Genomic DNA, 469,066 nt, shown 5'->3' with positions numbered 1-469,066 from the left:
CCCGGAGCTCGCTGGAAACCCTCCTACCTGCACTGCAGTGGGAAAGGGCATCTCAGTACCTAGCTCCTGAGAGCACCTCATTCGTGATGCAGGCTTTGTTAATTATCCCACTGGTAAGGCTGTATTAAGAGACATGCTTAGAGGAAGCAAAAAAAACCCCAACCCGTTCTATACAACAAAGATTAAATATAGTCCTTACACCCTGCTGAAAACAACACAGGGCATAACAAAGCTATTGCATAATTTCCCCTACCCAATATTTTCCCAGTTTTTAAAGAATAAATTTTTCAAATGATCCTCTTCTAAATTTTGCCCTGATTTCACTTTGTAATTCCTCAGCTTCCTCGGGCGAAACCACCAGTGTGTCCCTAAACTCCAGCTCACACACTCGTCTTACCCAAAGTGCCATTCCCCAAGGGAGGGATGGTCCCCACCAGCAAAAACTCAACCTTTTTGGAGGCCAGTGGTGGCTAGCAGGGCCCCGTGGGCAGAGACTCAGCTGCTACCAGCCAGCACAGCTCTACTGGTACCGGTGACGCTATGATGACCATGGACAGATGTGCATCTCTAAGTATAGCCAGTTGGAAGGACAGTTTGGCCCAGCCTTTTAAATCAGCTGCTCCAGACTCCAAATAATTTCTGTAGGAATGCGTATGTGCACACAAGGAATCGTCTTGCCCTCCGAACCCTGTGCTTCTGGATCTGAAATTTTAGATTTAACACCCCAGTTTAAATCCATTCCTGAACACCAGCCAAAGGGAAAGGAGCAAACTATTTTGGATTAAAGAGCCAGCATATATAAAAAAAAAGTCACCTGTGGGCAGGATGTGATTATAGCACTGTATAAAGTGCCTGTAGAGGATTGCGTGAGGGATGCTCTGTTCTGCAAAGCGTGTTGTCTTTTTGATGAGGCATTAGGTGAGGTCCCCCTATCATTATAGACTCTATGGAGTTATTCACCAGCTGAGTTACAAGCCCAATACCCACTGGGCAACACCTGCCTGTCCCACTCACGTACCCCACCTCGCCGCTCAGCTTTTTTTATCCCATTCTCTGCTCTCCGTCTTAAAAAGACTCATTGTGTGGCCTCACCAGGGCAGAACAGCTATGTTTGATCTCAGACATGGCTTCAGCAGCAAGGGAAGGGACTTCCCTCTACCTTCAGCCTCTGAAACAGCTTTTCAAGAAAGCTATCAAGAGAATAATGTTAGTTATTTATTATACTGGAAGTTATGATAAGAGAAAAAAATTATGCAGACTGAGGTAACTTTTGGTCAGGCCTTATAAGACAAACTCAGTGACTTTAAAGTAATAAACTTTCCGTGGAGGTTTGCCAAAGGTGATCTTCCATACTTCAGGGATAAGTACTGATGTGTTTGACAGGAACCTCGTGGCTTCCAACCCATGGGCTGTGAAGAGCCTCGTGGGATTTTCTGGAAAGCAACTGCTTTTTCTAAGTTAAGCATTTCTATCCCCCCTCCCCAATGGCCAGATGACTAGGCAGTGTTTCAAAGATAAGCATGTGTGTTTACTTCCACAAGTTGCATGCTGTCAACAAAAAATACTTGAAGTCGCAGGCAAAGTTTCAGGAAAGCAGAGATGGACATTTTCTTTGCTTAGGTTAAATTTCTCAGTACCTTCCAGAAATCCTATTCCTGCCGTTGCCGGGTTCTCTTGCTCAGCCGGGAGTCTGGGATCTGAGCCCATGACTTGACCCCTGATCTGCTTGGGGACTTTGTGCAATTAGGTGCTGTGGGCCAAGGAGTACATTTGCCATGACAAAGCCCTGAGCTTGGTGGGAGCCTCTTGGCCAATGATGGGAAACCCTTGTAATATTTACACTTATTTGACTATTTAATGGAAGTCATCTCCTTTTCCAGCCCAGATCTCTGTAAGAGCTAAACCTGGCCATGATGTCCACACTGTTAATGCTGTAGCTACGCTATTGGTGATGGGTTCACACAACAGTGTTGTGCCTTGCTGGTTAGCCGCAGCCTGTGACTACGGCTTTAAAAATTGTGCTGATGAGGTCTTCTCTTGCGACCCTGCCGCCCACCCACTTCCACGCTGAGAGAGCCGAATAAATATTTACTACTTCTCATAATAACATGCAGCCGCACTCATCCTTACCACTGCAGAGTAGTTAATCTAATTGAAATAAGAATATAAGTAAACTGTTTGTCAAGGCAGTTTATTAGGAAAAGCATTGCTGTGTCAGGAGCTCCCTCACTGTGAGAGATGCTGTGCTGTCTCTCTTAATATTTAATGCCATTTAATAATATTTCCCAGTTAGGGGTGCAGGCTGATGCTACAGACTAAAGGCCAAGCCTGCCAACGTGGGGAGGAAGGAAAGCTCAAGGACTGAGGTCAGCTCAACTCCATTGACTTACCCACCTGGAGTCTGGCAAAGAGCAATCCTGCTCTTTTTCCAAGGGACTCAGCCATTCCTGGGTCCTCCTCTCGGCAACTTTATCTCAGATTTGTGGATATTGCCTTTTCTCACTCAGAAGGACACTTCAAAAGTTTGGGGCTACATCCTGAGGTAGTGGAGATGCGATACTCACGCTCTTCCTTTGGCAAACCCATTTCTTGTTGTAATGCTGCTCCACTTGGGCTCATTAATCAGATAAACCATAAACTACTAAATTTCCCTCAGGCTTGTGATGGCAGCTGCAGCTACAGTGCTCTTACCTGTCTTGGGAACTCTTGTTTTGGAAACCTCTAAACCTCTGAGTTAAAGTCAGAGGTGTTTTTGCTCAAGGAGTGGGGAGATGAAGCTTAAGTATCAAAGGCCCCACTAGTAAAGCATCCACCAGAGCTGCCTCCACGTCACCCTCCAGCCCTCACAGACCTGCCTGGGCTGCACAGCTGCTGCTCAGGTGGTGCCCCAGACCCATGCCACCCCCCAGGACTTCTTCTGGCAGTGATGCCCAGCTCAGGCTCTTCCTTGTTGTGAAAGACTCCTGGCTGAAGGATCGGGGAGTCAGAGGCTTTGAAGCTGCTGCATAATAAGCTGTATTTTTTTTTTCCAAACATCACTAGAGAGTTCAATAATAATTACATGAACTTTATAATCAGCCAAACCAGCGTAGGCATCCACCTGGCCTACATGTAGCATTTGTGAGTAATTTTACATAAAGAGGAGGCACTTTTGAACTTAGTGCACAGGACTTGTGCACAAACGTCTATAGGAGCAGGGCTCAATTGTAAATAAACCGTCCTTAGTTGTCACTTTGCTGTCTCTGACTTCCCACGCATTCAAATGATGAGACTGATTCATTTAATCTTACTCTAAAGCAGCAAGCCACAGAGGCAGTTTCCTGACAGTTGCTTAAAAAAGTGCACCTGAGCTCTCTTAAATTGTCTTCCCTTGTATTATATTTAGACATTGTGATAAGAGTATCTATCTGCCACGATAGGCTTTTACTTTAAGGCAGAAGTTCAAGCTGCTCTCTGAAAGCAAACAGAGGTGCTCCTAAGAACCGAAGGGGCACGAGCGCTGGGGTTTGGCATTTGGGAGCAGAGCTCTTCAGTGCCGCTTGCACTGCTGGCTCCCCCAGCGCAGCCAGCCTTAGGAAACCTGAGTTTTCAAGTGCAACATTATTTACCATAATGAGACTACTGGGAAGGGTGGAGGCAGCAAAAGACTTAGCGGCTGTTTCCATGCATTTTAGCAGTATCAGCTGAGCAATTCTTACGGTCTTTCCTTCTTGCCTCCTTCCCTCTTCCCCCCCAAACCTGGCTTTTCTTGACAAAGGCTTGGATGCAAAATCTGGACACTCCTGTCATGTGAACAAGGCTTATATATGTTTCTGTCACTGCAAAGCAGATTATAATGACTACACTTCATGCATTTTACTCTAATTAAGTCAGTGGAGGTTTCAACACAGATACAAACTCGATGTGCAGCTCTGCCCTTGACAATTGCATACCAAAGAGAATACCTGAAAGCTCTTGTTTTGCTAAATATGCTATTTAATATTTTGTAATGCTCAGGTAAACACAGTCAGTGAACATGGAGTCTTCTGCATTATTATGGAGGAGGTCATTTGAGTTGCACTGAAGAATCTTCCCTTGTTATGTGAGTTGCTTTGCCAGAGTGCTTGTCAGATACCAAACGGCAGGTTCCAGTCCTGCTGACCACCAGCTGTGATGAGAAGATCCTCAAACTCCATCAGACTCTCAGCACTGGTCTGGCTGCATGACCTCTACAGCAGAGTAGCAAACGTGACAAAAGGCTGGCAGGCAGGACACGGTGAAAGACCCTCTGGCTCTAAGGTACATGTGGAGATAAGGAGGGCTCTGTGTAGAGGGGGAAAGGTAGGGAGCAGATACTGTACCTCCTACACCTTTTGTGAACCCGGAATAAATACTACTGTGGAATTGAATGCACTGAATTGAAAGGCGAGTTTCTCCTGTGTGACGATTGCTAGTTCACAGAATCACAGAATCACAGAATGTTAGGGATTGGAAGGGACCTCGAAAGATCATCTAGTCCAATCCCCCTGCCTGGGAGCTGGATTGCCTAGACCATATCACACAGGAACGCGTCCAGGCGGGTTTTGAATGTCTCCAGAGAAGGAGACTCCACAACCTCTCTGGGCAGCCTGTTCCAGTGTTCGGTCACCCTCACCGTAAAGAAGTTTTTCCTCATATTAAGTGGAACCTCCTGTGTTCCAGCTTGCACCCATTGCCCCTTGTCCTGTCAAGGGATGTCACTGAGAAGAGCCTGGCTCCATCCTCATGACACTTGCCCTTTACATATTTATAAACATTAATGAGGTCACCATCAGTCTCCTCTCTCCAAGCTAAAGAGACCCAGCTCCCTCAGCCTCTCCTCATAAGGGAGATGTTCCACTCCCTTAATCATCTTCGTGGCTCTGCGCTGGACTCTCTCTAGCAGTTCCCTGTCCTTCTTGAACTGAGGGGCCCAGAACTGGACACAATATTCAGATGCGGCCTCACCAGGGCAGAGTAGAGGGGAGGAGAACCTCTCTTGACCTGCTAACCACACCCCTTCTAATACACGCCCAGATGCCATTGGCCTTCTTGGCCACAAGGGCACACTGCTGGCTCATGGTCATCCTGCTGTCCACTAGGACCCCCAGGTCCCTTTCCCCTACGCTGCTCTCCAACAGGTCTGCCCCCAACTTGTACTGGTACGTGGGGTTGTTCTTGCCCAGATGCAGGACTCTACACTTGCCCTTGTTATATTTCATTAAATTTCTCCCCGCCCAACTCTCCAGCCTGTCCAGGTCTCTCTGAATGGCTGCGCAGCCTTCCGGTCGCATCAGCCACTCCTCCCAGTTTTGTGTCATCAGCGAACTTGTTGACAGTGCACTCTATTCCCTCATCCAAGTCATTATGAATATATTGAATAGTACTGGTCCCAGTACGACCCTTGAGGGACTCCGCTAGACACAGGCCTCCAACTGGACTCTGTCCCATTGACCACCACTCTCTGGCTTCTTTCCTTCAGCCAGTTCACAATCCACCTCACTACCCGATCATCCAGACCACACTTCCTCAGTTTAGCTGCGGGGATGCGAGGATGCTGTGGGAGACCGTGTCAAACGCTTTACTGAAATCGAGATAGACCACAATAGTTCTTCAGGTTTGCGTAGGGTGCTGGTCTTCCTCCTCTAGCTGATCTACAGAGATCTGTAAATCTGTTATTGCTTCCAGATACCCTCACAGAAATTTGTGCTTTTAGTTTAGGACGTAGAAAACTTGAGGTCCTGCATCCAGATCTTAATGTTTGGCTAAATGCAACTGGATTACCATTCTTTTAAGATCTGCTCTACTCCTTTTCTCTCACATAAAAATGTCATGCTGGAAGCTTTCCACCATCCCCGTGTCTCTAGAGAGACTCTTGGAGACTTGAAGGTGACTTTTCTGTGAAATGATCTCAATATAATTCCAAAAATACTTAAATAATTTGGAGCCTTCTTCTCAACCTCCAGGAGAGATCAAAGGGATCCCAGAAAAAAAAAATTAAGCACCATGCATTCCTAGGAGCTGAGCCTTTGGCTGTAATGAATCAATCAACTACCCTTTTATCAGCCAGATATAAATTGACTTGGGGCCCTTTGGAGCCCAAGGCTAGCGTAAGGATGTTGGTTTAGCCTTTTTTTTCCATTAAAAAGCTTGACTCCAGAGGAAGACCTTTGTTTTCAAATGGTGTTTTTTCCATCTTCTTATTATTTTCACCTTCAAGCTTCCTTGGCCATTTGGGTATGAAAAGCTTGTTCTTGCTTCCTAGCAGCAAGATTATCTGTTGATGGTATTTATGGGGTGTTAATTACTCTCTGTCATTGGTATTTATGAGGTTCCAATTGCTACAGTACCTAGGCACCATGTACAATATCGAGATAAGCATAAATGTTATTGAACGTGGACTCTGCTCTTCCCATCCTAGCGCTTGGCCCATTTGACTTGAATACTTTTCTTTGTCCTCTCCCTCCCGCTCCTTTCCATATTTGTGAGGCATCTGAGAAAAGGTGAGTTGTGTGCTCCGCTAACGAAACAACCCTGGGTTGTGATCTCACTCTACTGTGGGGGTACCCGTGCCCATGGCTCCATCTCCGAGCATATCCTGCTTCTGGCTCTCACGCTGGTGGGGCAACCCAAGGCACCAGCACTGGGACCGGTGACACTGGGAGCAGAGCCCGCAGCAGCCTGCATCTGCTTTGCCTGTAGCCTGCCCACATGGCTGCTGCTGAATTGTTTTCCGTCGAATGTTTTCTGAACCCAGCAAACAGCAGCAACTGGGACAGCTGAAATGAAACCAGATGCTGCTTCCAAGCTGTTCACGGTCACAGATGGTGTCCCAGTCAAAGAGCGAGGAAAGCCTTGAACTCTTTGGACAGGAGCTGCCTAGAAGTGAGCAGAGAGCCACTGGAGCCTGGCTGGCATTAATGTGAAGAATTTCTTCTGGTACTAAAGAGACAGTTTGCTGCTCATACTAGAGCCTTTGACCAACCTGACCGCCAGCTGTGGCCAGAGACTGAGTCTCAGCCTGGTTCGGAGAAAAACACATGCCTAGGACTTCCCTTTCTGCCACTACAGAGAAAATTAAAATGAACCCACAAGAAAGTGGAGATGAGATGAAAAAATGCAGGTCACAGTAGCAGCTAGTTCCTAAGTAGGACAGGCATAAACTTTAACGTGGATAGAGAAGGGGACATATGTTGTTTCTATTATTGCCTGATTATGGAGAGTAGAGGGAAATTTGCTCACACCCTCAGGAAAGAAGCGTTCGAAACACATTTTTAAAACATTTGAAATTTAAAAAAACAAAATTAGGAAGGAAATTGAAAATGAAGAATCTGTGAAGATTTTTTCCCCTGCTTTTTGATCAGCTCAGTTGATTCTAATTGCTGTCTAAGGAGAAAGCTGGAAATGACTTTGAAATGCAGAAGGAAGGGATTGCACCCTTGGTAAGCCCTGCCTGTGGGACAGCAACCACAGGACACGCTGAAAAATGCAAAAATAAAGGAAGGTGCCACAAACCGAGATTTATCTCCTGTTACCCTTACAGCTATTTCCTTACCCTCAAATTTTCTGGAATGAAAGCTGTAAGGATCAGTAATTACACTACGACTTTTCCTTTATGTATCGCCGCTTGCTCAAGACTTTCAGCCCATTACACAAACAGCAGCGACGTGCTTGGCAGGAGCCCTTTGAAGCAGGTAGAGCCATTGCTGCTGCCTTGGTTTCCCCAGCAGAAGAGCAGCGGCGGCAGGAGGTGAAGGGACGGAGCCTGCTATGCTGGGTTGCCCTCACCTTCCCTGCTCTCACGAGTCGCTCCTGCCTCTCCTTGCTTTGCCCCTGCGTGGGTTTCTGGCCTCACAAACCATCCGAGGGCAGGCTCTGTCGGGATGAACATGCACCGCCAGACGCTGTGGTGCACCAGGCAGGCAGCGAGCAGGCACGCAGCACCCAGCGCCCAGGGCCAAGCGAGCCGGTGATCCTGCTCCTTGATTGCTGAGGGCTGCTCCGTGACGCCAGTAGGTTTGCAGAGAACAAGCAGGACTGTGGTCAGGTTACACTGACTCGCAAGGAGCAGGCAGCAGCTTCCCAGGGAAAATGCATGCCCGCGTAAATAAGAGGGGAATAATTATAAATTACTAATTAACTGAGCAGAAGTAAAAAAGGGAAAGCAGAAGCAGGACTGAAAGACACAAGGAAAAGAAAAGTGCATGAGACTTTTTGTAGATGCAGAGGTTTGCATTTTACATCTAAAGAAATAGGGGAAGATATTTAAATATGCATTTAGGAAAAAAAAAATCACAGGGGAAATAAGAACCACGAGCTTTTGTGAGGAAGTGACTGAAGAGAAAGAGCTATAAAGGCTCAAATCCAAATATCAACCTTTGTTTCTTCACAGTAAAAAAAAAAAATTCACTTCATACAGAGTGCAAGTAAACTTCTGGGAAAGCAACTGAGGGACAGTGCTGGGAGTTGCTTACCCGGTTATTTTTGCTCCAGACATTGGGCAGTATAAGTGAGGTAGTTATTAGAAGTATTATTTATACTAAGAAACATTGCATTCCTTTCTTTTCACCACTACCTTGCTTATAGTCAGGAGTATTTATTAAATGTGCTCAAAGCCCTGAGCTGCACTACTGCGTCTCCCAGCACCATCTGCTCAGCCATCCAGCAGAAGGATAAAAGACCCCCACCCAGTGTGATACCCTCCTTCCCCATCATCTCTTCATTCTTCTTATTAAGAAAAAAATGAAAAAAAGGACAGGCCTTATGGCACATCCCAAAAGCCAACAGCTGCCAATGACAAATCTCCCCTGGACTCAGATACAGAAGATGGTTCCTAGTCCCTTCCTAGAGGGACGTCCTAACCCCATCAAACAGTGAGGCTGGTGGCAGGTGAAACTGGGGCAAGGAGGTAAGTAGAAGATGGCTTGTCAGGGAAGCAGGATCGCACTTACAGAGCTCCTGAACTGAAAAAACCATCCTTTAACTTTCTTCCAAAAGGCTAGATGGAAAACAAGTGTAAATATGCTTTCTTTTCTAGACATCACAAGGTACCTTCTGTACTCTGCTCTCTCACATTTCTGGATGAAAGAAAATTCAGCAGGCAATTTATCACCAAATTAAAGTCACCACTATCTAAATCATTCTGGATCCAAAAGAGCCAAATAAATGTGATCTTACTTGTAGAAATGTATTTTGGGCAACGATAAAGAGCCTGGACCCACTGCTTCTTGCTTAGCTCTTACGTAGGCAACACCTGCACGGATTTCAGTTGCAGACCGGCTGAGTGAGGGCTGGCCAGGGGAATGGCAGTGCCATGAGCTGAGCTGGAGACAGAGGGGCTGGTGCTTGGGGATTACACTACGTTCCTCAGCCTGGGACGCTCCAGAGACCCTGGAGACACGGCAGCAAGGCATGTGCTGCCTTTTTTCCAGCCCAGTTAGGAGATAACGGGAATGACGCTGTAGGGAGAAGAGTCAGGCAATGTGATTTAAAAAAAAAAAGAAATACAGAAAAAATCCCCTCTATGATTTTGTGGCTCTTTGAGCATGCTGGGTGGTGGGGCTGGACGTATGGGAGCACAGGCACAAACAGACTTTATTAGTTTAAGAAACTAGAATGACTAGCGTATTTTGACACTCCATCACTGTAGCCATTAGTGAGACAGGGTCTTCGGCCAGTGCTATTTTGGAGGATTTTCTTGTCCTTGTGCTTGCCCTGCCTACCAGGCACGTGGGGGCTGTGCTGTTTAACCCTCCTTCCCCTCGTTTATATTCCCCATTCCCACACAACCCACAGGCAGTATTGTACAGCATTACTCCCCTCCCCCAAACTTTCCCTCTTTCAATTGGTGTCACCACAAAGGCATAGATTATTACTGACACTGATCCCAATTTAATCCTTTCAATAATCTGATTTTTCCAAGCCTATTTATATCCTTGAAATGACAGTGAGGTTTAAAGTGATACAAATACCTGAGTCTAAGGACTGGTACTATCCACACTAGCCTACTCCAGATTTGACCCTCCAGAATAAAGTGTAACCCTGAAGATTATGTATGTGATAAACCCCTCCCCAAGTGTCGATAGTGCTAGACTGGTCCTTGGTCCCTCTTTTTGATGACCAGTGCTTTTCATGTTACAGGTTTACTCTGCATTACACTGGTAACAAGCTGAGGTCCCAAAATAAGTTTTAAAGCTCATATAAATGTAGAATTTCTTTTCCCTTTGTGGATTTTTAATAACCTTCTGGTGTCTGGAAATGATCAAGAAGTAAAGCTTTCATAGCAATGTAAGAAGTATAAACCCATTCTAGTTTGTTATTTCATCCAGCAACTTGAGAACTTTTTTTATTTTCCTGGGCTTTAAGGTGATCAGCCATGTTTTCTCCCATCCCCAATCTCCTTAAGAAGCTTATTAATGTTTTACATTCAAAATAAAGACAAACCATCTGAAAACAAAGCCATCCTTAGGGCTGGGTATTCTAAATGTGCTTGCTGGACTATTTCCACTATTTGTAACCAATTCATTTTAATATTGCTCCTGCTTCTTGCTAGATCTGCAGAACTTCAGTTCACACATAGCAAAGGAGTAGTTCAACCAGCAGTCAGCAGGTTTTTGTTCTTTTTTTTTCCTCCCCCCTTTTATAATTCAACTCAGTGACTTGTTTATATAACCAAATCTTTTTGTTTCTCCAAAAGGGACTTGGATATTCCACTGAGCGACAACACCTGTGGTAGGTGATGGTCTGTTTTTTTCCAAAACAAAGACTTCAGTTTTCAGCAGGATTTACATTCCAGTAATAAATATTTAGAGGAATTATAATGGAACTGAAGCAAAGAATGTCCCTCTGAAACACACACATATGCGTGCGCACACATGCGTGTGCACGTATACACATATGCACACAGACTTGATTAGTCTGGGGTCGCTCCGATGCAGATGGTGCCTCTGTTCAAACACGGAAATATTTTACTTTTTCCATTAGAAAACTTGGCCACTTTCGATTTTTAATACCCCATAAAAATCTTATAAAATGCTATTCCTTACTGTCTGTGTAGCAGATCACTCAAACATCTATGCCAAAGGCTTTTTCTGTAGCAGGATCTCTTTCTGCCCCTAAAAAAAGAGTATGACAGAATACAAATCATGCTGATTTCTTGCTGTCCTTTCTCAGGTATGGGCTTTAGGATTTTCAATCAATCATCTCTATTTTTTCTACAACTGGCTAAAATACATGACACCAGTATAACAGTTTTGGAACATACCAGGGCTACACAACTACTGTTTGGCTTCAAATGTGTAGACTATTATTAAGCAAATGAGATACTGATGTACTTTTCCACTTACAAAGCTTGTATTTGCCCCTGTGGGCATAACATCAGGTGATGTCTTAATTAATGATGGTGAAGATCATATGTATGACATAAACAAAAGACCTGCTTTTTAAAAATAAGAAAAAAAGGGAATATTCCCACTCCTTTGAGGAAGAAGAATGAACTGATTCCAAAAAGCAGAATAATAAAAAACAAGAGGGAAAACAGGGAAGAATGCAGCATAAATGTTGGAGTTACCTGCAAATATCTCCCTCTCCAAACCAGACAGTATTTATTCTGTACAGTAAGTTGTATCCTGCACAGCACTTCACATTACTCATAGGATAATGTCCATCTTTACATTAGCATTGACCCATGCACACATTAGCAGCACTGCATCTGTATTATCCACTGGCTGCATATAGTGCCCACTGAGCGCTGCCCTTTGAAGAGGAATCAGAGCCTGCTGTCCCTTCTTGTGCCGTTGACCACCTCATTTCATGAGCAGCTTCGCCATGAGGAGGCTGATACCTGCAGAGGAGTTACCTTTGCAGAACTTACCCACTGAGACAGCACAGCGTGGTGGGGTCTGACATGTCCCTCTTCAGACTGGCAGATGAAAATGCAGTGGTCAGTACTCACCTTCACCCACTGTGTTATCCACATCTGCAGCAATTGTGTGATGGGACCAACACACTGCCGTGGGCTTATCAAGGGAAGAGTATTATGTCTGACTTTCAAAGCTTGACACATATAGGATGGGTGGGAGCTGCAGAAGGACCTGGGTCTCCCAGTGTCACCAAAAAAGCAGGTGAAAGGGATGAAGAAATGGGTTTTGGGTGGGAATCAGTCTTGGAGAGGGGCCCTAAGGCAAGAGGGTGGGAGGGAGAAGGCTACGTGTTATTTTTCCATCCATTCCTGTGTCCAAGGCTAAGCAGGAAAGAGTACTTCATCTCCATTTCCACCCCCATCTCTGATTATTCACCTTGTGAATCTGGTCATTCTTAGCTCAGTAGGTTTAATTTGCTGACCTGATGTGAACATACCCATCTTTCCTGTTGATCCTGGCTTAAACTCAGCAGGAACAGAAATAAGAGTAGAAAATAACCTAGCTGGCCACTACAGACAATGACATTGAACCAGTTTAGGTGAAATGGAAGGTGAACATAGGTATGTGGAAGGGGTCTCCAGCTACTCAAGGTAGTCCACAGCCAAATGGAAAAAGGGTAAGTGTGTGTCTGGGGACGTGTGAGCATGGACACGCATGTACCAGCACAGAAACAGGGATAACTGCCTACATACTCGTAGAATCACAGAATCATAGAATCGTTTTGGTTGGAAAGGACCTTTAAGATCATCAAGTCCAACCATTAACCTAACACAACCATTACTGTCTACCTTCCTTGCTGTGTTCAGCTTTTGGCAGGCACCAGTGCAAGGAGGCAGCTCTGGGAAAGGTTTACCTTCATCTCTGGAGAGCTTGGGTGTGGATCCTCTGGGGAGAAAGACTTCCTGCAAGAAAGATGAGACTCCTCCAGGGCAGGGGCAGGGCAGGAGAAACTCCTCCTGGGAGAGGGGCAGGCAGTGACCGGGGTGGGGGGGGGGGGGGGGGGGGGGGGGGGGGGGGGGGGGGGGGGGGGGGGGGGGGGGGGGGGGGGGGGGGGGGGGGGGGGGGGGGGGGGGGGGGGGGGGGGGGGGGGGGGGGGGGGGGGGGGGGGGCGGGGGGGGGGGGGGGGTGGGGGGGGGGGGGGGGGGGGGGGGGGGGGGGGGGGGGGGCGGGGCGGCGGGAGGTCCTCCTGCTCCTGCAGCTCACCTTTCCCATGCCAGCCCTGCTCCATCTGCTGGCAAGAACAATGTGGAGCCTTCAACGTTTGCTGGCTGGGATCCAGCTCCTCTTGTGGCTTCCCCAGGCCAGATTCCTTCCATGGCATCAATTCATCTGCCACAAGGGCCAAGGGTGGGAAGAGCAGAGCCTTCCCTAGGCACAGGAGGGAGAACAACCCTTTCTCTTGGGTCACAGGATGAGGAACTGCCCTCCCATGAGCTTCCCTCTACTTTTGCTTCTAACATGTCATCAAAGTTACAAAGGAGCAGATTAAGAATTACGCACAGTGCGTATTCGCCATCTGATCTACTGGTTGGGAACCTGATTTCACTGCTCACTTATGGTCAGTCAAGCCCCAGTGGAAATGCCCTGCAAATCCCCTGAGGCTGTGTAGCAGAGTGGGATACTGCTGGGGACGGGGTGAGACGGCAGCATCAGCTCCAGTCTCAGCAAGTGCCCAGGAAACCAGAGTGCAGCTGTGAAAAGTATTCAGGGGAAACAGGAGCACTTTGGCTCCCTGGTTTGCTGCTTAGTACTTTGCAAGGTTATTGCTTTGGCTTTACCCCTGTTTTTCCTGTGCCTACTAGGTGTTTAAGAGAACGTGCTGAGGAAAGCTCTGGTCTTTTCAAAATATGGAAGTAACATGGAAAGCTTTTGCCATGCACAAGGCTGAATGGCATTGCAAACTTGACTCACTCTTCTCTATGCAAGGAGACACAGGCTGGTTTAAGAAAGCTCCCCTGTGAAACGCAGTGGGATTTTTTAGCTCTGGCACTGTTGGCATTAAATGATTTTTCCTCTTGTCCTGCCTTCTGCTATTAGGAAATCATCTGCACCTGGATTTCACTTCTCTTTCCATGTGGGAAAAAACATCGTGTTCATCCTCCTGCGGTTCTTCCAGATGGCATCTCTTTCAGCTCCGTGTTGGAGGCGGTCAGGTGAATGGGGTGGGCTGAGGTTCCCCATGTCAGCCAGCCCCTTGGGGAGGGAAGAAGGGCAGCCAGTGTCGGACTGATGTTTACAGAAAGTTTAGTCTCCAGTGAATTTCCCTACTCCACCGAAACAATAGAAGGGTCTGGTGCTATGTTATCCATGCTTCCTCTTTATTCTGATTTATCTGTGAATTCTTGCAAATAATAGATGACTGAGACCATTATTGTTCTGGGAAATAGGAAGATGAAAACATTAGGCAGACCTTAGCAATTTCAATGGACTTATTCGTAGTGTAGTTGGTTATGCAAGTCCTTCGCAGAGTCAGGAACAAACAAAATACCTGTTGGAATAAGTAATAATCCTGTGTGTTCACAAAAGCAGTGCTCTTACGGCTCGTTTTTTAATAAGAGATACTGCCTCAGTCAACCAAATGCTACAGAGTTCAGAACAAAAAACGAAAACAAGACATAGCTGCACTCTTAATGACACAAGATCTTGGGAAGCAATCCATTCCAGCTCTTGTATGTCTCTGCTTTAATACAGGCATTCTTGATGTAAATTGCATGCTGGTGATTATATAGATCTTCTATCATTGAACTTGAACTGAAGTCAAAAGAACATACTCTTTCTTTTTTTCTTTTTTTTTTTCTTTTCTAAACCCGCATTACAAAAGATTATTCAGAAATCTTGGAACGAAAATTGCTAGGTCAAAACTCACATTTTTCTAGCAAGTCTATGAAAACTTACTTTTAAAAGTCACATAGTGTAGAATCTCAATTATCCTGGAAGGCTTACCCGGGTTATGGCTTAAGTATGCTATTCATGTGCTGCCAGCTTGTTCTAGAAGTACAAGATGAGCTGTAGTGGCCTTCCAAAGCAGCTAAACCCTTCCCTGGGTCAGAAGGAGTCCAGAAGCAGTTCAACGGTTTGACATCGAGCAAAGAAGTCCTGCAGCCACCCTTCAGCCCAGTGCAGAGCTGGGCTGTGCCCCTGTGCTACAAGGCACAGAGCAGCATGGGTCCTCTGCAGTTCTGGCAGGGCTCTGTGTCTGCCTCCGCATCACCTCCCGAGCTCTGGGAAGTCTTCTTCATTTAGGAACATTGCCACACGACCGCACAGAGCCAGCTTTGGCGTGGTGCTGTGGGGAAGCTAAGAAGTCTTCATGGATATCACCTGTCTGTCTGTGGAATAAAACCTCCTGCATCGCTCAAGTATTATTATTTTCCATTATCTAGGACCTTTCCTTCTGCTGCTCCTCACCTCAGGTAAAGGGGAGCTGTTTGTATATCCACGAGCTTAATACCTACTGGTCTTGGAAGAACTTCTCTGGCTTGTTGTACATTAGCATTGTTCACATTTTCGATGCATATGCAATTAATAAAATTTGGGCACAACTTTAAAGCTTTAACTATACTCTGGACAGATTACGAATTTTATGTTCTCCATGAAGTATTGTTAAAACTTGCTACCCCACAAGGACTAATTACTAAGAGGAGATTTTACTCTGAAAGAAGAGATTTCTCTCCTCTGCACAGCCTTCCTCTCGGTGTTAGAAAAACAAACTTCCTGCTTAGGCAAACAGGGCCATGCTCCAAAGGTTTTTTTGTGGGTCTCGTGGTATTTAGTGCATCAATGTCCCAAATTCAGGACAGCAGCGATTGTGTGAGAAACTTCACTTCTCGTTTCCAAAAGAAATGCTTAGCCTTTGGGAAGAGATGCCCAAGGTAAAAAGGTAAAGACAAGGTAAAAAAAGAACATGCAGTTTAGGCTCACCTTGCACAAGTCCATCAATTCAGGTGAAGGTAGCTTGTGAACTGAAAGCCTGAATGGTGCAAACTAATTCAGAATAAAGCAATATTAGTGTGAAATACGTGTCCAGCACAGGGGAGGGGAGTGATGCAAGTGAAGCTACTCTGCAGCAGCTCCAAATGTGGATAAGCCCTTAATTACTTCTAATATCTCACCATTACTAAGCCATGCTTATGATTTCTAGAGGCCTCGAGTTCCTGGAACAACTGGAGTATAAGATTCAATTGCATTCACTTCAGTGGAGGATACAGTTAAGTATGGGCACGTTCATAGGCTTGAGGCCAGTCATTAATTGGTGTATGGGGAACATTTAATTTATTCCATCCTGATTTTGCAAAGATATTTGGCAATACTTGCTTATGGGCCTTTTTTCCACTTTATTCCCTCTTCCTTCCCAGCAAAACAACCCCCTACCAGAATCAGAAACAGCATTGCAAGGACACTAACTTCCCGTTTTCCCTTTACTGTAGACAAAAATATTTAGAATCATAGAATCATAGAACGGTTTCGATTGGAAGGGACCTTAAAGATCATCTAATTCCAGCCCCCCTGCCATAGGCAGGGACACCTTCCACTAGACCAGGTTGCCCAAAGCCCCATCCAACCTGGCCTTAAAACTGCCAGGGAGGGGGCAGCCACAACTTCTCTGGGCAACTTGTTCCAGGGTCTCACTACCCTCACAGTAAAGGATTTCTTCCTAATATCTAATCTAAATCTACCCTCTTTCAGTTTAAAACCATTCCCCCTCGTCCTGTCACTACTTGCCCTTGTTAAAAAGTCCCTCTCCAGCTTTCCTGTAGGCCCTCTTCAGGTACTGGAAGGCTGCTATAAGGTCTCCCTGGAGCCTCCTCTTCTCCAGGCTGAACAGCTCCAACTGTCTCAGCCTGTCTTCATAGGAGAGGTGCTCCAGCCCTCTCATCATCTTCGTGGCCCTCCTCTGGACTTGTTCCAACAACTCCATACCCTTCTTATGTTGGGGGCCCCAGAGCTGGATGCAATACCCCAGGTGGGGTCTCACGAGAGCGGAGTAAAGGGGCAGAATCACCTCCCTCGACCTGCTGGCCATGCTGCTTTTGATGCAGCCCAGGATACGGCTGGCCTTCTGGGTTTTGCTTTTTTATACAGACATACATATATATATAGGGTTTTTTTAAAAAAAAGAAATTAATAAGTGTCAGGGTGTGTGTTTCCTCTGCAGCCACGCACAGCTTCGCTCCCCAGCAAGGGCCCGTCAGCGGGAGCGGCGGCCGTGCTGCCCCAGAGGGACCACAACCCCCAGCGTGCGCGGCGGGGGGCAGCTGGGGAGAGGGGCGGCAGGGGGGCGGGGGCCTTCTGGGAGTTGTAGTCCCGCGGCCCCGGGCGCGGGGGCAGCGTCCCGAGCACCCGTCCGTGTCGCGGGGGGCAGCGGTGACCCCGCTCGCCGCCGCTCCCCTCGGGGTACCGCAGTGCAGCTGCCCGCTGGCAGCCCGACCAGGGACCGGGGGAGGAGGCGCGGGAGCAATTTAAAGGTAAGGATCTCCTAGTTATTTGCTGTGGAGTTGGCGGAGGAGGGGGGCTCTAAATCCTGTTTCCCTCCCCGCCTCCCCGCCCCCCCCCCGCCTTCCCGCGCTCCTCCTCGCCCCGTGCTGTCGGCTGGGCGGTTTTGCCACGTCGTTCCCCTGGCACACGGCTGGGCAGGTCACCTGGCTTCGGGTTGGCTTGCGGAAGCGTCTGCAGCATCAGCACGTGTGAGCGGCCGTGTAGGGATGTCATTCTCCCTCGCAGCTGTGGTTAGAAGTGTGGCTGTGGGCTCCTTTATGTAAAGGTTAGCGGGAATAAATAGTCATTCAATCCTAGAAGAAGGTGGGGGAGGGAGTCCCACTCCTGCAGAGAGTGGAAATCTTTCTCTAGTGCATAAGGGTCTTATAATATCCAGCTTCTTGTTGAATTTAGGCTTGCTTTTTTAATTCTTCCTTTTTTTTTTTTTTTTTCCTTTTAAGCTGACTTTCTAGGTCATAGTAGAGAGAAATATCCAAATACAAATTTTGCATAAGTGGCTGCAACAACCTTTACCTGCGTTGAGTTTCCTTGTTCCGGTGTTTCTGCTGTTTGCTGAACTGGAGGCAACTGAAAGTCTCAGGCTGTGCAGATCACTGCAGTGAAAATCCTTGGAAATTCTTCAGTTTCATCCTGCTGCTTAAGAAAACAAAACAGCGGTCAGGATAGCTCAGGGAGGAGAAACGTCTTTCTGTGCTTCGTGGGTCAGGTAAAACACTGCTGAACATTTTGGCTGTGGTCCTCTGACAAGTAGCCGCCTGGGAAACTATTCCAGCCTTGCTGTTGGTCCTTACACCCGAGTGTAAATTTGCCAGAGAGTTTTGGGAAATACTTTGCACAAGGATGCTCTGCAGGTCTTCCAGGGCTGAATGTACGTCAGATGGTGATGCCCAGTGCATAGGGACTGGATTCAATAACACAGCTGTACCCTGATGGTCCTTTACTACAAATAGTTTACTAATTATGCTGAAGACTGCAGATTTGCTGTATGCACTACTTGTGGCTAGTGGCACTGGTTCTCGGCTACTGCTTCTAGGGTGGGACAGCAAGCAGTGGGCACACTGAGACTGCAGTAGCAGAGTCGGAGATTTTAGCTAAGGCTACTGATGTAAGCCCACCATTTAAATGAAAAAGGTGGAGCAAAGACAGGAGTCAGTCCTGGTAAAGGTCTCACCAGAGAAGATGCGAGAGGCAGTTCTCAGTTCTGCTGGGAATTGTGTTGCCCTTTTAATGGTATAAAGTAGCTTGCTGTTAATCTCCGCAGGCACTGCCAAATGCTGAACAGGTCTGGACAATGAGGCAATTCCCTTCCTGCTTGGAAACTTGCTGCATCTGGGTCAACAAGGAGGTATGGCTTTTGGGCGTGTTGGGTTTGTGCACCATGGGCACCACAGCTGCTGTCGTACAGAAAGGCGGAAAGCAGAAAGCTAATGAGCAGGTGTCCTTCACAAACTGAACATGCAGAAATGTTAAACACCATGCCCACGAATGGTTACCCACAAGGAGGGGATATGCATCTAAAATGAGGATGCTATAGGCTAATGTTAGAGCTGTTGGTAAGAAGTGCTAAACTTTCTGTGAACTAGTCTATTACCTTAAAAAAAAAAACAGTTGCTGTAATAGGGAGGGCTCGTGGGATGCTTTTCACGTGAAGTTTTTCATACACCTCATAGAATTCTGGCATATCTGATGTTCTCCCTATTTATAGTATCAGAGACATCCCTAATATGTAGGTGATGATAGAAAAATAATTTTATGAGGGCAGTGGCACTGAATCTGAAAGCATTCCTACACATTCAAGAACTTTGCCAAACGTGAGCAACACTATTATCAAAAATGGGGGACCATATCTGCATGCAGGCTTGCTGAGTTTTGGGTATTTCCCTTGTACACCGACACCCACGTACGCCAGCTTAACCCAGGCGATGAGAGCCACTGCAGGACTGGCAGCTCCGTTTCAGAGCAGCAGACATGGCTGGGGATGCCACTGAAACCGTGGGGCAAGGCAGTGACCGAGAAGGGAGGATGGTGGTGGTGGGACGCTCCAGTTGCACTGAGCCCCATGTGGGCAGCAGTAGCAGCGGATGCCTCTCGCTGCTACCCTCCTGGAGGTGAGGGCTGTGCAAGAAAAAATGCATGGGCCCTCCCTACGCCACCCTTTACCCATCTACCAGTCAGGCTGCAATGTCTAAAACAGGCACGGATTTTCCTGTTACCCAACATCAGCATACCTCCCAAAAAGCAATTTTTGTCGGTTTTGTTTTATTTTCCTCATACGTATCAGAAGTCAAACAGCGGGCTGTGGCTAATAGGATTATATTGACACACCTCATGCCGTTCCTATTAATATCTGAAGACATTCCCAAATGCCACAGCCCCAATGACAGTACAGTTGCCTGCACGTCTTCCTCTTGCCAAACAGATTGGGTATTTTTACATTAGCAAAGTCCAGTAATTGCTGGTCCAAATTTTGCTCCTGGGTACTGTTAAGAAGCTAGGGACAAGATTATATATAGAAGAGAATATATAGAGAATATCCATTTTTGCAATGGATAGCAAGTTGATCTGCAATGTCATTAGAACAGTATCCAAATAGCCATCTCTTTTTTTTTTAAGAAAAAGGAGACTGAGGGGTTTGTGGGGGGTCGTGTCTTTTTCTTGCTGACTGTAGAAACATAACCCACTCTTTTAAAAAAGCGCATTCAGAATCCAACCCTGGTGCACAGGCTGCTAATTTCAGTTGCTGTTTTATGTCATTATTGCAATTGCAGTAGCTCTGTAAAAGACAAGACAAAAAGTTGCACTTTCCACTTCGAGCTCCTTCCATCCTCCACTTTTACAGCAAAGGTTACCCTGAGCAATGTGTACATCTGTCTGTTCGAAGTGTAGAAATACATATTATTCATACCTTGTCAATGTATATGCTGGAAAACAGAAGCTGAATTTATAGCTATATTTCCTTTCTGCCGGGCTTTTAGAGTTGAGTGTTTCAGTGTTTCCATTATAACCCCCTGTTTTCTGAGGTTTATAACAGTCTTGAAGAGCGTAGCGGTCTTGAACCATAATAGAAAGCGTGTAATGTTGCATTTACAATACAGCTGTAACTGCACGTTAAGGAGTGTAATCTTCTCAGTGTACCCACAATGCTCCAATAAGGTTAATTGGAGTTACATATACTAAGAGAAAAACAATATTTTACCCTTGGAGTTGGTGCTCTCCATCCAGAGAGCTGAGAGCGTCACACAGGGACAGAGTGCATCTACCCACACTGGACTTACAAAAAAATGCCGTTTCTTGCTATACCGGTAAAATACCATGTGTATCTGCAAAGGCCCCTCTCAGCACCTGCTTCCCTCTTTTGATGCCTGACTGCTTTACAGACTTGGCCGAGGAAAACCACAGTAAAGGTGACAAGGAAGAAACTATATTGTATCAATATATGGTGAGCTTTTGTCTTGTGCAGTGTTTCAGCTGTTCCGCCCTCGCTTCTAGTCTTGCATAAATATAGGTCCATCTGAAAGCCCAGGCTCTTCTCCATTTCCAGTCAGCTTACTCTATCTGGCATCTTGCATTCATGTGTCAATTTGCTTACGAGTATACGGTAAATGAATTACAGTCCATCATAACATCCCACCATCCCTGCGTTCTCTGAAGTAGTCCCAGCTCCTTTGCCATGCATCTGGGTAGTTGCTGGCTTCTCTAGTTAGGCTGAACTGCCACAGACAGAGCAGGGACTTTAAGGAGAAAGTACCCCATACATTGGGATACCGGTCCGACAGGTCTGGCTCTCTAAACTGCATCTCTTCCAATGCACCTAGTATTAAATTTTTGTTGATCACAGGATCAATCAGTTTGGAAGAGACCTCTGGGATCATCGAGTCCAACCATTGCCCTGACACCACCATGGTCAACTAGACCATGGCACTAAGTGCCATGTCCAGTCTCTTCTTAAACACATCCAAGATGGTGACATCCACCACCTCCCTGGACAGCCCGGTTCCAATGTCTAATGACCCTTTCTGAGAAGAAATGCTTCCTAATGTCTAACCTGAACCTCCCTGGCAAAGCTTGAGGCTACGATGATTGTAGGACTCTTTGCTGGGCCAGAGATCCCATCGTGCCAGTTCAGTTGCTGTATGAGTGTAACCATCAGAGACGGGTGAGGGGGAAGTGTCTGCAAGTAGTGGGTGTTCTGAGTTAAAATGAATACTTTAAAATAGATGGTGAGGAAGAAGAAGTGAAGTTAAAAGTGGACAGTTGCCAGGGCTGCTAGCCAGGCTCATACTAGAGCTGATTTATCATGGCAGTTGCTCACTTGAGGCTCATTGGACTTAATTGGCTGAAGGTAAAGAAAGCAGCAGAATGTTCAGAGTAGAAAGAGACTTCTAAGAATTGTTTAAAAAAAATCCTGAGACTCTTGGAGATTGAAGACTTTGTTAGGCTCTGTGGTGAGTACAAAGCAGTCCTCTCAGATTGTCAGAGAGCCATGGTTTTCCATGAAACTTAGCTCTCATCAGCAGCCAGTAAAAGGATGAAGTATGATGGCTAACACTTTTGTTCCATGGATTATTTTGGGTTTTGTTGTATTTCAGTGAAGCTGAGAAGAATACGTATTTCACTTTTGCACTAGCCCAGCCACGGTCTAAGGTTGTGCTTATCTGCAGCTTGGTAGAAGGCAGCAGAAGGTAGGAAGGAGGTGGGAGGCTGGACTCACCGTGAACCTTAGGCTCAGATCCCATCTATGCTTCAGTCTGAGAGAGCAAGTTCACATGAGTATCCGCAGGGTCGAAATCTTGTTGAGACTAAGTTCTTCTTGCTGTTTCAACTCATTTGTCACATTATTTAGTCTTCCACTTAACCTCTCTTCCCATGGCTAACAGGTCAGCTTATTGGGTTCATGCCCTTTTGCAAGTATTGCTAACCTCAAGCATTCAGAAATCACAAATTTAGCTCTCAGATTCATGAGACTGCAGGAAAAACATGCATTTTTTTAGTTGAGCATTAAAATAGTTTAATTAGTATTTTAGCCCTGATCCTCTGAGTTTCACAGCTTTGTAACATTTTTTTCCTTGCTTTGAGGGCTTGACTGCCTTTGCCCCCAGTAAAACCTGTATTTGTCACAGTTGCACAAATAAAGAACTAGTGCTTTAACAAAAACCTGAACTAAGCCAAGAATTTCAGTAAGAACTTGAGATTTGGAAATGCTGATTTTGTGATTGTGTAAGTTTGTTGTTTCACTTTTTTTTTTTTCCTGCCCCCTCACCAGTTATGCATATCTCTGTTACAACACATCTGCTGAGAATGAGGGAGCTGAAGGGATTTCTAATTTGGTGAATTAGTGTACAAGTGGTCAGCAGAAAGGACTGCAGCAAAAAAGCGGTGAATGGGAGAGCACAAAAGGCTGAACTAGAGTAAAGCCATCCGTATGTTACATGTGCTCTTCTGCAGCATGTAAGGGGCTGCAATTTGCATGTTAGTTATCTGTGCTCCCTTTCGTATGAGTGAGAAGGCCTTTGGGAATATTTGGCACCATCTACCAAGAATTATTCATCATGTGATGCATAAATTTAGGCAGTGAATATCCCCTGGATAGGGGCATGAGTGAAGATAAGGCATTTCAGTGTACTTTATATTGTCCCTGCATTTGCCCCATAGTGTGAAGGTGTTATATATCTTCCCGCCACAGCTCTGTGTGTTCCAGTGCCCCATACGTTTTGTGTTCTTACTGCCATCTGAAAATATCCGGCATGATTATCCACACTGCAGTTATTGTCATTTTGAAATATTTATCATGCAGAACATTTTAAAAGGCAGAGAGGCAAGAGGACACCAACCTCCCCTTGCCTGTCTACAGGAGTCAGAGCAGCATTACCAAAACCCTGCACCTGGTATTCTCCAGGAGAACTTCCTGTGTCCTGTGAAGGGACAGCCTAAAAGAGAGGCTCTGTGGATGCCACTAAAGTATTGCTGGAGAACTGGGATTCATCCTCAGTGATTACTTTGAACTGCAAGGTTGGGTGTCTTTGCAGTCATATTGCCATTCTACACGTGGATGTAGACTAATAGCTTCTGGGCTTCTTGAAGTATGAAACCCATTATTGTGGCAATAGTACTAGTATGACTTGCTTGATTTGATGTTTCTTTTCCTTTGTGCCAGTTTACCGTCTCTTCTGTGCTGAGACTAGATGGTGGTAGTGCCCGAGTTCTAATGCCTGTCCTGGTTTTGGCATGTTTGTATTGTCTAACACATTGCACATTCTTTTGCTCTTTCTTTTAACTATTGTATTAATCTCAGGGGGATAATTGCATCCAGTCCCTCTGATTTTAGACAATTAGAGATAAAGCATAAAGACAGAGCTGATACTGGCCACAGTTCCCAGATGGGACCCGATTCTACCATTCGTGTCAGCCTGAAGGCCATAACCCATGGGAACGTTCTCCACATCTGTGGGGCTTCTTCTGAAAGCATGTGCTGTTTGAAAAAAACAGGGGTGTCTCTCAGGTGAAGAACGCTTCTTTACCTCATCTGGGGTTCCAGGTTTTTGAGACTTTTGGTGCCTCCCCCCTTTTGTCATTTTGAGTTTTCACAGGGTATTGATAAATGCGTCGTACTAGTGAATTTACTCTTTCAAATACCCTACTCCCATGTGTCTGTCATTATCTTTTTACCTGTTCCAGGCCTTAGTACTGAGCCTGTCAGGTCTCTGAGGGCACCAATAGATCTTAATTTTTCTGATTGACCTCACCTGAGACGCCCCCACCTACACACTCTGCCCATGGGCCCAAGAGCCCCATTGAAGATCGGATCTGGGGCTTCAGTTGCTGACTTGACCCCCTGGGTGACCCCTGGTCCTGGCTCACTCCTTGCTGTGCCAGTGGACCCTGTTACCTGCCTCATATGTTCAGCCCGGTGGGCCTACACCCCTTGATGAGGGCTGGTCTACATGAGGGTTGCCTTCAGCTCCCATCCCACCCCTGTCCTGGCCCTGGCAACCCAACTCCAGGGCAGGTATGCAGGCTGCTGATTGTCTATATCAGGAAACTGGTGCTTTTGAAAGAGGAACTGAGCAGCAGGAACTGAGCAGCACGTTCATCCAACTTTTGGCTTGTCCTTTTCACAATCAGAACACAGGGCGGATGGCCACAGCTGTCCTCATGAAACAGGATGGTCAGATCTGCCTCTTCTTGGATGCTATTCTCCCCTTTGTCCTTTCTATTTGTTCTTTGACTCCCTTTCTCCCATTAGGGCAACTCGAAGGATGCAATGGCCAGGGTTTCTCCAGCTGGGAATCCAGGAGCCATTGCACTGCTCTGTGCAGTGCCAATTGCTGCAGCTAATTGCCTGTGAGGTGGCTGCCCCTCTTCTAAGGAGGCTGTGTGTAATCCTTCTCTAAAGAAATCTCTTTGTATCATATTGAAAGGATTCCACAATAAAATTATTGAACTGCAAACTGGAGAGGTAAGGTGGGGAATGTGGTAGCTAGAGATAGCACATTGATCTCTCAAAATATTTTCGTTAATTGGGGAAAACCAACGTTCTACGTCTTCCTATTTGCAAAGTGCAGAAAAGGACTGCGCTTTATATGTTTTGGTGTCAATCCCACGGGCTAATGGACGAAAGAGAAGTTGATAAGCACAGTTTAGTTAATTAAGTTATAGTACAAGGTGCTTCTACTAAGTTTTTCACAGTTCTTTTGACCTGTGGTCCAGCTCTGAAACACAGTTTGGAGAATTCAAGCCTTGAGTTTGCTGTCTAGAGTAGCTTTTCAATCAAAGAAAGAAGATTAGGCATTTTTCATGGTGTTTAAAAAGTGAACATCACAGAAGAAATTATAACTTACTGATTCTTACCATGATATTGTTACAAAAGCAAACTCTGCAGCTCTCTGCAGCTACAAGACTAGTCTAGGCAGGGTTCTTCGGCTTTTGCTGTCAATGTGGAGCTATTGATCCATGAACATAAATCCTTACTTATCTCCAGTCAAGTTTGTAGGACAATGAAATTATAGGATTACTTGAATCAATCAATGTTTCTAAAGCAAGCTATAGAAATATAAACAAGTTACCGATTATTTAATAAAGTCAATTTGCTTAGAAATGACTGGCCATGGGCAGCAGATGTTACGTTAATTTCTGCTTTCTCTGGAATTTCACTGGGGCTGCAAGATCTTAATGTCACTATTAGCAAAGGTAACTTTATTTTAGAAACTCATTCTGAGCTCTCACAGCAAGAGGAAGAAACTGCCATTCCTTTTGACCACAAAAATCTGTGCTATTTCTAAGTGGAGTTCTTTGAAATAACTAGGATATCTCACAGCTTGTTGCTTTAGAGGGGACTTAGTACAGCAGCACTACATTTAGTTAGCATAATGAGTTTTTTAGCCCCTGTGATATTGACTGAGTTTGAAGTACCGTAACTTTTAGTCAGCTAAGATTTAATTTGTTACTGAAGTAAAAGTTTGCATATTATTTTAGCTTTCCTAAATTTTTAAGCTGGGTGACTGTTTTCTGAGAAGCATTTAGGTTAATATATTCCCCAGGTTCTGACTTGGGGAAATGATTTAAGTATAAAAGTGTGTCCTTCTGTTTCATGAAAGCCACTTTCAGCCATGAAAGTGGCTTCCTCATCATGGTTTCACAGTTACCGTGTTTGCCTTTCGAGATCCGCTCATTGGACTGACTTTATTCAAGGTGGTTCAAGAATCTTCCATCAGCCCATGGTGTCCTTTTGGTGCTTCCATCTGTTTTGAATGCAGAGCAGAATCCTCATAAGTGGACTCCGATGCCTTGGTGGTCTGTCTGTTGAATAGTTTGTCATAGTTTATCATGCAGGAGCACAAAATCACCTGATTAATCTGCTTGGTCAATCCTTGAACAGAGATACTAATAATGAAGTCATAGATGGCTGCTGTAAATCCCTCTATTCTGATACATTAATATTCCCAGTACTTTGTCTATTAAGGTTATTTAAATATAAAAAACATCTCTGTGAAATGTGCCTTTGGTCGTTTGATTGGTCTACCTTAAAGATGTTAAGAATTCATTTTGGCTTTGGGAAGGTTTTTGTCTTTAAGATAAATTAATATCATATACTTACACAGTTTTTTACATAGGCTTTGTTAAAGCTTATACATAAACTAGTCTCTGATTAATCTCATGATTTTTTTAAGCTGTTCTGTGGTATTTCATTTGCAGTATTTTGTGGCTAAGCTGTCTATATAACAGAATTTCCTTGATCTGAAGACTATGTTACAAATTTCTACAGAGAAGAACTGCTATAAAATTAAAACTTAACACCTTTCTAGACTTCCTTCATCTACCGTAAAGTTGGTGTGGCTCAGCCTTAATTAGATTATTATAGACCTAAAACAGATGAGGTAGAATAGCATGGCAGGAGTTGAATTTGGTCATTAGCAGGAGTTTGTGGTTAGTCTAGCTGGTTAGTCATTAGCCGCTGAAATACATGAGACTACATTTTCCATTTGATATGCTTTGAAGACAGGTCAAAATCCTTAACGTGATTTAGGCCTACTGAGAAGGTCTATAATCCTGCTTTTTAATAAGCTCTATATTTCATGTCCAACGATACTTGTGTATGTCAAGCATTGCTGAGGCTCACTGTCCCACTTGTATTCATATTGAATTTGAAATGCATTGTTTTGGAAGAGAATTTACACTAAATATTCCTGGAGTCATAGCAGACAGGGCTTTAAGGCATGAAGGCTTCCTGGAAAACCTGGATTGTCTGGGTGCCAGCTTTTTTTCTTTTTCAGTGGAGGAACACTTCCAACTTCTCACACTTTGAATGCTATAATGTACTTCCCTGTTTTAATATTCACTGCTGCGAACATCCGCGCAAGCCGAAGCTCTGGCTGTTCAGGATTGAACTGCTTCTGTCTTGTAGGTCTGTTGCTGGGGAGCTTCAAGGCTGCAGTTACGGCTGTGCTGGGGAAGGAAGGATGAGATGGGTGTCTTGAGTGTAAGTTTGTGTTGAACATGGGGGTTTTTTGTTGTTGAAGTTTGTGTTGAACAAGGTGGTGATCTGTGGATTTTGCTTGCTGTGGAAGAGAGGAACTCGGATGGCACCGCGTCAAGGAGCTGTGAACCTTGGTAGATACAATCTTGAGGGAATCCTTGTGGAGGCAAATGCAGACGGTGCTGCTGACTCATAGCAGTCTGACAGGAAAAGGCTTTTTTCCACTTCTGCTTGTCTCTGGCTTCCTCCAGCATGCGGTTAGTGAGGACTTTGTATCTGTCTCCATAGTTCTTTGATACCATTATCATAATCAGCCTGACCAGCGTGGCTCCACAAAAAAGAACTGGGAGGTTGGTGAAAAATATCTGTACTATTAACTAGTTAATTAGGATGGTGTTTCTCATGTAAAGAACCTGTAAAGAGAGATGCAGGACTGCTAAATAGTCTGTTTTCATTGCTAGCAGCATCCCTAGCTCCTTTCCCCCTGCCCTGCAAAGCATCATGTGGATGTTTGTGACTGGTCACAGAGCTGAGATCCTTAACTCTGGGATGATAACTGCGAGCGCGTGTGTCCGTGGTGAGGAGTGCTCCAGGTGGGTTTTAGAGTCAATGCTCCATGCTACCCTTCTTAATGGCTGGAGGTGCCGAGTTAAAACCCTTCAGCAAGAAACAGGTGCTGAGGCTTAAAAAACAAACAAAAAGAAAACCCCAACATCAACAACAGAAAAGGGTGGTTGTTGTTGTTGGGAGCTTGATTATGTGTTCTCTTCCAAATTGGATGCTGATGTGAGAGCCTATTTTCTTTCATAATGTGTTTGTTTGAGAACTATTCATCTCACCTACCTCCCAGTGTGACTGGGAAAAGGCTCCAGTGCTTCTTAAAAAATAAGTGAGGTCTGTACTTGACTCTGTGTTTGCTGATAGGAGTTTTGCCATTGACTTTAATAGGAGGGCATCAGTCCTCTACATGCAGAAAAATATGTCCTTTAATTAAAAAGCCAAGTAAATCGAAGCACAGTGACATTGGAATATTATTTCTTCCCTTCTACACTTGCGGTGATTGGTTTAGTTTTTTGAAGAGACTTTAATGCATATGGATATTTGATTTTTATTTTTTTCTTAAAGTGCCACACGATCAGTTGCTGGTTGGGTTTGGCTTATGCCCACTGGTTAATTCCTTGCATCACTGGTCTTGAATCTTGTTGCAGTTGTTCTTGGAGAACTTGGCAGCAGCAGCAAGCCGGCAGAGCTGTTATTGACCCAGAATAGCAAGAGCATTGTTAATACAATAAGCAAGGTTTTCTGTGAACTACTGTGCTATTCTGTGGAGCTGATGAGCTGGTTAACACCTTTTACTTATTCTGCAAGGATCTGAGGCTGGAAGGGAATTAATGTAGTTGTGAAGCACGGAGAACCAAAATAGCAGTGATTCAGTTAGAGTAGAGACAAATCTTCTTAAAATTAAACTCCATTGTGTTAGAGACTTTACTTTTTTGATATCTGTATTATTAACTTCTCTGATAAGAGCAGGAAATGTAATACAGTGGTATTGGAGAAGCCTTGCACATTAAATCTAAGCTATTATCTTGGGGCTGTATGAGAAGAAACCACTCTTCATCTGGTGTGTTATGGGAATCAGATGTTGCAGGATCTCTATTTCTCAAGGTTACCATATAATTCACAAGCCTAGTTTTTTGGATAGCTTTGATTACCTTAACTTTCAAATAGGTTGTTTGGAATTGGTGGAAGGCTGCAGTACATATATGGGTACTTCTAGTTTCATAAGTAATGAACAATACCGGACAGTTTGGGGAATTTTGTCATGGGCAAGAGTGCTTGCTTGCAAGCTGCTGCTGCTGATGTTGTAATCTTGGGGTATTCATAATGGCATTTGGTAACCTTGTGTGTAACAAGTTGGTGGTTTTCTCTCGTAGAAGTGCTTTATGGTTTGCTTTCTGGTTGACCTTTCTAATTGGACTGGATCAGATGCTTGAAACAGGATTGAGGTTGCAGGCAGGAAAATATGGAAGAAAGCTGAGGAATTCATATACTATGGACAGACCATTTCCTGAACTGCAGTCGAAGCTTGACTGTTCATGTGCAGACTGTTCAAGGAGTGTGACAGCTTGACTGTACCACAGCGCAGAGATAGTAGATGTGGCTGTATTGATGTTAACCCTGATACTAGAAATACAATGCAGGGGTAGCCAAAGTATCTCTGGAGAGGCTGGTTAATGGTACCTCCAAGGGGGACACTGCATTGAGCCAGGAAAATTTGCTGTAGTACTCATGACCCTGAGATGATACAGCCAAAGAGTGCTGTCTGTGTGGACTTAACAAGCGTGATGGATGCTGACTTACGGGCCCTTACGGACCTTGGTTCTACAGTTGGGTTTTTCTGCTCGTTAGGTTTTCTTTCTGTATATGTGTTCTAGTAGTCACATTAGAAGAGTTTTCCCCTAATTCCTCCTTTTAGTTGTGATAATTTAAATTTTAGTTTGTTCCAATCCTTTAAGGTATAACCAGTTTGGAGATTAAGTGCTAATAAAGTTTTATGTCGCAGAAATGCTCTATTTTTGTTACTTCAGAGAATGCCACTCTTTGTATGCCAGGGCACCCCTGAAGGGTCTTTATATTCTTCTTCCATGATCTGTACCGTGGTCAGGCTCTCTCCCCCTCTTTTGTTCCCCACACTTTCGCTAGTTTCCCATACTTGATGTCTAAAAACCTATTCAACAGCGCTGATGTCTCAAGTGGTGGGTATGTAAATATTTACTGGCATGACAGTCAACAACAGTGGGAGGGGAGAAATTGCTACATCCTACCCTTCAGGGAACCTTCAAATTCTCTCTCAGAGTGTGCAGTTGATGAGAACAGGAAAAGTTTGCAGTTTGTACTTGACGTGTTTTCGCTCTCTTGGTTCCTGTTTTGTTGCAGATGTCATTCATATAGCTGTGGAAGGCTTTATCAGCTGTTGAGGGAACTTTCCCCTGCACGCACACTCACACCACTCAAGGCTGGAGCTGCAGTGGAGGAAAATGGAGCCTGTAGATCTCCTGGCATTTGCCTCCACAGGAATGAATAGTACAACGGTCACCCTGGCTTTGCTGGTGGTCTTCCTGGTCCTGCTGTATTGGTAAGTGATAATGATGATAGGGCTACATAACAGACACAAAACCTGCTGAAGCTCCCCCAACATCTATGGAGTCTTTTATTCTTAAGGTGAAACTAGAAGATGACTGCCTAGAAGGGATACGAAGGGGGAGTTGGTTTGGATGCAGAGGTTGAAATAAATATTCGTAAAACTCATGATGCTCTTTAGAGAATTCTCTCCTTGCAATATTTTCTTGTAAGTGCTTTACCAACAAACTGCTAACAAAAATAATCTTCAAAATTAAGAACTTATTATTGTTGTTTTCTTATTAATTTCTGTAGGCAGCAGGAACATTAGTGCTGGTCAGAAAGAAGCTGAATACTTGTTGTAGGGTCTTGTTCGATCTTTTCTCTATACTATGCTGCACACTTGTCCCTTGCCAGGTTTCTTGGCTTAAGTGTACAGACACTTCAACTGCTGCTTGAATTTCCTCTCTTGCTCTTCCCATACTGAGTAGTGCATACAAATCAGAATAACAGCAGCCCTAATGGTAAGCACAGTAAGCATTGCAGTGAGCTGTGCTGAAATTAAAAAAGCCCACCCTGTCCAGATAATTTATTCCAGAAATTAAATTAGCTGAACTGGGAGTGCTTTTCTAACTGTTTTTACTTGAATACATCTTCAAATCCTGCTTTCCAATCAACCGATGTTTTTTCTGTGTGTTCAAGAAAGCGTTTCAAGGACAGTGGTGGAAAAAGAACCTCCGATGAAAACCCAAAGCTGATCTAGAAAACGGTGATGGCACCATGAGTTTAGCACAATTGTTGTAATAGTGTAAATGATGGATCATTTCTGCACGTTTTTCATTGTTTGAACCTGCTGAGCTTTGTTCAACTTCCTTGTATGTCAAAGGAGGGTCTAGAGAGACTAAAAAGACTCTTTTTTAGTCAAGCCCATATTTGAAGTGCGTTGCCATATCAAGTAGGTGGTGAGCCCACTTCCTTAATAAGATCTGCCCACATCATCACAAACGTCCAAAGTCCTACTTCCTTCGATTTTACTGAGAAGAAGAATGGCAGCACCTAGATCTTTCAGTAAAAACCATGCTGTTTAGCTGCTGACCACGGATCCACAGTTCAGAAATGCAGCAGATCGGCTGGTGAGATCTGGCCACCTGTGAGACAGCTCAAAGAGCCTGATGCTTCCACATAGTACATGGCAAGATGTGCTGAGGTCTCTGAAGACACAGAACTGCTCTGTGTAAGTGCAGGGTGTGTTCTCGTGCATGCTTCTCCAGAGCCTCATTTTCTGGTTCAATGTAAAGAAGGCTGTTCCTCCCCTTGAAGTGGACGTGGCAGTTTAGTGCAGAATTCGGTCTTGCCATAAACAAACCTAGCTCTAATTGCAGACTGAAGTCAAAGTTAAATGAGGCTCTTGGCGTGTGGACAGTCAGCTGCTGAATTGAGTACCTACCATATAAGTTTCAAAAAGTCCAGTTGGGGGGTGAGGTGGGAAATTGTCCTTACAGTAGAGATAGATACACCTTACAGTTGTTTCTCCTTTCCTGGCTGAATGTGAGTTCTGTGAAGGCATCAAGTAAAGGAAGCTGGGAGTTTTGTATGGGAAAGTGTTTTATACTCTTACCTGCCAATGGTTATTACTATCCAATCTTGTTGATCTACAGATACAGGTTGATTTTAAGTAGCTTATTAAATACAGGTGCCTATAGGTCACTCTTCCAATGAGAAGCTGGTGTTTCTTAAATTTGCAATGAAATATGCCGGGCAACATCTGTGGGCTATTGATAGGTTTGCCTGCTGGCTAAGATATCCAGATCCATTTATTTCAGTAAAATGCAGTGACTGAATCTGTAATGTTAACGGCTTGAAGCACATCTGCAAGTGTGGTGGTTGTTGTTCGAACCTGTCAACCTATTCATTTGAGAGTCTGTTTTTTACAAAGTATTTTTACACTGCATGTCTGTTTAAACAAATGAGCAAAAACCAATGCATGCTCACAGCTTCCTTCATTCATGGCTGAAACCTTGGGTTCAAGGAATTATTTAAAGATTACGTAAAGGGTTGCTAATAGAAATGAAGGTCCCTAACTCTAGAGAATGTTTTTATTATAATCATGTTGCATACTCAGTTGTCTGGCTCCTCTAGGAGTCAGAGAACACAAGTGTTATGTATGGCAGGAGTAATAATAAAGTACTAACTCTTCAAGTTCCTTTGATGTTTTCATTCTAAGCCTTATTCTAATTTTTTAATAACTTCTGAATTCTTCTTTTTCTAACTTTTTCTGCCAGTGTTGTATCTTTTCAGTAGGGCAGTCATGGGGGAATGGAGGAAAGAATATTTGCTGTTGTAAATGTTGTTATGGTAGTGGCTTATGATTGATCATGGTCATATTGTGTCAGCTGTTGTGTGAGTGCAAAGAATAGGCAGTTTGTCCGTCTTGTTGGCTGTAAAAGCCCTACAGGCTAAACAGAAGGCAGTTGCAGGTAGACAATAGAGTTGATAAATCTAATGCACACTAGAATAGTAACATGGTGATGGCAACTGTCATGTTATTGAGCTATTTCCTTAGCATGATTTTTGTGGATGGGGCTACTCCATGGTTTAAATGACAGCCTTGAGCTACTGCCCATCGGCTCAGCCCCAGTCACTGTTAGCATGTGTATTGTAAGGACAGCTGTGGTTTATCACAGTTCAGCTGGCAGGTGGTATCTTGCTAAGGTGTGATAAGACCAATCTCTTCACATTTTTGGGTAAGGTGAAGTCATATGAAACAGGGAGAGAAGCAGGGGTTGATTGGGAAAGGGAGGAGAGGTTGTAGCTGCATAAAACCAAACTTATAGAGAAGATACAGATATTAGGAGAAAAACTGGATGATTTGGTCTTTTTTTTTTAGACTGTTATTTATGGTACAATGAAGTTCAATAACTCTTTATAACAAATCCTCTAATAGCACACCTCTGATTTCTCATGCATTGTCATCAGTGTAATATGAAGGTAATGCTTGTAGTGTATTGTGTCGATTTTAAGTCAGTGGAAAATTCAGCGACTATAATCTCTGTGTTTATCCTCCACATGACCTTAAGTCAGCTATAAGGAGAGGCTTTTTAAGGTTGTTGATTTAATGTTGGGACTGGAAAGAACAGAGAAACTGTTGGGTATGTAGTGTCTTCAGATTTGAAATGGGAAGAACAAACCTGAGGCTGCTTTTTTGGTAATCTGTTAATTAACTGATGTTAATGCTCATTGCAGGTGGAGTTGGACTAGATGACCTTTAAAGGTCCCTGACAACCCAAACTGTTCTATGATTCTATGTGCTCAAGCCTGCTTGCTGTCCTCCATTCCTGAAGAACTTAGTTGTCCACTTCCCTCCCCATCCTTACTACTTGCTCTCTGTAGGTCCAAGTCTCTTCCTGCGGGTGTCATACCATGGATTCTTTGATGGCTCTTGTTACCTCATTACTATTGTGATAGACAATGAAATTACTGCTTTACCGACAAGAAAAAGGCATAATACGGCTAAGTACATAAAGTTCAGTAATACCAGTGGCACAACACTAAGCACTCTTAAAAAATCTCTTGTCCATGTCCCCCCCACGCCCTGTGATTTCCTCTAGCCAAACTGATTATCAGAATAGTTTTGTTTAAGAGCACTTTCTTTCTCGGTTCCAAGCACTGCTGTCTCTATTATTTGCTTAATCTCTGCGAATCTCAGGTTTTTCTCAGGCATGAAATAAAAACAAACACTTAAGGGAGGAATGGGATTAACATTTACAAATCCCAGTGATATTCTCTACTGAAAAATACAGTAGTATATCTATGCAACATATTGTTCATTTTCATTTCAAACATATGCTGAGTTGGGTATCCCATGCTTGGTTGTAGCTGCAGACATTGCTTTGTGTCTTTCTTTTTTCTGTCTGGGAAGATGTTTGATAAAATGAAAGAAGGAGTTTTATCTTGCTTTAAAGTTTAATGTACCATAAGCTTATCATTATGAAGAAGCTGTCACAGCATTCAGATACCTGTGTTCAAACCGGATTATCAACCCCTTGTCTAAACAAACCTGCATTTTTTTAGAAACATGGAGGTTGGACGGATGGGAGGTGTTTGTTTATGTTTGTAAGATACACGTCTAATTGCATGCTTTCAAACATAGCAAAACATATACCAGTGGTGTACTTGTCTGTTTCTGAAAAGCTAAATCAGTCAGAAAGATGAAATTTTTACATTGAAGTAACATTAATGATCACTTGTGTTACAGAAATGTATAGGGAGATTGAGAGATTTGCGTTCCGCTGCATCTAGATACTGTCCACCCATTGCATGACGAGTCAATCCTGACCCGAAGCATTTGCAGTTTCTGATCAAAAAGAATGAAAATTAAACTTAATATTTTTTCTTTTGGCCTTAAGCCTAGACATGTGCATACACTTAGATGCAGGAGATACTTAGACATGGGGGACAATATGTGTTAGAGATCATCAGTTGGTACCATACCTATACTAGACCACATCAGAAGTTAATTTCAGGACAGGCAGTATTTTGATACAGGTGACTTCAAATACTGTTGCTTGTTTGGCATTACTTTACATCTGTGGTTTTGGAAAGGGCTCTGAAAGAGAAAGTTTAGAGATAATCTGTCTCCAAATAAAACTTCATTCTGGTTTTGCAGAACCTTGCTATTTGGGCTTGAGTTAGGCACAACTGAGATCAAATAGATTGCAGGTATGTTTTTTTTTCCAACTGGATGCCATCTAAAACTAGATCTTGCACCATTTTTTTGCTCCTTAAAAAAGGAGTACTTACAAAAGATGTTTGATTGCTAGAGCTCTAGGCTTCTGGTTTGAGTGCAGCTATAGGGTTAGCAGGTTATTCTCCCTAACACATCCAGATAATGCTTCTGGACAGATCCATAAAGATTTACAGCTCTGCTCTCAAGTCAGGCTCATTGAGTTGAGATGTTCAGAGAGGCATCCTAATCCTTGGAGGTTAAAGTGTGCTTGTTTCACCCACTACCAGAAAGCACAGCTCCACAGACGGCGAGTGCTCAGGGGCTGGAGCTCCTGTACTGCCGCTGGGCTCTGCCTGTTGAACGCTCCTCGGTCTTGCACGTCCCTTCCACAGCGGTGGCTGACCTCAGAGCTGGGATCTAAGGTTACGGTCCCTCATGAGTCTTCCCCTATTACAACCTTGTAACTTCTCAGTTTGCAGTGAACCCTGCATCAGGTTTACAGCGTCAGATGGCAGGGAAGTTTTGTTTTTTTGGTATTCTGTTAATCCCGGCTGTTTTTTTTTTTCCTAAAATGACCATTTTGTCAGTGTAAGTCATTCTGGTTCCCTCCCCTTCATTCGAATTGCTTGTGAAAGCTAGAAGGATCTGACTCAACAGGAAACATCAGCAAACTGCTGTTGATGACAGAAAAAAACTAACAGATTCCGAATTGTCTTTGTCACGCAGCTTTACATCAAGCAAATGTGGAATTCCCACTAACGTGTCAAACATAATTTGATCACACAGCTGTGCAATATATGGCCTCCTCCTTGAACTAAATCAAGCATCTCTAGGTGAGCTTGAGAAGAAGCAGAGTAAGCTACTGAATTATAATTTGGAAAAGTGCCATGCCACAAATGACTAAATACTTTCTTTCTCTGAAAACAAGGTAGATTTGATAATCCACAGAATCACACAATCAATCAGGTTGGAAGAGACCTCTGGGATCATCAAGTCCAACCATTGCCCTGACACCACCATGTCAACTAGACCATGGCACTAAGTGCCATGTCCAGTCTCTTCTTAAACACATCCAGAGATGGTGACTCCACCACCTCCCTGGGCAGCCCATTCCAATGTCTAATAACCCTTTCTGAAAAGAAATTCTTCCTAATGTCCAACCTGAACCTCCCCTGGTGAAGCTTGAGGCTGTGCCCTCTTGTCCTATCGCTAGTTGCCTGGGGAAGAGGCTGACTCCCACTTCACTACAACCTCCCTTCAGGTAGTTGTAGACTGTAATAAGGTCACCTCTGAGCCTCCTCTTCTCCAGGCTAAACAACCCCAGCTCCCTCAGCTGTTCCTTGTAGGTCAGACCCTCCAGACCCTTCACCAGCTTGGTCGCCCTCCTCTGGACTTGCTCCAACACCTCAACATCTTTTTTGAAGTGCGGGGCCCAGAATCAAGTTCATTCAGTGCCCTGACTATGCTGCTTTTAGGTAAACAAAGTTCTCTTATTTTTTTGGGAGAGGTAGAACAGTTTTCCATCGTCGCTTTTGCAGCTTCAGAGTTAAATTCTCTGTGATGTCCTCAGAGGCTCTTATAAAACCTTGGTTATCCTGATAAATGTAGCGCAGCCTCTAGTGCTATGCAGCTTTGGTTTTACTTGCTTGCACTTCACTGCAAAACTCAGAGGCCTCTTATGTTCAAGTTTGTTTTTTTTTTTTTAAATTTGGAGATTACATGGCCAGACGTGTTTATTTGAAGACTCTCAAGTGCTTCCTGGTTTTTTTTTGCTTTTGTGAAGGTGCATTTTACCCTAACAACGCTGTGTAAAGGAGTAAATCTCCAGCCTATTCATTCCTTGTGGTCTTCGTTTTTCCCTAAACCTTTTTGTGCCTCTCCCCATAAAATCCCTCAAGCACAATTTGGTTTTAGTGCATGGAGATTATAGCATTAATAGTATGTTAAGGTAGTCCTACGGGGATAGGTTAGCTTCCTTTCACAAAACAAGTATATTTATCTAACCTTCTGTCATCTTCTCCAGATCTAGTGTCCAGAGGAGCGTGCTGCAAAGCTGGCTAATGCTCACAAATGCTGCCAGGCCAACAGGAGCTAGATGCAGCCCTTGAGCAATCCCATTTCTGCTTTCCCTTCCTGCAGGGCTTGGCAGGGACTGGGTCTGGTGTGGACTGGGTTGCACAGGCAGGAGAGACTGGCAAGGCGGGGGAATTACTCTGACTTTTCCGTCAGGCAGCTTCTGCCTGGGAGTCTTCTCTGGAGCTTCATTTAGCTCTTCTGGACTAGCACTGGACTCGCAAACTACCTTTGGGTGCTCTGAATTAGCTTCTAGGAGCTCCTGCCTCCATCTACTGACTGTATTAGGAACCTGAGGAACTTAACACACTGCTCTTGGTTCACTAAATGCAATTGAACTTAGATGATGAAAGAAGGCAATGTAAACAACCTCCTTAAAGAGAAGGATCTGCCTGTGTGAGCAGTGGGGCACTCCATCCCATTGCAAAGGGGCTGTCTCTTGCTGTGTCTGTACATTTAATTGCCAGGCTCAGAGGGACCTCTCAGGACTGCTGTAGTTCCTCCAAACAGTGCCATGAACTCTGTTCTCCCCTGAACCTCAAGGGAGCATATTGACAGTTCCTACAACTGCCCTGCACTGGGGTGTCTAGTTTTGTATTTTCATGTGCTCCAAGGGACGTGGACTTGTCACTCCCCATCTTTCAGAGAGCTGACCAAGTGTCCTGCCAGCCTGGCTATTCTCCTTCTTAAATGGAAAGTTAAATCAATGGGCAGTTTTGACAGGTTAGACTTCCTCAGTGTGCTGAAAAATACATCTGTGTTGTCCCTTCTCTTGTCTCCTTCAACACTGCTCCCATCATTAAAAGAAAGTTGCCTATATTCTTCTTTGCTCCTTTTTGTCTTTGCATCAAGCTTGGTCAATAACGGCGTGTTTTGTCCTCATTGCTGGTTCACTGGTAATTAATGCTTTTGATTGCCATGCCTTGTTCTTCTGTAGGGATGTTTTATATAGTATTTAATGGAGCTGTCTGAAAAGTATTTTAAAATAAAATATTGACATATTATTGAGAGATTGCCATTTATCAGTTCCCCTTGACATACCCGAAACCTTTAGATGGATTTTTCTATCTGTTATCACCATGGGTTTGTTTTTGGCTTTTTTCCCCATTGAAAACGAAGTTTACTGTTCCATGAGCTCAGTGTGTGCTAACTGCTGAGAAACAGTCAGGAGAAAGAGCTCAAAGTATTTTCTGGCTTGGATCTGGAAATGGGTTTATTTCACTTTCACAGGAGCTTGAGAAAATTATGTTCAAAGTCTGTCTCTTCATTCCCTCACTTTATGTGCCATTGCTTACACTGGTGACAGTTTCTTTTGAGTTCTGCTTGTTTATTTTCATGTATTTTCTATGGCTGGAGTGACTGTGTAGCTCAGTAGGGATGCTAGAGTTTTAATGCAGGGATCATCTAGCATGTGGTAGATTCTCCGTATCCATTCCTCTGGTAGTTTCTTCCCTGGCCAGTCCCTTCTTTCATGGTTCTGCAGAACCTATGGGGTTGTTGGGGAGTTTATTAAGAAAGCAATAAACAAAGGAAAAGGCAAAATCTGTTATATTGGTTTGTTTCTTGGATAGGAAAAGAAGCTGAATGCCCAGCAATGGCTGGAGAAGGACTGGGAAAAATAGGTGGGAATAGGAGGATACGACTCCATAAGAATTTGAAGTGGGTCATTACAGAGTGAGGTCAAGTATATTTGGGAAAGTTGAGGCTGGAGGAAAGGAGCTGAATTGAGATGTATGTTGGGAGTAGGGCATGGGACAGTGGCTGTATGCTTATGTTGACAAAGTGAAGTCTACCTTCTTGGAAAGAATAGTTCCTTTCAGCTAGTAGAAACCTTGTGATAGTTGTTAGGAGTTTAGGGGTACGGGAAGGATGAAAAGGCAGTGGACTTTGGAGGAGATGGGTAATTAGTAACTCTATGATCACAAGCTCCTGCTGTATGAATGCTCTTGGATGAGAACTATTGGCAGAGTTTTGAACTTGTAACCCTACGTATTCTTTTAACTTATTCAGTAGCAATAAATCTAATGTAATCTGTGCATGCATGTTTGTGGTTTCTCATCCAAAAAGCTCCAAAGGGCTTTTATGTAAACACCCTCTCAGTAAAGCTATAACAAGACGAAGAAGTCATCAAGGCACATGGTTTGAAATGTGGGAAAGACATGAAATACAGCCACCCTGGGAGAGGAAGGAGTAGCTAAAGGATCTTCAATGTGTTGCATGCTAGCATGAGGGACAGAGAGTGATGGTGGTCAAGACTGCAAGGGCCTTCTTCCAACTCTTAAAATATCAATATGATCTGTTTGGTCTCCAAAGACTTTAACAAACCTCAGTTTTAAGATTTTCTGAAATACTCATCATGGGTTGAGATGCAGCAATCTCTCCAAGACAGACCTTAGTATAAGCTTCATGGTAGGAAAACTCTGAGAAGCTGTACATTTATGTTAGGGTAGATTTCAGTGAGTATAACACTAATGTTCTGGATTACACAGAATCACAGAATCACAGAATCACAGAATGTTAGGGATTGGAAGGAACCTCGAAAGATCATCTAGTCCAATCCCCCTGCCAGAGCAGGATTACCTAGATCATATCACACAGGAACAGTGTTCAGTTACCCTCACCGTAAAGAAGTTTTTTCTCATATTTATGTGGAACCTCCTGTGTTCCAGCTTGCACCCATTGCCCCTTGTCCTGTCAAGGGATGTCACTGAGAAGAGCCTGGCTCCATCCTCATGACACTTACCCTTTACATATTTATAAACTTTAATGAGGTCACCCCTCAGTCTCCTCTTCTCTAAGCTAAAGAGACCCAGCTCCCTCAGCCTCTCCTCATAAGGGAGATGTTCCACTCCCTTAATCATCTTCATGGCTCTGCGCTGGACTCTCTCTAGCAGTTCCCTGTCCTTCTTGAACTGAGGGGCCCAGAACTGGACACAATATTCCAGATGCGGCCTCACCAGGATTGTTTCATGTCTCTGAAAGTTATGATGTATTGTACTGAGCATGGGACTCTGGGTTACCCAAATATTTCCTCGGTAACCAGTCAGGTCAGAGTGCTGGCCGAGTGAGAGACAACACAGCTTTAAGAAGAGAAAACACCGCTTGGTTGTTCCAGAAACACTTCAGATACACTCTATAACTATAAAGTGGGGCTGTTCTGGAGTGACCTTTAGCAACCTTCACTTCTAGATGCGTATCTGGCCTTCTGTCTCTCATCTCCTCTTAAGAGCTAAGAATACATGGTGAAAAGATAAAGGATCCTTAGTTTTGTGATAACTATTCCTAGCTATGACAACAAACCTTGAGCCTTTCAGATCTCAGAAGAACAGTATTTTAAACTTTGTCTACCAGAAAATTTTAGACTTCAGGTCATTTCTCACAGTTTGGACACCATCCTCAGTAGTTATGTTTTCAAACTTTAAAAAGTTAAAATTATTCGCAATAGTTAATTATGTAGTGTTTTCACAATTTATTTCCTTTCCTGAGATACGACTTTTGCTTAATACAAATGGAAGTGCTATCAACTCGAGTGGAAAACTATCCATTTGGTGTTCTCCTAGGACACAGAGCCCTGTTGTTAAATGAAAGAGACCATCAGATCTTGGGTGTCAGGCACAGAGGAGTGAGGAGTCTCCCCACAGCAAGGTTGCAGAGAGAGCTTGGAATATCGACTGTGGGCACAAGATGGTGGAAGGACCATAAGAATTTCTGCCTTTGCAGGCCATGCATCTTGTAAGGACTGGTGTATTTACAGTGTAAGGGTGTTCATCCTGCCGGGACTTGGGCTGGGACTTGAGACTTGGGATTTGAGTAGTGTGTCCCTAACCTGCCTGCTCAGCTGTAGTAGAAGCAAGCTATTAACAATCATGGTAAGGAGGCCCTCATTTCCATGATAGTTGGTGACTCAGTTCCTCTTTCAAACCTTGACTGTATCACTGATGGCCATTTTTCTGTTTATTTTTTGACATTTCTAGGGATTCTGTGCAGTAAAGGCTTTTCTCACTCCTCCCCCCCCTTTTTATTTACGTTCCTGAGTGAGAATGTAGCCAAGCAGTGAGCTCAGTGCCATGGAAGCATTTTATATTTTGAGCAGAGATAAAAATCTCATTCCTTCTATAAACAAAACAAATCAACAGATGATGCCCAGGAGAACCATTTCTCTATAGCCATTTTCCTCAAGCTGCTTTCTATTCTGTGCATCTTGCAATGCACCATATGAAATATGTGTGTGCCTTTCTGTGTGTGCAAAACACAGGTTTCCTCCAGACAGTGGCAGCTCCATCATAAAAAAAAACAAACCACATTTTTTGTTACAATGCTGTAATAGTAAGATTACTAATGGAGTTGAGATGTTTGGTCATTTAATGACGTATAGCTTAGCAATGCAAGAGGATATGCTGGAGGAGCTCTGCAGTCACAGCCACTGCATCTTCACTCTGAATGGGTTCGGACTATTGTTGTGGGAGAATGAGGGGCAGAAATAATCTGAGTTTGAGTGCATCATAAACATGGTGGGGGGATGAATGTATAGCCAAAATGCTTGTTTGGATTTTGCTGCCTGTGTGCTTATGTGTGTCCCTGTATGGGTGACGAGTTCCTCTTCAGTGCTGCAGCAGCTTTGTGGCCAGGCACAAGCCTGTTGCAGAAACAAGCCTGGTGGAACGCAATGAGAAGTGGCCCCTCCAGCTTGTTGGAAGCCCTTGGTCGATGGCATCTCTTGCTTTCCTGCTTTTGTTTGGCCATGGTGAACAGCTGGCTCAGGTGAATGGCCAAAAGCTTCAGCGGGGTGAGGGGTGAGACGCAGCAGCACCATAGAAGATCATGCATGGGAAAGAGCAGAGGGTGCTGGATGAGGAGCTGGTAGAGAAAGTGCAAGGCGAGGTCTCACATGCTTGGTACAGCTGCAGGTGTCTCTTATCTCAACAGCATCTTTCTGCTCATCTCCCCCTCCTGAGATGTGCTTCTGTATAGGAAGAGGGTGGCTAAGCCAGATGTTCCTAAACTGAGGCCTGGGGGAGCAGTATTTTTCTTTGTAGGGGCAGGGAAAGGTGATAAAAGCTTGAGCGTTGCTAAGTTAATGGACTGTCTTTTTGCCATAGTCAGTAACCTCTGAGACGTGGAGGAACTTGGAGCTATCAGGGAGGCAGGAGACAGTAAAATTTGGCAACACTTCTGGTTGTCTTGTTAAAGTGTGGTTTAGAACTGAAGGAAAATACTGTGGTTTCTCATCCAAAAAGCTCCTGAGAGCTTTTATGTAAATATCCTGTATGTATACATGTATGTATAAGCATATGTATACATTTATATTTATATATATAAATATGTTGCAAGTGACTTGGAACAAACAGCTTGTAAAAAGCAGCAGAACATAACTGATCTGATCTTTGGATAGATCACACTCAGTGCCCAAAGCAACCCCCTTATTCCATCTCTAGCCAAAGGTCTTCTGGCAGCTAAGGAAATAACCTTGGGTAAAACCAATAGAACTTTTAGAGCAGGGATGTTAGCTGTTGACCCTGAATGTATTTTATGACACCGCCATGGTTTTTCCTTGTGTATCTTCATTCTGTGGTTGATATGTTGTTCTGCGTTTTTGAAAAACTTCAGTCTCTACCCACAGCTCCAGTATTTGTCACTGCGGCACTTGGGCTGCAGGTTCACACTCATCAGCACGGGGTCAATCTGTAAGACAGATCTGATCTAGTCTGGGGTGGGCACAGGAGACAATTCTGATTTAATTAATTGGAGTGCAAGACAAATAATTTATACCATTTCTGCTATGCTACTAGGAGAATATAGGCCGTAGCTGATCTGGTTCAAAGTTCACTTTTCTGTATTAACAAGTTTGAGTTAACAGAGCCTGTTTATACCAGATAAATGCTTTGGGTGGTGTGGCTGGGATGGTGTTGATCACAGGCTTCTTGTCCTAAACCTGGATTTACCATGTCATTAAAACAGGGTCTCAAACTCGCTTAAGAACTCAGTTCCTTTTACTTTGTGCAATTGCCCTGGTAAAGTTAGGGAGCAGACACAAAAGGTCAGTAGAAATTTCACTGACTGCCAAGTGCACATGAATCAATTTTTTAAAACTTGTATTTGTGAATGTGTTTCCCAAGGTGATTTGCTTATGTCTGAGCATTTAGGCTCCATCTATGGAGCTCAAACTCAGAGATTTAAGGAAATGAAAGGTAAGTGTTGTAACATAGCTGACTTTTTTTTCAAAGAAGCAAAATACTTTAGGTGCTTGGTTCTTTTGAAAATTTGGCTGTAAATGGGAGTGGCTAACAGTCAGGAATCTTGTCCCAGTTATTGGTGGCAATGGCTGGTTGTTTTTCTGGGTGACACTATTTTGTGTCAAGTTATAGAGCTGACTGTAAAATTTAAAAATGTTTCTGTAAAGTTTACATGCACAACTTGTCTCATTCATTATCCGAGAAATTTTGAACTCTTAAATAACCACTCTAAGCTGATTTACTAGTGCAAGCTCTTTAAACTCACAGGCTGAATTTGGCTTGCATTGCTTAGACAAGCGATAAAAAAGTGTTGTGGTTTTTTTCTTCTTACCTGAGAACAGTTGGAAATAGTTCTCTCATCTTTCAACTTTCACATGGACGTTTTTCTGACTGAAAAATGTTGTTAAACATAATATGGATACAGTAAAAGAGCAACCCACACAGAACCCCAAGCTGCACCATCAATCCTTCTCTGAAGTTGCTCACACTGGTTATGTAAATAAAAGAAAATTGATGCTGTTTGCAGAATTGTGATGGTATAGGGGAAATTGCTCTTATGTGGTAGAATGTGGAGGTTCCTCCAGTGCATTGATGATAACTTTCTGATGAAAATGGTGGATGAGCCAACTAGGAGAGGAGCGCTGCTGGATCTTATCCTCACTAACAAGGAGGGTCTGGTTGAAGCGGTGAAGGTTGAGGGCAGCCTTGGTTGTAGTGACCATGAGATGGTAGAGTTCAGGATCTCATGTGGCACGAACAGAATAGCTAGCAGAATTACAACCCTGGACTTCAGGAGGGCCAACTTTGGCCTTTTCAAGCAATTGCTAGGGGAAATCCCATGGGACAGGGTACTAGAAGGTAAGGGGGCCCAAGATAGTTGGTTAGCATTCAAGGACTGCTTCTTCCGAGCTCAAGATCAGAGCATCCCAGCAGGTAGGAAGTCAAGGAAGGGTACCAGGAGACCTGCATGGTTAAACAGGGAACTGCTGGGCAAACTCAAGTGGAAGAAGAGGGTGTACAGATCGTGGAAGGAGGGGCTGGCCACTTGGGAGGAATATAAGTCTGTTGTCAGAGGATGTAGGGAGGCAACTAGGAAAGCTAAGGCCTCCTTGGAATTAAACCTTGCAAGAGAGGTCAAGAACAACAGAAAGGGCTTCTTCAAATACATTGCAGGAAAAACCAACAATAGAGGCAATGTAGGCCCACTGATGAATGAGGTGAGGGCCCTGGAGACAGAGGATAAAAAGAAGGCGGAGTTACTGAATGCCTTCTTTGCCTCTGTCTATACTGCTGGAGGCTGTCCTGAGGAGCCCCGGACCCCTGAGGCCCCAGAAGAAGTCAGGATAGAGGAGGAATCTGTCTTGGTAGATGAGGGCTGGGTCAGGGACCAATCAAGCAACCTGGACGTCCATAAATCCATGGGCCCTGATGGGATGCACCCGCGGGTGCTGAGGGAGATGGCAGAGGTCATTGCTAGGCCACTCTCCATCATCTTTGCTAAGTCGTGGGCAACGGGAGAGGTGCCTGAAGACTGGAGGAAAGCAAATGTCACTCCAGTCTTCAAAAAGGGCAAGAAGGAGGACCCGGGTAACTATAGACCGGTCAGCCTCACCTCCATCCCCGGAAAGGTGATGGAACAACTTGTCCTTGGTGCTGTCTCTAGGCACATCAAGGATAGGGGGATCATTAGGGGCAGTCAACATGGCTTCACCAAGGAGAAGTCATGCTTAACCAATTTGATAGCCTTTTATGAGGACATAACCCGGTGGATAGATGATGGTAAAGCTGTGGATGTGGTCTATCTCGATTTCAGTAAAGCGTTTGACACTGTCTCCCACAGCATCCTCGCAGCTAAACTGAGGAAGTGTGGTCTGGATGATCGGGTAGTGAGGTGGATTGTGAACTGGCTGAAGGAAAGAAGCCAGAGAGTGGTGGTCAATGGGACAGAGTCCAGTTGGAGGTCTGTGTCTAGCGGAGTCCCTCAAGGGTCGGTACTGGGACCAGTTCTATTCAATATATTCATTAATGACTTGGATGAGGGAATAGAGTGCACTGTCAGCAAGTTCGCTGATGACACAAAACTGGGAGGAGTGGCTGACGCGCCAGAAGGCTGCGCAGCCATTCAGAGAGACCTGGACAGGCTGGAGAGTTGGGCGGGGAGAAATTTAATGAAATATAACAAGGGCAAGTGTAGAGTCCTGCATCTGGGCAAGAACAACCCCATGTATGAGTACAAGTTGGGGACAGACCTGTTAGAGAGCAGCGTAGGGGAAAGGGACCTGGGGGTCCTAGTGGACAGCAGGATGACCATGAGCCAGCAGTGTGCCCTTGTGGCCAAGAAGGCCAATGGCATCCTGGGCTGTATTAGAAGGGGTGTGGTTAGCAGGTCGAGAGAGGTTCTCCTCCCCCTCTACTCTGCCCTGGTGAGGCCGCATCTGGAATCTTGTGTCCAGTTCTGGGCCCCTCAGTTCAAGAAGGACAGGGAACTGCTAGAGAGAGTCCAGCGCAGAGCCACGAAGATGATTAAGGGAGTGGAACATCTCCCTTATGAGGAGAGGCTGAGGGAGCTGGGTCTCTAGCTTAGAGAAGAGGAGACTGAGGGGTGACCTCATTAATGTTTATAAATATGTAAAGGGCAAGTGCCATGAGGATGGAGCCAGGCTCTTCTCAGTGACATCCCTTGACAGGACAAGGAGCAATGGGTGCAAGCTGGAACACAGGAGGTTCCACATAAATATGAGGAAAAACTTCTTTACGGTGAGGGTGACCGAACACTGGAACAGGCTGCCCAGAGAGGTTGTGGAGTCTCCTTCTCTGGAGACATTCAAAACCCGCCTGGACGCATTCCTGTGTGATATGGCCTAGGTAATCCTGCTCCAGCAGGGGGATTGGACTAGATGATCTTTCAAGGTCCCTTCCAATCCCTAACATTCTGTGATTCTGTGAAATTGTGTGCACCTATGTGTGCCCGTGTATCTGTCCACCCACCCACACAACTCTTTGTTCTTTTGGCTAGCTCTGTAGCTGGCATACATGCCACAGAACCACTACCTGGGGTGGAAAACGTCCTTTCTCAGGGTTTCATGGAGGATCATTCTAGTGGCTGTTTTGTCTTTTCCTTGCTTGGCAAAGACCTTTTGATTGAAAAATATATTTCTCAGTTCGAGAGGAATTACTGTATGTAGTCAGACACTAATGACTTGGATTGTGTCAAAATTGAGGAAGATGATGAGGATGACAAGGTTGAATGTCTATGGGTAAAGGTCAGGGGGAAGGTCGGCAGGGCAGACACTACGGTGGGAGTCTGTTATAGACCACCCGACCAGGATGAGCAGGCGGACGAGGCTTTTTACAAGCGGCTGTCAGAAGCCGCCCGGTTGCCGGCCCTTGTACTCGTGGGCAACTTCAAGTTGCGGGATGTCTGCTGGAAATACAACATGGCAGAGAGGACGCAATCTAGGAGGTTCCTAGAATGTGTGGAGGACAACTTCCTCGTGCAAGTGGTAAATGAGCCCACTAGAGGAGGTACCCTGCCTGACCTGTTGTTTGTGAACAGAGAAGGACTAGTGGGAGATGTGAGGGTCGGTGGCCGTCTTGGGAATAGTGACCATGAAATGTTAGAGTTTTTGATAGTGGGGGAAGTAAGGAGGGGCAAGAGCAGAACTTCTGCCTTAGATTTCCGCGGGGCAGACTTTAGCCTGTTTAAGAGGTTGGTGGACTGAGTCCTTTGGGAGTCGGTCCTGAAGGGCAAAGGAGTCCAGGAAGGCTGGATGTGCTTTAAAAAGGAATTGCTAAATATTCAGGAGCAGGCTGTCCCAGTGTGTAGGAAGACAAGCCGTCGGGGAAAAAGACCGGCCTGGTTAAACAGAGAACTTAGGCTAGAACTTAAGGAAAAAAAGAGAGCCTACTTGCTCTGAAAGAAGGGTCGGGTAACTTGGGAGGTCTATAAGGATGTTGCCAGGTCGTGTAGGGAGAAGATTAGAAGGGCCAAAGCTCAATTAGAGCTTGATTTGGCTGCTATGATCAAAGATAACAAAAAAAGTTTCTACAAATACATTAACAGCAAAAGGAGGGTCAAGGAGAGCCTCCCCCACTTGCTGAATGAGGAGGGTAGTGTAGTGCCAGGGGATGAGGAAAAGGCAGAGGTGTTCAATGCCTTCTTTGCCTCGGTCTTTAATGTCAAGACCGGTTGTCCTCAGGAGACTCGGCCCCCAGAGCCTGAAGTTAGGGATGGAGGGTTGTGTGAACCCCCCGTAATCCAGGAGGAGAAGGTTAGTGACCTGCTGTGCCAATTGGACACCCACAAGGCTATGGGCCTGGATGGGATTCACCCCAGAGTAATGAAGGAACTGGCAAACGAACTTGCCAAACCACTCTCTATTATCTACCGGCAGTCCTGGTTAACTGGAGAAGTTCCAGCTGACTGGAAATTAGCAAATGTAACGCCCATCTACAAGAAGGGTCGGAAGGATGATCCAGGGAACTATAGGCCTGTCAGGCTGACCTCGGTGCCAGGCGAGGTGATGGAACAGATCATCCTGAGTGCCATTACACGGCCCATGCAGGACAATCGGGGCATCAGGGCCAGCCAACATGGATTCATGAAAGGCAGGTCCTGCTTGACTAACCTGACCTCCTTCTATGACAAAGTGACCCACTTAGTAGATGAGGGCAGGGCTGTGGATGTAGTCTATCTAGACTTGAGTAAGGCATTCGACACTGTCTCCCACAGCATCCTCCTAGACAAACTGGCTGCCCGGGGCTTGGATGGGTGGACTCTTCGATGGCTTAAAAACTGGCTGGATGGCCGAGCCCAGAGAGTGGTGGTGAATGGGGCAAAGTCCAGCTGGCGGCCGGTCACTAGCGGTGTTCCCCAGGGCTCAGTTCTGGGGCCGGTACTGTTCAATATCTTTATAGATGATCTAGACGTAGGGATTGAGTGCACCCTCAGTAAATTTGCAGATGATACCAAGCTGGGTGGGAGTGTCGATCTGCTGGAGGGTAGGAAGGCCCTTCAGAGGGATTTGGACAGGTTAGATAGACGGGCCGAGACCAACGGCATGAGGTTCAACAAGAACAAGTGCCGGGTCTTACGCTTCGGCCACAACAACCCCATGCAGCTCTACAGGCTGGGGGAAGAGTGGTTAGAAAGCGGCCCAGCGGAAAGAGACCTGGGGGTGCTGATCGACAGCCGGCTAAACATGAGCCAGCAGTGTGCCCAGGTGGCCAAGAAGGCCAATGACATCCCGGCCTCTATTAAGAATAGTGTAGCCAGCTGGTCTAGGGAAGTGATCATCCCTCTGTACTTGGCACTAGTGAGGCCGCACATTGAGTACTGTGTCCAGTTCTGGGCCCCGCACTTCAAGAAAGATGTTGAGGTGTTGGAGCAAGTCCAGAGGAGGGCGACCAAGCTGGTGAAGGGTCTGGAGGGTCTGACCTATGAGGAACGGCTGAGGGAACTGTGGTTGTTTAGCCTGGAGGCTCCGAGGTGACCTTATTACAGTCTACAACTACCTGAAGGGAGGTTGTAGTGAAGTGGGAGTCGGCCTCCTATCCCAGGCAACTAGCGATAGGACAAGAGGGCACAGCCTCAAGCTTCACCAGGGGAGGTTCAGGTTGGACATTAGGAAGAATTTCTTTTCAGAAAGGGTTATTAGACATTGGAATGGGCTGCCCAGGGAGGTGGTGGAGTCACCATCTCTGGATGTGTTTAAGAAGAGACTGGACATGGCACTTAGTGCCATGGTCTAGTTGACATGGTGGTGTCAGGGCAATGGTTGGACTCGATGATCCCAGAGGTCTCTTCCAACCTGATTGATTCTGTGATTCTGTGATTCTATGACTTGCAGTCGAATGTAGTAGGTTTTGGATCTCCATTCCAAATAGTTTGTAGAGATACACTGCAATAAGCGACGTTTTAGCTCGGATAACTGTTGATCCCCAAGGATGTAGCTGATCCATCTATGTTTTCTTTATTTGTAAATTGCATTGCATTTGTAAATAGCTGGTGGCCAAAATCATTATCAATGTGTTAATTTAAAGTTCAGTCAGAATTTTCAAAGGCTGGACAGTTTCAAGAGCTTTCTCTGAGCAAGTTGGAGGCTTTGTCGTGTAGGCTGTGAGCAAATTGTTACAAAACACAAGAGAGTTTGTAGGAGTTTGTGGAATCATAATTAATTGACAATGGTTTTTCAAAAAACACATTTTCCAATATAAAATGAGCTGTTAAAATAATTCAGAACAGTGCTATGATAGTCCCTTGACACATGTGGGTAGCTTTGGGTTAAACATATAAATAATGCTGAAAGGACTATATTTATTTCCAGACTGATCCAAGGACAACTGAAAAACTGAAGGTCAAATAACAAAATGAAGAAAAGAAAATTATAGCCCTCCTTGTTCTGTTCTGCAGCATGCTGCTTGGCAGCCGTGAAGGTTCAATACTGGGGAATTTGTCACATACAACTATTTATGATTTGTACTTTACGTAAAGCAAGTAGGCATGAAGTGTGTGTACTTATTGACAAAAGCACATCACTGAGTCCTGTCACACTGAATCTAGACAGCAGCTCCTGAGTATTGCAGAATTTCTGGGGCCTGGATATTAAAACATCTGTGAAAGAGCAATTAGTCAATGACGGCTTTTTCCACGGTCTGTCTTGACCCCTGGGCTCTAGCAGTTTCTGCCTGGAACTGAGCTAAAGTGTAACCAGGTGCTAAATGTTGGGCTCAGACCATTGTTTGATTTTTTTTTTTTTTTTTACAAGCTTTTAAAACTGTTGAACGAGAGGAACTTCAGGTCACTACTGACTCAGGAGAACTAGGAGTACATGCTTGAGCAGGAGTTTGTTTAAATAGTCCAAGCGTAGAGCTCAATGCTTCCGTTAGCAGAGATAAGGCAATGAGCTTCAACCCATCAAAGTGAACCCTCTGGTGGTGGTGGTTTTTTCCTCTCGGACGAAGGGACATAGAGCCTATGCTGCTGATCCAGGCAGGATCCGAGGTAGGTGCTAGAATGTATACTCTTCACCTAGGAAAAGCATTTCACTTAAGTGGCTGCAAGTAACACAGGCACTGTTAGAGCCACAGGACCAGATCTCAGTGGGTCATGCCTGTTTGTTCAGCTGAGGATCTGCACAAGGACAATGGAACTCTGAATGCTCAGGCTGATGATAAATTGATGAAGATTGTCAGTGATGTGATTTGTGCAATCATGTTTATGCAATGTTTCACTCGACCTAATCGTGCCAAGCCTGATCATGCCTGGCTGCCTTCTTGCACAGCTCCCCAGCATGCCCAAAGCACCTGCCTACTGGCCAACCAGGCCACAGTTCCTGGGGCTGGATCTGTTCCCTGGGATATCCTCTGGCCACTTTGCTCCAACCAGTTGACACATTCTGATTGCCATGCTTTTAGTGGGGGATTTTGATAGTACATGGTGTAATTAATTATTTTCAGAGGCTTTATTCCCTTTAAACTAGTTTCACACTAGCCTTCCTCTCCCTGAACTGCTTACGAAACCTTATTCAGTTGAAACTGCAGGGTAGTATCTCACAGAATAGTGGGGTTTTCAAATTGGGTAATATACTTTATTTAAATGTGTGCATTGTATGGACAATGTCTGTTCAGAGAAAACATTGGCTACCAGTTGAGTGAAGATCAAATGCATCCTTCGCAGTCCTCAAAAATGAATGGGAATACATGTGGTCCAACCTGGCTAGCAGCTTGTCCTGAGATGGATGCGTTCAACTCTGAAACTGCAGCATTCAGAGAAACTGGCTTCTTTTTCTTAGGTGGAAGCCATGTCTTGCATAATCTGTGCTTATGCAATTTCACTTTAAATCTAGGTTTTGCATGTCAGAGATAAAGGGGAAACAATTATTTCCTTCCAATTATTAGGTGACTCTTGTTTACATTTCCTATGAGCAAATCTCTCTCTCTCTTTTTGAAGTATTTTTGTGCATGCTGTGTCTAAAAATAAATCAAATTAGAGGTCCAGTAATTAGGGCCATCCCTTCAGCAATGAGTTAATCTCTTTGGAGGAGCGAAGAACAAATTGGGATTGTCCTCAGCCAGAGTCCCAGCTGATGCATCATTTTTGGTCTGGTTCTTTCTTCAGTTCCTGAATTTATTGTATGTTTAATCTTGACTGTGTTTCAGAATAAGGTGTAAACTCAGTTATAGTTTAGAAGATTGGTTGAAATCTTATCCTAGTGAAGGCCTGTGTAAACTGAAACTGGAAATTTGGCCTTAGAAGGTTGTGTAAAACACTAATTCTTGCAAATGTGTCTCTTAACAGGACACGTTTGTAACAAATGGTTGTTTACACACTACTTTTTTTTTTTCAGTGTTACAAGGAGCACTTACATGAATGGCATATCTTTTCATTAGTTTAGTTGTGCTGCTCATTTATAGCTTCATTTCCTTTACCTCAGACTTTTACAGATTATTTGCAGATGAATTTTGAGTTCATAAGCTTAGATATGCGAACACTTTTTTTTTTTTTTAACCACCAGATATTGATGATTTGGGTGAGGAATCCCTAGGCAGAACAGGGAGTTCAGCAGTGCCACAGGTGAATGGGGGTACAGCTCTGGCTTCGCCCTCCTGAAAACTCTGTTTCCCTTACTGTTGACTACCAAAAAAGGAATTAAAAAGGAACTCCCAGCCCGCACTATTTATGGTATGTCACCACGACATATTTTGGAGTTGTTTTTGAAGGGCCATTAACCTCACTATCTAAAAGCAAGCAAGCAAGCAGCATTCTTTCTAACTGCCAAATGCAAGTTAAATGGATGCTTTTAAATTAATTTTCATCTATGAAGAACATTTTGTTGTTCATGTTTAGTCTGTAAGGGTGCTGAAATGCCCCAGTTAAAGTCAGAGCCAGCCGCATCAGGAGAAATAATCTTTACACAATGTGCTATCTAACTATGCCTGCCTTTGTGATGAAAGGAATATACCTTTCGTAACAAAACCAAGTAAGAAATATCTTAGGAGCGTACAAGCCTTGATTATGATCTTTATTACCATGCTGTAAAGCAAGAGCAGCACCACTGAACTCCATGGAGTTGCTCTAAATTGAAGTGTGAGCTCTGAAATACAGAGCAGAATAAATTCAGTTTATATACTTTAACTTGGAGAAGACTAGTCTCTGTGGCAGTCCCAGCAGGATTACCAGCATTCAATCAATTTCAGGGCTTGTATATCCCAGCATTCTAGGTAGGTTTGGGAAGCTTATTTTGCAGTAGAAATGTCACTGCGCTTCCACAGAATGCTCCAGTAACAGCCAAACCTCCTAAATAATCATCATCCCTACTGTTTAGCATGTGAACACTGGGAATAGAAGTGTTGGGGGAATCTTCTGCACTTCTGGCAGAAAACGTGTCTCTAGGAGAATAGGAGACTTTCCACTGGAGCAAGTCCTTACTTTTGGAGACCTGTCTCTTTGCTGAGACAACCATCTGGCCATCTCTGAGGGATGGCAGTTTGCAACATGTTGCTGCTGGGGGTGGGTATTTTCTTTCCAGGTAGCTAGGAAAGCCTCTTATGCTTGCATGCCATTGCCACAGGCAGAATGCACAACTGCAGGATTTTTAATGCTTACATTTGTTATTCAAACTCCAAAATATTGTGCAGTTAATTTTTTGGGGGGGGGAAGGGGAAACACGCTGATGACTTTCACTTTTGCTATTTAAGCCATAAACAAGTCTTTACTCACTCATAGGTTTTGGGACTTTGAGATTGCTTTCAGTTCTACCTAGCAACCACAAACCTAGAAATAAATTTTAGTTGGAGCCCTTTATCCATGCCCAAACTCCATTTCCTTATGCAGTCGTGCAGCTTTAATACTGATGCTCTCAGAAAAATCCAAATAATGAGGGATTCGAGATAAAGCTGTGAGACTTTGTTGCCAGGTTTACTCTTGCGGAGCAGAACTAATAAAACTGTAAGGAAGAAGACTTAGCCAAGTTTTTAAAAGTAGGCTATTTCTATTGTGATAAACTAAATTAAAAAAAAAAAAAAACAAAAACGAAGCTTGGAGATTGAAACTCAAGTTAATTTAATTCATGTGGCCAGTGCAGGCTTTTTGGTGAGCTGGAACCAGACAAACAGGTGTCAGGTGCATAGAAAACAAAGTAGTATCAGTATGTTGGCTATGCACTGAGCCCTGCTTCCTCCTCCTTGCATGCATGATGTTACGATGAAAGTTGGCAAAAGGAAATATGATTGCACGTGATTAAATGTTGACAGCTAAGGAGCTTAGCTTTCTGTTTACAGAGGTAAAAATAACAAAAAAGTTGGGAAGTAAAACTCCCTATGTATCTTTACACAGTCCCGGAAAATATGAACTGAAAAAATGGAAGAAAGGCTGTAATAGCAATCTGATTTAAAAAAAAAAATGTTTAAGATCTCCAAAATGTTCTAATGAAAAAAATACTCTGATGAAAATTGCAAAGGAAAATCACTGCTCCCCCCTGGTGTGTGCACACTAGTGTGTGCTGTATTCCAGAGCAATTGAGAAATGCATGCTAACGGGAAAGGGGGGACAAGTTTTCTCACCTGGACTTTTGATATAATTATTTAGCCAACACTGAGAGAATCTCTGCATACTCTAAAACTTCAGTCATTTCTGAAATATTGATCTGGGAAGGTCACTAAATTCCAGAGCTGGTGAGGTCGGGGTAATGAGATCAAGTGACAGGCCCAGTGGTACCCACTGATTTGGTTGTTTAGACACTGTAACCAAACCATGACCTTCTTGTTCTGCAGCCTCTTTGATCTAACTGTGTGAAAACACAGCTGCTTACTGGATATTGCATGTTAGTAAGCATGTAGGCATTAGGGTAACTTTTTGTGACATTTACTTCAATTATTCTGGGGTTGGATTATAAAAATGAGTATCACCCACCTGTCCAGCCCTATCTGTTACTAAGAGCCCTGTTTTGCTCTCTGTTGGTATAACTAGTGAGAAGAAGACCATGCACAGTCTGTAAGATACTCCCCCATCTGACTTCAGGGTGATGGGGGAAGGTGGGAAAAAATCCTCCTGAATGAGGCAGGGAGCAAGACCTCCAGAGTCTTCTAGAAGGATGTTGGTGGGAGTGGGAGGGAATTACTGCTATTTTCAACCCTGGCAGCTTTGCCTGAGGACTAGCCCTAGATCAAAGCTTCTTCTGACAGATGGGTGACTTCAGGTCATTGTGACTTGTGCAGTGGGTGCTGACAGAGAACCCTCTGGCTCACAGGCTTTGTGTGAAGAGACTCATCGATGCCCCATTGCCACACTCAGAGCCGATTCCTCAATGCCTGCTTTCCCCTGTGCCCCTCCATGCAATGCAGCCCGTGGTACTGGTGTTTAGCAGGCAGGGCAAAGCCTCCAGCATGGGACCCGGGTCTGCCCTGGGCTCTGCCTCTGCGTAAAGCTTCTTGTGATATGGGTCTGTTCAGGGACGACCCTGTGTTTTACTCTTCTTTGTCAGCCTTTGTATTTCTCTCACTTTTGGATAGCTGTTTGGTTTTCGACATCTCTGCAACACAATGTTTCCCTCTGGAGATACTCTGCCATCAACTCTCCACTGCCTGCGCCAGAGTCCACATGATATTTCCTTCCCCAGGCAGGAAAACACAGGTATGGAGCAGAAATTAAGCATGCTAAAAGCTGTACCATACTCACATGGAAATATCTACCCAGATCCATGAGATCATACACTGGAGCCCAGCTGCTTCCTGCCTCAAGTTTAAACACCATGAGCACAATAGCAAAGTTTCGTGATGTATGGATGTGACCTGGAATCACTTAGAGCAGAGGAACGGGATGGAGAATTTATGTCTAGCCCAGGGCAGAGCACGTAGGCTCCTGGCTATTGTGTACTGTTGCCTTTCCACTTGCACACAAGCTTATCAAAACATTTTTGCAGGCTTGCTCCAACTTCCCTGCACAGCTTTTAACTCTTCATTTGAGGACCTTTGTGAACTCAGCAGTAGCAGCCAGTGCTCGAAGAGGGTGAATGGTGAGAGCTCAGCTGGAGCCAGGCTAAAGAGCCAGGCTGCTGCAGAGCTCAGCAGGAGCTGGGAGCCCACAGTGCTGTCTCTGCAGGCATGTTGACTGGTCTCCTTTCCCCCTTAGACATAAGAGTAGATGGGTTTAAAAGTAAATAGGAAGACAGCCTGGGGTGCCACTGTGTGTGTCCGTCTGAGCATGATTAAAAAATCTGCACTGGGGAAGTTTAGAGATGATTAGACCTATGGACTGGCGTCAGAATACAGAGTGCATCCAGAGAGGTACCACAACTCCTTACAAAGTCAAGCAAAATAATGCTGTGATGATTTATCTCCCCACACACACACTTCCATGGAGACTTGGTGTGGGTACAGAAACCTGGCCTCACAGTACTGAATGCTGAACCAAAAGACCAAAAAGATGGTTGCTGGCCTAATAATCTTGAATACATTGGAGTCCAGTTTAGTTTATAGTCTCTTTCATGTGTACAGTAAGCAATAAGGTTCAGATCCTTAAAGTATATTTTGTGTTTAGTAGGGAGATGGTTGTCTTTTGAGGAAGATAGGCAATGCTTCAAACTTTTATCCACATTGAAGTAAAGAATAGAAACACCTTCTTTATGTGGTTTTTCTGTTTGTTTTTTAAAAAAACACTGTCTCTCCCACTTATATATAACATTTGCACAGTGCATGCGTAAAAGGTGGGCAGGAGAAGTGTCACTCTAAGCACTGGCAGATTTTTGCAGTGTGCATAAAGATCTGGAAGAAGCAATTTTAGGAATATCTTTCCTCCTGCCACAAAATGTCCCTTAGCTGCAGAAAAATAAGTTACCTTAAAGTGGGGGCTTTTTCTCTTTGCATGAGACTATAGCAGTATGAAAAAATCAAGTGATTGAAATTCTCTGGTCTTTTTCTTCTTGTGTTTATGTTTGTTCCTTGCAGTGGTTACCCATCAAGCACCAAACCAAATTGCTAAACATAGTACAACACCAGAGCAAAACTGTCAAACATGGTCCAAATTCATAGCAAGGCAACAAGTATAATTATTTTTTTGTTGTTGTGGGTATCTGTGGAATCAGCTGAGCATTTGTGAAGCACCTGTCTGAGCTTTTATCAGGTTGATTTCTAATGCGGATTTATATCAGAATTTGTATAATGAATGAGCGTGGAAGAAATTATTTCTACTGCTTAGCATTATCTGTATGAAATACTTACCTAGAACAGAAGACCAAGTTGAACATTTCAAAGAAATAAAGCTTTCAAAGCATGCACTTCCTCTCTGTTCTAGGTTAAAAGTATTATGCAGAGGCTTAAATAGCTAGCTGTATCCTGCCCTTTCATATAATGCAATAGGGAATGATAATTTACTTATGTGTTTAATATTGTGCAGCTGTGAGTTGGCTGTAAAGACTGGAAGCACGCTTTCACCCGTATGAGAGGCGTGCTCCAGTACCACTGTCTGTTGAAGAGATGGAAGACGTATTGCTAAAAAACTCCACAGAGTGCTATAAAACTGTGTCAGGAGCGTGTTGCTGCAGGGATCAAATAACTAAACCTGCAAAAAGCTGTTGTCTGTTCTGCTGATATGGTGCGTGTAGATAATAGAGTATTTCTCAAAGACCATTCTGAAATGGCCAAATTTGAAGGGAACCAGAAAGTCCCCTTGCAAAGCGATGCGCAGTTCATGTTTACTTGCTTTGTTACTTGTACGCGAATTGAAAACATACTCACATGTATAGCAGGGAAAGTATGGCCAGAACATTTTCACATGTGACTCTTGAAGCGTTAAATCAGCCAGCACCTTGAATTGCTGCGACGCAGGAAATTGGAGCTGGGTTCTGATGCAGTTCAGGGTGAGGCTGATCTGCCCAGGAAACCTCTCACTGGAGTCAATGGGAGCTTTCATGGAGCAAGGTACATGTCTGCAATGCACGGTATCGTGGCCCAGGGTAAGTCAAGGAAATGGATTTCAAAGATCAAGAAAAAGTCAAGGGAAAATTGGGAGAACGAAAGAAGAAAGTCAGTCAATACTGAGGTGCATGAGCAAGTCACTGAGAAAACGCTGTTTCAGTAGAGGAATTCAGAATTCAGAATCAGAATTCACTGATGTAGTCACTGCGGTGCTCCTCTGGGTCATGGTCACCCAGCTCAGCCTGCAGGGTATATCACAGAATCAATCAGGTTGGAAGAGACCTCAGGGATCATCGAGTCCAACCGCTGCCCCTACACCACCCTGTCAACTAGACCATGGCACTAAGTGCCATGTCCAGTCTTTTCTTAAACACATCCAGAGATGGTGACTCCACCACCTCCCTGGGCAGCCCATTCCAATGTCTAATAACCCTTTCTGAAAAGAAATTCTTCCTGATGTCCAACCTGAACCTCCCCTGGCGAAGCTTAAGGCTGTGCCCTCTTGTCCTATCGCTAGTTGCCCGGGAGAAGAGGCCAACTCCCACTTCACTACAACCTCCCTTCAGGTAGTTGTAGACTGCAATAAGGTCACCTCAGAGCCTCCTCTTCTCCAGGCTAAACAACCCCAGCTCCCTCAGCCGTTCCTCGTAGGTCAGACCCTCCAGACCCTTCACCAGCTTGGTCGCCCTCCTCTGGACTTGCTCCAACACCTCAACATCTTTCTTGAAGTGCGGGGCCCAGAACTGAACACAGTATTCAAGGTGCAGCCTCACCAGTGCCGAGTACAGAGGGATGATCACTTCCCTAGACCGGCTGGCTACACTATTCCTAATAGAGGCCGGGATGTCATTGGCCTTCTTGGCCACCTGGGCACACTGCTGTCTCATGTTTAGCCGGCTGTCGATCAGCACCCCCAGGTCTCTTTCCGCTGGGCCGCTTTCTAACCACTCTTCCCCCAGCCTGTAGAGCTGCATGGGGTTGTTGTGGCCGAAGCGTAAGACCCGGCACTTGTTCTTGTTGAACCTCATGCCGTTGGTCTCGGCCCATCTATCTAACCTGTCCAAATCCCTCTGTAGGGCCTTCCTACCCTCCAGCAGATCGACACTCCCACCCAGCTAGGTATCATCTGCAAATTTACTGAGGGTGCACTCAATCCCTACGTCTAGATCATCTATAAAGATATTGAACAGCACCGGCCCCAGAACTGAGCCCTGGGGAACACCGCTAGTGACCGGCCGCCAGCTGGACTTTGCCCCATTCACCACCACTCTCTGGGCTCGGCCATCCAGCCAGTTTTTAAGCCATCGAAGAGTCCACCCATCCAAGCCCCGGGCAGCCAGTTTGTCTAGGAGGATGCTGTGGGAGACAGTGTCGAATGCCTTACTCAAGTCTAGATAGACTACATCCACAGCCCTGCCCTCATCTACTAAGCGGGTCACTTTGTGATAGAAGGAGACCAGGTTGGTCGAGCAGGACCTGCCTTTCATGAATCCATGTTGGCTGGCCCTGATGCCCCGATTGTCCTGCATGTGCCGTGTAATGGCACTCAGGATGATCTGTTCCATCACCTTGCCTGGCCAGTAGAGGGTAATAGGTAACTGTGGGGAATACTGGTGGTATTTTCTGCTTTACTAAAGATGAAAACACTTTGTTAAATTTAAACCCTTTTCTAAGTTTTAGCTATATGGTTCTTATAGCAATCCCGTGAAGCACGTATACAATATTGAAATGGATTAGATGGGTTGTGATGGAGACTGCGGGATTAGAGTTCACTTTCCCACAGTGATCCTCTTGCTCTGGGCTGTGTTTTTGCCCCCTGTACAGCCGTACCTAGCTATGGGCATGCTCCTGATCAAACTCTTCCTGGAGTTCAAAATGCCACAGTCTTGCTGGCATAACACTGCCAGCTGTGGAGTGTGTGTGACCCTAGCAAGCTGTCAGCACAGTTTCTCTTTTCCTGGGATCCTGATGTTAAAGCAAAGTGCAAAACACATGATGGGAGCCAGGCAGGAGAGGCGGGGGGATGCTCAGGAGGGAGAGGGTGCTGCCATGAGAGGTCGCATTTCTGTAAACTTTGCTCTTCCCAAGTTTACAAGCCATGCTGGAGAGAAGGGCTGATGTACAGAGATGTCAGGCTGTGCCAGAGCAGAGTTGTGTTCTTACATAGCTCAATATTATGTTGTATCTGGGAAGAAAGCCTGAATTATTCAGTCACTTGCATAACTGCGTGTAAGAGTGTTTATAATCAAGGACTTGGGTTCTGTCCATATTTATGAATGACCAGAGCTGAGTCTGGGCGTAATTCCAGCACTGATACTGTGTGTGAGTTGCACAACTATTGTGGATACATGACATTGCTGCTCCACGCTAGGCCATGGGACAGACGGGACATCTGGCAGAGTTTGTGCTCCCTGCTTTGAACAGCTCAGGCACAGTGGGGACTGCTACTGTACAAGCACGCAAGCCCGGCACACTTAGGAGTCCTTCTGCTGATTTAGCCACTGTCTCTGGCTAAATCAGAGATCCCTCTCCTTCAGATCATTTCATTAGTTACAAGCCACCCCTTGAATTTACCAGGAGTCTATCTCCAGCAAAAGTAATAATAAACCCCCCCAACCCAGCTATTGACTTCCTTGAGTACTAATTGTTGACTCTTTTTGCCTTTTATTAATGGCATATGGATAGAGGGCCTTTACTGTACTTGATGAAATGTTGGGCAAAGTGTTGCAATTAGTTCCACAGCTGCTTTGGTCCTTGATGTTAAACACTCGTACTTCTCTAGAGGCCACTTTAAATAGGAACCTGATCCAAGCCATTATTACCAACCGCTTTTGCTTTCACCCTCAGCTGAAGGAGTGGAAGCCTTGATGTTACCTGAGGGAGAAAAGCAGCAAAACCGCTGTGTCTCTGTTTCACTCACACCTCAAGGCTCTGCTCCATAATGTGCTCTTCCTGCACCACTACTGAGCTCCACCACACAGGGGATCAGTGTATTGCTTTCATCTCCTAGTTACCACTTTGCAATGATCTAGTCACAGGAGGTCTATTTGTTGTATTTTCCTCCCCTTCAAGGTCCCCTGTGTGAGGTGGCCGGGTGAAAGCCCCTGCTGACAGGACTAGCCTCAAGAGCTGGTCTTCAGCTCCTCCTGGAAGTAATCGGGATCCTCTCAGACCGCTGTGTCTGATCGTGCAAAGCACAAAGCAGAGAGACCTTCCTGCTCTGCAGATCCTGTGGTCTAAAGCAGAGGACGGCTGGTACTGCTGTATTCATTATCAGCTAATAGCTGTTGGCCAGTGTCCTGGATGAAGGCTTTGCCTGCTGTACTGACATCCATCCAATTTGGGTAAATACTGGATTAAGCAAGAGAGAGGGAACGAGAAAATGTCACGCTGATCTCCCAGAAACAGCCTATGATGTATGACTTCTTTGCCTCATCCTAAATGAATTAACACTCCTGTAGAAAATGGAAAAAATGAGCCTCTCTATGCTTTCTACTTATATATAATAAGAGAGGAAATTTTCCTTCCTGACCACACGTTGGCAGGTCAGTAGATCCCTTCTGAAATGACACAGAATTAAGGACCTAGAATAATATTCCTGTGGTATCATAAGGTACTCTAATTTCACTTCCTTACCCAAAGTAATCTCTTTTTTCAAGAAACGCAATTCCAGGTTAGTGGGAAGTTGCCCTATTTGTTTCTAGCAACTATGAATAACTACTGACAACATAAGAGGAGTTTGTTTTGAAGGGGAAGCACCATTCCCAATTGTAGCGTGTTGTGGGTCATTTGTTCGTAGAAATATTCTGTTGTTTCTCTTCTGGAGATACAACAGAGTTCCCTTTGTTGCTTTTAGAAATGTGCATGTACACAGCAATAGAGCTCTGAAGGAGCTCATCTGTCAAAGTAGGTTCTTATCCAACTCCTTTTCAAGCACATTTTTGTCCAAAGCCAGGATGCAGCATGTTGGTTGTGTGCTCTGCTTGAGGAGTTTTAATTCTTCATAGTTCTCCGACAGCAGGACCAGGGCGGCATGGCATCATCCCCGTCCAGTGGCAAGAACACAGTCCAGCCCTAAATGGTTTACTTCCTCACGGTAGTCTGTCACCACTTATCAGGAATGGCACTTCTCTTTGAAAACTAACTCTCTTTGGGAGCAAGATGGTGGCTGCTGTTTTAGAAAGCAAAACATGCAATTACCTTTACCAAAGGAAGGGAACAGCTCTAATAGGATTTTTTATCAGACTATTTTTTTAGACTATTTGGGTAATTCAGTGATTATTACTGCACAGCTCTTTTTCCTTAGGGGATGCAAGACTGTTCCAAAAGCATTTGTTAGTTTACTTAGACATTAAAGGGGTCCTTATGAATTTAGATTATGCTATAGTACTTCAAAGTGTCCCTAGAGATCCAGGCTGCTTTGAACTTAACCTTTTCTGCCCAGTCTTGTCATATGTGTGAGCCCAAAGATTGGAAGCAAGAGGTCGGTGATTCTCAGTCTTTTTAATACTTTGACCTATCTTACAACAGGAAAAAATAAACAAACCAGATTCCCTCTGATCTAGCCAGGAAGAAAGAGAGAGGACAGTTTCATTGGGCCTCTTTGTAACCCTCTTCTTAACCTGCTAGCTCTCCTGACCCATTAAATAGGACAAGCATGAAAAAACCCAAACAAACCCCAACTTTAAATACCCATTGTTTTACTTCTAACTGCTTTCCTTTAAAATGTGTTTGGTACTCAGGGCACCTTGAGATCTTAATGATTCTATTTTTTTTATATAAAATTTGAATAATGAAGCATGTGAGACACTTGCGATTGGAAAAATATGAACTTTAATAAAGCTGGTCACGCTGCTTGTGAGCTGTGTATATCACACAAAAATGTGTGGCTAGATCCTCCGCTGCGGCTGTTCAAAATAACTGCAGTGACTCCAGCGGCTCTGCGCTGATTTACGTGAGGTGAGAATCTGGCTTTTGTCCCGTATTATCTTGCAATGTGACTGTGCAGCTGTAACGCAATCTTATTCAGCTCATTGGGTTTGGGGGCAAAATAAGTGCCCATGGTTATTTTTAGAAAAGCACGTCATCAGCGGGGTTCTCATGATTCTCTCTCTCTCATATATTTATTTTTTATTGCTGTTGACCTATCTGAGCTCTTTTGGTGTTTGGAGACTTTAAAAAGAATAATTCAATATTTTTCTCCACTGGGGTAGCTGTATGGTTTGTTTTTTCCCCTTTCTATTGCTTCATGCTGTTAGAAGCTATACAGGCAAGGCATTATTTTGCACATGATGCAACACAGCTCTTGTTTTTCTTGAAAGGTGGATCCGACTGCACCTCTTTTCAGTTTTCAGGTGTCTCTACACAGCCTGCATTCTCCTTCACTCTTTAAAATAGAAATAGGACTGCTTGAGGGTTTTGTGGGTCATGTACTTCTCATTTTCCCATCTGAAATCTGAGCCCTCAAACCTTACAGTTGTCTTGGCTACAGATAATCATGACGGTTGTTTCTCCCGTTTTGACCCTTTGCTTCAGTCTCTGGGCTACAAAGGGAGCACAAGGGCTATTGGTGTCCGTGGGATCAGGGTCTGTAACCGATCAAAAAGCCTCTTGGACATGTCCATCCTGTTTATATGCCAATATCTCCCCTAATAGTGTTAGGGAGGAGGAAATTTGGAGTGTCAGTTATTTTTGTAAGCAGAAAGTGCTGCCTATTTCCCCGTGAGGCACGAGCAGCTCTTTAAGAACATTTGGAAGCATGAAGCAATAAGGTACTACTGGGTGTTATCACAAGCATTCTTCTTTAAACTATTTTTATTTGCACATACTTTATCTTCAGCATTTCTTCAGTCTGAGAAGATCAAGATGACACCACATGTACAGTGTAGCTCAGACAGCCAGATGACACAGTACTGTTTTGACTCGAAAGTCAGACTTCTGCTAAGCATCAAGGGGCAAACCTTTATCTCTGCACATAGTGCTGAGGGCTGTAGGGAAGAATTCATTCCCTCGGTCAGTGGAGCTGATCTAGATTTTCCATTGCAGTCTTTAGCTGCAAGCCTACTAGCTACAAGGTTCTTTTCTCCAAAGTAGCTCTGGGAACCCCCACGAAATGTAGATCCACCAGCCCTGTACAGGTTCCTCTCTCTCATCTATTTCTTCTCTGAAATTCAGTTGTTGCAAAGAAAGTGCAGAAGCCTCTGCTTAGTGCTCACATAAAGGTAAATGAAAAGTCTTTGCATTCTCTTTCTATCCCACCTCTTAATGAAGTGTAATCACCACCTTGGTCCTGCTGGAATGAAGATTGCCAGTGCCCCTAAGGAAGTGACTGGCTTGCCCCCAAGAAATATGTAAGCCATAAAGGTGGTTCTTAAAATGAAGAGCTTTGAAATAAGAATTTGTCAGTAGATTGTAATCTATTGAGTCACTTGGACTGACATGGGTTCTGGGTTGCAGCTTGCTATTAAAGCAAAGTCTTGTCCCTTACAAAAATCCTTAAAAAAATTTCTTTTAAAAACATGAGGTCATCTTGTTCTGTGGAAAGTTTAGCACATTTGTCTTCCCTGCTGCAAGGTAAGCATAAATCAGACTGTGTTATGATAGAGGTGATCACTGAAACAAATTCCTAATAAAAGAATAAACATGGAAGTAATCCATCTGTACTCGCCACGTTCCTTAGTGAAGCCTTCCTAGTAGCACAACTTGGAAGGGAACTGGTGGGGTGGACGGGGGATACGCTTGCCAGTAAGCACTGACACATGAGGAGAGGTGTGTTAAAGTTTATTCTATTTCCCAAAAAATAAAACAGATTCCTACTGTACTTTTATTTTGCCAGCCAAGCTAATCCAACCCCTGCAAGCCTTTGCTTTCAAAAGCTGGGGCACTAATGCAATGTGGAAGGCTCCTTCCATTAGCTCAGATGTACATCATCTGGACTTACTGGTTGCAGTGTTGTCCTGAATTTAGCTATTGAAACTGGCAAACCTGTATATTTATAAACACCTTTATTAACCTCCTTCCTTGCCTACCCTTTCTCTCCTTCCAAGAAAACCCCACTGTCAGAAACAAACCACCTTGTAACAGGTCCAAATTCAAGTACGCTATTCTATCTAGGTTAAATTTTGCATAGGCTTTTACTGGGTTTAATTCTGGCTTGCTGACTGTCTTGTCCACCAGAAGACTACATTTAAATAACACTTGATAAATGGATACTTATGACAAATGTCAAAAGCTTAAGAGGAATATCCATGGAGGAAGCATAGAAGAGGCTTGATCAGTTTCATCCACAGTTCCAATTTATTAATTCTAAAAACTAAATTGACTGCTAAGCAGTGTTTAGATTTGAAAGTGTGGTCATTGAGAAAGAAGAGAGAAGTGGCTGTCCTTTCTGGAAGAGGAGTTACTCTAACACAACTTTAGCACAGAGTCGTACTTCCTTTACTGGTTTCTGCAACACCTTTTGCTTTAAGACTTCAACTGTTCGATAAACAAACCTGGAATTGTTGCAAGAGCGTTGGTTTTTCCCATCTAAAGGTGGGAGAGCTTGAACATAGAGAAATGATTTGCCACTGGTGCACAAGTCCACGTCAGAGCTAAGAGTGGACCTAAAATTTCAGGCTTTCTTGGCAACGTGCTAGCTCTTACGCATTATGTTGTGTTTGTGTGAAAAATGAGTACATAAAATTATCTCTCTTCCCCAGTGTAGCTGCAGTGTTTCCTGCATATTGATAACAAAACAAAGCAGCTGTAATAAATTCCAGGAACCTTATTTCAATTGTTCTGCAGACAGTGATTACAGAACAAGGGGAAAGTTGTGGTAGCAATGAATGCCTTGTCACTGTCTGAAAGCTGACTTGGCTTGTCTGCACCTTTCCTGCCCTGCATCATATGGACTGAGATGACTTCCTGCTGAGTTTGATTCACGTGTGGTCTCCTACGTAAGTGACTTGGACTGCAAGGAAGAATACGCAGCGTTCATCTCAACTTCTTGCCCATCCTGGGCTGTTTTTGAAAAGACTGCAGGGTTAGATGGCTGCTGTTATTCTGTACTGTTAGAGAAAACATAGCTTCTTCTCATGTTTCATTGCCTGCCTATCTGCTGCTGCTCCGTGTAGCTTGTCTTACCATGAGGGCCCCCATGCTCAATGATTAACACAGTTATTTGCCCTTGCAGACTGGGATAGCTACCCAGAGGAGGTGGTCTGGAACCATGATGGGAAAAGGGAGAGGCTGTGGCCCAAGGTTTGCTGGTACTCTTTGTGTTTCCTCACCAATGTGAGTGCCCAAAGGAGCCACCACAGACCCTCCAAGGCGTCCTTTGCACCGTGCCCGTGTACTCGCTGGCTCTCGCAGCTCTGGCACAGCAGTGTCAGTCCCTCAGTACCATGGTGTGACTGCCAGCTCAGCACGAATCCTGCTTCACCTGTCCCTTTGTAGGATTTGGTGGTGCACGTCCAGCCATACCTTGCAGTACTGAGAGACCTTTCAGAAACAGCCTATGTATGGGGTGGGATGGGGGGGAGGGAAAGAGGGGGGAGGGTTGTTTAAACTGTCTCCAAATAAAGATTTGTTCCTGCTGTCTGTGGTTAATATTGATTTAACGTATTTTTGCTACAGCTCAATTTAGTCTTTACTCTCATCCAGCTGTGGGAGCTCTGGTTTGCAATTGCCTGCACGATTAATCCTTTTGTGCATTTCTTTCGTTGTATGCGTAGTGTCAACTCTCACCTAGCCCGTCACATGCTGAAAAAATCCAGAAATCTCTCTTGTTTTCATTTACTCTGTTGTATGTACACATCCGTGTGGGGTTTTTTTTTTAAACAAAAATATCCATGAAAAAAATGCTGTAGTGTTAAACTTCTATCCCTCCCTCCTTCCTCTTCTCCCACACCCTTCCATCCTTCCTAAAGCCATTAAAGCCATACATAATCATTTGGCTTTCCTAGCTTACTGCCATATTTATTACATGAACAGCAACGCACAACAGCACCTGTGAGCTTTATAAAGGTCTTATTCATCTGACGGGCTCGCACAGCACTCGGCACGGGGACGAGGAATACGTATTCCTACGTATACAAACGGAGAAGGAGGAAACGCTGAAGGCGTGCTTATGGGAGAGGCTACAAGGAGCGTGGGAGGTAGGGTGAGGGGATTTTTGGAGTTGAAGCCTCTTTTGTGTACTTTGTGCTGACTGATGAAGGCAAGCGCTCACCCCAGCTGCCACCCGCAACTCACTCCCACGTACGCTCACATTCTTGCCTCTAGATCACTCTCCCCTCCGGATGTATGTGTGAAGGGCAAACGCAGCCATCAGTTCTTACCGCAGTCCTGTGCCTTCTGCAAAGAGACTGTCCTCCTGCCACCACGCCTGCTTGAGAGCAGTGGCAGTGGGATGCAATTTCTGACTTTCGGTGCTCACAATCCTGCTTGTGCACCGACAGTCAAACAGGACAGTAACATTTGTTGTGTTTTGCTCTTTCTTTTTTTGGCACATAGGCAGGGGATCATATAAACAGGGAAAATAGTTCATGGAAGCTTTCTGTTCCTGCAGGTGTGCACACACACCTGCACAGGTTTATCTGGAAGTTTGACATTCTTTATACTGAATCAATAAAATAGTTGCAAGTTTTTGTTGGTAATTTTGAGAAACGTTCTTGCAATTTTTTTGTCAATCCCTTTAAAGAAAGCCAAAGTGGTATAAAATAATTTTGAACTGGTATAAAAGTGTCCACGCTATGTTATCTGCAATGAATTTAATCAATGGAAGTTTTATGTGAAGGACAAGATCTACTGAAATTAAATGCTCAACATCCTCCTCCTGTATTCTGCTCTGTTCTCATAGTTCACATGCAGGTAACCCTTATTTTAAGATCAGTGAGAGTCTCTTGCTTGCAGACGACATGATTAATTAACTAACTGAGGGGCAGTAATTCTGTAAACAGTAACCAGTGCAGGGTGTTAGCAGCCCAGATGAAACAGCCTGCTTGTGTATCCTGTGGAGAACCATCATGGGCATTTCTCCTTCTACAAAGAGAGCCTGTGCTGGTGCTGTTGGGTAGCAGAGTCCATTTCTGGAAGGGGCAGTGAGGGATTGTGGTAGCGAAATCCCTGAGATGCAACGCAGAGGCAGACGTGGCCTTCACCAACTGTAAGCCGGGCACAAATCTGAAGCTCTGCAGTGATGTGCCACACCTCTAGTGTGAGTTCAAACTTTGATGGAACAGTACTTTGCTTTGAGGTGAAGTGATTAAAAGAGCTGTGGATTTTTCCTCCCCTCTGCCAGAAGAGAAGCACCATCTGGCCAGGATAGGATGTGTCCCACCTTTCCATAGCAATGTTCCTTCCTTGCTCTCAGAGAAATAAACTGGGCTTAATGTATGATTCTGTACTACAAGATGGTGATGTGCACGGAGTATGACGAAGTGTGGTCCTTGATGGATACAGCTCTGCCAGCAGTCTTGAGTGCTCTGATTCCCCTTGTAGGGCTCCACTTGGTCCTGGGCACAGTGGCTTTGCTACACTGCAGTGGAGTATGGCTTTGCTAGTGCAGGGTGTGTGGTCGATGTGGTGTACTGGTAGTCCTATAACAGTATAGATTTTGTACTACAGTCATAGTTTTGCCATGGCTGTGTGAAGAAGAACAGGAAAAGAGCGTCAGTTCAGTCTTTTGGACAGAACAGTTTTAAGAGTCCTGTGGTGCCTCCACTCCTACCCTAGGCTCAGGCCAGCCACAGTTCTGGATTAAGTCCTCAGCATTAGAGGAGAGACTGGTTAGGACAGCAGTTTAGATAATATGAGGGTTGTAAAGCTTCTCAAGAAGCAGTTAAGGTTCTGTTTTTCCTTCAACATGAATTAGGTTATTTTTTTTCCATAGAAGTCAGTGGAACTATGTTGCTATAAAATCCTATTAAGAAAGATCATACTTGAATGCTAGCTTCTGGTTTTAGTGGGGTTTTCTGGGTCTTTCCTAAGATTGTTTTCCTGTTGGTATGTCAGTAACAAAGACATGCATTTGGAATCTCCTTTAGCTTGAGAAGCTTTAAAGGTATTTTCCACTTGATAAGGTCTGTTTTTGAGAACATAGTGTGTTTATTACAGGTTATCAGATCACATCACTTATAATTTTCTCAGAAAAGCGATCAATTTCTTAGAAGAAAATGGCATTGAAAAAAAAACATTCAAGTGTTTCCTAATATAGTGCCCCTTAGCCTATCTGTTGAAAGCTTTTTTTTCCCCTTGTAATATCTATTTGCACACTGCCTAAGTGCTGAAGTGCATTTTCCTGGTGTAATGGTTTGCATGAAATGTAACTCAGAAAAAGTGCAGTACGCACTCTACGAAGGCTTCATGTAAGACCTAAGCGCTACTTAGAGTTTAATGTAAGCCCTGTTTTGATGGGCTGAAGTAGGATACCTGCTGACTCTTTGCACAGTGATGAATTTCACCTCTACACTTTGATTTGCAATTGATGTTAACAAGGGGATGGCTTACAGGGAAAGCAGTCAGCGTGAAGACAAGTGCGGACGCCCTACCTTTGACTGGAAATGATAATAGGCGTGGTGCTCTAAATTTGACATGGCTTTTTTATAGCTTGTGAAATACAGGAATGGGTAGGCCTGTCAAAAAATAGAAAAAGGCATGTTTTCTGCTTTCCATTGCTTATAGTGCAGCCCAGCAATAAACAGCAGCAAGCAAGGCAAAGGTGGGTGACAGGCTAAGTCTGGAAAAGGGGCTCCTGAGACTCTGAGCCCAATCTCCTGTGTTATCCCCTAAGCCTTGTCATAAACTGATAAAGCTTTAAAGCTCTATGTTACTAGGTGATTTTGGCTCCCCTATGTGAATAAGGTCAGTAACACATGTCCTTGTCTGCATGCCTCAGAACTCATTACAGAATCACAGAATCACAGAATCACAGAATGTTAGGGATTGGAAGGGACCTCGAAAGATCATCTAGTCCAATCCCCCTGCCGGAGCAGGATTACCTAGACCATATCACACAGGAACGCGTCCAGGCGGGTTTTGAATGTCTCCAGAGAAGGAGACTCCACAACCTCTCTGGGCAGCCTGTTCCAGTGTTCGGTCACCCTCACCGTAAAGAAGTTTTTCCTCATATTTATGTGGAACCTCCTGTGTTCCAGCTTGCACCCATTGCCCCTTGTCCTGTCAAGGGATGTCACTGAGAAGAGCCTGGCTCCATCCTCATGACACTTGCCCTTTACATATTTATAAACATTAATGAGGTCACCCCTCAGTCTCCTCTTCTCCAAGCTAAAGAGACCCAGCTCCCTCAGCCTCCCCTCATAAGGGAGATGTTCCACTCCCTTAATCATCTTCGTGGCTCTGCGCTGGACTCTCTCTAGCAGTTCCCTGTCCTTCTTGAACTGAGGGGCCCAGAACTGGACACAAGATTCCAGATGCGGCCTCACCAGGGCAGAGTAGAGGGGGAGGAGAACCTCTCTCGACCTGCTAACCACACCCCTTCTAATACAGCCCAGGATGCCATTGGCCTTCTTGGCCACAAGGGCACACTGCTGGCTCATGGTCATCCTGCTGTCCACTAGGACCCCCAGGTCCCTTTCCCCTACGCTGCTCTCCAACAGGTCTGCCCCCAACTTGTACTGGTACATGGGGTTGTTATTGCCCAAATGCAGGACTCTACACTTGCCCTTGTTATATTTCATTAAATTTCTCCCCGCCCAACTCTCCAGCCTGTCCAGGTCCCTCTGAATGGCTGCGCAGCCTTCTGGCGCGTCAGCCACTCCTCCCAGTTTTGTGTCATCAGCGAACTTGCTGACAGTGCACTCTAATCCCTCATCCAAGTCATTAATGAATATATTGAATAGAACTGGTCCCAGTACCGACCCTTGCGGGACTCCGCTAGACACAGACCTCCAACTGGACTCTGTCCCATTGACCACCACTCTCTGGCTTCTTTCCTTCAGCCAGTTCACAATCCACCCCACTACCCGATCATCCAGACCACACTTCCCCAGTTTAGCTGCGAGGATGCTGTGGGAGACAGTGTCAAACGCTTTACTGAAATCGAGATGGACCACAGCCACCGCCACAGCCACAGGAATTTTTTTTTTAGGAGACCAGTAAGAGATGTTGTTAGGAAAGAGGTAAAGGAGCCAAAAACCTCAGCTTTGTGGCCAGATTGATTTTGGGAAAACTTTTGCAGAGGGGCAGATAGGCGGGTGGCTTACTCATATCTATGAAAACATGAAAATGAAAAGATGGGAAGACTGATGTCTTCAGTAGGACAGAAAGGAGGGGAGACACAAAAAGAGACTAAGTGAAATATGTAGGAAAGCGTTGTGTGATTTTTCAATCCATAAAAAAAAAGATCAGAAGACTTAAATTTTTAATTGTGTTTGCAGAATATAAATACTCTGTTAAAGGGGCAGGTTTTTTTAATTCACTAATTGCAATGGAAATTCAGGGATGGCCTTATAAAAGCTAAGCACTGAGCAGAAGACAGCAGTGCTGAGCAGTTGTGTGATACAGTGACAACTAGCAGATGCAGAAAGCAAACATCTGTTGTGCTGTCCAGCACTCACGAGCCAGCCTCTTGCCTGAAGAACAGGCCAGGGTCCACGTGTTTATGGTTAAGACTTTGAAATGTCATTGCCATTGGGGAAGGGAACATATCTGAATCCTCTGTGGCACCTCCATAGAGTGGTCCTCTATGGCACCAAAGTGGGGTGCGTGCATACCAAGGGATGTGCAAGATTATCCATTAGAGTGCAGGAGAAAAATGTTTTCTGTACCATTAATTTAAAAAACATTATTACTACACCTTTATCTCATCCTTTCTTAGTTTCTACTTTTGTGTATTCTTTGTAATGTACATAATGTGTTAGTACTGTAGTACATGTATATAATTTATAAATAAGTACATATACATCTATTGGGGCTGTGTGCTCAAAAAATGTTCTACTGTTAGGGTTGCACAATCAAAAAGGTTTGGAGCCCTTAGAAACAGCAAATGTACCAAATTAGTTGATAAAATGCAATTTGACAACTTGGACAATGCATTTTTTAATGCTAATCTACAGTGTGCTGTGGACATTACTGCTCTGAAACTCTTGCATAGTGATGTTCATCCATCAGAGAAGGCCCGAGCTAAAAGGGTTTCTTCACATTGTTTTGGGATGTGGCTGAGCATGGCAGTGAAGCTGGGGTGTCGGTGTTGCCCATTTCTACATCTGGCTAAAGCATTTACAAAGGAAAGGGTGCTGGAAACAGGATCAGTATTGTCACAGTAAATTTAAGAAGTGGGTTAAATCATTTGGTAGTTGAGAGGTAACCTTCATGTTGCCCAAATTATTTACATGCTTCACCCTCCATCACACTAGTGCCCATTCAGCAAGGGCAAAATCCTTATATTGCCTTTATCATGCTCAAGCCTTGCTGCTGCTTTCCGTAAGTCAGATTTTGTCAGCCCTCCTCATGCTCTGCAATACTTTTTATTCCAGCAGTACAGCCAATTAACACAACCATATCAAATGAGATTACTTGCAGAGTGGGTCTCATCCAAAACCCACTGAGGTCAGCTGAGGAACTCCCATGGTCTTCAGCACATTTGAGATAAGGCCCAGGATAAAGAGCTTGTTGAAACAGGGTGGTTGAATGAGTCCCTAGCTCTTTTCAATAGATTTGATTGAGCTGTGCTAACAATTTTTTCCAGCTGGAAAAAAATAGATAACAGCATGTTTGCATACGGGCTTGTGCTCTCCTCCTTTCTCTCCCCCTCCTCCCTGCATGCACATGTATTTAGCACAGAGGCAGATGCATGGTTGTGTCAACTAACTGACATGAAGCAGCATATCTCTGATAAAACTGGGACTCTGTTTGATGTAGCTGCAGTCAAATGTGCTTGATTTGAATAAGAGATTTTTTGAAATCTATTTTTATGCAGATTTTAAAGCCTTTAAGGTAATGAGTCAATAAGACAGCTATTAACACTTCAATCTTTCTGATACCCAGAACAAGAGAAAGAGATGGATGAGATCTGGCTGTTGTAGATTTAGCCAGCCTTTTCATGCTTGGGTTAAGTTAACCCTGTTTTATATGCTGAGTTTCGTGTTTGAGTAGTTCCAGATTTTTGCAAATGTGAGGTTCAACTACATGAAAGACTGTTTAAGTGTGCTGAGATGTGCACAGTGATATTTCTTGACTGCATCCTTCCTCCATCTCCACATTTATATTTCTCTGATAATGTCCATTTTTCAAGGTAATCACACTATAGCTTTCACTGACCTTAAAAATTGTGTGTTAGGACTGCCTCCTCATGACTGTCCTCGTGTTTTCTCTATATTGATCACAGCAGGCTTGAATAATGAGCTTCAATTTCTGTCATTAGTGCAGGCCATGGAAGCACTGTATCCAATTATTTAAAAGAAAAACCACATAAAACATTTGATTATATAAGGGAGTGGAACATCTCCCTTATGAGGAGAGGCTGAGGGAGCTGGGTCTCTTTAGCTTAGAGAAGAGGAGACTGAGGGGTGACCTCATTAATGTTTATAAATATGTAAAGGGCAAGTGCCATGAGGATGGAGCCAGGCTCTTCTCAGTGACATCCCTTGACAGGACAAGGGGCAATGGGTGCAAGCTGGAACACAGGAGGTTCCACATAAATATGAGGAAAAACTTCTTTATGGTGAGGGTGACCGAACACTGGAACAGGCTGCCCAGAGAGGTTGTGGAGTCTCCTTCTCTGGAGACATTCAAAACCCGCCTGGACGCGTTCCTGTGTGATATGGTCTAGGTAATCCTGCTCCGGCAGGGGGATTGGACTAGATGATCTTTCAAGGTCCCTTCCAATCCCTAACATTCTGTTATTCTGTGATTCTGTGATATATTTTAGAAAGGAATTTTCTGTTTTCATGTAAGGCCCTGGGATAAACGACATGTACATTAAATCTTTTGTTTATTTTGCTTGCCTCTTTCAGGGTATGATCTTAGTTATACTTACTGAGAATCGCCTGTGTACAAACACAGGATGCTATTGAATGTATGAAGTGTGCCTAACATTCACATATTTATGATTACTGCATGTTCAGACTGAGTAATTATACATGACAGTATAATTAGGGGTTCGTGCAGGCACGCACTTGGTAAAATTGTACAGACAGTTGTGTGTCTCAGCTGTGTGAAAATTGTGTCTCTACTCTTCAAATTACAGCTTTTGAGGGCTAAAGAAATTTCATATGCAGAACAGGTAGGGCAAACCCAGCAGCTGAGTTGTTGCCTTGCAAGACACACAGCAGACGTGCAGCAGTCTGCTTCTTGCCAACTTGTCATTTCTTGGGGCTGACCTATGGGTCTGTGTGTTGGTGAGATGGGGCACCCCATTCCCTGGGCTCTCTTGCAGCCCCGGCCACCGTTCTAAGACACACACTTAAAAATCCCTCATTGTTCATCTCATCCTTCCTCTCTTCTATTTTCCACTCCTTCTATACGCTGTTATTTCTTCTTTGCATTACTAGTACAGCAGAAAACAGTTTCAGCTGGGTGTTTCTGTCATCTTAACTCTTCTGGCCAATGTGGTCAAAACGTCTTTCCTCTGCTATCTTCAGGTGCCTGTATTTGGACACTTACATGTACATAACGTGATGATTTCTTTTTTTTTTTTAGAAAAAGTTGGGTGCCTGCAACTTCCCTTTGTTTCTGGAGAATTTCTGTGCAATGTCTAGTTAAGATAGAGTCCCTTTATTTGAGCAGCTAATTGTAGATTTAGGAGCTTTCCCTTCTGACACCCAGGTTTGAAAAATGTGGCTGCAGGCAGCGATGCAAACTACATAATCTTTCTCCGTTAAAATGAGAGAAACACTGAAATACGTTTCTAATAAGTGAGGATAATGTGACGTGGAATATGCAGCCTCTGGGTTACTTTTTGGTTTTGAATTAAATCCAGAAAAGTTTGTTTTGTGTAAGATCTTTATAAGCTGAGAGTTGTGGAGTACCAGTTGTGTGCAGGACTGCTGTTTTGCTGCTTGAACAGAAACAAGACCACGGCCGATTCACTGGCCAGGTGGAGAAGTCTGAGCAGCTAACATGGGTTGCTGTAATTAGTGCATACTCAGTGTGCCTCGGCTGCCCAAGCTGACATACCATCTTTCATAAGCACTAAATTATCTTTAAAAACAAACAAAAACTACCACGTGCTTACACCATTTTAGAGACAAGCAGCCTATTCTATCACCAGCCACAACTTGCTAATGGAACAATAGGAACCACCGTAGCCACGGATGACTGGTCCGAGGGTGTTTCATAAGGCCTCTGAGTCATCTTCTGTCTATTCATTGCAATGTTTCACCAACCAGGTGTAGGCAAGTAAGAGACTCATCTACCCTTTTGCCAACATGCCAGCAGCTGTAACTGTAAAAACCTCTTTGTCTAAGCTCAGTCACAAGCACTTCAGATAACCCAGTCCCCAAATTTTGTCCCATCACCATGTACTGCCATCAAACTCTTCCTTTTCATTTTTCCTTCTCAAATGCTGGTTTCTAACATCACAGGTCAGTCTTTTACTGCTTTACTCTGTAGGAAGAAAAGCTATGATAGGGTGCATATGAAAGCCTGTGCCAGTGGTCAAGCAACAGGAGGCAAATTGTGCCCACATAAAAAAGGGCTACGCTTTACTGTAAAATACAGACATTCATACAGACATTCATACAGACATTCAAATAGACTTGTCTCAGAATCAAGAGACTTGTTCTTCTGGCTCTGATCTGCCGGGAGAGAAGAGTAATAACACAACTTTAATTTTCAGAAGGTTTAGGCCTGGCCATAGTAGTAAGTCTCAGGTGCATGATATGTTGCTAATGGAATAATTAATCCTGCCTGCCTGCATCTCATAAAGTGGTAAACGAGGGCAGGCATGGCTGCTGAAGGATAAGGGGACTCCTCTGGATGTTTGTGTTTTGAAGTTGATAATGTACTTTATGAGGTCTAGTATCAGGTTAGAAGAATCAGTTGTTTCTCAATTTATGTGGTAGAGGAGACTTGATTAGAGGTTCACTATATCAATATGTCTTTTAGAAAGTGCTCTACTTATTGGAGAATGTGTTTGGTGTATTGACTTTGAAATAGTAGGTTTTTGCAACTTTTTTTCCTGCTTCCTTAAAAGTTGCTTCAGGTTACTAGCAGTTACTGTAAGTTGGAAATGGTTCTTTATAGCTATTCATACATCCACACATGTTCACCCCTCCATACATCCAGAGGGCTGCACAAAATCCTATAACGATGTTGTGCTGCAGTTGTAAGGTTCAAAATGGTGACTGTGTTGTGGTCTTGTATCTCTGTGATCATGCCTTTAATAACAAGCCTTCCCCCATGCACATGCAGAAGAGTTTCTTTTGTTGTTTTCCCTCTTTCCTTCAAAGAATCACTGTTCCCAATAGTTGCTTGTTTTTTTAATTAAGATGATTATTTTTTATTTTTTTATTTTTTTTTTTTTTAAATCTGGAAGACTTGTGGGATGATTGGTTTCCCAAACAGGCTTTATTTGGTATGAGGAAGGGAGACTTGTCTTTCCTCACGGAGGTCTTTCTGTTGTCTTTAGATAGAAGGCTCTGTGCTCTAAAACATGTTTAATGAAGCTGCATGGTAGGATAAGGTAGTAAAAATAAAAGCCAAATGCTTGAGTCTAATAAACCTTTCAATACAGAAAAGCCAAACATGTCTGGGACTGCTTGGCTAATTGTTAGCTGACTTGATATCTTTGCTTGGGCTCCCACATAAAGAGGCAGACAAGCTGTGGGCAATTTCTAGCCAAAGCCTTTTTGTTGCTGTCTTTAGCTGTGTGACTGTATTGGTGTGGAAGGGGCCAGTTCTGTGACTTTGTCACCGATTTGTATCGGTAGCACAAATTCCTCCTTGATGGAAGAGGAGGAAAATAGTCCCTCTTCCATCAATAGCAAACAACAATTAGAGCAATAGTTAATAATTTGTTTATTTATAGACCCGAATGAGCTATGCTTCCATCTAGTTTGACTTCCTGTGTATTCAGGCTGTGGGTTTTCCTTTAGACTTTGTAGGGGGATGTGCTGTATGGTGTGGGTTTTTGTTTAGTTGTCTTTTTTTTTTTTTCTTTGAAAAAAAGAAAGGAGGGTCTTCTAAAGCTGATAGCTACAGAGAGTCCACTAGCTTCCCTGGTAAATGCTTTTAATCTTTACATGCTCTCCATCCCAAGAAATGACATCTGAATTCAGGGTTACATTTCTGTAATATCTGTACCCAGCTCTGTGAGTGGTTTGGTTTTGTTGGGAAGGATGGGAAGCTGCTTGCTGTCAGAGCTCGTTCCTGTGTAAGTATTTGCAGGCATCAGTCAAGGCACCTCTCAACTTTCTGTTCAATATGCTGCACTAACTGAGCTCCTTAAGTTTCCCACTTAAAAGTTCATTTTATTTTTTTCTTCCCCATTCATAGATATCTTTCTGCGAGACTCCTTTGAGCTCCACCCAGTACTCCCACGTCTTTCCTGAACAGGTCTGTGTGTAACAGTTGCCCGGTTGTCTTACCTGTGCTCTACACGTTGTTTCCTCACTTCTGCCTGGTAGCCCTTTTTTATACTCATGGGGATTGTGTTGGTGCTTCTAGCCTCACGAGCAATGCTTCCAGCTCTAATTGAAGCAGTGATCGAGGACATGTCTGTGACCTTTCCAAGCAAAGCCTTCCATCCTGGAGGTACAATCTGTGTTTCTGCTTCCTAGATGTGTCATCAGGCTGCCAGATGACTTGACTTCCCTGTTCTGTAGCTGCAGCCTGTCCTTTTTGCTCTGTGCTATCCTACCCATCTTTGTGTCAGTGGTTAACTTTGCTGTGAAAGAGCTTTAGAGACACTCTGTTTAAGGGAAACATTTCACATAGTGACTGAACTGACCTAATAGCTCGCAGCTGCCAAAAGGGATATTCCTCTTCACATTGCCCACTTGCTGGTGCTGACTGGCGCTCATTTGGCCCCTTGGTGGACTTGTCTGGCTAACTACAAGGGCACCCTTCCCTCTCCTAGATACAAAACCACTAGCAAAAAAAGTTCCTTTCTGCTGGGCTAGTTTAGTGGCTGCATCAGCTTGGGCAGGGTTCAGATGAATATAGGGAAAGCAGCAAGAGGGAGTATGTGGAGGTGGGTGGTAGGGTGAAGGGAACCACTTTTTTTCAGCAGCAGTGAGCTCTCAGATTGTCTCAGCTGCCTCCTGCAGCCCTACTCTGATAGACAACCTGCTGGCTGGCCTGTGCCCATATAAATGCCATGGCCAGGATGGGTCTGTCATAGTTAAGGTGAGTGGGGCCATTGCTGGTGGTGTGCAATGCCCAACAGCTATCAAATATCTGCCAGGACAGGTTTCCAAACGTCAAGTGTCGTGGCCACTCCAGTGGGTCTATGGCAGCAGGATGCCAGAGAGACCTGTGGACACATTGCTTAGAGCAGAAAATCTGGGTCAGTTTTAAGTGGCTGTAACTCATGATTCCTTTTATTAGTGAATAATAAACTATCCCTGTAAATCCTCCTAGTAAGAGTCCTACTGATTAATAACTCATGGTTATCGGCTCCGTTTTGTGGCCAAGTATTGAGCCAACTTTTAGGTTGTCTAGTTTGTTGTCATGTTAGTTCTCCATGTAGCGTGAGGTCTTCTAGGCAAGATTTTATGTGGTCTAAGATTCTAGCGCATTGGACTAACCCAAGCAGATGCTGTTGGAAGAGTTGTACTTACCAACCATACCTATACCCCCGCCAAAAAAAACCCTACCCCAGCCCAAAATGAAAGGCTTGTTTGACAATACTGAAAGGCATTAATTACATTTTTAGCCTCTCCTCAAATTCCTTGTTGATGGCATCCCAAATTGATTTTTCCATTATTTTATGTAAGGATGGTGTCAGACTAATTGACTTATCATTACCTCTGCTTTCCTTTTGTCCCTTTACATTTTGGGATTATGCTGACAATCCTTCAAATACTCCAAGTTGTGCTAGTGTTCCAAGATTTGTTAAAAATCAGTATTGTTAGTGCAGAGCATCTTAGCCATTTTGTTAGGCATGTGTTCTGTGACACTATTTAATTTTGAAAACGTCCCCTTCAGCAGTATGCTGCCTCATCTTTTTCTCAGTTACAAATTGCACCTTTTCAATTGCATAAGTTTAAGAAATGCTTTTTCAAAGTATTGTTTGTCCAAATACTGATTCCTGTGCATGCAAAAGTGAAACCAATCAATCTTCTAAACCACTCAAGTAGGCAGCCACCCGATTCCTTCCTCACATAACTTCCATTTTCCTCTTTTCTCTTCCAAGAATCCTTGAGGTTTGTTATCTTTTTGTATTTTATCTTGAGGAAAGAGAAACTGCCACAGCAGAGAGCCTTTACACCAACTCACAGGTCCCTAGGCTACTCGTGGTAGTCATGGAAGGGTTCTGGCCCTTTGCATGGATTTAAAGTAAAAGGAGTTGAGAAGGGCTAGGTTCTCCAGTGGGCAGCCCAAACAACAGAAGAGAGCAAAACTGACTGTAACTGGTGGGACAGTAGCATAGAAAATCTTCAGCCTTGCATGTTAGGCTTTCCCTGAGTGTTGTTCGGTAGGGGAGCTTCCCAAGGAGAACAGCCGTTTCTGTAGGGGACTAGTGCGAATGCTCAATGGCAGAGCATCGTCTTAACTCACCTCTGCTGCAGATGCACCTTCAAGGGATAGATGCTTGTGAAAGATGGATGCTTTGATGGATGATGTACAGAACTCCTTGTGGAAAATGAACAGTATCCAGAACATACATAATTGTTAGATATTAATTTTGTTCTGCGGGGAAATAAACAGATTTAGTGTGTGTGTATGCATGCACATGAATGTACATATATGGATGTATACATAAATACAGAAGTTTGGTTTCCTAAAGGATTTGAAAGACCCTTAGCTTGAGTTAGCTATTCCTAGTGTAATGACAGATTAAGTAAATAAAGCAGCCACTATGCAGTGTGGCATGCCAGTATGGGAATGCATCGCCTTACCTGGGCCTTTAAATTGCAACCACCGTTTCACTTGCCACTTGGGGGAGACATTAAAATTAAAGCTTTTCTTCAGAGCTCTGGTAGTGGTTGATAAGGGTCACCTTTTTCCACATTGCCATGTTTGGCACATGGGATATAAGATTTGCGCACTACTACACTTTACTTGGTTTGAGTGGATAGTGCTAATGCTTTCCTGAGCGTCTTTTTTATATTCCTCCAATTCAAAGATTTTTACCTATTGCCTTTTTGCCATGATTGGATATTCCAGTCTAGCTTCACTTAGGACAGGCACTAAACTCGAACTGCTGCGGTAAGTAAAAGTATTTGTCTTCAGACCTCCAGCTTTGTCTAATGGTTAGCACCTTAGAGACAAACTAAAGCTAAAAATAATGATGCAGATCTGTAACGAGCCTAAAAAAAATGTATCGTTGTTCTAGTTAGCACAAGAAATACACAAATCCAGCTGTAATAATTAATGAACCTGTTCCCTTGCATCAGAGTTTCTTCCTTATTTGTGGCTCAAGGTAATGTTGAGGATTCTGCATCCCCTTTCCATTATGCGACTTCTCCAAAACTTTGACTGCCTGAGAGACCCTTTCCTTTCGACAAGCCTCTTCCTTCCTGTCAGGATTTCTGTAATTTGTATCTTGCCTGGCTCTCATTCTCTTCTGCTCTCGATCCCAATTCTGTTGTCAGTCCTGTTATTTTTATCAACTTCTTAATATCTTTTAAAGCCTCTGTGTATCAGCCTCTAGTTCCTTTGTTCTGCCTCTGGCAAATATCACTGATCTGCACCCAGGCACTTGCAGAGAGGGTGAAGAAAACTGACTTCTCTGGGCTTCAGCTGTCCTCTTGCCTCTCTTTGAAGGTGAATCATTCATGGTCATGACTTGCTATCGTTACCTCCCTGTGGAAATTTAGTTCATTGTGATAGTTAAAACGTAATCGAATGACAGTGAGCAGACTTCCCTCCGCTTTAGGGGACCTCATGATGATGATTTATTTATCGTTTTTGTTTCAGCAGGAGCTATGGACCCCTGTCAAAGATCAGGGCTCCACTGTGCACAGGAAGGCTATGCAATGTAATGGAGAGATGGTCGCTGTCTCAGTGAATTTGTGGTTGAGGTGTTGAAGCATTTTACTTTCATGTGCCAGGAGCATCTGAGACTGTTTCACTGAAGGAGAAAGGGTGAGCTGGGACAGGGGTGCAATGGCAGGTCCTTTGAGAGACACTGTGGAGGGGGTCTTTAATGGATTCGTATGGTACATTACTTGTGCAACAGTATGTCAGATGTTAAAAACCCAAGAGTCAAAGGAACAGGCAACAGTAATGGACTTCCCTTTGTTAGCAGAGAGCAATGATTACAAATTGCATCCAGGAGCCTGCCAGATATAAACAGTTGGAGAAAGAACATGACCGATATGAGAGCAAAGACGCTTCATTAAAATTAGCTCTTCCTGTCATGTGCACAACTGCTTCACGGAGAGGAGGACTGTGGCTGTGTGGATTACGGAAGATCTAGAAAAGCAGGCTGCAGAGTAAGCTGTCATGTGCTATGACACCGAGTAATGCAAATCAGCTCTGTTCCAGGAAAGCCATTTCCATATCAGCCTCTACATGAAAATTATCTGGTTTGAACAAGGGTTTCTTTATAAAGTTAAGAGAATTATTCTTAAGGATTGGAATTTGTCTGTGTCATGGAGGAATGGCCAGAATGGACTTCAAAGTGCAGTCTGAAGATGAGATAGTGTGCAACAAGCACTTTTTATTTATAACCAGCAGCCCAGAGAGGAACACGTCAGCTTAAAAAGTATATTTCTGCCTGAAAGGTCCAACCTGCTGTTTTACAAGTAATGCACAGTATTACTGCATTTTTCAGTGATTAAAGAAGGAAAATACCTTTCAGTCCATTCTGCTCTGGGTTTGACACTTTGTGCATGCCCAGTGTTACTATTCCTGCATATAGTTGGTTGCTCGGTCTCCTTACAACTCAAATGGGTGATTCAGAGCTCCAGGAAACCCCAGTTGCTTTTGTTTTACTTTTAATCTGAATGGTACTTGAGCCTGCTTTTTTTTTTTTAGGCAGTTTTTTAAGTTTGGAGACTCTCCTTGAAGTTTGCTTCCTGCGATCCTTTCATCCAGTCTGTTTGAAATGCTGCTTTTCCTTTGGCTTTGTTTGGCATCTATTCAACTACGGTCTGTTTTGTAGTAAGTATCAGCCTTTGTTAGGGGCCCACGATGGCTTACTTGGGCTGATGATGGTGATTGACTGCTCGAGCACACTGAAAGGTGATTGAAATAATTTCACTGCTCTTCCTGTCTCATGCCTATGGTGGCTAAAGGGTATTCTGCTAGTGCTGGGATAGGGAATAAAAGTTATGCATATTCCTTGCTCTGTCTGCTTCGTCTCATGCAAGATGAACTCACATTATGAAAAGGACTGAGTTAGTCCTTCTTCCTGTGGGCTCAACTCTTGTCAGTCCATAGGTACTCAAGAAGTCATGAATAAGGTGCGAAGGAAAAGAGGAGGCTGAGTTTTTCTGTATTTCCACAAGCCTTTGAACTCCACTTCTGTACTTCCACTCACTGTTCACATGTGCAGGAGCCTTGAGGTTGGAAGGATTGTCTCTTCTTACCTTCAGAAATTAATGATGTTCCTTGGTGACCACAGTGCTTTGCTGCTTTTCACGAAGGGAGCTCTGGATACCCTTCACTTTTCTAGTGATATTAAATCAATGCAGCAAAACACAGAACTCTGGACTTGCCCTATTTAGATACATGTATGATAGCTTCTCTTGTTTAATTCTGGGGCTTTGCAGCCAGCACTGGTGCTATTTCGTGATGTAGCAGATTGTCATTTGTTCCCTGAAACGTTCTCGCTTTCAGTGGGTCCTTCTATGCTGCTTCATGTGGCTGGTTCAGCCACCTGCCAGGAAATGGGAACACTCCTCCAGAGGTGATTGTGCCTCCTTTGTACCTGAATGGTGTGGAAATGAGATGTGTGTGTGTGTGTGAAGTGTAATTTAAAAATTTGTGGTGTTTTTTTATTTGTTATTGGGAATGATGGAAAATGAGTGAAACAGAAGAATGAAAATCTGAGCAAGAAAAGAAAAATAAAGAGGCATCCTTTCTCCTTGTGGCATCAGAGTCCTCCCAATTTCCAAGACATGGGGAGCAGGTAGATTTTCCAGTATTAATTTCAAGTTTATCAGAGGCTGTCTGGTATGTACAGTATTATAATATCTTTCCTCTAATTAAGGGTCAGACAGCGTTGTCATTGTCACCCCTCCTACTGTAATGGATTAGAACTTGCATAAAATAACTAGCTACGAGCTGAGATTTTTATGTGCGCTCTCAGACTGAGAGCCAGCACTTCCTTTAATTTTAATCTGGCTTACTTAATTATAGGTGGGTCTGAGTGCACCACAAATTAAGATTGGATGATGCTCCCATTATACAATTCTATTTTCAATTGCCTATTGCTTTATCAAACTCTAAGCAGCTGGGCTTGAAGTTTTCCAGGGCTGGTGTCTGCCTTAGGTGGAATTATTGAAAAATTTCAGTTACAATGATCTCCATAATTTCTGAGACAAAGGGTTTGTTTGTTTTATTTTTGGGATCTTTCTGGTTTGTTTTTTTTTTTATTATTACTCTTTAGAGGTGGTGTTTGGTTTTTATATTAGCCTTGATGCAGGGATTCAATATTTGGTGAGAGGAGGTGTTTTTTGTCAGTGGATGTACTTTTAGCCTTTCTCATGCAAATTTGGGCAAATTGTAAGTCTTTGAAAAATTGCAGTTAGTACACATTCACTGAAATCTTTTTTGCTTATATATAATTTTAAGCTAATATTTCTGATTCTGTCTTTGCTGAGCATATTCCCACCCTTTTTCTGAGCTGAGGGTTGACCAGGCAGCAAGCCCCTGAGAGCAGTTCAGCTTGCTCCAATTACAGGGACTGAGAAAAGCATTTCTGTAATGGATCCCCCATGCGATAGCATCAATGAGGTTTGGGCACAAGAACTGCAAACGGGGAGCCTGTCTCACCTCTCCAACAGCCCTTTTTCCTTCGACTCACCCACCACCTGTGTGTAGTGCTGCCGAGGAGGTGGGAAGGGTTGTGTATGGTGGGTGCTGAAGTGAGTGATAAGAAAGTAGGGGATTTGTGCAAGCTGTCCTGGGATAAATCGCTGCATGGATGATGGTGAATGGCTGATATGAAACAGCATGGGACTGTGTTGGGAAGGAATTGGTCAGGGAGCTCACAATGGGAGGTGAAGCAGAGGCTGGGTGAGGGGAGCAGTGCAGTCCTGCTCAAGTGAGAAGCAGAGATTGGGGGTGGGAGTGGTGGCACAACTATGGATGAGGAAGAGCAGGGATGTGGCAGTGCTGCCAGAGGAGCAGATGAGGGCTTACTGGTGAGGAGTCAGCACACAGCAAGGAGCCTAGCATTTTGTTTTAGGAACTCTTCAATTTTGTTGATTTTTCTCTCTGAGGAAGTATTAGAGGGACCATTGATACAAAAATCGGAGATCTCCAAACCCCCTTGCTTTCTAACTTTCCTCACCGAAGTGGGAAGCTAGGTGCGGCTGGGTAAGGAGTCCGAAAGAAAACTCAATAACACCAGAGTGTGTTATTAAGCAGGCATTCTTTATTGCAGCGCTGGGCAGCACTGGGGATTATCCACCATGAGTGCTCCACCGGTTTGGTAAATTTTCAGAGACTATATACCATAAAGTTATACATAGTCATAGGATTTCCGAGAACTCATTTACATAGCCAAGAGATATGCAAATGTCCATTTGCATGCTCAGTCGTCGGCGGGGGTCTTCAGATGAAGGCAGGTGGATCAGGTAGGCCACGTCCTTTGAGGTTGCAAATTCCCTTATCTCTGTCTTCCTGTGCATCCGCTCATCCCAAGGCCCAGCCATCTGAAGTGAGACTATCCTGGAGCCTCCTTATCTTACAGCCATTACCACTCTTCAAATTGTAAAAGCTTCCCTTTGTTTTGTATATCTATGTTAATCGAGTGTCTAAGGTATTTTCAACATCCCTTGCTCTGGGGACCCCAACTGTTTCATTCCCCCCTTTACTTGTTACTTGTAAATTCTTTTATAAAGGTTCCAAGTTTTCATATTTCATTACCTTAGGTAGGATCCAGATTTCCATAGCTAATTTCTTCAATTTATAACATTAAAGGCAATTTAAAGCTGTTAGTATAATGACAAACACTAACAATATCAGAGGTGGTGTGAAAAACAGAAACACAATATAATCATTAACAGTCTCGAGTTAACGGATGTGGGTTCTGTGAGCTGGGATTTCCATGGTCCTTCAGGTGTCTTCTTGATTCTCAAGTAGTGGATCCAGGCAATGTGCTTCTCAAGCTTGACCGCAAAACTTGAAAAGGACTGCTCCATTTCTCTTCGAGAGGGTTACCTGAAATATTTTTAACGTAAACCCAATTCCCAGGTTTAAACAAATGCACTGGTGACCATAAACCATTCATAGGTTTCCTTTAAACTGGTCAGTAAAGTATATGGGTTTTCCACTACTGGATACAAACCCTTAACTATCTAATTTATTGCTCGCAAATCCTGCACCCATTGATAAGTTTTGCCATCAGGTTTTTTAACAGGTAAAATAGGTGTGTTATACTCTGAAGAGAGAAAGACATTAAGGCATAAACGAGATCAGATGCTGCCACTCAGACCGCTTTATTGAACGAGAGGGCAGAGAGAAAACAAAGCAATAGGAAAGGTAGGAAGTGAGAGGAGAAAACTAAGCAGGAGAGTGGAGAGAGCAGCAGGGTTAGTCACTACCACAGATCCAGCGGTGTGCCGTCGGTCCTCTTTCCTCGGTGGTGGGGGGGTGTACAGACGAAGAAGCAAAAGTAGGCACCGCCCGGAGGAGAAGGCAGGCGGCGGCAGGGGGCAGCAGCAGCAGCAGCGGGGGAAGCAGGGAGGCTGTAAGGATCCTGCGGCTAGTCCATGGAGTCGTGTTGTCCAATGGGCATGTGTCTCCATGTAGGTCTCCTCCAATGGATGTGTGTCCACAGGCCTCGGTAACAGAGCTTGTCGCTGGCAGATAGAACATGCGCACTTATCCCAAAATAACTAAACGCACCTGCTGTCTGCCCCAAAGAGTCCATTTTATGGTCCTCCACACCACCCCGTGGCTCAAAGTTTGTTATGTTCTCCCAGATCGCTGTCTTCGGGATCCCGTGGTGGCGGGAGAAGAAAAGGATAGTAAAGTAGGAAAAGAGCATTTGAACTTTTTTACAATCTGTTGGCTATAATCCTAAAATGCAAACAATCAACAGATTCAAACAATTTGTACAACGGATGGCTTTGGTTGGTGTATTCAATGCCACCCGGTGATGAGGTAGGTACGAGTTGTACAGTATTAACAGTGACAATACACAATAAGGACAACAACATTACACAACCACATAACATGTTAAAACAGAATGTGCTTAATTCACTGGGCACTTGGAAGTCATGAAAAGAATACTACACGAAGGCAATGCCTCTTTGTTTCATCGTTTAACAACGTAAATATGTCAATCGACAATTTGTCAGACAGAAATAAATTCAAACAAAATTAGTCTTCATACCTTAGTTTAAAATACTGCTTATTGCTTTTTCAAACAGAAAGTTGTAGGCAAACATTATTTATCTCTCTCATGAAAGTTATATTGAAAAATGTGGCAGCCCTCATGTGGAAATTTGTATTTTAACAATAAAGCAAACTTAAAATATTGTTCCACATAACAAATAAAACAGGACACACTTACATACCAGGTGGACAGCTTTGTCCACCGTCTTGATATGTACATAGTAATTATCTTAACAATATCTTAACAATCTAAAGAGCAACAGTTTAAAGAGAACAGAAACTTAACAATATCTCAACAATTGAAAGAGCATAGAAAGTATCTCAAGCCATGTTGGAGGTTTATGGCTCTGGGGGATCAGATTGTCCACAATTGCAAACACAAGGCCAATGACAATTACAGGATAAATCATAACCATAAAAAGCCAGAAGATTAAGTATTCCAAGAATGATTAAAATAAAAGTTGAAAGGAAGAGTGCAACCAGAAGCGTAATTGCAGCTCCTGGTGACAGCCACATTCTGTCCCTTTTAATTCTTACGATTCGTTTGGCTATTTGCAGATGAGTTCGCTGCCTGCATTGCGACCGAGAGACTGGTGGTCACACTGCCCTGGTCTGCTGGAGTTGGGGTCTGCATGCACAGTAGGAAAATGGATTTCCACACCCCCAACCCAATAAGGAATGTTCCAGCACCTTCTTCCAGAAGGTCTGGAAGGCACATGTGTGGTTTGGGGAAAAATGTGTGCAATGAGATCTAAGAGATATATTCCTTAGATATGTATTTTATGTCTAGCAATGTTATTTTGATCACCAAGGATACTTGCAAGTAAGTATAGGACCCTGACAATCAGGATGCACAAACAGGTTTCACGCAAGATCCTAGTTACCAAGCAATTTTCCACACAGAATTCGGATGAACCAGTTACACAATCCAGGCACACAAGCCACAAAGTTCTGATGAAGTTCTGGTCTACAAACAAAACAAGCCGGGGGTGGGAGGGGGTAATCATCTCAGGGAGGCGGCACGTAAATCTTCACAAGGCTCTGGCTAAACAGGGATTTTTGTCACACAACCCCCACCCCAATCGTCCCTGAGAGGCACACGCAGAAAACCGGAACTCCACACACAAGACCTCCCACCCCATATGTCCCTGAGAGGTGAACGCATAATACAGACACGTGATACAGATCAGACCTGTCCGGGGTACACAGGAGAAACGAGGCAAAGTTAAAGCAGATTAGAAGCGCAAGCCAAAGTTAAAGCAGGTGAAAGGCGCAAGCTGAAGTTTAAAGCGGGTTGGAGGGCGACACTGTCGCTTTAAGGGATCCTGCCAAGTGCGCAGTCATCTATAATACTTTTCACTCCTCGCCTATCTTCCAGTTTCAGGGGATATTGTTTTATCCTAACAGGCCATGTTCTCTCTAAGTTTAACAACAATCCATTCTGCATTTTTAGCTTTTCCAGGCATTCCTGAGGCACACACTCCTGGATATACCTGGTTCTTTATTTTGTGTATAATTTCTCCCTTAATTTGGGGTTCAGTGAGAGCCAAACAAAATTTCAATGTGATTCTTTTCTGGTACTTTAAACTCAATTTCTCCATTTTTAAATTTTTATTTCAGCATTCAATTGTTCTAACAAGTCTCTTCCCAAAAGTGGTCTAGGAGCATCAGGCAGGTAGAGAAATTTATGAATTAATTCTAATGGTTTCAAAAGAAAGCTTTCTCAACCTGCCCAGTTGCTCCCACAATGTTAACATCTTGTTTGCTTATTGACAATAAGGTCTGATTCAATACTGAAAAAGGTGGCACCTGTATCTACTAGAAATTCTACAGTTTTCTCTGCTTTCCCAAGCTGCATTTTTACCAAGGGTTCTGCTAGGGAAGATTCCCCTGGTTCCAGTCAGTCAGCTCCTATACCAGAAACCATTACCGATTTCAGTTTCGGACAATCCTTTTCCAATGCCCCATCTGCTTTCAATACGCACACTGATCTTTCAGAAGGGGTTGATTTCCCCTCGGTGGGGCACTTGCACTTCGTCTCACAGCGTTAGTGTTATTTCCCGGTAAGTTCCGAGAGGGTCTCTGGCCCCCTGCGGTGCGCAGAGCAGCCGCTGCAGCACCGGCAGCCGCTCCACCCTCACTCTGCCCCTCCGAGTCTCCCTATTCCGACACGCCTGTCATGCAGTCTCCAGCAACCTCTCTAAATCTCTCGCATCCATTCCTTACACTTTCTGTAGCTTTCTCCTAATATCATCTGCCGATTGTCCCAAAAACAGAGATCCACTGTTCCCGGCAGAATTCCAGCCAGAATCAGAGCCTGCACCTGGGCTCTGGCCACTTTCACAAACACCGCATTCCCCGCAGTATCCAACATTGCATCCACATCCTCCCAGTCAGGCTCCTGGGTTTTCACAATTAGTTCAGATCCTTTCGTAACCTTTTCAGGATCATCCTGATAATTCCCAGCAGCATCTCCTTCTCTATTGAAACAGTTGGGGTCCCCAGAGCAAGGGATGTTGAAAATACCTTAGACACTCGATTAACATAGATATACAAAACAAAGGGAAGCTTTTACAATTTGAAGAGTGGTAATGGCTGTAAGATAAGGAGGCTCCAGGATAGTCTCACTTCAGATGGCTGGGCCTTGGGATGAGCGGATGCACAGGAAGACAGAGATAAGGGAATTTGCAACCTCAAAGGACGTGGCCTACCTGATCCACCTGCCTTCATCTGAAGACCCCCGCCGACGACTGAGCATGCAAATGGACATTTGCATATCTCTTGGCTATGTAAATGAGTTCTCGGAAATCCTATGACTATGTATAACTTTATGGTATATAGTCTCTGAAAATTTACCATGGTAAATCCATCATGGTGGATAATCCCCAGTGCTGCCCAGCGCTGCAATAAAGAATGCCTGCTTAATAACACACTCTGGTGTTACTGAGTTTTCTTTCGGACTCCTTACCCAGCCGCACCTAGTTTCCCACTTTGGTGAGGAAAGTTAGAAAGCAAGGGGTTTTGGAGATCTCCGATTTTTGTATCACCATCCGGGAGGCTGTGCCTCGCAGCTCCCATGCATGAAAGACAACCTGCTGCTTCTGTCAGCTCTGCCATTAGCTCGCCTGGCAAGGTCTCTGCTGCAGTCCTAGGGTCTTTTGATGACCCCTGGGGATGCAAAGTGATGAAATGTGATGGATTTTGCATAAGCTTTTAAAAAACCTGAGAACTTGCACAGAAAATTGCATTAAAGGCACATTATTGAGGTTGTGAAGTCAAGCACACATAAGTTAGGAAATGCCAGAACAAAGTTGGGCTGTGGACCATTAATTCAGGCTCTCTGTACACTATGAAATGATCTCTGGTGATCTGATCGCATCTGTTTCTGGTCAGCAGGACCTCTGCCACATTCCGTGCACTGGATGGATGGAGCCCACTTGATGTTAACTTAAAAATAAATAAATGAAATAATTGTTTAATGTGCTGTGTAATCATGAGGTCTGTCTGCATCTATCCAGAACTGTCTAAAGGGAGGTGAGTTGTCCCTGCAGTCTGTCAGAGCTGCTCATTTGAGACTACAAGTGGGGAAGATGCCTGGAGGTTTGTTCCAGTAACTTTTTGTCTATGCTTTCGTGCCTGCCATCCCGCCATATGTACACTGACAGGCTGGTATCAAAAAGGGAGAAAGGACTGTGTTCCCCACCTCGCCTTCAGTCAAGGAGGATGTCTCAGGCCCAAAAGAACTGGCAGGCATTGAGCCTCCAGAAGCAATTTTGTCTTTCCCAGGGCTTTCCCTGGCAGGGTGTGACTCCATGCAGACCTTGGGCCAGCTGGTTCTTAATAGCTCTGAGTGGCTCTGTACATGCTGTTGCTGTCGAGGAATGTGGTACAAGACCTGAACTCTAAAACCAGTTCCCTGATGGCAACAGACATCAAGCAAGTTGTCTGATAGACCAGAACTGCATGGATTAAAAAATGAAAGGTAGCTGAGGTACGTATGCGCTAGTGGGAATACAACTTGGCTTCGCCTGCCCAGCACGTCACTACTTGATGTTTATGCTACATAACATTGCAGGAATGCAGCCACCGTAGCATTTCAACCCCTTTTTGACCCTGTGAAATAATGGGCCAGTGGCTTAGTGAGAACCTCCTTTATGGCAATGAAAAGCTAGAATGGTCGAGCACTCAAGCAAACTTTCCTCCCTCAATTTAAATATGAAACTGCATCCCTTATCCATACCATTATTCCTGGTTATGTGGGAATGGTTGAGCTGCATACAGGAACAGGTGCCATGTTTTCTGCAAATGGAGTTCCATCACTAGGATATGAACTTGCATAACATTTAGGAAAACTAATTAAGCTGAAACTTCATGTCCTTTTAATTATCACAGAATCACAGAATAACAGAATGTTAGGGATTGGAAGGGACCTCGAAAGATCATCTAGTCCAATCCCCCTAGGATTGCCTTGACCATATCACACAGGAATGCGTCCAGGCGGGTTTTGAGTGTCTCCAGAGAAAGAGACTCCACAACCTCTCTGGGCAGCCTGTTCCAGTGTTCGGTCACCCTCACCGTAAAGAAGTTTTTCCTCATATTTATGTGGAACCTCCTGTGTTCCAGCTTGCACCCATTGCCCCTTGTCCTGTCAAGGGATGTCACTGAGAAGAGCCTGGCTTCATCCTCATGACACTTGCCCTTTACATATTTATAAACATTAATGAGGTCACCCCTCAGTCTCCTCTTCTCTAAGCTAAAGAGACCCAGCTCCCTCAGCCTCTCCTCATAAGGGAGATGTTCCACTCCCTTAATCATCTTTGTGGCTCTGCGCTGGACTCTCTCTAGCAGTTCCCTGTCCTTCTTGAACTGAGGGGCCCAGAACTGGACACAAGATTCCAGATGCGGCCTCACCAGGGCAGAGTAGAGGGGGAGGAGAACCTCTCTCGACCTGCTGACCACACCCCTTCTAATACACCCCAGGATGCCATTGGCCTTCTTGGCCACAAGGGCACACTGCTGGCTCATGGTCATCCTGCTGTCCACTAGGACCCCCAGGTCCCTTTCCCCTACACTGCTCTCCAACAGGTCTGCCCCCAACTTGTACTGGTACATGGGGTTGTTATTGCCCAGATGCAGGACTCTACACTTGCCCTTGTTATATTTCATTAAGTTTCTCCCCGCCCAACTCTCCAGCCTGTCCAGGTCTCTCTGAATGGCTGCGCAGCCTTCCGGTGCGTCAGCCACTCCTCCCAGTTTTGTGTCATCAGCGAACTTGCTGACAGTGCACTCTAATCCCTCATCCAAGTCATTAATGAATATATTGAATAGAACTGGTCCCAGTACCGACCCTTGCGGGACTCCGCTAGACACAGACCTCCAACTGGACTCTGTCCCATTGACCACCACTCTCTGGCTTCTTTCCTTCAGCCAGTTCACAATCCACCTCACTACCCGATCATCCAGACCACACTTCCTCAGTTTAGCTGCGAGGATGCTGTGGGAGACTGTGTCAAACGCTTTACTGAAATCGAGATAGACCACATCCACAGCTTTACCATCATCTATCCACCGGGTTACGTCCTCATAAAAGGCTATCAAGTTGGTTAAGCATGACTTCCCCTTGGTGAAGCCATGCTGAGTGCCCCTAATGATCCCCCTATCCTTGATGTGCCTAGAGACAGCACCAAGAACAAGTTGTTCCATCACCTTTCCGGGGATGGAGGTGAGGCTGACCGGTCTATAGTTACCCGGGTCCTCCTTGCTGCCCTTTTTGAAGACTGGAGTGACATTCGCTTTCCTCTAGTCCTCGGGCACCTCTCCCGTTGCCCACGACTTAGCAAAGATGATGGAGAGTGGCCTAGCAATGACTTCCGCCAGCTCCCTCAGCACCCGCGGGTGCATCCCATCAGCGCCCATGGATTTATGGACGTCCAGATTGCTTAATTGGTCCCTGACCAAGCCCTCATCTACCAAGACAGATTCCTCCTCTATCCTGACTTCTTCTGGGGCCTCAGGGGTCCGGGGCTCCTCAGGACAGCCTCCAGCAGTATAGACAGAGGCAAAGAAGGCATTCAGTAACTCCGCCTTCTTTTTATCCTCTGTCTCCAGGGCCCCCACCTCATTCATCAGTGGGCCTACATTGCCTCTAGTGTTGGCTTTACCTGCAATGTATTTGAAGAAGCCCTTTCTGTTGTCCTTGACCTCTCTTGCAAGGTTTAATTCCAAGGAGGCCTTAGCTTTCCTAGTTGCCTCCCTACATCCTCTGACAACAGACTTATATTCCTTCCAAGTGGCCAGCCCCTCCTTGCATGATCTGTACACCCTCTTCTTCCACTTGAGTTTGCCCAGCAGTTCCCTGTTTAACCATGCAGGTCTCCTGGTACCCTTCCTTGACTTCCTACCTGTTGGGATGCTCTGATCTTGAGCTCGGAAGAAGCAGTCCTTGAATGCTAACAAACTATCTTGGGCCCCCTTACCTTCTAGTACCCTGTCCCATGGGATTTCCCCTAGCAATTGCTTGAAAAGGCCAAAGTTGGCCCTCCTGAAGTCCAGGGTTGCAATTCTGCTAGCTATTCTGTTCGTGCCACATGAGATCCTGAACTCTACCATCTCATGGTCACTACAACCAAGGCTGCCCTCAACCTTCACCGCTTCAACCAGACCCTCCTTGTTAGTGAGGATAAGATCCAGCAGCGCTCCTCTCCTAGTTGGCTCATCCACCATTTGCATCAGAAAGTTGTCATCAATGCACTGGAGGAACCTCCTGGACTGAGGATGGCTGGCTGAGTAGGCCTCCCAGCAAATATCAGGGTAGTTGAAATCCGCCACGACAATTGCATATCTTAATTATGCAATTAAGATATCCAATTACTAAATTAAGATATGTAATTAAGTGGGGAGGAAGAAAAAAGTTTATGAAATTTTACTATGGTTTCTGAAAACGGTGTTTCTAGCAATGCACCTGTTTATGCAAACTTCAGTCTTTCTGGCTGAACCAAGAACGTTTATGGCCTTGAGGTGGTACCATTTTCTTCTGTGCAAATAAAAAGAGGGAAGAGGAAATTAGTCCTTAAGAAAAGTATGGTACCAGTGGTCCTCGGGAGCAAAAGGAAGGCTCGGCCTGTGGTTAAGGCAGCAAGGCTGTGACATGAGATCTTCACTTCGCTATCAGCTTTGACCCAGGTTTCCTGCGGATATGGTACGTGGCCTCACATATGCACCAGACCTCAGATCTACTGTGGACACTCCTCCTGATGGGGAGACAACTCTTTGTATCCATGTGGGGTGGAGCTCACGCCTCCTTTCCCAAGGATATATGTTGTTATAAGCACACAACAGACTCTGCTGCTGTTGTCCACCATCATTTTGTTTAAAGGTGTTGAGCCAACGATGAAGGGCTGAAGCTGTGGATTTATGACTCTCATTCTTTTACTCTTTATTTGGAAAAGTCACTGCCCAATGTGAAGGGGCTGCACTCTGAGAGAGGTGATGAAATATTGTCATTGGCCTGCTGTACGGACCATCTGTCTCTCCCAGGGCTACTCTGGAGCATGGTGAAGCATGTTGCTTTTCTGTATGGGCTTTCTCATTTAATTGGCCTTGATTCACTGCTAAGTTCTTTTTTTCTTTTTTTAAACCAAAGCAACCCCCAAAACTTTAAACACACTGTGATAACCTGCAGCCTTATTACAACCTAACCTTGAGCCTATCGGTTTTCTTAAGATAAAAGACACTAAAAAAATTGTTCAGCAGACCAGAACAGTATGGATTAAAAAATGATTGTTAGCAGATAGATGAGGTATAAATTTAATATTGAGCATATAATTTGGCCTTTCCTGCACATTATTCCTGGTGCATTAGCAAATGTTTCAATGAAATAATAATCCTATCGTCATTTAGGTTTTGTAGCTGGAAAACGGCTGCCCCTGTGGAGGCAGATGGTGCAAGTGTGCGTAATGTCTGTCTTTTTCTTGTGCAATTATGTCAAAATTAAAACACTGGGAGTGCATGCAAGTGATTAAGGAGAGCAAGTGTTACATGGAAGTTCTCATTATCTCTGAAACTGGTATTACAGCCCTACAAATTTGTAGTTAAAAAGCACAGATTTGTTGAACTTGAAAATGAAATTGCAGTACTCAAATAGCCTTATCCCAAACTGATGAAAGTCTCTTTTGCAGCTTACCTCTAGAATGTACTAAAATTATACTTGGGGGTATACTGTCTCTTTTTTTAGAGGAATAGTAATAATTCCTTACTCCGAGACCAGTATTCTGCACGACCAAGTGTGCTTCCTTTCAGCAAAAATCTCCATTTTCACCAGGGGCGCTGCTAGGTAACATTAAAGGGCAATTTGGTAACCATTGTTGACCGAGGTTAAAACAGGTTATAAGAGGTATTTACTTTCCCCATTTTTTTCTCTTTTTTTTGCTTTGTGAGAGGGTTCTTCAGGACCTACCTGTTTTTTGGGGACAGACAGCTGATTTAATTTTGTGTTTTGTTTTTCTTTTAGTGAGTACACTTTCAGGAGGTAATAACCAGAGGTAGTATCCATCTTTGGCTGCAATACTCACCCACTTGCAAGACCTGGATTCTATGTGTTCCTCTATCGGAATGGGACCAGATAATGATTTTCTATTTTAAATATCCTGAGCATCAGACTAGAGGAAAGACTTGTGTGATGACAGCTCTCCAGTGACCTTGCTGCAGTATTCGTAATGCAAAATTTCACAGAAAGGGCTAAGAGCAGCAAGTCTTAACTCTGTAGCCAGCCCAGGGGTGATATCAATGTTTTGGTGAGACTCTGCTGTCTAGGCAGTGTTCCCAGGGATGCTTGTATATTTTTATGTGAGCCATCATTGTAATGTTGGGGAGGCTACCATTATTTTGTATATTATCACTACTTTGTGAGCAAAAGACATCCCAGTGTTAACTGGGATCTGGTATGGGTATATGTAACTAGAGGCAAATAGGTGGAAGTGCATGATGATTATCTCTTGTTTGGCAGGAATAATTTCCATTATATCAGCAAAATACTTTGTTTTCCCACTCAGTCTTCCAAAATAACGTACGTCCCAGCTCCAAACAATGAGATTAAACAACATCACTTTTTTATCTCCAAGTGTCCTAGTTTATAGCTTTCGGATATTATTAGGTTGTGCATTACTTAGATGTAGAAGGAATGGCACACTTCCTCTACTGAGAGAAATTTGGGGTAATTTCAATTGTATGTTGAACTCTATGATGCATACTTGGGAACTCTGTAATGTTATCTGCTACACAAATTAATTGTACTTAATGGTAGACTGTATAATACTTTTTCTTGCAGTACTGATCAGTGCTGACCTGTCTGGGCACATGGCTAGTTCTGTTGATTATATATCCATCACAACTTATGTTAATTATCTCTTGATTTTAACTCTTTCTCCTTATTTTTTGCATGGTGTTTTGTGGAGAGAAGCTCATATTTCAGAGAGCTTAAATCTGCCATGCTGGCCTACAGGACTGTATTTGGCATGTTAACTTTCTTTTAACAGTTGTGTTTAATATATACAGGGAGCATCTAGCTCTGAGAGGCCATTTGAACGTCTTCAAAGAGTTATTGAATTGTTTATTGATCTACTTCATTACTGCTGTTCCTCTGGTTCCTTTTGATGTCTTGTCACTTTGTGCAAAATATAATGCCAAGGTTTTAAATTAATAGCTGTGCAGGAAGCCCTACATGTGTAAATATTAGGGTATGTTTCTCCTTTGAGTGAGAATGTGCTAGATTGTCCAGTAAATATTCCTGCCATCAGAGCTTTATCCTTTTTCATGCCCCTCCCTTTGCACAAAGACTCTTTCCTCTCTTCCTTTTAAGAAAACTGAAGTGTCTGAGGTTTTATCTCTTAGGTTTTGTAACAGTCTAATCTCTTATTCTGCCACTGGAAGCTTACAGACTAGTTCCCTGCTTAGGAAAATAAATTTGATTAATTTTCCCTCCTTCCCTTTAGTCTTTTCCATGTGTCTCTGTTACATTTGTTAAATTCACAAATTAAAGGTGCCTGCTGATTTTTTTTTTCCTTTCATTAATTTTTTTAATCACTTTTTGAAGCTTTTTGAGCTTCTGGAATAGACAATATCCCATGGCAAGGAGTTCCATAGTTAGCATATTTATTACCTGGAAAAGTGCTTCATTTTTAAACCTTCCACCTGAATATTCATTTGTGGATTTTTTTTTTAAATAGTGGGTAGTAATTCTTTATTTATTTTCTAAGCCATGCAGGATCTTAAATATATTTTTCATATCCTGCATCAGTTGCTTCTTTTTCCAGGACTAAGATTATAGTCTGTTTGCTTATTCCTTGTACAGAAGTTGTTCCATATCTTTGGTCTTCTTGGTCACCTCTCAGTATCTATTCTATTCTATTTCTAGAAATATTCTATTTCTAGATTTTGCATTGGACTTAGCCCTTCTAGTCCATTGGCTGGTCTTCTACCCTTAGTGTGCACCCACAGCAACAGCAGGAGCTTGCCTGATATCACATTAATTTTTGTGATAAATTAACACAGAAACATGTTAAGTGGTAGAGTGAAAAATAAGACTTCCCGCTGGTGATAAGACAGGCTCAGAACTGTTTCATTTAGATGTACAACTTCTCCAGACAAACGTCCTGTGACTGCCTACAAGGCAACGCTGCCTGTTTGCATTCTTCCAGCTTCCAGCCCACCTTCCCTTCCCTTCCCAGCAACAAAAGCTGGCCACTGTTTTCCTAGTGCACTTAGCACACAGCTCTGTGAGTTACTGGCCAAGTGTGTGTCATGGGTGTGCTGAGTAGCTGAATCACGTAAATTAGCCTGTTTGAGTTATTGGTTGCTTCTGGCTGAAAAGGCAAAGCTTTGTGCCATGAAGCTGTCAGATTCATGTATTGCTGATGTTCATTGTGTGTTATACAGGACAATTCTTATTTTCTTCTTTTTTTAAAAGAAGACCCCAAGTTATTCCTTCCTCTCTCTCCCCCGCCCAAAATGGTGGGAATGAGCTGAAATATTGCAGAGATGGGAGAAAAGGCTCTTAAAATAATATTTAAGGTTGCAGAACACAAGCTGTTACATTAGAAATGGCCAAAGCCAAGGTTACCTGTGCAATGTTAGATCTTCCTTCTTTTGTGCATGCAGCACCATCAGTCTTTAAGCACCTGCATACTGTTTTCTTTTCTGCAAAACTGCAGATATTTCAACAGTATCAGAAATATTGTGAAAACATAGGGTAGAGCTAGATGTGTTTATTGATGAGATTTCTTTTTTCCTGCTGGCCCTACATTTTCATTGTTGTATTTCAGTGTGTAGCTTGACTAAAGCGCTTCTGTTTCCCATCTCATTGTAAACCGTGTCTCCTTACCTTTTGAAAACCTACTTCAAATGTAACCGAATAAAAAGCATCAGAGGAAACCATGTTAGGAGGTGAAAAAGGAAAGCAAATCCTCAGCTGTATGGAGCTGCCAGTAATGTTCAGAAGCTGACAAAGATGAACTGCTCATCTAAGCATAAATAATCTTCTAAGTCTGGGTGTTTCTTGCCTTGTGAAACTGGGTGCACTGTACTCATTAGTTCTTCTCCTTTTTAAATATTTGGTGACCACATCGTTTACTTTGTGTAGTGTAACGCTCTGTTGCTGTCACTTTTCACTTTTCAGTACGTGAAGACCAGGAGTATACAGAGTCTACAGTGAAATTAGCCGTTAACTGTAGCCCAGCCTGATGTTTTGTGATCTGCCGTGTATTTTACAGTGAAAACATCCAGGATAAAATGCCACAAAACTGACGAGTTTCCATTGAAACAGATTTTCATCTTTTCCACTGTTTACATACTGAAGATGAGGACTTTGCTATGACACAAAGACACTAGGAAGACTTCAAACAATAGCAAAAAATCCTCTCTTTGGGGAAGAAAATGTATCGTGTAGGCTGTTTGTTGTTTTGAAGTTAAAACATATTTTTTTTCCCAAGAGTATTAGCTGTTTCAATAAGGAAAGACTCATATTTTTTAAAGCGATTAAGTAACCAAAAAGTCAAAATATATATAAAATGTGTAATAAATGTCGGCTTCTGTGCCTTTATTCCACGATACCCTGTTATACTGAAATAGTGCCTTTGCATAGACTGAAAACACATTATTTCTATTGAGAGGGTTTGTATTTGTGAAGGTTTGTTGTGCCCCATAAAAAACCCCATTGTTGCTATTTAAAAATTATTGTCTGTATCTTCTGATTATGATTTTTGTAAAATATCTTCACAAAAGAAAACCCATTAAGAGAATAGGTACTGTGCCACAGGAAGTCTCAGGAAGCGGAAGTACAAAAAGCTACTAACTCTATACTTCAGTCCCATTCTGCTTTGCTGGTCATGTGAGATTTAATTCTCTGAATTTTATATATTGCATTTCACAGTGTCATTCTTTCCTTTCTCCCCCGCTCTAGGAAAGGACCATTTTCTGGTCCTTTCTCTCTCTTCTTTTCTCTCCCCCTCCTCCCTGACCCCCAAGAATTGTGCGCTGTTTGCCCATTAGGTTAAACCAGAATATTCCTGCCTGCATCATGTAGGACATTTCAAATGAGGCACGTGTCGATTATTGGACCTGAAAGAGGAGATGTCCAAGTCATAGCAATGGGTTAGCATAGTTTTCAGAGTCAGCAAGGCTGTACACTGGGATTAAGAGGGAGTCAACCCATCCCATCGGGATCTGAGGGCACTGCTTCTGCTGTCTCTATATTATGTCATTCAGATGACTTGCAGAATTGATAGACTAAAGCAGTTGATATCGTGACCCCTACACTATATGCAGTTCACAGTTTTTATTTTAGGCTAAATTTAATTTGCTCCCCAGGACTAAACAATCTCACCGCACTTGGGGTTCAAAGCTAAAGGACCGCTCATTAGTTCAGACCTGCCCTGGTCAGAGATGAAGGATTGGAGCAGAGCTTCAAGTTTAGTTTGCTTTCAAAAAACTGTGGTTGGATGTGCCAAAACTGCCCCAGACACGGAACCATCGTGCAGGGGGAGAACTGTAAAACTATACTATTGCTCTGAGCTAAGGTGTTAATATAGACACAGCCTTTATTAATATTAAAGATCTTTTGCCCTGGTCCTGCTGGTGATAGTGTTCAATTGTGTCTTTGGCTAATCAAAGCTGCTGCTGTTAGCTCCTGCTCTTTCAGGTTTCACTAATTGAAGTCCAACAGACTTAAATCCATTGTTTGTATTAAGAAAGGGGGGGCGGGGGGGAAAGACTTTGGGATTAGGTTTTTCTTTTTTTCCAGTATTGTCCCTGTCAACATGCCACAGTTTCATCTGAAACAAGGGATGCATGACGCTTCGTAGTCTGGGTTTTGTTTCCCTGTATTTTTTATCTTTGTTTAATTTGCTGACTGGCAGCTGGAAAATCACTTAATCAGCATATCTGGCCCAAATGCTAGGCTTGACTTGAACATACTGGCAGTGTCTTGGCTCATGCACAACTGAGACTAGTTTGAATTCTTGTTCTGTGATCTGTATAGGTAGCGGTGATAGAAGAAGAAGAAGAAAATAATAGTCTGAAGATCTGTCTTGTTCCTTTCCCAGCTGTGCCACAGTAGTCAAAACCCAAATGCCTATTTTGATCTTGTTTGTAACGTCACGTAACTTTAGAGAGTCACTTCTGACTTACAAGACCCCTGTGGGAAGAGGAGCAGCTCTCTATTTCCACTGCTCAATTTGCAGGCCTGTATTTGAGTCCCTTCGTTCTCTTGCCCTCTCTGAAGAACCAGCATATTGCGTTTATTTCTGTGACCTAAGGAGCTGCTGAGCAATGTCACCACATTGGCAGTTCTGTTTGACCAACACAGAAAGTATCTTCTCCCTCTCTGAATACAGAGAAGTAATCTGAACCAATTACTATGGTAAGTCCTATCGTGACAAGATCCAAAATTCACTTACTACCTTATTTTTTCCAGGTACTCCACCTCTGCGTTCTCCAAACTAAGCAAAGTAGGGATCCGACATCCTCCACCTCTTCCTTTCATTGGAAACTTGCTCTTTTTCCGTGAGGTAAGATACGGTTTTCTTTCTATCTATCCAAAGCAATGGGAAGAGTGGATAGGAGGTAGGAGGAGCTGAAGGGAATCCTATACTTCAGCAGTGCCATCTCGTCAAACATCTCCTTCTGGAAAGAACAAGCAAAACTCTGCTTATTGAGTGAATTGGTAGAAGCAGTTGTGTGCAAGCAGCTCTAACTTCAGGGTAAAATAAACTTGAGGGAAAGAAAATGTGTAAGCTCCTGCAGTTAATTACTTGACCTTTTCCAAGAAAGTTCATGCCCTCAGTGAAACAAACTTAGTTATGTGAATAGAGCAGATTATGTTAACTAGCCCCAACTGGTTTGTTCTGGGTGGTTTTGGCTCCTACGACCTTTCTGTTTGTGCTCTTGCTGATTGTACACATTTATTTTAAAGCTCATAACGTTGCTTGCTCCTAAGCAGTAACTAGAATTAGGTACCACTGAACGCTGTTGCTCTGTGCCCCCAATGTTCCTGTCCTGGATCGGAAGGAGAGAGGGAAGGGAAGTATTTGGATTCTGCCTTCAGATTTTGTTCCCTTATTTTTCTCACCCATCCCTTTAGTCTGCTAATGCTATTCTTTTTTGTTCCTTGCTGGATTTCAGTAACTCTTCTGAGGATCTGAGATCTCTTAGTAATGAGGAGCTGCCATTTCTCTGGTTGGATCTTACAGTACAATCTCTCTACTGTGTCTCTGTTGCAGTCCAACAACTCTTCAGGAAATCTGGGCTAACTCCAGCTGCTGCCCAGTTTCCTCTTTTAAGTGCATGGTCATGTATATCCATGCTGAGATTTGAATTATTAATGAGAATATAGTGCTTCTTACCTTGGTCTTCATGGTGATTGTTCTGTCAATATCTGTCTCATTATTAGGTAAAACCCATTTAAATACCAGTTTTACATGTGCATCTGATTTCATTTTGAAAATAGCATAAAAGATAGACTTGATCTGCTCTTGATTAATTTGAACTAGAACTGACAGGATGACTTTAACATACAGGGGATGCTGGTGGTGTGGAATACAGACCAGTTCATCCTCACTCTTCTGGTTTAAATTCAGCTGGATGGCATGAAGCTACTCGTTCTGTACCTCTTTGGTGACAAAATCCAGTTATCATTAGTCACCTACTAACACTTGCTGTAGGAAAACATGCCTGGGGAGTAAGTTATTTTGATATGTCGTAGATAGGCTTGCCCTATACCAGCATATAAGTGGAAAGTTTTTGTGAACCGTTATCTATGATCTGTTAGGCAAATTTCATTACCAGAGTTGCATTCATTAAATTCACTTAAAGCAGGCTAATGAAGAAAATAGAAACTTGATTTTACTAACTGTTAGGAAAAAAAAAAAAAAGTAAAGGTACCTGTGGAATTGTATCTTGGAATACCAAGAAGTAATAATTCCAGGCAGGATTTTTCAAGAGTGATGCAAAACCACAAGCCCCACCAGGCTATATGTCCAGCACTACAACATTTCACTGTCCGTCTTCTCTACAGTCCTATCACTGTCCGTAGGAACAGACAGGGATAAGTCCAGGCTCTTTGTAATTTTTCTTTCTTCCCTCATATATTTTGCCATGTTTTCTGGATCTGCTCCTGTGGCTGTTAGAAAATAGAGCCCATAGCAATGTGCTGTTAATAGGAGGGCTGCTTTTATACTGCAGGCTGTTCTCTATGAAAGTGTTTTCAGGGATACAAGTGCTCTCACTACAGTCAGTAGAGGACAGCTTCCACTTTCCCTTCCCCAGCAGAGGAGAACAAGAGGCTGCCCATCCCCTTCCTTTCCCTCAGCAAGTTTGCTGACAACACCAAGCTGTGTGGTGTGGTCAACACGCTGGAGGGAAGGGATGCCATCCAGAGGGACCTTGACAGGCTTGAGAGCTGGGCCTGTGCAAACCGCATGAAGTTCAACAAGGCCAAGTGCAAGGTCCTGCATGTGGGTCGGGGCAATCCTAAGCACAAATACAGGCTGGGTGGAGAAAGGATTGAGAGCAGCCCTGAGGAGAAGGACTTGGGGGTGATGGTTGACGAGAAGCTCGACATGAGCCGACAACGTGCACTTGCAGCCCAGGAGGCCAACCGTATCCTGGGCTGCATCAAAAGCAGCGTGGCCAGCAGGTCGAGGGAGGAGATTCTGCCCCTTTACTCTGCTCTTGTGAGACCCCACCTGGAGTATTACATCCAGCTCTGGGGCCCCCAACATAAGAAGGACATGGAGCTGTTGGAGCGAGTCCAGAGGAGGGTCACGAAGATGATGAGAGGGCTGGAGCACCTCTCCTATGAAGACAGGCTGAGACAGTTGGGGCTGTTTAGCCTGGAGAAGAGAAGGCTCCAGGGAGACCTTCTAGCAGCCTTCCAGTACCTGAAGGGGGCCTACAGGATAGCAGGAGAGGGGCTATTTACAAGGGCAGGTAGTGATAGGACGAGGGGGAATGGTTTTAAACTGAAAGAGGATAGATTTAGATTAGATATTAGGAAGAAATTCTTTACTGTGAGGGTGGTAAGACACTGGAGCAGGTTGCCCAGAGAAGCTGTGGCTGCCCCCTCCCTGGCAGTGTTTAAGGCCAGATTGGATGGGCCTTTGAGTAACCTGGTCTATTGGAAGATGTCCCTGCCTGTGGCAGTGGGGTTGGAACTAGCTGATCTTTAAGGTCCCTTCCAATCGAAACCATTCTATGATTGTACGATTCTATGATTCCTGGGGATGGGGATGGTTTTAGGGGCTTAGCTGCGAGGGGCATATCTGTGCATGAGCAGTGGTTTGCTGGGGACTCTTTTTTTTTTTTTTTTTTAATAGGAAGTAGTGAAACACTGATGTGTTCCGTCACTACATCTGTAATGTTAAGAAATTCTTGCACTTGCATGTTTATGCAACCATGTCTTTTCATTGAACTGGCATTATAGAGAGTTTCTTTTTAAATAGGCCAGATCTTTCTTGATACTACCAATCTTGTGCAGGGAAAACACACAAGCCACACTCCCACTAAGTCATCAGACTAGTGGTTTTCAATCCATGAACACTTATTTCAGAGGAATTCATGAATGGTGACTAAGAGGAATGCATTGATATGTGCTGTATGGGAATCTGCATATGTGTAATTTATATGTTTCCAGTGTCAAATTTGGTCTGCAAATCAACACAGGTTGAAAAGCCCTGCACAACAATGAGATCTAGAAGAGAAGGAGAAATCAAAACACTTCAATATATGCCGCCTTCCAGTCCAAAAAGTGTCCTCATCTCATGGTTTCAGGCTTTCCTCCTAGAATATGATTGCTGGAAACTTAAGGAAAAAATAGAGGAGGGGAGGGAGTCCCTTTGACATAATCAAATAAATCTAGGACTTGGAGATTCAAGAAAAAACATTAAATATCAAAAGCTCTCAACCAAATTGTGGGAGTAAGCAGTATTTTTCAATTTGTAATGGCATAAATTCAAGGATTTGCTTGTATTCTCCCTTTCTTGGGTGTAAATCAGTTCTACTGAAGTGATGGAGGTTCCTGTTTTGCTCTGCTGTATATGTAAACGGAGCATCAGGCCTTATAATCCTGTTTTTGCTGTTATTATTCTTCTGTAAGTGTGACTGAAAACAAATGAACAATGCAAGCAGGGTTTGACCAATAGTGCTGGGTTGTGGGGTTTTTAATAAAGTTTCAAATGTATTTTAAACAAGCAAATGTTTTCTCCATAAGACTTTTTTTGAAAGAGTTATTTCAGGGATTTCTCAAACAGTGTATTTTCTTTGAGTAAAATAAGAGTTGCTGTAATATAGTGTCTCTGAGGGAGGAAGAGGACGTATGGAAAGTTAAGGGGCTAAGGGAAACGCAGCAGGAAAGACCTATCTCCATCACAGAGAAGCAGACTTTAAAAGCTGACTTGGGGAAAACAAAGTTGTTTTACTGTAAGTTGCCCCTTCTCTCTCAAGTACAATAAAGGGAGATAATCGCACCCTGAAACTAAAACATATCCAAGTTAATCGGCTTGTTGCAAAAATGAGAAGATAGGAAATTATTGCAGTTCTGCAGCTGGGAAATAATCTCAGTCCAAGATATTAGATTAAAAATTCTTTCGTTGCATGAGAACAATTTGTGGTGGGTAAGTCTGATGTAATAGTAAATACGATTAGGCTGTTTAAAAAAGCAGCATGTTCAATTTTACCAATAACCGAGCAGACTTGCAACAGACAGCCTGCTGTTTTGCTAGAAACTCCTGACTGTTCCCCCACCTCTCCACGTACTGCATTTTTCCTACCAGTCTGTGGAAAAACATGAGGTTTGTTTGTGATAGCTGCGTAACAAGAGACACAAGGGTATACACAGCATGGACTTTCACACATGGATCTGCATGGGCTTCAGAGCAGCAGGTTGCAGAAAAACTAAACAAAACTCTCCTATTAATTCCCAGGCTAATGATTTTATTACGTGACAAATGTTCTGAAAACTGAGAAGGCACACATGCCGCGTTACCCTTCCTCCCGAAGAACCGCGGCAAACACTTGACCTGTTGCTATGGCTGTGCTGTGCTTTTCTCCCCCTTTCCCATCCCTTTTCTAAAAAGACAGCTATATTGGCTTTAAATGTCATTGGCTCTGACATTTGCACGGCTCTGGTCACCTGGTACTGTACCTGTGTGTACTGTTCCCTACTCAGCCTTCTGGAGAGCAGCGCAGTGCTGCTGCAGCCTTGGGGCTGGCGTCTCTGGTGTTTGGGGTGGTGGTAGGTGTGTGGCTGGCTGCCTTGTTTTGGTACTTGGTAGGCGGGATATGTAGTTCCGCTCTGTGTACAGTTGGATGATGTGCTTTGGGTCCTTATCATGGCATGATCATATGCTGCTTTCCGCCTATTACTCCTAGCAAGTTCCAGTGATGCTTTTGACTGGCTGTTTGCTTGTATCCCTGCCTTGCATTTTAATGAAAGACATCACTCTCTTTAGCCCCTCTCTGCTTGGACAGGATACTCTTTGTTTACTCTGTTTATTTCTGTCTGGCCTACTTGTAGATCCTGGTCTATCCCGGAGCAGTCCATTTCTGCTGAATGGAAGTGGGGGCTGTGTGGGTGCTTCGTCTTGCTTTCAGTTTGGGATGTGGCTGGGTTGTGTTGTTTTATGGCTGATGGGTGGGAGTGGAGAAGGGGGGAGTGCAGGGAGGAAGCAGAGAGCAAGCATGATCTTTTTTCCACTACGTGTCTGCCAAAAGCATCCTTTGAGTTGGGCGTAAAGAAAAATAAAAGGCAGAGTCCTTGCAGGAATGAAATTAACCCCATGTCTAAATTTCAGCCTAGAAAGCAGTGTGTCAGAGCTTAGAGAGAGAGGCTGCAGCATTTACTGTTCTGGAATTTAATGACACAGCATGTAAACCTAAACAAGGTTGGAGACAGGCAAATAGTGAAGGGAGTAAAGAGGGGGGGGAAGGGGGAAGGGAAGAAGAGGAGCTCTTAGATAAGCTGTGGACCTGGATTTAATTACAAGAATAATATGGCTTACATGGACAGTGAAATCCTGCATATGATTTTGTGTTGCTTTGTGCAGTTAAACAAGAGAGGAATGGGATAGGGAGTGTGTGTTTTGCCACTTGATAGCTATCTGCGTGGAACCAGAAAGGGCAGCCATGGTACCACCAATCAGCCTGGCTTTATCTGCCCCAGGTGGCTGTGGGCATCCGCCATTGGCTGTTGACTACCCAAACAGACCTCACAGGGTGCCTCAGGTCTTCTCTTACATCCTGGGAAGCCCCCCCTTGACTGGGAGGCCTGTGAATGCATGTGTTTCATGTGACATGAGTATGTGTGGTGCAGATCTAAACCTACCCATGTCAGAGTCTGCAACATGACAGAAAACCTGGGATTAGGTGTGTTTTTATGTGTGTATTCATACATCTATAAAGCCAGTTTCTCTCACCTTCAAATACGTGTATTTTCCTAGTTTCAGCTGATACTCTGTGCTACCTCCTTTGATCAGACGTTAGCATTGTCAGATACCCTGACAAAGTCAGTGCAGTATCTGTTTGTGGGAACTTAATACAGGAAAACAAGACATCACAATTAACTGTCTCCCACTTGACTAAATGCTATTTGCACCCTTCAGCGAGAGATGGACCTCTGGTTTCTCACAAGAGCATTGGGCAGAGCTGTGCTGTGGCTCACCCCAGCTTCTCCTGGAGCTTGTGGGATCTCAGCAGGGTGAGCCTGCCTCTTGGGGAGCAGTGTGTGTGCCCTCAAAAACCCTTCTGTAGAGGCACAATGCCCTCAGCTATTTTGCACTTGTTGTTTCAGACAACTGTGTTTGCAAGATATCCCTGAATGTGATGTCAACTTTAAATAACATTTATGGAAGCTGGAGACAGTATTAGTATACACAAAGCAACTGGCAGGTTTTACGTGGCAGAAAAAGGGGTATGAATCATTGCTGCTTTGCTGGTGAATAATGGTGACCCAAGTGATGAAGGTGGTAGTGGTCATGACAGATGCTTTTGCTCTTTTGGACTATACTGTTTTTTCTTTGAGGGAAGAAACAGGTCCCTTTCATATTCCAAGGAATGACATATTGACTGTGTGGTTTCTGCCTAGAGAAGCTCCTACATCTATTTGATATGCAGGGCTGGGTGAGTGTTCCCTGTAGACCTCAGCAGTTGCCCCTAGAACAAGATGCAGACTTTGTTGATGAGCAGCATCATGGTTTTGGTATTCTTTAAGCCATGATTTGGTTGTTCCTTTTGGCATACTTTGTGCTTGCTTTGTTAAACACTGCATGAGGTGAAGAGGAAATGGCTGGGGCAATTGCTAGCTGTATGTGAAGGGCTTTACCTGTTAAGTGGAAAGGGGAAAAATTATATTCTCCATGGCAGGACAGCGAGTGAGAAGAGAGACTCTCAGATCATGCTCCTGGCTTTCCCCAGACTCCCAATGTGATTTTGGGCAAGTCTGACTGGGGCAAAGCTTTATTATTTTCTGGGTAAGCAAATCTTTCTTTTTGCTTCACCTTGGGCCTCTTTTTACCAACCTGCAAAATGGCATACATGGTGCTCTGGAATAGATGGGTCTGATTTTTCATCAGGTTATGGTGAAACACTTTGAGCAACTTCTCTGGAGACTTTCTCTGGCAGATTTGGGGAGGCTGATATCACTGCTGCCTGTAGTGGACTGGGCTGCTTGAAGGCTGGAGGAAGATTAAATGATTTGGCACTAGTCACAGAGCACGTGGGGCTGTGGATCAATGCCAGGCCTGAGCTCTGGTCTGTAAATGAAGGTGTCTGAGTAAGGTGGGTCCCCAAGATAACAGTGCTGAAGGACACTTCTCTGCTGTTCCATTTCATCCTTGACTAAAACTGTTGCTTTTTGATGGCTTTTTGGAGTCAGCTGAGAAATGGCTACCCAATATCCACCAGAGCAGAAGTCTACATAATAAATGACACCTGACTTCTGAGAGTGGTGTAGGTGAAGTTTGACATGTGTTGTGCCTTTTGGAGACTATATTTGCATATTCATCACACAGCCCTCTGGAAGTTGCTATGTAGCCTGCTCTTCAAGCAGTGTGTACTGCTAAATTAAAGCCAGCTCTGTCATGACATGTAGCAACAGTGAACACAAAACAGCCATGCTACACAGCAGCTGGGTTAAGAGAATGAAGACAATGTATAGTTGCAATGGTAGTAGCATACAGATAGACCCAGTGTAATCACTTAAACCAGAATTAACCTTGGACTCCAGGATCCCTGTGACCATGCACAAGGAGTAGGATTCCCACACCTTCACCTTGAAGAGCAGTGCAATAGTGATATGAATGAATAGGAGGACTCCTGTAGCTATTATAGTAAACTTAATGGGCTTCTACACATGCACTTAAGAAAGCAGGGATATTTCTTAACTGTGATTGTCTTCTGTTCAGTTTTGGCTGTAGTCACATCAGTGTGGCACTGGCCTGACCAGAATGGAATTGGACTAAATGAAATCTTTTAGTTCACAGAATCACAGAATCACTCAGGTTGGAAGAGACCTCTGGGATCATCGAGCCCAACCATAGTTCTTGAAATTAAAAAAGAAAGCAATAGACTTAGGGCTACAATGAATAAGAACAGTCTCTTTTGTTTTAAATGAAGTTGTAACTTGCTCACATTACCTGTATATCTGGAGTTTAGTGGCATCACATGCTGCTCACCACCTTATTGTGATGTGGAGAAATCCATATTCAGAAAACAAGTTCTTCTATGTCAGCAGGATCAGTACATATAATAATGGCCAGGTATCAGTTGTAATGCTAAAATTATAGCAGGCTCAGATTGGTTGTTGAGAACAGTTGTTATCCATGAGCCAACAAATTTAGCTGAGTCTTAACTTCATTAGCAGTGTCTAAATGCATTAGCCATATGCTCCTCAGCATATGGGTAAATACATAACAATTTATTTTCATTAGGGTTTTCTTACAAGTGCTGCTAACCCAAGCTCCACTAGAAACGTTTACAGCATGACATGTCTCTTCAAATAAAAAGCTGGCCTTCTGTACAGCAAGTCATCCTGAAAGGGTGGCAAGCAAAATACTTCTTCTGCCCTTTCTGAGAGTAGGAAGGTACAGCTGCTGTGGGCCTGATCTGCTGCATCTAGCTGGGCTTGGTTTCTGCAAGGCTTCATATTAAAACGAGTAATGGAAGGCTTTAGAGAACTGCCTGTTGAAACATGTGCCATTAAATCCCTGGTATTCATTGTGTGCTGTCTCCTGGCTGCCTACGGTGCACCTTGGGTAGCATCACCTCCTGGTGGTTTTATCTGGATGCAAGACTTATGACCCACTGGGTTGTCCCTCCTTCCTTCCTTTCCCAGGCAGGATGTAGAGATGAAATACAACTTTTTCTAAGAGAGACTGAGTGTGAAATTGGGTCTTAGTCATGGCTGTAGTCATATGGATGCAGTGCTGGCAAGGGCAGGGCGGGTTTGCAGGATGGACACTGGGACAGACAGGGCTGTGAGGGCTTCGGTAGCTGTGGACGTGGGACAGATGTAAAGCAGCCATTGCATGCTCGGGATTCTCTTAATTTGTTGGAAATAAATGAAACGCTATTTTCTGGAGTGCTCTTTTTTGGGTAATCGTTTATGCAATTTGATCCAGAAATGCAAGTTGCCTAGAAAGACGTGGAGGTGTGAGAATGGACCAATCTTGTCAGAGAGGTATAAAGTTCAAAAGTTAATCTAATTCTGCACGTCCTCAGAGGCCTCAGCACATGTCTAAGTGTAGATGATAATGTGAAACCAGAATTACCCAGAGCGGGATTCTAATCAGGTTTGCTCGAGAATTGACTGGTTTTTGTTTGTTTTTGTTTTTAAAGAAAAGAAAAAAATTCAACAGGAAGTCTAAACACAACTGTGTGCTTTAAAAACATGTATTTCAAATTGCTGGTTTTAATTTTTGTTTTCACCATGCAATGCGGTGAAATGGATGATACAGTCTTGGGTTGTCCTTGTACTTTTTAAATTCCCATTTTGTTTCTTTGCTATTAACCTTTTTTTCGTGTTTACATTTGGTAATTTTTAAATATACCGTGAATTTTAGATGATTTCTAATAAGACAGAGGGAAAAGTGAAACGTTCTTTGGAGAGTTGCACTGGGGCACTTTTAAATATTCAGGTAGAAAAACCAACTCACTGAACATTAGTGATTTTTATTTTTACCCTATGATAAGAAAAATGAAAATTATAAACAACAGAAAAAGAAATTGAAACCTAGGTATGTGTTTAAAAATATTTTCAAATACATATTTTCATAATAAACTATGCAAGAAATAAACATTAAAATAATTGCAAATTATTCTTTACTGTTTTATGAACTTCCATAGTTTTTGTGCGTTATATCTGATGGCTTTTTCCAATTCTGTGAGTTAATAAAGCTGTTAACTTTTCATAAGTAGTATGATGCCAGAGATGATTTAGGTAGGATTAGTGAAAGCTTGGCTGCAGGAGCCATAACAAGTCACATGTGATGATGAGTTTAGCTGTTCTCTGGGAAGTTGAGTGGATCTTTAAACACAGTGACTACGTTCCACTCAAGAAAAGAGAAAAAGATACATGGCAAGAGCAGGGATTGGAGGGAAGTGTCCCTTTGGACACACAGAAAAAGGGGATGGGGAACCCCAAGGTCTTCACTGATTTGCCTGTATTTGCTTTTATGTCTATATATTGAGAGGAAACAACAGGTGATAAGCCCTGGACAGGATAAGGCACCTTGTGGCTCTAGAGAGTAGGAAAGAAGTACAAAGAGGTATGAATAGGAAATTGGTGATTGATATATGATTTTTGCAAAGGTTACAGCTTGCAAAGGGGTGAACAAATCTACCTTGATCTGTTAATACACTGCAATATATAATGTGTTGTGAAAAGCTTGTGGCAGCCAGGGGAAGCGTGGTGTTTGAGTTATCCTTATTTGTGTTCCACATCTGAGGACAGTCTTGGACAGGAGCACCTTGCAGCCAAGGTGAGGTGGAAAAGGCACTTGATCACACACAAGGGAGAAATGGGAGAGCTTTGGGAAAAAAAGCTACAGTTGGTGACCTTATACCAGAGGTCTCTATTTTAATAAACAGTCTCATATAGTTCATGACAGATAGAATTAGGGACCATGCAAGTATCCTGCAGTTATATTTGTGTTTATATTTTTCACTACCTTTTTTTTTTTCCCCCCAATGCCCCAAGGAGCCATCTCAAAGACCTCATAAATGTGAGATTTCATTTTCTAATGCTATTTCCTTTCCTGGATGGAGGACCTGCCACAAGAAGACCAGACCTCAAATTATAATAGCTCTATAAATAACTCCCAAAGGCAAAAGGAAAAGAGAAAGCCTTTGAAAGACAACCGCAAATGCAAAAACTGAGGTGTTTGGGTTCTTGCAGAACCAGACTGAGCAGCTCTACTTAGGACATCATTAATTTAGTGTAAAGGTTTTTGGGTTTCCCTGTGTATCTCTGTGCACTGTTTACTTACAAACCTATATACCTAAAAGTCCTCTGAGGTCTTTTCCTTGAGCTTAATTTTCTGCAGTGTTTTGGTGCCTTTTGGCCTGTCTTTAGAGCCTGCTAGCAAATGGAATTTCCAGGTAAAATTGAAAACAATCCAACAGACTGGCTAAAACAAATACAATCATGAATTGAGTAAAAATAGTCTGAAAACACAACTTTTTCTTCTTTCTGGGTTAATTCATTTTTATTTCAGGAGACCCAGACTGTCTGCCTGCTTTCCACTGGAGATCTGTGCAGAATTGCACATCGACCAGAATAAAAACATTCCCGAGGAATCGGCATGTTCTGTCAAAACATTTGAACAGCTCCCGTCTCCCGGCGCACAGTGCTGCTGCGGAGCCGGCAAAGGGAGCTCTGCAACGCGTGGTGCCGGCTTCCCCTCCAACCTCCTGTCTCGAATCCACCTTTTCGCATAATTACGGGCAAAGTGCTTCAGGATAAATTATATTTAGCAGAGGGAGGAGGTTTGTGAGAGCCTTTTGCACTATGGTGAGACCTATGCAAGGGTTGTCCTTTCTCTGTTCCCACTAAGGCTGTGGTGTATATGTGAGGAGAAGTCAGGAAGGTGAGTCTGTAGGACCCCAGTATCTTCCTATAGCAGCCTGGGACAATGTACTGGCCAGGGACAGCTGGGCTGGCAAAGCTGAGCTCCAGGAGAAGTCCTGCAGCACAGGGACAGGATTCCCCCTTGACAGACGCCTCTGTGCCATGCCTCTTACTGCTGCGTGACTATTTGCTACGTATGAGCTCAGCCTCCAGCAGCAAAGTTCAATCTCTGTGTTGTGGAGTAATGATAACTTTTTTTTTTATGACTTGCTAAAGAAAATTGTAATCTTTGGCTAGAAGAAGATGCACAGCAATTACAGAAAGTGACTAAGCAAAGTGTGATTAGCCTCAACCTTTGCATCAGGATGCTGATTACTTTACTTTTGCTAAGTAGTATCTTAGTCCTCTAGCACTGAAATGAAGGGTGTTTCACTGGTAGGCTCTACTTGATATGAATGAGGGTGGTAAAATCAGTCCTGCAGCCAATTTACCAGAGGTGCTGTCTGTCTGTTATTGAGACCAATTGCTTAGGAATGTAATTGTATCATTCTCGTTACCAAAATTGATATTCCCTGACTGATTGGAGCTAAATGAGTTTCTATTTTTGCAGAATTTCTGGGCTGTTGCATGATAAGGCATTGTGGTGGACAGCATGCAGTCAGTGGTTTGAAACAAATGAAGTTTTTCTTCATATTTGAAACAGTGATGTGTATTAAGCAATGCTTTACTGTGCTGATGAACTAGCAGATGGTGTCCTGTAAGGCTGCACATGTGACAGTAGCCTGTTTGAATTTCAGAGTATCGTACCTGCTTGTCCAGCAGAAAAATCCTTTATGAAATAACATAAAAGTAAACAAGGTGGGAAGGCAAGCAACCATACATGTGTGCTTATCTTCTATACAATGGCAGGGGTCCACATAGCAATTCAGAGCCATTTTGATAAAAGTGGCATCCTTGAGTAATGTGATGGAAGAGAATGATCCAAGCCATGCGGAGCAAGGAGGACAGAGGTAGGTTATAAACCAGTCCTAGCTGTGCTTGGGTTAGTGGCAGCACAGCAGTCTTACAGGAGGTGGGCTGTGAATGTGCATTCCTAACTCTATTACTTATCCCCTGGGCCAGAAGGGCCAGATGTGTTGCATAGGAAACATATTTAATCTGTGAATGATCATTCCTGATGGATCCCCTCCAGCCAGTCCAAAAGTTACATTACTGGGCCCCAGCCCACTTTGCGTAGAAAGACTAGACTACCCAATCTGGTGCCTTTAGGGAAGGGAGAAGGTGGAATTACTGTGATTAATAATTTCACATGTTATGCAAGCAGTTGTACAGTCTATGGCTAAAGTGCTTACATACTGGTGACTAACCCGAGGCAGCTAAAGCCACACTATGGTGCCTAAAAGCGTAACCATATGATTCTCACAGGAGTTAACAGGCGTTGTTACTTTCAAATGTTGCTATAACTCATTTTCTTTTATTTAGTTATGCAAAGTTTAGCATGCTGCACTTGTAAATTTTGGCGTAAGCATAAACCATGCTGACAAAATATGGTCACCTCTGGGACTGAGGCGAAGGCAATTTACCACAGTATGGCCATATGGGAGGAGAAAACCTGTTAAAATCCTTCTATAGACAATTATGGCAAATATATGTTAAAGGCTTTGAGACCTTGCACAATGACGAGCCCTGCTCTCCTAGGAGAGGTAATGGGCTGAAACAACAGTGTCAGAACTGAAGCCTCTTAATATATTATATTAAGCTCTTGCAAAGATCTGAGACTCAGGTTTGTGCAGACTTACCACTATCCTAACACAGGAGCAGTCACTTGATTTGCTAAAAGCTTATCATCTGCAGAGGCAGACCTAGAAGAAAGGAAGTGTTCTTGCGGTTTTATGGGCAAGGAAACTAAGGACCGTGGCTATAACAGTTTGTTGAGACCAGTGGCCAAGTGCCCGCTGTCTTCGCTGGGCATGGGAGCAGGTGGAGAGTGACTTCTCCAAGCTTGAGCAGAAAGAGGTGGTGGCAAAGCTGTGAACTGTGTTCGCATCCAACAGGCTCTGGTGCAGCGTAGTGATTGCTGCCACCTTCACAGAGCCTCCTGTTGCTGCAGGAAAAGTTTATATTACATGAAGGACGATAACGCCTCAAAACATCTCCACGGGAATAAATAAGCATCTTAAGTGGAGAGTTCAAGCACAACTTGCTTTTCTACTACTTCTGTAGTCAGTCTGGTAATTTTTGTTTGGCTTAGGAAAAATAGGAATAAGTGATAAATTCATGCTTAAAAGATTGCCTCTCTTCAGAGAAATTTGTTATCCTTTTTCTCATTTTCAACAAGGAAAACTTGCTTTTGCAGCAGAGATTTTGACATTAAGTATCTTGATAGAATAATAGGTGTGAGATGGATTGCAATCTATTGCCTCAAGACTTTGCCAATCATAAACTAAAATCAGTTAATGCCTTGAGTTAAATCTTGCTATATTGTGCAATGTGCTAGTAGTATTAAAAAAATCAATCCAGAAAATATATTGATTATATTATCTCCATAGCAACAAACAATAATGGGATAACGTTAGCTTAATAATTGTGCTTTGTGAAAACCTTTCAGAATAATTACTGCATTGTGGTCTTTTCACAATGTGGAATGCAATAACACTTCTTCCTTGACTGCAGTCACCATCAGCACTGCGTCAAGAGATGCTGGTTTTGTGTGCATGCATATGTATTCACGGGTAATTTTGCTCCGGGTGAAACAATTTAGCAGACTATTTTGGGATCCATTTTTAATTGGTCAAGACCACAAATTGGCAACTGTTTTCTATGTGGTTTGTTTTCTCCCACCTCCCTTAACAACTGGCTACTCTAAAAAGAGACCATTAACATTCCTTCTCCTGTGTCTGTCTTTACAAGGCACAAAGATTTTGGCATGTAACAAAACTAAGTGTCCAGCTACTGTGTTAAGGATTTACAGGAGAAAGGAACTCTGCTCCCAGGGCAGTCCTTCAAAGCTGTTCCTTTAATTGAATTTCATCTATCATCCTCTAGAAATTACCTGTTCCACAGGAGCTGAGATATTTGCCTATATTTTGGAGGACATGATTCTCTTGTGCATCCTGCACAGTCATATAAATAACCTGTGGTTGTTATGAATAAATATATATATTCTTACATATAAGTGGGGGGGTGTGTACAACATTTTTAGCTCGAAATTTTAGCAGGAGAGTCAGAGGAATAGATATATACACTCTTCATCTGGGTCTTGCTTTTATTTTTACTTCCAGATCAACCCTGTAATTTTGATCTTTAATTAAAAAGAGCTGTTGACCTGAATCTAGGATGGAGAGGTCAAGCTTTTAGAGTGGTGGAAAAAACCCAGTATAATCCCTGATGTTTAAGCAGCCCCTAAACTGTTCTGTCTCTGTGAAAGCCATCAGGGACCTGACAGTGGATCAGGAGTCCATTAACCTTCTGGTCATGCCACTATTTCCTGATGTACCTGTTGTGCAAGGGCTGGGTTTAGAGATCAGCCAGCAGAGAGTAGGCTACTGCCAGATCTTGCACTGTCAGGAGATTCTGCATGGCTTTCATAGGGTGCCCCATACTATCCCCAGTGGTATGGTGGGATATCTCTTTACTTCCCAGGTCATGAGTGGATTCCACGTTCTCCAATGGTCACTCCTCTGGCCTTTTTCCTGTGGGACAAACACTGATGTCAGACAGGTTAAACTTTTAGCAGCACTTCCTAACAGTGCATCATATTATTTTGATCCTTACTTCTGGACAGAATCTGTCCTTCAAATGGCCCATAATTTGATTTCTTACTGTTTACCAGACAGCAGTCTCCTTTCTTTGAGAACCCCTAGGAGAAAGCCCCTGCTTTGGAACTACTATTTACAATACATGTCTGTCTTGGAGCCAGGAATGTGCAAACCCTCATCTCTGTAGGTGGTGGCACTTTGGTACCGTATACATGAGATATGCAATACAGTGCAAGCACTGACAGTTTTCCATTTGAGATGATGCTTTCCTAAGGAGCTTGATAGTGCTGTTGTCCCCTGCAATTGTTTTCCTCTACAGTCCCTCTAGGTTGTTGCATTATGAGAAGGGTGTGATGGAAGAGTTGTTTTCTGTCCCAGGCAGTGGTTACTTTATGCCAGTCCCTTGGGAATGTGGTTAATTCACAGGGAGAGGGCGGAGCAGTGGTTGCTCTCGACTTGTGCCAAAGCATCTAGTGCTGTATAGCCGTTGTACTGAATGAGGGTGCCAAGCCTCTCTCCTTTTCTGGGTGCAGATGAATGAAGTTATGAAAGGGCAGCTAAATGCATCAGTTCCTCTGGAAAATATGTGGTATTTGCAGGTGTAGCATCATTCATTAAAAAAAAAAAAACAACCCAGATGGATTGACAAGGTGCTTTTTCTGATGCTGCTGCAGAATCCATCCCTAAGTGATAACCTAGAAACAGAAATGAATGGCTGACACGAGCTAATTAAATTCCCACCTCCAAAACCAAGCTCTTCTGTCTATAAAATTGCCACAGTTGAAGCTGTGAATGTGCTTCTGCTTGGCACCCCCTGCACTCGCCCTAGGTGCTGGCCAGTGGCCTTGCTGATCCCTAGAGCTATCCCAAATTCTCATTCCACTGCAGCCTCCTGTTTAGTTTCCTGTGCTATCTCAGCTCCTACTGCTCTCTGCAACCCTCTCTCCAGCCCACGCAGGGGTTGGCACTGTGTGTTTCTGTCTGTCTCTTCCGAATCCCTTGTTCCAGGGAGGCCTGATATGGCTTTCTAGTGTGTCTGTTTTCCACGCTTGGATCCTACTAGCTACCACGTAGGGGGTGGCTTGGGTCTTAAACAGCATTTGGCTTCAGGACAGAACATGAGGAGTAACTTACCTTGTGAAAACAAGGAGATTTTGTTGAAATAATAATTTTAAGATAGGTGGAGAGCCAACTGCTGGTGTGATGTGGCTGTTGGGGCTGCAGCTTGTCTTATTCCCGAAGGGATAAAACTATTCTGTTCTGCACAGGATCTTACAACACATTTCTGTCCGTAGTGGTTTAGGTAGGTCTGTCCTACCTGGTGGACTGTTGTTCTGGGAGCAGGATGAAGCACATCGAGTGTTTGTTCACAGGGCTAGGGTGAAGATGCTTGTAGCTCAGCAGCCACATGCCCCTCGTGCCCTGCTGAATGTATGGGCTCACCTCAAGGCTTGTGTGTGTCAAGCTGACTTGTCTGCCCTTAACCTTGTGGCTTTTACAGAGGTGCCATGTGACAGATGGTAGTAAAAAGGGACCTGTCATGCCTATGCCTGGCCTGTCCATGCTACAGATAGCAGCATACTCTGTTCTGCATCAGAGGCCAGTACAATCTATAGGGACATTTTTGTCCTTTCATGCTTGAGAGCCTGCATCCATACAAGGTGGGAATTAGACAAGAGGAAGCTGGGCTTGTCCAGCTATGTTAAAATACAGAAATAGTCCTGGTATCTTTCAGTAATGCATTAAGTGGCACGATTAATGTCTGTCACATGTAATGCTCTTTCCAGGTCTCTTCCCTTGATGGAGTACTCTGCATGCAGCCTAGTGCTTTGATTTGGGCACTGTTTTGTATCTTAGTGTCATCACAATAAAAGATCAAAATTTGGGAGCTGAACAGAGATGGAGTTTGTGATAATCTTTAGTTCTTTCAGATGTATGTTTCACAGTTTCAAACTTGGTGGTTGCAGATAATTAAGTGACATCATTGATTTTATAACCAGTAAATAAACGATGGTAGAGCCCCCCAGCACTATACAAGGGAAACATCTCTGAGGAGGCCAAGATATTATCACCCACTGAATGAGTAATGTTGCTTCCTAAAGCTGAGGTTTTCTTGAAACCCACCTGTCTAAATAGTATCCACTGAGGCACTAGTGAGTTAAAGCAATATGACATAGCCCAGAGTTTGCATCAGAAAAGGAAGCTTAAACACTGTCATCCTAATTCTGCAGATGAAGATGCAAGATTTTCACATGGAAATGTAACTTTTTCCAGTCAAAAGTCTGTTTGCACTCTGTGGCACCTAAGAGAGACTATTGCACAATGGGATTGGTTAATATCTTTTATCCTTAAAAATGACATTTTCGTAATTTTCCACTTTTCCTCATTTCCACTTAAATATGAGGAAAAACTTCTTTACGGTGAGGGTGACCGAACACTGGAACAGGCTGCCCAGAGAGGTTGTGGAGTCTCCTTCTCTGGAGACATTCAAAACCCGCCTGGACGCATTCCTGTGTGATATGGTCTAGGCAATCCTGCTCCGGCAGGGGGATTGGACTAGATGATCTTTCGAGGTCCCTTCCAATCCCTAACATTCTGTGATTCTGTGATTCTGTGATTCTGTAATCTGAAGGAATCTGCTGTTGATGGATCTGAGAAGGAGGGGAACACTTCAGAGGTGGAGAAACTCCTTGGAGAAAAAAAGTCCCTGTCTCCCTTTCTCGGGAAAGAAGTCAGCTTTCATTTCTCCAAATGCCATTTTGTTGCCCCCTAAAACAGTGCTGTGTTGTCAAGAGTACTCCCAAAATGTTTGTTTTCCTCAGATCTAGCTAGCATGTCTGTCTGTCTGTCCTACAAGTTGTTTGCATTTCTTTAAATTATGCAATTACTGCTTTGCTTCCCTTAAGGCAGGCCAGCAAAGAAAACTAATAAAATTCATTCACCTTTAGTAAGATATGCTGAATGCTTACGCTAATCCATCTGAGCGACATTGAGCACATAGTGAAAATACACATTGCAATGGTCTTCTGTTGCACAATGAATTCCCTCCTATAGAGAGCACTGTAATTCTCTGTTTTCCTGTTGTAATTTGAGGATGTAGTAATATTAAGAAAGACAATAAAGACGGTTAGCAATCCAGTGGAATTACATACAAGAAGAGATAGTGTAGGAGAGAATTACACTCAGTTTGGAACGAAGACAACTTAGAAGAGTTTTAGTGGAAATTGCATACTCTAGTAAAAAAAAAATCCATCATTTCTTTCTCTTTTTTCCTAGTTTCTTGACTTATAATAAATATGTTTATCACAGGATCAGAAATTGCAGTGAGTCTGTAAGACCTCATACAGAGCCTTTCATGAACACACATTGCACAAATTGTATTTCTCTTTGTACATGTCTTCATAATGACATGTTTTCTGGTTTTGATAAAGGTTCCTAGAAGCCTGAATAGGTGTCTTCTGTGACATTTACTATTAAGTAAAATAAGGGCCTAGCAGGTTTAAGTGTTATCTAGACAACAGTCCTAATAAAAATAGTAAGGTTGCAATTATAGCTCTACAGCAGATATAAACAAGGTCTAAGCTAATGGCAGGCAACTTCCAAATAGATAAAAAGAAATATTATTTTAGCCAGTGTAATCAGTCTGGAGAATTCAACATTGCAACAATCAGGGAGTTGAATACAGCAGCTGGAATAATTTGAGGGTCTGGATAATTTTATGACTAATTACATTTGTAGCTATGCATATTATGATAAGAGTAATTGAATCTTAAGCTAACAGTTGCGTGAGGAAAAAACCTCCCTCTATTTTAAGCATTTTAGAGTTAAGTGTGTATGTAGGGTTGTTTTCCGCTTGCCTTTTGCCAAAGCCTCAGGCATGTGATATGTCTGAAAGCTCAGAAATAGATCAAATTTGTTGATATTCCTTTCTCATATACTGTCTGTGTTTCTGTGGCAGAGAAGGAATGGTTTTGTAAGATACCAAGAAGGAGGACTGAGAAACCTGTAACTTGTCTCTGGCTTTGCTGTTGACTTCTTGTGTGGCATTTGGCAAATTGCTTAATCTTGTGTACTTCCAACTCCCCACCTGTGACAGATGGGCACTTACCATCCAAGAGATGTTGTGGAAATGAAGTTTGTAAAGTGAAATGAGATTGAAAATATAAAGACGAAAAGAAAGCGAGAATCTCATTGCAGTATGCCAAATTAATGTCTGAGGCCGTATCTATGTGGGAATGCTTTGGAAAGTTAAGGTGAATCAACTAGAAGTGTGAATGCAGCACACACATGTGAAAGCGTAGTAAATGTTTTCCACTAAAGAAGAGTCTCTCTTATTCTGGAAGTGTCTGTGTATCACCTTGGGGAGCTGGTGTAGATGGGCTGGGTTATTCATCCTTCACTCCATTTTTTCTAAGTATCCACATCTTTTCATGTCCTGTACCTCAAAACCCTCCTTGAGGTTCTTGCCCCTGCTATTCTGACTGAGAGGTTGTTCTAAAATCTTACTACTTTGATAGTCAATAACTTTAATCTAATTTCTAGCAACATCTATCTATGGCCAGTTTATACTCATTTGATCTTTTAGTAATGTAGGCCTTTATATTAAATAGATATTTTTCCCTCCCTGGTGATTACTCCCAGTACATTTATAGACAGCGAGGATGCCTCCTCCCTTTGGTCTGCTAAAATGGACCTTTGGTTTGCTAAAATGAACTCTCCTAATTACTACTTGTAAGACAGGCCTTCTGTTCCCTGAGGATCCTTGTAACCCTTTTCTCCACTCATTCCATTTTTAATTCATTCCTTTTGAACGTGGCTCATCAGATTTGCATGCAGCATTCCAAAGAAAGTGTATTCCAGATAGTCTACATTCGTAGTTTCCATCATACTTGCTGTTCATCATTATCCTGTGGTTGATGTGTCCATCCAGGTTTTTCCTTTCTCTGTCATTTTCAAACAAAATCTACTGCTGCAGAAATTCTTGGAGTTAACATAGTCCCTCTGAGGGCATCAAGCTTTGCTTTCAATGAAAGACTCTTCTCTGTTGCAGTTGTTCGGGTGCTTTAGACTATCCAGTTCTTCTGGTATGACAATCTCAATCTATCTGCCTGCTGAGGAAAGAATCTGTCTTTCCACCCAGAACCATGAATGTACTTCACTAAAGTCTGTCTGCTTTTCATGCCAAAGTCAGTCCTCAAAACATTGAACAAGGTTTGTCCCAAGACTGACCCTTGAGGGATCTATGGGTTTCCTCCTTTCATGCCTGTACCTTTTCTTTCTACTCAGTCCACACTCATTTCCCTACAGCTTTCATGTTTACTGTCTCTCAGTTTTTATCCTGATCTTCATCCTTTTGAGTGTGATGACTGTGCCTGCCACCAGACCAAGTGCATTACTGAAGTCTGTGTACATCTTCCACTGTTCCCTCACCTGGAAAATGTATTATCTTCCCAAAGAAAAATAACACGGGGTGTATCCCATTTCCCATTCCTCTGACCCTCTTTCCTTTAGGTATTTGCTGTGAAGCAGGAGTGCCAGGTTGTTACTGGTGGGCCAGAAGTGGTACATGAGGGACTGTTAACTGGCTGCAGCTGCTCCGTCCAGCCATGCCACTTACATGGTGCTGGTGGTTACAGCTCAAATGTTAAAAACATATGGTGGGGTTTGTGAGAAAATCTGAGGACTCTGTGTGTTTCATGCACTGGGAAATCTTGCATGCTATTGAGGTCAGGCTCACAATCCTGTATTTACTTGTTTGGCTTCCCCTCCATCCCGCCAACTCTTCAGTTACCAGCCTATTAGAATCAGCCATTAACCTGGTTAATGGGGAGAGACAGCAAATACCAGAAAGGACGATGTACTTTTCTTAATTCCCTCTTGGAAATCTGGCTGTTTTAAACTATAAATGTCTTAAGCAAAGGCTGAAAAGAGTCCAAAACATGTCTTGCTTTTGTAATGCAGGCACACCCAGGCAGAGGAGAATGAGACAAGGCTGTTTTCTCCTTAGGACTTCACTGGGAAGTGATCTTTGGGAGTGAAAGGGTAGTGCCCTGCCAAAACTGCCCAGGTGGCTTTAAGCTGGCTGTGTGCAGGCTTTGGGGTGGTGAATCGGCATGACTGAATCGTATTGTGCCATCTGATCCTTTTGGGTGATACAATCCATTGAGGTGGTATCTCAATGCCATCTGATCCTTTGGGTGATATGACTCGATCCCAAGAGCATCTGCCCTCTCTGACCAGGGCAGGTGATGGACAGCAGAAGGAGAAGAGGGTGATGAAAGGCATGGAGTATGGGCAGAGTGAAAGGGAGAGCTCAAGCAATAGGAAGACCAACCATCTTTCAGGGAAGGACCAGTTTCTCCAGATGCTGGTATGACAGCTCCTTGTTCCAGACAGCAAGGGCTAATACAGCACACAGAAATAAACCTGCCTGCTTAGTTTTTATTGAAGACCTGAAAAGGTAGAAGGAAAAAATTTACAATTTGTTTGGTATTAGTTCAGCTAATTTTTTAAAATTGTGTAATGAGAACACATTGTCCAAATTTTCATATGCAGATTCAATTAGTGTTCAGTTAATTAGCCTTTACAGATGAGGATTAACTTAATTACATAACACTAACCTCTCAATAACTATTAAGGGTAGGAAGGATGCATTTAATAAATTTGGAAGGGCTATATGTGTTTTTTAAAATCTGAAATGGCATATACATAAATTAAACCAAATTACACACAGAGGACAGCCATTAATGGTAATGATCAAAGGAAACAAACTATGTACATGACTCGAAATCAGGCTGGTTAGAAGTTCATGCTGTTTTCCCCCTCATCTGCTGGCATCCTAGTGTTTTCACTAGGATTATTACTGGAGATGATGTACAGTCTGGGGTCATTCTGTCGAAGTGGGCTGCAATCTGATACAAGGTTGCTTTAATTAAATGTTAGCTTGTATTAAAAAAATAATCAATTTGGGTACTAGGTTATCAACGGTTGTTTTTTTTCCAGGTGGTCTAAGGAAAACAACACGTGAAGCCCGTTGAATACTAAAAAATCTGATCCATAAATGTCATTCATTGTCATGTACCATAAATAACTGTATAGATTTTTGCCTCTTGATATGAGGTGTGCACTCAAACAATGATGCTTTGGTTATTAATATCATAGTGAAACAGAACATCATGTCTGACTATGAGGTGGTGAGGGTGGAGCATATATGGGACTAATGATGGGATGTGGCATCTTTGGCTTCTGAGTCACAGATTTGAATCCAGGCTACCTTGGTAAGTGACTGACAACAGGTAACGTGTGATGCTTTTCAGAAAGGGGCAACAAAAGAAGCCTTTTTCCCTTGGCTGTTCTTGCATGGGTCATGTTTCCCACTTGCAGTGGATTTTGATGGGCACACCACATCACTCTCCACACAGCTCAGCAGCTTTTGTAGCATTCAGTACACTACAAAATTCAAGGGCTACCTTCATGCATTCTGGAAGTCACTTTTTTGGGGTCCAAATTTTGAGCTAATGTCAGGAGCATGCATCTGCTGGATCCCAACTATGTGGCCCCCTTCAAACCATTTTATCTAGTGACCCTTAAGGACTATAGCTAAGTTCATAAATCATGTGATTTGTTTTCTAGCTGCAGCAAGCCGAAATATTACAAAGCATCCTCCATGCAGTCTGAGTCACTTTAAGCTTGAGCTTAAGCTTGAAGTCAATTAAGTCCACATTTACAGCCATGAGATCTGCAGGTATTGAGCAACTAATAAGAATAGGTTGTATATGCCTCATGTTAGACACCCCAAAAAATCAAAATGGATGGTGCTACTGCCTCTTTCTGAAAACTTTGGCTTAGTGCCTACACCCATTTTCAGCAAGGAGGGAAGATGACATTCCTGCAGATTTTTCCTTGCTGTGAGGAACTAGCAAGGTGAATATGCAACAAGGAGGAAATTGCTGAAGGATCTATCCTGTCGTGGCAGAATCTATTGTTAAAAGGCAAGGGGATACTTAAGCCAATGTAGTCCTTTCTGAAGCCCTTTCTTGCATGTGCTGCTCAGGCTGAAGTCTCAACATTCAATACCTCAAGATAGATGGCTGGCAACAGCCAGACTTGGCTCTGACTGGTGCAGACCTAAGTCTTGTTCCCTTCCGTAAAGGTTGTACCTGTGTCCCTGAGAGCAGGATTTGGCCTTGGGAGTGGTTCTACCCACAGATACAGCTGATGATACATGCTCAGAGGAAGGGGAGAATGCAAATTCCCTGTAGGGAGGCAAACACCAGCCATGTAAACAAAGGAGCCTTCTGGGTGTGCAGCAGTCAGCCCACTTGAGCTGCTGTTTCCATGGTGTACCAGATGCTGTAAAATATGCTTTCTTCAGGAAAACAAGCTTTTTGTACTCCTGCATTATCTTGTTTGATAATGGGCTGTCATCACACTGGTACCTCACTGTAGGGGCCACACGCAGCAAGTCTTCCATGCCCCAAACCTTTTCTGGGTTGTTGTTGATGACAATTTGTATTCTGCAGCTTCCAAACAAAGAAAAAGTGATTTTTCTGACTTGGAGCAGCATTATTGACTATGCTTTTACACTTCATTTTTACAAGTGACTGTTTACTGTGCTACAGTTTCTCCTGATGCACGTGGTGTCATCTCGTAATACCATGCATTGTTTTGCTTTTCAGTTTCCTTCTGTTTTCCTAAAAGATCAGAATACATATGTTTCCATTTTTGCCTGATTATCTCCTTTCTAACCCCCACATTGCTTCATTATAGCTCCTGTCTTATGACTGTTTAAGCCACTGGGTACATGTCAGCAGGCACCATTTCTGAGTTTGCTTCCTCTCCCTGTCTTTACCCACTGGGTGGTCTTGAGTCAAAGAGAGGTCTCTACCCCTACTTTCTTGTAAAACAGTTGCTGCTGGTGGCCAGGTGCTTAGTTACCCTGTAGGTATTAAGTACAATTGCAATTATAAACCTGGACGAACCTGCAACAATGAGCCTTGGAGCAGATCGACCTCAGCTAGTGTAAATAAGTTACCAAAAGCACTTATGAGGCTTGCTGTCCTTCAAGTACGACTTATAGGATGCATCTGCTGCTACCTGTCTACTGGACGCCATGTTCTTATATGAATCCTACAAACCATGTTCAGGGATGATGCTGCAAAACTGGCAGAGCTATGTGCATGTGGCATATCCCCTCACTGTGTACTGAGACCATCACACGTTCATTGGCCTTCCTCATGGCTATCAAGGAGAAACACAACTGCCTTCATACGACCCCAGCTTCCTCCAGCTGAAAGGCGTGCCTTGGGTTGTAAGGGATGCACACACACGTTCCCCCTGCCTTGCCCATGCTCCAGCCACTGCAGCCTCGCAGGGCTCTGCGTGTGCTGTTTGCTCGTGTTTCCCAGGCAGCCTGACGAGACCTGGTCCAGGGCACTCACTGTGCTGTACGTGTGGTGCCGTGGAGGTGGCCAGGATAGCAGTAGGTCCTGGGGGTGGGCAGTGGAGGCCGGCAGTAGTGTGTACGTGTGTGCGGCGGTGCAGGACGTGAGAAAGTGTCCTGGAGTGTAGAGAACAAGCACTCTTTTTTTACTCCTGAGGATACTTTCTCACAATCTCTCCCAGATACTTTTCAGCTCCTTCCCTCCCCGCCATCCTGCAGGCTTGTACTTCTCACTTTGGGGAAGAAAAACTAGGTGTGGTTAATTTTAAGCCAGTGCAATCATTTAGGAGACCTGGAGGTGGAAAACCAGTTATTGGTTAACAGGCCTGATTTGAAATGTGTTCTGCCTGACCCCTCTAGTGTAGTGAGCCAGGAGCAGCGCTTCCAAGAAGCCAGCTTTCTGGAAGGCTTTTTCACTGAATCATTTAAAGCCTAGGCTTCTAGTAAATGTTAATATCCTGCTGGCTCGCTGGAATGCAGCTGGTGGGTACAGCAAGTGCAATACCTATGTGCGTGCTCGCAATCCAAAGCAAAATTTAGCAGGCAAGATTCAGGCTGTAGTTTGGGACGTCCTCGTTGAAGGCTCAGGCTAGGAAGGGAGTGGGCTGCAGGGCAGACCTGATTCTACATCGTCTCACAGGCTGGAAGTCCCTCTGACCTGTGCAGCCAATACCGTTGTGATACAGCTGTGCTTTGCACCACATGTTCGGCTCTGCCCAGTAACTTCCAGCCGTGTGCCGTGCTGGTGCCTCAGCATGGCTGTAAATCTGTCGGCTGTGTTTACGCAGGTTGGAGTCACTCTCCCAGGCAAAGCAGTCAGAGCGCACCGATGAGCTGAGCCTGCTTTGCGCAGTCTTAGATGACTGCCTGGAGAATAGAGCTGGGGGGATTTTGGCCCCAGGGTTTCCCCGTGCATCAGTAGGGGAAGGCAGTAGGCAACCTTTGTAATGCCGAAATCATAACAGCTGCAGGCTGAAATCCTGCTACTGATGAAGTATTGCTGTAGCAAAATGCAGGTTGGTGTGAATGTGTATGTACTTTTCCCCTCCCTTGGTGTCTGCAGATAAAAGCCTTTTTGAGTTAGCTGTATGTATTTCTGGTATCATAAAGGCTTTGTCCCCCTTAGTTTTTGTGTGCTAATGGATGAGGCTTTTCTGTTTATCTGAGTAGTAAAGTATTTTTCAGGTAATATATATATATTTTCAGGCAATCATCTAAACCACCTCTTTCATAATTTTATCTTTAGTGTGTTTTCTTACACACTATCCTGTGCTTTAGCTTTTTGTAGCTTAAGGAAAACCTAAAGTTCTTGCCTTAACCTAGAGACATATTATCCTGTAGAATAAACTTATTGCGAGTCCAGGATTAAAAAAAAAAAAACAACAAAAAAACACAATTGTATTAAGAATAAAGAAAAATTGAAGGGCTTTATAAGGGGAGGACTGTAGGTGGTGGCAAGTGCTTTGCTAATTTGGGTAATAAGTTAGCACCCAAGGGTGATAAGTAGGATAACTACTTTTGATTACCAGATTTTACTTTGCTTAGTGTGGTAAAATTCTCCCATAGCATACATACGTTATGTGGTCTTGTTTATTTATGTCTGCGGTTAATGTATTTACCATAGTTTATATTGTTGTAGCTAGTATTCTGCAGTACATCGTAAAAAAAGAAGAAAGATTCAATGAGGCATAAGTATTCTACATTGTTAGTGAATTTTCTCTGAAGAATGAAGATAGATCACAATAGTTTTTCTTGAATTAATATAAGTGCAGATTAATGCAGTCAAATGTGTTATTTTTCTATAGGCAAGTTACAAATATAATGCAGTATGATTCTCAAATATTGCAGTTTTGTTAAAACAGATTTGTTTTATATTCACTTTTGGGGATACATTTTGCACACCTTCTCCCAGATTAATCAATCTGAATTCATTTAGGACACTAACAATTTAGTATAGTGGCAGGTTTATTTATATAAATGGATACCAATTTTCATCAGTTATGAAAATGAAACACACAGTAAAAATTCTAAAAGTTTGTTAAAATAAATGTGCTTACTAGTCTGCAGAATGTCCCAGGTTACTGCCTTGTGCTAAACTCCAACTTTGCAGGTTTGTTTTTTTTTTTTAATATTGTAACTAAAACCAAAACAAGACAACCTTTCCACGTTCCCTGTATTTCTCTTGTATGTAGTAAGTCATATACTTATTCTGTTATTAATTTCTCTGTCAGTTTTTCCATCCACACACAAATCAGAAAAAATTATAAGTCAGGATCCCAGTCATGAAATTAGTTTAAAAAAAAAATCATGAAATGGTAACATATTTTGGAGTGTAAAACCCTGATGAAAACATGTTTCATGGCTTTCCAGGTCTTTTTTGCAGTTGGGTTTTTTTTTTCATTCATCATTTCTAGACTCCTCTGTCACAGTTGGACAATGTGAGATAGGTGAGGTTATGCGTGAGTACCATGGTTCTCCTAGTTGAGTTTCAAAGCTTCGGTGTGAGTGTTAGCAACACTATATGATAGAGTTTCTGTTAAGTACTGTTCTAAAATACTTTGTTATTTTTCTTTTATCCAGGGCTTTTGGGAAAACCACACAAAACTCATAACGGAGTATGGACCTGTTTGTGGGTAAGCTTAGCAATGCCGTCAGCTTTCTTATTTTCTGGCTCTTGCTGTTGGGATTTGTTGGGTGAGAGAGGGGAAAATGCCAAGGTAAGATGTTCATCAAAATGCGGAGGGCAGTGTTTCAGTCTGGGGGACAGAGGTGGAGGCTGGTTGATTACATGCAGAAATTAACTTTGGCTTATTTTAGTTCAGCATCTGGTGTTGGACTTCATTCTTCTCTTTCTGATTTTAATTATGCACATAAAGTTTAGTCTTTTTCAGAACTGTACAAAGCTACCAGCCTTTAATATTCTCTTTTCATCTGCATATTCTTTATACTTACAGTGAACAGTGGAAATAATAATTTAACGTCTTAAAAAGACCTTACCTAGTTTATGAAATAGTATGAATTTGGTTCAACTGTTGCTATCTATATTTATGCAAAATTCCTAAACTTAATATACAATTAAGTACAGATTAGAAATGAGGCATTCCTCTCTCTGTAGCTCAGCTGTGCTATCTTAGCAGTTTATTAAGAGTAAAGAGGGTTTAAGCAGTGTATCCCTTCATACAAGCCCTTCCACATTTCTGTGAATGTCATTTCTGTTCCAAGAACTACTTTCCAGTTGTCATCATTTTAAGTGGAAATGCAGTTATTTCATGGTAGCTTCTATTGTGGTCAGATGGTGTTCCTAGCATAACTGTTATTTCAATATATAAGTATCAAGCAATATCCACAAAGTACAGACAATGTCAAAATTTTTTGCTCTGTTCTGCAAGGGGTTTAAGACACTCATAAGAGAGCATATATGAATGTGTGTGTATGTGCATATTTGATCATAAATGATATAAATATGCTTTGCATGCTCTTCCAGCAAAAAAAAGCTCTATCAGAAAGAAGTCAGACTCAGGCGTTTCAAGCTCCAGTCACAGGCGCCTTGTGGCATTTATGCTTAGCCCTAAGGACAAAGTGCTGCAAGAAGTGATGGAAATAATGAATTCCAAGGGTTAGGTACTTGTCTAAGAGGAAATAATAGTGTCTTGGCTGGCCAAGAATGGAGAAAGATATTCATTAACACTGTGGCAATTTGTATGTTGTGTAACAAATGGAAAATGACTGAGGCTTATTATCTCTGTGACCTTTGATGTGATGCCCTTAAATGACAATAATGTAAGAACACTGGCATTCATTCCTCAGTGTATTTCCTTCCTTATTACTATCATGCCTATTTTCTTCTAAGCTGAATTCGAGACAAGTTGCTATTTAGTCGTCTGTCTGCTCACTCTGCCAGGCAGAGGCTATGTCATCGTCGAAAGGGATGTATAACTACAGTGTGTGAGCGGATAGATAGAAAGTTTCATTTTTCCAGTCTACCCAGAGCTGCTAGGGAATGAAACCCCTGTGAGACTTGCATGGGCTTCAAAGCTGGGTGGTGCTGGTAGTCGTCAGCCAGGACAGCTCTGCCTCCTTGGGAACCCCTATGTAGGAGGAGTGAGCAGGTTGAGTATCACATACATAGCCACTTATTGTGTGCATGGAAAACTTAATTTGTGAGGGATCTAGGAGGCTGGCAGACAATAAGTGCTGCTTTTTGATATCTCTCGGGAAAACAAAGCTGGTCTTAAACATTGCTATGCTCGAGGTAAGCTTTATTTGTAGTTGAAGAAGGATATTTTAAAACCTGGCTTGCAAACTGCTGTTCAATAGGTGTGGTATGTGTCTGGGGGTGTTCATCACAGTCCTGTCAATTAAAGAAATTCCTTCTCCTTCCCTATACATCTTCTGTGTGATTCTTTCTGTGGTTCTTTGTAATAGGCAATAAATGGTAGGTGTGTTTTTGTGTATGGTCCCGGCAAAGTATTGGATCTGGCAGTTGAAAGAAGACGTGGCATTTTGCTTTTTCCAGATTGAAAACTGCTTTCCAATAAGCATAAAGAGCAATGATCTTTATTTCTACAGTGGTGAAGTGAGTTGAATACAAATCTTTGGAACTGAAGCCTTTTTTTCTTTCTAAGGTCACTTGAATAGTCTGAATGATACCATCACAACTGCTTTCTTTTGTGTGTGAATTGGTTTCCTTGACAACAGGATGTCAAATCAACTTTTCAGCTTTAATCAAGTCAAAACAATATATCCCTTCCATTCCAAAAGGCCTCAAGTCGTTGAGAATTATTTCAAGTAAGGCTTTTGTGGGTCACAAAAGCATTTTTTTTCTTCTCTCCCGTGTGCGGATCCAAAGGAGAGGTGATGGTATTACTCTTTTATAGAGAGAGGCAATGCAAATAGTCTTCAGTTGTGAGTGTGGGCTGTGAAAACTGTCTGTTTTCATACAGAGATGGCCCAAGATAGAGGCCAAGGCAGAAACAAACAGCTCTGGTTTGGTGCAAAAGCAGAGTTGGAGCATTTCTGTTCCACAGGGGAGTCCAAGACACTGACGTGACTTTTGAAGAGATGCTGCAACAGTGGTAGTTTTTGGTTCACCTATAGTTTGAAGTATCTTCTGTAAAAATACCTCCTTTAAAATATGTGTGCTGGTTCTCCATATCAAAAATAAAAAGCAAAAAATATCCTATTTCGAAAGCAATGTATTGATACATGTTAAGATTTGTGTTGAATATTCTCCTTTTTATGCTAAGAGTTTTGGAGGAAAGTAGTCTTGGTTTCTGTGGAATTTAGTGACTTACGTCACTTATTTTTTGGATGGACTTTGGGGTTTTGACACTTTATTTTCACCTGTACCATATCCAATTGTTCCATTTCAATTTTAGGTTATGGCTACTGATTGGAAATAGGTGGTAAGAGCAGACAGAGAAACAAAGAGCTTCTGGGTTGAAGAGGGGAAATAAAGGGGGAGAGTATACTTTATGGAACCAGAAAATCAACTGCTACAACATGAGCAGAGCTGCAGAGGCAGTGAGTTAATTTTACTTGGTATACACACTTCGTATGCATTTGACCACTCTACTGCTATTGCATCATTATGACTTTACAGCACTGTAAGCATGTATGTCTGATTTGGAGTTGGAGAATAGTGCCAAAATAAGTAATATATTCTTGGCCCAACAACACACCACCAGTGAAGGACCAGAAAATATGATATAGCCCCAAGTAGGCAGGTGATTGCCTCTGGGATGAATGAACCTATTCTGCCTTCAACTGTAGCAATGCATTTGGATGTGTGGAAGAGTGTAAGAGTTCATAACATAGACCTCAGTGCATATAATCAAGGAGTAAGAACAGAGGATTAAAATTCAGTGCAATTTGTAGGATAACATTCTTTCTTCACATCCTTTTGCATCCGAAACAGCTTGAAGCAAGTCAAACCCTATTCTTACTCCTGCTTCACCTGAACTCTCAACTTCAACCTGCTGTGAGAAGTCTGACCAAATATGTAGTAGAATAAGTGCTAAAGAGGACAAGAACAAAGTAAGATAGAGATGAACAGATGGGTCCAGGAGTAGCAAGAGGATGGAGTTTGGATTAAACCACCTCTAGAAAGCAGGAGACAATCGGGGCATTTGAGCCCAGAGTTGTCAGGCTGTGAACTGGCAAAGTCAATGAGCTCAAAATCTGCATTTTCTGATTGGGGGAGGAACTAATGAGAATGTTTCTGACAAGATCCAGTTGTAAGCCATTCTCAGAATCTATCAGGTTGGAAGAGACCTCTGGGATCATCGAGTCCAACCATTGCCCTGACACCACCCTGTCAACTAGACCATGGCACTAAGTGCCATGTCCAGTCTTTTCTTAAACACATCCAGAGATGGTGACTCCACCACCTCCCTGGGCAGCCCATTCCAATGTCTAATAACCCTTTCTGAGAAGAAATTCTTCCTAATGTCCAACCTGAACCTCCCCTGGTGAAGCTAGTATATTGTTTTGCAGTGGGTTAGTTCAGCAGGTTTTTAAGTAATACACAGAAAGCAACTTAAAATAGGACAGGTGATTTTTCTTAAGGTGTCTATGGAGTTACTCAATGTCTGATCTGTGGGTGGTGTTTTTTTTTTTTTCCTTAAAGACTTCCTAATATTCCTTAAATGATTTCCTAATAAGTCATTATTGGAACCAAGATCAAGCCTGGTCATTTAAATGGTTGGGTGGTTTAAAAGATTAGGCTAGATCATGGAGCCAGTCACTAACTTGAAATGTGTCCAGGAGTGAGTTGTGATTGTAAGCTACGCTGGCAGCTGACAGCTTTTCAGAAGTCTATGCAGCCAAAGTTGGTTCCATCTTAACGCTTGACTTCTCCTCTCCCAAAAAAACAATGTCACTGCAGATGGCAGTAGTTAGCATTTCTGCAGATGAGTCCATAATCAAACAGTTGTGGACATGAAACAGGCTTTCCTCACTGCTGCTCTTGGCTTCTGCATTAGGGCTGAGGCACACTGGTTGGTCACTGTGTAGGTTTGGGGCTTTCCCCTTTCATGGACAGAAGAGGAGTGTGTGTTTCTGGGATTTAGGCACCTGGAACTTTTCTCAAAGCCTTATCCTTCCTCTGCCCTCCTCAAACACCTCAGGGAAAACCCAAGGTGGATAGGGGCAGGATCTCCTCCTGCAGGAAACAGCTGATGTCTTCATCATGCAGTTAATTTACCTGAAGAAACAACGTCTTGATTGCCATTTTAAGTTCACTTTCTTTTTTTTAACCTCTCTGTTTCTAGCCTTACTCCGCTTTATATGGAAAGAGTAATTCCAGGACAGGTATTCTCATCTTTGTCTCTGAAGGCTCATGTAAAGAAATAATTTAGTTTTATGAAACAATCTTATCCTGTTTGATTTCTTCTTTTGCACTGGGGGTCTAATGGACTTACTACCTCTCCTGTGGTCCTTCCTTTATTTTGATATTTTAAACAATTTACTTTTCATATTTCAGCTAAAGAAAATCGTGCATGAGCAAAGATAGGGGGAGGGAAGAAAAACAGGTTTCCTATTTCTAATTTATAGCTCTTCGTAGTCTCTGTTTCACATGTAATCCGATAAAGATTTTTGGTAGCCTCACTTGCCTGGATTTTTGTTTCCTTAAAGAGTGACATACTTTTGTGGCCAGAGTCAAGTCTTTCATATTCTGTCAAGATTTTTTTTTTCCTCACTATGTTTCCTCATTTATGTGTTAGGGTAAGGTTCTTTGACTCTATAGGATTGTTGATCAGATCCAGAATTTCTATTGTGAATTAGTTACCTCTTTTTTCTTTAAATACCTGCAAACTGTGGATACAGTACAGCAGATCCCTTAAACATGTGCCTGACTTTGGGCACATGAGTAATCCTGTTAAAGTTAGTGGTGTTACTCATCATGCTTCAAGTTAGGCAGAAGTTTATCTACCTTGCTGAATCAGGGCCATAAAAGAAACAATTGCATTTGTACTTGAAAAATTTTGTGTACTAACTGCTGTTGGTACACATAAACACCTAGGTTTATTGTAGCTGAAAGAAGTTAATGGGGAGAAAAATATTTCTTCCCCCTCTGCATCCTCTCTTTTGACAGCACTTTGCATGTAGACAATTTTATTTCTCCTCTGTGTAACGTGCTAGACATTCTCTCTGAAATAGAAAAGATTATCTCAAAAATTGACTGAACAATAGGAGAACCTTAATATTCTTAAGTTAAACTTCCAGAGCACTTCTTTTTTTTTTTAATTAATGCTTTCAGAATTTGTTAATAGTAACCTATTTTTTTAAAGCTGTCTTTTAAAAAAGAACCCAAGTCCAACAATATTCCTGGCTAAAATGTAATGTAATGGTACAATGCTACATCTCCATCTGACTCCCCACACTTAACCATAGTCAGGTCTTGGTTATAATTAGTTCCAATGGTTAAATCAAGCTGCCGAAACAAGTCCTGAGAGTTACTTATGGGTGTACCATGACCAGTTTCTCCTCTTCTCTCTAGAGCTAATTCGTCTTAAAAACATAGCCTTTTATGGGACTGATGCCTAAAAATTTACCCAAAAGGTGGCATACCACACTGTTTTAAGAACTGGAGTCCAGTGTTATTGTTACAGTTGTAATAGATTTTGTGGGCTGCCTGATCATTATGGAGCATTTTATATTCTGCATATGGAGACCTGTGGGATGCAGTTTGTAGGCAGAATTTATGGTAAATTAGTTGACTAGTTTAATTCTGGTATGTTTCAAATGTACTTAGGTCTCTGGAACATTGCAAATGGATGCTTAGTGTACTAGTAATGTTGAAGGCATTCATTAATGAGCTCTTCTTAGTCACAGACAAAATCTTATGTGTGGACTATGACCTTCCATGAGAACCGTGCAACTTGAGGTTGTCTACTCTGTGATGGCTGTTGATTTGTCACTGTAGCCTCCTGCTGTCCCAGTCAGGTCAAGGGGCACTTGTGTTCTAGGTATTCACAAACACAAGACTCCAAGGCCCACCGAAATGTCACAGTCCCAGCCCTCAGCACAGGCAAAACCATTCAAATGGAAATGTTTGATGCAAGTGGTGAACTCCTCTGCGTGCAAAGCTCTCTATCTCCTTCTCTGAGATTCCAGACATTGCCCTGGGATGGCTGAGGTGCAGGCATGTGCTCCCTGCTCCAGTTTTTCCAAATTTCTTTCCTTCATCCATGACTGCTCCATGACTCTACTGCAGCTGTTCAAGCCAACGTGAGTCAAAGATCTGATGTAATCTTTTACACCTCTGGAAAGAGACTGTGAAATCCAATCAAATGAGACAGACAACATTTTATATGCACTTGGCAAGGCAGCAAAGGACAGTGCCTGTCACCTGCACTATGTTCCTGATGCTCATTTCTGTATTTATGGCAATTTCAATTAGTGTTTGCACAGAGGCAAATCCCCTGGTCAGTATGGCTCCACCGAGACAGCGTTGGCCAGACGCAGAAAGGTTCTGTGGGACTGGCCAGAACTGTGTCAGCTCTGAACACTGACAAGAGAAGCAGCAGAGCAGACCCTTTTACCATATCTTAGCATTTGAGGAACCTGATTAAATCTTGGTCTGCTTCTGCATGTGCAGGTAGCAGCTATGGCTGAGAGGTGATTTCACCTCCATTTGCTCTGGGGAGGTGTTTCTTAATTCCTCTCTTTCCTTGAACATTGGTAGTGCAGCACTTACCTGTTAAAAGCATAGTCTTTGTGAGCTGCAGGTTAAGATTATTTGAAAACTGAAGTTCCTTTTGAGAACATGCTCCCTGAGGAGCGTTTTACACGTAATGTACAACATGAGTGATCTTTGGTCTGTACTGCCTGCTTCTTAGCTAATTAATGCTTAAGATCATAATTTTAAGGGGCTTGGGATGGAACTGCTAAACAGAATGCCTCTTCTTACCATGTAGCGCTGCTATGATCAGCACCTGCATACCAGACTGTGTTATCCTAATTTAAGGCAGGGGGAGGGAATATTCTGAGTTATAAAAACTAGTTTCCTAGGCTAAATTTCACCTTCATCTACCCTATTCTCCATCTTCCAGAGCCTGCATTTGTTAATCATCCTAACAGGCTGTAAAGTCCACCTTGTCATTTTTTCCCCGTTTCCACCATTTGGGAAGAAGGCAGGCTGAGGGCTTTTAAAAGACTGAAAAATCTAGGCATTATCTTAGTATACCAATTCTATTTGAAAGATTTTGCTGTGCATATTAAATGCTTTCATTAGAATTTCCTGAAGCTCCCAGAAGTATTGATGCAAACCTGAAGTTGGTATGTACAGTATGTAATGTCCAGGATCTATTAATGGCATCTGACTTCACCAGCTGTGTATCTGATTACAAACTGGTGTTCCCAGTGCCATGCATGGCAATTTTTAAATGAAGTTCCTGAGTCATTTCCCCCCAGCTCTACACAGAGGGAGGAAAATACATCATCTCCTAATGTCCCTTGCCCATCCCTCTTCCCTTTCTTGGCAGCCTTTGAAGCAGATCAACTTGAAATTAATGCTGCAACTCAGGATCTCCTCCTGCCCTCCTTGGTCACCGAACTCTTCACAGGAGAGATATGTTACTGCCTCTCCAGGTGACTCGCTACTGCCAGTTTACCCTTCTTTGTGGCAGCCTGAAGAAATCCAAAAGCAACTTGTGACTGCCTTCTCGTGTGCCATGAGAAGCATCAAGCAAAAGGGATTTCCCTTCTCCACATATCCCCCGCTGGGGGCTGGAGAAGAAGGATGCAGAGAAGAAACTGCAAATCAGCAGCCTGTTGCATGTCCCCGTTCTCTGCAAGCCCCAGCATAGGCTGGAGCATCCATGGCTCTGTCCCCTCCTCATGCTCACCTTGCTAGGAGCTCCAGGATGTAGACACAGATGCTGGTTCGACCCTCTCTCCCCATGCTGGGGAGTTCTTAGACAAGACCTCGTGGGGTCTCTGCCCCTTAGGACACCTAACCATCGCACAGAATTGATTGGGGATGTCTCTTATTTAGTTTCTTAGAAACAGTCATATTTGCTGCTTTGCCTGATATTTACAGAGGCACTTCCCATTCCATTGCTGCCTGTTGTCCTTTGATGGTGCCACCACTTTGTTGGCACTGGGGTTTGTTCTGTTTTATTCTTTTTAGTTTGACAACCTTGTCTTGTGGGCTTTGTATTCATGCTTCTTGCTGTTATTTTTTTCCCTCCAAAATATTTGCTCTGGCTTTGTTTTCTTTCTCTTGCTTCTCTCCATCCTCTTCAGCCCTATGCTATCTTTCCTCCATGCTCTAATTTTTATTCCTCCCTGTTTTTCTTATCCATGTTGAGCTGAAAACAGTAACATGACCTGACAATTTTTACATCATTCCAAGGTTTTATGTACTTCCATAAATCTCTTCATTACTTTTTTATTGTTTTGTCATATATAGGTTTTAGGTTTTCCTCTACCTTATTAGTCTGGGGATCAATTTTAGTCTACTATGTTTTATTAGTAGTAAGGGGAACAAAATATCTCCTTTTTCTTTGTTGGTTTGGCACTATCTTCAAATTACCCTTTTTGATCTGTTCTACTACCTCTCTTCTTTCCCTGGAGAGTCTGCTTTATGTCAGACCTTCTGCTAGTGAACTGGGTATGATTTCATCAGGCAATAGGCAAAAGTATACCCTGCTGCAGAGGAAGAAGTTGTTTTCAGCTGTTATTCTTTTTTTTTTTTTTTTCCTAGCTTGGGGAGTGTGGAATAAGATGAGCCACCATTACCCTGGGGATTGTGAATCTTTCTTTCCTTCCATTAAATTTGGTGGATAAACCTGAAAGCTTGTCTTGAAGGAGGATTTATGGTAGTCATACTGATACAATTGTACTGGTATAATTAAACAGCTATAGTAATGTCAAAAAACCTCCCATGCACAGACACAGCAGTTCTGGAATGACACAAATTACATGAGGGAAAAAACTGACCATCTCCCCCAGCAATTGTTGTATCGATAGGGGTGTGTTCCCATAGGAGTTTTTTCTAGTCTAACTTTATTAAGATTCAAACTGCATCTTGTCCCAGAATCTCCTCTCCCCCCATGTAAACAAGCCTGAAAATAGTGGTCTGGACCTTCAAGAGGTTGATTGCTCCATTAAAGGCATAGAGCCGTGATGATTTGAGGATCTTGACCCAATGTTTTTAGGTTTCTCTCATGTTATATAACTTCGATTTTTGGATGATGGTGCCAATTGAATAAAGTTAGGTTTTGTACAGCAAATTTTAAGACATACCCAGATGTCTTAAAGTAGTTTACATAAAAAGGAGTGAGTTGGGAGCAATGTTCTGACTCTGTAAGGGCTAGCGGTAGACATTTTATCGCTCAGCAATAATCCAAGCTTTTCTGTCAATGTTGGAATCTATTTTATTGAAAAAAGATCTTGGCAAGGACACTGGGAATTGCTGCAGAGTCTTTCAAAGTGATGTTATGAGAGGATCTCGGTTCTTTGGGACCTTTTATCACATGGAACATCTTATGAAATACTCTGTGTGAAGGGACAAAGTAAAATGTTATCAAAGCAGCCTAACTATGTTATATGTCCACTGGCTGTCCATTAGGCCCAGTAGGAAATAAGCTATGCATGGGACAGGAGAAAGAGAAAGTAGGTCTACAAGTGCAGCACAGAGGCAGATGTTAAAATAGGTCAGATGGTAATGTAATGTTACATGGAAAGACATTACCCATTAAATATTAAATTATTTTCTATTAAAATAATTTGAATTCTGGTTTTGAGGCAGAGAAGTATATCGCAAAATGAGAAGGTTAATACTTGAAGTACCTAAACTTATTCTTACTAGAAACCCAACCTTTCTCCTGCGTCAGTGGCATTTTTTTGCTTTTGCGCAACAACTGGATTTTCATGAACAATGAAGAACAGAATCGAGTTTGTGAAACTACAGTAATTTTCCTCATGTTCATTTTCTTAGCAAAATATTTAAACATATACAGTTTGTAAGCCCTCAAGTAGCCCCTGATACCCCTTTGATACACCAATGTGTTTACACATACTCACTGGACTGCTCTGGGCATTGCATTCAGTTGTCTTTCCCCATCCCATGCTTCTTTTGAGCTTGCCATTTTGAATATTGGATTTCTGCAGGCAGCTGTTCACATGATTTGCTCTGTCTGGCACCCCCAAAATCCACGGGCTGCCCCTGCCTGCCGCCTCTTGCTGGAGGAGTTGAAGCAGCAGATTGCGCTGAGGTCAGAGGACAAGAGGCTGTTGCTGGCAGCGCTAAAACTGCCATGCAGGCAGCGTTGCATCTTTAACTGTAAGGTCTCTACTGGATTAAAAAGGCTCCAGGTGAGGAGAAGCACGATCAATAATTGCAAATATTAAAAGTGGTGCCTTCTCTTGCTTTCCTACCATTTTGCTCTTCCTTCTTTGCCTACAGGATACGAAGCATCTGAATTCCCCAGAGGATTGCTCATGCATTTACATTTTCATTTGCTTGGTTTACAGCAAGATTGTTCCAGGTTTTGGGAGGGGCAGCTATCAAAGATGCACCGGCACTACCATTGTGTTTTATTGTTCCAGTCCATTTTTTCCCTGTGAATGCAGGTGGGAGTTTTTCAGTGGGTTGGTTTTCTGTTTTTGCTTTCTCTTTCTTCTAAGCATTTATAACCCTTTTATTGTCAGTCTTCAATCATTTTTGACAGATCAATATATTTACTTCAGTGATGGTTCATCCTATAGTTGTGCTTGTATTGTTTTGCTTTTGCTAGGGTTTATGAATAGATTCAGTGGGTTGTATTTCTGCTATACCTCTGTCATTGCGTGAGGATCAAGTCGCTTGATCTTGCCCCAATACCTGTATATTTAGAAGGAATATAAAGTGTTTACATCAGTCTGCTTTTGAATCTACTTGTTTTCCCTTTTTCCTAGGTAGACTTTGAGCAATTAAAAATGTAATTTTTGGTTCAGAAATTGCCTCCTCAGAAGTCCTAAGTACAACTGCTGGTGTTTTGTGTATGTTTGAACGTTTGGAGGGAAGGGCTCTAGGAAACTGCTCCAGCAGACTCCAGAGATCCAGAGGGCTTGGGGAGTAACACAGCAAAGCTGGTTGGATGATAACAATTATTCAGACAACTTAGAAATGAGGCAGGTCCCTGGGAGTCCTGAGGTCTTTAGCCAAGCAACTACAACCAAGACAAAGAGATGTTCTTGAGCCTATGTCTCGCTCATGTCCCTGGGCAGCCAGATGCGGGCCCAGGACAGCTGTTTAATGCAGCTATGAAGAGAGCTCAAACGTGTGGAATATGCACAGGGGAATCGGGTCCCAGCATCGGTGTGATATGCTGCACCCTGGCTGGCCATCAGAAGAAGGAGGCAGGTGAACGGGACCTGCTGCTCCATGGTAAAAGGGTACGTCCGTGGAAGAGGAAAGGGCTAAATGTACTTCTTCATCCTCCGGGGTTTGGGTTGTTTCAGGATACAGTGACATATATGCCATTTGTTATACAATTGCTCCCTTCTCCCCCCACAAAAAAGGGAGCAGCAAAAGAAGCGTGTTTGTTACAACTGATAATAGGTACAAAGTGGTAAATGGAAAACAGGTCAACTAGGTAGTGCTCTTACTATTATTGCTTTTTGAAACATGACCTGTGTCTTATGGCGGCACATTAAATAGTGGGAAAAATCCCTGAACATGCATGGATTTCAGCGAGGTTTAATAATTTAAACCAGGTGAGCATATTAGCTGTTTGTAGGATGTATCCCCATAGTTGCCTTACCAGAGCCATATACGTCCTGTTTTTCAGTACATCCATTATTAGGCTGAAATAATTTGCTATGTTATGAAAGTCGTGACTCAACTACTTCTCAGCAGCATGTTGTCCATTTGTAACAGCAGATTTCCCTGGAAGTCATTACTTTGGAGTGCCTTTGTCAGCTGTACACGTCGCTCCTGCTCCTCTCGTCTTTTGTGGCACAGATTTGCCCATTGTTGTTAGCGAGGATGTTACCACTGATGCACAAACTATCAGGTTTTTCCATTCTTTTCTTTCTTTTCTATCTCTGTTGAATTGCAGTTTCCTTTGTCTTCTGCATAGCGCACTGAAAGAGGTTAGGAAATTTATCATGGTTATTTTTAATGGGCTTTAAAAGTCTGGCACGACACAGATTGAATTGATTCAGGAAAATTTCCTGGAGCTGCAGCATTTTTTATGATTAAAAATACTTTTATCATCACTGCAATTTTTCTGTAAGAAAATACATCTTTTTTTTTCCTCCTAGTCCTACAACAAAGCCCTGCTTTCTAATGTTTCCACATGGTCAGATATTAGCCATTTCCCGAGATAATTTAGTTTGGTCATGTGTACGGCTAGCATTTTTATTGTAACGAATTCTGCTAGTGGTTTCATGATAAACACATAAAGCGTTGGGAAATGACTTTTATTGGGCTTAGTGTGCATTTAATAATGCATTAACAAAATTAAATGATTTTATGTGTATGTGTGTAGGTCTTAAGAATGTATAGAAAAAGTACACACTACCATAGGTAAGCAAGGATTTTAAAAAATGAACTTTTCCTGTGTGCATTTTGTATGCTGTAGCATAAAAAAGTACATTCCCAGGAGCTCAGTAGATCGTTACTTTCCTTTTTTATTTTGTTTCAACTTATTTTTTTTAAGGCAGATAGGGAACGGAAAGAAAAGTGACTCCCAATGACTGTCCCCCTCGTGGCGAGTCTGGCAAACCTTTACTTGCCTGAGTAAGGCTGTCCAGTGTGGGCTGGGTTCTCTGTCTTTATTGCACACAAACCAGACGAATGGGTTGCCCATTGCTTCCCACTTATGAAACCCTGCTTTCACTTGCTTAAACTTCAGATATCTTCAGGCTGGTAGCCATGATTAAGTCAAAGTGTCTTGTTTCTTATTCAACAAAATGGTGTATGCATGTGTAGTTACACAAAACTCAATTTGGCTTACTCATTTCATCATGTTATGTTTATGATGAAAAAAAATCAGTATATTAAGTCCTATCTATTATTGAAGACTTAAAATATTCTGATATTAAGATGGTATTATTGCAGAAATGCATGCACCTGCATTAACATAAGCAGAGCAAAGGAATGAAAAGGGATGGCGTGCAATATATTGTAACTCTCTTATTGATTTAAGATGAAAATGCCAGTAAGAAGGAGTAGACTGAAAGAAAATTATGTATCTGTTTATTTCAAACACATGCAAAAATAAAATATTGTATCATCCACCACTGCTGATCATATTTACAGGAGGCAGATGAGCTGTCTTGCCTACAAAGAAATCAAAGATAAAGCGCAGAATTAAAACAAACAGCAACAGCCTACTGATTTTGAATGCCTCTGTTCTGAATGCCTCTTTTGAAGATATGTATGAGGACGTGACTTTTCAGCAGATAGAGATATTCAGTGATTTCTGAAAGTCTTTTTTTCGCTTTAGGGCTAAAATGGCTAACTAAAACCGGAGATGTGGAAAACTCTAGTCACACTTGAGTCCTGGCCATGATATATGAAGTATATATGAGATGAAGGTTGCAGAAATGCAAACTTATGGATGGCTTTTCTTTGTACCCTGATGTCAGGTCTCAGGGAGAAAAAATAATAAAACCGTCAATTTTACTGTGGTCTGAGATGCTTTATGAGAGACAGAATTCAGATCACACAGGTTTTGTTTTAGTCCTCTTGAAGTGTTTGCTTATATTAAGTTTAATGATGGGTGTGTAACTAGCAACTTTATTACACTTGTGGTTTTATTATAGTCAACTTGTTTTATAGCTTGCTGTGTCTTGCGATGCCGTAGTATCACAAATTATATTTAAATCCTTTGACCTCCTTCCTGTTTCATTTTCTCCATACAGTTGCACATATGCTCTCCTCTTTTTGTCCCCTGTCCCCAAATTTTCCTTGGAGCCTGCACCACAATACGCACATGTTTTCCTGCTCTCTGGGACACTGAGAACCCTCCCTGGCTTCATGGCCACCTGTTCGGATGGGTCCCCTCTGCTTTGCTAGAAAGCAGCCCTGTGCTGCATGCCCCTCTTCTACGTGTTCTCTCAGCCATATTATTTGATGTAGCATCACAGTCATATCCCTCATCTTCTTCAAGTGCACTGCTCTGTCTCCATTTATCTTGTATGAAAAGGCTGTAGCCCTGCCAGGGTAATACTGCCTGTTGTTTCCCAGAAATTGCTTACCTGTCTGTCAAGGGAAGCTGCTTAGAGCTCCTGACTAGAAATCAGGATAAACACTCAGCAGATCCCTCTCCCTCCCTTATGTGGAAAAAAAACCACGGAGAAAAGACTGCCCTTGTTTAGCCCAAGTAACATTGTCTGCTTATCCTCCTCAGCCATCTTGTAGCCTTTTTTTTTTTTTCACTGCACAGATAGATAAAAATAGGTAGCACTGTTGAATATAAATAATAGACTCACACAAATCCATACAAATGAACACTGTGTAGATGGTAGCAAGTAAAGTTTGGAGACACAGAAACTTTGTGATCTCCCAGATGTAGCCTTCCTAGAAATAGTCCTGGAAATAATAACCTGATGATTTTTCTCTCAGGCTATGGCAAAGGAGTACTTTGGTAGTGAGTTAGGTGCAAAGAGCCCAAGATGAGACTGCTCTCGTGCCGCGTCTCGCAAACCCACAGAAAGGCTGGGCACAGAAATACGCTGAAACCCACAGGAAACGTCTGCTGCACCATCACATGAGTTCAGTCAGGCATACCGTGCTTTCACGGGAGCAGATAAAACAAGCTTTGGTGAAAATGTCACAGTCTAAACACGGGTAACAAAACACAGACTAATACAGTCCAAGCTTGGTGGGAAACACCATGGGAAAATATTTAGAAACCTTCTTCTGGCGATCTTGCCGAGGTGAAGAGCTACAAGTGCTTTCAGCATCACCCAGTAGGAATAGCACTGCACACCCAGGCTGGTGCACCCCTTTCTGTCCAGACTGAAACCAGGACTGGTTTCTTAGTAATATCACAGTACTTCTCATTTCCAGTAGCATCCTATAAAAATGGTTACCCTATTTACAGCTTTCATTTTGCATTAATGAAGTGGAATACTGATGTAGCTAATCAGTGTGAGCGGTGTGATGCAAGCGCGCGGAGCGGCAGCAGTGGTGGTGGCAATCATCTGAGCCCGGCTGCCAGGATAAAAATAACCCCCACCAGCCCTGGGAAGCAGCAGCTCCCCAGCTGCGGAGGAGCACAGCCCGGGACCCTGCAGCTCTGTACTGCCCTGGCCCCCAGCTTCTCCCGCAGCCCACCTGGACCAAGAAAAGAAGCAACTCTGTTACCCCTGTCCATGCCCTTTGCTGCTTCCCTTCCCAACCCCAGAACGTGGGCATGAGTTTTTGTGCTTGCACTTGGATCTGGACTCAGATTTTCTCAGAAAAATAAATGGACATAGATTGCCAAATATGCTTGTATAATTCAGAGGTGGTTTTTTTTTCTCTTCATGGCACTTTGTGAGCTTAATTTAATCCCTGTCATTCCTTATATGTGGGTAAATGTCATCTACTTCATTTCATGAATGAATTAACACAACCATGTAGAGTCTGCGTCTCCCTCACTGCTCACTTGGAAGGGGGAAGGGATTAGAAAATGTGTGTGACACCCTCAAGTTGCTAAACCCCAGCCAGGGTTAGAGATGCCCAGAAACAGATCTTGTTTGCACCATGGTGTAAAGTACTTGAAAGACTCTACCAACTCTGTACCTTGTAATGGCTCCAATCAACCCTCCTTCTCCTTATTGTCAACCCTAAATATATTACGTTCGTACCATGAGTCTCTTACTGCACCTGACAAGGGAGTAGCTCCTTTAAAAATAGCTGTGCTTTTAGTGGTGGGGAGACTATAAATAATACCGGAATTTTCTTCCTTTTTTGATATTTCCTTAAGCATGTCAGAAAGCAGAGGTCTTTTGGCAAGGTGCGAGTCTGAGATAGCGCAGAGGTTCTTGGTATGTAGAAGATAGCATTTTTAATCCTGCGTGTGTGGACAAAGAGGTGGATGTGTAGCCATACAGAGCGGCGCAGAAAGTGTGCATGAGAGTCTGGGCATCTTGTTACATGATATTTTTAATATGGTCAGGAATTAAATTAATAGTTCTATGTGCTTATTTTAAAGCTTTCACAACATGAAAAGAAGCATAGTTCATCGCAAAAGGAAATGAGGAACAATTTATTCTTAAATAGAAATCACTGTGGCCATGTCTTCTTTTTCATGAATTTACACAATGGGCTGGATTAGTCTCCGGCTGAGGGAGGGCGTGTGTGTTGGCAGAGCTGTGCTTTGAAACTTTTCTCTGTGCCTGAGACTGCTCACTGCTACTGGGGCTTCATTTTCATGTGCAATAAGTTCACCTGTTTATAGGGTGTTGTGTTTTGTGGTTTTTGGGGTTGTTTTTTGTTTTGTTTTGGTTTGGTTTTTATTTGTTTGTTTGTTTTCCTTAAGTGGTAATGTGCATTTCTCAGTTCTGTAATCCAGAGACACTCAGCTTGTCAGTGCTTTACAAATATAGTCCAGGAAGGCACCCTGCCAGCTAGAGTCACAGCCCGGGATGTAGGAGAAGTGGCACAGGAGTTAGTTAGCTCCCAACTTTCCAGCAGACTTCCCCCTGCCTGAAGAAAGCTGGTGTGGGATTTCCAGGTGTACATGGCAGCTGAGGAGCTCTGCTCTCACAGGGAGTCAACAGGAAAAAAAAAATAGGTGATTGCTGGCATTTCCCAGCCCCTCTGTACCTGCCTGTGCCCCTGTCCCTCCACTGCAAAATGGAGGATGATGTTTGTTTTCCCCACTGCTTGTTGCTCCAGGTTATTTAAATTGTAAGCTCCACAGGCCTAGAATAAGCCTTCTACTTATGTGTAACTCCTGCCAAATTAGGACCCAGGGACCTTGCCTCTAGCTGCTAATGTAACACAAATAATAATGGCACTCACGATACCTGGCAATTTTTGTCCCCTCCTTTCCTTTCCTCTCAGCCCAAAGTAACGCTTTCCATGAAGACTGTGTTTGGGCTTTGCAGCTATTCGTTATAGTTCTATAGAGTCTGAATTGCACGCAAGAGCTGGAAGGGGACAGTGCTCATGACATGTCAATTTGCTGACCTCTGAAATAATTAAGTGAGTAACACCAGGCTTGAGTCCTATTTTAAACAAGCAGTGCACTATTTGGTTTTTGCATTTCTCTGCCTGCAGTGAATGGGTGTCTCTAAACAAAAGAGGCAGAGTGATCGAGGAACTTTTTTTAAAGAAAATGTGTCCTAAGAAAATTAGCCTTTTCCCCTGTATCTCTGTACCTTTGCGTACCTCTCCTTTTTTTTCCCCGTTTTGGGTTTGCTGTTTTTTTGTTTGTTTCTTTATTCTTCCCCAAGGAAGATAGAGATAGTAAAAATTTCTATTTTCATTTAGCTTTCCAGATGATCTTTGTGTACTTTACCAGACTGCAATATAGAAAACAAAGCCTTGTTTATTGCCTAACAGCGTATATGTGTTTTATGATTAATGTGATGTGTTTGTAATACATGGGACTGATAATAGATAGGGAGATCAAAGTCTTCTCTGAATTGACAGCAGCACTATGAACAAGGTGAAAGGGTTGCAGGTGTTTCCCACACAGGTGTTGCACAAAAACACATGGCCCTTTGCCATGATATACTGTGTGTGCACTCCATCTTTTCCTGCACAGCAACGTCACCGTGAGCTTTGCTCAGAGAGCGTGTCCATGGCTCAGGACTTGGGGGACGCTGTTGGCATCAGATGACCGTGCAGTGTGACCAGAACGATCTTGGAGGCACAGAAAGGATAATGTTAAATTGGTCCTTCAAATTAAAAGCTATTAATTGATGTGCTACATCACCTGAGAAGAGAAATGTGTGCTCCTGCGCATCCCTGGCAATTGTTGAAAAGGGAGGTGGGGTGCTTGGGTGTTGCAGGAGGGACCAGACAGTCCAACGCGCCTCTCGTCTCGCTGCTCCTACCTCGGCTCATGGTTGGACTTGGCAGCTCATCTCTCAGGTGTCTCTTACCTCCATGGGGTAACTGCTGTGGCCATGGTCGTGGCAGGTGCTAGGTGAGGGATGAGACACCTGGGCCACATCTCTGCAGACAGCAATGGTGGGATACACGCAAAACAGCAGAAATAATTTCTGGATTGCTGCTTATTCTTGCTGATAAAAGAAAAGATGCATTTACTAAATTACTAAATATTTGCAAGGACGACTGCAACCTCCTGGGTGAAACCTGAACACGAGGCAGAAGTCTCTGGCCCTTTCAGTAATTGCTGTAAGAGTGGTGCTTGTCTGCTCTTACAAACCAAACCGCTGCAGCCGAGTGTGTTGGGTGTTTGTAGCCTCTTCAGTTATTAAAACACTCTGAATGCAGATTAACTTCCTTTGCTCTATATACTATAAAGTAACCACCTCCTTGACCAGCGAGCCCTTTGGTAAACACGTTGGAGGGCAGCCTGGCCTTTCCGCAACTTCTGGGAGTAGATCCGTGCCCTCCATTGAACACTTCTGAAAAACTTTTTGCCTGGCCCTCCTGGAGATGGTGCAGCACAGGGCTGCCTGCTTCTGCACTAGCAGCCCACCGGGATGATGGCTCATCGCCTGCCCTTTTGTCCTCTGGAGAAAGCTAACGCTATCCTCATGCTGTTGATGTACTAGTACCAGGTCTTTCGCGTCTCACCTTTCAATGGAGCTAAAGCTGCTGCTCTAAAAATGTGGATTTTTTTTCTTCTATTTTGGAGGGCTGCAGATTAAATTGAAATTTAGTAGAAATTGCCCGAACAGTGTAACTTAAATAACTGAGGCCTCATCTACACAGCAAAAATTACAGTCATGCATGGGTCATTAAATTTATTTTTACTGGTGTGGCAGTGTTACAACAGATTCTCATGTGGACAGAGTTACATCACTCTGAGGACGCTGTACTACATTCACACATTCTTGTTTCTGTGCAGGAGTGAGCTAGATAGTCATGAGCATTTGTATTACGTCCTGAATGCCTTACATGAAAATATTACAAAGAGTTGGGTCATGCACTGTAATGGTACCGTATCACTATAGTTAAAGGTAGGACTTCTGCATGTGGACAAGCCGTGTGAAAAGATTAACCTAGGGAAAGTTAATAAAAAGTGCTGTCCTAAATTATTCATGAATCCATTTGTAATGCACTTGCCAGGAGGCTTTTGTTTTTCTCAGACTCTTATTTATTAAAATCTGACAAGAATATCAGGTTTTGTTCAATAATAAATCTAAGTCTATGTGAGGCTGGTGATATCCTCATGTAGTAATACAGAATCAAAATGAAGTTACATGGCAGGGTTGAATACGTTATTTACTTGGGAAGAATAGATTATTGTTCTTTTACTTGCCTTTTTGGAACAAGTGAAAAAAAAATCTAGTTGGGAGATATCCTCCTGGTTTGTGACCGAGGCCTTGATCCTGCAAAGGATTTTAAATATGTTAAAACTTAGTTAAGCATATTTTTGGTGGCTTTGCAGGTTCTGGGCCTGTGTTTGCTAAATGAAATAGCTCAGATGATCTTGTTTCACACTTAGCTGTTCTTGTCCTTTTTCCTTAACTTCAGAGGAAGATCGTGGAAGTCATTCTCCTAGCCTGTGGATTTTGACTTCCAAAGCATGTCCATACACATCCTTTTCTTGTGTCCTAGAAAAGGTTAGAAAGATTATATACGGAAAGTAGGAGAATGGAAAAAAGCCAGGGAGAGAGCTTTTACTGTTTGGGATACGATAAAAGGTGGTAGTTTGTGTGTGCTTTACAGCAGTCATTCCTTAAAAGCAGGCAGAACTTTACTTAAAAAGCAATTTAAAATATTTTTTCAGTATTTTCAGTTTATTAATTTTAAGAGATTTTTTTTCCCTTCTCTTCTTTCTCCTTCTCTGCCCTTATTTATAACTGGATAAGGAAAGGAAAAACAGGTGCCTGTAGATAGAAAGTTAGAAAAGAGTAAATAAAAAAGAAAGAGCTTAGCTGTGGAAGCAGAACTGGGAGTTTGGGTGACTGGTCTGAGTTGGAGGATGATGAATAGATTTGTTTACATAAGCTTGGCTTGTGAGTCACTTTCTCATAAAAGCAGCTTGAGTAGGAGATGCTCCTGTCCCAAATTTTAGTCCTGAATGCTTTCAAGCACAAAGTGCACTGTGACATAAGGGCTCTGACTCAGATTGCTGTCCTCTTATTCCAGTGGACTGGAGCTGGAGCTCTGCAGCTTCCCAAGTTTGAAATAAACTAGATGTGTCTCTCACACAAGCACACATACACACACACATGTGCTTTGCATGATGTATCACGTGGTGCCTCTTGGTGGTCAGGGTTAAGCAGTCTGGGTAGACATAATCAGCTTCTGATTCAGATTTGGAATCTGGTGTTAGGGATTTGGTCCCCATGAAAGCTGTATGTTGGAGGACCATCAGTCACTAGCCATTAAATGAGACAAGGAACTTTATAAACTTGGAGAGGGGAAGAGAAAAGCAAGGTGTGAGCATGAGAGGTCGGTATTCATGGCTGATCATCCCGGGTAGGTTTGGAGCAGCACAAGTCTTCACCTTGGGAGCTTGCTTTGCCTTTCTAATGCCAGAGAAATTGTACAAAGTACATGTGGAAGGGGCATGTAGGGCATTATCCTCTTTTGCCAAAGACTGTGGTGAAAGCACTCTTTAAAAAGAGGCCTCAGGTCTTTCTCATGCACCTATTAGGATTCTGAAGAAAAGTTTGACCATTAAGAGACAGCTACTTTGCTGTGGTTTGGAAAACTGAGGGAGGTGAAAAAGGTTTATTTTAATAGAATGCACAACCTGTATCTAAGGTTCAAATGGAGCCTGTGGGTTGGATTTGGGAAATAACAGTTCCCTCTTGAAACCCATCAGAGAAGAAAAGAAGATCTCCTCCTTCCTGTAGAAAATTATTTTCTTGTTCTTCTCTGCCATTTCTTTGTTGAGAGTTTTGGTGGTATGGGGGTCAAGGTGGACTGTGAAACCCTGCTTTGGAATCAAGATATTTTTCTGACTTGTTTGCCCCTGGTGAAATCAGTGCTGCTGCAGCTTCATTGCCATGGGAACCTCCAGTTACTAAATTTAATTCAGCCCAGGGTTTGCTTGTCTGTTTTGTTGCTGCAATGTAGACAGGTGATAAGCAATATATTGATACTAAGCTGTATTATACCGAAATGATTAGGCATTGATATTACTACAGTATTGCAGCATCTGTGGTGTTGCTCTTGAGTTCTGCTCTGAGCTGCCTGGCCCTGCTGTGCCTGCCTCCAGCCTCGTCTTCTTCTCTCCTGGCAGAGCAACGGCAGCGCTGCCTGCAGAGTTTTTCTGGTGCAGCAATCAGCAAAGGTAGGGACTGCAGGCAACCTCTGCTTACTGGTGGTACTCCTTCCTCCCCTGCAGAGCAGCCAAGCACAGAGCGCCCATGGGCCTTGGGGGGAATGCTGCTGGAGAGGGGAGCTCTGCACCCCTAGGACTTGTGGGGCTGGGGTGGATCCCAGTACCTCTGTGGCATCCACAATGGTGTGAAGTCCTGCAAGGACAGACCTTGGCTCCAAAGATCAGATTAAACTGGAAGCGGAAGATAAGAGGGTGCATGAGCAGAGAGTGAGAGACCCTTATCACCCAGTCATCTTCTAGAGTTCTATTAATTTCTTTACACTTGGTGGGCTTTTTATTTTTTCTTTTTTGTTTCCTTTTTTTTTTTTCTCATTGGTGTTATGTAAGGTTCAGTTGGTATCTATTAGACGGTTATGTTCGTGGTAATGGGGTCTGAGATGCATTTGGTTCCAGTTCTAATAGAAGTGGTGGAAGTGTGCCTTTACCGCAGCCACACTGAGAGGACTTCTGGAAAGGCTCATTGTAGAAAGGGCTTTGCCATGGAAAGACATTTCATGTGGCTAACTGCAAGATAATCGATTTTGTAGGTCTTTCATGATTGTTTGGGTTGTTGGTTGCTAAGGTTTTGCCCCTCTATAGTTTGGTTTAGTGATACTACATCACTTTGTACAGAATTCATAGTGAGCATAGAATGTGTAAACCTGTATGTTAAAATGTTGGCTGAGTATTGATTAATCAGTAAAAGGTTTTAAGCTGTTTCTTTTAAATTCCAGGACCATGCGTCTTAAATTAACCATTGAGAGGGATGGGGAAAGATACTAATTTACCCAAGGGAATATATTTTCTGTGATATTTGCTTATGGCGAGTGTTTCCAAGCCAACAGAGGTATTTTAGGGAAGGTGACGGTTCTCTGGTTGACATTATCTGCTAAAATGACTCTATGCTTGCTTTCTTTGAAGGTACTACATTGGTCGCCAGATGTTTGTGGTGGTCTCCACACCAGAGATGATCAAGCAAATCTTAGTGACAGACTTCAGTAACTTCACCAACAGAACCGTAAGTAGATAGAAAAGTTGGCTTTGTGGACAAAGCCAACTTATTCTGCTTATTCTATGGTCTTCTCACACAGCTGCAATCTTTGAGCGTAGTTGTTTCTCACTTCCCACTTTGTTCGCCCTGTTCCAGCCATTGCTTTTCACTTACTGAAGACAAGCAGCCTTCTGTTTCTGGGTCCTTCCACATCTAACCTGGGGATCTTTTTCCCTTCTTGAATTTTCACACTGGAAACTACCTCTCCTCTTTAATTCACAATCAGCTCTCTTGGTGAAGTGTTCGTCTGTCCTGTACACTAACGATTCTATATGGAAATAAATAATGCTGGATGGTATGTAATGAAGACCGGTGGAATTTATTCAGGTGTGATTTTGGTTGTATGTGAATAATGGTTGAAAGGTGAGAGTAAGAAAAGCACTTTCCAAGTCATAGAATTCTTTCTTCTCATATTGACTGAATAAATGTCGGTTTAAGACTTTTACTAGGGTTGCTTCTGTTTGTGTATTCTAAAATTACTCAAAGCAAGCTCCTCTACTTTAAGTGAGGGTTTCTATTTGCCAGTGGAGAATTCAAGATGCAAAATAGATCCCCCTACCTTATTTTACCCATTCCTTCCCCAAATGGTCTACTGGTGAGTGGTTATAGAATTGACTTTGGAGTCAGTGCTGTTCACAAAGCTAGACTAATACCTTTCAGTCCAGACATGGCACATCCTTATTATTTCAACCCAAAGACTTTTTTTTTAGCTTAAGAGTGTCAGTCTTTAGGGGTCAGAAGGATGGGAAAGGGGGTGAGACCACTGGGTTTAAACAGGCCTTGGGCTTTTCTTCCCCACGTCTCCAAATGCATTTCTGTGCTGGTTTTGCCTGGGGTAGAGTTAATTTTCCTCATAGTAGCTGTTACGATGCTATGTTTTGGATTTGTGCTGGAAACAGACTTGATAATACAGGGGTGTTTTCATTACTGCTGAGCAGTGCTTACACAGAGTCAAGGCCTTTTCTGCTTCTCACACCACCCTACCAGTGAGGAGGCTGGGGGTGCACAAGAAGTTGGGAGGGGACACAGCTGGGGGACAGCTGACCCCAACTGACCAAAGGGATATTCCATACCATATGACGTCATGTTCAGCATATAAAACCAGGGGGAAGGTTGGCGGGGAGTCCGCTGCTCGGGTACTGGCAGGGCATCGGCTTGTTGGTGGTGAGGAATTGTTTGCATTTGCATCACTTGTCTTTCTTGGGTTTTATTTCTCTCTCTTTGTAATTTTCCTTTTCATTACAATTTATTAATATTATTATTATTATCATTATAATATTTTATTTCAATTATTAATCTGTTCTTATCTCAACCCATGAGTTTTCTCAATTTTACCCTTCCAATTCTCTTCCTCCCATCCTGCCAAGGGGGGGAGTGAGCAAGCGGCTGTGTGGTGTTTAGTTGCCAGATGGGGTTAGATCACAACAATTTCCAAAAAACAAGATTTGTACCTCATCCACCAGAGGTGAAATGTGAGTTATCTAACCCAGAATGCCACAAAGAGAGATTATTCACCACGCTCTGTAGCAGTTGTAGCAATCATATGTTAAAGTGTCACTAAGCTGAAGGCTGTGCAGGACTAGTTCTAAAAGATAAGTGTATTAGGGTGTAGAAAATGTTTATATTCCATGTTTATTTTGCTGTTCTTTCAATTAATCTTAATATATATATATATTAGAGTAAGAGACAATAGGCAATAGAACTTGTGAAAGGTTGCAAACAGTGGATGATGTACTTGATAGAGAGAAGTGGATAAGGTAATGATTCAGTGAACTCCAGGCTTTAATAAAAAGCTGTCTATAATGTGATGTCATGCCTTTGAGTGCTTGTAAGAATGACCTTAATCTGGGATTGTGCACTTGCTGGCTGCTTGCTGGGAAGTCATCAGGAGACCTTTATAGAATCAGGGTGGTTTTAATCTGCTGAGAGGACACTTTTTGAAGCCTCTTGTGTCCTGTCTCCACATCCAGAGAGACCTGGACCACTTGTACACTTCTCCCACACAGAACCTATCTGCTCACTCGTTATATGGACGAAGTAGAGTTTGCATGTGAATAGAAGCCAAACTCCTGTTCATTTTATACCATTATGTTTCCCTTTGATATAAATTTCACATCTTTACTATGAATATCTTTCTAGTATTGCTGTAAAAAGCCTTTTAGGTTCACTTGCCCTCTTCTGTTGTTTCTGAGTTACTGATTAGTAATTCTTGTGACAGAAGTGTATGGTGACTGCAGATCAAATCTGCATGAAGGTTCACTTCCTTTTAGAACCAGCAACCAAGTCTAGCACACAGGGTGTTATTTCCCTGTAGGCATGGGGTATATTTATTGTTAACTGTATAATCACAAGAAGGTAATAATGACATTCTACTTTCCCACTTAATTTTGACTTGATTAAGGTGAACATTGTAGCCATTTTAAAACAAAAATGTCTACTGTAATGTACCTTCATACTTGAGGTACATGAAGCCTGTGTTTTTAATTATAGCTGAAGAAGAAAAGATGAAAATTAGCTTATAGACCTTCTGCCAAAAAATATGGAATTGATTTTAATTTAGGTTAACCATGGAAACCTCAGCCAGCATTCTAGGCAGGGCTGTGCTGCAGTAAATGATACCTTTTTCTCACAACTATGGTAAGTTGTCTCTTGAATAGAAGTTTCTTTTAAGAGCACTAAGACCATTTTTAGCTGCATTATTGTGTTGTGAGTGAGATAGGTTTATGATGTTTGTTGCATTCTGCCAGGTGGGATACTGATACATAATATGTTTTCAGATTGTTTTTAATTTCTGCATTGAAAATTTGTTTTTGAATTAGTACTTGAGAATCATTAAAGTGTACTTTTAAAAATGAAGGAGCAGAATATTAAGATGGAGCAATATGAAGAGACATATTACCTGGTATGTAATTTAAATGATTCAGAAGTTGTAGGCCAAAGTATTTGCTAAAATTGTGGATCAGTGAACCCAAAGGCAAAGTTAAGTACTGGCTAGTCAAAGTTTGTCTATGGATCCTGGCAGAGCACTGACTCCATCAGCCAAGGCTATCACACGTGGAAACTAGTAGTTGATCTAGACCAAATCCTTAAATCTGCATGCCAGCCAGATGGAGGGGGTGACATTTTAAAACACAAAAATCTACACCAGTTCCAATAGCTGTAAGAAAACATCACTGTTTTCTCATCAGGAGCTTTGCTGCTACAGTGCAAAAACAATGTATTAACAACAAATAATAATGAAGTGGTAAAAGTAAGAGCAAAAATGTAGCACAGAAGTTGATATAACATAACAGTACAAATTCCTTGTATCCGTCTTGAAGGAAAATACATTTGCCTAAGCTGCTTTTCTTTTGCTTCTGTCTGTCCTTCCCTTTCCCCTCCTCCTAGTTCATCTGTGTGGGACATGATTATTCTTTTCAGGTGTACAATTTGCCTGTTACACTAAGCTGTCAGCCTCATGTTTATTTTGCTAAATCTGTAAAGCTTCAGGCCTACCTGTGGCATTAAACAAATAAAATACTGCCAACAAATAGGAAGGAGCCTATTTTCTGCATCTTATTTAGCTGTGGTCCAGGACAGCTGCCATACCCCTGCATTGCCTGTTCTTCCTGGTCTCTTGTTAAGGCACACAGTAATGGCAAGAAAAGTGTCTGTGTATATTGTTCTGTCAAAAGGTCTATCCAAATTTGATACAAGATACCCTCCAGAGGTCCCTTCCAGCCTCAACCATCCTGTAATTCTGTGAATTTTGGGTCAGGCCCTGAGCCAGCATAAATCAGCATACTTCCATTAACTTCAGACAACCTTACACTGACTGATAGCGATTATGTGTCTACGGGGCGGGGCTGGGATGCACAACTGGCTTCAAACAGCTCAGTGTGGTGCCTCAGGAACTGACTCTGTGTGCGTGTGTATGTGTTCTTGGCCTTTTGCAAGTAAAGGGTCACTTGCGTGTCTTGTGCAAGATCTTACTCGATGCCTTCTGCCTTGATTTTTAGAGTACACACATTGCCTGTATGCAGCAGTCCCGCTGAAGTGCTGTCATTCAGTAAACAGTGGTATATCCAAACCCATAGTCTGACCCAGTTTATGGGCTGGGCCGTTCTTCAGTCCCTCTCTCACAAGTATGAGTTTTGCTTTGAAAAATCAACCCACTAACATATTCATTTGGAGACATGTCATATAAAAATAGTGAAGGAATGAAGAGTTGTGTACTGTTGCCAAAAGACGCATATACATGCTGTCTTGACCCGGCACCCGTGGTTGTTTGGTTTAGAAATGTTTCTTTTCTTCAAGTTAAATGTCCTAGGTTTATTTCCGTTTGTGTCAATGCCATCACGATCATCCTTTCATGTGAATTTCTTAGTTTATTTCCAAATTGTTGTTGCAAAGTCCGATGGACTCAGTTTGTAAACAGATGATGAGTGTGCTTTGTTGGAGGCTCACCTTTGCATGGGCGCGTGGTTTGAGGCACTAGTGACACACAGTATGACGGGGGGTAAGTCAATATTTGGAAAATGATTCAAACAAATGAGAAAAAATGGTGAAATATGTAGCATGAGGTCTTCTTTTTTCCACCCTTTAAAATGTCTGTTCAGTGGGATGGTTTAATACACAAGCAATGTTCCAGTGTGTGCTAATAATTTCATTGTGATATTTAGTTTTAAAAACAGGCTGTTTTTTGTGGTAGCAGAGGGAAGGAATGTTCTCGTTTGTTCACTGCCTCAGTCTTTTTAGATATTTTTCTTCATTTTCCCATTCCTTCATCATGTTTCATCTTCTTTTTTGTTGGGTTCACATAGGACATGGAAGGTGACCAACATAACACTTGTGGACACAACATGTCTCAGGATTAGTTGTTACACCTGCACATGCACATGTGTGCGTATTTGCATGTATTTATGGATGCATACAGGTGCACCCATATTTGATTTGGGGTCTCTCTGATTTGAAGAGATGATGAATCTCGAGTCCTCACTAGAGCCTTGCGGATGTCCATTGTGCCATATCTTATTATGGAAACTTCACAAGATGCGCCTCTTTGTACATGCCGTGGTGACATTTCAGTTCCTGATGTAGTGAAGCCATCACAGCTGAAGTCAGGCCATGCTGTCAACATCCAGTTCTATGTGATACAGAGCTGCGATGTTCTCTCCTCCCTCCCTCCCTCTCTTTGTAGAACAAATTCAAGCAGGTGTCGATCCTGCCACGTGTACAATAAGGCTCAGTCTCATTGAGCTGAAAATATTCAGTGCTTCCAAAAATTATTCTATGCCTTACGAGGATAAGCGAAAAGGTGTCCAAGCAGTGAATTTATTAAGATTTACTTTTTTGCCTAGCAGTTTTCTGCAGCTGCTAGATCATAGTTTGTTTGAAATCTTGGCTGGTACAGCGTCATTATAGAAAGGGAATTATGCTAGCAGGGAATGCGTTTGGCTGTATAGCACTTTACTGTTTAATATTAATTTGTTTGACTGCATATTTGTGGGTGCTATTGTACAGTCATGTGAGCCCAAATGCCTGAGAGATTTTCCAGTGCCCATCTCTGCCAGGGAGCCGAGCAAGGGCTCTTATCCTTGTTTTGACCTGATGGTTCTCACTGGGCTGTGCCAGAGCAGAAGCTCCTAGGCTCAACAGCCATAATGATGTATCTGCTTTCTTTCCACAGTGTGCCTCTATGGCTGTCTTCTAGACATACCAGGATACCTTTCTAGCTTGGTCAATGTGTATGTAACTATTTTACCTTCTTTACCTGTTAAAATAGCTTTTAATTCTGGATTTCCTTTCTCTTTCCTCTTTTTTGCTTTCAGAGCTTGCTGGTTAATTTTTCTGAGCAACTAAATCCAGCTTTGTTTAAATGTTTTAAAGTAGCAGTGCATATGCTTGCAATAGACACTTTAAAATTAAAACAATAAATATTGAGAGGGTCATTTCTTTCAGACTGTGTATGTCTTTTTATGCATGCACAACAAATTTCCCCTTATTCCCCATATGCTGCAGCTAATAGCACAAAACTAATGTTGTCAAATGATCACTGCTATTGACTGTAAAATTAATCAGACTTTGGCTTCAGTTAGCCTTAAAGAAAGACTTGACATATTAGTAGACTGTGTTCTGGGAAACACCTGATCCTCTGAATCCCAGTGAGTTGAAGTCTGGTTTTGTGATTAGGGCTCTAGGTTGGGATTTAGAAGCTCTGAGCTCAGTTTTTGGCTTTGCTACAGAATTCCTGTGTTCACAAGGGCAAATCATTTAGGAAGTGCTTTGTCACCTTAACAAATGTGAAAGAGTATGTTGGGAATTTCCAGCTGAACGTTATCATTAGTGAATGTTAGTCCTTCAGAGCTGATAGCAAAGGGTTGGGATTTGGATTATCTGTTGATTCAAATAGTTGTGGTGGGAGGTTTTTTTTTGTTTGTTCTTAAAAGAAGCTTCAGAAATGCAGAGGGAAAAGTTTTATTGAAAAGCTTTTTTTTTTTTCCTTTTAAGTAACTTTCTATTTTGAAGTATTTAAAAAAAACCCTAAAGTGGTAAAGTTAATATTAACAGATTGAATTGAAAGTATTTTGAGGATTATCTTCCCTTAAGTTTGTCATTATAATTTGTAATTCTAATTCAGAACAGGAAACCAAGTGAAATTTCTGTCCTGCAAGGTAGGAAAGCTCATTTGTACCTACCTTGAACACCTGGCACATGCCTCTGCTGACTGTTCATAAAAAGATGTTAGCATTTACTTAGTTCTACGCACATTCTTATGTCTCATTTAATTTAGTGGGCTGAGAGTGTGTATTTACCTAAGTATGTTTATTAATAGTCTGTCCACAATGAAGATGTTCCCTTAAATTGGAGTGTTTATTTTTCTGTGCCTCACATGGTGTCTTCTCACACATTTAAGTATTCGATAAAGATGAGTTTCTGAAAGTTTAGGAAGATATCAGTAACAACAGTTTGGAGTGCCACAGAACTGCTTACAAGCAAGCAACCTAAAAATGCTGACTGTAGTTAAGTCCAATTAGTTTAAGGATGATCTTGTTGACCGACTTGGAAAGACCCTCTGTTAAAGAGGAGAATCTCTAACAAATGTTTTATTTTCTTTGAACAGTTACTTAGATGGTTTGTTGTTTGAGGAAGGTTTGCTATGTTGTTGTGGCTGGCGAGAGCTCTCCTGCAAGAGGTCAACATATCCCCAGCAGTGGTGGTCAGACTGTAACTGGGCTTGGAGAAAGCCACACTTCTTGTGAGGCTGCTATTTTAACTGGCTAATACATTGTTGTCCAAGTAGGTCATTCATCCAGGTGAATTCGTTTGCTTAAGATTTGTGAGTCTCTAATTGAGTAAGAAAACATTAATAATTGTCACGTTTCCAGGTAATATAGCAAATAAAACCGGCTGATCCCTCCAATATGAAGGCCTAGCAGTGATGGTGGAAACAGTTCGGTTACACACAGATGGAATACAAGAGTAAAAACTTTCCACTTTTTCTCTTTTCCAGACATGGGTTGTCTGTTTTCAGATGCTATGGGCCATAAACCTTGGCAATATAAATGTAATGCAATTGACTGTAAGTAGGCTAGAAGGCTTAAAAACAAGTTTCCTCTTCTTTCACCTCCCATCAAGACACGATGAATCAGTAAGCTGAGACCATGGCTGATGTTGAGATGCACAGTCATCTTATCTTTTACGTGATTTATTATGAAGTGAGTTATTTTTCATCATGGGTCTAAGTATTCGAATCTATCCCTTAATCTTTCTCTAGTTTATTAATGGGCTGCAGTGCTGCCATCACCATGGTATCCTGCTACCTCTTCCCCTGTGAAGACTGCAAAACTGCATGTTGATGCATTACATTTTTAATTCTCCAGTCCCCACGCCTATAGGTACAAAAAAGGTTTGCAAAACCATGAGGCAACACAAACACAAGGGCAATCTGGTACTGAGAAATGGCTAGGTTTACTGTGTTGTTTTGTTTGTTTTTAATGCTCTTTCTTTATGCTATTGTACTGCAGCCGTCATTGGTTCAATACCTGCTCCTAGGTAGACACCAGAACACCAGATGGATTACGTACTTTACAGCACTAATGACAGTGGCTGATAATGTGTGCAAATCTCCCTTTCACTGATTGTTCAAGGCGGTTAAGGAATACTGAATAGAGCTGTACATAATTATGCTTCTTTTGAAACTAAACCAGCCTGTGAAATTTCTGTTCCTGGAAAATGGTCAAAATTAGTCAATAGGAAAACCAAAACAAACAAACAACAAAAACCCAAACCCTTTGCATGTACTTAGTTAATGGTATATTGTGACATTCTGTTTCTTAGATGCAAGACTTCCCTGCCAGCTCTATTGAGACTTAAAGGGGAAAAAAACTTGCTGCATAATGAAACTACAAAAAGGTGGTTTTGCTGCAGGTGTAGGAAGATGCTGACTTGACAATACTCTGTGCGTATGTACTTGTTTATGTCAGAAGGAGGTTGTGTAGGATTAAGTACTTAGTGTGTTGCAGGGATGTGAAGGAGCATTCCCTCTTTCTACCCATTCCTTGTTTCTTTCACATGTTTCTTTGAGTTACTGTAAGATCAACTTTTGAAATTATCTTTTTGGCTTGTTTATCCTCACCTTTTTTTTTCTTTCTTCTATCGTTCTGCAGAATTTCCTTTTCTAAACGACTGAAGAAAACAAGATCAGAATTCTATTAGGTTTTGCCTTCCCTTCCCCCAGTTTTTCTCCTGTTGAAACTTGCCAATCACTTTTAAAGCCTACATTGGGCTTTTCTGCAGCACAGGAGATATCATTAAGGCTTTAAATGCACTAATGAGGGAAATGTGCACTGCTTGAAGGCTCCTGCAATATTAACTACATCCAATTATGTTAGGTAAATGTATGAGTATAGTCAAAACAGGATGAAAGCATATCTTTCTATTCAGGCCAAAAGCAGTCTTCTGAGCCAATCTTTCATCAAACTTACATTGCCTATTTATTTACTGTTTTTCCAGCACTTTTTTTTTTTTTAAATACAGCAATTCTGAAGACAAACAACACTTATAGACAGGAAAGGACTATCTATTCCCAGGGGTCTGTTCCTTATTTAAAGAACATGTTTTATTGCTGGATAAAATATATGAAATCTTAAGGCTGATAAATATTTTTCCCTGTTTAAATACAATATTGCTTCTTTGTCTAATCCTGTCCTTAGCTGACTGTGCTATAAGTAGGTGTGATACATGTGGAGTGGAGATGCAGTTCGTGCTGGTCCTGGCCTTTGATTTCTGTTGATTATTTTTTTTTTAAAGTGAAGTTCAACTTAACCTACTTCTTTGGGCATATGCTGTGGTTTTTTTTTTTCTGAAGCTTATTCAGTCTAATAGCACAGGATTTCAACATTCCCTCATTTCTGACTTCTTGTCAGTAGCAGATTGGTTGTTTTGTTTACAGTTTTCGTCCTTTTCCCTATTCTTGACATATAGTAGAACGTCGTGGCCTTTGATTCCTGCCTTTCCCAGTCTGCTTTTGTTGGGAGAAGAGTAGTTTGTCACTTGTTCCAGAATTGATACAGGCTCAGGTCATAACATTCAAGTTGGCCTTTTTACATACTTGAGCAATCAGAGTTCAGACCCAGTACTCTGCTTTGTTTTCATGTCTTTATCCACATTTGGAGATAACTTACCTGCTCATGAACAAAAAGTCCTTTTGAAACATCTGTTGATAGAGGAACCCATTCAGGTCTATGCAAGTGATGTTTTACAGCACAGAGAAGTGATTTACTGTACCTACACAGAAGCCTAGAAGTTCAGCCCTGAGCATTGGAGCAGATGTGATGTGGCAATAAATGCTAGTTTGAATGGTTGTCATGTATCATGCCTAAGATCTGTGTAGCCTAGCTGAGTGTCCTCTTTCAAAGGTGACCAGCAGCAGAAGTCAAAAGACTAGCAAAATAGCAACAGAAACTGTGACAGTAATCTTCCTTCTGGCTTATCTGCCCAGCCTCCAACCACCAGTGCTGTGGTGACTTCCAGTGGCAGAGATTGCATCTGGGCATCATTTCTCCCAATGGCTCTATTGGCTACAAATCAGTTTCCCCCTACCACTTTTGAATCCTTTCTGTTAACTGTTACACAAGCAGGTGACTTTTTTTCATGGATGAGCTTTTTGTTTTGAATGTGATAGGAGTTATATTTGGGGACTTGTGTGTGTGCAAGTGAAGTTCATTCCTCTTCAGTGAGAGCTAATGGGATACATGTGGGCATTATTATACTAATCCTTGCAAGCCTCTGCTCTTCATTTTAATTCTTTTAAAAGTACTATTGTCACCTCAAAAACAGTGGGAATAATTCTCTCCTTAGTCATTCATTCAGATAGTTTAATGCATTTATCTGCCTTTATGTTCATATTTGAACTTAAACATATGACAGGTTTTTCCTTTCCTTTTTTTTTTTTGATATAATGATAATAGTCTTATATAGCACAATGCTAACAACCTTTTGTAAAAATGTCTTAGCTGGACTTACCATTCCCACAGCAAGGCCTACAAAATGGATCATGTGAGCATTCCTCATCTGGTTCAGCTCAGAAGCTAATCCATCTTAGTTTATGTATCAATGTGGACTTTTTCAAAACTATGCAGGCTGACTTGGCACTGAAGCAGATGATGAGTGCTCACACAGGCTCTCCACCAGCTCCATTTCAATGGTGGTAGTCTCCAATAGATGGCGGGTGGCGAACAGCTGATGGGGTAGTAGCATCTTAAATTGATGCAGCTGTTTTTGTAGTGGTTCTCTGACCAGAGCCTGGTCTCTTCTGATCTTCACAAAATTACCTAGCAATTAACTCCAGTAGATTTGTTCTAAGCAAAAATTTTTGCCATCCTGTTTTTTGTTTGTGATCGTACACTATGTAACGTTCATTCTGCAAGAGTAAAGCCTCCATGGGAAAGGATGTTTAGAGACGATGTGCTCGTTCCCACTGACAGTGTGTTACAGCTATAAATCTTACAGATCGTAAGTGAAAAATGGGTTGGCAGGTCTTATTTTAGTCTCTAGTGAGAATTCTTCTTTGTTTATATAGCAACCCCATATCTTGGCACCATTTGTTGTAAATAGTTGATAGCAAATAGTTGGCTGGTCTGAGCCTTAGGAAGGGAACGCGCTGCAGCGTGTTACACAGGTGCTGGCGAAGCGCTGCACTGTGCACGCAGTGCTCCTGACCACGACCAAGGAAAGTTGCAGAGCGCTTGCCAGTGCTGCTGACTTTTCATCAGCATTAAATTCACCATGCTTAAAAGAAAAAGGAAAGAGGACGAGAGGTGTAAAATTCAAGTCCTCACACTTGCATGGCTTGCTCCCAGCTCTCCAGCATAACAAGCGCTCCCTACTTTGAGCACACCTGACTGCTGCTCATTTTCATGTTGATTCACCTGTTTCTGAAGGCTCGGAGATGGCTATAGGAGGCGCCATTTAGCCCCACAGACACATATGTAGCAACAGATATATACAGGGATCAGGAAACAGCTATCCCGCAGCAAAAGAAAAGAATTGTTGATCATTGTTAATTATTTACTCCTGCCAGTCTCCTCTCACTGGTGTTAAGCAATAGAAACTAAAATAACTACATTCTTTACTGAAATAATGTCCTATTCTTATTTTCCTTTCACGCTTGCTCTTTCAGAAAAGGGTTTGGGGAAATAAGTAGTAAAAACAAGAACTATCTTGCACTGTTCTCCTCTGCTAGATTAATTGTAAGTTGAAGATATACAAGATATTCTTTTTTCCCCTTTTCCAAGGCAATTGCAAAGGACAGTTTCCCCATTTCCTTTTCCATTTTCAGTATGCGCATTTAGATGAAGCTAAAACTGCACTCTTGCACTTTTTATGCAGCTTTCCTAAAATAATTCTGAATAATTTAACAATGGCTCAGAAACATTCCAGTTTAACCAGTCGTTGACCTTCAGTCACATTATAGTGTCGTCAGGACTATATTGGTATTTCATCAGTTCCAAAGAGGCTGTATTGTAGCAGAGGCAATGGTGATCTCTATAATTAAAGTTGCCCAATGCCTTCCGTTACAATGTTTACCTTTCAGTAGATTATTAAACTTTAACTGCTTCAATTTGTATTTTCCATTTAGAATTTTTCAGTCAAAATGGTCTCACTATTTCAGAGAAGCAGCCTAGGGAAAAGATAGGGTTGTTTATCCATTGTGGGGAAAAATAAACCCAGAGTCTTTTCCTTTGACTTTGTCTTTGTTCCCTCTAATGTAAGGGCTGGATATAAAAACCACTTTGAAAATCTGACCAAACTGCTTAAGTTTATAAGCCCCTGAAGAATCTCAGTAAACACAGGCTCAACAAAAAGTATTAAAGAACAAGGAAACTCACTTGCTAATATCGCTCTCTGGTGACAGGGCTCTACAGATCACTAACTTCTACAAGTTGCCATGTGAGCTTTATGTGTAAAGGTTGAGAATCCCAAGTTTGTGACTAATTCATTTCACATGAAAGATTTGTTTTTCATATGTAATATTAAAACCTTTCAGGACATTATTTTCTTTATAAATGTTACATTTGCAAAATCAAATAGAGATACTGGGGGAAAAATCGGTGTGCTCAGCTCGCTCCCTGAAATGCCTATACACCAATGCACGCAGCATGGGGAATAAACAGGAGGAGTTAGAAATCTGTGTTCGGTCGGGGGGCTTTGATCTAGTGGCAATTACAGAGACTTGGTGGGACACCTCGCATGACTGGAATGTGGTCATGGATGGCTATGTCCTGTTCAGGAAAGACAGGCCACTAAGGAGAGGTGGTAGAGTTGCTCTTTATGTGAGTGAGCAGCTAGAATGTATTGAGTTCTGTCCAGGGGCGGATCAGGAGCGAGTTGAGAGTTTGTGGGTGCGAATTAAGGGGCAGGCTGGCAGGGGTGATACTGTTGTGGGTGTCTATTACAGGCCACCGGATCAGGATGAGGAGGGTGATGAGGCCTTCTACAGGCAGCTGAGAGCAGTCTCTCAATTACAGGGCCTGGTTGTCATGGGGGATTTCAACTACCCTGATATTTGCTGGGAGGCCTACTCAGCCAGCCATCCTCAGTCCAGGAGGTTCCTCCAGTGCATTGATGATAACTTTCTGACGCAAATGGTGGATGAGCCAACTAGGAGAGGAGCGCTGCTGGATCTTATCCTCACTAACAAGGAGGGTCTGGTTGAAGCGGTGAAGGTTGAGGGCAGCCTTGGTTGTAGTGACCATGAGATGGCAGAGTTCAGGATCTCATGTGGCAGGAACAGAATAGCTAGCAGAATTACAACCCTGGACTTCAGGAGGGCCAATTTTGGCCTTTTCAAGCAATTGCTAGGGGAAATCCCATGGGACAGGGTACTAGAAGGTAAGGGGGCCCAAGATAGTTGGTTAGCATTCAAGGACTGCTTCTTCCGAGCTCAAGATCAGAGCATCCCAACAGGTAGGAAGTCAAGGAAGGGTACCAGGAGACCTGCATGGTTGAACAGGGAACTGCTGGGCAAACTCAAGTGGAAGAAGAGGGTGTACAGATCATGGAAGGAGGGGCTGGCCACTTGGGAGGAATATAAGTCTGTTGTCAGAGGATGTAGGGAGGCAACTAGGAAAGCTAAGGCCTCCTTGGAATTAAACCTTGCAAAAGAGGTCAAGGACAACAGAAAGGGCTTCTTCAAATACATTGCAGGAAAAACCAACACTAGAGGCAATGTAGGCCCACTGATGAATGAGGTGGGGGCCCTGGAGACAGAGGATAAAAAGAAGGCGGAGTTACTGAATGCCTTCTTTGCCTCTGTCTATACTGCTGGAGGCTGTCCTGAGGAGCCCCGGACCCCTGAGGCCCCAGAAGAAGTCAGGATAGAGGAGGAATCTGTCTTGGTTGATGAGGGCTGGGTCAGGGACCAATTAAGCAATCTGGACGTCCATAAATCCATGGGCCCTGATGGGATGCACCCGCGGGTGCTGAGGGAGCTGGCGGAAGTCATTGCTAGGCCACTCTCCATCATCTTTGCTAAGTCGTGGGCAACGGGAGAGGTGCCTGAGGACTGGAGGAAAGCAAATGTCACTCCAGTCTTCAAAAAGGGCAAGAAGGAGGACCCAGGTAACTATAGACGAGTCAGCCTCACCTCCATCCCCGGAAAGGTGATGGAACAACTTGTTCTTGGTGCTGTCTCTAGGCACATCAAGGATAGGGGGATCATTAGGGGCAGTCAACATGGCTTCACCAAGGGGAAGTCATGCTTAACCAACTTGATAGCCTTTTATGAGGACATAACCCGGTGGATAGATGATGGTAAAGCTGTGGATGTGGTCTATCTTGATTTCGGTAAAGCGTTTGACACTGTCTCCCACAGCATCCTCGCAGCTAAACTGAGGAAGTGTGGTCTGGATGATTGGGTAGTGATGTGGATTGTGAACTGGCTGAAGGAAAGAAGCCAGAGAGTGGTGGTCAATGGGACAGAGTCCAGTTGGAGGCCTGTGTCTAGCGGAGTCCCTCAAGGGTCGGTACTGGGACCAGTTCTATTCAATATATTCATTAATGACTTGGATGAGGGAATAGAGTGCACTGTCAGCAAGTTCGCTGATGACACAAAACTGGGAGGAGTGGCTGACACAACGGAAGGCTGCGCAGCCATTCAGAGGGACCTAGACAGGCTGGAGAGTTGGGCGGGGAGAAATTTAATGAAATATAACAAGGGCAAGTGTAGAGTCCTGCATCTGGGCAAGAACAACCCCATGTATGAGTACAAGTTGGGGACAGACCTGTTGGAGACCAGCGTAGGGGAAAGGGACCTGGGGGTCCTAGTGGACAACAGGATGACCATGAGCCAGCAATGTGCCCTTGTGGCCAAGAAGGCCAATGGCATCCTGGGGTGTATTAGAAGGGGTGTGGTCAGCAGGTGAAGAGAGGTTCTCCTCCCCCTCTACTCTGCCCTGGTGAGGCCGCATCTGGAGTATTGTGTCCAGTTCTGGGCCCCTCAGTTCAAGAAGGACAGGGAACTGCTAGAGAGAGTCCAGCGCAGAGCCACAAAGATGATTAAGGGAGTGGAACATCTCCCTTATGAGGAGAGGCTGAGGGAGCTGGGTCTCTTTAGCTTAGAGAAGAGGAGACTGAGGGGTGACCTCATTAATGTTTATAAATATGTAAAGGGTAAGTGTCATGAGGATGGAGCCAGGCTCTTCTCAGTGACATCCCTTGACAGGACAAGGGGCAATGGGTGCAAGCTGGAACACAGGAGGTTCCACATAAATATGAGGAAAAACTTCTTTACGGTGAGGGTGACCGAACACTGGAACAGGCTGCCCAGAGAGGTTGTGGAGTCTCCTTCTCTGGAGACATTCAAAACCCGCCTGGACGCGTTCCTGTGTGATATGGTCTAGGTAATCCTGCTCCGGCAGGGGGATTGGACTAGATGATCTTTCGAGGTCCCTTCCAATCCCCAACATTCTGTGATTCTGTGATTCTGTGATTCTCTGAAAAATAGTATAGGGTAACATAACTAAAGAATTGGACACAGTTTTGCATATGCTTTACGATACCAAGACTGCACTCAAAGATTTTCAAACCTTTTAACGCTTTATTTTGCTCTCTTAATTTCCTCCTAATATAATCATAATCAACTGCAGTAGGAATAGATGCATGCTGTATTGCCCGCATCAAGAATTAAAAAAAAAAAAAAATACCTTACATGGCCCTTAATGTTTTCTGAGGTTTGATTAGGAAATGTGCAGAAGATAGAAGTTTCATGTTGTGGCTGATTTTGAAGAATCAAAAGCTGAAATAAAAACAAAAGGTTGATTAGAATATTTTGTTTCAGTTCCAGCTTCTAATATAAAGTTGACGTTGTTTCAATTTGCAATGTAAAGTTATTTTGTTCCAAAAACATATATAACAAGATATTTTGTTGGAACTTTTCTCTATTTTTTCTTCCAGAAAACCTGGAAAAACAAATTGATTTTGCAGTATTTCTGGTTTCTCTCATCCATGCAGCTTTATTTAAGTTCTCTAACCAGCTCTGGTTTTATTTTGTTTAATGTTTGATTTGAGTTTTTAGAGGGAACGCCTCCTCCCTAATTGGTGTTTCACTATGTCAGAATAGATGTTTTCTGAATGCCCTGGCTGCTGGATGGCACAGCCTTGTTTCTTCCCTCCTCAGTGGTCAAGTGGGGCAGCTCTCATTTCCTTACTTTTTTCAGCTATTCCCTTGGTGCTCATGGTAGCTTTTATATTATATTGGCAGTGCACAGCCAGTTTTGACTGTAAGAACTTAGTCTGGTCCCAGGGTTAAGATTTATTCTAAGTAAAAATTTCAGCAGCATTCTAGACATGTTGCAGAGGGTTATTTTTTTAAATTTCAAGATGCCTTTTATTTTTCAGGCTGTTGGATGCTGGGGGGATTCAGCACGAACCTCAGATGTGGGAGAAGCAGCTGTGCAGATACAAAATGAGTTCTTGTGATGTGGGAGCATGTGCTTCCCTGGCCAGCACTGATGGTTGGAATCTACAACCCCTTGCTCTCCCTCTCTCCCATGCACCAGTAAAGCTGGGCTCGGAAGTGCATATACTGGTAACTTGCAAAAACGCTAGGTGCGTGCAATCAAGAGTGATGTGGGCACTGAGTATGGGTGCAGCCTGGCAATTTCACTGATGCGTGGTCTTCTAGAGAGTGAGGCCTCTTTTCTTCTTCACATGGGAAGTCCCAGGAGGCAGGACTATGGCAACGTCCACTCGAGCTCATCCTTGCCTTTCTGTATGTGCCTGGCTGTTGTGGGGTTAGTACTCAGTGAAAGGTTGCAGGTGTTTCATTCTCATGGCTGGCACACGCTCTTTCCCTGGGCACTCGATAAAAAGAGAATCTAAATCCCAAATACCGCTCTGTCCTAGTGTGCATTTGCTGAGCTTCTAGCTTGTCTATGCCTGAAATGCTGGTGCTGGCTTTTTGGACAACGTAAGAGGGGACAATTAAGGACCTGACCCCTCTAGTTTCATGTCACAGTGACAGAGCAGTAAAACTGAAGCGATGGGGTGGTGAAACTCCAAACGTTGTGTCCCCTAAAGGAGACCTGTTCTGCAAGAAAGGGACCGGTGAGCTGGGCTTGGGCTCCAATTTGTGCGGTTTTGGTTGTTTTTAAATTTTATCTTATCTTAGAACTCTTAAGATGACAAGATATGGCGATGTGCTTTACGCTTCATAATTCGCACTGCTTGCTATTACAAGCCTAATATGTTTGAGAATGCAAAAGTAGCTGATACTGTTAATTTATTTTGAACAAGGTACTTGCTGATACTCAGAGGAGCATTTTAGCTGCTCTCCTTGAAGAAATCAAATAAGAGCAATGTGAGGAACAGTCTGGTTACAGGTTGTTTGGGAAGTGAGGCTGTTTTACTGAAATTGTGAGCTCCAGGGAAATCATGGTAAGTCCTGTAGTGTTGTCTGTACACAAAAGGACTTTGTTATTGTTGAAATTATCTTATGACAAACACTTAATTCTTGATGTGCTCAAATTAATTTGTGAGACTCAAATGAACAAATGCTATTTCATATAAGCTTTATAAGCAAGTCTTGACATGCTTTGATAAATTAGGATTTATATATTTTTTTACTTGATTGAAACCAGACAAATAACCACAAATATGAAGTCTTGGAAGATAAAATCCTGAAAATGTGCTATGCAACTACTTACAAAGTTTTATAGCCTAGCTCTTCTTGAGGGACAAATAAATGAGGAAGGAAAGCAGCTACTACTATCAGGAAAATGCATTAGTGTTTTGACAGATAGATGTGGAGATCTTAATACATGAAGTTTGTTTTTTTCCCTGATGTGTACATATACACTTAATGTAATTAGAAACAATTGTGAAGTAGCAGGCAGGGAATTCAAATTCTTCAGTTAAGCGGATATTGCAAATGTGATTTGTTGACAGCTCGTCATGCTGCCATTACAGCTGACCTGGAGGTTTTTTTCTGAATGACTTTTCAAAGGAAAACGAACATAAAAAGAGACATGTTTGGCCAGGGAGTGCTCTGTCTCTGACTAACAGCAGATGCTTAGAGAAAGAGCAGAAGAACAGGGCAAGTGCAGAGTGTTATTTCCTACAGAATAGCCCCCTAACATCTGACTGCCCTTCGCTGACTTCCTGAGCTGGAGGTTGCATCCATGTTTTTAATTTTTAATCGCCCTTTTCTTCTAGTAGTTTGATTTAAATAGCATCTTGAACCCATTTGTTTTTTTGAAAACCACGCAGAGTCTTCACAAGCAAACTTTTATTTGCTTTGTTCAACATTGTTTTCAAATTTTCCTTTTGGCATTGGGGGAAAAAAGGTGAAATACTTTTTCCTTGAGTTGTTTCACACGTATTGGAGATCATTGGTCTGAAGTACTGATTCCAAATGTTCTGTTTCAAATTAGATAAATGACAGTTTGAAGTATATTTTGTATATCAGGATGTTGTCACACATGGGTTATTAGGCAACAACATTTAGGTGCTACATAGGAACTTGGAAGACTGATAGAAACCCTTTGAAAAGATTCTCAGCATTTGGTCATAGTTTACTACTTACTCATTTGTTTACTTTTAGTGTTTCTCAGTGCTTTGAGATTTTAAGGTAGACTGACCCGTTTACAATTTTATTTCTATATTACATCTGAGTGAAAGAGGTCAAACCAAAATTGTCAATAAATCATATGATACATGAAAAAGTGACATTTTTTATATATACTCTGCTCTGAAGAAAAGTTTTGCATACAAGTAATATTTTTAAACTGAGCCATTGATAAGCCTCCCCTTCACCTGTCTAGCTTGCCTCTGCTAGTAATCAGAAAGTCCTAAGCGTTTAACCTCCATTTCACAGAATCACAGAACCACAGAATCTATCAGGTTGGAAGAGACCTCTGGGATCATCGAGTCCAACCGTTGCCCTGACACCACCATGTCAACTAGACCTTGGCAACAAGTGCCATGTCCAGTCTTTTATTAAACACATCCAGAGATGGTGACTCCACCACCTCCCTGGGCAGCCCGTTCCAATGTCTAATAACCCTTTCTGAGAAGAAATTCTTCCTAATGTCCAACCCGAACCTCCCCTGGTGAAGCTTGAGGCTATGTCCTCTTGTCCTATTGCTAGTTGCCTGGGAGAAGAGGCCAACTCCCACTCCACTACAACCTCCCTTCAGGTAGCTGTAGACTGCAATAAGGTCACCTCTGAGCCTCCTCTTCTCCAGGCTAAACAACCCCAGCTCCCTCAGCCATTCCTCATAGGTCAGACCCTCCAGACCCTTCACCAGCTTGGTCGCCCTCCTCTGGACTCGCTCCAACACCTCAACATCTTTCTTGAAGTGTGGGGCCCAGAAGTGGAAACAGTATTCAAGGTACGGCCTCACCAGTGCCAAGTACAGAGGGATGATCACTTCCCTAGACCGGCTGGCTACACTATTCCTAATAGAGGCCAGGATGCCATTGGCCTTCTTGGCCACCTGGGCACACTGCTGGCTCATGTTTAGCTGTCTGTTGATCAGCACCCCCAGGTCTCTTTCCGCTGGGCCGCTTTCTAACCACTCTTCCCCCAGCCTGTAGCGCTGCATGGGGTTGTTGTGGCCGAAGTGTAAGACCCGGCACTTGTTCTTGTTGAACCTCATGCCGTTGGTCTCGGCCATCTATCTAACCTGTCCAGGTTCCTCTGTAGGGCCTTCCTACCCTCCAGCAGATCGACACTCCCACCCAGCTTGGTGTCATCTGCAAATTTGCTGAGGGTGCACTCAATCCCTACGTCTAGATCATCTATAAAGATATTGAACAGCACCGGCCCCAGAACTGAGCCCTGGGGAACACCGCTAGTGACCGGCCGCCAGTTGGACTTTGCCCCATTCACCACCACTCTCTGGGCTCGGCCATCCAGCCAGTTTTTAACCCAGTCTTTAATTTGAGAGGCTCAGTTTGAAAATACAGGTTATAAACCCTTGCTCAGCCATACCTAGTGCTTGGAAGTGCCTTGAGTCCCTTGGAGCTGGTGATTTCAAGACCGAGGTTTCTCAGGCACCTGCAATTCTTTTTCTAAGCATAGTCAGAAGCACTTTGGTGCCAAAGTGCTTAGCAGTTTTGAGACCTACCTCGTACTCAGCCTAGGAGACCTATGAATATGATGTTTCAAGAGGAGATGGACCTCACAGGTACCTTTGAAACTGGCTGGTGGTTCAGGCTCTGAAGAAAATGTAGTAGCAGCAAACATGTTCCTTCGAGACACCAGAGAAGTTGGTGGAACTGGGCCTCTTCAATACAGTCCCCACTGACAAGGGGAGCTGCCCAGAGTGCCAGAGAAAGGCTTTCATGCATTTTTCTGCTGGAAATTGTTCCAAGGTGCTCATCTCATCTCTCTGGGAAGTGCCCTACCTAGCAATCTGTAGGTCATTCTTGGGGAAGATGCACTTGCAGCCTTATGTGTTGAAGTTACTCCACATTCCATGCAGTCCTTGGCATTCATCGTAGAGAAATTAGTGAACCTCTGCAGCCTAACAGGTCAGTCATCTGGATCAGGGAGGCCAAGGTTTCAGATATTACTACAAAATATTGCTGATCACAGAGGCCAAGGTATCAGATACTACTGCAAAATATTACTCATGTATCTTTATCTAATGATAGTTTCATATAAACAGACCTTGGAGAGGAACTGAGCCTGAAGCCCTTTTCACAAGGGAAATGAATGCTCTAAGTCTAGTCTCAATTCACTCTTAAGTATTCCCTGGAAAGGACAGGAGGGGTTAGGACTATCCCTCCCTGCACCTTCCCCTAGCCTGTACTCCTGCTGTGATAGTTCTTTCCTTCTTCGTTATTCTTATTTCCTTACTTTTCTTCCAATCTTTATCCACATGAAGGAATTACAGCTTTTTTTTTCCCATGTTGTGACTTCGGTTCCCTCATTGACTTCCTTCACTTTCAGTTGAAAGAGAGTAGTCCCCGATCATGGCTGTAGTGGCACCTCTTCTGGAGTGCATTGTGCTGTGATGTCCATAAGAAGGGAGGTGGTGAGGCCCTAGGGAGGTGTGAGACTCTGCATTGCTGTCACGGCAGCTTGAACAACTCTGTGTTCAGCTTTGGTGAATCCTCTTCTGAGGTATCTAACTGCATACCCAAGGCATTTTGGTCAGGATTATGACAGGGGTCAGCAGCCTAGAGGACAGGCAGTGGGAGGCTGGGTAGTACTTACAATCTCTCTTGATATTCTCCAGGATCTCTAAGTGTGCTGCAGAGATGTCTCTGAATGAGCAGATTATGGAATATGATGTTCCTGTTTAATGGAAAGATCTAGCCCAAGGTCTGATGGACATTGCCTGCCATTCCTATGTATGCCAGTGATTGAAAGCATGGGACTATATCTGTAGCAAAAGTTATTTGGGACCATTTTTCTCCAAATTCTCCTTACAATCTGTAAAAGGAACTTGCTGGTCCTCAACCTTTCCTCTAGGAAAAGTGTGCATAAACAGAGAGGCTTTTAATAGTCTTATGACTTTATCCAACATTTAAAAGTCCAGTTATGTCAGATGGAAAGTAGATTTAAACATTATCTTTAAAAACCGCTTCTCAGCACAGCAGAAACCGTATATAGAGCACAGGCTCTCTAGTACAATCTGAATTTGTTTATAATACCAAAACAATTAATTAACAGTAAATACTTTTTTTCTTTGGTTTGATTGTTTTGACCCCAAATATGCAAACTGACCACCATATGCAAACTGATGAAAGTGTGGACTTAATTTTGATCTTGCTTACACCAACAAATGGAATGATGTGTGACTTGCATCAGTCTGGGTCAGACTGCAGGAGGCCATATGTGTTTATTTTAGCATTTATGAATGGTTATATTTACCTCATTGCAATGACTCGCTTTGGTTTCTATTGACACAACCATGAGTTAAGAGAATATTTGTGAAGACAAGAGCAGATGTTTCCAGGCTGCCTTGCCAGAGAGGAAAAAAAGCCAGTATTTACTTGTAAGCTGGTGTTGGCTGCGCCATTTTTCCAATGAGTAATGATGAACAGTAGCCATTAGTCAGTTGCTGAAGATCCTAACTTGACAACAAAAGAATGGGCTTGGAGATGTCTTTTTCTATAGTCTGATCTATACAGTAGAGTGGAAGACGATTGCTGTAATCACTGAAACCAATTCCACCTTGTAACACTCTTTTGAAGTATCTTAATGACCAAAGAGAACCTAAAAGCTTAAAGAAATAGAAGATAATGCATGGATATTTTCTTCCTTTCTCTGCAAGCATGTTGGTTTCAAATTAAGCTAAAAACTTTTACTAGACACTTTTATGAAATTGCAAAGCAACATAAGCTTTTTGGAGTTAGTTTGGTAATTTCTTTTTCCCTCTGCAGCCATAAGAGCACCTCCTAAATCATAGATACTAAAATCAAACTTGTTTTAAATGGACTTTTATAGAGGGGAAAAAAAGTGTAATAGACTATCAGCAGGGTTAATGATGACCTGGGAGGGTTTTTGGGAAAGTGTTTGTGAAGAAGTATCTGTGCACATAGTTTTAATGGGATCCTTTCTCCAAGGAAGGACTGACTTCAGTCACCGGGAGCAGCAGTGTGGGATGTGCGGCATCTGAGGATTTGGATATGGAGTTTTGGAAAGGCAAATGAGGAGTGGATGGGTCTTTGAGCAACCTGGTCTAGTGGAAAGGTGTCCCTGCCCTTGGCCTAGAAAATCTTTAAAGTCCCTTCCAACCCAAACTATTCTATGATTCTGTGAGTGAGCCTACTTCGGGAGAGACAACACCTGTGTGTAGTGATTGCCTCTGGTGTTATATGGGTGGAAGGCCCCTCACAGACAGAGCAGAGGGGTGGGAGGGACCCAGTGGTCTCCCACAACAGGGGCACGGCACTCAGTGGGCAATGCCAGGCCTTTGCCCTCCATGAAGGCTGTGATCTATGGGTAAGGAGTTAAGTCTTGCTCCAGTATGATGATGATGATTTGTGAAGAGAAAAGTGATACACATTTCAAAGAGATGTGGCTATAACATCTGTGTAAACAGGAACCTGCTAGATGGAAATGATAATGAACTACAGGGTATATGACATAAGTGAACTCTGTTTTATTTTAAAAACATGCAATACAGTGCTCTCCTGGTTCAACCAGAAGCCACTACACAATGTGTCTTTGAATGTCATGAATGCAGGGAGAGCTTAGCATGACTTTTCCTCTTACAAAACACCAAGCAGCTTTGAAGAAATATACTATATCAGTATACCAACAAGCAATTTTTAAAACTAATATAAGGAGGCATCTTCTGCCTTCCCACTTTCATGATCCACTTACTGCAGGCTTGGTAAGATGTATTCCTGGAGATATCTCAGGGGTTTTTTTCTGTTACTTTTTTTAATAGGAAGTGTTGTGTTGATCTGTAAGTGTCATGCCACTGCCACTGGCTGGATGAAATACCATATGAACAGTTCACGGGGTTACTGATTCCACCTGCTGGCTGAACTGGTGGTGATGACCTGTCAATCAAGTGGGGTTGAACAAGTAGTCTTATGAAAAGATTTTATAAATAATTCCTCTCTGAAGCACAGCATAGAGTCTTGACTTCGTGCTACAAACACTTTCTCTGGTTTTTAATTAAATTTCATTTCATTAAATTCAATTTAAAAATGCAATTTCTTAAGCAGGATGGCAATACCCTATCACAGGTGCATTTTTAGCAAGACAAGGACAACAACCCTCTTTGAAAATAAGAAGATGAACAAATTAACCCACTGATATGCCATCACTGCTGCCTGCTTATAGCTTCTGGATCTCACCCAGGGAGAGAACGCCTAAACCCATTCCGCCTAGAGCTATCACAAATACTGCATGGCATGCATGAGGGCTGGGAGAAGGAGAAGCCTTCACATTGGGAACATACCCCCAAAATTTCCCCAAAGAGGGAAAAGGGTGGGTGCGGGGGGAACCCAGAGCTAGACTTAACTGCAATGTCCATGGGTACAGAAGAAATGCTGGAGGTAAGGGGAGCGAATGGCTTTCATTAGCATGGGTTGTAGGGTTGAGACTAGGGCTAGAGTTCAAGGGAGTGTGGGCATGGGATTCCAGTTAAAGCTGGATCCTGAAGGACTAGAAGAAAGCTGAGGGCTTACATGAAGGCAAATGGTGTTTGCTAGGTATGACTAATTCCAGAATTAGTGTTGGAGTTACTGTTAGGATTTGAGGGTTTGGGAGCTCTAGAGCTTAGTTCCATGTTTGAATCTCACCAGGCTTTCAGTGCTGAAGGTTCGCTCCAGCAGAAGTAAATCTTTTTTTGATTGGTTTTGTTAGGACTAGGCTATGATTAAGGCTAAGTCTAAGATAACAGTTTCTGAGATTCTGTTTTATACAGTTTCATTTCTTGCTATGTTGTCAGAGCACATGGAGTAGATTAGCAGCTGGTTCTATGGAGGTGAATGGTTTATATTGTAAGTTTTGGAGCTAGTAGGTTTCTAAAGGTCTTTAGAGGTGCCCTTTGCATTCTTTGAAGATTCACCTATACAGGATATTTTAAGAGTGTATGGCTGCATTAACTTTCTTCTGCTGATTGCAAACTTCATCCCTCATTTTTCTACCAAAGGAAGAAGACAAGCTTTCTGAGGGAACATCATGGTGCTGCTACCCTTCCTCCTGTTCCAGTCAGTCATTGCTGGCTGCCAGAGGTTCAGTCTAACCTTCTAGTGACAAACTCAGAAAAGGAGCAAATGATTTATGAATCACACAAGGCTACAGTTAATCTCAGTTAATAAAACTGAGACAAGATATTAGTGCAAGCATAGGTCTTACAGATGTCCGTATTGACATGCTTCTTAACATGTGTTAGTCTCTTCTCCCAGGTAACAAGTGATAGGATGAGAGGAAATGGCCTCAAGTCACGCCAGGGGATGTTTAGATTGGATATCAGGAAAAATTTCTTCACTGAAGGGGTTGTCAATCATTGGAACACGCTGCCCAAGGAAGTGGTGGAGGCACCATCCCTGAAGGTATTTAAAATACAAGTATATGTGGTGCTTAGGGACATGGTTTAGTGGTGGACTTGCTAGTGTTATGTTAATGGTTGGACTCAATGATCTTGAATGTCCTTTCCAACCGAAATGATTCTATGACTCTATGGTTTTGTCGTGTATCAATTAGTTGTCCCCCCGGCATGGTCTGGGCACAGTTCAGGAGGTGAACATGCATCACAACCATAAGCAGTTTGGATATGGACATTCTCTTTGGGAAAGTGATTTAGCCTTGGGAACAGGAGGTGTTCTGTACCACTTGGCCTCAGAGCCAGAGAAGAGTAGCTTGCCTGGATTATTTAGCAATACACAGCAAGCCAAATTGGCTCAGGGACAAACAAGCCAACAACTGGGTCTGAAGAGTCAGCCTAAGGAACAGCTTATGGGGAGGGAATTCTCGCATCAATTGCAAAGCTGCTGCTCATCTGCAAACATTATTTTGTTTTAAAAGAACCGGTGTTTTAAAGGATTTGTTTGGAAGCAAATCCCTCCAGTTTTCTTTGTTTTTTTTCTGATGGCATGTCTGTGATTGTGGGAACTCAGTAGCACTTGCAGGTATGCTGCAGCAGATTACCATGCTGCCAGTAGTTTTCATGCAGCATTACTGTACTATGGTCAGAAATGGTTGATTACACAGGAGAAGGAAGCACAGAGCAGTTGTTGAGTATTTAGATAATTCTAGATGGAATATGAGTCTGATTGCATTTGACTTAAAAGCAACCACCTTCCCTGCCTAAAAACCAAAATCCCACCTCTGAAGATATTACAGCTGCCTCCCATGGTAATTTTTTTACTGATTTTTGGAGGCTCAAGAATTCTCAGATACAGCTAGTTCTTCTCTATTTGGAGAGAGGTGATACTTCATCTTTCACTAACATACTTCAGGCTCATTCTCATACCAAGTCCATTTTCATTCCTGCTAGATGAACCTGTAACATAGGTTATGCAATTAGGAGGAAAGTGTTTGCAGAAACAATAAGGAAAACCTGATAAATGAAATTCGCTATACACGTCAGTCACGCTGATGCTATTCCAATAAACACAAATATGTTTTTGTGTACCCAGTTTAAAGAGACAGAGTGAAATAATTTGTGGCCAAAATTGTCTTTCCTTCCTTGCAGCGTTTATATAATATTATACACACCAAAAATATGTTAAGGGAGCATTACTGACATAGAGTGCTAAAAAGGCAATGCTGTGGTTAGTGTCATAGTTATAGCATTATAGTTAACAGGCTTTTTGTTCAGTAGCTGGGCTCCTCTCTGTGAATGCGCTATATACAGTCTTTATGCAATTAGGAGCACTTTTTAGGGTGAATGTTTGGTTTTAGGAAGGGGTTTTGCTTTAAAGGCAAATGCAGTCAGATTTATATCGCATCTGTTATTATCTAAGTAGAGCCTTGTCTTCCAGAGAAGATTTGTCTTATAAAGTGCGCAGATTTTGCAGCCTTCAATTTAGGAGTGGATGCAAAATACTTTTCCAAGTGTTGCCCTATAATTTTTTCCTTTCTTTTTTTTTCTGTCTGCTGTTCAAACCTTGCTTGGAAGACAAAATCTGTCATTTCCTTGTGGGAATTGTTATTCTGCTCTTTCACTGTAGTTTCTGAGTGCCTCAGGAATGTTAATGTATCATTAGCAGTTCTGAGGTGGTGATGTGATATCTCCAGGAGTGAATGGTGGTGGTTGAAGCACAGGTCTGAGAGTGTTTGATAATTTGGGGGCCCCGTTCAATGACCTGATTTCTTGGACTAATGCATTTTCTGTGATCAAGGCAGATTCATAGAATCATAGAATCACAGAATGGTTTCGATTGGAAGGGACCTTAAAGATCATCTAGTTCCAACCCCACTGCCACAGGCAGGGACACCTTTCCACTAGACCAGGTTGCTCAAAGCCTCATCCAATCTGGCCTTAAACACTGTCAGAGAGGGGGCATCCGCAGCTTCTCTGGGCAACCTGTTCCCATGTCTCACTACCCTCACAGTAAAGAATTTCTTCCTAACATCTAATCTAAATCTACCCTCTTTCAGCTTAAAAATCTTCCCCCTCCTCCTGTCACTACATGCCCTTGTAAAAAGTTCCTCTGCAGCTCTCCTGTAGGCCCCCTTCAGGTACTGGAAGGCTGCTATAAGGTCTCCCCAGAGCCTTCTCTTCTCCAGGCTGAAGACCCCCAACTGTCTCAGCCTGTCTTCATAGGAGAGGTGCTCCAGCCCTCTGATCATCTTCGTGACCCTCCTCTGGACTTGTTCCAACAGCTCCATATCCTTCTTATGTTGGGGGCCCCGGAGCTGAGCGCAGTACTCCAGGTGGGGTCTCGTGAGAGCAGAATAAAGGGGCAGAATCACCTCCCTCGACCTGCTGGCCATGCTGCTTTTGATGCAGCCTAGGATACAGTTGGCTTTCTGGGCTGCAAGCACACACTGCTGGCTCATGTTGAGCTTCTCGTCAACCATCAGCCCCAAGTCCGTCTCCTCAGGGCTGCTCTCAATCCATTCTCCGCCCAGCCTGTATTTGTGCTTGGGATTGCCCCGATTCACATGCAGGACCTTGCACTTGGCCTTGTTGAACTTCATGCGGTTCACACAGGCCCAGCTCTCAAGCCTGTCAAGGTACCCCTGGATGTCATCCCTTCCCTTCAGCATGTCAACTGCACCGCACAGCTTGGTGTTGTCGGCAAACTTGCTGAGGGTGCACTCAATCCCACTGTCCACGTCGCCGACAAAGATGTTAAACAGGACCGGTCCTAATACCGACCCCTGAGGAACGCCACTCATCACTGGTCTCCACTTGGACATCGAGCCGTTGACCATAACTCTTTGAGTGCGACTATTCGGCCAATTCCTTATCCACCGAGTGGTCCATCCGTCAAGTCCATGTCTCTCCAATTTAGAGACAAGGGTGTCATGCGGGACAGTATGAAACGCTTTCCACAAGTCCAGGTAGATGACATCAGTTGCTCTTCCCCTATCCACCAGCGCTGTAACCCCGTCCCTGTTGCTGATTTCAGTGGCATTAGTGAGTGCTCAGGATCTCTGCAATCTGGGCCTCAGGGCTTGAAACTGAAGACCAAAGGTATAAGGAATACTTATTTGGTGACCAGCTGAGTCAAGATTTAGTGTAAAGGGCTTCCCTAACAGCACATAAGAACTGTGGAGCAGAGGCTAACATACAGTACTTTCTCTAAGAATGATGCTAATTTCCAGTTGTCCGGAGCCTCTTTCTTCAGATTCTACTATGCCTTTGAATATCTGTAACAAATGAGGCAGCGCTCCAGTGAGTGATGGTCTCTCTAACTGCACTTCTGATCCTCAGAACAGATACCTACAGACAAGTTAGAAAACAGATCATTTATTTAAAGAGGATACTCAGAGAAAACAGTCCAAACCACTTCAGCTTTGACAGCCTGTCCTAAGTTTTCCTTGTTATTGCACAAAATAGGATAGTGTATATGTGCATTAAAAATGTGCCCCTATTTTATCTTACAGTAGTCATCTGATGAGAGTACCTGAGTCAGTCTCTTCCTTCAGCTTAGCATCCTGCTACCTACTCTTCTACTTGAAAGCAGCTCATCTTTGCTCAAAACTGGTCTGTAGTGTCAGCTCAGTGACATTAGTTTACTGCACTGGGTGCAGTTGCTGAGAATGTAAAACTACCCCATTAGCCCATTTGCAATATAAAATAGGCTTCTGCATTTTACAGCCTTATGCAGTGTAGCGAGATTCTGGCAAGTGTAAAGGAAAAAGGTGTTAAGGAGAGTTGGCAGCTACTTAAAGAAAAGATATTAAGTGCAAACTCTTCCAATAAGGAGGAAAGTTAAGGAAGTGCAGTAGAAGACCAGTGCAACTAGATTGTCAGCTCTTCATGGCCCCTGAAGAGAAGAAGTTTTTTTACCAAGTGGAAACTCCAAGAACAAGGATAAAAAAAAAAATAGCATGTAGAGACAATAAAATCAGAAATCTTGAGGCACAAAATGAGATGAAAGTATCCAGGTGTGTAACAGGTGGTAAGAACTCATTTTTCATGTACATTAATAATGAAAGAAAGACTGAAAGAAAATGTCACAGGGTGAAAGGTATCAACAGATGGCATTGGGAAGACCAGAGTGTCTTTGGTTTATTTGGGTCTTTCCCAGTAAAGTTGATACTGCTGCTACTGATAACACGGGGGGACTTGACTGGCACTGCTAGCCTGGGTAGGTAGGCAGGGGCCTGGGTGCTAGAAGATCTCACATGTGCAAATGAGTGTCTCTGTACAGCCTGATATCTATAGAAGTGTACACCTTCCACCCCCAACCACAAATTTTAGGATGGTTTGTCTGGAGGACATTACTGTACAATACCTGAATTACTGGTTGAAAATGACTTGGAAGGTGTTTGGGAACAGTCTACTGTTGGATGGGAAGCATGAGCTGGGAGTATCCCAGGGATGGCTCCTTTGCAAGTGCTATTCTGTACTTTTGTTAATGGGTTAGATGATGGCACTGAGTGCGATAACAATTTATATAGAAGGCACTGAGCTGTTAATGATGAAAGACGCTATGAAAGAAAGGGCTACGATTCAAAGTGGTCTTGATCAGTTGGAGAACTAATCGTAAAAAGAATGGTCACAGTTCAACAAGGACATGTTTTATATATGTCTCTTAGGAGTAACCAACTTTAATGATAAAGGCTGGGGAATAACTTCCTAGGGAGTAATTACTCAGAAAAAAGTCTGAGAGTTGTAGGGAACCACAAGCCAGTACATGAGTCAACATTGTCATGCTGTGGTATGTAGTATTTTGGGGTGAATAGAGAGGAATATAGCCTGCAGAACATATGAAAAAAATCCCTCCTTGGCTGAAGTACCATGTCAAGTCACAGGGACTATACCTTGAGAAAGATGTAAATCAACAAGACTGTGCAGAGGGACATCAACAAGACTGAACAAATGGTCCCAGCTAATTGGTGTTATTTGGGGTAGATGGCAGCAATATGAGTAGCGGTTATTATAGCCTTCTGTATATATGGGCTGCTGCCAAGAGGGAGAGAATAACCTGTTTTCTATGCCTGTGTTAGCACAAAGACTAAAGACTAAGTTTCAGCAAGAGAGATCATGCTACCATGGTAAAAGTAGTCCAGCAGTGGCAGACTCTGTGTGACGATGTTACTGAATCTCTGTTTTTGAAGGCCTTCAAGAACAATTAGGAAACATCCTCTGGCAATAACATAAATTGTAGCAGATTCTGCTATGGGACTGGACGTCTCCTGATGCCTCTTCAGGCATAATTGTGTTGTTTTCTGACATACTTCCTATTTCATGTTTTTTATCCTTTCACTCCTTAGTGAATATCACTATTTTCTGGATAGAAATTTCTTATTTGGTGGGGGGAGGGGATTAAAATTTAGCAAATCCATAGCAGTCATCTTGGTACAGAACTTCATGGGGCAGTGCTTTGAACTACTGTTTCACTAACTGCTGAAGCTGTAAGTGTCCCAGGCCACAACTTCTTAGAGTAAGGACTGGGACTTGCTTTCTAATCAATGTATTTTCGGAAGACTTTTAAAATGCATGTAACAGTCTGACATACCAGCTGTCACAAGAAATTGTGTCCCCCACTGACACCCACGAATGGTACGTTGGCACTCATGTCACATGGAGAAGGAGTGTTGACAGGTCCTCTTGCTAGTCACCTTAGAAAGGGAGGAAAGAAGCCAGGGTTCAGCAAAGAAGAACTGGCAATTGCAGGAGAACACCAGGAAAAGCAGAACCAGAACAGTCTGAGCAAGAAGTTACTGGACTGGCCTGGGGCTTTTTTGCAAGTCCAAGAGGAAATACGTGCAATAAAAGAGAAATTTTCTCTAGCCTCTTCCATGTTTAGCTTGGTGTTTGGAACTGATTCGAACCTCTGTCACTGTGGGACAGCAGTGCAACACTATTCATGGCCAATCTTTCCAAGTTCCAGAGTCTTGAGTAGCTCTAGTTGCATTTGTGTTAAAACTGAATCATGTTTTCTTTCGACTTAGAAGCCGAACTTGATTTCCAAGCCAATGCTTGACAGCATCCTTTGTCTTCGTGATGACAGATGGAAGTACGTCCGGAGCCTCCTGACCCCAGCCTTCAGTGATACCAAACTGAAAGAGGTAAGGTGTAGGCTGTGTTACTTTCCTAATTTAGAAGGCATAATTGTTTTCTTTCATGCAAGCATTTACTTTATACAGCTCTATGTTGAGAACAGGTCAAAAACTGCTACTTTGTGCCAGTTTATTTAGACCTGAAGAGCACATGCAGTTGAGCATACATACAGCGTGGTCCAGGTCATAGATTGGTGAAAATCAGAACAGCTCTTCTGAGAACATGATCCTCTGTCCTTATATAAACTAGTTTGTCCATAGAAGTGTAGCAAACTCAAAAAGGAGCCTTACACCTTCCTCCTTCCTGCCTTGTTAGGAGTAAGCTAAAGTACGGGAAAGGTTATTGCTCCCAGTTGGAACATAGCTTTTTGTGATTTGCAGAGTCAGCAGCTCTCATGTTAACATGGCCACTGCTGTCAGTCTATTTTCATTTCTCCATCTACTTCCCCCCCTCCTCCTTTTATTCTTTAATCCTTTCATATAATAAAATAAGTCACTGGAACAGAATGTCGTTGCCAGATAAATACCTCTGACTGCAAATAAATGTCTCCAGGCTGACCTGCTGCTAATTTCCTATAAATGTCTCAGCATTTACTTAGCCATGGGAACCCATTACCCGGTAACAAAGTCCTATTCCAGTGGCACGATAACTCTTAATTAAACATAGATAAATGATTGACTGCTTAAAGTCTTCTTTCAAGGTGTGTGGGGGGGGGAACCCAACAACAAAAAACCACCTCTTTCTTTATGTATTTTATTCTGAAAGGGAACCATGCCTCACTCCGGTGCCCGGTCCTGGGTTGTAAAATTTTCCACTGGGCAGACGCTTGTGTTGTTTTGACATGCCGCTGTCGAAATCCACAGTAACATCTAAATGTGTCTGGCTCTCCCAGCTCTATAGACAGCGGTCGCTTAGCAACGCCGGCTGTCACCTCCTTATTATGGTAAATTCTAATTGGCCGCCAGCCTGGCAGAGATGCTGATTAATCACGACTGACAATGCCATTGGTTATGCACCCCGACATTTGCTCTGTCACCGGCTCCATCACGAAATTTTAGTGAGGCAAGGATGTTTAAATATGCAAGCGATTAGTTGCTCGTGGCATGGTGGGAAGAGTTTTGCATTTTCCTAGCGGAAACTAATCTGCCTTACTGCAGGTCATCGGATCTTTGCTGGCGGTCTAACAAAAGATAAAGCCGCGCTCCCCTCAATTTGTGGAGAGCAACCTCTGCCGGCACCAGCTGGGCAAACTTGACGGGGGAGAGCAGTGAGGGTGAGCAGGCGGAGGCCCTGGGTGTCGTGCTTTGGGGCTGGGCAGGCACGGGTTTGCAAGTTTTGACCGATTAAACCGAGGTGGGAGGAGAAGTCACAGTGCTCACTTTGCACTGCTTGTTGGTGGAGCTGCAATGCAGGATTAGTGGTAGGAGGTAAAATGGAGGGCTGGCTAGTGCCTGGTGGACATCTCACATGCAAAAATTGAGATCTTTATTTTTAGCCTGATAATCAGCTTTCCCTGTGCTGCCTCTTCCAAACACTGTGGAAGGGGTGCAATTGTGCGTGGGCTAAGAGTGACCTGGAAATAGTCACTTTCTCCTCCCAGTCTACAGAAAGTGGGAAAACGAGGAGTGGGGAAGGTCTCTCTGAAAGGCCCAACTTTGTTGCTCTGTCCCATGTCTTCACCAGAAGACCGTCCATCCCTATACAGATTGATGCTTGCAGTAAGTCCATGTGAGATTAAGAACCTCTTTTGAATCATAGAGTAGAATCATAGAATTGTTTTGGTTGGAAAGGACCTTTAAGATCATCGAGTCCAATCGTTAACCTAACGCTGCCAAATCCACCACTAAACCATGTCCCTAAGCACCACATATACTCGTCTTTTAAGTACCTCCAGGGATGGTGATTCCACCACTTCCCTGGGCAGCCTGTTCCAACGCTTGGTAACCCTTTCCGTGAAGAAATGTTTCCTGATATCCAATCTAAACCTCCCCTGGCGCAACTTGAGGCCACTTCCTCTTGTCATATCACTTGTTACCTGGGAGAAGAGATTAACACCTGACTCACTACAACCTCCTTTCAGGTACTTGTAGACAGTGATAATGTCTGCCCTGAGCCTCCTTTTCTCCAGGCTAAACAACCGCAGTTCCCTCAGCTGCTCCTCATAAGGCTTGTTCTCCATACTCTTCACCAGCTTCGTTGCCCTTCTTTGGACTCGCTCCAGCACCTCAGTGTCCTTCTTGTAGTGAGGGGCCCAAAACTGAACACAGTATTCGAGATGCGGCCTCACCAGTGCCTAGTACAGAGGGATGATCACTTCCCTAGTCCTACTGGCTGCACTGTTTCTGATACAAGCCAGGATGCTGTTGGCGTTCTTGGCCACCTGGGGAATGGATGCACTCCTCAGCTTTGTATTTCATTTTCTACCCAAATATATGAACGGTCCTGGGATTTGAACTGAATGCAACTTAAGTCCTCACCCATGTGCTTCTCCTGCTGTTGCTTAATTTAGAAGCCATACCAACACTTCTCAACGGAAATCAATGCTCATTAATTATGATCTCACTTTTTAACTCTCCCTTATTTAGTACTCTCTCAGGACCTCTACAGCAGCATGGAAATAAAAATACCATGTTCTAGTATTGGCCATAATACAGAGTATTCAGAGTTATGTAGAAGACATCCTGTTTATAATAAACTCTTCCTCTCTATCTCAAAGGAATTACAAATAAGCTAGTTTTGGTATTAGTTTATTGCATAAGAACCTGGCTATGTTTTTTTATACGTATTTATAAATACTGCTAAACACATTCCTCATTTCTTCTCCTAAGATATTGATTCCTTTGCCACAGAGATCTGAGCTCTGACAAAACCCCACACCAAAGTCTTCTTCTCTGTTCACTCTGGATGACTGCTTTGCCTTCATTCCCCTATGCAAACCCCCCAGTGATACTGGAGAGACTGCAAACCTCCTGAGTAGCTTTGGAGAGTGGTTCCCCTTGAACACCGCAGCCCCTGGGGACACTCCAAACATAGACTTGTCTGTCTGGATGCTCTGAGAGAACTGGGAGCTATTAGCTTGTTACAGAGCAATAAATGTTAACAACTCCTTGTGCTCCCCATAGCAATCACTTCAGATAAAAGATGCACAGAGGGCCTGAGAGTTGAGTGTAGGTTCCTGAGTGTAGGTTCCCCATTTCAGAAACACAAGAATCTGCTACTAGGCTAAAGGACAGCTTAAGCACTAACAAGAAGCTGGTCATCTGCTCTTTGGCCTAGCTGCTGGAGGACAAAAGCCAAAAGAGAGCTAATGTATGTTGCTAAGGTTTGACCCCACAGAGACATCTAGCTGCTGTGGCCAGGGAGAGGCATACTTTGCCCTTGTCTCTCCACAGAAGCAGTGTAGTGGCAATGAAAAGTTCACTAAGCTTGAGGAATTTCCCCTTAGTTGGCAAAAATCTCCAACAGCCAGTCACCACATGAGGAAAAGTTGATCCCAGAAATTTTGAAGTTTGCAAAGTTACAAGCAATTAACTGAAACTAGAGGTTATAAAGCTGTTGGGTGGCCAGTGTAGCGATTGCTGTGTGTACACAGAGAGTTGTTTTCCTAACAGCCATGCACTGTTTCACTGTTGCTTTTACGGATTTCTACACACTGTGTGTTCTCCCTTTTTAATTTTCCTTTTCTAAAGAGTATGTAAAGATTAGTAAAGCAGTCCACTCCAACTGAAGGAACGCTTGGCTCCAGATAATATTAAATTCAAATACTGTAGTGGTGAGCATAGCATAAATCAATAGACTTCTAAGCTTGATCCTGCAGTAAGATTTGGTAGCATCCCACAGGAGATGCCACTGGAGTTGGTAGCAGATTTGATAATAAGCTTTTTCTAGTGAGACCCCTGAATGGACCTCATAGTGCCATTGCTATGGGAACACTAAGAATGAGAAATGAGAGAGAGGAGACAGGAGACCCAAGAAATTTCACTTCCAGCTCTGCCATTGACTGCCTGTGGGTGATCTGGCAGAAGCTACTTAAATTCTCTGTGCATGAAATGATTTTCATCTGTTAAATGAGAATAACATAGACCTCTGAAAGTTGATCCAAGATGTAATTAATGAGGAACTGGTGAAGTAAAATACCTGGAGGCCCTTAAGTAAAAGATGCATTTCCCGGTGTTCCTGTCATGCTTTCCTCAGCTGTTATGTGTTGAAACAAGCTGATATGTTAGTGATCTTGCTGTACCGAACTTGATTCCCTATTTAGTATTTCTTATTTTGTTGTTCTTTTTGCTGTGGTGTCTGTGATGATCCTGCAGTTCTGGACCCCTTGTCAGACTTGATAAATAGCTTTGGTCTCTTTTACAGCCAAAACCAGCAGAAAACCTATTGATTTTTATTTATTCTGATGGTGCTGCAGTGGTCTTGTCATCTCCTATCAGTATGCCGGGAATCCTCTCCTCCATTAACCAACCATTAAAATAAAACAGAACACAAAAATTAAACAAGAGAGCACAGTATAATGTAGCATTGTCCTAAATAACCTGTGAAGTGGAGTTTGTGTTGAAGCATTTTCTTTCAAACAAAGGGAGACACAAAGCAGAACTTACGATAACATAGCAGAACAGTGCAGGAAAATCCTCTAGTGTCACTCTCAGGCATGTAGATCTTCCAGGTCCCACTAGGACATAAGATCTGACAGTCCAACTGTTGAGGTTTCCTTGATTTGCTCTTACTCTGCTTATACACATTGGTCAGAGGCATTTTGGAAGGGTCTCTGGAAATTGCTATTGTTACTCAGCAAAGCAAGTGTGCTCACCTGAGATAAAGCAAATCACTAACGTAAAAGCTGATATGTGAAATGTGCATATCCTTGAGCCACAAGTCAGTGTCTGGTTGAGTTGCTCACCTTGGTAAGTTGTGCCCATGAATAGCAGGGCCTCACTGTGAGGTGATGGAAACAAATCCTCTCACAAACACCTTCCTGACGCTCCACTCTTTTCCTAGTTTTAGTCAGGGACTTGAAATCTGGTACAGAAACAATTTTATGTTAGGGATGCATCCTTTTTCCTTCCCTAGTATCTCATCCCATTTGTGGGACAAGAGGCCCAACACAACTTCTGCGTACTGTATGTGAACAGTAAAGTCTCCAGTGTGTCTGTCTATAGTGAATATGATCCAGCCTTCTACTTTATAGTTTGGATGCTAATAATAAGGGGAATAATAATAATGAATACTGAGGACCACATCTAACTAAAGGAACGTGACTCTGATGCCTTTGAACAGTGCAAACATCCCCATACACTGTGCATACACAGAATCAGAAACTAATTGTTGTTATGTGCCAAATAGCATATTGGCAGGATTTATACAGCAGAGCCCCTGGCATCATGAAAACCCTAACCCCAAGTGCTCTTCTTTGGCAGAAAGAAAGAAATTTGGACTCTGGGCTACTCTTGCTATTAGATAACTGGCAGATCAAATATTTACAGGGACCATATTGTTTAGATTTTTCTTCATCCTGTTACTCTCAGCCAATCTGAACACAGAGCAGCTGGGGTTTGTTTACCTACCAGGAGCTGAATCTCGGGCAGGTTATGCAGCTTTTATGTTCTGACTGGCAAATGAGAATGTACAGGAAGTTAGTGATACCCAGGGCAGTGCAGATCAACATGTCTGTTTCTGTGTGGGTTTTGAAAGTTTGATACAGTTCACCTCTCCCAACACTACTTTGTTTTTCCTGACACTCGAACAAAGAGTTTAAAGTGTTAAGGGACTTGATAATGTTTCAGTCTGTGGTGTTTGTAGTTAGCAATCTTGGACTAATTTATGTCCCTCAGGGGAATAAAAACCCAAACCCAAACACAGGATTCCTGAGTAGTTATCCCTCATAGCTTTCATATGCAAATAATTGTCTCATTGATATGACTCTGTCCTATCATGCTAACAATAAATCAAATCCATGTGCCCCTCATCTCCCCCCCCATTTTCCTGGTTACATTTACTAATAAAAATATCTTATGGCTAGAAGCGAATTGCAATGGTATTTTGAAAGGCTGGTGTAATGTGAAAAGTGCAGAGGTGCTCTGAGATGCCCTGGCTGGGCATATGTGCCCCTGCCATCTCTGTCAGCTGTTGGAAAGCAACAGCAACCAGCTGGGTGGTTGCAGGTCTGGTGATGTGATGAAGAATAAAAGGGAAAATAAGTCAATAAAAGGAAAATCTGAAATGATCACCATCTGTTTAGGAAACATCATACCTGTTAAAATATGGATTTTAATTTTGTTCTCCTTGACTGGTTCAGTTCATTGGAGGGGCTGGACCCAGAGATTATAAAGCATTTCACCCTGGTTCAATCTGTTGAACAGAAATGTGTTAATTTTGTTGAACCATTTGAGACGCAGCTCTCTGCAGAGGACCTTCTTTAGAAAGCCAAAAGGGGAAAAAATCTGCCACATAACGTGGTGTGCACCTCCCAAACACATAACAGCTACTTTTACCAAATACTAATCTGGCTTCAGAATTGTCTTGTGAGACTGTGGCAAAGCCAAAATCAATCTGGATTTGAACTGAAGTAGCGACAACCTGCTCCATCCCATATAGGTATGGGACCTCGAGAGCAGCTAGACACATTCTTGAGTCAGACTTCTGCCTTTGGAAAACATGTTGGATGCTCCTGCATTGGCCTTTTCACTGCGCATAGTCTTGCCCATGTGTTAGGATGGCAGTGTGCCTGTGCACAAAGTGTTATGCCAGTTTCACAGAGGTAGAAGCACCAAGCAAAATGGACTTGGCTGGGCAGGCTGCATAGCTCTCGGAGTGTGCTCAGAGGCTGCAGTAAGTTTTTTTTGGTAACAAGAATGTCAGAGGAGTAGGACAAGTATGTTCTCATGTTTGTTGACATTCGTACCCTGAAGGAGGTTGTTCAGGAAGGAAAGGCAGGTTTCTGTGTGTATGTCTGCTGATGTTTGGCATAATTGTTGAGGCAAGACTGTGGTATTAAATTGTAGGTTATAAGGATCTCTTGGCAGTCTATATGGAGAAAGAGCCACAGCATATAATGCCTTTAGGGTCACTTTAGGGTCAGTGCATTGCTGCTACACCTCATATGTAAAAAGTTAAAGAGAAAGAGAGAGGGACTTTAATGAGGTCTTGATGGTTGCCTATGTCATGTTTTCCATGAAGCGCTAAAGAGGAGACTATTGCACTCTTAGCTACAGCCAACCTGACTATGGTGTCAGTGACTGGAAAGAACCATTAGCTGAATCCAGTTGGAGGTCTGTGTCTAGTGGAGTCCCTCAAGGGTCGGTACTGGGACCAGTACTATTCAATATATTCATTAATGACTTGGATGAGGGAATAGAGTGCACTGTCAGCAAGTTCGCTGATGACACAAAACTGGGAGGAGTGGCTGACACAACGGAAGGCTGCGCAGCCATTCAGAGGGACCTGGACAGGCTGGAGAGTTGGGCGGGGAGAAATTTAATGAAATATAACAAGGGCAAGTGTAGAGTCCTGCATCTGGGCAAAAACAACCCCACGTACCAGTACAAGTTGGGGGCAGACCTGTTGGAGAGCAGCGTAGGGGAAAGGGACCTGGGGGTCCTAGTGGACAACAGGATGACCATGAGCCAGCAATGTGCCCTTGTGGCCAAGAAGGCCAATGGCATCCTGGGCTGTATTAGAAGGGGTGTGGTCAGCAGGTCGAGAGAGGTTCTCCTCCCCCCCTCTACTCTGCCCTGGTGAGGCCGCATCTGGAGTATTGTGTCCAGTTCTGGGCACGTCAGTTCAAGAAGGACAGGGAACTGCTAGAGAGAGTCCAGCGCAGAGCCACGAAGATGATTAAGGGAGTGGAACATCTCCCTTATGAGGAGAGGCTGAGGGAGCTGGGTCTCTTTAGCTTAGAGAAGAGGAGACTGAGGGGTGACCTCATTAATGTTTATAAATATGTAAAGGGCAAGTGTCATGAGGATGGAGCCAGGCTCTTCTCAGTGACATCCCTTGACAGGACAAGGGGCAATGGGTGCAAGCTGGAACACAGGAGGTTCCACATAAATATGAGGAAAAACTTCTTTACGGTGAGGGTGACCGAACACTGGAACAGGCTGCCCAGAGAGGTTGTGGAGTCTCCTTCTCTGGAGACATTCAAAACCCGCCTGGACGCGTTCCTGTGTGATATGATCTAGGTAATCCTGCTCCGGCAGGGGGATTGGACTAGATGATCTTTCGAGGTCCCTTCCAATCCCTAACATTCTGTGATTCTGTGATTCTGTGAATAAATTCACGTGAATGTCCTTTTAATGGCATCGCCACTCCAGAAAACCCTTTCCTCAGGTGGCAATAGCAGTTTGCCCTCAGCAATTTGTAGTGGTATACATGGTACTTTTCTAATGTACATGTTAAATCCTTCAAACTGAGGGACAGCAGGATGGAAATGCTAGGCCTCTGATGTTAATATCTTTACAGGACTTGGACTATGGAAAATATTATTCCTTCTGCTCTGGAGCATATGTAGCCTAAATGTAATGTACCGTAAATATGGATCATGATAAATAATCAGTTGGAACAGGGAATGATTAAAAAGAGAGGGGGTTGTCTTTGCTTGATAGCTCTCTGTGCATATAGCCACAGGTGGGCAAGAACCAAAGGTCAGGTAAGCGACAGGGCCTCTTGTGTTTAGGCACAGAGCTGGAGAAGGGCATCCCTGTAATGTGTAGGTTTATTTTTAGCAGATAGTTCCAGTGTTTCATCTTACCTGTGCAAAAGTGCCTGACCACACCTGCAGAGGATCCTGAGAACTCCATCCCGTCTATTGGATAAAACTAATTTAGAATAATTGATTTTTTTAAAAAAACATTTTAATGTTTTTCACAATACAATGTATTCTTTTCTAGATGACACCGCTAATAAACCAGGCCTGTGAGGTCCTGCTGTGTAACTTGAAAGTCTATGCGGATTCTGGCAAAGCTTTTGATATCCAGAGGTATGTTCAACATGCTAGAAATTAGTAGCAGATTTTTTAAAAAAAAAAAAGTCAATAGCAGCAGTTATTCTAAATAGGCACTTACTGTATAAAAGAAGTTTTTTTTTTCTTCTCTTCCTTTTATAAGTGGAGATCATAGTTCAACAGAGGATGTGTCTGATAGATGCCTTTTCTTCCTGGGGGAAGCCATTGCATACTTGAAAAGTAATTTTGGAAAAGCATCTAATGTATTTCTAGCTGTTGTTTAATGAAGTTTTAACAGCTGGAAGAAGAAAAGAAAGCTGCATCATTCCCTGTCCAGTGTCCTCTCTACAATCTGCCAATACTGTATAAATATAGGAATTGATCTAGTATCAAGTCCCTCTAGTACATCACCCTCTTGCTTTTTTTATATGAGGTTTTTTTGAGCACTTAATCATTCTTACCACATTCCTTCTAACTCCCTCTAATGGCATGGCTAGCCTTTTGTGAAATGATGGGACCGGTATTCCAGATGAGAATGCATCACTGATTTACAAAATGACACTTTAATATTTTCCATACTGTGCTTTCTCCCATTTGTTATGCATTTAATATCCTGTTATCTTTTTTGTTGCTCTTTCATCAGAAGTCTCCACTGAACTGTTCACAACACTGTCTAGCCCCTTCTCTGAGCAGATGCATTTCTTCTAGGACCCTGTACGGCATATGAGTAGTTCAAATGCATTCTTTCTAATAAGCACTGTTTTGCATATACTTAAATTGCTAGTTTGGTCAGTACCTTCTGAAGTTCTTCATGATTTCCCCCAAACTGGAGCAGTGCAAATAATTTTGTTTCATCTTAAGAAATAGATATTTAGCCACAATTCATCCATCTCTTTTCGAGTACATACGAGAGTGTATGTGTGTGCACAGACAGCTCTTTATTAAACATCTGAAGAGATGCTATGAAACCTTGAGATACATTGCACTTAGCCTAGTGCTCTGATGAAAATTGACCTTTTGAGTCCTTCCAGGCTTTTCCCTTTTTTCCATTTGTCCTTTTCTTTGCCTGGTCTTTTAGCTATTGATCCATGAAAGGGTTTCACCTCTCAAGAGGCACTTTGGAAAAGACCTTTTGAAAATATAAATGAATGATGTTGACCATCTCAGAATATGATCTTCCAGTTGTTTTATCATACTACCATTTCAGCAGGTTTGACATATATAAATATGATTCTCATTGCACTGCAGTTTCCCAGAATTGCCTTGGGAGTTATTTTTTGGATGCAAATACCCTATCTGAAACCTCCTGTCATCTTGTACATTAGTTGTCTTTAGCCATTTTGTGTTTTGCCAACAACTCAAATTTTAGTTTTTAAGCTTTTTCAGTACCTTGGAGAGGTAGATGATCAAGTGCTTCTGAAATTATTGTTTTATTGCAGTGCCCCATCTTTTACAATTTCAGCTTCTAATAGTGGGAGGTTTGTGTGTAATAGTTGAAAACCCAAAGAAGTGACTTAGTTTTGGAGTGCTGGGCATCCCAGTTCAAAAGCCTGTCCAGTTCTGGGCTCCCCAGTTCAAGAAAGATAAGGAACTACTGGACAGAGTCCAGCGAAGGGCTACAAAGATGATTGATTAGAGGACTGGACCATCTCTCTTCTGAGGAAAGGCTGAGAGAGCTGGGTCTGTTTAGCGTGGAGAAAAGTAGACTAAGAGGGGATCTTATCAGTACTTACAAATACCTTAAGGGTGGGTGTCGAGAGGATGGGGCCAGAATCTTCTCAGTGGTGCCCAGCGACAGGGCAAGGGGCAATGGGCACAAACTGAAACATGGGAAGTTCCATCTGAATATCAGGAAAAACTTCTTTACTTTGAAAGTGACAGAGCACTGGAACAAGCTGCCCAGGGAGGTTGTGGAGTCTCCTTCTCTGGAGATATTCAAAACCCACCTGAACGTGACCCTGTGCAATGTGCTCTAGGTGAACCTGCTTTAGCAGAGGGATGGATTAGATGATCTTCAGAGGCCCCTTCCAACACCAACCATTCTGTGATTCTGTGATTCTATTGTTATCATCTTTCAAATCTGCTTTGGTGTCATCAGAATGACAGTGCCCAAAGATCATACTTTAGAAATGCTGCTTCACAACATATATACAGGATATACTGGGCCTGAGCCTGTCCTTCTCTTAATACATGCTCACTCAGGATAAAACACCAGAGAATTTGATATTAGCTTTTTGTAAGGAAACATAAAAAAACAGTCATTGAAGACTTGACCACAGATCAGAAGAATCAAATTTCAAGGATATTTTACATTCTCAGCCCATTTATCTCAAAACTAAATGTAGCTGCTAATGCCCAGTAGAAATAAAGATGATGAGACAACTGGAGAGATGGTCAGATATGTGGGGAGAGATTCAGTAAGTTCTGAAGTTTCTAGATCATGGTCCACAGATCATTTGTAGTTCTCAAAGCATTTGCTGCTCCTCTGCAGAATACAGATTTCACATAGTGTCAGTTCCTCTTGGTTTGGACTATGATTTTACATTACTAAGGAGCTATCAAGAAGACAAAGGAAATCCTCAACAGGAAATTTTACTTAAGCACCTCTTGTCACTGAGAGTTTAGACTGAACTGGTAGTAGATGTGGTTTCTGCAGTTTAAAATGAGAAAGGAATGATCTCTTTTATTAGGATGAATACTAAGAAAATGCTTATGAATCTCTGAGCTGTTGCATTTGATTTCTAGGTAATAAATGAAATTGTTTATTTTTTTAAAATTTTTGTGGAATTATTGAGCTACATGAAAATATGTTCACTTTGTAGATGGAGAGAAGGTGATTGTTATTAAGCATGAGCATTTGTCAGAATGATGGAAATATCTCTTGTTGGTAAAGCTCAAATCTAAAAGCAAAAAGAAAGTCAGAGGCAAAAATTAATGCTATGTGACGTTTGTAGAAGCAAGATATTAATGGATATGTAATTTGTAGCTAATGATTTATCATTCTTCAACTCAATGCAGGTGTTACAACTGCTTTACCTTGGATGTCGTGGGTAGCGTAGCTTTTGGTACTGAGGTGGATTCTCAGAAGAATCCCGAACACCCCTTTGTTAAGAATTGCAGAACATTCTTTGAACTGTCTTTTGTTTAAGCCTCTCCTCATTCTAATCCGTGAGTATAGTCTACCTTTGTCTACTTCTTATGGTAATTTTCTAAAAGTCACTCTCAAATTGAAAAAACATGCTGAAGTAGGAACAGGAAGGGTGTATAGCAGACTTTATTTCAGAGGTGTTCAGAATGCAACCTACAGGCCAAGTATGCCCTTGAGATTTCCACCATATGCTCTACAGCTCTTGTCATCTTTAATGCAACTTCCTTCAGAAACTGAGAGCCTGGGAAGGCAACGCTCCAGCTTGATCTGAATGCAAGTTTTCTGGGACCTGTAGTTTCTATGGTATCTCTTTTAATACACTTCTGCCTTAAAAACAGAGTAACTGCCCTTTGGAGCCCGAGAGTGACGTTTTGTGCACTTGGTTTGGTTGGTAGAGATTGAAATTACCACCCATAAACAACAGTGGGTGAATAACCCACTAAAGAAAAGAGGTGGAGAGCATAATCAGATAGTATAAGTTCTCCCTCAAATTCTTATTTGAATAACAGCAGCAGCCTGGTGATGGCTATTAAAGGATAAAGATGGTAAGTGCCAGCGCAGGGCTGTCATTAAGAGAATGCATTTATTTTCAGGTGAATAGTTAGGGAATGCAAGAATGGGGTATAAAGCCATTTAGTTCTAGGGCATGAAAGCTAAGGCTTCACAGTGTTGGTGGCATTGTTAATGCAAGGGCAGCAAGAATTGTAGCTGAGGAAGCCACAGCATAATCAAGGTTGTTGAGGTTTTACCACCTTGCTATCTAGACCTGCTCATACTAGTGTCAGGTGGCACAGTGGCAAAGTTTCCTGTGCCCATCTGATCCTGCGGCATTACAGATTGCACCGTACTAGCAGCACATGACTGTCTTACTTCTGGAGTGTGTATCCAAAATGGTCCTGGGGTTAATAGTTTAACCAGATGCAAAGTGGGATTTGGACTCATTCTGAAGGGACAGAAATGTGCTCCTATATATCTAAGATCATGTCCTTCATTAAAGAAAGTTTCAGTAGGGTTTAGGGTTAGATTCCTTGGTCAATCTCTTTCTGCTAGTACATTATGTGCTCTGAATTTCCACACTGTGTTGCCTTGTTGGCAGCACAGGGGTTTTCTGATGACTGATTTGTTAGTCTTAAACTGCTCATAAGTTAACGAGGGGTTTATTAGGATGCAAGACTTCACTCAGGTTTCTAGTTCCTGACTATGAAGGCCATGGACTGGAGACCATCCCTGTGATAACATCCTGCTTCCAGAGTCTGTGGCCTATTTAGAGAAGCAAAATAAAATAGCAAACCAATATCCTAATGTTGGTGAACTGTAAATGAGAATGACTACTACACAATTTCATGGATCAGTGCCATAAGCTGCTAGGCTAGTTCAAGATCCCCCACCCTCTGTATGTAATTGTTTGAGTAGGCAGGGAAAATAATTCTCCCCTTTGTTGTGGAGACTCTGTGGCATCAAGAAGCTGAACAGAAATCCTGAAGCGTTATGGAAGCAAGCTTGGAAGGCTGGCAGGGGAGTCCCAGCCAATATGGAATTTCTAAAAGGAAATCCTTTACCAGCCTATGGGGGTGGAAGAAAAAGAGGGAGAGGGAGAAAGAAAGAGGAAAAAAACAGGTTTCACAAAAGTAACACATCCCACTTGATGAGTTTTATAATATTAATGAAAGGAGGGAGATATTATATGTTTTTACAGTCTGATTCTGTGTTTTCTTCTTTAAAATCTCTTACAGTTTCTTTCCCATTCATAATGATCCCATTGCTCCGGATTTTGCCAAACAAGAAACAAAAGGAACTGAATGGATTTTTTATCCAAACCATAAAAAATGCAATTGTCTTCAGAGACCAGCAAGATGCAGCTGAGGTAAGGCCATTTCTGTGATAAATATATGGATAAGCAAATGTTTTGAGGAAAAGTGGAAGTGGCATAAGCCTCAGTTGAAAAAGCAAACTCAGTCTGTTTGAACATTCAAAGCAATTTAGTGAAGATTTTATTCATTTTTAGCTTTATGTACCATCAACCAGGCTTGGTGTTGATGCAGAATTGTTAACACATCACAAGAAAAACTACTTCTCTTAGTTTTTCTGTTCAAATACGGATGCAGAAAATGTTACATCTGGGATGACTTTCCAACCTAATTTCCAGACCGAGAAGGAAGGATTCACCCTGTAGAATTTTTTCTTATCTTAAAGTCAGGTGTTTTGTCTATGCTACTTTTCCTTAACGACCAGAGAAAGGGGAACCCCCACTGGGCATTTCAAACCAGTCATTACCTACGAGCTGAGGCAGGTTTTATATAGTCCTGTGACAGTTCCTACTGCTTTTGAAAATGAAAAAAAAAGCCCTGAATGTCTGGTTAAGAGCAGACACTTGATACTGAGATAGCTAAAGAGAAAGGTAATTAATTCTACCTGAAGTATACAAACTAATCGATATGCATTATTAACAAATTGTTTGTTACCCACGTATTTCTCTTTTGTCTGGACATAAGGCAGTTCTGGTTTTTTTGTTTTGTTTTAACCACTGTTGTTTTATGAAGCATCTGAAGACACATGCATTTTTATGAAAGTCTCTGTATTTTTGATATACAAAGCATTTGGAACATAGGCATGTGCTTCAGTTCTGTGATACAGAAGTTCTTCAGTTCAACTTGTCCTTTTGGACCATTCTTTACTGCAGACTGCACATAATATCCCTAAAAATAAGTTAACCACTTAATTATGGATGTGTAGCGAGAAACAAAGAACATCAATGAGAATTCCATTTTAAAGGGAACTGAGACAAGTTTTGCGTATCAATTGACATGAAATACACTGCAACATACACATTAAGAAGCTGATAATATTGAAATATAAGAGACATTTCTCACCACTTTGAGTTGAAGAGCAATTCTGATGGGCTAACAACACAGGTGAGAGTGGATCCTCCCAACTTTTTCTCACAGCTTAGCCCCACAGCTGTCACCTTTCAGGAAAAAATGGATTTTAGTTTGCGCTACGTTACATCCAGGACATATTTAAAAATCAAATTGATTTTCAAAGATATTGCTGATCTTTGCTGTGTTGAGTGTTCTGCTCTTTTTCTTTGACTTTTTCTGCAGTGAAGTCTTGCTTCTGTATTTGTTGCACTTTTTCACCACATGCTTCTTATGTTTCCTCTAGCCTACTTTTATGAATCTTTGCCCCCACTAGCCTTTAGGTCTTTGTCTCCATCGTTCTTTACATCCAAAAGGTTGTAAGCACCACTGACCAGCCACAAACAGTTCATGACTCATAAACATAGTTCCTGGCCCAGGCTGAGTGCTGGAGGAATATTTTCTAACAGGGATGATGTGTCTAAGTCACTTGCAGACACCTCACTTCTAGTGCATAGATCCACTGTGAGCTTTTAATGGCATACTGGTGTGGCTGTATGTATGGAGAGTTTTGAATCAAAGATTTATGCTGAAGGAGTCTGCACGAAAAGTCTGTTCTCTGTATCAATTATAAAAAGACAAAAGGGACAATGAAACAATCTAATGTGGATTAAAAGTAGTTAATGTATTAATTACTATTAATAAAATGCAATGTATTTCTGCAGCAGTAGCAATGAAGGCATTGATCATGGGCTAAATCCTTCACTATACTAGAGGTGGTCACTCCCTCAAACTGCAGACTAAAATAAGGGACAGCAGGTGGGTATGGTTAGGAGTAAACACAAAGAAAAGCAAGATTGTAGTGACAAGAGCAGGAGGCAGCATACTCTGCATATGCAGCCTGTTTGCACGTTTCAGTGGTTGATGGAGCAGAGTTTTAAGGTTATATTGGAAGGGTTGTTGGGAGGTGCTGTAAGAGGTAACACATGGCAGTAGCTGCCCAGTAAAAGGGCAGTGTGGAGGAGAGTACAAGGTCCATGTTTGCCTTAACAGTATATGCACAAGTCCATGACTGGCTGTGGTCCCGCCCTGCTCCTGGACTTTTGCCTAGTTTGCAAAATTGGAATATGGGAACTATTTCAAACACTAGGAGTTAGACACTTAGGACCAGATTTCCGAAAGCGCATTAAGTCCCCTTTGTGGTTCAGGATCGTTAGCACAGCTTTCAAAAGCAACCGGAAAGTTTCTGTCTCCTTACACGCTCTTAGAATTTTGACTATTTTAGGTTGGTGGCACATAAGTCTTGTTACAAGTATAGGCAACTTAATAATTTGCCAGGAAGATGAAAATGGTATGTGAAACAGATCAAAATGTAGCTGTGTCCAATTTAATGCAGAAATGTAATCTGTAGAGATTAGGTGTCCCAGATAGCCCTGTATATGAAGGAGAATTATGTCCTGTATCCTAGGTCTCGAATGATGAAATGTACCCACTGAAGCCAGTCAGAGTTTTGGCACTGAATTTTAATGAAGCCAGGATATAACCAGTAGCTAGTGGTTCTTTGTGCTAACAATGGGAGCTATAAGCAAAGTCTTACCGTCTCCCTGTGCTGCATTAGGCCAATGGGTATTCGTCAGGTTGCCACATTCCTAGATGTTACATTGTGTGCATCTTTTACTCCTCATTGATTTTATCACCATTAAAAATGCTTTTGTTTTTTTTTTCTTTGAGGGGAAAAAATAAAGGAAAAAAACCACAAACCTTTGGAACAAACTGTAAAATAATGAAAAGCTCTGTGAAAGTGATTCAGCTGAAGCTTGCCTTCTCTCATCGGCAGCTAATGTGAACAAAGAATAAAGGAAGGCCAAAAAACAATGTGACAAGCAAAGTCAGCCTGTTATCATCCCTGTTCTATCAGTAAATGAAACAATGGTTCTGAGTGCCTAAAGATAATCCCATGGGCAGATAGTAATTTTATAGCCGGGTTTAGATCTAATAATATGCTTGCAGTTTATATGAGATCTGTGATGTCACTTTCTCTCTTCCCATCAGTTAGTGCTGCAGATGTCATTTTAATTATATATTATCTTTCTTTGGTCAGTCAAATAATTTCAGTCTTGGATATTCCACTCATTTGGCCTATGTACAAAAACATTTAGTGGTTGTACTTCAGAAATTTTAATATATTACATTTATCCATGGATTCAAATTGTTGTAAAATGCTTTTGCCACTATTTACAGAACAGCAAATTCACCCTGCTCAGAAGAAACAGCACAAATTTAATGCACCACTTAACACCCACTTTGAAGACTCCAGCAGGATTTAAGTGTTCAAATACCTTATCCTGATTATCTGCCCAGGTTTAAATTTTTCCCTTAGGCAAAATATTTCCAGAAACAGGGCAGATAGACTGTTTGTTTACTTCAGTAAATGATAGTTTGATAGATTTTCATTTAATAATCTGATATGCAAATCATTATTCATGTAAGAGTTGTTTTTCTATCATGTTATAGCTCAGTTCTTAACCTACCAGTCTGTTTTAATTATGATATATAGACAAAGCAGTCTTTAATGGTGCTCAAAACTGAGACTCCTTTCTAAAACTGTGGGTTGAAACTAAGCCCCCTCAGCAGATGAAAGGCCAGATTTCATTTGTAATGCAAAACATTATTTTTGGAAAATCACAACAGATCTGTGGGAAAATCCAGTTTTCAAAATATACGCCCTTTAACAAGGAGAATTGGAGAGTTCGTAGAGGCTGCAACACATTCTTCTGGCATCTCCTGATTTTTCCAGTTATAATGTCTGCTGTGAATGAGTAATTCAAGGTCACTGATCCATGCCATGCAGATAGTGACCTGATGATGTTTCTGATGATGATCAGCTGTTTCTTGGTGGTCTTGAGCCAATTTGAAACGAGAAGGTAACAAAGCACAGAGAAATATCACTAGAGCCATATTCATTGGCATCTTGGTTGGCAGTTTAGTCAATCTGTCTGGAGACCTACAGACTACCTGAATGATTTTGGCGTAAGTGCAAAGCAGACAGAAGGAACAACAGGAGAAGAAGGTGAAGGCTGTGCTGCTGTGAACTGTACTGCCCTTGAGCCACATAGTGTAAAGCCACAGAGAAGCTGTACAGTGCTGTCAGTCCTGGTGATGATCTGGCCTCCCATGAGTTGGTATGGCCCTGGGATGCCCTGTACTCTACTGTGCTAGGTCTAGATCAAAAGAGGTTTTCCTCTGGTCAGCAATTGTCAGTGCACTATTGCAACTCCCTCCAGTTTTCCCTACTTCTTATCCTCATTCCTACCAATCCTTTCCCTGATCCTTGGTAAGAACAGTCAACTGGCTCTGCTGCCCCCAGCTTCCCACACACCCGGGCGAACACGAGGGATTCCTGGTGTGTGGAGATCCTTTGGTTTTTCAGCATCAGCCACGGAAGCCTAAAAAAGGTCAGGAAACTGAATTTTAAATGCTTGCAAAGGGGAAAGAGCTGCTCTTTCACTATTGGGTAGCAATAGTAATGTACTCTAAGGAAGTGGTATCTTTTAATATCTTTCTGGGAAATGGTGGCCTGGTTACAACTTCAATCTTTGGAACACTGATTCCCAGGGAAAAACGTGCAATGAGCTCCCCTAAATGCTTTACCTAAGGGGAAGAGGGGCATGTGTGTGTGTACCTGTATTCTGGAGGATAAGGGACAATTTGAAAACCTAATTACTGTAGCACTCTGTTCTTTTCTCTTCCTTCCCCAGCAGTTCCCTGGAGTTCTTCCTTTTCATGAACTAATGAACTATTTTATTCAAGAGCTGCCTGAAATGAGTTGAGCAGAGGTAATCCTCCTGAAAAAGTCTGATCCTCTCCTTGTCAAGGGAAAACTATACAATTACCAAGAAACTTAGTTAAAATTTGCTAAATACTATGTACATTCCAGGAGCTCTGTGTGTGTTTGAACTGTGGAAATGCAGTACATGATGTTAAAAAGTAAATATTTTTCTAAGGAACAGCAGACAGGAGGATTAGACACCTTCTAATAGTGTTGCAGTTTTCCTGCCTTTGTAGCAAACCAAGCAAAACTTGTTTATCTTTGAAAGAAGGTGGTGTCCATTTAAGGACACACACTATATGGCAATAGTAAATAATCCATTTTTTATTGATTTATCAAGTCAGTGAAACAAAGGATCAGTCTGTATCCTTTTGTTTTTCTAAGTCTGTAGGAGGGATGCAGCGATTCTGTTCTGCTGGGCTGTTCTTACGGTTTGATCGTGTCATTATCCACTGCCTTTGTTGGGTTGAAATGTGAAGTGGGCTTTTCAGAAAGGTAAATGTGTGTTCTTAAAGATATAAGGGCATTTGTGCTAAATGTGGGGTTTGAACCCAAATCTCAAACCTGTATCTCTGTTGTTTTAAGCAGAAGGGTATAATTCTTCTAGAATATGTTAAAACCTTTTGAACATTAAATCTAGTGTATGTATGTGCTTCAGCAGCATACAGTGATTCTAAGAGGAAAAAAGGTGGCATTATGTTAAAAGGCGGTTAGTTATTCACCTTTTAAAAAAACAAAGCCATTACAGCTTGTGTTTAAATTGTGTTCCTTCCTTCCCACATTTGAAGAAAAATCCTCTTTTTTTTCTTAAAGATGTAATGAATTTTTTAAGTTCCCCAGGATTTCTTAAGTGGCATTTAAACATAGCAAAGCCTCAAAACCTCGAATGGAGGCGACTTGAAATCCCTATTACTTTTGGTCACCAGTTGAAATTTCTTGATCCATCTGTTGTTATCTCTCCAACAATGAATTGCAGGCCTACGAAATGTGATCTTTTGGTTTTGGGCCTGGGCTGAAGCATCTGGCTGAGGTGTTTCATCGTGAAATGCAGTTCTACAGTTTCTCTGCTCAAAAGAGATCAAGGACAGAATAAGTAAGGAGAGCAGTGACTTTCTCACCTCCCTGAGGCGTGTTGATGGGGAAGCAGAAAGAGTTTTGCATTACTGCTGCATCTGTCCCAGTTCTGCAGCCCAGCCCACCTGGGAGCCCAGCGCTTTACGAGCACTGCAGTCAGAAAGAGAGAGCAAATGTCTGTTTGGTTACCTGCTGCCAGCAAGGACATACCAGGTCTGCTTGCTATTGCTCACCCTTTGCTCTTATCACACCATTTCTACTGCCTCATTTGGTTATGGATCAGAGTACTTCATGGATCCTAGACAAGGAACAGGCAGATGGTATAACGTATATATTATCTGCCCCACTCCAGCAAACCTTGTAGCAACCGTAACAAAATAATTTTGGCACATGGGACTTTTTCCAATACCTTCATCTCCCTCTATTCCCTTTAAGTCTTTTTCAACCACTGCTGTGTATCCTCATTTCTTCTTCAGGAGGTGACAGGAGCAGTGTCCCTATCTCATATTTCACATGTCCCACTTCAACTACAGTCTGGGGTCCAAACTGCCGTCATGCACATGAGCAATCTCATTGACTTCTTGGAGCATGGCTCACATGCTTCAGTTTGCAAGAACACAGGCTGGTACCAAAGGATGGAAATAAAATCAAGGGGCCAGGGTGTTCGTACTGATGAGGTTGGTGAAGTTTTTGGGTATCCAGAGTTGCCAAAAGTGATTTTGCAGACAGTACTGGGAAAATGTGAGTATCTATGCAGGAAAAGCTAACCTCACTTTCTGAGAGATGTGTGGTAGGGCTCCTTTAGAGGGCCTTCAAAAAAAAGGGTTCTTTACCCCTTTCTGGGAAGAACAGGGGAGGTTCAGACACTCTCTTATAGCAGCATTAATCCACAGGAAGTCATTAGGCCAAGAGGATGCCTTCAGAGTTACAGAGAGGAAGGACTTAAATTTTTCTGTCAATAAGGTTTGCATGCATTTTCCTCCTGTTTTCACCAGCTGGTGTGGGAAGTGAGGCTGGACATTTGGCTTTGCTGATCTATGGCATATGAGAAACATCTTTTAATTGAGAAGAGTGGGATTTTTAGTGTTGAAAAAGGCTTTTTCATCCAGAGTAAAAATAAATAAATCCACATGCTCAGTTGTTGGTAATGTCAAGGGCTTTAGTGACTTTTTAAAATTGTGTTTATATGGGAAAATCAGTCACTTAAAATATTGTTTATCTAAAATCCAGGCCAAAAGATAGCTTAAGGACTCTTTCAAATAATATTTGCAGTGAAATTTCTCTGAAAAACTGGAGGAGGAAAGAATTAAAAAGCAAACCTGTCTTTTTCAAAGAAACCACCCAATCCTTGAAGTTTTGTTTTTTGTTTTTTTTTTTTTTCCCCAGCCCTGTTCTTGATACTGAAGAGGAAGGAGTGGTCACAGCTCTGTTTTATTTCTCCATAAAAATAAGAAGAGCAAGAGCTCATTGTGCTTTGAAGGTGGGATCCAGCAAACGCTGGTCTTTGTCACTGAGCTTTGTGGTGGCTTGACCAGCACAGGTGAAAAACGGAGGATGAGGAAGCCAAAAAAAAGGTGGTTGTTCCTTATAATGGCCTGGCTCTCTCGCTTCTCCTCTGCCACCTAGACCCAGCCCACCCCATCATGAATTTTTTGCTTTACCTTCACTTATGATGGCAAGGGGACCCTGTGCTTGTTATCCAGAGAGAAGTTCAAACCTTGAAAATCCTGTTTATGCCTGTGGTCTTTCCCTGTAGGCAATAACGTCAGTGCTGGCCGCTTGTCCCAGCCTGATCCTGTGCTAGTAATGAGTATTCACAGCATGCATTTCAATGTCTGATTAAATCTTTCCAAAAGGCCATCTGTTTGAGGAGGATGTGGCATAAGCTTTAATACTTTTTATACCTAGTACTCAGTACTGCTGTTTCATGACCTTAGACATAAAGTTTATCCCTTAGTTAGTTAGCATCTCTCCTGATACTCTGAACAGAGAAAATAATTGGATCAAGGCCGTTGCAACCTGTTGGGCCACTGTGTGTCTTTGGGGAAATGTTCCTGGGTGTTAAGTCACAGACGTTACACAGACCCAATGAGACTTTGCTATGTCCAGGGCTGAAAAAAAAGTGTATGTTTTCTGGGAAGTGAGTAAAGCATGTCCAGCTGTCTTTTCTAGCACTCGGGGCAGAATCTGATGTAGTCATATATCTGTTGATACATGCCAGATCAGTAAGTAATCTGGCCTTTCTGTTGCATGTTCTCATCTGTGCAAAATATCCAACCTAAGCAGTGTTACATCTGTCTTTCAGGGTCATTTTCCTGTAGGCTTGGAAGCACAGCTTCCCTTTGCGATTCCCTCAGCATAAAGTAAATCTTCTCCAACATGGCTTTTCCCGCTTCCTGTCATTTTCTTTCCTTCATGTTACAGTCTCTGTATTCATCCCTCTGGCTGAAAGGAAAAAAAATCTTACCCTGAAGTTGTGCACATTCCCTTTCTTTTGTAACTTTTCCCTCATACAGTTCCTCATCCCTTCTGTATGTTACCCTTGCAGTCTGTCCCTCCCAAGTTTCTCAGAATATCCTACTTTAGGTCAATGAAAGCCCTTCTTTTTTCCTGTTTAATGTGTGATCTGGTCTTCATCCAGGGTGTGGGATTTTCAAATCAGCAAACAAAGGGAATCTTGCCATAAAATGAAATCATCATGAGATTAATTTTCTGCATAGTAGGGTGGTGGCCTTTAATGCCAAGGTGAGATATAAGATCTAATCTTCATTTACATAAACTTTTTTTTTTTGCTTACTCTTGATCTAAATCTGCAAGGGATCTGTTGACTGGGCCTGGGAGTTTTGAGGGAGTTCAGTCTGGGTACTTTCCCTCTACAAACAGACTTTCTTCTGACATATGTAACTAAAGCGTAGCATCTAAATTCTTAATTTAGAAAAAAATCACAAATTTACTGACCTAATTGCAATAACAGAGCTTTCCCTTTCTCTGTCAGTTTTGTCTTGCATATTTCATCCTTTTGGGTTTTTTTTCCTTTTTTCTGTTACTGGTTCACCATCCTTCCTCCCTGAGTCGCTCCCAGAACTAGGAGGGAAGTTGCAGCACTTGTGATATTAGTGGTTGATCTTTGAATTTGTCTCTGTTAGTCTCTCTGTGTCTCTATTTGCGTACAGTGACCTCTCTCAGTCCCACACACTGCCTTCTTGCAATACAGCATGACCTCTTGTGAAGCAGTTGTGAAAAAGCTGTTCCATGGGATTTCTTTCTGGTTCAACTGTCTTGTCCACCTGTTGGCATGTTTCGATCTCTGGAGGTTTTTCCCTTGATCTACCTCAACTGTTGGTATCTACTTCGCACTCCTTTGATATTTCTTCCTTTTCTCTTGTGACTACTTGTCTTAGCAGATCCATATTCCTACTATAAGAGACACTGACAGGCCCTCTTGCCAACAGGAGAGTCGTTTATGTGGTCAGCATTTGGATGTCAAGCGCATGAAGATGCTTTTCTTTTGAACCTGGTGGCAAGTCAGTTTGACCATCTCAATGCACAAAAGTGATCAACTTTGTTTGCTGGGGCAATCCTCTTCTTGCCACCATGCCCAGGCTGCCCCAGGGGCTGCCTCTCCTTCCCCAACCTGCTGGAGCCAGCAGAGCCAGAGGGCTTCACTAGACTGTAGCTACTCATGACTGTATCTGGATTTTGAGGATAATTTAACATTGGAGTTACTTATTATGGACCAATGACAGAGAGTCTGTCACTGAAAGCCTTGAGGAAAGGCTTTCTAAAATGTGCCCTCGATGTCAGCTGGCTGCGAGGCAGGAATCCCTGTGTGGCGTTCCTCCGTCTGCCTTTTGCTAAAGAGCAGCCTGAACGGTTGCAGTGATTCCTCTCTCCCTGAAATCCTAGGAAATCCTGCATCCATGGCAGTCGGTGGCAGCCTTGCCCTGGCTACATAGCCTGTGGCTGTGCAGGGCTTTCTCCACTTTCTTTGCAGTGACTACCCTTCATTTTCCCTCCTGCCAGGATAAGCAAGCTATATCTGAGAGACAGAGATGAGAGCCGAGCACCTCCTTTCTCTCTTCAACAGAAATGTACACTTTTTAATAATGTATTCTCAATTAAAACCATACCAATTAAAATGGGCTTTTTAGTAGGTCTCTGGGGAGAGGGAGCCATAATTCACATTAAAATGTAAAGCTTCAGAAGCAGGGAGAGCTAGGTACATTGCAAGCACCCAAATATTAAGTGATTTTAATTACAATGGAAACTTGATAAATTGCTTTGTGCCACAATCCATTATTAACAGCTTAATGTATATCACTGCTGCCTGTTTTAAACTGCTCCACAGTGAAAATTGTTGTCAGTATTTCAGTTGCAAACTCTGATTTTTAGCGTGTTTGTAACTTGGCCCTTTAAAAAGGGGAGGACGGTGAAAGTCTGCAGGCTTGGCTTTGGTTCTGGGTAAGTTCTGTTGGCTGCAGCATCCTGAGCGAGACATGAAGAAAGATGGAGCTTTTGTGTTTCACCTGTATCGGGACTGGCCAGGGGTTAAATCTGCTCCTTGCACAGTTTAAGAGCAATGTCACAGCTGTTCTTTGGGCATGCAAAGGGCCCTTATGCCGGCTGAGGGGTCACCAGAGCACGGGGCTGCTTTTACACGTAGATTGTACCCAGCATAAGGCTGGAGGACTGTTTGGGGTGCCTGCTCAGGAGTAAAGGGAAGCGATAGTGTAACAGCCCATGATCAGGCATGCTGATGAGCTTATTTTGGAGTGAGCGAATTGCAAGTTGGTTTGAATTTTCCAAGTTTTAACTAGCAAAAAGCTGATTTGAGGTATGGAATTAGGCAAGTCCTTTTGGAGCACTGAAATGTAAACAGTGATTGTGCTCAGCTTTGAACAGGGAATCAACATTCATTTCTTTTTTGACAGTTATTATGGCTGTAATTGTGCTAATGTTAAGATGCTATATATTTATGTGTATACTTATAGTAAAATGGTACCTTTCCCTTGCTTTTCAAAGTGGCTTAATATTTCAAGGGTAAAGGTTACAATTAGGAATGTTATTATTTTAAATGCTAACAGCAGGTGTAGTGGACTTACAGTTGTGCCCCGTTGAAGTCTTGAGCTGTAGGGATTTGAATAGCCATGGTCTGGCTTCTATGGGATTTATTATTTATTGTGGGTGTTCTGTTTTCACTTTTCACTTGATTGTGTGGTCTGACCAGAGGGTCACAATCCCCAAAGTGGGGTTACTGACAGGTGTTTGGCAAGATCTTGACAAGATCTGAGTGAGATGCAAGGTAGATCTCAGGACAGAAATGACTGGGAATTGCTCTTCTGATTCAGAGAAGTCACAAGTGCATATATGGGACAAACATGATTTGTCTGACTGTAATTATTGTCTTGGGTTTTGCTATTATTATTCTGATTATGTTTCTCTGGAAAACAACAAAAGCATATTCACTTTCCCCATCTCAGAAATGTCAGCATTACTCATAACGATGTTAACTCGCACCCTGCCAATTATATGGAGCTCTCTTGGTTTGTTATATCAATAATTACACATAGGATTTTTTTTTTCTTGTGAAAAATCTTTCATAGCCAGAGGAGTAATGATGCCTGTAAGTTGCTTAAGTATTGCTCAGTCAGGGATATGTAAGTTGTGGGAGATGTCCTCATATTTTTGGGGAGACAGACAGCTGATATTCTGGCATGCTATTAACATTCATGTGTTTCTGAAGTTGTATTTTTTAACTTGGGCTTTAGGAAGCATTCCAGACCACAGAGCTGCGTGACTGTCATTTTTCATGCATCCCTGTACTGGCAGAGGACAAAGTGGCATGAAATATATAAAATGCCATCTAATTTTTCTTTTGTTCTTTAATTCATGCACACATGCTTCGTCTGTGTGTTTATCAGTGTGCACAAAATGCCTATATTTGCAAGATAATAGCTGTGTAAATATTAGAAAGTCGTACTGAAACTCTGTGAAGGAAAGGAGAGCAGGGGGAGAATCCTTCCTGCTACCGAGGAGCCATCTATTGGATAAAACCCATAACTGAACTGAGCATCCGTGAAACTGCGGAGGATAACACAATTTGTTATTGGTCACCGGGCAGCTGAAAATAATCCTTTACTTCCCAATGCTGCTTTCACCCACTGCATTAGAAATCTGTACCCCTTCATGCACACAAGTGACGAGTCAGATGTAGAGGCAATTTATGTACTATAAGTAAAAGATGGTTTAATACAGCCGAAGATCCAAGTTAAATCCTAACGTAGGGTGCAGGTGTGATCATGAATGGATAAACCAGCAGTAGGATTGCCCACCAGCAGCAGAGAGCAGTTTCTCAGAGAAGTAATAGAAAAGACAAGTGTTTTTTCCATATTGTTAGTAAAGAACATAAATGATATTAACTGTACTTCTTTGTAACAGTACGTGTCATTTATATCAGTCTCACAGCCATAATTAGTAAGGCCATCACAAAACCAAATAATGAGGTGTTCCTTTCCTCAAAACATGTGCAATCTATATGTAATGTGATGCAGAAAGAAAGGATCTTGAACAAACCATGGGGAGAGATGAGGGAGGACAGGATGTGAAGAGTAAATTCCCAGGATGGCCCCAACATGTCCTCATGGCTCTCTTCAAAGTGAGTGGTGGGGCTTTGCAAGCATGTTAAAGAGAGCATATGGGGCAGGAAGAACAAAGGATAAAGAAGCAATAATGAGTTCCTGTGCATTTTCTTGAATGTCAGGCAACTGCTAAAAACGGAACTGATTATTAATCAGGAATTAAATTTAAGCAAATACAACCATAATCTGTGGCAAATAGAAAAGGAACAGAGGGCTGCCTGCAACAGCAGCCTTTAGTCAGCAGTTTGAGTCAGCAGAGGGTCAAGCTTTGGGTGTCAGACACTTAGCCTAAAACACTCCCTTCCTGCATCCTCCCTTCCTCTTGCGAATAGCGAGGGGAGGAGTGACGGATGGTTTACTGGGAGGCCAGATAAGCTCTGGGAGAGGATGTGTTCATGCAGTGTGCAGCAGGGTGGTCAGCTCGCCACTGATTTGGGAGCCTGTTTCACAAGCTGGTGTGCATGGAGGGGGCTGGCCCAAGTTGTTATTCTTCCCCAGCGCCCAGTTATTTCTTCTCTTGCTGTACTTACCCACTGTGTATTCTGATAACCTCACTTCTCCACCTCCAAGCAGCAAAACATGTGGGGCAGGAGAGGCTCAGCTAATACACACAAAAATCCAATATTTATTGTTTGTACTCTGATAATGCCAGGAGTTGTTATCAGTGTGTTGTTATCCTAAATGTTTTGTAAATACAGAATAAGGAGGTTGCAGTCCGCTGTTATTTGCTGCCAGTGTCTCTTGCTCACCATGATGCAGGGTTTGGGAAAGCTGGATGAGACTCTGTAGCCATTGCATTTTGGGCTGTTTTCTGAGTCTTCCCCATGTGTGCATGCGATGGAGGGAGCTGTGGTGGTTATACTGTTGTGCTGTGCTCTGGGCTTAGGCTGCCAGCCAAACAACGTAGAAGAGCTGCCAACCAGCTGCCACAAAGTGGATGACACTTGTTTGCCATTACACTGAATTTCATGGAGAGACTAATTGCTTCTCTTAGACACCCAGCTCATTCTGCTCATCCTGGTATTGGAAGGAAAATCCCAAGAGTCAGAGGCAATGGTCAGTTCATTAGGGTGTAAATGACGCAGGCTGCAGGCAATCCCTTGGTTTTACACTGAAGAACTACTGGAAGGGTTTCCACATGTCTAGGCAAGCCATAGGTTTCTCTGTAGGCCTCCATAATTAATGAAACCATCAAATAGGTGTGTGCCTTATTTTCTCTTTCCCATAATTGTAGTATCTCTTCATCCTACATACCACTTCAGCCAAGTTAGGCCTCCAGACAGGATCTTTGCAGCTCACAGTCAACAGGTCCACACATAAAGATTAAAACCATCCTCCTTCTAAAAGAACCATAAAGAGCTATGTTAAGCTTGTCTCAGCTAGAAAAAGTTCTTTGCTCTCTCTCCATTCACTAACAATTAGATCTGAAATTCAAGTTTATTTTCATCCCTGGACTGTGTGGGAACATCTCAAGAAGGAGGCTGCTGTTCTTCAAGATGTGAGCCATCTAGGGCCACTTGCAGCAGTTTGAGCTGAAGGGAGATGAGTCACTAGCAAAATCTTGTTTTTAAAAATTCGCTCCAGCTTTATCTTCAGGTCGAATTAGGCTTGCCCATGCCTCTGTAGATTACTAACACTCTTACTTTAACTTTTCATTTTGAAGGTCAGAAAAGTACAAAATTTTTGAGGAAGAAAACAGCAGTACCTGAGCACTCATGAATGGAGGCACTATGTCATGAAAATAGTTTTGTATTTTGCAGCAATATGATTTTTCTGTTATCACCATGCTTTGTTAAAGACATACTGAAGAGAGAGGGAGAGACACACATATACAAGTATAGGTTGTGGAGCCTCAGACGTTACGGGTGTAGCTGGGTGAAATCTAATGATCTGCAATATCTACAGTGACTCACTGGAGGAGGTGAAACATCTCCAGTGACAAAAATGGTTCAGTGATGGGGTGGACTGCCTGGGGAGGCTGTGGGAAGCTGGAGTTTGGCTGGGTTTTTAAGAACAGGTTAGACAAACAGCTGTCAGGGGCGGTTTGGCTGATGCTGCCTAGTGGCAAGGGGATGGAGTAGATAACGTGCTGAGTTCCTTCCAGGCCTCTTTCCCCCATGTGATGGTGCTTTTGCCTTAAACTCTTCGAGTCCATGTAAATCTGTTTTCATCCTAAGTCTTAAAGGTTTTTCTGAGATCATAATTAGCTTTTCCTCACAAGGTTTTAAAAGATTTGATACGTGTTGTACCATTTTTACAGATGGAGAAGCTGCACAGGTTATAACTGTGTTTTAAAGGCAAAAAAGGGAGTGCAGCTTTAAGCATCCCAGCTTCTGTGGAGGTCAGTGCCTTAACCAGTAATTTGTATTGGCCACTCTGCAGATTTAGTGGCAAATTCAGCCAATAAAATCCATGTCGTACTTGAATTTACACTGACTCTCGCTTTTTTATTTTTATTTTTTAAAAGACAATTGGTCACATATAGAAGATAAGTTTTCTTACCATCTTTAATACTTTCAATCCTCAGGTGCTTTCATCAATTTGCTGATGTACTTGGCCCTTCTGGGCCTGCTCAGCATTTCATGTAGCATTTTTGCAACATTATAGTAGGGACACTTCTTTTTTCTTTCAAGTAGAAAGCAAAGGCATTGCTGTGGCTTCTGACGTCAAATGCGGTGTCATTGAATACTCACAGTGCTCCCTCATTGCTGTGAACTGCTGCCAGAAACTTGCATAGGAATTTACTGATGATAATATATGAAAATATCAGAACAAGTTCAAAGTTATACAAAAACTTTTCAGTCTGGGATTTCACTGGAACCGTTAAGATCAGGCCAAGCTGGGAGTAGGCTGCTCCACTTTCCAAGTGGGAATTCAGTGAATATTTTTTTTTTTGCTTTAAATTTACTCAGGTTTTTAATGCAAGTTATATTGCTTTGTAAGATGTGCCTGCCCTCAGACTTTCAACCCATTTACAATAAAAACTTTACAGTGGTTTCACCGGCTAATGTTAACAAAGGCAAACAAAAGAGGTTTTTTTTCTGCCAGACTGAAAGCCTCCCAGACACTCTCGAACAACGGCCGTACCCTTCAGTTAACAGACTCCAGGTCCTTCCAGAGCTGAGCATCACCCATGAGAGCACCATGCCTTCAACCTTCAGACGCACAGATTTGAGGGCTGTCAGCTCTGGGCTCCCAGTTAATTCCAGCTTCTGGGTTCAAGCACAAGGCAAAAGGACAATCTCCCTGAAATATTTTGGGACTGGATGTATTGGCAGAGAGACTGGCTTTTTTGTGATTTCACTGAGAAACCAAATGAAACATGCAAGTGTTAGGGAGAGGTTGAATTTGATACTTTCAAAGCAGTTTGGCAAAATGATAGTTTTAGTGGGACTGCATTTTGTGCTTCTTTTTCAAAAGGATCTGGGTCACTACCGCAGTGCTTTACTGAAAACTTCAGTGTGACACGTTTGTCTCGCCTAAAAAGATGGCTGCTAAGTTAAATTTACAAAAAGTGACCTGGATATAAACTAATATAGCAGTGTTTGTACAAGTTTGTTGGAAACTGAAATAATATAAGATGTGAGCTTTCTACCTGTTAGATAAGGATTCTGAAGCTTAGCTTCTGCTTTTTGAGCTGCCATCAGGACATTTGAGAAAGGCTAGGAGGGTCTGCACAGTTTATTGTGGGTGGTATTATATTAGCAGCATCACATTTGTATGACTTTTGCACCACAGCAAGTGTTTTACAGAATACCAACTGATTATGTCGTCTAGTTTGATTCCTTGGTTCATCTTTAAGTTGCTTTTTGTAGTTCTGGGCTGTTTGAACTCAAAATGGGGAGCTGAACTTTCAGACTGGTGCAAAATTTGAGTGTAGTTTGCAGAAAACACAAATGAAATCACAGCATTAAGAACAAAAATTCCAACGGATGATATACATTTGGTAGTTTTCCTTAAGTAATTTTGGACCTCACCTTGCAGAGAAGTTGAATGGCTCGATCTCTACCAAAAGCATAACACATAGGTCCCATGGATCCCCAAAGCAGCCGTGAATTTGCCAAAAGGTCAGCCAGTATGTCAGTCTTAGATAAGAAAACACAGTTCCCTCTTCAGGATGGGAAGAGCTGGAAACATACCCCACCCCCCAGGACCCTTGCCTGCTGTGAGGAAAGTCATGATACATCACGCATGTGAGTGATATATCTCTCTTCTTCTGACAGTTGCAAAACTTAAAAGCAGTGATTTGAGGAGGGGTGATAGATACTGCCGGATTGGCCTTCCCCAGTATAGCACACATCTATTCTTCGTGTGTAGCACATAGCTCGTTACAGTTCTGTGCAGAATGATTTCTCTGCATGGCCAGGTGATGTTTAAGGAGACTAATGAGAGAAATAATACGGCCCAGAACCCTGGTGTCAGGAAATATATTGCAAGGTGTCTATCTTGGGGAAGCTGAAAGCAGGGCTTGTCTTATTATATATTTCAAAGGGGATGTCTGTGTCACCACCAAGTTATACATGCACCCTGTCCCATACTGCATTCAAATTAGATTTTTTCAAATAGTAGCTTTCCATCCAATTTTCGTTGGCTTAATGATAGGCTCTGTGTTGTACGGGCGCAAAACAAGAGTCCGTCACATTGGCACACCATTCTTTTGAAGTGGGAACTTGTTTCTGAGGCCATTGTAACATAACTATGCAAGTGTCAGAGGACAGGATAGAGGCTATTATGGGCTTCTGCTTTTTGTGAGGAAAATCAAACAAATGTCCCCGATGGAAAAAGGAAGCCAGCAGATGTATGTGATGACCAGAGAATGTTTTTGTGCAGTGACACTGTCAGTACCTGGCCTGTTGTCAAACTGAGAAAACTGCCTTTTTTTTTTTTTTCTGCTGTCAACTGAAGCAGAGAAAACCCCTGTGAATTTTCATGAGATACCTTTCCTCATTTCCAGCACTTAACAATCTAATTATGTTTGGTTTTATGCTAGTGTTTGCCTCTATTATCATTGTTAGGTTTTTGAGTCAGAGTGATTTTTTCATCATGATGGTGCGGAAGAAAAATATGTTTCATTATGACTGGTTATAACCCTGAAAATCTTTTCTCTCACTGATTTTTTATGTTGCATTCTATACTGATGCCTAAAGTGAAGTAGAACGAACCATAAGGAAGAGAAGCTTTGCTAAAATATAGCTTCTTCCACTGTGTAGAATTATCTGCAAAAAAAGCTTGCACCTTTCTAATTTTCTGCTTTTTTTCCCCCCCACTATTATTCAAGTAGTTTTTACAAGTGAATGTTGTTTTTGTAAGGATTGTTTATGAAGCCATTGCTCTTAACAACCGCTGCTCACCTGTGAACAAATTACACGGCACAGGTAAGGTATCTAGTTGTTTCTCAATAGGGTGACCTTATAAACGGATTCTGCAACTATGAACAGACTCTGCAACAAGACAAGCTTTTAAATTCCTAACCAAATATATTATACGAGTAATAAAAAGAGCTCCTCAAAATGGCCACAGAGGCATTTCAGAGCACATTCTTGGGAATATTCACTTGTACTAGCATTCATTAAGTTTGCTTTCAGCAAAAATTCTCATGAATGAAATTTTATTCACTAGTCATTATGATTATTACTTTACTATCATAGCAATAACCAGATGCTTTGTATAAGGCTGGGATCTGATTTTGTCTAAGGCTGGAGAAACATCTTATAGGGTCTCCAGAGACTGTATTGTCTAAATATAAGACCAGACTCAGCTAACAGCTTGTGACTGGGAACTGCAAACCCTCAGAGAGCAATGGGTTTGTTTACAAGAAAATTCACAGCTAAGAGAAGGATGAATGCAGAACCATACCAAATGTTATACCATTTGAGCTATAGTATGTTACAGTGTTACAACTCCACTGAATATGAATGTAATTATATGTTTTTATGTTATGAAGGCAGTTTAGGTGATGGTGACTAGTCTTACAGATGAAAGGGCATGTCTCTACAGATGTTGTTCATTACTATACTGGACTAGTTTGTCTACATGCTAATGAACACACTGGAACTGGACTGTTTTGGGTTTTTGTTTAATTTTAAATATGGCCTAACCCAAATACATGTACCAGGAAAATCCCTGAAGCGTAGGCTAGGGCAAAGAGTTGGACTCTGAGTTGTGCAATACATGGACTCCCACAACGTGAAAAGTTAAATGAGATTTTCAGCTATGCACAGCTGAAGTATGTGTGAAGTCTTGTTTCCTCCAGTCTAGAGGAACATAAAAGAGCAGAGGTAAACTATCATGCTGGAGGAGGAGGACTGTGTTGGGGCAGTTGCAACTTTTGGCTTGCTGTGTTAGAAATGAGAGACCAAGGAAGCATGGCTAATTTGAATATGGAAATTGTACCTAATTCTAGGCACAATGAAATATTTTCAGAGCTGGAGCTCATTCACTGAGCACAATGTGTATAATGTTGCTTTGTGTGCCTTCACTTACTGGGAGAAAAGCATGTATCCTGTGCCTTGGAGATGATGCAGTTTGGCCAATTTGTAGAGTCCTTCAGCATGCAGTGACCAGCACTGGCTGCTATCTGGAGCATTGATTCTTGGTGCACCAGGGTGCAAGATGCACTATGGTTATGGGTACAAAGTGCATAATGTACACATGCAAAATGAAAAGGTTCTGTAAGGTGGAGGGAAAGAGCTGTTAAAGAGGCAGTGTGCCAATCCCATGTATTTCTCAAACCTCAAAATAATGATCCCTCTCTGCCTGTAGATCTGTCAGAACAGTTTGTGGGCAGCAGAGCTAAGCACAGGACACTAAGTATTTCTCCTCTTTTATTGTCTCACTGCTTTCTTTTCCCATGTCGTGTGAAAAAAAAAATAATCTGATTAAGTCCTTTGACATTTATAATTAATTAGTCCTTCCTTACTCTTATCTTGTTTGCCTGTCCTTTTCTCTGGCTTTTCTTTTTCTACTTTCTCTCTCAGTCATCAGATCCAAGAAATCATTCAAATGATTTCTTTTTAACAGACAAATGCAGCTTTACAGCATTTTTTTTCTTTTGAAGAGAGACTTGGTCCCTTCTTTTGTCCATCCCACTGCACAAGTTGTCATGTTCTGGCACTGCAGTCACTTCTAAATCCTTGAGCTATCATGTATTCTGTTGGTATTTGAGGAATTGAAAATCAATCACATAGCCTTATGGCTTAGGTTCAGCACAATTCTATTATGCCCACTCCCAAAAGTCAATTCAAACCTTTTGGCTTATATTTCAAAGCCTAATCAAGCTTGCTGTCCAGACTGGTTTGAAGTTGACTCACTCTTGTCCATAGGTCTGTTTATTAGAGTTTTTCTGTCAGAAACTGGTGTGAAAAAGTAGTTTTCTTAACAGTGGAATCATTCAGTGGGCATTGTGCAAAGACAAGCCACCCAAACAGGTTTTATGGTAGATGAATGCTTACAGTTATAATGCGTTTCTGCAAATATGTTTAAAAAAAATTTAAAATGCTATGTTGGTACAAGCTTTCATAACTGTACTTTCTCATAAAAAGATGTACCAGTTTACTGAGATCAGTTTCTAGTTCTGTCTTGTTAAGCTGGCACAGAAATTATTGTAGATGCAACCCTAAACCTAGATGGTGACTTTCATGGTTTGGACCATGTGAACAAATGAGGATGGTGCCTCCAAGCAGATGGGCCAACTCCTCCAAGCATGAGTTGTGCAACCTCAACTTGGCAGGTGCACATGGGACCATGCATTGACTACGTCAGTCCCCATACTTCCAGCAAGTGCCAAGAACTCACCCTGAGGATGAAAGAAGCTCTATATGGAGCTGGCCATTAGCAGTCCTCTGTGAAAATATGTACTTGTTATGTATTGGGGGCAGAACAGTCTCTTCCCATTGGGAAGAAAGCAGACCGGAAAGCAGATGGCATTTCCAGCTGATTTATAGAAGTCTCCTTGTTTGGTGAAAGGCTAGTGGCCATTCTGTGGGAGCCAAGTGGGCAGTATAAATAGGAAACAGCTCTCTCCTTCCATCCCCCATGGTTAAAGGCATTGCTATGTGACCCATTCTTTGTGCTTCTCATCCTGTATTCTGCAGAGGCGCAGAGATTTTCTTCAGTGGATGCTCGACTCTCGCAACTCATCTGACTCCCTGGCAGCCGGGTGTTTTGATATGATCCGTCCATCTGCCTCTTCCAGACAGAACGAGGTGCCTCTTGCTGGCAGGGCCCCATCTGAAAAGGTTCAGAAGACGTTAACAGAGGATGAGATAGCAGGCCAAGCTTTCCTGTTCCTGATTGCTGGGTATGAGACCACCACTAACACACTGTCCTTTGCCACGTACTTGCTAGCCACCAACCCAGAATGCCAGGAGAAGGTGCTTCAGGAGGTTGATGAGTTCTCAGCAAAACACGTGAGTACGATGTGCTGGGGTGGAGCTTCATGCAGGGAGCAAGGCAGTGTGAATGTCATCATGCCACTGTGACACCCACGTGACCCCTGTTTGTCTCAGTTATGTATGCATACATTAACATTTTATTAATATTTTCAGCCAAAAATTCAAAATTAATCTATATTGTTTAGGTTTTTTTGGAAACTGTTAAATAAAGTCACTTTACAGCTACTGAAGAGATGGCCCAGAAACTTGTGTCATAACAAAAGCTTAACCTTCACAAAATATTTTACATTATTGAAATAAACCAGCTGTTTGCAGACTCTAAAAATACACTTTTGTATTTTTTATCTCTTGTCCAGATACTTCTATTGTTTTAGTGGTCAATTTTATTTACTGAACTTTGTGAGGACATAAACAGTGTTCTTACAAACCATAAACTTCAAACTTTTGCTTTAAGTGTTCATACATTTTTTTTTCTTCAGTAGCAGAAGATATTTGTATGCTTCAAAAAAAATCACAATATCTAATTCTCTTATACCATATTCAAATTACTTCTCCTTCACTATCTGTATAAAACAAGGGCATTTATATTTCCTGGATACTGTTGACAATATTTTGTGTATCTAGCAGACGATGCAGCAGTGATTCTTCCACGCTACACTCTCTGCACAAGTTGTTAGTTACAAGAATTCAGATCAAGGGTCTTTTTCTTTTTATGAACACTTTTATAATGGGTTATGAGGCTAACAGGAATAAAATGACACGAGGCATGGCTGTCTTGCAGGATTTTAGCTGCTGGATTTGCATGCTGAAAGCCTTAACTATACAGTTTGGGGAGTTTCATACTTTTTATGTGTTCCATCCTCTGTGTTGTACTTACAGAACAACAAAGAGTTGTATAGTTTTCTGCTTTGCAGGTAATAGAAAGTTCTCTAGTATGCAAACTGTGCCCATTCAAAAGCTACCATTCCCTCCTTTTGCTTGTGCAAACGTAAAAGCCAAGATTTGTGTACACAGAAAATGTCTTCTTTTGTCTTGCATGACGAGGTTCTGAGGTTCTCCAGCTAAGATTGCTTTTGCTCTGAGGGTGCAGGTGGATGACAGCAGTGGAGTTTAGGACTGCGCAGTCTGATCCACAGAGCTTTTTCTCAGTGCGTGCTTCATACCTCTGGTGTGAGTTAACTCAATCCAATGAAACTGTTGATGTGTTATGTTCTGACCTGTAGGGCTTGGGTTATATTAGGTTATTAGCTCTGCAACACTCCAGCTGGAGCATATTTGCCTGTTTCATTCAAATATGGCAGACCTAATTACGCCCTCACGTCCAGTTAGTTCAACTGACTTCCTTAAGGCCTGCAAAGATGTGAAGGTGCAACTTGGCCTGGAGTATGTGCAGTTTACTGGTTAATACTGATGGCAGTTGCACAAGAAACCCCTATTATGCAGCCCTGAGGAAAACATGGTTCATCTCCTTGCCCATTCCTGAAAACTGACAGCCTGAAACCAAAGTGAAATTACTGGGTGAGGTATCCAATAGGTATGCAATGTCATTAATATCTGTCTGTAGATGAGGATATGATTTAGTAAACTTTTCTATGTAAGTGCATAGAAGGCTGACTGCAAGCAGCCATTAACTGGCTGATTGCTTACAGACATTTCACATAGGGAGACCAAGTGTATGGCTATGTCTATGTTAACAAGTAGTATGCTCCCATAGACAAAGATTCATCATCTAGCACAATTGATAGTGAAGACTGTTGGGTGCACACTGTGCACACCTCAGGAGTTTATTTTGGGTTAGTTCGAGGCTGGCTTTGTGTACCAAATTCCCCTTAGCAGTTGGACCACTCTCTGGTTTAGTTCCAGGTGAAGGAGCCCTTGCTGTGCACTTGAAGACTGCAGTGTGAACCAGTGCAAGAGACTTGCATGTGAGAGTGCTCCTGATCCAAGCTAGAGAACTAAATGGACCCTATGTTGTACATGATCTGTCTGAGCTGTCACTCACTATTAGTAATATTTCAATAATAATCCAATTCAAATGTGTAATGCTTGATCCTCTTGGTTCTCTAACAGGAATATTTTGTTAATGATTTCAGCTTTTGCAGTATCTAGGAGAGGTTGTGGAACTAGGAACACTCATGGCAGAGAAGTTAAAACTTGGTGTAGAGAGATGGCACTCAAATTAAATAAATTATTTTTGCAGGTCAGCACTATACACAGTCTGTGTGGTGCCTCAACCCAAACTGGTGGCCTCATCCCAAACCATGCTGTCCCATGTCATATATTGATTGGAAGTACCTTTCAAATCACTTTGCCATACTTTACTAGTGTTCAGGTTTAGCTTTAGATGATGCATATATGTCTGTATGGCCAAGGAGAAGAGGGAGAGAAGGATAACTATTCATCTTCTCTCCTTGATACCAAGAAATTCACAGATCTAATCTGTGCAGCCCCATCCTTCAAAAGGTTTCCTATTATAAGCAGTTCATGATTTGAGGGGGGGAGGGCAATGCACTGCTCAAGGAGCCCATCCCAGAATAAGGAAAAGAATGCAGCAGTTCAGTCCCCTTAGTGACTGTAATTAACTACTTTTTGCCTAGAAAATAAGATCTATGCAAACGGTTTGCAAGTTACGGGAGCAGAAGCTATTTTAAAACTGGGAATATATAGATGCTATGTTCAGTTGTCATGCAAGGAAGAGGAAGGGAGGGGGCATAGCAGCTACAGGCTCACAGTTAGTTATCAAGTCAGTTGCTAAGAAATTTTATTAGATTATTGCTTGTCCTCAGCACATCAGCTTTGCTCTTATCAAGGTGCTTTGCAATTTTCAGAAAGGAAGGGCTTTAGAAGGCCAAAACATGAAGAATGGTACAGTCAGGTTGTTTTGACAAGTGGTGGAAGACTGCTTTGATTTGCAGATATGCAAGTGTTAAACACAGTACCCTCTTCAGCCAAATTTATACTCAGGTAATTATAACTACAAAACGCTCTCCACCATGTCCCCCTTCCTTCTTCCAACCATCTCATTTGCCTCGTGCAGTGTGTTTTATTGCCCTAGTTTGTGGTGTAGATCTGCGGTCTGATTTTACAGCAGCTGCTGTGTGTCATCCCAGAGACGGCTGTACTTTGGTGGTGGACAGAGTGATTTATACACTCATTTACTAAAGTTTATAAAGACATGTGAGAGCCATCTGAGAAAAGGTGCTATAAATGACAGGCGCAGTTCCAGGTTTTTTTGGCACACCAGTCAAAAACTCAAAGCACAGTGACCTTGTGATAGCCAGTAAGGAGGGCAAGGTTGGTCCATCTGGGCGTACAACAGTATTTTGGTAGCTCTGGGTGTTTTACTTGAGGATACCCCTGAGTTTGCTCTGATGTTCGTCTGTCTTGCTTGCATAGTGGTTACCCTGGCAGAATGGGACAGCATGAAGGGGAAAGAGAAAGCCAAGGCATGGCTGTGTTAAAGATCCCTGTGCTGGCTTGGTGCAGGCTGCTGCAGTGCAGTGCAGAAATAGGAGGTTAGGTGCTGGGAGTGGTCTAGCCCCAGCGCTGTGCTGGGAGTCTGGAGCTCTGAGGAGAGGCAGGTCTGACTGACTGTGTTGTACTGCTGTGTTGTTTCCAGCCAAGTTTGTCTCAGAGCTCTCTTGGGAGACCTCTCTGCCTCTCTCCGCCACATTGCCTGAATACACTTTAGAGATGGCACTTCCAGTCAAGTGTCCTCAGAAAATAGTGCCTGGAGCGAGTCATGGGTTGTCACCTCTTTTTTTGCCTCCAGGACCTTCCTCATCTGTTCGCTAAAGGACTTTTTAGGTCTCCTCTTGGCTGATAGCTCAGTATGGAGGCTTGATGATATCTTTCCCTGAAAGTGAGAAGAGGCACCTGGCCCATTTCAGAGTCTGGCAAGCAGGAAAAACCTCTGTCCTTGGTTATTCTAGAGGGCAGGACACACAGGTTATTGCCCTCCTCAGCTCTGTCTGGATCTTTGGGGTATAGGGAAAGGGAGCACATAGCTTTTCGTCATCTCCGGGGAAGCAGAGAGACAGGGTACTGAGTGGTGACCACTGTCACCACACACTGCATCTACCCATTCTACCTGTGAATCCCTGTGTCTGCTCCAGCTGCACTCGGAAAGACAAGTTTGAGCGTAATTCCTGTAACACCTGAACTGAAATTAAAATTGTAGAGACTCTGACCTGACCCTCTTTATTAATCCCTTGGGGGTGTAGTATGTGCCCTGTGAAGGGCCATCCACTGAAAATAAGACGAACCTATTTGCTGCAAGCTTGTTGCTGGGTGTGCAGCTTGCTTTGATACCATGAAGACAAAATAAACAAGATGAAAAGAGAGTTAAATATGAGCTAGTGGGGGCAGGACGCCCACATCTGTGTGTGTATAAAAAAATACTACTTTCTGCAGAGACCACAGATCTGTTTCCAGGACAGCAGAGAGGGGTCAGGTCTTCAGAAGGTTGTAAACTGGCACAACATGTTTGGTGTTAGTACAGGTATGATGATATGCATCAGTTGAGAAGCTAGCCTGGTATATACCAGGGGGAAAAAAAAAAAAGGTTGCTATCTCAAGACCAGATTATTTTTATAGGGTTTGTGGCTAACCATGCGTAAACTGTTGGAGGCTGTACAATTGTGAAAGAGATTTTTTTATCCACATTAACCAGGTGAGAAGGAATGCACTCAGGGTCTTCACCCTCTCCATTTCAGTCGAAAATGATCCCTATACAGAGTCAAAGAGCCCTTCAGAAGATGTATTTATGAACAGTTTTGCACTTGTGACTGATTATTTTGTTGTAAAAGCAAGCTGACTTTTATTTGTTTTTGTTTGTATGTGCTTAGCAAAAGAATAGCAAGCCTGCAGCATGCGTTCGTTCTGAGCAGATGGACACTCGCTTCTGAGCCCCACTGCACTCTGAGCTGCTCTGTGTGTTTTATCCTAAGCCACAGTGCTTAAGGCATGAAAAATTGCTGCATCTTCCAAACTGGGGATTCCCTTAATCTGAGGTTTCTCATTTTAGTATTTAAATGTCTCTCTCCCTCCCTTCTCCCTTCTCTCAAGCCTGAGTCATTCACAATTATAAATTATAGTTTTTTGTTGTTTTACTGGACTGCACAATTTTAGACAGGAAGAGCAGTAGCACAAAATAGATGGCAAAAACATGGGTGATCAAGTTAACTTCTCATAAGAAGTTATTTGTTGCCCTTAGGTGAAATGCGGTAAGTGGTTATGTATGTGCTCCTGATCTGTTGCAAAGTAAACAGATCAGTTTAAACCACTGAAATGAGGTCATTTTCTTGAGGGAGGGAAAGCAAGTATGCTTTGGGGCAGCTAAGGAGGGCAAAAGAGGTATAAGAATGAACTGTTCTGCCCCCACATAATAAAGAAATGCATACTTGAAGGTGCTGTGCGTAGAGAAACCTGGAGCAAGGAGCACCCTGAATTCTAATCTCAGCTTCAAGAATAATTTACTGCACATTCTCAGTAACAGACAACCATGTCTTGCATTAACAAGTGGGAAGACTTGGTACTTACAGGTTTTATTTTTTAGCTCGTATCTACATAAATCTCTCATTACTTAAAACACCACAAGAAAAAGTTTCATTAAAGGCCTAGTGTTAGTTAAGAACCTGAGACGTGTTGCTACACTGATACGGAAGGCTGCAGGGGCTCTGTGCTAGCCAGGAGAGGTCTGGTGAAGGACAGAGTAGCAGCTCGCTCCTCCTTGCTGCTAATCCTAGGAATACTTTCAGGACGCGTGGCAAGGGTGAAGGAGAGCAGAGTGGTCAGGAGTAGTAAATAAAAGTAAATAGATGAAAAGGCAGCTATTACTGTGAAACATTGATTGGATACTGCAAGACCAACTGGGTTTTCCATTCTATTTTTAAAATGCCATGTACAGCTCTTATTTATCACTGCTTGGTATGACACTTAGAAACATCAGTGGGGAGAGGAATGAAGAGCAGGATAAGGCCCAGCATGTCTCCATCCAATTTCCTATCCACACAAAGCAGTAAAGTAACTATTCAGTGCTGGTGTGACTTACCAACATTTTCACCACTGGCTGAAGTCCATAAAGTTTAAAGAAACTTCAAAGTCCTGCCATAATCTCTCACTATTTAAATGGAGATTTGGAGATTTTTCTTTAATGGAAAGAAATCTTCCTGTTCCCATAAATATTTGCTTTTCTATTGCTCTAGGGTCCAGGAATATTTTCAATATGTCCAATTGAAAAAGTTGACCAGACTGTTTCAACTGTATTCCTTCATGTCAATAATGTTGAATGCATTGCAATCCATAGTTTCATTTATGAAAAGGTACAGTTTAATTCCATTTTAACTGTGTGTGTGGTCAGTTGTGAATGGGCTGGGTTGAACTGGACTGATGCTAAGCTCCTCCTTTATGATTTATGACTTTGTCACTGTAATTTATCAAACATACTGCATGTGGCAGTTGCTCATCTGGGGCAACTTTGTACTTCATCATTGACTTGAGTGGAGTCATACTATTTTACACTGGCTTGTGATTCTATTCTTCGCATTGAAGAGCTCCATTACTAGTGTCTCTGCAGTCTAACTGAGATGTCTTATTGTAAAGAGATTTTGCCATTTCAAAGTGTTCCCTTCCCATAAAATTCCCAGAAAGCAGTGAGAGGTAGGACCATTTTTATGGTGTGTCTGTGCCTGATTGAGTACTTTAGATTTTTAAGCTGTTTATGCAGAGAATCTGCCTTCTTTGAGCATTAGTGAAAATGAGAGGTGAAAGTCAGAGATGGCACTGTCAGGGAATTATCACAACAATTTGCCTGAGTTTGGTTCCTTTCATGCAGTATCTCAAGGCACTATGCTCTCAGAAGCTTGCAACTACAGAGACTAAGCTTCACTAAGCAAATATTGCTGACAGTAGAGGCTTGCATTTATCAAGGGAGACTGAATTGTAAATAGTTGGCAGAAAAAATGTCCACAGTAGAGAGTCACTGTTACACATGCACACACATACACACTCAAAACATACAAAACCAGTAAGCACAAGCACTATTGTATGGTGTTGCTGTTTATCTGTTGAAGGAAATGACCCTCTTTGATTTCTTTGTTTAAGAAGATGTTGCAGAGCCTCACATAATTCATGAGTGTTAGCTGTCAGCAATTAGTTTTGTTGTTAACAAATAAAACGATGCTTTTAAACATAGAATCATAGAATGGTTTGGGTTGGAAGGGACCTTAAAGGTCATCTAGTTCCAACCACCTGACCATGGTCAGGAACACCTTCCTCTAGATCAGGCTGTTCAAAGAGCCATCCAACTGGGCCTTGAACACTTCCAGGGAGGGGGCACCCACAGCTTCTCTGTGCAACTTGTAAAGACTGAATACTGTTAGGTTATATTTCTGCAGTTCTTTATACAATTGTTCAGTGTCTGAAATCAGTTAATTATCTTTGTCTCATGGTGCTTCTGTACATATAGGTTGAAGATTGCTAAGTTAGGAGAAGATAATAAGCCCTTCCCTGCATTTCCCCCCTGCTCTTAGTATCTAGAATATACTGATTTGAATGCAGGCTTTGGACTCAAGAGACCCAAAGTCACTTTTCTTGGGCAGAGGTTATTTTGTTCCTAACTCTTCCTAACTTTCAACCACTTAAGGACCTCTGAGTCTCGGGGCTTTGCTCTCTTTACTTGTGTCTCTGCTGTATAAGGAAAGGTAGCCTGAGAAAGCTCTTGAGACCAAGTCTGCCTCATGTTCTCCCACTTTGCCTCAAGGCTGTTCCTAGACTCAAATGCTGAGGGGAAGCACCTAGGAGGTGAAAGCTTGGGCTCAGTTTGCTCACTGTGCAAGCCTTTGCATGGATTGCCTTCTGTCCCAGGCACCCTCACAGCACCAGCCATAGTTGTCCTAGAGGCCTTTATGGAAGATCCCCATTGCTTGCTCCCGCTTTACAGAAGCTATGGTTCATAGGCAGCCACAGTCATCCTTTGGCAGAAGCACGGGCAAGCAGGAAGAGAGTGACCAGCCAGGAGCCAAATGAGGGCAATTCTTTTTGCTTACCATGTATTTGTAGTTCTTACATGGTATCTACAGGGCTCTGCTCTCCACAGGTACCTTTTAAAAAGATAAGCACTTCCTGGAAAGTCAGGTTATTTATAATATGGAAAGAGTTGAGTCAGTCAGCTCGTAGGTCTAGGGTGTCTTTTAGGAATGTTTTGGCTTTGCTTTTTTGAAAAGTCTACTGTTAGCTTATAGGAACAAAGTCAATGTTTTAAACCCCAGTGGTATTTTGGCATTGCCCCCGTTCCTTGACTTTTCCAAGAACCCTACCAAAAAGATGACCTGGCTAGGAAAAAACACTTATTTATTTCCTGGGGAAATCCTTTCAACAACTGGTGGTTCTATATGGCCTGGAATGAGTGGTGTTGTTGAGATGATTAATGAGCCCACATTTCAAGGAACTTTTTGTTGTTGTCGACATTGCAGGGCTCATGTACCCCTCTTCACCAAAGTAAAAAAAAAAAAAAAAGCTTATTTTTCCATTTGTTCACATCAAGCTTATCAGTCTCTTGCCCATGAAGACTAATTTATCTTTTGCTTGCAATGTCACATGTTGCTCAGTGAATCTGCCTTATTGCTATTCTTGAGCAAAACTGAGTCTCAGGTAATGTGTGCCAGACAGATACTCATTTTCACACCTGAATTTTTCTGGTTGTGGTGGGTTGACCCTGGCTGGACACCAGGTGCCCACCAAAGCCACTTTATCTCTCCCTTCCTCAGTTGGACAGGAGAGAGAAAATATAATGAAAGGCTCGCGGGCTGAGATAAGGACAGGGAGAGATCACTCACCAATTACCATCATGGGCAAGACAGACTCAGCTTGGGGAAATTAGTTTAATTTATTACCAATCAAATCAGAGTAGGGTAAGGAGAAATAAAACCAAATCTTAAAACACCTTCCCCCCACCCCACCCTTCTTCCTGGGCTCGACTTTACTCCCAAATTCTCTACCTCCTCATGGGGGTTGCAGTCAGTTCATCACACATTGTCTCTGCCACTCCTTCCTCCTCAGGGGAAGAACTCCTCACACTCTTTCCCCACTCCAGTGTGGGGTCCCTCTCATGGGACACAGTCCTCCACAAACTTCTCCAATGAGAATCATTCCCACAGGCTACAGTTCTTCATGAACTGCTCCAGTGTGGGTCCCTTCCACAGGGTGCAGTCCTTCAGGAACAGGCTGCTCCAGTGTGGGTCCCTTCCATGGGGTGCAGTCCTTCAGGAACAGGCTGCTCCAGTGTGGGTCCCCCATGGGGTCACAAGTCCTGCCATCAAACCTGCTCCAGCATGGGTTCCTCTCTTCACGGGTCCACAGGTCCTGCCAGGAGCCTGCTCTAGCATGGGCTTCCCATAGGCTCACAGCCTCCTTCAGGCATCCACCTGCTCTGGTGTGGACCTCCATGGGCTGCAGGGGCACAGCCTGCCTCACCATGGTCTTCACCACAGGCCACAGGGGAATCTCCGCTCCGGCGTCTGAAGCACCTCCTCCCCCTCCTTCTTCACTGACCTTGGTGTCTGCAGAGTTGTTTCTCTTACATATTCTCACTTCTCTCTCCAGCTGCCATTGCCATCGTGCAGCAACTTTTTCCCCTTATTTAATGTTATCACAGAGGTGTTACCGCTGTCGCTGATGGGCTAGGACTTGGCCAGTGGTGGGTCCATCTTGGAGCCATCTGGTGTTGGCTCTATTGGACATGGGGGAAGCTTGTAACAGCTTCTTACAGAAGCCACCCCAGTAGCCCCCCTGCTACCAAAACCTTGCCACACAAACCCAATACACTGGTATTTTGCCATCCTCATAATAATTGACCCACTATCAATGCTACAGAGTTCATATTAAAGAACAAATTTTTCTAGTGACATGGAACATTTAATAGTGAAGATGTTAATAATACAGTACTTTAAATGTGATTAGAGAGATTTGTTTAAAGAGGAAGTAAAGCCAAGGATGCATTTTCCCTGTCTTTCTGTTCCTTTTATGGAGGAAAGAGAATATTTGCTTTTAATCTCAGGAAAAATATCACTGCTGAGGAAGAAACTGGATTTCTTCAGGATTTGTATCCCAGCTACTCCTGTGTACCACTCTGGACATGATATGGCAATCAGCATGCTCCCCTCAGGGAAAGAGAAAACCAAATTCATACCAATATCAATGTTTAATCAGTGCTAACTACCAGTAGCAGTGTTAATTTTTAGCTACTGATAGGCAACATTATTTGCAGGGAGAAGCACAGTTCCAGGTAGAATTGATAGACTGAGTTTTGCACTGGGCAGTTGAGCCTTGCAGAAGTAAGGACATAAGCTCAAACCACAGTAAATAGCACCACCTCCCTCCATGACTTTGGGAGGGACATATTCTCATCAGTCTTGCCAGAGGAGTTATGAATGACAGGAAGAGAGGTGCACATGGCATGACTTCTCAGGAATGGGGATGCTCTTCATGGGTATAAGTGCCTGATCTTTGGATAGCAGTCTGTCTAGCACTCAGGAGTTTTTTCTATGTGAAGTAGGGGTCAAGTCCAGAAAGGTATTATGCTAATATATATATATATATTGTTTTTTTTCCATGGAAGTTAGTCACCAAAAGGTTTTCTGTATGATATGTGCTGCTGAATTGTAAATACCTAGCAATGAAAGGGAGGACAGCCAGCCATAGGCACAACCTCAGATGCAAGAAATCAGAGAAACAAAACCATCTGGCCCATCTGGCCCTGAAAGAACTTACAAATGAGAGAGGGTGGCCTTGGACATCTGTGTCAGGACCCCAGACTGTGTCTCAGTGTTAGCAGTCATTTGCATTCATCAGGCAGGAACTTGTCTCCTGGGGAATATTAAACACTAAACTAAACAAAGAAGCATTTTCAAGCTCTATGTTAGTTAGCATACATTTAGAATGAGATCCCTCCACGTCCCCAGACTGACAGGCAGATTCTTCAGGGGATGAAGATGTTGGTCCAGGCCTGGTATCCTCATCGGCTGCAGGGATCTCCACTAACCTGTCTACTTCTGCGATGCCTTCAAGACTCGCTTTAATAGCACTTTGCCTGGTCAGGACAATAGTAACTCTTGAGATTTGTGAAAATGAGTATCACTTTCTTGGTAAGGACTTTTCATGGGCAGAGGAAGAGAAGGAGAGGTATTGGGGAACAGCTCATAAAACAAAACCTACAAACAAGTCGTGTGTGTGCACACACATGCCTGCATCTGAGAGGGAGGAGGAGGGAGAGAATGAATCATGGCTGAAGAAGGTCTTTCATCTGAAAGTTCAACACAGATTCCTGAATTGCACATATTATACGCATGAGGTGCAAAAGCTGAGCTGAGGAGAACACAGGCCTAGTTTGTTAAGAAACAGCAAATCCCCAGCAGCAACCAAGAAGAAATTAAACTTGTATTCAAGATACTCATAGCTTAAAAATGATCTTAGCTTGTATGAATGTCAGGTCAAAATGGAATTTTTCCTCCAGGTATGTACATAAATTAGGTAGCATTAATAGGAAGTAACCAGTCCATTTATTTGTCAATAAGCATTCACGGTGAAGGCTGAATGAGCCTGTGCCAGAAGGAATGGAAACTAGTTTGCATTTCATGATTATGTAAAGCAGTTCTTAGTAGAATGAACTTCTTGTGACCTCCTCCCCCCACTTCTTTTTTTTCCCTTCTCTACCACCCTGGCAGCACATATGTATTTAAATAATTTTCATTTCTAACAATGCATTTGTGTGTTACTTTTAATCAGCATGAGATGGCTTTTGTATTGTTTGTCCTGCATCATCTGATGCTTCCCTTTTAATATGGAAAGAAAGAAAGAGTGGTATTTCTGGGTGTGGCCTTGCTTTAGAAATGTAGTGGTCTTCCAGTGATATGAGTGAACATTTCCTTACTTAACCAGATAGCAAGGCTGATGCGGAGGGAGCAGTCAGGAAAACACAAAGAAAAGTAGGAAAAGCATGCTATTTGAGGACTGTTCCATTTCACACCAGTTAATAGATTTTACTGTCTCAGAGAACTGGATGATAACAATTTTTCACTACTATTGCCAACTAATTTGATGTCTGGTTTTCAAAAGACAGGTTGTGGGTCTTTTCCAAAATCAAATCCTTTAAAACAACAAAAAAACTTGTACCTCAGTGTAACTAGTCATGTTTTGGATGTTTTGGTCGGTGCCCCAAAATGTTTTCTATAGAAGTGGGCTGGTCAGAAGTGGAACTTTACTGCTCTAGCAGCCACTGAGATAGGCATTTGGGGTCTCAATCAGGGAGACTGAGAACTTTTATACACTGGAAATGCCAATAGCTTGTATGGACTGGACTGTTGGTTTCTAGCCAACACTGAGTGGATAAATAGGTGCTTGAATGAAGAGTCATTTAACAACTGGTATCAAATTCTGCAGTTTCCTTAGTCAGGTCTCAGATGTAATGAGACTGAAAACTCAATTACTTTCTCAGTCCTAGGAATTATCTTTCCTGGCTGCCACTGAGGCATAGCGCATTAGGGCAAGTTGTGCAAGCAGAAGAATTCATTCTTTAGTACTGTTGACTCAATACTTTCCACCTTTATGAAATCTGTGCTTTCAGAATTCAACAAAATATTCTTATCTTTTTATATGTAAAACATTTTGATTTTACATGCATCTTAAAAATTGAATTTCAGAAAACTTTCTGTTAATAAGTAGGAGAAAAACGTACATTGTGCTTTTTATTAGTTATTTAGCTTAACACATCCTCAGGTAAAAAGAAGGAATGCGTTAAAATGTTTTTGACCTTCTGGTGCAAGAGAAATTTTGCATAATCTTTAATATCTTTCTCAATACTCCTAGTTACGCTTCCGATTTAAAGGAGAAAACTGAGAAGAAGTGAAAAAGTTCTGAACATTGGGCAATTACCCACAGACCCCTTGCTGCTGTTGTTGATCTAAATAAAGGAACAAGGGGAAGTAACAAGATGTCAGAAAATCATTGTATTGTGAGCTGGAACAAAACACTTTTAAGAGCTCTTGCTTTTTGGAATTTGTTTTCAAGATGCATCGAGTTCATATGCACTCAGGATACAATATGAAGAGGTTTTTGTGCAGTCAGGAATGAAGACTTAATAGCCTGATAAGCACAGAACCTTACAGATAATTTCAAGGTGTTAATCTAACCTTGCTGTGCCTTTAATCTTTTGGCTTTCTGGAGAATGTAAAAAACAAAAGCTGACTGTTTTAATATCATAGAGTAGTCATGGAGAAAAAATTTCTTCCAGCAGAGCAGCTTTTAAATAAATTATTACTTTTTTTTTTCCATAATGGGGAAAAATAACTGTAAGATGGATTTAAAGGGAAGTGAATTTACTAAGTGTCCTGCATCTTTCTCTCTTGCTAATTAGTAACAGTCAAATGCTCTTGTTCTGCAGACAGTGACTACTAAGAAAAGGATAAAGAACTTAGGAAAGACTCTAGAGCCGAAATAATTAGGCAATTTATCATTTAGGGTAATTGGACTTGTGCAAAGCAGCATTATTTACCACAGGTTTCCATTTCTTCTAACGGGGTGTGAAAAATATGGCTACATTGATTGGGAAATTCTCTTAGTGCTTTTTCCAATATGCATTGTGCCAGGGACGTTCAGTTCAAAGTGTGGTGTTCCTCCCAGTGATTTCTTTTCCCTCAGTGATCTTCAGAAGCAGCCTTCAGCTTCTAAAACCTCAAACCAAAATTAGATTAAAGTGCCCAATATGGGGTCAGAAATGGGAGGGAAAGAGAGAGGGATTTCCACCAGGGAATTTTCACTTAACAAATGAAAGCCTTTTCTTTGTTTCAAAGGAAAAATTGCCAGGTGGAGGAACATCTTAATCACATCGGTAGCCAGCTGAGATGTTTATGCTAATTTCCAAAGGTATGTAAGTATAGGAATCAGGGGGTCCAAAACTCCTGCCTCTGTGATGTGAAAAACACAAGCATTTAAGCACCACCGGCAGATAGCTCTGATGTTGTTTCAGTGTAAGTGGAGGGAGGGAGAGTAGGCGCAAGGGGTTTACTTGAATTTCACTTCACAATTTGCCAGCAGTATGAATGCCCCTTCACTCAAAGGGGAGTTTTGCCATCATTTTTCCAAGGAATCATAGAATCATAGAATGGTTTGGGTTGGAAGCGACCTTAAAGATAATCTAGTTCCAACCCCCCTGCCACAGGCAGGGACACCTTTCCACTAGACCAGGAGGGTCCAGCTTCCCCTTTGACGTTTGTCAAATTATGGCACTCTCCCAGCTTTGTGCTGTTGCCCTCCGCTCTTGAAGACTACATCTTCACAAGCAGCTTTGCTTGCGATGGATGCTCTGGAAACTTTCAAACTCCCTGGATTTCACCACCGAAGTCTCTGGTACGTGATGACCCCATGGCTGACTTTTTGCCAGACCCCTGGGGTGGCCTGGGATGTCACATCCCACTCCAGCATATGCGGCTTTGCACTGCAGGTACTTTGTGGTGCTGGCAGCCCAGTGCCCAGGTACATGTCCCCAGGCTTTGGGGGTGAGGAAATCAAGTAGTGGGAGAAATTGTTATTTAAAAGTGATCTCACTCTACCTGCCTGGTAGAAACCAGCCAGCGGAGATCCCTGCTGGGAGGAGAAGTGGAGGGGAATAAGGTGATGTTTAAAAGCATTTTATCTCCTGGCTGTGAGAAATTCACAAATATGCACTGCCAGGCTCTCATAGGCGGGTGCCGCAGAAGTGCTTTTAAGTGGCACAGCTTGACACCAGTTGCATGCGTGTCTTCAGATAGTGTCACAGGTTGTTGGTTTTTCCCCCAACGGCTTGTTATTTTAAAACATTTGTATGTGTTTGATACCTTCTTTAATAAGAAAGTCATGACTACCAGCAATTTCCTATGGAGATATGAGGAGCAAGAAGTAGTAGGTTGTTACCTAAAATACTGCCTGTCGCCTGAGCAAGCTCAATGTGAGATAAAATGCACAATTTGGATGCAAACTTGGAGTGCTTGATCCCTCGCCAAAGGAGTGTGTGAGCTCTGGTACTGAAAGGCATACCTCTGTGGATGTGGCTGCATTGTCAACCGAGAAAGATTCCAACATTTGTCAGTTTTTGTGCCATATCATAATGTGTTGGCTGTTTACAGTGATTACCTGTGCTGAGCAGAGCAGCCAGCTGAAATTTCAGAGCCTTTGGGTTGTTTAGCTTAGAGCTAGGATCCAAATATCTTTGAAGTGACCCTACTTATTTACAAGGAATGTGCAAACTGTCTCTACCCAGCCCAGCAGGAACTGAGCAGCAGGACGTGGCTCCCGCGCTCACAGCTCCATGGAGCATCGTGGAAGGTGGCAGTCCCTCCCCAAGCCACATTTGCCGCACTTCTGAGACCATGCCTGGTGCTTCATTGTCTCTTTCTTTGTTTTCCTTTTCTGATCCTTTTCCTTCTTTCCTGAATACACAGGTCTGTGCAGAGAACTACCTGGAGAAACCACTCTGCCCACAGATGCCTTGCGCATAACCTTGCTTCTCATTTTGCACTGCAACAGTCGCCTGTGCGTCTTTGCACAGGGGCTGTAATCCTCCTTACTTGATTGTGTAAAGGAGTTTATCTGTTTCTTATATTTACCCAGAGAGGCGAGTGGTTGCTTCACCTACAGGTTTGAACAATGTTTAACCCAAACTGTAACTGTCAGGCGAAGGACTTTCTTTTCTTTAGGTTTGGTACTCTGCCACTTCAGCACTGCAGACTTCTGCCAGTGGAAGCAAGATACCATATGTTTTCTAAATATTTTAGGTCATTTTAGCACTTTTCATATGATAACACCCAAATGATACATAAAAACTAACCTCTAGATGTACCTGCAAGGCTTGTAATATTAACGGCCTTGCTTTTTCACGGTGAGGCACAGAAAATTTAGAAGGTTTGGCATGGGAAATAAAGCAATATTTGCATGTTCTGGTTAACTTGTATCCCACAGCGAATCCTTTGTAAAATCATCTGGTGTTTCGCCCATGGGTTTAAGCGAAAATACAATGATTTTTCATCAGAGATCCAAATCACTGAAGTCAGTAGGTCTACTGGTGTGCACAAATTAAAGGATGTATATGCATCACCCTATGCAAGGGCAGAAATGCAAATTGTGTTTTTGCCAGTGTTTTGAGTAGTCCCTACAAAGCACATTCCTTTCAGTTCTGCAGGGAGGAAAGAAGAAGTATTGTCTATGATATTCATTAAACCAGATTTTAAGTTTAGGAATCTGTTACTGTGCAGTCTAATCTTGTGTACAACGAAGGGCATAGGACTTCACTGAATTAATTCTGTTTAAATTAGTATATCTGTTTAAAAAAAACCCTCCCAGTTGTTTTAATTAGATGGCATAAAATGTCTTTCCTGACTCAGAAAATGAAGGGCCCCAAAAAGAACAAGTGAAACAAAATGCTTTAGTAATCTTTTTAATTATCCTTGTTCCATTGTTGCAAGTTTTGCTGTTCCAGAAATGTTGGGCAAAATTGTCTTTAATATGTTGTCTTTATAGGATTGTGGAACCTTCCACATTTTGCGTTAATTAAACATATAAATCCTACAAACTGTATCCAGGGTAACTGCAAACCAAGAGCCTGATTCTCAGTTTACGTTTATGCCCTCTTTCACCGTTCCTTCATGGGAATAGACTGTCAAGGTGCGTGTACGTCATCCTCACACTTTATCTGCAGCAGTATTATCATCACCTATTCCTGTGTGGTGCTATCTTGTTAACATATAAACAAGTGCTTGCAACTGTGGTAAGGCCTCTTCATGCTGCCATAGTGGGACCTTAGTGCAACTGAGAATCAGGCTCTAAAGACACACCTCTTCTTCTTACAGTCCGGTTATTCAAAGGAAAGGAGCAATACTCACCTTGCTGGCAAGGAGCACAAAGCAAACCAGTAATTCAGAAAATGATAAGAGAAAGAAAAGACAAACATTACACACTCCATTAAGTTTTCCTTCTTTATTAGTGGGAAGAACAGAGATGTTTTTGTCACGCTGTGTCCTGACTTTGGTATAAGTGTAGCCCATGCAAAATAATAATTTTATTATAAAAGTTAATGAAGTGGAAAAAATTTTTTATTCTTTTTTGTTCACACCACCTTTTATATTCTCTGTTGGACTGAAGTAGGAACCTTGATATAGGAATGCAGATAATTTCATTAAATTTTGGATCTTACCAGAGATTAAGTTCAGTTTGTAGAGCAGAAACATAGAGATGCCTGTCATTTAGGAAACCTGCCAAGACTTGACCCAAAGACTCAGGAGGGTGTTGCTTTGGTTCAGACCTTGAATGAGATCAGTGCTGTGCTTTTATAATCAAGAGGTTGCTGTTGCTGGGCTCAGGGTTAGAGTTGTACACTCAGCCCCAGAGGACCAGCTGCCATGCTGTAAATTGGGGCTGGTACTGAGAGGGAGTGAGAGACACAGTAAACACACAGAGTAGCAGTAAATGACAAGAGGATATGATATGTAACATTAACCAGGCTCAGTGTTTGCTTAGGTTGTAGAATGGTCTTTTAAATCAATCTTTTATTATCAGTGGAGCCTTAGCAGTGCACTTAAACGGAGAACAATGCAAGGACACAGAGACTTGGTGCAAAGTGAACATCCTGCTTTCTCTCCTAGCTCTGATTTTATAAGAAAAACCATAGATAGATCCAGGTCATAACATTCATATGTGAACTTTTTCCATGTTTGGCAAAGTTTGGAATTGGGCTCTGATTTCATCCCCATTCCTGCTGTAAGGATTCATCTCGCCACCAGTCCTGACATCCTCCATAAATAGGGCTGGGAATGTCATGCAAGGGGTACTCCCGCTTCTGCCCTAACCTTTCTGGCAACAGTGAATTTACCACAATTTTGTTTCATCTCTTCCCATAGTTAATTATCCTTCTCCTAAATAAAGATTAGGTTTGTTTCCATTTTCAATTCATTGCCCTCAGATTCCCTTGAACTTCTGTCATTCTTGTACTGCTGTACAAAAGACCCTTTGCATAGGAAAAGTATTTTCTCCTCAATGTGAGACTATAGTTTTAAACTGCAGTGATATCACCTGTTAGTGTTTTCTTGTGTTAAAATTTTAAGTTCCTAAAATTATTTCTTTTTATTTCTTTTTTTTTAGAAGTTGGACAGTACGTGTGCTTGTTCTCAGAGGTTCACTTATGATTTTTTGACATCATTTGGAAAATGTGAATATTAGAATTGTGTAGAGTATTCTACAAGCAATCATCTCCACCAGTGTGAAATCTTACCAAGCTTATCTCACAGACCTGGTTTTGCTCAGTGTGCCCTTGTTTCAAGTGTTGTAGTTCTTGCTGGAGTTAAGTGCTTCTGAGTGTTGTTAGATCTTTTTGTCAATATATTATTTTCCTGTTTCTATAGTTCTATAAATACACAAAGAAAAATCAGATGGAAGTTGTTGTCGTAAATTGGGGGTTAAGGTTTTGTTTTGTAGGAAAACAATGTTACCAGATCTCTTAACTCCCACTGAGTCAAAACTAATTGCTGGAATGGTTGCTTGAAATTGAATTGAAATCAGAATACTGTCTTTTATATTTTTAGCATTTCAGAATAAGGAAGTAATAATTTTAATCTCACTAATGCTCAAACTTTGCAGAGAAATGTGGTAGCCACAAGACACTTACTGTGCATAGGCAGATATGCAAATTCTAAGCAGTGCAGGGCTACCAAGCCCTCATGTGTATCTTTATGGATCTAAATATATGTACACTTATATATCCTTCAGCACTGGACTATGCTATGGGATGGTAATTATAGACCAGGTCATTCTTGGTAGTAGATTTCTTTGAAAATCTCGGGGGAGAACTTTCTTTTTCAAGCCAGAGATGGGGAGAAAGGGTTTAATTCCAATGCGTTATCCAAAGGGCACAACTCTTCAGTGGTGCAGTACACCTCGTCTCGTGGTCCAGTTCTGCATTACTGTCAGTGATGCAGTAATCAAACCAAGCTACGGGATTTTAACCTCCTCATTTCTGGACTGCGAGAGGCAAACAGAGAATCAAATGAGCCCACATTACCTGCTGGAGCTGGGAGGTTCCCCCACTGTGCTAAGAGATACTAGATTGAATGCTGGTCCATCCAATGAACACAAGAGAGATTAACTGGAGCAGTTTGGGTTTGCTGCAGAAGGGAAAGCTGAAGGAAATGGATTTACGTTGTTCTTCAGAGCGAGGTAGGAAACAGATCTCTAAGTTAAAAATCCAGCAGGGCTTGTGGATGTATTCTGTCTGGATTCAGAGTGGGGAGAAGCAGAGCCGCCAAAGGAACACTTGGAGATGTAATGTGCAGTTAAACCCACAGCACTGGTAGGACTGGACAATCATGAGTTAAAGCTTGTTAATTATTTAATAAAAAAATTATGAAGTATAAAATATTCAAACTGCCTGCGCCTGATGCATGCCATTGTCACAAAGGCACACGCACACCTGGGTTTTAAATTCTTGCCTGTTTATTACATTTTTTTAAAGTAAAGATATTTTAATACTAATGATGGAATAATATTATTTGTGAAACATTAATAATAAACAAAACATGAAGGAGAAACTTTGCTATTTGTTTCTTCCAGAGGGGTATATGCCTGCTTTCTTTAAAATGAAAATCATTTTACAACATTTCTTAGCTCTCTCGGAAATGAATAACTTACTAAGTGTTGTGATAATTGTGCAGAGAGCCTGTTACAGTAACACAGTGTAGCTACAAACTGACTGGGAAATTGGTGCCTTGAGTCTGAAATTACATGTTGCAGTTACCAGGCGTCATTTCAGATTAGCTGTACCTGTCTCGTGGGCAGCTCATCGGGAGCCACACTGGTGAGTCAGAGAGACCTACCATTTTTCTCCCTTAGAAGCTACCCTGGTGTAGAGGGCTTAACTTAGAAACAAAAATGAAATAAAAATCAGGCTATGCTGAGCTGTTGAGCTCAGAGACAGGGTCTGCTAGAGAAGCAGTTTGTTGGAAACCTCAGCAAAAAAAAACCTGCCTTCTGCAGAAGCTTGGAGATGGTGTTAGGCAGCTTACATACCCAGTGACAACTCTCGAGTACCTGGCACTCGCCTGAACTCGCTGTCGACATCTGTACACCTGCTCTTAGCAGGCAGAAGACAACATTTCTCTGACTGTATCTAAAAATGGCATTTCTCACAAAAAGAAAAAAAGGCTGTTAGTCGCGGTATCTTTGCCAAACTCCATTTAAATGTTGGCTGCTTAAAGACCCATCTGCAGCGTCGACCGCCTGACACCAGATCGCTTCCTGTCCTAAATTGCTGAAAAATACCAGTGCATAAAATGCTGGTACTGTGGCTTTTCATCGAATCCATGACCTTCTCCCTCCCCGTGTCTTCTCTGTGTGCTCTCGGCTCACCTTCCCATGGCCTGCCCTTTGGGGTCTCTGTGATAAAGCTGGGTTGGGTAAGACCTCAGGACCTGGCCCCGCAGACATCAAAGCTGGCACTTTCCAGCTTCTCTGCTTGCAATGCCATATAGACTTCTATTTCCACAGTTGTGATCTGAAGTCCTGACCCCTAGTCTGGGGACCATTGCTGGGTGTGCATGAGTAGTTCAAGTCACCTTGGGGAGCAGGGCTATCTGTAGATGGAAGCACACATTTTGAAAGTGTACTGAGATCCTTCAGGGTATAAGTTTTATAAATGACAGATATTATAAATCCTGACTGCCTGATGGCAGGCACTAGAGTGGAACATTTTGTCATCAGTGCTCATTATCTCAAGATTCTTAATTAGTTTCATTGATAATTTTCTCTCACTCGAATGTTTCAAATGATTAAATATTTCAGTGCTTGTTTGGTGGAACGTCTCTCTGTTGTGTACAGCAGGGCATAATACCGGCTCCAAATAGTTGGTGGAGAAGTGGTGTTCACCGTCCCTTTTGCAGCCCCTCGTGGGACCTGCTCTCTGAGCGCTGAGGTTGGTTCTCATCACAGTTGGTTGCAGAACAGCGAGATGGCTGATTTAGGAGTACCGGAAAGGGGAATGGTGAAAAAGCCTAGTTTTTCCTCTTAGCTTTCAACACAGTGTTTTTCCTCCACTGTCCAGTCCACCATTCAGGTGTCCCAGATGAATGCACAGGAGTCATTTGCCTGATTCCTGCAGAGAAAGATATTTCAGCTAGATGGCTTTTCCAGATTTAAAGAATTATACCTGGAGGAGGCTGCCTGTAGTTTTCTTTCCATCTCCTTCACACTTGTGCTGAGGGCAGCAGGTTCCCATGTCACGGCTGTGGATTGGTAAGTCTCCATTTTGCATTTAATATGTGCAGCTCTTCAGCTCCTGCCCACCATCCTGGCCAGGGTTAGAGGTGCCTCCAGCATCTGCTGGGGCCCAGGAGGCTGCTTGTGTGGTGCGTGCACATGGACCACGGTCAGCAGAGCACAGGGCCCATTTTAATCCCTTGAAACGCTAACAGTAGTTCATATCCAAGCTAAAACCTGTCCTGAATCACAAGGATTTTCACTGCAGCACAAGGTGTGTCTAGTTTATGTAAAAGAAAAAAAAAAAGAAAACAGCAAAACCATTTAAAATGCCACTTCTCATAACTATTTACTTAAGCCATAGGCCTGAATGCTGACGTTTGTTGTAAATTGTTGGTATAAATTCCCTGTTTGCTTCAGCAGAGAATTTGTCTCTTTGCCTTGAGGCTTCTAAGAAGAAAATGTTTTAAACCTGTGGTTAGGAGACGCAGCACATTCGTATCATTGCTTTAATCAGATTACTTTTTTCCTTTTTTTTAATTTTTTAAAAATTTATTTTAGACCAAGTTGTGGGGTTTTTTTTAGAGCCCTGTTCCTTGAATGTTCTTCATAGGTGGAATGTAATTAAACTCCACTGGCATCTCCCCCTGCTGGGATTTAGACTAGGGACAGCTCTTTAGGAAGCATAAAACAAATACTGTGAAAAAAAGAAACCTTGTTAGAAGAGTTGCCAGAGAATCGGCTCGGCTCCATTTACAAGCTGATAGTTTTGAAAATCTGCCCTTTCTCCTTTCGTGAATTGGTTTCTAGAAATTGTTAATTAATCATGTAAACACTGGGGGCAGGGGGGAACCCACAAATCTTTCACAGCTCTCACTCTGCTCATGGATTGACAGTTCACATGTCGAGAAGCACTTTCTGCCTCAAACCCTGGCTTTTGCTTAAAATAATTTGGCAGGGAAGGCACCACACTGACAGTGCCAAGGAGGGAGGGGTCCAACAGCAATGGCAAGCGCGATAGACGCTCGAGCCCTCAGTGTGCTGGCATGATGGTGACCTGTGCCCGGGGAAGTCCCCATTGCCGAGGACATGGGGCAGCTCCTTCCCCGGCCAGGTCAGAGACGGTTCCCCTCGCCTGACCCTGCGAGCACGGACAGCCTCTTGCCACTCCTGTCCGTGAGGGCCTGCTCCCTCACAGCTCCCACAAGGCTATTCCCACGCTTCACCTCAGCTACCTCTGGCTGCAAAAAAATAAAATATGAGACCTACCTCTTAGTTCTGGGGGTATAAATATGGAATAACCTTGTCAGCTCAGAGGGTTACTGTGCTGTAACCAGGAGGAGAATCTGTCCCCAGATATTGCTTGACTAATGGCTATCAAAGGCAAAAGTGAAGTGATAACAGTTTGAGATTAGCTCCTAGTGAGCTAGTGTCTATATTGCAAAACAAACTGTACTGTAACTGGGACTGCATTTGATGGTCCTCCTGCCTCAGGATTTAAGTTGTTCTCTTTGGAATCAGGAAAAGACCTAATGCTTGGAATGATGTATTTCTCACCTGCCTGATAGGAGACTGCTTCCACTTTTCTACATATTCTTGCAACAATGAAACGAGAGTCCTTATTTCTTGGTCAGCAAAGTCTGTCACTGTGGACGATGGAGCAAAGCTCTTAGTCCAGTGCAGGAGAAGGGTATTGTGCTGCTCTCCTCGCAAGGCAGCAATTGCAGTTGCTGAGACCTAAGGTGGGTGCAGGCCCATCTCGGTTGGAAAGTAAGTTGTCTTGTAATAGTCCTTTTCTAGGTGGTGACAGAAGCAGTATTAAAGAGGTTTTTTTTAAAACCAGTTGGGGAAAAGCATACAGCATGCAATGCAATGGCTGGGAACATTTATAGCTTGTAGTCCAGTCAAAAGCAGGTTTTAGTGGTTTATGTATTAACTATTAACTTGCCTTTTTCCCACCATCTTTTTATCTATGCCAGTTGCTTTAGCGTCTGGGTGCAGGATGTACAGGTGATTACCACACTGCATAGTGTAAATAAAGAACAGATCACCGCAAAGTCCTTGCTCCCCTCTTCTTCCCCCCATTATGTGTCTCCTTTTCCACGCTCTGTACTTTCTTGTTGCTCTCCTTTGTGCTGTTGGTTTCACCATGGCCCCTCGTGCATGCGGGTGCTGGGCTCTGCACTACTCCCTGTTGGGTGAGGGAGCTTTCTTTGTGTCAGTCACATGTGGCGTCAGCATGACCATATAGAGACAGGACGTTCCCGTAAGTGTGATCTGAAATCACGCTTGCTCCAGAGGCCACATGTAATTTACAAAAATAAGTACTTTCACTATGGAAAAACAATCCAGTCTCTGCATCTGTTCACTGCTATTAGGAGTATTAGTTTTCAAGAGCGATCCGTTATTCTGTGAAGTACCTTACTTTGTTAGACAAACAAGAAAACCCACACTTTTAATCTCCTGAAGCTTTTAATGGCATCACAGGATGCAGGTACTTGAGACACTGATACCTACAGCAGAGGGATGAAATGGCCTTAGTTTCTCCTTACCGTTGGCCTGAAACTAGCAGAAAACAGAGCTGTGCCATTTTAAGAGGATTTTGCCAGCAAGGACATTTTTGTAAGCACATCAGGTGCATGCACTTGGGCAATAAAGGCTATAGACGAGAGAGAGGTCTGTGCTTTGAGCACACTGAATTTTCTATAGCTGTATATTAAATTCAAAATAGCAATCTAAAAGTGTACCTTCATCAGCAGAGACTGCTGAAGGGGGGAATAATGGTGGGGTGGGAATTAGCTGAGGCCCTGTCACCTCATAGGTGCAGTGTTTTGGGGGCCAGGGAGGCTTCAGCATCAGCTGCTAAAGTACGGCAGGAGAAAGAGCGGCAGCAAACTGGGGAACAGGCTGCTCACCTCTCTCTGTAGCCAGAGATAAATTGCTGCAGCAAAAGTGCAAGCACTGTCTTGTAAAGAGAATGGAGGAGCTGGGCTGGGTGTTGAGGGAGATGAGCTGTTTCTTGGGATTGTTTGGAGCAGGGTGAGTTCGGGGTGTTCTGACATGTTCCAGCCACAGCAAAAATACGAAATGGGGGAGAGGAGGCTCGCCTACAGCCAGATATATTATTATATTATAATTGTATTATAACTAACTATATGAATTGTCTCTTCATGCTTGTGTACATACTGTTTGTGTGGCATGTGTATGGTGTGGGGATATTTCTGTGTGCATAAGTGGCGAAGCTAGCATTTGCTGCCATGCTTTTGCATCTTCTCTAATGATCGCTGTAAATTTGCCTCTTTCCTTTTTTGAACTACGCAGACAGCACTGTAATAAAATGCTCTTTGTGAAAAGAATATTGAAGAGAAGAAGGGGAAAAAAGAGGGCATGGGTGTGCTTAATAAAAAAAGATTCTCTGCGCTACCGCAGGTGCAGTTGATGCTGTTTAGAGCAGTCACTCATCTCGCTCCAAATAAATAGTAATGACTGTTTCCTGTGACTGTGCTGTGAATCATATTCAGTCCATGCAGGGGAGTAGAAAATAAAGCTGCATGCAATCCACATGAGATGATGGCTCTTGTAATATTCAGCAGTTGGGCCTGGTTAGAAGCGTTTCATTATCTCAGAATTAAGAGAGAGCTTCCTGCTGTTGCAAAAGCTTGTTTATTCTTCTGCCTTCTCTCCCCCTCCCTCCATTCTTTCTTTCTTTAACATATATCCCCTCTCCCTTTCTCATGTCTCTGAAATGTTGGCTTAATGTTTCTGAGCAGAACTGCAAGGTCAAACTAGGGACAGTGGCCCTGGAAGTACATTAGTAGTTTATTGCATGGTTTTTGGCTTAGTAGGAGGATGCCTGAATTTTCTTTTATCTTTTGCCCTCTGCTTCTTTTCTTAGCTTATACTCAAAATCTATCAGGAAGAAGCAGAAGCAGCCCAACTTCTTTCCCATTTCTCAGTGAACTTCAGAGCTTTCCTCCTTATCTTTGGCTTGGTCCAAAGTTAATCAGCGGAGTGTTTTGGCAAACTCCAGTTGCTGTTGCCACCTTAAGTCATGACACAGTCACTGCTAGCAAATGGCTGCTCTGTGGGTACAGATAAGTTTGTGCTGGATGTTAGAGGTCAGCTAGCAAACAGATAGTAAAACCAGTCAGATTCCCTCCTTGACTGGAGGGCTGAGCCAGACCTTCTTGCCTAGACCCTTAAGGAGGAGGTCAAGAGCCAGAGCCTGCTTTTCAGGCACCACCGTCTCTGCAGAGTGGCAGTATGAGGCAAGTAAACCTGTGTGAGGCTCACGTGAACCCACATTACGGGCTCCCTTTGTGGGGAAGGACATACATAAAGGGAAATGTGCCTTGACTTAAGGTCTGAATGATCCCCTGTGGACTTTTCTTTCCCTGTGGACTAGGGAAAAAGGAAGCCTAAGGTAGCTGCATTTCTAACATAGGTGCCAAAATAAGATGTGGTGAAGCTGCACGTGCCTTGCTGCTTCAGAGGCTGTGGAGGATGAGACACACACAAGATCCCAAACCCATTGTATGTCCTATTTAGAGTAAGCACGGATAACATGTCCCTGTGTGCTGTGCCTTGCTAGAGTCAGGATTGCTGGGGAGTCCCACTTGTGTATCAGTCACAGTCAGCAGAAGCACACAGATGGAAAACTGAAGGACCATCTCAAGCCAGGTGATTCAGGAAGCATCTCGTCTCAAGAAGAGCTCTGATTCAGGTTTCCACAACTGGATGATTGCTTTGATTCCTTATGGGTGAAGGAGGACAAGCTGGGCTGTGCATCCCTTGAACATGGCCCTGCTGTGTTTAGACCAGCACATTCAACACTAAACGGGTGCAGTCAGGGCCTTTATGGGGTATCTGATTTCAGCTCATAGCTGGAGAGATGCAGTGACCTGTGTGATCCTTCCTGGCTCCTCTCCAGCAAGTTCTGAAACTAGGGGAAGAAGTGTACTGCCCTAAGGACACTGGCTTACGTGGACAGTGCCCTCCTGGAGGGTGAATCCCGGAATAGTAATGAATTCATTAAACCTCCTAAAGCATCCTTGTTTCAGTAGTGTTTGCCTCAGCAGCAGTCAAGATTGTTAAAAGGCAATTGCAGCCACTGAAAAATGTAGCAAAACTATTATCAGAAGATGTCATTTTTCGTAAATGTCAGTACGTAGATTTTTTTATGGGGACATGGTGACAGGTAGTGAATAATTTAACATAAATTTACATAATGTAGTACAGCTGTTAATTTATGGCCATATTAGACTACAAGGTTATGTATCTAATGGCTTTTGGTCTCTTCTTTTTTTTTTTTTTAAAGTTAAAACTTTCCCTAAATTGTCCCACTTTACTCATAATTCATGAGACACCTGTCTTCCCTCCATTGTGCCGTACAGAAGGCTGTGCATGTCATACCCTTTTTGTAGCCATATGATTCACAGTGAACTCATTCCATCTCCAACCTCATCATTTCAATTCAGTGTATCCCTGTTTTTATTCAAAGCAGGCCTGTGAGGGGCAAGAAGTGCTGTTACTACTGGTTGACTTGTATTCCTCAAGGCTGAGCTCTTGCACGTAGCTAGAGATGTGCATTGCTTCTCCTTTGAGAAGCTGGAGACGTGCAGCTGAAGCTAACTGCTCAATAATTCAAGGTCTCCACCTGCCTACCCTTTCCAAAATAGTCAGTGGAGGTGGCTTCAACTCAGTGCTTGGCATCTGCAACTGAGGATAGATTTTTTCCAAACCCTTGTTTGTACCATGACTTTCCATGGTACAAATACTTGCCTAAAAGTTAGAGAGGTGTCCACGAATCAGTCCTTGCAGGATGCTAGTATGGACATGAGGCTTGAATCTAGAGGGGCTTGTCAGGGCAGAGGTCGTGGCAGGACCTCTTGGAGTACTTGATCTCTGGAGTAGAGATCACAGGCCATGCTGGTGCTTCCAGGCTGGCCTGAAGCTCCATCCTGCTGCCATTTTACCCAGATGATGTCCAGTTTGTGGGGCAGAGCGAGAAAGGTGCGTGCCTAACTGAACTTGATGCCTCTGATAGTTTTCCCCATTTAGGCGCTTGAATAAGGCTTGGGCTTTCAGGATGGCTGCGTGCATCTAGCACACAGTGATACCAGTATGATACCAGTATGCCTAGCTGTTTGCATCTTAGATGTTTGGCTGCCACTTGCATGACATCTAGGTGGGACGTGAGCTCTCCTTGGAAACCTACTGCAGAAATCAAACCCTCTGAACATCCAAGCCTCATTGTACAAAGCGTGGCTCGATAGTGAAGAATTACGGTTAGAAGTCAGTGTTCCTAACTAGAGCAGAGGCCATTCCTGTGAGGTAGGTAAGTAAGTTTACTTCCAATTTGTTGGGGAAATTATTTGAAATATTTTTAAAATGTCCAGATACAGCTTTCCTCCCCTCAACACACCTCCAGATGGACACGAGAAAGCATGATTCATGTCCAGCAGATGATAGGTTTGCACCAATGTGTGTTTGAATAGGGTTAATCTGTATGCAGTTTTGCACGTAAGCTTTGGTAAAAGGTAGTTGGAGCAAAGGGTGAATATTTATCCTTTTGTCCAGGGTGATGGAGTGAGGGGTTTTGTTCTCTGCAGAGAACAGTAATTATTAGCAATTTTTTTTTTCAGATGATGTACAATGTGTACAGCTTTACCCCCGCTTGGAGAGTGGCATGTGCTCTTTCTTATTTGCAGGCCTGTATAATCCTGGGGGTGGGGAAAAAGAGTGGATGTTCCATTTCACCCTTGTCCCTGCCTTCATCGTGTCCCTCTCAAGGCTTTGGGGAAGCAGAAAATCCTGTGTGCCTTTGACCTCAGGGACTATGTCCATTCTGTGTGGAGTCATGAAAGAAGTTGTCTCCTCTGCCAAGGCAGGTAGAGCTCTGAGTGGAGAGTGATCACTGTTTGGTTTTCTGTTCAGCACGATAGAAATTAATGAATGTTTTAAAGAGCAAGTAAGAGAAGTGTAATTGTACTTTTCTGCCTTACATCAGAAGGGAGAGCAAAGGAAGCATTTGATTAAGTACAACAGAGTAGTTTATGTTCCCTAAAATGAAATATCGTTCCTTTAGTTCCAAAGTCTCCAGCAGATACTGACTGCTTGTCTCTCCTTTTCCAACCAAGAAGCACATTGCCTTGTTTTCCTGAGATGCTCCTCTGTATGCTTTCTTCCCTCATGAACATGAAACATCATGTGCTCTGTTACCCCTCTGAGGCCAAAATGTTACACCTGTGGCTGTACCCCAGGCTCAGTGCAGAGTTAAATCAGCATGATGGAGCCCTTATGACCTCCTCTTGGAGCTCACCGCAGCGTGAGTGGCAATGGCAAGTGAATGCCTGTTTGCCTCTCTAGGGAAGGGTCTCTATTAAATACTCAGTATGTTCCTAATTTTTCCATCTTGCTGTCTCACCTCTGGTTAAAGCTCCTCATCATAGCCAGATAGCAGGGAGAGCTGTGGTTAAACAAGATCTCCCTGCCCTGCTCCCCTCATGCCAGTTGTGTTTCCGAAACTCCTGATTCAATAATATATTAGGCTGATTCATAGAAAAAGAGTGGACTAAATGCCTGCCTCTCTTCTCATGTTTCTACAGGGCTTCCAGGAATGAAAAGAATTAGCACACAGACAGCTGATTTCTCTAGCATACCACAGAGCTGTATTTAGCATGGCCTCAAACCTAGACTGGATTCCCACTGGACACAATATACATGTTTAATAATTAATGTCTCTTTTTAAAAAATCAAAGGGGGTGGAAAGAGGTTGATCTATCCCAGCAGTTATTAACTGAGAGATGATAATGGATTGAAGCCTAAATTCTTACTACCCTCTAATATTTCTTGTCAGGAACAGTAAATAAGCACCACATTTTTGGGAGAGCGGTGCTCAGCATTCCTGGAGCACTAATTGGAATATTAAGTATAAGACAGCTATGAGTCACTGTTGTTCTTATTCAAGTCAAAAGCATAAATAGCACTTCTCATACATCCACACTGTGTCAGTCAAAGATACTGCATTTCCTTTCCCCTCTGCCTCTAATAAACATCCGCCGACCTTAAGCCGCTATATACAGGAAACAGCCTGTTGGTTATTGTGTAAAACTGATAAGGTCCCCTGGGTTGCTTTATCTGTCTCTGTTGTGCGTATAAATTTAGCTTCAGTCATTGTAGGTTTTGTTCTTTTACCCTTTTTCCTCTCCTCCTTTTTTAAAGCCTGCTAAGTAAACATGGCATTGTGGAAAAGGGGATAAAGTAATATTTTACCATAGTAAGATCAACACCCAGAGACTTAAGGATCCATCAACACACTTTGCCTTTCAGTTCTTCTGCCTGCATCTTTCTTACAAATAATGGGTTTCTCTGTTTTGAAATCTATACCTGTTATTTGTTACTGTACCCTACCCACACCCCTATTTCATGCAATTGTAAAGTGCAGCAGACCAGAGTGCCTGTCACTATGATTTTGCTCTGAGACATGATGGTATTTACAGCAATACTGTATTCCTGTCTGTGTTTATGGCAGGTTATGGAGCTTTCCTGCTCAACACAGTGCTTTAAGATGGCAGACAGAATTATCTTTTAATACAGCACTCTCAGGAGGTTGAGTCCTTGAAGCTGTAGAGCAATTAATGCTCTTAATACTTCCAGTATTGCTTAAGGGTTTGGTATTGGGAGGGTGGAGCTGGGTTTTGGGTTTGTTGTTTTGTATTTAAGAGAGTCTTATCTCTCATTCTTAATTATTGGTATATGGGCCAAAAATATGGCCAGCGGTGTCTCAAAGGTGGGTCCAGCTTCTGGGTGGGAGGTGTGTGATGCAATACCATTGTTCCTCACTTTTGCCTGTGGTGTGCTCCATACTGAAAGCGCATTGGAGAGATGAAGTATGTGGCTGGATGTAACAATCCTTCCTTATTCTGCAACCTCTCAGGGGCCATTTGAATTGTGTTGTTCTGAGGTGACTCAAGCTCATTTTAAGGTTCCCTCACTACCTGCTGTTATCACTCCTCTTCTATTCAGGAGTTGGTAAGCCTGATGCCCTGTGATCTGTCTTTTGTGTAATTCCTTCTTACGCAACTCCAAGGTTAGCACCTTGAGGTGTGGTTTATGCTCAGTTTGTAAAAGAGTGACTAATTTGGCAGGGTGCTGGACAGAAAATATTCAGGCCAGACATTTTACCAGCTACTTCTCAAAGGCTGAAGTGGTCGTTGGGCAATCTAGATGCCATTTGTGCTTGGAAGATCCCCTGCAATGTTCTAGCCTAACTCTCACTGTCCCTTGATGGAAAATGGGCACCTGCATACTGGTTTTGGCTTTAAAAATGTCCTTTTTGGTCTCGTTCTCTGAAGATGGCTGAGTGACTCCATTTAGTGCTGAACAAGCCAGCAGGGTCTTGCTGTTGCTCCTGTAAATACTGTTACAACTGCATATGGGGTGTGTTGAGGGCCAGCAATGTAAATTACGCTTGGTTTCAAGGTAGAGCATCTATCTCTGCCATGAGAATCCAACAGTCTATAGGGCAAACAAAACAAGTGAGGAGCATTCAAAGGGGCATGCCTTTACCAACCCCAGACACAAAAAAGATTCTGGACTGGGCCAGATATGTATACACTCTGTGTTCAATAGTATTGCTGCTGTATAATCAAGATAATGGGTTTCCTTAGCTTTTGGTTACCTAAGTAACCTTGGCCCAGACAACAGACAAGTTAATTGTCTGAGCATTAGCCTAGTTACTCAGGTGAGTTTCAGCTCTCTCTGACCTTTCTGCTTCTGATGTGGTTTCCATTACTCTTAGCTCGCTCAAAGCTACTCAGCAGGTACATCCACATTAGTGGCCTTAACTGCAGTATAGACTTACTCTAAGAATCTTGGTGTGGTTTTCAGGACAAAGGAGGTGGGATCAAAAAGTCTTAAAAAATTATAAGGTAAAAAAGCTGGAGAATGCCTTTTGGCACCTTGTCCTTGTGTCAGCTTCCTTGGGGCAAGGGCTACACCTCCTTCAATACTGAGAGCCTTGGGAAATTTAAGTGAAAGCAGGATCTTCAGGAAAAGGCCAGATGAAGTCTTCACGGCACTGATGCTTCCTAAATTTCCCCAGCCCAAGGTAGCCCTTGCATTTAGACTTGCAAGACAGTTGTTGGAGATCTTCTGTAGTATTTGGATGAGGAATTTGTCCAAGCTAGGAGTGAGGACCTCGCTCTGCTTTCTTCAAAGATGATTTTGTCATGAGTGGTGCATAAAAATGCATTGGCACTTTTTGTCAGTAATGAACTTCTTTGTTCATTAGGTTAACATTGGCTGCTGTCACTAGTAAGTACATTTTAATGAGGAAGAGAACATTTTGAAATCTTGAAAACCTGGCACTCTTGGGTCTAATTCACAGCTCATTGAAGTCAGTGAACAGATAGACACACACTGAATTCGGGTCCTATTCAGAGCTAAGGCAATTTACCCTGGTTGAGGACCTGCCCCTGGTTTCCCCATGTGGCTACTCAAATGTAAAGTGCAGCTGCCACTGGCAGGTTTTTTTCTTCCATTTAGAGTTCTGAATCCATCCGATATTATTTTCAAGGCAACAACACAGCAATTGAAGTTTTGTTCTACCTCCCCAAATTAAACATAATTCTCTTTCTTACATCATTTACTTCCACTTGCTGGTTTGCTTTCATTTGACCTGCTAACCATGTCACACAGAATTAGCTTTGTAAAGGCTGTCACAAACTTGGTTTGAAGGTTTGTGCCAGGTCAGTTGTAATTCCCTGTTTTTCTCTTGCATGCCAGAACAAGAAGAGAAATGTATATCATGGGTGTGAGCCCCAGTTTGCAAAGCTTTGGTTGTAAGTAAAATGAACTTTTAAAATTTAAAGAGTTTTCTACTAGTAAAATAATAGGTTCTCAGTTACTGTCATATTTTAAAGCTGCTATTTCACTTGTAAGTCCTTCAAACTTGTTTTGTATCCCTGTTTCTGGTATTTCTGATTGAAAATATTTATTTTTTGAAAACAGACAAGCCAGACTTTCACAGTAAATGATTCTGTATACAAATTCCACTTGTTGCTTTGTGGAAAAATTACGGATGTGTTTTAAAAAGCTCCTTCTTCATTATTTCCTTCTCTTCTTAAATAACAATTGTACTTATTTTCATACAAGCCCTCTTTTCCTGCATGGTACATTTGAATAATTTACACATCCCTGCTGCTTGGGAACCAGAGAGCAAAGCAGACTTCCTGAGGGAATATTGCTGCAATCTTTATTCCTGTGATTATTGCTACAGTACCGCTGAGAATTTCCACCCTAGATCTGGGTTTTATTGGAGCACACAATGTTGAAAAAACCTAATAGGACATAGATTCTTAAAAGGTTGCAGCATGTACTTAAACTGACAATACAATCTGGATTTAAGGTTGTATATCACTTTTAGAGATGTTGACTCCTTTCCCAATACAGGAACTGAAAAATGGGTATACCATTGCTCTTCAGTGAGACACCACTGAACTGATTAGAACCCTGAATAAGTACTTGGATTCCCAGTGTCCCCTCTGTGGTACTAGAGTCTGGATGTTTCCTAAGGTCACTGACAAAGCTTCTGGCTGTGATCATACAGTCCTCTAGATGCACTTGAGCTGGATGCAGGACAGCAAGAGCTGGTCAACCAACCTTTTGCCTACACCACAAATCCACAAGTCTGAGTAGCTGCCCCCACACCTGCCTCAGTCAAAATGACCCTATTTATCATGGAGAAATTTTAATTTATTGTGGACTTCATCGTAAAGTAGTAGGGATTTTGGACTGAATGAGTGGTGAGCAATTACCCGAGCAGATCTGCTGTCAAGATCTGAGAGACTGGTAGCTTGCAGTTGATGGTGGTGGTGAGTAATGGAAGCAGTAACTTCATGCAGCTCAGATGCATGCGCAATGCATAGTATGCCTACGACACAGCCATATAATGACCTGCCCAACTTACTACCACAAGGCAGCACTGTCTCATAAAGCCACTTCCAGCGGCATCTGTGGTGCACTCATGTGAGCGTCGACTGCTGAAATGAGTCCACTGCCCATTCTGAGTAAAATTCAGGAAGTTAAAGAAATAGCATGAAGGGAAAATGCAATCTTAGGTTTTTGCACTCCTTCCTTAAGAACCAGGGAGACTCTGGGTCTCTTTAGCTTAGAGAAGAGGAGACTGAGGGGTGACCTCATTAATGTTTGTAAATATGTAAAGGGCAAGTGTCATGAGGATGGAGCCAGGCTCTTCTCAGTGACATCCCTTGACAGGACAAGGGGCAATGGGTGCAAGCTGGAACACAGGAGGTTCCGCATAAATATGAGGAAAAACTTCTTTACGGTGAGGGTGACCGAACACTGGAACAGGCTGCCCAGAGAGGTTGTGGAGTCTCCTTCTCTGGAGACATTCAAAACCTGCCTGGATGCATTCCTGTGTGATATGGTCTAGGTAATCCTGCTCCAGCAGGGGGATTGGACTAGATGATCTTTCGAGGTCCCTTCCAATCCCTAACATTCTGTGATTCTGTGAGACCACACGGGTCATCACAGCACATTCCTTCATGTGGAAGCAGTTGTTTGGACTCTCATTTGAAAGGGCCCACAAAATTCCTTCTCCACACACTACCAACACATCGTGATCATGGAATGTGTCCCAGGCCTTCATAGCCAACTTGAAGCCTCTATTAAAACATCACTAGCTGCAATTATAATGTACCACAGGAAGAAAGAAAGAGAGATCAAGATCTTAAGTCCTGGCAGTAACAGGGCATTTGTTAAATAAAACTCATCTTTAATGATCAAAGCTGTTATTAGTACATGGGTGAGCACAGATACCTTTTTAATGGTTTTCATTTTCACATTAACCTTTTAATAGTGAGTGAAATGTTTCTAAACTATAAAAAGAAATTATATTTTCACAGCTTACCATGTCAGAGGAAGTCATAAAAAGAAGGCCTTTTCCAAGTGCTAATTTTTCTGAAAATTGAATTTCTCAGGACACTCCCATTAGGCAATGGTTGAATCTGCCATCACACAATCCAGGGTCACTTCCCCAAAGCCATCAGTTTATGCAAGGTTTCCCTCGGATTCCCATAGACAGCTGCTGAAAGGATTCTTGCTTAACTTCTCCAGGCTCTTGTGTTGTTTGGTTGCTCTTTTAGTACAGCCTTGACCTCCAAGGTCCTCAGATAGGAACAGTGCACATCACAGTTGGGATATGTTTTCCTTAAGGGTATTGTATTGTGGCCCTTTCATATGAGTGGATTGAACTGGATTTAGGGGGGAGCAGGAGTGGAATGAAAGGGATGTTTCAGTTTCCTAAGGGAAAATTAAGTGAGCTGTATAATCTTAACTGTTTGTTTTAACTCTTGCTGCAGTCTCTGGCTTTCTCTAAAGAAAGTCCTTTGTCTGCTGGCAGTGACTACAGAGTGGTTTATAGCTTCCCATGCTTAGCTTTGCGTTGTAAGAGAAGTGGTACATATAGGCAGCGCTGTAGGCAAAGCCTTTTATGTTTTAGTGGGGAATGTTTTCTCCTTTAAAAATGTCAAGATTAATACTGTGATGCAAAGGAGAAGGGCCTCCATTAATCCTCCCCAACAAGGAATGATCCCAAGATCCTACTAGTCCTTTATTAGAGCAGTGGGGTTTCCCCATAAGGCAACATTTGTTATATTACTTCCACCTTGTAAATTACATTTTCTTTTTTTTTCTTTTTTTTTTTTTTTTTTTGTATTATGCTCTGGGGAGGAGAGGAGAGGGAAAGGACAAGGTACACCTCTGAATTAGGGTTTAGGGGGTGGACGGAAGAAAGGAGCATAGTGAAATCCTTTCCATCCAAATGTAGGGAATAGAGCAGGCTCCATAAGGAGAAAGTGTCCTGCAGAGACATGTAGAACAAAAGAGTTTTAGGAGAAGTCTTGAATCAGCTGCATCCGGATTATTTTTCGTTGGCCAGGTTAAGTACTTTTGGAAACCTATAGTGTTTGCACCTTTATTTTCCATCTACTTGATCCTCTCTTATATTCTTGGGAGGGATCCTATCACCCGTTGCATTCTTGAATACAGCCAGAAAAGCAGTGATGCTTTGTGGTACAATGATTTGATCCACCTCTGAACTGCTTTGCTGTCAGTGGTGAAATCTGTGTGGTGATGAATCTGTCATTCCTCCTCCCCTCTCATGAAAACATGCTGACGTCTTTGAGCTCATCGAGGACTGCTAAGACTGGGGACACCGATTATCAAGCCAAAATGAAGGAATGAATGCCTTAAGAAAGAAAGTGCCTGTAGCATCTGTAAGCCTGAAAGCATTTCTTAACAGCTTCTTTAGCCAGCATTGGCGTCCCTTCATGCTCCCTTTTGCAAGCAGAAATGAAAGCAACAGGGCTAAAACCTAGTCAGTGTTTTAGCAACATCTGTCTTCATAAGATGGTTACGTGCATAAACATGCTCACTTCCTTGTGCCCTTCCTGGATACTGTTAACATAGCTGTGATACTGTGATGTGATGTCATACAAATCAATCCTTATGCATCCATCATTGATCGATTACACGACGACTGTTAAATATTTATCCGGTATTTTTCAATTGACCCCACAATTTCAGCATCCAGGTTCCTTACAAAGTGTAAATAATCTCTGTGATCTATACAAATACCCAATTAACTTGAATTTTTTTACTATTTGCGTCACTGGCTTCAAAGGAGCTATGCTGATTTACGCCAGTTGACACCCTGGCCCAAAGCCTCAGGCTCAGATCCAGAGGGTTCACAATGGAGAGGGACGTGTAGCCCAGAGGCAGAGGGCAACCATCTCTGCTGAGGCAGGTTTTGATTTGAATGTATTCACAGAATCACAGAATCAACCAGGTTGGAAGAGACCTCAGGGATCATCGAGTCCAACTGTTGCCCTGACACCACCATGTCAACTAGACCATGGCACTAAGTGCCATGTCCAGTCTTTTCTTAAACACATCCAGAGATGGTGACTCCACCACCTCCCTGGGCAGCCCATTCCAATGTCTAATAACCCTTTCTGAAAAGAATTTCTTCCTAATGTCCAACCTGAACCTCCCCTGGCAAAGCTTGAGGCTGTGCCCTCTTGTCCTATTGCTAGTTGCCCGGGAGAAGAGGCCAACTCCCACTTCACTACAACCTCCCTTCAGGTAGTTGTAGACTGCAATAAGGTCACCTCTGAGCCTCCTCTTCTCCAGGCTAAACAACCCCAGCTCCCTCAGCCGTTCCTCGTAGGTCAGACCCTCCAGACCCTTCACCAGCTTGGTCGCCCTCCTCTGGACTCGCTCCAACACCTCAACATCTTTCTTGAAGTGCGGGGCCCAGAACTGGACACAGTATTCAAGGTGCGGCCTCACCAGTGCCGAGTAGAGAGGGACGATCACTTCCCTAGACCGGCTGGCTACACTATTCCTAATAGAGGCCAGGATGCCATTGGCCTTCTTGGCCACCTGGTCACACTGCTGGCTCGTGTTTAGCCAGCTCTCGATCAGCACCCCCAGGTCTCTTTCTACCGGGCCGCTTTCTAACCACTCTTCCCCCAGCCTGTAGAGCTGCATGGGGTTGTTGTGGCCGAAGCGTAAGACCCGGCACTTTTTCTTGTTGAACCTCATGCCGTTGGTCTCGGCCCATCTATCTAACCTGTCCAGATCCCTCTGTAGGGCCTTCCTACCCTCCAGCAGATCGACACTCCCACCCAGCTTGGTGTCATCTGCAAATTTGCTGAGGGTGCACTCAATCCCTACGTCTAGATCATCTATAAAGATATTGAACAGCACCGGCCCCAGAACTGAGCCCTGGGGAACACCGCTAGTGACCGGCCGCCAGTTGGACTTTGCCCCATTCACCACCACTCTCTGGGCTCGGCCATCCAGCCAGTTTTTAACCCATCGAAGAGTCCACCCATCCAGGTGGACTTTTATTATTAGGAAGGCTTTTCAGATATTTTAACTACTTTTAATAATCATAGTGCTGAAATCCTGACATTTAACAGTTGCAACTTCTCCTTATTTATTTCTTCATTGTCATTGAAAATAATGAATACTGGATCTTTAAAATCCTGCTAAGGCAGGTAAATTGTAATTAATCATGAACCCTTCATCAATAACTAATTATTCAATTACATTAAAGATAATCTTGTTTTCGGTGAATATCAATCATTAAATGAACTATTGTTTATTTCTAATTCCTAACATCAACACTATTAATTCTGTAACTGCAAGTGTCATGAAATGGCCAGAGCATAATAAAACATACAAGCCCTATAACCTCCATATTAAATCAGAATGTCATACTGACAGATACTGTAGCATTGCAGATAAGTCACCCTCTTTGCAGCCACCTTTTTCCAATTGAAATAGCTGGGATTAAATGAGAAATAAATACCGTCTGTGTCATAGTTAAGCCCGTTTGGAAAGGTCTAAAGAAGCAAACTAATAGTTAGCAGACAGATAATTACAGACGTGTAAAAATAGATACATAGCTATTTATGCTGTCTGGAGTATTAATAACTTTATTTACAACTGGAATAAAGCTCAGCTGGGAGAGCAAACCCCTATATGATATTTTCTTGTTCCATGTGGGAGCAGAGGTGGCTCTAATAGCTAGTGGAGATTTCACCAGAAAATTTTGTAGCAGATGTTGTGTCTGTATGCATGCACAAATAAAGCGATGGAGGTTTGAGAGCACTTTATCGTACAGAACAAAAACGGTACAGGTTATTCATTATCCAAACAGTGCAAACAAGATGAGAATATTTTGTTGTAATACACTGGCAAACAGAGGGAAAAAAAAGCCCATTGCCTTGTAAAGGACCTTGTAACTTTTTGCAATGTGCCATGTTCACACTCAGCTCATGTTGCCATATGCTTGTCTTTAGAAGCTTGGAAATGGCCATGGGAATCAGGTCCTGTGTCCTTCCCGCTCCGATGTGTTGTGGTGCCAGGCTGGGTGCTACTACGGGCACCGTCCCCACTCAGTGAGAGGGGGAAGATGGGGCTTACAAAGATTTTACTGAAGGTTGTAAAGTCCTGGTGGGGCTGGACCTCACCTTCCCCAAGATAAGAGCCACTCCTTGGTGAGAGTAAGAAAAAGGGTGCATTCATGCAGGATTATCAGCATTTCATAATCTGGGGCTCAGGGGGTGATTCAGGTGAGGTGGGCTTGCAGGTCGAGCGGTGGTTGCCTGTGTCTGAGCCCCCAGAGCTCAGCACCAGCTGCTTGGTGCCAGCCCCAGCAGCACAGACAAGGAGGCGGTTGTCTGTTCAAAGGCTGGTACCAGTGATCTTTTAATTCCTCTGTAAAATGGAAGTAGACATACCCATCAATGCCTGGCTTTGCTGCTTCAGCAAGGCAAGCTGTTTATATTATTAAAAGACGGGTATTAGAATTTGCAGAAGCAGTTTTTCCCTGTCTCATTCAATCTTTCTGCTGCAGCAGTTTCCGTCACTGAGGAGGGTCTGTGTGTGTTGTTAATAGGCAGTCACGGAGAGGGCTCGGGGAGCAGAGAGGAGGGGAGGGGACAAGGAAGAGCTAACCCTTTTCCATCCGCAGTCCCCATCACCTCAAACTGCTCTGCTTTAAGCACAGGCAGCCAGATGCCGTGCGGAGCAGCCCTGTACTCGCCAGGAGCCATCCGGGGCTGGTGTGCAGCCTGCTCCCTGTGCAGGGCTTGTGGTGTTCAAACCCTCCATTTCTATCAGAGGCAGTGGGCCTGCTCAGCAGCAACGTAACTACTGGCAAAAACGGGGGTGTGAGGAAGTATCTTCTTGTGTCTCCAAGATGAGATGGTATTCATTACGCTGTTAATGAGGGCTTAATGCTTTCTCTGGCCTATGCTGCTGTAGTGGCAGGTGTTGGTCCTGGCCCCTGGGTGCAGAGGATGCATTGCCTCTGTGTTCAACATCGGGTTTATATCTGCGCAGATCTCTGCCCGGGAATGGGCTGAATTAAACTCACAGGTCTACTTTCTCACTCCCTGAACTAGCCAGGGCTAAAGATCCTGCAGGAAGAGCCCAGGTGGTTTGCGATGGGGGAAGGCTGGCTGGCAGGGCTGCAGCTACCCCTGGGTTGACCTAGGGACAGTCCTAGAGACCTCAGGCAGGAGAACCATCACGCTTGGCCCTTCCTCCTGGCAGGAGGAAGGTGCCAGCAACGACCTTGAGCAGGAGCCTGTATGCAGCTTTGGCTGTTGGTTCCTGGCAGTCAAACTCCTGTCATACAGCTCCAAGGGGTAGAGGGTAAGATTTCAAGGGGTGTAAACCCCTCCATCTCAGGTTTCTGGAGTGTGTAAGAATCACAGTATCACAGAATCACAGAATGTTAGGGATTGGAAGGGACCTCGAAAGATCATCTAGTCCAATCCCTCTGCCGGAGCAGGATTACCTAGATCATGCCACACAGGAACGCATCCAGGCAGGTTTTGAATGTCTCCAGAGAAGGAGACTCCACAACTTCTCTGGGCAGCTTGTTCCAGTGTTCAGTTACCCTCACTGTAAAGAAGTTTTTCCTCAAAGAAGTTGTGTAGCTTTAAACTTAACGATTGCTGAGACACCCCTTAGCTCTATTCTCTACCTGATGCATGCCACTTTGGTACTGTTGGACTATCAATGTACAATGAGGGCTTTGTTTATTAGATTGATACAGCAGCACGTAGTTTAACTGCTTAATCAACAGTACTGCTCATGAAGCTGTAACAAGCTTGTGCTAATAGCTGCACCCTACTAGAAGCTAAATGGTTAATCCCGAGGAAGAGAGATGGTGGCACAGCAAAGTGGCAAGTCAAAAAGCAGACCCACCGTGCCACGGCTTGGTTGTAGGACATAAGAGCTGGAGTGGGTGACAGAGATAATGGCATCTTCAGAGTCAGAAGAAGATGTGGGCCAGCCTTTTTGTGCATGACTGCCCCTTTTAACCTGTGCCAACTGGCACTTGGATCATCTGCAGAAGCATATGTTTGACCAGCCCTCCTGCAGGGGAGGGTGGGAGCTCGGGCTGATTTAAGGAGAACAAATCATTAAAGTGAAGAATGAGAGATACAATTGTTTCCTTTATCAGTACAGGGTTTTTTTAGTAAATTCTAAGCTGAAAATATTGTTCGCTTTTGATTCAGCTTTGGCGTGCACTCAGACCTGACCTATGGCACAGCATTCAAAAATCCATGATGTTGGGCTTCTCAGGAGGACCACAGCAAACATGCTGAGAGACGTGCTGTTTGTCCTCCTCTGAACAGAGAGGGCAAGGCTGGTTTCTTGTTTGGGGAGTGGATGCTGGCTAACATTATTTGAACTCCTTGTTTCTGACTTTTCTTAACTTTTGACTTACTCTAAGACCACAGCCTGTTCATGTGGTAAATGGAGCGTGCTTATATTTCTCTTAATGGATGTTTGAGATTCTTGGCTAAAGGGCATTAGGGAAGAGAACATATTATTATAATTTTGTTATAGCTCCTACTTTTTCATGACATTATGGAAAGTTCATAGTAGTATTTCAGCATCAGACTACACAAACAGTATTTAGCAGTGGTACTTTCAGTCACGGGTGCCTAAAGTTAGGCCCCTAACTTTATATTTAAGCACCTAAATAGGTGCCTGAGTTCGTTAGAGGGACTAACCACTGGCAATCTCCACCAACGTGAATGAAAGCTTTAGATGTTCAGTGCCCTTTAACACCAAAATGTTTATTTATGAGGGTTGTCCTAATCTGGCATCTCATTTTAAGCATCAAAGTTTGAATATGGTGTATCATCACTGATTTTGTCATCCTGATTTTGCAATCAGCATCTAACTGCAAAGAAGCAATAACTAAGTGTCAATGCAGTTTATGCAGTTCTGAGAGACAGTTGGTGTCTCTTTGGGGCTTGTGCTTAAATCGTCCATTCCAGAAAATGCAATTCATATGTTTAGCAGTGTTAATGTAAAAAATACTGTGTATTTTTGAATTAAACCAGGCCCTGAAGTGTTTTCTGGATCTAGCATCACTTATCTTCCCCATCAAGGTGCACAGCAGTGAGCGCGGCCAGGCTGTTATTGCTTTTACTGTATTCTAAACAAACACAGGCGTACACACACATCTGTATCATCAAAATCTGGAAAAAGTATTTGTTGTTGTCTCTAAGAAGGAGTAACGCTCTCCTACAACGTGCAATTTATAGGCACTAGTTTTTGCTGCCTCTTATCATAAAAACAATTAATCTCATTGCAGAATGTGTGCTTAATTATAATTTGCTAATGCCCTTGAGTTCTTTAAAGTCTAATTTATTGCTCAAGTGTACTGTAGCCAATATTATCTGGTGACAAAGCAAGGGGATTAGCTTAAGGAACTGATTTTTCTAGCACTGAATTTGTGATCTGTGACCTTACGCAAAACATTTTACCTTTTCATGAGTCAGCTTCCCCATCTGTTTTTCAAAAAATGGCTGGAAATTACCAGGAGGAAGGTGCCACATTTTTATTTTGTTAAGTGTCAGAGCTTTGGATACATTCAGCACATTACTTATAATGTACAGCTCTGCATTTGAAACACCTCATCATATTTATACTTTTAATTTGGCTTTACTTTTGCTATCATTGCTAAATGTGAACCACCCCCAGATTAAGGACATTGATGTTCATAGTAGTCTAAGTCGTATCAGTGATTCAACCTGAACTTAATGGTATAACCAGTCAGCACAGCCAGTGATCTCAGGGCTCGATCACAACAAAGCAGCGTGAGGAGTGAAACCCATTCTTCTCTTGGCATCTGGTTCAGACCAAACCAACATTAGCCTACTTGTGCAGTGGCTGAGGCACATGGGCTGTGTCCACGTGGTGCATGGATCTTGTCTGCGCTCTTCATCGGCTCCAAAGACCCTTTATCGGCTATGCCGAGGGAGAAGAAAAGATGAGGTTGTTGTGTGTGACGGGAAGGGGAGAGAGAGAGGTTAACTTTTTTCTCCCAAGACACGAGTTTTCTCTAGTTTGTGGGAACTTCAAGTAGCCTGCTAACAAATCTGCGCCGCTGCTTCTGTTGCAGAAGGCCGTGGATGTCATGTCAGTGACTGCTTTCAGAGCAACCCCAGGGGTGTTTGAGTGAACGTTTCCTCCAACTGTTGACATCTTGGTGGCCTCAGAAAGCTGGCCCCCTGTGGCTCATAATGGGATGTTGGCTGGATGAGATTAAACAGGGCGTTTAAACAAACCACTGTTGTTTTTCAGTTCTTGCTTGCATTCCTGCTTAGCTGTGTATATATCATATCACATAATGCATCCTCATCCTGTGAGGCATATGTAGTTGTTAGAAAAATATCTTTGATGGGAGTATGCAAATAAATTCCACTACTTTTTAAGCAAAGCTGCCCTGAAATCTTTGCCTTGCTGCTGACAGCGCTGAGATGTTTTCTTTTACAGCTACAATGTGAGTACCATTGGGGGAACACTGCATGCCCCGGGGGCACACATAAACTCCTGACCCTGCTTAAACTGTGTGGCACACGACACCAGGCACACGTCAGCAACATTTATGCATTCAGCACGACTGTACGAAACCATGTGCTGTAACATATCATTCATATCCAGCCGACCACGGGTCCGGCAATGATGTTGCAATCACTGGTCCTGATCGCTTCCTCCCAAATAACAAACACAGCCTGTCCCCCCTAAAAATAGAGATCTTTCTTACTCCGCAGTAATCCCCCGTGCCAGCACCAGAACCATACCTCTCCATAGTCTGCTTCAAGTCTTAAAATATTTTTCTCCTACTTTCTTTCTGGCATAAAGCACAGTTTGGGAAATCTATTAGAGCTATTCATTTTGTTTCGGGGAGCGCAGGGGTGCTAGTGTTTTATTAACACAGTAGCTCTGCTCAATGGCAACATCTGTTTTTTGGTAAGGTTTCAGGGGTTTTTTTTTACTTCACTTTCCAGCTGTGTTGACTCAAGTCAGAAGGCAGTCAGCCACTTGTGAGAGTGAAGTCTCCAAACACTTAAAGAGCTGAGATATTCTTTGAAACTCTTGAATATTGGAAAATTAGGGCAGAATCTGACAATACCAATTTTTCCTCCGGAGGCTTCCAGCACTCACAGTTTTGGTTCCAGACAGGACCAGGAAATTAAAAAGCACATGGAAACTTTTCCAGCACTTTCAGGATGGCTGTAGGTTAGATCTGCACAGAGGCAGAAAGTGCAGAAGGGAGACTTAGTTTTCCCAGGTCATTTGTGTTGTGTTGTACATGTTTTCTGAAAGATGATTTACCTTGCCCAGGAAGATGTATAAGTAAAAAGAATAAAATCTAAGTTGTCTGGAGCAAAGAATGAAAATTCAGCTTTGGTGTCAAGGCATTAACAATTCATTAGGGTTACCTGTGTCCCAGCAGTGGGGCCAGCCAAAAGGCAGATACTCTCATAGCTAACACCGGCTGCGTGTCTGATGCGTGCTATAAATCCCATCCCTTTGGGACTTTCTTTAGCCAGGTGTGGGTACGTGCCTGTGGCTTGAGCTCCAACAGAGCAGGCAATGAGTGGCCAGAAGGACACATAAAACATGCTCCTCCATGCTGCTCGCCGGCTCTCCTGCTCACTGCTCCCCGGCACGGCCTGGCCCCAAGCCTTCCCCTGGCCCCAAGCCTTCCCCTGGCCCCAGCCCTGTGGCACCCTGCTAAACCTCAGGGAAGGGCTGAGGTACCTGAAAGGCTGTGACTGCTGACAGGGTAGCTCCCCTGCCACTTTATACACCATTGCTTCTGTCTTTGCCTCTTTCTCTCCATCCCAAGGCACCCGCTTTTTATTCAGCTCTCCTGTTTTCTCTCCTTTCACATTACTGACCTTTCCTTCTCTGGTGGTGTTTTTGCCTCCTCTTTCTCACCTCGCAGCCCACCATGCTCCTTGACCAGGAGGAAAACAGCAAGCCATGTGATACGGACTTGTAAGCCACAACTAACAGAAGAATGAAAGGCAGAAGAGTGAGGGCAGCTTTAACACTCAGCATTCAAAAATTAAATTTTTGCTTTTTCTGCAGTCAGTTTTGTTAGAAGAGCTCTGGGGTTCTTGTTCCTGTCCCAGTTACCTGACTGATGAAACAGGGGGCCAAGCCCAAAGGAACTTCACTGATGCAGCAGAAACTTGCCCAGAGTTAAGCTGGTGTAGGTGGCATCCACTGGCCGTGACGCCTCTTGTTCTCAGTTTCAAGTGCGTTGCCCCAACTTTTGCCCTATTCTCAACCCTCTTCTTTTTCTGAAAAAAAAAGCCTAGTCGAACCTAGGAAAATCAGTCTGCGGAACAGGAACTGTTGAGTTGTTTTAGGGTTAAGTTACAACTGTGTTGTTTTTTTCCATGCATGGTTTTTCTTCTTTTTTTTCCTTTCCCAGACTGCTTGAGTCCTAAATTCCCCCTGTAAATCTGCTTTCTGTACCATCAGTTCTCAGAACAATGAGCCACTTGATATACCTGATAAGAGTTAACATGAAAAACGAATAAATCATTTGCAACTCCCTTTTCTTTTTTGCCGTAACTGGGTGTTGGTCTATAAAATGAAGGAAGTTACATTGAGCAGGAAGTTTAAAAATGCTTAGACAGATGTCATTAAAAAAAAAAAGAAAATTGGCTTCCTGCCAAGTGACTGTAATTAAAATTATTCTTCTTAGTGAGAAAAAAGCAGATGCAAAGGGAGGTTTCCTGTCTCTCAAAGTAGGAAATATAAATAACTGTTAGTCTCTCCTTTGTGTGTGCATGTGTACACGCATGTGTGTTTGTGCGAGTGTGCGTCTTAATGCAGGACTCTGTTGCTTATTTCTGAAGTGGCTTGTGATTCAAAACTTTAGTCAATACCGTGTGGATGGGTGCTTTATTAATCTATCCTTTTTTTGGTCTTGTTTTTAAATGAGATCTTTGTTGAAAAAAATGAATATAAATTGTATATAAATTGCCCTTTCTGTATTACAGATTACTGAGATGGCTGCTCTTACAGAAAAAAACATTAAATTTCTGTGTACAGTGTTGAAGGGAGAACAGGATGTGGGTGGGTGTACACGTGTATATAGCTATGCACATCGTATAGCTAGAGCTGATAGCTGTATTAATTTAGAAACCAATGCAGTTAATGCCATGCAACTTCCTAGCATACATGGAAATATACAAGTATAAAACTGCTTCTATCAGCATAACTTCTTTTTTCTTGTACAAGCATCTTTAGTTTGATATAATGCCTTTACATTACACTTTAATTTTGTTTTAATTACAAAGGTTTCTCATCTGATATAATTATACAAATTTGAAAACAGTCTATTAGCCAAATTAGGCAAGTCTACCATCAGGGGATGTGCTTGATGGGTCTTTTCTGTCACCACTGTTTAAAAGGGGGCTGATTCCTCTTCTCTCCTATGCATAGATAGGCTAATAACTTATGTAGGTTGAAGAAATTCTATCCAATCCATTTACTGTGTTTTTTTTCAGATGCTGCACTGAAGTTTGTAGTTTAGTTTCTTTTTAAAAACAAGTTCCTTTTGAGGAATTGCAGACAAGGCATGGGCATGTGTTTCAGTGTTGATCCATGGGAACTGGTAGACGGTGGTGGAGCAATACCCCTCGGCAGTTGCTGAGGCTCCTACCTAGCACATTACTTTGTGTAGAGTGTGTTTCACATACATATCTGGATGGGACATTGTTTGCTGTTTTTAGCAGCCTCACGTTTACACAGGTCAGACGTACCATGTGGTTCTTCCACCAATGCTCATTTATGAGCTTTAGTTATTGCATATCTGCATTGAGATGTATTATAGCACAGATACAGCTCCCTGGCAAAAGTGTCCTGGTAATATTGTTTCTTCTCCTCGCTGTATTGGGATAAACGGGTCCAGTGAAAGGAGTCAGTAAAAGTGTGTTTGTACTGACATGGGTTTTCCTGATGTATTATGCTATTTAACGTTTTTAAGTTGGCTATGCTTGAATTTACCTCCACCTGTGAAAGTAAGGTTTAGCACCAGCACCCTTCTACTGATCAGTACGTACCATTCTAACATATATCAAATAGCATACCAATACAAATATCCTATATGCTATACAAATAGCATGGGGTATAGGTGTGTGGGTTGATACTGAGTTTGATACTGATCATGTGAAATGAGGAGTAGGAGACAGCAGATAAGCCCCCCAGTGTGTTTTGGGGGTGATGACCACAGGTAGGCATAAATTTCCTTTTCCATGAGTGCACTACAATACAGAGGAATAGCTTAATTTTACTGCTGTTTTCTTCAGGACTCCACAACCGCTCAGCTTTTTTTTTTTTGTGGTCCAACCAACCTCAATGCAATAAGATACCTGCAACAAGAACCACCGCTTATATTGATAAACCCTGACTGAACTGAATATCAGAAGCTGGATGGCATGCTGGTACAGTGTGTACTGACCTTTGTAAGCAACTCCTCTGTGATTTTGTCATCTTTGGGCGGTCCTGGAAAAACTTTCCTTGGAACAGACAGTAGAACTCGCTTCTGTATTTCGAGTTGCCAGATTATCTGGCAAGAGAGCTGCTAAAAAAAGAGATTACGAGAACAGCTGAAAAAGAGCAAGTACATGCCTGCTGCAATCAATAGAGCAACTGGCACCCACTGAGCAGGAGTAGTGGTGATCTGAAAACATGCAAGAGGAATATGGACATGTGCGTCCTATGGGTGCTGCAGTGCTGTGAGAGCCGAAGAGAGTTCCTTATTGCTCAGAGAAATATAGAGGGACAAGTCCGAATGGACGAGTAATGTAGGCTTTGGAGATGAGATCAGGTTACAAAAGCTGTCCCCAAGAACACTGTCAGAAACTTTAGCAACAGCTGAGCTTATAGCTCTTTCAGAAAATGAAACAGAAACATTTTAAACTCACAATCCACTTTACAGCGCAGCCCAAGGCCATGGGTAATCCATCTCTACCAATCCTAGAATGTCCCCAGTAAGCACATGTTTAAGAACCGCATTGCAACAAACCTCCATGTGTCCTGAAAAGAGATTCGTGTCTCTGTTGAAATCCAGAGGCCCTATGAAAAGGCAGGGAAGGTCAAATGCACAGCACAAACCGTGAGAAATCCTGTGTTGTTCCTCCAGTCCTGACTCTATGCTCTTCTGGAAGGCAGTTTGCCTAAATCTAATCCAGTTGGGTTTGCAGGTATGTCTGCTACTGCTAGGAGAAGTCTACCAAATGCACCTTTCAGAGAGGTCCCAGGCAATCTGCTGGAGAGGTTTTATCGCTGCTTCCTGAGTGGGAGGGGGAGCCATGGCGGGATTAAATGGCCACTTCTGTGGCAGCACCCACAGCTCCCAAATTCTTATCTGATGCCCTAGGCTCCAAATCAGCAAATGGTTAAACTCTTGCCTTACTTTAAGCTGCTGAGCCATTACATGGAAAAGATAAAACAGTCTCTACTATTGGCAGTGATGCCTTCCTTGCACGCTTCCCCCAGTAGTGGCATGGTATGTCTGCATTTGGGGAGATGTGCTGTGAGGGGAAGGGAATGGGGCAGTTGTTTTATTTGGGACAGGTAGAGGGAAGACTGATCCTTCTTTTACTAAGAGTGTCAGAAAATACACCCATGTTTTTCACTCTTGTGCTGCTCTGCTGCAGACATTTTGCGAGCAGAAAAGGAAAGCGATGGAGTTTTTTGCTGGCATTTTGGCAAAGCGTTTTCACGAGCACGGCTGCCCGTTGAAGACATCTGTTTAAGTTCCCAACCCAGGATAACAAGCAGATCTGGCCAGACGTTTGGGGCTGCGTTTTTCCAGCAGGTTCGCTTACATTTCATACATGTGAGTCCAGGGATGAGTAACAGATGCCCTGTGCAGGCCTGGCCAGTGCTTTCAGCTGAAACGCATGTTTTGTGTCCGGCGCGTAGGAAGGAGATTGTATTCCCAAGCAGCTCTTTTGAGGAGTGATAAGTAAACAACAAATATCTCCGTAATGGAATTTATTCTGAGCGAATTATCAGGGTTAAAAAAATACTCCTTTGCTTTCAGCTCTTATCTCTGTTTACCATATCGCCAAGGACAGTGACCTGCCTTTGTGCCCTAGTACTGAACTGTCAGCAAGAGGGACAGGAAATGCTGCCTTCTCTATAGGCTCAGCATATAGGCTTAATGAGAAGAATAACATCTTAGCAGCAGTTGTTGGTTTCCCTCAGTTCGGTTTATTCTCTTTTGTTGTCTTACTTCAGCAAACCTAGATAATCTTAGAGAAGGGCCTTTGTGCCAAATTTCTGCGCTCAGTAATTTAGTGACCTTCAGATATTTAAACATTATTAAAATGAAGTTGAGTTGACAAAAGAGCCTATATCCTTTTCATTTCCCACTGAGCCGAGCATGCTGCATCCTGTCTGGAGCCTGGTCATGCACAGCACTTTCTGAACAAAACCATCCTCCAGCTTGAGCAAGGAGGGAGCACACTGACACCAAGCAGAGCACTGGCTCCGTCCCTTACTGTGGTAATGCCGGCTTCATGGGAAGCCCTGCCACTCCTGGGTTACCTGATTAATAACTCCCCTTAATGAAATAAGAAATGCACAATGGACAAAATAATCAAATAGGGAAGCACCGTCCAGGCTGGAGCAAAGATGTGCTGGTAGCACCACACATGGTGAAGCGGCATTGCCTTGTCCTGACAGCCTCCCCTCTGGATTTTGGGAGCGCACAACATGAGAATGGCATGAGCCCGGCTTCTGCACCCTGACACTGGCTGCAGGAGCCCGTCCTCATGTCTGCTCGGGGAGCACTTTTGGTGCAGCTCCTCTTCCAGAGGTCCTGTAGCAGCAGCAGTTTCCCTGCACAGCTCCCTCTTCATAATTTGAGAGGGCAGAGGTGCAGGGAGCAGAGAGGATCCCCGTGGATCCCAACATCTGTTTGGGCATCATAGATAGGTAAACCTTGAAATCAGATCCCTTAAACTTCAAATTACAGCTATTTTTTCCATGCAAAGGTAGGCAAACAGTGGTTTCTTTGCCTGTTTGTTGCTGGTGTGTGGGTGAGTGTATAACACACATTACAACTTTTTTCCCCCGGCAATTGCACATTGTAAAGCAAAGCTTTAATGGCAGGTTAAGTTCACTTCTTTATTTACACAGAAGGAATGTGTAAAATTTCTGTTCTGGTAGTCTGTCCACAATTTTGTTGTCCATTCAAGATTTACCTTTATTTTGTATAATATAAGTATTAATTGCCAAGACTTACCTTACCCACGACTTAAAAAATTTTTAAAAAAAGCAGGGAAGTTACTGTTAGTACCGTGTAATGATCAGGCTTTGAACAGGAACATCATATGCTGCCTGCTTCTGAGCATGCCAGCAGTATCCACACAATCTCATGAATAAGGTTTACCAGTATTATTAAAAGTGCTGAAGGAGAGGAAGAGACTTTTCCAAATTTGCTTGGAAAGCTGTGTCAGGACTTGACCTTCTGACTGTGAGCCCTGTGGCTTCGCCACACAACGGCTACTCCCTGTGCTCCTCCTGCCCTAGCAATAATGTGCCTGGAATCTGACCCCGCATTTCCCGCTGTCACTTTGATATCAGCTGGAGATAAATGAAGCCTTTTGTTAACACTTAACTTGCTTTGCAGGCTGCTTTTCTCTTCTGGTTTAAAGAAGAGGCAGTGGTGATGTGGCACTGAGGCAGATCTATGTACATGCACTGGCTGTCAGCACGGTATTTGTAATATACTGGCCAAAGCGTCTCTTGTGGTAGAGATGAGACAAGACTCCATTATAAGGAACACAAAAGGGATTTTTCTATCAAGTCCACTGGAAGCAGGGAGCAAGCCATCATCTTCCCTGTCTCTTCAGCTCCCAGCCTGTGTAGCACCAAGGAGCAGAAGTGGTGACGTGCATATGCAGAACGCAAAAAAGAGTCTTCCCACATCCTGACCTAGATAAATAGGACTTGGAATGAATTTTCTGATTTCACAGCACTGACACTTTGAATCTTCTGAGATTTAAAGATCGGATTTTTTTTAGTCATTTTTATACCATTTCAAATTGAGGGATGTGTTACAGAAAATACACATGCATACATGTGTGCGCACATGAAGAGAGGCCAAAAGTATTAATACAAATCTCTCTTCATGTGCCATAATGTGAAATGGGAAGTGAATGTGTTAGGAAAAGCAGTGGATATAGACAAAAGTGCAAGATGCTCTGGCTTTTTTGAGCTGCGTCGCAAATGCCTTGGGAGCTAAGGCAGGGAAAACCACGAGGTTGCTCTAAGTTACACTGGCAGAAGGCAGGTCCAAGTATGCAAGAGGTGCAAAAGCAAATCACATCCGCTTGCAGTTTTTCCCAACATGTGTCTTACAAGAGTTGTAACTCAGGCAGAATATGATCTCAAGTAACCTGCTTTCCAAAATCTTTTCTTTCATAATTGATCCAAACCCCATGTTTTTTTAGTGCATCATAGATCCTATACGACTGGGACTACCAAGATGTTGCATGATGTTGTTTAAACTAGAGCAGCAAAGTTCAAATAGCAGCAATGTGCCATTGGCTTTGTGATTATCCTGCTTGTTCACTAGAAGGAATTGTAGGTTTCTTTACACACATGGAAGTCAAAGGAATAATAAGCACCCTTTATCAGTCAGATAGTCTCTATTTATACATCAGTGTAGGTGTGAGAAGCATGAAGTCCTGTCTTCTCTCTGTTTTTTTCTTGCTGATTTTCATTTTTTACTTTTTAATTAAATTTCTTCATGTAGAGTCACACAGCTGTCTGGGCTTCGGCCATAGATAAGTGGATCTGCGTACAACAGCAGCAACCAAAATTTATTTTTCTTTTCCCCCTCTCCCCCTCACTTCCTCCCTTCCCCCCACCCCCCCCTCCCCCCCCCCCAGTTTCCCCCTCAGCCCAGTTTCCCCCCTAATTACTTTGTCCGCATGTTTCAATTTCATTCTGTGTCAAGCTTTGCCAAGCTACCAAGTTTGGCATTTTCAGGGGAGGTTGGATGCTTAATCCCTGAGGCCCCTCTTGCAGTAACATCCCCCTTCCCCTGAAACATGTACTACAAAACCGTGGGCACTCTGAGGGGCAGCTCATGCTTGTGTGATGTTTATTCACATGAAGTTCCCAGTCTTGTAGACCTTTTAAAAAAAAAGGTCTGTGTGATTCTAGCTGAGCACTAGCAGCAGATGGCCAAAGGGCAGGCAGGGATGGCCCGTGGTGGTCTGTAAATGGAATATTACCAGCATCCTGCCATCGCACTGCAAGTCTCTGGGTATTTGTTTTGTATTCTCTCAAATCACTCGATGCTGATGTCAGGTGTAAAACCAGAATCTCATCTTTCATTATTAAAACAAAAAAAAACAACCAATAAAAAAGAGGAAAAAAAGGTTTCTAGTTGAAAAGGTAACACTGAAAACATGAATCCCAGTTCAGAAGCCAGAAGGCAAATGAAGTTCAAAGTATTATTATTTGTCATAAATCTCATGTGTTTTCCAGCCAATTTCTAAGTACATTGGGGCCTCGCTCATAATGTTTGAGCGATCAGGGTTGGTAACATTCAGAGTATGCCTAGCTGCTCTTGTGTGTGTGACAGGCCTTTTACAGGAAAAGCCTACAGCTGTGCTCCATCTTTGTACTCCCAGAAAATCCCTCCCCACAAATTAGCCCATCTATAGATTTCTATAGATCTTTGTGGCACAACTCATGCTAAAAAGGGCAAAGGATACCATCTTTTATTGGGAATTTTATATGGGCAAAATTGCTAGTGAGCGCCCTGAAGAACACTATGGTTTATGCACTTTTCTGGCTTCAAAGTGCTCTTTTGTGCTGAATGATTCAGCAAATGTGTCACTTTGTGGTTGCCACCTTTGTGTCTCAGCGGCATCTGGATTGAGTGTCCACCATGCCAGGGCTGGCTCAAAACCAGGTAGGTAGCACCATGTTGGCCAGGTTCCCCTGCACCCCAGAGCTCTTGCGACTTGGTGCAGGATAGAGCTTTGAAAAAGAAGAAGGATAAAATACTAGGTATTAAAGTAGTGTGGCCATAAGTGAAATGGCAGCACAGAAGTGAGGTGTGGGGAATTGTAAAAATAAGGGTATCCTTGGAAATACGGAGAGGTAAACGAGTGAGGTGGCCAGGCACTGAGACAGGAAACGGTCAGATTCAAGAAGCAAAAATATCCTTGAGAAGCAAAAGAGAAAGAACAGCAAATTGGTCTTCACACCAGGATCGTTGTGGGACTGTGAGGTAATAAATAAATAAAGGCCAAAGCAGCTTACTCATAGAGCAAAAGAAATCATGAGCAATACTTTCCATTTGCCTTCCCCGTAAAGTCTTATATCATCCTAAAACATGCTAGAAATGACGTTCAGATTACAAATGAATCCTGTGTTTTCTCACTGCTGACCCTGTGACTTCATCCTGCAGCTTTTTGAGTTGTGCTTTTTTTCCCCCTCACTCTCGTGTGCTGATGAGAGCCAGTGATTCAGTACACATGCAGAGGCTTCGTACCAGTGGCAGTACGCAGTGCCCCCCAAATGTCTGCACTTCCTGGGTCCATCCCCAGCTGGTGCAGAACGGTACAGTTCCTCTGACTCTGTGATTCAGGTCTGTGCTAAAGGAGACCACGAAAGATGTGGCCTCCTGAATCGAATGCTGTTCTTTATAATCTCTTCTCCAATATGCGTCTTTAAATGTCAGAAAGACCCAAGTCTCGGTTCCTCTTCTTGTCTTCTCTTCAGTTTTTATGGATCACTTAGACACTGATAATTGCAGAAGAATTCCAGATAAAAAAATTACAATTTTTTTTTTTTTGCATCCTGGGATTAAGGACAGGAAGACTCCTGGGGGAGGTTCCGGTTGAGTTTTTCCACTGGCCTTCTTTTGATTGGAAATGTTCCCACGATTTGGGTACAGTTTGAGTGTCATTACAGAGGTCCAGTTGGCCCTCAAATAACCTACTGTGCCTATCAGTGTAATTGGGACCAAGTCATTGTGTGAAGTAAATCATAAGCAGATGGACAGCCGTGCCATGCTGCTCTACAAAGGGTAGAGGAAAGCAAAGACACAAAACAGCGCCAGAACATGACACCAAGATGGCTTCACTAAATCTAAGCGTGAACTGTCTTAGGGAAATTTCTGTGTTCCCAGATGGAGAAGACATAGAGTAAGGGAAGAAAAGGAAAGAAATCCTTGAATAGGCATCTGCCAGGATTCTTTGCAGACAGCTTTATCTGAATATCTAGAGAGTTTTGTCATAGGACAGAGTCATGGTAGCAGACACCCCTGCTCACAGCCAGCTCCCCACTGAGCTTGGGGTAGTGGGTTTTGGACTGATATGTAGTTGTTTTTTTTTTTAAAAAAAGATCCTTTTCATGCCTTGGAGGGAGAAAACACAAAAGCTGCTTCAAGTGCTATCAAGTTTTTTCACATACCAATTGTAAATTGCTTTGTTGTACCCAAGGCAGTCAGCACTTTCCAGAGGGAGCAGAAGAGGAAAAGGTATTGAATAGCTTTGGTCAGAAAAGAAATTTTTCCCCTTTCTTTCTCCATTTTTCATATTTTCAGCTAAAATGTGAGAAGTTTCAACAGGAATAAACTTTTCCCTCATGCCTTGCAGAAAGGCCAGATGCTAAAATTTGGAGCTAGGACTGGACATGGCTTTTGCCTGTAGATTTTACCTGTATTAGGTAGGAGGTGCAGAAGTCTACAGTAAGGAATTGGAGCCTCAACACCAGAAAAGCTTCTTTGTTTTCTGTACTTTTAGTACCATCAGTTTCTCAAGAACAGGCTGAGCCCTGAGTTATGATCGTGGCAGCTAAAAACAAACAAAGCTCCTTTTTATCTAAGACATTTAAATGCCATGCAACAGATTTCTTTGGGTTTTTTGTCATTTCAAGTCTATGCATTCAGAGTAGTATTTGCCTATTTATTCAGAAGAGCCACGCTGAGACTGAAAAAAAAAATCAGGCTACTTATGAAGGTTTGAGTTGGTGAGTGCTCAGCTCTTAAGGTTGTAAATTGTCGGCCTCAGTCTTCAGCACCTCTGCTGGCCCCTTGTGTACAGGGAGGGAGTATTTACCAGGAGCACCTCACACATGCATTTGGAAGATGACCAACTAATTAATGTTTGCTAAACGCTTCGCGAGCCTCAGGGGAAAAGCAACTATGGAAAGGCAAAGTTTTATTATTGTCGTACTGCACCTAATGTACATAAAATGTTTTCAAGGCATCAGGCACTACATAAATGTTGTATGGTATTAAAACTGACCTGCCCTTGTCAGAGCAAACAATAATTATGCTGAGTGATGGGAGAATCTTGCAGTTTCTTTCCTGTGAATGTTTGCCTGTTTACTAATTCAGAAAAGGTCTCATCCAGCAACTGCTGAAGCCAATGACTTAAGCAGCCACTGACTCAAGCCCATATTTAAGTATTTGCAGAAGGGCGAATTACCAAAGTAATTTATTTTGTGTAAAGCTCTGCTCTCCTCATAGGTTGGACCGTGCTCTCTAGAACATATTTCCCCAAACTGCATGCCTGGGGCTGAGTCACCTCTCAGTCCATAAGGCTGCCAAGCGTGCAAGGCCATAGAGATGAAGAACGAACAAAGAGGACCTCACTACATAGCCCATATGATAGCCTCTATTTGCAGCATGAAAATTCATGCTGCTGCCTTTTAATATAAATGTAACGTGAGGAAATGAACATTTGATTAAACTAAACACATGGGCCTTTTATATGCAAGGCCCTAATTTAAAGCACCTCCATACAGAAAATACCAGCTGGAGCAGGAATAATTAAATTAAATCATCTGGCTCTTATGTGATACCATGAATGTCTGCTGAGGTGGGAAAAAAAAATCTCTCCTCTTTATTCCTGTAGATCTGCAGCAACCACCAAGGGACACTTCTATAGCAGGAAGGATTAAGTCTTGCACGAACTTCAGTGCTTAATGTGCTTTGGACTGGTGACATGCCCTTCGGACAGACCTACCCCAGTTTTATAATTCTCTCAGCCTTTTGGGCCTCTGGCAGTCCTTTCTCCTGTTTAATTTCCTCCTTGCCTCCCTCCCACTGGGATCCTTCACCATTCAGCATTCCTGCCACCCAAGTAGAAATTTTGATTGTGTCAGGCAAGTGTAGAAAGAGAGACTTTCAAGCCTCAGTGGTCTGAGGAGAAAACTGGGGCAGGGGGATTTCCTGGGGGCTGAGTGGTCTTTAAGGAGGTGAGAAAGGGGCAGTCTCTGTGTCTCTGATGGGCTTAGCCTGCTACAATGCATGGCCAGGGATTATATCACATCCACAAATAGCTGGAGTGAGTCATATATTGCATACAGGTGGGGAGCCATTTCTGGAGAGGAGCTACTCTTCCCCACCAAACCTAAGTAAAAAAAAAAAAAAATTAGTATAGTGAGGGTACTTACGTATTAAAAGCTGCCTGACCAGGCACTATCAGCACACCGGGGGCCTGCCCCTTCCTTCATGACAGCAGAGTGCCCCAGGCACCCACTCTCACTCCCAGTTATTTATTCACTTTTTCATTTAAGGACACCCACTTCCCTTGGCACAGGAATCTGGGACTAGGTGGAGTTGACAAATTTACAAAACTGAGATTGAAACATATTTTTCTCCTTTCTTTTCATTTGTAGCTTGCCTCATAAAGGATTTCCTTAGTGATTTTCTTCTGTTTTCCTGCCTTTTTTTTCCCCAGATCTTCTACCTGATGGCACTCATTCTGTTCTTGCTGATCACCATGTGTCAGTAGTAATGTAGGTGGAAGAGAATTTCTGACTATTTTGGTTGCAGCTTTTGTGTTTATCTGTTTGGTTTTGGGACACCGTTCAGTTTCAGGAAGTATTTTTATCTCACAGAAGTTTCCCTGTGCACAGTGATGCTACGAAGACCTTGTTTTAGCACTGTGAAAGCTACTGGAGGTAGTGCAGGTTTGTCTTCTGTCTTTGACTCGAAAAGCAAAGTAACATTAAGGAGAGTCGACATTGGTGTAACTTTATACTTCCTGGCTCCTTCCCCAGCACTATTGGGTACATACTTAGAACCACATTTTTCTTTCCCTTACACTGATACCACCCCAGGGAGCTGCGTGGATTTGCACCAGAGTAACAGAGGGAATTTGGCTGCAAGGTCTGCATGTAATGTGGTTATCGGTGCGTAACTGGTGCACCGGCCTTTCCCACCACCTCTGAACGTGGCCTGCGAATCGGCACCTTGCCTCTGCCTGTGCTCACGCGACTTGAGTGGCGATGGACCTGGTGAGAGGGGAACGTGAAGGGTGGAATTAAAGGAGGTGTGAGGGTGACTGGCAAGTGATTTAGACAAAAAGCTGTAATACTAAATTTATTTGGCATGCATGGTCTCTAGGAGGAGCCGGGAAGAGTTTGTTTGAGATGTCTGAAGCACTGAGTGCTGTTGCAGCTCAAGTGCCTCAACGAGCAAAATAATGCTCCCAAATCCAATGAGCATCCACCAAGGGTGGAGGTGAGAGCCTGTGTGCTGCATTTCCATTTAAATGACAACCAAAGCAGATGAGAGAAGTGGCAGGTAACCCACGTGAAATAAAGAAATAAAGGGAAAGCTTGGGAGTACATGCTTTAGATAGCCTTTGTTTGCTTCTGGGGAAAGAGGCATGAGGGGATGGAGCTGAGGACTTGCTTTAATATTAATTTCTGAGAGCATGTGAGATGGCACAATGCTGCTGGTGAGGCTTTAGTGCTACCAAGCCGTGCTGGAACGATTCAAGAGGAGAGGTGTTAGGCAGCTCAGGAAGTCTCTTGCTGCTGCATCTTAATCTGGAAATCAAGCTTGTTGTCCTATTTTTCATTCCTGAACCTTGCTCTCAATTCTATAGTCAGGAACTGAATGTTTTGCTAGAAGATACCCTTCCGTAGGCCTCTGTCACTGGAAATGGCCAACAGATACTTGGCGATTTTAGGTAGGCTCTTCTCTATCTTAAAGCAGTGTATCTTAAAGAAACACCTTTTGCCATGACCTGTCTCCTGGGACAAGTGGGACTCAGGAGCTTCAGGGTCCTGTTTCCCCCATGGCAAGGGCTGGTTCTGCCTGGTGCTGTGCTTCAGAGAGACATCTCACTTGGCAGGCGCAGGCTGGACCACAGACAGCAGAGAGAAAGATTTTGCAATAAGTATCGCATGAAGACTGCCTTAAGCATTTTTTTAGTATTTGGTCCAAGTTCTGAGGATAAAGACAAGAAATTTTACTTCATCAACTTTGTCTCTATTTATCTGCCTGACATTATAGGGAGGATTTAGTTTGGTGCTTTACAGGTATTCCAGCATGTTGTTGTGGAAGTGGTAAAACATGAGGCAAGCTTTGTTTAAGCAAGTTAAAGATAGGTGCCTGTTAAACCATCCCACCCTTTTTTTCATTGATCTGCATTTTGAGTGCTGTCGTGTCTCTAACCTTTTCTTTCTTGACATGGTTATTAGCAAAGTTGTTGTGGGACAACCCTAACTTGACACAGTATTCTTGCATTTCTTCCCCCTCTCCCAGGCTGAGTGTGGCACACAGGCTCTAGTTCTGTTAGGGGACGAGCAGCTCCTAGAGTTGACCAAAGAGAGGTCAAAATCCCAGGCAGATTCTTTGATGTATCAGCAGCTTTTGATCCATTTGATCAAGGAACATTATTGACCTGTTTGTGAATGCTAGCTATGGCTACGGTCTGAATAGCTCCTTTGGCAATTTGAAAGGGGGGTGGGTGAGAGTCACTGAGGATGATGCTGGCTTGTTTTTGACTCACCACCTATTGCTATCCAAAGTCTACATTTTGGGGGAGAGCCAATGTGAGCTGTGTAGCTATGCATGCACAGATAACTCATGGATCTGCATCTGCATCTGCATCTGCACATCATCTCTCTGACATGGACTTTGTCACAGTCACATGCCTATGAGGCTTTTGATTGCAATTTCTCAGAAACCACAGGCGGTTCAGTCTCAGGCCATGACTCAGCAGTGCTAGTTATGAGGACTGTGGCTTCTGCAGCCTTCACTGCTTCCAAATTGATTTCAGGTGCACGTCATGCTCTGTCAGCTACACAAAATTTTCTGTGATTTTTTTCATTTCTGGCTGCTGAGCACCACCATATCATGACCAATAGGATAAGTGGAAATCTCTTATTGACTGGTGTGTACTTGGATTACCATTCCCAAAACAGAGGTGGTAGACAAGGATCTGTGCCTCGCTTGTCAGCTACTTTGGGGAAAAGTTAGTATCTCGTCTTAAACTGCTGCTGAAGGTGGGTTCATGCTGGACGTCATATGGAAGCAACTGAGGTGCAGGCATATGTTCCCTTCTGCTGACTTGGCTGTGGTGATGCTAACCACAGCCAGCAAAGAGGAGCGAGCAACTGGGAACCGTAACATCTCAAACTGCAGCAGAAAGATTGGCCAGACCTTTCCTGTCAGCACTTGGATTCCCTTGATGTTCATTGAGGAATTAAAAGTTAACTGAGGGTGGTGGCAAAAAATAGGTTTGCCTGCCTAGAAAACACTAAAGCCAATACTGAAAAGCAGCAGTGGATCTGCAGGCAGTTATCTGTCTTGGAATTTATATGGGGATTAAAACACGCATCATCCTTGTAGCACATCCTTGTAGCACATAGGCAATTTTATAATCATTGCTGGTACTTCACCTCAGGGTGCTGTGTGGGGTGAAGAATTAATTTCCCACCTTTTTCAAAGGAATAGAGGCCTGGGATTTGCTGTCAGTCATAAAGGAGAGTTTGTGGCCAAACCAGATGCTTTTTTTTTTTTTTTCTGGACCTCAGAAGTGATTGAACAGTCTGGGATGGGTGAGGGTGTACCACCACACCTCCGGAAAGGAGGATGGATGGCAAGGAAAAGATACTACAAAGCTGTGCAAAGCATAAGACAAACTGCTGTGCAAAGCAGTGGCTGCAAAATTAAAATATAGGATGTTTTATTACATGCAATCTGTTGCCTCCTTTCTCCCCCCACATCTCTACTTGTTACAGAAAGGAATCTCTTTCTTAATGAAAAAACACCCAATCTTGAGTGAGAGGCAATGTAGACTTTTTTTTTTGCAGAGGGTTAAAGTGGCATCTTTGCACAACACCCCTCACCCCAGCAAACCTGCCAGCAGTTGAAAGATATAAATAGGCACATTTAGGGAGAAAAGCATATTTAAGTTCCTTTGAAATGTGCTTGGCTAAAGGAGTATTTTGAAGAGAGGGAGTGGAAAAACAAATGGAAAATATTTTCTTTGAAAGGGAAAAAAAAAAAGCAACAAACTGTCCTTCCTAAATAGAGATACTTGGCTGGTGTGTACTTTACGCAGCCGTAGGTCAGCCCTTGCAAACAACTACTAAATTAAGTCCAGCTACTTAGATGCTAAAAGCGTGGAAGTGCCAATAATTAAGTTGCATCAGATGTAGGAAATGACTGATGTGTCTGCCATGCTCACGATAGCAGAGTTCACTGCGCTGCCATTTGATCAACCCCTTTTTCCTTATGTAAGCAAAAGGAATTTTCTTCTAAGGAAAATCAGCTGGTTTTGCACCTTTGTTTTGTTTTCTGAACTGCTAATCCCCTGAAGGTATAGAAGCTATTTGAAAGAGCAAATCAAAGCTCCCATAATTTAGTGTTATATTATTTGTTGATGTACGGTTTGATTTAGTGGCTACTTATTATATCAGGTTACCATATGATTATCTTAATTATTGACTCCAGAAGTAAATAGAGGGATTATGAGAGAGACAGGAAGGCCCAGTGGAAAGAGCATGTCTCAGAGAATCAAACACATCACAGTGTGCTCTTGGCTCCACCACTCATTTACTCTGAGTCTGAACTCCTCCCTCAGCCAGCCTGGCCATGAAATCAGGAGGGATTGCAGGGACAGGACTCAGATGCTGACCCAGGATTCAAAGAGATGCAGGAGAGCAGTATAAAAAGGACAGAGGAAAGTTCTGAGAGAGAGATATAAAATTAGCAGAAAAAATGAATACACACTACAGCATGCATTTGCATCAAAGCATGGAGCACCTATGTGGTCATGGAGAAGGGTAGTTTTGCCATGAAGGCCTGAAATTTGAGTCTGATCACAGTTCATTTCCAGCCTCTGCTAGTGATTTCCCGTGCAAAATCAGGTAGCCCTCGGATCCCTGTCTGAAAAACAAGGATGATAAAAATCATCCTTCTGTCTTTGTTTTTAGCTGCTCAAATTATTGGAGCACATCTCCTCGCAGAGCCTTCAGCCACGGTTCTCATGACATTGCGGCCATTTGTGGCTTTTAGTCTCCTAGCCTTTGCCTGATAACCATCGGACCTAAGCCAAAGGTTGAGTTAGTAGGCACTACTGCAACTATAAACGCCAACACTGAAAGGCTGTCAGTGCAGTCTATACTTCCTGTATTGATAATATTTGACATATACTGACAAAATACTTCATCTATTGACAAGCTGAGTTGCATCTTTTTCCCTAAGAGAGAAGTAGACACACTGGTTCTGCTCAGCCTGTGCAAATTACTTTCTCTGGTTTTGCTTTCCTTTCGTGAGCCAAAAAAAATGGGGATAATAGAATTGTATCTATTTCCTTCCTAGAAAAGATCAGTTAATGTGAAATGGTGCATGGTGGCTTAGTGGCTGAATAAGTGGGATACCCCTAATCCACCAAGGTATCCTTGTTCTATGTATGCCTTTTCTGCATACCATCTGGAGTTGTTCTCTGCTTAGTATCTTCAGTATGTACCATATGTTTTTGCATGAAAATTCAATAAAATATGCATTATACATGAAAAGCGCTGTAGTAAATAAAGGAAGGATGGAATCCAGTCGCCTTTGTGAACGGCAGGGGCCCCAAATCTTCATAAAAGGTTTAGTCTAGTCTGACGTCTGTGCTTTTCTCCAATTTACTCTGTGTCAGTCTTTAGGAGATGCTCTAATTTAAAAAAAAAAAAACCTCTGCTTTCCTGACGAGGCTGTTAGATGTACTTTGGCTGCCCTCTGCTGAGAGCACTGAATAAGACAAGGAAAATGTCCTTTTTCCAAGGAAGGTAACAGTGGGAGAAATTCTCTGTTGGTCCATGGGCTGAATTGTCAGTGCTGCTGGTGGTCGTCCGCGGTTTGGTGTCTCTCACTGTCTGCTGCCTGTCAGAGGGCAAAGTCTTCTGAGCTACAGCCCTGTTTGGGTTTTAGTGCCCACCGCTCATTGTAAAGGGCATAGACTTATGAAAATGTGGGCTCAGGCATTGCCCGCCATACAAAATTAAGCAGCATTACACAAGGGGTGGCCATGGGAGGAAACAGGCTTCCCTCCCCAGGCACTATTGCAGTCCTGCTGGGTGGGATTTGAGCTGTACCTCAGCCCCCTCTACTCAGCAGAGCAATTCACCGCTGCATGCCATTCCTCATTGGGGTGCTGGTTTCTTCCAGTGCCATCTCCCACCACTCTGCAGGCATCACAGCACTAGCACTTTGCTTTATTTCTATAACTGGGAAAGGGCAAAGGGTTTGCGCCAACATCAACAAGAATAACTGAAGGACCTGCTGTTTCTTGTGAACAAAGTGCTCCTGGTCTGCCACGCTCTTGGCCTTGGGAAGAAACAAGGGTCCTGTGCAGATTTTAGTGCATGTATAAAACAATAGCTCTGTTGTAGCTATTAATGCTCTCTGTAATGCCCTGTTTTTAATACTTCCTAGCAAGTAGATTTATTATTATATCTTCAGCTGGGCTGCACACCAAAGTGTTTTGATGAAGAGAGGAATGTTATATACGCATTTAATTACTGCCCACATTTTTGTATAATTTTATCGTTTACTGTTTTAGATGAGACATCAAGTTCTTCTACAGGAAAAATGCCCAGTAAAAAATAGATTATTTAAAAGCTAATCTGAAATGAGTTTGGCACTTAAATGTGAGAAAATGTAATTGTTCCTTTCTTCCTGCCTTTTCAGATGGTCCCTGATTACCAAAATGTACAAGAACTCCCTTATCTGGACATGGTGATTGCAGAGACATTGCGCATGTACCCACCTGCATTCAGGTATCTTTTTTTTTTCCCCTTTTGATTCCACAGGGTAGATCCCTAGCTCTATAAAATGGAAATCTCCCCTTGGAAGACCAATGTGCCCTTGGTCTTTGTGCCAACATCAATACTGCTTGTGCATTCGAAAGATATAATGTAGCCTATCAAAGGAAAACTGGCTAATACTGGTATTTCTAAAGCAGTCTATTACAATGGATTGGCCAAGATTGCTTACTCATCATTCTTCACATCTGCCAAGGTTAGAGGATGGAGCCATTTTGCAGCAGGACTGGCCTTAGAAAGCCAGATGCTGCTGCTTCCGTATGCCTCGGGCTTTGGGGATAGAGAGCAAAGACCTACCTTAGCCTGTTGGTCATTAAGGCCCTGATCTGTGGAGGGGCTGCACATTCAGAAAGCTGTATTTTACACATGTGTTTAACTTGGGCCCCTACCATTTTGCACTTAGTGCTGTGTTATACTAATATAGCTAAGCTGATGGCTACATCCGTTAAATTTTTAAAGTTTTGCCTCAATTCACACAAGACTAATTTTACTAAATTATATTGACGAACTGAAAACAAGGGGAAAAGAAATTAGAAAGCTGTTTGATTGTCACATTTCCAAGTTATCACAAGCATAAATGCAAATGTCAAGAATGAAACTTTTCAAAGTGGTCAGCCAGTAGCACTGCTTCTCGTGAAGCCAAGGGAAAAATTCAGATGACTGGAAAGGAGCCAAAGCTGAGCTTGCTATGAGAGTGTTTGAAAAATTTATCCCACAATTGCAAGCACCTTAAAATTAAAAAAAAAAAAAAAGCTTAAAATCATATTCTCTTTCATATGTTCACAAAGATCAGCATTCAAGATTTTTCCATGGACATCTGTAGGATTGTTCAGAAAGCAAATGTCAAAGATACTTGCTCCTGGATGAGATGACTGGGCTTCACTATGTTATATATGGTATACAAGTGGAAATGGTTTTGCCAGTTAAAGCGTCAGGGATCTTTGAGTTTCAGCTGAAACAGTGGGAAACAATCAACATTTGTCAGATAGGAAGCAGAATGAGAATGGAGCAAAGTTGTTCCGAAGTTTCAGTTGGTGTTTATTGATCTGGCTTTTACTCTGATGATGTGGAATGCATAGGACAGCCCAGTGCCTCAGAAAGATGCTAATTGCCTATGACAAGGATAATGCCGAGTTAGGGGAAAATTTAGTAGCAGCCAAGCTTGTTATAAAATGAGTTGTTTTTCTTCATAAAATGAACTTACTAGCCAGAGAACTTTCTTACCCAGAACTCACATTTCCACTGTCACCAAATTCATGTAAGGATGAGAAGGATGGTTTGTCAATACATTTTTGAGCATGCCAGTGTTTTGTTCCAGGTTTGGAGCCTCCATTATTTATTTGTCTATGAGAAAGAGAGAGATGGGTGACAGCGAGGAAAGAATGTGTTCCTGTAATGATACCAGACTGACAGCCCTGAAACTGAAATCTTTGTTCAACTTTTTAGGCACAGCATGAGGAGCAGCAAAGGGAGTTCCTGCACATTGTCTTGCCCCTGTGCTCCCAGCTGGTGCCAGGGAGTAGCTTCTAGACTGAGATAGCAGGGCACCCGCCTGGCTCTGGGCTGCTTTGGGGTCTGTAGCGACCACCCAAGCACCAAAAGATCTAGATCAGGATCTACTACCACACATGCACACCCACACAACATTTTTTTAACAAGGTTTACAGACCTAAGCTTGGCTTTGGCAGGTGGCTTTTCTCAGTCTTACTGTCACGATGAGGTTTCTAAGGACAGTCCTACTCTGTCGCTTGTCACCACAGGGCAGGACGAAACTGGAGAGTTTTGTTGCTAACATTATGCCTATCTTTGATGAGTGTATGTGAAATGCAGTTTTCCAAGGCTTGTGAATTGGTTGTATTTTTATAGTAGCAGCACAACACTTAGCCCTAATATTAAAACCATCTCTTACTAAGTTTCAGGTGCTGTCCCAACATGGAGGAGCTTCTCAAATAAAGAAACTCAAAACTATATTTGATATAATTTTTTCCTGAAAGCAAACCAGCATACTCTTTCTGCCTGTTTAAATTAGAGATGACTGACACATTTCATCTTCAGTTTTCATTAAAAAATGAGTCTAAAACCAACATTAGCAGCAAAATTGCAGTTTAACAGTTAACGGTTTGGAAAACTGTAATCAACTAGAAATGCTTTCCTGTGAAAAGGGCAAAAGTTAGCCATCTGCTTCTAGGTGGAGATGATTGTAACCTGAGAAGACACTAGCATCAGCAAGGGTTGCTGTATTTATCTACTGGGAAAGTGTTACTCCCAAAATTGCAGGGTCAGTCCAGCTGAAGAGATTGACTTTTATGGTTCCCTGCTGCTGTGTTTTTACTTCATTAATCATCTGGGCTACCTGACACTTACTGTTGCAGGTTCACTCGGGAAGCAGCTAAAGATTGCATAGTGCTGGGGCAGCGTATTCCAGCTGGGGCTGTCATTGAAACTGCAGTTGGACATCTCCACCACAACCCTGAGTTCTGGCCAGAACCTGAGAAGTTTGTTCCTGAGAGGTACGTGGAGTAATGCTTTCCATTCTTAGGTTGAAGTCCTTATTTGGGCCTGTTCAGATCAAAGGCCTGCCTTAAATGCTGTTTCACGCATTAGGGTGGGCACAGGTCTCCAGCCTGTTAGGTGGAGACACAAAATCCTGCTGCTCCTTCACAGCCACAGTTACCCACTATTCACCCGAAGAAGTATTTCCACCAAAAGGAGCTCAGTTTAACATAGATCGTAAAAATATGTGATTTCTACCAAATTAGACAAGTGGTGATAGTGGCACATACCACAGAGGGTGCAAGATTTGGTCAAGGTTGAAATGTGGCACAGGTTTTCAGGCCTGTTTCCAAATCAGATGCTGCAAATAGTGTCGCCTTTGGATGCAGAAATTCTGAAGTGAGATTGTATATTCACTGGCATGGAGGTATCTAGGAAACTCCTCCATCTCCTGGCTTGTTTAGAGCAGCCTTTCCACCTGAGATCTTGTAATGGTGTGGGTATACAGTGAGTGGGGAACCTACCCCATCTCCCAGGGGGAACTTGCTCTCTGTCCATAAGTTAGGATCCTGGGTTCTTAGCTCTGCTTGGCGAGAAATACTTTCACATGGAACATTTATTCTCTTCAGCTGGAGGGGGCACTGTCAAGTTGTGGTTTTGTACCCTATCTTACAGATGCTGAGTTGAGCTTACAGGGAGAGTTTCAGCTGATGTGGTGCTGTGTGGAAACACAATTTAGTTCTGTGGGCAGCTGCATTTTAAGGTACCACTACGTTGAAAAGTGTACTAAGAAAAAAAGTGCACGCTCCACAAACAACTGGGTGTGAGGCAGGCAGCCCAGAACCATCTTTGCCAGTAAGACAACACATGTATGGTGTAAGTGGGTTTGCCCAATGCTCCTTCTGGAGCAAATCTTGGCATATGGTCTATCAGGCACTTTAGACCATGAAGAAGAGCAATGCCAGGGGTAGAGAAACCCAGAGCTTTTGTTAGGGAGGAATCTTAGCAATAACTGGAAGTCTGGAGGGTTTTTTTTAGCAATGCTTATCTAGCAATGCTGTCTTAATTGTTTATTCACCACTTCAACAGTAGTATGAAAGAGCATTACAGGGTAAAATGGATGGTGGGGTCTGCAGTACCCTTGACTCATATGGTGCTGTTTGTTATGAATCTGAGATGAATTCCCTTTTGAAATTTCCCTGAGGAATGAAGCATAATTACTAACACTCTCTCCAGCTTGTATCAGTTGGTAATATTAGCAAGAATTATAAAATAAGAGCTTAACAAAAAATAAATTAATTCAGCTACAGCCTTTTCCCCCCTAATATTTCATTTTGAAATCTGCCTCAGGCATCATACAAGGGAGACTTTAAATTTACCAGAATGATATATGGGAATGACCAAGGCAAGAATTGCATTAACCTGCTTGCATGGGATATGCAACAGTGCTCAGTACATGAGTTAACGCTCTTTCAATCTCAAATTACGTGCTTCTATAGTACTTTCTGCAGTAGTATCCCAATCTTATTTAGGATATCTAAGCATGGGGATGGGGTTAGCGAAAATACACAACATTATTTTTTTCCAAACCTCAAAGTAGCCTGTATTACCTCTCAGGTCTTTCTACCCTGCATGAGTTCTCTGGGCGTTAGCAGTCTAAAGTTCTTGCAAACTGTATCCAAACAGATGAGAGATCTTCAGGGATGACCCTGAAGGACAGAACCTTTATCCACATGCATAACTGGAAAAGTAGTTCTGTACTACCAGAACAGCTCCAAAAACCTTCTGACATGGGAGGACTATGTAGATTTCCAGGGTAATGAGACTGCTGTAAAGGTTTGCGTGCTTTAAGAAACCACTCTGATAGTGACTCAGCACAGGCCAGGATGAGGCTCACCTTGTTGATTATGCATCGGCCCTAATAACTTGTACTGACTCAGACTCTGTACTCTTGCCTGTACATATTCGGTCCAGTATACATCCATCTTTGCAGTTGTTGGCAACCAGATTTTACTTTTTTTCCTTTGGACTGCTGTTCAAATAGGATTTTCTTTTCCTTCCTTGTGGAAAAAAAAAAAAAAAAAGAAAAAAGGTTCATTTCTAATGGGTTGATCAAGTATTTTAAAGCTAGCTAGTTGATGCATACCTGCATACGGACTGACTGCCACGTTAATCAGTCTTTCCAGTTGGACTGAGGTACTTCAGCTCTCAGAACAGAACTGTCTGCAACTTCAGTGTTTCCCAACTGGGAACCTGGTCTCTTTGGCCAAAGTGCAGAAAAAAGGGCTATACTAAATTGTAATAACTGTCTTACATGGCCTGTCCAATCCCATGAGATTTCCTCTCCCCTTACAAGCTTCAAAGAGAAATTCCCGTTGATCTGCATCTGCGGTTCACAGCAGAGAAGCACTGTTGCTAATTCTAGTTAGTTCACATTGCAGCCCGTTAGTTTCCTCTTAGCTGTAATCTCTACCTCATACATGCAAAGGTCTACACAGCTAGAGTGTCTGCACCTGAAGTTATCATTCTTCTGAACATGGTCATCAAACGAAGGCAATTCATTAAAGATAGATTGGAAGTAATACTAATGTCTGTCCTCTCCTGCAATCATCAGTTGACAAAGGCTGATGGCCATAAGTCAATTATCTGTTTACTTAAGGGTGTCAGCTCCATCAGGACAGAGTCTGTCAATAGTCCCCTTGACCTGTCCATTAAGACCGATTGAAATTAATAACCACCTTTTGAGATGTAAATGAAAAACATGGAAACAGGAGCAAAAAGCATTTGAACCAGTTTCCATCTCTGCACCTTCTAGGTTTACAGAGGAGGCGAAGAAGGAACGACATCCCTTTGTATACCTGCCCTTTGGGGCAGGACCCCGTGGCTGTATTGGCATGAAAATGGGTTTGCTGGAGACAAAAATGACTCTGCTGAGGATTTTGCAGAAGTTTCAATTTAAGACCTGCCCAGAGACTGAGGTTTGTACATGCAGAGGCTTAAAGGGAGTTGACAGTGTGACCTAGAGAGGACAACTGACTTTGTGTGTTTCTCTTTGTTTGAGAAAACTCCTAGAGCCACTTCCATAATAAGGAGGGACAAGAGGCCTGGACTGCATGTTTTAATCAAAATGTGTTTTAACCTTTATGATTTTTCCAAAAAAACAAACAGTTACACAGCCCTGCCTTAGCAGAGAGCAGTGTAGCAACACTGCAGTCAAAATACCTTGATTTACACAGGGTGAATGGGTGTACATCTTTCATGGGATGTCAGCACTTTAGTATATGCCTATTGCTGTAGAGTTTATAGAGTTAATTTCTTTCTGTTCAGATCTACAGTATACCTGGGCAACCACTGCCTCAGCCTCAGGCTGTAAATTCTATTTAATATTGTACTACCACAGCTGACTGTAAAACAAGTACTTTACAGCTTCCACAGTAATCCTGGTATGAATTGGTCCCCCAGCAAAAATGTCTGTCTGTATGTGGGAGTGTTATACAGACATAAACAAATACATACAAGTGTACACAAGATGCTCTTTTTTCTTTCAGATTCCTTTGCAGCTGAAATCAAAAGCCACACTTGGACCAAAAAATGGAGTCTACGTTATTCTAGAATCTCGCTAAAAGAAATGTACATCCTGAAGTCTCCTGGGATGGAACCCCTTGTTCAGTGACTCACTGGGTATAATTATTTTTGAAAACCCCAAAGACAGGTAGGAACCTAAGTCCCACTGATGGTTAGTAAGTGCTGCCTCATTGCCCTCCTGTGGGAGAGCCTCCAGCCACTTTTTTCAATGAGACATGGGCTCCACAGTCTTTTTGGTGGTTTTCAAATTGCTGTGAATAGTATCTGTAAAGAAGCATCCCACTTTCACTTGCTTTTCTACATTACACTTCCTTTCACTCATCTTTGAGAATGCTTTCTTCATGCTCAAGTTCAATAAATGGAGCAGGTGTTAAGCATACACACGATTTACAATAGATTTTAATTACAATTCATTATCTCACATATCTTTCTCATGCACTTATAAGGCCTTACTCTAGAAAAAGCCCAAGAGGCACCACAGTTATAGCAGAAGACGTGTGATCCAGTGAGTTGGATTTTATCACAGAATCACAGAATCACGGAATCCATCAGGTTGGAAGAGACCTCTGGGATCATTGAGTCCAACCATTGCCCTGACACCACCATGTCAACTAGACCATGGCACTAAGTGCCATGTCCAGTCTTTTCTTAAACACATCCAGAGATGGTGACTCCACCACCTCCCTGGGCAGCCTGTTCCAATGTCTAATGACGCTTTCTGAGAAGAAATACTTCCTAATGTCTAACCTGAACCTCCCCTGGCGAAGCCTGAGGCTATGTCCTCTTGTCCTATCACTAGTTGCCTGGGAGAGGAGGCTGACTCCCACTCTGTTACAACCTCCCTTTTCAGGTAGTGGTAGACTGCAATAATCTTGAACTTGAATTATCTTGAACTCTGCTAAAAATCAAAGCTGAGTCTTCTGCACAATGCTTAATCTCTCCTTGTGTCTGTAAAGTAGAAGGAGTTGCACCTTCTTCATGCTTTTGAAGTGATTTGAAATACACTTAGATTATCAATTTGCCCTTGATACATTACATCAACATGACTGAAGAGGAAGGAAGAGTTGTTCTGCTTACCAGTTAAGTTCCAGTAGCTAAGATCAAAGAAATGAGATGACAGCCATTTTGCTGGCTACTGAACTGCTGTTGGAAAGTTGGAGAAAAAGAAGATACAAATTTAAAGAAAGCAGGAGGACTGGAGGAAATTTAAGGGTAATCAGAAGGTATTGGTATAACATCTGCTTCACATTGAGGCCTTTTCTTTCCAATCATTGCAGTTGGCACCATCCTTGTCTAGCTCATTGACTCAAGGAAATTAAGAGCGCTGCATGCACTAAAGCCAATGGCAAGGGAGTGGGATCCAGGATCAACTGTCGCAGCAGCTCTCTTGATTCCTTATGTGACCCTGGAGCAGGCCACATCCCAAGTGCCTCACTCCACTCAGGAAGGAACTTGTCTGATTGCCAGCTGTAGCACCACCATGGATCCATTCAAGCCGAATGACTGTGCATATGCATCTTCACAGCCAAAGCAGCAGTACACTTGCCCTCTTCACATTCCCTGCATGGTCTTTCCTACTCTTCTACAAAGCCCTTCAATCACCACACAGCTAGTGGAGCATCACACAGCAGTGATCAATTGACCAGAAAAAAAAACCAAAACCAAAACATTTCCTTCAGTGGGCACCACAAACTGGTTGGCTGTACAACAAAACCATGAGAGGAGATGGTCTCAGTCTCAGAATCAGAGAATCAATCAGGTTGGGAGAGACCTCTGGGATCATCGAGTCCAACCATTGCCCTGCCACCACCTTGTCAACTAGACCATGGCACTAAGTGCCATGTCCAGTCTTTTCTTAAACACATCCACATCTCAGGGTCCTTTTTTTTCTTTTATAAAGTTTTTATAAATAGCAAAAATTCTTATGGTGCCATAAAAGTAAGGAAGCACCTTTTGGTTCTTTGCAAGAGTTGACCTTCCGCCTGCTGACATACTCTGCTCAAGGTTTCCTTAGGTACAGCATCTCTCTTAGTGGTAGGCACAGAGAAGTCTCATGGCAGCAGGAGAAAGAGACTGACTGCTCAGCTTCACTGCAAGGATTGCTGGAAGGAGCCATTTGCTCACTGATCCCTAGCTAGTTCCCTAGTTTCTCTCCAGCAAACACCTTTTGCTGTGTTCTTCCCCTAGTCTGCCCTAACACTGATCAAATTACTGTATCTTGCTTTTGGAAGATTTTTTCTTTCTCTTTCATGAGATTTTTTTTTTTTTAAACCAAAACTGTACAGGCAGTAGCAGTGAAGTACTGACCTGGCAGTCTTGGAATTGTTCCTATTTCCATGGAGCATCTCTGGCACGCTAAACAGAACTGCCTTGTTACAGACACACTGTTTATATGAATTCCTGATAGAGTGATTGTTATTTATTTGAAAAGCAACTTACTGTATATACCCTAGTTTCTACATGTTATCCATCATTTTTCCCCTCTTGAAAATAGTGTGCTGGCAGCTGATGCATACAACTGTACAGCTTATACATACAACTGGCAAAAGTTGGATGGGCCTTGCCTAAAAACTTCTCAGCTACCTGAATGAACAGGAAGCTCGTTCCAGTCTGAAGTCAGCTGTCAAAGGCTTGCTTGTCCCTTCAAAATTTTTTTACTGTTTTTCTTCCTTACATGAATTAGGAGGTCATTGTGTGCTTCATTTTTGACCAAATATTCCAAGCCTAAATCAAGCTTGTGCCTTTCTTCCATATGCTTTTGTATGGACTGTTCTACAGCTTGTCTGAATGCTGTTTATATCCTCAATATTTATCCAACGAAGTGCCACTAATGTATAGAGTAGTTGAACAGCTTATATTTCTGTGCCTCAACAGAGCAGTATCATCTTGAATACCATGTTGACTCCACTGGAAAAAAACAGTACCGCAGTGGCTGCAACTGTGCATCACATTTTACGGCTTGAAAACTGCACCAAGAGTCTTTCCCAGATGCTTCTCAGTTGAACGCAGACAGTATGTGTGCAAGTAAACTCACTTGAGTCTGCACTAACATTTTTTCAACTGTACTGCAAAGTTTTCTGGTTAGGAAGTATTACCTGTTTTTACCTGTCAGTTTGTAGTGGTATGGAATAGAGGAGTTATTTTTGCAGCTGTGGGCCAAGTCAGATTTCTGGAAGTGCATCATCCCTTGTTCTACATGCGGGCCTAGCGAGACAGCTAGAGAAGTGAGACAGAGTAAAGGCTGCCAGCTTTCCAGTAATATTGGAAGAGTCCCAAGCCATTTCTTCCTTTTAAACAACAGCTGCGGATACAGTCACCAGAGAACGCACAGACATTTTACCACGATACTTAATGGCCCTCGCCCTGGCTCTGTGGGCTCAGTACCATACATAAAGAGCGAGCTGTGTTGAGAGACCAGCTCTAGCCCCCTGGAAGCACATATTTGCAAAAAACAAGACATGAGACTGACAGCAGCTCTTCAAAACAGAAACTGGTAATATTATGTTAATCACAGTGTGTTTGTGCACCCATATAACATGGTTCTGAATGGATCCTGAGCAGAGTTGGCTTTAGGATTCATTAAAAAAAAAAAACTACCAAAAGAAAAAAGCATTATGTTTATAGTTGCAAAATCAAAACATTACTTTATATCCTTAAGTTATGGTGACTATTAGCATTTCTGGTACAGTATGCTTCAGTCAACAGCAGTTGAGTCTAGGGAGGAATGAGGAAGCTGATTTAAAATAATTTCTCTCCTCAGGAACAGTGTGTGTTGTCTTGCATTGCTGAGCTGTGGGTTTGTTTAGAATTGGGCATGTCTGTTTTACAAAAGGGTCTTAATCATTCTCTGACAGCTGATATGAAGCAAAGGCTGCTTGGTAAAGGAAAGCTTCTATTAAAAACATCTTCTGGGACTTTGCAATGATTACAGAAAGCTGTCAGGATAAAATGGTATTTTTAATGAGACTGATGATATAGAAAACCTTCACAGTTTTGTACTTTATAAATAGTATTCCTAGAAAAATGGAGCTGGGTGTTAGAAATTATTATGCTTCATTGATTGCAAATTTGAACTATCTATTCTTACCTGGCATTAAACTGCATAATTTACTCTCTGTGTGTGATACTTTCTGAAATGACCACCTTCTCATTTCCTTTTGTTAACTGATGTTTCCATCTTGGACACAGCTTCACTTAATATCAGACTCTTCGTGCATTTACAGTAGTAAAGATGCTAAAAGAATTTAAAGCTGACTTATAAGCTGTTTATTTCATTGCTTGGTTTGCACTGGCCTCTCTTTCTTCTGACTGTGAAAAGTCTGATCAGTCTCTAAGATCTGTGCTCCCTGCACTGATGGGTGCTACGGCTACTTGCAAGGAGGGAGCAGGATTCCCTCAATTGCTAGGATTTTTGCAAGTAGAGAAGAATTCGTGACCGGGCCTGAAACAAGAAGTGCAAGGGAGCTATTCAGGCCCGTGAAGCCTATCCCCTGGTAAAAGAGGTAAGCACCAGTAATCCTGGCCATATAACAGCCATCCCACCTGGATTTTGTGCTGGAAGCACTGCAAGTAAAGCAGCATTTCTGCAACTCCCACTTGCCCTTTGGCTCAAAGGCAGCTCTGAGCAAAGGTTTCTAAGAAGCCAAGTGCAAGTCTTCTCCAAGCCAAGCAGCTCTGAGCACACTACCATAGCTGGTATGTGCCATCACCTAAGTTCCTCTTATCCACCACCCCTGCCTCACCAGGCTGCAGGTATCCGAACTGGGTAGTGTGCTGCCATTCCTTTGCTGCCTCCATTGATAGACAGAATTTTGCCACCCACATCTTACAAAAATCTACGCAGAATATTATGACAAACCTGATTACGGGTAAAACTCATTAAACGGTGTGGTGGGTTGGCCTTGGCTGGCTGCCAGACGCCTACCCAGCCCAGCAGGTGGGGGATCAGGGGTTCATAAACTACTGTGCTCCATACTGCACTACAGGCATAGCAAAGTCATTTGGCTTCTGCTGGCTTGCCATCTGTCTTGCCAGGATGGACCTGTTATCAAAAAAAGGAAACAACCTCCACAGCTTATCTTTCTTCTCACATGGTGTAGGAGCGGGTGAGAGATAATTACCCTCTTCCTGCTCAGTTTCATTGTCATAAGTAGCCAAGAGATATCCTCTTCACTCAGAAAAAAGGTTCAATATCAATTTTTGTCTGAAGTTTAGATTTAATGCAAACAACTCTTTAATCTGTTCATTTCCAAATGCAATCCAAACAGCTGTAGAGGGACTCCATTACTTAACAGCAGCATCTTTAAGAAAGTTTTCAAAAACTCAGAAATGTAGTGAAACATGGTGCTTGTAGTTTTGAGAGAAAGAAAAGCATTACAAGGAATTTAGTGGTTTGAATACCTGTTTATTTACTACACACAAGAAAGTTACCACTGCAGTTTCGAAAATGGAAAACATGGTAACTTTTCTTTTTTTGTGTGTTAATGGAGAAATAACAGATGATAAAGTAACACAACCAGCCATTTTATTCCAGTTACTTTACTTACACACATACAACACACTTACACATCCCTTCCAAGAATTAAGTCAAAGGTTTTAAAAATATTATTAGCCATCAAAAATGTTATTAAAAAAAATCTCAACTTTTTGCCTGAAAAAATGTTTCTTTCAATTTTCTGGCAAAAGATTAACATGACTATTCCAGTTCTTAACCGAAATGCTGATTATGCTCAGAGGAAGAAAGTCATACTACCAGTATTCTCATTTGCCATGAACACGTAGATGAACACAGTTTTTGTTTTGGCAGAAAAATCTTACTCTGCACAGGTATGAAAGCTTTCATACATAATGATGTTATCCTCCTCAATGAATGCAGTATTTGCTGACAAGCGCATGTGCTGACATGAGATTTATCATGTATGTTCTATTACAAACCTTTCAGAAGAAAGAATACAGTCAGCTTGCTTTTCCACATCCTGTGTTTTACTGAGTTTAAACATGAATAGAGTATTTTCCCTTAGATATCATGCTGCTAGCTTTACAGTTCATATCAAAAGTTCTGCACAGCCTTACTCCAGCTAATCATGGCTAAACTAGTTCACAGTGCTGAAGTAATAAATTTACCCAGTGTACACCTGTCAATCATCATCCAGATGAATTAAAAAGAAGTGCTTCTAGAATACAGGTAGAGATGAGCTTCTTTTGGTCCTATACAAAGTATATCTTAAGGCTTTTGCAGTACACTACAGCTAACAAGTACTCATTTAGGAGCACTAAAGCTGTGATAAAGTATCTGTCTATGCATCAGCAACTTTAATCTTAAAAAAACTTGAACTGTCAAGTATTTCTTACTATCTGCTGACCACTCAACACTAATAACATCTTTTGCTTGGAACAATTAAATATTGAACTTAATCCTCAGATTTTTAAAGGTTTCAGCTCTGTGGCTGAAGACCACTCCCCAGGTAAGCACATTTTTCATGCAAGAAAATCGAAAGACACCTTAATTACACAGGTAACGAGTGTATCTCCCGCAACCAAAGGGGCAGTACACCTAATGAGACACAGTCACTCACTGTCCTTCCCAAGAGCTGTAAGAGAACCATAGCGTTGCTCCACAGAAACAGAGTATTGCTAATCAATCAACTAAGCAACACACAGCCACTCGCTCACTCCTCCCCCTGCAGAGGGATGGGGAACAGAATCGGGGAGCGAGGGGAAAGTAAAACTTGTGGGTTGAGATAAAGACAGTTTAATAGAACAGAAAAGAAAGAGAAAATAATGATCATAATAATAATAGATTATACAAAACCAGTGATGCGCAATGCAATTCCTCATCAATGCCCATCCTGTCCCCGAGCAGCGATTGCTGCCCCTGGCCAACTCCCCCCAGTTTACATGCTGAGCATGATGTCATGTGGTATGGAATATCCCTTTGGCCAGTTTGAGTCAGCTGTCCTGGCTGTGTCCCCTCCCAAGCTTCTTGTGCACCTCCAGCCTTGTCACTGGCAAGGCATGAGAAGCTGAGAAGTCCTTGACTTGGCGCTTAGCAACAGCTAAAACATTAGGGTGTTATTAACATTATTCTCATCCTAAATCCAAAGCACAGTACTAAACAGATACTAGGAAGAAAATTAACTCTATTCCAGCTGAAACCAGGACAATACCCACCCCTTATTCAACCATCTACATCATGTCCAGGACCCCACTTTCCAAGAGATTTCAATTAATCACCACCACTTTTCCTGTCTTTTGATATATACACACACAGACATCATTCCCTTAGTCTATAGGCCATCCCTCTAAAACTGTTTGTTGAGTTAATTTAAGTCCATGACTTTGGGCTCCATCTGTCGTAGTGGTCCTTCAGGGCAGGAGAGATGGTGTGTGGTGTCGGATTGGTGCATGCTGAAGCTAGGTTTCATTCCATTATCGCTGCACTTTGATGAAATTGAACAAAGTTCATTCTTCATTAATATGGGTGATTGTTAGTGTAATACCATTGATATAGCACATAGTAACCATAGTAGTGATGACATGCAGTATTATATAACAATTAACATTATACAATTCAAATCATTGGTTATTCTCATCCAAAATTAAATCCCCGTGGGGTACACATCAGACTTCCTCATCCTTTTGCATTACCCACCAAGTGCACCCAGGTCCTTGAGCAAAAGCAATCCCACAGATGGGTTTGCCAAGGCAGGAATAACCCAGACTGTCTTCCCCAGTATATTTTTTACGTGCACTACAGGGACTTCATCCCCTTCTACAGTACGTAAAAGTTTTGATTGGGCAAGTCTGGCTCGATTGGCAGATCCCCTAGTGTTGACAAATCAGGGGGCTTTTGCTAGATGTGTATCTCAATGTTTGAATGTCCCAGCACCCATTGCTCTCAGTGTACTCTTTAACAGTCCATTTTATCATTCAATAAAACCCTAGATGTTGACCTTGAGTCTCCCCTGGTGCTTTCTGCCAGAGGCTCGAGAGCGTCTGCCACCAGGTTAATAGCCAGCCCAGCTTTAAACCGTGACAGGAGGGATTACAATCAGACTGTAATTTGAATATGCATTCTCCAAAAACCCAAAATGCCTAGGAAAGCTTGTGTTTCCTTTTTACTGGTTAGCAGAGACATACTGTTATTTTGTTGATCACATGTATTGGAATCTGATGACATCCATCTTGCCATTTTATTCCTAAAACTGCATCTCCTTGCAGGTCCCTTGACCTTACTTTGTTTTATGGCAAAACTGGCTTTCAGGATTTGGACTATTTTCTTTCCTTTCTCAAAAACAACTTCTGCTGTATTGCCCCACATGACTATGTCATCAATGTATTGCAGGTGTTCCAGAGCTTCACCCTGTTTCAGTGCAGTCTGGATGGTTGCAGTCTGGCAAATGGTTGGGCTGTATTTCCACCCCAGGGGCAATCGATTCCACGTGTACTGGACAACCTTCCAAGTGAAAGCAAACTGTGTCCTGCACTCTGCTGCCAAAGGGATTGAGAAAAACGCATTAGTGATATTAGTCGTGGCATACCACTTGGCTGCTTTGGACTCCAGTTTGCGTTGAAGTTCTAGCATGTCCAGCATGGCAGCACTCAGTGGTGGTGTGACTTCATTCAGGCCGTGATAGTCTACTGTTAGGTCTCCAACTCTCCATTAGACTTTGCACTGGCCATATGGGGACTGCTAAAGGGGTGAGTGAGTCTTGCTGATCACTCCTTGGCTCTCCACTCAACGAATCAGCTTATGGATGGGAATCAGGGAGTCTTGGTTGGTGTGACATTACCACTGGTGCAGTTGTGGTAGCAATTGGCACCTCTTGTTCTTCAACTCTCAGCAACACCACAATAGAAGGGTCCTCCGAGAGACCAGGCAAGGTAGACAGCTGTTTAATTTGCTCCATCTCCAAGGCAGCTATCCCAAAAGGCCACTGGTACTGTTTTGGGTCCTTCAAACATGCTCTCCTGAAGTAGTCTATGCCAAGGATGCACAGAGACTGAGTCAGTCACAATGGGGTGCTTTTGCCACTCATTCCCAGTTAGGCTCACTTTGGCCTCCAATAGAGTTAGCTGTTGGGATCCCCCTGTCACTCCAGAAATGCAGATGGGTTCTGCCCCTTTATAGCTTGATGGCATTAGGGTGTCCACTAGAGCCTCATACTCCTCTGTGTCTGATGTGCCAGGCCATCAAATCCACATGGTCCAGTAAGCCCAGTTGTCCCTTTCCTCCACCTAGCTGGAGGAATGGCCCCTCTAGTCCTGGTCATAGTATTCACTACTCACTTCTTGTAAACACGAATCAGAAGTCCCTTCATTAATATCAGGAGTAAGATCAGCCCTTCTACTCTGTCTGGGGAACTACCCACTGGAGACTGGAGCAGCAGTTTTCCTGGACGAACCCCTTTTTATGATTGTTTTTCCTTACAACTCACATACCTGTGCCTCTAGGGTCAAGGTCGATTTTCCATCCCACTTCCTCATGTCCTCTCCATGGTCACACAGGTAAAACCACAGGGTGGCTCATGGTGTGTACCCACTATATCCTCTCTCTTGAGCAAAGGAATGCTTACTCCTAATAGCTGAGATTCAGGTCTGTACAAGTAGGGAGTAGGATCTATCCTCTTTGAGTTGCTGGATCTCCCGGACAGTTTCTCCACAGCCAAGACGAGGGAAGAAGAGAGACTTTCTTTGTCTTGCCAGAGTTGGCCAGCCAATTCATCCACCGTTTGTTCCTCTCTGTCTTTCCAGGTCATTACTGCCACCAAGTTGGCATGACAATGGTGCACTCCGTACAAACTTCTGCCACATGGGTCACGTGCACTTGACTTCATCTGGATCTCTGGATAACTGCTTGTTGTCCAGGCCATCATAAATCACCTCCAGCAAGGCTAATTCCCTCAGGTACTGGACACCTCTCTCCATGGGGGTCTGCTTGCCTGGGTGACATATAACATCTTCCTTGAAGGGATACCTTTCCTTCACGCCTGACAGGAGTCACCTCCAGAGGCTGAGGACTTGTGCCCCTTTTCTAATTGCTTTGTCAATGCTCCCTTCCCTAGAAAGGGATCCCAGCTGCTTGGCTTCCTTACCCTCTAATTCCAGGCTACTGGCCCCATTATCTCAGCACTGGAGCAGCCAGGTGACAATGTGCTCACCTGGATGATGGCCAAAATATTTTTACCTATCTCACAGCTCACTCAGGGATAGGGATCAGGTGGTTACCACCTCATTTATGAGTTCTTCCTCTTCCTCCTCCTGTTCTCATGACGGCCCTGCTTTGGACTAGTCTGCCTCGTCCACTTCCTCCTCCTGCTCCCTCTTGGAAGAAGCTGCTTCATCCCCTACTAAATGGGCTGACTTTCACTTCCAATATTTCTTCTTGTGTATAGGGGCGACTGATACCAGCACAGTTGGTTCTCTGGTTCAGCTGCAGTGCGTGTGGGTGTTTGAGTAGCCACAGTACCTGTCACCTTGTCTTCAGATCCAGAGACCTTCTCTTCCTCTTAAGGGTACTGAATAGCATTGAACAGGGCTCGGAAGGCATGGGCCAGGCCCCAGCACATTGCAGCGATTTGTGTCTCCTTGGAACTGCCAGGGTGACAGCATACTTTTTCCAAATATTTTACTAGTTTTTCAGGATTCTCCACTTGTTCAGGGGTGAAGTTCCAAAATATTGGAGGTGACCACCGTCCTAGGTACTTGCCCCTTCTATCCCACACACCCTGCCCCTCCTAACTATCCAACCTTGGGGCTGATCTCTGGGTGGTATTCTTAAATAGTTGTTTAACCATAAACAAGACCTGAAACACATTCAGGAGACATAGTAATGGAAACATGCTGGTGTGAACATCCCAAGGATATTCAAAATTTTCAAAAGCTATTTTAATTAGCCTGGAGGAAAAGGGGAAGGTGAAGGAAGGTGGCTCTCCCATAGATTGGCTCTGAAGAGTAAAGGTAATTATCAATAGCTTCCGAGAGATGGCTCCTGAAGTACAGAGATGACAGCAATGCTGAGTACAAATACCACATTAGTCTCACAACCAAAAATTTTATCATATCATAAGCCAGTGCTACACAGTACAGCAAAGCAATAACCTTAATCCAACTCCCAGGAGTGATAAACAGCACCAAAGGGAGTATATACGGCAAGTAAGGTGTTACATAACACAACTCAGAATGAGCGCAACAACTCTGAGAACAAATAAATCAACATTGTGACCAGCGACTCAAACTAATATAATGAACACTTCATAACAAATTTGTTTTTAACACACTCTGGTCAGATCTGTCGTTACCTCAATCCTTCGAGCCCCACGTTGGGCACCAAAAAGGACTACTGTGGTTTAACCCCAGCCGGCCATCAAGCACCACACAGCTGCTCACACACTCCTCCCCCGTGCAGTGGGATGGGGAACAGAATTGGAAAAAAAAGTAGTAAAACTTGTGGGTTGATATAAAGACAGTTTAATAGGACAGAAAAGAAATAAAAAATAATGATAATAATAATAAAAGATTATACAAAACCTGTGATGCACAATGCAATTGCTCACCACCCGCTGACTGATGCCCAGCCCATTCTCAAGCACTGATCGCTGCCCCCGGCCAACTCCCCCGTTTACATGCTGAGTATGATGTCATGTGGTACGGAATATCCCTCTGGACAGTTTGGGTCCGCTGTCCCAGCTATGCCCTCTCTCAGCTTCTTGCGCACCTCCAGCCTTGTCACTGGCAAGGCATGAGAAGCTGAAAAGTCCTTGACTTGGCACTTAGCAACAACCAAAACATCAGTGTGTTATCAACATTATTCTCATCCTAAATCCAAAGCACGGTACTATAACAGATACTAGAAAGAAAACTGAACTCTATCCTAGCTGAAACCAGGATATCTTGCTATGCTTCATGTTTTTGGTACTTGTTTTAAATGAGAAAATTAACAAGTGAAAATAAGTCTCCGTTCCTTTTCAACAAGCAAGTTTAATTTTTGATTCTTTTTTTGGTGAAGATTAAGTAGGGACAAAAAACAGCGATGCTAAGAATTTATGCAATGAGTTAAGCGCCAATTGTACACTCTCATTTGCAAACACTTGAATGTCTACTGTTAGAGACAGATTATTTAAAAACGCAGGTTTTATCAGTTTGATTTAAAAGATAAATAGGCAGGAGACAGCCTCTGACCAATGAGCACGTGTAAAGATCTATCCTGAAACAATGATAACTAAATATTGTTTAAACTTAGCAGTCATAGCCAATGCTTATGTTATAACCACCAGTGAATTAATCTAATAAATTTCTAAAACTTTCCAGTTTTATAACTCCAAAATAGCAGACAGACACAGGATTTTATGAATTCTAAGACATACTTTGTGTCTTTTTACCCCTTTTTTTGTACTTCACAGAAAGGACAGAGAATAAATGTTTCTCAACACTCACCTACCCAATTACACAACTTCTAAAAATCACTTTTTCTCTCTTAAGCCAATACTAAAAAAAATGGTTATACCAGCTAAACAGGTTTTGCTGCTATAACATTTTTGGCAATGGGTGGTCAATGTATTCTATGAGATACTCTGGATAAATCTGCTGCTTCTCAAAGATGACAAATATAGAAGGGTTTGAAAAGCTATTCACACAACTGTCATAGAAGTTTTGGTTGTCCTTCAAGGGAGGCCGAACATAAGAAGAATCACCACGAGTGAACTCCCCCACCAGCACCCGTGCCAGAAACATGGTCTTGAGGAATGAGTCTTCCCTGCAGTAGTTGTGAGAATAAGATGCATCCCTTGCAAAATAGCTTCCTGCAGAAGAGACACCAAGGCAGAGTCAATAAGACACCAAAATTGCATGGAATGAAGTGATACAGTGTGAAAGCGAATTCCCAAGCAAATCCATTAAGCAGTTCATGAATGGCCTTTCCAAAGCATTCACTTGTCCTGTATGTTCTTGTTAGTGAAAATGACCACTACGTATTACCTACACTTTTATTTTTCACAGCACACAGATTAAAAATCCACATAAGTAATGTTTTAAATGTTATCATATTCCTCAAAAAGATTTCCTCCTGACCTTAGATGTCCACATCATCACAGAGATAAGCCCTAGATTGGCTGAGTGCCCTCTTTCTAACTTTATACCTCTGCAGTAACTACTGAGAAATTTTTAGCAAGTCTAGGGTTAATGGAAGAGCTGAAAAACCACCTTTGCCGTAGACTGTCCCATGAAGGCCACAGATTCTCCAGTCAAAGTTTTGCTGACAGATGGCATCAATGTATTTTTTACTGGTCCCATGGAATAAAAATCGCTCATCCGCAGCCTTTCCACCATTGCACTTCTGCATTTGTTCCTTCTGCCTGCAATAAGAAGCAGTATCTTTGCAGTTCCACGGTGGCTGTACCCAGACAGGTTGCAGCCATGCTAGCACTCAGAGCCTTTTACACAAAGAGTACATTCTGAAAATCCTTATGTTAAGGCCTAAACTTTGGGCATACAGGGTATCTTGCAGTCCAGCTGCGTACAAACATGCTTTCATTATACACAAATGCCTCCAGATATTTAATAATAAAAATGTTTTGTTTCATTCACTGCCTATTGGGAGAGGGGGAGGAATTTTAGCATTTTTTTTTTTTTCTAAACACAGGAGTTCACGTTAAGGCTTTCCCTCAGTGAGCTTTGCATTTAGTTTTGAAGGCTGTTTCAGTTTTGACCAGCTATAAACCAGTGTTTATGCCAGACGTGACTGATTATCTGCTTCAAGGCTTTCCAGGAAGGCAGCTGTCCTGGACACAGGCCTGGCAGAAGTCTGAGCCACTTACTCAGGAGCAAGGATTCCTCCCACAGAGTTCATGTGGACTATTTCAACCTCTATGTCTTGACGGTTTTTGGTTTTTGTCGGTACCTCTTTATCTACAACGTTGTTCCTGGCTAGGTATTCAGTGGGGGAGTGGAAGCAGATTCTTAAATGCAGCTGCATTTCAGGAATGCCTTTGTCTATCTTTAGCATACAGCTAACTGCAGAAGCAACAAACTTCATGCACACATACCAGAGCAGTATTTTACACATACCATTGATACAATACCCAGAGAGATGGTTCTGCAACTCTACGAATCCTTTTAATAACTGTTTTGGGCATTGTGCGTTTGAAAGTCCACCTTGACTTTCTTGTATTCTTCAGAAGAACTGTCAAGCTCAATCAGCTGTAAGGAAAAGATTAAAAAGCTACTTTCATCTTTTACTAAAATCATAACAAAGCCGCCCTACCCAGTGCACTACTCAGATCTTTAAAGTCTTGTTTGTGAAGCAGAGGGACAAGCAGCAAAAATACTCTTGGAAAAAAAGGCAAATTAGAGATCCCCGCTCTCTAAGAGTGAGCTCTTACCTAGGGAACATTAACCCTGTAGGTTTAGAACACACAGGTTGCTCTCTCACAGAGCATTAAAGGAGCTGCATGCTTTTGTGCAGCCACCCAGCCCCTTTTAGTATTTGGGCCAAGATATATTTGCAGGCATATATCAAACAGCACCTAAATACATAGAAGAAATGAGCACATAAATAAAAAAAGAATGGAGAATTTATGTTGCAGCAAATCAGAGTACCTCTATACCCATGCTTTTTAATCTCTATACTCCCTACAGCCAGTGAACACAAACTGCACTGCCTGTGATGTTTTTAAATAAATTGAAAAGCCTTTATTCAATCAACCATTTTAGGGAACAGTAGGGGCACACTGCCAAAAATCAGTTCCTTACACGACAGTCCTGAAAGCAAGCAAAGTTTTCTACTTGCATGTTTTCCCTCGGAACATCAAGAATGTCAACGTTAGCCTTCCCTTTTTTTTTTTTTTTTTACCAACAATTTCTTGAGGATTTGCATTTTGCAAGTTAGTAATTTTCAAGCTTCATATAAGAATATCTTCCCTGTAGGTATAGTTACTAGAGTTGACAGAGGCGGTGGTGGAGGCAAGCAGGAAGTCAGCAAAGGTAAACTGTGCAGATATTAACTGGGTGTGTTACAAAGGTAAACAAGTTCACTCCACTGCAGTTATGGTACATTTTAATAAATGATCCCAGCCTGAACTCTGCCGATTTCAGCAACGCCCCATAGATGTACAACAGTCTATTCACACACAGCTCAGAGAATGGCTACCCTGAAGTTTAGAGACACAATTTATCTCTGACGCTTCAGTACATGTTGAACTTCAAAGCTACGTATCTTGGGCACCAGTAACAGTCTTGCTAATACAGCATAAGCTTCAGGCAAATTTGCCAAGGAAAGGGATAAATAATAGCAGTGACAGTCAATGTTGCCATGGTTATACTGCCACCATTTGTTAGTTTCAATTTGGGTGTGGTGTCACCTCTAGGTCTGCCCAGTGTGATATCAGGCTCAAATATACCTGCATTACATTACGTAAGAAACAGTCCTCTACAAAGGCACAAGAAACACTGAACTTGTCATGTAACAAACCTGTACGCAACAAAACTGATGGACAGAATAAACAAAAAGCTCCAAACCTTGAATCCCAGTTCAGGCAGGGCAGATTTGTCCCAGTGAGATGGAATGCCCTTAAACTCTTCTGTATTTTTAAAGCCCCTGTACATTACAATACATTACAAATAAGTAATTAAAACAAAACAAATCCCTACATTTTATGCACATATGATACTAAACATTTTTGCCAAGTTTAGAGAGAATATAGGCAACTGAGCATATTCAGAAAGATTTCAAAATTGTCTTTTCAGTTCTGTACATTAAAATATTTGTTCTAAATTATCATGTCAAGATTTATGGCAGGAAGCAAGATGCCAAATGAGTAAAAAAAATTAGATATACACTGAACTAAACATGAAAGTAGTTCTCTTAGTTGCAAAGAGTTGAATGTACATGTGAAAGCTCTGCCACGCTGGAGTAGATTAGATAAATAAAAATTGCATTCAGTATCATATCAGTATGACAGAAAACAGGGTAGATACAGCCCTCCCCTCTAATTCACTCCAATTTTAATTATTGTGTTTAGCTGCTCTTTTTTGTGTTGTTAAGCAAGCACTGTGTGCTGCAAAGGAATGTGTAAAAACCGGTTGGCCTGTTACATGCAATTATATACAACTTTTCCCTTTGCAGATCCCCACTTTTTGCTCCACCTGTAACAACTACCAATTTCCTCTCAGATTGTCTGGTTGTTCTCAAAAGAATTGTTTCTAAACTTGTACTTAGCTTTGAAAATTACTGATTTCAGATGTCAGAAAGGGCTAGTATGCATACACCTTATTGCTTCCATCTGTATCAGCTGCTCTAATAAGATAGTTCCCTGTAATGAGCACCTCCCTACAACATTACTACATGTTGAACTATTTTCTATGCTTCCACACTTTCTGTGGCCAAGCCCAAACTTCCTTCACCCCCGAGGCTCCCGAGTTGCTTGCAAACTGTTGGCCAGGCTGCAATACTGCCCTGGCTAGACATTGTTGTAGGAAAGGTATGTCCCTTCCCCTCTCAATTTCTTTTACAATTGACCTAACAGCTACTCCTTCATCTTATTTACACCTTTGGAAGACACTGCATTCACAGTGCACTAAATCCATCTCCTCAGAACAAGCAGTTGCAGTTTACCTTGCTCTTGTCTTTTCTACCTCAGTCTGAGAGACAAATTTAGGTCTTCTGCAAACCTCTCTCTCTGTTGTGTAGCGGAGGTTTTTCTGAACCATGGCTGGGAAAAAAAAACAAAAAACAACAAAACCCTGAACAATGAGGAAGATGTTTTAGAAAGCCCTCACACTGCAGCAAAACTTGACACTAAGTTGTTTTGTCAAAAATGTTGGCAAAAATGCACTGAGCTTTTTTTCTTTCTACATGAAGGGAAGTCAGAACAGGATGCGGAACCCACGGTCTGTCTGTATAAATCAGTGAGAAGGATTTCAGTTTCAGTTTTGCTCTTAACTTTAGAAGGAATGATAGACACTGGTAGCTATTTTCCCTTCACTGTTCCACCAGCCACATTTAACCAGGAAGGATCACTGTAAAATAAGTGTTTACTTTTGCTCCACAGATTGCATCCCCTCCTTCTCAAGTTGCAATCAAGATACTGTTTTCCTACATGTGTTTGCAGATTTCAAACACTATAAACACAACCTAACAGCTATCACCAGCCACTCATTTTTACCACCAACAGAAACAAGACACAGCAACCTCAATTTTAAGGGCATTATCTTGGAACCTCTGTAGCTACTGCCGCATCATACTAGCAACTGAGTCAGTAGCAGCCAGGAGAATGAGGCCTCACCTTCTGAGAGAGATACATGGGAAGAAAACAAACAAAAGAAACCTCTTGGCACCACCAAGCCTAGAAACTAAGCTTTGGAAGACATCTACATTGTGTATGTTTGCGTAAGTTACTAAAAGAGCCCAAACCTTAGAAAGGGGATCGATTCACTATGCAGTTTTCCCTTCTAAGCCAGACAAGTTTCCCCAGCCTATAGAGATTACGACATTGCTTTCAATTGAACCAGAAACAACATATCACATGCCCTTTCTGCTTGGTTTTTTTCCATACAGAATGAGACGTAATGGAGAGTTGGACCCAAGGCAACTACACCAAAATGACAGTCTAGGCAGGCTGATTCCCACCACTGCTGTCCCCCATGATTTTTGAAAGGATACCTGGAAAGGCAACAGCTCAGAGAAGACAGTGCCATCACAAGTGGCTTAAATTTCCTGAACTCTTGGGAAACACATCTTCCTATTCTACATAGTCAAGGTATTTCCTCAGCCTTTCCAGACAGGCAGAGCTATGAAAAGAAAATAGCTACATAAATCTTGCAATGCTAAGGATTGTCTGGACCCTACACCTTGCCCAAGTATTCATTTTTCTGCAAGCCAGTGATTAAAGGAGACCAGAAGCTGGCTTGCCAAGTCTTCCAGAAGTTTCTCACCATTTGTGTTGGTGCTGGCATCAATGGCAATGTCACGCTTGGGATTCGCTGGCAGACATTTTGAAACCTAGCACAAGAACTTCTCAAAAATAAAAAGTCTGGAGGAATAGGAATGCCACTTTACTTATGTGAACAGCTGTTACCCTGAGAACTTTGATAGAAGCTCTGTCGCTGTAAGCATTGCAGTTCAAAGCTCAAATTTTTATCTCTTATCTCCTATAGTAATGTAGTTTAAAACCACAAAAGACCTGGGAGGGAGGAAGGGAGGGACAAAATAAAAAAAAAAAAGAAAAAAAAAAGGCAAATGGAACCTACTTCCAAAATTGAGTTCATACTCATGTCTTCCAGCTTTGAAGTTCAGTGTTGGAGAACCTTTGGCTATATAAGCTTTCTCCAGGTCATCACTGGAAACAGTGGAAGCTGCATAATCATCATCCTGTCAGGCCAAAACCAGACAAAAAAAAAAGATTTTCTTGGTCTGAAGCAAGTTTAAAAACCAACAACTGTCATATGGTATGGTGGCTGCAGTCGGTATCAGCTTTTGGGCATGATAGTAGCTATCAGGCAAAAGCTATATATTAAGCAGTTGAAACTACCCCTAAAACAAACCAAGCAGTGTTATGAAGCCTAAACTTACAGTGCCAGGTGCATGCTGTGAACACTACTATTGAGACTGCACATTCCCCAACTAGACCTCAGCCATGATGCAGAGAGTACTACTGGAACCTTGGGAAAGGAAGTTTTAGTCAGGAGCAATGAAAAGAATGTATTCATGGGATCCTATCTGACATGACTCACTGAAGAATTATCTGTCAATAATATTTCTGACTCACCAGTGAGCACTCTACTACCTGAGCCAATCAAATTCACAAGGAAAAGACCCCATTAGGCCTCTAAAGTCCATCTGTACAGTATGAGCGAGGGAGGGAGAGGGTGACAAAACAGGAGGAGGATATAAACACTGCGCCACTTTTTCAGTAGTTCCGCACTTTTAACCAGAGTTGAGGGCCTCCCCATTTCTCCACACTTACTTTTTTTCCATACTCCCGCCACTGGCCATATTCATCTTTCCAGTACCAGATCCATTCTGTTGTAAGAATGAAGTGAGGGGGTTTGGTCACAGAGGAGGCTGTAGAAAGACGTCTAACCTTTGCAAACCCACAGCACATATTCAGAAAACAGATACATGGCCAGACAGAGCCACTTTCAGTAACACCGTTACCAGATCTATGAAAAAAAAGGAGAAAAAAAAAAAATCAGAACTGTTCGTGAAGCTTTACACATAGGTTCAGAAGCTCACCACAAGTTTGCAAATTAAGTCAATGTCACTCAAAAGCAGAACACAAACCTGCAGTTTCCACAACAATCTCAGCTCTGTCTCGTGTTTGTACATATTTTGCATTACAGTATTACGGCTCACATTGGTTCCATGAGCTGTAACGATTATCAACTCGTCAGTGAGTTACACAAGAAGAGAAACAGTGCAAATGAACACTGCCTTCTTGCTAACCAACTATAGTCTAAACAGAATGCTGTCATAACTTAAGCATGGCTTCAAAGAGCCTCTAACGTAAGAAGGCTAGGTAAATTCTCCAGCATGGGAACACAGCATACTGGTATGAGCCCTTCCAATATCCTCTTCGTGCTACATAACCAGCTCCAAACTCTTAAAAGTATTTCCACATTCTTAATGCTCTCTGCATCCAAGAGTATCTCTCTTTCCAGGTACACAAGGTATTCTATCAGTTCCACAATATGGACTGGGGGAAAAGGGGGCGGGAGGGGCAAATCTCATGCTACCTTTCCATCCTCCAGCTCAAAAGATGAAAGAGAAGGTTACGTCTAATCATGGGGTCAAGCTGTGTATTGACAAGCTCTAACTAAAGACAGATTCCCACAAGTACTTGTGATAACATCACCATTCTCTGCAGTTTTCCAGCCATTCTTAGTGAGGCTTAAGACCTCCTAATGTAGCAGCAGTAGGAAGTATTTATACATTTTTTCACAGCAAAGAATACTAGAGTCTACAGGTCAGTCATATAAAATAACTGTGGTAGATTGACCCTGGCCAGCAACCAAGTACCCACACACAGCTGCTCGCTCACTCCCCCTCTCATCCCTGCACTACAGAGGGCTGAAAATAGGAAGGGCAAAAGCGAGAAAAGGTGTGGGTCAATATAAATGCAGTTCAAAAGGTGAAGAAGGGGGTGTGTATAAACAAACAAACAAATACATAAAGGAAAGCAAATCGCTCACTCACCCTCCCCAGTTAGTTTATGCCCAGATAGCCTCCAAACAGCAGCCACCTTGGTAACCAAAAACCCAACCTTCTTCTTCTTCTGCCCCAGGTTTTATTGCTGAACATGATGTTATACGGTATGGGAGATCCCTTTGGTCAGTTCAGGTCAGCTGTCCCGGCTGATCTTCTCCCACTCCCTTGCCCACCCCAGCCTACCCACTGCAGAGGAACAGGCCAGAGTGGGGAAAAAAGAGAAAGCCTTGACTCTGGGCAAAGCACGGCTCAGCAACACCTAAAACATTTGTGCATTATCAGCACTGTTTTAAAATCACAAAATCCAGAACACAGCACTATACGGGCTGCTATGAAGAAAGTTAACTTCATCCCAGCTGTCGTGGTTTTAAAAAGGTTTCCAAAAATGACTGTTGTGGTTTTAACCCAGAAGGCAGCCAAATACCATGCTGCCACTCGCTCACTCTCCCCCTGCCCCCTGGGGAATGGGGGAGAGAATCGGAAAGGTAGAGATACTCGTGGGTTGAGATAAAAACAATTTAATAATTGAAATAAAATAATAATAATGATGATAATAAAATAATAATAAAAATAGTAGAATATACAAACAAGTGATGCACAGTGCAACTGCTCACCACCCGCTGATCAATGCCCATCCCGACCCTGGCTAGCAATCCCGGAGGAGAGAAATCCCAAAACCGCAATACGAGAAGAGCAAGAGCGCACTTCCCGACCAACACTCATCTATATACTGAGCATGACATTACATGATATGGAATATTCCATTGGCCAATTTGGACCTGTTGCTCTGGCTATGCTCCCCCCGCAGCTTCGTGTGCACCCACACACTAGCAAAGCACGGGAGGTTGAAAAGTCCTTGATTTCTTAGCAACAAGTAAAAACTTCAGTGTATTATCAACATTCTTCTCATACCAAATCCCATACCAAATCCAAAACATAGCGCGCTATTCTAGCTACTAAGAAGAAAAATTAGCTCTATCCCAGCCAAAAACCAGGACACCAGCCAACCTAGTACGGTAACCCAGAGGGTCCTATACAGATTCCAGGCATAAGTCACAACGGATCAGATCTCCAACAACAGTAGATCAGCAAAGTGAGGTCACAGAATCACAGAATCACAGAATGTTAGGGATTGGAAGGGACCTCGAAAGATCATCTAGTCCAATCCCCCTGCCGGAGCAGGATTACCTAGACCATATCACACAGGAACGCGTCCAGGCGGGTTTTGAATGTCTCCAGAGAAGGAGACTCCACAACCTCTCTGGGCAGCCCGTTCCAGTGTTCGGTCACTCTCACCGTAAAGAAGTTCTTCCTCATATTTATGTGGAACCTTCCAGCTTGCACCCATTGCCCCTTGTCCTGTCAAGGGATGTCACTGAGAAGAGCCTGGCTCCATCCTCATGACACTTGCCCTTTACATATTTATAAACATTAATGAGGTCACCCCTCAGTCTCCTCTTCTCTAAGCTAAAGAGACCCAGCTCCCTCAGCCTCTCCTCATAAGGTCAGTAGAAGAATATCGAATGAAGCTACTCATGTAATGACTGCAATAGAATCGTAGCAATTTATAGCCACTAAGGGCCTGGTTCAATTTAGCAAACTCCAAACATTATTAAATTTTGTAAGAGTTTATACCTGGTGTTATGGGGGTCACAATATGCTTTTTCTATTTCTTCCATATTCTTCAAGTCCTTCCAGGTATTACCATCAGAGTACTGCCATCTATATGGCAGGTGAAAATGAGTTCTGATACACTTATCTATAAAAGTTTAAAAATAAAAAAGCAAGAGATGCATTATTTTTACAGGCTATGAGAAAAACTCCAACATTTCAGGGCTTAACACCTAGCTGGTGAAAGTATCAAATGCATAGCTATGGTAAGTGTTCACCTATGGAATCATTACAAGCAGTAGTTCTCAATTTTTCAGCGTGAGCAAGCAAAACTTAATTTTTTGGCTTAGGCAGAAGTTCAGTTTCTGTACGTACTAGATTTTCTTTGTGCATCAAAATGGCTAGCAGGACCTCAGTGGTGAAGGACCATTCAGTCTTCTCAGTTTCAGAGACAAAAATTTACAATGAATCAAGATCACAAGCTCATACAAGGCTATTATTTCATATATAGAATAACAGTGTAGACTCAAATACCTGTGCTTAACCACTTAGTCCCAAAGTGATACTTCTGAGGGGAAAAAAGAAACAACTCATAACAGTGCTTAGTTTTAGGATAACAGGTAACTCATTCAGAGACTTTAAGAAGTCTCTAAGGGTCCAGGCCCCACCAGGAACAAGAGTAGTGATAGCAGTGGCCCGGGTATCACAAGTGTTACTCAGAAATCATTCAAAGAGTCAGTATGCAGTCACTCCTCAATAGGAGTGAAGATCACATCACCAGTAGACATATGCATAAACTTGAGGCTAGCTTTCACAGTAGAACAACCGGCAACTTAACTACAAGGACAGTCAAGGAGACTGTACCACACTGTTCATATGAGAAGGTGTGAAGTATACCAGGGAGCTACTACAGCTCAAGAACATCAAGAAGGAAAAGGATGACAAAAAGACAAGAAACCTGGCACAGCAGACTTTTTCCTGGACAAGTTGGAACATTTTGAAAGCGAGACAGCTCAGATGGAACAGAAGAGTGCTGGAAGAAACAAGAATGTAGAATTCAGAGTATCTTTTGTAGCTATTTGGAAGTAGGACTCCTATCATTCAGCAATCCCTTAGATGAACATAGGTGGAGTAGCCAATCTCCAACACAGGCGGATATTATACAATTTCAGAGTAAAACAAAACAGCTCCTTTGTCTGGTATACCAGGTAGGTGAAACACTTTCCTACCAGCACGCAAGACTACAATGAGATTTAACTAAAGATAAGCATAAGCTCTGAAGTTTCCCCTTTCTGTGAAAGATGGCTTTCACTTCCTCTTTACGAGCAAAGGAAAACAGATTGGACTTGCTAGAGTCACATACCTACCTTTAAAGCCACAACTTTTGTACAGATGATATAAACAGATCTGTTCCAATTCATCATCATTTGTAGTTGAGGACTCTCGGCTAGAGCTGTGTTTTCTCTCTAGAGAGAGGAATTATAAGCCTTATTAATACACTTTTTTTCAACAAGCGTTCTTAAAAGTGCACCTACAGGTAGGGAAGATGCCTAAAAACAGTGTTTATAACTACGTAACTGCATTCAGCTCCAGAAAAACACTGAAGTCTATGATAACCTTGTATACTCAAAAGTCCTATCCCTTTATCCATCCTTTCTGAACCTGGCTTCCCTGTAACTGCTAAATTCCTCAGATACAGTTTTTAGAAATCACCACAAAATAAGAACAGAATCCAATGCCTTTACACTCCTAGATGGCCTTGAGTTAACCATGCATTCCACATAGCTGTTCCCATTGGCAGCTATAAAATCTTAAGTCTCAAAATTCAATACTTCTGAAAATTAAAGCACACCTAAGGCAACAAAGAAGGGAAGAACCAGCTGCAGGGAGAATAGCAGAGATGAACACACACACTTGGATCTTCCATTCTGTTATCTTTTTATTTCCTGCTAAATTATACTTAACTTACAATTCTAAGGAACTTCAAAAGAAAAGAACAAACAAAATATTACATCTCTGAGAAGTAACTAGGATAGCGCTGTCTGTGAATTCTTGTGCTAGACAATCACTATATTAAAGAAAAAAATGGATAAAGTAGTTTATAATCACACAAGTAAACACCACCCCATTCTGAAACAGCTCCCTACCCTTGTTTACCTTTTTTTACCAAGAAAAAAATACAGATATCCCTATTTCCAGTTCCTGTTATGCTTTTCTAACCCCAAATTTAAGATTTTTATAAACACCAAGCACTTTAATTCTCACGAATTCATAATGCCTTGAAATCCACTTCACTTGTCAAGACACAAATCTGTCAATGAGATAGGTGCAAGGTCCCTCCTAAAAGACACATCAAGATGTGAATTCAGTTTTCTTTTTCTTAATGACATCCGTGAGAATGTTACATTCACTATAGTGACTCCTCTTCTGCTGTTTTCAAAAGATAACATCATTTACCTTTGCATGGTGAAGGCTTGGCATCTTCTATGTCATACATGTTCCTGTTGCCATTTTTTATGTCATACATATTCCTATAAATGGAAGGCAGTTTCTCAATAATGTTTGAGCTCATTCCCTGTTTCTCCAGTTTTTCATAACATTCTGACTTTAACAAGTCATGGGATCGCTTGCAGCTGCTGCCGAATCTGCACTGTCCCTGCAAAAAGTACTGGCAAACATGCAGTTTGGTGCAGATCTTTTTATAGGTACAAGATCCATAAGGTCCATCACCTTTGTTATAATGCAAGCAGACCTTGGGTAGAGAAAAAAAAAAGAATTTAAGTATAATGTGCTCATATAGACTGTTTGAATTAATGTTTTTTAAATTTTGACAGCTACGTGTTTCCATTTGCATTTAAAACTTATACAAGTTTCTTCTTTCTTCTTGTTTTCCAAATGATTACTTGGTAGTTTTTCCTTTTCCCTGCTAATGTCTAGAAAGATCTTTCAACAGACAACAACCATCTTACAGACATTCTCAAGCAGATGGGATTTTGTTCCAAGTCACATAAATGTAGGATGGTGGATTTTACTGTGACACTACCCGAAGTCTTTGGTTTTCTAGTTTTGGAATAGTGAACTTTTTTGAACCTAATCTGATGGCAAGAAGTATTGGATCTGGCTGGGATGGAGTTAACTTTCTTCATAGCAGACCGTATGGCACTCTGTTTTGGATTTGTGACCAAAACAGTGTTGATAACACACCAGTGTTTCAGCTACTGCTGAGCAGTGCTTGCACAGTGTCAAGGCCTTCACTTTTTCTCCACTCTGGCCCCCCTACCCCAGGTAGGCTAGGGGTGGGCAAGAAGCTGAGAGAGGACACAGCTGGGACAGCTAGCCCGAACCGATATTCCATGCCATATAATGTCAATGCTATAAAATTAGTAAAAAGGGGAGGGGAGGGGGAGAGGTGGGTCCTTCTTACAAGGTGGCCGTTGCTCAGACTTGCTGGGCATAGGTCTGCTTGTAGGAGGTGGTGACTAACTTCCTTTGCAACACTTGTTTTCTCCCCTCTTTCTTCTACTTGCTAAACTGCCTTTATCTCTACCCACAAGTTTTGTCACTTCTGTTCTTCTTCTTTTCTCTCACCTGTCCTGCTGGGGGCAGGGGAGAGGGGGGTGAGTGAGGGGCTGTGGAAGTGCTTAGTTGCCAACTAGGGTCAACCCACCACAGACAAGAACAGAGGATGCACATTTAAAGTTTTAGATTTGCATTATGCTAACTAAACTGACACCTAACATCTCCAGCCAGGATCAAGCCTCCTCCACTTTGTGATGCTCACTGAAATACAAGGCTAAGAAGCTGTCACAGTACTACTCACCTCTGGTAAGAGGGAAGGGTCATTTTGAAGAAGCAGCTGGCAAAGTTCATCCCTGTTTAAATTCTCAAGTCCATATTGTTTTAGAACACGGAGATTGTGGTCTGAGTAGAAGTTGTGAACAAATCTGCATTCCTTCCTACAAGTCAAGAAGCCCAAGTGCAAAATGAGTGTAACAGACTAGCGCTATTTTATTACCCCAACTACATTAAACAGTTTAAAAAGCACACCAAATCAGCTAGTTTCACAAAAATCTGTAGCCCTCCTTTATAAAGTAATTATGTTATTTGCTAAGCAGATTACGCAATTAGTGAGGATAATTGCCATGCTATTTCCGATTTACAGCCATTATAGCCTTAGCGTAGTCTGCCAATATTGGCATTTTTGACCTGCAGCTCACAACCACGCTTGAGGAGACACCCGAACGCCAAAGGCACGCTCCCTCCCACTCACACCGATAAGCACATTCCCAACCTCTGCAGCACAAAGCGCTCAGGTTTGCTGCGTGCGGCAGCGTGTGCGGGGCGGGGGACACACACAAAGCTTTCACCCTCGCACGGGCCCTGCGGGGGGGGAGCGCCAGCAGCAGGGCGGTGAGCTGGGGGAAGGAAATGTTGCAACCCAGAGTCTGTGAAACAACCGCTTGTGTCTCTCTCTGGGAAAACAAAAGGGGAGGGGCGGGGGGAAGGAGCATTTCTGACACGGAAAGAGCAGCGAAGCCTTTACCGAAGCCTCCTTCCACTGCGCGGGGCACACCAAGCGCAAGGCCGAGGCCCCCCAGGCAGAGCAGCTCTCAGCCGCCCGCACCGAGAGGCGAGAGCGGTCGCAGTACCCCCCCCCGCCCCCGCCCCGTCCGGTGGCACCGCGGCTCATGGAAGTAACAGGCTTTTACCTCCAGAACACTTACATCTTTCCCACACACGCGTTCGGTGAGCACTACCCACGGGAACGGGGCAGCCCGCAGCAGCGCCCAGCCCCGCTGCCCGCCGCAGGACACAGGCGGCCTCGCTTCGCGGCCCCTCAAGGCCAGGCGAGACCCCGGCCCCCGCCAGGAGGGGAGGCCGCCGAGGGGAAAGGGAGCTCCGCGGGCAGCAACCGCGCCCGGGGCAAGGAGCAGCACACGAGCCCGGGGGCAAACATCCCCCCGCCGGGCCCAGCCCCGCCTGCCCGGCCCAGGCAGCGCTGGGGGGGTTGGGGGTGTCCCCGCCGGCAGCCCCGGGCGGAAAGGCGGCGACGGAGGCGCTCCAGGCCGCCCCCCGCCCCTCACCTCGCCTGCTGGTTGCGGCAGAGCCCCTTCAGGTGGTACTTGCAGAGGTGCAGCCGCCCGCACTTCCCCTCGCAGCCCGCGCCGTGCTCCTGGCACAGCCGCACAGGGCTGGTGGCCACCACCGCCACCACCTCTGCCGCCGCCCCCGCCGCCCCCGCCGCCTCGCCGGGCCGCCGCACCAGCGTGAACCGCTGAGCGTCCGCCAGCACCAGCGCCAGCTTCTCCGTCATGGGTCGGCTCCGCAGCCGCCGCCGGAGTTCGTCCTGCTCCAGGCAGCCGCCGCTGGCGCACAGCACCTGGAGCGCTTCAGCTGCCAACGCCATGGCGGCAGCGCTCCTGCCTTCCGCGGGCGGAAGCGGCGCCGGGCGGGCGGGCCGCGGGCAGCCCCGCCCCGGGACGCTCCACACGCCCGGGCCAGGAAACGAAAACGAAACCGGCGGCGCAGGGCATGGGCGGGTGGTACCGGGCTGTGGGTTGTTTCTGGGCCGGGCGGGGGCTGCCCCTCACGGCCCGGGCCCGGGGCCGGGCCGGCCTGAGCGGAGAGCCCTGAGGGAGGCCCCGGCGCTGGGCGCTTGAGGTGCCTTCGCTGCCCGCAAGGCCGGAGTCTCCCTTTGCCTGCTGAGATGCTCCCAGAAACCCAGGGTCACCCAAAAGGCTTTGATATCTCCTCAGTGGGGTTTGGGGTGTGGTTTGTTTTGGTTTTCTTTAACCTGACTGCAGGGAGTGAGGCGCACGAAGTGGTACTGCGTGAGGACCCTTCCCCTCTCTCCTCCTGATGAATTTTGGGATTTATTGGCCATTTTTAACCAAATTCGACCAAAGAGGGGTGGTAGCTGCAAGGTCACGCATCTCCTATAGCAATAAGTGGCCCAGGGGAGATGAGAGACCGCAGCCAAGTCTCCTTCACCACCTTCAGTTACCGGAAGAAGGCTGGTGTATGAATTCAGCCGTTGTTAGACACCAAAAAAACTTCTTAGTTAAGGTTTCTGACCTGTGTCAGTTTTCTGATGATATACTATGAAGGCCACTCTCACAGGCCTTTCCTTTCAATATCTAAATTAAAAGCTCAGTCATGGGCATGCATCTGCTGGCCATGCAACTGCTCTGGTTGCAATGCTCATAGTGCCACCTGCTACACAGTGTTACTGCAGCCTCTTGCACGGCAGCCATGGCACGGGACTGTGGCCAAGCAATGCGCTCACCCCCTGGGAGCTCACAAACTCCTTAGAAGGAGGATCATCTTTTAAGTGCCTTCTTCTTTGGGTCATTTCATCACTCCTGGTGCTGCATCACATTCACTCAGAGACATGCTTTAAATGCTGGTAAAACAGTGATGTAAAATACCATTATTTAAGTCAGACTGGCAGCAGTAGGTATGGGGACTGTTAAAGTGGACGGTGATTCTCACTGAACAAGAATCCTGCCTGCTTCCTTCTTTTGCCAGTCGGGTTCTGTTGCATTTCCCCTTGTCTCGTTTCCTGCTTGCCCTGCGAGATCAGGAAGGGAGTGACAAAACGAGAAGCTAGACAAGTACATTGAATAGAAGGACAGCTATACTAGGTCAGTTAGATGTTCATATAGATTTATAGACTGCCTCTGACAGGCCATCAGGAAGAAACATAAGAGGCTGTAGCATTACTGTCCTTCATCCCTCCCTCCCAGGGTCCACTGATTACATTTCCTGAAACACAGGAAAAGTGCTATTCACTTTCTTGGTTCAATTGCTGATTTTATATTCGCTGATCATATACCCCTTTGTTGTCTCTTTTCCAAATTTAAAAGTTTTGGTCTATTTTAGTCTTTTGTTGTATGGAAGTAAGTCCGTAGATTGGACTGTCTTTGTCCTCCTTTGTTCCTTAAGACAGTCTTTCCTTAAGGGGCGGACCTGCAGATGGTATGCAAGATGTGAGTGCATCAAATGTGCACAGTGGCTTTTCAGTCTTTTTTGTTTTGTCTTCTCAGTTGGTTTAGATGGTTTAGTAAAAGTGTGTAACCTTTAGACAGAACCAACTTTTCTGTCAGTAATTTTCCTTTCAGCTAAAATAACAGTACGTTCTGAAGCTAATTACATGTTTCGTAGATAGGGTCTGCTTCTGGGACTGACAACAGAGTTATAGTCATCACTGATTCTTTCTTGCTCTTAGTCTTAGAGAATCCAAGGTCTCTGTTAAATTCCTCACTAATTACAAAGAAGGGACAGAGATAACAAGACTGTGAAAAACATCTTTGTAGTGTCTTAAATTACTTGATTCACAAGCCCTGACACCAGGAGAAGAGATAAATCCTGTAAGGACCAGAACAGGATCTTCTCCTTGGAGCCACCTGCATGTGTCTAACAGAAAGGCCTCGACCACGCTTGCGCAGAAGCGGGGTTATACAGCAGACAGCATCACTATGGGGGGGGGTACGACCACTAGAGACCCCCAGAGGCCACCCAAGACCCCTTCCCCAATTTAGTACGCACGCCCAAAGACAATTACATAATATATTAGCATATGCATAAGGTTTATTGGAATAAGTGGGTTTTTCTTGGAATTGTATGAATATTCATTTTTCTATAGTGTATATAATGAGTGTGCTTTTGTCCCTCGGTGTGCATATTAGGAAGAGAGATCCCCCATGCACCCAGGGCTGCAATAAATCAATGTCGGCTTTCTAAACTATCATTTGGTTTAGAGACTTTTCTTGGTTACTATTTTCTGGTAACATTCTGTTGCTTTCCTAATAATCCCTACTGCTTGATTTTGTTGATTACTTTTGGGGCTGGAGTGTCATGGTTCATTTAGATATCTCAAATTTACAGGACAACATACTCTGTAAATTGAACTTTATTTTATGAGCTCATTAAGAAAGAAGACAAACAAGCACGTCAAACAAGGGCTCAGTCCCATTTTGTACAAATTTGTCTAAAATGTGAATTCACTAACTCATCACTTCATTAATTCATGAAGTTTCTAACTCACGGGTTCTCTAATTCCTAGCTCGTAACTCGTGTGCCTTTGAGCAAAATAGTTACCTAGCCAGGGGTGAGAGTTCTCATCTTTCCTCCTCCGTCATGGTGCAGGCATCGTCTGTATCACACCAGGAAGCACAAAAGCCTCAGTAGTTTGGCTGCTGTTAGATCAGCTTCAGAAGCTTTTCAGGTAAGCTGATGGTATTTATACCTCCCAGCTTGGAAGTTTGATCTGTGCCATTTCCATAAGTTAGTGGATTTTGAAGAAACTTCCAGATGATTAATATGCAAGAATGCAGGAGATGATGGCTGCAGGAGACAGCAAGCTGCAGGTGGTAATGTCTGCATAATGACCTTTCTCCCTTCCTGTCCATCCTGTCCTACCTAGCATTGCTCTTGCTTTGACCTAATGGTGCTGCTCCCAGCGTAGGAGTGAATAGTCACATTGGAGTTGGGGTTTTCATAGAATTATCCCTTTTTCCCTAGATCTCATTCCTGACCGGTAACAGTTCAGAAGCCATCACCACCCACATGAAGATAGGTTAGTTCCTGCCATCTTTTCTAAATCTACACTGAATTTCAGCAGCCATTTCATCATCCAATGTACTATAGGGTCTTCCAGCAATTTTTCCTTGTTTGCCATAATCACTATTTTCCTAAATAATGTAGTGTTCTCAGCAAATCCTACTGCCTTATCCTCTTTTCCTGATGGTTTATGCGTATGTTGACTAGTGCAGGGCTGAGCAGGCTTGCACTGGGGGACTGCCCTCTGCTGGGAAGAACTTTTGGATATCTAAAAGTCTTCTGAGTCTTGCATGTATACTTGTTAATGCCCTCAAATAGTTCCAATCTGTTTCTGAGGTATAAATTTAAAAAGACCTTTCTGGCTTTTCCTTAGTATTTTCTATTTCTAACACTTTCTGTTCCAAATTGTAGGTTTCAGTGATTTGGCTTCCTGCTCTGCAATTCTCTGGATCCCCTCTGTGATCCAGGTGCCACATTTGCTATTTTCAAGTCCTCTAGTGGCTGGCACTTCTAAGTGAGAGATCACACACCACGGATAAGAATTGACAGAATCACAGAACAGTTGAGGTTGGAAAGGACCACAGGAGGCCATCTGGTCCAAACTCAAATTCAGCTATTTCATCCCTGAGTTGTTCAGAACAGGGATGGAAGCCTCGTAATTTTGGCCTGTTGTCAAATGTTTTCAAATTGTTGGATGTACTGCCACACCAGTAGGAGATATCTTGACTGAACCAACACTTAGGGTACCATCCCACATTCATAAACAACACTGAAGCCAGCATGGTACCAGACAACTCCCATTCTCCCCAGTAGGCCTCCATTTACTTTTTCTGTCCAGTGCCCTAAGACCATCCTATCTAACTGTCTCCCAACCTCTTACATCTTAAATACCTGTCCCAGCATCACTGTGCAGTCCAGGTAGCTGTTTGAACTGCATCTCTCCTCCACACTTTGTTTCTTTAAGATTCTGAAAAGCAACACTAATTTGGTAGAAATACGGCATTTTTTTCATCATAAAATTTGTATGACTGACTATGTCAATGCAGAGGTTAACCTCATAGAGGGAGAAGTACAAAGGAGAGCAGTGAAAGGTCAGCGTTGGATGAGTGTTTGTGGGTAGCTTTACACCATTGCAATTCATTCCATTGTTGGTGTGCGTATCACAAGGAAGTTCACATTGCTGTTCCTGCTTTGCAGCTAGAGTGAGTTTTTTGAGGCTCTGGAGCAGAGCTATCATTGTATCTCTTTTCATGAGAACAAAAGTAAGACTAGGAAAACAGCCAATGATTGACGCAGAGAGAAGATTTGCAGAGCTGCCTTTTAATTTAAGTACCTTCCCGTCCCCAAACACATACCCGAAGTAAATCATAGCTTATTCCTTCTCACGTAAGTTTCTTGTAGCTTGTTTTGTGGTATGTTCCTCAGGAAGAAAAAAAGTACCTCTTTGATTTGATAGAACTTCCTCACCTATGAATTATATATAAGCAACATTTTATTTTCTCCCTCTTCAGAAGAATTTTCTGCTAATGGCAAAGTCAGTTTTAATTTGTAAAATTAAGTACCTCCAATGAAAGACAGCGTGACATGAGACCTCAAGGGCACATAAGGCAAGTGGCTCCTCTTCACCTCTCAAATACCTTAATTAAAGGTAAGCCTGGAACTGTTTTCTTAAATGCCGTTGTAGCATAATTGCATATAAGCTATTCTACCTGCAGTTTATGACTCCTAGCTAGCATGGTGAAGCTCCTAGCTTTGTGTTGTCTATTCTGGAAGATTATGTAAGGAAAATAGGCAAAATAAGACAGATTTTAGACACAGTTGTGAGCTAGAACGTTCTCTGGTGAAACATCACCTTCTGGTTGACATAGCTGCATTGCTGACTTTCAGGGGTTCAGAAGCTTGGAAGTCTGACATGTTTGCTTGCAAATGCTTTTGATTGCCTCTCAACCTTAAACACGTGTTTGGAGGGCTGATCATTTTCCCTGTGATGGTCTGAGAGCACAGTTACTTTTAAACACTTGACTAGACCTGCAGTAATTTTGTCTACAACTGGTCTGTTTATAATGGCTTGTATTTGCTATTTATTGAGCACGTACAGGGTACATGCACCTGTTCCGGGTTAAGTAAAGGTGGCCCATCCATCTATCGTCATAGTCGGTTAAATGTGACAACATCATGATATTTGTAATCATCACGAGTTCCCAATTGGTCCCGTTTATTAACTTAGAACATATATGCAACAAAAGTGCAACAGTCAAGCATGCAATAAGTATATAAATAACAGTGCAAGATAACTTACATTAAAACACACATCTTTCCTGCAAACATGTGGACAATATCCACCAAGGTAAATATATTATTTCTACATAGTACTCTAATTTCTTCACTTACAACTTGTATTTCTGAAATCTGGACTAACTGACAACATCTCTGCATACCAAGCTTACAGCTACAATCCCAAGAGTTTCCCGATGGCAGACTAAACTAAAAATCAACCACCCAACACATGACACATGCACCCAGAACACAAAAGCAAGAAACTGGAAACTCGGTTCTGGTGCAGTACATGAGTAGCACCAGACTGTGGGGCTGTTGGCTGTCCCAGAGATCTCGCAGCCTCTGCAAAGAGCAGGATAAATCCTCATTTTCTTCTCTTACCTTAAGACTGAGCTTATTTTCAGATACTAAGAGTATAGTCTGGTCAGGGCATAGGACAAACTGTCTATTTTACAAGAACAGGCCAGCCTAATGGTATATGCAAGAATTTCTCTTTGTGTACAGTTTGCTTTGTTGCATAAATATGTTTCAAGTGGCCTTGCTTCTGAAAATAAAAACAATTTTGGGCTGAAAATTCACAGTATATTTAGTGATGTTGTTATTTGTCATTGGCATACCTCTAGTTATATTCTGTTGAAGTTTTAGTTACTTGCTGCAGGTGCAATTCTCTGTTTATTGTGCGAGCTATAGGCTTTTGTTCTTCTCAGCTTCATACCCTCAAAAAGGTATTGTATTCACACAGGCCCATTACCTTCTATGCTGGCTTCCTCCATCTTTCAGAAACGTCCTAAGAACCTCTGTTCTAGACTCTCTTTTCCTCTACAGATCAAATGTCTGCCCTACTTTATCCTTGTAAGGACTGAGTTGCGCACTCCGAGGTCTGATCCTAAACTCATGGGGATTAAAGTTTCCCTAATTCAGTATTTCAAGAGGCTCGTCTCTTGCTAGAAAAGCAATGCAGAGCCCTGTCAGCTCACATGTAGACATGTCCCTAAAACTTGTGTGTTTGCTGAAACTAAGCCTCTGAAGCACATCTCTCTTCTAGGACTTCTTAACAGGGTTAATGACCCCTTTAATACTACAGTGATCCTCATATGAGCAGTAAGTGAGCCATGTCCTGAGCAGCAGGATTTTGATTCACCTATGGAAGCTGTGTGAATGGTAGTATATATGCTGGCTACTGCTATGCAGAACGCCCTTAACAAGTGGCTCTGCATGGTTATGTCCAAATGTCTTGCCATGACCAGTCTTATACGTGTGAAAATATCTTAGCCCACAAAGTCACTTCTTTAAAGGACATGGAAGATGTCACAATTATGGGGGGAAAAACCCAAATCCATTGATTTCAGCTAAGTTTTTATGTTCCTGTTTCTCTTAATTTAGAATATAAATTCAAGGTGAAACTTGTGCAAGGTGGAAAGGGAAAACATGGGAACCAACTGAAACACAAAAAGTTTATTGAAACATGGAAATAGAGAGGGCCAAACTCTAGAAGCCTTCTGTTGTCTCACAACAGTTTTGCCTGCGTTTGTCACCACCTTATCCACTGTCTACATTGCCTACTGTCCTAATATACTAAATCTGAATATGCCTATTAATTCCTCCTTTAAGCCTTCCACTTTCTGGTGGGAGTGACCTTCCTGTTGACAGCTAGTGAATAGCAATTCTATTTTCTTTAATGTACAAGTTGCCCCCAAGCCACTTATCTTTGTATCACAAATATTTGCTTAACATACAAAAATGCATTTAAAATAGCAGTTCCAACAGTTCAAAAAGTTCTTTTAAAACCTCAGTACTTTTTCAGAGTTCCGTATGATTAAAAAAAATGTAATTTGTCAGGAACCAGAACAGTTATTGAACCCTATGTCACACTTCATTTTCTACTGCAATCAGCAACTACACAGAAGTTGGCCTCATCATATGGTGTTTCATCCTGTGTTAGATAAAGTACGAAATTCCATTGATAAGGATTTACCTCTGCTCAGTCTCCACCAGCTATGTGAAGAGATACGTTTATGGCAACATGCAATTCTTACGAATGAAAATTCTATGTCTGCACATAGTAGTCAAAAAAACCCTTGCTATCTTATGGCTAGATTATTGTTATTTTTATAACATCAAACCAATTTGGAACATGAGACAGAAGGGATCAAATAGGTCATCGACTCTAGTCACTCACAATCATGAGCAACTAATACTTTAGATATCCAGTTCAGGAAAGTCCACAGCATAATCAACTGACACTCTGAGCCCCAGAAAGCTCTTCAGCACTTTGCAACAAATTTAAGACCTGTAGCCTCTGAACACACCAAGGAAAAAGGAGGATCATCCTCACCATAGTAGAGGGCAATAGATTTCAAAAGGAGTTGGTATGTTTCTCAGATATTCTGCCTAAAGCCTTTGAAGACGGCAGTCAACTGCATATGGGAAACATCCCAAGCAAATATAAAAAAACTTAAAACTACCTTTGTAAGATGCGGCGGGTGGCAAGGAAGGCACAGACTCTGAGATCGAGGATGCAAGGGCCTGAAGCCGAAAGGCCTAAGGCTTTTTATTGTTATGCTACTACCCTATTTAACTGCTACAATGCAGGAGCCAGACTAGGCAGTTCAAGATAACATCAACATTCACACGCTAAGCACTCATCACCCATCCTGGGAAGAGCCCACAGTGTCCTGGGCTCAAAACATCAACAACCGTTCCTGTTTTCAGCTCTGTGTTCAGAACTGACCTTCAACACATGTTTACTTGTTACATGCCTCAAAGGGCCCTGTGAACTGGTCGCAGCTCCTTTATTTTAAAAGCAAGCAAAAACTATTCTCAGTGCAGTGTTCCCAAGCAAATCTGATGCTCCCCAAGTAAAGCACAGCTCTTTGCAGGCTGAGGGTCTTCCACAGTAAGAAATCAGAAACTTCTAACTTTATTTTCCAGCTGCTAGACCCTACTTTCCATTGAAGCTTCCTAGTTTCAGTGAAAACTTTCTAAAGTTTTCTTGTGACTTTTTCTTCTGTGAGTTCATGTACTTCTCTGTGTGTTCATCAGCTAAATTCACAATTGTTCATGCAGTGTGTCACACATCACCTGGAATGTCACAGGGAAATGATTTGGGGATCAGTAGCAGCTACTTATGGTGACAGGATAAACAGAAGGAGCAAAGGTTCTCATCAAAAGCAAGCAACAGTCCGTGTTTTCAAAAGCTTCTTGCGATAGTATACTAAGGTGTATAACTCACATATTTGTACTATCTTAAACAGCTGTCTAGAATCCCAACTAAAATAGGTGCTTGGTAAAGGGAGACCTAAATTCAACATAATACTTAAGTGTGTATAGTTTATCTGGAAGTGAAGCAGCAAAATGGAGTGTATTCAGAGATATTCATCAGACAAAGGGCATTCTGCAGAAGAGTACTTCCAGTAGGACCAAAGACAATATGTTCTATAACACAGTTTACAGCTGGTGCAGCAAAACCCATCATTTCAGAGAAGTCTGCTGCATCTTCAGTTCCTTTGTCGGATGACCCACGAGAGAGGTTTTTTTGCCCAGGTACCCATGCCAACTAGCAAGATAGGCTGGCTAATCTGGATTATCTGTGGTTGATCTGTGCAAGGCAAATGTTCTACATTGACACAGAACAAGCACGTTTATCAGCTGAACTGCTGTTAGCCTTGTACTCCCTCCTGCCACACAAAGGCAATCTACCTATGTAGTACCTTATAAATTCTATATAAAAATACATTCAGTGTATTTTTTTGTGTAATGATTGCATTTATTTCTTCTTAAAAAAAAATAAAGCTAGTAAGTCTGCTGAAATGTAGGATGTGGAAATATTGCTTTTGTTCTGCAAGAATGGTGCTACTATATGTTAACAAGTTTCAAGTTCTATTAAAGAAAGAGGAACTTATTTGTAATAAAGATTATGCTGAGTCGTATATGTCTTCTAAAAGTAGATTTACAATTGTTTCCTAGCATTCTCATGGGAATTCCAGACTTGCAACAGAAATTATTTTAATCAAAGCTGATGACATTTTTTTCAGCCTATTGTCCTTTCATTTGGTACCTTTTAGTTCCCAAGTTATTACTGGCCTACGTCATTTTCACAAGCAAATGTTTTTTCATCAGTCTTAGTGCTCTGAAACAACAAAGAAAGAACTCTAAAAGACCACTTGTGGGATTTATTATCACTGATGCTTAATATTTAACTGTAGGCAAATAGTACTGAATAAGAGACAATCTGATTACTTCGAAATGATGCACAGAGGAAAATATAGCCAAGTTCTTTTTCTGCGTTTAATTTTGCTTAATAAAAAAAAAAGATCTGATGTCTCTCTTTCCTCATCAGTATACAAATGGATTATTTTTGCACATATCAAGATCTTCATGTCATGTTTGTGTTAGAAGGCCATGGACAGCTAGAAAGTGAATGAAACCATGAAATGAGGAGAGCAGATGTGCCAAAGCTCTGTCTTCTTAGCCACAGGCATATCTCAAGCTCTAACTGCATCTCATAACTAGCTGGAGTCTCTACGAAGACAGCAGCCATTTAGTAATCCTAATTCCTCACGTGGTGCTGCTGAAGCTGGCGTTGCTTGGAAACTTATTTGCAAGCTCGGTCCAGACACTTTACCCAATGGAGCACTACCAATATCTTTGTCATCTCTAACCTGTAAATACTCCCAGAGATTACCCTTCCCACAACTTTCTGAAGTTAGTTGTATGTGCCTTGTGCCTGTAATCGATCTGAGATTTTGTTATTTTGGTCATTTTTAAAATAGAGATGAACACAGAATCTGAGAATTGAGGGGAAGACATTTTTAGCTAGTTATATTTTTGTTAATGTTGTTCTATAGGAATACCTCTATTTGAGTCAAAAGTCTTTAAGACATTTTAGAAAAAAAATTGTTATTGCTGTTAAAGCACCTTCTGGTAAAGATCAAGAAGTCCCCTTAGAAGTCCAGAATTTTTTTTAACAAAGGAAGAGGAGACTATATTCTAAACAAGAAACTAGTCAAAACACAGCCCTCCTGTCTGTGCACACAGTGAAAACTCCTTTAAAAGGGTATTAAGATTACAAATAAGGTAATTGAAAGTTAGTTACAACATGGCAAAACTAAGTTGACTGGTACAACTTTAATTTGCCCTGACTGTGTACATGTGTTATGGTAGTATTTTGATGGATCACCAGTGCATGTATGGAATAGTGCTCTTTTAGTGACTAATTAGCCAGTGGGATTTCAATACTGATTGCATCCCCAAGACTTATTTACTACACAGTCAGATATTGCTTTCAGGAGAGAATTGCTAACCTCTTTATAGACTTTTTTATGCTTCCCCCATTACAGTATATGAATGCTATATAAGCATTAAGATATTTATATTCATAAGAGCATTGTGATGTGAAGATAATTGTATTAACATTGCTTTATAGATGAAGGCACAAAGAGATTAGAGAATACTCACTAATTTTGTGTATTCGATATAAGATACCTAAGAACTCATGTTTTAGAGAGTTCATCATTTTGTGGGCAGTTTGTGGGCTCAGGCCAGTGCTCAGTGACTACACTTGCAGCTGGTACTGCTCAGCATTTCTGCAAATCTGATACTAGGGTCTCAAGTCAGAAATCCAAAAAATGAGGAACATACAGTAAGTGACCACCTGTGAAAGTTTGTTCAAAGGGACTTGCCTAGCATCATTTGGGAACTCTGTGGTAGAGACAGGGTCAGAACCCACTTCTCCAGGGTAGCATTCAGCTGCTGTAATTTTGAGAGCATCCCTCTCTCTTCCTTATTCACTAGACAGTTCATAACTTCTGCAACAGATGCAGCAGGGTTTCTGCAAATGACAGTCTTATTTACTGAACAGTCCCAGTTCACCATTAGAGCTAGGTTTATATCATGCAGAGAAAAAAGTAGAGTCCTTCAGAAGGAAGTGTTAAAATATACACCCAGGGAGGAGGAGAGGGAGATGATTATGTTTTGATTTGGTATTTTCTGTCTTTGGAGTGCTTTGCATTCTCCTGGAAGAGGCTCCCCCATGCCTTGCTTTCAGATTCCTCAGTTAAAAAAATAACATTTGGAAAAAGCCTGGCATAAAAAAATCCCTTTAGTTTGCCACCTGCATATCCACCATTTGAGTTAACTGCTTAGCTGATGGCAATAGCAGGTTGCCATCTTCCTACTTCATGGATTTGCTGATATTTGCTCCAACAGGAAAGCATGAAGTACCCAGGTGAAATCTTGGGCTCCGCTGTAGTCTTGGGAGTTCAGGAGTGAGAAGAGGACATTGGTCCTTCCTCCTCCATTCCTCAAGTTTGCCCCCTCTTTCCCTTATCTTTCAAAAGCCAGTCTTCCCTCTCCACTATCTTTGGCTTCTATTCTTCTTGTCCCCCTCAATCCAAGACGCATTGGCCCAGGCTTCTCATTCCCAATCCTACTCTCTTCATCCAGGTCCCACAAAATTAGTCCAGATTCTCTTATGGATCTTAGCCTTCCTTTTATCTTCTTGACAAATAGGTTCCAATCCTCCCTTCTCAAATACCGGTCAAATATCTTTCTGGCATCTCTCCCCACCACTTCACTGAGCACACTGGAGTTCAGAGCCAGTGTCTGTGCAACCACATTCCATCTATGATGACCTCCAGCTGCCAGTCTTACCTTCCAGCATCTTCTGCTCTTCTAATTACCAGTCACAGTTTCCTTCTTTACACCTCCCCTGGAGTCCTGCATAGCAGTCTCTGGTACTGCTCCTCCCAAATTCAGCCCTTCTGGTGCCTGTATTCCAATCAAGCAGCTACTTGTCCCATGAAGCTTCAGTGCTGTCCAGGCAGTGGTAGAAGAAAAAATTGATCTGAAAGAGCAGGGAAAAGACAGTTCTCACACTGCTAGTGCTCAACCATGTCCTGGTACAAAGCTTCAGTTACAGGGCAAGTCCTGATTTGCCCCTGCAGCACTTGTTCACAGCATGTGCTGATGGAAGAGTGCACTCACAGTCCCGTGCCTGGGGAGAAGCTGGGAAGGAACAAAGCACACTCCACTGCCCAGGGTCCTCCAGCTTCAGATGCTGAAGTATAAAAATTCATTGAGCATGGATGAAGAATTGCAGTGGCTTGCAATGTAATCTAAATTCAAATGAGTTTTTATGGAACAGAGAAAAACATGTCCCCAACACAAATCATACCACACCTGTGAGATTTTTCTGTGTCTGATCAATAGCATAATTAAACAGTCCTGAAGATGCTTTTTAAAGACCATGCAGCTCTGCTTGCTGCACATTTCAGCTAACACTGTTGAAAAAATGTTCAACATGAGGCATGCAGTGGCATAAAAACATAATATCTACCCAGTTATTTCAGTCATGATTTGCATTTATGGTCTTTTCTCAACATGTATTTAGAAACAACCTTGAAAGCAGGCAAGAATTACAGGTCATCCCCCAGGTTCTTGTAACTCCCTGACATGGGATGGAATAAAACTTGATCTCTTCGGCTCTATGTATGAAATATGTCATGTTTCTGTTGTGCTTAATTTAAATGAGCAGACTCGATATTCCCTGAATCTAAATGTTGTTCAAGCCTCCAACATATATTTTGCACAGACAATTTTAAGAGCTTGCCTTAAAATGAGAAAAGGACTGCAGACACAGGTCAAAAATACTATTTGATTTGAAGATTGGTGTAGACTGTTTCTCATTTTCCCTTGCTGCATCATGTTAATGATGTAACTTGCAAGCTGCCTCCTCTGGAATCCTGTTTGTATTTGTTTCTTTAAGGTGTCTGACATCCTTTTGAGGAGCTATTAAAATACAAGGCATTACCTCTTACTATGCAGTAATCAGGAGCTCAACTTGTCTGGGCTTGTTACGTACATACTTAGTTTTAAGTTCAAACGTGCTTCTGATTAGGCATGAGTTTAAGACCACATCTGAATGTTTTCTAGAACTGGGTCCCTAGCTCTGAATATGTTTGAACTGATCTTTAAAGAAGTCATTTTAAATTAAACCTCTCATATCTTTATTCTAGACTCTTGTATATGACTGAATTAAGCAGTTAGCTGGCCAACACCTTAACAACAATTTCATAAAACAGGCAACCAGAAGCCTTAGCTTATAAACCCATGATTCCACTTCTCAATTCACTTCATGTTTTTTCCTGTTTCTTTTGTACCTACCTTTACCAGATACATCCTAGGAAACTTGAGTGAGCTGGACTCGCTGAGATCATGTTGTAGGTGTGTGTTGGGGGAATTCCATGGAAAACATTTACAGGACATACGTAAGGCTAAGGTGTGGCATAACTGTCGGGTCTCTTGCTTCTTTGCTGAATTGAATGATAATTCCAAATGCAGGCATCTAGCCTTCTTCTGTTGTAGGTCTCTCTTAAAAGAATTAGATTTTAAAGTGTTTATTTGATTCTGTGGGCTTCTGTGGCTGATGAGTGGAGGTGGGAATGGCAATGTGGCCAAAAAACATTCCTAGTTTTTTATCTTAACTGATAACTTTTCCCCTTACATTTCACTTTTCTAGCCCTTTACCCAATGTAATGTAGGAAAAAACCCTCACAGACAAGTTAGTTGTTAGATTTTACCATTTCTTTTACCTCAAAAAGAAATTGAAAAGAGTGTGGCCAAATAGTAATAATTGCAAAAACAGTTTATTTTGAAATTTAAAACCAAAACCCACTCAGCTTTAGAAAATTCTCTTTCAAAAAAGATCCCAAACCAGGAAACAGTATTACTGACATGCCTCCTACCCTACCATTAAGATACAGAATTTCTTCAATGCCAGTTTGTAAAAATCCCCAAAGCCTAAATGCTTCTTCAGCACTTCCCTGATAATATAGGAAGCATTTATTTGCTAATCATAGCACTTCATGCCCACATATCTGTTTGCCTCATCAAAGCATAAAACCCCATTATTTGGGACGGCTGTTTTTTAGTCACCTTCAGAGTATCGTAGCAAGAGGAATTCTATTTTTAAAGAATTTTATTTACCACTCTGCAGTTCCTTAAAACATATTTCTTTTATCTAGAATTCTGGCAGAAATCTGACCTCATTCTACTACTTCAATAAAGACAGAATGTGCCGGGTTTTTTTGTAATATGACAATTATAACACCAAGACTGACTTTAAATAGTTATAACACCAAGACTGTCTTTAAATAGTTTTTGTATTTTAACTGCTTTTATTCAGAGCATTTGACTGTAAGGTCAGACATGTTTTCATGTCTCCAATTGAACTAGATCAACTGGTTACCTCTCACAACTATTTATTACTATCTTCCTCACAACCATACAGCTTCCTTCCTTTCAGATGATCTGTTTTCTAGTCTGCACTACTCTACTTTTTCCATCTAAGCCCTGTGGAGGAAATATCTGCCCAGCTTTCTGGTGGGACTTAATGTAGATGGCTGTCCCTGAAAACGGGCATTTTGTCAGAGGCTCAAACTGCTATGCTTTTGGTGATTGCACACTTAAACATTTTCTTAACTTTGTGGTACCAGTCATGTAGTATGGTAATCACAGAATCACAGAATCACAGAATCAACCAGGTTGGAAGAGACCTCAGGGATCATCGAGTCCAACCGTTGCCCTGGCACCACCCTGTCAACTAGATCATGGCACTAAGTGCCATGTCCAGTCTTTTCTTAAACACATCCAGAGATGGTGACTCCACCACCTCCCTGGGCAGCCTGTTCCAATGTCTAATGACCCTTTCTGAAAAGAAATTCTTCCTAATGTCCAACCCGAACCTCCCCTGGCGAAGCTTAAGGCTGTGTCCTCTTGTCCTATCGCTAGTTGCCCGGGAGAAGAGGCCAACTCCCACTTCATTACAACCTCCCTTCAGGTAGTTGTAGACTGCAATAAGGTCACCTCTGAGCCTCCTCTTCTCCAGGCTAAACAACCCCAGCTCCCTCAGCCGTTCCTCGTAGGTCAGACCCTCCAGACCCTTCACCAGCTTGGTCGCCCTCCTCTGGACTCGCTCCAACACCTCAACGTCTTTCTTGAAGTGCGGGGCCCAGAACTGGACACAGTATTCAAGGTGCGGCCTTGCACGGAAATGATAATATATGATAAATAATAACTTGCACGGAAATGATGTCAAAATGTGATCCCACATTTTGCCTTAATAGAAAAAATAGGAGCATATTCACTTTGCAATGCACCTGCCTGGGAAGGGCAGTTGGCTTTCCTGTTGCACATTGTGGAATTTGGGCCAGCCTGCCAGGGTACCCTGTTTATAATTATTTAAGACAAAAGTACTTGCAGCAGGAATTGCTGGAGGAAAATTCCTACAGAATATTTCATCTTTTGGTTGAAAGCCCAAACTGATTTCTCTTTTCAGTTCTCAGGAGGTTAATGCCAACATACAAAAGTTTGCTTTTCTAGTTCTTGGTCTTCTGATGAAATTGCACATTTTCCATGAAAGGTGGTGCAGAAAACTCATATTATGTTAAAAATGTTTTCCTCCCATTTTAAGTGGAAATTTATTTCTTTTATAGTGTCTCATACTATTTCTGCCTGTTTTGAAGTTATAAATGAAACCCACTTCATAGGCCTTACGCTAGTATCTTGTAGAGTGTTTAATTTCATTTAAGGTAAAGGTCAGCTTGTATTCTTATAACGAAAAAACCGCCTTGTATTCTTATAATGTATAATATCATTTTTTTCATTAATAATGCACTCGTTATTTCTATTCTCTAGTTCAACAGACTTAGGAATCCCAGGCTGGCCCCATAATTTTCTTCCATTGCTTTTAGTTACAGGCATATTTTCCTATTGCTGGTAATTTACAGAGGATTTAAAGATCATTTAGGGCCTGATTAATAATAGGTGTTGTTTTTTCTTCTTGTTCAACAACTACAGATATGGTCCTTCAAGAGATGCTTACGTGGTCTGTCTGCCTGAACCTGATATGTATCTCGTCTTAAAAATGTTAGGATTACATTACATTTATACTGTTTGCTTTTACATAAGTCTACTATAGATGTTTTAGTTGCTTTTTTTCATCTGCTACAGAGCTTCTAAGACCTTCTTTTCCTTTTTCTTTAAATTTCTGTCCTTCTTTTTTCCCAATTATATCTGTTTTGTGATAACTATCATCATTGTATGCAAAACCTTGGTGCAGGTCCTTTAAAGTCAACCTATTCCGAGACTTAATAATAGCTATCAGTGATTATTCTGCTTTTTTCATATGAATGTTAGAAATTAATGGAAGCAAATATGTTAGGCACAAGGAGGTCTGTGTGCAATTGATCGCTGGAAGCTAGGTCTCTATGCTTCTCCTGTTCTTATGCACTTCCTTAGGCATCCAGTGTGAGCAACAATTTGAGACAAGATACTGAGCTGAAAGGACTTTTGGCCAGGGTCATTTCAGCCATTCTTGTCTTCTTAAGCCTTGTTGTTAAATGCTGCCTCCCCCCAGCTCACAGCTAAAGTGGAACACATTTTGCATTCCCTACATATTCTGGTTTTTGAACTACAAAATGAGTCACAGAATCACAGAATGTTAGGGATTGGAAGGGACCTCGAAAGATCATCTAGTCCAATCCCCCTGCTGGAGCAGGATTACCTAGATCATATCACACAGGAACGCGTCCAGGCGGGTTTTGAATGTCTCCAGAGAAGGAGACTCCACAACCTCTCTGGGCAGCCTGTTCCAGTGTTCGGTCACCCTCACCGTAAAGAAGTTTTTCCTCATATTTATGTGGAACCTCCTGTGTTCCAGCTTGCACCCATTGCCCCTTGTCCTGTCAATGGATGCCACTGAGAAGAGCCTGGCTCCATCCTCATGACACTTGCCCTTTACATATTTATAAACATTAATGAGGTCACCCCTCAGTCTCCTCTTCTCCAAGCTAAAGAGACCCAGCTCCCTCAGCCTCTCCTCATAAGGGAGATGTTCCACTCCCTTAATCATCTTCGTGGCTCTGCGCTGGACTCTCTCTAGCAGTTCCCTGTACTCCTTGAACTGAGGGGCCCAGAACTGGACACAATATTCCAGATGCGGCCTCACCAGGGCAGAGTAGAGGGGGAGGAGAACCTCTCTTGACCTGCTAACCACACCCCTTCTAATACACCCCAGGATGCCATTGGCCTTCTTGGCCACAAGGGCACACTGCTGGCTCATGGTCATCCTGCTGTCCACTAGGACCCCCAGGTCCCTTTCCCCTACACTGCTCTCCAACAGGTCTGTCCCCAACTTGTACTCATACATGGGGTTGTTCTTGCCCAGATGCAGGACTCTACACTTGCCCTTGTTATATTTCATTAAATTTCTCCCCGCCCAACTCTCCAGCCTGTCTAGGTCCCTCTGAATGGCTGCGCAGCCTTCCGTTGTGTCAGCCACTCCTCCCAGTTTTGTGTCATCAGCGAACTTGCTGACAGTGCACTCTATTCCCTCATCCAAGTCATTAATGAATATATTGAATAGAACTGGTCCCAGTACCGACCCTTGAGGGACTCCGCTAGACACAGGCCTCCAACTGGACTCTGTCCCATTGACCACCACTCTCTGGCTTCTTTCCTTCAGCCAGTTCACAATCCACCTCACTATCCGATCATCCAGACCACACTTCCTCAGTTTAGCTGCGAGGATGCTGTGGGAGACAGTGTCAAACGCTTTACTGAAATCGAGATAGACCACATCCACAGCTTTACCATCATCTATCCACCGGGTTATGTCCTCATAAAAGGCTATCAAGTTGGTTAAGCATGACTTCCCCTTGGTGAAGCCATGTTGACTGCCCCTAATGATCCCCCTATCCTTGATGTGCCTAGAGACAGCACCAAGAACAAGTTGTTCCATTACCTTTCCGGGGATGGAGGTGAGGCTGACCGGTCTATAGTTACCCGAGTCCTCCTTCTTGCCCTTTTTGAAGTCTGGAGTGACATTCGCTTTCCTCCAGTCTTCAGGCACCTCTCCCATTGCCCACGACTTAGCAAAGATGATGGAGAGTGGCCTAGCAATGACCTCAGCCAGCTCCCTCAGCACCTGCGGGTGCATCCCATCAGGGCCCATGGATTTATGGATGTCCAGATTGCTTAACTGGTCCCTGACCCAGCCCTCATCTACCAAGACAGATTCCTCCTCTATCCTGACTTCCTCTGGGGCCTCAGGGGTCCGGGGCTCCTCAGGACAGCCTCCAGCAGTATAGACAGAGGCAAAGAAGGCATTCAGTAACTCCGCCTTCTTTTTATCCTCTGTCTCCAGGGCCCCCACCTCATTCATCAGTGGGCCTACATTGCCTCTAGTGTTGGCTTTACCTGCAATGTATTTGAAGAAGCCCTTTCTGTTGTCCTTGACCTCTCTTGCAAGGTTTTATTCCAAGGAGGCCTTAGCTTTCCTAGTTGCCTCCCTACATCCTCTGACAACAGACTTATATTCCTCCCAAGTGGCCAGCCCCTCCTTCCATGATCTGTACACTCTCTTCTTCCACTTGAATTTGCCCAGCAGTTCCCTGTTTAACCATGCAGATTTCCTGGTACCCTTCCTTGACTTCCTACCTGCTGGGATGCTCTGATCTTGAGCTCAGAAGAAGCAGTCCTTGAATGCTAACCAACTATCTTGGGCCCCCTTACCTTCTAGTACCCTGTCCCATGGGATTTCCCCTAGCAGTTGCTTGAAAAGGCCAAAGTTGGCCCTCCTGAAGTTCAGGGTTGTGATTCTGCTAGCTATTCTGTTCGTGCCACATGAGATCCTGAACTCTACCATCTCATGGTCACTACAACCAAGGCTGCCCTCAACCTTCACCGCTTCAACCAGACCCTCCTTGTTAGCGAGAACAAGATCCAGCAACGCTCCTCTCCTAGTTGGCTCATCCACCATTTGCATCAGAAAGTTATCATCAATGCACTGGAGGAACCTCCTGGACTGAGGATGGCTGGCTGAGTAGGCCTCCCAGCAAATATCAGGGTAGTTGAAATCCCCCACAACAACCAGGCCCTGTAATTGAGAGACTGCTCTCAGCTGCCTGTAGAAGGCCTCATCACCGTCCTCATCCTGATCCGGTGGCCTGTAATAGACACCCACAACAGTATCACCCCTGCCAGCCTGCCCCTTAATTCGCACCCACAAACTCTCAACTCGCTCCTGATCCGCCCCTGGACAGAACTCAATACATTCTAGCTGCTCACTCACATAAAGAGCAACTCCACCACCTCTCCTTAGCGGCCTGTCTTTCCTGAACAAGACATAGCCATCCATGACCACATTCCAGTCATGCGAAGTGTCCCACCAAGTCTCTGTAATTGCCACTAGAGATCATAGCCCCCCGACCGAACACGGATTTCTAACTCCTCTTGTTTATTCCCCATGCTGCGTGCATTGGTGTACAGTGCATTAGAGTCCCACCAACAATTCCAAATTCTTGCACTGCAGCCGGCAACCATACTATTACATGCTTTTATTGGTTTTCTAGAAGGCATGTATATATTCTGAGAATATTTCCTTTTCTCAAATAGTCACCCTCTCAGATTTTTTTTCTAGGCTTTACCTAGAAGTATAATCATCACAAAGTAGTTTTGCACTCTTAGCCAAACCGAGCTAGAAAGCACTGTTCTGCAGTTGGCTGACTCTGTAAGCATTTGATTTCATCAACACCTCTCCAGTTGCCTTTCAAGTTTTCTAGATGATTAGAGATCTGAAGGTAACACAAAAACACCTTAAGGGTCACTATGTGCAGACATCCTGTCATTCCCCAAAGATTTGTAACTTCAGGAATTCAATAATATCTCCATATTTAATAGGCCTGAGTAGATTGTCTTCCAATTTCTTTTTGAAAAAGTATTATTTCTTAGTTCCTGCAACATCCTGTAGATAACCGATATCTTCTGTATATTAACAATTCGTTATGCTTTGCTGGTTGTGTACTTGCCTCCTATGGTGTCCTTTAGTGTCCCTTCTAATACAAGGACAGTATTAGGACTCTCATATATCTTTATTCATATTCTCTAAGTTAATACTGATTTAGTAGATTTCTGCCATCCTCCCCCTATTTTTTTCAGGTTGAAGAAGCACCGCTGCTTTTATGCATGTCTAGAAATGACCCAGTTTGACTAGATCAATGCCTGCCTTCTTCCTAATGCTGCCCAGAATCCAAATGCTGCACTTTTTCCTGTCTGAGGTCCCCTGCATTGTCCAAGCTGGCAGCTGTTTCTAGATAATTTCTAACGCTAATAAACAGACCTTTCACCTAATGTGATTTCAGACACTTTATTTTAAAATGTGAGTAAGAGCTGCCTCTTTTTAGTGTTGCGGTTCAGTGGCATGAATGCTTGCTATGGAAATAAGAGATTTGGAAACAGCTTTTTTAATGGTTAATGAAGAATCAAATTTAGATGTCCCACTGAGGCAGAGCTTCAAGGTGAAGAAGTGCAGTAGCCTGGATTTAACAAACAGGTCTACTGTTCAGGGCCTTCTCCTGAATGGTGGGGAACGTGAGGTTAAACTCCTGAAAGTGAGGCGGCAACTGAACCCACCCACATCACTACTGTCTGGGGCAGAGCTGCGATCCTTCAGCTAGCATGCACACCACTGCCCTATTACCCAGTGGGGCTTTAAAAGAAAAGAAGGGACTGGGATTTCAAACACCTTGTTTCTTAATATCTAGATAAAGTGTTTTTACTCCCTGCATGGTGCTGCAGCTGCTGATTTGATTTTGAGATACAAAACTGCCTCCAACAGCTTCAGAGGAGAGTAATGTGTTACATTCTGGAGATACCTAAAGCATATGTATTTCAGTACCTAAATTGTAAAGTCTGCTTTTTATTGACCTGGCCATAAGTCTATGCAGTGGAAATATGTTGTAAGTTGTAATATGGTTGCATATGCTACAGTAGCTATTGTATGCCTGTCTTTTCAGCTTTTCCAAAATAGACACAATTACTTCCTTCCATTCTTTGGAGTTCAAAAGGCTATGTCACCTAGTCTTAACATTTTTCAAATCTCAGCTTTATGATTTAGGGGGAATAGGATTGAATTGGGGTACTGAATTAATCCTGAATGATCTAAATGCCCCTTGAATCTGAAGGCGTGTTTCTTCCACAAATAGCTCAGTTACTTGGAAAATTATTAGTTCTTATTTGGCTTCCTCAAGTTTCACCATTAAGGGTTACTAAAATACTGTGTTCTTCTTTCTATATGCTTTCCCGTTAAGTAAAAGACTTTCATTTTTACCCTTTATCAGTCTTACTTTTAATGACAGTCTTTCCTTTATCCGTTGCTATTTTTATGAAATACTCTCATATTATTATTCCTGTCTTGCTCCGATAGTTTTCCACTGAAGTATTATTGACTTTTAGGTGTTTTAGCTATCCTAATATTTAAGGGAGTACTCATTATACATGTACATTAATCAAAGTATTTATTTCATATTTCACTTTAAAATCTTATAGTTGTGGGTTTTTTTCTCCCAATGCACTTTTTGTTATTAGTTCCTTGTGCTTCTGTTGTGGTTTCTGGTTTTCTGTCTTCACGGGGCTTCCCAGCAGAAAGTCACTTCCTTTGGTTATATGGAGCCAAAGAAGCATCTTCCTGAGAAACCCTGCTGACACGGACAACTGGACCAATATATTGGGTCAAGTTGTAAAGTGGGGGCTTTAGATGTGGGTTTTCCATTGAAGAGCTGATTTGTCCACTCATGTAGCTTCAGCCTTCATGCTGCACTTCTCCTTTTAGGCTCCAGAAGAGGTAATTAAATGTTTAGACCTAACCTCTGCAATGATTTATCCAAATACCTAACTTTATGACTGTAAGTATTTGATGGTTCTAAGTGGAGTATGTTACAGATGTAAAATTAGCCAAGTAAACATATCTTTTAAGATTGAATCGTAAGTTCTTAAAGCAGAAAAACATTAAGATTCAAACATATCAGTGGTTCCATTTACATCCTTTACATTAAGATAATCCTCTGTAATTCTGAAATAGTCTAAAAGTAGAGAGTATCTTCTTAAGAAATAGCAAGACATTTTTTCTTTGGACCTATAAAGTCCAGGAAATTATTAAGTGTAAAAGGATTGAAGCATTTTAAATGCAAAATATTTTAAAGCAACTTTAAAATTAAAAACATGATTCTGAGATGGGAATCCCAATGTGATCTGCAAAGGTTTCATATTCAAAGGTAAGGAAATGAGTCTGATTGAGAAAATTTCTCATTTTAGGCTTAAAATGCAATTTGTAAAACATTTTCAGTATCTTTTTTCTTCCTTAAGAAGAGAAAAAGCTTCATACATAAGATGTACTTGGAGATAACGGTTGGATGAAGATCTTTTAAAAAAATGTTCCCCTGTAAGTAACTATAAAGAGCTCTTACAAGGATTAAAATGCAAAAATCCCACTCTCTCTGTTTAACCAACTGTAATACTTTATAAGGTAGACAAAGAATTAAAACATATCAGGAAGTCAGGGAAGAATGTGCAACATTAGTGCTGGCACAGCAAGTTTCCCCTTACTGTACTGAAAATAATACTAGTGTCGACTGTGAGCCAGAACCTCTGTATAAATCATCAATGATCCTGGCTTTGGTGGCTCTATACCAATTTCCGCCAGCTAAGGAACCAATACTATAACTCCACCAATAACAATAAAAGTCTATATTTTGCATTGCAGAGAATCTACATTCTACAAATGATTTGTAAAGCAAGTGAAAAGTTTGAACTTGTGATATGCCCTCATCTTCTGGTATTTGAATAAACGATTGTGTTTGTTGAACTGCATTGACTAAAGTCTCCCAACACAAATGGAATAATTAGACCCAGTTTCATCATCTGATTTGCTTACATGATATGATGCCATAATTGTGGTTTTGGTTTTTGTGTTCCCTTTCAGGTTTTTTTCTGTATGTATTCTATGCTAAATTATCTGGCCAAAATCATGGTAAACAATAGTACTTAGGCTGGTACTAAGCAGCATTTATTTCCTTTTTGTGGGTGTTTTGATCTTTTGATTAAGGAGAGTTTTCATTGTATTTCAGGGCTGGGAATGTGAATTCAGGCATTTTCTGAGCCCACTAATTTGAAGTTCGGATTGCAGAATGATTCACTGCAAAACACTCATTCCTGGATTATCACTGCACTCTACATGTGAAAGAAGAGAGCTCTCTATATGTTGATCCCTGTTCTTGTGGTGTAGAGGAAAGGCTGCATCCTGGCTGCAAGAAACTTCCCAGGTTCTTTTGAACATTAAATGGAGCGGACCAGAAGCAGCATGATAGCAGAGATTTGAAAGTTCTCTGGTCAACATGGTTAGAGTCAGGAGGCAAGCACAGGCATGTAATGTCTCAACCCTTCCATTTTCAGGGAGACAGCATCTGTGGTTGTGTAATTATTGTGAACCTACACCCATGAGGATTCATGACAAAGATTATTGCAGAGCTGCATGGCCAGAAGAGTGGCAACGAGGTCTGACAAGGGCCAGAACAAGTATGTAAGCACAGAAGCTCTCTCTGTCTGTCACATTCAGCAATTTCTGATTTCTGGAGATTGTTGAGTTGGTAGGCAGTCTGTTCTGTATGGGCAAATTACTCCCTGGAACAGAATCATTTCTATAACCAGTGTTTTTTTGTTTTTTATTTCTATGAAGTGCCTTCTATCAAGAGTGATCTATCTGTGTTATTTGGGCAGTTACAAATTGCCTGACATTCAAAAAAAATCTGAGAAAGCTATAAATGCCTGGTGAGAAAACTTGCCATTTCAAGTTTTACATTCCTTTAGGAAAGGAGAGACTGTTTTTTGTTCTACATTGGAACAATGCCTCATGCAAGAGTCTTTATGCTTTCTTAAGCCCTCCAACAAGTGCTGTAATACATTATTTAGTCCTGTCTTTTATTCAAAGAAAGGTGAAAATTATTCTTCTGTACCATTAGTATGAACTAGCTTTGAGTGCCAAGCAAGGCCGAAAGAAAGTTCTGAAACTTAAACAATCATTCTGTTGTTGGAAGTTTATTTTTAAAACGTGGAGGAAGGAGAAGAGCTTGATATTGTGGTTTCTAACTGATATTCAAATTTTGATATCAGGCATATCAATTGTTTGAGACATTAAAATGTGAATAGTAAGTTCTCTTTCTCAGGCTTGTATCTGGAATCCATCTTCCCATGCAATGCAAAAATCAAAGCAGGCTTTCTTCTGTAAAAACATTTCTTGGTAGTGGCCAACATACTGTCTGCTATGGCTGTGCTGTGATTTATAGAGGAGTGAGCAGTCAGTGTCAGCTGACACTCAGTCCTGAGCTGTACCTTACTCTGCCTCTTCCAAACCCTTACAGGCTTCCCAGGGAGGTAGCCTGAGCCCTCGTTCTGAGCTTGTGATGGGCCAAAGATGCAATGTACAAATGGGTTATGGAGTTTAAATCTATCCTATTGAGACAGCGTTTACTCTCATTTTTATGCTGTGTGTTTGTGCTACGTATGGCACCTTTCCATTTCCTCTGAAAACTAACCTTTTGCTGGCCTGCCTTATGGTGCAGCCTCTTATTTGAAATGAGAACATTCTGATTGAGCAATTTGATTTAGGAAGATTGATTGTTTTAATATTGTTAAAACCATTAGCTTTAATCTCTCAACCTTCACCCTCTTTTACTACTGGGGTGTGTTGGCCCCAGACAGCAGCCACACCCCCACACAGCTGCTCGTGCACTTTGGGAATTTAACTTAATTTATTGCCATAATACATTTAGTTGCTGATTTAGGTATTGGGAAGCGAAGAAGACAAACATTAAAACATCTTTCCTTCCCCTTTCCCAGGCTCAACTGCACTCCAGACACATCTCCTCCCCTCTTGTTATCTCCCCAGGTTATGCTCAGTCCCTTCAGTGAAGCAATGGGTGGCACAGGGTTGGGGTCAGGACGTAGTGGTTTCTCTCTGCCTCTCCTTGTTTCTCACCCTTTTCTTCCACTGCTGCTTCCTTCTCACTCGTCTCCTCTGCTCCAGTGTGGGCCCTCTGTGGGCCACAGTCCCTTTGTGGCTGTGCCTGCTCAGTCATGGAACATCTCCAACTCCTCTGACCTCTTTGTCCCTTCATTCCCTTGTTTGTCTCCTTGTCCCCTTGTTCCCTTGTTCACTCCTTGTCCCCTCTGGTGTTTCCTCCCAGGTTTGTCTCCTCACCTTTAGCATTTTCTGCCCTTTTCTCAGTATGTTTTCACAAATGCGCTTCACACGTGGCTGATCGGCTCCACTTCGGCACATGGTGGGTCTCCTTCAGAGCCAGCTGAAACTGGCTGTGACCAGCAAAGGACGGTCCTAACCTTCTCTGCAGGGGCCAGCCCTACAGTTTCATGGCCAGGATAAGCGGGGAGCACAGGAGGGCGGAACGGCAACTGCCCAGCTTCAGGTAGAGATGTAGGAGTAGGCAGCTTCAGGTAGAGATGTCAGAGTAGGCTGGTCCAAATTGCATCATCAGAGGGTCTATTAGTACATAATTTATTGGGAAGGAACCCAAGAGGGATCTTGAAGCTCATTCATAATTTTAAATCCAATACATACTTCTACTTCATAGAATCATAGAACCATTTTAGTTGGAAAGGACCTTTAAGATCATCAAGTCCAACCATTAATCTAACACTACCAAGTCCACCCCTAAACCATGTCCCTAAGCACCACATCTACATGTGTTTTAAATACCTCCAGGGATGGTGACTCAACCACTTCCCTGGGCAGCCTGTTCCACTGCTTTACAACCGTTTCAGTGAAGAAATTCTTCCTGTTATCCAATCTAAACCTCCCCTGGCTCAACTTGAGGCCGTTTCCTCTTGCTCTATCACTTGTCACCTGGCAGAAGAGACCGACACCCACCTCGCTACAGCCTCCTTTCAGGTAGTTGTAGAGAGTGATAAGGTCTCCCCTGAGCCTCCTTTTCTCCAGACTAAACAAACCCAGTTCCCTCAGCTGCTCCTCAGAAGACACATAAGATTCAGGAAGGAACTGAACCATGAAATCTATGCTTTTCCATGTTGCAAAGTAAAGTTAACTGTATGTGGAAAAGAAGTTAGTTGTGTAATTGTATTTTGGCCTGAAATCCAGTGCTGAGTCACATTTTGATATTTTAAGAGCACAGTTACTGGTTAATTTTTCTTTATAAACCCGAATCATGCCAGAGAAGTGCTACAAAATGGAACTTGTAGTTCAAAAAACCACATACATGTATTAATGTATTTCTCTGAAAAAAAAAGATATTCTGAAACTTTGTGGTGCAAATTTTGAAAAGGCATCTTTCATCTGAAACCAGCAGATAATGGTTGATGCTAACATTGGCTTCAAATTTCTTCCACTCAGCGTTCATAGCCAGGCTAGTTCTTGACTATGGTTATTGGTTGAGGGAGTATAGATAAATATTGTAAGAGGTAGTTACTATTTTACAGCAGTTTCATGGCAAATGCTGAGGAAATTTGTAGAATGTGCCTCTGAAAGATTTGGCTGCATAGAGCTACAACACAGGATAGATTATGTCAGCAGTAAGAAGTTTTGTACTGGAAAACATAGAGTTCTCATCCTGTAGCATGCAACATTATGGCTTGTAGCTGCTCAGAAATCATGTGGCAAATCAGCAACTACAGCTTGTCTGAATCTGTACTGTATGCCTTAGTAAATTCTTTAGAGCTGGGCCTACAAACATGAGCTTTGACGCAGAGTTCTGAAATTCCCTCAAACTCTTGTTTTGGGGTCTAGTTTGGTCTGCTTCTTACACTGAGCTAAGCAGGAGGTTCAGATAAAATCTCAAGGTCCACTGCAGTCTATATGGGAAAGATGGGGGATGTAGGTTTTTGCCCTAGACATACCATACCGGTGACAGATTTGTTAGGCTGTGCCACAGCCTAAAGGAATCTCTCCCAGTGCCTAGAATCTGCATGTCTTGGACAACACTTAAAACATTTCATTTTATTTTATATCGGTATAAATCACCCTTCTTTTGTGCAGAATGATGGGCCATGCTAGCAGTGCACTATACCTTTACTCTCAAAAAAATCCCTAGCCAAAACACTTCCCTAAAATCAGCTATTTAATACAGCCCCCTTGCCAGCCCATCGCTGCAGGAACTCAGTCTTTCATATATTTATGAAACCAGACAGGTTCTTGTGCTGCGTGTGGAGTCCAAATTCTAGGTAAGTGTTCAGACTTTTTTTTTAAACTTACTTAAGGTGTGATTTTTTCTTTTTTGGTATGAATTCAGCTGTGTAAATGTTACAACCGTTCAACAGTACATTGCCAATACTTGTACCTCTTTAGGCTTTGAATGGCATCAACAATGACTGTAGATGTTCCATCAAGGTTACCAAGTATCAGTTTGGAGTTTGAGTTAGTCAAAAGCAATTTAAGGAAAGTGAATTACTTACAATTAGGGCAACACTGTGTGAGGATCTTTACAAAGGAGATTCATGTCTTTAATTTCTACAGCTCTATACCCCAAGAATCTTTGGCCACCATGCAGCTAAAGGATTAATGTGGCCCATTCTGGTTTTAGAATAAAATTAGATCAATTTATCGAAGTACTTGCTGCACTGAAGTCTAAGAGAAAAATCCCATCGACTTCAGTGAGATCAATTTACCGAATCACCAGGATTTCACCCTATATGCTTGGTCATCAAGATCTAAAAAAACTTTTACAAATTCTGGCAGTACTTTAAAACATACTTATCTGAGGAATAATACCAGGTTAGAACATTCATGGTGAGTCGTGGATAAAATTTTTTCTCATTTATATTTATGTTTATGTATCTTGTCTCTTCTTTGCATTTTAAAACATCACACAGACACCAATTTTGCATCTGCTAAAATCACTGGCAAAATTTCCAGCATTTTCAATAGATTATAATCAAACCTTTAATCAGTAAAATACTGAAGAATACATTACTATTATTGTTACAATTATTATTATTATTACAATTTTGAAATAATAATGTAAATGAGAACAGGAAAAAAAATGCAAGGCAACAAAATCTGATCATTATAATCTGTAACAAATAAATCTGTAACAAATGAAAAAGAAGAATTGTTTCTGAGTAATGTTATAGGGAGTATAAACCATGTTAAACTGACAGAAAATGTTTCTATTTATTTTCACTGTTTGTTAAACAAATTTGTTTCTGGAACTCACAATTAGTCTGAGAGTTTATGTGTATTCATATACAGTCATACCCTAATCATTATGGAAAAAAAACTAAGTTTGTTGCGATTATGTCTGAAAACCTAAAGGACTTAAACACTTGCATTTGTTCAGGTAAGTATTTTCTTTGGTAAATTAGTAGTTGTGCTAAGACTGACACACATTTTCACTTCATAATGTCTTTTAAAAATGTATTTACAATGATGTGGCCAGTAATATAAAAATTACAGTATTAATAAAACTGGAAACTTAAGTAACAAAAAGTAGCATGAATTTTAAAACCCCAAAATACAATGTTGCAATTATTTAATTTCATTAAAATACCACTTTCTAACCCTAAATTACTTTCATCTGTATTATTAAATATATTTTATTCCATTACTGGAAATAATGTGAAGCTATTTCATTTCATTAATTTTACTTATACGGAGAGAATTATTGTTTATTTTTAAATATACAATTTAAAAATATTGTTTATTTTAAACAGGATTCAGGTTTTGATATCTAAATAATGGTAAGTCTACAATGCCTTTATTCTCTTTTATTATTGAGCACTTCAAATATGCCACAGAAAACTCTTAGGCAAACTCAGATTTTGGGGGGTTTTTTAAGCTTTTTAGAACAAGTTGTTCTAAAATGTGAATAAACTGTTTTCTGGAAATCCACACTTGGTTTCCTACACTGGCATAGGATAGCATTTCCTCTGCATAACTACTTCATAACTTGTGCATAATAATTTTGTCATGTCAATGTTATTGAATGATAACTGGCTTCATAAATCATGTTACACAAGTGATACATACCTCTGTATTATATACTATAAAATACTCCAATAGCAGTAACACCCTTTATGTAAACTTCAGCTGCAAATTAAGGAAATGAACCTTGAAACATTCACACGAGTGAGTAATGTTACCCATGTGAGTTGTCCCACTGACCTCAAAGAGACTTCTCAAAGGACTGAGAACTTTCTCATTATAGTAAACGATTATGGTAATGTCTCAGTGCCTGCAAAATACATATTCCAGGAGGATGTATATTCTCTATAATCACTGTATTTATTTGGGATTTTCCAACTGACTATGTTGAAAGAACCAGCCTGGTCCTTTCTGGCTCCTGACAGAAAAATGTTCTTGCAGAGTTTTCCTGACCAAGACGTACTGGGCCAGGCTTTCGAAGATGCGCTAGAAGTACTGCAGCAGCACTCTGACAGAGAGATGCAGTATTCACCAGGTAAAAAAGACCATTATTCCGTTTCATTTGACATTTTGTATTTTTAAGGAAAGCACATCTGAAGACATATAGGTGGGAGAGTAATTTCCCAGAAGTGGATTAATGGACAGCAGAAGAGTACATTGGGAGGATGAAAAGGGGGAATAATATGCACTGCCCAGTGTGGCATGGATCTTCCATGTCACAGCACAGGGAAACTGTTGGACAGTCCCCCTCTACCTTCCCCCCCTGGACTAGCCTAGGTGCATTGAGCTCAGATTACATATAATCATAGCATATATGACCATAGTGCAATAGCCATTTTCCAGTTTTAATGTTTTAATTTAAAAATACCCCTCTGTTATGCTGTGAATAAACTCATATGACAACGAATTCCAGTGAAAAAAAAAAGAAAAAAAAAAGACCAAGAATCCAATAGGTGAAATTAATTTCCACAACTACTTTTTTTACATTAAAATATAAATTTTAAATATGTTTATGCATAAATGATAGTTTGAGTTTGGAAAATTAATAGAAAAGTGTTTTTCTTGCCTCCAAGAGTTTTCTACTTTACAAAACTTAAAATACAGTCAAGCTGTAAATTGTCCAGTTCAGGCAAGGTTTTGGCAATTAAATTACCATAAAATTTAAAATCTGTGTTTGGTGTTTTTACGTTGTAAATAGAAATGGTAGGAAATGAAAACAGGAGGCTATATCACAAACCCCCTAAGTCCAGAACAGAACGTCTACTGTCTTCTGTATGGAATGCATTTCATATGAGGAGGTCTATTTACATATTTTCTATTATATACTGAAATTTAAATAAGACCAATTGGGCCATATATTCAGATATTCTTAATACATTTTTGGCTCCAGTGCATTGGTAATTTACACATGCTGAAGGGTCCACTGTATATAATTTCTTGCAATGTTCACCTGTATCTGTTGTTAGGGTCAATGGAGAGAGGTATTAAACACTTGCAGCTCAGTGTTTAGTATGTCCCACAGCTGTACCCACATTTGCACTTGCAATAGATGTACTCTCCAAAATCTTCTTCTGACCACTTGCAGTGTGTAATTTATTCCAAGTGCTTCAGTCTGGTGTTCTCCTCTGCTTCTTTTAAACCCTACATAAGATCTTGGGTTCCTTCCGTGTCATTCTTTCAGGCACTGCAGATGCTCTGATGCTCCTTCACTTCATTCAAGATTGGAGACTCTGACTTGCATTGTACTAATGGCGTGCAGAAGAACTGAGTGATGTTCCCTTTCCTTTCTAATACATAATTATCTATAATTATCCCATTCATTATGTTTGGTGATCTGTTTGGCCTTCCTTTTTCTATTAAACAATTTCATAATACTATGAAATATCTGACATTTTATCTTAACAAATATTGCTTTTCATCACGAACGCAAACAAAGCCAGCCTAAGGGTGTGATTAGCAGTAACAGAACAGATTGTGTTGGATAAACTGCTGATATGAAACATCTTGGCTCTGGAGAGTTTGTTGTCTAGAAGGCAGCCATAGGATAAATGCTTTTTGACAGACCCAGTAGCACATTAAGTTGTTTGCCGCTGGGGTTTTTTCCCTTTTCTCTCCCTTTTACTCACTCAGTTTTTGCTCCATCCTCCTAATTCTCAGGTTACAAAAATTACCTCACTGTGATCAACCATCACCACCGCCTCCGAGCAAGTCCCAGCTACTCTGCAGCACCATCTACAGAGGACCCAGGGTATACCTGGAGAAATGTGATTGTAAGTGAACTGATAACAGTCAGACATAAATGGAAAATTCACTGCCCATTTGTGATTTCTAATACAAATCATTATGTTAACTCTAACAGAAATTCAGTCTGGCCAGCATGATTCAGATGAAATGGTGTTGGGAAACATTTGCAAAACGTTTAATAGTGTCTCTTTAGGATTCATCTTAGCTGTTTGCCTCTAGTGCTCTTCTGTGGTTCATCATGTAACATAACATGACAACTAACAAACAAACCTTCCAGTACGATAGGGAAAACAGCTTCTCTCTATTACCCGGGAACAGGCAGAGAATAACTTCCAGTCTCCACATAGCTTCTGCCGCTGTAAGAAATTACCACGCCTTTGATTTCTTGGAGAAGTTTGCTTTAAGAGTGCTGGAAAGACCAGCATTATCTAGACTCAGCTCATCTTCAGCCTGCAGAGTACATGTTCATTCTTAAAAACACTGTGAGTGTGGCCTCCAGGAGTGATGGAAAATTAATATTGCAGGGAAGATAATTTTAGGTAAAGAGATTCCCCAAAAGTCCATTTTCAACCAGCAGATTAGCAACAACAGGACATAGGAACTACAGAGTCTGTAGGGGCCACCGTCCAGGTGGCCCTTGTCTTTTACTAATTCTGGATACAGAGTCCAGTGTTCCTCCTCTGCTTCCAGCAGAAGGGTTGAAGGTCCAGAGTGAGGCAATTACTCTGTTTTCCCTCTTAATTTCTCCCGTGGCAGGCAGTCCTTCCCACTGGACATAAATTGGTGCTGCTTGTTACTGGTACAATACACTGCATGCCTTCGGGGCTGGGAAAAGTCTTCCATGGATGAGGTGATGAAAGGTTGCATTTTGAAGGCTTTAGGCAATTAATTATTACAAGTTTATTTTTCCTGAGAGAATGTACTCTATTAGTAACTCTTCATTGTCTTAATTCTTGAAGAACAGTGCAGCAGATCTTTATGCAGATGAGACTGTCTACCACACGCTGCAGAATACTCCAGAAAGTCAAGTGATGCATGCTGCTGCTGGCCAGCCAAAAGCAGGGAAAGGTGTGTAGAAAGAGCGTATCTTGATATGTACATTGTTTTACTTTAAAAAAAATCCCTTGGCAAATCATGCTTTCTCTTTTTCCTAGTTTTTTTTTTTTACTTTTAACAGGAAAAAATAAGTTAGCATTTAATAATAACTAGAATACAACTGCTAGTGTTCTGTTCCTATCTGCTAAATCTCATAAAGTAAGATAAATCTGTTAATATCTTATTCTCTCCTCTTGTTTAGTATATGGAAAAACAAACCAGAGATGTTTTTCACTACAAATCATCTGGGATGAAGTCTGATGCAAAGTAAATCTAGCTATCAGTAACATCTTTATCCCCTTTAATAATTTATTTTATTTCATGTGATACATCAAGGAGTAGTTTTCTTGAAGGTTTTTCACATATGTGAATATTTTTGCACTTGATTTTATGCCTGCCTTTGTTTACCATTCAAATTACCTCTGAGCTTTTGTCACTTCCAATGTGCATTTTTATATCTATTATTGTGTTCCTTTTGATTGACTTCACTTGAGTTGATACCTGCAAAGAATAACTTGGATGACATTGGTCATTACCGTACTTAATTTGTTTATTGCATTCATTCTTTGGCTTTTGCTTGCGACTCAGTATACATGACTCTGCAGATGAGATTTCCACAGCTTCCACCCCGAGCTGTTGTACCTACTTTTGACCAAAGGGTCTTTCTGAGTAGCTTCCTGGTTCTGCTGCTTTTTGAAATCCCCTTCTCTCAACTTTAACCACATGGTGTCAGATTTTGGTATCATCTCTTCCCGTTCATGCTGAACACTGCGGTTTCTGTTGCTTAATAGCTACTACTCCTACTACAAATTCCTTGGGACGATGGGAAGAGTAGCCTCTCCTTTTAAGTTCTGTACTTCTCGTGCTTGAAATTCACCATTGCAAATGAAAACCTTTCAATTCAAAAATGTTGCTTTTCTAAGTCTTACCCAGCGTTGCACTGGGGAATTTTACACGTCAGTATGTTAATTCACCTTCAGTTGTTACTGCCCTGTTAAACTTCATTTCCTGTTTCATCCTTCTTCTATGTTATTATCAATCTTCTTCTCCAGAAGGCCATACTGCATAAATTTTCAGAATGACTGACTATTCTTATGGGGTTTTTTGTGTGTCCTCTCATGGGTTTTCTTTGTGTTCATGGTGATATTCCTACCAGAAACTGTGATTTGGGGGACTATTTCCACTATACCTAAATAAATTTAGTCCTCTTGGCTTCTTATTGAGACATGAGAAGTTTTCTGTGCACTAGCAAGTAGTGTGGCCCTTTAGGAATAGATCTGTAGATGAAACAATCAGTACTGAGGACCCAAAGTCTATGTTTAAAATGTTTCACAGGGATTTATTTAGGGCAATATCTAGGCTGGCCTCCAGTTCTGAAAGCTGCAGTGACTTAGATATGCTTCTGGAAAGCATCTTTGTGTTTAGTTTCCTCTGAAAGGAGTCGAGTTCATGCATGTCAAGACCATTCCATGGTCTGAACTAAGGCTCCATGAGTGGAGACAGTCAAGAGTGGTACTTCAGAAATGCATCTGAATTAGACACACCCAGAGGGAATTAGGCTGCCTCAGGACAAATCAGCACAGAAATCTAATGCAGATGCTCTGAAACACCTTCTGGAGGAACTTGCCCCTCTTCAGTGACCACATAAGAAACCTGCAGACACCAGTCTTCTAGCTTAGACTGATGTCTAGGTCTTGGTAGTGAACACGCTAGCTTATGCAATGAGGTGTAGTACAAAGACCTGTGAACTAACCCCAACTCAAACTGGAGCATCCACATTGTATAGCACTTTGAGATAACAGCTGGGCTCTAGAAACATAGCTGAATTAGCACATAAGAGCCAATAAGCCCTCTGAAACCAAGACATCAGCTAGAGATGATGTGTCTAGAAGTAAAAGCCTGGGCAGAAATGACAGCTGAACTAAGAGGACGGACAGCATGAAATCTGAGATGCTGCTGCAGACATGGCTACACTATCGCTTTCCAGCAGAGATTCAGTCCACATTAGTCTGTGGATATTCCCCTGATCGTAGTTGTTCTACCATAGGTTTATAGGATAATTTGGGTTGGAGAGGATCTAAGGAGGTCACCTACTAAGAAGTGTTTACTGTGACCAGGGAATGTCCTTCACTGGTTTGCTTTTAAGCTTCTCATCTTGGTGATACTATATGTATTTCTAGTAGAATATATACTTCTAGTCACAGGCCAATTTTTATTTAGATAATGAAACTATTATTTTTTTGGAAAGTACCTCTGATTTCAGGCTCTTCCTCTTCCTAGTCTTGCTGTCACTTCTCTCCTCTTTCCTTACCACCAGATGCAGTATTACTATCATCCCTAACAGATGTCTTGTCTTGACCTCAGTGTTCCTTAGCAACTGCCACTTTTCTCCCATTCCTAGTTTAAAATAGCCATGCAAGACAAGACTTTATGAACTTTAGGTGCAGCTGCTTATTTCCACTTCGGTTAAAGTGGAAGCCGTTCTTCTGCATAGATTCTCCTTTCTACAAAATGTTCCTCTTTGTCTCATACTCTTCAATTCTTCCTCCTTATGGCAGCTTCTTGGTCACCCTTGGCTTTGTGAAGGGAACTAGAAGTCCTTCAGAGAGAGGGATCCACAAGACCTATGTGAAACTAAATAAGCCTCACTAGTACACTGAAGTTTGAAAGCTGAGCCTGTGGGGTGAAGCATTTAGTTAACTGACAAATATTGCAGTACTGAGCTTGCTATATTCTGCATGGGAATGCAAGTTCACACTTCTGCACGTTTTTAGAAAACTACAGCATACCAGAAGGTCTAGCTCCTTATTCATTAAGTGAGGTTTATGGTTCAAAACTAGCTTGCTCTTCCTGCGCACCCACTCACCATTTCTAATATCAGAGACTACCTTATATCCCCAAAACATTCCTGAAACAAATCTGAAAAAATTGAGTCATCTCAAGATCTTTGAGTTTTGATTAAGCAGGGAAAGCATTTATTGAAAAACATTCAGATTGACTCTCCAGAACCTCTTCCCTGCAGTGTCTGAGGATGCAATTTCCTGAAGTGTGTTCCTTAGCCATACATTGCACAGCATGTGTCTGAAGACTGCTGAAAGTGGCTTCTGAGACATATCACACAGTGAAGTCACCAGATATTTTTCATGATTCCCAAATAACCTGCTCTTGAAACTCTTAATGACAGAATCGCTTTCTGTCACCACAGACCTGTACATTTTTCAGAACTATCATCCCATTTGCTGTTGCTGGTCTTCCATTGAATAGTTTATACCAATCTTTTAATTTGTGACAGAGTATTAGGTTTACCTATGCTTTTGCCTGTAAGATCCTTTCCAGGAAAAAGACAACTGCTCATCCTTTAAAACAAGTATGAGTTCTGTTCTGACCCTTTGTACTTTATTTCTTAATAGGTAGAAAAAAACTTCGACTGTTTGAGTACCTCCATGAATCTCTGTATGATCCAGCTATGGCAAACTGCATCCAATGGGTAGATAAGCCCAATGGTGTCTTCCAGTTTGTCTCCAAAAACAAGGAGAAACTTGCAGAGCTATGGGGAGAAAGAAAGGGAAACCGCAAGATCATGACATATCAGAAAATGGCCAGAGCTCTGAGGAATTATGGAAGAACAGGTGAAATCATTAAAATTCGAAGGAAGCTGACATACCAGTTCAGTGCTGTTGTTTTACAGAGACTTACTCCATCTTACTTCTTGGGAAAAGAAACAGTTTATCATCCGTACATTCAGTCTAATCAAGAATATCAGTGTGCTGATGACTGGATCAGTTACAGTAATTACATGTACAACAACAGTTATGCATTACAGCATGCTAACAGCTAGACATGTCTTTCACATAAACAGGCCTTTGTTAGCTAGTAATACTTTTCAGCACAGGAACTCTTCTCTGTACATAGCTTTTCCTTTAAGATATCATACAAACACATGAAGAGGAGGGTTTTAAAAAATGATGTTGGCCTAGTTTTGTTCCTTTTGAAGTTAATGATAAACTGTCATTGACTATTGAAGAAAACCAGCAGCTGCAGGGCATGTTTTATTCTCCATGATGTTAATCAGAGGAATTACTTCAGATTCAAGCCAGTATATCCAAGATAAGGATCAAGGCTTTTGTCTGTTAGTGGATATAAAAGATCCCATCCTGACAACACTCGTTGGAAGTTTTATGCATGTCCCCAACATTTCCAATCAGAATTTAGATGCTGTTGTACCATAGCTCACACACGCCCTATCAGTTGAGTGCACGTGAATTAGAAAGGGAAGAGATTTGCCCACTGCACGAAGCTACTGTCTGCTTTTTTCATCTACGTTCTTTGTTAAGAGACATTTTCTGAGTGAATGCCTAGCTGAATGATAGAGAACACATGAAGGTGCACCTGTTGGCCAAGTTGTTAATTCTTAATCACTTAAATTAACATATCTTAGCACAGATCCTGACATATGCTATTAGCATTACCAGGTGCACGTTTCACCATTGGCAGTGGATTCATTGGGAAAGTGACCATACCATGAGAGGGTTAGTAAAGGATTATACTTTTCATGAAGTTATTTACAGTTCTTCCCCCACTAATAGGAGAAGCTGCACTTTTATCCAGCAGCCCTGTACTCACCTAACACGTATAGCTTTGTTATTTATGACCTCTTTTGGAGTTATAATTTTATACATATAAATACAATTTCACTTCTCCAGCTCTTTTGCTACATGGGAATGTAACTGAAAGGCTTAGTGGTTTTATACTCTCTTTATGGTTGTGATGGTTTTCGCTGGGATAGAGTTAATTTTCTTCATAGTAGATGGTATGGAGCTATGTTTTGGATTTGTGCTGAAAACAGTGTTGATAATACAGAGATATTTTTGTTATTGCTGAGCAGTGCTGACAGAGTCAAGGCCTTTTCTGCTTCTCACATACCCTGCCAGCGACTAGGCTGGGGGTGCACAAGAAGTTGGGAGAGGGCACAGCTGGGACAGCTGACCCCAACTGGCCAGAGATATTCCATACCATATGACATCATGCTCAGCAATAAAAAGCTGAGGGAAGAAGGAGGAAGGGGGGACGTTCAGAGAGATGGCATTTGTCTTCCCAAGTAACTGTTATGTGTGATGGAGCCCTGCTTCCCTGGAGATGGCTGAATACCTGCCTGCTGATGGGAAGCAGTGAATGAATTCCTTGTTTTGCTTTGCTTGTGTGCACAGCTTTTGCTTTACCTATTAAACTGTCTTTATTTCAACCCACAAGTTTTCTCACTTTTATTCTTCCAATTCTCTCCCCCATCCCACCGGAGGGGAGTGAGTGAGCAGCCGTGTTGTGCTTAGCAGCCAGCTGGGGTTAAACCACAACAACGGGGAAGAAGGACTAAATTTAGGTAAAAAGACAGTACTAGTCTCTTACGCCAGGATGATACCTATAAGTCTACTTTTTCTCATACTTCTGTTACCTGATACCTTACTTGTATCATCATATGAGTTGGCCGTTGTGCCAAAATACTTCCATTCAACTGCATTCAATTCCAAGTTCTGCATTTTGCTTCAAGTGAGTGCAGGCCTAGATATTAATAAAGACAAAACTAGTTTTTTGTGGAGAGGTATAAATGGTGGCCTGAAATGTTTGATGAAATTCACTGACTTTGATAGTTGCCCCTTGCTCTAACTCTTGCCTACTTGTACAGGGATATAATTTTATGCAAATAGACATAATGCAACACACTCAACTGTCTTTGTTTAGCCCACACCCAGGGCTAAACAATAAGAAGTTTTTCTCTCACCCAATGTCCCTTCCCCAACCGAGGAAGGAAATTGGGAAAAGGAGGGAGACTCATGGGTTAAAGTTAAACTGATTTAATAAAATAGAGAGACCAATATTAATGATAACACACAAAATTATACTTAGCTATAGAGTTGCAGCAAGTTGCTCTAGGAATAGCAATCATTAGGAATGAGAAAGAAAGAGGTGAGAAGAGAGGAGAGCAAAAAGAACTCTCCCCAGCAGGCTTTCCCTTTTACAGTGAACTTGATATTAATGATATAGAATACACCTGTGGGCCAGCCTGGGTCAGCTGCCCTGGATTTAACTGCTAAGGGCCTTAATCACCATGGCTGGCCACAAACTGAAACAAAATTCTGATGAAACCAGGACATCCGCTCAAGCAAAATTCAAGGTTTTGAGTTAGCGCTTTGGTAAGATGAAAGATGTGTACTCTTAGAAATCTGAAGCATGTTAAATAGCACTAAAAACAGAGCCAGGTTTGAAGGCAGTAAACATCTGCCGAAATAAGAAGGTCATAACTGTGTTGTTAATATTTCATTTTGAGTGTAGTGTCCTGTAAAATGTAAACATTACTACAAAATAGACGTAAGAATACCTCTGGTCTTATAGAACTGAATGTGGATTCTACTGTATCACTGAACACCATGAGAGTTTAACTCTTACAAAGGACTGAGGTCTTTCAGATGGATGCCTTCACTATGTCAGTGCATATGTAAATACAACATTTCAAATGTCATAATGTACGTAAATTCACCAAGAAACTGCACAGTTTAGTTACTCCACATCTGTCATCCATTGCACACTGACTTTATGGTATTTACAAGTCTGGTAACATATACCAGGTTAAGAGTCCACTTTGTGTAAAGTGCTTACTTTATCAATATGTTTAGATACACTTTCTCAGCCTCACCTACTTGTTAAGGAAATAAATACTAATTCAGATTCTGTGTTACCTTTTAAACTTAAGTATAAACATTAGCATTTATTTCCTATAAAACTGGTAACCAGGTGAGATGTTATAGCTGCAGCTAGAAGAATAGTACAGAGCTGAAAGAGCAGAGCATAAGGGGTGAGAAGAACTGAAGGAAATTCAGGCAGAGAAGAAATGAAAGAATCATAGTATCTATGGATAGGAAGAGACAGATTTCAGCCACAGGAGTAACCATGGGGACTGACGGTGTTAGAAGGAGATTTCTGTGAAAAAAGGTAGCCCCCTCCCTTCTTCCACCCCCCTCCCCCCAATCAAATGTACCTGGAAGCTCCTGCTGTAGTTCTGTGGCTATACAGAAGGATATTTAACTGTGCAATGCACTGATATTGGGCTTATATATAGAAAAGATTCTTGGCTGTTAGCAACGCTTTAACCTAGCAAAGACAGGTTAAATCGTAAGCAAAAGCACAAGATTACCAAATATCTGAAGCACAGACTTAGACTCACTGAGGTCTGAAATAAGGTGTAGCTGTTTTTAACTGTGCAAGTGTTTAACCACTGAAACAACACACCAAGGGATGTGGTGGATTCATTATTTCTCAAGATCTTTAACCCAAGACCATATGCATGTCTAAGATGTACAGTACTGCAATAAAGTCATGGTAAAGTCATAGCCATACCACAAGACACAAGACTGAATGTAGGAAATCGGCCTCTTGCTAGGCTCAGTATTTGCAGGATCCTGTCATGTAACTCCATGTAGGAAATTCAAGGTTACATGTGGAGAGCTAAACAGAACTGAGGGGGGTGCTTGTAAGGCATTTTGATTCGCAAAGCAATTCCCTGTGCACCTCACCCTCCATCAATGTCCTCCCACCCTCAGCCTCTTCATTGCATCTCCTCCCTCCCATCTGCACAGGCTTGGACACAAGATGTGATGGTGCCAAGCACCCAGGGGAAAAGTGAGAGGGAGCTCCCAAGACAGCAGGCTTATTCTGTCTATGTAACTCTTGATAACTGGTGCATGGCTGCCTTCGCTGACTTCACCTTTGTCTCTCTCCTGTCTCCTTTCTCCTTAACCCCCGCAGCCAAATCAGGCCTGCCTGCCCACCCACCTGCCTATATTACACACTCATCTCTGACTTGAAGGCTGCATCTTGTCTTAGAAGAGCCTGGCATAGGGCCTAGGGGTGGGGAAAGAAGCTGTGCTCCTCCCAGCTCCCACACTCAGTGCCTTACTTTAAAGGATACCCCAGTCTGAGCAAGGTGCTCCAGGCTACAGTCCTGCATGTCACTAATACTGTGCCTCATGATGCTTTTGGTACTTAATGAGGACATGAGCCTTTCAGAGTGGAGTGTGCCTCTGAAGGGATGGCAGAAATTCTCCTGCGCAGGTGTAGCTAGACATGTGGCAAGTGTCCTTGCTCATCCCTTGTGCCAAATTTGCAGCCTGGTTTCTGTTGAGATGTGGCAGACAAGATCAGAGGGTCCCAGGCAGGTGCTGGGCTGGTGCCTCTCCCCAACAGACAGTTCTTGTTTGCTCAAGTGACCACAAGTAGAGTATCATGCCTTGTATATCTGCTGTAACTTCAGCGTTGTCCTCTGGTGGGAGGTCCTTGTGCTAGAAGCCAGGATGGCGTGAGGTGGGGTTGCACGTTGGTGGCAAGAGCTTTGGCTCTGGCGTGGGCGGGGGGGGGGGGGGGGGGGGGGGGGGGCGGGTGGCTCTAGGCCCACAAGATGGCACCAACGGACAGCTTTTCGCACTGTCTTTGTGGCGCTTGCAGGCCTCCTGCTCTCGTTCCCTTCACGTCCCTTTTGTTTTTTCTTTTTTCTTCCCCATGTTTAATTTTTTCATCTTCGTGCACAGCGCTGCTGCAGACGTGGCAGAAGCAACACCTTTTCTTTGGAAGTTATTACCAGGTCAGTTCCAGCTGTGACACACACCGAAAATGTCGTGACTGAGATGATGATACTGTCCTGGTTTGGCCTAAACCAGGCCGATTTTCCTTTCAGTGATTTTTACTTTCAGCTAAGTCTCCTCTAACTAACTGCATGTTTTTGCAGACAGTGTCTGCTTCCAGGACTGATAACGCTCGAAGTTTGTAGTTATCACTGAGGCACCGGTAGGGATGTTGTGCAGAAAGGCTCTTGCTGTACTTATTCTTGAGAGAAACCAAGGTCACTGCTGAATTCCTCATTGCTTACGAGTGAAGAGCCGAAGGGGGGTCACAGCTGCAGAGGGGAGCGGACAGGGCAGGTGACCCAAAATTGACCAACGAGGGTATTCCATCCCATACACGTCATTCTCGGTATAAAGGGGGGGGATCACGAGGGTCTCGCTCTCTTTCTGCTATGGCCAGTGTCCAGGGAGGACTCCGTCTGTTTTCCTGCTGCCCCCGATCCCGATCCGTGCGTTCCTGAATCCAGCTCTCGACCGTCGCTAGGCCCAGGCTGGGCCTTCCCGGAGCCTGCCCTGCAGTGCCGGTGGTGACGTGGCTGACTTCAGGGGAGCTCAGTCTTGGTTTTGTATATATATTTGTATATATTTGATTATTTCTATTATTATTATTATACTTTTTTTTCATTATTATAGTTTATTAAAACTGTTTTAATTTTCCAACCCAGAAGTCTCTCTCCCTTTTCCCTTTCCCTTTCCCTCTGGGGGGAGGGGGGGGGGATAACAGAGGGCATCTGCCGCAGGTTTAATCGCCAGCCCAGCTTTAAACCGTGACAGATACGAAATCCATAAATTTCAAAAAAAAAAAGCAGATCAATTATGTCAGCAGATCCACAAGTCTGTGTCGACTACCCTGAACAACAGTCAGTTTTACGTCTGCAGCTCAGTGTCTTCTCCAAAATAAGTGTGGCTGCAGTGGCTTCCAACACATCTGAGGGTGGTGTATGAAGAAGAAATAAAGTTGATCTTTCAGATTTAGACTTCTGAATGCCTATAAGCAGGAATTACATCAACAACCTTACAGATTCTGTGAAGGAGACAGAACCAGAGCATCTTTGTAACATATTTTGTCTACCCCATCTTGCCTGCTCTATGCCATACTTAACATATATATCCTGTTCAGCAGACCAGAAGAAGGAGAGATTCTTAGCTTCCAGCTGACAAATTATTTGATTTGATTTAATTTGATTTGAGTTTAACTCCAATGAAACTCTTCCCTTTGGTAGCACTTCAAGCACACATCAAGTACCTGCCTCCACCTTGTCAGATGCTTACCAGATGTGCATTCTGGTGGCAGAAGGGCAGACTGCCCCTCTACCCCAAGTGCAGATGGATGCTGTCTCATGGAGAGTGTTGGGTTACCAGTTCCTACTTCCTACAAGCTGAGATCTTCTATCTTATCACAGAGCTGCATGTGCTGGTTTGCCATCAGTACATTGCTTAATGTGTATAAAAAGGATGGAAAATATTACAAACAAACAGTGGTGGGCTTTTTTTTGCAAGAAACCACCCCATGGATTGTTTCCTAAAAAGTATCTTGAGTGCCAGATGTAAACAAAATTGTGTAATCTTCTCTTTCTTTTTGGTTAATGAGAGCTGCTCCTGAATTCTTGACAACATCTAAACAAGCATACCTAATAGATGAATGACTGCGAACACTCACTGGTGTATGAGTGTTCCAGCCAGTGCTACAGGCTGGGGGAAGAGTGGTTAGAAAGCGGCCCGGTGGAAAGAGACCTGGGGGTGCTGATCAACAGCCAGCTAAACATGAGCCAGCATTGTGCCCAGGTGGCCAAGAAGGCCAATGGCATCCTGGCCTCTATTAGGAATAGTGTAGCCAGCCGGTCTAGGGAAGTGATCGTCCCTCTGTACTCGGCACTGGTGAGGCCGCATCTTGAGTACTGTGTTCAGTTCTGGGCCCCGCACTTCAAGAAAGACGTTGAGGTGTTGGAGCGAGTCCAGAGGAGGGCGACCAAGCTGGTGAAGGGTCTGGAGGGTCTGACCTACGAGGAACGGCTGAGGGAGCTGGGGTTGTTTAGCCTGGAGAAGAGGAGGCTCAGAGGTGACCTTATTGCAGTCTACACCTACCTGAAGGGAGGTTGTAGTGAAGTGGGAGTCGGCCTCTTCTCCTGGGCAACTAGCGATAGGACAAGAGGGCACAGCCTCAAGCTTCGCCAGGGGAGGTTCAGGTTGGACATCAGGAAGAATTTCTTTACAGAAGGGGTTATTAGACATTGGAATGGGCTGCCCAGGGAGGTGGTGGAGTCACCATCTCTGGATGTGTTTAAGAAAAGACTGGACATGGCACTTAGTGCCATGGTCTAGTCGACAGGGTGGTGTAGGGGCAACGGTTGGACTCGATGATCCCTGAGGTCTCTTCCAACCTGGTTGATTCTGTGATTCGGTGATTCTGTGGTGTATCAGGGTAACAATAGAGCTCAAGTTAGGTGTTTCAGGCTCTTTTTCTAGGTAGGTTTCATTGACCTTCTGGCAATTTTTTTCCTAGTTTCCAAAATTTCTTTTACAAAGAAGGTCAAGGAAAACTCCCAGACTCTATACTGCAGGAGCAGTTTCCTACCTCTGTGCACAAGCTGAGGGCAGTGATGTTGCATTATGCCTACAGCTGTCCTGCATGAACAGATTCACTTGAGGCACTGGAGAGAGTCTGAGACCATAAACAAAATTTGCATTTTAAATCTTTTTTGGACAACGGTTTTTCAGTTCTGCCTTCAGTCAGATTTATAAAGACATTGCATTTCAGACTGAAACATTTCCTATAATATTCCATTAGGCAATGTGATTAAGGCCTCACATGTAGAAGACCTAGAAAACTGCATAGTCAGTGCACTATGTAGAGAAATCCCTTGTTGATAGTGACAGCAGAGGGCGTTTGCCAAAATAAATCGTTTTCTTGTTTTTAAGTCCAGCAGAGCTCCCTGTGATGTTACCAGCTGGCCTTCCTGCAAGTGGCACTTCACAGGCAGTTACTATCTCTCTGTAAAAACCTCTCCTGAAATCTGCCACTGTTTTAGAGCCTTATTTCATCCAACTTCTAATTGTCTTACCTGCTGACATGCTGTGAATTTCATGTGGCGTATTTTGGACCAAAAAACTGGCAGCAGTAACAATGAACTCACCATTGGTTTTATTCAAAACAGGCCTGGACCTCTAACACCAGACTAAAGTGCATCACCAACAGCACAGTGCCTACCTTATAGTCACAGAATCACAGAATGTTTGGGGTTGGAAGGGACCTCTGGAGATCATCTAGGCCAACTCCCTGCTAAAGCAGGTTCACCTAGAGCATGTGGCACAGGGTCGTGTCCAGGTGGGTTTTGAATTTCGCCAGAGAAGGAGACTCCACAAACCTCCCTGGGCAGGCCTGTTCCAGTGCCCTGTCACCCTCAAAGTAAAGAAGTTTTTCCTCATATTTAGATAGAACTTCCCACGTTTCCAGTTTGTGCCCATTGCCCTTTGTCCTGTCGCTGGGCACCACTGAGAAGAGTCTGGCCCCATCCTCTTGACACCCACCTCTAAGGTATTTTGTAAGCATTGATAAAACCCCCCCTCAATCTTCACTTCTCCAGGCTAAACAGACCAGCTCTCTCAGCCTTTCGTTGTAAGAGATGCTCCAGTCCTCTAATAATCTTTGTAGCCCTCCACTGGACTCTCTCCAGTAGTTCCTTGTCTTTCTTGAACTGGGGGCCCAGAACTGGACACAGTACTCCAGGTGTGGCCTCACTAGGCAGTGTAGAGCAGGAGGATAACCTTCCCTCGACCGCTGGCCACACTCTTCCTAATGCACCCCAGGATACCATTGGCCTCTTGGCCACTAGGGCACATTGTTGGCTTATGGTGAGCTGCTTGTCCACCAGGACTCCCCAGGTCCTTCTCTGCAGAGCTGCTCTCCAGTAGATCAGCCCCCAACCTGTACCGGTGCATGGGTTATTCCTCCCTAGGAATAAAGATAGCCCTATAATATGACTGTCTTATCATGTCTTTTATTATATCACCTTCACCAGGAGATTTCAAAGGGCTCTGTAAAAGTACCATAATCTCCATTGTATCTGCAGGTTAGAGCAGAGCACGCCTGAAGGTACAGTCAGATGTCTGTGGACCTCAACAGCAGGTGAGAAGATTGCCAGCATCCCGAGCCTGGCCTGCAGCCAACAGCCAGGCCCACTTTTGTGCTAGTCCAGCTTCCTGCTTTTCTGAGGCATCAGAAGAAATAGGTAAAATAATTAGCAGAACCCAATCCATGCGTTGAAAGTGCCCAAAAGAGAAGTAAGCAATGCTCTTCTGACACATACGGCGTACCTGGAGGCAGCACAAGCTTTTCATATTACTCAACAGCACACCTCAGATTGAAATGTGGGATGTGCTAGTGTGGAAGGGCAGTCCTGAAGCAGCATGGGCATCTTTTTGCCTGAGCAGAGTATTTCTTTTGCTTTTTCCAGTGAAGGAAGTATAATCTAATATGACAGTCAGGAGCTTCAAGCCAGACAGCCTTGGTGCTGGGCCTGCATTTTAAAATACCACTCTCCCAAAGCAACATAGTGCCTAAGAGGCACCAGCCACCTTGTTAGGAAGTTGCACATGGAACAGTCAGTGTTGATACAATGGATTATAAGGTGAATTACAGTGCAACCAGGCTGTATTAGCAAGATGCCATCAAACTGCATGCAGAGTGTAAACTGATGGATGGAAATGTAAATTCCTTATTTGACATTCCAGACACACATAACCTGAGCCAAGGGTTCAAGAACCACAATGAAATAAAGACAGCTGGTTGTTTGTCATGATATCTCTGTGTAGAATTAGAGGCATTAATTACATATGGGGAATATTAATGACAGTTTAAAGTGGAATGTAGCTAATCATTACGGTACTATCTCCAAGCAGAGCGCTGGTGAAGCCATGTAATATTTTCTTTCAGGGGAAATGAAAACTCAGCAAATCTATTTGGAGTACTATCAGTGTGTAGTAGTCCAAGGGTCTAGGTTGACTCTTCTGCCTCATTAGTGGAGAATTCAATTGCAATTAGAAGACACAATTCTTTATCACATTGGGCTAAGCCATTGGTGGTTGCTGAGAGCCACAAAGCACAGGAGGTGGCTTAAAACCCACAAGATTGGCTTAAAATTATTAATATTTGAATGATTTTATTTGTATTCCAGTTTTTAAGTGCTTTGATCTCAGGTTGCCAACCTGCACCCAGCAATGTCGAGCTAACACTCTTTTCAAAAGAAGAGCCAAAGACTAAGAGAGCTGAGGTTGCTGGAAAAGCAGCCACAGTAGGAGAGATGCCAAATAGTGAGGAAAACTCCAACTTCAGTACAAACAGCAACATGCTTTGTAATGGAGGCAAACCTGTCCACTACAAGGGGTTAGAGACTTGCAGTCAGAGATGAAGGAAAAAAGATGCAGCAGCAAGATGGTCCCTGGCCACTGGAAGTCTGTGCCATCACACGGGCAGCCACATTTTCACCCAGCTCCTGCTGCCCTGTTTCCTCTTGGCTGGTTTTAGGCAACTGGAATACTTTGGACCTCCAAGGTCTGCAGAGCCTCTCAGTCTTTACAGACTAAGGCAAAGGATTTAGACAGCATTTCAGCATGCTGGGACAAAATCCAGAGAGTCTAGATGTCCATTGCACTGGTTTAACAGTCTGCAGTATTTAAACCAGATGAGAATCAGGCTTAAACATCTGAAAAGGCCTTGGAAGGTGTGAGCATCTCACTAAGAGCAGTCCTGCAGGAAAACTGCAGTTTTCACTTGGTGTCACTGTGAGATTATGCTGTGTCCTGTGAAAAGCACACTGGAAAAGTACTTGGTTGGCTAAAGACCATCAGGGCCCTGAGTGCACGTCCCCCTCTGCTGTGGGTTTGGCTGCTTGGGCTCAGGGCCAGGTTCGATAAACAGCTGCCTGGCCTTGAAAACGTTGTGAAGAAAGAGCTGTTTGAGAAGAAGCTAAAAAAAGCCTCAGCAGGGGCTCCCTCTCTTTGCTTGGGAGCTGTATTTAAGCTGACTTGGACTCTGCCTGAGCTGTGCTGCATCCGTGCCTTTCCTGGCCATGTACCTTGTTGATCCAGACACTCACCCCTGACCATGGACATCACCTGAGAACTTCCTCGTCACTGTGGACTTGTCTGGCAATCACTGGACTGTGTCTGACGTGGTTATTGCCACCAAACCTGCTCTGCTCACCTTGGCTGGATGCTGTGGGACAGTGTCCTTGTCAACAAGTTCTCTGCCTGGTCCACCTTGTTATGCTCAGCATCCTGCTCCCCTTCCCTTGCAGAGCAGCTTGCCCTTGCTGCTTATGGACCCAAAGGCAGCCGAAGAGCAAGTTGTTAAAATTTTCAGTCCTGAAAAATGAATGACACTACCACATCCTAGGAAGTGTAATGAAACACAATCTCAAAAAGAATTACTTGAAAATAGTATCTAATCAGTCCTTCGGAGTATTGTTTGCATCTAGGAAGCATTTAATTCTCTCTCTGACCTCTGGCAAAAAAAAAAAAGCCACCTTTTACGTAGCTGTTGTCTACAAAGGGAAGTTCTCTTATTATGTGCTAAATTGCAAATTTAAAGCAATGTTGTTACAGCAGTATTCCCCTCTCCTCATGTGAATTCTTATTCCTTGTGGGTCTCTGCCAAATCCACACTTACTCTGGAATAAGCATTACACAAGTATAGTTGTCAGTGGTATAAGTGGTAGCACTTCCTTATCTGGACTAAGCAAAGAGACGTTAATGAAACAGCTCTGCAGGATTTGGACTGTTGCAGGCTGCAAGTAACTGGAAACATAAGTCTCTGCTTTCCCTATTGATTTCTCTCAGATACAGAATGCTTTAATTTCCAGTGTGTGTCCGTTCGTTTGATTTCTTCTCAAGCTCTGGAGTCCCCGGGTAGCTGTAATTCACCCCTTGGCTTGCCCTCTGACATGGTGAGGACAGCAGCACATAATCAATGGCAGGCTCACTCCTATTAATCTTGTTCAATAAGGGCCTGATCCTGTTTCTGTGAAGGGCAAGAGGACAGTTCACACCGACTTCAGTGTAGGCAGGAAAGTGCCCCTAACACTAATGGCTTCAGCAGCCGGTGTTCCAGGAAATCCACATCAATCTTCCCTTTTGTTGAGATTAAGACTTTTACCACCCTGTGCTGGGCTGGAAGTCAAATATCCATGCAACCTGACTCTCCAGCATTAGGTGTGAAAGGTGTTGCCACGCAAAGCTCTCCATTCATTTTAATTGCAAGAAAAATTAACAACTAGGCCATGTGAAAAATGGACATCTTTAAAAGTGCTCACAATTACCTTAAACTCTTATACTTAATGATCTTCTGAGACTGGAAGGAAGAAGCACTATATACTGTGAGGAAGGTGAATTTCGTACTTTGCAGTGGCAAAAATCTCCCTTTCTTATGTTTTTTAGGCCTGGAACCAGGTACAGATATGGGGTTTGGGTCAGAAGAATGACCGTTTCATCAGCCTGAGACTTGGGCCAGAGTCATTTAGAAGCAGAGGAGCTCTCATTTCAGAGGCTCAATCTGCCAAGACTGTGAACTACCTGCACTGTGACTGCACATGAACATAAGCGCTTGTACTACTGTGTCATAGTTATTTTTTTAACAACAGCTGCTCAAAGATATTCAGAGGCCTGGAATGATGCAGTACTTCCTGAGAAGGTAGATTAAGGCCCAGTCCTACAGGGATTTTTGTCTGTAAGTCTTTATTTTGTATTGTGTAAAACTCGTGTAAGTCCATCTAGGCACCCACACCTGTGGAGCAGGCTAAACACAGACCAGCTAGTCAGGAGCTCAAGAAATACGCAAGTTATACAATTAAGCAACCAAACATCCCATTTATTGCATGTCTGTAGATTTCCAGTTAGGGGCATACATTTACATAACTCAATCATCCACTGTCTACTCTTTCAAGTTTTTGTATAGTTGTATCATTTATGGTGGGTGATGCAGAACATACACATGGACATAAAAATTTATATACGCAAATGGGCACCGCTATAGTAAATATTTAAGTTTTCTGTATAGATTGAAACAGAAAGAACGAAAGGCATGAGCTATTTGAACTACTTCTACTCCCTTAATATAATATAGGATTGTTGACATTCAATTGTTGATATAAGGGGTTCAGCAGATAGGTGAACTCTATCTCATGAAAACATTTTTCACACCATGTTGCCCTTTGAAAATGAGTCTATTTAAAATTTTGTATGATTTATGCCTGTTTGACAGGATCCATTTTTAATTTCAAGGTAGTGAGAGGTATGAGTGGATGTAGAGACACAGCAATTTGCTTACAGTTATCCATTATAACTTCTATGTAGTACTCAGAGCTGTTTTTTATAGAATCATAGAATGTCCTGAGTTGGATTGTTATGAGGGCTTTGCATCATAAAACAGAAAGAGTTAAGAAACTGAACTTTATTTTTGTAACAGTACTTTTGCTAATACTTTATAATAGATGAATAGATGCTTTGTAGAGCAGTTTGAAATAAAGCAGTATGTAATTAGATACTTGCTGAGAAGTGGAAGAGAGTGCTACTTTGTATTGGTTGGAAATAATTTTACTTAAATGCAGGATAGAAGGGATCTTCTTAGTGAATACATATACAGGAACCACATACATACATAATCTTTGCATAAACGCTCATATTGTCTTGTAGATAAAACATCTGAATAAAATTTTGATTTTCATATTTATTTGCTGATTCAGACATAGGCAAATAGTTAAATTCTTTTGCAGTGACTTAATATCCATTGGAAATCCAGTTTAATTCCTGTTCCACTAGACCTCGCGTGGCCCCGAAGTGACTCTGGTCGCCCACCTCTGCAGGGACAGGTCTTACCCCATCCCAGGTTTGCCAGAGGTGGGAACGTGTCTGTGAGGTTTAAAGGTCTGAGCAGTGCTGAGACATGCTGTGTTAGGGACAAGGTGACCTGAACCCCACAATGCCTCCTAATGACTTCTGTTCAGACTCTAAAAGTTGAAATAGAACTAGGAGTTTGCTCCAGTTAATTAAGCAAAGGTAAAATCCCTCTAACCCTGAGCTGCCATGCAGAGGCTGCAGAAACAGGAGTGAGGAAAGACACTGTGGTCCCCAGCAGGACCGTCAGGGCTCCCAGGGCAGCCTGGTGGGGTCAGTCCCTGCAGGTTAGGGTGCACAGGTACAGGCATTTTTCATTTTTTTTTTAATGTATCAGCAGCTGTGACTGCCTCTTCATGTTGCAACCAACTCTCATGACAGGTATTGCAGAAACTGCCAGGCTGGGCCGTCTGTTTCTTGTTTACAGCAATGGCCCATGTCAAGAGCTTGGGGAAAGGTGCAAGAAAGGCTGGCAGTGGTTGATGGTGAGCATAGCCTGCCTCTCGTGGACATTTCTTCTTTGGTGCTATTTGGTAGCAACAGCATTGCAGGACAGTTGAAGTTCTTTCCCAATCCTGGAGGAGTTACAAGTATTTCACCATCATCAGAGGCATGCAAAAGCTTGATATACTGCTTTGATCATGATCTGAATACTCCCAGCTAATTAATTCTCTTGTTATGACTAGTCTGGCCTAGGAGTCACAAAATCGGCATTTCAAATTCCAAAAGGCGGTGTTGCTTGGTCTGCTCCATTTAGGGACAAGCACGCTGTGAAGTCTGTATTCAGACCCACCTCCCTCATACTCCATGAGAGTGAGGGGGTATTAAAAATCGGTGTTTGCATTTGATCCTCTCTTCAGCTTAATGTTGCCGTGGAGCACTCTTTTGGGTGGGGGCATTTATTGCTGTTTGGGTTTTACCCTTTTTCTCTCTTGCCCTGCACTGACACATGTCATGCTCCTAATACCTTGCAAATATACTCACTAGGTAACAGAGAAACAATGCAGGCCCTTGCCAGTTGTCAATCATATGATCAAAGAGCACAGCACTGTATGTTCCAGGTCAACGATGAATTTACATCCAGTCTTGTCTAGCACTTTCTTTCTCTAGATACTAAAGAGACTATTTAGATGTGAAAAACTGGAACCAGAGAGTCTTTGCCACAGACTTAGGAGCTTAAGTCCTTCACAGGTTACTGCAGAGATCGTGACTTTTTTTCCTGATCCAGGTAGAAGCAATGTCACCTTCACCACTTTACCCTGCATGTGACTTCAGTTGGTCTTGACCCACAGCCAAAATGCTGACTGCTAGCTTTGTGATTCAAGCTCTGGCATGCTGAAGATGGGAACAAAATGTAAGACTTCAGATTACATTTTGGCAAGGTCTGTAAAATTCAGCACTAAACCCTTTTAAATCCTTTTGGTTAAAGCTTCAATTTTTTAAAGGTTAATGATCATTTGATCATCGGAATGAGTTGCTGCTGCAAATAAGGAGCATAAATTAGATCGCAGTAGAGCTAATATTTTTTTCTTTCATGTTCTTTGTATGCAGTTTAAGCTTTAGCCTTAAAAGAATGTTTTACCCGCATGGACAGAGGACTTGTTCTACTTTCCACTTTAGGAGAAGAGTTGAGATGCCAGCTAATTGACAACTCCTGTTTGTAGTGAGTTGAGAGCTCCATTACAAGTCTTTGTCCAGTGACCTTGGTTTCAATGTATTTCCAATATGTAGGACAGATAGGACACAAACAGTGCTCCCTAATTTTGCTAAACCTTTATTTCAGAGGTTTGGGGACACAAATATCTACGGGAAGGAAAAATTCCCCTTTTGGTATAAAGCAATTGTTGCAGTGTTATAACTGTGTCTGTGAGTTCATGTTTATGGCATTTCTATAAGGAACCTTAGGCTAACGTGTGCTTGACTCACTGTACGGTTCACATTATTCCTAATGGCTTTCCCTCCATCCTTTTTCCTCCTCTCTGGTCATCTCCCATGCCTTGACCTTTTCCAGTCCCGTGTTCCCATCCTCCAACACTTGCTAAAGTTGTCTCTCTACAGTGCTCCCAAAAGCTCCTAGTCTCACTGTCTACCAGCCTTCTATGCTATCAGTTCATGTTTGACAGCAGATGGACCTAGACAAAGTCTTAGCATGCCTTTTATCCAGGACAACTCAGTGTTCAGTATACGGGCAATGCTAACATATCAGCTTTTCACTTTTCCAGTAACTGCATCACATATCTGTGTGTAAGGTACACCTCATCTGTTTCCTCTTGCTAGACATGAATGTTTTATAGCTTTGTATAGAAATTTTTTAGCAATAAAAATAGAAATGCTGATGTCAGCTCTTGATAAGTAACTCGTATCAAATCACATCCCACTGGTAATCTGGCATAGCTCTTTCTTACAAAAATATTATATGAATGGATGCCCAAAATAACATTTGGCATTATTAGGAGTATCAAGGTCTCATCTGTAATAACAACAACTACTGAAAATCCTGCAGGAATAAAACAGGTGATGGTTCTTATACAAAAAACTTGTGAGTTTCTTTTTATTTTCCTTGTGTGACATGACTTACTGAGATTATTCCAACCTCATCATTAAATGTCATCAGTGATATCATAAACTTTAGAAAAACTGATCTTCATGAAGGTTTTCAGGTCTTTTGTCCCATTATAAAAATCATATAAAAGTCATTTCACAAATGCTGAGATAAAGTAAAAATTGCATTACTTTCTTTCATAGTTCCTCTGTAAGTTTTCCCTGAAACCATTACATCTGCCATTTAAAAGTCAGCATTTACCACTATGGTACCAGATATGTTAGCACAGACGACTCAATTTAGTTGTTAGGGAGTGTGACGGCAATGAAGCAATGTAATACGTCTCTAGGGAGGGTACATATTCTTCAGCCCTGGAGGTGTTCGTGGTCAGGCTAGAAAAAAAACAGGAATCATACTAGGATAGGTGATCTTGCCTTAGCATAGGGGCTGCATGAAACAGTCTTTTGAGATTTCTTCTAGCCCTATTTTCTTATAGTTTTATGTTATAGCCTTTCCTATTGTAAATATTTTATAGGAGTAGTAAGTAATAGTAAGTAATAATTGCAGGATAGGAGCTGTCAATAACAATTGAAACCTCTAGGTACAAGAGAAAAAGTGTCAAACCATATTAAAAGACTGAAATAAATTACTAGTGTAGCTGACTTAATTGAAATTAAATGAAATCCAGCCAAAGGAAACTAAAATAAAATTCTGAGGAGACCATTAGAAGCTAAGTGGTGCTGCTGTTCACATCTAAACACCCATTGATATATATGTGTGTATATACATCCAATATATGTACGTGTATATATAGGGATTTTTAGTTGGGCTAGATATAAGGGCATAATTATATGAACATAGGTCCTGTGAGTCACCTTTGGGACTAATTTGACTGTTAGATCATGGGCTGGAGAAATTAATATTTGGGTAATATTGGTTCTGTTCTCAAAATATGCTAAGGCCCTGCTCTACTTGGCTGTGCAATACATGTAAGAGAAGTCTCTGTTAAGCCTGACAGGGTTCTGACTGCTTAGGCAAAGTTGCAAATCAGCCGGGGATGAAGGCTCAGACATTTGGGAAGGCATCGCTAGGCTGAAGCTAAGAAAGCGATCTGATCCTACTTGATTTTGACAATTTAATTTCCATCATTGGTCTCTGGAAGTGACAATGTGCTGAGAATAAAGGATTCTGCTGCTTAGAAATTAAGTCAGCCTTGGTAGAGAGGGGAGGTGCAACATACCTGTGTGGTTCACAATTTTTCTTAATTGAGTGCTTGCAAGATTTCCTAAAAGGGTCAAAAAAAGTGAACATTTTTTGCCAGTTTACTATTATTTTGGCTTCACTCCCAATTTCTTCAATAAAATCTCCATCCAGGGAGAATTATTCAGTGTTCACCACAGCCTCTAGCCTGAGCTGTCGCTCCCAATTTTGATTAAGTCGCAATTCCTGCTTTAAAACCGCTAAGCAATGAAGGCAATTGTATGTTCACACCAGAGAAGAGAGCGTGAACTTTCCTTCACGTATCGTTGCATAGGTTACAGCTGTGACAGCTACTCACACTGTGGTTCTGCATTAAATGTAAGACAGAAGGCACTATCCTGCAAACAGTTGCTCTAGTCAACATATTCATTCCCACAGAGAGTCATAAAAGCTGATTTTGCACAGGATTGTCCACCAGGAAGTAAAACTGGTGGAAATGCTTCCAAGAGGACTCATTCTCAGAGCTTTCTACAGCTCTGCACATTGCTCACAGAACTGCATAAATTTTGCAGTGCTAACGAGGATTAAATTCTCTATGCCAGACACAGACAATTTTAGAACTTTATCCTTTTATTTCTTTTTTTTTTTTTTAATCATAAAGGGCAAAGGAATTGATAGGCAGTGATTAGGCACTGAACTATGCCTAATCAGGCAGTCTCTATGTATTAGATTTCTGTATACAAATTCATAAGCAATGATGACATTTCAAGGGCTTTTCTAGAATTTCCGTAACCTTTCTGACTGGATCTGCTGTGTATGGTAACGGAGACGTGAGTACATGCACTATAACACCAGCATGGCTGTTCTTCTGAAATTTTGCCCATGGTCCCATCTGCCTAGCCATTAGAGGTATCCAGAAATCCCAAAGAAATACATAAAGCTCTCAGAATCTATCTGGACAAAATTATTAGAGCAATTAAGTTGTGTCAGAGAAACTGTAGATAGACCAGAAGCTCAGTTGTTGAGGAAATCTTATTAAAATGTGTTGGATCTTGATCATGCACGTGCAATTACCTTGCATTGCAGGTAGGGAGAGAGCAAAGAAGAGCACAGCAGAGAGAATGGCAACCTCCCAGTGGCCTGCTGTCCACACTGCTTTGCATGAGGCATGAAGATGTACCACAGCAAATAGATAAAGCTTTGTTTGAGGAGAGTGGGGAGGGGAAAATCAGCTGGCCCATGGATGAGCCATGGTGGCAGCTGAGGCCAGAACATTCCTTTTCAATTGAGTTTTCTTGGCATGCAGCTTCTAATGTGTTCTCCCCTAGAACTGCAAGAAAAATCAAAGTGGTTTTAATATCTTCCAACATGAAAAAAGAGGAGGCATTACCATGCCATTCCATTGCTTTATTGGCTTATGAAAAGAAAGAAAGAAGAATTTATTTTGATCCCACACAAGAAGAACCATGTCTCTTTCTCATTTTGAATTCAAAACTCATGCACAAGGAAAAGGAAACTAAGCTTGCTGTAGGTCTGTCCAAGCACATGTAGGGGCACATACTTAATATCTGATTTTACCAAGAAATGCTTTCCACCCAGCCCATCCCATTCAGCGTGAAGTGGAGGTGTTTTGTTCTGATGCAGTTTTGAGTTACTTCAGTAATGCCAGGAGTCTATCACAATAAAAAGTTTGGTGTGAACATTGTACCCCATGGGTGTAATTTGTTAGTAAATTACACGCTGATTTCATCTCTTGAGACACTGAATATTGAGTTTCTCTTTCTTTTGAGTTCTTCTAAGTGTGCTCCTTCAATGTAGATCATCTCAACAGCCTGCATTCGGCATCTCAAACAAACCAGTAGGCATGAAGGTGTGTGTTTATATGCAAGAGCACGTGTGAGAGAGGGAAAATAGGGGACAGAGAAGGGGAAGGAGAAAGAGAAAGCGAAAAGGAGAGAGAAAGAAAGAAAAGGCTAAGGGGAGAGGGAGAGACGGTGTGAAAGAGATATCAAGAAAGGAAGAGAGAGAGAGGGGAAGGATGACAGAAAGAGGTAGAAATGTCAAGTGGGCGAGTCTGCTGACTTTTACTATGTCTATCTTGCATTTATTTTCTGAATTATGTTGAGCAAAACCTATTTTGCCTTATTGTAAAGAAGCACCTGGGTAAAAGGATACCTTTTAAAGAAGTACAAGGACTTTCTATAAGGACACAGTATGCATGTCAAGTGCTTGCTTGTCACTTTATTGAATTCATATCCAGGCATTATTTAAACTGTTTCCATATGGCAGAGGTCTTTCTTATAAAAACCCACCCACTCAGATACCATATTAAAAAAAGGCTATCAGATTTCTTTGGCATTGTCTGATTCACAAATCCCTTTTGGCTTTAAGCCAATAGGTTTGTCTGCTCTATCCATGTAAAAATAGATGCTCCCCCCAGGTTTTGCTAATATTTTACCTGGAACTGAAGTCAGGCTGCCAGAGCTGGTTACCCGGTTCTCTCTCTAGTCTTTTTAAGGATCACTGCATTTCTTTCACTTTGTCTCTTTTCCAACTTTTGACATTTACAGAAACTTAACCATTCTTCTGAACATGTGTAGAAGTATAATTGTTTGCTACCACCTGTTTAATAACAGCTTTGGCTTCTTTTTTTCATTATTGTACCCTTGTAAGAATTAGAGTTGACGAATTCTAAACATCTTGTTGCTGTTATCCTCTCGCATCAGTGCTGTGCTGTTCTCCTCTACAGATCAGCAAAAAGGTTTTCCTGTTTCCCAGCTCCTGTGTAATGTGAGAGTTTCCATCTTTTTTCTCCCTTTCTCTTTTTTTTTGATGTCAGTGGACCAGAATGCAACTTTCAGGTAGAGCTCTGAGGGACAGGTGGTGGATAAGCTGGGCTAGGACAGGAGTGAGCTGGCAGTCTGAGTTGGAGGCATACTTCTGAGCAGAAGGATCCTTCTTGCATCATCCTTGCTTCCAGGAGTTACGGAGAAGAGGGGAATAATTTGTTACTAATCTTCTTTCTCACGCTAGCTTAGCCACTCTGCATGGCAGATAGTGGTGAGGGGACAGAGCCAACCATTGCTTGTCTCTTACTCATCAGCTCCAAGCTGTCCCTATTGATGTCTGCTATCGGCATCCACGGACCCAAATGACCCTGCTGTGTGGAAAAGGTTTCTCATTTCTCTATGCAGATATTTAATCTGAATTAGACAGTAAGAGAAGTGTCTTAGATAAGTGCCAAAGCTGCAGCGATTATTCAAATCTTATCAGAGCCTCTTGGCTGGAGTTATCATGAAACCTCTCGTGAAACAGTTGATCTTGTGTTTTTGGCACGGGATGTACTTATAGCTTCTACCAGGGAGGATAGAAACATCTACCCTTCCTCCAGAGCTCTGACCATAGCCAGCAGTGGGCAATATAGGCATAAATAAAAATAAAGAAGACCTTTAAAACAGAATGCAGGAAAGCCAAGGGGTTTTGCAAAAGTTTGAACCCATTCCTATTTTATCTGACTTCAGATATATCGCCTCTGATTTCTCCACTTCCATGAGCACAGTGGCTAATATGCAAAGTAGCCCTTGCCTATGGCTGCCCAGACAGCAAGTGTCTACTGCCTTGCAATTCCAGGGATAGTATGAAGACTTCCATCATGCCATCACCTTGACATCACCAGGAACAGCAACTACTTGTTTTCCTTGTGATATATTGCTGTGAAACAACATAAATGTCAACTGGCTGCCTGCACATATTACACTGGGAGAAAACAGCATTGCTCTGAACCTCTAACTTAGTTTGTAGGCAAACTGAAATGCTTATATCTTTAAAAAATTAAATGGAAGTAGAATATTGCAACCCAAGCAATAGTTAAAATAAAATCTGCTTCTTATTTCTTATGTCACCTCCCCTTTCACACTGCTAGGATGATTTTCCATACATTCTTACCTCTTGGTCCCATCCAGTTTCACCTCACTTGTACAGGTCCTGGCCATCAGCATAAGGCTGTATTCGTTTGTCTCAGACCTCTGTCTGTTTAGTGATAAAATGATCCTAAACAAAAAAATACTAAATGTTGTTACCTCCCTCACCGCAACAGGTGTCTTTACACCCTGTTTGGTTTCGAGGAAAATGGTTTACTAAAAAAGTGAAAGCCAGTCTCTGTATTATCATCAGACTTCAGGAAGGGAACCCAGGGCTTGGCTTGAATGATGGGATTCTCCTTGGCAGGAAAATGTATAAAATCACTGAGATTAAATAGGAATCTTTGTATTCTCCAGCAAAGAATTTTATATTGCTGTAATGCCTTTGACAATTTTGTAAAAGATGAGTTCTTTTTACAGAAAGATGTGTTTGATCCAGCATCATTAACTTAGTTTGGAATAGCATAAATAATTACACATGATAAATCCAGTTAATTTCAAAGAGTGCACTTAGGAAAACACAGGCTTTAAAAATTTTCTCTTAAGTAGGCATAATCTGTCTTCTAGCTTTGACAGTACACCTATGTCTTTTTTCAGTTCCTGGCTGGGATGGTGGAAATAGATTCACGACTGTTCTCAGGACAGTTCAGAAACAGTAGATTAGAGCTGAACCACCGGCTATTCAGAGATTAAGTCTGCCCTGTCATGGCTGCAGTTTTAAGAAAACTATTTCAAGGACTAATTGCAGTATAGTTACAGTACCATGGAGCTCTGTACAGCCCGCAAAGCCCCTCGAAATATCTATCCAACCTCTTGCGTGGGTTTTGCAGCCTGTGCTGTGTTCCTGGCTGCCACAGCTAAACCTGCTACCACTACCCAGTTTAAATACTGGGTAAGTATCCTCTAAATGGGTAGGCTTACATGGCAGGACCTACAGTGCATTCATTGCTGTAGTGCAAAAATTCCTGTATTTAAGTTAGTGGACATAAGCAAGCCAAGTTATTCATATGCTCATATGTTTGCTAGGTGCTGATATTATGCATGGAGCTCTTTTTAATAAATGGAGAGAGTCAGCACTTGGAATGCAGTTTGCATGTATATCTCTGTAAATTAGATGCATATGAAAAATTTTACTCACTATACATAAAACAAAGATATTAAGGCTTCCAGGAATTATGCAGAAGGTAAGGAGTATTGCCTGTTATTGTTCTCTTAAGAAGAAATGATAAATTAAAGGAAAAAGTACTACACCCATGAAACACTGCCATTGCACAGTAAAAATAAAATCAAGTAACAGCAAAAGATTAAGTCGTAAAGATGACTACATTACACTAGGCATTATATTATGCTATACTATATTTTACAGTTCTACTGTTATGTTTTCTTAGTTGTTTTTCTCTGCACCCTGCAACAGTGTGTTAGCTTTTGTTTCACAGTTCATTATTACTGTGCAATTGCTCAAAGTCGCGCAAGTTTGGGGAATCGTGACCATAATGCATTGCAAGTGACTTAATTTTTTGTACTTTTCTTCTGATACCATGGAGGCTGTTTTTACCAGTATAATTGAATAAGTGTAGTTTTATCATAATGGTTCAAAGTAACTGCAAACCTCTGACAGCTGCAGCTGTTTTCAGACCTTGCAATGAAATGGAAGATGAGTCAGACTGACGCTGTGCCAAGGGATACTGCCAGCGCAATATAACCTCCATGATACCGCCAGTGAGGGAAGCAATGTCAGTGAAGAGGAGGTGTCTAGAAAGCTTGAGCCAAAATATGCCTCAGTGACAGATCTCAAGAAAGGAGCTACATCCCCTAGAAAGGAAGTTAGTAGATTCAGACTTGTTCATTCGGGTTTGACACTGTCAGCTTCATCAGTTGAATGGGCAGACCATGTCAGCTACACAGTGCTTACTGGAGAACGTACTTGAAGACGTGCGCGTCTGCTGGTAGCAGGATCAACGAGTTTGAAGGGCCTCACTGACTCAAAGATGTGTCCTCCAGTGCCTTCTTCCAGAATATTCATTGCATATAAACTGTAAAAGAGATATGTGGGTAGACTGAGAAAATGAGACAAATGAACAGCATTAAAGTGGTGGGCTGCACATACAAGTAGCAAATTCCAAGATGGAGATTTTTTACTTTAACAAAAAAAGAGGAGGGAAAGTGTAAAAAGCAACTGTGATAGATTCCGTCAATAACAGAACAGCATATAGGGAATTAAACCCAGTAAAATCTAAAGCCACAACCCTATAATCTTTGCTATATAGAAAATATTAGGAAAATATGAGGTTTTGTAAAATTATTGCTCAGTTCTTAGCATTACGAGCTTTTATCAAATGGGATGTGCAACCTGCTAAGCAACTCAATAAATGTAATCAGAGATATATATGCAACTGTCCAAAGGGCATCCCAGATAGGGATTCCTATAAATTTAGATATTAAGTTGATATTAAGGTGGAGAGAGAACACATTTTGATCTGCCAATCACCTCCAGCAAGCACACTTTGTTCTTAGATGTGCTCTCACTTGCTGAGTAAGTAGAATAGTACTTGGTTTGAGCTTGCTGGCTCCTGGTAGGACCATTTACTAAATAGCAACAAAATTAAGGGCTAATATTAATTTACAGTGGACCTTTCCTCAGTAAGTTAGTCATTTTTTCCATGCAAGATGGATAATTTAGTGTCTAGGACAGGATTAGAAACCAGCTTTACAAGAATACAAGAACTCTCTGCATCCTGTCAGAGGCCATTTAGTCTGCAGTGTTTGCTAGTATGATATCCTACAGACAGAGGGTTAAAATCTTATTTAAGTCAGTGTCTGTCTAACTGTGGTCAGCTGGATGTTCCTTTACATCTGGAAACACAATGGCTGATATACCCTCACTTTTTTTTAGCTTGTGTAAGTATGGATGAAACTATTTAGACTTCTGAGAAATGGGCAGCTTCAGGGACAGATGAATTTGTTCTGACAAAACCTTTTCTTCCTGTGCAAGAATCAAGAGCTGGCCACCCTCGCCCTTCTTTCTGCAAGTGCGGAAATGACAACCTTACCTGGAGGGTAGCAGAGTTTCTTCAGGGAATGATGGATTTTTGCATTTCCTTGAATTCCCAGAGGCCTCTTCATACATTCCCACCAGCACCTGCATCAAGGAACACTGCTAAGTTCAGTGGGATAAGTACTTGGGGAGAAGCATACCTCTGTGCAAATGTTTGTTCATACACCAAAACTGTGTGAATGAGTATGGCTAATCTAACATGTTGGTTGCCATCATTGTGGCTTACACTAGAGCTATTTCAGTTATTCAGTTATTCATATCGTCTTCAGACTAAATATACCTCTGTGCTTTCACTTTGCAACCCAAGAGAGGCTGCAGTTATCAATAAAATCACTCCACTCTTTGGTACTTTACGTCACTTTGAGTCTTTTTACTGCTTCCTCCTTCTTCATCATGCCAGATTGCATTTCATGTTCCCACTTTCCCAAGCCCTGAAGGTGCCATAATCCAGCCTTAACTTTCTTTGCTTGCATCTCTTTCATCCTACCTAACACAACATCTAAACGTTTTCTTTCACAACTCGCTCTTTTTCTGAGACCTCTTGTAGAAATGAAATTACCTCTTAGGTCTAGTTTATAACTCTCTCATCTTGTTTAAAAATGTTCCTTAAATTCTTATTGTCCTGAAAACACTAACTCCCTCTGAATTAAGACTATGTGTGTGTCAGTAGCCTTCTTACAGATGTCCGATGATCAGGACAAAGACTGTCTTACCCTAAGATTTACATAACTAACTCCCAAATCAGGATAAAAATTGACCTGTGTGGTGTGCCACAGACCTGCATGGCAACAGAGAGAAGATACATAGGATTTTAACTTTCTAACCTATTGTATAACTTGCTTAATTCCTGAGGATGCCACGTCTACTCCAGTTGGTGGGCTTAGCAGCTTTAAGTGACCAGGAAGCCAGAGGTGGACTTCTCCCAGTTAAATGATTTTCATTATCAGTGGCAAAGGGAAATGGGGATTTTCACTCATTTTCCTCGGTTCTTTACATATGAGAGCTACAGCAGAGACCAGCTACCAGCATGCTCAGGGTGACAGTGGTCGAGGATGGGATTAGAAATTCTGGTCTGTGTATCGTTTGTTACAGTATAAACTCCATTGGTCTCCATGCAGTCTACAACTACCTGAAGGGAGGTTGTAGTGGAGTGCAAGTCAGCCTCTTCTCCCAGGCAACTAGCAATAGGACAAGAGGACACAGCCTCAAGCTTCGCCAGGGTAGGTTCAGGTTGGACATTAGGAAGAATTTCTTCTCAGAAAGGGTCATTAGACATTGGAACGGGCTGCCCAGGGAGGTGGTGGAGTCACCATCTCTGGATGTGTTTAAGAAAAGACTGGACATGGTACTTCTTAGTGCCATGGTCTAGTTGACATGGTGGTGTCAGGGCAATGGTTGGACTCGATGATCCCAGAGGTCTCTTCCAACCTGATTGATTCTGTGATTCTGTGGTGTACCTGCTCATTTTTAGTGAAATAAGACTAGGATTTTAAAAACTAGGAGCCTGAACTTGGATTCTTAAGCCCATATTCAGATTACTGTGATGATGAACTTTGACAGCGCTGCATAGACTGCAGCTCCCTGTGACAACTTAGGGCTCCTGAAAACTAGACTAAAATTTGAATATTGAGTTTGGTAGCCACCTTTAAATTCTGTATTTTTTTCTGTTTTTTTAAACCAGGCACAAGCATATTTGGGAAATTATGTAACATTCACTAATGTGACACTTATCCTTATTCATAATGTTTAATGCCAAGGGAAAATGATAGTGCTACACACAACCTACTGGCTGATCCTTTTGACATTGCAGAAATCTGATAGTTTGGTTTTTCCCCTCTATGTTTATAGTTCTCTGCAGCTTGATCCTCAGCAAAACCACATGACAGATAATAATTGCAGACACTAACAAAAGAAACAAGAGAGGGTAAGAGATTTGAGACAGGAGATAGGAGTGAGCAGGAATATGAAGGAGAGACTTATAGTCTCTCCTGGAATACGTTGGAAGTCCCTGGACACCTTGGTGTATCCACAGGTGGCTGCTGGTGAAACTAGCAGGAGGGTTTAAGAAGAGGCCATGTTCAGGTAGTCCCAAATATCGGACAGCCTGACAATATGCAACAGAACCTGAGAGTGCTCCTGGTCCACTTCAGTGTGCAGTTAGCATCGCTAGCTGAGATCAGTGCTGAAGCTATCTGTAACTGCCAAAGGAGGGGGAAGAAGAAACTAGCTGAGATGATAGCAGCTGCTTAAACTGCTAACCCATACCTGCAAGAAGGCAGTAGTAGAGGGAGTGTTGAGTATCGTCCAGCTGACTTGGACAAAATGCCCATAGGAATGATTTGCTGTGTGACTCACAAGGAAGAAGTGTTGTGATTGACAGTCTGGGACCGTGGCTGGTTCCTGCTGGGCAGGGCAAGGGATGCACTGCCACTGTCTGCCTGAGAAGTTTATACAAAAAGCATTTTCAACCATATAAATGAACATTTTACTGTAGATATATTTCAAGCCACAGAGCTATTTTAAATTTAGCACTTGAAATGAAAGAAAAAAGTTTCTCATGCTTATTTAGCTGCCAGTAGATGGCACAGAGTCTTTCTGCTTATCACAGAATCACAGAATCACACAGAATCACAGAATCACAGAATCACAGAATGTTAGGGATTGGAAGGGACCTCGAAAGATTATCTAGTCCAATCCCCTGCTGGAGCAGGATTACCTAGATCATATCACACAGGAACACGTCCAGGCGGGTTTTGAATGTCTCCAGAGAAGGAGACTCCACAACCTCCCTGGGCAGCCTGTTCCAGTGTTCGGTCACCCTCACCGTAAAGAAGTTTTTCCTCATATTTATGTGGAACCTCCTGTGTTCCAGCTTGCACCCATTGCCCCTTGTCCTGTCAAGGGATGTCACTGAGAAGAGCCTGGCTCCATCCTCATGACACTTGCCCTTTACATATTTATAAACATTAATGAGGTCACCCCTCGGTCTCCTCTTCTCTAAGCTAAAGAGACCCAACTCCCTCAGCCTCTCCTCATAAGGGAGACGTTCCACTCCCTTAATCATCTTTGTGGCTCTGCGCTGGACTCTCTCTAGCAGTTCCCTGTCCTTCTTGAACTGAGGGGCCCAGAACTGGACACAATATTCCAGATGCGGCCTCACCAGGGCAGAGTAGAGGGGGAGGAGAACCTCTCTTGACCTGCTAACCACACCCCTTCTAATACACCCCAGGATGCCATTGGCCTTCTTGGCCACAAGGGCACACTGCTGGCTCATGGTCATCCTGCTGTCCACTAGGACCCCCAGGTCCCTTTCCCCTACACTGCTCTCCAACAGGTCTGTCCCCAACTTGTACTCATACATGGGGTTGTTCTTGCCCAGATGCAGGACTCTACACTTGCCCTTGTTATATCTCATTAAGTTTCTCCCCGCCCAACTCTCCAGCCTGTCCAGGTCCCTCTGAATGGCTGTGCAGCCTTCTGGTGCGTTAGCCACTCCTCCCAGTTTTGTGTCATCATCATTATGCAGTTCATGTGCAGGGAAAAAGTCCTGTGGAAGCAACCCCACGAGGGTTATTGAACTGATAATAAGGAAGCAGTGACAGCATAGTGCACAAATGCTCTTCAGTCCCATTTGGGCTTCTCACATGTTTGTATTGTTATGGTTCCAGACTGCTAATACCTTTAGCCTCAGGCTCTAACTTGAGCAGGAAGGGGTTATTTTTTGCAAGAAGAATTTTTCCCACAAATGAGTGCCTGCAATACCAACTTTTTTTTAATAAATAATACAGTGAAACTTAGGCTAAACTGAAAAGATTTGGCCCAAAACATCATTGTACTACTGAGAAAGGAATAGTCAGAACCCAGACTGTAAAGTCTGTACACTCAGATGCACTGCACTGCCAATAGCGTGTCTAGGAGGTGGCGGTAGAGAAGAGATTGAGCTGGGTGGCTCGTGTATGCACGGATGAAAGACTGCGGATGACGTGCAATTCTGTGTGTGCACAGCCACTGCAAGGGTGAAAAGCCAAGCTGAGATGATCTGCTGTGGCTACTCAGGGAAAAGCTGCGCAAACCCTAGTACATGTGAGGCAGCAGCTGGGAGGAGCCTGTGGAAGATGGGGGGAGCACATGAGAGGGCTCATTTTTAGGCATCCAATGTATTGTTGTAGTTGTGAGCCAAACAATCTCTCATAATCATTAATCTCTGTGAAAGATGCATTGGGTAGGGCTCTCTGGATATCTACACTGGAGCACTGACACGTGGGCTGGTCACCATTAAAATCCAAGATATGAGACACCTTATCCTAAAATTCACTTCTGCATTGCCCTCTAAAACCTATTTGATAAGGGTTCAGCTCTCTAAGCATACGTGTGTAGTGCCATCAGAGGTGCCTGAAGTTACTTAGACAGTCATATGGAAGAGACAGATTTAATACTAGACATACTGATGACAGATACCCAAGGGCACTCTCAGATGGTCGCGTGTGATCCTGTTTAAGTAACTGAACTGAGTCCAAGACTAGATCTCCACTGACTGCATGGCTGGGAAAGATGAGTTCAGATGCAGAAGCTGGCACTGCATTCACTAAAACTTAAGCACAAGGGATCTCACACAAAAAGTCAAAACAAGTGTCTGTTCTGAACTTTATGTGTGTAGTCCATAGCAAAAGTGAAACATATCCCCTTAGGATTTCTCTTCCAGAGTTCACAGATCCAGAAAGTAGCATATACCTTAGACTAGGAGCCAAGGACAAAGACTGAGAGCTATATCTCTGGGGTCCTGTTCTTTCACCCAATACCTCACATGGATCTTCAAATCCCATGACTTGTCTCTGTTTATTCCTTTACATATAAAATATTCTTTCTAGCCTACTTTCACCAGGCTGTTTGTGAGGCTTAATTAATGCAGTAAGTCCTTGTTAACTGATTCTAACAGTATTTTGTAATCTTTAATCTTACCACTTCATGTAACTTTTTGAGTTACAGTCTGTCTTTAAAATTCATGCTGGATGTTCTCCAAAAACTTCAGTCAGAAACTTCCACATACAAGTTTTTCCCCAAGAAAATCTCCTCATCACTCATTTAAAAGATATGACTAATTTCCAGCTCAGTGCTGACTCAGAGTGAATAGAGGTTACAAAGACTTTGGAAATACTAGTAGAAAGTGGCACTGTATTCCTGTTAAAGCCAATAGGTGTTCATAAATAAAGCTAGGGTGGTGCCACCATGTTCCTGTCTTTCAACCATATTAAGTATGTTACATAAAAGATGCCATCTGTTAGTGGAGAAAGGGTGTATGTCATTCCTTTCATTACATAATATACATAGGAAGAAGGTAAATCTTCAGCATCCGTCAAGTTCAAGTGGAACCACAAAGTTATGAGGACTGGTCAGGCTGATAGAGCAAATGACAAAAACTGAATAACCCTAATTTCTTAGTGAGAAGGTAAATACTTCCACCAAAGCAGAGACTCACGGCTGATTATTGCAGGTTTGCTTTGTGCTCCCAGTGGATGGTGCTGCCTTTTCAGTTATGTCCCCTGAAGCCCATGTTCATTCTCCTCAGTGAATCAGTGGGACCCCCCAGTAGGTCACTGAAGGTTGAAAGGGATTTGATTTTTTTCATCCAATACAACGGAAAAAAAATTTGGATAAATTAAAGAAAAAGCTATCTCCACGCAACAGACGTTTTTGGAGTTAAGAGATCAATATGCAGTACTTCACATGTATCGCAATTATCTTCCAGAATAGGAAGCGGATGTTTATAAACTGTGGACCTCTGACACAAGGAAGGTATAATTTCCTGTTAAACCTAACACTATGTGTGTGTAGGTTGCAGCTAAGAGGGACAGTCCCACTCCCCTGCCCATGGCTGTGTGCTCCCATTGCCTCATGTCTAGTGATCACAGGGCTGCTTCAGCTAGTATTGCTTCAGCTAGCTAAGCCAGCAGAAATAAACTACCTCCTGCTCCCAAAGAGTAGGATTCACTCAGATCAGTAAGCTGAACTGACTCATCCTGCATAGTCATTAGGTCCAGGTCCAATGCAAGGAAGGGAACACTACCTTCTGGCTGAGGGAGGAAGAAGAGAGAAAGGAAGGGAGAATGGGCCCATTCTGCTATCAGCAGTCTGCAGCTGCACTGGATTAGGTGTATCAGGAAACTATACCATTAGTATGTCAAACAAATTAGCCCACTGTATTATACAGTTATAATTATACTGCAGATATGCTAAGAACAAGTGATTTAATAGATAAAAGAGAATACCAGCTCCAGAACTTGGTACCTTTTATTCCATCTATTTATATGCAGCAGTATTTTTTCGGCATTCTATATAGTAATAATAATATATCATAGTAGCAACTGAGACTACAGTTCCACTGTGCAAACAGTTACTAATGCACACTCCATAGGCTCTCTAAGGAAACAAAGAAGGTACAATGATAGCTATAGGGTAAAAGAATGGGTTATCATCCCCACTTCACAAAGAGAGGACTGAGGTATGCCCCAGTTAAGGAAGCTGCTTGTGATGATGTGTATGAACTCCTTTGGACATTTGGAAATTGAAAGTATTTCTGTTAAATACACCTTCATAGAGTGATCATTATATAGTGCAAGTGACCTCAGATTGTAGCAATCTGAATGCCAACTGCCACTTTGACAACATTTCCAGGCTAATAAATAGTTAGAGTGAATTTTAAAGCTTTATTTTCAGCCTCTCCATGGTTGGGACTTAGATGCTTTTCTTTGAACACTGATGAATTATGACACTTGTATTTATATAATTCATCCTGAATTGTTGAAATATTTATCTACCTCTATGAAGTATCAAAATTTACAACACTGCAATATTTAAAATTCTGAAGGAGACCAAGTAAAGTTTTTTAATATCAATATATTTCTAATACTTTATTTTGGAGGCTTCTGACGATTTTAACATAGAAGACTGATATTCTATAAGCACTAATTACAAACTCTGCCTCTGTCATTGCGATAATTCTAAAACTGTCTCAGAAACCTTAATCAAGGTTACTTAGAATCCTCTGTGGTAGCATTTCCCATAATACAGGGTGTGCATCTTCGGGTACAAGAGGTACCTGCAGAATTTTGATACTGGAACATGCTAATTGTAACCAGTAGGGAAGCAGAATTGGAAAAAATAATTTGGGAAAATTTGTGCTATTTTTGGGATAGTTATGGATTTCAGGAATTTCCAGGGAAAAATTTCTACTGGCATGTTTTTGAAATTCTGCAGACTTCTAATAAGACAGATCAAATGCACTGACAATAATTTAAAATTAATCCACCAAGTTCAACGGTGAAATGCTATATTCAAATCAGAAAACACAAAAAAATGCAATTCTGAGAGAGAACCTGAGATCAGAGTCCTAGGTTTATAATGATAAAGGGGTGTTTTCCTCATCCCAAGCCTCATTGGTCAGTGCTGGAGACATCATACCAGTGTGATACTCCATAATCTGCTGGGGCAAATCATGTGCTCTTTGTAAGCTGCTGAGGCAAATTTCACATGCTTAATGAACAGGTCAAATCAGGGCTGAAGAATCTTCTGTTTGTCACACTGCATCAGGCATTCACAGTTAGACAGTTTTCAGTACGATGGAGCATGTAAACCCAGCATGGGTCTTGCTTACCTAGGCATAGCTCAGGTGAGGAGCTGCTCCCAATTTCACCCATGGAAGTAAGAATAAAAATCTGGGCTGCAAGGTCTCTTTCCTCTCCTGGCTGCAGGGTCCTCTTTCAAGGAGGAGTGAAAACAGCGTGAAATAAGATCTGGCTCTCTTGAAGTCAGTGGCAAAATTCCCATCACTTTTCCCTTCATAGTAACCCTCATCTTAATTTTTTCTGACTGATCCAGCCAAGCAGTCAACAGAAAGAAGGCTGCTCTCCTTCTTTCTCCTGCCTTTTCATCTGCTGCCCTGACTAGCTCTTGACTTTGGTGCCGAGTGCCTCAGTGCACTGGAATTTACTGTCAGAAAGGAAACACTCTGACTGCTATAGGACACCACGGGGCATGTGTTGCTTACACAGTAATGTCACCCTTTGGGTCATTGTAAGGCAGAAGGTAAAGCTGACAAGTGGTGTTTATCTGTCAACGACATCTTCTACATTCCTTGAAGTTTCTCCAAGCTGACTGTCTTGGGGAAAAAAATGCAATCTAGGCTTTAATCTTCCCTCGTCTTGCTACATAGAGTAAGATCCCATTTGTGGCTGCTACATTTATACAGAAAGTATTTCTCATCACTTCTCAACCAAGGTCATGTCTCATTTACATGGCAGAAAAGCAGAGTGCATGACAAAAATAGTTTTTTCCTGACAGGCCTACAGTGCAAGGCTGTGATTAAATCAAGTTGGCCAGGTAAATCCAGGTGTCTTTCATCAACACCAATAAGTTCAGCAAAGATGTCAGACAAAAAGGACTGCCTTCACAAATTAGATGGGGACTCAAAAAGTAACAGATATCCTGAGATGCAGCATTCTGCCATGCTGAGGTGCTTCCCTCTCTTGCTAAAGTAGAAGTTGTGCATTTTTTGGTTGTACGTTTTTAGTCTTCCACTTGCCAGCACGATAGAAATTGAAATAATTGATTTGTTATTTTTATTGGTAGAATCAGTGATATCAAAATAAATAAATTCACCAAAATCTATAATGTCCTATTCTAAATAGCGTTTGTGGCAAAGGCAGAATGAGCACAAAATGACGTCACTATGATGTGGTTCTGCTGTAGACATGCAGCACAGGATTTTCAGGACTTGTGCCTAGTGGGAAGGGACGTGGGACTTGAATGGGGCTTGAGCACTGTGAAACCTCATTCCAGCATACTCCTGGGGAAGCACGTTCAGGGGTTCCTCCTGATGGGAGGGAAGGCTCCATGTGCTGCTGCTTCTTATCCTTCGTCCTTGGGCTCACTAAATAACTGCTTCCTAGAGACTCCAAAGCTCCAAATATTCAAACTGGTTAAAATGGTTTTCTGTTACATAAGACTTCCAAACATTGGATTCTTTGTTAGTACAAAACCAAGATGCTGTTTATTTGTTAATGAAAATGCATAGACACACCAGCATTTTGGGGGTTATTTCCAGACTTTGTCCTGTATGGACTGGGAATCCTTTCCCATTCTTGTCTAAACTGATCGTTTCTGCCCAGCATTCTTATTTCAATCGATCGCCTTTTCTCAATATCAGTAAAACTTTTCAGTAGAAAATTTTTAGTTTCGTTAAAGATTTGTCTCTGAGGTCTTCTGGGAATGTCCTGATCCTTTGGCTTGGTGACAAGATGAAGATTTTTCTCTGGTAACAAACAGTGACTTACTAGAATAGAGAATGAAGTAAGTGAGAGAGTTCAGTCCTAGGAATAGCAGCAAATATGAAGTTATGAATGCAGATCTAGCAGCTGCAAGAGCAAATAAGGGCTTTGGATGTTTGACCAAGGGATTTTATTAAAAACAGATGAGAAAGAATGATGTAATTATCTAACGCCTTGGTTAGCTGCTGTTTGTAAACTGCTCAAGGAGTAGAACAGAATTAAAATAAGACACTCAAGTTTTGGAAGGAGACCACAGAAGATTAATTGGGGCAGGCATGGAAGGGAAAGACGCACAGAGCTTAGCATGTTTGGCCCCTGAGGTGGCTGAGAAGAGGGCTTACGGTGGTACACAAAAGCCACACTGCGATAAGGATAAATTTTGGTCAGAAGATGTTCACTTTATGGAAGGGCAAAATACAAGGTCACAAGCCAACTTGTGGAAGAAGAATATCAAATTATGAGAAGGGACATTTCCGTCCAGAGACATGAGTCAGCCTGTGCAAACAGGGGTGTTTTTAGCAATAGGATTTGTTAATGAAAGGAAGACTGGGGAAACCACAGCCTCTAGTTCTAATCTACTGAGGTACAGGAGGTGGGCTAGAAACAAGGTGGAACTCATGTCTTTCCACCTCATGATTTCTGTGAAGGGTCGGGCTCAGTCATCTGGCAAGCCATCTGGCGGCTGAGTCAGAAGGTGGTTTGTGGTCCTTTCGCTTGCTCAGGAGTTGTATGTTCAGCACAGAGGAGCTAAATGCTTTCTCTTCTGGCTCAGCTCTTTCACAGGGTAAATTGCAAGCAAATCAAATGAGTGATTGTCATACACAAAGCAGAGCAGGACAGCAGGAAAAAAAATTGTTTAAAATTTGGACTTTATAGAATGGATAAATGCATATATTAACAGAGAGAGTACGAATTGGGTGTATGGATAACTGTAAATATGTTTAGACATCTCTGTGATCCAAGAAACATAAATTTAGAGATGATCAAAATGGAAAAAACCTGAACAGGTCAAGCAAACACTAGGAGAAGGTCAGGCGTTTCCTTCTTTTCAATTTTTCCCTTCTATTTTCACCAGTCTTAAAGCAATTTGGATAACTGTTGGCCAAAATCAACACCTCTGCTGTACGCAGTGATGAGGCAAGTTTGGTGACTATCATGCACCCTTGCAAATGTGGGAAAAAACTATAAGAAGGCAAGCTCTGAACGACATCTGTCCAATAGCACCAAAGTACTAATAACTGTTACGGCACAAGCAAAATGGAGTCAACATTGTGACAACATTTGTGCACGAAGAAAAATAAACTAAAATGGCTAGGTTGTCTTAGATTGGAGTATGAAATATCTGCAGGTGCTTGAGGCATGGACTCAGCTGGGAATTAGACTTAAACAAATAAAATATGGCTCACACTCTTAGGAAATAAACTGCTTTCCCTGTCACTGCTAGTTCTAAGGTATACTGAGATATCACAGTCTAAATCTACCCCAGTGGCATCTTTTATAATACTATTTTAAATTACAGTACAGGAAAGTTGCAACATTGGAATTTTTTATCAGAGTAAAAGAGAACATAACACAAAATGCAATGAATTATACAAGTATAATGTAAGGGTCATAAAGAGTGAAAGGATGAGCAAATTTTCAGATAATTGCTACTCCACGATTTCAGTTTATTTCATGCAGTCGAAGGGTCTTTTGCTTGCACTCTCAGTTGGCCTTTACAAAGCAGAGACCTCAAGAAATGCATCTTTCCACATGCTACAAAGGCAACTATAGTGTTTTCTGATTTTTTTCTGCCCATAACCTATCTTCTTCCTTTGCTGCCTAGCAGAGATTATACAGCCAACTTAGTTTTTCTAGCTATCTCTATACCAGTAAATAAAGCCGGGCTAGGGCATGGGTTCAAGCGTTGTCCTGTGATTACCCATGCTGGCGGACGGTTAGTATGCTCCCTGGTACCATTTCAGCTCAGGCCAGCTAGCACTCTCCCAGCCATGCCTAAGCATAGCTCAGGCACATGCCAGCAACCATTACTTGTGGACATTTTGGCTACAGTTTCCCAGTTTTGGGGTAGAGAAGGAGTTTCGCTATGCGGATGAGAACCACACATTTTCACTTGGCCTCTGGGCCAGTGAGTGGTCACAGTACTGATTTATTGAGTGGTATAAACGTAGTCTATGAGTTAGATTCTGTCTTCCTGAATACACTTCTTCCTCTTCCTGTAAAGGAAGCCTTTTAAGGCTTTAAGTATATGCATTGGCCTGCAATCCTTTCTCACCATGAGTTTGTGATGGAGGTCCTCTCTAATCCATCCAGTGCTAGACTGTGACCATATTTAATCCTGTTTGTATTAACAGGAATCTCCAGTCACGTAGTTCTCAGCACCTCTTGGCACATGATGGGTGAAATGCCAAGCAAACCGTCTTTACATCTTACAAGGGGCCACTAAGGAAACACCATGCTGGGGAGAATCAGCAGCTGCTCTTCATCTCCCTCTGGTTCCAGCCATCACAGTGTTTGGTGCCTGGATGTGAGTAGAAGAAAGGAGAACAAGAAAAAGTGATCTCTGCAATGCTATTAGGTCTGTTCAGGCACTGATTCCCCACTGCCACCACACTCATACACAGAGGGACAAAATCCCCAGTTACCTATTCAGGGTAGCGCTCTGCTTTCCAAGGACAGGAATTATTTCAGTGATATAGGAGGTTTACCTAGATAGTGATATGAAAAAAAGGGAGGAAAATAGCTTTAATATTCTTTGTTTAGGTTCTTGTAGGCAGGGGTCTTGCCTTTCTCTGTATTTTATAGGCATGTGAATCAGTCAAATAATAAAACACCACAACGAGTAGAGCAGAAAAAGCCAGATGATAGTCTGGTCTCTTAAAAAAAAGGAATGAATGCCCATCCCTTATAAAATGTCTATAAAATGGCTGAATAGACAGAAAACAACACATTGTAGAGGAAACAATCATGCATTGGCTACAGGATAAACAGGCATATGACTACTATTCCATCTCTAACTCCTATTCAAAGATGTAAAATATGTTTTCCATAACATTTGGGTGTATTTAGACAGTGAGCAGTCTGTCTAGCAGCCTAGTTCTTATTGATATGTGATAATGACAAGAACATGTGTTTTAACAGCAGGAAACCCTTGAGGACCACTTCATCTATTGCACTAATCACTACAGTTTTGTCTCAAAATCCTAAAAGAGCATAAGAAAATATATCCTAGTACCCCCTGATTAACTTAACCTGCATTTCTATTGCCTACATATTCATAGTTGAAGTAGGAGTTTAAGAGGAGGTCATCCCAGTGGCTTAGTTTAGCGGCTTGGTGTGTGTGCAACAGATAGGATTTCCATTCCTCCTGTCTGGTTTCCTGGCTTGGCAAAGGCAAGGCGTGTTGCATCTCCTGGATGTGTGGAAAAGAGAATACCTCATCTCTCAGCAGTGACCTCTCCAGTCAATGAGGTAGCAGTGCTGAAAGGAACACTATAGTCTCTAGTGAAGCCAAAATGAGGATGGCTACAGGGAAAGGACCCAAGAAAGTGTAGCAAATGTAAACAGAAGGGATATATGGAGGGTCTTCACTGTTCCAAACAGGAACACAATAATCCTTTTTTCTTCATTAATACTGCAAAGTACTCCTCACTCCATCTTTGCATACCACTTGCTCTTAAAGGAAGGGAATGAAGTTTCACTGCAGGCATACTGTCTATACTTATTTGTCCTTTTTATGTTGTGGGAAAAGGCGTAAATGTATACAGGTAGTTCCTATAAGTTCTGCACACAGGAGGGGCTCTTTAATAGTGTGGCAGTCACTTTCCCAACCTCTATCTGCATGTGTATGCGTGTCTGCATGTTACAGAGTGAGACACAGAGAGCGAGCAGTGCAGCTGAATTTAGAAAGTTATAGATGTTCTCATCAGCCCCATGCAATGCAGCAGAGATTCCTTCCAAAAGCCAAGGGAGCAGAGGCTGCAGACAACAGATGTGAGAGGGGTTCCCATAACTGTCAATTTTCAAAGTGTTTGCACTGAAAAGAGAGGAGGTGCTATTTTGATTGATATTTCAGTGGCAGTATATAAAGCAGAGGAATTCTTCTTCCTCTCTGCTTGTCATACTGATCTGCATAGTCTCTCAGCTGGACTTGGGGCTACTGCTTACTGAATCTGAAAGGCTGAAACTCACTGGGAATAAAGAATTCTTGTAACAATGCCGGAACCCACCAAGAAAGATGGTAAGCATAACAAATATTACCTGAACGTTTCTTAATTACAGGAATTATGAGTATGCACACAGAAAAAAACATCTTTTAGACCATCTTGCATACTTCAGCAATAAATAAAATCTAAGAGTGATAGCTGTGCAACATCATTATACCATTACAAATCACCAATCCTTTTAAACTAAGAAATTACTTTCAGGTAGGGGTATAGCTCAAAACAGTTTTGGCCCCCAACTATTTTAGACAATAAACAATGGCTTTGTTGAGATATTGAGAAACTACTTGATTGGGCAAATGCTATGTTCACTTTTTTAAAGACTGCAGGATTTTTGTAGTGCAATTAGTGGTTTCTCTATAGCTAAGATATCGAGACTCTGGAAAAAAGGGAATAAGCATTTCTTATGCTTTAAAAAGTCAGCATGTTGATCTGTCTTTCATAAGGTTTTGGAAGTTATTGAATAGAAAGGATGTGCATGAAACAGTTTTGAGGTCCTGATGAAAACATATCCTATATGTCTAACGCATATGTGAAGAATGTAGGAAGTTCTGTACAGGTCAAACTGGAAAGATACATTTTGCCATGCTACAGAAATTATTATTTTGTTTCAGCAGGATACTTAAAGACAGTAATACTAGCCCCTTTTGCGGTACTATTCGTTCATAGCAAAGAAACTGAGTATGTAGTGCGCTAGTGAGATACAGCATTGTCCATTGGAGGCTGCCCAAAAAGGCATAAGATGTTCAGGGTTTATTAATTCATAACTTTTTAAAAGCTAGCATTTATTTTTTACTATTTTGAAAATTTAAGCTGAATAAACTTCTTATATTTGCATTATTTCTATAGATCTTCTTTTATTTTTCTTTAAAATTAGACATTTTGGTAAGAATTTTTGATGATTATTGTTTAGCATTGACAATATACATAGCTTCTGCAAAACCATAAATGTGTAAACTGATTATGTCTTGCAAGTGTTGGCAAAAAAGAGGTATACAGACAGGTTCCCTAATGCATTTCCAAATGCAAAACTGAGTTTAAAGTTAAAGATAATCTTGTGGAAAGTATAGAAGTAATTAAATACCATTTATTTCCCATCAACTCTGAAAGATCTGATAGGCCCATGTGTGTAGTTTGAACAAATACATTTGATTTAACACTCACCTATCAATAGCATTTGCTTTATTTTAACAGTGATTTTGAAATATTTTCTGGTTTTGTGGAAGGCAAGAGCAGAGCAACTATGAGGAGCATTAGGCAGTTTCAGCACCTTGTTGGGTTGGGGGCATATGAAAACCAAATTTTTTGCACGACTGAGTCTTAAGCAAGCAGTGTTGACAGACCAATGTGATCATTTTACTTACTGGCCCTCCTTAGTGCTCGAGGACAATGATGGATGAAGTATCTTTCTGAAAATAGCTACACCAAGTGCATGTATTAATACGAGAGCCTAATCCTCTCTATCAAACCTACGGTCAAGCCCCTTCTAGAGTGTCTTATTTGTAATTCAAATGATTTACACATGTATTAAGTGTCCTTTTTATTTGATCTCTTATTTGACTGGATATTACACAGTTTAATCAGAATGCATTCTGTGGCTGCCAACTGAAAAAAAACCTAAAATATCTCTGCACTTTCAAAAGATATGTGCTTTGAAGAAAATTTGTTAGGATGCTCATGTTTCTAAAGGTTATTATTCTCTTTAAGACTAGATAGTTACAAAGATTTTCTTACAATGCAGTGATTACAAATGTGGCTAGGTGGTTGCATTACAAAATAAGCTAAGCAACTCCAAACAACACTATATTGACAGTGGAATGAATATAATTTTTGATGAGTCAATATTCAGGAACATAAACAATATTGACGCCTTCTGTCCTGACAGAGCTAGAGCTCACAGGTAGTAATGAGCTCTGGAAAAGTGATGCATACAGGTTGAACGCTGGTTGTTCCTCTTTGCACCCAGCTTATTTGCAGCCAGTAGATCAGGGTGGTAACAGGTTTATCTTATTGTACTTAAGAGATTAGCTGCTTCCTAAAGATTTTCCATTGATCAAGAACTCACCTGAGCTGGTGGCAGTACTTGTATAGCAAGTACAAACTCTTACTATACTATTGGCAGGAGTATTTGGTACCAATAATAGTACAATACCACTGGTAATAGCGTTACCAGTAAGAATTCAGAACCTCACATGTCCATCAAATGCCTGTTCTCAAGGCAATTTCCAAGGTGTGAAGGACTGAAGGTAATTAATTAATGAGGGTGAACCTTGGACTGACTACATTCTGGAAGGTACCATTGGAAGGACTCCCTGAGAAACCTTTGGGGAACTTGGTGGTGGACTACAATAGAAAGCAGAGAAAAAAAAAAAAAAGAGGTTTAAGGCTTCTGCATCACACAAGCACCTAAACAGTATTCTTCTGACATTTCCAAAAGAAGCAATCTACACGAATGATCCCATAATGCTTATTCTAATAGGTTCTGCCAGTTAAAAACAGTACACACAAGAGAAAGCAGCTGAGAAAACAGAAACACCTAACACTTGAATGTTAAGAAAATGTCAGGTTTGGATTTTATTGTCACTGCAGTCTCTGAAGTAAATAGCTAGATTTTTCAGAGGCAGTGCTCTAGCAAGCTCTCAGGCGTTTCTTCAGGCCAAATGATCTTTGAGCTATTTTAAGATTATTAGATTACCAAAGTGAGAAATTTCCTGACTTGGTGAGAATGTGGCCTCACCATGCGCTCTTAACAAACGGGATCACCAAATTAAACACACCACTCAGCTTAGAGAAGGTTGCTGGAGCGCTTCAGCCTAGTGGAATTTGTCACTGTAGAAACAGGCTTCCATACCTAACGATTTAAGGCCTTTTTTGCTATACTCCCAAAAAGTCCAAGTCCTATATATTACATCAGCTGCAGCCTCCTTGGAGTATATGGTCATGTCATTGTAAGATAGTTTTGCCTGGGCCTGTTCAAAATTTCATATTCGCAAGGTGAAGACTATAATCCATGGGTTCACTGATACCAGTGGATGACTAGGGTAGGACTCTGATGTCAAAGACCATTACAAGTGTGTTTAAATTTAATGGCCTTTAGTTTTCCTGGTGACTAATAAAATAAACTTCCCTCAGATAATTACTTCCTGTAATTTATTGTAATCACTCAGTCAAGCTTTCCTCTCCCCCTTGCCTTTAACTAATATTCATAATAAGAGCTGCCCATTAATTAGGTGCCCTCTTAAACTGTCACAGGCCACGGCATTTAGACGTGCTTTTGTAAAAGTGCCAAGTCTCTCAAGAGCAATGCTTTCAAACTATTTGTGGGCATCATCCCACAGGGACAGGTGCAAGTCAGTCCCCAGTAGGCAGCTCTGTAAATTTGCCTTATTTATTCTCCCCAATCTAGGAAATAACTCATGGCCATGAGTTAAGCAACCATTCCAAATTTTAAGCCAAAGCATTTATCAACTGTTTGCAAACTTCATTTTCTAAGGGTTTGCAAGCTGTGCTTGAATATTGCCTGAAGCATCCACATATTGGCAAGGAATCAAAATAAAAAATCAGTATGTCTACTTTAGGCAGTGTTCTAGTAAAACTTTTTTTGATCTATAAACAGCACAGAGGTAAAAGTTGTGAAGAAAACTATGCACAAATATTGTCTGTTAGAAGGACAATCTTTAAAACACGAAGCAATTGATGAAAGGATGTAAACAGACATCTTAGTAGAGACCACTTTAGAGATATGGTGACACTGTTCTCTCTGAAGAAGCCCAGCTGAAACAGCCTTTACTGCTATTGGCTTTTAAACATGACTGCTTTTGTTTCATTGCATGATTGTTCTATAACTATATTTGTATTATAGTTATAGTATTTAAATCAATGCCACAGTCAGGAGTATCAAGATAATAGGCACTGTAAAACAACTTTTATCACAGCTAGTCATATAAATCATATAAGTAGACATGTAGAGCAGCACTTCCAGTGGGAAATCAATCTCAGTATCAAGGTTGGATAAAAGTTAATTAAAGTAAGATTTCTTTTAATAATGTATTTTCAAGGCCAGACAATTTTTCAGAGGCGAAAAATAAGTTAAATGGAAATTCTGCTTTAATATATGAATTTGGCTTGTGTCAAAATTAACACTGCTGATGGAAAGTTTTCCTGAAAATTCAAGAACCCAGCATGGGAACACTGTATAACATTGCTTAGTGCTTTTCATGCGGAAGACTGGACCTGTATAATCATTTGATTATGGTACCAAACTGCGTAGTGCAGCTGCTGCTGTCCTTGCTGCGTACATACATGCTTCAGTGAGACAAAAGAGAAGCATACAGACATCCATCTTCTGCCATCATCATTGCTCCTCTGCAGGACTGACTGTAAAATGCATTCCCATTATTTCTAACTTCGTTCAGCCTTGGAGCCAAATTACACTTGAAATCAGGCCCATATATATCATTTACAAGCGCTATATTAAAGTCACAGGCAAATAATCTTTGGTGGATGAAGGAAGGAGGAAACCCTAACCCCTTATTTTATTTTCCCCTTCAATTCTTTAGAAAGTTTCTCTTCATCACCTTTAGCTAATAAATTTAAAGCCCTCACAAACGGAAAGCAAACTTACACCTAACTGTTGTAATTAGATCTGTTATGGTGGGCCCCGCTCCCGTCCTGAGCCCTATCGAGCAGTGTCCTCCTGCACAGATCTTGTTGCATGCTGGGAATTGAGTAGTTCTTAGATTGTCTTTGCCCTCCCATTGCTAATTTCTCAGCGTTGCTCCCACACTTCCTTCTGAGATACCAGAGCATCTCAGATTTATTCCTTGACATTTTGCCTCCACTGATCCTAAGTTTAAGACTACTTTTCCAATCAGATTAATTTGATTGAAAAAACCCTACACAGGCAAAGAAAAATCCCTAGACTTGATTTATTTTGGAGTTTTTATGTTTTGTTTTATTATGCTGTAAATTGAAGGAACTATATTGATTTTTTTTTCTTACACAATGCATAGATTTTATTTTAATACTAGTGTAGGAGGATAATGCAAGATTGATCTGGCTTACTGTTGTTCTTACTTGAGTTGAAAAGCTCATCCACCCTGTGCAAAAAGCAGTGGATCTATGCACAGGAAAAATATTTAATATTGTCACACCAAAATAAAAAACTCATTGGGTTTAGGAGGAAAGCAGGCAACAGTCTTTCAGCAGACCAGAGGGTGCTTTGTACGTGGCAAAACTGAAATTAGCAAATGCTTCCTTTGTGTCTCCCTATGCTGCACCTGTTGGGAAGATAAATAAAGGACTGCTCAGTTCTTTCCCCTCATACCTCCTAAATATATCACTTTAAGAGAGCTTTTTAAAAAAAAACAACCACACTACAGTACCCTTCTGTTCCATGAAAAACTGGATTAGTTTCTTCATATTAGTTTCAGGGATCTACCAAACAAGATGGGAAGGTCTGCAGTCACATAGCAAAAAAATAGCAGAGAGATCTGGGGAGACTTCAGTTATCAAAACATTAGTAGTTGCCACACACATTAAGGGTCTTTGGCAAATATGTTGTACAACATACTTAGTGTTTCATGAGGGGACATCCAGAGGGTTCCTTGAAGTGGAAAAGCAAATCAAGTTTAAAAATAAATTACCTGGGGAAATTTCCCTTGGGATAGGGCCAAATACTACACTCATCACTCGGGGAAAATGCAGAGATTCCACTAAGTTAGAGGTCCTAATTTAATAATTGCTCTAGAGTGAGGGGAAAAAAGGTTGCTCTCATCCAGACACTAATGTAAAATAAAGGAGAAAGCAAATGGATAGAATCAGTAACTTCAGTTGTAATTAGAGTTTTCTCAGTCCCACTAGAAACAGCTTTGTTTCTTGAGTCTGAGGAACTGCATGGCTGAGAAATAGCTCCTTCTCTTCCCATCCAGCTCGCTCTCTCTGCTCTCAATCACAACTGAAGTGCTACTTCTGAAGACTCCAAAAAAAGGTTTATCTTTTTCACTGCTATTAGGGAACCAATATTTTAAGCTATTTTTCTATCATTCACTAGAGGAGTTTGATGCACTTTATGACCACCAGGAAATTTTATTCTTTTGCTTCAAAGAGTTGTTGGTGTTTTAAGAGTTAGGGAAGAGAGGTCTGATCTGACATGAATGTCCATGTTAGTTCATCATTGAAAATTTTGGTAAGTTTGCAACTGTACAAAGATCCTAATGGTTTTTACACTGCCACAGAAGATATCCAGGTTAGGAACCAGGTACCCAAATGGAAGTGTGTGCAAGTGAACTAGGTGTCCCTGCTCTCGCTGGAGTCATGGACAGCAGGTCATTACAGTCAGTGGAGCCAGACTGCTGCTCAGCTGACCAGCCAGCAGTTGCCTAAACATAGGTGCCTACTGCCATATGAGACGCTCTAGGATACACAGAATACCCATTCTGGGCTGGCAGATATGACCTATGGGAGATCTGCAACACCCTGGAGTAGCAGCTAGAAACCAGAAGGGTATGCTACAGTATCTGAATGTCATTGATCACCTATGTTTACAAAAATGAATTGAGCCATAAGCAGCTATTTTATGGTGAATAAAAATATAATTCCATTGATTATAATGGTAGCTTGGACTCCTAGCTCACACTGTAGACATATTCCTGTGTCTCCCTTTTTTTTTTTCTGAGTACCTTAACAATAAGGCTGCAGAGTTATTCTCTATAACATGTTCAATTAGTGTGTAAGGATTTTCTGCAATGGGTAGTTTTTGAAGAAGCAAAGGAGAGAGTTCCACTCCAGCATTATTTCCATGTGATACTCGGATACTCTCCCTCAATAAATGACAGAGTACATTGGACCCAGATTCCTTTGAGCAGGTGAGAGTGCACCCTTCTGCAATTTGCTGGGTGCACTGATAAAAAGAAAAAGAAAAGGTGCTACTGCCACTTTTTTGTTATTTGGGACATCCAGATGGTTTTACTTGCTTTACTTTTTATAAGAAGGAGTCAATACATTTTATTTCGTGGCTGAGTGTTTAAATCAACTCAAAATTAAATTTTTTTGCATCAATGAGAGGAAACAGAAAGCTGCATTCCTGTTCAAATCAATGTTAATTCCTCTTCTTCCTTTCTACTCTAGCTTACTCTCACTTCCACCAACAGCTTTATGCTACATATACACATGTAGATTTAGGAATCTCCACGAATTCTTATTTCTGGAATTTACTCTCCCTAATTTGTCAGATATGGTTTAGCTCCTAGAGCTCACTGAACTAGCAGGTGGTTCAGCCAAGATGAAGATGCTTGCAGAAGAGAGTGAATTAGAGTCAAAATCCATTTCTGTGTCCAACAGGATTATATGTCCTAGGAAGCTGTTCCAGCAAGCATGTTTTGGTAAAAGTTTCAGTCAGTCTTCACCACTTCCTGAGATGCTGTAGGGGCAGAAAGAAAGTTACGTGGATTCAAGAAATATGAAGATAGATTTCTGCTCAGAGACCACTCAGAACCCTAAAAAATGCAGCATTCACAAAACAGAGTGGTTTCTCTCTGGCTTCCCTCCCCCATTACCTATGTCTATATTGTTAATGGCATCTCTGCAGAGCAGTCAGTGGGACCTAGGCTAAGTGATGCAGGATGTCTCACATCCACACTGCTTAGAATTGCCTCTTCTGAAGACGACCAAACAGACTCACAATCCTCTACTGCTTGGCCAAGTGTCTTTATGTGTATTTTCAGTTCAAAGTGCCAAAGTAACCTGTGACCTCTGCTGCAGTTAGCCATAGTGGTGTTAGATGTCATAATACTGAGATGCTGCACGCTCTGCTCTGGTAGTGCTAGGTGGAGGTTAATTTAGGACATTAGACCTCCTGGAGTAGTGTCAGAAGGTTGTTGAACAGAAAGTCAAATATGGCACAGTGTCAGAAAAGTTTCAAAATTCAAAAAAATTCACCATCCTAAAAATTGCTTCATGCTCTGCCTTGAAGTTTTTTGTTCTGGGAAAGACTGTCGCGAATACAATCACTTGCAAGCTGGTCAGTATATGTAACTTCCACGCAGTGCAGAGAGTTGCAGTACCAGGACATTGGAGCATTGGCTGCGTGACTCATTCGGCAGTTTAGAGCCCTGCCATATCCCATCTCCATGTTCCCAAAAGTGTACAGACACTGCAGGAAGAAGGGAGCCCTGCTATATCTTGCAGCAATGGAACATGTTCAAGAGAGTAATAGCTCTCCCTTCCCTGGAGATTAGGAAATATTTCTTACATAATTTGCTATCCCCTGGCTCTATTACTAATTGAAAATAGCATGTGATCTACTTCTTAGGGCAGTTGCCCTTATATGTGATGGCTCCAGCAAGTTATTTTGATTAGGTGATTATTACAAAAAACTCCGTTCTAATTTAATTCTCCATAGGATCAAATGGTGGTTTTCGTGAGTGTCTGAGAGTTGTTCAGTAGTACCATGATGTTTCCTGAGAGGGATCTGTATTAAAATACACACTCATCACAACTTTGCAGGCTCGGAATAACTTCCTAATTTTGGTCATAAATGCCAAGAGTAGGTTGCAGTCATACACAGACGCAGATGCAGTTTCCCTTTTCAAACAGATTTCTGCTTATAAATCTTAGCTCTGTGTGCATAGACATAAATTGCAGAGACAGTTGCTCACTTCTTGTTATTGGAGTGACTGGATGGAACACGTTAGGTAGGGGCTGAGCAAAAGCTACTCACAAACCAGCTCAAACGGTTACTTTTTTCTTGAACGGGAGCCATGCTTTGCTCAGCCAGCATGCAAACCCAGTCCGAAAGCCTATTCCAAATTTTGTTTTCTCTCAAAGCCCTGAAGTTGTGATGAAATTAAACCAAATACAGATGCAGCTAAAACTGAAAGAGACCCCAAATGAAAAACTTACTGGTTCAGTTGGTGGGATAGGTCTTACTCCTTGATACTCACCTACTCCAGTGTGCTAGTGGACTGGAAAGAGCAGTAAGATATATCTGTTGAACAGCTGTTGAATTCCAACCTTTGGGTATTTTTGTGTTCATTTTCATAACTTTCTGCCATGACATCTTTTCTGTGCAAGAGAAATGCACAAATTATGGCCCCTAGCACCAGTTCCAACTGTTCTAGAAAGAAGAAAAACTTCCTCTTATCAGTCTGAGCTGATTTAGCTAGTGTGGTAGGACCTTTCACTGTTTTCTGACCTGAAATGAAACATTTCAAACCGTTTGCACACCTGAATGTACAGTACACAGCATTGCATTTCTGTCCTTTTTCAAGAGCTTCATTAGTTTGCAGTACCACTAAAGCATTGTTCCTAGCCAAAATTATAGAAAACACTTATCCCTGGTGATGTGGAGAATATCTGTGGTTAGAGATATCTAGGAACAGTCACATGAGAAATGCCATGCAGATGGACTAATTCATTGACTAATAGCTTCTGGGTCTCGTGCTGTGATATTCACGTAGATAGAGATATACATACGCATGCTGTAGCACATTCGGTATCTTCTGTTTTTATAAGAACATTGTATCTAGGCCAAAAATCTTATTTTAGACCCAAAGAGGAGCCGTAATACCAACAGAGGCTGTGGCTGCCACTCCTCCACAGATGCAGACTTCAGTGAAGGCACAGAGGGTCAGATGCCTGATGACATTTTTTCCATGGCATTCCCTCCAGCCTTACTAATCTTTCATCTAAGCTTTCCTTAGCCCTATTTTTAAAGGGGAAATCTGACCTCTGTCCTCTGCCCCTTTTTCTTTGCCCTTGTTTTGCATTTCCATGTTTTGCAATGAAGGTTTCTCTCTTACCCAACAGCTTTTTTAGCTGGAGAGAAAGTATATTCAGTGAGCTGCGACTGTTACTCACAATAGCATCTCAAATGCATTTTGCTGTCATGTTTTTTAAGAGCTTTCTTTTATACATATCACTTACTGATTTACTGATGCAAACCCTCACAGTTTGTCTGCAAACATCCTGCTGTGGCATTTTCCCTAAAGGCAAAGTTAAGTGATTTTTTTTAAAATGAAGGCTTATAATTCTCACGGTTATCTTCATTGCTGCAGAATGAGATTGAGACGTAGAAAATGTAACAGTATTAACACAGAGGGATATATGTAGTTTCGTATGCCTAACACCCACAAAGGGACATACGTGACTTTCATATACATAAATATCACTGCATGATCCACCAAAGATCTACCTAGTGCCATAGGTCTCTGGAACCTTAGATGCCCTAAATTTTTAGCTACAGAAAAAGTCCTTTCTCTCCACATACGCAAAATACTCCTAAACATTTTTCAATACAATGCTGAATTCCCAATATCTGAGCAACAATAAATATTTATATGCAAACAAGCTTACAAAAAAAGAAAACTCCCGAAGTCAGTACATAGAAGTCCCATTAAATAAGTAAGTTTCTGCATTTTAGGGTAACTTCTGGTTCTTTTAGTGTTTGATATCAGCAATACTGCGACTCTAATACAAAGCTTTCCTGCATTGCCAATTATGTTTGGCTTTTTAAATTCTTCTCCAGACATAATTACAAATCATCTTTGGTTGGCATGTACTGGAACATCAGCCCTCACAAAAAGTAGCAGCCTCTAAATTTCGTAGCCCATAAATATGAGTTACCCTTAGTAAACTAAAAAGTAGATGATACTACCCTCTTTTTCATCTTGAGTTATTTTCCACAAGCTTGATGACTGAAAATTAGCATTGGGTAAAAAATTCAAGTTGACATAAGTAATGGACTATTAGTGATTAGCTACTTTAAATGATCTTTAATCATCTACGCACCTGACAGCCCTGTGTCAGGGTTCCTCCTTACAATCCCATTCTGTGAGGCATTGTCTCTCAAGAGGAGGCTGAGTACTGAAGTGCAGATGACAGCAGAGTGCTCTTATCTGCAGGAAGTCTGAGAAGACTTCTTTCTTGAAAAGATTACAGGATATCAGATTATCGGTCACCCACTGTCAAACAGATTTGAAGCAAATGCTTTTCTTATTTGGTATTTGGACACCATAATGACAGTGTTTAGACACAGTTGTAGTACATATTACTTTGACAAAGAGCTGACAACAAGCTGAGAAATTCAGTCCTGGGGATATCCCAACATGTGCACGTTTGCTTTTGTCCTGCCTCTCAAAAAAAAAGTTGACATTTCAAAAGCTATGGAATGGGAATACCAGCAGATTTTCATTTTAAATTGAAATATTTTATTCTGAATTTTGGTTAAAATGAAACCTATCAGCACATCTCAAATACTTCCTTGTATTTTGCTGAAACAAGTTAGATTGCATGAATTCACGTCACCACAGCTTTATGCTGATGCCCTAATTTTCCCTTAAGAGCCAAGCTCACCGAGTGGAATGCTTTCCCACTATCTGCACATACTCACCTGGATCTCAGGACTAACCTGCAAGCACTGAACAACAGAAGTAGTCCTTCATGGAATTCACTCCAGTTATGCAGAGCATAGGGTTCATAATGCGATTTCCATAAAACAATGCTGCAATTGATTTCCTTGATTGAGATTGAAATATTTCAGGATAGCTCAGCAAAACAACAGTGTTGTCACTTGGGTCAAGCAAGAGTGAAGACATTTTTCTAAATTAGGAAAATGCTTCCTGAGCTAGTTTGGAAATTATCTGGACAATTTGAAAGGAAGTTCTTGACTGGTTAAGTACTCACCTCTTGAAATTACTGCTCTTTCAGCTTTATTGCTGATTTTTATCCTATAATTAGAACCGCAACTGTCATTGAAAATATATTGGTAAATTTGAGGAATAAATTACTGTCATTCCTGAGCAGCAGTTCTTTGTTTTATGAAGTTTTTAATCCAATAACCTAGTCCACTTTATTATGTTTTGCAGCTTTTGGAAAGGAAGTTAGCATTATTCAATGTACTGCTATCTCTGTTATCATATCATGGTGCCATTTGCTTTCATTTTTCCCTAGGGAATCTCTTGAACTAAATGAAAATATTTTCTTCCAAAGAAAAATTATTAACAAACTATTGCAAAGAAGAATAGGAAACTGAGTAGGAAACTGAGAATGAAGTACATCTATGCCATACTTTTTTACATGGGATCAAACTTTTCTGATGAGTGAATTAATTGATTTCAGTAAATACAGAACAAAGATTAATGAGATTTGGGTTATTTAAAACAAGAATTTAACTTGGCTGGGCTAGGAGTCATTTTGAAAGACTGATTTTGCATTAGCACCTGCTGACAAAAAATCATATTGTTTTACAGGCAATTTAACACATTAAAAAAGTGTTGCAACATTTAATGAATCTAAAAAAAAAAAATCAAAACTATGCTGCGTTCATGCATTTTGTGTTTATGCAGAAAAGACTGTCTCCTGAATATTGGAACTAACAAAACCTGGCTCTCCATGGCTGTGTGTCTTTTGTTCCTGCAAATACTAAAATACAGATCACTGAATTCTGACCTATGAGCCAGATCACTAATTTTTCACCTGAAGACAAGAATCAGACCTGCTCTGACTCCTCCCTGCTCTCTGGAAATCGCAGTCACACCCGAGGCTGGGCACCCGGACAGCAAAGGGGGGGACACGGGCAATACTGTTGGCCGGCAGCGCCCCTTACGGGTCGTTACCAAATGCCACAGAGACCATGAGGTTCCCATGCGTGGTGTGAAGCGGTTCACAGACCTTAACGGGACCTTTTTAACATACGCTTTAAAAAAGGCAGGGTGAATATTCGTAGTTGAACTATAGAATAGCAGGAGTGATTCTGCAGAGCTTCCGCCACACTTACAGCCCTGTTTTAACACAGCAGGACAGAAATCTGTGCTAACTGCTGAGACCAAGCAGCTATGCTGACAAAGCCTTCTCATAAAGGTACAGTCATGATGGCAAACTGAATTACCTTATCACAAGTCTGGTAAACACTGTAATGCATTTCAGCAAAATGCTTTTGCTATATAGATGGTGTAAGCAGCAAAACTTTGCCTACAAGACTTTGCAGGACAGATAACATTGCAAAACTTCAGTTTGGGAAGTTAAAAAAAAAAAAAGATTTTTTTATTTTTTGACTGATGGAGTAAGTTAGAAAACTGCAATTGTGAAAAGCTCAAAGGAAAAGCATTTGGTCAAAAAAATTCAACTATGTGTGGCCCTCAAATTGTAGTCTACTGCTAGTCTGTGATCTGTGAGATACAAGCATGAATATTTTTTCTCTTAGATGCACAAGTGCTCAGGAACTACCTTTATGAATTCATTTTTTTGATATAAAGTAAAAGGAGAAAGATAGAATGGAAATATAAATGGAATTTAATTACTCCATGTTGGTGCCTTGTGGGCTGGTGGGTTAAAAATTAGTTTGAGAATGCATGGGAACTTGATAACTAGACTGAAGCCACCAACTTTAGCTATATTTATCTATTTTAAATACTGTCAACACTTGGCAGCCTTCTAGTTCCTAGTTACAGTACATATGCAAATTCAAAACTGACAAGGAAGTCTTGCACCATCTGATGAGGGTGCTGACTGCTGATGGCTGCCTCCTACCTACCAGAAATCAAATATATGGGGTTTGAATGCATGAATGACTGTCTACATTTAGCCCACACCCAGGGCTAAAAAATAACATTTTTTCTCTCACCCAGTGTCCCTTCCCTGAACAAGGAAGGAAATTGGGAAAAGGAGGGAGACTCAGGGGTTAAAATTAAACAGATTTAATAAAATAAAGAAACCAATACAAATGATAACACAAAACACACAAAATTATACTTAGCTATAGAGTTGCAGCAAGTTGCTCCAGGAATAGCAATCATTGAGAATGGAGAGGGGGAAAAAAAAAAACAACCACAAAACACAAAAAACAAACCCAAAAACAAACAAAAAAACCCCCCACACTATGTATGCCATAAGAAAGGAGAGCAAAAACAGCCCCACCTCTTCCCCCCAAGCCCTCCCTTTTACAGAGAACTTGATATTAATGATATAGCATACACCTGTGGGCCAGCCTGGGTCAGCTGCCCTGCATTTAACTGCTAAGGGCCTTGATCCCCATGGCTGGACACAAACTGAAACAAAATCTCAATGAAACGGGGACAATGACGTAGTCCTTTACTGGACAGTCTACTTGCACAAACTTAGGAGAATACAGATATGTAAACATACATTTTATTAAAGAAATTACTTTTGTTCAAGGTCATGGTTACAGTGTTCTTTTGAGATTAATTCCTATATGAAAGCAAAGTTCTCATAAGAAATAAGAAAGATGTGAAAGCTTACATATGATCAGATTTGATTTTATAGCATCATTTTAGAAAGACGGGAACTGCAAGGAAAACACACTAAACAAGCAATGTTTTGCTTTATGCACTTCCATAACTACGGATGGCAATGAAGACAAAATCTGGAGTCACCAATTACACTGCAGCTCCTCAAGTGGATATATAAACTGTCCTTTTGGTGTCTAATCCATTCCACAGAATTCACTATTAGTACACTTGTGTTCCAACTGTTCAATCCACTGACTCTTCTCAGCGACAGGACAAGGGGCAACAGGCACAAACTGAAACATGGGAAGTTCCATCTCAATATGAGGAAAAACTTCTTTACAGTGAGGGTGACAGAGCACTGGAACAGGCTGCCCAGGGAGGTTGTGGAGTCTCCTTCTCTGGAGATATTCAAAACCCGCCTAGACACGACCCTGTGCCACAAGCTCTAGGGGAACCTGCTTTGGCAGTGGCTTGGATTGGATGATCTCTAGAGGTCCGTTCCATCCCCAACCATTCTGTGATTCTGTGATTCATTTAGTTTTTCAGTTCTTAAGTCAGGGACATTCTGCATTTATCATACATGGTTTGATTGGATCCTGTGGCCCATAAAATCCTCTATAATCAGAAGTATTTAGATTATTCCTGAAACAGGAGTATTGTAGGTGAGATGATATGCTGGGACTAATTATTATCCTTGGGTTTGTTTTTATTCCTACAAGCTGAAATTCATTACACAGAATCACAGAATCACAGAATGTTAGGGATTGGAAGGGACCTCGAAAGATCATCTAGTCCAATCCCCCTGCCAGAGCAGGATTACCTAGATCATATCACACAGGAACGCGTCCAGGTGGGTTTTGAATGTCTCCAGAGAAGGAGACTCCACAACCTCCCTGGGCAGCCTGTTCCAGTGTTCGGTCACCCTCACCGTAAAGAAGTTTTTCCTCATATTTATGTGGAACCTCCTGTGTTCCAGCTTGCACCCATTGCCCCTTGTCCTGTCAATGGATGCCACTGAGAAGAGCCTGGCTCCATCCTCATGACACTTGCCCTTTACATATTTATAAACATTAATGAGGTCACCCCTCAGTCTCCTCTTCTCTAAGCTAAAGAGACCCAGCTCCCTCAGCCTCTCCTCATAAGGGAGATGTTCCACTCCCTTAATCATCTTCATGGCTCTGCGCTGGACTCTCTCTAGCAGTTCCCTGTACTCCTTGAACTGAGGGGCCCAGAACTGGACACAATATTCCAGATGCGGCCTCACCAGGGCAGAGTAGAGGGGGAGGAGAACCTCTCTTGACCTGCTAACCACACCCCTTCTAATACACCCCAGGATGCCATTGGCCTTCTTGGCCACAAGGGCACACTGCTGGCTCATGGTCATCCTGCTGTCCACTAGGACCCCCAGGTCCCTTTCCCCTACACTGCTCTCCAACAGGTCTGTCCCCAACTTGTACTCATACATGGGGTTGTTCTTGCCCAGATGCAGGACTCTACACTTGCCCTTGTTATATTTCATTAAGTTTCTCCCCGCCCAACTCTCCAGCCTGTCCAGGTCCCTCTGAATGGCTGCGCAGCCTTCCGGTGCGTCAGCCACTCCTCCCAGTTTTGTGTCATCAGCGAACTTGCTGGCAGTGCACTCTATTCCCTCATCCAAGTCATTAATGAATATATTGAATAGAACTGGTCCCAGTACCGACCCTTGAGGGACTCCGCTAGACACAGACCTCCAACTGGACTCTGTCCCATTGACCACCACTCTCTGGCTTCTTTCCTTCAGCCAGTTCACAATCCACCTCACTACCCGATCATCCAGACCACGCTTCCTCAGTTTAGCTGCGAGGATGCTGTGGGAGACCATGTCAAACGCTTTACTGAAATCAAGATAGACCACATCCACAGCTTTACCATCATCTATCCACCGGGTTATGTCCTCATAAAAGGCTATCAAGTTGGTGTAATTTTTAAACAAACTCTTTGTTAAGTTTATTTCTTCTCCAGTCCCTACCTGAAGATACATCACTGGATTATGATGCTTACACTTTCAGCTTCAGTGAACATGCTGATTTGTTCACTTTGTTGCAATAAGAGACAGTATTTAACCTAAGGTTGATGTTTTCATGTCTAACCAGAAACACTCACAGTGAACCAAAACAGGCAGTCTCATCTGTCTACACCATCATTACAAGTGGAAACAGAAAATAGAAATACATTAATAAATTTATCAGTCTGGCTCCATCATACTTTTGGCCACAGAGCAGCCACCAGAACACCACTGCTTATTCACTTCAGTCCTTTAGAACAACTTTTGCTCTCAGGACCTAGGACTGAAGTTTGTTTAGAATAGTTTCTGTAGCTTTATTTTAAATGTAACATAGAAAATGTCTATGGATATTCATAAAAAAAGGTAATGATTTCAGCTGGTACTATAGTTTCCTGTTTCCACTCAGATTGGGAAATGTCTGTGGAAATTGCATGGAATTAGATTATTTCTCAGAGAGAAACAGAGAACTGAGAGAGAGAGAACTGAGACTCATGAGGCAGCCGGCAGACCCTGTCTGCATGACTGTGCTCAGGTTTGGCAGAATGTTGAATATTCCTCTCTTTATTGGTAAGAATAGCATTTACTTCAATTTAAGTCCAACTGAATGCATTAAGAGCGCTTTTATTGATTACAAATTACTTTGAATCAAGCCGTCTGTTTCCCAGCTCATTTAATCTGGGGTCTGCTAGCAGTATTTTTCCCAGTGAAATGTTCATCGTGCTCAGGTAATCTCTATAGTTGAGCAAGTTCCTGTCTTCCAAAAGATGATGCTATGGCTTTTAATCATATCACTGATGCCACTGTGACTCTTTATTGGCCTTGGTGAAGTGACCCATAAAAAATGATCAAACCATTTTGAGACATTTCTCTTCTTCAGAGCACTTTTTTTTGCAGGGAATGTAAGTAACACTGAAAGGAAGAAGCTTTACTGCTTTTCTCTGCTGATGATCTGGACATGAGGCCTGTCAAGCAACTGTTCCACATCCTTGGTGCTTCCCTGCCCACCTATTTCAGTGGAGCATCTACCCAAGGAGAAAGCCATGTGCCACAACGGCAGTTCTCGTGTCTTATAGGGGCCACTCACAAGGGACAATCCTTACACATGACAACTGCACAAGGGCTGGGGTGAGCCATGCTCTCTCCCCAAACTAGCATTTTGTCTATTTTTGTCTGACTAGCAGAGTCAGCACTTTAGGAATGCCTACGTAATAGTTATATTTGTCTGATCCCTTGAGGCTATGTCCGCAAGCTTAATCCACCTACTTAAATTTGACACAAGTTGACAGGTATTTGTGACAAAAAGCATTAAGTGACCATCCTCGTGCTCTTTGACATATTCTGCTGTTACACAGACAGATATCATACCTGTATCCATGATGATGCAGCTATAGTCCTGGTTTCCCTTTCAGGTAAATGGGACTAAGCCCTTTGGTCAGACTGTGTGAGATTCTGAATCCCTTGGCTGTTCAGACCAGAGTCTTTGCTGGGTTGTAGTCAATCTCTATCTAACTGCAGGGAGAAATTTGTGCAGAAGACTTTCCTCCTCCCTCTTGTGAATGTTCCAGCCCCATGACGGTGAAATGCTATCTTTAGACTTTGTGCAAGCCCTATGATTGCACAAATGCTCAAGGTCATTTCCTTCACATAAAAAAAAAAAAAAAAACCCACCAAAAAAACAAAACACTGCTCATTTTCCAATATCACTGAGAGTTCCTAAACCTACCCAAAACAAACCTGGTCAGGAGTAGGGTTATCCAGACAGACCCTTTTCCCATGTTTGCTGATAACCTGTAGCTCTCGAAAGGTCTGAACTGCAAGTCTCCAGAATACTTTACTCCCAGCACAGTAGTAGAGTAGCACCTGGAGGCTGTTTTAGAACTGTCAGCATGCTTCATTATGTTTACACGCCAATGTGAAAAGTAATATATATGATGTCAGGGAGTTTCTATGCTTGTTGCTGTCACAGAAGCCGGTGGAAGTGGGAATTTAGAGCCCTTGAAAACTGGCCACCACACATAAGCACCCTGCCAGTTCCCTGCTAAAGCTTCTTGTGGTTATTGCAGGTCGGATATCAGTGCAGCCAGACCTAAAATGGAATTGAATTTTTAAATAATGATAGTCCTAATTTAACATGGTTCTTAAGTATTTCCATAACTTCAGCACATGGGTAATCTCATGGAACTTTTTAAAGCTTAGTTATCTATATGCACAGCAAGAGATTTTAAGTCTTATTTTATCTGAAAAACTGAACATAGTAAATGTGTAAGAGTGATGGAAAATTGTTGGTAATGGGTCAAGTTGCATCTCCTGCTGATTTTCAAGAGTGTATGTGTGCATGTATAATTATAAATCACAAATAAAAATGTCTTGGCTCTAAGCACACATATCCTATGTCAAACTGGATCCTGAATGCATCTCATGACATGGCTGAGGCATGAAAGCATTTCTGGAGATGTTATCTAAGTGACAGTTGTGCTTTCACTTTATTTGCTAATTACACTTCTTAATATACTATCCTTTCTCAGCAGACATGTAGAAAAGACTGCTAAGTTAATTCCTTTTCTTGCTGTAGAATTATATATAGCCAGCTGCTTTACAAGTTTCACAACCAATGAATAACCCAAGGTCTGTGTTTAGCATGACACAACCCACTGAAATGCAACATTCTTGGCTTCTTAAATAAAGAACTGCAAAGAAGAGACGATTACCTTTTGTCTTAGAAACTGTGAGGCAGAAGTTAACTTTAGTTGCTTAGTAGAAGACCCAGTTGACATTGTGGTATCAATCCAGTGGTAGTTGGACCTTCAACAGCCTCTTTCCTATGTAGCTCAAGAGGCATCGTTATAACCCAGTGAAGAACACTTCTTCTCCCAAGGGGCTGAGGAGTGCATGCTGGAGGCAACACTTTCTCCACTGCCAGCCCCCCTGACAATGCCTCGACAGAGCACCATATTAGGCAATGGGGCTCTCAGGAATGGCATCTGGGGACTCCAGTGAGCATGCCTCCTAGGGAAGGAGTACAACCGTAAGCTGCTGGTTGAGTGCACAGAGCCCTTTCCTGGCTGACAAGCCTGTTGCAGAGGTCAGCCAGAGAGGGCTATCATTCTTTGGGGTGGTGGAAACTACTCGGTGCTATTAATGTTTTTTTTCCTGGCTGTCCTCAGGAATGGAACTGTAAGCCAAGCATGACCATGAAAGGGGTTGCACATGGCCAAAAGATTCTGTTGAAGTATCTCCCAGGTCTCTGCCATCCCCAGTGTCTGGAACTCTCCCCCTTCCATTTTTCCTCCTACACCATACTTCAGGTCTCACCCCTGAGGTCAGTTCTTGCCTCAGTTTTCCTAGCAATAGTCCAAACAGCCTTGAATTACGGTTTAGGAAAGAAACCACTGACTTCTCGGCCTGGCTTCGGTCATCATCCCATCATAGAATTGCAGAATAGCTGAGTCTGGAAAGAACCTCTGGACATTGTCTAGTCCAACCTCCCTGCTAGGAACAGGGTCAACTAAAGTAGGTTGCCCATGACATTGCTCAGGTTTTGAATATCTCCTGGTAAGTCTGCACGTATGAAATGAAGTTTAGACTATAATAATAGTGTTTCAGGTCTAGTCTGTGCTGTAGATTTTGGCTAACATCTGTGCCTACTGCTAGGTAAGACAGGACTGGAAAGATGTGTGATTTCTGACCAACACTACTGTGTGATGAAGCCATGAAGTAACTTTCAAAATTAAAGAAAAACTCAAGGCAAGTCCCTCAAAAGGCTCAAAACCCTTTCATCTGTGCCTGCAAAGTGCTTATTTTGGTGAGATTTTGTTTATAAATTAGTGGCTCTTGCTGGTGAGCCAGGGAGAATTTCCTAAGTCAGTGTTTATAAGGATACTCCCTGTTTCTAACTACTAAATTTCAAAAATATAAGTATACAGTCAATAATTTTCTGCTATTACTTTTCCATGTGAGAAATAGACTTCCATGCCACAGAGATATTATTTTATTCTCAGTGGAAGCAGTGAGAAATGTCATGGTAGTAAAGTGGATATGTTCCAAGATGTACTTTTTGTGGTAGAATTTTCATATTTTCATACAAAAAATTTTCATATTTTCATAGGCCACAAAGCAAAACTTAGTATGCTAGTAATTAGACCAGAAAAAATAAATTGCTATGAATCTAAGTAAAGCTGTTTTATTATTATCAGACTCTGTGTCTGTTGGCCTTCAATATATATTCTCCCTTTCATTCTGTGTGATGCGTACTGTGACCATACTGTACAGCACTGAGCTCTTTCCCTGTAGTGAGGGCTTCTCTTTGGACCCTCTACAAGGACTTGCTATAGCATCCGTGTATGTTTCTGGAAGTTCCTAAACCATATCAAATTCTCATACTCAGCTTAAAATTATATTTGTATTAAAAGTATTCCTCCCTTTTAAACATTAAATGGATTTATTAGGAATGAGAAGTATGTTTTAGTTATATTTAGACCTGAATGCAAAGGAATAGCCTTACCAGCATTTCTGTGTGACAGAAATTGAAACTTTATTTCCTGAGTATGACCTGAGGTGGGGTCCCAAAGGTTAATACCCATAACATGACAAAGTTTAGTAAGAGCCATCTACTGTTACAGTTAAGGATTTCAACCTTTTAAATCTTTGCTTGTTGCAAGTAGTTTAACTATAAGTCAATGCACTATATCTCAAATGTTACTATTGTCAACCAGTCAAGAGTCCTAAGGCTTTTACAGGCTGAAAATAAGCTTCCTTTAATGTTTTAAAAATAAATTTTATCTAGTTAATTTGTTCTTATGTTTTTAGACCAGAGAATATGTCATGCCAAAAGGATAACATTTAAATAGGATAAAAAGCCTGGTTTCTGTATCATACATCTGAAAGGGAAGTGATTTAGATTAGAAACCATGACTGAAAGAAAGAAAAACCAAACCTACTGTAGGTCTTATGCAGAGCAGCTACGCTGTTTCTTTTACTCTCTGCTTGAACTGAACACTGAGCTCTAGATCTAATGGTGTGGTAAAAACGAGATAAAGGTCTCCGGATTCTCTGTGCATGATCCTCCTCAGTTAATGGATCCATTACACTTCATGATCAAAGTCATATCAGGTATTATTCCAGTTGATGGAAAGTTTGCTTAAGCATAGGATATCATCTGACAGAAGCATATTGATGTGGTAAGTTATACATTTAAGCATAAGTTCAAGACCAATTGACTTAAACAAATCAAACCTAAACTTAAAATTCAGTTTGGATTCCATGATATTCCAGAACTGCCCTGAACTGGAATTACCAAAAGGTCCCAAAATGTACTGGGGCCCACCTATATAAATTAATATGAATACATGCAGGTAGATGACCTGCATGTCAGGGAGAGACCTTATCGCTCTCTACAACTACCTGAAAGGAGGTTGTAGCGAGGTGGGTGTCAGTCTCTTTTCCCAAGTAACAAGCGACAGGACAAGAGGAAATGGCCTCAACTTGTACTAGGGAAGGTTTAGACTGGATATTAGGAAAAGTTTCTTCACCAAAATGTTTATCAAGCATTGGAACAGGCTGCCCAGGGAAGTGGTGGAGTCACCATCCCCCGAGGTATTTAACAGACACATGTAGATGTGGCACTTAAGGTCATGGTTTAGTGGTGGACTTGCAGTGTTAGGTTAGCAGTTGGACCCGATGATCTTAAAGGTCTTTTCCAACCTAAATGATTCTATGAGTCTATGATTCTGTAAGTCTTATATCTCTCCAGACTGAATAATTTCAGTACCCTCTCTTCACAGAGTGTAAACTTTAGGCTTCTGACCATGTCACTCTGAAGAAGCCATGTGTTGCACATGTGAAAGCAAAAAAATTGTTGAGAACTGTATTAAAATATTAAATGACCCTAACCTATGTCCAAATTCAACAAACATATACCAAATGTGTGAAGAATATTTGCTTTTACTTGAAGTTCAATATCTGTTGTCTTTCCTCATTTTTCAGAGACTGAAACTGAAAGCGCACCACCAGCTCCAGGTAAGCTTTAGGCCTCTGACCATGTCACTCTGAAGATGCCATGTGTTGCACGTGTGAAAGAAAAAAAAGAAGTGAGAACTGCATTGAAATATTAAATTAAGCCAAATGGTGTCCAAATTCGACAAGCATATACCAAATGTGTGAAAAATGTTTGCTTTTACTTGAAGCTCAGTATTTGTTTTCTTTCCTCATTTTTCAGCAACTGAAACTGAAAGCGCACCACCACCTCCAGGTTAGTGTAAAAAATGTTAATTTGTGCTGTAACACTAACAACGGTTGCATGAGACTAGATACTGCATAGCCATAATAAGATTTGTATTCATTGTCCCTTTGAAAGTGAGAAGACAGTAAGAAAAGTAAGAAAGCCTGCCCAAAAAAGATATTCTTAATTCACTTTGCCTGAATGCTGATTTTTCAGGCTCAATTTTTGTTTGCAAGAGACTTGTTTTTTTGCGTAATGATGCATATGTCCTTCAGGATAAGGCAAATGATGACTGCTTAAATTCTGTGGCTAAATTATGCTGTATTCTTTGGTGCTGGACAGCACCTAATTACCAAAACGTTCCCTTTCATTTCTCCTTGAAGGTACACTGTGAGTAAAGTTGACAGAATCAAGCACAGGATTTATTTCACCTAATTTTAGCCATCTGAAGATTATGTATCTTGTCTAAGTTGTTCAACAGTGCTCCACGTATAATCAGTGGAGCAGATCCTGGGTCATGGATGCTCATCAAATGGGCATGTCCTGGATAACCCATCTAAAATGTCACTGGATATCTATGTATAGGCCAATTGTCCTGTGGAGTTTAATTGTGTAGATCGGAGTGTGTGAATAACGTCCAGGAAGCCAAAGTCAGGTGAGGTGATACTCATTTGTAAGGACTAGGGATTCAGGTAAAGCTGAAGCTCTGTGCAAAGCTGCTACATTTTCTTTAGTGGCAAGTGGAAAGGTAGGCAAGCCTTTTCCTTGTGGGTTTGATTTGCATTGAGTAACTTGAGTTGTATTCTCAGATGCTGGTTAATACATATATCCATTATGCATATCTAAGTTAACCATTTGGTGAGTTTCATTCTCTGTGTAGTTACCTAAACAGCAATATTAAGCAGAATAAACACTCTCAAGGTGTTAAACTTGCATTTACTTACAGTTTTGCATACTGACATTTTATGTGGCTGATTCAAGACAATTTTGCTTAAATGATACACTTTCATTAGAAAATGACAAAGTCTGCCACAAGGAGTTTCATGTTTAAATAACCCATATATTATTTTTATGTTAGGATGAGCTCTTTCATATTGCATATGTTTGTAAGGAAATCTAATTGTTATTTCATTCATGATGGTTGTATTTTACTCTACTGTAAAATCTGCACAGTTGATATTAAAGTAATTAATTTTAAAATATTCACACTGAGATTCTTACCTGATATACTTTGTACTTGAACTCATTTTCTTCAGCGGTCTTAACTTTTAAGTAGAACTGAAATGAGAAACTGCTTTTTATAGAGAGAAAGGAATAACATCTTTGAAGCATTATATTAAAAACATCTATTAACATTTTCAAATAAATAACTTCATCTTTGTTTCTAAATAACACCTTCTTTGTTTCTATTTAAATGCACAGGATTAAACACAAAATCACTCCTATAACCCCCTTCCTTTTACCCCTACCTGTACTACTTCTGTAAAACAAGCAGGGTGTCTGTAGGCCTTCATGGTTAGGCACATACCAAACTGGGATATTTCTAAGTTGGAAGTGCCAGTCATTCTTCCTAGCTTCCTTCTGCCTGACTTAAGATGCTGTCATCTTGGATTACCAAGTGCTATCACACAAAGAGGGAAGTTAGTTGTTCAAGAATCCAAATGCTGTAACATATAAATAGTTTATTGGACATAATCAGCATCTTGAACTACACCAGGAATTTTTTGGGAAGCCATTGTAAGAGCTCCTTCTAGATCTCATTGTCAAGCCATCAGGTTTGTATACTTAGGAAACCCTGATGAGGTTTTCAAGTGGGATTTAGACCTGCCAAGAACAGTGAATTCTCCTAATCCCAGTTCCTAGGAGGAAACAAAAGTGTTACTGTAGCAAAATTCCCATTAAAAAGGAACAGGTTTGACCATCTGGCCAAGATGGACTACCTGACAACTGGAGCTTGGAAATTTAAAGAATCCAGACAGAAGCATCTGGGAGTCTGTCATACTTCCAGAATATGGACTTGTCTTCCAAATGTCAAGTTTTATTTTCATAGTTACCATGGCTATGCACACATGAACAAGAAATCAGGATAACCATAATATCAACTGGCTTTTGCAGATATTTCCTCAATGGCACAAAAGTTATCTTAGCTCCATCTTGACAATGTTAGTCCATTGACCTTCATCCAAACCTATGTTCTATCGGGCAGCTGACAGGTATGTTTGCCACAGAAAGTCATTGTTCTCAGGCAATAGAATATTGGCTGTTTACACCTTGAAGACAGCACAATTCGTATGATTTGACAAGTCTCTAAATGGCCTTGTATGCAAATTGAATGAGATGGGAAACAAAGCAAATAGGAATCCTATCAAATCCTGAAATAGAGAAAGCATAGAAATTGTTATTTTGTTGAAAATACAGTCCAAGTTTTCTCACATATATGAGGTCAAAGATAATTCACATTCACCTGCTTGGAGCAGAGGAAAAGCTGGCAACTCTTCTTATCAAGAAAACTAAAACCAAATATCCTAGGAAAGATTATGATGATAATGATGATGATGATGATTATAAAGAATTAAGAAGACTCTCAATACACTCTCTCTGTGGTGTACTTTGTCTTAAGGATAAACCCATAAGGGTGATGGAGCTCTTGATATCATTAGTATTTGGTAGTATTTCATGTCTGATCCAATTCCATTCAAATTAATAACGATACGTAACTCATTTCAAAGCTTTTTGTAATAAGTCCAAGAACAAGAGACTAACAATTTCTACTTCTAAAAAACCCAGTATTTTCTTCCACTGAGTAAAGGAACACCAATCTTATATGACTCAGTCAAAACATAGAAAATGTACAGATATGCACAGAGTTATAAAATGCTTTATGTGAATACAACTGCATATTACATATATGTGTATATCAATAATTCTTTAATTTTGTTTTTTTGATACTAGCAGAACCTAGAATATTGCTGTATTTTTAATGCTGTGTAAGTTTTTGTTTTTACTTTAAGATCCTCTCAAAAATATACTTGTACTTCCTACACAGAACTAAAAATAACGCAGGAGGGTGGAACTGAAAAGGGTAAAGGTGAGTCTGAAATCATATTTTAAAAATGAGTGGTAAAGAGAACATTCCTAAACACTGTTCTGATGCTGGATTGCTTGAGGTTTAATTCAGAATTTTGGTGCCAAATTTCATAAGTGTGATGTGAAGTTTCTTGGATCCTTTTTCTGCATGACTTATCCAGCACAAGGAAATTATGATGCTTATGAGTATCTTCAAAAATTCTGCAAACAAGACTAACACTTTAGCAATAGTATTTATACAGACTGTTTAATTAATAGATCAAATTTCAAGTGATTTGCATGAGCAGAAAATCATGTTTAAGTGCACCTGGGTGTTGACGCTGACTCAGATACTATGCACATTGGTAGCTTTTAAATAAAGCAGACAATCTCCTACTGTCATTCTAAGATGTTTCTATTCTACCACAGAAACTTGACATTGCATGTTTTACCTTGCAGCAAAGTCCAATAGATTTTTTCATTTGAAAAAAGAAATCATGCATTCGTCTTTCTGTCCTCATTGGGAGCCCAGCAGTTGAGCTCATTACAAGTTCTGAAAAATGTCTTTGAGGACTGTCTGCTGTGAACAAACACATAACTGTTCCACTAGCAATGCATGTAAAAATCAGCTCCATTTTTAATATATATTTTTGTGCCGCTGAGATTAGACTCCAGCTCTGTTGGCAATTCTTCTGGTTATGAAGATACACTTTGAGAAAACTGGGCCAAATTCTGCTCCTTTTTGTACTCCCTGCCAAAGTAGAATTCAAACAGCTGATCAGCTTATTTTGAAATGAATAATCTTTTTTTTTCTTCATTCTGATAAAAGGCTAAACCAGACCAAAATATACTTACAACTGATGCAATGCTTGCTTTTCATTTGGCACAGTTATGCTTTTTCATGGCAAATCAAGAGATGGCTTGCTTGAAAATGTATTCTGGCTTTTGGTCTCTTCCAGACAAAATCTTAGCTTTTACACAGACTGGATGCATACCTGATACTTGCAGATTTATTTGGCAAAGGCGTGCATGGCTATTTTTCTCAGCAAAATCAAAATATAAACACTGAGAGTGTGTGATTCAAGTACCCTTTTGAAAATAAAAATGCTGAACCAGGATTCAGTGCATGTTATATTTTGGCAGCTATCTTTGCATCGAGCAATTATTTTGACACACAAAATTTCATGTGAGTAATCAAATCTGTCATCTTGGTAATGGAAACACAATTCAGGAATAATTTGCATGCCTAATGATAGGAAAAAAGATTAAGGTCTTGCTTCTAGCTATTCCAGCAGTTAGTTCTGCTTGCTTTAATTTTGATATGAGAGAAATGCTTGTTCCCCAAACTGAACATGTATGGTGTTTTCCCCACTGCTTACAAGTCTACATTTTACTGAATAAAAAAAAACATGGTAGGTATCTCATGAAATACTTCTTCTATCTTTTTGTACATTATTATGTTTCTGTTTTGAATTTAGTGAAGAACATAGGTGTTTCCGAAGGGGAAAAATGCTTTCTTGGTGCTTACCCTGTCTAGGAGGATTTTCCTACCAAAAAAATTGTTTCAGATCCTAGTATGGGAAGTGTTTCCAGTTTCAGTCCATGGTGGCAGCAGCCTCAGTAAGAATTCCAGTGAAAGTCTGATTATGTAGAAAGTGACCTTCTGCCATGCTCCAGGAAACTGTCACCTCTGCAAAGCGATGTAGATGTCATTGCCAGACACTTGGTAGTATTTTTTTTTTAATTAGATATAGTGCAATTGTTCCTATCTGCTCCTGTTTTGTTGCAGAGTATCACCAAGTAAGGGAAGGTATATTTTCTTAGAGTGTTTCCTTCATGTTTATCTGCCAGAAGAAAATTTTTGTAATGGTGAGCATAATTCACAAAATGGGAAATGGTTCCATTTTTCCAATCTGTCCAAAATCATTTACACTAGAAAATGAGAGGTTCAACAAGGAAATGAGGACAGAACCAGCTAGAGGTTAGCTTTTGTATAAGCTATTTATAAAACTGTTTCTCTAGCTTCAGAAGTAACAGATTTGGGTACTTCCCTGAATGGGAATGAGATGGGAAAGATTTCGTATCTGAATTCCACTGTGATTCTACAATAGCCGTGTGTTAGCAGTTGTGACCTCTTTGCTGATAATTTATAAGAAACAGCACACAATAGGAACCTGGGGCATCCACTCTGCAGCACAGTCAGGCTGTGCTGGAACCTTCCATCTAGGGAAGAAAGCTTGGTCCATAATTATGGCCAGGTGGTCCATAATGTTCACCTCATTGCTAAGATAAAGTTAACAGCAGAAGTTAGGAAGATAAAGTATACCTATCTGTGTGTCTGTTTTACTGTTATATTTCTTTTTAGTAGTTATTGTCTGTGTGAAATTACATATTTATCTTCCTTTATGTTCACTGTAAAGTTAAGAAATGGAGGGCAGTGTGATAAAATCTATGTTATCTTGCAGTTTTTTCACTGTAAATTGGTAGCTCAGAGCAGTAAAAATAAAATTTTCTTGCATGGAATAATCTTTTATAGCATTTCTAGTTTCAAAAGTGTCTGAAATAATGTTGTAAAAAATTCAGGGTATATATGATCATCCATTTTATTTTCAGAGAAAAAGTGACTCGGCAGAAATCTTACCCAATTCACTATGTTATCCCATACTCATTCAGTTTAAATTCTTCTGCCTTTGTTTTGAATTTTAGCATTATCTTACAGATTGAATATTGTTATAATTGTGTTTCCACCTGCTGGAATAATAATTGAATTTTAATATAAATTTGCTCGTTCCTTTTTAGGTCCCTTCCAGTCATTCAGAGAACTACTAAAATTTCTGCATGCTTTACTGATATATTTTTCTCTAGGTTCCATCCAACCATCTACTAATATGTTTGCATGTTTCATTCTTGCATTTCTCCAGGTTTCACTTATCCATTCATCTCTCTACTAAAACTTACATTGTTGTATGTATGATGTACTTCATTTACCATTTCCAAAGTGCCAAGTCCCCTTGATGGGACTGCTGAATACTCTTTGAAAATCAGATGGGTAACTGAAGGCAACTGAGTTGTAAACTCTTAGTCTCAGAAGGGTTAAACTGGGCTCAGTAATCTCAGCATAAACTACAACGATTCAGCAGGTTGGTTGAGTTTCTCTGTATTAATGCACAACAAAGACAAAGGTCCACTCTTTGTGGTGTTTATCTACCTCCTGCCTTAGCCCTGAACACTCGCTCCAGTGTCCAGTAGCACAGATAAATGTTAAGGCACTTGAAGTCACCGACAGCTGCAAATAGCATCTCTGCCCTGTTCACCACCCTACCTATACACGCCTGCCATATCTCTCATCCCATCATCATCAGTGAGTGAGAGCAGGGAACAACAACAAAGAAAGATTAATTAGTTTAATGGCTCTGTTAGCTGATTAAATCAAGTTTGAGAGGCTGCTCCAGTGGAGTAAATTCCAAAATTCCCCTATTCAGTTTTGTAGCACCAGGCTTTTGACATTGACACATGACTTTCAAGTCTTCTCTTAAACAGGTAAAAAAGGCAGAAGTAAAATAATAGATTAATATGATTTTGCCACTCCTGCAAAACATTAAATTTAGCAACAACGTGACTGATGGCAGAATAGCAGCTTCCATTTTTGTGTGGTAGATTTCAAATCAAGGGAAAGCAGAAGGTCTAAAATTCTTGATATCAGCAGTTCTTTTATAAATCCATAGTTATTACTTATATTTTGACAGATTTTTCTACACTCCTGCTGCGTCAGCAGTCAGAAATTTTAATATTGAGGTTATACTGATTGTGAGTATAAAAAAGTTTTACATCAGCTACTTCCGAGATATGGAGTCTTCTTTCCTCCTACAAGAAGACTCTACTCCTGATGGAACTTCTAATGTAATCGTTTAGATACAAGGGAATAAACATAAATATTGTAGTTGTTAATGAAAATGTGCCATAGATGAATAGAAGACAAAGAACAAAAATCTCTATAGAGTAATACATCCTATCGACCTACTGTCAAATGAATGAAGTGACTTAGCTCTTGTCATACAACAGATTGCTAAATATATTCTGCTAAAAGTTTACTCATAGAAGACAAGGACAGTGAAATAATGATCATAATTTTATCACCAGGTGTGGTATTTTGGGAATTTCTGTTATCTTTAAATAGAATTTATTGCTAACATAAAAAATTGTTTATCACAGAAAGCAAAACGGTTATAGCTGTTGAGCCATTTTTCACTTTTATTCAATAGCAGGTTCATTTCATCCTAGAAGCCTGAGATATATGTGATGGATTGATAATTATCCATTTGTCAAAAGAATCCTACTAGCATGTATTCTTTTCATGCTCTTTCCATTTACAGCACATTTAATTGTGCTTTCATTTTGATACTTCTGAAATGGGTTTTTTGATTTGTTTGTGTTTGATGTTAACATTTTGTTTGAAAAATGATAGATTACACTAGAGAAAATTCAGCAATCCTTCTGCCAAACTAGATACACCTTTTTGTTGTTTTAGTTTTTCAAATGTTTAAAGAAAATAGAGGTCAAATAGAGTAGTGTTTTAACAATGTGATTATCTACATCATCATGTAGGTGCATCACATCAAATGTTTTATGCTGATTGATCTTAACTATTTTTTTTCTGGCCAGAGAGAATATTCTGTACCTCTTCAAGCCATCACCAACCACAACAGTGACATTATTGACAAAAAGAGCTGAACGAACACTTTATACTTTCATGAAATAGGGAGAAAGATTTGCAGTGGATTTACTTAGCCGTATATTCATTTAGTTGCTAGCCCAATATGTTAAAACACCTGACATGACTTTATCTACTGTGCTTTCAGTGAAAATTAACACCTTCAACACCTGCTTATGCCATTGGACGATGCAGGTGGTGAGAACTCTTCCAATAAACAAATTCTTTTTTTTTGTTTTGCTATGAATAAGAAATCATTTTGTAAGATAACACACTAATCCTTCATGTTTAGGCCTACCTTTTACAACTGACATCCTCCACCCAAGGGATTTTTTAAAATGCAGTTTGATGAATCATTAAAAAGGAATGAGTAAAATGTTATGGCTAAGTAGTTAAGTTCTATTAACAGACTTTCAATTAGCCTTCAGTGGTTAAGCAAGCATAAAAAATTAATATGACCAATATTTACAAAAATGCAACTATATTTTATATGTGGTTTTGTCACAGTTATTACATTTGTCCTTGAGAAAATATAGACAAATTATAACTTTAAGGTCAAAATCAAGGGATAAACTCAGAGTTAAAATTTGATTCTGGAAAACCAAATCTAAAATTAAAAAAAAAACAAAAACTCTTTAAAAATGTGGGCTAATATTTTTCTGAAGTTGTTCTTCTTCAACTGTCTTTTCCTCCACTTTGAAATGTTCTCATTACATATATATTAAATCCTAAATGTATCATCTAGTTTATTCTAGCCTTTCAAATGCTACACTGGTAGTTTTAATTTTTTTTTTACCATTAGGCTTTTAAGACACTAAAACTTCTTGCATATTTTTATCAGAGACTGATTTCTCTGAGGTTTCTAGTCAACATCTAAAATTCAGAGAGGTGTAGGAGACTTTTGTAAGGATAGTCTTTAAATTATTCTGGTCTTCTAACAATTATGATTACAGTATTTCAGGTTTAATGCCAGTTTCATATTTTTTCATGATCTTGATTTATATAAATATATACTCTATGAGATTAAACATTTTAAAATACCTGGATAACAATTGCTTGTACCAATTTAATACCTGATGACGGTCAACTTTTAGTGTGAATAAAAGGAAAATCCAGTGTGATAATATTAGCTGTGTCCTTTTTTTAAATTATTCTCCTATAATATGGGAAAAAATGAGTTGTTTATTCCTTGCATTTTAAATTAATATTCTAATACAGAAACTACCAAGTATAAATACAGGAGACTACTTTTAACTGTTGTATATCTTGATTTAATGATGCTGAATGCATATATGGTGCACATTTTAATTGCAGACATGGACATCAGAGAAATGGCATCTTCCTCAGGTTAGATATATGATTGACCTTGACTTCATTGTGGCTTTTTTGTATTTACTGTGGATTACATCTCTAACAAACAGAACCACTCAGCAGCTTTCATATAAACTCATGATTTAATAATAGATCACAGTCCACATCTCATTTTTATTTTACTTGCTTGAAACATTAAGGTTTACCATTTCAGCTACTGAGTTATGCAAAGCTTTCTTCATCAGTTTGAAGCTTCCATTGTGAATGCTCCTGACTATTATGATTTCTTTCCCTTTCTTTTGCAGGTTTTACATTTTCATATATTAGTATTAAAGCAGATGATCGTCTGTGATTTCAGTTTCTTTATGTACTTTTTTATTTGTATTTCTTTTCACAGATGAAGATGACACTTCAGTTAGTACTCCACCAGCAGGTTAGGACTGTGATAATGCTTTGTGTGTGTATGTATGTATGTATTTTTCTCTTGACTATTATTGAAGAAAGAGTCCAAACCATTAGACTAATTAGAGAAAAGGTGTTTGAAGTGCCCTACATTAAATTAATCTCTGTTCAGAAGTACAAGACTTTCATACCAGATAAGTTTCTTTCCAGTCCTGTCTTGAGGTCTTTGGTAGAATTTCTGCCATTGGAAGGTAAAATATCAGTTAGCAGCTCTGAAAGCAAGGCCCCTTATCTTTTCCTATCAACAAACATGGAGTACATTTTTAAGGTTAGTCCTGAGAGCAAATTCCAGAAGTACAAATAAAACAGATGCCTTATGACTTCAGAACAAGTTTATCCACATAATTGTCTATCATCACCTCACCTTAGGCCATATGACCTACAAGATAATTTGGATGTACTGCTCCAAGCTATTGCTGACAAGCTGGCAGATAAAATGCCTTTAGTTGTCAGCAGTAAAAGAAAAGCAACAGCACAGAGGTCCATCATGATAGATGTGACATGGGCAAAATTTCTCCATTGCTTGCTTAATATGTTTATTAAAAATAAACTGTGAACAAAACAGAGATTTTTAACACTAGGAAATGCTTTGCAGTGTGTCAAATGAAAAACACGCTCTTAATTATCTTCACTGCCCTAAATGATCACATTTTCTTGATTTCTCCCAAAAGAATTTGCATTATTAACTTTGGGCTGAATGCTATCTGTAAAAGCTAAATATATAAATAACATTGTAAATCACAAAACCCTGAAATTTAATTTTAACTATTTATTGTTATTTTGCTCAACCTAGATAAACAAATAGACTTCTTAAATAATTCAAAGTACTGTCCCCTCATATAAATACTGACCAACATAAATTCATCTGTTATCTGGAACTACGAATCACAAAGAAAACATTAGCTTCATGGAACCCTTCTAAATATGAACTACTAAAAGGGAAATCTTGAATGGGAATTAAACTAAACTAATTTAGATTTTCTAGAGAAAAGGGGGAAACATTTCTGATTTTTTTTCTCAGCTGTTCACTTCCTTTTTCGGGTATTCAAGTAGTTCCTCATTGGTATGGTCCTAAATATCTAGTCTAATCTTCTTGCATGAAGAATCAATGTTCTTAAAATCCCAATGACCTGAGGTCGGTTAAGCTGTGATCTCTGAGCTGGTGTCATCTAAATTGCTCTTCCCTTTCAGATGGGTTGTCTAAGCCAGCGGAAAGAAAAGATTCAGGTGAGACTTCCTGAAAAACATGATGAAACACTCCAAAATTTACATAATACAATCATTATTAATACTTCATTTCTTAAACATAATATTTAATTTTATTTTCATTGTTTATACAGTATCAAACTGTAACTGTTGCAATGCTTTAAAGTATCAGAGCAAATAGGTTTCTAATAGCTAAACCAGGAGTGAGAGAAGACTCTGCTGCACAAGACAGGACGTGTATCAGTATTTTACACATACATACATACCTATCTATCTATATTTAGTTCTATATAGATAGATACGGAGCTATTCCCTTCCTCCTCAGCCTACAGGGTAACAGTGGCTTACCTGAGTCCCATATACAGGCCCCAGGAGACTGTAGGAGAATGGCTTCTTCTCACAGCTCAAAGGACGGTGGGGAAAACTTAACAAAGTCATAACCTCTTTCTTCCTACCCTGGCAGGTAACTCATACTACACCCACTCTTGTGGTTTCAGGATTTGCAGCCTCTGGAATAAAATGAGCAGCAGCTACTTCAACCATGGTTATTGACCTGGCATAGCCGGCTATGCCAGCCCCCTGAGCCAACGTCAAACCCATGTTTTGTTCTGTTTGTTTAATAAATAGGAAAATGTTAATATCTAAAGGTGATGATAATGTTTAGGTGTTATTTATGTGGTACCAAATTAATGACTCTATGTAAGCTTCTTCCATTTATTAATATCCTTTTTCCATTTCACCCTGTGGCGTGTTAGGTTTGTTATTGCACGTGACCAGGTCCTGTACCGATCATTGTCACATCATTCTGTTCACTCGAGTAACTATCACTTGATCTTATGATGTTTCCATATACTAGCATGTTATACTGGCATAATCTAAACGTCTAGATTATAAAGAGACTATATATAGATGTGTATCTATATATATTTGTGTTCATGTGTGTCTGTGTATATGTTTTCATATATGTGTATATACATGTGTGTATATACATGAATATCTTTACCTGTAAGAAATATTGTACAAGCAGAAATATACAGAGGTGTTACGCACACCACCCACAATTCACTGAAAGACTGAAAGGCAAAGCTTTTATAGCAAAGCTATCTAGCATTTCTATACCTTTTTAAAATTCCTAATAGACTTTAGGATAACAAAAAGATTTTGGTTACATTTTCCAATGGTTGTCATGAGTTGTGTTGCATTTGTGAGCGATAGAAATTTTCATGAGTTAAAAAGGTTCCTGTAGCTGTAATCTCTACATAGCAGAAAGACAATTCTGACTTCTGGCAAATGAGTTTCTACAGAAAATACTGAGCAGGGAAAGGAACTTTTAATTTCAAAACCAGGGTTTGACTAAGTGAGAAGTGTTGTTTGGCTGGTTCCTCATTTATGCTATTTATGAAACCAAAGCCAAAAGAGCATTGGATAAACTACAAAAAGCTACGTTCGCTTCTGAAACAACTAGAAGTTCAAGGGGAACAAGGGAGATGCAGCTCTGATTTGAAAGACACAGATGGCTTTGTTAGTTATAGCATAAATATATGCACTTTTCCACATTTGGTCTGCTTTTCAGTACTACCATGGCAGCACTGGCTTTACTCAGTTTCCCCTATGCACTGGTGATAACTCCTCAAGAAAAGGAAATGTGGTATTTGGACTCTGCAAGTTCTCACTTGGAATATGAGACACACGCTTTGCCTCTCTGCAGAAAGGGAGCGGGTAATGGACAGAGGTTCACTGCCTTGCTCTCCCTGAGTTTTCTGTTAGGAATCAGCTTTGACCATGGTTGTGCATGTATTTACCTGAGATGTAACTGCATAGCACAAAGCCAGGGCTCTTCAGATGAGCAGAAAGACCAAAAATGCTCAGCTGTGCTGGTACAGTTCTCTGCCCTGGGGAGACTGATCACTTGCTGCTTCTCTCAGTACCATTGTTCATTTTCAGTTTCAAAATCCCAGTTTCCAGAAGAGAAGGTGCTGTGTCTGAACATATGACACAATCATTTCCATCTGACAAGCTATTTTTCTGAAAAATATCAGCCAATGCGTATGGCAGGACATGGTATTGACTGATCCCCAAACTCTCTGCTTCTATCATGGTAGAAGAGAACAAAGTTCAAAAGTAAGCTTCATCCCTGCCCTATTTTGTAGACAAAGAGGAAAATGTAGGTTGTACATTTGACTGAGTTTGGGCTTGAGAGAGACCCACCAAAACTACACATCATATGTGTTTTGTTTGTGCTTATAGCTGTTTGTGTTTTCAGAACCTCCATCTCTTCTGAAAAACAAAGAGCTGACCTTTGTGCATTGCCTCTGTAAAGCACTCATGGTTGAATGCTGGTGCCATTCGAGTTGCTCAGGACCCGTCTTGGCTGATCAGGTTCCCCTCTCTTCCTCCCTGATAGCGTAATTTTCTAATGTCACCACAGAGGTAGCGTTCTTGCAGGAACTATACACAATGTGACAGCCAAGCAATGGATGTCAGTGTGAACAAAAACTTACATATCTTTCAGGACATCTGAAGAGAGAGGTAATAGGGTTAGAGAGTTTAGTAAATTCAGGTAAGTGTGTTTTCGAGGGAGTAAAACATACTGAGATGATCGACATTTCCCTCTCTCTGCATCTCAGTATGGTCTGTTGGAGAAGGAGCTCCAGAAGAGACAGAAAAACGCGATGACTCCCAAAGATCCACTTTATTCGTCGAAAAACCTCAGAGCGGTTCGGTGAGCGTTGGTAAGTGCTTAGAAACAAAATCAAACGTCACTCCCAGAGAGACAGAAACAGAGGCAGAGCCAGGAAAGGTGTGCGCAGTTCCTGTGACACTCAGCTTCTGCCCCCAGCTGCAAGTACTGCCACTGATTTTAGTTGGATGTGAACTCCACTCTTTGAAGGTAAAAAGGACTGTACAAAGAGAAGAAAAAAACAGTTGTTTAATTCAAGACAAACTCAAAATCTAATAATTTACTGAGCACTATGGGTAAGAGGTATAGTTTCTGGAGAAGAGAGCTGGTTTCTGTGATGCTGTTGGCTGTACCGTTATTGGTATGTCAGGAAGATGTATCCAAAGGCCTGCAGCGTAGCTTAGAGATTGTCAGGTCAACTTCTGTACCCTACAGCTGTGTGTAAATTACCAAGTAGACTAATAGAAGCAACTCTGTAGAGAAGCTGCTAGGGTCACCCACACTGTAACTATTCTGGGGGATTTGCTCTGGACTAGCTATGGTTTAGTCCAGTGGTCTGTATACCTGTTAGCAGTTGGAGCACAGGTGGTAAACTCTCAGAGCACATCTTTGGTTTTAATTTCACCCCAGAGGAATCCAGTTCAAGCACCGTGAGGAATTTCTGTGTTGTGAACCAGAGCACAGTAAATGGGAATGGTTAGGAGGTTCACTTCTAAATTGCACTCCTGAGCCATACTATCATGGTAAGGTAGCTGCACCCTAATCAAGGTAGCAGCAATGGTGAGAAGTTCTGTACAGGCTACTTACTATGTCTGTTGTGTACTTGGATACACTAAGACGTGGACAGATGGGGTTTTTTTTAATGCATGTCTATTACTTTTCTCAGTCTCTGAGTAGAAAAAGAGCATTTGGGGAGGATTTATTTGGAAAATAAATATAAGGTGTTAGCTGTATTCTCCTCTGGACCCCATGAATGTTAGGATGGAAACTCAGCAGGGGCTGGGCAGTAGTGTTCTGAAAATTGAGCTAACTTTTACTATTCCCAAATTATTGTTTAGAGAACATTCTTTCCCCTAGCTTCTCAGCTTAAAGAATTAATGATAGAAATGCATGAAGGGCTCCAGGCTTTTTTTCCCAGACTGGAGTTTATTCATGTCACAACTGCATGGTAGCCTAGGAACACCTGTGCTTGTTTTAAGCAAGGAAATTCAAATATGGGGAACAATTTTCCCATGACAACATGGAATTTTGCCTCAGCTAATTCATCCTGCTTCTCAGTGTCTCACGCTCCACATTGACATGGGCAGAAGGCTTCCAGACCCAAAACCATTAATCTCTATAACACTGCAGTACTTTCATAGCCTGTGTGACCCATCTAATTCTTACTGTCATGGTAGAGCTAGCACATGGAGACTGGAAGGAGCAGTAGTAAAAGAAACTTGTACAGACATGACTGACCAACCACATGTTCCTCAATGACTGCATTATTCTTTTCTCTTTTTAAAAGGTGGGAATATTACATTTATAGCCAAAGTAGAAGCCAAAGATCTTCTCCGAAAGCCAAATGTCAAGTGGTTTAAAGGAAAATGGATGGACCTGGCCAGTAAAGCAGGGAAGCACCTGCAGCTGAAAGAGTCCTTTGAGCGTCACACTAAGGTGTGTCTTTGCTTTTCCTTCTTATGGGGGCAAAGCTCCAAAGGGAGCTTAAAGATCAGTTTAAGGCAACAGGTAGAAATTCAAGAGCAGTGGATTCTAACTGGGGCTTCCCCATGCAGATTTCAGTGATGATCTCTGACCCAGCGCAGAAGCAGACTTTTCTGCTCTCCCAGCACAGGAAAAGTAATGGTGGTGAAATCAAAGTTTTTCACTGCCATTTCTGAGTTTCAGTTTCTTTCCAGAGCCCTTTATTTGAGTTATTCCTTCCTCCTGGTTTAAGTCTGAAACACTAATCTTTTAAATTCTGCTTTCTGCATATGTATCCCCCGAATTAATGAACAATTATGTTTGATTTTTAGATACACACATTTGAGATGCATATCATTAAAGCTAAAGAAAACTACGCAGGGAACTATCGCTGTGAAGTCTCTTATAAGGACAAGTTTGATAGTTGCTCTTTTGACCTTGAAGTCACTGGTAAGATTCCACTTGTGCCTGTAAAGCTTTATAAAGATTTTTTTTTTAACCTGAAATGCCACCTAATTTTGTTCAGAATCTTTAAATGAAGCAATGTTTAAAGTGAACATTTTTAGCATAGAGCTCAGAGGATTTTTTTAAGTGTCTGTAATTTGTTTAAATGAACATTGGGATAGATAGCATGTGAGATATTTATGCAAAAATTAGAAAAGCTGGCAGATAAAACCAGTATTGAATTTAGATCAGGCTCTGTCACACAAGGTAGAGAGCTAGGCTAAGGGCTATTCAGAGGGCAAGGCTTCATCTGGCAGCATCTGAGCAGAGGCACATAGACGGTCATGGCTGGCCTGTGCTTTGCATCCTGATCAGTCATGGTATGATCATACTCCAGAAAGCTGTTTCTTCCACTCTTCATCAAAATAAAAAATAGCACAATGTGGAGAGCACTGGAGAGTCATGCCTTTGTTTAATTCTGCCTTATAAAAGGCCTTACTCTGGTAAACATTAACCCACAGCCTTATCTTTTCCTTTGAGAACAGTTCTGCCAGAACAACAGCACACACATACCTGCACCATCAGACTGAGAAAGACGGATGTCTTCTGAAATGCCAGGGCCAGCAGCCACTGGACAAAATAGTTGTTGACCCTCATAAAGCACGCCTACTGAATTACCTAGACCGGACGGTTTGTCCACCGGTCAGGGGAAGCCGGTCACAGTTAAGGGGATATTTGATGGCTGACTGACAGCTCGAGGGGCATAGGTAGCAGTGTGTAATCAGAGGTCAGCGAGGCAGGGGCCAGCCTGGCTGCATCCATTCACCGGCTGTGGATCAGAACCATTTAATCTGATTCAGGCTGGCACAAATGGGTAACTCACACAAGGGGAATTTGTCCTTGACCTGAGAATCAACATGAGTCTGTAGCTGTAGAGGACTGTTTCTTTCCTCTGATGCTGTGCGTACTGAGAAAGTGTAAGATGCAAGCAGGAGAGAAAGCACAGGGAATAGAAAGACAAAAAGGCCAGAGCCTGTGTATAGGCAGGAAGGTTATCGGAGAGAAACATCACAGAGACAGATCTCCTATGCAGAACTGCAGAAAGCAGTTTAGAGAATGCATTAATTAAACTTAACTTAGCACTGAGCAGCTTTGGATTTATCAGAACTTAATGCCACAGGAGCAGCACAAACTGTGGTCACTTAGCAGGAAACTGAACAAATTTCATAAGCCAAATTACACTGATAATATAAATTACATTACATTAATTTCAAATTATGTTTTTAATTCCTGTATTACTGTTATTTCATAGAATCTTCCCAAGCTGCTCCATCCATTGACATCAGATCTGCTTTCAAAAGAAGGTAACTTCAAACAGTGATCCTATGAAGCGCCTCAGTAATGGATACTGGTAGCATGCAGAGAACTTGCACCAGTCTTGGCAAACAATTGTATTAAATACTTTAAAAAATGTTTTTGTAAATAAAGATAAAAGAAGTGGGGTTTAGGGTAGTTGGTAGTGGGTAGAACGAAATAGTTACAACACATAGACAGTACATATGATATTAAATATTCTACTGTGAAATGACTGTATCCTTGCTTTAAGGGAAGATGGAATATTTAAGGCAATTAAATGTGTGTTTCTTTAGAGTTTTAAAATTGTATTTTCATTCACTAAAATATTCTACTGCATGTTTCCTGAAAGTTGTCATCAACAGTATGAAAGTTCCTGGTCCCAATTCTCTACTGATTAAAAGGAGAGAGAAATTCACACTGATTTCAAGCAGACAGGATCTGGCTTTATGTTATCTTACAGTAAAAAAGTTTGTCATAAGGCCATCATTACAGAAAAACAACAAATATTATATTACAGAAGATGTAAGATAAAGCATTGTGTCTTAAGTTTCATTACCTTTGTGATAAAATAGCAATTCAAACCAGTATAGTTGTCACCTTTATATTTTATGGAGAAAATTGTCTTACCAGGACAAATATTCAGAATGAAAATGTTCTACAAACAGAAAATGAATGCAGTTTGTTAATTTACGCATACAAGCAAAGCTGTGATTCAGAAGTAACTGCTTTTATTTAGAGGGATTTGATTTAAAGAGTAAATGCAAAAGATATTACATTAAAGGTGCACTTCTTGAGCACATTTTGAAAAAACTGCAACAGCTATTCTGCCCAAGCAGATGAGGATATCGGATATTGGACTATTTTCTGATTTTCTAAATAATATCTTGCACGCAAAATCTGGGATGAAATATTGGCATCATTTGACTTAACATTTGCAGGATTTTGCCCTTTTTACAAATATTAAGGGCATTTCTTTTGTCTATATGTGCTTTATAATAAGGTATTACTGCTTAAGGTCACATTATAGAAAGAAATGCACCTTCACAGGACTGCGATTCTATCTGTAAAAGCATACAATGTACTGTTCCTTCTTTTTTTAACTGATTTCTCCATTCATTTAGAGAAAGGTTAAATCTTAAGTGTAATGTTTTGCAATCAGTATTTGACACAGCTATGCATTGTTAAAAGCAACACCCAGCAATGCAAATCTTTGTTTTACATTCATAGCAAAAGATCAGCACGAGCCCTTTGTTTTTATACTTGTACAGTCTGGAAATGAAAAACAAAGCTCGTTGTGTTGACTAGCTCACATCTATTTGTGTTACCGAAATCTAACACAAATTTTGGCAAATTTATGTATGCGGTTACAAAAATTTGTCATCAAAGTATAATAACAAGCAATACAAACCGTTGTGTTATTTTTCACAAGTGCCTAAGGAAACATAATTTGTGTGAAAAAGAATACAAGTTTGTGTTGATTTTACACTATTATTTGTGTGTCTGGACAGTGTTGAGTATATGAGACGTAGAGCGTTTGCGATGTGTGTTGTCTAAGTCTTCCTGTATTAAACAAAGATTTGATCTTTTTCTATTAATAACAGCGGTGATGGACAAGACGATGCAGGAGAACTTGACTTTAGTGGTCTCCTGAAACGTAGGTGAGAACCAAGTGATGCAGTGAGCAGGTGTGGATTGCAAACCATTAGGTTCGCACACAGAAAGAGTCAGGTGTAGCATTAATAACTTAAGAATTTTCTGACTTTTCATTTTGTTCAATGTTTCTAACTATTATTCTCATAGTATAATATGCAAATGTTCAGTTAATTGTACCTTTAAGTGTGCAGAAAAGAAACCTCTCATTTGAGTGCACTGGGGAAAAAGTGAGCCACAACCTAAAGAAGCCAATAACATTTAGTTTAATTGCTATTTCTTTTGTGTTTGCATGGAGGGTAGAGGGGGACAGTTTCCTACACAGGGATGAGCAGTTTAGAAAATTGAGTCTGGTGGAAGAGTAAAAAACTGCAAGGGTTAAATTTACCTCTTTGGGTATATCTTAATTTGATTTTGTAAGCATCCTGATATGAAAAATCATATATCATGCTTTCAAATCATAGACATTGGTATTAATTCTTTGTAGCTTTCTGTTTCAATATGTGCACACAAATGTTCGATGGTGTTTTATTTAACTTAAATGCTGTGATGGAGAAAAACTCGGGCACGTGTTTCTCTGGTTTGCCTTGAAAATATGGTGTTATGACAGTTATGCCTCTAGCTATTTCAGGTCTTAAACCCAGTTTAGTCTTTTAACAGGTTAAGACAAGATAGTTAATTCATCATTTTTAAAAATTTATCACAGGAATCCTATATGTCATGGAAATCAATGGCAACTGACCACAGAGAATTGGAAAAGGAACTAGATCCTTTATCTCATCTACCACTTATTCTGAAAGAGGAAAACGCAATATGCAGTGTTAATTACATAAAAAATTCACGATGGGCTCATGGGCTACAATGGTGAGGATAGTATTTAAGCAACTAAAGCAAATAGGAAAAGCTGAAGGTAAAAGTAGGAAGTGAAAGGATTACCTGAATCAATTCAAATCCACCAGGTCTTTGGTTTTTGAATCTTCTCATCCCTAATTAGGATCTTCAGTTTGACTTTTTATCATACTAATACAACTTACCATGACAGTTCTCATGACTGCCTGTGGGGTGTTTTATTAGCAACATGAGAGTTGCACGTAAGAGGTCTTGGTGTTGTTGTGGAAAGACAAATGTGATTTAAGAGTCGTTATCACTTCACTAACAAGTAACTCATGTTTTGTAAGATAAATGCTGTATAGCCATATAAACATAGTATACCTATGGTGTGGTTAATGGGCAAAGCAAACTTTTAGTTTTTAAACACCATTATTTGATATTTGTCAAATCAGTTCATCACCTCCTTGCTTCCGGCACTGAAATGCAACCTCATACTTCTGAGCTTAATTGAAGAAGATTGCTAATTAAGCCCCAGTGTGGACATTAATATCCACTTTTATGAAGACAAATAGAGGTTTTCATTTCAATTTTTTCAAGAGGCAATGTTGCAAGTGCATTCCTTCTCTTTTGTATGGTTATATTACCAAGGAAAGAGCTAGAACTTTTCACCTGTGGTGCATAATACTTGAAACATGTTTTTTTAAAAAACCTAAATGCATAGAATCTATATACTGCCTATTTTCTAATTTCGTGCTGGTCTTGCAGGAAGACAAACCAGTTCGTATCTCAGTAAGCCACTCTGTGACTGGTTACGCTTCGTCAATGCAACGGATCAGTAACGGCATGAAATTCCAAAAGGCACAAGATTTCAAAAACACTCAAACATTTAGGTCTTTTTTTTAAAAAAAGTACATCTTTCAATGAAATGCACATTTTCAGGGAAAAGATCTGAAAGCGATTTTGTGGAGAGGCCAGTCTGCTTAGGAAATACCAAGCATTGTTTGCCCACTACCCACAGCAGAAACTATTGTGGTCTCAGAAGAAAGTTGGTTTGCTCTAAGTGTCAAAATTTTTTCTCCAGTTATGCAAGAGGAAAAAAAGAGTCTGGAATTAATTATTTCAAGCTGGTTGAAAATCAGGATACTGATCCTCATTCTCAACTACTGTCTGATTTAAAGGGGTATATTATCTCAATTCCCATGGAGTGTACCTCTCCTTAGCACGGACAGGCGTTGCATGGCAAGCGGCCAGCCCTGGGAGAGGAGAATGCCACCCCATGGCATGTGTCAGCTTTTACATATGTTTGCAAGCTGATCTCGACTTGCTGCCATGCAGAAGGAATCTCACTGAAACGCCAGTGTTTGCTGTACATAGTCACCCTCCAGAAAGCATGAGCACAGATAAAAGTAAAAGGAACGAAACATAAAATTACCTACCTGAGACTGTCTAACAATAATTCTAAGATAACAATGTAAGTATTTCAAAGACTCTTCAGTGAGAAGCTTTTTTCCTTTTTAAAATAACACTGGCATATTAGGAAAATTAATAAACCTCCTGGATTAAACAGCAAAGTGGTTTTCCATAGTTCCTCATCCAACCATGCAGAGATTCTCAGGGACCCCCCAGTGCTATTTCTGTATATGTCAAAGAAAATTCTCTGTCAGACTTGATAGAGCTCAGCTCTAACAGTGTCTCACTCCAAAGATCAGTCTTTTTTTTTATTTCTCAGATGTTTATTTTCTCGCTCTGTTCTCAAAAGTACTGATCTTGTTAGAACAACTAGATCAAATCAGAATGATTCTGGTCTGATTCTAACGAATTCACAAGGAAAAAAGTCTTGACTTTTGCTCCAATTCCCGGATTGTTCTAGTAGTTCCCTGGTTTTGAGCTAAGCTGTCAATCTGAAAAATTATCATTTCTTTTAGGAGGCTTCCATCGTTCTCTCATTTAATGGCTGCCATTGTGAAAATAATTATACTTCTCTTTATTGATTGTCTTAGCCTGGAGTTGCCAGGTTATCTCACCAGTAAATATGGTATTGAAACTTCTGTATAAAGGTGATGCTATTCACACAGGCCTCTGAAAACACTTCCTGCTCTTAAGACTGAGATAAACATGGAAGCCAACAAATCCATCTTGCAAGTCCAAGCTAGTGTGGAAATCTCCAGTTCCTATCCATATACCAACTTTAAGTAACTCTGAGAAGCACTGGTGTAACTAAAAACAGATCCAAATTCCCTTGGATTTCATTGGTAACCCCTAGTAGCATTTACAGGGACTCAGGGTTTGAAAGTATTTTTACATAATTATGAAATGTATGGATTAGACTCAGATCTCAGTGGTACCATCATAGATTGTGACAGATTCCACTCAAGTTACAACAGATGAAAGTGATTTAAGTGGGATTAGCCCTTATGCTATTATAGTACTACATTTTCAAACTATTTTTTTTAAAATAATGAAGCAATATAAAAACTCTCATAACTGATTACATCAGAAAAGGCAACATTAAAACTTATATCCAAATTCTGCCTTGAAGTGTAAAGTAAGGTGTGAATGTCATTCTGAGCTATTCCACTCATATTGAGTGAAATAAAAAAATACGATGGCGGCATTCAAATTTTGATCAAAACATTTCTAACCTCACCATAGATTCAGCTTTACTTTTTTTTTTATGGTGTGATAAAGCCTCACTGACTTTTCTCCCATAATTTTATTTTGCTGCTGTTAGGGAAGTTAAACAGCAAGAGGAAGAACCTGAGGTAGATGTGTGGGAGCTCCTGAAGAACGCGAATCCCAGTGAATATGAGAAGATTGCTTTTCAGTATGGTATCACTGACCTGAGAGGCATGTTAAAGCGTCTGAAGCGCATGCGCAGGGAAGTGAAGAAGAGTGCAGGTATGGATAAGGCAGAATATTCTTATGTTCAGTAGTCTAACATGAGCGTCCACCTTAAAAACCCAAGCTTACTTCATTTCCGTATAAGGGGACTTGCATACTCCAACTCAAGTCTTATTACTGCACACAGGTATTCAGAAGGCGGCTTTGGTCCACTGTGGTTAGTGTAAACACCCTATCCCACTCAGTGCTTACCAAAAGTGCCCCCCCCTCTTGGCCAAACAGTAGTTCCAACTGGAACAAAGTCCCCCAGTTTTGGGGAAAGGTGTTATCTGATCAAACAGTATGGAAATTAGACCTTGTGTTATCATTAATATCTTTGGCCCTAAAATAGAGTAATTCCAAATACATTGTTTGCTCTTCATAATTTCATTTTGCACTTAATCTGACATTCCTCTGAAATCCCACCTGTAGCAAAAACCCTCCACCTTGCCTTGGGTGAGGACATTCACTCCACAATCTACCCTACGGAATAGTATGAGTAGTGTAATACATATATAAATATAGATCTGTGTTTATATGTATGTGTATATATATGTGTATATAAAATATATGTATATGGTGCATAATACATACACACACACAGACACACATATAAATACAACACAGTATCTGTTACAATATTGTGGCATTTGCTTGCTCCTGGAGAGCATTTCAGAACTGGATGCAATATATATATCTGCTGTTCCACTCGTTTTCTGAAGGAGTCCCTTTCATGTAGGTGAAATCCTCCACAAATCCAGTTGTAAACTGGCTGCCTGATATAGCCTCTCTCCTCATCCATTACCTCACATCATAACGTGTTATGTTACTACACATTAATTTTTATTTATATTTTTCATTTCCTGGTATATCTAATTCTGGCCACAGTTGAGGGAGGGAGAAATGGAGTCAATGGGCTTTGGCTGAACCACTGGGGCAGTTTCTGAATCCAGTGGAGCTCTCTAAGCCCCTTTGAGGGGGCACCTGGCCTTACCTTGCCCAGAACAACTTGGCCTACATTTGCAGATCTCAAACCTTTTTGAAAAGCCCCATTAGGATTTACAGACTGACAACTTTTGCCTGATTTCAAATATTTTTGCAAATATTTTGCAGCTGTAACATTTATCACAAGTGGAACTGCAATGTACGCCTCGCAACCTAGAGAAAGAATCAGGAAATCTAATTTGGCTTTTAGACAAACCAATGTGTTTATTCTGATAGTGGGAAGCTCAATAGGAATTTTAGCTTAAAATTCCCTATTAACTTGCATGGTGGTGCTAATGGAGAAGTCCTTTGCAACAGATTAATTGTAAATGATTCCATGGCACCAGCTGCATACCATTTTATTCTGACATAGCACTTCTCAGCAAGCTGTCAAAGCTACGTCTACCCAACTGTATTCAGAATACAGTCACACTGCAAAGTCATGAAGGGATACTAGCTTGAACTTGGTCAGGATAATCAGATCTGCATAGCTTTCCACTTATTCTAATGTTTCTAGAAAATAAACTGATTCATGTGGACTAGCCTAAGAATACAGTGTGATGCATAACATTGTGTGCATGTATTCCAGCAACTTTGATGAGATTTATGCAATGGCATTTCAGCATTCATATTCTTGTTTTCTGATCTTCTTTTATAATAACACTTGGCTTCCACAACAGCTTTTGCCAAAGGTCTTGATCCTGCATATCAGGTGGACAAAGGAGGTAAAGTAAGGTTCATGGTGGAGCTAGCAGATCCAACAGTGGAACTCAAGTGGTATAAAAATGGCCAAGAAATACGACCAAGTGCAAAGTAAGTGGTTTTATTGTATGTAAGTAATAAAATGGGTACACATGTACTTCCTTGACAAGTGTGTTGCATAGATCTATCTCTTTGCTCAGGTTGCACCAATTTTATTTCTGAATTTCATTATACATGAAAAGTATGCAAATGGATGCTCTATTGCTCATGATCCAGAAAAGTCCACTGTATGCTAAATGTTAATACAGATTGGCTCCTTTGCCTCAAGAGAAAAGAATTAAAGATCTTCAACAAAACATGGAGCCATTTCCTACTTAGTAGTTTTTAAAAAATTGGGAAGCTGTGTGAGAAAATAAATCACTTGTCCTCAGTCCTATGTCTGAAGGAAGTCAGAATCTTTCTACAGTAATTGGATGCTAAGAGGAGAGATGTTTAACATCACATACTTACCCACCTGTCTCATAAACCACCTGAGGAAAGGGAAGCGAAGTTTGTCTTGCTTTCCACTACCCATCTAACGCTCACACTGAAGTCAACAACCTGCATTAGCTCAAAGTGACTCCAGTCATGTGCAACAGGTCTTGTGTAGCCAAGCTTCTTCAGCACCTGTATCACCTGCATATTGATTTAATCTCTGGCTTTATCTAGAAGACGTGGCTTTTCAGGTACAGACACTTGAGTACAGGTAGAGCAATGGCTGGAAGTTGAGCCCAGTCCCTAGTGTGGGCACAACCAGCTCTTACAACCCAGTGCAGAAAATTCCATTCCACAGTCAGACACAGATAGGAAGGCTGATGTGCAACCAGTAATGCACAACAATGTAATGTTCCTCAAATGTTACTCAGCCGCACAAAAACCTAGCAACTTTCTCCTCTGACCCTGTGAAAAAATAGTAATTAGCAAAAGTGCTCTTACAAAGAAGGGGAAGATTTCCTTCATTCTGTTGCTGCAAAAGTCAATGAAGGATTTCGATTAATATTCATAGTTGACAAAAAATGCATAATAAAGAGGGTACCTTTTCTTTAGCCCCTATATCTGCCATGAGCAGTTCAGAACTGTTTCGCAGGCAGCTATATGGATACCTCTCCAGTAGAAGGACCTGGATTGAATGCTCCAGTGCATTTCTTCCAGGCTGCTGAAGCAGCTGTCGGATGCTAATGAGCTTTGGTCATTACAAACCTGGAGCAGATCTAAACTGGTGACATAAAGGTGAAAGGCTCCATATCCCATTACCAAAACCCCGTATCCCATTACTGATCTCTTGTGCCATCTGGCCTACCAATAATACTAACTTCTTAACTTTGGCTATTTTTATACTTCACAAAAATGTTAAGAGTGTTGGAATGAGGATGGTGTCCTCTTACTGGTTATTTTCATCTTTACTCAGCTAGAGTTTCAGACTCCATTTTATTTGCCATCCTTCAGAGCCTTCTTGTTTTTTTATTCTTTCATATCACCCCAAACAGGGATTTTGGAATAAGCTAGAAGATGCTCATTGTCACTCTACACCATAGTTCTTTTTGCTAAAAAGTCTATGACAGTTCTATTGAATCTTGGAAATGGCTTCCCAGGACAATTTTTCCAGTTCTATGTGAAAAACACAATTTTCACCTCTAATAATCTGTAAAGCACTTTTTCTACATAAAACAAAAGGGGTCCAGCAATTTTGCTAATGTATCTTTGCTGCATTCCTATTCAAACAGATACATTTTTGAGCACAAAGGTAACCAGCGAATTTTATTCATCAATAACTGTTCGATGACAGATGATGCTCGCTATTACGTAACAGCTGGTGATGAGAAATGCTCCACAGAACTGTTTGTGAGAGGTAACTGCATCAGCTTGCTCCTGTTTCACCTGCTGTAAATTGGTGTGGCTTCTTTGACTGCAACAGAAATTAACAGGGAGGATCTGGTTCAGTATATTTTTGTATGCATATTAGCAGCCCTTAGCATCACTCTGTATTTTGGTGATCCCTGTCCATTTTTTTCCTAATCCCATATTTAGTAATTTAGTGAAAACCCTGAAAAGGGGATATGGTTGATTTCATACTATACATTGGGATCTAGTGGGGTTGTGGTCCCCTTCATAGTTTTAAAACCATTTTGGAGACTCTTTTGTCATAGCGTTGACTTTCCCTAGCACCACACTTAGTTACCTGATGACCCTGATGCTCTCGGTCCAACAGATCTGTTTCAAGTACCCTCAGATCACACTTTCTGGTAGCTAGTTGTCATTCCTTCTGCACAGATCTAAGGGTAGACTCTATCAAAAGCTACGAATGGTGCCCATTTCTTCACCCTTTTTGCTCCCACGGTGTTGACGGTTTTACTGATAATATTCATGGCATTACTCACACATGCACAACAAAACAAACAGAAAAACAAAACTTACAGTGAGAAAAAAAAACATCAAATATTTCAGAAATCTATTTAAAATAATGGAGCCCATTGTCCCTATAAATATCATAGGATAACTGTTGTACAATCTCTTGCTATTAAATAAACTCGAATTTTGACAGCAGGAATGGGTTAAACCAATAAGGGCACTGCATTATGTCATCAGGTCATCTTATTGTGCATAACGGGCTATAGGACCTAAGGAAAATGCAGCTTTATGAGGGGGATCTGTGGGAGACAAGAGGGCAATGTCAGCTTCTCATGTCAACGTGCCTGGACAAACTGTCAATAAAAAGGGATGAAAGGCAGGTATTAATCTGAACAAATGTTACTTTTTTATTTAACACATTTCCTACTAGGAGCTTAACGAGCAATCGTTTTTCTGATTTAAGGCAGAAAAAGCTGCACTGAGACTGATACTAGAATTTTAGTCTTCTATAGCATGATTTTGAAAACCTCTTTCACTTAGTTTTCTCTCTCAGGTTGTAAATCTGTAATTTTCTCTTTCCAAAGATCCTCCAATTTTGGTGACCAAAGGCCTGGAGGATACCAGTACCTATGTTGGTGAACGAGTAGAACTGAGCTGTGAAGTGTCTGAGGATGATGCAAATGTGAAATGGTAAGCCACACTTCAAACAGATATTCTTTTCCTTGAGAATTAAACCTAGAATATTTTAATTGTAGGCAAAAATGTGGACACCTATGTGGACACCTTTTTCTATACCAGTAAACCTGAAAATTGTTAAGCAAATCTCAAGAAAACATTATTCAAAAATGTAGCAACACCAAAAATATCCTTACACATTCATGGCTGAGTTTGTTTAATCTTTTCTTGTGCCTTAAGTCGTATAAAGTCTTCTCTGGAAGTTTCAGTCCATGGGACTCTTATTTGCACAGGACTTCTACTGGAAAAATAATCATTCTTTGTTTTCCATTAGGTTTAAGAATGGTGTAGAACTTACCAATGAACCTAAATCTCGGTATCGAATCAAGGTTGAGGGTAAAAAACACACTTTGATCATAGAGGAAGCTGCCAAAAATGACAATGCAACTTACTCAGTAATGACAACTGGAGGCCAATCAGAAGCTAAGCTTTCAGTTGATTGTAAGTATCATCCATCTTGCTCTTGATTTCAGATGTCACGGTTTACTAGCTTACAGAAATAAATAATTTGCTTGCCTTTTCCTGGGGGTTTAAAGGGAGATTTAACTTCCATACCAGTTTCTTTGCTGCAAATACCTAGAACAGTGACTTTCCTTTAGATGCTTCTTGCAGTAACAGGTAATAAACTAGTCCTGCTTGAAAACTTTCTGTCATTCCATTAAGATGGAAAACAAAGCTATCCATCCAAAGATATAATAGGTCAACAAAGTGAAATTTTCAAGGGAAGTATCTGCTTTACTTTAATCCTTTCAGGTTTCCACAGGAAAGCCAAACCAAGGCTTTTTAACCAAAATCAGAAAAAAGTATGTTAGAAAAAATAAGCAGTTCTATAACTAGGCGTGCTGTTAACAGGCATCTGGGTCACTTGACCAAAACTCATAGGCACAAACACACGACTGTGTAGCTCCCTCAGTATTGTTTGTGCAATATCTCTTTAAAACACCTGTGTTTTTTAGTGAAATGTATGTGCCCACCCTCTAAAGTTATCATATATTACACATAAACATACAGTTTTGTAATACTCATACTGCTTTTGACTATTTTGTACAAATTGGCATCCTAAGCACAACCAATTCAAGCTGTTCTATTATCAAGTTGGAAATTATCCTCCATGGCTATTGAGCTCCATCATCTTTCCTTCCTGCAAATTCCTCTGAGGATTTTCCAACTGGCTTTCTATAAAACACTGCCTTTTCCATCACTCTTTGTTTCCTATGTCAGATTATAGTCAGGGATATTTACTGCATACAGATGGTACTGTGTATTCAGCCTGGACTCTGGTCTACAGCATCTAATCTTCCAGAAAGTAGAAGTGAACCGGGGCACCAGTTCTCAGACTCAAGTTTTACAAAAGCTAGTAATACCTGTGGGTATTTGTAGGGTGAGTTAAGGCAGTTTAGCAAACATGAGAACAAGTAGTGTACGAAGTTAAGCTTACTGGCCAGCCAGCTTTTACTACCAGCCTGACAAAACAGGTTGAGAACTACAGTCCCCACTTGTTATTACATACTTTGGTAAGTCTCCAAATTATCTCGGATCAGCTGGGAGAGCTACGAGAGCAGTTAGATCGCTGTTAGATCACAGGAAAGGTGGGTTGTAATCCCTTCTGGTGCACAGGTCTGGGGATACAGGTCTTCACTTCTTGAAATTTTCTTACTGGACTCGGGGATAGAAACATCCTGTCTCCAGCACCTAAACACCAGAGAGGGGACAGCATTCAAATTATGCTCCTGGGCTTAGTTCTTCTACTGGCAATATCCATGGAGTTTTCCCAGTCAGGGCATGGGTATTTTGAGTCATCCTTTCTAAGGCATCAGACTACATGAAAAGAGGGTAATTTATGTATCTTACATGTACATATTACTGGTATTTTGACTTCAGAACTTTATTATTGGAGGTATTTTTATGATTTGAAGACTATTGTCAAGGCTAGTAGCAGCTCCGTGACAGAATCATGAACTATAGTTTGATATTAGCATTAATATCTCGGCTTCTGTTTTCCAAAGTGAGACCACTGAAGATATCACTTGCACTAGAAGATCAGACTGTGAGGCTTGGACAGGAAATCCATCTGAAGTGTGAGATATCTGAGAACGTGGAAGGCAAATGGTACAAAAATGGGCAACTGGTAGAAGCTAGTGACCGTGTAAAGCTTTATCACAAAGGAAGGTAAGGCCGTTGTGTATTGACTTGACTTTTGATGGAATGACACTGTAGAGATGTGCCAATATGTGGTTTACTTCACTGAAAATTATCTGGTAATCAAGCCTAACCTCTGTCTCTCAAACATATTTGTTTTTCTCATCATAAGAGCCATGTCTCCTTGTCCCCTTTCATCTTGTGTCTTTTGGCTGTGGAGGACAATAATCAAATCCTTGATCCATCTAAGTTCAAGCTATTAATTTTTCTTGACATTGGTGTTGCTGTTAGTATGGGATATTAAGTAGTAAAGTAAAATTATTGTTAGACATTATTAAAAATATATAGCATTTAAATGTCTGTTTTTCTGATAGCTTCTGTTTGTGTCAACTCAGATCATGTATCTCTACCCATGAAAAGATATCAGGTCCTTTTGCATTTATAATCCATCCTTTTTTGTGGGAAGTTTGTCAGTTTTAAAAAAAATGAAAACAGGTCCTACCTTTAACTACATCCCCTTCACTTCAGTTTAGCAGACCATACATGCGAATTGCACTTGTGAAGATGCTTCTAAATAGGCTATGAAATGTTTGCATTGACTCCATAACACTCACTAAGTCACAGTAACGGACAAGTGTCAGCTGTGCAATGACCCCTTGGATTGACATATGGTGAAGGAGCCCCCCAAACCCATGTAGGCCCATAGGGTGAGGTGAGGAAAAGGGCAGCAGGAAGGGCACAGAGGTGAGTCCTACCTTGAACAAAGCTTAGCCACAGCAGCTCATAGGAGAGCAAAAATATCATCGTATTGCAATGCTTTTTTCACCCATTTCTTTATTCTGGCAAACAAATGGTAGATTGGATCCTGTCACAAGGATGGTCTAATAAAAGTCAGAATATTCCCACAATGGGATCACCTAAAGATTTCTTCTTGAACAACCAAATTACAATCTAATGGCAGCAGCACAGAATCCCTGTGTCAAGGATTACACCCCTGTATTTTTCTACTTCTATATTCAACAACAAATATTAGAATTGGTTACATTATTTGGTGGTTGTCTCAATAATATTTTGTACAGATCAGACAGTATTTAATCAGCTAAAATACCATTAAACAGCCAGCAAAGGATTTTTAGTGAGTAATTTTACACACTTGCACAGATCTCCTAAACTTTACACAGATTTTTCCTTATAGCTTCAAGCAGTCTTCAAAAATAATTTACATTGATTTCTTTTTCAATTTTTTACAGAATCCACAGATTCGTTATAGCTAGTGCTGCTGTTGATGATGAGGGTGAATACATGTTTGTACCAGATGCCTATAATATTAATATTCCATGCAAAGTACATGTTGTGGGTAAGTATATGGCACGATGACTTACATATAACATCTCTTTCTCTGACCTTTGGAAATTAAAAGCAGTGTGAACTATCCTTGATTACAATCAGTTTGTATCCTCTGGGCAGGCACCTACCAAAGAAAACAGATCTGCTGCTTTGGCAAAGTGCAAGCGAGCCAGTCAGAGCGCACTTTGCCTGTGCTCAGGATCTGCTCATAGTTTACAAGCCTGGCGGATCTCCCAGGGAAGGCTTCTTGATGTTGAATTCCTAAACCTAAATCACTATTAAGAGTTTGTGTACAACACCTGTTGCAATCCTCTTTTCAGATACACACTGTTGTCTTCTTTGAAGAACTGGCTTGCTGACATCGCAAAATGTGATTTAGTTTGGTAAAAGATTAGTAGAATAGGTACATATTTACCTATTCCCTAAATATGTTAAATGATATCTAGAGAGCAAAATGTTTCTGGACAGATTTTATTCACTCAGCAAAACAGATGGGTTGTTAATGATCCCAGTCGTTCAAACAGAAATAAAACAAGGCATTGACTCTTCCCACAATAATACCTCACTGGCTTTTAACTGCAACCAGCAACTTGGAGGTCAAAAGAACAGCAATATAAATGACCAAAGTTTTAGAAAATATGTTCTGTAATCGAAGCTGAAAGAAGCAGGATATATGTGTTAGAAAAAGTATTGGCAAGGTTTAGGGAGAATGAAGAGGGAAGGAGTACTAGAGGGGTACACCCACCGATATAACTTCCAATACCTTAAAAAAAGTTGTAAGAGGATATTCATCAGTTGTTCTCCATACACATGGGGTACAATAAAAGTGATTATTTCATTTTCAGAAAAAAAAGTATTTGAGTTAAGAAAACTTTTAAACTGTAAGAACAGTGATGTCTGAAGTGTGGTAAAAGGTGTTGTAGAAAGCCTGCAATGGAAATTCTCAAGAGCCACTTGGTGGAAATCTCTCTCAGAAGTTACTCGAATAAACATAATTCTGCCTCAGGAAGATAGATTTCTTTTTTTTTTTATGGTCCTACTGTTCCAAAATTTCTATGGTGCCATGACTTATTTTTCTTCAGACAACTACTTTCTTAAAAAGAAATTTTCTTCACAAATTTTCTTCTGAACAAAAAATCAGTTGACTAAAAATACCAGGAAAATACAAAACATAGAGCATGTTTGTCTACTTTACAGACCTGTGCCAGGTCACCGAACTCTCAGAGTGGTAGCCACATGGCAAATTTGGACAATCTCTCCTTTTTCAGATCCTCCTAAACTCCACCTGGATGGTCTTGGGGAAGGTAACACTGTGACAGTAGTGGCAGGAAGCAAACTACGACTTGAGATCCCCATCACTGGCGAGCCAACTCCAAAAGTCATGTGGAGTAGAGGAGACAAGGTACATTGTCATTATACACGTTTCTTTAGCTTAACAAGGGGCCTTTTCCTTCAAAAAATAACTTTTAGCTTTGTGAAGGCATTTATTTTAATGGCAGAATATAAGGAGGAGATGCATTTTATCTAAAAAACTCTCCTCATTCAGAAATGAAGGGTAAAATGGATAAATATTATCTTTTGAGTCTTTTTGTGGAAAGGCTGAAAATAATGAAGGAAAAAATATGGGTTTGCTATAAATAAATTGTAAAGGAGAGGGACATGTGAGATGCAGAAGAAAACTAATGAAAATCTACTAAATGGCTACTTCTTCTGTACATACTGCCCAGAATGGCTGCCAGATTTTGATAGGAAGCCATGGTATGGTCTGGTTTTGGAAAATGAATGATAAATTCTGATGGAGTGTCAAGTCTCAAATGAAATAATTGGTGTCTTGCATCTGGTGTCTTAATACAAAACTTTGCACAGCTCAATCCCTGGCTGTGTAATACCCAAAAGCCACTTTTCATATTTAAATTTTCATTGTGGTATGTGGAAGCTGGAACATGTTATTATTATTGGATTCATCAGACCTATCTGGTCAGATCTCTGACTACTATTTTTCAAATATTAATTGTAGTATCACCACTGTGGACTTGTCCAAATAGGGAATTATTCTAGGAGAGTTCTTACTCCAAAATAGGTTCCAGCATTTGAAATCTGTGAAGACAAACTACTGACCATTTCAATCACACTGACCTTTAAACTGAACGAATTACATTTCAGTCTGACTTTTGGGAGAATCCACTACTCTCTTTCCATCAAATTAATGACAGGTAGTGATGACAAAAGCATGTTCTTGCTCACAGGACAAGTAAGCCTAGTGCCTCTTTCTTTGAGATGCAATGGCTGAACTGAGTACTGAACAGTTACCGTATTTTAAAGTTATTTATTTGTCCCTCAGTTATTTTGTCATTTTTGTTACCATTAGGTGACTGAAATCCTGAGCTTTAGTGTGTTTTTTCTTATGGTTGCTTTAGTATTTTTGCTGAAGTGTCCTGTACTACATTTGGATTTTGATTTTTGAGCATTTTGATCCTGAAATCCAGAAAATATGACTTTACCCTCTGCTTACTTTGATTCCTAGTGGATCACAGACAGTGGAAGAATACGGGCAGAAACATACTCGGACAGCAGCTGTCTGGTCATTGATACAGCTGAGAGGGAAGACTCCGGTCCTTTCAGAATAATGTTAAAGAATGAGGCTGGAGAGGACACAGCTCTAATCAACATTAAAGTGGTTGGTAAGTCATGTGGAACAATGCACATGAGCCATGTCTTTATCACAGCCCTTTTCAATAAATGCTCCTTGAAGAACCCTACTTTTCTGCACCCCAACAAGAGACAAGTTCTTCTTCTTCTGTCTGAAGGGTCTCTTCTATAGATGCTGTCCTCCCTAGCTACCAAACTATTGTAGATTCTCAGAAAACTTCAATTTCCCTGTTTGTTCCCATTCTGGACATTGGAGGACAATGTCCAATTTGAAATTGAGGTGCAAGGATACTAAGGCCCAGTGATACTGAAGAACACAGGAGCTTAGCTTGGGATTTGAGTAGGAGTTAATTATCACCCTGCTGCCACCTCACGCTGCAGGGGCCAAACTTGTACAGTTGCCTCAGGCTGCCCTTAACACTCTTCATTCTCCACTCTCCATGTGGCTGTGGGCCCTGTCTTACCACATGCCCTCAAGTGCCCCTCAAGTGTCTTGGCTGTGCTGAAGAGCTTGGCACTTATCCCTTCCTAACCACCTGCCAGGATTCACAAAGACCTTCTTTCTCTCCTTCTCCTCATTAGGAACTCCTGTTGCACTTCAAGAACTATTCAGATTTGTTTCTTATTTGACATTTTTTATTTCAACCTATGCAAAAAGAAGAAAGATTTTTTAATTTTTTTTTTAATGTTTACTTTGTTTACAACAGATGTCCCTGATCCTCCTCAGGCACCAAATGTGACTGAGGTGGGTGAAGACTGGTGTGTCATGACCTGGGAACCTCCAGCAAATGATGGTGGATCACCCATCTTAGGTACACACTTCTTTTTGTGGTGATGCTCTAATATAGACAAAAGAAACAAACCCCAAATAATGGATGCCATAGGATCAGAGCTTAGCTCAGGCCCTGGAGAGCTGCACTCTGAGTATCCAGTTGCAAGAATGTTCTACCCAGTCTTCAACTTTATTAGATATCTGTTTTTCTAACGCTTTGAGATTTGTCATTTTGTATGCTGCCGCATTGTCAGTCCCTCTACTTGAAAGACAACCTCTTATAATACCAAACTTTGAACAGTTAGCCTGTTTGAATGTTAGCAGGGATTTCAGAAACAATTTACTGAGTAAATCAGAATATCTTCTAATACACTGAACCAAGAGGAAAGTCAGAGGGGCCCAGAGGCCAGCAGAATCAGGCCCTTTTCACTCTGAACTAATAACAGCAGTGTTGTAAGTGAAGTCAAAAAAAAGCTTGTACGTGGCCATGAAAGCCACATAGGTGACTATCTGATAGTTTGCAATAGGAAAAATTTAACAATAACCCCTAAACCACTCTGAGTCTAGAAGGAGATATTGAGGTATAACCAGGAAAAATGCTATTGGCCAGTCAAAAAATAGACCCCTCACTATTGAGCTTTATGTCACCACTTACTATAATAAAGTTTTGTTTGGTCATTAGGATATTTCATTGAAAGGAAAAAGAAACAAAGCTCCAGGTGGATGAGGCTGAATTTTGAACTGTGTAAAGAAACAACTTTTGAGCCAAAGAAGATGATTGAAGGTGTTGCTTATGAGGTCCGTGTGTTTGCTGTTAATGCAATAGGCATTTCCAAACCAAGCATGCCTTCGAAGTCCTTTGTTCCTTTAGGTAAGTAAACAAGACCATAGAGGTAGGTATGCATTTAGAAAATTATCCTTGGTACATTATTACAATCATCTAATCATATAACTGTAGTTCTTGTTACACTTGTGTTGCTCAGGTCATGTCTTTATTAGGTGTTGCATAAACTATATGTCTATCCCTGAAGCATCTATAGTCTTTTATAAACAAGAAACAAGAATGTATAGACAGAAAAATGGTGCACTACAATAAACAGTGACATGCTATAGGTGAGCCTGATATACTATGGTCAATACGTTTTAAGGATCAGAATTAATAGTTCCATGTTTTTGTGTATCATAGGTACCTCCCGAGTCAACAGTGTCAAACTACTGGCAATTCACAGAACAGATAAAAATGATGGATTAGCATCTTGGTTGTTTTTTACAGAAAAGGATCACATATTTTCAATATCCTTTTGCAGACAAACCAGATAAGGCTAGGTCATATTTTACACTATTCTACGTGTCCTCTTACTGCTTTATATTAATGTAACAGCTTGAGGGCCTTGTCATTCACCTAGTGACAAACTAATTTTGTGGCTTTTTAATGTAAAGAAACAGATTTTTCAAACTATTGTGACAACCACAAGTCCCTGTAAAAGAAAGGTGCCGTGTTCCCACCTTGCTCAGAGGCACCTCCTCAGCAGGAGGAATTTAACTTTGCGTTAGGCTGTGAGCAGATATGGGATGAGCTACCTGCTTCTCCTAGTTTGGTCCTAATTGGAAAAGACAGGCCAGGGATGATTGGAAGTGCCTTGTAGGCAGGATTTAGCCTGTCACCTATGACACTAAATTAGAGGAATACACATCATAAATGTAAACCTTTAATTGTAACACAATTTTCTGCCTTCTCTCCGCTGCCTGCTTGCTTCAGCTGTTACCAGTCCACCAACTCTCCTGGCAGTGGACGGAGTGACTGATACCACCGTTACAATGAAATGGAGGCCACCAGACCACATCGGAGCAGCAGGGTTAGATGGCTATGTTGTAGAGTACTGCTTTGAAGGAAGTAAGTGACAACGACTGTGGTATGTTACTCATAATGAAAGTATGTGAGACTTTCCCCATTCTTTCTCTATGGGTACAAGGTACTCTCACTTTAAGGCAGAGATTAATCAGTCACAAAACCTCAAGCAGCAGGGTTTTGTTCAGGCTTCCTCTGGTTTGTATTCCAGATCCCACCCATTGATTTTACTTCAACCCATCTTACATTTGATCTGAAATCCAAATCAAAAGCCATATAATCTGTTGCAGCATACCAAGTACCGTGTTAATTGCTCTCCTCTTTTTGGAGCTAAATGAAGAGTCAATGCAGTAAAGAGTGGATGGATGAACGAATAGGAGATAATGAAAAGCTATAAGTGTTGTCCAAAATATGTGCAGGTTGGCTGGGTTTTAGGGACAGGAGGTCCTCAGTGTGGTAATCCCTATCTTGACATATTACCAATTGGCTACTTCAAGTGCCAGTTCCCAATACTGAGAACAGACAGCCTCTCCAATAACTGGCTGTAGAAGTTATCTACGCATGCAAAGTTCATGTCTGGATATTGAAATTCTACAGTTTTTCAGTGTAGTTAGATACAGGATCTGTAACAATGTCCATCTAAGACATAGATCTATACAGAACTGAAGGAGAAAGATAAAGATGTAAGAGATTGAATAAACTTATGAGTAAAATAAGAAGGAATAGAGAAATATAATGTATATTTTACAACTAAGAGTCTTTGGTGATCAAGCAGCAGAAACACAGTATTTTCCAGCAGATTTTCTTCTGAGTTGACATCAAATGAAGTTTATTTTCAAAAAGTAAAATCCACCAACATCTGGGTAAGTATCAAATAGCCTGGAGTGGTATGTGCAATACCCAGCCTCTGTAGGCAAATGTCAACCGGTAGGACTCCAGCAATGTAATGTCTGGATGAATGGGACACAGTTATCTTCAGCTCTGCTAGCTGCTGCTCTTAACTGCACTGTTAATCAAGTGATGAGTTGGACACCTTTTTTCACAAAGGTATTTATTTCAATGAAAGCTTTTCATGAATGCAAGTCCACAGCCTGGAGACAAGAGGTAGAGGACACAACTTGTCATTCACGCTGTCACGTGTTTCAGATTCAGACAATCCAGGAAAACAGTAGTTCACAAAAGTGGTCAGATACCGCAGGAGCAAAATGCACTCAATTCCCACTCAGGCAAGTGGGAGAGTGAGTGAAGAAGAACCACTGGCTTTTCTCAGGAGCACTCAGCATCTTGTAGTACTGAGCTGAATATCTGTAAGGAGCAGGAACAGACTGCAAGAAGCTCAGAGGTCTGGAGAAGAATACCTGAAGGCAGACACAGCTGGAATGGTAGGAAGGGTTTTCCTTGTATATTGGGAGGGAGCTGCGGGAACAGCTCAGAACAAGTAAGCATGAAGTCTTACATCAAGATGCAGCGTTCCTATAACATTTCCGTTGCACAGTAAGATGTATGGGAATATGAAGGGGACTGTCAATGTGAAGACTTCAGTGTATGTTGTATATTATGCTCTATTTAGCATTGGTAGGATGGCGGGGGAAAAGTTAAGAGTGTAATATGTCACTGTCATAAAACCCTTGACATCACAGTATGTGATTTTCGAACTAGGTGACAAGAGAGCATAAGAAACATATATACGCTAATGCAAACTATGGTGTTCTGAGGAGTCTTCCAAATCTATCTTTTAAGGACAATCAGACAGAAGATCATTGTATACCTGCTGAATGGAACAAATTCTTTACTTTTTTTTCCAGATAGGTTTAAAACATATGAAGATACAACAAAATGGCAGTCAACTCTGTCATTTTATTGTTACTCACCTCAGTTAAAATATAATGGGTACAATGTATTTTACATAGCTTTCTGAGTGTTTATGTATATCTATATATGCCTTCTATATATGCATATACATCTATATATACACAATTGCCATTATTTATGTATATATGTTATGAAAATGTTTAGGAAGAAGCAAGCTTAGTAGAAAAAAACAATTTAAAAAGTCATGTTACTGGAATATACATCCTTTTCTCTATGTTCAGTCCTTTTTTTCTTTCTTGCAATATCTCAGTGCCTCCTTTTCTCAGTCCTTTCAGTGCCTGTTCTGCCTCAAACGAATTTCTTCTATACTGTTTAATAACTCTTTTTAATTTCAAGGTATTTTTTATGACTGTCTATATTCATTCTGCTGTTCTATTCTTTTAGTTACCTGTTTGTAAACTCATTTGTCTTTACCTTCTCCATTCTTTCATCATTGTCACTGAAGTAGTTTTAAAGAGGGCTTTTTTTGAGACTTCCTTATCATAGCAATCATTAGGAGAAACCACAATCTGAAAATAGGAAGACAAAATATATATATAATTATAATTTAGAAGAATCATGTACCATGAACACTGGTTTGGCTTTGTAAAAATTGGTATTTGCCTTTAGTCTGAACCTCATAACTCAATCAACATGGTGGACTCTTGGACTTCCTTAACTATGGTAGCACCTTTGACAGCTCACTGTGCATACTACTGAACTGGAGTCTCATCATGAGTATCTGGATCCAGCATTGCATAGGTGTGAATAATGTGAATATAGAACTCCCCTTCCCAGGGCTAGTTTACCAACATTCAACTCGAACCTCTTGCTGTGGTGATGTGGAGTAGACCAAATCTTGTTGACATTGGAGAAGTCAGTTCCTAGTAATGTGTTGCCAGCTGGTTCTTATTTGTCATTTCAAGGGTAGTCTGATGAGCTTGGCCATAGTTTCCCCTAGGACACTATGTTTATCTGCCTTTAAAGGGCCATTGTACCTACAGATGATCCGTTTTCATAGCTAGTAAATAAGCACTTCAGAGAGTCTCTGTTGGCTGAGATCTTTGGCAGTGTACCCATCCAGGACCACACACAGATACTAGAATAGTATTTTTACTATCCTGAAAATAGCCAAGTCCAGGATTCCGGGAAATCCAGGGCAGTCATAGCTTTGTCCAGGAACTAAAGCATTAGTGATTGCATCATATCTGTCATCATCCATGGTTTTGGCCTTCTTTAATTTTCTATGTTGCCTTTAGCTAAATGTGTTCTCTTCCTCTGTTTTCCCAAGTTTTTTTCCAAGACTTCTCTTTTTCTATCTCTCTTACTCAGAATTCTTCTCTTAATTTCTTCTCTTTTCTATGATGTGTTTTCTTCTCCTCCTACACTTTCTCCCATCATAATTTTGTTTCATTTCTGTCTCTTCAGATGTTCTTTTGTCTCTTTCTTTTCTTCTTTCCAGGGCTGTGATCAGGCCCAGAGAAAAAAAAAAAAAAACAACCCAAAACCTTATCTCCTCTTCCTTTGTCCTTTAGCTTTCCTGTGAGCATCATGCATAACTGTTCTTTGATCTAGATGCCCTCTTCCCATCTCTTTCCTCCCTGCAGTCTCCCTAAATACAGGTCCTCTAAATCTTTAAAGCCCAGCATCTATCTTTGCATACTTACTAACAGGATTTGCTAACCACTGACAAAATGCTCCATCTGTGTGAAAGTGGGTGTCTCTTATTAATTTTAAAGATGGATTCTCACAAGGTATATCGACAGATCTGTCTGAGGAATTGGTGGAGCCATCTTTTAACATGAAAGGTACAGTATTCCACAAAGGATATAAATCTTCTTTATTGAAAGAAAAACTCTCTTCATAAAAGTAAAGATGAATTTCTGAGAGTGAATTTTAGGGGCAACAGTCTACAGAATTTGCTGTAGTCTGTGTATAAAGGGAGGGGGGAGTGTTTGGGAAACAGTCACTGATTGCAATCCTCTTCCGCTAGAAGCTGAAAGAAGCAGCTTGAAGGAGAACTTAATTCCTAAAAGTAAGACCCGCAGTTATGAAAATGTACCACAGTATTGCGTGCTAAGTCCGCAGGGCTCTCTAGCTTATAATAGTTCTCTTGTCTTCTCTGCCAATATTATAATGCTATCTTTATATGATGTGGAAGTTATTGATACTGACTTGCTACTGCATAAATCTGACTTACAAATGTCAAGGTGCCAGCAGTGTTAAAGTGATCTGTTTAGAGGAAAGGTTGGAAAGAAAGTATCATTTGTAGTTGAAGCTTTTCTGAAAGACTGTACCGTTTCCATCACTCTATGGATTACATGCGACTGCCTAGGGGTAGGACAAAAAAAAATCCATGAATGTTGTAATTACATGAATAATTTTGACACAGCCTTCCTTTTCTAAAGGCACCAGGAGAGATGGCATTGCATTGCAATTTGTAAATATTCTGTTTCTCTCATGCTTGCAGTTTCAGTGGTAGTTTCAAGGGTACTCAGTACTGGTCTAATTGTGATATTATTGAAATTAACTATAAAACCCATTTCTCTCCAAGCAAGTTGTTAAAGCAATGATGAGTGCTTTTGGAAATACACTCTACGTCCCCCTTGTTCTCTGTCAGCTGAATTTAAATACTAATCAGTTTTCTCTCTGAAAATTAAATGATAGACACATTCTAAAAACATTTATTTCTCTAAATATAAATATATAACCAGCAGAAACCCTTAAATGTTTGAAATATTTTTCTTATGTATGATTAAAGTGAATCAATATCATGTCATAGCATAATTAGAAAAACGAAACAGAGGTATTAATCAGAATATAATGAATCTATTACCAGTCTGTAATTTTCCTCATCCGTGCAGTGGATGCATTTATAATTCCCTATATTTTCGATTCGTCCTCCTCTCCTCTTTTCCCTAAACCAGCTGATCAATGGATCGTGGCTAACCCGGAGCTGACAGACAAAACGAAGTTTACTATCACCGGCCTGCCAACTGGCTCGAAAATCCTTGTGAGAGTAAAAGCTGTGAATGCTGCTGGTGAAAGTGAGCCCAGGTACCACCCACAGCCTATTTTAGTCAAGGAAGTGATAGGTAAGATCCTCCTGCCTACGCTCACCCACAAATACACTCTGCTTCCATACTTAGTTCTGTTTTTTTAAGGCTAATACTTACTTCTTGTTGGAAACTGACGATATGGCCTTACAAAGCCACTGTGCAGTGGCTAGAAATCATGAAACCATCTTTAAAAAAAATCATAATTCTTTTTATTTGTTTCATTTCTGAGCCTTTATTGCTCAGGCTTTCAAAGCTTTTTTTCTGCCGAACTTGAACTTGATGTTGCTTTTTTTAAGTTGCACTAAGTGTCTTGCTTATTCTTACCACCATAGCGTTTGGTGTTACAAAAAACGACGGTGTACTGATTGTAACATTGTGGGACCAAGACATTTAAGATACCTCACTCATTAGTCACTTCTGGGAATTGTAGACTACAGAGTCTCCTATTTATACTGATGCCCACCAGTGCTGCCTCAGTTAGAAAAGAAGACAAATGTCAAACACAAGCTTTTGGCTTTTTTCAGAACCTCCAAAGATTCGTCTACCAAGACACTTAAAACAAACTTATACTCGAAGAGTTGGAGAAACTGTGAATCTCGTTATTCCTTTCCAGGTAAGAGCTAAAAACACTGACAGGAAAATACTCTATTTTTCTTACACTGCTGCTTTTTAACTTATTTTTATGTAACTTTGGTAGGCCAGTGAGTTACCTTAAGCAGATGCAGAAGCACACCAAAGCACATAGGTGCTTGAAAGCTTTTGCTTTAACGTCTCAAAGAAATGATATTAAGCTAATTAATGAATTGGGTAACTAGCTTAGACAGACTGATTTTTCATCTGCCATCCAAAGGACACTTACAAATCCTCACAGTAGACACTGCATGTGAGATAATTGCTAGCACAATGCAAAATGGTTACACTGGCAGTAGTTAGATACGATATCAAGGGTGGGACTGTAGCATTTGATCATTTTCTTGTCATGGCAGAGGAAAAGGGAGGGGAGGAGTAGACAGAGTTTCACTGTCTCCCATTGAAACTGCAACTTTTAAATCCTTGAGATCACAGCTATAATATGACTATTTCTAAGGATATAGCACATTTTCCTGCAGCATTGTGTTAACCTTCATTCCCATACCTTTTACAACAGTGACTGCCTCTCTACCTGCAGAGTCCTTATTTTTCTGAATACAAGAATTATGGCAGAATTAATTTCTATTTCATGTCTGCACACCTAAAGATACTGAGTGGGTATAATCTGGCTTCTACAAGGCTAATAAAAAAAAGCCTAATAAAATCTTGATCAGCAATACACTGCAAGATATACTGCTCTTGAGAAATTAAAGGAATATTCTACGGTTATTCTCTATGATAAGGCATTCAAAAAGGTGTGAGGTTACCCTTTTCAGACAGCATCTGCAAATTGTTTGCCTCTGGAAGGCAAATCCCATGGTAAAGCAGGTGGAATTCACTCTGATTTAAGTACCTAAATTGGGCACTACTAGGCCCACAAAAATTGCACACAAAAGATGTCAATCCAGCCTACCTAACAACTATTCCACCCGCTTTTGCAATGAAAGAAGAGAGTTTGGGATCCCTAGAGGTTTAGTCCACTACTTTTCTCTTTCACTGGCGGTGTAGAGAATGTAGGTACTTCCAGCGGATGAAATATTTTGTTCTGCATTGTCTGTTTTTTTTCTCCTTTTTCTTTTAGAAAACTGGAAATTAATTGTCAAATTTAGCCAGAAAGTTAATTATCCAATTTAGTCAGAATTTGGAAATATTTTCAGTCTCCTGGAAAAAAAAAAAAAGAAAGAAATCTGCATTTTTGGTGAATTAATATGATAGCATCTCAAATGCTATATGACTTAAAAAAGAATTCTCAGTTTCTTTCAGGATGATTTTTATTCCCCGTTTGGGAAAAATGGGAAATAAACCTGTTTTCTCTCCCACCCTTTTCTCTCCCAAAATCATATACAAATTGCTTCCTGCCTTCTTACAGGGAAGACCAAGGGCAAAGGTATCATGGCAGAAAAATGGTTCTCCAATCGACAAGAACCAAATCAACATCCGCAACACTGAAAACGACACAATCATCTTCATCCGGAAGGCAGAAAGGAACCACTCTGGAGAATATAACATGAAAGTTGAAGTAGAGAACTTGGTGGACAAAGCTACGATAGATATTCAGATTGTTGGTACGTTTTAAGAAACAGAAATAAATGCATGCCAGAGAAGCAGACTCCAGCCATTCCAAGGCTATAGAAAAGCAGAGGAATCCCAAAGAGCATCTTTCTCTACAGTGATAACTCTCCATGTTTCCATGTCCAATTACTTGGCTATAGTTTTGTGGTCTCTGAGTAAACCTCCCTACACAATGGCAGGTGCTTGTTGGAACATGTCAGTCTCTTTTTTTCACTGTAATGCTTTTCCTGGTCTTGTCTACCCAGGATGAAAGTTTTTTCCCATTGAGTGGTATTCATAGCCAGAAATAGTAGTAAATTCATAGTAACTTTGTCACAAGTGTAATGTGGAAGAAGTCCTTAATGTTGAAAGTACATGAAAGTAGGAAAGACAGACAAGAAAACACATTTACTTTTCACTTTTACTGATCTATTTTTTTACATAAAAGGCAAAACTGGTAGCACAGCCTTTATAATCATTGTCCAACTTTGTCTTTTAGGAACACATCTTCAACTGGTTTTAACTTTTCCAAAATATCATGTTCTTACACAATTAAAGAGCATATGCACATTAGAAACTGTACTCACAAAGTGGTCAAGTTAAGTTTTTCATAATTCCGACATGTCTTAACTTTGGAAAGTTTTATTTTGCAATCTCAGCTTTCTTTTGACGTTGGTTTTGGCATGTGCGTGTTGTAAGAAAGAAATCAAACTAAGTGGAAGGTGGGGTGGGGCAGAGAGAGAGGGAGAGAAAGAAAGTTAACAGTGGAAAATGTCAGCTGACATATTTTCATTACAGATCGCCCAGGCCCACCAGAGGTTGTAACTATTGATGATGTCTGGGGAGAGAATGTAAATTTATCATGGAAGCCACCAAAAGATGATGGCAATGCTGCCATTACTGGGTACACTATTCAAAAAGCAGACAAGAAGAGTATGGTAAGTAATGAGGAGATGTTTAAAAGGCTGATGTACTCATGAATTTTGCCTTTTAAAAATAAAGCACCTTACATGCTTAAATTGGTGTCGATGGAGAAAGCATTGATTAGTCAGTGCTCAGAAAATCTGCAAGGCATCTCTAAAAATTCTAAAAATTTCCTGTTCACTGTATCTAAAGCCTAGAAATGGAAATGTTTTCAGATGATGCCAAAGAGGAGGACTAAAAAGGAAAGGACAGGTAGATTTGAGAGAAGTAATTCTGCTTTTTTTCCTTTTTCTCAGTAGAGAATATAAAACCCCAAAATATTAATTCTGAAGTAAGTAGGTTGCTACTAGAATCAAAATGTAGTGCTGTTGTTTTCAAACCTGTAATGTCACATTGTGCAAGTCATTGCCACTTCTTACTACCTATGGCAAAATGGTACACATGTAATTCGTAAACTGCTTTGAGATTTATGGATGAAAAGTGTAATATAGAGATGTCTATTATTTTCATTAAACGAACACGAATTTTACACTTCCTTAAAAGATAGTAGTTGGATTCTTACATTTAACACTTACTTCAAATTTGAACACTGGAAATCTAGGACAATATTTTGAGAGTTGCCTTATCTAAGGGAATCTTTTTGCCACCACCCCCCTTCCCCCACTTTAATATGTTGGTCTGCTTCATGGTCTCATCAATTCATTCTTCCTGTGCCACTATTTCCCTTCCCATTCTTCATTTTTTCTTTCTCTTCAGACTGTAAGAGATGGTCTCTGTACAGTGACCAGAACAATGATGTCCCCTGTCTCTAAATTACTGTGTTAAGGAGAAAGAAACAACAGCAGTGTCTAGGGTCCAGTGTGTCATGGATCATTCAGGTCATAGTGTCCCCGTATTCTTTGTGGTGTTAAATTTTGCAATTCTGGCACAGCTCGCCTTCTACAGAAAACTGTTTTCACAAAAGGCACTTTGGCTCTTAAAGATGACCAGATATCAATCCAAACTGTGGCACAGGGAGCTCAGCACAAGTTCACCTTCAGAAAAGCAAGAACACTCTGCAGGGCAAAGTAAAGAAAAGCAAAAAAATTGCTGTGATCATATTGCACTTTATATTAATTGCATTTTTAGCATTCAACTCATTTATCTCAGTTTGTTATTTAGATATTGTTTACCAGGATAGAAATCACATGTCCTGTTACTGCTGCAAGACTAAAGCGCTAAAACCCACCTTCCCATCTGAGCCTTTAGATATCAGAGGACCACCTGCGTAAAACTACATTTCTTATGAACACTCAGTCTGTGGAACAGGGGGTAGATTAATGCATTGGCCTCTTGTGAGTACTTGTTACTGCAGAGTAGTACATGCTACTACTTTTCTTATCTGCAGCAGTACCTTCTCTGTCAGCAGCGTGGACTAGGAATTATTGTCAGCTTCACTATTGTAGCATTCATTAACATTCCCTTAAAAGAAAAATCTTACTCCCATGAGCTTGGTGATTCTTTTAGTTAATGGCTGAGAGGTGCAGGGCGCTGCGGGGAAGATTACTCTCTGTGTTTGTGTCTTTCAGGAATGGTTCACGGTAATGGAGCACTACCACCGCACCAGTGCCACCATTAACGAGCTCATCATAGGAAACGAGTACTACTTCCGGATCTTCGCTGAAAACATATGCGGCCTCAGTGAGGATGCAACGATGACCAAAGAGAGCGCTTTGATTGCAAAGGATGGTTAGTTAATTATCCATTCCTTGTCAAAAGGGAAGGGGTGTGTTCAGAGGCTGGAAGGTGATTAGAGGTAAAAGCCATATCTCTAAAGCATTCAGATGCATTCCAAGCCCCAAGACCAGGTACAAGTAACAGCTAGGACATTGCATATTAGAACTTCTTGGTTTGTCCACATAGTACATAGTTCTTTTTTTTAATCGAGTGGGACATTTTTACCATGTTCTGACATTTTCTACGGTCTTGGATCTCAGATTCGTGTCACCACTGGCAGATCTAAGTCGATAAGAGCTGGAAGAGGAGTAAGGAAGCTGTTTTCTCAGAAGCAGTGGGTCACTGCCTCCCAGTGGAGACTTGGCATCAGCCGTGCAAGTGCTCCCTTCCATTTCAGGCAGGATCCCACAGAGAAGCATAATCCCTGCTTCACATCTCTTGCAGGTGCAGCTGGAAAAATTCTGATTCCGCGGTCAAAAATCCTGACATTTCAGAAACTGTCAGTTTGAAATGGTACTGTAAACTTTAAAAAAAAAATAACTACCTCTTCATGGAAGGGAAATTCTACAAACAGGTAGTTTAAAGGAAGAAAATCAAACCAGATCAACTCAGTTTGTCTAAAATGAAGGAATACATGACTGCCATGACGCAGAGGACAGACAACCTGTACAACCCATACAGCCAGGCTGAAGGACTGAAGGTCCAGCGTACTGGACCCCACTTCCATTATTAAGAAGAAAACTACCTTTCTTTTAGAAATGGGATCAAGAACAAAAGAATGGCTATAGGAATTTCTTTTCATCACTGCTTACTTGCCCTTGTCATGAGAGCAAGTATCAAGCCTAAGCTGCACTGAAGTCAGTATGAGAGCTTGGACCAGGTTTCAGTGAAGCAAAGATGTTTAATGATACCTGCGCACTGGAATAGATGTCAGGCTGTCTAGCTTTTTTAAATGCCAGCTTTGTTTGTGGGTGAAGATGATTTATCGATGGTAATCTCCATTGCAGAGCAGGGATAAAGTGGCAGCGAGAAACCAGATTTTACTACCATTTCTGTTTTCCTTGTACAGAAACTACATCCACTCAGGTATCTGTACTGTTAGTGCACTGTATGAAGCAGAAAGAAAAATGGATTTTCAGATACAGAGCCAGTTTGTAATCAGAAGAAACTGAAAAGTAATTGGCAACAGAGTGAACAAGGTTTGTCAAGGCAGGCATCCCACAGTACATCAGTCAGTATCCATAACATGCAGGGTATGCAGGCAAAGACACAGAATAAACGTGTATTATTTTGTATACCACCTACTCAGGAAACAAAGAGAAGCTCTCAGATATCTACGCTATAGCATGACCAAGGGCTATAGTCACTTCACAGGCTCACTTCCAGTTGCCACTAAAAATACGATTACTAGAGTCATGTTGGTACCTAAAGCAGTGCAGAACTGACTCTTTGTAGCTGTTTAAGATACTCGGCTATTCAGCTACACGCCAACACTCTTTTTATAAATGTTTTATTTTTGTTTCATAGGTAAAGTCTACAAATATCCAGTTTATGATGATTTTGACTTCACTGAACAGCCGTTGTTTACTCAGCCTCTAGTCAACACGTTTGCTGTAGCTGGTTACAACGCTACTTTGAACTGCAGTGTTCGGGGCAACCCCAAGGTACAGCATAGCTCATAACAGCATCAGTTAAAACACGACAGAGTTTAACCTGACAAAAAAATTGTAATACCATTTTTACTATTTTTCTCGCTCACAAGCCAGGCTGAAGGCAAAAAGAGTGGTGTAGGTTCTAAAGAATACAAAAAAGGACCTACTTACCTGTGTTATAGGCATTATAATAGTTACTAAATCCACAGATAACTCAGTGAAAGGGCAGGAACTCAGGAAAAGGCTGGGCTATACTGGGACCGGCACTGACAACAGCTGTACAATTAATGTATCAGTAAAGGTTGTTACTAAAATAAAGCCATAATTATTCTACAAAAAGCTAATTATGCTTTAAGTAATGCATTGCAAGAATACCCTGGGGACCATGCTGGTTCTCAGACACACTGTGCAATGCATCTTCCAGTTTCTTTTGAGTTGTGACTTTTTGTGGTCTATTTTCTGTTGTGAGAAACTGAACTGTCCTAGTAAAATGAAAACCCAAGAGTGTTTAAGAACATGTTTGGTGTTCACTCTTCACCTTCACAGTTTCTGACTGTGAAAATTACTGTGAAAAAACATGCTTTTCTTACTGACTTAGACTAATCAGATGTCAAAAGCTATTGCTCGGATGTTTGCTGTCATTACACAGCACCTCTTCTATTGATAACAGGCTTATATTTATTACTTCAATTATGTGATAGGAGCTACACTGAAAAAATCATGCTTAAAAACAGATGCATGATGCATCCCATGTTTATGTTCAAGCTAAGAATTACAGTTTCCTTTCTATCACTACTTTATCTATTTTGTATCATTTCTGGATTACTCAATTTTAACTGAACACCACAAAAAGTGGTAAAATAATTCAGTTCATAGATTTGTGCATGTGGGCTGTCTTTTGTTTTTACCACAGCCCAAAATAACCTGGCTGAAAAACAAAGTCGTTATAATGGATGACCCGAAGTACCGAATGTTCAGCAACCAAGGTGTCTGCACCTTGGAGATTCGCAAACCCAGTCCCTATGATGGAGGTACTTACACCTGCCGAGCAGTCAATGCACTTGGAGAGGCAGAAGTTGATTGCAAACTGGAAGTAAAAGGTAAGGGTTTTAAAACATTGCAAATGCCCTGTTTGTCTGAATACCATCTACATAGGAGTCAAAAATATGCAAGGCAAATGCAAAAGGGAGTTCAAACAACTTTTTAAACTTTCCCAGATGAAAATAATAACTTGGTTAGGACAAAATAAACTACATTGGTTTCTTTGTTTTCTTTTTGAGGACCAATATGATGTGCTTATGCTATATTGTCTTTTTTTCCCCCCATGCTGATGCAGTGATTGCAAGGACTTTTTCACAAGTGACAAAATGATAGACACTAACTCTCAGAGCTATGCCACTTACCTGAGAAAGTCTAGTAAGACTCAGCCACAGAGCTCTTTGGGAAAACATTAAGAAAATCATCTTGGGTAAGAGACATATCTCTGAAGGAAATGGCAAGGGGAGGAGAGAAGGAAGAAAGATTAGTTCAGAGCAGACTTTGTCTGCTTTAAAATTGTTTATCAAACAAACCAAACATATGCTTCCAAGGAAGTTTGTTAGCAAAATCATGTAACAAAAAGCAGTACTGTTCCCAAGGACACAAGCTAGTTGATATAATTGCTGTATTTGCTTTAAGAACAAAGTATTCAAAACTATGGTTTTTGCAAATACAGGGAAAGAGAACGAAGTACGTTAGCCTTCTACAACTGAACACATATCTTTGTTTTCCTTAATAGATAAACTTTATGAATTCCAGGTAGTTTAGCATTGACTGGGATATCATGAATGGTAATAGGATTTAGATTGGACTACTAATGAATAATTTCAGGACGACATTTTTCAGAAAATTACTTCCTAGGAAAAGATGGGGTCATATTTAGCTAGACTAACTCCCACCAAAGCCTTTTGTTTCAACTGTGTAATAAGCTAAATATTTCTGAAAAAATTAATCTGAGGCTATAAGGAAGGAAAGCTCCTGAAAGCCAGATGACAGGAAGTGTCTAACTCAGGAATTTAGAGGGAATTTAAGCTAGCTGAATATGGCCTTAATTATATTATTTCCATTATGCTAGTCTCTAATGAAAACCATAATATTTAATATCCTTATGGATTGTATTGTGTTTATTTTGGATTTCAATTTCCATTTTCTGATGTATCTTGTCCCACAGCTCAAATCTGCTAGCAAGAAGCCATTGCAATAAATGTTTGGTCTATGAAACTGAACATTTAACTAATGTAATGAAAATATGCATAATATGTTTCTTAATTTTTATGATTTATTTTTAAGATACTGGGTTTAGAAGGTGATGTCCTCATCCTGGAAGTATGATTATTTTCCTTAATCATAAGCAAACTTTTTATTTCACAGCATAACAGAAGACCTCATCACCAGAGAAGGTTGCTTAATCTATTCTTTTATACTGAAAGGCCAAGTTAGTTTGCTATTTCATTAAACCTCCTAAGTCCCCAAGCCCTAAAGCTCTTATGCGCATTTACACTCAGTTGTAACTTTTTAGTCTTCAGCACTTTGCTTATAGTACAACCAAATACTACATTTTAAATACAAGAAGCTGTTTATTTCTGTCCTTTGTTTTACGAAGAATTTCTTACCTATAACATGCAAAATACTGTGAAACATTTTTAAGATAAGAAATAATTTAACCAATATCTCTCCATTTTAGGAAGTCCAAACTCCAAATGTTCCCACAGATTACATATTATTCTTCAGTAATTCCCTTTCCAGCTGTTGTGAAATATACATACTTCTGTTGATTTTGGAACTTTTTTTCACTGAATATCAGGATGAATTAGTTTGCTGGTTTTGAAGCATAATATAAACACCATGTCGTCATTCAGGCTCTCTTTTAATACGTAACAGTTTCCAGGAAATTGTTCACCAGCAATGGAAGCTGCTCTATGTTAGAGTTTTTAAGAGAGAAGTGTGGAGACATTTTTGCCTTTGATCAATACTGATGAGGAATTTAATTTCTTACATTTACGGACATTTATGGACTGGTATCTGAAATAGGCGGGGAATGCTTAGATCCTTTTCCAGTCAATTAGAAGTAACATATCTAGGAAAAAAGCGACCGTTCTGTTCATTAAAGTGGTCACTAGGTACAGCTGAGATGATGTCCTTGATGATTTTTGCTGACAAGTGTTTCTTTAACTTTAATAGGTCCAGTTTTCTGTGTAGTGTTCTGAAATGGAGAGCACATGATACACTATGTTCAGAGGCTGCCAGACCTGTCCCATTCACAGCTGATTCTCTCCATAATGGCTGCATAAAAGATTAAAACAAAAAAATTGTATCTGGCAACATGGCAGCAAACATTTAGGGTAGACACCAGTCAGAGCAGTGAAGCACTAGAGCAGATTTCCTGCAGAGGTTGTAGAGCCTTTGGTACCAAGAGCCTTTAAAAGCAGCTTAAAAGAATGACAGCAGTACAAATTGTTAGGATTATAATATGCACTAAATGACATCTCAAGATTGCTTCCAGCTCTGTGAGTCTGAGATTTTGAAGCAGTTCTTAACATTGCTGACGTGCCCTAGCACTCCAGTCGGATTCAAGTATTCCCCTGATCATTCACCCCACAGGAAACCTTGGATAGATGCATGGGCTTTGCATCATGTCCTGAGGGTTGTGTTAATCATCCTATCAGCTGGTTGCAGCACATAGAATCACAGAATCACAGAATCACAGAATCAACCAGGTTGGAAGAGACCTCAGGGATCATCAAGTCCAACCGTTGCCCTGACACCACCCTGTCGACTAGACCATGGCACTAAGTGCCATGTCCAGTCTTTTCTTAAACACATCCAGAGATGGTGACTCCACCACCTCCCTGGGCAGCCCATTCCAATGTCTAATAACCCTTTCTGAAAAGAAATTCTTCCTGATGTCCAACCTGAACCTCCCCTGGCGAAGCTTGAGGCTGTGCCCTCTTGTCCTATCGCTAGTTGCCCAGGAGAAGAGGCCAACTCCCACTTCACTACAACCTCCCTTAAGGTAGTTGTAGACTGCAATAAGGTCACCTCGGAGCCTCCTCTTCTCCAGGCTAAACAACCCCAGCTCCCTCAGCCATTCCTCGTAGGTCAGACCCTCCAGACCCTTCACCAGCTTGGTCGCCCTCCTCTGGACTCGCTCCAACACCTCAACATCTTTCTTGAAGTGCGGGGCCCAGAACTGAACACAGTACTCAAGATGCGGCCTCACCAGTGCCGAGTACAGAGGGACGATCACTTCCCTAGACCGGCTGGCTACACTATTCCTAATAGAGGCCAGGATGCCATTGGCCTTCTTGGCCACCTGGGCACACTGCTGGCTCATGTTTAGCCGGCTGTCGATCAGCACCCCCAGGTCTCTTTCCACCGGACCGCTTTCTAACCACTCTTCCCCCAGCCTGTAGAGCTGCATGGGGTTGTTGTGTAGGATGTAGCACATCCTACAGTCTCAATTCCTTTGGCACCTTATCTTGGGGTTGCAGTTGAACATACCTTTGCTACAGTGAGAATGAGGCTGTAAGAATTACTCCCTTCAGACAAGATTTAGTTCATCCTTCCCCACTTTTAAACAAAACCTCTCACACCCACTGACTGCAAAAGGCTTGTAGTATAGACATTTCTAGACTAAAAAAGCCTTCTTTCTTCTCAAAGTCAGTAATATTTACTTAAAGATCAACTGAAAAAATGGAATACTATGCCATAGACATCTTGCTCAGAGCAGTACTTTAGTTTTGCATCACACCTGGGAGAAGTCCTGAAAAATGCAGGCTGTTAGGATTTCACCTGAGCTGTGTGTTGTTTCTCTCTTCTCAGCTATGTGATGGACTGCTTCATTAATCTAAATCCCATCTCCCCTAGTTAATAGTTGGTTTCTGAACCCAATTTCATATCATCCATCACCTGGTGCAATCCCACTCCCTCCCACCAAGCTTGGTATTGTGGTTCTCTCACAACAGTTTGGGCTGTGAGTGGTCACCCTTGCTGAGATTCCTCTCTCCATTCTGGCAGGTTTAGCCATTACTTTAGACTCCTTTGTGAAGACTGCTTAGACCAGCGATTTGTAGGGCTTAGACACAGGACAGCTGTTGTAAGGGTTCAGTGCTGACACTCTTAGCGTGACTGGCAGTTCAATTGATGAATTCAAAGGGAATAGGATTAAGCAAATACGGCAGCTGTAGCTTGGCAAACCAGGGTAGGCTCAGGGTTTGATATGATACAGACAAATACAAATGAGTATTAAAGAGCCAGAGCATAAAAACATAATTACATCTTATTTCACTATTCTATTGACTTATGTCTTGAATTATCATTCTCTTAAGTTTCCCAGCCTGTTTGTTCATTTAGGAGGGCTCTTTGGATGACTACTCATCACATTGACGCAGAGCAAAGACTTACAGATTTCTGACTCACCGGAAATGGATTGCAGTGTGTGTGTGTGTGTGTCTGTGTTTTCATACATATAGTTTTAACTGGTTCAGCTTTATTCCAGCAAGTAACAATCAAGGTCTGGATTAGTAAAATGATGAGATACAGTTGAATGTTTCCTGGATAGGACCAACAGGCTCAAGGCTATGGTACCTATCTCTTGAATGTACTAGCTATGGTGCTATTATTACAGATCTTTGGATAGTTAGTCATTTTAATGAGCTCTATGCCATGCAACAGTATATATTGTAGCAAGTGAATTTTCCTTATGTTGGCTAGAAATTCTTTTATCTGTCTGTTTCTGAGGTATTGGAGATCTGAAATTTATCACGCATACATATATGCTCAGTCATAGGAATCATAGAATCATAGAATGGTTTGGGTTGGAATGTCATAGAACTACTCACAGAACAGTCACGGATTTCTGATTTTGCATAGTATTTGAAATGCGTAGCTATGAATACTCTGGCTATGAATACTATCAGTATGCTACAATTTTGTACATTTTTAGCCATTTGCTTACATTATTTTAGGTGTAAAATCAAAACCCCTAGTTGTTACTAAATTTAATTCTCATTTCCTGAAAAAGTTTTAGTGATAATTATGAGCACAGTAATAAAACATTATTCTGTCTTCAAAAAAAAAAAAGTTTTGCATGTACTGATGTTATTTCAGATAGACAGTACTTTGTTCTTTTGTTTTAAGTTTTGCTGAGTGAAATTAAAGATGGCGGTTATATGACCTGCTCAGTACAATTGCACAGACAATGGCTTTTTTTTTTTTAAACATAAACATGCTGTAAAAAGTCATGTAATAGATCTTACAGAAAAGAATAACTCTACCTCACATATCTTGAAAGATGATGTATACACAGAATCTCATGATACATGTTTCATCCTCATCTTACTATGGAAAACAATGTATATATCTTTTAAGTTTGTTGAGGTAGATCCCTAAATATGGCTGTAAGTCTCCTATTACAAGCAGTAAGGAACTGATTCCTTATCAGCTTCACTGAAGCCAATGAAAAGATTCAGATAAAATGCCACGCTTCTTTTATCAGGAAAGAAATGTTTTTGGAGAATGTTTATCTTAAGAGCAAAATCAAGGCTGGTGATCATTCTAATAGGTTGATGATAGCAAAGACGCTGTATGAGAAATATTTTTTTAAAAGGTGTTACAATACTGGGAAGAATTTCAAATGCGAATAAATGCCACTATAAATATTCTAATTCTGCAGTGATATATCATGGAGTAATTAACCCAGGAGAACCATTCTTCTTGGCGGGGAATAATCAGGTTTATAATAAGCATACTCCTCTGGACATTCCATTTCATTCCCTTCCTCTCCTTCCACATGCGAACCGATTTTCTGCATGCAAAGTGTGTATTTATTTGCTTTTTTTGATTAAACTAGCTAGCGTCTCATGGCATACAATGTCTATGTCACATGAGCAAAGAAGGCCAAATTAATCAAGAATATTTGACATCAGAGTTACAAGGGTTTTAGTCATCTTTCTGCTATGCCACTGGGCACAGAACTACCTGTACCGATGAAGAATTTATTTAATGACTGTGACTCCCTTTGACCAGAGCACTTAGACCTTTCCAGGAGATAGAAATTTGCATCTCAAAAAATGAGCTCTCAGTTAGTTTGTAGAATTATTGAAAGAACAGAAGTCTCATAAAGTCTTTTGCTGTGCTTAAAAGGCATTCTTTATTACAGATTAGGCTTTGGTTACAAGTTAGTGCTCAGAAAGACAATCCTTGCCTGAGCTTAACCTACAGAATCTAAGGATGAAATCTTGATCCAATTGAAATCAGTGAAAACTTTTTACTTACAAGCATATAATTTTACTTCATTTCCTCTAGAACTTATTTTAAATTTAGGTTCGGTAGGTTGCAGAGAATTTGGCTCTTTCTACAGAGATGTGTTTGCTTGTAACCTTGCCCAAATCCAGAATACTGACAGCGCAGTTTCAAAATGACAGAGAAGCCCAGAAACCAGTCTGCGGTATATTGTGCATCCAAATTTACTATTTCAAACCCCAAACCTGTTAAGAAATCAGGCTAGATAATGTTCCTGTAGTTTTTGAAGTATTAGGGTATTTTTCTTAAAAGGCTACAACAGGTACAAGGTTGAGTGCTTTTATAGACATACACATATATAAATGTATATATATGGGTGTTTTACAGAGTCAAAATGTTTAATTAAAGTAAATAGCATGCTTTAAGTAATGTAAATGTGGATATGTGACAATGTACATACTTTAGTGCACAGGTATGTAATTAGTCTGTACTTGATTATTTTGCCTTATAGAGTTTCAACATATATATATATATATATGCTTCTGTGTTATGTGTGTGCTTTTTTTCCCTGGTGGAAAATACTATATATATATATGTGTTAGCTTCTTTGAAGCTACGTTTGGAAACTTTTATCATAAATGTCAGTTGCATAATTTGGTTCCAATCTATACTTTGGACTAACTACAAGATTTATAGTTACTTGTACATATTAATATAGCTTTTACATATTAATGATAATTTTGAAGTGGAACTGGATCCCTACCTTTTACTCTTCATGTGCTCCTATTCCTATGTATTTTACATGACTAAGGATTAAAACATCATCTTGACATAATTGTAAGCATAATTTCACTCAACATTTTCTCTCTACTTTTGTGTTTGTGATTAAATTGTTACTTCTCTTTCTCTCTCTCCCTTAGTTACACAGTAAGGATTTTTGAATGTATATTGTCATCTAAGGTAAGCTTTCATATGGTTCTTGCATATGAAGCTTATGTATGTTTACACGTCATACAATGTCTGCCTAGTATGGCATGATTTTCATTATTTCACTTAATGAAAATGTTTTTTAAAATGAGTAGCATGATAGTTTTAAAGCATATAAATCCAGATTTTTATAATAATTGCTTCTTACGGTAATTCCTCTTAGTAGTACCTCCCACTACCTTCTAATAGTGAACGTTTCAATGGAATTTAACAGTGCACAAGTTAGCATGATTAATTAGCATGAATAAAATGCAAGTAATAAAAGAGCGTTTTGCATTTACAGTCAGTTATTTTCATATATGAATATGCCTCTACATAAATGAAATATTTATTCCACAGTTGATTTCATCTAAGAATGAATGATTCGTATCACAACTTGCACTACATGAGTTGAAAAGAATGCCAAAAAGCATGCTTTTTTTTTGTCTGTATTGTGCATCTACCTAAGGTCGGGAGCGAGCAGTTCTGCAACAATGACGGTGTTAAATGAGACAGCGTAGTCTCATAGTCACTAGTAACTAATAGCACTTTAATTGGGTAATCCTTGTGTTAATAAAGGTTATAAATTCCTAAAATCTGGACTCAGGATAAATACTCTGTGTAAGTATCAGCCCAGTTGGATTTAGCTGAAGCATTCAGAGACAGTGGTATTTTCATCTTGGCAATTTACTTTTGCTTTAAAGCTTTTGGTGTGTTCCAGAAAAGGCTCAGAAGGTAAGTGCAGTTATTAGCGGATGGTTTTGCAACTTGCAGAACAGAATACGCACATAGATTTGTAAGAGGAATAGTAATGGTACGTAGCTTTCTTAAAACGAATGCCACCCTTGGCCTTGAGAAAAGGCAGACTCTAATGTTTTAGCAAAATATTTATCTTTCCTACTGTCCCTTCCAAATGTCATTTGATTTCAATGAAATTAACAGAAATACCCATATGTTTAGTTTACATGACATTTTTTTTCAATGGTATGAAATTTCACTCCTAATTTGGATTATTTGTATTAAATTACTGTTTCTACATCAGTGGGATCTGGGGTGCCCTGGCTGGTGATTTAAGACACTACATACATGTTTTTCTGGGCACTGAAACAAATATTTTGTCTTGGATTGCTAAAATTATTAAATGTTCTTCAAACATCTTTTGCCTTGTCCCTTTTTTTCGAGAACACCAAAGAAAATATTGAGTACTTCCAACGGCTTTCTTACAAGCCCAGGTTTCTGTTATAGCAGCTGTTTAAAATAGGTTTGGTGCAGTTTTTTACTCACAGTGTCTAAGCCACAGTCATAAAGCACATAGACCTAAAAGGCTGGGAATGATACTTCTGATACCTGTTCAGTGAATATTGACTCCAACCATCATAAAACTGAAAAACTAAAAAAAAATTTTAAAAAATTTAAAAAAGAAGTTTCACTGAGACAGGAAAAAGTTTTGGCAGGGCTGGAGGAAACGCTGAATACAAAAGGCCCCGATTTGTCAGTGGGGCTTGGGAAGCATGGGCACTCACTGCTGCAGCCAAGGAAGATGCTGGCCACAAGTGTGGAGTAAGTCTCCCCTGTGTATTGGTGCAGGACCTCCCATAGCTTTGAGATCACACACCCACAGCTTCAAGCCCTGGGAAAACTCTAGAGGTTTCAGGGAGTAAGCACCTGGATCCAAGGTGGTTACATGTGCTCTATTTTTTTATTCAAAAGTGAATCCAAAAACATTCTTCAGACTTCCCCAGCAGATGAAAGTTTCGACTTTCATCACCTCTCTCTGGAGTCTAAAGGCACCTATATCTAAAATCCTGGCTTTTTTCCACATGATTCTTTTACTTATGTCATCCCACCTGCTATTTTCAAGCAACATGGTAAATATTTTGCTAAACACTTATAAGCCATTGTAAGAACCAACACTAGAATAATTTGAATGTCTCTGCATGTTTTCCACAACTCATCATAGTATGGTGTTCTCCACGTTGTTCCTTCTGCGCTGACTTCCATCTCTGACTATACTCCAGCCAGCCTGATGGAAATCCAGGAGGGTTATTTGAGGTGAAGCTTATCATAGGCTATTGCATGGGGTGAGAGAAATGACTGAATATCCGACATCCTAGAAATGAAATTCACCCTGCGCAAGAGGACAAGAAAGTTCTGTATGGTACAGAGATTAAATAATGGTTAATTCTCATGCTGGACTTTTGAACAGGGATGAATTTTATCACACCTCACAGTATGCAATAGGGACTGACTAAATCTTTGTTGCTTATGATGGAAAATAAAGGTACAAAGCTGTTTCTCCAGGGACCTTCAACCTGAAGATCGTCTTATGCCTTGTTTGTAGGTGGGCTTTCATTCTTCAGACTACTGATGGATGGAGTGCCTCCGCATATCATTGATTCATATATGCGTGAAGTACAGGCAGGCAAAACTGAGGGGAAATGAGAGTCCGTCCACAGTATTTCCTCCCGCTGCGCTGGAAATTGGTAGCAGAATTACAGCATTTTAGTTCTTGCAATGACAGATCAAGCGCGTGGTTGGGGATTTTCTTTTTTTTTCTTTTTTTTTTTTGTTTCTTATTTGTTGTTTTGTTTTCCCTGCCTGCTCTTACTGAACAGAAAGAATACGCATGGATTGCTTTGGGGTTGAAATGAAATGAACTGAAGACAACACACATTTTGTAACGTTCAGCTTTATTTTCCGATTGATATTGTGTTCTGTTTTTCAATAAGGAAAGAGGAGAAGCTGTGTAATAAACATGAGGAGGCAGTCAGAGTTTGTATTCGGCGGTGTAAAGCATCTCTTTCTCAGACTGAAAGTACATGGATTAGCCAGTAGCTGTGCAATAAGACCCTCGGAATACATACCTCTTTGATAATGTATCTTATTCACCTGAGAATTGTTTAACAGAATACGGTTTTACTATAATGTAGTTAACACATATGTACTTAATTATCATTTAAGCTGAACATATCTTCCTTTAGGAGTTTTGATTTCCTAAATCTGACCTATCAGTCTCTCAACTGAACTGAAATTGTTTTATTTAATGTACAATAAATATGAAGTGCTTAAGATCTATCAAGTTCTTGTTTACTATTTTTTTAGGGTTTTTTCCTGTCTCATCTTACCACACTTCTTGTTTAATTTCCATATACTGTAAAGCAGGAACTGGAGCCCACCACACTGAGTGGAAAACAGTATCAGCAGTCACCTAACCCAATGGGCTTACACTTTAAGACACATGACACAGCACGTGAGTGAAGATAAATGCTACAGATACGTGCAATTTTGTATCTATAAGTTTTCAATATTTTAAATATTATAAATGCCAGCCATGACAGCTTTCATCATTCTGGATCCGCCTCCTTCCTCAGCAATTCATGGAGCTCTTGTAGGTATTGTAGCAGAAAAGGGACTCAGACCATATCAGTAGTGAGTTTACTGTGCAAGGCAAAAATGCCTTTGATAAGGTAAAATGGCTGCATTACTTTTCCAGCTCTAGCACCATTAATCTCCAAGTATTTCAGGAGTGGGGGTGATGGTCTGTAAGTCTCCATCAAACGCTGAAGCATGTGAGACACAAGGTCACACATCATTTGGCCAGGCTGTCAATTCTTCATTGCCCTGTCATTTATTTACCAGTTGTCACTCTGGCTGTATAGATAGTGTAGGTTATGTGCTTACTGACTAATGATTGACCTCCAACTACGGTTTAGAAAGATAAAGGTCTGCTTAGCCCAGTAGTACATTACAAGATGGTTATTTGACATCAGCGCATTTTCAAACATCCAGCAGACAGTAATTACACAATAATAAAAGAATGCGTTACTGTGAACCACCACTGCTAAACTGGTGTTTTTGCAGTTGAATTGCCACTTCTTTCACTTTGGAGATCTGAATGCATTTTCTCACTTTGTTCTGTAAATCTTACTCACTCTGAGATCCTTTTTCTTCTTTCTCTCGTTTCTCTCTTTGTGATGTCTTCTGTGCTGCCACCTGTGCAAGGACCCAATTCTCCATTCCCAGTAATCCTTGACATCCCCCCACCTGCATTTCACCCTGCTCCTGCCAAAATCAATTCTCTCCTACGCATGAAAGAAGGCACCATGTCTAAGAAGAAAATTTCATAAAGGACTAATAATTGTTCTTTATTCCATATCTCACCAGTGAATCGGGACTCCATCTGTTTTGAAGCACAGAAGGCTGTGGGAGAGGGTCAGTTTGAATATAAGTCATGCAGGTTTAAGCATTTAAGCACATGGCCCTCATTTAAAATAATATCAGTCCATTGAGATGCACTAGTCAGCACCAAAAGCTATAGTTATTGTGAGATTGTGCTTTTCAGTAAGCCAAAAAGGATGTGCATAGCCATCTGCATTTTGTATGCAATGGTGTTTACAGCTTCAAGCTTATGTATCTATCTGCCTCCTCAGTCTTAATATACCATACCATAACAATCTGGAAGCCAGCATAAATCTCAGCTCCTGTAGGCTCTCTGTCTATGGAATTAGCTACTCTAATTTCTACCAGATGCCAGCAGTGTTAAAAGACAAGCTGAACTAAGCTACTTTTCACTGTGTGAACGGTAAGCGTTATATTCAGATGCCCTTAATTCCTCCCCAGTTGCATTGCCCAGCATTTGCCCTTGGCTGTCCCTCGGGCTCGAGATGCGCCACACCAATAGGAAGTGCTTGGTATCGGCCCGTGGGTGGAACTAAGATGACAGGGCATTAGTGTGCTATAAATTCATACTCACACTAAC

The 469,066-nt window shown here is 41.8% G+C and overlaps 4 protein-coding genes across 7 annotated transcripts; 3 read left to right on the top strand and 1 right to left on the bottom strand.

Moving 5' to 3' along the window:
- Window positions 1-30,328: 30,328 nt before the first annotated feature.
- Window positions 30,329-285,002, top strand: TBXAS1 (thromboxane A synthase 1). The gene is given in 14 exon segments (XM_068400625.1): window positions 30,329-30,523; window positions 100,040-100,133; window positions 127,463-127,515; window positions 150,208-150,304; window positions 181,368-181,484; window positions 190,365-190,453; window positions 193,436-193,553; window positions 193,555-193,585; window positions 195,299-195,429; window positions 216,055-216,369; window positions 278,519-278,607; window positions 281,025-281,162; window positions 283,961-284,123; window positions 284,694-285,002. Coding segments are annotated over 14 exon segments (1,608 nt in total). The 5' UTR covers window positions 30,329-30,425; the 3' UTR covers window positions 284,769-285,002.
- An 11,181-nt stretch (window positions 285,003-296,183) lies between these two features.
- Window positions 296,184-311,959, bottom strand: LOC137664290 (protein mono-ADP-ribosyltransferase PARP12-like). The gene is given in 13 exon segments (XM_068402184.1): window positions 296,184-297,530; window positions 297,931-298,082; window positions 298,795-298,877; window positions 298,879-298,926; window positions 300,244-300,322; window positions 301,340-301,436; window positions 302,974-303,094; window positions 303,690-303,885; window positions 306,566-306,689; window positions 307,909-308,007; window positions 308,999-309,293; window positions 310,362-310,497; window positions 311,626-311,959. Coding segments are annotated over 13 exon segments (2,028 nt in total). The 5' UTR covers window positions 311,949-311,959; the 3' UTR covers window positions 296,184-297,255.
- Window positions 311,960-341,549: 29,590 nt separating this feature from the next.
- SPIC (Spi-C transcription factor) lies at window positions 341,550-348,342 on the top strand. Its single transcript, XM_068402318.1, has 4 exons — window positions 341,550-341,700; window positions 343,323-343,435; window positions 344,369-344,477; window positions 347,915-348,342. The coding sequence occupies exons 1-4, from the start codon at window positions 341,550-341,552 to the stop codon at window positions 348,340-348,342; spliced, it is 801 nt and encodes a 266-aa protein (XP_068258419.1).
- Window positions 348,343-386,070: 37,728 nt separating this feature from the next.
- On the top strand, window positions 386,071-467,382 carry MYBPC1 (myosin binding protein C1). Of its 4 annotated transcripts, XM_068400365.1 has the most exons (34): window positions 386,071-386,342; window positions 408,598-408,630; window positions 408,830-408,862; window positions 411,879-411,920; window positions 418,318-418,353; window positions 419,574-419,609; window positions 422,216-422,320; window positions 423,776-423,924; window positions 424,284-424,401; window positions 425,708-425,759; window positions 427,353-427,409; window positions 430,964-431,130; window positions 432,777-432,909; window positions 434,562-434,686; window positions 435,771-435,876; window positions 436,196-436,362; window positions 437,928-438,090; window positions 439,311-439,417; window positions 440,676-440,809; window positions 441,932-442,088; window positions 442,764-442,868; window positions 443,511-443,699; window positions 444,588-444,726; window positions 444,802-444,875; window positions 448,268-448,336; window positions 448,522-448,563; window positions 449,456-449,623; window positions 450,112-450,200; window positions 451,587-451,782; window positions 452,567-452,706; window positions 454,261-454,420; window positions 455,936-456,072; window positions 456,974-457,160; window positions 466,649-467,382. In XM_068400365.1, the coding sequence occupies exons 1-34, from the start codon at window positions 386,318-386,320 to the stop codon at window positions 466,747-466,749; spliced, it is 3,741 nt and encodes a 1,246-aa protein (XP_068256466.1). In that variant the 5' UTR covers window positions 386,071-386,317; the 3' UTR covers window positions 466,750-467,382. The 4 variants fall into 4 exon arrangements, with proteins under 4 accessions (XP_068256466.1, XP_068256463.1, XP_068256464.1 ...); XM_068400362.1 differs by lacking the exons at window positions 444,802-444,875; window positions 448,268-448,336; window positions 448,522-448,563 and adding an exon at window positions 464,262-464,301 and having other exon boundaries at window positions 386,075-386,342; window positions 444,588-444,722; XM_068400363.1 differs by lacking the exons at window positions 419,574-419,609; window positions 444,802-444,875; window positions 448,268-448,336; window positions 448,522-448,563 and adding an exon at window positions 464,262-464,301 and having other exon boundaries at window positions 386,075-386,342; window positions 444,588-444,722.
- Window positions 467,383-469,066: the final 1,684 nt, after the last annotated feature.

Source organism: Nyctibius grandis, chromosome 5 (genome assembly GCF_013368605.1).
Source record: "Nyctibius grandis isolate bNycGra1 chromosome 5, bNycGra1.pri, whole genome shotgun sequence".
Lineage (NCBI taxonomy): Eukaryota > Metazoa > Chordata > Aves > Nyctibiiformes > Nyctibiidae > Nyctibius > Nyctibius grandis.
This window is presented reverse-complemented; position numbering and strand designations above follow the sequence as displayed.

What these genes read in the sequence shown, in the direction of transcription:
- SPIC (XM_068402318.1), top strand. Translation starts at nt 341,550, where the DNA reads ATGTTGAAAGAACCAGCCTGGTCCTTTCTGGCTCCTGACAGAAAAATG. An exon ending in AGAGATGCAGTATTCACCAG is followed by an intron (nt 341,701 to 343,322) that starts GTAAAAAAGACC and finishes CCTAATTCTCAG; the next exon opens with GTTACAAAAATTACCTCACT. An exon ending in ATACCTGGAGAAATGTGATT is followed by an intron (nt 343,436 to 344,368) that starts GTAAGTGAACTG and finishes TAATTCTTGAAG; the next exon opens with AACAGTGCAGCAGATCTTTA.
- MYBPC1 (XM_068400365.1), top strand. Translation starts at nt 386,318, where the DNA reads ATGCCGGAACCCACCAAGAAAGATG. An exon ending in TGTGGAGTAGAGGAGACAAG is followed by an intron (nt 440,810 to 441,931) that starts GTACATTGTCAT and finishes TTTGATTCCTAG; the next exon opens with TGGATCACAGACAGTGGAAG. An exon ending in AAGCAGACAAGAAGAGTATG is followed by an intron (nt 452,707 to 454,260) that starts GTAAGTAATGAG and finishes TGTGTCTTTCAG; the next exon opens with GAATGGTTCACGGTAATGGA.